Here is a 576,716-nt window from a genome sequence, read left to right as displayed (position 1 = left end):
TTAATATATACCCTTGTGCAAATTAACTGAAACAAAGCATGTTTTCTTTATTTCTCGTAATTCTATACTCAAAACAAACATGAAAAGTCAGTTGATCATTATGGTGTCGGAAGCCTGCAACCAATAGAAGGATGATGTGCTCATCACAATATATTGAGGTTTTATGAATGAGAGTTATTCCAGAGCTGGAAAAGAGGTATCCTGACAGTACTGGGATATTGCAGCAGGATCTAGCCCCCTGCCACACATCGAAATTGGTGAAGAAATTCATGACAGAGCAGCAAATACAGGTACTTGATTGGCCAGGGAATTCCCCGGATGTAAATCCCATTGAGAATTTGTGGGCTATATGCAAAAGTCGCCTCTGAGCTGTAGACTGTACGACTGGCGAGAAGCTCATTCAGGCACTGATTCAAGTATGGTACGGAGATCCGAAAATCAACAGTGACTGTTCGAAAGAAGAAGAAGAAGAAGAGTTTGGATTTGATATCCCGCCTTTCACTCCCCTTCAGGAGTCTCAAAGCAGCTAACATTCTCCTTTCCCTTCCTCCCCCACAACAAACACTCTGTAAGGTGAGTGAGGCTGAGAGACGTCAGAGAAGTGTGACTGGCCCAAGGTCACCCAGCAGCTGCATGTGGAGGAGCGGAGACGCGAACCCGGTTCCCCAGATTATGAGACTACCGCTCTTAACCACTACACCACACTGGCTCTCCTACTAGTAGACTCCATGCCAAACTGTGTTCAAATGCTGCTTAAAAATAGCGGAGGTCATATCCATTACTGATGTACGTATATGTGAGTTTTGTACACGTATGTGTGAGTTTTGTACAATATAGTACATTGTTTGTTTCAATTAATTTGCACAAGGGTGTAAGACGAATCTTCTGCTTCAGGTCAATGGTCCATCTAATGTGGCATTCTGTTCTCACAGTGGCCACCCAGAAGTCTGTGGGAAACCCACAAGTAGCACACATGTTTAATCCTCTTTTAAAGCCATCCAGTATATCTGAAGGAGCATCTCCACCCCCATCATGCTACCTGGACACTGAGGTCCAGCGCTGAGGGCCTTCTGGCAGTTCCCTCACTGCGAGAAGCCAACTTACAGGGAACCAGGCAGAGGGCCTTCTCGGTAGTGGCGCCTGCCCTGTGGAACGCCCTCCCACCAGATGTCAAAGAGAACAACTACCAGACTTTTAGAAGACATCTGGCGGCAGCCCAGTTTAGGGAAGCTTTTAATGTTTGAAGTATTACAGTATTTTAATATTTTTGGGGAAGCCGCCCAGAGTGGCTGGGGAAGCCCAGCTAGATGGAAGCCCAGCCAGATGGGTGGGGTATAAATAATAAATTATCATTATTATTATTATTATCCAAGCTGGTGGCCACCTCTGTCACTTGTGAGAGTGAGTTCAGTAGTGTAACAAGAACAATTTATTTCTTCCACCCCACCCATTTGACTGTGTTGCTCCTGCCACTCTGCGCAGCTTTCAACAAAATATAAAGGGACAAAACAAAACATTCCCCATGTGATATTTAAAGCTTCTCAAAACTGTGCACGGTGTGAAGAGATACTATGCTCTACGTGTGGCTAACTTTGAAGGTGACCCTGAAACTACAATTAATCCAGAATGCGGCCGCTAGACTGGTGACTGGGAGTGGCCACCGAGACCATGTAACACCTGTCCTGTAAGACCTACACTGGCTCCCAGTACGTTTCCGAGCACAACTGAAAGTGTTGGTGCTGACCTCCAAAGCCCTAAACGGCCTCGGCCCAGTATATCTGAAGGAGCGTCTCCTTCCCCATCATCCAGCCTGGAAACTGAGATCGAACACTGAGGGCGAGCAGTGAGATTACAGGGAACCAGGCAGAGGGCCTTCTTGGTAGTGGCACCCATCCTGAGGAACACCCTCCCATCAGATGTCAAGGAAATAGACAACTATCTGACTTTCAGAAGACATCTGAAGTCAGCCCTGTTTAGGGAAGTTTTTAATCTTTGATGTTTTATTGTACTTTTAATTCTGTTGGGAGCCACCCAGAGTGGCTGGGGAAACCCAGCCAGATGGGCGGGGTATAAATAATAAATTGTTGTGGTTGTTGTTGTTTTAATTCGTCCTTAACCTTCCAACATTCAGCTTCATTGGAAGTCCATAACGTCTAGTGTTCTCTGTGTGAGAGAGAAAACTTTCCTATATCCACTTCCTCCTTCTCATGCATGATTTTATAAACTTCTATCATATCACCTCTTTCTTTAAAGTGTGTTCTCAATTAAAGGAGAGCGCGTGTTGCGGATGGGGCCAGGCAAGACACCCCGTAGTTGCCAGGCAGGATAGGCTGAAGGGGCCCATTTCGGATTGGTGGATGGTGTTGCTGGGGTGAAATTGATGTTGCCAATTTGGAGGTGGGAACAGAGGTTATTTAAGCAATGCTCACAGCAATCTGCTTTCTCTTTTGCTGTGGGCACCGGATCACCCGCCTGCCCTCCCTTGTTTTGGGCTTGTGCTTTGACCTTGCTATGCCTGTCATGGGGTCATCTGCCTTGGTGCAGGGGCCTGGTAGGAATTTTCCCATTTGGCTGATTGGCTGGTGCCATTTGGTTTTTGCCTACTGCGTAGCAAATCGTCACAACTTGTAAGGTTGGCGGTTAGGCATTGGTTTAAATTGGTTGGAGGAGGGGTATGGATTGGCTGGGCCTGCCCCTCCAATGCTGCTGCTGCAAGGAATTCCATTAAAGGAATTCAGGGGCTTACCATCCTTTCATCCAAACCCCTGGAATCGGGTTTGGGCCGCGTAAGCCCCTGGGAGCATGCGGGGAGAAGCTGAGGGTCTGTGCCGCAGCTCCAGTTATCCCTGATCTTGTTCCTCCACACTGGCTTTTGCTGGATTCCAGGAGTCCGAGCTGTCCCCAAGGCGGGGGGGGGGGGGCGGGGGACAGATAGTCATAACCAATGCCTAAGCAACCACTCACAATTTGTATGTTCAATAAAGTTGTGGCCAAAATTATGCCAGAAACCTTAAACAAAAATTATGAATGATGTGTGAGTTATTGGGGTAGGGGTGTTTTGGGGGACCTCAGCACGCAAATTAAGAAGTCCCAGCTGATGAAACTTTCCTCAAAGGACAGTTACTCCATCCCCTCATTCATTCTGCTTGCTTTTTTCTGAACCTTTTCCAGCTCTCCAGTATGTTTTTTGAGGTGATGGTTTCCACCTCAAGGTTGAGTCTGTTGTGGTGTCCCATTACAGACTTTATAGAAGTCTGAAATAGGGAAGCTAAACCTTTAAAAAAAAATAATTGAACAATTCCCGTTCACCTGAGATCAAGGAATATATGCGAAGCAAGTAACATATCTGTTCAAAATTCAAATGCAGGAAAAATATTGACAATAAAAGGAGACTTTTATAGAAAGTGAAGACAGACACAATCAGAATAATTCTTTATTAAATGTACAATTATTATTATTTTAAAAGAGAGTCTCCACTGCTGAATATCTTCTTTCTCTCTGAATACATCCATAAGGAATTGAAAAAACCTGTCATTCTTCAAACTTAATTAAACATGTTCAAGGGCAAATAAATCTACATGAATGTAAACTTTAACAGTTTCTCTAATAACTCAGTAAAACCTGTACCTACAGGGATGTAATAAGAATTAATTAAAGCTATTCTTTACAAATAATCTACTAAGAGTATCTCACCAGGAGAGTTTGCAATAATTTATAGCGAGGAAGAAAATTAAATATTTTTTCTAAGAAAGTCCCCATTAATTTTAATAGCCTGCTAATATTTCCATTCATATCAGTTCTTTACTTTCCCTGTTGCAATTCTTTCTTAGCATAATAGCAGAGGACTCGTTTGAAATCTAGGCATTTAGAGGGTTTTTTCATGGACTTCTCTTGACAAGACTGTTTTCATCACTGCATATCATACTTTGGGGTCAGAATTTCAGTTTCTCTAAATCAATGGGCTTCAGCAGATGGGGAAAGAACTACAAGTAAAACGGATCAGGCCCCAACCTAAGACCCAGGTTTACATTTTCCTCTTATTCTCAGTGTACTTTCAATTCTCTGTTGAATTTCTTCACAATTTTTGCAAGTGTAGGGTTGAGCTTACTTTATAAGTGGCCATGAGTAGTTTGTGTGTGTGTGTGTGTGTGTGTGTTTTCTATTGAACATTTATCCAGCACACTGCAGCCTCCCCAGCTGCCTGTATTTTCTGATCTGAAAAAAGCTCCATGGGTGGAATGACTTCATGTCATCTTCCCTTGAGCTTTAAGCCCAGATATTGTTCATTGGTCTTAAGGGAATTGCTTCTCTTTACCATTAAAAGTATATTTCTGTGCTGATTCCTTTAAAATGTAAAAGACCTCAGTAAAAAACAAACAAACCTTAAATTCACTTGGGGGGAAAAGTACAGTTGTCAGATGTACAGTAGGGAGCCTCCCCACCGTCTTGTGCTTGCAGGAAAGCCCAGTAGAGGTTGTAACGGGGTATTCAGGTAAGGTGAGCACCTAGGAAGGCTGCAGAGTATATACTGTGGGATGTGATCCATGAGAGGCAGTCAAGTACAACATTCCTTGTAATGCTAGAGAAGATTTGCGAGGGAATGTTTGGTCCAGCCAGTCGAAACTTCCTGTACCTCCTGGCTGGAGCATCCTTCCTTTTGCATGTGATAGAAGGTGGGCATGACCTAACCTGTCCAGGTAACAAAAGGACGAGTCACACAGCACACCTCCCTCTTTTTGACTCCCTTCTTCGTTTGACCAGCTTCTAGCTAGGACGACTCTGCTAGCTCTCAGCTAGCAGAAGCACTGGGATTATTCGCCCATATGGGGTAGCTCCACATGTACGTATTTGTAACTCTGCCTTCAGGGAGCCAACTGTGAACTGATGTGAGTAAACTTCTTTTACGAACTTTGAATAAGATTGTTGCATCTTTATTCTTTTAAAAGGGATTAAAGGGAATTTACCAGGAACGTACAATTCAATCTGAGACAGATTGAATTGTATAATAGTGAGAGGCTCATACAAGTATGCAACCAGCTATCTTCTGTGAATATAAAAGGGAATGTAACTCTGCTACATAAAGGAATTTGCTAGCACAAGTTAGGAAGGATATTAATAAACAATATATCTCCTCTCCTGCCCCCTTAACATTCCCACATATACCACAGGAGGGATTATTTGTAGAACGAAAGACATCACACACAGATCTCTTGGAGCCTTCCTCTGTTGTTAAATGGTGGCATTATTTGAAGTAAATAAATAAAAGGAAATGTAATTCCTTAGATCCAAACAATAATACTCAAAATGCAATGCTCCAACCTGGTGAAATTTCACATCCCTTCCCCCTGCTTCTGATTTCAGAAACATATAGGATCTGAATCAAGAGAAAGGAGTCCACACTTTATTTCTCTTATAACTCTTGTAGCAAGGGGAGAGCAAATCCACCAAAGTCATTGGGTTAGCTCAGAGAGCACAGGAAGGAAAAGGATCGGGTCTTTTGCCCTTAAAGGTAAAGGTAAAGGGACCCCTGACCATTAGGTCCAGTCGTGACCAACTCTGGGGTTGCAGTGCTCATCTCGCTCTATAGGCGTACAGCTTCCGGGTCATGTGGCCAGCATGACTAAGCCGCTTCTGGCGAACCAGAGCAGTGCACAGAAATGCCGTTTACCTTCCCGCTGGAGTGGTACCTATTTATCTACTTGCACTTTGACGTGCTTTTGAAGTGCTAGGTTGGCAGGAGCTGGGACCGAGCAACGGAAGCTACCCCTTTGCAGGGATTCGAACCGCCGACCTTCTGATCAGCAAGTCCTAGGCTCTGTGGTTTAAACCACAGCGCCACTTTTGCCCTTGCAACACTGTAAAACATTGTAAGCATGGCAATGGACAAATGGACAAAACAGTCTGCTATAAGAACATTTTGTTCCATGATAAGAAAGTTATCCCCCTTCCCCTCTAAAGTCAGGCTTCCCGTTATCCCTTACAAAAGAGGAATCGATTAGTCTAAAAACCACTACAGCATTTTCTTTTCTTTTTGTTTAATAAAATCCTCCGACATTGACAATTATAGCAAAACATATTTCTCTCTTTTTTGTCTTTTTAAAAAAGGAATGAAAGGAAAGAATTTTCTGGACCATTTGAAATGGAATGTGTCACCTCCACGCTGTGTATTGATTGAACAAAACCTCACTAACTGGAAGTTGAAGTACTCCATCAGGGGAAAGACAGCACCCACCCAATAAGAGTTCAGCAGAATCACTTGCACTACTCATGATAATAAAGTGAAATCCAGACACAGACATTGTGAGGAGAATAATCAATGGAGAAGTGGAGCCATCCAGGTAAACCCAGGGGTATGTGAAACAACCCAAACTCCATTAGGGGGGGATTAATGAAATGTAAACAGCCACACCTTCTGCACTTACAACAATCACATGAAAGATGCTGGAAGTCACCAAAATGTCATCACTCCTCCTACCCACCCACACAACAAATTATGCTGGACTCACAGACCCTTTAGCTTTGAAACCTTTCTATTAAGAAGGCAGCTGGTTTCGGAAGATCATGTAGCATGATCCCAAACCCCAAATGATTTGGGCAGTTCTTGAAATCTGCCAAAGTTTTAAAGGAGAAGGAGACCCCAGACTTCACCAAGATGCACTTGCATTGGGAGAACATATCCATTTCCAGGCAACGTGCCCCAGATCATTATGCCTCTGTAGTTACTCATCATTGTTTAGACATGTCCTACTTAACCTTTTGACTTAAATGATTATTAACACCTTTAGACAAGCTAGGATATAGGTGATGTGACAGAACAACGCATGGTGTTAAGTATAAATGAGAGCCATGCCAAAATCCATCCTCCAGTTTCTCCAAAGAAACTGGCTCACATTTTTCTGCCTCATTATTCTGGTACTTTAACATTTATTTAGAATTTATGTGAGTGTGGGGTTTTGAGCTCATCTTATCTTCTTCTTTGGTGATCACTCGTAGTCGAGTAGGATTGTCTTTCATAAACACGGTTTTAAAAGTGAGTCTGTAAGTGACTGTGGAGGCCAATTCTGGATCCACACCTCCTTCCACGGTGGGGACATAGGTTTCCAGGAGGGAGCTGATCACAGTGAGGGTTTGCCATGCGTGCCTTCCTCTTAGCACGTTTCTCCCTTTCATCCTGAGTTCGAGCGTCTTCAAAGCCCTTTACCTTTGGTAAAGGCTGTTCTCCAATTGGAACGCTTGCAGGCCAGTGTTTCCCAGTAGTCAGTGTTTATACAACTTTTTTTTTTTAAGATTTGCCTTGAGAGAGTCTTTGAACCTCTTTTGTTGACCACCAGCATTACGCTTTCCATTTTTAAGTTCAAAATAGAGTAGTTGCTTTGGAAGATGATAACCAGGCATCTGCACAACATGACCTGTCCAACGACCAGTCCATCATTGCAAGGTGGTTGAGGGTGGTGCATTTTCATTTTTATTAAACATTTCTCCATTATTCTGCTGACTGCAGAGTATCCTGATCTGAAAAACCCACAGGAGAGGAGTTCCCTCATAATGTCTTACCCAGAGCCCAACTGCACTGGATGCCAATTTGCTTCCAGGCCCAATTGAAGGTACTGCTTTTGACCTGTTAAGCCATAAATGACTCAGGATGGCAATACCTCAAGGACTGCCTCTTTCCATATAAACCTACCCAGACCCTGAGATCATCATCTGAGGCCCTTCTACGTGTGTCTCCTCCATGAGAGGTACAGAGGGTGGCAACATGAGAGCGGGCCTTTCATGTAGTGGCTCCTTGTTTGCTGGATTCTCTCCTCAGGAAGGCTTGTCTGGTACATTCATTACTTATATTCGGGCATCAGGTGAAAACATTCCCCCTTCCCCTGGCCTTTACCTCTATGGCCATTTTAAACTGTGAGTTGGTATTATTTTGTTTGTAATTATGTTGCGGAGGGTGGTATATACATTTAATAGATAACACAAATTATTGAAGCACGGGCACCTGGGAAGACTGGTGAGTCCTGACCACTTACAAAGAACTGTAGAGTGAAGGAAATGGCACTAGCTATTCCTTGGCCACCATAAAAGGTAAGTACAAGAAAAATCCACAAGGCTTTCACTGAATTTTTGCTCTATTTTGACAATTTAATATGCAACTTATTGCCTGGTCAATTGGTGCAGAATGGCCAAAAAATGCAGGAGAAATCTTCAGTAGATTATTATTATTATTAAGGTAAAGGTAAAGGGACCCCTGACCATTAGGTCCAGTCATGACCGACTCTGGGGTTGCGGCGCTCATCTTGCTTTATTGGCCAAGGGAGCCGGCGTACAGCTTCCGGGTCATGTGGCCAGCATGACTAAGCCGCTTCTGGCGAACCAGAGCAACACATAGAAACGCCATTTACCTTCCCGCCAGAGCGGTACCTATTTATCTACTTGCACTTTGACATGCTTTCGAACTGCTAGGTTGGCAGGAGCAGGGACCGAGCAACGGGAGCTCACCCCGTCGTGGGGATTCGAACTGCCGACCTTCTGACTGGCAAGCCCTAGGCTCTGTGCTTTAACCCACAGCACCACCCGCGTCCCTATAATTATTATTATTATTATCCTCATCCTCATCATCCTCATTTCAATTTATATTCCTCTCTTATTCCCCCCAAAAGCCTACAAAACATAAGTTGTTCCAAATTGTTTTTAATATTGTGCTTCAATCATGGAACCTGTCCTGGAACCTTAGGTTGAAAGCTAGATTATGAGAAAGGCCACTCCTTCCCTATTGGACAGTGATAGGCAGGCAACACCTACAGGTTTCCAGGAGTACTACACCAATGCCTGCTCATCAGGTTGGTCAGCAGTGAATGATAGGCTGGCAGAAGGACCATCACCCGCAAGCTGACTTCGTTACTAACAGAAAACGGATGTTACTTCCCTCTCAGCACAAATGCCCACCCAAACTTCTGTGACAATAAAAGCTAAGGACACAACCCCCCAGAAGAAGAGCTGTATGGAGTAGGAGGAAAAACGTGCCCCAATTGGCAAACCAAATAATTCCTGCTCAGCCCCCTACTCATTACAGTGTCCACCAGAAGTGTTGATACTCACACTGCAATGATGGAATAAGATCATGTTCCCAATATGGATGTTAATGCCACAATCTGACCTTGAAATTCCCTGTTTCAATTCCTGAATTGGAGGCTGACATCGACACTCCCCTGTTTAAGTCAAATGAATGGAGTTGACATAACATTTACTAAATCCCGTGGAGAGTCATCTGTCCTCAGATACTGTCAAATCCTGATTGCAACTGGATGTCAGCTGTCACATCTTGTCAAAAATCCCTCGCTAGATGCCGGGTACTGTCAAAAGCTGGCTGCTGCTGCAAACTGGCTAAGCTGATACATTCAACTGTTGACTGCAATCTGTAAGATTCTGTCAGGTTACTGCCAGCTATTGGCTGCCAGCTGAAATATACCATTAAAAGTGGTGGCCCCTTCAAACGACAAATGTGAATCCAGAATAGCAAACATTCATGGGATGTACAGTGGTACCTCTGGTTACGTACTTAATTTGTTCCGGAGGTCCATTCTTAACCTGAAACTGTTCTTAACCTGAAGCACCACTTTAGCTAATGCGGCCTCCAGCTGCTGCCGCGCCGCTGCTGCACAATTTCTGCTCTCATCCTGAAGCAAAGTTCTTAACTCGAGGTAATATTTCTGGGTTAGCAGAGTCTGTAACATGAAGCGTATGTAACCTGAAGCGTATGTAACCCAAGGTACCACTGTATGTGCATACTTTGAAAACATTGGCAGAAAATATTCACTATTTAAATTTGCAGAGAATATTTTTTGAGGCAGATATGTTTGGTTCTGTAGGATGTTGGTACTTCCCAGTGAATCTATATATGCCTGACATGGCAAAAATGTGAGTATTTTTCTCTATAATATTTTAATACATAGGAAGCAAAAAATAATAATATTCTGGTGTTCACTAAATTATAGCCTTTTCCTCTTGCTGAGTCAAAATGAAACACGATGCCCTCTTGTGGAAGATTTACCTACATTTCAGGGATTATTTTGAAAGGGAAAGAAAATCTCTCTTTGTGCTTGTTCATATATATTTTTAATGAACGCCAAATCATTTGAAACTCACTGTAGCTCTTTTTGCTTTGTGTGCATTAAATGAGGTTCAAATGAGCAGCTGAAGAACTTAAGCATATGCTAACTTGTCATCACTCATTGACTGTTTGGTAAGCAGAAAGTATAAATAATCAGTGATCAAATCAAACAAAATTAGTATAGGTTCATGCCCTACATTTAATGTAAAGCCTGTTGGAATTATTTTCTCCTTCTAAGCAGGCAAGTAAAATCGTATGTGCTCTTTCACATGAATCCAGCAAGAGTTCTAAAGTGTAACTCCAGCAGCCAGAGAAAGTACTATAATTTCAGCTAGTCCTGTAAGATAAGTGCTCTGTCATAAAGTTATGGGTTAATAAAGAAGATTGCAGGTAAATATTAGGAAGAACTTAGTGGCGGTAAGAGCTGTTCAACAGTCAAATGGACTATCTCAGAAGGTGGTGGACACTGGAGGTGGGATTGCTATCTGTCAAGGATTCCTTAGTTATGATTCCTGCATTGCAGGGAGTCACACTTAAGAGTCCATTCCAGCTGTACAATTCTACAATTCTATAATCCCTATCAGTAATATCACTGGAAACTTCTGTCACTGGAATTCAAAACAAAAGACAAAATCTGCTCTTCTTTGGGTTTCATCAAATGTTTGAAACAGAACATTTTTGTTGTGAAAAATGGGGTTGAGAAGACTTAAAATGTTCCCCACAACCTCACATTTTCCCACACTTAGGGTTCCAGTTGGCACCTGCTTTGATTGCATTTTCCCACGCCAGCTCGCTCCCAATCACTACTCCTCTCGGCAGGGTTTTTTATGTTGAGAGTGTTACGGAAATTACCGGGGGTGGGGCACATCTTTAAAGTTAAATATTACAAATATTATGCCTGAATGTATCCTTTCAACTTGACAGCTCAGGGAAGTTACCTAGCTTTAAAAATAATATAAAATCATCTCCTTTCCCAGTTTCCGCCATTCCAAAGCTATTTCCCTCTTGAAAAAGGACTCCAGGAAGTTCCCAGAGGTGACAATTGCTGGGCTCATTGTTAGCCAAAGGAAGCCAAATCTCATCACCTGACTCGCCTCAGGCTCCAGACATGCAAAGGAACTTCTATTGTACTTTTGGGTGGTGGGTACTTAAGACATATTTGTCTTTGCTAATCTTATACGTAAGTTTTGCCCTGCCATGTCTGCTTATTCTAATCTTGTACCAAGGACTTGTCTGGACATGTTTGCCAAGGTTAACCCCTCCCCTTTTGTGACATATCAGTGATGTAGCAATGATGTAGCAATGATGCTGAACAAACTGTATTCTGGGATATGGTGAGAAAGTTTTAAAAGTCTTTGTCACCCCATCCTCGGGGTTCAAATTTGCTCTTTGAACCTATTGCGCAATAAACTTTGGTCTACAGCTATTTACTCTGCTTGGCTGGACTCCTTCCTTTATTCTGCAGGGACCCACGGGCTCTGCCTGATGAGCTGGGTGACTGAGCAGCCTCACACCTAGATTTTTCCGTAACAAGAGAGAGGGTTATTCTTGTTGACTATATGTCAGGGACCGTGTTGAGGAGGGTGCACCGAGGAAGAAGGGTGGGAGCCACCCTCTCTCCCTGATCCTGAATCTTCGCAGGAGCAGGAGGACAGTGTAGAGTTGGAACAGTGGTTTGCAGAGGGACATAGTTCAGAAGGCAGAAGCTGGGAAATACTGGATGGGAGACAGCTAGGAGAAGGAACACTGGGAAAGACAGGGTTAACAGATTCACAGTCTTTGGACAGCATTCCTCCACTGCCTTACCCAAGATCGAGAAGAGCTCAGAAAGTCTCAGAACAGAAAGTGCAGAGGGTACAAACTCAGATTACAAAATGTAGGAGTGATGTAGATTAATAGGGATGGAGGGGGTGTGAGCCTTAATTGGGAGCACTGCCATTTGAGGTAGATAGGTTCGTTTGCCTCTCACTGCGATTATTAAAGAATCTAACTCAGGGGTCAGCAAACTTTTTCAGCAGGGGGTCGGTCCACTGTCCCTCAGATCTTGTGGGGAGCTGGACTATTTTTTTGGGGGGGGGAGGATGAACGAATTCCTATGCCCCACAAATAACCCAGAGATGCATTTTAAATAAAAGCACACATTCTACTCATGTAAAAACACCAGGCAGGCCCCACAAATAACCCAGAGATGCATTTTAAATAAAAGGACACATTCTACTCATGTAAAAACACGCTGATTCCCGAACCATCTACAGGCCGGATTTAGAAGGCAATTGGGTCAGATTGGCTCCCAGGCCTTAGTTTGCCTACCCATGATCTAACTGGCAAGACATTCATCTTGTTTGATCTCTTCTTATTTACGGCCATGGGGGAAGAAGCCAATTACCCAAAGCCTGACACTATGGCAATCCAAAAACCAGAGGTCAAGTAGGCAGTGCGATTATGGCACAGTGCTATGTAGCCAGATCTTGCTATGTGGCAATGCCACAAAATCAAATCAAAGCGAGAGCAATACTCCCTTCACTTTCTCTGAATGCATGGACAGCATGGACGTCACTTTTTTATAATAATAATATTTATTGAATTTTCACAAATTATATAAACATACTCACTACAAACAAACAAACAAACACAAAAACAAACAAGTATAATTTCAAAACCTTATTTTCTTAAAACTTACTTCACCGACCTCCTCATACCTCCCCTTTCTGCATTCCAATTTCAAATTTAATTCAGCAAATCCTCACCCTTAATTTTATCTAATTGTATTCTTTTCTTTTCTTTTGACTTAATCTTTACAGCTGTAGTCCACTTACTTTCTATAATCATAACATTTTAACACTCATTAATTTTACAATATCTCTTAAGATAGATTTTAAATTTCTTCCAATCTTCTTCCGCCGTCTCTCTTCCCTGGTTTCGGATTCTGCCAGTCATTTCAGCCAGTCCCATGTAGTCTATCACCTTCATCTGCCATTCTTCCAGAGTGGGTACATCTTGTGTCTTCCAATACTTTGCTATGAGTATTCTTCCTGCTGTTGTGGCGTACATAAAAAATGTTCTATCTTTCTTTGACACCAATTGGCCGACAATGCCCAAGAGAAAGACCTCTGGTTTCTTAGGGAAGGTACATTTAAGTACCTTTTTTCATTTCATTATATATCATTTCCCAGAAGTCCGACAGCATGGACGTCACTGCTCACCTGAATACCCCCAACTGATAGACAATTTTGCAGGAAGTGTTTTTATCTTGTGAACCATCCTGAGATCTTATGATGAAGGGTGGTCTATATATATAATTCATAGTAACTCCAACGCCAACTACTACTTTAGATAAAGGACTGAGAATAACCTTAAGGTATCACCAAGTTGCTCCTCCTAGATTTGTGTCCAATTCTTACTTTACTGGAAGCAGACCACAGGGAGATAACATGCCACATAGTCATACAGCTTCTAGGATGGGTCAGTACAATGTGTTCTATTTGAATACTGAATTTGAATATTGTCAAGAAACCACAACTGTTGATTATAAACGGAAATAGATAGAAATGCATTTTTTAAAGAGTTCATGGGTCATCAGTTCGTTTCTCACTCAGGTCAGACGGTAGGTTTAAATCTCTAAATATCCTGCACCCTACATCATCAAAGCAACACAAGGATATACTCTTGTATATTCCCTCTGATTATAGGCTTTTAGGTGAGATCTTGCTTTGTCGTCTCCCCCCCATGGCAGCTGGTTACAAGATTCAAGGAACCCATTTTTCATTGAACCTTCCTTGACCTTTTCACTCATTTTGGCAGCCGGAGTGTGTGGCACTTTGCTGCATTGCAAATTAGATTTTATTAGAGGAATCTTTGAATATGTATATTACATCTTGTATCAAGAGGGCTGGGAATTGCTTAATGCATTATTCAATGTTATGTAGTAAAACTGTCCCTAATGTAGTGTCCTCAAAATGTTGCTTGGATTACAACTCCCAGCATCCCAGACCACTGGCTATGCTGACTGGGGCTGTTGGCAGTTGTGGTCCCAAAAATCTGGAAGGGACCAAGCTAAGCAAGGCTGGTATAACATGGTCCCCCATCTTGAAACTCACTATCTGCTATGTCAGGGACAGCCAATGTGTCACCCTCCAGATTTATTAATTTAATGAACTGAATTGAATTGGATTTACCATATTTTTCTGTGCATAAGACTAGTTTTTCCCCCTAAAAAATAATGTCAAAAATTAGGGGGCGCCTACAAAAAATATTTTTTAAAAAAAATGAAATAAATTAGGGGGCACCTTATACAAAGATACATCTCCCCCCATTTTCTTAAATCTGAGCCCCCCCAAATATACCCCTTATACATGGGGGGTCTTATAGACGAAAAAATATGGTATGTACTGCCTTTCATCAAAAGTTTCCAGGGCAGTTCACAGAATAAAATACAAGATAAAACACAAGTAAATGGTTAAACCAAAACAACAAAACAATAACACCTCTCCCCCCCCCCACAGATACATTGAAAAGACTGAAGGATATTTATCAGCCAAAGGCCTGGTTGAAGAAGAACATTTGTGCCTGGTGCCTAAAATATATACAGTGGTGCCTCACAAGACTAAAAGAATCCGTTCTGCGAGTCTCTTCGTCTTGCAGTTTTTTCGTCTTGCGAAGCAAGCCCATTAGCGGCTTAGTGGCTTAGCCCTATTAGCGGCTTAGCGGGCTTAGCAGATCAGCTGATCAGCTGATCAGCGGTTTAGCAGATCAGCTGATAAGTGGCTTAGCGGCTTAGCGAATCAGCTGTTAAGCAGCTTAGCGGATCAGCTGATAAGCGGCTTAGCGGCTTGGGGAAAAGGGGGGGAGGAAAAAACCCCGCAGGAACTCGCAAGACATTTTTGTCTTGCGAAGCAAGCCCATAGGAAATTCGTTTTCCGAAGCACCTCCAAAATGGAAAACCCTTTCGTCTAGCGGGTTTTCCGTCTTGCGATGCATTCGTCTTGTGGGGCACCACTGTATAATGAAGGCGCCAGGCAAACCTCCCTGTGGGGAGCATTCCACAAACAGGGAGCCACTACAGAAAAGGCCCGTTCTCACGTTGCCACCCTCTGGACCTGATGTGGAGAAGGCACACGAAAAAAGAACCTCAGGTGATGAACGCAGAGTCTGGGAAGGATTATATGGGAAGATGTGGTCCTTGTGATATTGCGGCCCTGAGCAGTTATATGTCAAAAACTGCACTTTGAATTGGGCCCAGAAGCTAATTGGCAGTCAGGAGCTAATCGGTGAGATATGCTCAAAATGTCTTGTCCTACTGAGCAACCTGGCTGCCAAAATCTGCACCAGCTGAAGCATCCAAAGCATCTTCAGAGGCAGCCCTGTGTATAACGCTTTGTAGTAATCCAACCTAGAGGTTACCAGAACATTGACAACAGAAGTTAGGCTATCCCTGCCCAGATAGGGGTGCAGCTGGGCCACCAGCCAAAGTCGATGGAAGTCACTCCATGTCACCAAAGCCACCTGAGCAGAGGATCCAGGAGTACCCCCAAGCTACGTGCCTGTGCTATATTTTTAAGAGAGCTCATGTGCTGCTTAGACTAACAATTCAAATTCGTGTTAAGTGCTTACAAGCACATTAGTTGGAGATTTCTTTTGAGTACATATTAACCATAGCAAACAAAGGGAACAATTTGCACACAGCTAATTTAAAGGCAGATCTGGCTATCCAAATAGAAAATATCATGGGCACCATGACATAGTAAGAGGAACAGAAAGGATGGAAGAGGAGTCTAAAGAACAAGGAGCTCATACAAAGGTATGAGTTGTTCTGAACAGCCAAACAGGTGGCCTGAGAAATCTTGCCAACATTTCACATTCAAACAAGTTCTTGAAGGGCCAGACATCAATTAAAGCATCATTTTTGCAGAACCTCTGATAGTTTTAGTAGAGATAGATGTGCTGTTTCCCCCCACTGGAGACAAGTACATTGGAACTAGAAGAAATGTTCTGAATGTTGGCATCAATAAAAAGAGTGTTCATAGAGAGGAAGAAAACATACCGATTGTATATTTTTGAAGGAGAATTACATGAAAATGATGTGCAGATGGTATATTACACCAGTAAAACTGGCAAAAATGTATAAAACAGAACAAAAGAACTGGTGGAGGTGTAAAGAAGGGGAAGGTACATTTTATCATATGTGGTGGGATTGCAAGATTATAAAAAAGGGAGAAATGATATACAACAAATTGAAAAGAATGTTCAAAATAACATTTCTTAAAAAAACAGAAGCCTTTTCGTTAGGTATTTTAGGACAAGAGATGCCGAAAGAAAAACGGACATTATTTATGTATTCTACAACAGCAGCAAAATTCTAATAGCACAAAATTGGAAGACTGGAGAAGTACCATCTAAAGAACAATGGCAAGAAAAATTGATGAACTATGCAGAATTAGCAAAGTTAATGGACAAACTGCAAGAAAAGGACAACAGGGGCTTTGAAAAAGAATGTGAACCTTTTACAATATATTTGCAGAAACACCAAAAAAAAAATGGACTCCTTGGCAGGATTTAAATAAACTTTTACAATTTTGTTTACATAAAACAAGGAATAAAACACTGTGATAACATAGTATTGTATATAAACAGCAGAACGTCTCATTTGATGTAATAAAGCAGAAATGGAAGCTGAGGGAAGTCAACGGGGGGGGGGAGATGAAAAACTAATATTTAGTATTGATATTGGATATTTGTTTTGAAAATGGAAAATCAATAAAATCTTTAACAAAAAAGAAAGAAAGAAAACGGGGAGGAAACTAACCATTTGGGTTGGACTTTAAAAATATTTGAGATATTTCCCCTCATCTTTTATAACTTTCCGACAACACACACACACACACACACACACACACACACACACACACATCTCCTTAAAATAATTAGTGCTGAAAAACTGGCCGAATTGGTAGGACATCTATTTTAGAAAAATATTGAGGAACAAAAGTTAGATAAATGTTGACCAGTGCTATTTGTCTGGATGTTCATTCTGCAAAACGAACCTTTCTGATGCTTTAAAGACATTGCTAAAAAGAATCCTGGAATTTTAACTGTAAATGCCGATGTTAAGATTTTATATTTCAGTTCGCTCCTAAGAGCCAACACACTTTCAACTATACATTTCAACAGAAATGTAGTTTACATTTGTTATCATAGTGTGCTCACAGGAGGGAGGAAGACCCACTTGCTTAACTCTGTTGAATTATATCAAATAACTGTTGAGAGAGAGACTTGCACTTATTAGCTGTATCCCCAAAATCAAGACCCCCCCATCCAAATATGACAGGTGCCTATGGTCCCTCAGCACATATGTATCAAAAGTCATTGTATTGTATTTTTTTCTTTTTAATGCTAGACCTTTTAGCACACATCACATATGATGTGTCTTTGAGAGGCAAAGAGTCCCTTTTATTTGATGTGCACGCATGTAGTGCCACTAATTTTTCCATACCTGCGTATCACACTGGTATTTAAGAGCTTTGCTCTGCGCCAGGGTCATTCCAGACATCCTTTTCATTTTGCATTTACGGCTATTGGTGCTCATGATGCTATTAGCATGGTTATATGCTGCTCTGCTTTCAATATTATTTTGCAGAAGTTCCAGGTAGGGCATACTACTTCATTTGCAATCACCGCACAGCTTCCTGCTGAAATCCAGTAGCTTTATATATGCTGTAAATGGCCTAGGTTTTCGGTTGTTTTTTGTTTTGTTTTTTGCTTCACTTTTATTGCGCTATTGTGCAAAAGCATCCCTCCAGGTGGCAATAATGCCATAATACTGGGAAAGCATGGCGGAGAAAGCAAGAGAGTAGAATGCCGTGTACAAAGTCCAGTTTCAATCCACCACAAATGCCCTAGTAATGTATCAACGACATGTTCCATAATGTGTACCCAGCAAAGAAAAAGAAAGCATGGGGGGGGGCAGTTTGTTCCTGGACAGAATTCAAAGTACTGGTTTTGAAATATGACACCATAAACATCCTAAGACCATAGTTATCTGAAAGACCACCTGCTTTCTCATAGCTGCACAACTAATATGAGCTTAAGAGCTTTATTGCATCCTCAGTTCCTCTGGCAGGGTATCCTTCTCAGCAGTTGCACCACAGTTATGAAACTTCCTCCTTATATGTGATAGTTTTTTGATTCCAGGTTAAAAAAATGCCCTGTTTCCCCAGGCTTGTGATAGCTTTTAATGTGTGTGCTTTCACTTTCAATCTGCTACCAGAGATGTTTCTATATTTGTTGTTTCTTTATTTTTATTGCCGTTGATTGTCAGGGTTTTAACATGTTGTGGTAAGCTGGAAATCAAATGTGAAGTAAAACGGAAAGGTGAAGTAAGTAAGCAAACACAAGCCCACTTCATTCTCTGCTCCTCCATAAATTTTAGATAGCAAAGATTGATTCAGTTGCTCAGTATTTATGAGAGCAGGTAAATGGTGCCGCAGGAAGAGCACAAAATCTACCAGGCCCCCTTTTTGCACAAGGCAAATAGCAGCGACAGGGAATTATAGATGAGCCGCATTGTCATATTTCACTGTCATGTCCTCCTTCCAAGATGTGACTTTGACCCACTTCAAAAACTCACTGGGCGAGAGAGAGTATCTTCGCACAGCCAAAGAGCAGAGATCCCCTTTCATCACTTGTGAAAGACATCACTTGTGGCTAGGTACACCACTGGCGGGACCTGGGTGGCTAGGACTTGCCGATCAGAAGGTCGGCGGTTTGAATCCCTGCAACGAGGTGAGCTTCTGTTGCTCGGTCCCTGCTCCTGCCCACCTAGCAGTTTGAAAGCAGGTCAAAGCGCAAGTAGATAAATAGGTACCGCTCCGGCGGGAAGGTAAACGGCGTTTCCGTGTGCTGCTCTGGTTCGCCAGAAGCGACTTAGTCATGCTGGCCACATGACCCGGAAGCTGTACAGCAGCTGCCTCCGCCAATAAAGCTAGATGAGTGCTGCAACCCCAGAGTCAGCCACGACTGGACCTAATGGTTAGGGGTCCCTTTAGCTTTACCTTTTACCCCACTGGCGTTGGCTTCCATATTACACTGAATGCAGGGACAAGCTGTTTCTATACAAGTACACTGTGGTCTAAACCACCGAGCCTTGGGCTTGCCGATCAAAAAGTCGGCGGTTCGAATCCCACAATGAGGTGAGCTCCCGTTGCTCAGTCCCAGCTCCTGCCAACCTAGCAGTTCAAAAGCACGTCAAAGTGCAAGTAGATAAATAGGTACCCCTCTGGTGGGAAGGTAAACGGCGTTTCCATGTGCTGCTCTGGTGTCAGTGTTCCATTGCACCAGAAACGGCTTAGTCATGTTGGCCACATGACCTGGAAAAACTGTCTGTGGAGTGGACAAACACCAGCTCCCTCGTCGTGTAAAGCGAGATGAGTGCTGCAACCCCAGAGTCGTTCACGACTGGACTTAACTGTCAGGGGTCCCTTTACCTTTTTGCACCTCAATTATCATACACACAGATGCACACAGTGCATACACTCATTGAGCGTTACATGTGAAAAACTGTACAAATATCCAGCGCAATTATTTGCATGCATGCCTCATGGCATGGCCAGTTGAACAGATGCCTCCTTCACAATTTCTCTCACTCCATCCGACAAGAGCTGTTGTTGGGTTAGGTAAGCTGCAGCAACGCCAGTGTCCGGACTCCACACAACCATGCTGGCTGCTCATTCTGCTGAGTGGGACTCTAAGACACCCTGTAAAGGTGAAGGTAAAGAGACCCCTGACCATTAGGTCCAGTCGTGAACGACTCTGGGGTTGTGGCACTCATCTCGCTTTACTGGCCGAGGGAGCCGACATACAGCTTCCGGGCCATGTGGCCAGCATGACTAAGCCGCTTCTGGCGAACCAGAGCAGTGCACGGAAATGCTGTTTACCTTCCCGCCAGAAGGTAATACCTTCTGTTTACCTATTTATCTACCTGCACTTTGTGCTTTCAAACTGATTGGTTGGCAGCAGCCAGCTCACCCCATCACGGGTATTTGAACCGCTGACCTTCTGATCTGCAAGCCCTACGCTCTGTGGTTTAACTCACAGCGCCACCTGCATCCCTGTACTACCCTCCAATTTCTGCCCTGATGGCAAGTCTACTTGATAAGCAACATTGTTCTACACAGATGTAGTCTCCCCGTAGGGACACGGGTGGCGCTGTGGGTTAAACCACAGAGTCTAGGGCTTGCTGATCAGAAGTGCAAGTAGATAAATAGGTACCGCTCCAGCAGGAAGGTAAATGGCGTTTCCGTGCGCTGCTCTGGTTCACCAGAAGTGGCTTAGTCATGCTGGCCACATGACCCAGAAGCTGTATGCCAGCTCCCTCGGCCAATGAAGCGAGATGAGCGCCGCAATCCCTGAGTCGGCCACGACTGGACCTAATGGTCAGGGGTCCCTTTACCTTTAGTCTCCCCGCAGGGAAAAAGCAGCATGCATTGTGACATGTTTGTTATATTTAATTACATGGCCTTAGAAAGCCAGCAGTTGCCGTGCAGAGTTATCTGGCACAGTAAAAGCCATTTGTTCGAAAGGAAATGGAGAAGATAAATAGGGACAGTCAATGAAACACTTAAAGCCTATTGGTTTCAGTGGGATTCGAAAGACATAACAGAATCTGTATGTACTTGCTGGGGGGAAGTGAGTGATGACTGTTATCTAGATATGAACACAACAGAGTGAAAGAAACCGCATATTAGCAGAGGTTGTTTGGGCTTTCTTCATTACTTGCCCAGCAGTAGCCCTAGGCAAGGCAATTAACATCTTTGCCTGTCAATTTATATAACTATAAAAGAAGGATAATGCTTTCCCACCTCATCACAAGGTTGTTATAAAAACTAATTAGTTAATGCTTGTAAAATGTTTTGAAACTGTAAAGAGGTATGTAAGTACTAAGTACTATCATTATTATATCTTAATAGAATTGTATGCCTGCGCAGGCATAAACTCACTTAGTGGAACCCATTAATTTCCAAAATGCAATGCATTTCTGTATTCATATCACTCTTGGCTGGCTGATTATTAGTACCAATAAGTTGTGTGTTTCCAGAGGCTTGGGGCGTCAAGTGCCAACTTGCTGAATTTGTACCAGAGAACATGGCTTCTAATGCAGAAACCCAGCATTTTAGAAGAAAGCTAGGCATACCGTGGATAATTCTTACAGTCACTGCTTTGGGAATTGTCTACATGTGGTGTGGAATTGGGGCTGCCAATGTCTGAGCAGCAAGGAAGGGATGCTCATACAGATGGTACATGTCATCCCATCAAGAGGGAGATGCGAAAGAGGGCTACTCCATCAGCTGAGAGCCCACCTCCAATTGGCTCTGTCTCTCCATGAACTGTTCCCATTCCAATGAATTATTATATCAACTACTGTATAATTGTAAGGTGCCCCTGTATGCTTGTTTTCCTCTTCCCTTCCCCTCTATTTTCCTTTTATGTCTTCTTTAGACTGCAAGCTTGTAGATTCAACTATCTTTTAGTTCTCTTTTTAAAGGCTTCTGTTGGGAGCCTTCCCAGCTGAGGAGCAGGGTAAAAATGCTTTCAATAAGTAATAAATAATAACAATACAGTTGTGTTGTTGTTGTTGTTTGGTCGTTTAGTCGTGTCCAACTCTTTGTGACCCCATGGACCAGAGCACGCCAGGCACTCCTGTCTTCCACTGCCTCCAGCAGTTTGGTCAAACTCATACTAGTAGCTTCGCGAACACTATCCAACCATCTCGTCCTCTGTCGTCCCCTTTTCCTTGTGCCCTTCATCTTTCCCAACATCAGGGTCTTTTCCAGGGAGCCTTCTCTTCTCATGAGGTGGCCAAAGTATTGGAGCCTTATCTTCAGGATCTGTCCTTTCAGTGAGCACTCAGGGCTGATTTCCTTCAGCATGGATAGGTTTGATCTTCTTGCAGTCCACGGGACTCTCAAGAGTCTCCTCCAGCACCAGAATTCAAAAGCATCAATTCTTCAGCGATCAGCCTTCTTTATGATCCAGCTCTCACTTCTATACATCACTACTGGGAAAACCATAGCTTTTACTATACGGACCTTTGTTGGCAAGGTGATGTCTCTACTTTTTAAGATGCTGTCTAGGTTTGAATATAGTGGTACCTCAGGTTAAGTACTTAATTTGTTCCGGAGGTCCGTACTTAACCTGAAACCATTCTTAACCTGAAGCACCACTTTAGCTAATGGGGCCTCCTGCTGCTGCCGCGTCGCCGGAGCCCAATTTCTATTCTCATCCTGAAGCAAAGTTCTTAACCTGAAGCACTATTTCTGGGTTAGCGGAGTCTGTAACCTGAAGCGTATGTCACCTGAAGTGTATGCATCCTGAGGTACCACTGTATACCCAATACTTCTGAGCACATTTTTCTCATTTATAAGAATATGCAAAGTATAGAGGAAGTGAATAAATAATAGTTTTCTCCTTCTCTCATGTTGACACTAGTACTCAGATCATTCAGTGACAGTGATTGGTGGGAGACACAATCCAGGGGTTGCCAACCTGGTGCCCTCCATTTATTGTTGGACTCTTACTCCCATCAGCCCCCACTGGCATAGCCAGTTGTCACAGATTTTGGAATTTGTGGTGTCTAACAACATCTGGAAAGTGTTAGATTCATCCACCCACAGCCATTGGGAAGAAAGCCAAACTAAACTGATATTTCCAAACATTCCGTGTTTCCAAGTAGGAGATAAAAGTGCTACCAACTTCTGTGGAAGTAATCCAGAAAGTTCTAGGGAGAATTATATTCCCCTGAAGGACTGAAAAAGCCATAGGCATGCTTTAGGCCTGTACTGTCACAATACCTCAAGCCACATTAGTGAGTCCCTTTGCATTTCTCCAGTAAAACTTGTCCATTTGAAATTACAATGGTATTTTTAAAAATGGAAAAATGGGGAAAAAATATGAAATTGTTGACTCTGGGTCTTTCTGTGCTCTTGGGTGAAAACAAAGAAGTTCAAAGCCCTAACAAGTGACAGTCCATCTGTACTGCATCCAGAGTAAGTTAACTTGGGTCTGAGGCAGGCTAGCATTTCCTGTTGAGTCACATCTGGATCCAGCACATTGTTTTTGTTTCTTCTAGACAAGTCTATCTTCATAGAAAATATAGTCAGGGTTTCCCAAATTTGGATCTCCAGCTGTTTTGTTTTTTACTACATCTCCCATCATCCCTAGCTAGCAAGACCAGTGGTCAGGGGGAGGGCCGGATTAAGGTTTGATGAGCCCCTAAGCTACTGAAGGTAATGGGGCCATTTATATGTCCAGCTGTCCTTTGTCAACAACAAATTGTCGCTTTTTGGTGTTGAATATATGCTATATGGTAATTTATGGACCTAATAGGTATCTAAAGCCATTTGCACATAACAAAATATGTATTTTATCAAAGTAATTGTTGAACTGAAATACAATTAAGAAGAAGTATATCAATAGTGAAATACAATTAAGAAGTATATACCAGTCCTTCTTCTTAATTGTATTTCAGTATATACCAGTCCTAGGGATGCGGGTGGTGCTGTGGGTAAAACCTCAGCGCCTAGGACTTGCCGATCACATGGTCGGCGGTTCGAATCCCCGCGGCGGGGTGAGCTCCCGCCGTTCGGTCCCAGCTCCTGCCCACCTAGCAGTTCGAAAACACCCTTAAGTGCAAGTAGATAAATAGGTACCGCTTTATAGCGGTAAGGTAAACGGCGTTTCCGTGTGCTGCTCTGGTGCCAGTTCGCCAGAGCAGCTTCGTCACGCTGGCCACGTGACCCGGAAGTGTCTGCGGACAGCGCTGGCTCCCGGCCTCTAGAGTGAGATGAGTGCACAACCCTAGAGTCTGTCAAGACTGGCCCATACGGGCAGGGGTACCTTTACCTTTTACCTTATATACCAGTCCATGCAGAATGTAGGCACCCTATATATAGAAATGAGCAAACCAGTGATATTTTAGGGAGCAGACTAGCAGGTAGGGCCCATTACTTACATCATAGGTGTCTACACAACACAAAACACTGTTGCTATATGTAGGTTTTATTTTACTTGTTTTTTATCTTATATTTTGGAAATGTACATCCAGATCCCCCCCCCTTTAAATTCTTTTGGGGCCCCAAGAGAGTGAGGCCCTAAGCCATAGCTTGTTTAGCTTATACGTAAATCCGGCACTGGTCAGGGGTGATGGGAATTGTAAAAACAACAGCAGCTGAATACCCAGGTTTGGGAAACCCTGAATAGATGCACTCTAAATAATATGCCTTTGGCCACCTCATGAGAAGAGAAGACTCCCTGGAAAAGACCCTGATGTTAGGAAAGATAGAGGGCACAAGGAGAAGGGGACGACAGAGGACGAGATGGTCGGACAGTGTTCTTGAAGCTACCAACATGAGTTTGACCAAACTGTGGGAGGCAGTGGAAGACAGGAGTGCCTGGCATGCTCACGAAGAGCTCATGAAGCCATGGGCTCACAAAGAGTCGGACACGACTAAACAACTAAACAACAACAACAAATAATATGGGGGGGGGAAGAATCCTCTCAGAGACAGTGTTCTTGAAAATATGAACAGTCCATGGGGGGAAAAATTGCTCAAGGGTGGTAACCTTATATCTAAGAGACAGTTTATTCTATGCAGATCTCTGCATATTCTTCCTGTACATTGCTTTGCATGGCTCCATAACCCAGACTGCTAGAAGCTTTGTTTTGCTGCTATTGTAATGAAAGCTGAGATTTTCCAGAATGCAAACGCTGCGTGTGGAACTGGATGGGCACACAGAACTGCAGAGGACAACAAGCTTTGGATGTGATTGTGTTGGAAATGTTCTAAGCAATAGGCAACAAGTTCTGATCACTGTCTTGTTTGGCTAGTTCTGACAGAAAACAACAGGTGGCTACAGCATTCTTCATACTGAAATCTCTTTGAAACTAAGCTGTGAACAAGAGCTGGCTTCAGAAAGTGACAGCAGATATGTTTTGGGCATGAATCCATGGCTTTATGTCCTAGCCGTGCCTTTGAGTTCGCTTTGGCATTTTCAATTTGATTTTTCTTAGTGTTTTTTTTTTTCTTCCTTCTGAAAGCATGTGTCATAAAAATTGGAAACCAATTTAGCGAAGCCAGATGCTTTCAGTATATAATAATGCACTTGGCAATCTCAGGTCAAGAAATTAGTAATATATTGTATAACTCTGGCAAGGAATAATGTTTTTTTTTAAAATAAAAAAGATAAAAAGATGCATTAAACTGATAGAAGGAACTGGTTAAATAGAGTTGATTTTTTTAAAAAAAAACAGTTAATTTAACAAGCATCTTCCTGAAATGCTAAAACAGTTGTAATCTGGGAAAGGGCATCAAACCATAAAATGGTATAAGGGATCAGATTTAACAGAGATCTTCATTTCATTGGCAGAGTCAGGCTTCAGGTTTCATAACTAGCACCATGTTGCATTAAATGGTAGAGCAGAGACTCTCTCGATGAGCCAAAAAACTAAAGGAGGCCCCAGCAGTGCAACATGATTAATATTTCATGGATGAAATGATCGATAAATATAAGACATTCCAAAAGTTTGGAAATCATTCACTTTTTTAAAAAATCTTCCACTCAGAAACCTATTTAGAAACAGCATAGAAAGTTCAGGAAGGTTTGTGAGTTGAATAACCTTGTTAAAATCAGGATAGGGTAACTACCGTAACTGCAGTTTTATTGAACACAGATATCCTTTGCCTTTTACTCTGTGTAGCTCCCTATAGCCCAAGGATGTACAAGTATTTGTTAGCAAACTGGCCTTAAATAGAATTTGATAGAAAATAGCATACCCTCCAAAATTTCTCTGATGAAAATAGGGACGTTCCATTCCATCATCATCATCATACTCCACCCATCTGGGTGGCTTCCAACACTTATAAAAACATAATAACATGTTAAACATTAAAAACGTCTCTATACAGGGCTGCCTTCATATGTCTTCTAAAGGTTGTATAGTTACGGTATTTATCTTCTTGGCTCAGGGGTCGCATAACTCCAACATTGGGTTTGCTGGACCATAAAGAAGGCTGATTGATGCTTTTGAATTATGGTGCTGGAGGAGACTCTTGAGAGTCCCATGGACTGCAAGAACATCAAACCTATCCATTCTTAAGAAAATCAGCCCTGAGTGCTCACTGGAAGGACAGATCCCAATACTTTGGCCACCTCATGAGAAGAGAAGACTCCCTGGAAAAGACCCTGATGTTGGGAAAGATTGAGGGCACAAGGAGAAGGGGACGACAGAGAACAAGATGGTTGGACAGTGTTCTTAAAGCTACTAACATGAGTTTGACCAAACTGCGGGAGGCAGTGGAAGACAGGAGTGCCTGGTGTGCTCTGGTCCATGGGGTCACAAAGAGTCGGACATGACTAAACAACAACAACATTCCATATTAAATGACAGGAAACATTGAAAGATGGAAAGCATTTGCTGAAATAATTAATAACTGGAACACAAAAAGGGAGGTGTGAGGAGGTCGATGAAACAAGTTAATGAAAGATAAAGATATGGAAATATTGGATGTGTTTTTAATTGTTTTTGCTTTTGTTTTTGTTTTGATGTATTGTGTTTTTTGCTTTTTTATATGTACTGTAATGTATTGATTTGTATTGTTTATTTTTCTCTTTTTTCTTTAATTCTTAAACTTTTAATAAATATTATTTTTTAAAAAAAACCACCAACAACAACATTCCAGGATCAAATCAGAAACTGGGGTGGCTTCTGTAAATATGGGACTATTACTGGAACATAGGGACACTTGGAGGAACTGAAATAGGCAGGCTACAGCTTTGTTGAGGCAGCCAAGGGAAACAAAAAGAGTTTTGCTTGGCAAAGTTGAAAAGGAAAGTTACATATACATCCTTTGCATAATGTGATGCAAAATACAGTGGTACCTTGGTTTTCAAACGTAATCCGTTCTGGAAGACCGTTTGAGTTCTGAAACGTTTGAAAACCGAGGCACAAAGGGTGGTCTGCAAATTTAATTGAGAAAATTGAGAAATACTCAGTAGAAGCCATTCAACTTCCAAGGTACGTTCGAAAACGGAAGCATTTACTTCCAGGTTTTCGGTGTTCGAGTTCCAAGATGTTCGTCAACGGAGATGTTCGAAAACCGAGGTACCACTTTACTTCCATTCCCACCCACCCCTCCAATGTCACTGGGTATGTTTTAGTGGGGTGGGGGTCACAAAACAAACTGCTTAGTATTTTATGACCATTGGCCTGCTCAACTGTGCCCACACAAGTAATGAGTTCAGTACCTTGTCCAACTGCCCACATGAGTTGGAAGAGGCAAAACACTCATCACTGGGTTAACTAGAGCAACAACTTTATTAACATTTAACATCAACCTCGGGCGATTATTAACATTTAACATCAACCTCACTCATTATTGGTTACCCTGCCCCTCATATAGAGATAAAATATATTATTTTTTGAAACCTTTGTGCACACAAGCAAGCAGGCACGCCCAGCAGAAATGTTATCGTTTCTTTTGAGTGATGATAACATATCTGTCACACACTGGGTGGCCCTCTGTGTCCCAGCTGCAAAAAAAATAAGAAAAATGAGTTAGATAAAATCATTATAATTTGTTGTGGTGATTCGGAGGTTTAATCTGAAATCATGCTGGGTTTCGGTTTGTTGGCATTTCTGGTAACTTCTCTCTCTTAGAAGAAGAAGAGTTTGGATTTGATATCCCGCTTTATCACTACCCGAAGAAGTCTCAAAGCGGCTAACAATCTCCTTTTCCTTCCTCCCCCACAACAAACACTCTGTGAGGTGAGTGGGGCTGAGAGACTTCAGAGAAGTGTGACTGGCCCAAGGTCACCCAGCAGCTGCATGTGGAGGAGCAGGGAAGCGAACCTGGTTCACCAGATTACGAGTCTACCACTCTTAGCCACTATACCACACCATGAATGTTGGCAAATTGGATTTTTAAAAGGCCAAATAATATTATAAATGGAGCTGTTAGAGATGCACAAGGGAAACTGTGCTTTAATGATCAGGAACCTGGCAAAGTCTTTTTTATATTATGGGTGTAAGTTGTGTAATATTTTATAAACACTATCTCCTAATACAAGTTTGTTATAGCCGTTGGCTAGAACAATAAACTTATGAACAGCATTTAACAAGAGGCTATTTGCAGCAGATACTAAAAATGTAGAGATGCATTGTTTAAGTCAGAAGGCAGCTTGAAACCTCCTCCTCTCTCTAGATGATGGTAAGCTTGACCCTGTCGTGTCTCTGGATTCACCTTGCGGGACTCAGCTTTCTACACCCCTCCATTAGTTCAGCTGTAGTCTCCCATCTGAATAAGTGCTCTGTAGAGTTCAAAAACTCATTTGTTTTCACAAGCATCAACTAGTCCATTAAGGCATACTTTTGTATTATATTAGTGTTGTTAAAAGGAGTGCCGTCTTCGTTGCAGAAGAGAGAGGCGGTAATCAATTTAATGTATAGTTATAGACTAGGAATTTCTTATTTCAAATCCCTGGTGATTTCTAAGATGACAGAAGAACAGATAGTTCCCCTTAGGGATGCTAGCAAAATAAAAGGAAGCTTCTTGACCTTGGCTGACTCCGTATGATGGCAATACTTTCAGCCAAATGGAATCCATCAACACAATCTAAGACAGGCAATGTGTGTAAAATCCATTATGGAAGGTTTTTGGTTTTTTTTACTGGGCAGGCCAGTGTTTAAAAACTAATTTCTACCCAAGAGAGCAGAATGTTTCAAAACTGCAAAAGAAAACATTTCGAAATGTCCCCAACTGAGTTTACAGAAATACCACCCCTTTGCTTGAAAACTTACAGCCAGCAGCAGAGAATGGTAACATTTACATCTGATTACATAAAGAGATTACATTGGTGCCATTTTCAGGCATAATACTGGTGGGGGAGAGGCTGAAATATCAAGTTCAAACTCTTTGTCTTCTTCTTGAAAGTGCACATTCCTCATGCTTAGTATGAGGGGATCTATAGGTTTCAGTTTCTCTCAGATTCTCATTTTTCCAGTCTTTATTCTCTGCATTTCCACACCAGTTTGCAGATTTGTCCCCTTTGAAAAATTATTGTGCCCAAATCCTTCAGTGGATTTATTGAACTGGCTATGATTCATAAGGTGATGTCCATTATTTGGCTCACAAAATTATCAGTGACGATAATCAACTTGGCCATTGGGATCAAAACAGATCTCGCATGGTTGCCACTGCACCAGCTTATTATTATTTTTTAGCTTGAGATGTTTCTGATATCATTCAACTACCAAGGCCTGGGCATTTTAAGTCAGTTTTGGGATGGGAGCTTGTACTCATGTGTGAAAAGTTAAAATGTGCTGCACCTTGTTTGGGTGTTTGGAGTAAAACAACAATACTCAATAAGTTGTCTGAACCAGTGTGTGGAATGGGGAGAACTAACAGAAAGGCAGTCTTTTTGTAGCCTTATTAGACTTTACCGATTGGTTGGGTAAGCGTTGTTCCCGGATGGGAGGAAGGAAGTCAAACGACACCAAGGTTTGGTTCAGAGAAAGAGTTTATTCTGCTCTCTGGATAGCAGAAGGCACTTGCGTGGTCAGTCCACAGCAAGTCCAAAGAAATGAGAGATTCCATGCAGTATATATATCCTCCAGGCACCCTCTCCCCCCTTCCCCAGGAATCCAGCCACGTAAGCTTATACACCTAAATTGACATTACATATGTTCCTGCTCCTGTACTCTTAACCATAAAACCATAAAAGGGTGTTCCTGTTCCTGTACTCTTGATCATAAAAGGGTGTTCCTGTTCCTGTATTCCTTATCTTGGGGTAAGAAGGTCACCAACTCTAAGAGTACTCTTGGCACCGTTCCCGGGGGGCTGACAAGGTCTGTGCATCATTGTGATCAGGATGTAAGATAAGACCCAGATGTGTCATCCCTGCTCCACTTTGGAACTGGCAAGGCCATTCATTAGGCGTCACGGACTGATAAAGGAGAGAGCTTTGTTTATACAGCTGTGTTCTTGTTATGCATTTGCTCAAGTGCTCAAGTTAATGGTTTTTAGCTAATGCACCCTTGGAGAGAAAAAATGGGATTTTGGGGCCCGTTTCAGACTGACTGCACAGTCAGATTTTAGAATGGGAAACCCATCCTCCTTCATTTTCTTTCCATGCTTATTAGTTTTCTTTTAATAACTACTTGTTGGTAAAGTTTATGACTTCCTTTCAAGCTTTTACTTTATTCCTGCTTCTTCTCCAAGTTAGTTCAATTCAGTTACAATATAAGCTAGTGTGCTTGCTAGTGTCTCCGTATCAGCCACATGTAAAACCTATACTTAAAACAGCTTTGTTTCCCATAAGTAACAAATCCTATTTTTTCTTTACCTTTCAACCAGCAATCTTTCCAGACTATTTCTCTCTGCACACTGCTGCAATATATTTACCAAATGCCAACCAAATATCTTGGACCAAACAGACTAATCAGCTAGAAGGACAAGAGGCAAGAATGTTCCCATTTTTATACAGACACTTATCTGAAACTATAATTAGACAAGTAGCTAAAACACCAGGTGCGAGGGCTAAAACTGTACAATAATAAAACAGATTTAAACTAACATGCCTTTGAATAGATGTAGATCAAAGTGAAACATTTGTCTCCTCTGATGAGCAAGTGAATTAGAATATACATTTTTGAAAAATCTGATTGGTTCACATTAGCTTTGATGTCAGTGGTTTAATTTGATGCAGCATTAATTAAAATAGAAACAGAAATGTGAGAGAGGAGGGAGGTTGCTACCATTAAGTGGGATACAGGTTGTGATATGCAATTCACAAGAACTTGTGTCCATGGTATTTAGCCTGGTTTAGTGCCAAGATTCCCAATCTGGTCTTTAGTTTGTTTGACCACAAAGCATGCACAGTGACCTCTGGTTTGACTCTCCACCTCAATGATTCTCCCGATTATATAGCCTTCCTTTTTCCACCCAACTCAATGGAGGGAGTCAAAGAGAAGTGGAGGTCTGCTCCTTGTGTTGCAAAGCGTGCTAGAAAACGGAGCCACTCTGGTCAAAAGAAATCAGTTGCGTGTTAAGATCCCAAGACCTTCCCCAATAAATAATGAAACAATTGACACGGAATTTAGTTGAATGTTTTTGGCATAATTTTGGCCTCAACTTTATTGATTACACATCATGAGTGGTTTGCTTAGGCATTGGTTCCCGACTAGCTGTACCTGACCTTGGCAGGGCAGCACTGACGACTGGACAGCGGCAGATGTCAGTACAGGTAAACATCCTGGGGGAGCATTGGACTAGGCTCAGACTCACGCTCACTCCAAATGCTCGCAGGGGCTCTGGCATGGCCCTAAGCCCTGGAAGGGGATTGGACAAAAGCAAGGCGAGCCCCTGAATTCCTTTTAATGGAATACCTTTGTGAGCATTGGAGGGGCAGGTGTGACAACCTCCCCTCCCCTCTACCTTGAGCCAATGCCTAACTGCCAAATCTTACAAAGTTGTGACAATTTGCTACACGGCAGGTGAAACCCAAGTGGCAACAGCCAATCAGCCAAATGGCCCCTGTCCCCAAAACAGACGACCCATGACGGCATAGCAAGGTCATAATGGGCCCTAAATATAGGGAGGGTGGGCGGGTGATCCGATGCACGAAGCGGAAAGAGGAAGCTCAATGCAATGTGCAGTGGTATATAGGTCCCTTGGTTAATGCATAAACAATCCCAGTGGCCAGATTTACCCCAGCAACTGAGGGACCACCAGCCGGGTTGTTGTGGCTATCCAATCGCTCCCACCCACACAAGCAGTGAGGTCAGTCCTTATGATCTCACAGGAACATGTGCTCTCTGTGAGGAGGACATGATCTAAAGAAGAAGAATAGCTGAACCAGAAATAAAAGTGCTCTGTGTTAAATCCAGGGCTTGTTTCTGGAAAACCAACACCCACTTGTAAGCTGCTAACAGCAGCATCTTTTCTACAAATCAGTTAAATTCAATGTGAGACAGTGTTGTATACATAGTGGTTGGCCATTGCAAGAACTACATGTTTTGACCCAATAGGGCTATTCTTAGGTTCATCTTATACATGCCAAGCATATTTCCCCCCAATCCCCAGGCCTTTATGGCTTCATGGTGAGCAGTGTATACTAAAATAATATTTATTCATTTATTTAGACAATTTATATACCACTTAATTACAATTGTTTCTAAGTAGAGTGCAAGAAACACAATACAATGATTTTTTAAAAAAAATAAAAATCAGCTAAAACTATATAAATAAATAAATTATGGGAGCAGTTTTGCCTGTTTACTGACAGCACATTTTCATTTATTGAAATATGCCATTAAAAAGGGGGGCGTTAAAAAAATGATCCACGAGGTGGTTCACAAATAAAGAGCTTAAAAAACAATATAACTATCATAAAAACCCACTAGCCTCAGCTCTATGGTTAATTATATTCTAAAATTTAAAGCCTTTCTCCCTTCCTTTTCCATAATCCTGAGCATATTTATAAAAGGCTCAATGATACCAATTGTCCAGGAGGCAGATTATTTCAATTGAAGACCCAGAGTGCATTTACAAGTGATCATTTGCAGGAGAGCACACTTCATGCAATTTCACATTTAAATCTCCTGTTATTTCTCCCTCCAGAACGCCAATAGCTTCAAACTGATGAAGGCGAAGAAGTCAGGAAATATATTCAGCTTAGATTATTACAGCCTCCATTCATGTAGAGCAGTAGCTAATTATTTCCCTTCTGCTTTCGCTACAGGTAACTACAGCAAAGGGATGCACCTCTCCAAGTAATACAGTGGTGCCCCGCAAGACGAATGCCTCGCAAGACGGAAAACTCGCTAGACGAAAGAGTTTTCCATTTTGGAGGTGCTTCGCAAAACAAATCTCCTATGGGCTTGCTTCGCAAGACGAAAATGTCTTGCGAGTTCCTGCGGGGGTTTTTTCCTCCCCCCCTTTTTCTAAGCCGCTAAGCCGCTTATCAGCTGATCCGATAAGCCGCTAAAAGCCGCTAATAGCGCTAATAGTGCTAATCCGCTAATCCGTCAATGGGCTTGCTTCGCAAGACGAAAAAACCGCTAGACGAAGAGAATCACAGAACGGATTCTTTTCGTCTTGCGAGGCACCACTGTACTTTGGAATATGCCGCAGCCAGAATCCTAAGATTGCTTCTAGGTGCCTGAAGTCATTTTGTTTAAGCACAAAACGGCAACTGGTGACCACATAGGTACTGGTAGGGCAGAAGAAAAGGAAAGTATTTGTTGCTCTGCATTTATATCTGTCAGAGCTGCCCGAGGTCCCCGCTCACAAAGGACCAACGCCAGTTCGTTGTTATATACAAAAGTCTTTATTGAAGTTCAGTTTCGCTTTCACAGCCGCGGCGTGCAGCTCTACGTCTGAAACTCTAGACCGCCAAAGCTCCGTCTGAATCTCCTCCCCCCAGACACCAGTTTAAGACTCTAGCCTTGCTCCACCTCTTCCTCTGCTCTTTCCTCCTCTGGTTCCGCCTGTCAGCTGGGGTCTCGCCCTTCCTAGACTCTTCTGACGCTGAGTCCCCTGAGTCTTCCCCCTGCCTCCGGCGGGCTTTAGGACCTGGTTCCCAATCCGGGTTTTCTGCTGTCCCATGCGCCTGTACATTCGAACTTGGTGCGCGCGCCCAGCCGGCAACCTTCCTGGTGACCGTTACACTGCTCCTGTCACTGCTTCCCCCTTTGGGGGGGCTAGCTGGACCTGACCTCCCCTCCGTTCCCCCACTCTCCGATAGAGGCGTGGTCAGCCCTGACTCATCTTCTTTCCCTGCTGGAGGAGATGCTGGCCCTGACACATGGGACTCTTCCCCCCCACTACGCTCTAGTGGGGAAGCTGGTCCTGATCTCCCGCTGCTGCTTTGGGAGTCCCCGCTGGCCCCTTGTTTCTGGTGCGTCCCCCCTGGGACCCCCCTTGCCCTGACCATCGGTGCCTCCTTCTGGGAATCTTCCGATCCGCTGGAGAAGCTCATGGAATCTCTCGGGCCACTGTCATACTCCCCTACGCTGCCCTCTGATTCTTCCCCTTCGCTCTCCATTTCCTCTCTCCCCTGTACCTCTGTTCCTGAGCCCCTGACAATATCCCATTTTCTTTCTCCAAGAAGTTCAAGGTAGTTTACACTGCTGTGTGGTAGGTTAGCTGAGAGGCACTGACTATTCCAAGGTCACCCAGTGAGCTTCATGACTGACTGGGGAAATAATAATAATATATTAATAGTTTTTTATTTATACCCTGCTCTCCCCAGCCAGAGCCGGGCTCAGGGCAGCTAACACCAGTGAAATCACAATTGCGTGTCAAGGTCCCCAGGTCCACCCCAATAACTCACACATCACACAGAATTTTTTGTTTAAGATTTTTGGCATAATTTTGGCCACAACTTTATTAAAATACAAATTTGTGAGTGGTTGCGTAGGCATTGGTTGTGACTATCTGCCCCCACCATGGGGGACAGACTGACATTCCGCACGATGCGAAAGTCAGAATAGGGGAATACATTTGGGGGTTGCGACGGAGCAAGGAACCTGTCCTCAGCCCTCCCCAAATGCAGCCAGGAGCTCATTGCTATGGCCCGAGCCCCCTTGACAGAGCGGACAAGCAATAGTTAGCCCCCAATTCCTTTAACGGAATCCCTTGCAGCAGCAGCATTAGAGGGGCAGGCACAGCCAATCCATGCCCCTCAACCACCAAACCATAAACTAATGCCTAACCGCGAACCTTACAAGTTGTGACGATTTGCTACGCAGTTGGCAAAAGCCAAATGGCCCCAGCCAATCAGCCAGATGGACAAAATTCCTACCAGGCCCCTGCCCCAAGAGCAGATGACCCCATGACAGGCATAGCAAGGTCAAAGCGAGCAACCCTATTCTAGTGAGGGAGGGACGGGCAATCCGATGCACAGGCGAAAAGAGGAAGCCCTAGCCTCGTGCAAGGAGTTTTAGTATTTCTGGCTGTCAATCAATAAATGGCACCATTAACTTCTTCCCAACAACAAAGGAAGCCCCAATTGCATCAGTGGCCAACGATCAATTAGCCCGCCCCAAACTTTGGAGTGTCCTGGCGGCCCCCACCGCAACACGTGCTCTCCATGAAGGAGAACACGCTTAAAAACATAATAGCGAGGGGAAAGAAAAGGAAAAAAAAACAATTTAAAATACAGTTAAAATACAATTTAAAATGCAGCATCATTTTAATAGTAGCCCATAGATCAAAACCATAAGGGGAGGGAAACATAAGGGTCAGACTGAGTCCAAACCAAAGGCCAGGCGGAACAGCTCTGTCTTGCAGGCCCTGCAGAAAGATGTCAAGTCCCGCAGTGCCCTAGTCTCTTGTGACAGAGCGTTCCACCAAGTTGGGGCCAGTACTGAAAAGGCCCTGGCCCTAGTTGAGACCAATCTTACCACCTTTTGACTTGGGACCTCAAAAGTGTTGTCATTTGTGGACCTTAAGATCCTCCATGGGGCATACCAGAAGAGGCGGTCCCGTAGGTACATGGGTCCTAGGCCGCATAGGGCTTTAAGGTCAAAACCAGCCCCTTAAACCTCTGGTTTCCCAGAATCTAGTCCAATACTCTAAGTACTAAGGTAAAGGACCTCTGACCGTTAGGTCCAGTCGTGACCGACTCTGGGGTTGCGGCGCTCATCTCACTTTATTGGCCGAGGGAGCCGGCGTACAGCTTCTGGGTCATGTGGCCAGCATGACTAAGCCGCTTCTGGCAAACCAGAGCAGCACACGGAAACACCGTTTACCTTCCCACTGGAGCGGTACCTATTTATCTACTTGCACTTTGATGTGCTTTCGAACTGCTGGGATGGCAAGAGCAGGGACCGAGCAACGGGAGCTCACCCCGTCATGGGGATTCAAACTCCCGACCTTCTGATCGGCAAGTCCTGGGCTCTGTGGTTTAACCCACAGCGCCACCCGCGTCCCTACTCTAAGAACTACACCATAGTAATTATTAAAGAAAAGAATGCAAACGGGGGAGGGGGGAATATTTTATTCAGTTAAAAAATTCCAGAGGGGCTGCAATGCAGATTAAGACTAAGCAGCCCCTCAACAGGGAGCCTAAAAAATAGTTTAAATTATATTTCCTACTTTATGGAACATCGCTGTCAAATATCACCATTCTGTTTCAAAAGGAAAAGGGGGGGGGGAGATCCCCTAAGGCTATGAACTACACTTTCATAATTATATTAATGTATCTGAATTTTTTACTGCCTCCCATCACCAAATCAGATCCCATGTACCATTTCCTTTTAAATGAGAAGCAATTTTTACAGAGCTAGGGGGCAAGTCAATCAATAATAATAAATATTGTAAATGCTGGCTAAAATCTTAATTAAATATGGAACTGCAGAAAGCTTTCATATTCTTTAAACTTTATATACAAATTCATATTTCATATTGCAGGGAATGCTACCACATCCTCCGGCATTTCTCCAATGAAAATAGGGACATTCTATTCAAAAATATGGACATGAGTGGTGCTGTGGGTTAAACCACTGTGCCACTTGGGCTTGCCAATCAAAAGGTCGGTGGTTCGAATCCCCACAATGGAGTGAGCTCCCCTTGTTCGGTCTCAGCTCCTGCCAACCTAGCAGTTCGAAAGCACAGCAGTGCAAGTAGATAAATAGGTACTGTTCCGGTGGGAAGGTAAACGGCGTTTCCGTGCGCTGCTTTGGTTCGCCAGAAGCGGCTTAGTCATGCTGGCCACATGATCCGGAAAAACTGTCTGCGGAAGCGGACAAATGCTGGCTCCCTCGGCCTGTAAAGCGAGATGAGCGCTGCAACCCCAGAGCCATTTGCAACTGGACTTAATTGTCAGGGGTCCCTTTACCTTTATTCAATAATAACATTAAAAAAACCTTCCCTAAACATGACAGCCTTCAGATGGTGCGGGAGTCAGAAAACTCCATACCCTCCAACATTTCTGTGATGAACATAGGGACGTCCTAAGGAAAAGTGGGACATTCCAGGATCAAATCAGAAACCAGGACAACTTCTGTATATCCGGGACTGTCCCTGGAAAATAGGGACTCTTGGAGAGTCTGTACTATGGCTCCCTGACTAACAGGAAGCATAACTCAGTAATTTGTAAAAAGTGTTTATTTAAAAGTTGGCAGACACGTGTCCAAGACCAGCACCTAGTTCTAGAGTTCAACAGGGAACGGTTAACCCAACAATTATCTAGAGGAGACTAAGAGATATTGTCTCTTCTTCTTGGTCATCTGGTGGGTCATTGTTTGCAGCTGTATCCTCTCCCTTTTCCAAGCAGATCTTATCCCGAGGAAATCCCTGGTGATAAGAGGGCTTTGCGCCAGCCAAATGAGTGATCCTATGAAGACTCTGGACTTTCCACCAGGTCAATTGCAACCTTCAGTCTTGAGGCCTGGGCAAAAAGGGAAAGAATGAGGAACAAGGCACAGTTTGTGATGTGGTTGGAGGGATTATCAGAGTGGATGGGCAGGTGAGGCACACATGAGAAAGGGAATCTTCAGGCTGTCTTGAGGCTCTTGTAGGTTTTCCCCAGTCCTCACTGGTACTATAGTTCTCTGTGGGGTCCAAAGCCTCTTCCTCAGAAGAGCCATCTACAGAATCTCGAGGATCCTGGTGCCATGTTGTGCCTATGTTCGGCACCTTGGAAATGGTTACCTGTTCCCTTGTGTGTTTATCACAGATCCTATGATCTGTTGGTGTGATGTAATGTGAAAAGCATAGGCTTTTCTGTTGTGTGGTGTATTCTGTGAATCAGCCTGCCAGAGGACACTTGCCTGGGCTAAAATATAGATGTGCTTTTACTCTCACAAGATTGAATGTATTGCCCTCGGCTGTACTTGAGGGACGATTCCAACAGATTCCACACAAAAAATGTTTATGTCCCTGTGGAGATGGCAGTACCGAACCGGTGGCGCATGCCCTTCTGGCTTGCACTCTTTATAAAGACTTGAGGAATGAGATTATCATGCCTCTTTTATTGTCCATTCCGGGTCGCCTAGCCACTGCCACAGTGTCCTTTCTCTTGGCAGATCAAGATGAGCAGGTGACAGCAAAGGTTGCAAGGTTTTTAGCAGGGGCAATCAGAATAAGATCCACTGTTTGACTATTGATTCAAAACCCTGAAACGTATTTTATATAATTGACTTTTTATTTCTGTTCTTTGCATATCATATTGTTGTTTTTGCTATGGCCGATGGCTGACACAAATAAATATCCATTCATTCATTCAGACTTGCCTGGGCACATAAAAGAGAGAATCGCTACCGTTTTACCTAAGGCAGATGGTCTTAAGGAAGCATTCTGGGATGTACTTCCAGGCAGCCAAGAAGAAACTATAGAATTGTTTCAGGAAGGAAGAGGTCTTTAGATGGCTGAGCATGGTGGACATGGATGAACAGAAATCACAATCAGGGATGTGTTGGGACATGTGATTTAAGTGATAAGCAGAGGAGAGAGATCATACCTTGTGCCAAATGCAACACTCAGGACCACAAGACCTCAAGGACTGCCTCTTTCCATATGAACGTACCTGGACCCTGTGATCATCCTCTGAGGCCCTTTTTCATGTAGCTCCTCCACAAGAGGTCTGGAGGGAGGCAACACGAGAACGGGCCTCTCTGTGATGGCTCCTTGTTATGGAATACTCTCCCCAGAGAGGTTGGGTTGGCACTTTCATTATACACCTTTAGGCACCAGGCAAACATGTTCCTATGTAACCAGGCCTTTGGCTGATTGGCATCCAATGCCATTTTAAAATGTGTTGGGGAGGGAAAGGTTTATTGGGTTGTTTTCATCATCAGCATCAGCATCATGTATTTAGTGTTTTTATGTTGTGATTTTATATTGTAACTGCCCTAAAACCTGTGGGTATAGGGCAGTATGAAAATTTAACAACAACAATGTGGGAATGTCCAGGGATGCAGGAGAGGATATATTGTCTGATTATATCCTTATCCAACTTGTGTTAACAAGTTCCACAATTTCAGCAGAGTAACATTCCCCTTATTTTAAATTTGCAGCGGCTGCGTTTGCTCAGGCTCGCTAAAGCCTCTATAATAACTGCTCTGGTATTTTCCCCTTATTCCCTCAGAAAATATAAGAGACGACACAGTCTTTTACAAAAGTATAAAAAGAATTTACTCACATTCTGTTCACAATCAGATCCCAGAAGGCAGACTTAGCTTAATGAAGTAACATACACTTGGAATCTATCTCATAAGAAGACAGTCTCTTTGTCCTCTCTTGGCTGGAAGCCAAGAGGGCATCTTTGGCTCAGTAGATGTTGTTTCTTCGATGCATGTGGTGAAAGAGAGAGAGATGGCTGCCCTGCCCTGTGCTTTTGTCATTACCTGCACAGGTGAGGGCACACCCACCTCTAGTTACATGCATAGGAAGTCTGTCCCGGCCCAGAAGGAAACAGGAAGTTTACCTGCTGGCTGGACAAACATTCCTCTCCATGTGTAAACATGTTCACTCTAGGAATGTTGTACTTGACTGCTCTTGTGTTTCATATCCTACAAACAACAACAACACACTTGCAGGGTATGTGGTTACTCAGCTTAACCCCGCTCCCTCCTCAATCAACAAAAGGATCCCAGCTGAACACTCATGGTGGGTGTGCTCCTTTGAAGGAATACCGATTCCTATTCATACACATTCTAAAAGCAAACCAAGAGTGATGTGTGCCTCTGATTTTAAGGTATAAGTATAGCTTGGAATTGTAAGAAAAACTGGTATAAATCATACAAGCTGATAATCTTGCATACATGCTTCTAATTGGAAGTTTTTGAAGCTAAGCTTCCACTACAAAGAAATTGTAATGAAATAACATCCTTGCATTTAATTATCTTAGTGCTCCTGCTTTTCTCATAACGCTTATAATATACCAACACATGCCACAGGCTATCTTTTGACAAACTATTTCTCTAATTTCAAGGAGAATGCAGGCTTTAAGAAGATTTGATTTAAATTTCATATATAGCTTAAAAGCTGTCTTGCTGTTTATTAGTAATTTAAAGCAAGCTCTTTTTGAAAAAGCTTCCGAAATGCTAACAACATTCTTTTATTAGACATATCGGGAGAAAATAATCCCTTTATTTGTGTGTGCATTTAAACCTTCCACTCATTGCCACATCAGTTTATGGACTGCCTAAGGAATTGTTTCTGCCACTGCCACTCATTGGCAAATGGGGAAGGTGCAGGGCCTTTTTTCAGCCAGAACTCACCGGAATTCAGTTCTGGCACCTCTCAGGTGGGCACCATTGACAATCTAAGAGAACAAGGGAGGTATTCATGGTGAGTTCTGGCACCTCTTTTTCTAGAAGAAGAGAAGAAGAAGAGTTTGGATTTGATATCCCGCTTTATCTAGCACTGATGAAACTATATTTCAGGTAAGTCCCCAGGCATTCCTGGTGGTCTTAACAATTTTAGTGGGTGTAGGTTTTCAAGCTTACCTTATTGTTTAGAGGTGGCCAAGGTTCTTGCATGTTTTTCTCCTTCCAGTATACGTTCTTCCAGCACTCAGCCTTCCTGGTTGCCTGTGCTTCCTGTTCTGAAGAAGCACAATGGGAGGAGTTACCTCATGCTGTCTTCCTCTGGGTTTCAGCTGAAGCATGGGCACCCAAGGAGGCTGCAGTTTTAGGACCACTAGAGAGATAGTTTGTAGAATGGATGGATACCAATAGACACCTCCTGAGACACTTCAAAAGCAATGTAATCACAAAAAACCCTTAACTCCATCCATGAGGATTTCACCCAAAATACCAATTTCTCCTCTTCCCCATGAGCCTGGATAGCTCAGTTGGTTAGACCATGGTGCTGATAACACCAAGGTTGCAGGTTCAATCCCTGTATGGACCAGCTGCATATGTCTGCCTTGCAGGGGGTTGGACTATCCTCAGGGTCCCTTCCAACTCTACAGTTCTATGATTCTATGATTAAGTGATGAATGGTTGGGAAAAGGCAGGATACATTTTTGAGACAGCACTAGAAGCATGCCATTCAATGCTGTGAAGCAAATTTTCATAGTAGCAGTTAAAACAAAAAACAACAACAACAACAAAATCATGGAAAAAGACTCCAGCTGGATTGGAAATGATCTGAAGTCAATATAATCATTGACATGAGATGAGCAAGGGGGTTATTTTCAGTCAATCTGCTCAGATAAGATTTCTTCCTTCATTGTATTGCAAAGTCCATAACACTGTTTTCAGTGTTTTTGCTGAAATAAGTTCTTGGGGTTTATTTTGACTCACCCTAGAGATAGCACAAAACATTGACCCTGAGTTTTTATTATTATTAAAGAATCCTATAAATATAACGGGAAAAGTCGCTCAGAGAGGCTTACTTATTATAACTTCTTCCTTTGTTCCTTAATTGTCTCAATCTATAACCCAGGGAGGGTTATGACATTTCTTCTTAAAGCAAAATACCGCAAAGGACTTTTGATTTTATAAGTCCTTCCCTGGAACTTTTATTTGAAAGGGATATGGGTTGGTTTGTACTATAAGCCGGTGTTGGCCTAGGTATTTTTGTTATGAGCAGGGAGAGTGCAAGACACACTAATACTGTAAATCACAATATCAGAACTGCAGGTTGATGTCTAAGAAAAACCCACCAGACTGAGCAAATGTTTTATACAGTATTAAAGTGCTTATGGTACCTGTGTGAACAGTTCCAAATAGAACATAATTGTAAGTTTACTAATATCATGGGAATGAGGTTGTTCATAACTTCAAAATGCCTATAACTCTAAAAGATGTGCTCAACCTAAAGCTCACTTGCCCAGTTCCTGACATCATAATAAAGCAGGCTGGATTTGTGGATCTAAACTTCCATGTTCTGAAATGGAAGACAGTGGTACCTGTCTGGAACGGATTAATCCATTTTGCATTACTTTCTATGGGAAAGCGAGCCTTGGTTTTGGAACGCTTTGGTTTTGGAACGGACTTCCGGAACAGATTAAGTTTGAGAATCAAAGTACCACTGTAAACAGAATCCAAGGATACAGCCAAAAGTAGTGGCCTCATCCATCCCCCTCCATAAAGTGTAGCTCAATATTCCACAGTTCAAAACATCATTATAGCTCAGTCAGTAGAGCATGAGACTCTTAATCTCAGGCTCATGGGTTTGAGCACCAACTGGGCAAAAGATTCCTGCGTTGCAGGGGGTTGGACTAGATGACTCTTGTAGTCTCTTGTAACTCTACAATTATATGATTACATTGTCTGCTTCCCTATCATGGTCATCAGCAGCCAGTAATATGGAGTCTGAATGGGAGGGGTACAATTATGGTGTGATGGCCTGGGAATCCGATTCAGAGGCTGAACCTGAGGAATCCCAGCCTGCACAGGAGTCCCCGCCTCCAGGGCCGGCTGAGCCGGGGCAGGGGCTTGAATCTGAAGGGCCCTCACCTGTGCCGGATCCTCAGGAGCAGACACCGGCTGAAGCCTCTCTGGCTCCTGAGGTGATGGAGGACCCATTGCCTTCAGGTGCTCCTCTCCCAGCCCTGTCAGGGGAAGGTGAGGTTGCCTCTGGGTCCAGTAACCCTCCAGCCTCTCCGGAGCTGCAGAGGCTCAGGGCAGAGAGGTGGAGGGAACTAAGTTCTCACAGGAGGAGTGCTCGCCTTAAGGCCAGGAGAGGCAAGTCACCTGTGTGCCGGGACCACCCTATGCCTCAGAGGAGATAAAGACCACACAGCCCAGCCCCAGGTTGTGGGAGCAACATTGTTGGTAACCTGTTCCAGCCGGCACCCTGACCTGCTCTCCTGAGTTTCTGACCATGCCCAACTCCTCGCTTTGGACCTCGGTTTGCCCCTGACAAACAGCCTCCTTACCCTCGACCTATGGCCCGGACTTAGACCACGCTGCATGGTAAACCCCACCCCCACCCCGGGACCAGCACATATTGTTATTAGATTCAGGTAGGTAGCCGTGTTGGTCGAAATAAATAAATAAAAATTGTCCAGTAGCACCTTAGAGACCAACTAAGTATGTTCTGGGTATAAGCTTTCGTGTGCATGCTCACTTTATTATTATTATTGTTATTGTGCAGGAAGAAGCAACACAGTCATCGGCTATGTATACACCATAGAACCATAGAATTGTAGAGTTGGAAGGATTCCCAAGGCTGTTCTAGTCCAGCCCCACTGCAATGCAGGAATCCTTTGAGAGTGTTCAACTCACAATCCTAAGATTGAGTCTCATGCCCCACCAACTAAGCTATCCCAACTCGCGCCATACATTGAAGCACATGGTATCTCCCATAGAAACCTGGGAACTGTAGTTGGAGTTGGTTAAGCATGGTAGGAATTGTAGCTCTGTGAGTTCTCGTGATTATTTGGGGAAGCCACGTGTGTTAGTTGTGCTTTGAATACTTAGTGTTTACAGCCACTGGCTTCCATAGGCTCTGCACAACCTAGTTCAGGGGTCAGCAAACCTTTTCAGCAGGGGGCTGGCCCACTGTCCCTCAGACCTTGTGGAGGGGCCAGACTATATTTTGATGGGGGGGGGGAATGAACAAATTCCTATGCCCCACAAATAACCCAGAGATGCATTTTAAATAAAAGCACACATTCTACTCATGTAAAAACACCAGGCAGGCCCCACAAATAACCCAGAGATGCATTTTAAATAAAAGGACACATTCTACTCATGTAAAAACACGCTGATTCCTGGACTGTCCGTGGGCTGGATTTAGAAGGCGATTGGGCTGGATCTGGCCCCCGGGCTTTAGTTTGCCTACCCATGGCCTAGCTGATACAAAATAATTGTGCATGATACATGAGACACCATCATACATGGGTTATGACACAGCTTCTAAAAATAAATAAATCAGTAATAGAGCACTGCATGCTGTACTCAGGACTACACAGTGGAACATTGACTGCATACATAACATAACTTTAAAACACATTTAAAAAGCACATTGACAGTTGAATCATGGGAGTTGCATTTTGCTAAGGTTGCTGGGCATGTTACCTCTGCGAGGGGTATACTATAGTTCCCAGGATCTTTTGGAAGAATCTATGGCACCTTCAGTACTATGCTGTACTGTGCCGACGGAACTTGAGGCGAAAATGGTAGCAGTTCCATTCGTACAAATTACACTGACGTTAGGAATATCAATTTTCCTAAATTGTTTTCTCTCCTATAAATGCTTTTGATAATCATCCTGTGTCTCTTCTTTCATTCCCTGTGTTTTTTGTTCTATCAGCACAGTGAGAAATGCCCCTGTTTTCATCACGCTTTATCTCCACTGTCACGCATGGAATAAAAGTTCACAGGCGTTGCTTAGATCTTTTCCTTTATTCTCTCTTTTTAGGATTTGACCTGTATAAATCTAGTTAGGCTTCGTTGGTTTGGTTTTTTTTTTTCATTGTTGTATAAAATGCAATCACTTTCCAATCTTTGAATAGGTTTTTCCCCCCTTTTTATTTTGTTCCCCACAGAATTTCATTGATCTTGTTGACAGTGTTTTACATTTTATCCTCCTCAAAATGTTCAGTAGATTCAGTCATTTGTCTCATATCTCCTTTTTCCTTTCAGTGTGACAGGAGCGTCTATTCTCATTTCATGAAGGGCTGTCTCCCCCACCATTTGATCATCTTGCTTCTGCACTTTTCTTCACTGGAAAACTGATAATAGCTGTTAAGGAATCATAAGATTTGAGGTTTTTATCTGTCTACATTCTGGCTACAGTTCAATACAAAGTTACACTGTAATTCTCTACCCACTTACCGGAGAGAAAACCCAACTGAACACACTGGGGTTTGCATCTTGAGTGCATGGGATTTCACCAACAAACTTGATCCCATTCACTTCTATGGTTGTAACTGTCAGGAAAAAGCAGCAATGCAAGAGCGAGCTGCAGCTGCCTGGAATGCAAAACAGGATGTTGATGTTTGGGACCGTACTATTGGAACAAAGGGGCAGTCTATTCACTGTACTGAGCACCGGACGTTAGCTCAGAGTGTCATCTGACCTGTACTGGAAGTACAGGGATGGAGTTTATCTCACTCCACTGTTGGAGACTGGAAAGTGCAGACACGTTTCTCTGTACTGCTGCAATGACAGAAATAAAGACATGTAAATAGATTTCTGTCTGTCTCTTTTCCCCTCCCTGAGGGAAGCAGGGAGGAGGGAGGAGTTGTTGTGTCCCTCTCACGCTGAGTGGGATCGCAGATAGTGACCTCGCCTGTATCCTGCCGGGAGACGCAGACGGGGAGGTCAACCACGATCTCAAGCCGAATGCCTGGAGAATGGCCAGTTACCTCTGACTGCGGCCTGAGAATCTGACAGTAACTGCCCCGACCTCTGTGTTACATTTTGACATCTGCATTCCATTCAGTATCATCACAATCATAATAACTGAGAATATCGATCTACTAGAATTCTAGTTCAGCAAGAGATTGATTACAAAGTGTGAAAATTAAATACGTTTGAATCAGACACTTTATTTTTATTTTTTATCTAATTTTTATTAAATTTTCTGTTTTACAATTTAGAATACTCATTTAAACATTCTTAAAACATCAATGATTTCCCTTCTTCTTTCCATGGTTCATTTTGCATATCATAAATCCCTGCATATTTTACATAAACTAAACCATTCCATATTCCATTAGTACACCCATCAAAACTTATTTACACTGTTGAATTTATCCTAATGCTGCCAACGTTTTCTAGTGTACACAATTCCCCCCATATATTTAATAAACCTTTTCCATTATTCTCTAAACATATGTTCTTCTTGTTCTCTTATTCTATATGTTAAGTCTGCAAACTGCACATATTTCCTCACCTGAAGTCGCCATTCTTCTTTAGCTGGGACCTCACTTGTTTTCCACTTTGGGGTTAACAAAACATGGGCACAGTAGTGGCATACATAAATAACCTTTTTTGACACCTGGGAATTTCCGTCTGAATTATCCCCAACAAAACAGACTCTGTTGTTGTTGTTGTTTGGAAAAAGTACTTTTAAACATTTTTTTCAATTCATTATAGATTATTTCCCAATACCCTTTTACCCTTTTACAGGTCCACCACATATGAAAGAATGTTCCCTCAACCTTATTGCATCTCCACTTTAAATAAACCAATGTAAGGGTTGACTTGCTGGATGAGATGAATCCAATGAATGTGAGGGGAGAGCATAGATGTGGCAGCTAGTTCCACGAGATGAGGGTTCAAAATTCCCTGAGAAGCCTCCTTGAGTACAACAGGCTCCCTGCCGCAGATGTTTGCTTTCCAACATACATTAGACAATGGCACCGGCAACAGGAATCCATAGGAGGGGGTGGGCAGAGCCAATGGCAGACTTTGGTGTCTCACATTTCAGTGGCGCCCTGTGTGATGCCAAAATCTGGTGCCCCCTCTCACCTTCCGTTGGACTTCATCGATGTGGTGCCTGCTGCAGCGCCCAGAAGCTCCACCTCTGGTGTGACCAAATGGGTCATACTCCCTTAGATCTGTTTTTGGTGGAGCTAGCTAGCTAGCTGATCCTTGCTCTTTTCCTTCCAACTGAATAGGGTAATAGGTAAAGGTAAAGGGACCCCTGAGCATTAGGTCCAGTCGTGGCAAACTCTGGGGTTGCGGCGCTCATCTCGCTTTATTGGCCGAGGGAGCCAGTGTACAGCTTCCGGGTCATGTGGCTAGCATGACTAAGCCGCTTCTGGCAAACCAGAGCAGCACATGGAAACGCCATTTACCTTCCCGCCAGAGCAGTACCTATTTATCTACTTGCACTTTGATGTGCTTTTGAACTGCTAGGTTGGCAGGAGCAGGGACCGAGAAACGGGAGCTCACCCTGTCGCAGGGATTCGAACTGCCGACCTTCTGATTGGCAAGCCCTAGGCTCTGTGGTTTAACCGACAGTGCCACCCGGGTCCCTATGAATAGGGCTTAGGCTGAAGACAAAAGTGGAAATCTCGTTTATTTCAGAATTATTGCTTAAACAGTCGTTCTGAAGCCCAACATGAGTCTTCTGTCGCTGGGGAATACCATTTCAGATTCCAGGTGGCTCATCAAACATTCTTGAATGCCCTTCTACATCAAATATATTTATGCAATGTATACTGTATATCAGGATGAACATTCTTTCCTGTGGCCTTTTGGTCTGAGATGTTAACTGTATATGTCAGAGGGGGTATTCAATGAGGGGATACATTCAAGCATATGCCCACCTCCTGAAGTCTGAAATGCCGCCAGTGCTGAGTCAACAATCAGTCTAGGCAGATTTTGTGCACCAAATGGGGAATGCACCATCTTATCCTTTGCCTCAGGCAGCAAAATGACTTGGACTGCTCCTGTTTATTGGAACCATGATATAATCTTCAATATCTAATCACACGGCTGTTGCATTTGCTACTAAATATGGAGAGAATGGATGATTCTTGTCTAACCTTCATTGCAATCCCTTATTAGCCTGCACAGCAATTTCATTTCTCAGAAACAAAGCAATTTCATTTGCTAAGAACAAATAGAAACAATCAAGAGCATTATGGATGATATTTCTACAGAACGACTTCGTTCAAACAAAAGCAAATGGGGAAAATGTGAGTATTGTACGTTCTGACAGGACCTTGACCTTGCTGATGTGGTCCAAAGAAAAGCATAGCACTACATATGATGCCAGCTGGACTGCAGGAGTTGCCAAAGGCCTTACAACAACTTTGTAAGACACACTACTATTTTTGTCCCCATATAGCACACGTAGGTTTGGGACCAATCCAAACACCTCATAGTGAGTTCAAGATAGAGGTGTGATTAAAACAACACATTTTCTGATTCACAGCTCATTTGCTATGCCATTATGCTATGCTCAGTCTTCCTCTGTTTGGATTGTTTAATGGAATGAATGAGCTTAATATAACATTTACTAAATTCTGTTGCAAGTCATCTATCAGATACTGTCACATATTGATTGCTACTGTATGCCAAATGTCAGATACTGTAAAATAGTTGAACTCTACTGCAAAAAGAAATCATTGAACAGGAAGAAGCTTCTGCTGAATACCAAGGATGTTATCAAACCAAACTTAAGTGCTTTCAAGTCCCATTGATTTTAACAGGTGAAAGTTAAGTTCTTTCTTCATTTCGCCTTTTGAAATCAATGTGACTTTGAAACGCTTACGTCTTCCCTAGGGATCGCACCCACAATAACTGGCAAATATTCCGTGAATGACCAAACCATCAGGGAATATTGGGGGAATATCCACCACTTCAAGTCTCAGAGGGGAATTTTGAGGGGCATTTTTGCAGGAAAGTCATAATAGCAGTAGGCTACCACCTCTGGAAATGCCTGCTCCAACTTAAAAGTGTCCTATCTTCTGAAGTAGGTCCTTCTCAGTAGCAGCATCCTTTCTGTGCAATTTGTTTCCTGAAAAGACCTATAAGGTTCACTTACTTGTAGGGTCCAGGGGGTCTTGTTCTGACATGCCTTGGTAACCTCAGCCGATTTGGGCAACATTGCTGTAATAATTGCATGTTAACTAGATGTTATTTGCATTGTTTGGTTTTATTCTTATAGTTCTTTTACATTTGTATGCTGTTAGCATGATCCACTCCTGCAGACACAGGGAAGGATGGGCATGAGGCTAAAGAAGCTTTTCCACTCCTTCCTGGCTAGCCTTCAATATATATCCAAAGGATAATTGTTGCCCACAGCATGCTGACCATTTTCCATACCAGGAGACTCATGCATATTTCCTTAACTTTCACCAACCTTTTGACATCATTTCCCACCATGTCCCACCAGAAATATATATAGAGAGAGAGGGGGGGAGAGAGGTTTTCCAAAAAAATGTTTAGGGGTACTCTCATTTTGACTCAAGAAAATCACAATTTTGTAGTTAAATTGGGGGAAATAAATACAGTAAATGGTCAAAAGTACAAAGTACAAAGATTCACAAAATGTTTAGGGGTATGTGTACCCCTGCATCCCCCCAGAAAAAAAAGCAGTGTGTGTGTGTGTGTGTGTGTGTGTGTGTGTGTAATATCAGCCAACTGAGGATAAGGCATCATTCATCTGATGAAGTCAACTCTAGTCCCCCCAAAAGTTTATATTATAATAAATAAGGGAGCAACCCTAACCCACAATCTGTGCTACTTGGATAATTGTGATGGGATTTGTCCCCCTGCTGGGCTCTAGCATTGGGTTTTGTCCCCACAGAAGCCCCCTGAAATATACTCGGATTTGAGGGTGTATTTCATGCTCTTTATTCAGCTCATGGTGTTGAGGAGGAATGGAAGTTCCCCCACAATATCTGCTTTATATACATTATTTATACAATGGGCTGCACGTGATTGGCTAATTCCAGGATTCTCCTGTAGGCCAATCAGGTTGTGGATTCACTTCCACCTGAAGCTGGATTGGGTGGCTCCTGCGGACCAATCATACTGCTGCATTGTTCTAGGACCAATCAAACGGCTGCATTTTGGATCCTATTGTTCTAGGACCAATCAGACTGCTGCATTTTGGATCCTATTCAACTCAGTACATAACCCACCCCCCACTGCACCTACTGAAATCACAGAGTGCTTTGAAGCTGCTGCTTTGGGCCGCTCTCTTGGGGGCTGATGGGTAGGGGTTTTTTCCAGCCAAAACTCACCAGAACTCTTACATGGGTTCTGGCACTTCTCAGCTGGGCACCATTGTCATTCTAAGAGAAGAAGCCAGGCATTCATGGTGAGTTTCAGCACCTCTTTTTCTAGAGAAATGGCACTGCTTATGGGAGTAAAGCAGTAGGACGCGGTGGGATGCGGGTGGCGCTGTGGTCTAAACCACTGAGCCTAGAGCTTGCCGATCGGAAGGTCGGCGGTTTGAATCCCCACGACGGGGTGAGCTCTCATTGCTCAGTATCAGCTCCTGCCAACCTAGCAGTGTAGCACCCTGCTTGTGGTTAACGCTTAGCTGGAATGAAATATTCAACGCAGCAATAGAGAAATTAAAATAATAATTTATTTGTCAGACAAATAAATGAGAGACACAGTGGTATATGGTTACCAATGCTCTGTCCTTCCAGCCCTGATGGCCAGCACTTATATTCCCTCAGCCCAGCCCCCTTGCTCCTCCTTTGGCTGCCTCTGTCCAATCAGCTTGGTTGAAATTCCTATTGGCTGTTTGCTAGAACCAATTATAAAAGATACACCCATTTCCTATTACCTTTTATGGGAGACAAAGAGCTATATTTCCTTCTATCCATAAATGGCAGACAAGTAGCCATATATCTTACATTTGCCTCGACCAGGCACCTTAATTATCAGATCATCTTTGCCCTATTGCCCTATTCACTGCAAAACAGATGGCTAAAACAGATGGTGCATGGTTTTTAATTTTTATCTTAAACAGAGATCTTGGGTTCACCTTCTCACACACCATCAATGAAATAAGAATCTAACATAAGAATCTAACATTTCTTACTTTCTAAATCCTTTGCATAATTACATTTAAGCCAATATATTTCATACATAACATAGATAGATTTTTAGAAGGAAAGGCCTTTTCAAAGAGAAGCCTCTTCAGTTTACAACTCCCTTTCCTAGCCAGCTGCTGTTTCTATTAGCTCTTGCCCCTTTTAACCTTATGAAAATATGGCTTGAGTCTTCTGTTAAACAATAAAACTTACTATTTACCAATTCTTAATTTGGGTTTTTGCAGCTTGATTGTATTCTGTAATTTGTATGGTCAGTGTGACCTTTTGCTCCCAGCCTGTAATTTCCTTTTACAACCCTGAGGCACTGCTTATAGATCAGTGGGGCCCTGTTTAGGAAGATAAACATCTGCCAAAGCACCCAGCTGGTTTCTGCCTGGCATGAGAGATACAAAACATTTACAAATATATATATTTTTAAGCTCATTTTAAAATGCAGGTCTTGATCAGATGCCTCAGCAGTTCGAAAGCACCCCAAAAAGTGCAGGTAGATTAATAGGCACCACTCTGGCCGGAAGGTAAACGGTGTTTCCATGCTTTGCTCTGGTTTTGCTAGAAGCGGCTTAGTCATGCTGGCCACATGACCCGGAAAAGCTGTCTGCGGACAAACGTCAGCTCCCTCGGCCAGTAAAGCGAGATGAGTGCCGCAACCCCAGAGTCATTCATGACTGGACTTAACTGTCAGGGTTCCTTCACCTTTACCTTTCTATGGGAGTAAAGAGAAAGGGCTCCATGTTGGAAGGCACCAATGCTGCCGCTGCTGCCCCAGGAGCTGATTCTGCAGCCCCTGTCCTCAGGCCATGTGAAATCAGAGCACCCCAGGACGAAGCCTTCAAAGAAAGCAGAGTCACCACACTGAAAACAAGGTGCTTGGCAGGTATGGTGGTGTTTCCACAGGCAGTAGCTGGGGAGTTTCAGAGGTGAGTCAGGAGTGGTACAGGGCCAGCCAAGGATCGGCTGGATCTTAAGCTGACCCATTTTCTGGAGAGGGTCTCAGTCTGGGGCCTTCTGCTGCAACAGCCTGGAAGAGGCACAGTAAAAAGAGGGGGGCCTCCATTTTCTGTCCTGACTTTCTGCCCCACCAATAGGGTTCAGATGCAGTGGTGGTTCCAATTCTCAAATCCGCCCCAGGGCAGAGTTAATATTTCCCTGTTAGTTCAGCAGTGGATAGACCTTACTTAGGCTTGTTCGATCTATTCTCTCTCTGTGTGTTTGTAGAACTCCACTTTCTGCCAGCCAGAGGCAGGTGCAAATGGCATATGGTTAGAATTAAAGAGCTGGCTGCCTGCATCTCCATTCTGACTCTAGATATTTGTTTTCAATACCAGTAGTGTGCTCATAGCCCTTCTACATCAAAGTCCATGTCTGGCTAGTTTTCATCATTTCAACAGCATAATAAAAGTGGGGAAAATTCATTTTGTTGTTGTTATTGTTAAACAGTTCTGAGTCAAAAATATTTTGCTTGTCTACTGGAAATCTCCCAGAGATCTACCAAAGGATCTAAGTCTCCTCACCCCATGCCACCTAGTCTTGAAGGTATATCTGAGTTGCCTGTTATTTTAGCCCAAACTATATTACACACTGAGATTCTGTGGCCTATTGATTTCCACTGATTCTGATAAACAACAGGCAAAACAAGAATGCAACAAAACCACAAATATAATAAAATAAGACAGCTGGGAGTATTTTCCCAGAAGACTTTTTTATGAATAATGAAGGTGATCAAGAACCAAACCACATCAGAATAATTGATCTTCAAAGACCATGTTATAACACAGAAAGATATTTTGTTAATGGAAATTGCTACCAGGAATGCTGCCACCACATAACTTCAGAAGCAAAGTTAAAAGCTTCTGGGGAATATCAAACAACACATTCTGTGTTCATTAAAACAGTTTTGCTTCATCTAAATCACTGTTACAGATGCCATTTAAGTTTCCTCTCCAAGCTGTTGCTACCAAACTCCCCCTGTCTTAAACCTTTCTTTCGAATGCTGTGTAATTATGTCTCTTTTATAATTCATTAGAGCGTCCCAGTGGTTGGATCTCGTCCAGGTCTCTATTTTCCTTCCACATTATTGGCAAAAGAAATTTTTAAGAAAGGGGATGAAATTGTACTGGAATGGTGCCAGCTGTAGCCCATTTAATCAAAATCATTTCTTGGTGCATGGGTTATTACCAAGTCGTAGTCTTATACCGGCTAAATAATTAACTGGTAATTAAGAAATCCAAAATTATATGAATGCCCTTGAATTCCTCACATAATTTGCTTGCTTGAATCTCAGTTTGTGTTTGTGGGAGAGAGAGTGTGTATCCATCCACACATGCATAATGAATGCAGATAACACTTTATAGTATATTGTCTGTGCTGATGGACCTAAGATGCTGTAAATATCATATTAATTCTGCAACTCTGACATATCCTGCAGTGGTTTGTGCAACATTCTTCTGTTTGACGACTCTCCTGGTAACCATGGGAAACAAAGCATTCCATGCAAACGTGTGGCCAGGCTGATGGAAGCGAGAGGGATATTGGATCATTCCATCCTCCTTCCACTAGTGCACATGATAGTAATAGTAGTTATTATTATTAGCCTGCTAGGAGGCTAGCACCATGTCTTCCCTCTCCCAAAGGAGAGAGGAAGCTCCCTTCTCTAAAGCAATCATGAAAATGCAGGCTACTGTAGTCTTAACAAGCAGGCAAGTGACTTTAGTAGATTTATTCAAAAGACTGGTTTACACAATCTTCTTATCACCACCACCACCATCATCAAATTTATATGCCAGCCTTCCTTCCAAACCCAGGGTGGCAAACACAACTGTGTTAAAAATAATACCATTATAAATTCAGTAGAAACATAATTGAAATATTTGAAGGCATCTAAAAACATTCAAAACCAATTTAAAACAGAGGCAATGAAATCATGTCTCCTGATATGCCCACTGGAAGAGATCTGTTTTTTAGAGAAAAGTGATGAAAAACCTAGGCAGCATCTTAAAAAGCAGAGACATCACCTTGCTGACAAAGGTCCGTATAGTTAAAACTATAGTTTTCCCAAGAGTGATGTATAGAAGTGAGAGCTGGACCATAAAGAAGGTTGATTGATGAAGAATTGATGCTTTTGAATTATGATGCTGGAGGAGACTCTTGAGAGTCCCATGGACTGCAAGAAGATCAAACCTATCCATTCTGAAGGAAGCCCTGGGTGTTCACTGGAAGGACAGATCCTGAAGCTGAGGCTCCAATACTTTGGCCACCTCATGAGAAGAGAAGACTCCCTGGAAAAGACCCTGACGTTGGGAAAGATTGAGAGCACAAGGAGAAGGGGACGACAGAGGATGAGATTCTCTGTCCTCTGTCCTTGAAGCTACCAACATGAGTTTGACCAAATTGTGGGAGGCAGTGGAAGACAGGAGTGCCTGGCGTGCTCTGGTCCATGGGGTCATGAAGAGTCGGACATGACTAAGCGACTAAACAACAACAACGAAAAGGAGTATAGTGAAGGAACCTGCCAAATGTCAATAAGCTGGTGGCTATGGAGCACAGGTGATTCCACATGGAAGGAGTCATTCCTTGCCAATGTGGAATGAAGATTTTGTGGCTCATGTATGGGGTAAGGTCCCATGCTTCAATGAACCGGTCCCAAGCTGTTGAAGGTTTCCTATACCAAGAGTAACACCTTGAACTTAGCCTGGTAGTGTACTTGTGTGTTGAATGGTAAACACAACCAGTGACCTGCTGGGAAAATAACTGTAAGAAATTAAAAGCCCTCTGTCATGTGAGTATCACTGAAAGAAGAGATGGAATCACCTGAAGCCAAAGGGGTCTATGTCTGTCACTTCACTCCCACTATTTCCATGCTTACCGTATTTTTTGCTCTATAAGACTCACTTTTTTCCTCCTAAAAAGTAAGGGGAAATGTGTGTGCGTCTTATGGAGCGAATGCAGGCTGCACAGCTATCACAGAAGCCAGAACAACAAGAAGGATTGCTGCTTTCACTGCACAATGATCCCTCTTGCTGTTCTGGCTTCTGAGAGTCAGAATATTTTTTTTCTTGTTTTCCTCCTCCAAAAACTAGGTGCGTCTTGTGGTCTGGTGCGTCTTATAGAGTGAAAAATACGGTAATTCCGTTCAAGACAAAATACCCTCCTCCATGTTTGCATCTCCTGTGATCTAGATCTGTGTTGCTGGGGTCTTGCTGGCTTCCCTGCTCCCAGCACTACACCATTACAAGGTGTTGGGTCCAAATTCTAGAAAAGAAAATATAGTATTTGTGTTCCCTAGAAAGAAGAGGATTTCTCCCTAACTGCAAGTTTAATGCAGCCAACATTTTCTTGACAGCTTCATTTCAAACATCTGTTTTCCACAGAGTTCTACAACCTGGTGTTTTGAACTCCCATCAGCCTCAGCTACCATGACCAATGGTCATGCCTGATGGGAGTTGTAGTCCAATAACATCTGTTTTATATTAATATTTTTTATTGCTTTTTTTTCCAAGGTCAGAATACATCTTCAATAACACAGCAAAAGCGGTTTTACAGAAAGAAGGAGAAAAGAAAAAAGAAAAAAGGATTAAGTAAAAGAAAATTCACATTTCAGAATCTTTTTTCATAAGCAACTGGACTTCCCCACATCTTCCATCCCCTGCTTTCTTTACAATAAATCTAAACAGCAAATTGATACCTTGTTTCGTGTGTTTTTGTGCTTTCCTCTAATTATATACTCTAAAATTTAAACTTTGTCATAACTTAATTTCCATCATTTTCATATTTCAATACTGAAGCATGTTTTTCCCAAAACTTAGCAAATTCTCAACATTCAAATAACTTATAATGTTTTTGTAGATAGTCCTTAAATTTTTTCCAGTCCTCTTCCACTGCCTCTTCTCCCAGGTCCCGGATTCTGCCCGTCATTTCAGCTAGTTCCATGTAGTCCATCAGTTGCATATGCCACTCTTCCAGCGTGGGTAGCTCCTGTGCTTTCCAATATTTGGCTATAAGGATTCTTGCTGCTGTAGTTGCATATAAAAAGAAAGTTCTATCTTTCTTTAACACTCTCTGGCCCACAATGCCCAGGAGGAAGGCCTCTGGTTTCTTATGAAAGGTATACTTAAATACCTTTTTCAACTCGTTATAAATCATTTCCCAAAAAGCCTTCACCCTCGGGCATGTCCACCAGAGGTGAAAGAATGTTCCTTCAGCCTCCTTACATTTCCAACATTTGTTATCAGACAAATGGTATATCTTTGCAAGTTTGACTGGGGTCATGTACCACCTGTACATCATTTTCATAATATTTTCTTTTAAGGCACTACATGCCGTAAATTTCATACCGGTGGTCCATAACCTTTCCCAGTCTTCAAACATAATGTTGTGCCCAATGTCTTGTGCCCATTTTATCATGGCTGGTTTAACTTGTAGTCCAATAACATCTGGAGGGCACCAGATCAGGGAATCATAACTCACCTTGCACATAGGTGAATCCATGTCTTTTTCCCTGCTCAGGGCTTAATCATCGTCATCATCATCATCATCATTTCTTATTTATAACCCGCCCATCTGGCTGGGTTTCCCCAGCCACTCTGGGTGGATCCCAACAGAATTAAAAGTACAATAAAACATCAAACATTAAAAACTAAACAGGGCTGACTTCAAATTATTTATTATTTATTTATTTATTGTACCCCACCTATCTGGCTGGCTGGGTTTCCTTACTGGGATGTCTTCTAAAAGTCAGATAGTTGTTTATTTCCTTGACATCTGATGGGAGGGTGTTCCGCAGGGTGGGCACCACTACCGAGAAGGCCCTGTGCCTAGTTCCCTGTAACCTCACTTCTTGCAGTGAGGGAACTGCTAGAAGGCCCTCGGAGGTAGACCTCAGGCTGAACAATGGGAGTGGAGATGTTCCTTCAGGTATACTGGGCCAAGGCCATTTAGGGCTTTAAAGGCCAACACCAACACTTTGAATTGTTATCGGAAACGTACTGGGAGCCAATGTAGGTCTTTCAGGACCGGTGTTATGTGGTCTCGGCGGCCGCTCCCAGTCACCAGTCTTGCTGCCGTATTCTGGATTAGTTGTAGTTTCCAGGTCAGCTTCAAAGGTAGCCCCACATAGAGCGAATTTCAGTAGTCCAAGCGGGAGATAATCAGAACATGCACCACTCTGGCAAGACAGTTTGCAGGCAGGTAGGGTCTCAGCCTACGTACCAGATGGAGATGGTAGACAGCTGCCCTGGACACAGATTTGACCGGTGCCTCCATGGACAGCTGTGAGTCCAAAATGACTCCCAGGCTGTGCACCTGGTCCTTATGGGCACAGTTACCCCATTCAGGACCAGGGAGTCCTCCACACCTGCCTGCCCCCTGTCCCCCCAGAATAGTACTTCTGTCTTGTCAGGATTCAACCTCAATCTGTTAGCTGACATCCATATTTACACTTACATTTCCAGGCACAGCTCCATGTCTTCCTTCCAGAAAGCTGCAGAGAAAAGAAAAGGAAAGGAAAGGAAAGGAAAGAGGGAAGGGAAGTGCACATACATGGAGTTTTAAAGTGTAGACTGTGCCTGAAATGTGTGGAGGACAGTTAAGTGTGAATAAGCCCTCAGTGGAACATCCAATTCTTTGTCCCCCATTAATTTGCCTATATAATGTGTGTATTTCAAGTCTTTAGATGACAGAAAAAATGGAAATGTGTAGGTGGAATATGACATAGTTTATCCTCCATTTTTTTCCTCATGATGCTGACAGAAATTAGGAGACTTCAGACACAGGGATCCAACTCTTCATGTAACAGTGTAAACAAACCCCCCCCACGTAACTGGTTCTGAGATTTGGGGTCAGTCTGCAACTGAAAATCAATACAAATGTTTCCCCTTCCCCACAGAAAACGTCTAGTAGCCACTCTCCTTTTCATACATATGATTTTGTAAAGTTCCCCTTCAGAAATATATCTTCTTTGATCAATTTTTCACTGAATATATCACTAAATTTGGGCTTGATGCTTTTTGAAATAACTTAATTGCTTTTAACGATTCGTTCTTAGTTGTGTTACATTAAGCACATTAAGATGTTGAGGGACATTTTTTTTAAAAAAAAAACTGTTATCTGTGAATCACCAGCCTACTGTGCCCTGTCAAGCCTTTCATAAATGCTTCAAACAATCTGGAATGTGAGAATATTTCTCCTTCTGAAATGCCAGCCTGAGTGATGGCAATACATTTTTATTATTATTACAGGGTTTTAGGATGCCCTTTCCTCATTAAATCTGAGAAGAAGAAAAATGGAAATTGTCACGTAGAGCATGTATTAATGGGAACAAAAAAAAAGCAACACCAGGCATGCATTAAATAGCTTTGGCTTCCCATCAGGATAGCTTGATGGTAGGGAAAGCCAGTATTATCGGAATAATCTCGCAGATAAGAGCAGGTCTTTCGCCCCCACGTAACTCACCTTGATACTACAGGAAAATGGTGGGTTTTGTAAGACATCTTTTGGAAGACATCTTTGTGAAATGAAACTAATAACAAGGGTTTTCTTCAGCTGGAACTCCCTGGAACTCAGTTCTGGCACCTCTCAGGTGGGCACCAATACCATTGCGTGGACAGGCGGAGTCCCCCAGATCCCAAGCGCCCCCCCGTCATGTGGAATAATGACTCAAGACAACATGCTATGGGATTAAATTGGCCACAACTTTATTAAATTTCAAATGTGGGTAGACCTTGGCTCAGGCATTGTGCATTATCCCTCCCCAGCCCCCAGCCGGGGACCTAGGGAGCATCAGGATTATCCAGTGGGGGGGATGGGCCGGCTCTGGAGAACATATGTTCAAGCAGAGATAGCTGCCCCCGTTATGCCACCACTACAGGGGGGAGCAATGACGACCTTTCGGCGTAGGGTCAAAGCCTCCCTTCAGAAACCCCTTTAATGGGGAACCCTGGTATCGCTGCTGCAAAGAGGAAGATAGACTAAAGGATTCCGCCCAAGGCCTGATACCACCAAAGTTGTGACATTTTGCTACGGGAAAGGCAAAACCTGCCAATGCAGGGGAATTCCTTTCCGGCCCTTTAACAGCGACCTTAACATAGCAGCACCCGCATACCTGTGAAGAAAAGTTACCCTGCAAAACCTGTGAAGAAAAGTTAACCTGCAAAGTAAGACATTAACTGAGGGTGGGTGGGGTGGGAGAAGCTCTGGAGCCAAGTGAGGATTCCCAGGTAAGATCCTCCCTCTATTGTGTGGGCAGGTAATCCCTCCCCTACCTGGCCTGGTCTCCTTGGCAACGCTTCCCCCAGGTGGGATTGGACAACTGACTGAGGTAGGCGGAGACCTCCAGGTATCCCACCTGAGGGAAGGCGAAACCAAGCCTATGTTGATAGAGCCACTCCAGATCCAGGGGCTGTGCGTGTCCATGCAAAGGGCGCCCCCCGTTTTATGTGGGGAGCGGTCATTATAAAAGAGCAAGGGAAGTGTTATTTGTGAGTTAAAGCCCCTCTTTTTCTAGAAAAATAGCACTGTGCCTTAGTCTTCCCCCACATCTCTTAGAGCCCCTTGAAGTTCTCCTCTATTTTTTACCATAATTAGATCCACACACTCAAACCCAGCTTAGCTATCTGATTATTATATGATTGCTGTACGATTGATGGGCTGCAACATCTCAGTGGCTTGCTGTCACAATTGTGTAGTGTTTTTAGTAAATAAAAACGCTCATACATTGGTGCCCTGCAAGACGAACGCCTCGCAAGATGGAAAATCCGCTAGACGAAAGGGTTTTCCGTTTTGGAGGCGCTTCGCAAAACGAATTTCCCTATGGGCTTCCTTCGCAAGATGAAAGCCCATAGGGAAATCTCCGGGACAGCGGGGAAGCGCAGCGCGTCTTCCCCACTGTCCTCTGACCTCCTCCGAAGGCTGGCGGTGGGGCGGAAAGCCCTTCTCCCCGCGCCAGCCTTCGGAAGGCTCCTCCAAAGGCTGGCGGTGGGGAGAAAAGCCCTTCTCCCCGCGCCAGCCTTCGGAAGGCTGCTCCGAAGGCTGGCGGTGGGGCGGAAAGCCCTTCTCCCTGTGCCAGCCTTCGGATGGCTGTCCTGAAGACTTGCGGTGGGAGGAGGGTTTTCCTTCCCACCGCCAACATTCAGAATACTGTTCTGAATGTTGGCGGTGGGGAGGAAAAACCCTCCTCCCACCGCAAGCCCCGGGAACAGAGGAGAAGTGCTGCGCCCCTGCCCCTCTGTTCCCGTATCTGTCCTGAAGGCTTGCGGTGGGGAGAAAAGCCCTTCTCCGCACCGCCAGCCTGGCAAGCGGTTTCCATAGGAACGCATTAATTGATTTTCAATGCATTCCTATGGGAAACCGTGCTTCGCAAGACGAAAAACTCGCAAGAAGAAAAAACTTGTGGAACGAATTAATTTCGTCTTGCAAGGCACCACTGTATCTCTTCCAGCTTGGACTACATGTTTGGATACAAAATATTATGGTGTGTGCTCTCTTCCAAAAGATGTGCTCCTATTCAGTACTCCACCCAGTCATTGTGACCAATCAGAGCTTTGCTTCCACCTTGAAGCTCTGATTTTGTGATATATATATATATTGCACTTTACGTCTGCAAACCCTGGGGTTGCAGCAGACAAGGCAGATACCTCAATCTTCTTTCCCAGTGACCCCACTTTGGTTACAGTCCTGTCAGCATGCAGCAAATGAGTTAGATATTAGGAGTGATAGTCAAGTCTCAGCATGTTTTATTGGATTTTCAGTTGCTGACGAATGAAGATGTGGAGAGGGTGCTTGACACAGACCATACAATAGCCTGCACTGTCCACTTTGTCTTGTGTTAGGGTGCAGAGGATTCGTGGCTTGGGTGCTAATAATAAATATTGCTTCTCTAAAGGAGAGTAACTCTCTGTAATGAGAGCTGGCTGTAGTGAAGCTTCCAATGAGAAAGTCTCCGCTGAATTCTTGTGATCAAAATTATTATGGACCATTATCTAGTAATATGGCATCAAGGAACTAGATGCAGATTTCTCAATGCTCCTATGCACCCTTACTCAAAAGTAAAGCCCCAATCAGCATGTATACAGGCAGGTTGCAGGGTGTCCTTACTGAGATGTACTGGTAAATCATTTGGTTGCACCTCTACAGTCCAGAGTTCACATGAATTGATACCTCAAGGACCACGTCTTTCCATATGAAGCTACCTGGACTCTACATTCATCATCTGAGGCCCTTTTTCGTGTGCCTCCTCAATGAGAGGTCCAGAGGGTGGCAACACCAGAACAGGCCTTTTCTGCAGTGGCCCCCTGTCTGTGGGGTGCTCTCCCCAGGGAGGTTTGGCTGGCACCTTCATTATACAGTGGCACCTCAGGTTACAAACACCTCAGGTTAAAAACACTTTGGGTTACAGACTCCACTAACCTGGAAGTAGTACCTCAGGTTAAGAACTTTACTTCAGGATGAGAACAGAAATTGTGCTCCGGTGGCACGGCAGCGGCAGGAGGCTCCATTAGCTAAAGTGGTACCTCAGGTTAAGAATGGTTTCAGGTTAAGAACGGACCTCCGGAACAAATTTAGTTCGTAACTAGAGGTACCACTGTACACCTTTAGGTGCCGGGCAAAAAACATTCCTCTTTAACCAAGCCTTTGGCTGATTGACATCTGATGCTCTTTTAAAATGTGTTGGAGGAGGGCAGGAATATTGAGTTGTTCTTTTAATTTTTATTATGGATTTTGTGTTTTTATGTGTTGTGAACTGCCTGAGACCTGCAGATACAGGGCAGTATAGAAAATTAATAAATAGCTGTAGTACAGTAACAATAGTCCTTTGTATATATGTTTTTTAAAAATGACACAAATTCCCTCCATAAAGAAAGACATGAGGTTTTGGTCATGCTTTATTTAAGGCATGTATTTTTTTATTCACAGCAAGTGTTTCCTCTCCTTTGGAAGCATTGTGCCAAAGCCCAGAGACAGGTTTACCACCTCAGGGAGAACTAAACCAATGTTATATCACATTCCTACTGAGGAAGTGTGCTTAAATAGCAAATCTGGAAGGGAAGAAGAAAAAACACCTGCAGGTTAAAATGTGATAGGGAATAATGAGAACTCAGAATCAATTTGAGAAAGTACTGTGTGAAGTAATGAGGAAGGAATACTATTAATTTTTTCTCTATCCATGAGGAATAACCCCCCAAAATACCCTAAGCTACAATCAAGGTAAGTGACTCTTGCATCAGACATGTGAGATATTTGCATGTGTGAGCTTTCATGTGATCCATTTGTCTACAGTTAGTTTTCCGGGTCATGTAGCCAGCATGACTAAACCTCTACTGGTCAGAGTGCCAGAGTGCACGGAAATGCTCTTTACCTTCCTGCCACAGCGGTACCTATTTATCTATTTGCACTGGCGTGCTTTCGAACTGCTAGGTTGGCAGGAGCTGGGACAGAACAACAGGAGCTCACCCCGTCGCAGGGGTTCGAACCACTGACCTTACAATCAGCAACCTGTTCCAGCTGTGGGCTGGTCCACCGTCCCTCAGACCATGTGGTGGGCCGGACTATATTTCAGGGATGGGGGGGGGGATGAACGAATTCCTATGCCCCACAAATAACCCAGAGATGCATTTTAAACAAAACGGCACATTCTACTCATGTCAAAACACACTGATTCCCAGACCGTCCACAAGCCGGATTGAGAAGATGATTGGGCTGCATCCGGCCCCAGGCCTTACGTTGCCTACCCCTACGCAAGAGGCTCAGTGGTTTAGACCACAGTGCCACTGGCGTCCCTCTAGATTTCATGTGATACCCATCTATCAATGGCATATGGGGGCTGTTTCATGAGGTAGCTACCGGATTACCTCAACCTTGCATAAAGCTACATGGAGAGATTAGCATGTTAAATAAGCCTAGTAGGTATCAGTTCTCATGCTAGGTTCAAGGGATGGGAGAGTGAATCATATGCTGTGATAAAAGTAAAGCTGATGGGTATAAACTATTCCTCTATGGACAAAACTATAATCACAAAGAGGAAATGGCATAAAACTCAGTGAAATCTTCTTCCATCCGTCCCCATTCAGCTCTTGGCTCACATATATGAGTACTATAACAGGGTGCTCTCACTCATTATCCCCTGCAGGTTACTAGAGCCTTGAATGCCCAACACTATTCAGAGACCAGATTGTAGTACAAGCTAGAAGTTCAACAAAAATCAATAAAGAACAATTACCTCAAAGTGGATCCAACTGGCTAGTGCATAAATATGAAACACCACATATGGGCCAACAGAGGGAGGAGGTGAGCAAAGAACAAAATAATTTGCACATACAACATTCCCAACTCATGGCAGCACTCTCATCATCCCCTCTAGTCTCCCAATCAGGTGTTTTTTTCATCCTGACTGGCAATCTCTGTTGCGGCACTCATCTCGCTTTATTGGCCGAGGGAGCCGGCTTACAGCTTCCGGGTCATGTGGCCAGCATGACTAAGCCGCTTCTGGCGAAACCAGAGCAGCGCATGGAAACGCCATTTACCTTCCTGCCAGAGCGGTACCTATTCATCTACTTGCACTTTGACGTGCTTTCAAACTGCTAGGTTGGCAGGAGCTGGGACTGAGCAACGGGAGCTCACCCAGTCACGGGGATTCGAACCGCTGACCTTCCGATCGGCAAGCCCTAGGCTCAGTGGTTTAGACCACAGCACCACCCATGTCCCCAAAACCTCTTAAACCAGTGCAATTTTTCTAGGAAAAGAGGTGCCGGGACTCACCATGAACACCTCCCTCATTCTCATAGAATGGTAATGGCGCCTGCCTGAGAGGTGCTGGAACTGAGTTCCAGTGAGTTCCAGTTGAGGGAAGCCCTGCTCTTACCCACCGTAGTGAGAGCCAGCGTGGTGTAGTGGTTAAGAGTGGTGGACTCATAATCTGGTGAACCAGGTTTGATTCCCCGCTCCTCCACATGAAGCTGCTGGGTGACCTTGGGCTAGTCACACTTCTTTGAAGTCTCTCAGCCTCATTCACTTCACAGAGTGTTTGTTGTGGGGGAGGAAGGGAAAGGAGATTGTTAGCCACTTTGAGACTCCTTAGGGTAGTGATAAAGCAGGATATCAAATCCAAACTCTTCTTCTTCTACGCTGCCTACCAGCTGTAATCAGAAATTTTCAGCCACTTTCCAAATGCACAAATACCCTCTATGGCTAACAGAGGGGGGGAGGGGGAGGGAAAACACAATAGCTAATCAGAGCCTCCAGAAAATTTCCTACCCCACCTCACAATGGGGAAGTGGGATAGATAGATAGATAGATAGATAGATAGATAGATAGATAGATAGATAGATAGATAACACTGTTTTATTGCTCTTAGGCTATATTTTTGTCTTAATGCAAAGTGTTTTTTCCATTGTAAACAGTGTATACCACATTGAGTTTTAAAAGATATTAAATGTTTTTAAAAAACTTTTAAATCATTGGTGGAGAATTTATGGCAAATTAACCTATCTTGGGCCTCCAGAGGGTCCATTTTAGCCCATCAGGCTGTTTTTCCCAAACAATGGGGAAGTGGTATAAACCCAATGCTGTTGCCTAGAGAGCAGGCAGGATTGTAGCTTTGCTGGTGGGCAAGAGAAACACAGCGAGATGCTGCGACCAGAGTTAATAGCCCCCATGCAACTTCCCCAGCTGTGTTTCCTCTTGTGGGGACACTGAAGCTATTCATGCCACGCTTCTCCCTGAATGGGCGAAAGATTAAAGTCCCACCCCTCCCGCCAGCCAAGTGTCAGAACAGCAGCAAACTCCATAAAGGGAAATAATTTCTTCCAGCTTATTCAGTCATCTTCCTGCTCTGCTATGTCTCCACTTTCATTTCCAAATTGTTCCCATAAATTTGCATAATAATAGTTTGCAGGCAGCCAGGTTTTACAGACAAGGAAGCTTGTGCATAAATTTGTGTCCATTTTAAGTGGACCCCACTTTAACTAGGAAGACTAGAAAGCTGGGGCTTTCATTGTGAAAAGTTCTGTGCCAGATACTTTGTAGGTGCTCAGCATATGCCTTCCTACTGACGCTGTTCAACATCTGGTGAAAAAGAAGAGCTTTTTGCAGTAGGACTTTAAACCTAAAATGCTCTGGTTAGGGAAGAGGGAGGAAAAGAGATGTTACTGGGTGGGGTGTCTAATCATTTTACATCTCGCCGCTCTTGTTTTATTGCAGGCAACTCAGTGGCATCTGGTGCTGGCAACAGACAGAGGATGGATGTTGGGCCATTCGGTCTGGAGATATTTAATTGATGGGCTGATTCAACTCCTATTAAACCTAGTGAGGGGAAAAAGGCTGCATTGGGCCCTGACAGCATCATAATAACAGCACATTAGTATTGCCTACAAATGAGATTTGGTCACCAGAGCATGAATGCTTTTAGAATGCTTTTATGGGGCTTTGTCTAGTGCACTTAGCATGTACATAGAGATGCCAGTGACATTCTAAGTATCTTGACATTGATAATAAAACACACTAAAACAAAATGGTTTGGCCAAACAGAATATCCAGACCAGCCTTTTACTGCCAATTTCTATCTTCATTTGTCAGCGCAAACATGGCTATCACTCATGTTACTTGACTCTCACAATCTGTGTCTGCATTTCCCATGAATGACTCAGGCATAGTGACATCATTTCTTTGATGGCTGTCATATTCCTTGACTTCTGCCCTTGAACTATGGGCAGACTCTGTGTCTATCTCTTACCAATACCCACTGAGATGCGCTGTGGCCAGGTGTTCAGGTTGACTATGGGGCATCAGCCTGTGTAAATATCAGCTGATCTCTTGCACATTTTCCAAATTTTCACAGATGAAAGCAGGAAAAGCCCTAACCTTATAGCAAGGGCTGCCTCCTTCCATCACAAACTGCAGAAGGCACTAGTCAAGCTGGTATTTGCTGCATTCATTTGTTCTTGAAAAAGCTTTCCCAGCACTGTTTTAAAAGAGCAGGAGTCCAATAGCCTCTGGCAACAAGCAATTCATAGAAACAGAGTTGGAAGGGACCCTGAGGGTCATCTAGTCCAATTGCCTGCAATGTGGGAATTTTTTGCCCAAGGTGGGGCTTGAACTCATGACCCTGGGTTTAAGAGTCTCATGCTCTACCAACTGAGCTGTCCTGAACAATTGCATGCAGTTGAGTGAGCAAGCTGGTGGAGGATGGATGTCAATCTACTATGTTTAGCATAGAAAGCAGTCATTGTCCACAAGCCTCCAGCAGGCTAATAACTTACGTGAGCTCATTTACAAGCCTGTTTCAAAAGCCAAGGAGTTATATTTCTTTAGTTTAAATATGGAGAGCACAAAATATGGTTTGAAGCTCAACATCAAAAAAACGAAGATCATGGTCACTGGTCCCATCATCTCCTGGCAAACAGAAGGGGAAGAAATGGAGGCAGTGAGAGATTTTACTTTCTTGGGCTCCATGATCACTGCAGATGGTGACAGCAGCCGCGAAATTAAAAGACGCCTGCTTCTTGGGAGAAAAGCTATGACAAACCTAGACAGCATCTTAAAAAGCAGAGACATCACCTTGCCGACAAAGGTCCGTATAGTTAAAGCTATGGTTTTCCCAGTAGTGATATATGGAAGTGAGAGCTAGACCATAAAGAAGGCTGATCACTGAAGAATTGATGCTTTTGAATTATGGTGCTGGAGGAGACTCTTGAGAGTCCCATGGACTGCAAGAAGATGAATTCGATCCATTCTTAAGGAAATCAGCCCTGAGTGCCCACTGGAAGGACAGATCCTGAAGCTGAGACTCCAATCCTTTGGCCACCTCATGAGAAGAGAAGACTCCCTGGAAAAGACCCTGATGTTGGGAAAGATGGAGGGCACAAGGAGAAGGGGACGACAGAGGATGAGATGGTTGGATAGTGTTCTCGAAGCTACCAGCATGAGTTTGACTAAACTGCGGGAGACAGTGGAAGACAGAAGTGCCTGGTGTGCTCTGGTCCATGGGGTCACGAAGAGTCGGACATGACTAAATGACTAAACAACAACAACAGTTTAAATATATGCTAGGGGAAAAAATTGTTCAGGAATCTGCTATCAGTAGTTGCAAATGAGCTCACCACTATTTATTTATTTAGCTTGTTACTATTTAGCTTGTTAGTATTCATTTTACAATCTCAGGGTGGGTTACAAAGCAATTAAATGCAAACAACTTAAGAAAGAGTACAGATAAAACATACATAGAATCAACAGCAACTCGGTCATAAAACATGTCTTATTGAGCCAACAGAGCTCCTCACCAAAACAGAAACTCATGTTTGTGTCTCAAAAAAGCACAAGAAAATGGGTGAATCGAAAGCTGGGATTGGAATATCAGCAGAGTCAGTACCATGATTGCCTCCCAGAAGGAGACATTCCATAACTGGGTTGCAACCATGGAGAAGGACTATTTGATAGCATGTCAACTTACAATCCACTCTCAGATGCATTCCTGTCAATTCTTTCTCCTTGGATGAAAACTCTGCTCTTCAGATCTGTCCTGTTCATTGCTCTCATGCTGGCATGTATTACTCATCAGGGCAATAAGCAGGTAGATGAAGGTGGATTGTAATGGCATCAAAAGCAGAGTCAAGGATTGGCAGCTGCTTCAGGGACACTACTAAAAAGTTTCATTGGATAGAATTCAGTGGGGAGGGGAGGGGTCTGGCCAACTGCCTCAGACCCTCCCTCTGTCCAGGCAAGGGCCAAGGAGGTGGCATAGCTGGTAGTCTGGATTAGATTTCTTTGTGGTTCCCCCCATTTCCCCCCAAGGGAACTGATTCCATCTACCTTCTTCAAACAATTCTATTTGCTTTGGTCCATCCCCCCCCCCCCGGTCTGTCTCAAGATTCTAGCACCTTCCAAAACAGTGCCATACTTTTGCTCTCTATCCAAATTGTCATTGCAGGGCAGATCTGATATGGCAAAGAGTCCTTTGATGTTGGTAATCTTACTGCTGAAGCCCAAATATTTGCCCCATGTTGTTCCCACAACTCGCTACCCAACTAAATACATTGTACAGTGGTACCTCAGGTTAAGTACTTGATTTGTTCCAGAGGTCCGTTCTTAACCTGAAACTGTTCTTAACCTGAAGCACCACTTTAGCTAATGGAGCCTCCTGCTGCCGCTGCACCTCCAGAGCACGATTTCTGTTCTCATCCTGAAGCAAAGTTCTTAACCTGAAGCACTATTTCTGGGTTAGCGGAGTCTGTAACCTGAAGTGTATGTAACCTGAAGCATATGTAACCCGAGGTACCACTGTACTTTAGGAATATGCACACTTCTGAAATACACAGAAAACCTATACACAGTATGGCTTTTCATGGCCCAGATCAGACCAGAAGTTTAGAATTGATATGTGTTGAGATATACATACATACACTGTAATACATCGAAAATGAGTGCCCAGAGGGGGCGGAGATAATAGGCAATATTATGTACTATGTATATACGTCACCCAGATTTGAGCATCTGCACATGGCTAGAGTATTAAAATGTTCCATGTTCACCGGAGTAGAGATCATTATAACTCTATGAAAAACCTAGATAATCAAAGAGATATGTAATGCTTTCCAAGCTATGGAAGCCAAGGTCTATTAAACTTCCATAATTAGCAGTCATTTATTAAGAATACATTTCATAATTTTTTGAAAATCACTTTTTACATAAATAGCAGGAAAGCACCCAACCAGATTAATAGCTCTGTGCATTCTTGCCAAGGTTCCTGCTTAATTAAAACTTCGTCTTTTTCGTACAACAAATGAAAAGGAAAAATTATACGCTAATGCAAGGATTTTTTTAAAAAAAGGGGGGAAATCAAACAAACTTTCTCTGAAAGTAATAAACCTTCTGTTTGCTGGGTTTATGAATAAGCATAACTTTTCTATTGGTAAACAGTTTCCATATTCCAATTAGGGTGGCTTAAAGCACAGTTTTGTTGCTATCATGTAGGTTCCTTCTGTGGAGAAACACCATGCAGATTTCAACAGTAGCAATCATATACAGTAGGGGCTGGTCTATTTGGATGAATGAAGTACTGTCATACCAACCCTCAGGCTGTGCTCAGCCAGTCCCTCCACAAGCAGTCAAAGGGGCAGCCCTGGCTGTTAGCTTCCTCCTCTTTAATTGAAGTGTTGACCCTTGCAGAACTCAGCAGGGAGGTGGATGGCAACAAAACCAGAATTAGTTGGCTCTATCTGTAATTGGCTGCTTTGGGTCTCCTTGCCTTCCATCCTACCAGTCCCAATGGGTACCAGACACCATCATTTATTTTATTTCAACATTCCTTGCAGTCCTTTATGGCAGATCAGGATAACTATTCCTGTTTTGTGGGAGGTGGGGGAATTTCAGGTGAAGAGAGAGAATTTTCAACAACAACAATTTATTTATACCCAGTCCATCTGACTGGGTTTCCCCAGGCACTCTGGGCTGCTTCCAGCACATATAAACACATAATAAGATATCAAAATTTTAAAAACTTCCTGATACAGGGCTGCCTTCAGGTGTCTTCTAAATGCTGTATACTGTAGTTCTTTATCTTTCTCTTGACATCTGATGGGAGGGAGTTCCACAGGGTGGGAGCCTCTACCGAGAAGGCCCTCTCTGTCTGGTTCCCTGCAACTTCACTTCTCACAGTGAGGGAACAGCCAGAAGACCCTCAGAGCTAGATCTCAGTGTCTAAAGCCACTTCAGTCAAGGAGTGAGATTCACCTAATCAATTCCTTCAGTGGAAGCCCTGTGCGAGAACTTCTGCTTGTGTGAAGAGACTTTTCACCCTCTTGACTGCACACATCCCCCAGCTCAATTGGCTCTGGAGAGGTGTTGGGAGAACCCTCAAAACAGCACAGTTGTGATGACTGGAAGAGCACAATGTTGAATTCTGCTGTAGGTCTTGTTGAGTAGCATTTTTTGTCACAGGTGGAACACTCCTCCCTAAGCACTGAAAAAAATGGAGTTGGAAAGTACCTTAGAGATCATGTATTCCAATCCCCTGATTGGTGTAGGATCTACTCAGGGAGAAAGTTAGGCTACAAAGAATCTCTCCTCCTGGCACCTAGTTTTCAGTGTGGAGAAACTTTTACGTAGTGGAATATTCTATTACCTGACACACACACCCTGGAGCGGTGTAGCTCAGACTCAAGTTTACCAACACTGTGAAAACTAGGCAAACAATTCTGACAACTATCCCCTGCTGCTAAGGTGAGAAAACTTTGGTCCTACAGTTGCTACTAGACTACAGCTCCTATAAGTCCTAGCTAACTTAGGCAATGGTCAGGAATGATGAGACTTGTAGTCGAACATCAGGAAACTCCTAGGTCATCCCTGACCTAACGAGTTTCCAAAAAATGGGACTGTTCATAAAACAAGCATGTTAGCGTAGCTCGCAAAGAACAATCCTAACCTTTTGATTCAGTGAGTCATAGAATGAAGCAGGAGACCAGTTCATAGAGTAAGACTGAAAGCTTTTTCTCTGACTAGGACAGGGATGGGCAGGCTCCAAGCTTGCAGATCTACCTTGTTTGTTAGCAGAATCACAAAACTTACCAATCAGAGCCAGATGCAAATGACATACAGGGAGAATGTCAAAAAATGTTAAAGTCTAGGATTCTGTTTTCAGTACCATAAGTACCATAATTCAGTACCATCAACTGCAAAAAGCCCACTCCTGGTTAGCTTTCTTCATTTGAGTAGCCTAATTTAAGTGGGGAAAGTCATTTTGTTGCTGTGATTGTTAAACAACTAGGAGTCAATAAATCTTTGGTGATCTACTATAAATCATGGGGAGTTCTACCAGTAGATTCTGATCTATATTCTGCCCATCCCTGATCTAGCACAACACAGCCTTCCCTTGGTGAACTATAAAATAGAACCTGTCCTGTCCTGTCACACACAAACACACCCCCACACCACCAGACAGTTTTATTTGGCTGTTATTTGCGCAGCCTAAAATAATACATTGCAGAAGGGCATTCCTTCATTTATAGTGATTTCATGTCTCCCTTGGTCTACTGGTTTTTATTCATAAACCCAAATATGCCCTTATCCAATATTGATTAAGATCAAGACAAGGTGACTAAAGAAGGCAGTAGTGGATGAATACATAAATGTGAAATGTGAAAGTATTTGCTGCTGTGGTTGCTAAACATTTCGCATATGCTTGCAATCACTTTTTGGTGTTGTTGCTTTTAAAGAAAAAAAAGTGCAATAGGCAATTATATTATTATTAGCTGTACAATGAGCAGGCAGGAGTCAGCCATTAAAAAAAACCAGTTTGTTTAAAAGGATACATTGATTAAAAGCACCAGCTGAATATAACATTGATTAAAAGCAGCAGCTTCAATAACAGCAAGTGTTTACATGGAAGCAAACAGGCAACATATGGCATGATCCATCTTTTCAGATGTGTGTGGAGAGAGACCTCCATAGGGCTCAGTAGAACCCTGTTTCCTCTCTTTTCCCTTTCAGTGTATTGGGGGAGAGGAACAGACGGGAAACAAAGGGACTGGAAAGAGTGCAGAAAGAGAAATGGTTCACAAAACTATTAAGTTTTACTGTAGTCCAAGTTGTTTGGTGATGATGATGATGATGATATATTATTTATACCCTGCCCATCGGGCTGGGTTTTCCCAGCCACTCTGGGTGGCTTCCAACAGAAGAGTAAAAATACATCAAAACATCAATCATTATAAACTTCCCTAAACAGGGCTGCCTTCAGATGTCTTCTAAATGTCAGATAGTTGTTAATTTCATTGACTTCTGATGGGAGGGCATTCCACAGGGCGGACACCACTACCAAGAAGGCCTTCTGCCTAATTCCCTGTAACTTTGCTTCTCGCAGTAAGGGAACCACCAGAAGCCCCTCAGTGGCCTCAGTGTCCAGGCTGAATGATAGCGGTGGAGACACTCCTTCAGGTATACTGGGCCTAGGCTGTTTAGGGCTTTAAAGCTCAGCACCAACACCTTGAATTGTGCTCGGAAACGTACTGGGAGCCAATGTAGGTCCTTCAAGGCTGGTGTTATGAAATGCTGTGGTCCTCTTTCAGGAGTAAACTCAAAATTTTTAATTTCTGAAAATCCTGATGGAAGACAGATACAGCAGGCTATGCTATGGAGGAAGGAAGACTCTCAACCTTTCAATGTGATTCCACAGCCAGCTGCAGGGAGAGGAAGAGAAGGGTAGCTGTGGTTGGTGGGTGGGTGGACTCCCTTTGGAGACATGTGTGTGCCAGCCTGACATGATTATTCATGAATTATGCTGACTCTGTGGTGAATGGGTCCAGAATGTGGTGTACAGGTTGACAAGACATATCAAGACCCTTGATCATTATTCTTCCTTGCTCATTTGTGGGGCAACAAACGTCACCATCAAGAATAACTATGAGCATATCATATCTGACTACAAAACTCTGGAGAAGGTGGTGAAGTAATGAGATGCCTGACAGACAGACTGTCAACAGGTATTTGTATTTCTATGCTAAACAAGGTTTTCTCTGTTTAATTTGGGCCAGCAGACTGTTCGTGAAATGCAGCAAGTATTGTTTCAGTGAAACATCTATTTATACCTTTGTTAGCGACAAGAAGACCTCCAAGCAGTTGTTTTGAGAAGTAAAACCAGCTCTTTGGTTACAGCCCATTGCCATTTTCATGTTTACATGACTAATGCCCTTCTAATAAATATTTTCTGTTACTTTCCATGTTTGTCCACTGCCTGCTATAAGCCTCTAGGTGACGTATTATGCATTCCTTTCAACATTTCTCTGATGAAAATAGGGATGTCAATAATAATAATAATAATAATAATAATAATAATAATAATAATAATAATATTTTTATACCCTGCCCATCTGACTGGGCTGCCCCAGCCACTCTGGGCAGCTTCCAACATATATAAAAACATAATAAAACATTACACAACTCCCCCCTATACAGAGCTGTCTTCTAAAGGTTGTATAGTTACTTATCTCCTCAGATCGGGGGTAGCAGAACTCGATACCCTCCAACATTTCTTCGATGAAAATAGGGACATCCTAAGGAAAAGTGGGATCAAATCAGAAACCAGGATAGCTTCTGTAAATCCAGGACTATCCCTGGGGAAAGGGGACACTTGGAGGGTCTGTGTTTACATGACTAATGCACTTCTAATGAATCTTTTCTGTTACTTTCCACATTTGTATGCTGCCTGTATAAGCCTCTAGGTAACATATTATGGGGGTTTCCTATGCATTATTAATGAAAAAGCTTCTTAATTATTGATGGCAGTTGATTCAGTGCCCCTCTGGCTTCTATATTTGGCCCTTTGTTCATTTAACTAATAATGAAAGAGCATAAGATCCCTCATGCCACAAATGGCAAGCAAATTATTGCTTTGAAAGCAAAGATAGGTAACTTACTCACCTCTACATTATCACGAGCTATTGGAGAGATCTGTTGTAAAACACAGACGTGCTCCCCACTCCTATCCCACAAATGTATAAGGTAGCTCCTTAGGAGTTCAACAAACCATATTGTTTTGCTACTTGCACGGCATTATAAATACAGTGTGTCAGGGAACTGCCATCAGAGGCAAGAGGAGAGGTAAGACGCTCCAATGATACAGGGGAGGGAACTAGCAAGGAGAGAGAGAGAGCTTCCGCTGGGGAAGGAAATCCAGGGGACACCAGGGAGAAAGGGGAGGCTGAGAGTACTGCGGAGGGGAGGCTCTGAGACTCTTCCAGTGAAATCAGCGGAGAGCGCACAGGACCTCCGCTTGGCACGCCCACGCTGCGTAGAAGGCTTCTGCGCAGAGAATCTAGGCGGAGACTTGGAGTCAAGGAACTTTTATGTTGGAGGAAGTTTAGGAGACGCCCACTGACGGATTCTGCCAGTGACTGAGACAGTCGCGTTGTAAGGGCTGTCAAACCTGGGAAAGGTTTAGCTATACAACCAGCTTGGAGCAGTTTGCAGTTTACACACAAGCAACCCCACTTCCCATTACACAGTGTAATAGAGGTGCATGTAATTTGAGGTCCCTGTACAGGGCCGTCTTACCCATAGGCGCTAGGGGTGCAGGGCACCCAGGCGTCAGGCTCTCAGGGGCACCAGGCCGAGAGTCCAGGGCCCGAGAGTTGAGTTCAGGGAACAGCCCACCCGTCGGTCAGAGCGCCACAGCGGGCTCTTCCGCTGCGGGTGGCTCTGCACTGCGAGTTTGGGGGTGACCGAGCCAGTGAGATGCTGAGGCGGCCAACCAGCCAGCTCTGCCCTCCTGCACGCCTGGGACTGGGCAGCCTGGGGGTGAGGGTGCTCGGCAGATCTTTGTACCCCGGCGCTGCATATGCTTAAGACAGCCCTGCCCCTGTACATTGCTAGTGGGCTGCATTTGTCTTGGGGAATCACAGGGTTTGCTGGTCTGATTCAGCACATTTCAGATGTGAGTCTACTTGTGTTAGAACAATGAAACAGAAGTTTGATCAAGTGGGAGTTGGGAGCTGCAAGGATCTTCTCCATTACATATGCTGATCTTATCCTGGAACATTTCTGCATAATGAAAATTTAAATCATCAGCCAGTGTCTCTCCATGTTCCTACATATCTTTTAAAGATTAAATTTTCTAAGGACATTAACAGAGAGAGTCACTGCAGTGTTGTGGCTGGCATGTCAGGTTAGGGCCTGAGAAGACCAGGGTTCAAATCCATGACGCTTACAGGGTTGCCTTGGGCAGTCACACTCTCTCAACCTGACATACCTCACAGGGATGTTGTGAGTATAAAATGGGACGGCAGAGAACCATGCACACCACCTTGTGCTCCTTGAAGGAAAGGGGTGTGTGCAAATGTAACGCCAAATTAGAGCAGGAAAAGAAATGTTGACACAAGCAGTTGCATTTCATACCATCAAACATTTCTCTGAGGAAAAGTTGTTGTTTAGTTGTGTCCGACTCTTCGTGACCCCATGGACCAGAGCACGCCAGGCACCCCTGTCTTCCACTGCCTCCCACAGTTTGGTCAAACTCATGTTGGTAGCTTCGAGAACACTGTCCAACCATCTCGTCCTCTGTCATCCCCTTCTCCTTGTGCCCCCAATCTTTCCCAACATCAGGGTCCTTTCCAGGGAGTCTTCTCTTCTCATGAGTTGGCCAAAATATTGGAGCCTCAGCTTCAGGATCTGTCCTTCCAGTGAGCACTCAGGGCTGATTTCCTTAAGAATGGATAGGTTTGATCTTCTTGCAGTCCATGGGACTCTCAAGAGTCTCCTCCAGCACCATAATTCAAAGGCATCAATTCTTCGGCGATCAGCCTTCTTTATGTCCAGCTTTCACTTCCATACATCACTACTGGGAAAACCATAGCTTTAACTTATACGGACCTTTGTCGGCAAGGTGATGTCTCTGCTTTTTAAGATGCTGTCTAGGTTTGTCATTGCTCTGGTGAAAAGAGGGACTTCCTATTCAATACTGTATTGACCCGAATATAAGCCACATCCCTCCCCCCCAAATTCCAACTGAAAAGTTAAAGTGTGGCTTATATTCGGAACCAAGTGCTGCACACCCACCTCCCAGCACTACTACCCTGAGGTGGGGGGCAGCCTGCGCTCGACACCCCCTTCTCGAAGCTGGTGCTGGAGCTCGGTTTTGAATGCACTGTGTGCCCGTCTCCCAGCACTACTGCCCTGAACGGGGGATGGGGGACAGCTGGCACCCGGTGCCCTGCTCCCCAAGCCAGTGCTGGCATTTGGTTTTGAGTGCGCTGCGTGCTCGCCTCCCAGCTCTACAGCCCTGAATGGGAGATGGGGCGGCCAGCTTGGGGAGGGAGTGCCAGGAGTCGGGAATGCTGGGAGACACACACACAGCACACTCAAAACCGAGCACCAGCCCCACCCCCCCACCCTGTTCAGAACAGTATTGCCAGGAGGCAGACTGCACCCACAAATAAGCCTTGAATTTTAAAGGTGTGGCTTATTTGCAGGTGCGTCTTATATTCGGGCCAATACGGTAATAATAATAATAATTTTATTATTTACATCTCAGCCATCTCACTGGGTTGCCCCAGCCACTCTGGGCAGCTTCCTACATATAGAAATGTAATAAAACATTAAATATTTTTTTATTTTAAAAAATCCATGTACAGGGCTGCCTTCAGGTTGCATAATTACTTATCTCCTTGACTCAGGGGTCACATAACTCCATACCCTCCAACATTGCTCCCATGAAAATAAGGACATCCTACCATATCCTTCAACATTTCTCCACTAAAAATAGGCATGTCCTAAGGAAAAGAGGGGTCCCATCAGCAGCTGGGCAGCTTCTGTAAGTCCATGACTGTCCCTGGAAAATAGGGATACTTGGAGGGTCTGACAACTGCCCACTGATTTTCCTTCAGTATAAGTCATTTTGCTAAGTCTCAATGTACCCTCAGAGCCCTCAAACCATTCTCCAAGGTGTTCTGGTGAGCACTTCATTCCTTCCAGAGAAAGTCCAGGACTCTTCTCATCACAGGGCATTCAAAGTTACAGTATCTAGAATTACATCTCTCTGCTCCACTCTAGTACAGAACCATTCACAATTCTGAGCCCTCTATTTATGGAGTTAACTTCATTCTTTTTCTCAGTAAATTTCCCACTCACCTTGTAATCACTTCCGTCTTCAAGGTTAGTTTGTGACTCTGGCTTGCTACAGAGTCCTCCTACTTGACAGTTGCACTCAGTCGTGCGTTGAGCCTCTGTCTGCACCCTGCTCTTATATATCAGCAGGGGAGGACAGTTCAGACACTTATATCACATACCTCCCCTGAGCCAGTTCCACTAGATGCCCTGAAGTGGTCAAACAAACAAAAAATGTCAAGTGAGAAATATATAGGAAGTAGCCTGAAAACGTTGGTCGCTTGGATTCCCCTTTTAATGTTTAGCTCCTTCTTATGATGAAAACCTGTATTTTCAGGAGTACCTTTATGTACAGGAGCAACAAAATTATAGCCTCTTGCAAATATGTTTTAGTGATGTCCTCCATCGCTGAATTTCCCTCAGGCACAGAGAAATCACCTCAATCATGTCTTTCGTTGGGTGGCAGAATTTTAATAATAAGTTCAATGGCAGCTTTCCCTTCAGCAATCAGTGGATGATTTATGGCATTTAATAGTCAAGTGAGAGTGATGCATCTTCCTAAGTAAAAGCATACAAGAAATACATTAGTGTTACATGATTAATACGAGGGCAGCTGGGGTTTTATATATATAGGAAAATAAGTGCTTGCTTTAAATTGAACACGGAATGAAATGTGTATTTTCTTTGCTAATAAATATACCTGCTGAATCACACCGAGTCAAGAAGGCAACAGTGCATACGAAGTGTGGCTTCAGAACTATCATCATGGCTCTATTAATGCATTTGCTTGCTAACCAAGTGGAAAGGATATTGGAGATTACCCAGAGAAGTGATTTTCAGTCTGTGTTCCTGAGAACTCTGGGGTTCCTCAAAGGGTCATCAAGGATTCAACAATGGTAAAAGTGAATATGTGTCTCCTGCCAGCTGCAGACAATTGACCTCTTTTTGGTTGGTTGGTTGGAGACCCCTTCATCTACAGATCTTCATTTAACCAATTATTTTGCTGCTAATTTTTGGAAGAATTTGGGATTGTGTTGAAATAACAGAGTGACAGAAAATTGACAGTTGATTGCCAGATGGGGGAAAGCTTCTGTGGAGACATGCTTTGAAGGTTTATGACAATAAGTCTAGCCATATGATCCTGATCAGTTTAGAATGACTCAGAATAGTCTGACCCGTTTCCCAATTTGAGTCCTTATCTCAGCAAAGGCGTGTGCTAGGCAATATCAGGTAAAACAAAACTTGATATTATTACCTCCCAAAAATTAAACCTTCATTAATACACATACATTTTCCATTTCTGTGTCAATTAAATCTATTATACTTAAAGCAAAGGAGATGTGGCTTCATTGGGATTTGGGGGAGTGAGAGGACAGCACTGTGGCCTCATCAGGCTAGAGAGTTGCGTGTCAAGGCCCCTAAGCCACCCCCAGGAGAAATAAAGACACAAGGGCACGGAATTTTAGGTTAATGTTAATGGACAAATTTAGGCCACAACTTTATTGGTTACAGAATGTGAGTGGTATTGGCTTAGGCATCGGCAACAACAGACTATATCTGACTCCTGCCCGCCTTGCAGGAAGTCTGGTAAGGGGAAACCACCAGTAGGGGGAGCCCCACTGATGCGGATTGACTCGAGCCCCCCAGGGTTCCCAGTGGGGTCGTGGTATGGCCCTAGCCCCTCCCCAGGCTTTGGATGAGATCCACACCCCAGATTCCTTTAACGGAATAACCTTAATCTTGGAGGGGCAGGTGATGGCGCACCTCCCCTCCCCCAAACATCACTATTCCAATGCCTAACCGCCAAACCTTACAAAGTTGTGACAATTGCTATGAGGTAGGCGAAAACCAACTGGCTGGTGCCAATTTGCCAAGTGGAAAAAATCCTACCAGGCCCCTCAATGGCGACCAACCGAAGTCCATAGCAAGGCCAATGACGCAACCTGAGAAAGGGTGGGAGGATGGGAGATCCCTGGCACAAGGCTGGAAAGAGGAAGCTACAGCATCATGCCACGGTTTGAATTGGTACTGGCCACGCCCCCAAGCGAGCTGATTTGCTGCAAGGCCCCATGGCGTGGCTAGGGTCCTGCGCCAATGCTGTGACGGGGAGGTTGAGGTGGAGCCGAGTTATGGGCCACTGGGCTTACCTTACACTGGGGTTTCTGGGGCAGTGGAGATGTCTATGACTACAGTGGTACCTCGGGTTAAGAACTTAATTCATTCTGGAGGTCCGTTCTTAACTTGAAACTGTTCTTAACCTGAAGGACCACTTTAGCTAATAGGGCCTCCTGCTGCCGCCACACCGCCGCTGAGCGATTTCTGTTCTCATCCTGAAATAAAGTTCTGAACCCGAGGTACTATTTCTGGGTTAGTGGAGTCTGTAACTCGAAGCGTCTGTAACCTGAAGCATCTGTAACCCTAGGTACCACTGTAGTTCTAAGAGCTAGTACTTCTCGAACCTAGGCTCATGATAATTTGAGGAGTAGGAATAGCTCTGCTTATTCCAACCCAGCCCAAATTCAGCTGAGGGCAGTTGACCCATTACAAGTGTAGAACTTCCATCTCCTGATTCCTGCAAGTCAAGCTGCAGTTGAAGTCTCAGGAACAGACAGGGTGGTGTGTGTGTTTTCCCTTGGCCTATCGGCAGCAATGGTTGCAATATCCTGGTATTTCATGCAGTAATAGGGAGATAGATTATATGTCTCTCCCCCCATTTATACCGTTTTGATGTAATTATAACTCCTCTGTCTCAAAAACATTCATCATTTACATGGCAGCAAGTAGAATCTGCATTAACACTGTGACCGGGGAGGAGGGATAGCTTATGCCCTTATGGTACTGCACTGCTAAGCACTTTAGGTTTTTTTTTTAAGGGGGGAGGGGAAGAATCCATCTTCTATTTTGGCCAAACTATAGGATAAGTTAATTTTGTTGAAACCTATTTTCAACAATATGTTAACATGTACGTTCTTCACAGACACACGCCAAAGAGAAATGAAAAGGAGAGGAACAAGAGTCTATTTAAAACTAAATGGCATTTTGGGCAGAGTTGTTTTTCAGCTGTGTTATACTTAGCACAAACAGATAATGGGTTTCTATTGAAATAAAAGAGGAATGCTGAGAGAATGTTTAAACCTAATGACATCGATGGTATGGTAATATCTTCAGGATTGTGTTTCAACACAGAGATGGATAATGTTATTTTTTCTCTCTCTAATGGAAAGAGCAGAGAGATAAAAAGAAAGCAAGGGGGAAAACCAACCCACCGACAACGCCTGTTTTGTTGCAGGATGTGATGCATTTAATTCTACTTAAAATACAGATAATTCTCTTCATATCTCCTGAAGAATGGATGGTCATGTTTTCTGGTGTATTGACAAGGCAAGGTAATCCTAGGAGATTATTTTTTAGTAAATCATTAATCACAAAGCACAATAGCTTAAACTCTGTGGTAAACACAGGAGATGAGCCAAACAACCCAAATCTGTCATTGCTTTCCTGCCTCTGGAAGCCAAAAAGGTTTTTGTTTATTTCTGGTCCCAGAAGAGATTAATGTTTGGGAAATATTTACTGTAAAGCCATGACGGCAGAGACTGATAACATGTATATACATTTAGGTAGCTCAATATATTTTGCTTTCCACCTGTGCCATCCCTGCACAGACTCATTTGCTCCCTGCTTCCCAGCATTATAAAGGTAAATAAATTCAAGTTCATTTCAAACCTACTACAGGGCCGTTCCCATCAGCAAGTGCTCAAAGAATCACATTGTAAAGTAAACTGCAGTGACAGTTATAGTCACTAGTTGGCGCTAGTGATATTAGAGCTGTATAAGATGTACAGTGGTCCCTTGGTTCTCATTAATGCCTTGGTTCCCAAACACCGAAAATCTGAAAGTAAGTATTCCAGTTTTCGAACGTTTTTTGGTAGCTGAATTTCTGATGTGGTTGTCGGCTATTGTTTCTGGGGCGCCTGCACCCATCAGAAGCTGTGCCTTGGTTTTCAAACATTTCGGACGTCAAACAGACTTCCGGAGCGGATTAAGTTTGGCGCTTTTGTTATATATATTTTTGTGTTTTGGTTTTTGAGGCTTTTTTAGTTAATTTGTTTTTGTGACTGTGTGGATCCCACTTCAGCTACTGATTGATTGATTGATTGATTGATTGACTGATTGATTGTGTGACTGCGGAAATGGATAAAAGCCCCACATCCAAACAATAACTATCATCAGTGCAGGTAAGAAAATAATAATAATTTTATCTTTAATCAACTACAATACTGTCTTATTTTATAGTACAGTACATTGATTATTGGATGCGGGTGGTGCTGTGGGTTAAACCACAAAGCCTAGGACTTGCCGATCAGAAGGTCGGCAGTTCGAATCCCTGCGACGGGGTGAGCTCCCGTTGCTCGGTCCCTGCTCCTGCCCACCTAGCAGTTCGAAAGCACGTCAAAGTGCAAGTAGATAAATAGGCGGGAAGGTAAACGGTGTTTCCATCCGCTGCTCTGGTTCGCCAGAAGTGGCTTAGTCATGCTGGCCACATGACCCGGAAGCTGTACGCTGGCTCCCTCGGCCAATGAAGTGGGATGAGCGCCGCAACCCCAGAGCCGGTCATGACTGGACCTAATGGTCAGGGGTCCCTTTACCTTTACTTTACATTGATTATTGCTTTCATTTGATGGATCAATGGTCTTGTTATATAGTAAAATTCATGTTAAATCGCTGTTTTAGGGGTTGCTTTTAAAAGTATGGAACGGATTAATCCGTTTTGGATTACTTTCTATGGGAAAGCATGCCTTGGTTTTGGAACGCTTTGGTTTTGGAACAGACTTCCGGACTGGATTAAGTCTGAGAGCCAAGGTACCACTGTATATGGATCTGGTAATTGTAAAGTAACTGCAGTGACCGTTATTGTCACTAGTTGGCGCTAATTATATTCGCTGTACAAGATGTGCTGTACAAAGTAAAGTGCTCTTTGTTACTCTTGAATCCAGGGCTTTTTTCCCCTGCAGGAACTCATGGGAACTCAGTTCCGGTACCTCTCAGGTGAACACCATTGCCATTCTAACAGAATGAGGGAGGAGTTCATGGTGAGTTCTGGCAGGTGTTAGAGATGTGTGTTTTCAGGATCCACCCTTTTCTTGTGACTTTAATCTGCTTCAACGGTTTTTAATTCTGAATTTTAAATTGTCGTAACCCACCTTAGGTCCTGCTGCTGTAGGGTGGGCAATAAATTATATAGACATAGATAATCATGGGCAGCAGCCATTGACAACCATATTCTCCATAAATTCATATAATTCCTTTTTAAAGACATCCAAGTTGATGGTCGCTACTCTATCATGTGATAGCGAACGCTACAGTTCAGCTATGTGCTCCGGGGGATGAGTAAACGTCATTTCTCCCAGTTTCTTCTTTGTTACCCTTCCCATTTTCTTTTGGGGTATACTTCCCTTTTCTATTTCAGCATTTGTCATGCCAAAAGTATCGCAAACCTTAACAAAATAATATGTACGGGAATTAGAGGTAAGCTCTATGCCAAACTCCCGACTATAATTCTTCAGCACTGCATTTGGAAGATAGGGCAGCCTTCTCACCAGCATTTTAATACAGCAATTGCGCTGTGGCTCCAGAAGTTTCTGAGGTAAAGCGTAAGACGTTTCTATAATGAAATAAGACATTGCTTCAAGTGAATTAACGTACAGGATGTTAAAGTATGCAATTCAGAAACCCGTCATCCTTCTAAGGCTGGAGTAATAGGGTCATCCCGTTTTATAAAGAAAGCTTAAGTCAAAGCCATGGTGTGAGCTTCATGACTGAGTAGAGCTTTGAACTGCATCCACTTCACCATAAACTCATGACCTATGGCCCATCTGGATGAATGCTGCCTGGCACCCACATGTGGCAACACCCCACAGTCTTGGCAAGCCTCCTAGTTGTTGTTGTTGTTGTTGTTAATAATAATAATAATAATAATAATAATAATAATAATAATAATAAATGTATATACTGCCCTGTACCCGCAGGTCTCAGGGTGGTTCACAGGATAAAATCAGAATATAAAAACACAAAATACACTGAGGTCCAGCACTGAGGGCCTTCTGGCGGTTCCCTCACTGCGAGAAGCGAAGTTACATGGAACCAGGCAGAGGGCCTTCTTGGTGGTGGCGCCCGCCCTGTGGAACGCCCTCCCATCAGATGTCAAGGAAATTAACAACTATCTGATGTTTAGAAGACATCTGAAGGCAGCCCTGTGCAGAGAGGTTTTTAATGACTGATGTTTTAATGTATTTTAAATCTTTTGTTGAAAGCTGCCCAGGGTGGCTGGGGAAACCCAGCCAGATGGGTGGGGTATAAATAAGTTTTTGTTGTTACAAAAAAAGTTCAATAACCCCCCAACACGTTTTAAAAGGGCATTGGGCATCCTAGTTTCCCTGTCTGAAAAAAAAACGGAAGCTTCGCCAAGGTTAAAATTTGGTCTGGTGAGCTCGTTGCTTAAGTGTCACAGGGCTGACAGGAAGGGCAAGTCATTCAAGGTCACAGTGAGAGACTCAAGGAAAGGGGGCGGGGATACAAGGAGGCTCATAAAACCAAAGAAAAAACTCTGTATAAAGGAGTTGCTCAAACTGACATGCAGCCCCCCCCCCAGCCCCCTGAGTCAGGGCTCCTCCCCTGTAATCTTCTGCTACTGCGAGAACCAGGAGCCTCTCTCTGTGCCTGCCTGTCACGTTGCTTGGCAACATGGAGCATCCTTCATCTTCTAGGAGTAATTGGGGCCAGAGAACCACCAGCAGAGAAGCTGTCAAGATGGATCTGTGGGAAAGCTGCAGGGCGCAGCTCCCCTCTGCCATCTTTGTCGGAGCCTGCATCCAAACTGGGAGCATCTCTCTGCCCTGTGCTGGACTACCTGCTTGCTTCTGCCTCTTCATGATCCCTCAAGGTTCCTTCTTCTAGAACATCCCTGCTTGTCTCCTCTCATAGCTGTCAACCGTCCCTTATTTGGCGGGAAAGTCCCTTATCCCAGTACTGTGTCCCACTGCTGTCCCTTATTGATGATGTCCCTTAAATTTCCCGGGTTTCAAAGGAAGGAGCTCCTCTCCCTCCCTTCCTGCCGGCCAGGGAGGTGGGAGACTCCAACTGTGTTGCTTGGCTGCGTTGCTCACCCAATAAGAACGACCGGAGGGTGGAGCTTGCATGCCTTGTGCCGATCAAATCAGCTGCATTGCCTGGGGACTCGCCTTTGCTCAGAGCTTCCCAGTGGAGAGGTGATGGTTTTCCTTGCTGCATCCCCTTTGCCAGGTTGCTGCGCTGTGGGAACCACGATGCTTGAGGCTTCATTTGGCTGCTGACTGGGCTTTCTGCCTTTGGCTTGGAGGGGCTCAGAAGTTGAACATACCTGTGCTCGGAAAATCCCTTATTTAGGCTGCTGATCCCTTATTTTCGAGGCTTCTGGTCCCTTATTTTCAAATCTATAAGTTGACAGCTATGTCTCCTCTTCTGAGGTGTGGCCAATGTCCCACTACCAAGCTCTGGGATCTAATTCATCTTCTTCTGTGCCTTCTCTTGAGGTGGTGGCTTCTACCACTCTTCCTCATCCAACCAGTCCCTGATAGCTAGTGTCCAAGCAGAAGAGACCATCTGTGGGTGTAGAGCTCTCGTTAGAAGTTACACTCTCTTTATGCATTCCTTCTTGAAGAAGGGGACTCACCATTTATTTTTTTAAAAAAATTAATTTTATTGGGTAAATTCAAAAAGTAATATATCATAGAATTTACAATGAATATTGAAAAGACCAGAGAAGGTCACAAATAACAAGACAAAAACAGTAATAATTTTCCATTTTGATAAAATATTGATCATCTTCTATTATTCTACATTTGTATCTTTATACATGACTTCCCGTCTGCACCCAATGTATATACCTTTTTAGAACACCGATTGTACTAAAATAAATTTCATGTTTCAATAACGTTCTTCATATACCTAAAGTCTTTTTTTAAAACTAAACCTTATGTCTTATTTTATTTCCTACATTATATTACATGGTTCACACAGAAATCATTCAAACGCTACCATAGTTGCCACACCGTGATTGTAATTCTGTAAATATTTTTTAAACATGTCCCATTTTTGAGTAAAGCCTTGATTGAAATTGCCTCTCAGTCTGTCCGTCAATTGTGCCATCCCAGCATATTCTAGGAGTTTATTTAACCACTCTGATTTAGGGATCAGGGACTTACCACATTCTTGCCCAAGTTTCTACCTTCTAGTACAATGATGACATCGTTGTTCTAGTTCTACAGGGAAGAGTAGAATAACTGAGTCAAATCACTGGCAAAGTTTTCTTTGGGAGCAGAGCCAACAAATGTACATTTCTGCCCATTACAAAACTCAGTATACTGTAAGTAAATTAATGGGAAGAAATGAATGCTGAAAATTTAAAAGAATGCAGTACAAACCCAGTAATTTGGTCCTAGCCATTTAAAAGTTACAGTGCATATCCTGAAAGTGAATGGCTCGTGAGAAAAGTGGTTGGCTGAATTCATACTTGGAATAAAAACTTCAGATTCTGGCGGTGCTTGGATTCAGAGTTGGGGTGGGAAGATTCAAAACACTTGCTATGACTGCAGAATGTGAACCCTGTCATTGTAAATGTCAGAGAATACTATTTTGCCACAAGGTTCAAAAGTGCATTTCTCTAGTACAAATGCTAACAGAATTGCCGGTGACACTGATCTTATAATTAGCAGACACAATGATCAGACAGCGGGTGGGGGGAGGAATTTAATTTGATTTGTTTTACAACCCAACAGTTTCTTTATTTTAATCATGTTAAGGGGTTGTTTCCCCCTCGATAGTCATATTTATGAATATATGTTGGCTATTAGTAGAGGATGATTCATCAAGCAATTTGTCATCGAAACAAGATTAACATCTTTGTCGTAATTCCGTTCATTAATCCAAGTTATAATATTTTGTAGTCACATGTTATTTCACATGTTATCTGCTTTGAAATTTCATTGCTTGAGGCAAAAAATGTGGGTGGGGGATTTATTTCTTGTTTCTATCAGACCCAAGTGCTTCTATGAATAGGTGACTGAAATCAGTCGGTCCCAACAAGATGGTGTTCATTATGGCAGACAAGTCAGTTAACCAGCCAGCTGGGAAAGGACCTGGCCTTGATGGGATCACATTCCCTCTTTAAGAGTAATTTCTTCACCTGGGGGCATTCCTGCACCTAGTGTTGCCCCTGGGTTCTCAGATGGCCTCTATGGCTCACAGTGAATTTTTAGGAAACTCCAGTTTGTCTCCCTCTCTCATAATACTCAAACCTAGGGACATCCAAAGAAGCTAAATACAGTGGTACCTTGGTTCTTAAACTTAATCCGTTCCAGAAGTCTGTTCCAAAACCAAAGCGTTCCAAAACCAAGGCATGCTTTTCCATAGAAAGTAATGCAAAATGGATTAATCTGTTCCAGACTTTTAAAAACAACCCCTGAAACAGCAAATTAATATGAATTTTACTATCTAACAAGACCATTGATCCATAAAATGAAAGCAGTAAACAATGTACTGCAGTCACACAATCAATCAATCATTCAGTAGCTGAACTGGGTTCCACACAGTCACAAAAACAAAAAGAGCCGCAGAAACAAAAACGCAAAATAAATAGCAAAAATAGACAGACCTCAGCATAACACTCAAAATGGAAGTGTGGCACTCAAATTGTCAATGTAACACTCAAAACGGAAGCGAAACACTCAAAATGGAGCATGTTCGACTTTCAAAAATTGTTTGCAGACCAGAACACTTACTTCAGGGTTTGCAGTGTTTGGGTTCCAAGTTGTTTGAGAACCAAGGTACCACTGTAATGGAAGATTCCAGAAAAAAAGATGAGAAAAACTACTTCGTCACATAGCACATAGTTAAACTATTTAAATTGCTCCCAAAAGAGCTTCCAGCTTGAATAGCTTCAGAAGAGAATTAGACAAATTCCTGGAAAAAAGGCTATCAATAGCCAAGAGCCACAATGTTTATGCTCCGCCTCTGGCTGATAACTTCATCAGTGTCAATCCTGCATTAAAGATTCCCATATGACACACATCAAATATGGATCCCTCCAGGAAGTCAACTGGAGAGTCCAAGACCCTGTTTGGGCATATGGACAGAATACTTCCCCTTGGACCTCTGATACTTTGATCTGGAAGAGAGGAGGGGGAAGGTTCCTTCCTACCCACCCCTGATTAGACGAAGGATGCAACTCAATGCCTTTTTCTGCCAACAAGTTGTGATAATTGCTGCAAGGTCACCAAAATCTCCCAACCAGCCTAGTTGGTCTGCAGGCAAATTCCTCCCTGGCCCAAAATATGACCACTGAGTCACATCACAGCAAGGTCATACATACACACAGCCTGCTTACATCCAAGTGCTGCCAAATTTATACAGGGTTGGATGCCCGATGCTGACTGTGCTGCCGAAAGGCTTACCCAGGTGCATTTCCAAATTCACACCCTGCAGTCTGGACTCTGATGGGCCAAATCAAATTCAAGAGAAGTAAAGGAGTCCTGTCTCTCCCTACAGCCATCTGGAGCTGATGGTGCCAGCCAGCCAGCTGCCCAGGAGGTTATTGTCCCCCCCCTCCAGCTTGCCCACAGTTACACCAGGCCACAACTGCCACTGCCATCCAGAATGGTTAACAGTTTTTGTGAATGCTTTTTGCTGAGAAGCGGCCCAGAAATTCAGTCAATTGAACCATCAAGTATTCCACATTGATGTGAAGGTAAAGAAATCATACAAGTGAGAACTCTACATGATGAGATATCGGGGTACAGTCCCCAGAGGGCTACAGCTACAGGACATTCAGCATTTAATTCTCATCTGCTTCAAAATAGATTTTCATTGGATACCCTGGGTGTATAGATTTGTCACTAGTGGCTCTGGAATGAGATGCCTAGAAATTCAAATAAATTAATGTAAATAAACAAGGGCAGCTTTTACACGGAAACTTCCAAGTTAAGCACTTCATTTAAGTTCCTTCCAAGAACACAAAACTCACCATGTAAACCTGAACCCCGCACAAAAAGTATTTAACAGTATTTCTCATATTAAACTGATAGATGTCAAGGAGACGGAAGGAATAGATTGGCTATCCATTGAGTCAGGTTTCATCTCTACCCATTATGCAATTTCAATTACCTTTTCTTATATTTCTGGCATATCAGTGACAAAGACACTGATAGTGCAGCCCTGTCAAGCTCTCCTTCCCTCAGTACATCACTTCTGACAAATCTGCAATCAATCTCTGTACTTTAAGAATTAATGTTCGCTCTAACAAGAGACCAAATCAAAACATGGACAGCTTCCAGCAAAGCTATTTCCTGTTTCCACAGACTGGAGATTATTTACAGCTATGACATGCCGTACACCGTTCAGGTAGTAAATCTGCTTATTCCTCACAGAGCGAATAATGGGTGCCATGCATTAGGAGGTATTCTGCAAACATTGCTTCTTATTGAGGGCATAGAGGCAAGATATTAACTTCAGAGCATGTATTTTGAGTAAACTAGCCTTGAAGAACCTCCCCACTCCCCAAAAAAGTTAATAGTAGCTTAGTAGCCTGCATTTCCATGGCAGCTACAGACAAAGGGTGAGTCACATATAAGCCTTACATTTACAGCATTATTATGACCACTGTAATGATCGTGGCTTTCACTGAGGACTCCTGAGAACTATAGTTTGTTACAGGTGCAGAGTGTTATTGGGAGACCTCTATTCCCCTCACAGAACTACAATTCCTAGAATTCCTTGGCAAGAGGGGTTGGTTGTTAAACCACACTGAGAGCTGTGGCTCTGTGAGGGGAAGAGGGATCTCCTAGGAACTTGCAGCACCCATAAAAATCTACAGTCCTCAGGATTCTTCATGGAAATCAGGACTGTGTGTGTGGACAACACTCCCCTTTCTCTATGACCCAAGTATGGATGCTCAGGTGGGCTGATGGAAGAGGAAAAGAGAGCCATCTCCTTTGCCATTCCACTCACTGGTTGTCATAGGATTCCTTGTTGCCTTGCTGTTAAAATAACAAGAGTCAACTAGGTTGTTTTAAAACATAATTGGGTTGGTGGAGAGAGAGAGAGAGAGAGAGAGAGAGAGAGAGAGAGAGAGAGAGAGGGAAAGGATGGTTGTGATTTGGTCCACATATTGTTTAGTAAAATGCTAATTTGGTAGGTTCCCCTTTAAATGTGATCTGAATGGTATTTCTCCCTCTTCTCTAAAATGGGCACACCACAGCATGAGGACCTCCCAGCCACAAGATAAAGGTAAAAAGGTAAAGGACCCCTGGACGGTTAAGTCCAGTCAAAGGCAACTATGGGGTTGCGGTGCTCATCTCGGTTTCAGGCCAAGGGAGCCGGCGTTTGTCCACAGACAGCTTTCCGGGTCATGTGGCCAGCAGGACTAAACCGCTTCTGGTGCAATGGGACACTGTGACCGAAAGCAGAGCGCATGGAAATGCTGTTTACCTTCCCACTGCAGAGGTACCTATTTATCTACTTGCACTGGCGTGCTTTCGAACTGCTAGGTTGGCAGGAGCTGGGACAAAGCAACGGGAGCTCACCCTGTCACAGGGATTCTAACCACTGATCTTCTGATCAGCAAGCCCAAGAGGTTCAGTGGTTTAGACCACAGCACCACCCACGTCACAAGCTCCCCTGTGACCCCATGGATCTTAACAAGTGAGGGTTGGTGTGTATTGAGCCTATGGGTTCCTGCTATTACAGAGAGATAGACTGCACAGTCATTCCATTTCCTTCTGATGGTTATATCAACAGAGGAAGGTAACGATTGTTGTGCTTTGAGGATATCCTTATTTCTCCACTCTTGGCAGATAAAACTTTTGTTAACAAGAGATAACCCTTGTTTCACTAAGGGAGCAGGCTGTCATAGGGGACTGTGGCTTCTTGAATTATGAAAGCAGTACATATTGTCTCTTTTTTAAAGTTTAAAGAGAGAAAGGGGGCATCTTGAAATAAACCACAGCTGCTTGGAGCTTCAGCTATTTATTTCCACAATTATCTAGTATTCAACTGAGCAATTCTTAGATAAGGGTTGCAATTATACAGTCTTCCATTCACATCTCAAAATAATTTCCAAGGTCACTTCAAGGATAGTTTTGGAGGTAACAGTTATTATATTTGCAGATACATGTCTTAAAAAGAAAAAAAAAATGGGTGGTTAATATTTTGCCCCCTTACAATGGCATATACTAAGCTGAGTGGTTTTTCTTGCAGTGTCCAAATGTCTAAAATCCAGTGTTTAATAAGAAGGAGGGGGAAGGAAATTAATTCTATGGGACTTTCATGCAAAATTGTGGCATTAACATTATAGAATCATAGAATCATAGAATCATAGAGTTGGAAGAGACCACAAGGGCCATCGAGTCCAACCCCCTGCCAAGCAGGAAACACCATCAGAGCACTCCTGACATATGGTTGTCAAGCCTCTGCTTAAAGACCTCCAAAGTAGGAGACTCCACCACACTCCTTGGCAGCAAATTCCACTGTCGAACAGCTCTTACTGTCAGGAAGTTCTTCCGAATGTTTAGGTGGAATCTTCTTTCTTGTAGTTTGGATCCATTGCTCCGTGTCCGCTTCTCCGGAGCAGCAGAAAACAACCTTTCTCCCTCCTCTATGTGACATCCTTTTATATATTTGAACATGGCTATCATATCACCCCTTAACCTCCTCTTCTCCAGGCTAAACATGCCCAGCTCCCTTAGCCGTTCCTCATAAGGCATCGTTTCCAGGCCTTTGACCATTTTGGTTGCCCTCCTCTGGACACGTTCCAGTTTGTCAGTGTCCTTCTTGAATTGTGGTGCCCAGAACTGGACACAGTACTCCAGGTGTGGTCTGACCAGAGCAGAATACAGTGGCACTATTACTTCCCTTGATCTAGATGCTATACTCCTATTGATGCAGCCCAGAATTGCATTGGCTTTTTTAGCTGCCGCGTCACACTGTTGGCTCATGTCAAGTTTGTGGTCAACCAAGACTCCTAGATCCTTTTCACATGTACTGCTCTCAAGCCAGGTGTCACCCATCTTGTATTTGTGCCTCTCATTTTTTTTGCCCAAGTGCAATACTTTACATTTCTCCCTGTTAAAATTCATCTTGTTTGTTTTTGCCCAGTTCTCTAATCTGTCAAGGTCGTTTTGAAGTGTGATCCTGTCCTCTGGGGTGTTAGCCACCCCTCCCAGTTTGGTGTCATCTGCAAATTTGATCAGGATGCCCTTGAGTCCATCATCCAAGTCGTTGATAAAGATGTTGAATAAGACCGGGCCCAAGACAGAACCCTGTGGCACCCCACTAGTCACTCTTCTCCAGGATGAAGAGGAACCATTGATGAGCACCCTTTGGGTTCGGGCAGTCAGCCAGTTACAAATCCACTGAGTGGTAGCATAGTCAAGACCGCATTTTACCAGCTTCTTTACAAGAATATCATGGGGCACCTTGTCAAATGCCTTGCTGAAATCAAGGTAGGCTACATCCACTGCGTTCCCTTCATCTACCAGGCTTGTAATTCTGTCAAAAAACGAGATCAGGTTAGTCTGACATGACTTATTTTTCAGAAATCCATGCTGACTATTGGTGATCACAGCATTCCTTTCTAGGTGCTCACAGACTGTTTGCTTAATGATCTGTTCCAGAATCTTCCCTGGTATTGATGTCAGACTGACTGGGCGGTAATTATTTGGGTCCTCTCTTTTCCCCTTTTTGAAAATAGGGACAACATTTGCCCTCCTCCAGTCTGCCGGGACTTCGCCTGTTCTCCAGGAATTCTCAAAGATGACTGCCAGTGGTTCTGAGATCACATCTGCCAGTTCTTTTAATACTCTTGGATGCAGTTCATCTGGCCCTGGAGACTTGAATACATCTAAACTAGCCAAATATTCTTGTACTATCTCCTTAGTTATTCTGGGCTGTGTTTCCTTTGCTGAATCATTTGCTCCAAATTCTTCAGGTCGGGCATTGTTTTCTTTATCGGAGAAGACTGAGGCAAAGAAGGCATTGAGGAGTTCAGCCCTTTCTGTGTCCCCTGTTTACATTTCACCATCTTCTCCTCTGAGTGACCCCACTGTTTCTTTGTTCTTCCTTTTGCTACGAACATACCCATAAAAGCCTTTTTTGTTGCTTTTAACCTCTCTAGCAAGCCTGAGTTCATTCTGTGCTTTAGCTTTTCTGACTTTGTGTCTACACGTACTGGCTATTTGTTTGAATTCCTCTTTGGTGGTTTCCCCCCTTTTCCATTTTTTGTACACATCCTTTTTTAATCTTAATTCAGTTAAAAGTTCTTTAGATAGCCACCCTGGCTTCTTTAGGCACCTTCCACGTTTCCGTCTCATTGGTATTGCCTGTCGTTGTGCTTTTACTATCTCCCTCTTAACAAACTCCCAGCCATCATGAACTCCCTTTCCTTTTAGTATTGCTGTCCATGGGATCTCACCCAGCACTTCCCTAAGTTTTATGAAGTCGGCTTTCTTAAAGTCAAGAAATTGAGTCCTAGTATGCTTGGCTGCTCCTTTCCGCTGTATAGTAAACTTCAGAAGAGCATGATCACTCGCGCCTAATGATCCTTCCACATCTACCCCACTAACCAGGTCATCAACATTGGTTAGGACCAGATCTAAAATGGCTGTTCCTCTTGTTGCTTCTCCCACTTTCTGGACAATGAAGTTGTCTGCAAGGCCAGTGAGGAATCTGTTTGACCTTATGCTCTTGGCTGAGTTTGACGTCCAACAAATATCCGGGTAATTGAAGTCCCCCATTACTACTATCTCCCTTCCTTTTGCATGCTTGGCCATCTGTTCCAGGAAGGCATCATCTATGTCCTCCGTTTGGCTTGGGGATCTATAGTAAACTCCCACAATGAGGTCTCTGTTATTCTTCTCTCCCTTAATTTTGACCCAAATGCTCTCACTTTGGCTTTGAGGTTCTAAATCTTGGATCTCTTCACAGGTATACACATCCCTGACATATAACGCCACTCCTCCTCCTTTCTTGTCTGGTCTGTTTCTCTGAAATAGATTGTATCCCCCCATTATTACATTCCAATCGTGGGACTTATCCCACCAGGTTTCAGTGATGCCTATTATGTCATATTTAGTTTGCTGTACCAAGAGCTCAAGCTCATCTTGTTTATTTCCCATGCTTTGCGCATTAGTGTAGAGACATTGAAGTCCATTAATCATTCCCCCGTGTCTCTTATTTAAGGATTTTTTCCTCCCACCACTAGGTCCGCGTGCTGTTTGCTCCATTTGGTCTATGACATTTGGATGATCATCTTCATTAATTGATAGACTCCTACCTTCAGGAGCACTGTCTCCCTCCCCCACATTAGTCAGTTTAAAGCCCTCCTGATGAGGTTTCTGAGATTTTTGGCAAAAACATTTCTCCCAACCGTTGTGAGGTGCAGCCCATCACTTGCCAGAAATCCATCTTCAAGAAACTGCAGTCCGTGATCTAAGAATCCAAACCGTTCCTGTTTACACCATTTGCGAAGCCAGCTGTTCACTTCCACTATTTTCCCCTCTCTCCCTGGGCCACGTCGTTCAACTGGGAGGACAGACGAGATGACAATTTGTGCATTTAGTTGCTTCAATTTCCTGCCGAGAGCCTCGTAGTCTCTTTTGATCTTCTGGAGGCTATTGCTTGCAGTGTCATTGGTTCCCACATGAACCAAGAGGAAGGGGTATTCGTCAGTGGGTTTTATGATTCCTTGCAGTCTTTCAGTTACATCTTGGATCTTAGCCCCGGGGAGACAGCACACTTCCCGAGACATCTTGTCAGGCCCACAGATCACTGCTTCTGTTCCCCTCAGTAGGGAATCCCCTATCACCACTACACGCCTCCTCTTGGGTTTGGTCGGGGTTCTTCCGTGAGCTGTCCGTTCCAAGGTCACCTGCACATTCCCTGAGGACTGACTTTGCTGCTCGTCTTCATATACCTGATCGACTGTAATGAGGGAGAGATCCTCAAATGGAGTCTGCTCTTCGTCTTCCATGCTAGGGGAGAGGACCTCAAAGCGATTGTGTATTTCTAAACAATCAGAGTGAACCCTGGGCCTCCTACTTCTTTGAGTCACGTTTCTCCATATATCTGGCTCCTGTGTTGGTGAACAAGCCTCCTTCTCAGGGGAGTCCCCTGTCTCCTCCTTGGTGGGGACGGTGTGCTCTGTTGCTTCCAAGAAGAGCTCCAGCTCTCTAATTCTTTGGAGCGTAGCTACACGTTCCTCCAGTTGCTGGACTTTGTCTTTTAAAAGGGCAATCAACATGCAATTGCTGCAGGTAAAGCTGCCTGCAACCTTTGTCAAGATGGCAAACATTGCGCAGGAATCGCAGGCGACTGCAGCTGTTCCCTCCCCTTCCATCATGAGATCGTGTTGTTGGAGGTGGCTACAGAGGTCCTCCATCATAAAAAGCTTGAAGACAGGACAAATAACTTCCCCCACAAAAAAAAAACCTAGGTCTCCCCCAACAAACGTTTGAGATTAGCTCCCCTAAATCTAAAAGATGGGTATAACTGCGCGCGCCGCTAGGCGCGCGCCGCTGCCCTACAAACTCTGATAAGCTCCTCCCACAGCTAATCCCCTGCCTCAACAGAAACCCTGCCCCCTCTGACCTTTACACAGGGAAAACAGCTAATCAGCCAGAAAGAAACACACACACACAAGAAAACCCTTTTTGCTCCTTCTTCAACTGCTGCCCTACAAACTCTGATAAGCTCCTCCCACAGCTAATCCCCTGCCTCAACAGAAACCCTGCCCCCTCTGACCTTTACACAGGGAAAACAGCTAATCAGCCAGAAAGAAACACACACACACAAGAAAACCCTTTTTGCTCCTTCTTCAACTGCTGCCCTACAAACTCTGATAAGCTCCTCCCACAGCTAATCCCCTGCCTCAACAGAAACCCTGCCCCCTCTGACCTTTACACAGGGAAAACAGCTAATCAGCCAGAAAGAAACACACACACACAAGAAAACCCTTTTTGCTCCTTCTTCAACTGCTGCCCTACAAACTCTTGATTGACTTGTCAGTGAAATGTGACGTCGTTTATTATGCTGTCATCTAAACAGCATAATTGCTTCATGAAACCAACTTCTTTCAAAGATAGATTGACTGCATTCATGATGCTCTCACTTGTCTTGTTTTCTCTGCTAGAAAGTTTGATCAATTTATTCAAACTTCATTTCCAGACCAGATGTACTCAACTGGAAACTTCATTTCCAGACCAGATGTACTCAACTCGTTTTAAATGCACTCATATTTGTTGTTGCTCCCCACTGACCTGTGGAATCCTGCAACACTTCTCCCCATGTGCTCAATACTTATTTGGATACATATTTTTTTCTTCCTGAGTCTAAACTGTCCTTGTCAGCTGCTCCTTTTTGTCCTTTTGCTAGTGAATGCACTATTATGGGGATTTCTTTGTCTCTAGGCAACTGCTCACTTCCAGAGGAGAGATGGGCAACCTGATGGGCTTAGGCATAGGGTCAAAATTCAGGTCAGTTCACATTGAAAGACACATCACACTCCTTAAAGCAATATGCAAACTGAAACACAGCTATCTTTCAAAATTTGCAGGTCTCTGCTGTGCAGTTCTCTGTTCAAATAATGCATATGGTCTATTGAGCAGAGATTATGAATTGTGACCCTCTGAAATGCTGTTGGACTCCCACTCGCATCAGCCTCAGCTAGCATTGCCAGTGGTCAGGCATGATGGGAGTTGTAGTCTGACTTGGGATAGGCAAATCTGTCAGTTTGGGTTTCTCTTCGTTTCCCATTTTTTCCTGTTCTTAAGTTCAGTTCTCTGCATTTCTACATCTGTCCTCATGAAAATTTATCAGAATTTTAGTGTGAATCTCTCCTGGGACAGGTGTGGGGGAACCTTTGGCCTTACAGATGCTCCTAAACTACAACTCTCAACATCTGTGGCCATTGGCCATGCTTTCAGGGGCTGATGGGAGTTGTAGTTCAACAACACCTGCCGGGCCAAAGGTTCTGCACACCTGTCTTAAGATAAAATGGGAATAAAATGCAAATATTGATGAAAGTGAGATATGAATATGAATTATATTTAGAAAAATTGCATTAAATGTGCATATTTGTAGAAATACCGATGGATTTTCATGAGGACAGTTGTGGAAATGTGAAGAACTGAACCTAAGAGTGGAAAAATTGGAAGCTGAGAGAAACCAAACTGGCTGGATTCTCCTAACTCAGGTTGGTCCATGACTCCCATCATCACTGACTACTGGCCTGGTACTATATTTCCCAACTGATTTTATTATTCTCTTTCCCCCCCCCCAAATGCTTTTTATTGAGATTTAAGAACACCAACACCAACCAACAAAAACATCAAATCTTCTTACATATATCCTATTTTATGCTCCATAGAGCCATTGACTTCCTTCCTTCCCTTCCACAAGTTTTCTTATTCCAATCTATAATTCACAGTTTCATTAGTTACAAATTACACCGTGACATAAGATTTAATTCAATCCTGCCAACATTTTCATATTTCTACAATTCTCACTTAAATAAACCATAAATTTACTCCATTCTTTTTGGTACTTTGTTTCCTCCTGATTGCGAATTCTGTGTCAATTTTGCCATTTCAGCGTATTCAACCAACTTTATCTGCCATTCCCTTACAGTCGGAATCTCCTGTGACTTCCACTTTTGGGCTATCAAAACTCTAGCTGCTGTAGTTGCATACAGATATAATCTTTGGTCTGTCTTCTTAATATCTTCTCCCACCAAACCTAGCAAGAATTCTTCCGGCTTTTTTGAAAAAAAGTATATTTAAACATCTTTTTAAACTCATTATAGATCAATTCCCAAAACTCCTTTATTTTATTGCATGACCACCACATGTGGTAAAAATCGCCGTCCTTTTCCTTGCATTTCCAGCAAGTTTTGCTACTTGTCCCATACATTTTTGCCAGTCTGGTGGGAGTGAGATACCAACGATAAACCATTTTCATTACATTCTCTTTTAAAGCAGAGCATGTGGTGAACTTTAGGTTCTCGTTCCAAAGTTTAGCCCATGCGTCATAGTCTATGTTATGTCCCAAGTCAATAGCCCATTTTGTCATGGCCTCTTTTATGAATTCATCTTTTGTGTTCCATTCTAATAAAAGATTATACATTTTTGAGAGTGGTTTGAGCTTACTTTCTGTAATATCTGTTTGGAATTTCGATTTCTTATCTTCAAATCCTAATTTTTTATCATCTTTAAGAATGTCGTTGACTTGATGGTATTGCAACCATCCAGTCATTTTTTCTGCAATACAGTTATAGGGCTTCAATTTTCAACCTTTCTCAGCTTTCATCAAAATCTCCTGGTATGTGGCCACATATGATTTAATTATTCTCTTGGTAGTTATCTCTTGGTCTGATGTTCCCTTTTCTCCTCCTCACTTTCCTTCTAAAACAGTAGCTTTTCATTGAAAATCCGTGGATGTTTTCTGTCATTTTTTGGTGGAGAAAACCGTTTTGCACAGCACCTACTGAGTTTGAGTATTCTTGTTGTTAAGGCTGGAAATCACAAAACTGCCACAGAACTCAAAATATACTACATGCCTAATTCGTACATAACCAATTAATATAGATGAAAGCTGGCAATTATATGCTATATATTGCATGGATTTATCATCAAATTCAATTAGATGCAGTACTTAACAAGTGGCTTATAGGATCCAGCATAAGTAAAGTTGTCCCTTTCTTCCTTGGCACATAATCATTTTCTGAGATGCAAGGGTGCCAACATCCTTTGCTGTTCTGTGAAGACCCACTTCTCAAGGAATCCCCTTTCTTGCAGCACTAGGGCTGGAGGGAGGTGGAAGAAAAAGGTTCTGCACAACTCTCATGTATGCAAATTGTGACGTGAGATTTGGTCAGGCTGCCCCTGCCAGCCACTCAAAGAAGGGAAGTGGGCTTTGGCCTGGGTGAACTGAGGAGAGAAAATTGTTCCTCTGATGGGATAACAAGCCTGCTTGCTATGCACCAGGCCATTGTTTTCATTTGGTTTTGACCTCCTCAACCCTGCTCACCCTTTCTGATGTCATTTGATAACCAGGTGTCTGAGAGATGCAATGTGGGTTGTTATGGATGCTGAGTCCATAGAGTTGGGAAGAGTTTTTACTCAAAGGCTGCAGCTGGCAAGCGGGGCATTGGGGCTTTCGATTTCTGCATAGAATCCATGTTCTAATCCCTAGTTTGTGTCCCTGTGTGTATTTGTATACGCAGCCCCCCCATTTATATGCTTTGAATATGTGCATGACCGTTGTCAGGAGTCCAGTCCCCGGCTTGATAACGCAGTTAATTAAAAAGGATGATTTATTGTCAAAACAAACAGATAGCTTTAACACAGCCCCTGTCATCATCAATCAAGATGACCCTTCTGAAGACTGCATCCGGGGTGACCAGAAGCAACTTAACTTTCACTTCCTATGTCTTTTGTTTTGCTTCCTATCTTACAGCCCTCCTATTCGTCGAGACCTCAGACCGAGTGGGTCAGCTCCCTGCTCTTCCCCATTCTCTGAGAGGCTGTCTCTTAACTCTTAGCCACCTGTTTGTGCTTCCAGCGAGCCTTGACTGCATTCTAGCTTGCTCCCGCCATTCATTCCCTTATCAGCCGGTATTCCAAGGGGCAGGGGAGTTGGTATGAGCCGATGCTCAACTTGCCTGGCAGTTAACCCTCTCTGTTCCTGGCTGCTTTCTTCAGTTGGCAGCCACCCTTCCCTGGGAACTGGCTGCAAACCTTCCCTGGGAGCTGGCTCATTCATGTCAACTGTGTATACACACGTCACATAGAACCCAGAAGTGACCTTGAAAGGTCATTAAGACATCACTGAAAAGGGTGGAAGGGGGCAGGGCAGGGCAGAGCAGAAGCGAAGAAGGGTATTTGCAGGCTTTTTCGATGGGTTTCAATTACATGCTATTTCACTGATGCACACAGTGCCTTGGAACATGCCCCCTGCATAAACGGGGGTCTCCCTGTATATGCAAATCTCTCTCCCACACACAACAAACTGGGGATATATCACACAAACTAGGGATGCATGTGTGAGTAGGGGTTCCTGCTTGTACAAGGAACATTTCGGATCCAGGCTTTGGTTTCTTGTAATTCAAGCAACCCAATATCCCTGAAATTACTTTTGGTTACAAGTAATGGTTTGCTTGGGAGAAAAGCAATGTCAAACCTAGACAGCGTCTTAAAAAGCAGAGACATCACCATGCCGACAAAGGTCCGTATAGTTAAAGCTATGGTTTTCCCAGTAGTGATGTATGGAAGTGAGAGCTGGACCATAAAGAAGGCTGATGGAAGAATTGATGCTTTTGAATTATGGTGCTGGAGGAGACTCCTGAGAGTCCCATGGACTGCAAGAAGATCAAACTGATCCATTCTGAAGGAAATCAGCCCTGAGTGCTCACTGGAAGGACAGATCGTGAAGCGGAGGCTGCAATACTTTGGCCACCTCATGAGAAGAGAAGACTCCCTGGAAAAGACCCTGATGTTGGGAAAGATGGAGGGCACAAGGAGAAGGGGATGACAGAGGATGAGATGGCTGGATAGTGTTCTTGAAGCTACCAACATGAGTTTGACCAAACTGCAGGAGGCAGTGGAAGACAGGAGTGCCTGGTGTGCTCTGGTCCATGGGGTCATGAAGAGTCGGACACGACTAAATGACTAAACAACAACAAAAATGGTTTGCACTTTCAAATATGCAACTATTTTTAATAGAATTTGGGGAGCTGAATAATAAGCAGTTACCAATCTTTAAACCTTAAAAAAAAAATCTATTTTCGTAATACAGTTCTCCCTACTGAATGCTATGTTTTAATAAAATAAACACCAGTAAGGCTTTGACAAATAGCAATGTCAGCAAACTACACGCAGCTCTTCTACCAGTGAGTGAATCTAATTAAAATATGCCTATAAGTAATTATTTATTGAGAAGGAACAGAAGCTTTCTATAGACTGAGATCATCCTTATGATTTTGGGTGATGTGGGAGGATGGGGACTTTATGCCAAAAAGTTAACAGGTACAATCTTCCTGGTTCTGGAAAGAAAGGGAAAGCTAGGACCCTCAGGTGTCTGACAGCAGAATCCTATGCATTACACATCAGAAAGTCCTGCTGAGTTGAATAAATTCTAGTAAATGTGTATACAACTGCAGTCTGAACCGTGTGTGTGTGTGTGTGTGTGTGGTTCAGATGTGGCTGGAGTTGATAACCTCTGCACCTTCTCCCTGGAATTTTTTCCTCTTGTCCTTGTGGGGCCTGTCCATGGAACACAACATTCAGTGCAAAAGTAGAACATGATCAGGTATACCTGAAGGGGCGCCTCCACCCCCATTGTTCTGCCCGGACACTGAGTTCCAGCGCCGAGGGTCTTCTGGCAGTTCCCTCACTGTGAGAAGTGAAGCTACAGGGAACCAGGCAGAGGGCCTTCTCGGTAGTGGCGCCCGCCCTGTGGAACACCCTCCCACCAGATATCAAAGAGATAAACAACTACCTGACATTTAGAAGACATCTGAAGGCAGAGCTGTTTAGGGAAGTTTTTAATGTGTCACTTTTTAATCTTTGTTGGAAGCCGCCCAGAGTAGCTGGGGAAACTCAGCCAGATGGGTGGGGTACAAATGATAAATTATTATTATTATTATTATTATTATTATGCTTAATAAACTGACATGTTGGATGCAATTTAATTGGAGATAATTCTTTTTAACTTTATGTTAAAGTTGACAGTATTCCATATGGCTTTGGGATGAGTGGGGCCTCTTAGTTCTGCTGTTGAAAATGTTGGCAGAGCAGTGAGCGAGTCATCCTACTCTGCCAAATTCTAGCATGAATTGCATACCCTCCAAGTGTCCTTATTTTCCAGGGACAGTCCTGGAATAGCAAAAGTCATTCCAGCTTCCGATTTCATCCCAGAATGTCCATATTTCCCCCACTGGTGCCGCTGCTAAGCTCTGTTGTGTGTTTTGCTCACATGAGAAAGGTGTGCCATTAAGTGAAACGTGAATACATTAAAAATCCTTCTGTATCGAAGCAGAAATCCATTATTCCTTATCCCTCTAGTTCAGGAGTTATGGACTATTAAGCAATGTCTCCAGTGGGATGGGGTTATTACTGAAAACAAAATGAATGGAAAACTTTCTCTCTCAACATGCTTATGAGCTCTTATTGCAAAAGGCTTAATGGTCAGTACTTCAAAAATGATGTAGCATTACTAATCAATACCGAGGTAGGAATGGTCATCCAGATTTTATCAGGCCACTGTGTAATGAAAACTAATGAAGTTTATGGGCGAATGACACATGTTCACACGCTTGCAGTTAGGAGGAAATGAATGAATTTGCTTCACAATGATATATAATTAACTGACAAATCCCAGGTACATTGGCTCTCCATCGTACAGCTTAGCACCAGCTGCACAATGCTTTTCTGATAGGCCATAAATGTCCTCATAGAACTGATATTGCTTTCAGAGATAATGGAGACTTCTGAGGTAGAGACAGACATTAAATCTCCTTTCAAGCAACATAGCTGCTTATAGGCAAGCTAAGTTGATCTCATTTTCCCCCCAGTTAAGATATGAAGAGAGATAATATGAAATGTAAAAATTCATAGCTATTCCATTCACCATCTCTCTCTCTCCTTTACGTTTTGCCTTTATTTCAGAAATGCAGCCACTTTGCTTTCCAAAGGGACAAAGCGGTTCTATCAAAACTTGTTCAAGGTTTTGTTAGGAGCAGAACAGTCCATTAAAAGCACAATACTACAAGATCGTTTGTTCTATAGCTATGTGTGAACTAGTATGCCACTCAGAATATAGGAGTTGTCATTAGTTTTTTAACAACAATTGAAAGACAATTATAAAAGATGCTTAATTTTTGCTGGCATTAGCAGAATGCTGTTGGTTTTTATTACTGATTGACTGGTTATATTTAAAGTTACTCACAGTGCAAACCTCTATATGTCTTCTCAGAAGCAGATCCCAGCAAGTTCAGTGGGACTCAGGTAAATGGAATACCCTCCAACATTTCTCCAATGAAAATAGGAATGTCCGGAGAGCCAGTGTGGTGTAGTGGTTAAGAGTGGTAGTCTCGTAATCTGGGGAACCGGGTTCGCGTCTCCGCTCCTCCACATGCAGCTGCTGGGTGACCTTGGGCCAGTCACACTTCTTTGAAGTCTCTCAGCCCCACTCACCTCACAGAGTGTTTGTTGTGGGGGAGGAAGGGAAAGGAGAATGTTAGCCGCTTTGAGACTCCTTAAAGGGAGTGAAAGGCGGGATATCAAATCCAAAACCTTCTTCTTCTGAGGAAAACCGGGACATTCCAGGATCAAATCAGAAACTGGGGTGGCTTCAGTAAACCCAGGACTGTCCCTGGAAAATAAGGAAATAAGGGTCAGAAATGGGCATAGGATTGCAGCCATATTCTCTAAGGCTGCATTCTCACCATATATTTAAAGCTTTATTGATATTTTAAGGGCTGTAGCTTTCCTCAGGAAAAAAAAAAAGCAGAGACATCACCTTGCCAACAAAGGTCCGTATAGTTAAAGCTATGGTTTTCCCAGTAGTGATGTATGGAAGTGAGAGCTGGACTATGCATAAAGAAGGCTGATCGCCGAAGAATTGATGCTTTTGAATTATGGCGCTGGAGGAGACTCTTGAAAGTCCCATGGACTGCAAGAAGATCAAACCTATCCAGGAAATCAGCCCTGAGTTTCACTGGAAGGACAGATCCTGAAGCTGAGGCTGCAATACTTTGGCCACCTCATGAGAAGAGAAGACTCCCTGGAAAAGACCCTGATGTTGGGAAAGATGGAGGACACAAGAAGGGGACGACAGAGGACGAGATGGTTGGATAGTGTTCTTGAAGCTACCAGCATGAGTTTGACCAAACTGCAGGAGGCAGTGGAAGACAGGAGTGCCTGGCGTGCTCTGGTCCATGGGGTCATGAAGAGTCGGACATGACTAAATGACTAAACAACAACAACAACAAAGAATTCCTCAAAGAATCTCAACATGGGAAGTACAGATGGTGCACTTATACTGGGCCCCAGGCCACCAGGGCTCCCAGACCCTTAGCTATCATTAAGAAAAAGTAAATTCAAATCAGACATTTCTAAAGAAAGTTAGAAAGGAAAACACAGAGACAGCTTTAAGACTTCACCATTTGCAGGCAAGGTCACTGCTAAGAATGCTTGATCACTGTTACTAAGCTATTAGAGGAATTACTGTTGACCATCCTTACCCACGACTCAGAAGCAGGCAGGGGCATAGCTCCCAGAGCAGCCGAAAAGGAAAAGAAAAGGAAACAGGACAATTTCCTTCTTGTTGCTGCAAGGGTGGATGGATGAGCTGGGTCTGCTTCAGCACTTTTCTCCACATGGCTTCATTCATTCCCCAAGTGTGCTTCTTTAATGGAGTAAAACACCACGGGTTGGCCTTCATATGTTTCACTCAGAAGTAGTTTCCTTAAGTAAATGAGACTTCCTTCCTACTGAGAAAAAAACACACAGTGATGTTGCGAAACCCTGTCCCCATTTGCCATGTCCCCCACCCAGTCGCATTTCGTCTGCTTGTGATCATTGGGTTGTTTAGCCATAAAACAAAAATACATAATGAATCAGCAAACACAACCATACACCTTACAGCTGTAACAAATTGGCATTCCTATAGACTGATTTGTTGTTGTTATCAAGGCTGGCAAAATGTTTGTGGGTTTGTGTATGTGTGTTTTGCTGAGTGTTGTGAAACAGCACATATTCGTTGGTCACTGTTACCGTATTTTTTGCTCTATAAGACGCACCAGACCATAAAACACACCTAGTTTTTGGAGGAGGAAAACAAGAAAAAAAATATTCTGAATCCCAGAAGCCAGAACAGCAAGAGGGATTTCTGCGCAGCGAAAGCAGTGATCCCTCTTGCTGTTCTGGCTTCTGGGATAGCTGTGCAGCCTGCATTCGCTCCATAAGACGCACACACATTTCCCCTTACTTTTTAGGAGGGAAAAAGTGAGTCGTATAGAGCAAAAACTACGGTATATATTTGTATGTTGATTTTCTTCCCATGAGCTAAGGTTGTATGCATTGTCTTCCCCTTCCTGCTTTGATCTTCACAACTGCCCAGTTAAGCTGAGAGGTGGTAGTTCAGAGGTCAAGGAGCCAGAGAAAGGAGGGGATCTATTGGAGGAATTGGCCCAAATTGCATCCCTCTCCATTCTGCTCGTGGATGTCCTCCATCAGCAGAGAGGCACCAACTGGATGCTCACCAAATTTTACACGAAGGCACTCACCGGTCTTATCAAGAGGTATGTGTGTTTCGTCCAAAGTGTGGACTGAGAATTCTTCCTGAATTTCAATGCATGTTGGTGACTTTGGAAATCTAATTACAGTTGTGTTTTTGTAAGCCATTCCAGTGTAAATGCTTGTGCAGCAACAACAACAACAACAATTTTTATTATTTGCATGCCACCCATCTGACTGGGTTGCCCTAGCCACTTTAAAGTTTGAAAAGGCCCTTGTTGTTTTTTACAATAGCCAAGGACCTCAGAGATATTTCTCTCTTACTCCTAATTCACAATGTTTTCCCACTTGATTGTCTTCATGATTTATTTGAACCCATTATTTGAACGCTAATGGACACATTTCCCATAGTTCCAAGGTCCTATTTATTTATTTACTGCTAATACCAGCTAATTTTACGATAGCCTTGGGTCTCTATTAAAAAACGCAAGTTGATCTATGCAGAAATGTCATGTGCTAATGGATTCCTTTTCAAAAATGGGACAGAATGTTCCTTATGAGAAGAGAGACACAGCTTTGCAGGAATGTCAGTGGTTTAAGGTGAACCTATTAGACTCAAAAGCTTAATGAGTTACATGCCTTTCTGGAAGATAGGAAACTTTGTCGACATTAAATGCATTTGGTGGATCAAAAGGAGAAAGCTACAGGGAATCCATTTCCCCCAACAATCACAAGACAAGCACATGGTCTAAGTATGTAGACAAGGAGGACGTGCTCAAGTTATGGGGAAAGCAATCCATAAGCCCCACTCCCTGACTCCCTTACTTACTTTAGCCAAATCATGTCCCTCATAGCTTTCTAAAAAACATTAGCTAAAGGGATACACACAAAAGGTGAGGCAGTGAGCTCTCTCCATCCCAGTGTAATTTGAGTGCTGAAGCAACTGAGAAATTTCATGAGGAACCCAATGAATGTTGCTAAGACCAGTAACATTTTGGGGGAGATAGAGAGGTAGAGGAGCTCCCTACCTGTAAGGCAGAATATGTTTTTTTTTTTTATTCTCATATGGTAAGTGGAGAGGTTGGGCTTACATAAATAAATGCATTCTAGCATATGCATATATTAAATATTGTGAATGATTGTTGTTGTTTAGTCGTGTCCAACTCTTCGTGACCCCATGGACCAGTGCACACCAGGCACTCCTGTCTTCCACTGCTTCCCACATTGGTCAGGCTCATGTTTGTAGCTTCAAGAACACTATCCAACCACCTCATCCTCTGTCATCCCCTTCTCCTTGTGCCCTCCATCTTTCCCAACATTAGGGTCTTTTCCAGGGAGTCTTCTCTTCTCATGAGGTGGCCAAAGTATTGGAGCCTCAGTTTCACGATCTGTCCTTCCAGTGAGCACTCAGGGCTGATTTCCTTCAGAATGGATACATTTGATCTTCTTGCAGTTCATGGGACTCTCAAGAGTCTCCTCCAACACTATAATTCAAAAGCATCAATTCTTTGGCGATCAGCCTTCTTGATGGTCCAGCTCTCACTTCCATACATCACTACTGGGAAAACCATGGCTTTAACTATACAGACCTTTGTTGGCAAGGTGATGTCTCTGCTTTTTAAGATTCTGTCTAGGTTTGTCATTGCTTTTCTCCCAAGGAGCAGGCGTCTTTTAATTTCGTGACTGCTGTCACCATCTGCAGGGATCATGGAGCCCAAAAAAGTAAAATCTCTCACTGCCTCCATTTCTTCCCCTTCTATTTGCCAGGAGGTGATGGGACCAGTGGCCATGATCTTCGTTTTTTTGATGTTGAGCTTGTGAATGATTACTGTTACATATAATTGTCAGACAGGGAGACAGGAGTTTCCTTTCCACTATTGACATTAAGAACTTTTTTCTATAACATCTTCTAAATTGAGATGTACATTCAGGCAAAGGCACCAAGACTCAGATGAATTTGATTGTGTTGCTAAAGCACCAGAACTTCAGAGCATCATTTTCTTTCCTTCCATGGAGAAAGGGAGGGAGAAGGTGGAGGGGGTGGGATGAGAATCTTCAGAGAGCTAAGAACTTTCCTTTATCCCAGGATCACAAGTTCTGATCTGTTTAAGCCACAGAGTCCTGAGGCTTAGCCAGGAGGCAGTGAAGATCAAAGTCTGCTGCCCTGCCAAGCTTCAGAAAGAGAATAGCTAATCATTTGTAAAATAAATGGGGATGGGAAGCTCTGAGAGCACATCTCAAGTTGGCAGGGAACTGTATGTAGGTTGCACATGGACCTCACCTTTAAAACAAAACATCCCTCTCCCCAGATAGACTCACTTTAATCTGAAGGAATCTCTAAACCAGCAAAGAATAGCTAGTACTCAGAAATAGAATATGTATGTTAAGAACAACGTAGGAGAAATCAACAGCCCCCACTTGTCATGCTGGTTCTACAATTCCAGTACTCTCAGTGAAGACACAGAAGGAAACCTATTGGGTGGTGGGTGGAAGGGGGTGCTCTAGTTGGCTAAGTGGATGCAACAACATGTGCAGATTAACAATAGTAAGAATGTTTGACAATTTTTATATTGTCCTTCATCAAATGATCTCAGGGTGGCTTGCAATCATTGAAATGATTACCCTGGAAAACAGGGACTTCATCCAGTACAGATTGTGGCAGCCATTGTCTTGACTTGACTAGTTCGGCCACTCAAAATCACCTAACAGTGAATCTGAAGATTCTGTGCTGCCTGCCTGGACATTTGTTGGCATCCGTCTGTCTTGGGAGACAATGGAAGAGTGTGCCTTCAGGGGTAAAGTCAAACGGTGCCTGCTGTGGCTGTAGAGAACTACAAGGACAAAGCTTCCCCCAAAGAACTCAGCAGGGAGATTCCATGGTAGTTGTTACAATCATCATGGTCACCTTTGTTCTTCTAGAGGGTTACAACGCTAGGGCCTGAACACCACCAAGCTCAATTCAAGGTGTTAGTGTTAACTTATAAAGCCTTAAGTGATGTAGGTTGCCAGTATTGAAGAAGCACCCTATACCAGCCTGCCTATACATTAAGACATGTACATTATTGTACTACCAACCTTACTGTATGCTTGTGAAACATGGACCATTTAGAAACGCCATCTCCAACTCCTCGAAAGATTCCATCAATGGTTTCTCCGAAAAAAGTTACACATCACTTGGGAAGACAGGCGAACTAATACCAGTGTACTGGAAGAAGCAAAGATCACCAGTGTTGATTCTTCAATATCAACTTCATTGGACTGGTGATGTTGTGTGGATGCCTGATGATCGCCTTTCAAAGCAGCTACTCTATTCTGAATTTAAGAATGGAAAGCGTAATGCTGGTGGTCAACAAAAGAGGTTTAAAGACTGTCTCAAGGCAAATTTTTTTTAAAAAGTATAAACACCAACAATTGGGAAACACTTGCCTGCAAGCGCTCCAATTGGAGAACAGCCTTTACCAAAGGTGTCATGGGTTTTGAAGACACTCAAACGCAGGACACAAGGGAGAAACGTGCTAAGACGAAGGCACGCTTGACAAATCCACACCGTTATCAACTCCTGGCCGGAAACCAATGTCCCCACTGTGGATCCAGGACGTGTGGATCCAGAATTGGCCTCCACAGTCACTTACGGATTCATTGTTAAAACTGTATTTATGGAAGACAATCTTACTTGGCTATGAGTGATCACCAAAGAAGATACATGAAGATTTGCAGGAGAGGCATTTCTTGTTCTGAAAGTCTGCTTACCATCCAAAGGTGTGGTGGCATTACGGACCAGCACTGCTTCCCCTCATTGCAATCTGATGTGGTTCTGTGTGCCGGGGCTGTCTGACTGGCTGGAGGCTTGACGCCTACCTTTCCCGCTGGGAACAAGATTCAAGCCTGCCTGCAAACTGGCCAATGGCAGGTAGGGTTGAAGTTTGGGCTGGCTTGGGGGTGGGACCAAAAGAGCATGAAGGCTTCCCTTGGGTCCACGCCTGGGGCATTTAAAGCAGCCCACCCAGTTCTCTGTCAGATCACCTACCGTCCCTCCCTGTAAAGGTTTGTCTTTTGCAACCTGACCTTGCTGCAGACTCTGTTGGTCGCCATATTAGGGGCAGAACAGGCAATTTATCCACTAGACCAATTGACTCCTGTCTGGTGGCTTTGCCTACCTCAAGCAGTCATCACTGCTATGAAAAAGAATGGGGGGGTGTATTTAACTAAATGCAACTTCCTCATTCAGAGCACTATAAGATGTTTGAGAAAAGAAGAAGGGAAGATCATTACTCTGATTGTCAACACCGAGGGCAATCTGGCTGGCTGCAACAGCTTACTGGAAAAGAGTGAACTACTCACTAATTCAGCAAAACAATTATTATTCTTACCAAAGTAAGCTCTTTCCACTGAGAAGCTCTTTCCTGTGGTCACCACCACTATTAACTGCATGCAGCACTCGCATATTGCCAACAATGCTGGTCTTGGATGCAGGTGCACACATTAGGAGATATGTGTGCACTGCAGAGCTTTTAAGTGTTAATACCACCATGTGGAGAGCCATCCACCACGGGGAAGTCTTTTTCAGTGGCTACTACAGATGAGTTGTAACATTTCAACTCAAGTCTGAGACAAGAGAGCTGTCGGTATTTCCATCAGTAATTTCAAAGTGCAAAAGTGTATGTATGGAAAAGCACACATTGTAAACTGGTTTAACAGTCAAACCCTCTCCCCAGGGAATCGTGGGCACTTTAGTTCAGTGAGAGAGCACCAAGAAATGTCACTCGGAACACATTTAGCACCTGACCAAAGTATAATTCCCAGGATTCCTTGAGACAAGCGTAGAGGCCATGGTGGCTGCAACTCATGAGAATTAGAGGCAAACAACATTTGGAGGGCCACAGGAGACTTCCGGGGTTGACGCGATCTGGGAATGGCGGATTCCCTCCGAGCTCCGGAGGGAATCGGCTCAGCAGGGGATGGGTCTTTGCCGTGCCGGCGACACGGGGACCCTTAAAACCGCAGGCACGGTGCCTGCGGACTGAAGACTCGGCGGGTGCCTTAAGCGCCCCCCCTGATTCGCGAAGAGCCTTTTTAAAGGCTGCGGAGGGGATACGGGGGGTGGCGCGGCACTGAGAGTCCATCGCTACCTCTGCTGAGCGAAGCCGCGAGCCATGACCGGAGAGCGCTGACTTCCTTCCTTGAAATTCGGCTGAAAAAACAACCCGTGAGTAATTTGGACTTGGCTTTTAAGAAATTTATCCACTGAATTTGAGACGATCGGGGGATGTGCTAAAAGGAAGTCCGCACCCCCCACCTTGCAGACGATCTAGAGCAACGAAAAAAGAACTAAGCTGGAGTGCCTACCCTGTAAAGGGTGAGTTTTAAAAAAAGACAGTAACTTCCAAGATTTGGAAATTTTGAGCAGGAGAGAGGAGTGTTGGATGTTTTGTGTTCTGTTGTAAACAACCCCCCCTCCCGGGCCCGGGAGCGTCCTGCTTTGGAGCTGGTTCAAGAAGTGCAGAGTTTGACAGCTGTCAAAGCTGTCAAACGGACTGTTAATAGTGGAAAATTGCTACTTAAGTTACCTCTGGATTAAAAAGAGTTACAATTGATCTAAAATTGTTGGAAATAAAGAAACAATAACAAGACAAAGGACTGTTGGGGAAAAGAATACTAAGTAACCAGATTCCCTCTACAGGGAATTCTGTGGAACTACAATGGCTGTGGATGGAAAGATACTGGGAGAAATCGAAAGGATGTTCTATTTGGTCGGAATCTTACAAGAGCAGACTACGGCTATGAGTGAACAATTGATGACCTTGACTTCTGAAACAAGTAGTCCTGCTGAATGTAACGAGGACCTCAATGAGAAAGAATCCACAGCTGAACCAGAAACGATAATAAAAGAAGAGGAGAAGACAAAACAAGAAAGAGAAGAAGGGATGTGGGAAAATACCGAGCAGAAGTTGATGCCTGTGGAATACAAACAAGGAGATTATTGGAGCAAATCTACTATAAATCCACGAAAGATGCAGAAGACGAAAGTGGAGGCCCTGGGAGTCTATGAAATTAAGGAATTTAAAATAAAGAAATATAATCGGGGCCTCCACATAGACTCTGATTTTGATTACCTTCAAGATTCATGCCTTGTGGAAACTCTTCAGCAGCTGTTTGCAAATATGGGAAGAAACTTTGGATTGATGGTGAAAGAACTCTTTCGAGATGTGACGACTGGCATAAAGGATTACCAACAAGACCGGCGGAGAGGGACTGAAAGAGACTGGAGGGCCTCGGACGTGAGGAACCCGGGCTAGGAACTGTTATTTTGGACATGCTTTGGGAAGGGACGCAAACCGGGGATGGGAGGGAGGGAAAAATTAAGTTCTAACAACACTCATGATTATGGGATTTGGTTAAAAAGATCATTATTCAAGACAAAATGGGAAATCGATGGAAGGGAATTGAGGTCCAACTTAGAAAAAATTAATTTTGTTTGTTTTTATAAAAGGACTAAGATTAAGACAGGGAAATGCCAATTTGCTGACATAAATTTGGAAATGGGGATGCAAGGGAGGGGGTAGGGGGAAGTCAATGACCAGGGTTAGGAAATAACATTTTCGGGAAAGTATATATGTTTGTTGTTGTTTTCTTTTTTTTTTCTTTGTTTATGTGTTTATTTGTTTTTTGTGTTTTTGTTTTTGTCTATATAAAATGTGAAAACCCAATAAAAATTTTATAAAAAAAAAAAAAAAAACATTTGGAGGGCCACAGGTTTCCAATTTCTACTTTGGGGGAAATGATGACAATTAAACAGACTTACCTTCCAATAGAACCTTATCTGTCTATATAATAGAAATGTAAGAATGTCATTTCACAGCCCCTATTGGAGGATTTGTAGTGCCGCATCTCAATTATGATGTTGCCAGGAGTTAAGATGAAGAAGCGGAGGAAATGTGGAGGCAAGGTGAACAACAGCAGTGGCCACGGCATGGGGTAAGACAGGAGGAACACTGAAAATGGGAAACTGGAGGTTTAAAACAATGGCAGAAGATCGAGTAAAGTACAACAGAATATTTGAGGGCTCCACATTCTCTCTCACTTAAGGCAACTGAGGACTGGAAGAGGGAGAAGTTACAGGGATAAAGGAGGGGAAAACTAGTAAAGAGGAGAGACATAGAGAGAAAAATGGTGGTTTAAAACAACAGCAGAAGATTGGGGGGAAATAGGAAAGGAAGCGCAATATAAGGAAACGAGAGAGAGCATGTATGTGCAAAGGGCAATGCAGAATAGCAGAGAAAAGTAGTTTCAGAAATGGGGTGAAAAGTGACCTTAGTAGTTGTGTAGTGTGGGAAGGGGGCTAACGTGGGGGGAATGGCAGGGGCAGACTTTGCTAATACGCTGCCCTGTGCGAGGCCATTTGATGTCCTCATGGCTTAAGCCTGGCTTTGGGAAGGAGGCACGAGCAGCAGCAGAGCATATCTTCATGGCGCCTGGGGCTGGTACCGCTGGACATTTGCAAGCCAGACTGCAGAGGGCGATGTGAGGATGCAACAGGGCACAAACCCATCCCATCAGTCTGCTTGGACTGATTGAAAGGGTGCGTGCCTGTTGCACCCTTCTGATGCACCCTGCCAGCATGGGCTGGAAGGGTGACATGAGGAGAATGCAGGAGGGCAGGCATGCACCCTTCCAGTCAGTCTGATTGGACTAACTGGAAAGGTGCATGCCAGTTGCATCCTCCTGAGTCCCTGCCAGCTCCATGTTGCTTTGCAAGGCTGGGATGTGGGACTGGACTCACAAAGCAGTGCAGTGTTAGCAGGAGCAAAATGTGCCCTTGAAAAGAAACTGTGCTGGGGCAACAGGCCCCCTCATTCCATCCTTGCTATGCCTCTGTGCATGAGGATTTGGCAGGGACCTAAAGCCTCCTTACCTTCTCAGGGGATCTTCTCAGCTGTGTACCTGGAGCAACTGCACTGCTTGTACAGTGGTACCTCTGGTTACGAACTTAATTCATTCCAGAGCTCTGTTCTTAACCTGAAACCGTTCTTAACCTGAGGTACCACTTTAGCTAATGGGGCCTCCCACCGCCACTGCACGATTTCTGTTCTCATCCTGAGGTAAAGTTCTTAACCTGAGGTACTACTTCCGGGTTAGCAGAGTCTTTAACCCAAAGTGTTTCTAACCCAATGTGTTTGTAACCCAAGGTACTCTAAATGTACAGCCCTAAATCTGCCTCTAGGAATGTCAAGTCAGAAGAGGCACATATTCCTAAAAGCTCATAGCCATGTCAAATCCTTTGTATCTTTAACTATATGAGATTTTTATTATTTTAACCCAAGTTGTCAAACCCGCTGTGCAACAACAAAGAGAGTCTGCAAAATCTGTGTATATATTAGCATACCACTGATTTCTGTGGGGGAGGGAGGAAATAACAACAACAATAAACTGCATTTTTTATGTTAAAAAAAGTCTTTGAAATAAATTGAGTCATCCACAAGGCCACCTGCAGTTAAATATGAAATATTTATTCAAAGTGGAGTAATAAACAAAATTTCAATCTCAATCATTCTAATTAGAAATAAACCTCAAAGAGCTTTCAGACTGGAATTTGAAATGGTACTTAATGCTTCAGCAAAGCCGTTCATTTGGAGAGCTGTGTATTTTCAATGAAACAATTGAAGCATTTAATTGGAGCAGCTATTTATTTATTTGAGAAGCCATGAATGCAAGAGAATGTAAATTCAAAGCTCAAAAAATATATATGCACCGTTTTCTGTGAATTTGTGTGAGTCTCCTACAGGCAGTGATGATGCACTCACACCTGAACTTCAGAAATAACAGGATGGGTGATATTAACATCCAGGTTATATGAGCAACATGCCCACAGTCACAGTATGACCTGGAAAAAAAATGCTATGAGTAAATACCTTACAGTTTGATGGTGTGGATTTTGGATCTCAGCTGTGTTGACTCATATAAAAATTGCTCCTTCAAGCCAGTCTCCCTCATGTTGAGCAGAAACCCCCATAAGCTGCCAGGCTTTTTCATTCACATTGAAAGAGCTGAAGAATGAAAGCTTCAGTCACCCATGGAGACAGGTTGGGCCCAGAGGCTGAGTGTCTGCATTAAGCACAGAGGCAGAGGTTGGGTTTATCAACCAGCTGCTAGTTCCTTTCAAATCACTCGAGATGTGAAGCCTCAGTGCCTGCCTATGCCAACACCTAGATAGGGGCAGATCTCACCCAAGACTGAGGACATCATCATCTCAACAAAAGCACATCTTGGAACCAACACATTGGCAGCCAACATTGAATTCAGCCGGACTTAAAGGAAAGCCATTCAGCTCTGGCAGGCGAGCGCAGAACATCTTCCAGATTTATTAACAATTGTGCTGCTGGTTGTTTTCCTTGTGCTGAGACAGCCTTCTTATGCTGTGCATTCTTGCCAAAAGAAGGGGAGAAAACAACAGGACTTGAAAACCAGAGGAACTGCAAGCGTGCCACATAAGGAACTCAATTTTATATGCACACAATGAGAGAGAGAGAGAGAGAGGGAGAGAGAGAGAGAGAACAGGGCCAATACACTGAAGAACTTGGTCTTCTCACAATGTAAAAATGTTAATGCTTAGGTTCCTGGGTGGTTGCTCCCCAAAACAGGACTTTGAAGCTGAAAGGTTATGTATATAATAGTCAACAACACAGGACTGCATTATCTGTATTGACTGCCTTTGACATAGGAGTATTGCAGTTGCTCCTTATGGATTTCTCACACTTTATTACTTAAAAGGGGTGTCGAATAAATTGAGGGGAGGGGCAGTGGACATATTTAGAAAGTGCTGTGAGCCAAAGAGAGTGAAGGAATCTGTTAGAACCAAAATGGTTTCAACTCATATTCTTATTTTTTTCTTCCAAATATCCATGACAGGATTGTTGAATGGTTGGTCACCAGTGCATTCACATCCAAATGCTCTTTTGGAAATGCCTTTTTGGCAGCATAATATTAAATATACACTAGAGTGGACATTCAAATCTATCTAAGACTCTTGATTCCCCACCCTTTCCTGCACATAATATCTGAAATGCCTCTCCTGGCCTCATCACAAATCAAACCTAGATGTGCCAAGCTGTTCCAATTTTTCCAGCACATGCTGTTTCTGAAGGCACATACATTATTATCTCTTTGTTATGATGTACCCCTAGAACTTAGATATCTAGATCGATAGATATAAAATTGCAATATAGGAAAGAGTGATCGGTTTTCCCAGCACCCATTCTTGTGGAGGTGGAGGTCGCTGTGAACAGCATGCTGGCAAACGTGACCACAGACTAGCTGTATCCAATTTCCAGTGGGCCTTGAAGTTGGGCAGCCACCCAGGGCTCTGGAAGGATCAAATTGTGCTGTGAGTGACTGGCTGCATGGTTTACTCTTTCCATTGGCAATCCAGAGTGCACACTTATCTTTTTCTTCATTGCCTCGCAATTTCCAGTTGGAGTCTCATCTCATCTAAAGCCCGTTGACATTATTAGTATACAGACATCACATATCCCCCCAACACTCTCTCTCCAATCCAGACCAAAAATACTGTACCCAAAATGATCCACAACTAGAATTGAAGCTCAAATTATTTATTTATTTCCCAGCACTGCACATATATGCAGTCAATTGCAAGTCGGTCACACACAAGTGGGGCAGTGCCTGTAGTCCTTTATAACCGGCAAGCTTTTAGATATTTTCTTCCTATGACAATCCCTTTGAGATCAGATCTAGTCTTTTCCCTCCTGGGATGGGTTCATACAATTGCATTCTTTTTACAGCAGGATCTTTTGATTCCATGGCCCAGATTCTTAGCAAGATTGGCCTCATGGGCCAAATTTGACAAGCCCCAATTTGGTGCTTTGAAATCCCAAAGTCAAGCTACAATCCCATGCACAGTTAATAAGAAATGCATCCCATTAAACTTTATGGGACTTACTATCAAATGAACATGCACAGGCAGTTAGTAAAGCAGGTGACTTGATTCATGTACTTTTGAATCACTCATTGGGTGCTTCTTTGAATATCTGCTTTCCTTCCAAAGAGGTTATGGTATCAAACACAAGACTACTCCACTTTTTGTTATTACTTTTACATTGATTCTTATTATTTATTAAATTTCTATACCACCTGTCAGGGGTTCAGGAGCAGAGGCGAGGGCAAGGGAGGAAACAGAGAGCGAGGGGGAGGAGGCAGAAGAAAGGATGAGTGATGACGACGACCCGAGATCTCCGAGTCTTTCCAGTGAATCAGAAGATTCACAAAAAGGAGCACCAGTGGCCAGGGCAAGGGGGGAGACTAGGGGGACACCCCAGGAAGAAAGAGCCAGAGGGGACTCAGAGGGGAGCAGTTGGAGATCGGGACCAACGTCACCGCCAGAGAGGAGGAAAGAGGAAGAGCGCCAGGGATCAAGCGCTGGCAGCTCGCAACAGGAGGGAGGGCACGAGTCAGGAGTGGCCACACCTTCATCGGGGAGTGAAGTGACGGTTAGACGGAAAGTGGAAGGTTGGGCGCGCGCGCCAAGTTCAAATGCACAGGAAGGTGGCGCAGTAGGCAGCCCGGAAAGGGAGCCAGGTCCTAAAGCCCGGCGCAAGGAGACAGGAGAGTCAGGGGGGTCAGCGTCAGAAGAATCCCGGAAGGAAGAGACCCAGGGGGGCAGAGGGACCCAGAGGAGAACTGTCAGGCGGAAAAGGTGGAGCAGGGCTAGGATATTAAGTTGGTGCGCAAGGGGCGGAGACTCAGACGGAGCTTCGCCGATCTAAGCATAAGACGTAGGGTTGCACGCAGCAGCTCGAGAATGGAGACTGTAACTCAATAAAGACTTTTATTTAACGATCGCTGGCTAGCGTGATCCTCTGTGAGCTAGGATCTGGAAGTAACCCTGACAGTAAGCTCCGTCTCATCAAATTGTGGGCATCCACGGCCTCGCGGAGAGGAGGGAAAGCGGGTGCCTACAAGAGAGCTCACGAACGGCAAACAATATGACGGCCGAACAGCAAATAACGGAACTCAGAGAAGCAGTTTCACGACTGAATGCCGAGGCGCTGGCATCCAGGAAGAGAGAGGAGGAAGCAGCTGCCGCCTACAGGGATCTCCAGGTCAGGTTGGACGTGCTTACGAAGCAAGGGCAACAGACACCCAAATCAGAGGGGATTGGGTTGGGGAGACGCACAGGCGGTCTGGTCTCTCACTTCGATGGGAATTTGCAACAGTACCCCAACTTTAGAGCAGACGTAATGTGTGCACTGCAACTACTGCACAAAGACTTTAGAGATGAACAAGAGAAAGTGGGGTTCATCATGTCCCATTTGCATGGAGACGCAAAAGCATGGCTGCGCAATTTGTGGAGAGATAAGGATCCTGCGCTCCAAAATGCGGACGCCTTTATTAAAGCGATGGATGGCTGTTTTTTATCAAGCATTGACGTGGATCTTGCCCGAAAGGAGGTGCATGGACTAAGGCAAGCGAGGGCCAGCGTAAGGCAGTATCATGCCCGCTTTTTCGCTTTGGTCAGTGCCCTGGAATGGGAGAGAGATTCGGCTCCTGTCAGAGACCTTTTTTGGGAGGGCTTGCACAACTCGGTTAAAGATGAGATTGCGAGGGGGGAGAGACCCCGGACCACGCAGGAGATCGTTCAGAGGGCGCTGGCGGTGGGGGTGCGGCTGGAAGAATGTCCGTGGAGCAGGGACGAAGGGCGCAGCGGGCGCGAACCAGCCAGGGGCTCCTCCTTCCTTCCCAGAGAAGCAGCGCGTGCGCAATCCACGCCTCCAACAGGGGGAGGGGTGGAACCGATGGAGGTTGGGAGTGCAAGGGCTCAGTCAGCAGCCAGAGCCCTAGCACCGGCAGCAGTGAAAGCGAAGCCTCCTAGAGGGAACAGGAAGTGTTATATCTGCGAGGATCCAGGGCATATGGCGAAAGAGTGTCCCCGGAGGCTCCACAAGCACAATGCAGCCTCAGCAATGGTGACTGCAGCAACGCAGCACGGAGAACCACAGCAGGGAAACGACGATGTCTGGCTGGAGGAAGAGGCACTGGGGCCCAGCCAGACGTGTCAGTGAAGCAGTCCCCAGAGATTTTACCGCCCATGGACCCCCTCCCGCCCAAGCCAGTAGTGAGGCTCACCGCATCGCTCCAGCTACCCAATGGAATCACCATGGACGTGCCAATCACCGTCGACTCGGGAAGCAATGCAGACTTCATAGGGCAGGACTTTGTCGACCGGCACGCTATACAGTTGCTGCCTGCCACGCTGCCCCTGCAGGTTGTCACGGTGGATGGCAGGGAGCTGTTAGGGGGGCAAGTGGTGAAGCAGACGCCACCTATGGTGCTGCGGCTTGGAAATCACAGGGAAATCATCAGCTTCAACGTCACTCAACTCTCGGACACGCCTATTGTATTGGGCATGAGTTGGCTGGACAAGCACAGCCCGACGCTGGCTTGGTACCAGAGGCAGCTGACCTTCGGCTCTTCCTTTTGTGCTGAACACTGCATCATGCCCCAGCAGGAAGGGGAGCAAGAGGAGTCACAGCTGCTGCTAGGCACGCTGCAAGCGATTCCCCACAAGTACGCAGAATTTTTGGAGGTTTTCTGCGAGAAGGAGGCAGACAAGCTACCCCCCCACAGACCATATGACTGCAAAATTGACCTGCTGCCGGGGGCGGCGCTGCCCAAAGGGAAGCTGTATTCCATGTCTGAAGACGAACTGCAGGAACTCAAAGAGTTCATAGATCATAATTTGAAGCGCGGTTTCATCCGAGAGTCCCAGGCAGCGGGGGGCAGTCCTGTATTCTTTGTGAAGAAGCGAGACACGCCCCAAAAAAGACTCGTAGTGGACTACCGCATTTTGAACAGTGTTACCAAGCCATCGGACTTCCCCATGCCCCGAATCGACGACCTTCTCGCAAAAGTACGCAAGGGCAGCGTGTTCACCAAGTTGGACCTGCGAGGGGCGTACAACCTCATTCGCATGCGGGAAGGAGATGAGTGGAAGACAGCCATGTTCACGCCCCTGGGCACCTACGAATATAGAGTTATGCCTTTTGGATTGCAAAATGGCTCCCACGTTTTTCAAGCTTTCATGCATCACGTGTTGGCGGGGCTCCTCTACAAGACGTGCGTCTGTTTCTTGGATGACATCCTGATCTTTTCGGAATCGCAGCAGGAGCATGACAGACACGTCAGGGAAGTGCTGAGCAGGCTCCAGCAACATAGGCTTTACGCCAAGCTGGAGAAGTGCCAATTCGACGTGACGGAGGTGGATTTCCTAGGCTACAAGTTGTCTGACAAGGGGCTCGCCATGGACAGCGCCAAGGTTCGAGCGGTGTTGGATTGGAAAAGCCCACGCAACCGGAAGGAGGTCCAACGGTTTGTCGGCTTCGCGAACTTCTATCGCAAGTTCATCAAAGGCTTCGCTATGCAGACAGCGGCCATCACGGACACGCTCAGTTCCAAGAAAAAGAAGTTCATCTGGACAGCGCAGGCGGAGCAGTCCTTTCATGCACTCAAGCGTCTTTTCGCGTCGGAGGAACAGCTGCTTCATGTCGACCCCAGCAGGCCGATGAGCGTTGAAACAGACGCCTCGGACAGGGCCGTCGGAGCAGTCCTGCTGCAGAAGGACCCGCAGGGGGTTTGGAGGCCCGGAGCGTTTTACTCCAGGAAGCTCAGCAAGTCCGAACAGAACTACACCATCTGGGACAGGGAGCTGCTGGCTATTCATGCAGCGTTCAAAGCATGGAGGCACTTCCTGATTGGAGCCAAGCACACGGTGCAGGTCTGCACGGACCACAAGAATCTGGAGCACTGGCGCACGGCACAGTTCCTGAACCAGAGGCAGATACGTTGGGCTGAGTTCTTTGCGAACTTCGACTTCCGAATAGAGTATGTCCCGGGGGACACCAACATCATGGCGGACGCGCTCTCCCGTAAGCCACAGTATCTGGAGGACGCCACGCCAGCGGCCGCCATGCACATCTTCGCACCAACAGTGTGGGCGTGCGCTGCGGCGACAGTGGACCTGGAGGCGGTGCGACGAGCGTTGCAGAATGACTCCTTCGCGCAAGCAAAGATGGCAGAGATGCAAAGGGGCACGGCAGCGACCGACGGGTTCCAGCTGAGAGATGGATTGCTCATCCGCAAAGGGGCCATCTACGTGCCGGGAGACGAACTTCGCGCCAAGGTACTGCATCAGCTGCACGACGCGCCCACTGCCGGGCACTTTGGCAAGGAGAAGACGGTGGAATTAGTCGCCAGGGATTTCTGGTGGCCCGGAATGAGAGGGGAGGTCGCGGACTACGTGGCAAGGTGCGACACCTGCCAGAGGGCCAAACCAGTGCACAGACCGCCGGCCGGACTGTTGGAACCGCTGCAAACTCCGGTCGAGCCATGGGAGAGAGTCGCCCTGGACTTCGTCACGGATCTGCCCAGCTCGAGGGGCAAGACAGCCGTGCTGGTGGTGGTGGACTTGTTCTCCAAGATGGCACATTTCATCCCGTGTGCGAAGGTGGCCACGGCGGAACAAACCGCCAAACTGTTCATAGACCACGTGTTCAAGGTTCACGGTCTGCCACGGTCTATTCTGTCCGACCGCGGGCGGCAGTTCATCTCGAATTTCTGGCAGAAGCTGATGGGCTTCCTAAACGTCAAGATCAACCTGGCGTCGGCGAGACACCCGCAGACCAACAGGCAAGCGGAGCGGGTCAATGCCATCATGCAGCAGTACCTGAGATGCTATGCGAATCAACAGCCTGCGACGTGGGTGGATTACCTGCCGCTCGCCGAGTTCGCCTACAACAACACGAAGCATGTGTCCACGGGGGTCACGCCGTTCTTCGCCAACAACGGGAGGCACCCCAGAACCTTCCCGGGACTGGAAAGACTGGTGGAGGGGGAGCCGCAGACAGCAGATGCGTTCGCGTCGGAGTTGCAGGAGGTCCACGATCAGCTGCGGCGGCACCTGGAGCTGGCCAAACACGCATACAAGGTGCAGGCAGACAAACACAGAAGGGTTGGCGAAGAGATCCATGTGGGAGACTGGGTCTGGTTAGCAGCCCACGCAGTGCCGGCCAGGTCGTTGGCCAAGAAGAAACTAGGGCATAAGCAACTGGGGCCCTACCAAGTCGAAGAGCAGGTCAACCCGGTGGCCTTCAGGCTGGCGCTTCCGGAGGGTTCCAGAATGCATCCGGTGTTCCACAGATCAGTGCTCACTCCCTACAAGGCGCCGCACAGGTTTCAGGAACCCGGAACGGCGCCGAGTCCGCTCCGAGAGGGAACCAGGCAACGGGGAGTGGCACAGGAGGTGCGCCTCAACGAAGTCACGGAGATTTTGGACTCCAGATGGGGGGAAGAGGGGGTAGAATACCTTCTCGCTAAGGAGGGCACCCCGGCCAGTGCCAACAGCTGGGTGCCGGGCTACGCTTTAGATGAACCTCTGCTCAAGGAAGAGTTTCATGCCCTCTTCCCCCATAGGCCAATGCCAGCGGACTTTTTCGACGACTGGCTTTTCACGCCCACGCTTTCAGCCAGCACGTTCCGGGGGTTCGACTCGGATGAGGAACCGACACGAGACGCCCGTTCCCCGGAGGGGTCGCCCTCGGGATCTGCTTCAGAACCCTCGTATTGGTGGGATGATCGACCAGAGGAGCAGTGGCGCAGGAAGTGGCTGGAGGGTCCAGGACGAGCAACGCCTCCAGAAGGAAGCGAGGGAGAGACGGACATGGACGTTTTCGGGGACGACCAGGGTCTCGAGCACGGCGGCACAGAGATGGAAGCAGAGGTGACCGTCGTCGACGAGAGCAGGGAGGAAGAACCGGAAGACTTCGGATGGAGGCCCGCCACGGGAAGCGAACTGTACCCGACATTCGTCCCCTTGACACTGCAGCACCCAGTTCCCGCACCGGAAGGAGGGGAGGGGGGAAGAGGGGGCTTCGAGGGGGGGATGGATGTCAGGGGTTCAGGAGCAGAGGCGAGGGCAAGGGAGGAAACAGAGAGCGAGGGGGAGGAGGCAGAAGAAAGGATGAGTGATGACGACGACCCGAGATCTCCGAGTCTTTCCAGTGAATCAGAAGATTCACAAAAAGGAGCACCAGTGGCCAGGGCAAGGGGGGAGACTAGGGGGACACCCCAGGAAGAAAGAGCCAGAGGGGACTCAGAGGGGAGCAGTTGGAGATCGGGACCAACGTCACCGCCAGAGAGGAGGAAAGAGGAAGAGCGCCAGGGATCAAGCGCTGGCAGCTCGCAACAGGAGGGAGGGCACGAGTCAGGAGTGGCCACACCTTCATCGGGGAGCGAAGTGACGGTTAGACGGAAAGTGGAAGGTTGGGCGCGCACGCCAAGTTCAAATGCACAGGAAGGTGGCGCAGTAGGCAGCCTGGAAAGGGAGCCAGGTCCTAAAGCCCGGCGCAAGGAGACAGGAGAGTCAGGGGGGTCAGCGTCAGAAGAATCCCGGAAGGAAGAGACCCAGGGGGGCAGAGGGACCCAGAGGAGAACTGTCAGGCGGAAAAGGTGGAGCAGGGCTAGGATATTAAGTTGGTGCGCAAGGGGCGGAGACTCAGACGGAGCTTCGCCGATCTAAGCATAAGACGTAGGGTTGCACGCAGCAGCTCGAGAATGGAGACTGTAACTCAATAAAGACTTTTATTTAACGATCGCTGGCTAGCGTGATCCTCTGTGAGCTAGGATCTGGAAGTAACCCTGACACCACCCTTCATCCTAGGACCACAGGGCAGTTTACAATGCAGTGGTACCTTGGTTCTTGAACTTAATCCATTCTGGGAGTCTGTTTGAAAACCAAGGCACAGCTTCCAGTTGGCTGCAGGAGGTTCCTGCACTCAATCAGAAATCCCAGAAGCTGCATCAGATGTTTGGCTTCTGAAAAACATTCGCAAACCGGAACATTTACTTCTGGGTTTGTGGCGTTTGGGAGCCAATTTGTTTGGGAGCCAAGCCATTCAAGTACCAAGGTACCACTGTATAAAAACACAAAGATACACCCCATAGTAACAAACAAAAACAATACCCACACACACAGGGAGACAGTTTAGAAGGCCACGTATTGTTTAATTAGACAAAGACTAACCAGGAATTTGAACTTAGGTCTTTGTGATATAAATCTTACCGTTGCTCCCACTTTTACCACTACATCGGCTCTCTAAATGCCAAACTTTTACAGGCTATTTTGTTTTAGCCTGGTAATTATACTGATCTGTTTGCTGAATGCAAATAAATCATGTAAGTTAGCTAGACCTCACTGTTGTACAAGTTCTTCTTAAACAATAGACCATCTCCGTAAACCTTATAAATACAATTCCACATTCCCTCTTTCACAAAGAGAACATTGTGCAAGTCTCTCCTTTATACAGATTTGATCTATGTATATGCACTGCAGAGGTATAAGCCTAAATGCAAGTGTATTAAATGAACAAATTCATTTCAAAAGGTAATGATTGCAAAATCAATCACATTTTGTGAAAAACTCAATACGTTTATGATGTGGACCCAACTAGGAAGACCTTACATGGTAAAGAACCATCAGAGCTGAACTACAAGTCAACAGCAAGAGGTGTGCTAGCCTCCTCATTGGTTTTAAATTATGCAGGGTCATTTCTTGCTGCATATTGTGGGGCTTATAGTTCAGCCCCAGTGATCTCCAAGAACAACAAAAAGCAGTGCCAGCATCATTTTTCATGAAGGATGAGAGACCTTCTGGATCTTTCCTGTCTTCATTGGAGCCTGATACCCCAACTCTCTTTCCCAAGGAGAGTTCCCCTCTTCAGGGAGAGGGAAGTGGTATCAGGCATCAAAGAGTTGTGAGGAGGAAGCAGAATTGAGGCTGGGCTATAGCTCAGTGGTAAAGCATCGTGCAGATAGTTCCATGTTCAAACCCCAACATCTTCAGGTAGGGCTGAGAGAAACCTCTGCCTTAAGAACCACTGCCAGACAGTGTAGATATTACTGAGTGAGAATAACCATTGATCTGATATAGAATCAGGCAACTTTCTGTGTTCTTTGCTTGAAGTGGGCTATGCCAGCTTTGACCCTGCTTTCTTGAAGAGCTCTTCCAGATGACCTGTTTTTTTCCAGCATTCACCCTGATTTGTTTGCACAGATCTTTACCAGGGGTTGGTCTATTAGAACATTCACACTTGAGGAAATTGTGTAGCTAGTCCATATTGTTAAAAAGTTGGATTCTCACACTGAAAGAAAGTGGAAGGTGAATGGGGTATGGAGAGCTGAAGGGAATGGTTTGTTCGAAGGGAGGCCATGTTATTGGTTTGTAGGGATTTTTTTTGTTCTTGTTTTTATCACGTATTTTGTGCTTTTAGATTGTATTTTTATGTTGTGAGCTGCCCTGAGATCTGTGGATGAACAGCGGTAAGCAAATTCAGTGCATAAATGCATACATACTGTACATACATAATAAAAGGTGAAGGTAAAGGTAAAGGACCCCTGGGTGGTTAAGTCCAGTCAAAGGCAACTATGGGATGTGGTGCTCATCTCAGTTTTCAGGCCGAGGTAGCTGGTGTTTGTCCACAGACAGCTTTCCGGGTCATGTGTGCCAGCATGACTAAACCGCTTCTGGCGCAATGGAACAATGTGATGGAAACCAGAGCACACGGAAACACCGTTTACCTTCCCGACGCAGTGGTACCTATTTATTTACTTGCAGAGGTGTGCTTTTGAACTGCTAGGTGGGCAGAAGCTGGGACAGAGCAATGGGAGCTCACCCCGTCATGCAGATTCAAACCACCAACCTTCCAATCGGCAAGCCCGAAAGGCTCAGTGGGTTTAGACCACAGCACCACCTGCATCCCTTACATGTATAATAAACATAATAAAGATGAGCATTCTTCCTCATGTGCTTGTGTGGTGTTTACATGTCTTCCCATCCATCATTCACTCATCCCACACTTTTCAATGCAGTTAAGTTCCCTGTCACTTCCAAAGAACAAAGAATTCTTTAAAATAAAAGAATAAAAAAGCCACATGAATTTGGTGTGCTAGGGTGACAGAGCCCTTTTGTTGTTGTTTAGTTGTTTAGTCGTGTCCGACTCTTCGTGACTCCATGGACCAGAGCACGCCAGGCACTTCTGTCCTCCACTGCCTCCCGCAGTTTGATCAAACTCATGCTAGTAGCTTCAAGAACACCATCCAACCATCTCATTCTCTGTCGTCCCCTTCTCCTTGTGCCCTCCATCTTTCCCAACATCAGGGTCTTTTCCAGGGAGTCCTCTCTTCTCATGAGGTGGCCAAAGTATTGGAGCCTCAGCTTCACGATCTGTCCTTCCAGTGAGCACTCAGGGCTGATTTCCTTCAGAATGGAGAGGTTTGATCTTCTTGCAGTCCATGGGACTCTCAAGAGTCTCCTCCAGCACCATAATTCAAAAGCATCAATTCTTCGGCGATCAGCCTTCTTTATGGTCCAGCTCTCACTTCCATACATCACTACTGGGAAAACCATGGCTTTTACTATACGGACCTTTGTTGGCAAGGTGATGTCTCTGCTTTTTAAGATGTTGTCTAGGTTTGCCATCGCCTTTCTCCCAAGGAGCAGGCGTCTTTTAATTTCGTGACTGCTGTCACCATCTGCACTGATCATGGAGCCCAAGAAAGTAAAATCTCTCACTGCCTCCATTTCTTCCCCATCTATTTGCCAGGAGGTGATGGGCCCAGTGGCCATGATCTTCATTTTTTTGATGTTGAGCTTCAGACCATATTTTGCGCTCTCCTCTTTCACCCTCATTAAAAGGTTCTTTAATTCCTCTTCACTTTCTGCCATCAAGGTTGTGTCATCTGCATATCTGAGGTTGTTGATATTTCTTCCGGCAATCTTAATTCCGGCTTGGGATTCATCCAGCCCAGCCTTTCGCATGATGAATTCTGCGTATAAGTTAAATAAGCAGGGAGACAATATACAGCCTTGCCGTACTCCTTTCCCAATTTGGAACCAATCAGTTGTTCCATATCCAGTTCTAACTGTAGCTTCTTGTCCCACATAGAGATTTCGCAGGAGACAGATGAGGTGATCAGGCACTCCCATTTCTTTAAGAACTTGCCATAGTTTGCTGTGGTCAACACAGAGCCCTTTAATCCACTTTAATTGTGCAAACCGGAAGCTTGAATCCTTCCCATGAAAGAATGACAGTCTGGAGGCACCCTAAGCTGAGGGAAGGATGCTTGAGACAAACTCTTACCCCATCACATTCACTTGATTGGGCAAAATGTAATTAATTAAGGAACAAGGAAGCAACAGTAGCCAAAAGAAATATTGGTGTTGAAGAAGCAGGCATGGGTATTGATGTCCCCAAGCAGTGGATAGGAAGAAGTGAACACACTTGCAATCTCTTTTCTAGGGGGGGGGGGAGGTGTCTAGTCTACCAAAATTGTGTTTTGGGGATTGAAAATTGAAACTAGTCAGCATTCAGTGCAGCTTTCATTATAACTCCAAGAACCTCCTCTTTGAATACAATATGGAAAAGGTAATATGCTTAGCAGATTAAAGTCTGAGTAGGAATCCACATACTGTATATTATCCAGACCTTTTCCAGCTATAGAAAGCAGAAGGAAAAAGGAGTAACTCTTGGAGTGCATTATTATTACAGAATACAATATGGGGACATTTTCTCCTGGCAATGACAAATTCTACAGTTGTGTTAGCAGGGACTTCCTAGAGGTCAGGGATGAAATGTTAGATAGCAGAGGAATTGACATGAATAAAACAAAGCCAGGGGTTGGTGGAGATGAAATCAGAGACTACATACTTGACATCATCTTCCCTCTTTGAGATTGTCACTTTCTCACCAGAAGATTAATTCAGCAAGCATTTCATTAACAGCATTGTTCATGGATGGCTTTCCCTATCGACTTGAGCTTGCAATTTATTTCCCATAATAGAAACATACATAGCAGTTATCATGGCAAGGCAAAGTGAAGATGTTGCAGATTGAAGATAGCAGCTCACTATGAGCCTTGCAAAACCAGCAAAGAGGAAAAACATAATCTTCTGTTTTTCTTTTTTTTCTGATAGATGCTTGCTCCGTAGAATAACCTCATCTATTCAAGGTTGCTTTGAATGAAATGCTAGAGTGGTATCAGCTGGCATGCTTTGCTTTCCATCGTACTGAGCAGGTATAAAATGTGGCAGGGATCTGTTGTGTTGCTGGTACTAGCCTGGCTAAGGATTAGTCCCAATAAGTGTTGTGAAGGTCATGATACAGAATAATATTCTTTCATACAAAAGCTTAGGAATTGCATTTGGTCTAGGACAGTGTTTCCCAACCTTGGGTCTCCAGCAGTTTTGGGACTACAACTCCCATCATCCCTAGCTAGCAAGACCAGCTGTCAGGGATGATGGGAACTGTAGTCCAAAAGCAGCTGGGGACCCAAGTTTGGGAAACACTGATCTAGGAGCACAGTGAAAAGGGGTGGGAAAATGGGGTGCATGTCCCAAAGAACTGGAAAACCAAGATGGTTGCTGCTTCCTGTCCCTTGTATGTATTTCATACCTTACTTCAGATTCTTGCTTCCACAAGCCCACTCACCCTTTGCATGTGGCGGCATTGCGGGACAAAGGAGGCTTCACTGGGGACCCAACAGGGGAATTCCAACTGCTGTGCCCTTCCTGATAGGGGAGGAGGCATGAGCCCCCTCTGCCTATCAGGAACCGGATCCTAGCCTGCACTCTACTTTGGCAAATGGGAATGCAGACTGGGACTTAGGCTGTGCCAGGGGGCGGAGTCAATGGAGCCAATGGTGGGCTTCACTTAGATCTGCCCCTTGCCCATTTAAGCAGCCAGCACCTGAGGCTCAGCCTGTTTGTTCTTGCACCGGGTTTCCCAGCCCATCCACCCTCGGTTTAAGCTGATAGCTACAGTGGTTGCTGTCCTTTAAGGGACCGGGTAGGAATTTGTCCACCAGGATAATTGGTTCCGACCTGGTGGTTTTGCCTACCTCATAGCAATTGTCAGAACTGGTTGGGTGATATGTACTGAGTTGAATAGGATCCAAAAAGCAGCAGTCTGATTGGTCCTAGAACAATAGGGTCCAGAATGCAGCAGTCTGATTGGTCCTAGAACAATGCAGCAGTATGACTGGTCCGCAGGAGCCACCCAATCCAGCTTCAGGTGGAATTGAATCCACAACCTGATTGGCCTACAGGAGAATCCCAGAATTAGTCAATCGCGTGTGACCCTTTGTGTAAATAATGTACATAAAGCAGATATTTTGGGTGAACTTGCATTCCTCACTACTATGAGCTGAATAAAGAGCATGAAATCCACATTCGACTCCGAGTACATTTCATTGGGGCATTGGGGCAGTCCTTTGTTTTGGACAGAGGGGGGGTTGTAGTCTCCGCCTGCCCCTCCAAATACTGGAGTATCCCGTTAAAGGGATCTGGGGGGAGTGGCCATGTTCACGGGGGTCACCTGATTGAATGTAAGTCTTAGGAACCCCCGCCTGGATTGACCACACGTCAATTCCAGCGGGCAGGCTGAAAGTATTTAGATTGCCCCATGCCCAAGCCAAACCGCTTTCATCTGTACAGTGGAACCTTGGGTTGCATATCGTCCTCCTTATGAATACTTCAGGTAACAAGCTCCGCTAACCCAGAAGTAGGTCTCCTGGTAGTGAACTTTGCCCCGGGATGCGAGCGGAAGTCATGCGAGCTGGCGGCACGGCGGCAGCGGGAGGCCCCATTAGCAAAAGTGCACCTCATGTTAAGAATGGTTTCTGATTAAGAACAGACCTCCGGAACAAATTAAGTTCATAACCAGAGGTACCACTGTATTGAATAAAGTTGTGGCCTGTTTTTACCCCAAACCTCTAATTATATGGGTTGGGGTACAGGAAGTCCGATGGCTGATCCTGCAAGAATATAGGCTCTCTAAACAATGACACTACGTGGCAGGCTTCCCTCAATGGACTCAGGACAACTGAAAAGTCAGAAACAGATAATTGCTTCAAAATCAGAACTATTTATTTATTTAAACTATTTATGGACCGCTTATCTACAATAGTCTAAGTGGCTTACTAAGATACAATACAAAAAATAAAAATTAGTTAAATCGATAAAATCAAACTTCAAATAATATGTCTGCTGGGATTATTTACTTACAAAAGTCTTCAGTAGATGCTGGCAATTCAGTGGGGGTGGGGGGTGGCATCTGAACTCAACTGGACGGGAGTGGGATAAAAATGGGCCCACAACACTGAACCCACAGCTCCTGGTCGATACCACCAGTCATGCATCCAGGCCATGGGGGACCACTAACAGTGACTCCCCTGAAGACCTCAGTGATTGGTGGTCTTCACCTAAGTGACTAGGTGGTCCTTCAGGTATCCGGGACCCAAATTGTTAATGGTCTTGCAAATTAATATATGTCCCCTGAACCTTTCCATGGTAGCATATGGGCAGCCAGGACAGACTTTTGACCTCTGGAGTTATGTGCTGGTGATAGTCCATCCCCATCATCTAAGGCAATGATGCTTACTGACAGTGACCTGCTTATTGACAGTTGTGTTGTTTTCGAAATTGTCCTCTAAGGTTAGCCTTCTATTATATTTTGGGCTAGTGTGGTAAAAGGATAAGGCAATGTTTGAGAATTGTCTCAAACAACCATTTGTGGCAGATATATATATATATATATATATATATATATATATATATATATATGCTTTCGTAGATTTTCACGGGTACAGGAATGCAGGTTTTGGTGTCTTCGGGTGTCTTCCCGTGTAAGAGTCGGGGTGTCTGTGCGACGTTTCGACGAGGTCTCACTCGTCATCTTCAGGCTGGTGCTTTCGGCTTCTTGTTACTGGAACAGAGCAGAATCTGGTGTTTGAGTTCCTATAAATACTGTTGAGGGGTGTGGTGTATAGCCTCCAACGTTCTGGGCAGAGAGGAAGTTCCTAGATTAGTGTGCCTCTTCTTCTTTTGTTCCTTAATTACTTGAGGGATATCTTGAGTGATTTCATGAGTGATATTCTGAATACCACTGGGTGGGTCATTAAGTGTAGATTAGTTGCTAAAGCTTTTGTGTCTTGACCTCTTGAGCTTGTGAAGAGTTTTTCTGAGAAGATGGCTGTGCTGCATTTAGTTGTGCTCTGGCTTGGCTTCGTGTATAGGGGCGAGCTGTGGTTTTGTGCCTTGTGCCAGCCAGATCTGTGTAGGGATTGCAGGGGGGTGCAGCATCCGGAGGTGCCACTATAGTTTGGCTACTGGATGGAGTCTGTAATATGTCTGTGGAGAGGGTCTGGGTCTGGGTCTGGTGTGGTTGATTGGTGACGGCGTTCTGTGTGCCTCTGGTTCTGGTGTCGGTTTTTGTGGGGAGGGCTAATTTCCAGATGTCTGGCAGGCGGGACGTGTCGTCACGCTTGTTCATGTTGTGAGGGTGTTTCTCTATCTCGATGGCTTCCATGATTATTCTCTTGTGGTGATGTTCCAAATTGCTCTTTAACATGGAACATCACCACAAGAGAATAATCATGGAAGCCATCGAGATAGAGAAACACCCTCACAACATGAACAAGCGTGACGACACGTCCCGCCTGCCAGACATCTGGAAATTAGCCCTCCCCACAAAAACCGACACCAGAACCAGAGGCACACAGAACGCCGTCACCAATCAACCACACCAGACCCAAACCCAGACCCTCTCCACAGACATATTACAGACTCCATCCAGTAGCCAAACTATAGTGGCACCTCCGGATGCTGCACCCCCCTGCAATCCCTACACAGATCTGGCTGGCACAAGGCACAAAACCACAGCTCGCCCCTATACACGAAGCCAAGCCAGAGCACAACTAAATGCAGCACAGCCATCTTCTCAGAAAAACTCTTCACAAGCTCAAGAGGTCAAGACACAAAAGCTTTAGCAACTAATCTACACTTAATGACCCACCCAGTGGTATTCAGAATATCACTCATGAAATCACTCAAGATATCCCTCAAGTAATTAAGGAACAAAAGAAGAAGAGGCACACTAATCTAGGAACTTCCTCTCTGCCCAGAACGTTGGAGGCTATACACCACACCCCTCAACAGTATTTATAGGAACTCAAACACCAGATTCTGCTCTGTTCCAGTAACAAGAAGCCGAAAGCACCAGCCTGAAGATGACGAGTGAGACCTCGTCGAAACGTCGCACAGACACCCCGACTCTTACACGGGAAGACACCCGAAGACACCAAAACCTGCATATATATATATATATATATATATATATGCTTTCGTAGATTTTCACGGGTACAGGAATGCAGGTTTTGGTGTCTTCGGGTGTCTTCCCGTGTAAGAGTCGGGGTGTCTGTGCGACGTTTCGACGAGGTCTCACTCGTCATCTTCAGGCTGGTGCTTTCGGCTTCTTGTTCTGTTCCAGTAACAAGAAGCCGAAAGCACCAGCCTGAAGATGACGAGTGAGACCTCGTCGAAACGTCGCACAGACACCCCGACTCTTACACGGGAAGACACCCGAAGACACCAAAACCTATATATATATATATATATATATATATATATATATATATATATGCTTTCGTAGATTTTCACGGGTACAGGAATGCAGGTTTTGGTGTCTTCGGGTGTGTAAGAGTCGGGGTGTCTGTGCGACGTTTCGACGAGGTCTCACTCGTCATCTTCAGGCTGGTGCTTTCGGCTTCTTGTTACTGGAACAGAGCAGAATCTGGTGTTTGAGTTCCTATAAATACTGTTGAGGGGTGTGGTGTATAGCCTCCAACGTTCTGGGCAGAGAGGAAGTTCCTAGATTAGTGTGCCTCTTCTTCTTTTGTTCCTTAATTACTTGAGGGATATCTTGAGTGATTTCATGAGTGATATTCTGAATATCACTGGGTGGGTCATTAAGTGTAGATTAGTTACACGAGAAGACACCCGAAGACACCAAAACCTGCATATATATATATATATATATATGCAGGTTTTGGTGTCTTCGGGTATATATATATATATATATTTTCAAGGTGAAAGTCTTGTCTATTTGTGAAAGACAGTATAAGGGCTCATCCAGAATTCTTTTTGCACAGTGCTTTCCAGAGAGCCAGTGTGGTGTAGTGGTTAAGAGCGGTAGACTCGTAATCTGGGGAACCGGGTTCGCATCTCCGCTCCTCCACATGCAGCTGCTGGGTGACCTTGGGCTAGTCACACTTCTCTGAAGTCTCTCACCTCACAGAGCGTTTGTGGTGGGGGAGGAAGGGAAAGGAGATTGTTAGCCGCTTTGAGACTCCTTAGGGTAGCGTTTCCGTGTGCGGCACTGGTGCTGGCTCGCCAGTTGCAGCTTCGTCACGCTGGCCACGTGACCCGGAAGTGTCTTCGGATGGCGCCGGCTCCCGGCCTCTTGAGCGAGATGACCGCGCAACCCTAGAGTCAGTCACAACTGGCCCGTACGGGCAGGGGTACCTTTACCTTTACCTTAGGATAGTGATAAAGTGGGATATGAAATACAAACTCCTCCTCCTTCCAGGCTCTCTCTCTCTCTCTCTCTCTCTCTCTCTCTCTGTGTGTGTGTGTTTTCCCCAGGAAAACCTGCACATTACCCCTGAATCAGAGCAAAAGCCAGGCCAAAACAACAACAACAAAAACAGCAACAATGCTCAGACACAAAACCTGAACCTGTGCCTAGAAACATGGCGCAAAAGGAAATTTTGCTGAGCACTAACACACTTTAGAGCATTTAAAAAAACCAAAATTGTGTTATCAGAACAGCATTTTCCAAGTAATATTAAATTATTTTATTAAAATAATTATTAGACATTGTTATAATTAATAGCATTTCCAGTTATAAATGTTCTTATGCACATAAGATTTTGGAAAAGGTTTATCAAACTTATTACACAACACTCAGGGCTGTGGAATTATGGCAATTCCACACAAAGAGGGGAGACAAATGCCAGTATATGTTCTTGGATGCAGAATGCATTCCTTCATATGAAACATTTTTATATTATTATTAAGAATTTAGCCCTTATGGTTTCAATACGTATCTGCTAAATTTTCAGAAGACTTGCTGAATAAGATCTCCAGTGGATAGGATAGGATGTGGCTGTTCTACCCATTGCTTTCTTCCTTCCCATGACCTGCAGGGACAGAATAAAATATTCAAAATACTAAAAGAAAGCCTGAGCACATTTTACAAGTATTGGATATTTTACAGCTGTGCTTAATTTGTATAACTTATATAGCAGCAGATAACTTCTAAAGGTAAAGGTAAAGGACCCCTGACAGTTAAGTCCAGTCGCAAACGACTCTGGGGTTGCGGCGCTCATCTCGCTTTACAGGCCGAGGGAGCTGATGTTTGTCCTCAGACAGTTTTTCCAGGTTATGCGGCCAGCATGACTAAGCCGCTTCTCTGGCAAAACCAGAGCAGCACACAGAAGCGCAGTTTGCCTTCCCTCCGGATAATAATAATAATTATTATTTATTAACATCTGCCCCTTCATGGATCACTGCCTTGCCGTGGCGAAGGGGCTTGAAAAACTCAGGGAAGCTATGAACTATGCCGAGCAGGGCACACAAGATGAACAGGTCATAGTGGAGAGTTTTGACCAAACGTGATCCACCTGGAGTAGGAATCGGCAAGCCACTCCAGTATCCCTGCCAAGAAAACTCCATGGACAAAGACAACAGGCATATAAAAGTTATGACACTGGAAGATGAGCCCCTCAGGTCGGAAGGTGTCCAACATGCTACTGGGGAAGAGCGGAGGACAAGTACAAGTAGATCCAGAGCTGATGAAGCGGCTGGGCCAAAGCCGAAAGGACGCTCAGTTGTAGATATGCATGGAAGCGAAAGGAAAGTCCAATGCTGTAAAGAAAAATATTGCATAGGAACCTGGAATGTAAGAACCATGAACCTGGGTAAGTTGGATGTGGTCAAAAATGAGATGGCAAGAATAAATATTGACATCCTGGGCATCAGTGAGCTAAAATGGACGGGAATGGGCGAATTCAGTTCGGATGACTACCATATCTACTACTGTGGGCAAGAAACCCGTAAGAGAAATGGAGTGGCCCTCATAGTCAACAAAAGAGTGGCGAAAGCTGTACTGGGATGCAGTCTCAAAAATGATAGAATGATCTCGATACGAATCCAAGGCAGACCTTTTAACATCACAGTAATCCAAGTTTATGCACCAACTACTGGTGCTGAAGAAACTGAAATTGACCAGTTCTATGAAGACTTACAAAACCTTATCGAAGTGACACCAAAGAAGGATGTTCTGCTCATTATAGGGGATTGGAATGCTAAAGTAGGGAATCAAGAGATAAAAGGAACAACTGGCAAGTTTGGCCTTGGAGATCAAAACGAAGCAGGGCAAAGGCTAATAGAGTTCTGTCAAGAGAACAAGCTGGTCATCACAAACACGCTTTTCCAACAACACAAGAGACGACTCTACACATGGACATCCCCAGATGGGCAACATCGAAATCAGATTGATTATATTCTCTGCAGCCAAAGATGGAGAAGCTCTATACAGTCAGCAAAAACAAGACCTGGAGCTGACTGTGGCTCAGATCATCAGCTCCTTATAGCAAAATTCAAGCTTAAACTGAAGAAAGTAGGAAAAACCACTGGACAGGTAAGATACAATCTAAACCAAATCCCTTATGAATACACAGTGGAAGTGAGGAACAGGTTTAAGGATTTAGATTTGCTGGACAGAGTGCCTGAAGAACTATGGATGGAGGCTCGCAACATTATACAGGAGGCAGCAACTAAAACCATCCCAATGAAAAAGAAATGCAAGAAAGCAAAGTGGCTGTCCAACGAGGCCTTACAAATAGCGGAGGAGAGAAGGCAAGCAAAATGCGAGGGAGATAGTGAAAGATACAGGAAATTGAATGCAGATTTCCAAAGAACAGCAAGGAGAGACAAGAAGGCCTTCTTAAACGAGCAATGCAAAGAAATAGAGGAAAGCAACAGAATGGGAAGAACCAGAGATCTGTTCAAGAAAATTGGAAATATGAAAGGAACATTTCGTACAAAGATTACCATAATAAAGGACAAAAGTGGTAAAGATCTAACTGAAGCAGAAGACATCAAGAAGAGGTGGCAAGAATACACAGAGGAATTATACCAGAAAGATATGGATGTCTCATACACCCCAGGTAGTGTGGTTGCTGACCTTGAGCCAGACATCCTGGAGAGTGAAGTCAAATGGGCCTTAGAAAGCACTGCAAATAACAAGGCCAGTGGAAGTGATGGTATTCCAGCTGAACTGTTTAAAATTTTAAAAGATGATGCTGTTAAGGTGCTACACTCAATATGCCAGCAAGTTTGGAAAACTCAGCAGTGGCCAGAGGATTGGAGAAGATCAGTCTACATTCCAATCCCAAAGAAAGGCAGTGCCAAAGAATGCTCCAACTACCGCACAATTTCACTCATTTCACATGCTAGCAAGGTTATGCTTAAAATTCTACAAGGAAGGCTCAAGCAGTATGTGGACCGAGAACTCCCAGAAGTGCAAGCTGGATTTAGAAGAGGCAGAGGAACCAGAGACCAAATTGCAAACATGCGCTGGATTATGGAGAAAGCCAGAGAGTTCCAGAAAGACATCTACTTCTGCTTCATTGACTATGCAAAAGCCTTTGACTGTGTTGACCACAGCAAACTATGGCAAGTTCTTAAAGTGCCAGTCATATGGCAAGTTCTGGGAGTGCCTGATCACCTCATCTGTCTCCTGCGAAATCTCTATGTGGGACAAGAAGCTACAGTTAGAACTGGATATGGAACAACTGATTGGTTCCAAATTGGGAAAGGAGTACGGCAAGGCTGTATATTGTCTCCCTGCTTATTTAACTTATATGCAGAATTCATCATGCGAAAGGCTGGGCTGGATGAATCCCAAGCCGGAATTAAGATTGCCGGAAGAAATATCAACAACCTCAGATATGCAGATGACACAACCTTGATGGCAGAAAGTGAAGAGGAATTAAAGAACCTTTTAATGAGGGTGAAAGAGGAGAGCGCAAAATATGGTCTGAAGCTCAACATCAAAAAAACGAAGATCATGGCCACTGGGCCCATCACCTCCTGGCAAATAGATGGGGAAGAAATGGAGGCAGTGAGAGATTTTACTTTCTTGGGCTCCATGATCAGTGCAGATGGTGACAGCAGTCACGAAATTAAAAGACGCCTGCTCCTTGGGAGAAAGGCGATGGCAAACCTAGACAACATCTTAAAAAGCAGAGACATCACCTTGCCAACAAAGGTCCGTATAGTAAAAGCCATGGTTTTCCCAGTAGTGATGTATGGAAGTGAGAGCTGGACCATAAAGAAGGCTGATCGCCGAAGAATTGATGCTTTTGAATTATGGTGCTGGAGGAGACTCTTGAGAGTCCCATGGACTGCAAGAAGATCAAACCTCTCCATTCTGAAGGAAATCAGCCCTGAGTGCTCACTGGAAGGACAGATCGTGAAGCTGAGGCTCCAATACTTTGGCCACCTCATGAGAAGAGAAGACTCCCTGGAAAAGATCCTGATGTTGGGAAAGATGGAGGGCACAAGGAGAAGGGCACAACAGAGGACGAGATGGTTGGACAGTGTTCTTGAAGCTACCAGCATGAGTTTGACCAAACTGCGGGAGGCAGTGGAAGACAGAAGTGCCTGGCGTGCTCTGGTCCATGGGGTCATGAAGAGTCGGACACGACTAAACGACTAAACAACAACATTAACATCTGACTGGTTTCCCCAGCCACGCTGGGCGGCTTCCACAAAGACCAAAAATACACTAAAATGTCACACATTAAAAACTTCCCTGAACAGGGCTCCTTAAGATGTCTTCTGAACCACGTTCAGATTTTTGGACATTGAATTACAAGAGGATCTGTCCTGGAGTGTCAACACAAGGGGGCTTGTGAAGAAGGCACAGCAGAGACTGTACTTTTTGAGAATACTAAGGAAAAACCATCTTCCGCAGAAACTGCTGCTTGCCTTCTATCACTGTGCCATTGAGAGCGTGCTCACTTATGGCTTATGTGTGTGGTACGGAAGCTGTACTACCCAGGACAGGATGGGGTTGTGCAGAGTTGTTAAGGCAGCAGAGAGCATTGTTGGCTGCCCACTCTCCACATTAGAGCAGATTTATGCCACAAGGTGCCATAGGAAGGCACTGGACATAGTAAAAGATCCATTGCATCCTGGTCACTGTCTCTTCGAGCTCTTGCCGTCGGGACGGAGATACAGGACGATGAAGACAAGAACGAGCCGTCTTAAGAACAGCTTCTTCTCCAGAGCAATCTCGGCCCTGAATGGGAAGCCCGGACTTTGAAAGTCATCTAATCTCCCTTGCTATACTATACTGTATTGTTTAATTAGTGTTTTTATGGAGCAGTCAAGTTGTCCCCAAAGCGGGCAATGACAATAAAGATATTATTATTATTATTATTATTATTATTATTATTATTATTATTATTATTATTATTATTAATGTCAGGTACAGGTTGTTTATTGCTTTGACATCTGATGGAAGGGCGTTCCACAGGGCGGGCGCCACTACCGAGAAGGCCCTCTGCCTGGTTCCCTGTAGCTTTGCTTCTCGCAATGAGGGAACCGCCAGAAGGCCCTCGGCGCTGGACCTCAGCGTCCGGGCAGAACTATGGGGGTAGAGACACTCCTTCTGGAGCGGTACCTATTTATCTACTTGCTTTTTGACGTGCTTTCAAACTGCTAGGCTGGCGGTAGCAGGGACCAAGCAATGGGAGCTCACCCCGTTGCGTGGATTCAAACTGCCGACCTTCTGATCAGCAAGCCCACGGCTCAGTGGTTTAGACCACAGTGCCACTCACGTGACATACAGTAACAAAATTCTGATTTTAAACAGCATAGCCTAGTACATGCATCAATTCGAACATCTCCCAAAGCATTATCTACCTGTGCAAAAATTCCAGTAAAACCTGTACTTTCTCTCTGCATGGTGTTGATAGTTATTAAGATGATGATGATTATTTAGTTTATATACTGCTTAAATGCCAAAGTGACTAAACAGTGCTTTTCAATGGGCACATAGTCTGCATGAAAGAGGTACTCCAGCACAGATCAAGTTGCCTGTTGCATGTAACATAATAATAATAACTCTTCAACTCTTGATAACATCTATCTATGGAGATAAGTTCCATATATATCAGGAATTCTGTTATAACGCCGTTTTTTCCCTGACAGGAGAATGTGCACTTTAACTCTGATCTAGCACCAGCCAATTTGTCTCCCTCATGTATAAATAATATATTGTGTTATTAAAAATGACAGTAATATTTTCTTTCTGTTGAAGAAATATCTCCTTTATAGTTTCCAGAGCCTTGTCTATTAGGATGTAAGGCACTTATTTAGACAGAGCTATCAATATTCAAGGTGGTTTATAGAGCTAAATAAACTGCAGATGGCAAAGACTCGGCTTGAGAGCTAAGTCAGTGGGGGTCATGCTCCCAGCAGGGACCCACAACTTGAAATGAAAATGGGTGCACAAGCTGTAAGTTCAATGGATTAACAATAAAAAGGGAGGAGAGGAGAGGAGAGGAGAGGAGAGGAGAGGAGAGGAGAGGAGAGGAGAGGAGAGGAGAGGAGAGGAACAGGAATGAAGTTTTTGAAAATCTTGAAGTCCAGTTAATTCTCAATCCCCCCCCCCACACACACACATTTCTGTCTCAATATTTGATCTCAATGAAAAACAAACAGATGCATACAACAATACATAAAAAGATATAAAAACACTTAAGTATAAATAGTTATAAAATATGCTGCAGAAGTATAGGGCTGGATACTTTTCTATGTATTATATGTATAATATGCATACTTTTGTGATGGAGAGAGACTCTAGTTTAAAGGGATTTATACCCAAAATTTCGTGGTTTCATCCTAATTGAGCTTTGCCTGCATCACACTACTGTTTGCACTGAGTTCCTGCCTATGTTTGAACAGTAAAAAAGCATCTAATCAGAGGGATGGGACCCCTTTGGCCCTCCAGATGTTGGACTCCGATTCCCATCAACCCCAGCATCTAAAACCCAACATCTGGAGGACCACTGATTTTTCTGTTCTGTCATCCAATTATCAAGCCCTGCAATCAATGAGACACCAAAGGAGTGCTCCACTGGGAACCTTGGGTGATAGCCAAAGCCAGTCATACTCCAATGAGACCCATTGAAATCAACAGGCATGTTATTTAGGTTGGTTGATTCCAATGGATCTCCTTGGAGTATGACATGCTGGATCTTACCCTGTTATAATGAGCAATAATAAAAAAGGCTTGTGTCTGGTATTAGTTCTGCTCAGAGTAAACCCACTGAAATTAGTGGAGATGACTGACTTAGGTACATTAATTCCAGTGGGTCTGCTCTGAGTAGGACAAAGTTGGTTGCAACCGTTAATGAAGCTGTGTAGAAATTCAGTCTAAAATTAAATTTGCCACAAATTTGGGAGTCCTGCAGACTGAGAATGTTGATAAAAATGGTGAAGGTTCAGAGGGTGGCTCCATACACCCTTTGGTTGTGGCCAAAAACAAAACTCAAGGTGTATTGGAAGGTTTCTATTGAGGCAAAACATCTGAGAAAGCCCTAAAATATTTTCAGTGCAACCAGAAAAATATTCTCTGGACATCCTTGGCCATCAGCTTGTAAGTTTTCCCATCCCTGTTTGACACTATTGGCTGCATCTGACAGGTAAACGAACATCAGGTTGGTATCATTAAGGTATCATTACAGGGAAGAGGATAGCAGTCCTGTGTTTGCTGGCAGATTGTTCCATCCTCCAAAACAACAATACAACCACAGAGCCTCAATGATGTATATAATGATAAACTAGATAGGCTGGTAGTCTTTGCAGCAACTCATCAACTGGTAATAAAGATTTTCATGTTCCTGCATAAAGAAATTCATAAAAGGAGCATGGAAATCAAGTGATGGGGGAAGAATCAATCAAAGTGACTGTTTAATTGTTGGAGGCTGACGTGAGAATCACACTTAGGTTGCGAGAAATATACATGGGGCTCGCTGTGATAGTGAACATCATGAAGTTATAGCTGACACACAAGCCAAGCTAAATTTGTCAAATGAAAAAAATGTAGGATAGAACGTTCCAAAATATAATGTCAGCAAACCAGAAGATGGAGAATTAAAAACAAATTGAAAGTAGCAATAGAAAGGAGACTCGAGGCATGAAACACCCATAAAATGGGGTAGCAAATAGGTCACTGGGGATATGGAATAAATGAAAGGAAGAGAACGACATAAGGAAAGTAATAAAGGATGCTACAAATAGACAGTATGGTTTCCATTTTCAAGGGGAAAATAATAGAAAATCTGTATTGCTTAATTAAGAGTGAGCAGAAGTTATACAGTAAAACAGTGTTAAAAGTTAAGGGTTTGGAAAAGAAAGAGAAATATAATACAATGGAACAGGAAGCTGAAGATCTAGACTCTGGTACGGGATTTTCAAACTTCTTCTGAGATTGGATAAGAGAATGAGCCCCCTGCCCCTGCAAAAAAAAATTGCAATCTTTCTCTCTTCTAAAGGAAGAAATTGATCCTTCAAACTTTTCCCATCAGAGAATTTTTTTTTAAGGGAATCCTAGGGCTCCTGATGAAGGTGATGACGGTGATTAAATTCCATTACTTACAAATCAACTTATAACACAGAAATCTATTAAAACCAGTCACAACCCATCATCCAGTCAAAGCCCTAGAAAGCACATTGATACAAAAAAGGGATAGGTCTTGCAGAAACTGCCCCACTAAAAGAGGCCACACGTGCTTAAAACCCTTCTAATTAAGGGCCAAAACCCCAGAAAAAAGGGGGGGAGTTCCTGGCTCCTAAGAATAGATAAAGATGGTGCCAGGTCTGCCTCCCAGAATGAGCATTCTACAAATGGGGAGCCATCACTGAAAAAGCCCATTCTTATGTTACCACCCTCAACTTCTCATGGAAGGGTCTTGTGGAGAAGGATCTCACATAACTATTGCAGTGTCCAGGTTAGTTCATATGGGGAAAGGCAGTCCTTGGGGTGGGACGCGGGTGGCGCTGTGGGTTAAACCACAGAGCCTAGGACTTGCCAATCAGAAGTTTAACAGATTGAATCCCCATGACGGGGTGAGCTCTCGTTACTCGGTCTCTGCTCCTGCCAACCTAGCAGTTTGAAAGCACATCAAAGTGCAAATAGATAAATAGGTACCACTCCGGCGGGAAGGTAAACAGCATTTCTGTGTGCTGCTCTGGTTCGCCAGAAGTGGCTTAGTCATGGTGGCCACATGACCCGGAAGCTGTACACCGGATCCCTCGGCGAATAAAGAGAGATGAGTGCCGCAACCCCAGAGTCGGTCACAACTGGACCTAATGATCCGGGGTCCCTTTTACCTTTTTAGTCCTTGGGGTATTATGGTGCTGAATTTCTATAGGTCAAAACCAGCCCTTTGAAGTGAGCCTGGAAGCAAAATGGAAATTAATTCCATCTTCACATTTCCAGGTTCTGCATTTGAGCATTCAAGTATGTCAATAGTTTGAGTTGGGTTCCCACTGCCAGTATCAAAAATGATAGGTTTTTTTCAGTTTATCATAGGCCACAGCCCCCCCCCAAAAAAATACCAAAAATCTTGGACTATGCCCACTGTTTGGATTTAAGAATGTAAGTGATTGGCACACTTAATACATTTTATTATGTGATAGTCCTAATGGCATCAGTAACACTGGCCTGAAGCCCCAATAGCCTTATTGTATCCCTAACACAGCCTTCAGGATTCTGTATTTAGTTATGAACATTGCATCATTTTCTTTTTTTATATATAATTTTAAAATTAATTTTCAGCATATCATTTTCAACAGTAATTAAACATATTTTAACATCTTACACAATTTTTTTTAACTTCCATCAATCTCATCTGAGAATTTTCCAATCTAATCTCTAAATACACATTTCCCACTTCTTCAGTTACATTTAATTCATAACTAATATCCCTATTCTTTCTCTAATTTGCAATGTTTCATACATTTTTCCTTACACAGATTCTTGTAATCCTACTAGCATAATTTGTTGGTTACATATTGGAAGACACAGTATCTACCCACTCTGGAAGAATGGCAGATGAAGGTGATAGACTATATGGGACTGGCTGAAATGACTGGCAGAATCCGAGACCAGGGGAAAGAGATGGCGGAAGAAGATTGGAAGAAATTCAAAATTTATCTTAAGAAATATTGTAAAATTAATGAGTGCTAAAATGTTGAGGTTATAGAAAAAAGGGGACTACAGCTGTAAAAGACTAAGTAAAAGAAAAGAATAAGGGAAAATTAGATAAAATCAAGGGGGAGGATTTGCTGGAACAAATTTGGAAATTGGGATGCAGAAAGGGGAGGTACGGGGAAGTCGGTGAAGTAAGGTTTAAGAAAAAAGGATTTGAAATTATACAGGTTTGTTTATGTGTTTGTTTGTTTGTATTGTGTATTGTTTGTGTTTATATAAATTGTGAAAAACCAATAAAAATTTTATAAATAATAATAATAATAATTTGTTGGTTACAGTTGCTCTTCAAATAATTTGTATATTTCTTCCAATCTTCTGTAAATCTCTGGTCCCGCAGGTTTCGAATCCTTCCTGTCATTTTGTCCAATTCTGCATAGCCCATTAATTTTGTTTGCCATTCTTCTTTTATCGGCATCTCTTCTGAACATTGCATCATTTTCAGAACCAAGAAGCCACAAATGACAAGCTGGCACAGTTGAGTGCAGAGTGAGGTTGGTGGATCAGCAGTCCATTTGCTCTCTTGAACTAGCTTTCACTGCTCACAAGGAGAGTCCACCGCCTTCCAGGTGAGTCTGTTCCACTGTCAAACAGCTCTTACCATCAGAAAGTTCTTCCTGATGTTTACTCATAATCTACTTTCTTGTGACTTGAAGCCACTGGTTCTGGCCCTACCCTCCGGAGCAGGAGAAAACAAGCTTGCTCCATCTCCCTTGTGATGGTTGATGTTTTCAATGTTCCAGAACAATAAATTATAAGATAGTATTATATACCTTTTTAAAAAGAAGCAGCATGAATGTTGTTATTCATTTAGGTGTAGTTGTCTGTATCTTTTTGTACTATTTTAATTGCTGTATTGTTTTTAACACTCAATTGGAAGCTGCCCAGAGTGGCTGGGGAAACTCAGTCAGATGGGGGGGGGGTATAAATTATTATTGTTATTATTATTATTATTATTACTACTACTACTACTACTATTGATTGCATTGTCTTTTGGTGTTTAATTTTATTGTGGTGTGTGTGTGTGTGAGAGAGAGAGAGAAAGTCTTTTTAAAAGAAACAAAACTAGAGACCTTTCGCATAACCTTGGCAAAATTGCTACAATTCTAGAAAGAAAGATACATCTGACAAAAGATTCTTCCCTTATGTGAAATGATCTGGAAACACAGCATTTTCCTTTGGGAGTTTGCCTTTTGGCAATCCTAGGCTGAAGAGAGTTTCCAAAGCATTTTATCATTGCTCCGTTATCAGGAATTTTCAGGGATGGGTGGGAGACAAGTTGTAAACAAACACAGAAAGAAACGCTCTGCCGTACCTCAGCCTAATGAAAATTTTAAAGATAGAAGGCTTAAAGGTTAAATTTGAAAGTCAAATAGCCAAAGCCAGATGATATATAACCAGGTAGTATGAAGAAGGCATAGCTGAGAAATGTATGGATCATGGTAGCAGTGAAATTGCTTATACCATAAACCGAGAAATATGCAACTACAGTCTGCCATCTACCAACTAGAACATGATAGGGGGTTGAATGAATATTATTATTTCAGTCACAGACCAGTTCCAGCCCACATACAATATCAAGGAAGTAATAAAACATGATAGGGATACATTTGATATGGGGTTTGATTCCTCTCTTATTACAGGGCCACTGGAAACCACATTTCTAAGTTGCCTTCCTGGAAGTGGGATCAAAGATGTTTCTAGAGACCCCTATAAACTGTGATATCAGCTGGAACCTTTGGAAATATTTCTAAATGGATCCAGGATCAACCCTATTTGAGCGGGCTCCAGGCCTGATTCAGAAATAAGAAACACCACTTGGGATATCGTAGAACCCTTCCTAGGATGCTCAAAAACTGTCAGTGTGGTAAAGTGAAGCATAGGAATAATAATAATAATAATAATAATAATAATAATAATAATAATAATAATAATATATTTATACCCCACCCTCCCTGGCCAGAGCAAGGCTCAGGGCGGCTAACACAAGTAACATTACAATACAAACATAATAGGGGAGGGGGAACCCAATTTAAAATACAGGTTAAAATGCAATTTAAAAATGCAGCCTCATTTAAAAAGTACCCCATAGATCAAAACCGTAAGGGGTGGGAACAAACCAAAGGCCAGGTGGAACAGCTCTGTCTTGCAGGCCCTGCGGAAAGATGCCAAGTCCCGCAGGGCCCTGGTCTCTTGCGAAAGAGCATTCCACCAAGTCGGGGCCAGTACTGAAAAGTCTCTGGCCCTAGTTGAGACCAATCTAACCACCTTGTGACTTGGGACCTCCAAGGTGTTGTCATTTGTGGACCTTAAGGTCCTCCATGGGGCGTACCAGGAGAGGCGGTCCTGTAGGTACATGGGTCCTAGGAACTTCATCTGTTTGCCACACATGACTGTGTTAGCCTCCTTTATGGCAAGGTTACAGTTCTCCCACTGCAGTGAATGGATTTATATATTTATTCATTTTGTATGTCAACCTCGCCAGTTCACCACAATGGATGCCTCAGAGCATCCAAGCAAAGGCCTTTCCCAACCCCATTTTTAATTTTGCACACCATTCTAGAGTTTGGGTGAAGCAAACTCATTGGATTCAAAGGAGCCCTCACTCTTGTGTTGATATTGTACTGCATTTCTCTGAATTCCTCAGAGTTCAGACAATATACCACTTCATAGCATCAGCTCATTTGTTTCTGTGTTTAATTTATACCCCACTTCCTCACCAAAGAGCTCCTCCTCCACCCTGGCTTAGATGTTAATGAGATTAGCCTTTAAATCATGGCTGGCTGGATGGGCATGGCCAGGGGGAAATAATACTTACTTTCTACATTTATATCCCACTTTCTCTAGAAGAAGTTCAAAGCAGTGTGCATACTTCCTTTCCCTCCATTTTACCCTCATGAGGTCTGCTAGGATGGGAGATCATGACCAGCCCAAGGTCACCCCATGAGCTTCAAGCCTGAGTGGGAATTCGGACCTGAGTCTCTATCTGGGTCGGATTTAGGTTTGATGAGGCCCTAAACTACTGAAGGTAATGGGGCCCTTTATATGTCCAGCTGTCCTTTGTCAACATCAAATTGTCACTGCTTTTTTGTGTGTGTGTGTGTGTTGAATATATGCTACAGTGGTACCTTGGGTTACAGACGCTTCAGGTTACAGACTCTGCTAACCCAGAAATAGTACCTTGGGTTAAGAACTTTACTTCAGGATGAGAACAGAAATCGCACAGCAGTGGTGTGGTGGCAGCGGGAGACCCCATTAGCTAAATTGGTGCTTCAGGTTAAGAACGGACCTCTGGAACAAATTAAGTTCTTAACCCGAAGTACCACTGTATATGGTAATTTATGGACCTAATAGGTATCTAAAGCCATTTGCACATAACAAAATATGTATTTATTTTTTTAATAAAATTTTTATTAGATTTTCCACAATGATAACACAAACCACAAAGCAAAATGATACACAAAAACAGAAAAGGAAAAATAAAAAAGAAGAAAGAAAAATATGTATTTTATCAAAGTAATTGTTGAACTGAAATACAATTAAGAAGAAGTATATTAATAGTGAAATACAGGCTTCCGGAGTGGATTAAGTTTGAGAACCAAGGTACCACTATATATTGAAATGAGCAAACCAGTGATATTTTAGGGAGCAGGCTAGCAGGCAGGGCCCATTACTTACATCATAGGAGCCTACACAACACAAAACACTGTTGCTGTATATAGGTTTTATTTTGTTTTTTATCTTATATTTTGGAAATGTACATCCAGTTTTTTTCCTTTAATTTTTGGGGGGGCCCCCAAAAGAGTGGGCCCCTAAGCTATAGCTTGCTTAGCTTATACCTAAATCCGGCACTGGTCTCTATGTTCCTGTTTCAAATCTCCAGTCACTGTACTGCACTGGTACTTCCCCCATAATTTAAACTGATAATCCCGCGACTGTCACAGACCACTCTGAGAACCTAATGTTCCTGAGCATGGATGCTTTGCAAATGCATTGAAAGTGGGACTTGATTTTCCTCCTGAAGCAGTTGTTCCTGGTTGCTTTGCAACCTAAGGGCATCAGCAACAATAATCGGAGGAAGTAAAAAAGAGAGGCACTAAAATTGTGCCTTATGATACCAGCATCTGTGGAACATAATATATGATGATTCCTTGTACTTTATGAGGCAAAGCCTGGCAAGAGCGTCCGACATTTCAATGACACCTTCAGACAAGATGCAGGAATTCTCTTGCCACTTGCATATTGTAGGAAGATGTCACATTGTTATCGATTGCTAACATTGGTAGTGAAATATAATTGCGATCAGCATCAATAACTGGAACAAACTTCATTTGTATGAGACACTGTTGGGATAGGCATGACAAGGTCACAGGGGAAATTAAAAGAAGCCATTGATATCAAAGCTATCAATAGGTGCAGTTTATTATGCTGATTGCTAAGATAGACTATACACCAGATAGAAGAACTATAGCAGGGTCCAAATGTGGTCCTCCAGGCCTCTCCATCTTTGGTAGTCTTTCTAGGCCACACCACTTTCCAGTCCACATGCTCTATACCCAGACTTCACTCCTCAATGACCCCACTCTGTGCCTTCCTTTGAGCATTTTTTCCGAGATGGAATGTGTACTTGAATTCTGAAGATGAATTCAATTCTGTGTCCAGGGCAGCTGTCTACCAGCTCCATCTGGTACACAGGCTGAGACCCTACCTGCCCACAGACTGTCTCACCAGAGTGGTGCATGCTCTGGTTATCTCCTGCTTGGACTACTTGGCCTTCTCGGTAGTGGTGCCTGCCCTGTGGAACACCCTCCCATCAGATGTCAAGGAAATAAGCAACTATCCTACTTTTAAAAGACATCTGAAGGCAACCCTGTTTAGGGAAGTTTTTAATGTTTAATGTTGTATTGTGTTTTTAATATTTGATTGGGAGCTGCCCAGAGTGGCTGGGGAAACCCAGCCAGATGGGTGGGGTATTAATAATAATAATAATAATAATAATAATAATAATAATAATAATAAGTCCAGATGGAGAACAGAGGAGTGTTTGATACAATGCATTGAAACCAGCCTTCTGTACAAAGATAAAATGCACACTTGTTGCTTCCCCCAGTTTTGCCTGTGGCCCTGCCCACCACTGGTATTCAGCCCTGAAAAGGCCCTGATCCATACAGTGGCCTGAACATGTGATTCTCTAGCCTATACATTTGGAGAGAGTGCAAGTCAATTGTCCAGTTTTTATGCACTAAATGGAAAGCATTTTATTCCTTAGGAAGCCATTGGTTCAACAAGTCACCCTCTTCATTCAGCACAGCCATCTTCATTGAGATGTGGATTAGCTATTACTACAATGATTTTTATTTAAGAACCACAGCAACGCTGTTCTCTTTTCATTTCAGCTCTGGGAACCAGGTTCAGCGAATATTTCCTCTTTTTATAATTCGCTTCATCCGAAGCCTGAATTGCTTGGGTTGACCTCAGCAATAACCTTTTGTAAATATGTTCTTGATGTGATCATGCTGCCCTGAATTCTATACTGAATCACAATAATATTTGTGAGAGCTTTATGTGATGGATTAACATTGTTTGACATTTATGGCACTCTTATCGATACACCATCTAAATTTCCTTTTCAGGGCTAACCTTGTTTACATAAATGCCTAATATTTTATCTTAAATCACACTCTACAACTCTGTTTTCTCAAATGTGGTGTTTAGCAACACTGTAGGCTTTACCCTAGCCTTACAATTGACACCTGGCCAGAATATGACCCTTGTGGGCAAGTTAACAAAATTGGAGGATGTTGGATGTTCAACAACAGGAGTCATCCAGGGTTAGTTTTATTTTTTTATTTGGATGACACTATACTCAGATTGGCTTGAGATTCTAGTCAGTTGGGAGTTAGCTGTCAGTGAGGAAAAATATCCAGCTAAGATGTTCTTTGCTCTCAGTTCACTGGCATTTACCATTGTGACTACCCTAAGCACTGAAATTGCAATGGAATAAAAAGCCCTGCTGATGGCAGATGAAGGTAATCGACTACATGGAATTGGCAGAAATGACTGGCAGAATCCGAGACCAGGGAGAAGAGTTGGTGAAAGAAGACTGGAAGAAATTTAAAGACTATTTACAGAAATATTGTAAAATTAATGAATGTTAGAAGGATGTTGGATAAAAATTAAGGGGTTTCCAGCTGTAATGCTTTAGGAGATACGAAAAAAAAGGTTTATAAATGGGTCAAAGCTTAATGGTAAGGATTTGCTGAACTAACAAATTGAAGTGGAATACAAAGAAGGGAGGTATGAGGAGGTCTGGGGAAATAAGTGTAAGGAAGATATGGAAAATTATTTGTTTTTTAACTGTTTTTATGTTGTATTTTGTTTTTTTCATTGTTATATTTTAAAAACTTTAATAAATATCTTTTGGGGGGGAAAATAGCCCTGCTGGATAATAATAATAATAATACTTTTTATTTATACCCCACCCTCCCCAGCCAAGGCCGGGCTCAGGGCGGCTAACAAACAATAATAAAAACAAGTTGAATGAATACAACTTAAAAACAAGATTAAAATACAACATTAAAATACTGAAACATTAAAATATTAAAATGCAGCCTCATCACAGGAGGAGAAAAGAAAAAGAAAAAAGAAAGAGGGGGAGGGAATCAAATTGGCTCCAAGCCAAAGGCCAGGTGGAACAACTCTGTCTTACAGGCCCTGCAGAAAGAAATCAGATCCTGCAGGGCCCTGGTCTCATGAGGCAGAGCGTTCCACCAGGCCAGAGCCAGTGTTGAGAAGGCCCTGGCTCTGGTTGAAGCTAATCTAACTTCCTTAGGGCCCGGGACCATTAGGGTGTTGCTATTTATGGACCTTAAGGCTCTACCTCCTGTTCTCAAAATGGCTACCAGAAGTCTCCAAGAAAGACATGTACATGGCTAGCTACAGACTAAAATCATAGAATGTGTTAGTCATTTTGGTAGCTCTTTCTGATGCATTTTCTATGAGCAGCAACACAATTCAGCCTAGGTGGTTCCAAAGGCTTCTCATTCAAATATGTGAACCATTGGCAGACGGACAAGAAACCACACAGTCCAACTATTCTGAATGCTACTTCTGTGGATTCAAGGTGAGGTGAGACTTATGCTCATGTTCTGTTTTGATCACGGGCCAGATCTTTATCTCTCTCACCTCTGGTAGGTGTGGTTGCCCACCTGTCAATCGCCTGATGCCATTGTGATGTCAGGCAATGCCTCCCTCTGAACTCTTGATTGCATCAGTGCAAATGGCACAGGAATGCTTGCAAAAGGCTTTCAACCCCTCCTCCATTTATCTTTGAAACCACAGATGTTTGAAGGAGAAAGGAAGGAAGGGGTTTGAAACTCTTGAGCAAAGCATGCTTCCACTTTGTCTTGCTCAAGGCTTTCAAACATCCCATATCAAAGAACTTTGTGGGGATTTGAAGGAGAATCAGGGATGGTGGACATATTTATTTATTTATTTATTTCCCATACTAAATAAATAAATAAATAAATACATACATTCATACTTTTAAAAAAATGTTTGTTTGTTTGTTTGTTTGTTTGTTTGTTTGTTTGTTTGTTTGTATGAACCAGGTTCAGAGACAAGACTTCATTGTTACCTTGGACAGCTGCATGGTGACTCTGGAGAAGCTGTTGGCAAAGGGAGTCCAGCAGAGGAAGATCCTTTCAAGGATGTCTTTCATGATGGCATCCCACACCTGTGGCAAGCACTAAACAGGGCATGTGGTAATCAGGTAGCAATCGTCAGCATAAGATGAGGAATGTAAGAAGAAAGAGGCTCCCTTTTGTCACCCACTGCCTTCTTTTCATTTGCTGCTTCATTTGTGTAATATTAAAGGTAAAGGGACCCCTGACCATTAGGTCCAGTCGTGGCCGACACTGGGGTTGCGGCGCTCATCTCGCTTTATTGGCCGAGGAAGCCAGCGTACAGCTTCCGGGTCATGTGGCCAGCATGAGTAAGCCACTTCTGGCGAACCAGAGCTGCGCACGGAAATGCCGTTTGTGTAATATTAGGTGGCCAATAAATGGGATAAGCAAATAAACAAATGACCTGGTGTCTTCCTATTGAATTTCTTTACATTGTTTATTTTTGTAAGCCACCTTGAGGTCTGGTTTGACCCTCAGGTGGCTTAGAAATTCTATAAATGCCTAAAATAAATTGTCTGGATTTTTTATGCTTGCCATGACACTCCTATGTGCTCATCATCAGGGCCTCTTCCTGAGGGGTTCAGGGTGGCATCTATGGGTCCCCCCCATTTTGTTCTCGCAACCACTCTAGGAGGTAGGCTAGAATTATGTGAAATGATAGGCAAAAGTTACTAACAGAACTCTTTGTCTGATTGGTGGTCTGGTTCCCTTACCCAAGTCCCACACACACTATCCCTGTGCCAGGTGAAAAGTAGGTCAAACTAGATGGGACAATGAAAGTCTCCTGAGTTTCTTTCTTTCTTTCTTTCTTTCTTTCTTTCTTTCTTTCTTTCTTTCTTTCAACAGGAACCACAAGAAGCCCCAACTCAAATTGTGACAATGACATGAAGGATTTTTTTAACCCCATCCCCTGCCTCATTTTCCTGAAGAAGATCATCCCTTTAATCCCTATATTTTCATTCCAGAGCTGCCTTTATTAATCAATTTGAATTAGAAATAAATGGATGGATTCCCCCCCCCCCCAGAATTTTGTGGAAACAGTACTAGGGATGGAACTTAAGCCACAACTAAAAATATTAATATTTATAATAATAATTTTTGTTTTTCAAGTTTTCGTTTTTGTGACATAGTTTATAGTGCTTCTGTCCCTTCAGCTGTCATTTCCCCACACTTTCCTAACTAGATTTTCTTGTCTGCCTTAGCCACTTACATTATAAAAGCAGAAATTCATTGCAGCAGTTTAGTCCTTAACCTGTCAATCAATGCAAATTACATCAAATGATATAGGAGGGGCCATTTATACATTTGGAAGGCTGCCCACTGGTAAATGGGGGGGGGGAATCCTGCTTTTGAATCCGATGAGAGCTGAAGCAGAGCACAATAGGGGGGAGGGAAGGAAACCAAGGGTTTATTAAATTTAACACATAATCTCTCCATCAGGTTCATAAAAAGAAGAAGAAAATTTCTAGCATAATAGGCCAAAATAACACAGTAGTACAGCCAGAAGCAGCAGTGTTTGGAGACACAGTTATCAGTGCCCACGTAGTAATAGCATTTTATAAGTCAGTTTTTAAGATGCCAAATGAGATGTGCTGAGCAGGGTCAGATTTGAGGGTCACAGAATGCTCAACAAATATCCAGCTTGGGGATCAACAGTTTCCTTATGTGTGTGCTTTAGAACAAAGAGATTAACAACCATCTAAGGCAGTGTTTTTCAAAATTTTGGAGCTCAGGCCTTCCTCCTCCCCCACCAAGCAGTGTCTGTCTCAGAAATGAGCATTCAGGAACCTTTATACCCAGTTGTACACATGCAGGCTTCTGTCACATATTAGGATCTTTGCATCAAGGAACTAATTTACCATTGGAGTCTGGATTTGATATCCCGCATCATCACTACCCGAAGGAGTCTCAAAGCAGCTAACAATCTCCTTTTCCCTTCCTCCCCCACCACAAACACTCTGTGAGTTGAATGAGGCAGAGAGACTTCAGAGAAGTGTGACTAGCCCAAGGTCACCCAGCAGCTGCATGTGGAAGAGCGGAGATGCGAACCCGGTTCCCCAGATTACGAGTCTACCGCTCTAAACCACTACACCACATTGGCACAATAAGAGGAACGAGAGGGTGCATCTCTGATTGCTCCTTCCCCCCTCCCCACAAAATCTCTGCTCAAAAGTAATGCACAGGAAACTATCATTAAACTGAAGGCATTATTTCCAAGTGGAGGACACGGGGGGACCGGGGGGGGCAGAGAAAGAGACTATAAAGACCTGTACTGTTACAATGGCAATTGGTAAGTGTAGATCTCTGCCTTTGGCCTTAAGAAAACTGTACACTGGCATAAAGACATATGCCTAAACGAATAAGCAACGGCCCTTATTATGATAGCTGATCATGGACAGAAACCTTTAATTAACTTAGTGAAGGGGTTGGTGGGATGAGGAGAGCTCCTGCTTGGGATTAGATTTGCATTAAAAAAGTGTCAATGTGCTTTAGTTAAATGAAAGGCAAATCCAAGAGACAACTTGTTAGTATAATTGTTTTAATTTTCTGGTGCAGCAAGATGTTGCAGGTGATGATACAGCAATTACCATCCGAAGCACACATTAAGAAATGGCATAATTCAGAAAGACTTCATTGTTCAAATGGATGTCTTGAGTGGGGGGGGGGGACGCTTCCCGCTCTACTGGAAACAGCAGAAATGTTGGCAAATGTCACTGGTGAAATTCAGCTTTGCTGCATGCCTGGCTGTCAGCATGGATTGTAATCATCCCTTCTGCCCTTGATTATAATCATTCTTGTACCCATTGGGCATAGTTATCTTCTATATATTGTTACACGCATCCCCCAATCTCTTCCGAGCAGGAGCAAGATTCCAGGGAAGGTTCAGGTGCTTGCCCGGGGGTTGTGTTTCCATAGGAAAATCAAGGCACAGTGGTTTCATGAACTGGCAGGACACCAAGGAGAGGGAAGCGGATCCCAGCGTGGGGTGTAGCTGCAATTGGTACACACCAGGAGAAGCTGAAGATGGGGAAGGGGAGGTTGGGGACTTAGGACGTACTCAGGGGCATCAGAGGATGCTGAAGGGGCAGGTATCAGTTTGCAGGGAACACATCACTAGCACCAGCAGTGCTTCATTCTCTGTGAACTCTGAAGCAACAGGAACAGTGGGAAGTAGTGGTTAAGAGCGGTAGACTCGTAATCTGGTGAACCAGGTTCGCATCCCCGCTCCTCCACATGCAGCTGCTGGGTGACCTTGGGCTAGTCACACTTCTCTGAAGCCCCTCAGCCCCACTCACCTCACAGAGCGTTTGTGGTGGGGGAGGAAGGGAAAGGAGATTGTTAGCTGCTTTGAGACTCCTTAGGGTAGTGATAAAGGGGGATATCAAATCCAAACTCTTCTTAAAGAGATTGAGGCAGGCGAGAGACCACAGGCCAGCTTACTGAGTGATCAGGTGAAGATCATGGGGATTGTTAGGGCTGGGAGGAGGTGTGTGGCCACTCAGCTTGATTAAGCTCAGAGAGGGTGAGTGAGGATCGTGTGCTTTGCTAAGTGGAGAGACACAGCTGGAGCATGCTCAAGTGTGTCAAGTTTGGGAGGAAGAAAAGAGAAGCAAGGAAGAGACTCTGTGTGCTTAATTTGATGGACCATGGCTTTGCTATTTGGGGAGCTCCATTGGGCTGTGGTTTCAGGACTGACCCTAGGATTCTGACCCTGGATCTTTGGAGGTGGGAACTTGGCTTTATGGTTTGACTTAGAACCTTTCTCATTGCATTGGACCTCAACCTGTATTTAACCATTAGACTGTTTGACTCCTCCCTAGCACTGCCATTAGGACTGTGTGCACTTTGGGGACTTACCTCAGAGGATGCCAGGGTTCAGGACAGGTAATGATGTGTGGATGGCAGAGGTGCTGGAGGGCTTGAAGGATTGGTTGCAGATGTGAGGATATTGGCGATGAGCGCTAGGCTCGTGTGGCGGTTAGGCATTGGCTAAGTGAGGTGTTTGGGAGGGGAGGTGCGGCCATCACCTGCCCCTCCATGAATAAGGGTATTCCAGTAAAGGAATCTGGGGGGTCCTGGATCTCATCTGAAGTCCGCTTGAGGGGCTAGGGCCATGCCAAGACCACAGGAACCCCGGGATGAACTTCGTTTGGTTTTCATTGATGTTGCTCCCTCGTTTGGTGTTTACCCTTCCAGACTTCCTGCAAGAGAGGCAGGAGTCAATTATAGTCAGTTGCCAATGCCTAAGCCAATACCACTCACTTTGCTGTAGTCAATAAAATTGTGGCCTAAATTTTGCCCAAAAACTTAAACCTAAATTATGTGTCAGTGTGAAGTTATTTACTTAGGGATGGGTTTGGAGGGCTTGGAGTGCAATGCAATTACAGAAAGAGTCATGGACTATATCAATGTAAATTTGAGCCTGGCAATGTACTTAGTCTGGCATTTTCCATGGTTGCAATTGTTTAGGATATTTTGTTGTTCTTGGAGTACGTAATGCACTCATGGAATCATAGAACTGTAGAGTTAGAAGGGACCCAGAGGGTCATCTAGTCCAACCCCCTACAATGTAGGAATCTCAACACATGGTCCCCAATCCAATTTTAAACCATACCACACCCTGCTTAGCTTTGCAGATGAGCTAGCAGTTTTATTGCTGCACCACAAGGAGGGGTGACTCCACTGTGCAGATAATGGATTGTAATAAACAAACTCATCCTGTCCACAGAAGAGCTTTCACTTGAGCAATGGAACAACCCCTCTCTTTTTCCTCCCCATGCACCCCACACATCTGTTCCAGAGGGTGGTGGTAAACCCAGAACAGCTTTTGGGTGGGGGCACACAGGGATGAGAGTTATGGGGTGTTCCTTTGCATAAGTTGAAGTCCTTGCTTGAAAGAGATGGTTTTTGTTGGATATACCTCAGCTATTGTGATTTTGAGTCTCTGCAGTATCAATGTTGTTGTTTTATTTAATCCTCTTTTAAATAAATGGGGGGAAGAAAGAGAAGGGAAGACAAAGAGAATAGTGATCACATGTGGACAGAGCCAGATGCAAGGGATAATAAAAGTTAACCAACAATTCATGAGCTGTTAGAGATGTCAGTGGAGCCACCTTGGGGCAGAATGGTTGCCAATGGTCTCTGGCCAGTTAGAGCTCCCCATGTGACTGAGGTGGATGTAGTTTCATGAGTACCTGTAGACTGTGCAGTGCAAAACAGCAAAGGCGAAAGGAGAACATACAGTGAGAGCATTTCTTTGATTCAGAAAAGGAGGTGAGTTTGTTCCAGCAGCTATAATGGCGTGTAAAGCTGGAAAAGTTGTGAGCCAAATTTTGTATGGAACCTCAATCTGAATTCCTGGCCTAAAATTTTCTTTAGAATGAATTCATTCCTTTCTTCTTCTTCTTCTTAGAGCTATACTGGGCACACTCAAATGTATTGCTAGCACTGCCCTTAGTCTAGAAGACAGGCATAGCTCGTTAAGGAGCTTGGCATAGATATATTCTATTCATTATCATTGGCTCTGAATCTGCTCCACTGCTCCTCCATGGTCTCTGGCATCTCAGATGTTGCTTGACTCTTTTGTGTCGACATGGAAAAGTGACTTAAGGGGGGGGGGTGATTCATTGTGCTGCTGGTTTGTCTCCTTGTCTGCGATCATTGGAGTTAGTGCAAGCCAAATCTGTGGTTGGATGGAGAATAAAAGATGTTGTAGAGCTGGAGAATGCTCAGAAAAGGGCAACCAAAATGATCAACTCCCCTAGGAGAAAGGGTTATAGCATTTGGGCTTTCTACTTTGGAGAAGAGGGAAGCAAAAGACATGAGAGAAGTATGTAAAATTATGCATGGTGTGAAGGAAGCTGATAGAGAAAAGTTTCTCCCTCATAACTTGTGAACATTCAATAAAGCTGAATGATATAAGTATGGCGATCACACAGGGTCCCCAGACATTTGACGGTCTATTGATCCCTGTGCCACCACTGTGATTGCTTTCTTTGCTGCCACAAACCCCTTTCTCCTCACGGGTAATCACGGAGTCCAGTCAGTTGTTAACGTTAACAAATAATCAGGTTTATTTATAGGCATGAACAAGCTTATGGTTTCAGTTAATTTTCCTTGGCAGTTTCTTAATCTTAGTTCCTTAACTGTCCTATGTGTTCCTAACAACTTCAAACTGATTATTCCAACTATCTATCTGACTCCACCTAACAATTCCTCTCACTCCCTCACCACACAACTCAACCAACCTACTGACTTATATCCGCCCTCTTCCTTCTTCAACTCCCCACTCTCAACTGACTTTCACACCACTCTCCCTCTCCCTCTAACTCCTCCCCTCAGTTTCCACTGGCCAATCACATCACACTCATTTTAACCCTTTCCTTATGACCCACCTAGGAGGCAAACACCACAATAAGATTCAGGACAGACAAAAGAAAATTTTCATACAGCACATGGAAATTTATTCCCACAAGAGCCAGTGATGGATACCAACCTGGAAGGATTAGACAAATTCATGAATTTCAAGACTACCAACAGCTGCTAGTGATGATGTTGATGGTCCACCTTGACCAGCGGTTCTCAACCTGTAGGTCCCCAGATGTTGTTGGACTACAACTTCCATCGTCCCTGAGCTCTGGCCTTGCTAGCTAGGGGTGATGGGAGTTGTAGTCTGGGGGCCCAAAGGTTGAGAAAGGCTGACCTTGAAAGTCAGAGGTAGCCTGCTTCTGAATGCCAGTTCCTGGAAACTGCAGGAGGAGTTTCCTTGTGGGTTTCCCATGAATATCTGGTTGGCCATTGCGTGCCAAGACCCTGTGAACCCACCATTCCCAGGGAGTAAATAACCAGACAAGACAACAGCATATAGTTTTGGGGTAAAATAGGCCACAGCTTGTATTGGTTACAAATTTGAATGGCTTGGCATAGGCTTTGAGGGAAGCCACATTATTCCACTCCAGTCCACCTGCTCAGAGTGTAAGGGTAAACCCAACTTGGGGGGGGGGTATGATCTATATCAAATAGGGGTATCCCCCCGAGGGGTCCCCATTGGATGAGTGCTATGGCCCTAGCCCCCATCCAGGCATCGGACAGAAGTCGCTCCTCCTAGATACCTTTTTATTTTTTCATTTTTTATTATTTTTTATTAAAGATTTTCTTGTTTTACAGAATTATGTGTAATGCCTCTTGTATTTTTTCCATGTAACATTTTTACAAATCAGTTTCATTTGTTGAGACATTAGGGGGGAAATAAGGGGTGGGGGGAAGATGGGTGGGGTTGGGGTTGGGTGGCGATGTTTCTATTTTGCTTAATGTATGTAGGGTTTGGTATCAGCGTTGCTCGTGCATGTTCTCTGCTGTTCATTTGTGTTTCTTTGGTGGTGAGAGAGGTTGGGGTTGACCAATGGTGTGGTTGTTTGTTTGTGATTGGCTATGGTGATCTTTGTTTTCGTGTGTGAGTGGGGTGGGTGGGTGTTTTGGATCAGGTTAGCTATACTGATTTGTATGCTGTTGGTGGATTATTGTCATTGTCTTGTTGGGCTGGATCAGGTTAGCTATACTGATTTGTATGCTGTTGGTGGATTATTGTCATTGTCTTGTTGGGCTGTGTATGTGATAAAGGGGAGCCATACTAGGGTAAAGGCATCTTCTTCTGTTTGTCCCCGTGTCAGTTTCAGTTTATTGGTTAATTTTTCTGGTAGGGCTGTTTCTGATACTACTTGGTACCATTGGTCCATGCTTACTCCTGACAGGTCTCTCCAGTGTCTGGCTATGGTGTTTCTGGCTGCTGAAAGTAGGTGGGTTATGAGTGCTTTGTGGTGTAAATGGGCATTGTTGTCTTGGAAGATGTTTAGTAGGGCCAATTCTGGGGTGATGTCTAATACATGCTTAGTTATTTTACATATTTCTCGTATGGCTGTTGTCCCTTTAATAGGATACCCTTAACCAAGGAGGGGATGACAGAGGCTACAACCTCCCCTCCAACCAAGACCAAGGCTTATCTAATGCCTAACCACCAATGAATGTCAGCCTTTGGAAACTGCAGGAGGGGCGAGTGCTGTTCTACTCAAAGCCTGCTTGGGGGCTTCCCGTGAGCATATGGTTAGCCCCTGTGAACATAGGGTGTTGGGCTAAATATGTCCCTGGCCTGATTTCCAGGCTGTTCTTGCATTCTTAATAAAATATACATATGTGGAAGAATTGTGTGTGCCAGCCAATAGATTAAGTTCACCACAGTCACTGGACCTGACTTGATCTGCCTCTAACAAATACCTTTGCCATGTCTACCTTTATTTAATATAAAAAGAATGGTTTGGTTGGCTGTCTTCAATGCTTTATCCTCTAAGATCCTTAATGGCAGATTAGCTAAAGTTCCCTTCAAGCATAGGTGCTGTTCAAGTAATCATACAGAGACAGAGTCACATTCTCATGTGTTCTTTTATAATAGATTTTATCAAGGAGTTAGAGAACATGTAATTTATCTTCTTATGAGGAGGTTTCCTGGTCAATCCTTAAATTCCTTTTTCCTTGAGGGGGACCAATAAATCTATTATCCAACAGCTGGCAAAATATCTGAATGTTGTCGTGTCTCCCTGGCCTGCTACAATTGCTAGCTCCCATTTGTCGGAGTTAATTAATAATTGGTTCTACTGAGGCTATGATTTTGGTATTTTATATTTTGTTCTTTGTTTATTGGTCTGCCGACCATAATAAACGATTGATTGATAACGGTAAGCCATGAAATGAAACATGTGGTATTGCTGTAGCATAATTTAATGAAATTCTTGGAGGTGTCCTTTAGCTATCATTAAAAAGGGTTTGTTTTTTTTTAAAAAAAGTATAGAATCCCATATACCCATATAATTAGCTTCAGAGTGGTTTCTGAGTTTTTGAAATCAGCTCCATAGACTACAAGATAATACTGAAATTGGCAATATGTGTGTTTCAGCACAGCCCACATGGGCAAAAGGTGAATGGTTTGGCATCTCTCAGAATTTCTAGTGGCCACTACCCTAGTCTGCTGGGGCTTAGAAAAGATGAACCAAGAAATGAAGCAGGCCAGACAATGTATCTCTGGAAAAATCTTGATAACTCTTCTAACACAGCTTTGTTGTTGTTGTTGTTGTTGTTGTTTAGTCGTTTAGTCGTTTAGTCGTGTCCAACTCTTTATGACCCCATGGACCAGAGCACGCCAGGCACTCCTGTCTTCCACTGCCTCCCGCAGTTTGGTCAGACTCATGTTTGTAGCTTCGAGAACACTGTCCAACCATCTCGTCCTCTGTCGTCCCCTTCTTCTTGTGCCCTCAATCTTTCCCAACATCAGGGTCTTTTCCAGGGAGTCTTCTCTTCTCATGAGGTGGCCAAAGTATTGGAGCCTCAGCTTCAGGATCTGTCCTTCCAGTGAGCACTCAGGGCTGATTTCCTTAAGAATGGATAGGTTTGATCTTCTTGCAGTCCATGGGACTCTCAAGAGTCTCCTCCAGCACCATAATTCAAAAGCATCAATTCTTCGGCAATCAGCCTTCTTTATGGTCAAGCTCTCACTTCCATACAGCACTACTGGGAAAACCATGGCTTTAACTAAACACAGCTTTAGATAGCTTTAAATCTCATCAGAGAGTTTTGGGCTTCTGAAACTTTATATAGGCTTGTTAAGGTCTGTACTGTGAAGAGTTAAAGGGTCACTGTCCAATTCTGTCTGCACTGACTTCTACACCATGGAAGGAATGGGGATTAGGCCTTGCCCAAGGAAGGTGGGAGGGTAGCCTTCAGGAAACTCTGAGGGTCCACCACTGAGTTGGAGAAGCCTATATCTGCTCAACATCTTTTTTCCCCCTCCCGGTAGTCTAAGGGGCTAGATTGGGGGGGGGGGAGACATGATAGGCACCACCTTTTCCCTCCCATAATGCCCTGGAGCAATGAGACTTATGAGACAATATGGAAGAGGAGTTATGTTGGTCTTCCCACTACCGCTTACAGTGCTATTAAAAATAAAAGATGAATCTGTGACTTCTCCTGATGCTGATAATAAGCACCCTCAAAAAATATCACAGAGGTTGACTAACCCTCCCCCCAAAAATACAAAAATACTTCTATCCTTATCCCTGCCCAACCCCCAAAGTGTTAACCTGTTTGTAATTGGTCCAGAACTATATGGTCTATTTTTTCCGTGACTGCTGAGTAACTTAACTAAGAGTCTTCTTAATAACTACTCATCCATTTAGGTCTGGGAAAGTTCGGCTAAGCAATGGTCCTGCTACTGGCAAGATTTCATGAGGCATAAGTGCTGCAGTTAACATCAGCAGTGCAAATTATTTTGAGATATAAGCTCTAAGCAACACACATTAACTGCCTAATTAGGTGCCCATTATGCCTCATATATTACTCCAACGTGTTCACAACTCTTGTTTTGCTGCGTCGTTGTCCTCAATGGGCCTGACAAATGATGAATGCTTGAATAACAACTTACTGTAATTGCGCACTTGACAATGGTATATGTCAAGCAGCTTGTTTGAGGGATTGTACTGTGTTAGTTGAGTGTCATTAGTGGCTTGTGTATATGTGTGTGTTTATCCCTATGTTAGAATGGCGCCTAACAACAAACATTGCCATGAACACCCACTTCAGGTCTTTTATGCCTATTATCTTCATTGACATAGTAAACAGAAGATGCTAGAGAGGTGATTGCTTTCCTCATCAGCAAGTAAGAAAATGGGATTTGGGGGTACTTTAAAACTAGGGGTGCATCCAATAGTATATTTCAAGTCACAGAAGACTCTACAATCCAGCAGAGCCTTCTGTAGACAGAAGGAGGAAGCAGGTGATTATAGCTGATAACTGCTTTCTCCTCTAGCTTCCCAAATCTGCTCCTGTCCATGATGGCTATCTTCTGCCTCCATGGTCAGAGGTAAGATGCTCCAGAATACTTTAAACTTCTGGGAATTAAAAGTGAGTTGAGTCCTGCTTGTGGGCTTCATGTAGTCATATGGTTGACCACTGTAAGGACAGGATACTTGACTAGAGGAGAAAGTGGGCTCTTAAGTTATTGTGCTCCATAGAATTGGGGAGCTCCATCAGAACATAAGTGCTGCAGGAGAATGGAGAATACGTAAAAATCACTTTCCTACCCCATACCCTCCAACATTTATCCGATGAAAATAGAGATACCGTATTTAATAATAATTTCTTCTTCTTCTTCTTCTTCTTCTTCTTCTTCTTCTTCTTCTTCTTCTTCTTGTTTATACCCCACCCATCTGACTGGGTTGCCCCAGTCAATCTAGTTGGCTTCCAACATATATAAAAACTTAATAAGAAATTGCAACTGAGTAGATTGGAAGTCTAACACAAGGGTAGGGTGAGGGGTGAGGGATGGTGGTAGGAAAAGGAAGTATCTGTGGGATTGACTATGGGTATGTATGAATATTTTTAAGGATTGTATGAAATGTGTGTTTGTATATTTGTAATATGTATGTATTAATGTTGAATTATTTTAATATTAAAAAAATATAAAAACTTAATAAAACATTTTTACAGGGCTGCCTTCAGATGTCTTCTGAAAGTTGCTTATCTCCTTGGCTTGGGGGTTGCATACCCTCCAATGAAAAAAGGGACGTCCAGCCATATCCTCTAACATTTCTCTAATGAAAATAGCAATGTGGGACATTCCAGGATCAAATCAGAAACTGGGATGGCTTCTGTAAATCTGGGGCTGTCCCTGAAAAATAGAGACACCTGGAGGGTCTGCTAGTGCAGCTATTCATGGAAGTCTCTACTGGAACAAAAGTTCTTTCATGAGGGGAATGATACTGTTGGATGAAACCCAAGGTGTTCGCTCTGTTGTGTGATCCTTCGTTCACTTACATTTTACAGGTCATTTTAACAAGGTTGTCGTTCAGTCTATCATCTCTCAGTCTTCTCTGTGGTTCTTTCATCCCTCCCTTCCCCAAAATGGGGTTTCTCTGGGAAGAGGGAGAGTCCACTCTGAGAGTCATAATTCTGTGAGGGGACCAGTGGTCTCCCAGAAGCTCTCACCACCCTTAACAAACTACAGTTCTCAGTATTTTTGGGGGGAAGCCATGACTGTTAAAGTACCACCATAGTGCTTTGACTGTATATTGCAGATGCAGTCCTAATTTGAAAAGGTACACATAAGAAGCAGCTAACCTGCATTGTAGAGAAGTGATGAAATCTGAGGTTCAGCTGGAACAGGAAATACCAAAAGTGTAATTACATCAGTGGTGTTTTGGTTGTGGAGTTTCATCTCTACGGAAGTGTGCCTGTTGCCTGCATTGCTATCTTTTAGGTTCCAGGTTAAGACATTTATGTTCTTTCAGAAATTTTAAAAGATATGATTTTTTTAAAAAAGATCTTAAGGAAAAGGTGTGGGAATGTTCAGGGATGCAGGAGAGGATATATTGTTTGATTATATCCTTTCCAATTTGTGTTAACAAGTTCTACAATTCAGCAGAGTAACATTCCCCTTTTTAAACTTGCACAGCGGATCCGTTTGCTCCGGCTCGCTAAAGCTTCTAAAATAAGTTACCTGGTAATTTCCCCTTTAGTCCCTCATAAAAGAAATAGACACAACACAGTCTTCTATAAAAGTATAAAAAGAGTTTACTCACTCACTCATTCTGTTCACAGGTGGATCCCAGAAGGAAGACTTAAGTTACAAAAGTAATATACCTGGAATCTATCCCATAAAGAGATAGTCCCTTTGTCCTCTCTTGGCTGGAAGCCAAGAGAGCATCTTTGGCTAAGCAGATATTGCTTCTTCGATGAATGTAGTCAGAGAGAGAGAGATGGCGGCCAGCCCTATGCCTTTTTTACCTGCACAGGTGAGGCCACGCCCACCTCTGGTCACATGTAGAGGAAGTCTGTCCCAGCCTAGGAGGAAAGAGGAAGTTCCGACTGGCTGGTCCAGACATCCCCTTTTAATGTCCACTCTAAGGATGTTGTACTTGACTGCTCTGTGTTTCACATCCCACAAAAGGGAGTTGTTAAACATTTTAAATGAGACCTAAACTGAACCTCAAGGCCAAATTTCAACTGCATCTTCAGTTTGTTGTTGAGATTACAGGTGCAGAGGTCTCAATCCATATTGGAAATCTACCATTTTGGGAGGAGAGGTTTATTCCTTCCAGCATTGCCCATCACACAACTGCAGTCTGGACAAAAATCAGCCCCCTGTGGAGCTATTAAGCTTAGGAAAAGTATTTTCTAGCCCTTGTGCCATGTTTGTGGGGGAGGGGGAGTCGTTTTTGGCTGGATTGCAGCTGGGGAAAGGAAGGGATAAACCTCCCTGTCCCATATGCTGTAATCCCAAAAAGAGTTGAAAGAGAAGTAAAAAATAAAAGCAAAATACAGCACAAAGCTGCACACTCTGAATTTAACATAATGTTAGTGTGGCCTTGAGTTATCCATGCTGCTGTCTGAAAGTGCTATTTGCATGTGTGATGAATTTGAAAGGTGCTCATGTTCTAATGTGTGGGGCTGCAGGTAGTATTTTAATTGTGCAATTGTGCTTTATTTTTACAAAAAAAAAAATGTGAATTTCTCTGGAATATATATGTATGGAGGGTGATATACAGTACTATATGATAAAATGCTCCCCAGGCTTGTGTTTCTCAATGGGGCGGATTCATGTCCAAGCATTTTCACTGAACTCCTGATGAATGAATTTCAACTTTATTGAGGTCAAAAGGCTGTTCCAAGATAAAATGCCTACATTATATAGTATTTTACCTCCTACGGTGAAAGCACTCCATTCAGCTACATATGCCAGTTTAATAAATGTGAGCAATAAATCCTAGAGAGTATAGAGATCTCTTAAAGCCACAAAGGTGTGGGACAAGTTTAATAATAATAATAATAATAATAATAATAATAATAATAATAATAATAATAATAATATAATATATCACTAGATGGGAGTAAGCTTTAATTAATATGCTGTGTTTTTATATATTGTACATCTAAGGATACCAATCCTGGAAATGCAATAATACATGCACACTAAAAATGCTGAGATCATAACAGATGCAAGGCTTAGGCCATGTTGCTTATTTTAATTTTAATGACTTGATCATAATTTTAGTTTAAGGGCAACACTTCCTCCCTCCTATCCTCCTTCTCCCAAGTGTCTCAAATAGCCAAGCACAATTTCTGCTGACTAAACACGCAGCGGATAGGGGTTTTTTAATGAAGAATTACAGTGCAGTAGCATGTTGAGAGAGAACTCATTAAAGCTGGTGTGCAGTCAGTCAGTTTGAAAAGGTGGCAGTATTTGCTCACACAAAATGCTAGCGGTACAAATGGATCTGCAGGAAAGCGAGCAGAAAGGGAACTGTACCAAATGTTTCCCAGTTTCAATGATTTGAAGTAAAAAAACCAACAACTGGCTATTTGAAGTAGAAATGCTGTTGCCTCAAAAGCAAAATACAATATGAACGTGCACCTTTGTTGTTGTTTAGTCGTGTCCGATTCTTTGTGACCCCATGGACCAGAGCATGCCTGGCACTCCTGTTTTCACCTTTATGTGCACCTTTAGTCAAGGCTATTCTGCGTGATAGTTTTTCCTGATAGTTGCTGCTGTTGCTTTATCCTTCTTGAATTACTCCTATGGGTGGTTGTCCCACCCAACCACGGACCGTTCAGGCAATAGGATGACTTTGCAGTGTGCACAGCCAATCATATTTGGCTCCATTGTGATATCATAAGGAGCATGCGAGCACAACTGAAAGCAGCTCCTTTCTCTCTGATGGATTTCCCCTTCAAATGCCCTTCACCTATAGTCATGTATGAAAGAAAAATATGGTTGTAAAGCCCATGCTTCTCATCTAGCTTGACTTTTACCCCCAGATTCAATATAGGAAGCTGAGCCTCAGATATATTGTGCCAAGCCCAAGGTCACGTAAGGAGTCTATGGTAGGATTTTAACTGGATGAAATTTTGTCTAGGGGATTTCCTGTGTCACAGCCAAGTATCTTAGCAATAATTTCTCAATAGCACTTGCGTGTTAAGTATGGTGATTTCTGCTATTATTATTATTTTCCTGCCACAAACCAATATGGCTAGTCTTCCAAAAGAAAGTAACATGATGGCAAATGTTTAAGGGAAAGGGGAACAGAATCCATAGCTGTGGTCACATGGGAAGCAGCGGGGCAAGCCTCAGCACTAATTTGAGTGACTCTTGAATAAACACATTTAAGAAGCTCCTTTGGTAAAGGGACCCCTGACCATTAGGTCCAGTCGTGACCGACTTTGGGGCTGCGGTGCTCATCTCACTTTATTGGCCGAGGGAGCCGGTGTACAGCTTCCGGGTCATGTTGCCAGCATGACTAAGCCGCTTCTGGCGAACCAGAGCAGCGCACAGAAACGTCGTTTACCTTCCCGCCAGAGCAGTACCTATTTATCTACTTGCACTGGCATGCTTTCGAACTGCTAGGTGGGCAGGAGCTGTGACCGAACAACAGGAGCTCACCCCATTGCGGGGATTCAAACCACTTCTGATCAGCAAGCCCTAGGCTCTGTGGTTTAACCCACAGCGCCACCCGCGTCCCTAAGAAGCTCCTTGGTCAATGTTAATTCCATCGTCTGCAGCAATGGTTTAGGGGTCGTTATTTTTGGCGTAGACCAACAGAAATGCATCAAATTGGCAATGCACAAATATAGCTCAGTTGGTTAGGGTGTAGTGCTGATGATGCCAAGGTTGCAGGTTCGATCCCTGCATCTTCCTGAATTGTAGTGGCAACTTGGACAAGTTGATCCTCAGAGTCCCTTCCAACTTTACAAGTCTATGATTCTATAGTTCTGAAAGTTGGCCCACCGAGACAGAAGCTGCATACTTTGTATGCAAATCAAATACTCAAACTCACAGTGCGGATTCCATCCCATTCTTAGAACTTTTTAGTTTCTCCTTTCTTTTATCCATTACTTCTATAGATATACATGGTGAAGTCACGGAATGCCTGGAATCCCAAATTTATATTTGTTGGCCCATGAGAATGTGATGTTGACCAAATGAGATGTTGTTTGTCTAAGTGCATGTCTGATGCTGCTAATATATCCATTTCAGCTGGCTCTGCTGTTAAACTCTTCGTTTTGTTTTCTCTTGATTATACTATGATGACAATCATGTCAATTTATTCATCGCATTGGTGTGATATACAATGAAAATGTTTTAATTAATGATGTCACTTATCTTGGGAGCCCCCACAGGAGCAGCCACTCAAATGTTGAGGTTGCTTCTTACATTCTGTTAAATTTGAAATTTTATATTCCAGATCTGAGTGGTGAAACTGGAATTCTGTACAATTGAATACAATCCTTTCAGTTGTACATGAAAACTTCTGAGAGGAGTAAAAGGCATTTGCACATTTAAAGCAAGCTACATTTAAAGGGACGCGGGTGGCGCTGTGGGTTAAACCACAGAACCTGGGACTTGCTGATCAGAAGGTCGGCGGTTCAAATCCCTACGACGGGATGAGCTCCCATTGCTCGATCCCTGCTCCTGCCAACCTAGCAGTTCGAAAGCACGTCAAAGTGCAAGTAGATAAATAGGTACCGCTCCGGCGGGAAGGTAAATGGTGTTTCCATGCGCTGCTCTGGTTCGCCAGAAGTGGCTTAGTCATGTTGGCCACATAACCTGTACACTGGCTCCCTCGGCCAATAAAGCGGGATGAGCGCCACAACCCCAAAGTCAGCCATGACTGGACCTAATGGTCAGGGGTCCCTTTACCTTTACCTTTTACTGTTGATGACTCTGTTCTTGGATATTAACCACATGTGTATGCCACTATGGGATGTAACGTTGAAAACTAGTTGAATATTTGGGGTAGGTGGAACATTTCCCAGCAGTGAATATCACTTGATATCTATTGCTATTTTATATTGTGGTAGAAAGGAGTCATGAAACTAATAGAGGAGAGGCCAAGCCCATTGCTTTCTCAGATATTAAAATAATACCAAATATGAATTCACAGTTGCACCAAAACTGGGGGGGGGGGCATTTCAGTCTTCATGGAGGACTGAAACTCTCCAGTAGTACATAAGAAGCTCAAAAAAGGAAGGGGAGGGAATGAATCAGCCCTACTGAAAACAAATTTCTTGTGGCAGAATGAAAATCACAGAGCAAGGTGTGGTGCGCTCGCAGATCTCCGAGTGCGATTTGAAAAGACAAACAGACTTGGATGAAATAATTGGGGTGGGGGGATGCATGGTCTCTCCTTTGCTGCAAATTATGCATTCTGGAAATGCAGGGAGCACAAGGCATGGCAGCGGGCACCACGTTAGAGCAGAAGGCAAATACCTGAAGAGAAAAGCACTCTGCGAGGCAGTGGTTTACACTGTTAAGTGCAAATTACCCTTCCACTGTGAGAAGTCTCGAGGAAGCCGGTGTCAGGCTGCAAAAGTATCAGACTGGAGGTTTCTAAAGCGGTGGCTTCCTTAGCAATGCAAAAGAGCAATCCGGTGTCACCGCTTGGCTCCGTTCAACACTAATATAAGAACAGGTGGAAAATTGGTAGGAGAGAGCTCTGCAATAAGTATTCTTTCCCACATCCCTTAATATTCAAGCTAAAATAGGTAAGGATGATGGGGGGTGTCTTTTGTTTGTTTGTGGGGTGTCCCAGTGACTCAAGCACAGTCTTGTTCTTATGGCGAAGGGCAAGTAGATTAATAGACGATCCGTTTTCTCTTAGCATTAGAAAATTAGATCATTTATCAGGATTACTTTTCTTTTCTCGTTACCTTGCTGGGGTAAGCTGATTGCACCTTCTCTCTTCCACCCAATGGCTCCCCCTCAAGTGTTTCTGAAACTATTCTGGAGTCAATCCCGCTGACATCTCTGGGATTTTCACTTCCGAGTCAACACGCGTGCAATGGGGATGCAAGAAATCAAAGGAGAGGTGCCCCCCTCCCTTCTTCGACATTAGAAAGCCAGGCGGAGTTGAGAGAGGGAGACTAGCGCCGAGACAAGCGTAGACTCTTCGCTGCGAAAGAGAAAGCGAGCGATCCCTCTGGTCAGTTTCATGCATGTTGCTCAAATTCGCGCGTAGCAAAAATGCACGCGCGCACGCATCCTGGATTTCTGAGCCGAGACATCACGTGCGTGTGGAGAGACTGGCTGGAGGGAGAGAAGCTGCTCTCCCCGCCCTCTGGTTTGCAAGATCGCCGAGCCAGAGGGAGGCGATACCAGCTTCTCCCGTCCCACAGAGACAAACCCAGGGTCATCCTCTGAACCCTCTTTTGGTTCCAGCCTGTGCCATTATAACATCCCCACGGCGAGTCTTGCAAATTGGGTTATACGCATTGGCTCAGAGAACCACTGCCTCCCTTCCCCAGCCGTCTCTTTAGCATCCCTCCTCCAGCTCCTTGCGAAATTAAAACAAACCCGGAAAGATCGGGCAGCTGGCTGGTTTCCTCAGTGCCTTTCCCGGTTGGTTTCACGGGAGTTTCCCTCCCGGCGTGTTGCGATTGTTAGGACAAAATTATTGAGAGAAGTAGCCTTGCGCGGTTACTATATATAACCGAAGGGAAGGGCAGAGATTTGCACTGAGTCTCTGGAAAGAGTTTCTTTAGCAACCTGGGAAGAAGGTGGCGGGGCTGATGTGCCAAGCCCTTCAAAAGCGAGGAAGAGACAGAGTCTTTTCTTCCTGCCCACCCAATCTCCCCCCTCCTCTTCCTCCTCCCGAATCGCATTAGATCCTCCCCTCCAGCTCCCTAAATCAGCTCCGCCGCTATATCTATCAGGATGAGACCAGCCTCCTCCTGTAGTTCTCTCTGCGCCTCGCTTCTTCTCCAGCACCACCTGGCTCACTCGGTCTTGGGTTGCTGTGGTTTTTACGCACAGAGCCAGCCTCTCTTCGTCTCCGTTTCTTTGGATGAATATAATCTCGTCCACCTACTTTTTGCCTTAAAGGATCAGCTTTAAAATCTCCGCTTCTCTGACTCTGAGCGCCCGCCCGCCTGCCTCCCCACAACTCTTCCTTTGCATTTATCCGGTCTCCCTTTATTTTTTTATTTTCACATCCCTTCATTGTTTCCTGGGCTCTGTTGCACGCACGCACGCGTCCGTCCGGCACACCGCTTGCCCGGTGCTTCGTTGTTGCTTGGCTCTCCCTCTCTCTCAGCGCCGCTAAGGAAGCTCTGGCGGATGCCACCGTCCCGCTGTGGACACCCCCACGCCACGCCGCCCATCGCTGTCCATCACCGCCGTTCTGAAGCGCATCCAAACCTTTGGAACTACCATGGGATGCGCGCTCGCCTCGTGGAACCGCTTGCTGCCCAGACACCTCGCCTCCTGAAATTCCACCCGGTGAGTGCCTCGCCTTTTACGCACGCCAGATTTAAGGAAGCCTCCATCAATTCCTCCCCACAATGTTTAGCGATCGCCAGTTTGATGAGCTATTGTCTGTGACTTTTTAAATTTATTTTATTATTGGTGGAGGGAGAGAGAGGGGAAGCTTAAACAAATCTGTCGCTCTGCTGCTTTTAACCCCTGTTGATGCTATGGATATTCCATTCCTCTCTTAACCCCTTCCCTCACGCAGACACAGCAGAGAGAAAATGACGAGTTAGGGGGTGCACTGTGTGTTGGGGAGTGCATTTCTGGGCGAGGCGAATTGCACCCCACATGTTACATTTCTGGAAGAAAATTATGTTGGGAGGCTGAAACGGGTGGGGAGCGGGTGCTCTCTTGCCTTTCTCTGGTGCCGCAGATGACAGGCACACACACCAGATCCTTGTTTGTAGGCTCCGGGTTCTGATCGCGCCTTGACTCGCTCACTTGAGACACACGGGACTCTCACGTCTCCCCCAAAGGCACCCCTAGCTCGACGTGTCATTCGCACTATTGGTTTCGCGGCATGCCAAACACCTGGGCTTCTAGGGGCTAACTTGTCGGGGGGCTTGTGGTGGAAGATCCAGAGAGGGGTGGCATCGTTGCCCTTGGTGGGCATCCTATTCGGAGGGTTGATGGGAGAGAAGAAGAAGATTTCACCCATATCTCACAGCTTTCGCGTTGGGGTGTCCCTCTGGCGCCACTTGGTCTTTGTGGGAGACTCTGCCCTCTTCCAGATTTTCTGGGAGGGGTCTTAAAGAAGTATTTGGGGGGAGAAGAAGGGCTGGGCTCAACCAGTCCCTCAGTCCAAGAAAGGGGGAAGATTCCCCACCAGATTCGACTAGGAGGTGGGCTTCCTTAAGGGACCTTTCAAGGTGGTGCTTTTGGAATTGTGAAAGCGAGAGTCGCATTTGGGTTCCGAATCCGCCCCCGCCCGCCCCCCCCGGCCCCCCAACAGCTTCCCGATAGGGAATCAGACCGTTGCTGCATTTCACCCTGGGCATGCAAGGCAGATGCTATTTCACTGAGCTAGGGTTCCAAAACGCTGAGGAAGTCTGATTGTCTGGTCGGGGATCTCTCTTCCGGAGCTCACATCTTCTTGCAAGTCTCTGTCTCTCCTGCGTTATTATTTGTGTAGAGTTTATTTGTAAAAAAATAAACTGCGCGAGGAATTGCAGGGGCCGGAGAAGACAGATGAGCGTAACTTTTCCTGTTGTCTGCCTGTCTGTCTGTCTCTCTCCCACACTTCATTGCATTAATATGCGCTGGGCTGTATACAATATATGCATACCAGTGTCGGGTAAATTTCGGGGCTAGGGCAGCCGACACAGGCCAAGGATGCTTTACACACATTACCTGGCAGCAGACTTGGGTTTGTCATTTGGGGTCCATCCAGCAGGGAGCAGCTGCAGACAACTCTCACTCCCCCAAAAGCGTGTTTGCCAGACGTCTGTCTGCAAACACGTGTTGGTTGCATTCCCATTTTGGAATTTTTTAAGTGCACACCTTAAGTCCAGTCTGCCAGGTGGGCCCTTAGGCAAGCTTTCGGCCCCTCATCTGTCTAATGCTGGCCCATCTTGCGGGGTTCTTGCTGTTGCTGTTTTTTGTGAATAATTGTCAGGGGTCCTTTACCTTTACCTTTTCTTTAGTACAGTATATAAAAAGCATGAAGACTCTCCAAAGCAGTTTATAAATACATTATCATTCCTGCCAGTTCTGTACTCGCAAGCGACCATTAGGGAGAGCAAAGGGGGCAAATGTCCCTCCCAGTGAGTGGCATATGAGGGTGTGCCCCCCCTCCCCGTTCTGCGGCAGGCTGTGGTGGTCGTTAAGATGCACTCTCACGACCACTACAGGTGGACGCGCTTGCTCATTAGTCTAACCCTCAGAACTACTACTTGTCATCGGAATACCTAACGCTTGGAGTAGCTGCTCTCCAGCAGAGACTTGTGTGAAACCTTCCGACCTTCCAGGTGGACTCCAGATTCCATCACCTCTGGCCATTAACAACACTGGCTTGAGGGGGTGGCCTGGCCTGGGGAGGTTGAGTTCAATACATCCTCAGGGCCTCAGGTTAGCCTCACCTGCGTCCTGGAATTTAGGGGTTCCTCGTCGGAATCCCAGAACCACCTTTGACGACCAGATCCTTGGGATAAACCAAAGCCATTGCCCTCATCATGCCCTCCTTCCTGTCAGTCTCCTACCACACTTCTCTGACCCACGACTGGGGACAGAATATTGGACCAGACAGACCAAAGCTAATCTTCTTTAGGACAGCGATCCGCGTGGATGAATTATTCCACTTTAATCCATCTGTGGAGTGAAGGGACCTAAGGACACTTTAAGGGGGTAGGTTATAAAGCGTGGACGTTTTCCCCTCTGATCTCGAAGAGAAGATCCGGTTGGTAGGAGTTGCTCCGGTTTAATTAAACCGGAGTAAAGCCCCCCTCCCTTCCGCCCACCCCCTTCAGCGTGTCCTTCCCAGCTGTTCTGCCACCAGCTGGAGCGAGGGAAGACGAGTCACCTTGCTCAGGCGGGCGGTGCGTGGTTTTTTGCAGCAGTCTCCAGCCTCACCAAGAGAAGAAGATCCCTCTCTCTCTCTTTCTCTGCCTCCTTGCCAACGCTGGCCTTCCCCTTCCACCCTCTTCCGACAGAACTTGTGCAATTAGCCCGATCCCCAAGCAGAGCTAGTCCATTGCACTTCCGCGGAGCTGCAGCCGAGCTCGCAGCAGCTGCAGCCGAGCTAGCTCAACTCATGGGGATCCGGAAACTTTGAGCATCATCAGATAGATGCGCTTCAGAGGACGCCAGACGCGGGCGAGCCAGCTATAGGTAAGGGATTCCGCGTCGTCTGACTCTCCTAACAGGCTACCCGAAGGTGAACTGTACCACTGGGTTTGGAGTCATCGTGGGGAAGGGGGGGTGCAATTTGGTGCAAGGAGGGTGAAGGAGAGAGAAGGTGGGTGCTGAGGTGCTCCCAGTGTCAGTGAAAAGAACTTGGTGACAGTGACGAGAGATGGCAACAGGGGGTCGATTTTGGGTGTAAAACGGCGGGGGTGGGCAGCGGAGGCTGCCAGGCTTTGCAGGGGAGGCGAGCAAACATCCTTCTGCTCATCGCTTGCAAATAAATCAATGCAATTAATGGTGTCTTAATGGGCATTTGCAGGCAGCGAGCGAGCAAGCGGCATGCTTCACGGGCGAAAATCTCCATCAGCTTTAATGTGTTGTTTCTTGTTCAATACTATTTACCGGGGGTGGGGAGGCACCGCTAGGAATGCCACACCAATCAGGAAAGATGTGGGGAAGGGGGGGGAGAGATAAAATCCTAAAGGCTCATTCAGCAGCCTGTGACATTTTTTGCTTGTGTGATTTGATTTTTAAAGAGGTGGCACAGCTCAATAATATTGTGGGGTTGGAGGAATAATTCTCCCTTAAGGGGCATGATCTCCAGACAGCAAAACGGATGTAGTCTCTTTTCTCTCTCCCCCCTCCCTCTTTTTTTTAATGGACCAAGATTATGATGATCACCTCTGTTCCAGTCCTAGCTTTGATGACTCTTCGGTGCAAGTTTTCGGTATGGGCTCGACAGGGAGACTAGGCAGGGTTGCACAGATCAGTATGCAAAGTACAAGAGGGTGCACGTTTCTTGTGTGGCTTTCCTCCTGCTTGCACTGCCAGCCTTCATTAAAATGCAGCTCAGAATATGGTGACTTTTCCCTTTCATCGTAAGGTATGGCAGCCGTGGTTCTGTTCATTTCCTAGTTTTGGGGAATTGCAGAGTGCACGAGGAACTGACTACGGCCAAAACGAAAGGCCAGGATGGATTGAGTAGGATGTGATAAGATTTGGATGTGGGTGGTTTTGCGCATGGTGTCCCATGCCCACCTACATGTATGTGAATCCTGACACCTCTTTAGAATGAAGTGAGATGCATCTACAGCACGTTGTCTATTGTTGTTCCTGTAATGCTTTGCCAGGCATCAAGGACATCTGCACCAAATCATCAGCCATATGGTAGGAGACTGGAGGCTGACCACTTCACCATGTGGTTTCATGCACACTGGTATGCAATGAGGACTGTAGCTTAGGGGTAGAACCTCTGCTTTCCATGCAAAAGGTCCCAGGTTCCATCCATATAAGAGCTGAGCAACCCTGAAGTTGTGAGTCAGTGAAGAAAATCCTGAGTTGGGTGGACCAATGGTTTAATTTGGTGAAATGTTGCTTTGGTGGTCCTTTCTCAATTGTCACATACAGCGGGTGGTGCTGTGGGTTAAACCACAGAGCCTAGGGCTTGCCGATCAAAAGGTCGGCGGTTCGAATCTCCACGATGGGGTGAGCTCTTGTTGCTCGGTCCCTGCTCCTGCCAACCTAGCAGTTCGAAAGCACAAAGTGCAAGTAGATAAATAGGTACCACTCCAGCAGGAAGGTAAACGACATTTCTGTGTGCTGCTCTGTTTCGCCAGAAGTGGCTTAGTCATGCTGGCCACATGACCTGGAAGCTGTACTCTGGCTCCCTCTGCCAATAAAGCGAGATGAGTGCCGCAACCCCCGAGTCGGTCACGACTGGACCTAATGGTCAGGGGTCCCTTTACCTTATCCTCTGCATTCATGCTCTAATAGAAGTTACGCAGGACAGGAATACACAGGCAGAGGAACAAGGAGTTCAGTAAATCCCTTCCCTGAAGTTCCAACACCATTAATTTGGTATCCATCACCCAAGTACCCTTGGGGGCTACTCGCATGGTGCCATCGGCATATGAATGCATGAACTGTAAGCACTGAATCTGAGGTGATATGAAATCTCTTACGTGTAATAGCTCTCTGCTGGCCTGTTCATGCCCAAGAAGACCCCAAATTGGAAAATATGCAGAGACTGAACCAGGTCCCCCAAATGCTCCCCTGTTCTACCCCATGAAAGGAGTTTCTGACTTAACATCAGGAAATACTTTTTGACAGTAGGAGCTGTTTGACGGTGGAACGGTCTTCCATGGGAGCTTGTGAATTCTCCTTCCTTGGATGGCCATCTGTTATGGATGCTTTAGCTGAGATTCCTGCATTGGAATTATGAGGCGTAAGCTTAAACCAAACTTACTTACCTTCCTTCCTTCCTTCCTTCCTTCCTTCCTTCCTTCCCCAACATCTCAACACAAATTGGAATAATAACACGGGACTGTTGAGAGAGTATAATTGAAAGACCACAGCTTTGAAAATGTCAAAGAATAGGGTCAAGAATAGGGAGCACACAGGGTTCCCAAATGTTCTTTAAATAGACACTGCAAGTCTCTCTTTCTGGTAGTGTGTGTGTGTGTGTGTGTGTGTGTGTGTGTGTGTGTGAAGTCTGGAGCATTGTTTCTTCCCACCACGACAGGTATTAGGGAATTCTCACTGAGGCGTGTCTCACTTTTGCAGCCAGATGGTAGCAGACTCCAGAAATCTCAGATGGTTTGAGCCCACTGCTGACTCCAGCACTAAGCTTCTGCACCCATCAGGGGAACACCGAATAGGCTGTGCTGGTGTTTTGTCACTTTTCCTACTTGAGAATCACACTGCCCAGTTAAGTTTTCTAATTTATGCAGAGAAACCCAAGAGCTTGCTTATCTTCATATACTTTCCTGCCAAGGTGCTTTCTGTAGCTAGGAGCCCTTTATGCAAGTTTGTTAAAGGAAGAGGTTTCCCGAAGGCTAATTTGATTGGAGACATTTCTCATCTTGTGTTTGCTTCAAGGGCAAGAGGGATGGGAAACGGGTGGAATGTGGACAAAAAGGAGAAGGTAGAGCAGAAGGTGCACCAGAAGAAGAGACACTGACCATGGTTTTTGTAGGCTTGTTTTGCAACAGTCACAGAGTGATGGGCTTTTAAATAGGTGAGAGGAGCAGCCTAGGCAATAGCCTTTTGCTGCCTTTCCTGTGCAAATGCCATTAAGTGTTAAATTGCATCCTTTGGTGAGTGACTCCATCACAGAGCTATCTCAAGACGTTTCTTTTTATTTTCAGTTGACTGCACCATAAAATGAAACTCCCTTCATTGGGTGACCATTTTGCAATATAATCAAATGGGCTCTTTCAATTATGAGGCTTAAGCATTAAGCAGAACTAACTTTCTTTCTTTCTTTCTTTCTTTCTTTCTTTCTTTCTTTCTTTCTCTCTCTCTCTCTCTCTCTCTCTCTCTCTCTCTCTGCATATGAGAGAGACAAGATGAGCCTGTAGGAAAGTGTGTGTGTGTGTGAAAGCAAAAAAAAAAAAAAGAGCTAAAGACCTCAGCAAGTCAATATAGACACTGATACCATTTAGAACAGGGTGGAAACCCAACTGAACCTACTAAGACTTATTTTTGAGTACATATGCATAGGAATGACTTCCAGTCTGGAGGAGGAAGCGATTGTGTTGGATTTCTATAAAATGCCATGCAGCCCAGTTCTGTGTATGTTTACCCAGACAAGAGCTCCACTGGAGGGTGTGTGGGATTTGCTCTGCTGTAGCTAGAATCACAAGCCAAGTCATGCTAGAGTTATGGAAGCAAAACCCATTGTGGCTTATTTGGGGGAGGGAGGGTTAAATATGGGGGACTTCAGAATGTTTAGTTGGCTGTGTAAAGTTCATAAGAGGCAGATTACGGGTGACATAATTTCAGATTTCATTGGGGGGGATTTAAATGGGAGGTGGAGTCAGGAAGGTCCACTGCCTTACTTTTTGATACATTAAATTCTTTTTACAACTAAAACTTGAAGGCCTTCTCATTTTTATTTTGTTTCTGTATGTCATAGTAACAACTGCAGTATTCTCAGTGAAAAATGAACATCTTAAATTTCTCTTCATGTCTATAAAATTATCTTTTAGCATGCGTACCTAATACTTAGCGCCACTTGATTCAGTCACTCGGTGTGTAAAAATGATGCTCTCTGAGGATAATCAGATGTGGCCAGAACCTTGCCCTTTGTATATGGTGGGCTTTGCAAACTACACCCCTAAGCATCTTTCAGAGGGTACAGTCCGTGTCTGAACCTCCCAGGCTTTCTGAGAGCTGAAAGACACAAATCGAGAATTCTCTTCATTGTTGATATGGACACTGTGGTCACTGCTTTGTGCTATGTTTCTGTCTTAATGACACAGGTTGGCAGGGCTTCAGTTGCACCTCAGCTCAATATAAGGAGAATTGGGTTTCCTCAAGTAGAATCCCTGTTAGGTTGCCAGCCGTGGGTAGGAAGGGACTTGTTTGTTTTTTAACCTCTCAATCATTGCAGATGTTCCCACCTGCATTCCTGCTTCTTTTCCTACTTGGTGTGTGTATGGAAGTGTGCGGGTGCAGAGTGTTCCTTGGTTGTGTAGCATTTCACATGATGCTTTCAGTTGAGGCCATGCTTTGGGGCTAGCAAGGTTTTTTTCCTCCATCACTGACATTATTGCCTTCAAACAGCAGCACATCAAGAAAAATTATTGCCTTCAGTTCTCAGGGCCCCAATGGGACATGACTTGGGTGAGGCAGGCTGGTATTTATTATCTCTTTGTTGCAGCTGGAGGGGTGGGGGCAGGGCTGGATTTAGGTTTGATGAGGTCCTAAGCTACTGAAGGTAATGGGGCCATTTATACGTCCAGCCGTCCTTTGTCAACATCAAATTGCCGCTGTTCTTTGTGTTGAATATATGCTATATGGTAATCTATGGACCTAATAGGTATCTAAAGCTATTTGCACATGCAGAATGTAGGCACCCTATATATAGAAATGAGCAAACCAGTGATATTTTAGGGTGCAAGCTAGCAGGCGGGGCCCATTATTTACATCATAGGAGCCTACACAACATACAACTCGGTAGCTGTATGTAGGTTTTATTTTATTTGTTTTTATCTTATATTTTGGAAATGTACATCCAGTCTTTTTCCCCTTTAAATAATTTTGGGGGCCCCAAGAGAGTGGGGCCCTAAACTATAGCTTGTTTAGATTATACATAAATCTGGCACTGGGTGGGGGATGGGGAGAAAGGCAAGCCTGTTGTTCTCTCAGACTTAGAATGGGATTCTTCCCAGGTGATAGCTTCCTCTCTTAGTCAGCATGTTTTCCTTGCATCCCAGTAACTTCCTATGTTGTGCTTTATTCTTTGCACCAAAGGCCTATTATGCTCTTTGAGTATTAAGGGCACTCATTTGCAAAAGATAGTTTCCCCCTGCTTATATTTGCAAGCAACCCAGATGGCTTGGCTGTTGATTTTTGTGGCTTGGTTTATGATGCACACCTAGTAAAGGTAAAGGGACCCCTGACCATTAGGTCCAGTCGTGGCCGGCTCTGGGGTTGCAGCGCTCATCTCGCTTTACTGGCCGAGGGAGCCGGCGGACAGCTTCTGGGCCATGTGGCCAGTATGACTAAGCCGCTTCTGGCGAACCAGAGCAGCGCATGGAATCGCCGTTTACCTTCCCTCCGGAGCAGTACCTATTTATCTACTTGCACTTTGATGTGCTTTCGAACTGCTAGGTTGGCAGGAGCAGGGACCGAGCAATGGGAGCTCACCCCATCAAAGGGATTCAAACCGCCAACCTTCTGATCGGCAAGCCCTAGGCTCTGTGGTTTAACCCACAGCACCACCCGTGTCCCTATGATGCACACCTAGTTTGGAATAATTCCCACTGAGCTCATTGAGACTTTCTTCTGAGTAAACATGAATGGGATATGTGTGCATATCACATGCAATGATCTGCTGTGTATACAACATTCTCAGCTGCTTGCTGCTTGGGGTGCATTGCACTCTAGATTATGTGGACGGATATATGGCAAGTGTGTTTGAGCAAGTCTGTTGAGTCCTGATGTAGGCTGTTTCTGATGACTTCTAGTAAGCCCCACCCCACCCCCCCAGCCATTTAGTTCTGTGATCCCTCTGCAATAAGTGAGCCTTTGGACATCCAGAGAAAGCAGAGCAGTTCACTAGTTTTGGGAGAAGATGTCCTGATATATTGTTTGGAAGAATCTCCTGTGATTTAATAGAATTTCATGCACCCATTCTTCACTGTGACAAATGGGTGCTCTTTTAAAATAAGCCATAATGGACTGAACAATAAAACTGAAATAGGAATCTTGTAGGCAAGAGCACACTCTGGTATGATTTCCAGAGAATAATCTGAGTTCAGGAAAGGTATCAGATGCATGCACCACGTCCAGCACATTCTTAATATGGGAGAAAAATGGTCCCTGGAGCATAATATGCCAGGAAAATGCCTTGCCTTGAGAATACAATATGTGTAAATTGCACCAATATACATTTACTGAAGGGACAGTCATCTTATGCTCAGTTGCTAGCTGAGTTGCGTAGCTATTATAATTCCATAGACCAAGTAGGGAACCTGAACAATTTTATCTGAGAATCTTAATGTAACTTGGGAAAAAAGAGATTCTAATTTCCTGTAGTCTTTTATTACCACTCCAGCATATGCTTAGTGAAACAGTGTTTCGTGCTCCGGGTGTTCACTGATGAAATGCCAGAGCTCCAAGTAAAAAAATCTAAAATTGGAGACACACAAACAAGCATATGAGGACAGTGAAGCTCTCTCGCTGCAGAAGGCAGAGTTGGTTCAACAAAAAAGCAAACCTAGACACACGTGAGTCAAAAAGTCGCCAATTTCTGCCCTGTTCTCTTTTGAGCCCTGATGTGAACAAGCATCCCTTCAAGTTAATTTTCATTAGACTGACTTTCCCCACCACTGAATTCAGGGTAGACTTAATTATTTAGGAAGCTGTTTCTATTTGGATCAGTCTTCAATCAGATGGTTATATTCAGTTGATCCGACTAGTCACTAGAAGCATCCAGTAACATCCTTTTGAAGGAAGTGTTTGTGTGTGTAAATGAAGCATTAGTTTTGCCAGCTCTAGTTGGAAAATTGTGGGAGGGGGCTAAGAATCCATCTCTTATATCTGTTCTGCATTTGTCTACCTCTTAATATTCTTATACCACCCTTTTCCAAAATAGCCAAATAACAGTAGTTTACAGCAAAATAAAATACAACAAAATATAATAACGCAATCAGCTAAAACCATTTCACATAAATAATATTATTATACCACCCTTTTCCACAATAGCCAAATAATAGTGGTTTATAGCAAAATAAAATACAACAAAATATAATAACGCAATCAGTTAAAACCATCTCACATAAAATACCTACATAACCAATAAAGGAGAATCATACTTAAAACTGACTTCACCAATTATTTCTGATATCTCAAAATTCTTTATCTTTTTTCCTTTCCTCTTTTTGAAGTAGGGTAATGAAACCTCTGGGAAACTGGGGAATTTTTTTGTGGCATGCAAAATTACAGCAGTTGTATGTTTCTAGTCTATCTGCAGGAGGAGCACATTATGGTTTATCTAGCTATATCAGTTCTGAGCAATGCCATGCTTTAGTATGACTAAGGAACAGAAACATGGATGCAGCTAGGGGCAGGAATGATTCTCAATCTCTGGTGCTAATAGCAGTATGGAACAGGTTTTGCTCTACCCCAGTTGTGCCCCTGGTTAACCCCTTGCCTTCACTTCAGTAAAGTGGTTGCCATTCATTCCTATAGATAAACACCCATCACTGCACTTGGGGAAACAGTAACAATGAATCACTGCTCTGTATTTGGCTCTTTCCAATTGTCTGATATCAAAGACTCATGCAGAAACATAGGGGGAAGCAGCTCTTGGCAGGGAAAGGAGAAAGAGGTTATCTCCCGCTTGGACTACTGCAATGCTCTCTACGTGGGGCTACCTTCGAAGGTGACTCGGAAACTGCAATTAATCCAGAATGTGGCAGCTACACTGGTGACTGGGAGTGGCCACCAAGACCATATAACACCGGTCCTGAAAGATCTGCATTGGCTCCCAGAACGTTTCCGACCACAATTCAAAGTGTTGGTGCTGACCTTTAAAGCCCTAAACGGCCTCGGTCCTGTATACCTGAAGGAGCGTCTCCACCCCCATCATCCAGCCTGGACACTGAGGTCCAGCGCCAAGGGCCTTCCGGCGGTTCCCTCACTGCAAGAAGTGAGGTTACAGGGAACCAAGCAGAGGGCCTTCTTGGTGGGGGCGCCCGCCCTGTGGATGTCAAGGCAATAAACAACTATTTTACTTTTAAAAGACAACTGAAGGCAGCCCTGTTTAGAGAAGTTTTTAATGTCTGACGCTGTATTGTTTTTAATATTTGGTTGGAAGCCGCCCAGAGTGGCTGGGGAAACCCAGCCATATGGGCAGGGTATAAATTTAAAAAATATTATATTATTATTATTATCCTTACTCATATGCACATTTAAAAGTAAACTTTTTCGTCTGTCAAAGGTGAAGTGTGCTCCCTATTTTAATTTAGAAAGAAGTGTCCTGGCATTGTTAGGTTTGAGGAACACTGCCTGATATAACAACCCACCCACTCTGTATGTCAAGCATTTAGGTCAGGCATCCCCAACCTTCAGCCCTCCAGATGTTTGGGCTACAATTCCCATCATCCCTGACCACTGGTCCTGTTAGCTAGGGATCATGGGAGTTGTAGGTCAAAACATCTGCAGGGCCGCAGGTTGGGGATGCCTGATTTAGGTCAATATCTAGGGCTTTGGCTAGTGTGTGTGCAGAATGCATGTGTGTACAACTGCACGCATCTTCAGAAACAATGGTATGTTGTTAAACTCCTAGAGGAAACCTTTATCAAAATGCCCCCCAATAGAAATAAGGTAAAGGTAAAGGGACCCCTGACCATTAGGTCCAGTCGTGACTGACTCTGGGGTTGCGGCACGGAAACGTCATTTACCTTCCCGCTGGATCTACTTGCACTTTGACGTGCTTTCGAACTGCTAGGTTGGCAGGAGCAGGGACCGAACAACAAGAGCTCACCCCGTCGTGGGGATTCAAACTGCCGACCTTCTGATCGGCAAGTCCTAGGCTCTGTGGTTTAACCCACAGTGCCACATGCGTCCCTTAAAAGTTTGCATTAAGATGATCCAAACTACCGTATTTTTCGCTCTATAAGACGCACCAGACCACAGGACTGGTTTTTTGGAGGAGGAAAACAAGAAAAAAAATATTCTGAATTTCAGAAGCCAGAACAGCAAGAGGGATCGCTGCACAGTGAAAGCAGCAATCCCTCTTGCTGTTCTGGCTTCTGGGATAGCTGTGCAGCCTGCATTCGCTCCATAAGACGCACACACATTTCCCCTTACTTTTTAGGAGGGAAAAAGTGAGTCTTATAGAGCAAAAAATACGGTAAGTAAGGAAAACAAACTCAAGTGCCTTTGTTGACTTAAAATTACTTGGCAGAGAATTCGATACTTTAAGGATTCCCCGCTTTTAAGCTCCAGCCTGAGCAAGCAAGCGTTTTCGGCGTGGCCCTCTGAGCACGTGCAGAGCGGTGCCCCCCTCCCATCGTGTCACCATTTCCTGAAAGGGCCCTGGGGGCTGCCCCATATGCTAGCCCTGCTCCCTCGCCCAGCCCCGACCGGTCCCTATGCAGGGTGTCTGGCATGGCCAGAGAGTGTGTAAAGCCTCAACCTCGCAGCAGGAGAAGGAAGGCAGCTACTCAGAACTCTCAGCGGCCCATCAATGTGGCAGAATGCCTCTGAGCATGTGCAGAGCACTGTGTTCTCCCCACCCATAGTGGAGGCTCCCCAAGGGAAAATGCACATCCTGGGGTTTGTGGCTCTGTTTTGCACACACACACCTATCCGAGGCACTTCTTCTCGGACACAAGTCCCAGGATCCAAACCCAGCTTCTGAAAACAACATGAGCGCTTGCTTGGGGATAATGTCATGTACCCAAATGGGACCAATGCCCTCCCTGGCCACGAGTGCGCCTTCTCGGTCTGGGCATCCCACACTGAGCGGCTGAGCAAAAGGAGCCCTAAAGGCACTGAAGCAGACGAGCCAGTTTGGGGATTTTGGCTCTTTCCTATACTGCTCGTGAGGCATCCGAAACTGAGAGCCCACCATAATAATTGCAACCCACTCATGCAAAATACTAATTGCCACAATATCCTCAGGGCAATTGGGTGCAATGAACTCGGGCCAAAGAATAGCTGTGACCCCCCATTTTGGAGAGAACCGGTGCCCTGATGGGCATCGCATCCCGCTCCTGCTGCACTGTTTACTGCCATGCCCATGTTGCTCCAGCTGCCCAAGTTGAGCTGAGGACTCAGTGCACTGCCCTCGCTTCTGCCGGCTGTGTGCTGGGATGACGGCGTGTGTGCCCACAAAGAGGGCTCTGGGTGCCCCCCCCCGGCATGCGAGCCATAGGTTCGCCACCACTGATATAGTACATAGAGTTGCCAGGTCAAGAATATCCCAGACCTTGAGATTTCAGGCCTGGGACCTGTGATATAGGGGCAGGTCCTGGTGATGTTCTTAAGTATAACCCTTTAAGCATTAACCACAGTATAACACCTGAAAAGATAGGGCAGACAACCTTGCAACCTATGTTTATTGTGAACTGCTCGAGTCGATGGTGCAATTACCAGGCAGTATTGCATTCATTTAATTTCCTTCTCACCTCACTGTCTAATATATACCACCAACACTTAGGCCATTGTATAATTTGTTTATCTTTAAGGTACCACGAGACATTCTTTTTTGTTCAGAAAAAAGGCAAGGCATTTAAGAGTTACTAGGAAAACATAACATTAACATCAACATAGATAAATGTTTGCACTGTAACTAGGAAACTCATGTAATAGCGACCACATCCAAATGCACCCTTAATTAGAATCAGTCCCATCTAGATCTTCCTCCACATCACTGTGTCTTCAGACCAAAAACTGAAAATATGGGGACTATTAGCCAAACAAGCACATCTCTATCTCTCAGGATCTTCTGCCCTGGCAGAGGCAGGAATGCTTATTCTCAGTAAGAGGCATTAATTAACCCAGCTGCTCATCCAATTCTCCAAGAATGTTAGCATTATTCAGCAAGACTCTCTCTCTCTCTCTCTGTATAAACCAAAAATGGTAATTACTGCAGTCAATGGCTGTACCACTGGTGCTTGATTTGACTGTTACAAACATTCACCTTAATATAAGTTAAATTACTGAAGTTTCTGGCTAAGAGGGTGTGTGTGCGTGTCTTTTTGGAATTGAACAATACACCCCATGGGAAGTCCTTTTTTCATGTTTTGACCATTGTAACCTTGGTTGTATCGACATTGCTTATGAATTCCCCCTCCCTCAATCGGTGAGTGATGCTGAATAACAAGTGATGATGCTGTATGACCCACTGTGTCAGAAGCACAACTGGGGGGGGGTATGTAATGTAGTAGCATGAAGACTCCCCACACCCCGCCCCACCTAAAATAAAGTAGGCTCCAAATTTGTGTGCATTTACTCATTTCACATGGATGGAAAATTGAAGGAACTGATTCCTTGCAATATGTGTGCGTATATTTCTATTGGAGGGATGCAGGTGGCACTGTGGGTTAAACCACAGAGCCTAGGACTTGCCGATCACAAGGTTGGCGGTTTGAATCCCTGCAGTGGGCTGAGCTCCTGTTGCACTGCTCTGCTTCGCCAGCAGCAGCTTAGTCATGCTGGCCACATGACCCGGAAGCTATACGCCAGCTCCCTCAGCCAATAAAGCGAGATGAGTGCCACAACCCTAGAGTTGGCCACGACTGGACCTAATGCAAACTTTTACAAGTTGTTTGTATCATCAAAAGCTCTGTTAGTGTGTTTTTCTTTTAGGACAAAATACGTTTATGTATGAGTTGTTGTTTTCTAAACTAAAACCTCTGTATTTAGGTTAGATTGCCGTGTTGGCACTTTGCAATAAATAAGTGGGTTTGGGGTTGCAGTTTGGGCACTCGGTCTATAAAAGATTCACCATCACTGTACTATATAAATATTACGTCCAAAATCCGAAAAAGATGAAAGTGACCTTAAAGGGTTACAGACGCTATCTATCAATCTTTCCATATGCCTATCTCTCTAACAGCTTGGGAAGATCAATACTGTGACCAAACATTTTATTGTACTTGGACTGAATTTTGGAAGGACGTCCAGGGGCCAGACAGCGCAGCTTGGGGTGGGGTAAGATCTGGCCCACTATCCCAGAATAGTGGCATACAGTTCATAAGATGTGTCCCTTTCATTTGTATGCCTGGATGGCTTTGCAAAATAGTTAAATGAGCATTGTTTCCATTTTATGAGGCAAGGGAAAGATTTGAGCAGCCTGTCAAAGGGTACTAGAAGCAAGCTGTACTGGTTGAATGCTAGGGCTATAATTTCTCATTATTTTTCATACTTTTATAAGAAAAAAAACTTGTTCCTTTTCCCTTATGGGGTTCCCAAGAGCCCATATAGAATCCTTATATAGGTTTCTCTATCAGCAGGAGAAAATAACAGAGGCCAACCAGAGAATATTGAGAAGCAAAGCAGCTAGTAAGCCTGATCTTTATTAAACTGTTGCAAGAGGGTCCCCCACTCACCCCACACAGGGAGGGAGGAGGAACCCAGAATATTGGTGTGCAAGCTCTTATATGTTGTGTCCAACTCTTCATGACCCCATGGACCAGAGCACGCCAGGCACTCCTGTCTTCCACTGCCTCCCTCAGTTTGGTCAGGCTCATGTTCGTAGCTTCGAGAACACTGTCCCACCATCTCATCCTCTGTCGTCCCTTCTTCTTGTGCCCTCAATCTTTCCCAACATCAGGGTCTTTTCCAGGGAGTCTTCTCTTCTCATGAGGTGGCCAAAGTATTGGAGCCTCAGCTTCACAATCTGTCCTTCCAGTGAGCACTCAGGGCTGATTTCCTTAAGAATGGACACGTTCAGTGAATGGATACATACATCACTGAAGGGGCGGTCTACAGCGGAAACCTGTCTGCCAGGATACCTAATAATGGTCACTGATTGCTTTTAGCTGGGCATCCTGGCCATTCTTTTGTGATGGTAAATACTCAGTTCCTGAATCTAGGTCACAGGCTCACCATATTCACACACAGATACACCCTTAAGACAGGATTTGTGAGCAAAGAAGACAATGGGGAGGTTTTCCCATTTCCTTTCTCCTTGCAGAGAAACATTTGAGGTCAATTTGGGAGAGTCAAAATGGTTTCGGGACTGTTTTCTTGTACTGTTTCAGACCTGTGGTTCATATATTTATGTATGTGTTTGCCTGGTACATTTATGAACATTTATTTTATATCTTAGACCTTATAATTCTCATAACAATGCCATGAAACTAGCCACAGATCTGACTAAAATGTAGGATCCTCAGATGAGTTTTTGACAGGCAAAAGTGTAAGTAACCAGCAAGTTTTAACTCCAGGGGACGTCATTCATTTGTATACCATTGATTTCACTTAAGGCAAATGTGTTTGAGATTGCAATTTGTGGGCTACAGGTTAACCTTTAAGAGATAAGGACAACTGGGATTTGTGCAAAATTGCTCATGAAGCAAGAGTCTAACCTCGGTCTTCTCAGTCACTCAAGTGACTGTAATATAACAAGCATTCGATGAATGTATATTCTTTATGAATGATTAAACCCAGAGAACCAAAAGTAGTACAGTTGCATGCCCTAGCTTTAATGGTACCATCCTTTGCAGCTTAAATTTGGAAGCTAATGCAAGGTTGATTTAACCTTCTAGAAACAATAATCCAGGATGCTTTGAAGCAGATTGGATTTTCCTAGTATTACCCCCTTAAAAACAACAATCATACACACGTTGTTTTGTGAAGTAATAAAAGTAGTATTTACTCACATAATCTTGGTCTTGAAGCGTCAGTTACAGGAGCAAAATGAAAGACAGGTTTATAACTACTGTGTAAGTTACAAAAGTACAAGATGTTAATTCAAGAACGGTGTCTGAACTCTGCACGTGTGGGCATCTTGGAAGCACTGTGGAGAAAGAGGAGGCTGTCTAGGCAGGAAGAAAAGAAGGATGTAGTGTTACAGCTTCCTGTCAAGGTAGACAAAGGTAGTGATCTCAGAGTCCTCTCTAGCCAATTTTACAAGAAAGTTCTGTGAGCCTTAGCCCCTTCATGTGCCAACCGGGCAAAGAATGAATTGTTGGTTTGACTGCAATAATGTCCCATAATGACAACATTCTTTCTCTGATTTTTGTCCATAACATGTGATATTCAGGAATGTGTTTCCTTTGAATATGGAAGTGCTCATGGCTAATGTGTCTTTGATTGACTGACTTCCCTATCATGGCTTACCACGTTCTTCTTCTATGAATTTGTTTCAAGTTTTTTAAAAAATGCAATTTACACTAGTAGCCATCCTCACATCCTGTGCAAGTGAAGATCACTTAAAGCCATATTTCTTATGTGAATTTTCAGATTTCTGCTCTGAGGACGATTACTAGGAAAAAAGCAAACAGAGTTTTGATATTACTAGTGATATTGTGTGTTAGTGCGACCCAGGGCCAGCTCACCCATGAGGCAAAGTGAGGGAACCACCTCAGGTGGCAAGATCCACAGGGGCAGCAGATCACCCATTATGCAATCACTGCATTCTGAAGGGGAGGGCCTTCTGATGATACTATCTTATCAGGAGGCCTATTCTACAAAACGGAGGTCTGAGCCTAGGGCTTGCCGATCAGAAGGTCGGTGGTTCAAATCCCTGTGATGGGGTGAGCTCCTGTTGTTCGGTCCCTGCTCCTGCCAACCTAGCAGTTCCAAAGCACATCAAAGTGCAAGTAGATAAATAGGTTACGCTCTGGCGGGAAGGTAAACAGCGTTTCTGTGCGCTGCTCTGGTTTGCCAGAAGCAGCTTAATCATGCTGGCCACATGATCTGGAAGCTGTCTGTGGACAAACGCCAGCTCCCTCGGCCAGTAAAGCGAGATGAGCACTGCAACCCCAGAGTTGTCCGTGACTGGACTTAATGGTCAAGGGTCCCTTTAGCTTTTTACCTACCCTTTGGAATTCGCTCCCCTTGACTATTAGATAGGTGCCATCACTGTTGTCTCTTTGGTACCTGCTGAAGCCCTCCCTATATCAGCAAGTCTTTTAAGTTGAGATCTCTCCCAGTCTGCACCTGTCCTGGAATTGTTTTTTTTAATGTCTCATTTTTAAGGTGTTTCAGTTGTTTTATTGCTTGTCATTTGCTGCCCTGGACTTCTTTGGGAGGAAGGGTAGGGTATGATTTAAAAAGATACAAAAGGCAAATGTGCTCAGGATTGCAGCCTAGTCGCCCCTACATTTTGTCTAAAGCCCATTTCAAGGCAAATTTTGGAGGTTCCTGCTTTTGACAGAACATCTAAGAAATTTCGAAGGATGCAAAAAAAGAACTCAACAACAACTTGATGCATAGGAAAACTTGTCAGGACAGTTCCATACAGTAGCAAAGTGTATTTGGCCTTTGGTGCTGAGTGAAAAGTTAACTGTAGGATGGGCTACCTTACTACCATAAGCAGGAAAAGAGAACCCCCTGTTGTTGTTACTGTCAAGGTGTATTTAGGCTCAATTATAATTTATACCACAGTGGTACCTTGGGTTAAGTACTTAATTCGTTCCGGAGGTCTGTTCTTAACCTGAAACTGCTCTTAACCAGAAGCACCACTTTAATATCTATATGAAGCCGCTGGGAGAGATCACCAGGGGGTTTGGACTGGGTGTTCATCAGTATGCAGATGACACCCAGCTCTACCTCTCCTTTAAATCAGAACCAGTGAAGGCGGTGAAGGTCCTGTGAGAGTGCCTGGAGGCGGTTGGAGGATGGATGGCGGCTAACAGATTGAGGTTGAATCCTGACAAGACAGAAGTACTGTTTTTGGGGAACAGGGAGCGGGTTGGTGTGGGGGATTCCCTGGTCTTGAATGGGGTAACTGTGCCCCTGAAGGACCAGGTGCGCAGCCTGGGAGTCATTTTGGACTCACAGCTGTCCATGGAGGCGCAGGTTAACTCTGTGTCCAGGGCAGCTGTCTACCAGCTCCACCTGGTACGCAGGCTAAGACCCTACCTGCCTGCGAACTGTCTCGCTAGAGTGGTGCATGCTCTAGTTAGCTCACACTTGAACTACTGCAACACGCTCTACATGGGGCTACCTTTGAAGGTGACCCAGAAACTGCAATTAATCCAGAATGCGGCAGCTAGACTGGTGACTGGGTGTGGCCGCCGGGACCACATAACACCAGTTCTGAGAGATCTGCATTGGCTCCCAGTATGTTTCCGACCACAATTCAAAGTGTTGGTGCTGACCTTTAAAGCCCTAAACGGCCTCGGTCCTGTATACCTGAAGGAGCGTCTCCACCCCCATCGTTCAGCCCGGACACTAAGATCCAGCGCCGAGGGCCTTATGGTGGTTCCCTCATTGCGAGAAGTGAGGCTACAGGGAACCAGACAGAGGGCCTTCTCGGTAGTGGCACCCGCCCTGTGGAATGCCCTCCCATCAGATGTCAATGAGATAAATAATTACCTGACATTCAGAAGACATCTTAAGGCAGCCCTGTTCAGGGAAGTTTTTAATATGTAACGCTGTACTGTTTTTAACACTGATTGGGAGCCGCCCAGAGTGGCTGGGGAAACTCAGCCAGATGGGCGGGGTATAAATAAATTATTATTATTATTATTATTATTATTATTATTATTATTATTATTAAGCTAATGGGGCCTCCTGCTGCCACCGTGCCGCCAGAGCATGATTTCGGTTCTCATCCTGAAGCACTATTTCTGGGTTAGCGGAGTCTGTAACCTGAAGCGGGTACCACTGTACAACAATTTATATTCATTCATAAAAATTGAGGTCTACTCTTTCTGGAAGCCCAAGGTGGGTGATTTTGTCAATTCTGGTTTCTCTCAGTTTCTCATATTTTTTCCAACCTTAAGTTAACTTCTCCACATTTCCACATCAGTTAGTATTAAAAAAGAAAAAGTCCTCATGGAAATTCATCAGAACTTCAGTGCAATTTTCTCCAAATCTATAGCTGTTTGCATGCTATTTCCCCTAATGTATGCATTTTTGCAAAGCTATTTTTCCTAATGTAATGCATTTTTTAATTCTAGTTTCCCAAATACATACATTTTTATGCACACCTCACCCCATCAGATGCATTTTAGACATATTATTTGGCTGGAAAATTGCATTGCAAAATTCGGAGAAGTATGAATTTCAATGAGGGACTCTGTTTTGGTTCTCATATTGTGTTGGACAGTGTGAATCAGGTAGATATACTTTCAAATGAGAGCTGAATCAAATTTTGCCTCTTCCCCAACCCAAGGCCAGCTCTGGCTGTCTATTGCAACACACACAGCCCTCCAAATAGTGTGACAAAACTTTGAAACAGACAATGGCTTATTAGCAAGGGGCGAGAGACAAGTTTTCACAAGAGCAGGTAAGCTGTAAATAAGGATTTGTTATGTTCATCCATGAGAAGAAATAGGAGGCACTGGTCTTGCTGAAGGATGCTAGTGCAGTATGGGCTTCTAGGGATTTTAACAACTGCTCTGCAAAAACTAATCTTGTTACACTTGATAAGAGTGTGTGGCTGACTTGGCTTCCTTCCTAAAGCAAGAGAAGGTCTGCAATGCCATTATTTTCACTCTTCATTACTTCGGGAACATTGCTCACACTTTAGCAAACCTCTCTTTTATCTAAAGCTGAGAAGATTTATCCCCCTGGGTTTGCCGCTCAATCACCAGAGGCAGATTTTTTTAAAAAAGAAGGAGGAGGAGGAAAGTCATCTTCTACCCCTGGAACCCGATAAAAACAACATTTTACAAGCTTCACTAAACCCACAAATGGAAAGCATGTTGCTGACATTAATAAATTAATTCCCAAGAAGCTGCTCAGCAATAAGAACCTTGTTTTTATTTAAGGGGGTGGGCATAGAAACATAGAACATACCCTCCAACATTTCTTAGGTGAAAATAGGGGCATCCTATTCTATAGTAACAATAATTTTATTACTTGTACCCCTCCCATCAAACTGGGTTGTCCCAACCACTCTGGGCAGCTTCCAACATATATAAAAACCATAATAAAACATTAAGTATTTTAAAACTTCCCTATACAGATGTCTTCTAAAAGTTGTATAGTTACTTAATCTCCTTGGCTTGTGAGACGCATAACCCCATAACCTCCAAATTGTCTCTTATGAAAATAGGGAAATCCTAAGGGGACATGGGTGATGCTGTGGTCTAAACCACTGAGCTTAGGGTTTTCCGATCAGAAGGTTGGCAGTTGGAATCCCCACAACAGGGTGAGCTCCTGTAGCTCGGTCCCAGCTCCTGCCAACCTAGCAGTTTGAAAGCACGTCAAAGTGCAAGTAGATAAATAGGTACCACTCCGGCGGGAAGTGCACTGCTCTGGTTTTTCCAGGAGCGGCTTAGTCATGCTGGCCACATGACCCGGAAATACTGTCTTCGGACAAAGTTGGCTCCCTCGGCCAGTAAAGCAAGATGAGTGTTGCAACCCAAGAGTCATTCGTGACTGGACTTAACTGTCAGGGGTCCTTTACCTTTTTAAGGACAAGCAGGATGTTCCAGGATCAAATCAGAAACTGGGATGGCTTCTGTAAATCTGGGACTTTCCCTGGGAAATAAGGGCAGTAGGGGGTCTGACAGAATGTTTAAGGATTGGAAGATGGCTGCGAAGGAGAAGATTCTGAGAAATTCTAAAGGAAGCAAAAAGTATCAATCTAGTTTGGGAACCTGGTTCTAGAAATGGCCACGCACGCAGGGGTCAGCAAACTTTTTCAGCAGGGGGCCGGTCCACTGTCCCTCAGACCTTGTGGGGGGCCGGACTATATTTTGAAGAAAAAAAATGAACAAATTCCTATGCCCCACAAATAACCCAGAGATGCATTTTAAATAAAAGCACACATTCTACACATGTAAAAACACGCTGTTCCCAGACTGTCCGTGGGCCAGATTTAGAAGGCGATTGGGCTGGATCCGGCCCCCGGGCCTTAGTTTGCCTACCAATGAGCTAGATGCTTGAAAGCAACCCACAAGCAGGGAATGAATGGAGCAAATCTGTCAACATTTTGATACTCACGGAGTCATATTTTGATGTGTGGATAGTTTAGTATACATGCATAGACAAGAACCTATATTCTTCTGGTAGGATTTTTGCAACTCTGAGTATGACTCAACTCAGTGTTTTTTTTAGGGGTACTCTCATTTAGACTCAAGAAAATCACCATTTTATAGTTCAAATTGGGGAAAATAAATACAGTAAATGGACAAAAGTACAAAGATTCACAAAATGTTTAGGTGTATGCGTCCTCCTGCGTCCCCCAAGAAAAAAAAAGCACTGACCCAACTCATATGTGCTTTTCATCACTTGATGAGTGCAACATTGCAGAGAAAAGATCACAAAGGAAATTTCTACACAAATTTATCCTACTCTGAGTACGGCTTGGTTGGCTATAACTCAGTAAATTTTATTTTTAGTAGACTTGCACAGCAAATAGGACTTGGAAAATTAAAGATTTGGGTAACATGGATTTAAACTCAAACATGTGTTGACGGAAATTATAATCAACTGGATATCCTGGTTGCTTCTCATATATATATATATATATATATATAGAGAGAGAGAGAGAGAGAGAGGATAGTGTTTTCAGTAGCATTTTGAATGACCATTAACACTAAGTCCAAAGAGTCCTGCACCACATTCTTTTATAATTAATATTTTTACGTATGATACCACCTTTTTAATTTATGCTATCTTTTTTCTACTCATTTTTCTACTTATTTGGACAAAAGCCATCCAGATATTTGATTTATTATGCACTGTATAGTATTAGATTCTACCAGGTTACAGCCAAGCCCGCACTATTTGACACCACTCATTTCAAGGTCCAGGAAAGAAAGATATGAGAAAATGCTGCATACCCACACTAATCAATTTTCTTGTGTTAACTCTATGGATTTGAACTAAAACAGGAGAGACCCATTAGTCATCATTATAATTTAATGGCCTGGAACATTTTGAGTCAATAAGCGCACAGAAGAGTAAACTCTGCCTATTATTGCACTCTTGTAATTTAGAAAGTGACATGATCTTTTCATGAAAAGTTAATTTAAAAAGTTCAGTGTTTCATGTCTGAGGCACATTTCCCGGTGAAAGCAACCATAAAATTTCAGGTTTCAGTGCTCTGCCAGTATGTAATGCATCTAGATTTTTCTATTAGCAAAAGCGTAGCTCCAATGGAAAATAATACCTCTTTGGGATGTATCCTAATTATGTGGCTTGTGGGAAAAGGGAAAGCTTTACCTTCCAAGTTATAAGGGCAACCTAATAATCAAAATGCACATGTAGAGAGTTTTTTGCAATTTTCCAGGCTTAATTTCAAAAGGCTGTAAACAACCACTTTCCTGAATCCAGCAGTTGCCAGAACCAGGTCTATAAGGTCCACACCAGTCAAATTTTGGCTACAGTGGAGTCCTTATACATTCAATGTGTTAGAAAAGCCAAAAAGTCCTGTGGCAGCTTAAAGACCAACACATCTATAGTTGTAGGTGTGGGGTAGGGTCTACTCAGGGTCTATACCTGAAGGAGCATCTCCACCCCCATCATTCTGCCCGGACGCTGAGGTCCAGCTCCGAGGGCCTTCTGGCGGTTCCCTCACTGCGAGAAGCAAAGCTACAGGGAACCAGGCAGAGGGCCTTCTCGGTAGTGACGCCTGCCCTGTGGAACACTCCCCCATCCGATGTCAAAGAGATAAACAACTACCTGACATTTATAAGACATCTGAAGGGAGCCCTGTTCAGGGAAGTTTTTAATGTGTGACATTTTAATGTATTTTTCATCTTTGTTGGAAACCGCCCAAAGTGGCTGGGGAAGCCCAGCCAGATGGGCGGGATACAAATAATAAACTACTACTACTACTACTACTACTACTATTATTATTATTATTATTATTATTATTATTATTATTATTATTATTACTGCTACTACTACTTCATCTGACATATGCAGGGGTTGTCTGACTGGTTTTATATAGATGATTTCCCAGTGGCGTAGTGTGGGGGGTGCCAAGGGTGCCGGCCGCACCGGGCGCAACATCTGGGGGGGCGCGAGTCCAGAGGGAAGGGACAAGTTCCTTCCTCCGCCGGGCTCCCCGCAGCCACCGCCAGCCTTGCGCCCTAGCGCGCGCGCCCCCCCCCGCCGCCGCTGCAGCTGCGCTCCACTCACTGCTTGCAGGAGGAGCAGCCGCTGCAGCAGCGCCGACGCCGCCACCGACGTCTGGCCGGCACGGGCAGCCTCCGCACCCCGACGCACCACCGGGCCTCGCCGCGCCCTGCGCTCCCCAAAAACCTCCGAGAGGAAGCCGGTGGGCGGGCGAGGCCCGGCTAAGCCTCTCGCCAGCGGGTTAAGAGGCTTTCGGTTTCGTCAGCAAGTTTGGCGGGCTTGCTCACGAGTAAATGAGTGGTGGATCATCCCCCTAAGGGTGTGTGTGTGTGCGCTAAAGAAAGGCTTCCGGTTTAAGTTCTTTGTTACGCTGAATGTTTATCTTTTAAAGATACATAGTAATAATAAAAATAAATGAGAAAAATGAAAGGCGTTGGATTTTGCTGTGCATGGTGCCCTTTGGGAACTGGCAAGGTGGGTTTTGAAGCTACTGCTGCAGAGTGGCGTAGCGTGGGGGGTGCAGGGGGGCCCGGTCGCACCGGCCGCACTGGCCGCAACATCTGGGGGTTAGGGTTAGGGGGCGCAAATCCACTGGTTAGGGGGCGCAAATTACTTGCCTTGCCCCGGGTGCTGACAACCCACGCTACGCCACTGTGATTTCCCCCCCTTTACAGTGGGAAATGTCCAATAAAACATACGTCGGGCATCATCAGTCTGGTGCCCTCTAGGTGTTTGCACTGCAACTTCCCTCAGCCCCAGCCGCCATGTCTGTGCTGGCTTGAACTGATGGGAGTTGCAGTCCAAACACGTGGAGGGCACCAGGTTAGGTGAAGGCAGGTGTTGGCAATGCTCATAACATCATAGCTGTCAACTTACAGATTTGAAAATAAGGGACCAGCAGCCTTGAAAATAAGGGATCAGCAGCCAAAATAAGGGATTTTAGTCAACCACCAGCCAAACGAAGCCTCAAGTGGTGGTTCCCACAGCGCAGCAACCCAGCAAAGGGGATGCAACAAGGAAAACCACCGTCACCTCTCTGCTGGGAAGTGCTGAGCAAAGGCGAGTCCCCAGGCAATGCGGCCGATTTGATCGGCACAAAGCATGCAAGCTCCACCCCCCATTCGTTCTTAGACTCCTTATTGGGTGAGCAACGCAGCCAAGCAACACTGTTGGAGCCTCCCTCCTCCCTGGTCGGCAGGGAGGGAGGGAGAGGAGCTGCTTCCTTTGAAACCCGGGAAATTTAAGGGACATCATCAATAAGGGACAGCAGCGGGAAACGGCGCTGGGAAAAGGGAGTTTCCCGCCAAATAAGGGGCGGTTGACAGCTATGCATAACATTCCTCATCAGAGCACAAATGAATGAAAGGCAAAGCAGGCCGAGAAGAGCAGCAAATGCTTTGCCACAATGCATTTTAAAAAAAAACATATTTAAGGTGTTTATTTTTGCCTCATCTGACTGCTGTGGTGCTGCATTTGCAATTCTTCCATAGTTATTTGCAACACTTCCTTAGAGATATCAGAGTCAAACTTTCCAGAATGTTTTGTTGTACGATAAAGAAAAATCAGTGCAATTCAAAGGAATTAAGCATATGTTAGGGCTGCCATACGTTCAGATTTTTTCCCCCATAAATTGAAAAATTACGGTTTTAGGGACGTGTGTGTGTGTAATATAATTTTGGAGGTGTCCTGTTTTTTACTTTTTGAAATATGGCAACCCTAACTGTGTTGCAGGGAATCCTATGTTTTCTTAGATTTAAAAGCTTATCAGGGGTTCCTCAGAGAGGAGATTAGTAATGGCTGACAAGGGTGAATGAAGGGCAGGTAATAAATACTAGGTAAAAAGGTAAAGGACCCCTGGACAGTTAAGTCCAGTCAAAGGTGACTATGGGGTTGCGGCGCTCTTCTCGCTTTCAGGCTGAGGGAGCCAGCATTTGTCCACAGACAGCTTTCCGGGTCATGTGGACAGCATGACTAAACTGCTTCTGGTGGAACGAACACCATGACGGAAACCAGAGCGCACAGAAATGCCGTTTACCTTCCTGCCGCAGTGGTACCTATTTATCTACTTGCACTGGTGTGCTTTCAAACTGTTGTTGTTGTTGTTGTTGTTGTTGTTATTAAAATCTTATTTTACAGTGTGCAGTCACAGGGAGCCATTAGTTGTGTTCTAGGCTATGTTCTTCCTTTACACAATGCAATGGTGAGATCCAACAGCTACAACCAGCACTGGCATGAAAATGTGCTGGAGGTGGCTCAGTGGAAGAAAATGTTCCCTGAAGATAGAAACTCTGAGAACCACTGAAGCTGGAAGGCCTGAGCAAAATTATTAATAGTTATTCTTTGTTCCTTAGGCAGCAAAAAAAGCTTAACTGTTCCTCCTGCTGCATTTCCAGAACACCACAAATGTATTCAGATTTTATGATGAGTCTTGTTCATTATGTATTATGGAGCCCTGCCTGGGTCAATCAGTTTCCTGCAGTCAATCCACTTATATTTTATCCCCATGATTTTTTAATATTATGAATATCCTGTCCAGAGGAAGTGCAATAATCCTATTTATTGAACTCTAGTGGGTTTTTGTTTTGTCTTGTCTAGAATGGAGCAATAGTCAGGAGACATAAAGCTACTATATCTTGAATATTTTTGTGTCGGAAATGTGCGTAGATAAAAGTGGCATTCATGGTCAAGTTCAGGTTCCCAGCAGGAGCCTGATACAAATGATTATAATTGGTAGTGCCCTATTTAGGTGTGAATTAGTGGGAAGTTTTTCTTCATCAATAGATTCACTAGAGAAAAGGCTATCACACGGCAAGACTTCATTAAATAAATGCCATGCTGCTCCATTTTCAAGTTAACCACTGCATTTTTTTTATTATACCAAGGAAAATTTGTGTTTCTCAATGCTACTACATTACAATGGCTTGTTGCATTCTTAACTTGAGTTTATTGCTTGAACAGGCGGAGTCCCCCAAACCCTGGGTGGCCCCCATGTGGAATAACGACTCAAGACAACATGCTATGGGATTAAAATTGGCCACAACTTTATTATGTTTCAGATGTGGGTAGACCTTAGCTCAGGCATTGGGCGTTTATCCCTCCCAGTCCCCCGCCGGTGATCTGGGGAACATCAGGGTTATCCACAGTGTGTGTTGGGGGGTGGGTGGGCTGGCTCTGGAGAACATATGTTCAAGTAGAGAGAGCCCGCCTCCGTTATGCCGCCGTCACAGGGGAGAGCAATGTCAACCTCTTGGTGTACGGACAAATCCTCCCATCAAACAACCCCTTTAACAGGGAACCCTGGTATCGCCAGCACAAAGAGAAGGGGGGCGTGAGTCACCGCTACACGCCCACCCCCAATTTAGGGAAGATAGACTGAAGGTTTCCGCCCAAGGCCTGATACCACCAAAGTTGTGACGTTTTGCTATGGGAAAGGCAAACCTGCCAATGCAGGAGAATTCCTTTTCGGCCCTTCAACAGCTACTTTGATGTAGCAGCTCCCCCACACCTGTGGAGAAAAGGTTAACCTGCAAAAGAAGTCTTAACTGAGGGGTGGGTAGGGTGGGAGAAGCTCTGGAGCCAACTGACGCTTTGCAGGTAAAATCCTCCCCCTATTGTGTGGGCAGGGTGGTCCCTCCCCCTACCTGGCCTGATCACCTTGGCAACGCCTCCCCGGGCAGGATTGGGCAACTGGCTGAGGTAGGCGGAGACCTCCAGGTATCCCACCTGGGGAAGACGAAGCCAAGCCTGTGCTAATGGTGCCGCATAAGGTCCAGGGGGCTGCGCATGACCACGCAAAGGGCACCCCCTATTTAATGTGGGGAGCGGCCATTCTTACAGCTGCCTTTCTATCATTGCTGACTTTGGGGAGCCAGGGTATCAGAAGGGCTCCATGGGCCGGATTGGGGGATTTTTGGCACTGCAGAAGCGAGTCCCCGTGCCGCGTTTCGCCAGTTTAGCACAGTGCACGGGGATTCACCGAGCGGGCAGCACAGTTTGGGTGTGGCTCGTGGGCCAATTAAATGACCCCCGGGGGCCGCTTGTGGCCCATGGGCTTTAGGTTGCCTACCCTTGATTTAGACCAAGCCAAGACACATCTGGGGCTTCTCTTTGGCTACATATATAACTTGTAGGAGGCAGACAGTCATACTGATCCTCATAGTATTGAATTGAGAATCAAACAGGAAGTAAAACTGCAGAAGGTGAGATTTGAAGAGATTACATGGGGGATCGAAGGAAAAAGAGATGAAGGGTTTGCAAAAAAAAAGAGGCCCAAATGGAAAGCTGTGTTTTAAAACGTGAATGCATGGACAGAAAAGGTGACTCAAGTAGAATCTAATTCGAGCAGTAAAGAAGGTTAAGGGGCAGGTAGGAAACACAGATGGTAATCTTGGATTTAATTAGGCAATTGATACTCACGGTGTGGCCTGTAGAGAGGAAAGTGTTGAGAAAGAAGGGGATATTAAGGAGTCAGATTATGAAGTGTAAGAAGCTGAAAGGGAAGATGAAGAGAAAGACGAAGGTAGTGAAGAAAAGACAGTGCCAGTCCAGAATGCTTTGCCGCCTGAGGTGGAGACCCCTGTTTTAAGGCCAATATTTTAAAGCATTGCTTCAGCTTTAAGACACCAGTTCTTGCCTTCATCTGGCTCCAACATACCACCACCTGGAAAAGGTCACTTCACCTTACAGAATCAACCATTAAAAATAGTATAAAATTATCTGAAATGATGGTGGAAAATATCAAACAGGCTTCTACCATGCCTCTATAGCAGAGTTGGTAGCCTATTGCCTTCCAAATGTAGCTGAACAACAGCTGCTATCAGACTTATATCCAGTGACCAAGAGTGATGGGAATTGTAGTCCCACAAAATCTAGAGAGCCAAAACTTAGCTGTCCTTGCTCTAGAAAATGGAATCAAGTGGTTTTGATGAAAAGTTTCAGATCTATAACCTGAATTTTCCTAAATCTCACAATTGGCTTTCCAGAAGGTATTATGTTAGCACCTTGACTACCATACATAGAGTCTTTATTCTTCACACACCAACGTACTTTGTTTAAATATGCAGCGTGCAACCCGAAGCATGTCTACTCAGCGGTACATCTCATTGAATTCAGTGCAATTTATTCCAGTGTAAGAATGCCCAACACTGCAGTCTTAAACTGAATTCCATGCAAATACTACATCACCTGTTCTACCACTATTTCCTATTTTTGTAAACCATATTTTAAATTTAATTTTCAGGTAAATTGCAACTATTTTCGTGAGCTGGTTAGATTCACTTACCAGAAGGTAAGCTCCATTGAACCTAAGAAGGACTTACACCTGAGTAAACATGCATAGGGAGCATGCACTTTGCTTATATCCCAAGCACACATTGGATATGGATTAGATATGGTGGTGATGTATGAAGCACAGTACCATTTTACATTTGGGCAAAAAGCTTGCTAGAAATGTCTACCTTTGTTAAATCAGTCGTTGGTGATTCTAGATAGCATTCCACTAGTGCAGAATGCCTATTCTTTCTTAACCTTTGCAAATCTCCCATGCATTATTTACATTGCAATGTATGGGTTATTTGTATCTCTTTTGGTTTTGCTATTTCAAATGCATGTCAGAGGCAAACACTGTATCTATTACCATTCCTTGTTTTGGGTCAGAATATCCTATCTGGCATGTTGCAATATATTGTCTTGACAGCCCTGACAGGTTTGCCCCAGTATACTGGTTACCTTTGGGACATGTATGAAACCGGCTGAATAGCAAGCATTCCATGTTTTACTAGGTAGCTGTGTACAGTTTTTTGACAAATGAGGAGGATTCGCCAAATCATTATATCAAGCAATCATGCCATCTGTTGTGTCAGTCCAAGCTCTTTTAGCATTTATTTCTATTGCACTTAAAAAAAAAGGGCTGCCACTTAAAAGCTTAAAAGGGAGCCAGTGTGGTGTAGTGGTTAAGAGCAGTAGTCTCGTAATCTGGGGAACCGGGTTCGCATCTCCGCTCCTCCACATGCAGCTGCTGGGTGACCTTGGGCTAGTCACACTTCTCTGAAGTCTCTCAGCCTCACTCACCTCACAGAGTGTTTGTTGTGGGGGAGGAAGGGAAAGGAGGTTGTTAGCCGCTTTGAGACTCCTTAGGGTTGTGATAAAACAGGATATCAAATCCAAACTCCTCCTCCTCCCCCTCCTCCTCCTCCTCCTTCTTCTTCTTCAAGGCTGGACATGGAAGGAATAGCATAACAAAATGTGTGTCAGAAAATATCTTCATATGTTTTGAATTCTCCGCCATCCCCACCCATACACGCCCTCCCATCAGATGTCAAGGAAATAAACAACTACCGGTATCTGACTTTTAGAAGACATCTGTTTAGGGAAGGTTTTAATGTTTGATGTTTTATTTTGTTTTTAATATTCTGTTGGGAGCCACCCAGAGTGGTTGAAGAAACATACATCATCATCATCATCATCATCATCAATATATTCCTCCTGAGTTTGGGTCTGGCTTATAATGGCCTGCAATGTTACCATGACTACTCCTTTTCTCCAGCCCACAGCTCCCTCAGCTCTCAGCAGTGGTCATAATAGGAAGGGTTCACAGGGAGACTCTGTTGAAGCTTTGATACTTTCCTGAAGCCTGTGCACCAGCCTCCAGAACATCAGGTACCATGGGAAATGTAGTTCCCAAAACCTAATCAGGAACCAATGGAACTACATTTTCCATGGTGGTTGCAGCAGCATCTAGGCCAGGTCCTAATGGAGTCCTAGTGTGAGCATCCGCTCACCAACAGCATGAAGGGGTGATGGATGAATCCTGTTTTTGTGTAAACCAGGCTTCCTCAACTCCCATGATCCCTAGCTAGCAGGACTAGTGGTCAATGATAATGGGAATTGTAGTCTCAAAACATCTGGAGGGCCGAGGCTGAGAAAGCCTGGTGTAAGTGTTTAGAGGCATATAGGTCCTTGTTCACATTGAATAGTTCATATACGTAACAATTAAGTGTACGTGAACATGAAGTTCACTCTCACCATGTGTATAAGCTACACGCTTCCAAAGGATGTAAAACATTTGGCCTTCAGTTACAGTTTAATGCCTCCTTAGAAGAGCTGATAAGAAATCTCAAGGAAGAATACATCCTCTGCTAATGTATTCATGTTAGCTTCATGGCGGTGGAGCCCATTCCTAATCTGAAAACGTAATCCTTCTAAAATTATATTCCCATTTTAATTATCCAAGCCTTTTTTTAAAAAAAGATCAGGTTTTATTTTTAATGGTATCACTTAAAAGGTCTTCCTACCCACATTATTGATGTTTTATAGCTCCTCAACACATTCCAAGACATTTCATATCAAAATGTGCTGCAAAAATTGGTGTTTTAATTCACATTACAAATATGTTGCCAACATAATGCTTCTCACCTGCTCCATTGCAAACATGGTACAAATAGTGAAGATTAGGTTGGACAGGATTCTGGGAATGGCAGCCTTCATCTTCCTGAATAGTTTAAACAAACACATCTTCTGCTTGCATCCTGATTTGTTGTTATTATGCCACACCATTTTTCTCCAAGGAGCCATCCATGGTTATCCCCTTCCTCATGTGATCCCCCCACAACATCCCTGTTGCAACTGGCCCAAGATTAGGGAGTTTCATATCTGATCAGGTAATTGAACCCTGCTCTGACACTTTAACCACTATGTTGTTGTTGTGTAGTCGTTGAGTCGTGTCTGACTCTTCGTGACCCCATGGACCAGAGCATGCCAGGCACTTCTGTCTTCCACTGCCTCCCGCAGTTTGGTCAAACTCATGCTGGTAGCTCCGAGAACACTATCCAACCATCTCGTCCTCTGTCGTCCCCTTCTCCTTGTGCCTTCCATCTTTCCCAACATCAGGGTCTTTTCCAGGGAGTCTTCTTTTCTCATGAGGTGGCCAAAGGATTGGAGCCTCAGCTTCAGGATCTGTCCTTCTAGTGAGCACTCAGGGCTGATTTCCTTAAGAATGGATAGGTTTGATCTTCTTGCAGTCGATGGGACTCTCAAGAGTCTCCCCCAGCACCATAATTCAAAAGCATCAATTCTTCGGCGATCAGCCTTCTTTATGGTCCAGCTCTCACTTCCATACCTAACTACTGGGAAAACCATAGCACTATACCACAGTGATAAATAATCTGCTTCAAATTGAACAGTCATAGACACTTAAGGTAATAGCATGCACACACTCTCTGCACATTCTTGCAGTCATTCCGCCACACATGTGGATGCAAGTATAAGCACATTCAATGCTCATGGTTGATGGATGGTTAAAGATAGGAAAAGGAAGAGATTCACCCTTTCCTCTTTTCCCCACTGCCCTTTGCCAGCTGTTTCTTTAACTTGGAGATAATAATAACACAGCAGTACCTTGGTTTTCAAATGCCCTGGTACTCAAACAACTTGGAACCCAAACACTGCAAACCCGGAAGTAAGTGTTCTGGTTTGCAAACTTTTCAAACATGCTGCATTTTGAGTGAGACGCTTCCATTTTGAGTGTTACACTGAAGTCTGTCTGTTTTTGTGGCTTTTTTGTTTTGTTTTTGTGACTGTGTAGAACCCAGTTCAGCTATTGATTGTGTGACAGCCGTACATTTTTTTTTATTGCTTTCATTTAATGGATCAATGGTCTCATAAGACAGTAAAATACATGTTAAATTGCTGTTTTAGGGGTTGTTTTTAAAAGTCTGGGGCGGATTAATCCATTTTGCATTACTTTCTATGGGTAAGCACACCTTGGTTTTGGAATGTTTTGGTTTTGGAATGGACGTTTGGAACAGATTGAGTTTGAGAACCAAGGTACCACTGTAATAATTTCTGCCGGCTGTGCTAGAATGACCAGTGTGTGCTAAACTAATTTCCTGTGTGTCTTTGTCTAGGTGTTAAGGGACAGCTAGGAGAATGAAGACTCTAAGTCCCCAGCGGAAGCATGATATGGCGATGCAGTGCTGGTGCTGAATTGTTCTCTCTGATGGCTCTATGGGAGTGGATAGCCCTGAGTCTTCATTGCTGGGTTTTAATGGTCGCTGCTGCTTCAGATCAGCATGCCACAAGCCCCTTCGACTGGCTCCTTTCAGATAAGGGACCCTTCCACCGCTCTCCGGAATACACAGATTTCGTGGACAGAAGCCGGCAGGGATTTAGCACAAGATACAAGATTTACAGGTATGAAACAAAAGGGATGGTAATTTCAGAGGGTGCTCTTCCGGGAACTGTTTAGAAATGACACAAGGGCACTTTAAGAAAGAAAGAAAAATCACAGATGGGGAGAACCAATGGGTAGGTCTGGTTTCATTCCAAAAATATACACCAAGGTTCCTTTTCATGTTGGGAATAGCTGTGCTGCCTATTGAAAGTGAAAGGAGGTGATTGATTAAAGCGAGATCTGAAGGTGACCACCTGTTGACGAAATCTTTCAGCTTGGTTGAAAAGCTAATTTTAACTCCTGGTTTTCACTCAGCTTGCATTTTCTTCCTGAATTGCAGGAGATTAATGAGGCACAGTTCAGAGGTAGAGTACACGTGTTTACATGTACGTACAGCATCCCCAGAATCATGGAAATGTAAAGTTGGAAGGGACCCCAGAGGTCTTCTATTGGAGCCCATGGCAATGTAGGTGCCAATGGAGGCTTCCCTTGAAATGTAAACAGAGGCAGTTTTTGTCAGGACTGTGGTAGAGAATGAGGTTAAATTTCCCCACACTCAGTCCCAAGGTTCTGTGGCTAATACTTGCATAACAAACGCAAACATGAATGGCTTTCAGATACGCATCACCTGATGAATATCTGTCTGCCATGCACTCACCTGATAAAAGTGCAGAAGCCCTGAAAGAAAAAATAAAAAAGCGCCCTTCAGCAAGAATTAATGTGCTTGCTGTAATTACATAGTCTCGTCAGAAAATGAGAATATTAATGATGCATCCTGTGTGTTGTTTTGATGAGAATAAATAATATAAATAATGAACCATGCTTTATACATTAAAAGTGTTATATACATTAGCAATAATAAATGCTTTGGCTTTAAAAAGAGAAAACTATGACAAGTAGGAGGGATGCCTATCTCTGTGTCTTTAATTATTGACCCTGGCAGACTCCTCTTTGCCAGTCAAAATAAGGAGCTGCAACTATAGAGCGTGGAAGAAAGATTGGCAATTTCTGTCACTTGACCAATTTATGGCCGTGAAATCATTTGAACAGGTGGTCCTTTATTTGCTTCAGATTGTTTTGCGGTCATTCCAGCTTTTTCAGCTATTGGGTCCATAATAAGGGGCAAACTCTTGCCTTTTCATCCTGTTTGTGGCTCCATGCAAATTGCTGCTGGTTCTTAAATACAGGTTTGGGGAGAAGGTCTGAAGTTTGTTTTGTGTTATGAATATTTATTTTCCTGTGCTGCTTCTCTGTGCACCAGAGGGCACTGTGTTGCAGGTCAATTTTGCATTAGTTTGTGTTGCCGTAGGCCAACACATTGTGAGGTCTGTTGCACATTAACTGTGATGATGAAATATGCATTGGGGGTGTTTGGTGAGCTCAACGGATCAGAGGAGGCGATTGCTATTAGCCGGCGTTTAAAAGCCTGCTGTCAATGCCAATCATCTATTTATTTATTTTGGCAGGGGAGGGGAAAATAAAAGTGATAATATATAAAGCCCGAGTCAGCATATTTTACTCCCCTTTGTTTTTATATTGCTCAACGAAACAGAAATATATCCATTGCAAAATGCAACAAGAATGATTCCCATTGCTTCTGGTTTCAGTACTGTTAACTATGCCTGAAAGGGCCACACATTGCATTCTGCATTCTAGGGTCTATATCACTGCTGTTTCTTATACCCCACAAAAAGCTGCCTCTGAAAATTGCAGGACCCTCCAGAATAATGGAGAGCTGCAGCCAATGGGAGAATCAGTTCATGGATGTGTTTACATGCACACCTGACCACATGCACAGAAGCTCTTTGGGGCAATTTGTACAGCAGGAAGCTTGTGTGCAGCTAGGGAAAACCTATACACATTGATTAAACACTATATGGAGAGGGGGGAGAAGATAGAGGTACAAGGTGGATGCGGGTTCTTTTTTTCCCTTTCAAGTTGGTCACATGGGGATTCTAAGAAAATGTTGCCAAGGTGCAAGACCTTGTGTGAAGAGCTTCACAGTGAAAGAGTGTAAGAATTTTAAAAAAAAGAGTTTTGAAGGGAAAATGTCCCATTGCCACCTTTTAATAAGGTAAGCACAACACAAACAACCAATATTTATTTCATTCTGTTCACATGCGGTTTCAATGCACTACGCCTACTTGAATTGCCAGAAAAGTCGTGTGTGAAAAGTTTGGCATAGCACAAGACTTCACCGTTTTTCCCTCCAGCAATGTTCTAACTCCCACTTCAACTCTTGGCTAGTTTTCCTTGTATATGTATTATTTACACTTGCACCATACCCTCCAACATTTCTCTGATGAAAAAAGGAACGTCCTAAGGAAAAGCGGGACATTCTGGGATCAAATCAGAAACTGGGACGGTTTCTGTAAATTAGGGACATCCCTGGAAAATAAGGACACTAGGGGTCTGTTGCACCTGCCCCGCCTTTTGGCCTGTTTTGTTCATTTCTGATTCCTATAATTTGCTCAGTTCTCCCCTTTCCCCATGGTGTTTGTGTATGTATGTGTTCAATTTTCTGCTTTAAGTTACCATTGTTGGGGGCCAGACTTTGGAGACTCCTATTAAAGCTGATGTTTTAATTCATCCATAACTAGAAGTTTCTGCAAGTAAAGTTTTTGAATGTTAAAGTTTGGACATTGGTTTAATTTCCAAAGACGGGTGTCAGTCATATATATGATTTGAGCTTCTTAGCTGTGATTTTGCTACCCTTCCTTCAACACATCCCATACTCCAGAACTGTTCTTTCAGAGAATGTGCAACCTCACCCAGACTGGATACTTCAGGGCCACCTCTGGACTATTTTGGGTTTCTTCAGGGTTTTCCTGTAGGGTTGCAGGCTTTTTTCTCAGACGTTGCCTTCCCTTGGTCTGAATTAGGTAGGATCCTGAGATCCAAACTGGGTGGGTTTTGTGATGTTGTAGGGTTAGCACAGAGAAGGAGGCATTCCAAAGTCATTGTAGGCTCATTGATCAAAACCGGAACCTTGCAAATTATCCAGTCTAACCATAATATAGCTGATTGTCCTAATGTTTGCTGAAAAGACATTTTTTCTTATTCCCTCCATTCCATTGGAATTTCATTGACTGAAATGGAAAGCTTTAGGAAAACAGCATAGGCACGAAGCTGAGGATGTCAGATAATGGTGAGTAACAGATAATAGTGATTAACAGTGCTTGGAAGGGAAATGCAGTTTGTCATGTGAACTCGACAAATGTAATTGAGAGAGGAAGGAATAATATAACTGCTACAGGCTTACTGAGAAAGCAAACTCTACTCGGTCTACGCATTTCAAAGAGGACTGTTAATGTACTTTGAGGCTGCCCTGGGAAACAGCTAACTTCTCCTGTGGCTGACTATGCATTGCATTCCATTTATGGGGCCACTGAGAGAATCAAGATTATAAATGTGCTTGAAGGGAAACCTGTTCAGCTTTCACCAGAGCTTCCTCAGTTAGGGAATAAATAGCAGAAACAGTCCCATCTGCTTTTCCCACCGATTTTTCAGCAATCCGTACATTGCTTTTGGCTAGCGTCAAAATGGGCTGCTTTCCTATAGAGATTTGTTTCTGTGGGCGAAAAGGTAATATAGTCAGGGGCCATCATCACTCTCCTGAAAGGAAGATCCGTCCCTTGAATGCAGAATGCCCTCATTTCAAATTGATTCTGTCACACATCAGAACGCATGGAAAACTCATTCTCCAGAAAGCTTGTGGAGAATGTTGAAGATGTGAGGGCCTCTTCTGACATTACTGTTGCAGCAGAGAAGCTGCTGTAGGATGGCGTCTTCCTGACTCATAAAGGTTATGTTGGGAACTCTAGCACAAACAATAGCAGCTCCTTCCCATGCCAGCTTCCCCCACCTCCTGAAACCAGACCAATACTGACTGTAAAACCATAAGAAGATGCCTACTGGATCCAACCCAAGGCCTATCTAACTCAACATCCCATTTTCCACAGTGGCCTATGGGAAATCCACAATCAGGACATTGGTACGATAGCACCTCGACCACTTGTGATTTCTCAGCAAGTGGTATTCAAAGGCCTGGTGCCTCTGATCCTGGAACTAATATATAGCCATCATGTCTAGTGACAACTGATAGCTTTACCGTCCACAAATTTGTCTAATCCCCTTTAAAAGCTAAGTTGGTGGCTATCGCCCATCTTGTAGTGATATAAGAAGTGATAGCTTGTGATGCTGGAAGCAAAAATGCTGTAGTAGATATGGATTGTCAAGGAGCTGTCAAGGAGCCAGATCATCTGCAGGGCGCGCACACACACACACACACGGAAGGCATGGAAGGCAAATAGCTTTTTCTTAGCAGAAAAAACAACATCAATGTCTCTGGTTCATCTTAACAATGAAGGCATTGCTGAAAGTAACCTCTAGGCAAGCCCCTGACCTCTCCTCTCTCACTCTGGATCCCTCCCAAGCAGATGAAGGCTGCACTGAAGGGGTGAGCTCTTCCTCTGGGCCTGTCTGGCATGTTGCTCAACAACATGCTGGACACTCCTTGAGCGGGAAGTCAGAGGGGGAAGAGAGTCTGTAGGACTGGGACTGTCTGCATGCACACTGTGACTGTGAGCTTCTATTCCTGTCCTGGAAGGTCCTCCATCTCCTGACCTCCCTTTATGTCTCAAGTCTCTGGCTTCCTAAGTATCCCACCACCAGGCTCCAGGCTCTAAGGGGTCATCTTCAGAGCCCTCCCAGGGGCTCTTGGGAGGCAGATGCCCACAAGTCTTCTTCATCCAAATTAAATGGCAAATTAAATTTTGTGAATGTATAAATTTGGCAAGACCCCCACAGCATTCATAAGGGGACAATCGGACCAGAAATTATTAAAAGAATGGGGATGTGCTAAAGAGTATACGAAAAAACATTGTTCTGGAGTAAGCATATTGGTATGTAATGAATGATGCTTTACAGGGTTAAAGAAAAAGAAAAACGGTGTAAAAAAAGTACAGAGATGGAAGTAATCTACACTAGACACAACAATTTAGTAACAGTAAAAATTTTGAGGTCTTAGAACAAAGGAAGGAAGTCAATATGTGTATATGTATGTAATGACGAGATTAGAATGGTGATATGGTTTTATTTGTAGATATGTGCTTTTTCTCCTTTTTTGTTTTCTTTTTTGTGTTCTGTTTTTCTTTCTTGTTTGTATAGTATTATTTTGGATTCAATGTTTGTAATTTTTGTTATTATTTTGCATTGAAAATAATATATATATATATATTTTAAAAAAGTCTTCTTCATCCAGCCAGTCCAAGCCCTCCCTGGGGGAGGGGGCTCTTGGGCTAGTGACTCCCACCACTCCACATCCAGCCAGTCCCTGACATGAACCTACCAAGGTCATGTCTGACACCCAAGGTCCACCACCAAGGTCATGTTCCTACAAGACTCAGTATGACTACTGACACATTTATAATAGGCCTCTCGGGTATTATTAAATGTAAGCATGTTGGACGAGTGGCACCAGTAGGAGTGAAGCCATTTGCCTCAGGTGGCAGATGCAACCGCCTGACCCTGCCGTTGTGCCATTGTCACACCCACCTGGGCTTCACCCGTGTTGCTACCACTGCTCTGTTGTCCTCACCACTGCTGCAGTGTCATGGCAGCAGCACGGGTGCAGCAGGTGAAGTTGGGAAGACAGGACATTGGATCCCCTCCAATTGCTTCCTGAGAAGACGGACTGCCAATCTTCTCTTCTTCACCTTTTTCCTTCCCCTGAGAGGCCTGGCGGAGATTCTGCTCACTCGAGATAGTTCCCTTGGCATTCCTAATGGCAGGGAAGTTGGCCCTCAGATAATCTCCCCTTTTCTTGTTGTTGTTGTTTAGTCGTTTAGTCATGTCCAACTCTTCGTGACCCCATGGACCAGAGCACGCCAGGCACTCCTGTCTTCCACTGCCTCCCGCAGTTTGGTCAAACTCATGTTCGTAGCTTCGAGAACACTGTCCAACCATCTTGTCTTCTGTTGTCCCCTTCTCCTTGTGCCCCCAATATTTCCCAACATCAGGGTCTTTTCCAGGGAGTCTTCTCTTCTCATGAGGTGGCCAAAGTATTGGAGCCTCAGCTTCACGATCTGTCCTTCTAGTGAGCACTCAGCGCTGATTTCCTTGAATGGATAGGCTTGATCTTCTTGTAGTCCATGGGACTCTCAAGAGTCTCCTCCAGCACCATAATTCAAAAGCATCAATACTTTGGCAATCAGCCTTCTTTATGGTCCAGCTCTCACTTCCATACAACACTACTGGGAAAACCATAGCTTTAACTATACGGACCTTTGTCGGCAAGGTGATGTCTCTGCTTTTTAAGATGCTGTCTAGGTTTGTCATTGTTTTTCTCCCAAGAAGCAGAGATCTTTTAATTTCATGACTGCTGTCACCATCTGCAGTGATCATGGAGCCCAATTGCCTACTTCCTTCACTGGAAGCTGGCTGAGCTGGCTCATTCATGACACCAGGGCAGGGCAATTGTTGTCCTGGCTCTGCAGGGGTGCAGTGTGGTGGCATGTTACCTACAGCAGCAAAACATCTTGAGCTGCCCCTGGGCACCAGACCAACCCCAGTGCAATGTCTGGTCTTGTAAGCATGTTCACTTCAACATGTTTGCAAACCTCCCTTCAGTGAAAAATTGGAGCCTTCAATCATTGAGAGGCTTGTAGGTGTGTTCAGCTGAACATAATTATAAGATCCTTTCAGATTTTGGTGCTGAATGTTGCGAGATTGGAGGTGGAGAGGGTCGTGCCGTCATGCAAATCCCCATGTCTCAAACATTTCAGTAATATTTGAAGAGAGCTACTGCCACATTAAGGAACACAGGTGGCGCTGTGGGTTAAATCACAGAGCCTAGGACTTGCCGATCAGAAGGTCGGCGGTACGAATCTCTGCTATGGGGTGAGTTCCCGTTGCTCGGTCCCTGCTCCTGCCAACCTAGCAGTTCGAAAGCACATCAAAGTGCAAGTAGATAAATAGGTACCACTCCGGCAGGAAGGTAAACGGCGTTTCCGTGTGCTGCTCTGGTTTGTCAGAAGCAGCTTGGTCATGCTGGCCATATGACCCGGAAGCTGTACGCCGGCTCCCTGGGCCAATAAAGCTAGATGTGCGCCACAACCCCAGAGTCAGTCACGACTGGACCTAATGGTCAGGGGTCCCTTTACCTTTACTGCCACATTAGGAACTGTAGTGTTTGTGTTCTAACATATTCCACATGAATAGGGAGCAGGAAAAAAGAAAACAGCTTGCCACCAGAGCTGGAGAGGAGTGTCTTAGATAGTGCTGTGTCATCTGTGTTGGTTTAGCCCCAAAGAATGGTCTGAACATTCATGAATAGCATGCTGGGAAATCCCCAGCATCTGGTATGCTAGCTCTGTCCTAAAGAGTATTTGTGTGCATTAACTTAATTTTTTCTATAAATTTCATGCCCACTGTTCATTTCAGTAACTTGCCACAGGAACTGGATCTTAACTCAAATATAGACCTTTTCTTTACCCCTGCACTTGTAACAGGTACCCATGCAATGAAAAAGAATTGGGCTGCCAATCAAGCACAGAGCTAATTGGTCTGAGTTCACTGATTTCAGCTGACTCAAACATGTTTAATGGAAGCATTCCTGGAAGTAAGCCCCGTTGAATTCAGTAGGACTTAATTCTGAATCTCCATGGTTTGGATTGCAACATGAATGAATGAGTGAATGAAATTCATGAGACAATGTGCATTCTTAATAAATATGCATCCTTACTTTTATTCTTTCGATTGCCATCTTTTTAATTTTAAATATATCCTGCACTCAGGGCAGGATAAAGAACCAATGATGGGTTTTTTGTGTGTGTTTTTTTGTATATCAAGTTATATTTTAAAGGTTCTTTTAATGTGTAACTTCATTTCCCATAGGTTGATAATTATTAATAAGGTCAGCTGCTGTAAGAATGTTTATTTAGAACTGATTATAGATGTTTGTCCACTCTTGGGATTGCAAAGATGCAAGATGTGAAACGAGGCCATTATTGCTCCTTCTTTGAGGATTTTAGATGTGTGACTTTGCTCTCTCCATTTGGCATTCCCTTTCATTTGCTTTTCAATGCCCTGTCTGTTCTATCATTTAAGATTCAGGAAGAGGTAATAAGGACAGTCACATTCAGCAGAGGAAACTATCACTCAGGGCATTTATCTTCATCTTTGCAGTGATTCCCCCCCCTTTTTTTTTTGGTGTGGGGAGCCTAATTTTCAGATTCATCTGATGCTGTTATGTTTTTCCTGCAATTATGTCAGCTGTCACTTTAAAATAACATTGCTATAATTTTGAAGAACTCTATTGTTTCATGCTTTTTGCTTCTCTGAGTGTTAGGGAGTTCTAGGGCAGGCTTTTACAATTAGTTGCCCTGTGAGATAAGAGTCCTGAAGGGGTGTGTGTGTGTGTTGTAATACTGGTTTGTTTATAAACTGAGCAGCAGGAAGGTTCAGACAAACACCTAGATGGTCAGCATTAGTCTGAAAAAGAAGCAGCAACACATTCTTGCAGCTCATCAAGGCTGCAAAATCTGGACTTCTAGATCTTGCCAGACCAAATTTTCTGTTCAGAACTGTCTCCTTCCTACAGGTCTGTGTGGTATAACCTGCATTCTTAGCACACAGAAGCCCAATTCACACAAAAGTCCCCCCAAAGAGGCTCGCTGACAGCAGAAGCCTCCAGCTGACTGTAGCAGCTATCAGTTCTGGCAGTTGCAACAGTTACCCATGGAAAGATCCCTTCCAGCCCTCTTTCAGTGCAATTACAATCACCCATCTGTTTCCCTGGCCATCCCCTAGCATTGCCTGCTTGCTTCTTTCAACAGAGAAGAACAAGGGTATCTTTGCAGCTGAACAAAGCCAGATTGGATTGCTTAAGTAAAGAGATTCAAGTGAATCTATCAACTATCTTCCTGCTATATATTGTGGAATGTCACTCTGCTGCTGACTCACAAGCGTGAGCGAGGAAGGATACTATTAAATCAATATATCCTCTCCTAGTATCTACAGCAGTCCTACAAGGAGAACCATTTTTTTGCTAGAAGAGTGAGGTTCCAAAGATAGAGACTTGCTTATAGGCTTCCTCCCTCCCTCAGGCTGTTGGGGTTTTTTGCTACTGGCTTTTGCCATGGTGTTTTTATGGCATGGCTGTTAGTTTTGTCCATTTATCACCATGGATAGCTCAATTGGTTAGAGGATGGTGCTGATAACACCAAGGATACATGTTTGATATGGGACAGCTGCATGTGCCTGAATTGCAGGGGGTTGAACTAGATAGATGATCCTCAGGGTCCCTTCCAACTCTACAATTCTATGATCTGCGCCCTTCTTGTGGTGAGTATTGGGTGGATAGTGCTGTCTTTTAGTTGGCTCCTTGTGGGTAAGGGAATGGCACAACCAGTTGTACGCTTCCTGTATATGAAAGGTTCGTCAGTCAAAATATCTATCATTTCCTTCCCCCCCCCTTTAGGTCTTTGTCAGTTCCTTCTGGCATAATTGGTTTTAAGGCAATGGTCAATGCCTCTGAATCCAAATCTTTGTTATCTTCCTTGGCTTTGATTGATTTGTTCTGGAGGCACTGATATTGTATGCTGGTCACGGGCTGTTAGTGTCTAGCTTCTAATGCATTAGTAACACTCTTAGCAGACAAGCCAAGTTCCTTCCAGTGAAGACCTTTGTGAAGCAAAACAACAGTCCCCTCCTCCATTAATTTCTGGGTTCTCAGATTCCCAACATGCTTGTTACTGAAGGTAATAGCACTCTGCCAAAAGCAGCAGGAGCTCAGCAGCCCTCCTTGCTTTTTAATACACCCGATTTTACACAGTACTCAAAGTTGTTTTGACCACCAGTCCTTCCTTAGATTTATATAAACTCTGGGCCCAGCATGAAAACAACAGAGCAGATAGGGCAATTGCAGCTGCCCTGAATTCTTTGGTGACTTTGGGCAAGCCTTGCTCTCTCAGTATCTTATCTGTAGTATCATTCCTTCATGCCTGCTGATTTGGAAAAGCAAAATGGGCACACCCCAAAATCAGGTAGTTATTTCTACAGTGAGTATGCAGAAAACCAATCTGTAAATGAAAAGGAAATGAATTAAACCTGTATACCTGAAGGAACATCTACACCCTATCGTTCAGCAGGGATGCTGAGATTCAGCTCCAAGGCCCATCTGGCAGTTCCCTCACTGTGAGAAGAGAAATTACAGGGAAGCAGGCAGAAAGCCTTTTTGGTAGTCTCACCTGCTTTATGGAACGCCCTCCCAGCAGATGTCAAAGAATTAACTATACAATTATTCACAGACATCTGAAGGAAGTCCTGTTTGGGAAAGCTTTTAATGTCTGATGCTGTTATTTTGTTGGAAGCTGAGGCAACCCAGTCAGGTTAGCTGGGTATAAGAATTATTATTATTATTATTATTATTATTATTATTATTATTATTATTATTTTACCTAAGCCTCCATAGCCCAATGAGGACTGGCCACACTTATTTAGATAGATAGATAGATAGATAGATAGATAGATAGATAGATAGATGGATAGATGGAAACCTGGGAGAAGGAAGAGTGGAATATCACATCTTTTTAGAAGTCATGGCTGGCAGGTTGGTTTACTACAACCTGCCATATTTTATTTCAGGCCTTGCTTGTTATTTTAACAGATGGAAACCTATATCACGTATGAAAAGAATGGAAGGTTCTCGTGAATAGGATTGCTAGTGTACTGCTTTCCTCTTGTGCAATTAGCCAGTCTCTTAATTCACAGATATTGGCAGGTGCAACATCTCATAGCATGGAGATCAACAGGTTCACCTGCTGATGGTGACAAATCATGCAGCTGTTAAAAGGCACAGCTCTAGTGGCATGTTAACACAGCTGGAAAATCTACTTGTGGGTTATTCATTGCTTAGGAGCATTCCTAATATAATATTCTTTATTAGCAAGTGGGAATAACATTGAGCTTGTTTTGTTGGCTTTGTCAGTTTTGCAGAAGTGAATACAGTGGTACCTTGGGTTACATACGCTTCAGGTTACATACACTTCAGGTTACACACTCCGCTAAGCCAGAAATAGTGCTTTAGGTTAAGAACTTTGCTTCAGGATAAAAACAGAAATCGTGCTCCGGTGGCGCGGCAGCAGCAGGAGGCCCCATTAGCTAAAGTGGTGCTTCAGGTTAACAACAGTTTCAGGTTAAGAACAGACCTCCGGAACGAATTAAGTACTTAAGCTGAGGTACCACTGTACGGGGAAAGGGTTGTTCCCCCAAAACAACAACTCAGACAGAAGCATATGATCATGCATGATGTAATAAACAGATCTCTTAAGGAAGATGTAGTATTTGTACCTAGTTCTGCTTTCCTGGCTCTCAAGTTATGATAAACCCACCCCCTGCATTTTGTGTATCTGAAACTGAGTGTCATTTCTAAATACCAGGGCTGTAGCTATATGAAATTCACATTTGTCTTTCGTAGGCAAGTGTAGGATAAAACCTGATAACAAACAATATGCTTCGAAGAGTCACTGTGTTCAGGCATAGAGAGGGGAGGGATGGGGAATAGAGAGTGTTTGTGAAGGGCTTTTTTGTCAGCACCACATGAGTACGGTAGGTCCTTAATATATTTATTTATTTTTGTTGGCGCTGCAAGGGATTAGAGAAGGTTGCTTGGTTGCAGTGTGGTTTGTTTTTATGGGTGTGTGTGCAAGGGGGTTGTTGGGTCAAATTAGCCATATCGATTTGTACGCTGTTGGGCAGGGGATAGGTCATTGTCTTGTTGTGCTGTATATGTGATAAAGGGAACATGTTTTCTTTTCAAGACGAACGATCCAGTTATGTCATAAGTGCTATTTTTACATTCTTATTAGCCTGTCCCTCTGCACATGCAGTGCAACAGTCATCTTGTTCGCAGAGTTCAGGGCAGAAAGGGAACGGCGGATGATGAGAAAAGAAGCAATTCCCAGGATACTGTTTGAAGTGCATGGCTGCCTATCTCATCCAGAGATGCTGTGAATATCTGTGGCTTTTGATAAGAAAACTGTATGCTTATGGTTGCAGATAAGTGTCTTGAACAACTCTGAGAATATTATTATTCAGTGCACCAAGTGACGGGATGTGACTCATTGAGCTCATTGCAATGAAGTGTGATTAAACTAATGTCAGATGCAATCAGCAACAAATATTCATATTAGCATCAGGGGTCACCAAACCTCTGGAAGATGAAGGCAGGAGTGAACATTTTTGAAGGGTTTGTGTGTGTTGGGTTAGGGGGCTGTTGCTTTTAGTGGTGATAGCCTTAGTCATAGAATCATAGAATCATAGAATCATAGAGTTGGAAGAGACCACAAAGGCCATCGAGTCCAACCCCCTGCCAAGCAGGAAACACCATCAGAGCACTCCTGACATATGGTTGTCAAGCCTCTGCTTAAAGACCTCCAAAGAAGGAGACTCCACCACACTCCTTGGCAGCAAATTCCACTGTTGAACAGCTCTTACTGTCAGGAAGTTCTTCCTAATGTTTAGGTGGAATCTTCTTTCTTGTAGTTTGGATCCATTGCTCCGTGTCCGCTTCTCTGGAGCAGCAGAAAACAACCTTTCCCCCTCCTCTATGTGACATCCTTTTATATAGTCAGGAGAGGGCAGCAATGGAACTCCTTTTGGTGGTGACTGGCTGCCATTTTTTTACCACGAACAATGCTACATTATAATAACCTAGCATTCTGGTGGTACCAGATGTCGGTTATCACGAGGAACTGTATTTTTGACACTCCTATCAAGGTGACAGTGAAGAAAAAGTGTGGCCACCACGTGACAAGGCCACTCCATGAAACTTTCAAGAAGGCGATACTCTCCTGTCAGCAAAATATTCCTCCCATCTAAATGTCCCATTTGCAGGCAACAAAAATGAAGGGGGAGGGGAGGAATTTGGCAACAATTCTCTCATTATACTGTCAACAGATTTGCACTTTTTTTAAAAAAATGCCAACCATAATTTACACTTAATCCAGTTGACACAATCTAGTATCTGTGTTTTCCTTCAATTGCTTCTATTTTCCAATGTGCTTTCTGCACTCTCGATATTTCAGACATTTTCTATTAAAGACTGCTAAATGCTTTGATGCTAGAAGCAGTTTTTTCAAAAATTGCTAAGGTCTGACTTAAAAGATAAAAGTTATTGAACTATGCAGATCCTGAACTAGCCCACAGAGCTCAGCTCAAGGAAGTTCTTGACTCTTTGTAACAAGGGAGCTCTATATAAAGTTTTGAGGGTATGGTGATTTATTTATTTTTTAGTTAAGCAGTGTATAAATTTTATGAAACGAAACGAAACGAAATGAAATAAATAAAAGGTTCCCTTCCTCTACTCTTTGAACATGCAAAATCTGATGCAAGATTTCAAACTCACAAACATTCTTCTTGGTTTTAATAATGTACTTGTAAGAAGCAACTTCCATTTGGTTTTTCCTTGCCGCAATCACATTTCTGCTCTTAGGGATAGCAATGGGTGGTGCCAGCATGTGGGGGAAACTCTCTGTGGAATTGAAATAACACATGTGCTGTGGTGGGAGAGAGACTTCATATTTCAGAGGGGCTGAAAAGACTCCTTAATTGCTTATCATTGCCACCCATTTCTCTAAGTAGGACCTTACATTGCATCAAAAGTGCTCTGCAACTTTATAAAGTGGGGTATATTTGGACTGGAAGTGTGGTCCTATTCATACGAACCTTAATAGCATAATTGTAATGCATTTCCCAGAAAGAAGATTCACAGAATAGCCTGCAGAGCAAGATCTTAGCTACTTAACAAAAGGCAATACCTTTTAAAAACTCAAATCCAATTTCTGTTCAACAAATATGACAGACAGGCTCTGCAATTTTTGAGTTCTTTCTTTGATGGTGCCAGATTCTTGGTTTCAAGAGATAGCAAGGGCTTGGAAGAAAGCCATCAAATCGTGGTACCTTTCCTATCTGTAAATATTTTGTATTTTTAAAATATAGTATTTCCAGATATGTAACCAACATATCACACATCAGTAGCTCCTTCAAATTAGGGCACACAATAATAAATAATAATATAATAAATTTTTATTTATACCCCGCCCTTCCCGGTTCAAAAACCGGGCTCAGGGTGGCTAACAACAAATTTAAAACACTTAATTGTAAAAGCAGCATTAAACGCAGTATAAAAACATTAATAACAATAAAATTCAAAATTCAGAAATCAATTTAGGGGAAATCCATCTAATAAGCTTTAGATACTCACCAAGGCTAGCTGGCTGAATTAGTCCTACTTGGGCCAGCGAGGAGGCCAGGGGAGGATTAGCTGTGGGGTCTCAGAGTGGGTAATCTTCATAAAAGGGAAAGGGGAGGGAAGAGAAGGGAAATAAAAGATCAGGCTGAATTCAAATTAAAGACCAGGCGGAATAGCTCTGTCTTACAGGCCCGAGGGAAGGAGGTTAAATCCTGAATGGCCCTTGTCTCCTGGGACAGAGCATTCCACCAGGTTGGAGCCATCACTGAAAAGGCCCTGGCCCTGGTGGAGGATAGTCTGGCTTCCTTTGGGCCCAGGACATCTAAACTATGGTTATTCATGGACCTTAAGGTCCTCTGCGGGTTCCCACAATGGAGTGGGGGAAATTTTATGGTTTGTTACATATATTGGGGGTGAAAGTTGAACACTTGTTTTCTCCATACATAAGCAGAGAAGGAGCAGGGGGAGTGTTGAGAACAATTTTTGTAGCTCCTAAATGTTTCAGGTGGGTTTATGTTCTCCCCTCCTCAATGGTTAGATGGGACCCTATTTTCAACTAATCATTTCATATCCATTTTAGGAAATCTGCACTATTGGTCGATTTCAGATTGAAAGATTCTTTCATGAGCTCCTGGGAAAGAATTGCTCTGCATTAAATACATATTTTAGGATTTTCAATGGATATTCTCATTACCTTTTGTTTTAAGAAAGTTAAAGCAGGTATCAAGCAAAGAATTAATCACATGGATTTTCTATGGTGGGAAGCTTCTTCTGTTGGAACTCATTTCCTAACATACTTGGTTCTGGTTAATTGGAAATGTTATCTGATGAACAAGTATTTAAACTTTGTTACCCTTTCTTAACTTCAAAGAGTGTTTGTGCTGGTGGACTGCAATTCTCTGCCAGAAATATTGCCAGGGTCTATTTAACTGGACTCCATTGAAAGAAAGTATTTGCCCTTCTGGCAGAGTTGGTTTTAGGGTAACATGACTGGTGTGCTTGCACTGGGCACCGTTCTGCAGGGGGAGCCACAATAATGCTGTAGAATGAAGCACAAGGGGGGGGCGTCAAATTTTAGCATCACACAGGGCACTGCTGAAATTTGAGAGCCCAATTCTGCCACTGTTTCTGGTGAGGCCTGCCAGAATTCATTGTCATCTTATGTGAGGAAGGATTTGCTAGACCAGTGGCTGTAAATGTTAGAATCCTGTATGAAGGGAGAGGATTAGTATGTAACTTGAAGGGTAGCCCTTATTTAAAGTTTGGTGATTAAGATAAAAGCTCAAATAATCTCAGAATGAGTTCTGGATTGATGTAAAAGTATTGCATATCTGGTTTGGTTTATATTGAATTTTATGCATAACATTTCATGTCTGCTGCAGTCTGCTACTCATGTCGTATTTTACAGTGGACCTCTCAAGACTCCCCTCCTTATCCTGTTCTTTGACACTTGAGATGTATAGTTTCAGAACCTACTCTAAATTATTGTGATCTGCACTGGGATAGATCCTTTTCACATGTACTACTAGCAAGCCACGTGCCCCCCATCTTATATTTGTGCAGCTGCTTCTTCCTGCCTCTGTGCAGAACCTTACGTTTATCCCTGTTGAAAATTCATTTTGTTTTGACCCAGTTCTCCAATCTGTTAAGGTCATACTGAATCCAAATTCTGTCTTCTGCGGCATTCGCTATGTGCCCCAGTTTGGTATCATCTGCAAATTTGATGAGCACCCCCTCAATTCCTTTATTCAAGTCATTTATAAAGATGAACAACAACAAACCTAGGACAGAAACTTGTGGCACCCTATTTGTCCCTTTTTTTCTCCAGGATGATGATGAAGCATTAGTGAACATTGTTTGGGTTCAGGTATCATGATTATGAAGGGACGCAGGTGGCGCTGTGGGTTAAACCACAGAGCGTAGGACTTGCCGATCAGAAGGTCTGCTGTTCAAATCCCCACGATGGGGCGAGCTCCCGTTGCTCGGTCCCTGCTCCTGCCAACCTAGCAGTTCGAAAGCACGTTAAAGTGCAAGTAGATAAATAGGTACCGCTCCAGCGGGAAGGTAAACAGCGTTTCCGTGCGCTGCTCTGGTTCACCAGAAGCGGCTTAGTCAAACAGGGGACACAGAAAGGGCTGAACTCCTCAATGCCTTCTTTGCCTCAGTCTTCTCCGATAAAGAAAACAATGCCCGACCTGAAGAATTTGGAGCAAATGATTCAGCAAAGGAAACACAGCCCAGAATAACTAAGGAGATAGTACAAGAATACTTGGCTAGTTTAGATGTATTCAAGTCTCCAGGGCCAGATGAACTGCATCCAAGAGTGTTAAAAGAACTGGCAGATGTGATCTCAGAACCACTGGCAGTCATCTTTGAGAATTCCTGGAGAACAGGCGAAGTCCCGGCAGACTGGAGGAGGGCAAATGTTGTCCCTATTTTCAAAAAGGGGAAAAGAGAGGACCCAAATAATTACCGCCCAGTCAGTCTGACATCAATAGCAGGGAAGATTCTGGAGCAGATCGTTAAGCAAACAGTCTGTGAGCACCTAGAAAGGAATGCTGTGATCACCAATAGTCAGCATGGATTTCTGAAAAATAAGTCATGTCAGACTAACCTGATCTCGTTTTTTGACAGAATTACAAGCCTGGTAGATGAAGGGAACGCAGTGGATGTAGCCTACCTTGATTTCAGCAAGGCATTTGACAAGGTGCCCCATGATATTCTTGTAAAGAAGCTGGTAAAATGCGGTCTTGACTATGCTACCACTCAGTGGATTTGTAACTGGCTGACTGACCGAACCCAAAGGGTGCTCATCAATGGTTCCTCTTCATCCTGGAGAAGAGTGATTAGTGGGGTGCCACAGGGTTCTGTCTTGGGCCCGGTCTTATTCAACATCTTTATCAACGACTTGGATGATGGACTCAAGGGCATCCTGATCAAATTTGCAGATGACACCAAACTGGGAGGGGTGGCTAACACCCCAGAGGACAGGCTCACACTTCAAAATGACCTTGACAGATTAGAGAACTGGGCCAAAACAAACAAGATGAATTTTAACAGGGAAAAATGTAAAGTATTGCACTTGGGCAAAAAAAATGAGAGGCACAAATACAAGATAGGTGACACCTGGTTTGAGAGCAGTACATGTGAAAAGGATCTAGGAGTCTTGGTTGACCACAAACTTGACATGAGCCAACAGTGTGACGCGGCAGCTAAAAAAGCCAATGCAATTCTGGGCTGCATCAATAGGAGTATAGCATCTAGATCAAGGGAAGTAATAGTGCCACTGTATTCTGCTCTGGTCAGACCACACCTGGAGTACTGTGTCCAGTTCTGGGCACCACAATTCAAGAAGGACACTGACAAACTGGAACGTGTCCAGAGGAGGGCAACCAAAATGGTCAAAGGCCTGGAAACGATGCCTTATGAGGAACGGCTAAGGGAGCTGGGCATGTTTAGCCTGGAGAAGAGGAGGTTAAGGGGTGATATGATAGCCATGTTCAAATATATAAAAGGATGTCACATAGAGGAGGGAGAAAGGTTGTTTTCTGCTGCTCTGGAGAAGCGGACACGGAGCAATGGATCCAAACTACAAGAAAGAAGATTCCACCTAAACATTAGGAAGAACTTCCTGACAGTAAGAGCTGTTCGACAGTGGAATTTGCTGCCAAGGAGTGTGGTGGAGTCTCCTACTTTGGAGGTCTTTAAGTAGAGGCTTGATAAAAATATGTCAGGAGTGCTCTGATGGTGTTTCCTGCTTGGCAGGGGGTTGGACTCGATGGCCCTTGTGGTCTCTTCCAACTCTATGATTCTATGATTCTATGCTGGCCACATGACCCAGAAGCTATATGCCAGCTCCCTCGGCCAATAAAGCAAGATGAGCTCCGCAACCCCAGAGTCGGTCACGACTGGACCTAATGGTCAGGGGTCCCTTTTCTTAACTTTATCATGATTATAGCAGGGGTGACTGACCTGAGGCTCTTCAGATATTGTTTGTACCCTCCTTCTGCTGAAGGTAAATGTCACCAGACCTCAAATGATTACCAGAGGAGAAATTTGTGCCCCAAAAAATCACTTCTAATTTCATTTTCTGAAATATATGAAGATACAAGAAATATATCTTCTCTCACTGAAGCTCCTTTGAAACTCTTCAGATGTTTTACATAAGCAAAAACATCCAACTTCAACTTGAAAGTTCACTGTAGGCAAAAATCCCATTGAAGCAAAATTCCCTTTGTGTGAAGAGCACAGAAGATTGCATGAGCACAGTTCGATCAACCTTGCACAATGAAAATGCTGGAGAAATCCAGAAGTATATTTATCACATGGGAAATGTCTTTGTTTATTGCTGGTGATGTTTGAGAAAGAATATACCCAGCGATATGGGGGGGGGGGAGTAAGATAACTGGCAAGATAAATGCAATTTTGCTGGCTGAAAATAATCAAAATATGAGGCTTTGATTTGCTGCAAGTGAGCAGGACTGCCGATTTGGCAGAAATAGACAACAAAACCTCAAGCTGAGTTCCAGTGGAGCTATTAGCATATCTGCAGTGTAAGCTACACAGTGTCTTTCCTTACTGCTTCAAAGTGTCTTTCACACCTAGTTCTATAAAAGAGTTTATCTGGCCACAGTTTGCTGCTTGCGAGCATCGGGCGCACGTACATTTAGACCTGACAATTTTGAACAAGTTGCTGTCTGCAGTACTAATGAAAGAAAGAGAGACAGTGGTGTTTATATAGTGTTCAAGTCACTCAGTATTCCTTGCAACCATATTGTGAAGAAGGCCACTGTTACTTTACAAGCCTTACTTCAAATGCTTGTCTGAGAGAAGGGTATTGTGATTCGAGGACCCGTTACCCGCTTGAGAATAATAAAGACACATGGACACAGCATATTAGGTTAATGGGCTAGAAAAGGCCACAACTTTATTGATTACAGCATGTGAGAGGTATTGGCTTAGGCATTGGACAACCCCAAATTTTGACTCCACCCACTCAGAGAGGGGTGAGTGTGATGAGGGTTAACCACCAGTAGGGGGAGCCTGTTGATGCAAATACAACTACAAGCTCTCCCCTGATGTCACCGGGGGTCATGCCATGGCCCCCAGCCGCACAGGGCATCAGACAGGATCCATGACCGCTGGATTCCTTTAACGGAATACCCAAAAGTGAAGGGGTAGGCGATGGCCACACCTTGCCCTTCCATACACCAACAACCTATTCCAGGTCCATAGCAAGGTCAAGCGAACAGCTAAGCCCTAAAGGGGTGGGTGGGTGAGTTGAAGAGATCGGCAGTGCAATGGCGAGGAGAGCTGGCCACATTTGAGTGGCTAAACCATGCCCCCAAGCTGCCACCCGATTGGGTGTTCTTCTGGGAGGCGTGGCGCGCCAGCGATGGAGCAGGGCAGGGTCCGGCACACCCCCTGCATAATGTGGGAAACTGTTCCCGCTCACAATCCCTCCCCTCCTGGAGGAGGAGAGGCTTTCCAAAGATGCTAGAGGTGGAGGCAACTTTACCCCCCTCCTCAAATAGGAAGTAATGGGTGAATGGGACCTTCATTTATCGGAAACCCAGGAAAGGATCTGCTATTAAAAATGGTGTCTAGCGCTCAGGTAATAAGAAAGCGATCTTACCAAGTGATAAGTGGTCTCACCAAGGGCACTGATTGCATCCCTTTGCCTTCTCCTAAAGAATACTAAAGAAAAGTGCATTCCTTTGAGGAAAACCACAGAATAATTTAGAGACAAAATTGCTTTGCATGCACAGTGTGCCTCCTACCCCTGGGTGTTATGTTGCTTCTGGCAGGGACTCCAAAGAAGTAGAGACATATGTTTTTCTATATGGAGGGCATATGCAGATTCATCTCTGTACCACTTTCCATGAAAAGGATCACGAGGCTGGATGGCCATTTGTCATGTATGACCTTGTTGAGATTCCTGCATTGCAGGGAATTGAAATGGAAGACCGTCAGGGTCCCTTCCAACTCTACAATTCTATGATCCTATGATCTAAGGGGGTTGCATGTACATTGACTGCAAATGTACCCAGGGCCAGCCTATCATAAGGCAGAATGAGGTGAATCCCTCAGGTGGCAGAGGCTGGGGTGGAAGTGGCAGTGTTTAAGGTACTGGTTTTAACCTTTAACGCCCTATAAGGCCTTGTACCTACGGGACCGCCTCTCCTGGTATGCCCCACGGAGGACCTTACGGTCCACAAATAATAACATTCTGGGGGTCCCGGGTCTCAAGGAGATTAGACTGACCTTGACCAGAGCCAAGACCTTTTCAGCTGTGGCCCTGACCTGGTGGAATGCTCTGCCACAAGAGACCAGGGCCCTGCAGGAACTAACATCTTTCCACAGGGCCTTCAAGATGGAGCTGTTCTGCCAGGCCTTTGGTCAGGGTCCAGTCTGACTCCCCCTCTCTCCTTATAAGAACTTGTATGAAAGTGGCCCCCCAACTTTTCTCACAGGCTCATATGAGATCAGTGCAAACAGTTAGGCCCATGAGCATTTAAGGTCCCCAACCCTAATCTGTGGGTTGCAATCTGATTGGATTTCACTTTGACTCCGAATAGGTTTTAGGATGTATTTTAATTGATTGCCTGATTTTATGTTAATATTTGATGTTAGCCGCTGTGAGCCCGGTTTTCGCTGGGGAGGGAGGGGAATAAATAAATTATTATTATTATTATTATTATTATTATTATTATTATTATTATTATTATTCCCTCAAATAAATAAATAAATTATTATTATTATTATTATTATTATTATTCCCTCACTAAACATTTCAGTTGGAGAAGAGAGCTCTCTGTGTACCATAGGATTGGTCCTTCACCTCCACCCCCCAATAACTAGCCTGTGCAGTGAAGAACACAATCACATTGCCAGTAATAATAATAATAATAATTTATTATTTGTACCCCGCTCATCTGGCTGGGTTTCCCCAGCCACTCTGGGCGGCTTCCATAGAAACAAAAAATACAGTAAAGTATGGAAATAGGAGTCAACTGTCAGTCTTAGAATCATAGAATTGTACAGTTGGAAGGGCCATCAAATTCAACCCCTTGTAATGCGAACATATGCAGCTCCCCATATGGGAGATCTAGCCAATGACCTTGGCATTATCAGCACCATGCTCTAACCAACGGATCTATCATGTGCTGTTTCCAATCAGCTTCTGTTTCTGTAATGTTGGGGCTGCCATCTTGCCCTTCGCCTCAGGCAGGAAAGTACCCTGGGTTATTCTACTACAGCCAATCAGGTGGGGCGGGGGTGTGTGTGTTGTTGCTGGTAGCATCCATTTGTCTCCTCGTGATGTAAATGCATGTTGACAGAAACAATGTCAAACATGGTGTTATTTACCACAAGGATCGAGAGAGGACTATTTCTGACCTAACATCCCTCCCTTTAATGCAAGATCGAGTGTAGCTGTTAGTATGGAAATAACAGCCTCAGCCTCTTGTTTGGGTCAGTTGCTTGCCAAAGGGAGCCTCGTTTGCATGAGCTTTGAAATTGAGGTCTTGACCACTTTGGTCCATTAGAGATACTCTGACATTGCTTGGAAGAGTTGAGGTGATAGCCTTCCCCCTCCCTCCGCACCCCCACTTCCTGGCGATGTTCCAGTGAAACCATTAGATTCTCCTCCCCGTCTTCTCCTTGAATTGCTAAGTGCAACACAGTACTCCTTCCTCTCCTCTCCAACTGAAAATGTGATATTCGGTTAAGCTACCACTGCAGTTGGTCTTAAGATTTAATTATTGATTCCACAACCATTCCGTCAGCATGTATAGAGAACTGGAGAACACCGGAGCTCTGCTCTTAGCAGAAATGTGGCATCTTTGATTGTGGCGCATGGACAAAATTCAATCACAGCCAGTTTTCCCAGTGCACCACCTAATGTTCCCCACGGTGAAATATGAATATAGAAATAAGTATGCAGTTGTGCTTCTGAAGTTATCTAACACTGAGTCACCCATTCGAGCAAAAGTAAACTCCAGGACTTTTAGTGGATGAGTAGCATAAAAGGACTCTCTTGAGAAAATTTATTCACGCTAGCCAAGAACTAGGAGCCATGAACAAAACTCAGAGTCTGGACCAGGCCTTTTCTGAGTTCCAGAAAGGCTTGGCCACTTTCAGGTTCTGAGCCTCCTAACCATAATAAAAATTAAAAGATAATATACTGAAACAAAGTAAGACATGCACACACACATACACACACTAAATGAGACAGTGAGACATAATTCGAATATATATTTTTTGTTTGTCAAATGTTTTTTTCTATGAAAATGCACCAGTTATTAAAACAGTAACTTCTAGCCAGTAGCCTGCATTGGACATGGTAGAAAGCAGTGACATTACCTCCACTCAACAGTACAAATTGAGCCTTGCCAGCTTGCAAACAAAACATGGGGTATATTTAATTTATTCATTCTTTCCCTGCCCAGAAAGCAAGATTTATTGGCTCCCCACTAAAATGGACACTGTTTGAGAGGGAAGTTTTATTGCCACCATTTCGATTTTGGCCATTTACCTTAGATAAAGTTGCAAATCAACACTGTTTATGTCTAGAGGTTATTGATTAGGAGATAATTCTTGACGTGCACAAATTCCTAAGGTCATGCAAAGGTTTATGTAACTTGGACGGTGAGCAATGTTGTCAACGGATAGTTCTTTCCACAGCTGATTATTATCCAAGATTCTTGGGGGATCATTCCATATGCTGCATATTGTCACCTGCCTGTGATCACAAAGGTACACTGGCAGAGCAATCCAAACCCTTGATCTGCCATGCTGGAGAGTGTTCGGTTGGAGCAAAGGGGTCCTTCTGCCCTGTCCTGCCCAGTTCTACCAGCCTCTGTCAGTGGGGAGGGGAGACACCACTGTTCAGGGGGAAATCCCACCAGTGTAGAGTATCCCAATGTCCAAAAACCTGGGTTTGCTCAGTTTTATCTGAGCTGCAAGAAGTGTCCAAGACTTGGTCAAAAAAAGAGATGGGGTGTGTGTGTGTGTGTGTGTGTGTGTGTATGAGAGAGAGAGAGAGAGAGAGAGAGAGAGAGAGAGAGAAGGCGCATCCAAAAATAGAGCAAATTTTGAAATAAAATATAACTAAACTGTTCTAGCTTAGCAAATCACACCTTTCCTACTTGTGTACCTACCATATCTGGAGATTATGTATTTATAATACACAGTTCTTTAAACTGCTGCTTTTCACCAATTCCATAAGGCATTCATCCCAGGACGCTTTCTGCACTTGCAGTGTAATTATCTGCATTTGTTATATCATTAGTTTTAACATCTCTCGACAACAATGCTAGAAACATATTGGTTGGAGGAGGGTGGCGTGGAGGAGAGAATTCTTGTGAAAAGGAAAGGATGTTGTGAAGTGATGAGTTCACACCTCCCTTGACAGCTGAAAACTTCTCCAAAGTTATATAACCTGAGAAAATAAAGTAAGAATGTTACAGAAGCATCAGCCATTTGAAATGCATATTTCCTTTGAAGGAACTCCTTGGTGGTGATTGTCTTCAACTAAATAGTTTGCAATTGTGTTACTCCTTTCTGCTAACCAGTCCTGTGCACAGTTTTCATACATCAGCCCCCTCCCCACCCCCTCCAACAAACACATTTGAAAGGGTATAGGATGCTAATCAGCCAAAAGGCATAGGAGAAGAGGGATGTTTTCACCTAGCCCCAAAGATATGTAACAAATGTGTCAGGTGAGCCTCCCTGGTGAGCCATGGCAGAAAAGGCCCATTCTCATGTTGCCATCCTCCAGACCTCTCATGGAGGAGCCACACCAAGAAGGGCATCTCTCTCTGTGTTGCTAAGTTGGCCACATAGACACAGCAACCACCTCTGGTCACCATATCACTGCAGAGGACAGTGGCATAGCATGGATTGCCAGTGTCCAGGGGCTAGGAGGAAAACGAATGGTGTATGGATGCACATTCAACTGCCTCACAGTGTCCGTGTCATCCAGGAGATCACAGCCACAGATATAAGAAAAGAGTCATTCTGTTGTCTGGCGAGACAACATGGAGAATCTGTTTCCACTGGAGCCCAGCAGCAGAAACATAACAGCTGTACTGAGACAACACCAGGTGTTGATATTTTGTGCTCCCTAATGGTGCTGTGGGTTAAACTACAGAGCCTAGCACTTGCCGATCAGAAGCTTGGCAGTTCGAATCCCTTCAACGGGGTGAGCTCCCATTGCTCGGTCCCTGCTCCTGCCAACCTAGCAGTTCGAAAGCACGTCAAAGTGCAAATAGATAAATAGGTACTGCTCCGGCGGGAAGGTAAATGGCATTTCTGTGTGCTGCTCTGGTTCGCCAGAAGCGGCTTAGTCATGCTGGCCACATGACCCGGAAGCTGTACGCCGGCTCCCTCGGCCAATAAAGCGAGATGAGCGCCGCAACCCCAGATTCGTTCACAACTGGACCTAATGGTCAGGGGTCCCTTTACCTTTAACAATTTTGTGCCTGGGGCAGCTGTCCCTGTGCCCCCCATGCTACGCCACTGCTGCAGAGCACTTCTGAGGGTGTGGTATGGCTGAGAGCTCTTCTATAAATGAAATTAGTATATTCTTCTGAATCCTGGTAGCCATGCCTTAGCCGCCTTCCCCTTCTGATGCTGGGCTGTGTTCATGTTGGTCAGCGTCACCACACATGGGTAAAGGCCAGTGATAACATCAAGCCACACTTGGGTGCTTTATACTGCCCTTAGATGCTTTTATACATGTGGGTTGCAAGATGCAGATATCTGTATTCTGACCCATTTCTCCCCTTCCAAAAAAGACAGAAAAGCAGCTTCCTGCTGCTTTCTTTGATTCCTGCATTCTTTCTTTGTTCTTAAAGTGCAGGAAGCTGTTCTTTGTACCCTGAAAAGAGTCATAGAATAGAATAGAACCATAGAATCATAGTTGGAAGAGACCACAAGGGCCATCGAGTCCAACCCCCTGCCAAGCAGGAAACACCATCAGAGCACTCCTGACATATGGTCGTCAAGCCTCTGCTTAAAGACCTCCAAAGAAGGAGACTCCACCACACCCCTTGGCAGCAAATTCCACTGTCGAACAGCTCTCACTGTCAGGAAGTTCTTCCTAATGTTTAGGTGGAATCTTCTTTCTTGTAGTTTGGATCCATTGCTCCATGTCCGCTTCTCTGGAGCAGCAGAAAACAACCTTTCTCCCTCCTCTATATGACACCCTTTTATATATTTGAACATGGCTATATCACCCCTTAACTCCATTTGAACATGGCTATCATATCATCCCTTAAGTCTCCATCGTGCCTGAGATTTTTGTTACCAACGAGAGCAAAACCTGTTCCTTTGCTCCATCTATTATTATTATTATTATTATTATTATTATTATTATTATTATTACTACTACTACTACTACTATTACTACTACTACTGCTTATGTGGCATAGGTGGCACAGCCGTGTGTAATACCACCAAGTCATTGCATCTCAGCAGCTCTCAGAAATGCAATTGCAGAGGTTCCCTTTCTGTATAGTAGAGGTTGTTTTACATTCTGCAGACAGAGCGCCATGAATAATCCCTTTGGAGGATGCGCCTGAATGTTTAAGGGGTGGCAGGAAATACTGCCACCGTAACTGCTCTGTTTCAATAGCCTGATTCAGAGACTGTTGACTGGTGGCCAGCAATTCATGGGCTTTGTGGAAGGCACTAATAGTATGGAGGCTCTAGAAGATGAAGAACAAAACTCGGCTAAGGGGACTTTCTTCACAAAGCTGCTGCTGGCCTCTATCCACCAGTTAATAGGTATGTAAATTTAAGCACCTTCTCCTTTAAGGACCCCTCTCACATTTAGACTTTGATATCTCGTTCAGGTCAGAATGCCCATCGACTTCCAAGAACACAATGGATAACAATTGCCAGTAGAAACAAGGCCTCTCAATATTGCTTTAAATTCCTTGTTTTGCCCTTTCTTTCCACTCATTTCCTGTGTGGGCAAAACAGCTTTTGTTGGTTGCCAAACCAAAAAAGAAGCCATTAGGTAACTGGCAGGGTTCTCTGCCAGATAAGTGGAATTAAATACTGTACACTCACGAACAAGGATATTTGTAGTAAAGGGAACTGCCTGTGTGTTCTCCTCCAACCCAAATGACCCATATGTAGTAAACAATCAGTACTTTTAGCATACTGTTGATTTTCCAGATAGCAGGACACATAGTTACTTATCCACAGCCACTTTCTTCTTCTATTTCTATTCCCTTTTTATTAAAAAAAAATGCTGATAAATTCAGAGTAAACCCAATAATTAAAAGGGAGAAGAGGGGAAACAGCCTGAGCCATAAATGCATTTACTAAGAAAAAAAGTTTTATTGGAATCGATTGGATTGCTGTGTAATTTGTTTAGGATCAGAGTAACAGGCTCCCGCTACAGAACTTTTTACATTAATCATAGAGAGGGCTGTGAACGCCATCTACTACAACCCCCTGCATGGAATTCAACATTGTGCTATTGCAAATGTTCTGTCTGCACAAGCGTTACAGCTTGCTCGACAGAATGATCACCCCTCTCTTTTCCTTGCATGATGTTGTGGGTCTTCTCCCAACACTCCTCCTAAGGGGTGCACAGTGTGGGGTGGGAAAAACCCCATTGTGCAATTGGACGTCCTTGTGCAGGGACTCCTTAGATCAGCAGTTCTCAAGCTGTGGGTCCCCAGATGTTGTTGGACTACAACTCCCATCATGCCTGAACTCTGGCCTTCCTAGCTAGGGATGATGAGAGTTGTAGTCCAACAACATCTGGGGACACACAGGTTGAGAACCACTGCCTTAGATGAACTCTGCCCTCTGCAAGGATAACCAGAAGTGCAAAATCTTCAAGTGATGATCACTCAGCCTGTGGCTGAAGACCACTGGTGAAAGATAGTCCACAGGTAATTGGTTCTGTTCCTAAGCTGCTCTCCTAATACTAGACATCTCCTAACATTCAGTTGGAATCCATTGCCTTGTGACTTAAGTCCATTGGTTCTGTCCCTGTGGACACTCCCTGTGGACACATTAAACCCTGTTTTAAAATTATGCATGCCATTTGTAGCAGCACTGGGATGTGAAGCTGTTGCAGATCCCCACCCTTGTTCTGCCATAACTATTTCTTGTGTTCCAGCTTGGAGCCCGTGGGGTCTTGCTGCTGGGTGTAGAGTGGTGCAAGTCAGGCAACTTATGGAAAATTCCCTGTGGAGCAAGCTCTTTTCTACACCATATAGCTGAAACATATTTTAAACCACTTTAACAGTCAAGACTTCCCCCAAAAAATCCTGGGAACTGCAATTTGCTCCCTTTTCTATCCATGTAGCTCCTTGTATAATTTAGAACCATGGAAAATCTGGTTATTACATTGTTCAGAGAACCTACACAGATGGAAATGCTCCCCACTTTAGAAATTATCCCTCAACACACAAGGTACTGGGAGGAGTTGTACAAACTTGGGGTGGGGCTAAAGGTGTGGTTCTGCAGATCCCCTTGAATCCATGTTTCCCCATTGTGTGACTAAAATGTGAAGAGGACTCCTGGGATATAAGGAAACTGGAGGGGTTGCTCCAGCATTTGGCTAGTTTTCTTTAAAAAATGCAGACCGAATGAAACTCTTCATCCCTTTTGATGGCACTGAGAGGATAGCAAAAGAAGGGTTAATGGAAGGTGCCAGTGTGGTGTAGTGGTTAAGAGCGGTGGACTTGGTCAGACCACACATGGAATACTGTGTCCATTTCTGGGTGATACAATTTAAGAAAGATATTGATACGGTGGAACGTGTGCAGAGGAGAACCACCAAGATGATCAAGGGTCTGAAACTGAGCCTTATGAGGAAAGGTTTAAGGAGCTGAGTATGTTTAGCCTGACAAAGAGGAAACTAGAGGAGGTATGATAGTCATCTTCAAATATCTTAACTGCTATCACATGGAAGATGGAGCAAGCTTGTTTCTCCTGCTCTGGGAGCCAGTGGGGTGTAGTGGTTAAGAGCAGTGGACTTGTAATCTGGTGAACCGGGTTCACTTTCCCGCTCCTCCACATGCAGCTGCTGTGGGCTAGTCACACTTCTCTGAAGTCTCTCAGCCTCACTCACCTCACAGAGTGTTTGATGTGGGGGAGGAAGGGAAATAAGATTGTTAGCCGCTTTGAGACTCCTTAGAGTAGTGATAAAGTGGGATAGCAAATCCAAACTCCTTTTCTCCTCCTCCTCCTCCTCCTCCTCCTCCTCCTCCTCCTTCTGTAGTTCTTTAATTTTAAGAGCATGGGATGTGGGTGGCGCTGTGGGTTAAACCACAGAGCCTAGGACTTGCCAATCAGAAGGTTGGCGGTTCGATTCCCCACAACGGGGTGAGCTCCCATTGCTCGGTCCCTGTTCCTGCCAACCTAGCAGTTCAAAAGCACATCAGTGTGAAAATAGATAAATAGGTACCACTCCGGTGGGAAGGTAAACAGCGTTTCTGTGCGCTGCTCTGGTTTGCCAGAAGCAGCTTAGTCATGCTGGCCACATGACCCGGAAGCTGTACGCCGGCTCCCTCAGCCAATAAAGCGAGATGAGCACTGCAACCCCAGAGTCGGTCACAACTGGACCTAATGGTCAGGGGTCCCTTTACCGTTACCTTTTAATTTTAAGAGCATGTATTCCACTAATTTTTATACCTTCAAACAACCAGAATTACAGGTATTCACAAGGAATGATCACATGTTGTCTAAACCATATGCTATGTGTCAACTGCCCCTCCCCTCCCTAAACAACACTCTTGCTTTTGTTACTAATGGTGATACATTCTTAAGGTGTCACCTGATGAGGTAAGAAATGCATTTGAAGACTCTCGTAGTTTCTGCTGCTTTCTGCAACCTTATTAATTTGTCTCCTGTGAATAAGAAAGACACATTTTCTCATAACTGTACCTGACAATTAGTGTCAGTAATGCGACTGAAGAGTCTTCTGGCTTCTCAGAGATCCCAGCTGTTCTGTCTTTTTCCTCCCTTTTTTCTTCTATTTTTGCGGGCCTAAAATTTGCAGTGAAGTGTCAGAACATATGATGTAGGTCTTAAGGCAATGCAGCTGCTCTTATTTCAGAATCTGAATGTACTTGTTCATGCGCTGTCGTAGACGGAGTGGTGCAGATTGAATAATCCTTTAATTGGGAGGGATGCAAACTAAATGTGACACTTAGGGATTGTTACAAGAAATGCTCAAGCACCCAGAATTCCACCCAAAGGGGGTGACATTTCTGCAAGCATTCAAGTCTGAAACTTGCACAAATCACGAGCCTTTTGCAATGTGCAATGTGCCCAGCTCAAGTGCACCTGAGAGATTCAAAGATACCCAGGGAGCATTTGATTCTGTTTCTGCTCCCATTGCACGCCACTCCCATCCCCTTCCTCCAAGGGCCTGCACGTTCATATGTGGTGATGGGGAAGGCAGGGAACCCAGCTCTTGTGTGGAGAATTTGTTCTGGGTAGTGGGGAAATGGGGGCTAAAAGCCCCTTGATCTTCAGTGGGAAAGTGATGGTTTTCATGTCTACTTCTGCTGGGGATTCTGCAATTTGTTGTCCCAGTCCCCAGGTGGGAATGAATGCTGGAGTTCCTCCCATTACCACCTTCCTTGTCAGTGCAGGAAAGTCTGGAGAAGTGGATGGTGGAGGTGACAAAGGATGAGATATTGGAGGTGGACTCACAAGTCCCCATGTCAAGCAAGCTGTGTGTGCAACCTGCGGATCTTTGAATCTTTCAGACAAAGCGTTAAATGGGTGCTCGCTTTAGAATGTTGTATTATTTTTTACTGTTGTTAGCCGCTCTGAGCCCGGGTTCAGCTTGGGAGGGCGGGATATAAATAAAAATTATTATTATTATTATTATTATTATTATTATTATTATTATTATTATTATTATTATTATTTTTCTCATAATGTCCCTGAGTGTTAGACAAAACCTAACACGCCATTGTTATGTGTTGTTTCCAAGAGTCAAGAGAAGCAAGCTCCTGTATCATTTGTAGCACTTTTGGATCTTTCCCCGTGTAGAAATAAAAGCAGAATTGACTGCAGCTGAATATTTGCTTGCCTAAATTTCCTCCAGCAAATTTCAAATTCAGATCTTTTTGGATAATTCACCTCCACTTGCCACATGGTGATGTTTAGTGTTTGACAGTGGTTGACCACTGACAGCTCATGGGATTTCATTTCATGTTTGATGTCTGCTGAGATTAAGCTAGTCAAGAGATTCAAAGAGGTCCACAGCACTCAAAACCCAAGGACACATTTTCATGGGAAACATTTAAACTCAAATTTTCAAATTTGAACTTTCGCCTTCAATACTAACATTTTGATCAATTTAGGAGACTTGTTTCAGCCCTAAAGACACAAGTCACATTTGCACTTGAACTTCTGTTAACAATTCCTGAGGATAGCAAGATTCATTTGTGCAGGTAGTGAGTTTATGTGGGATAAGGAGAACCTTTTTGCAACTTAGAGGTAGAAGAATATTGGCTAGGGTGGGGACAGGATATTCAGAAGAATGGGAATCATATAGAGACTTGAAGCCTGCATGAATTATCTGGGTGTGGCTGAGATTTTTCAAACTGCATTAAGAATCCAGTAGGTGTGTTCAGTCATGGAATTAAAAGATGCCTGCTTCTTGGGAGAAAAACAATGACAAACCTAGACAGCATCTTAAAAAGCAGAGACATCACCTTGCCGACAAAGGTCCGTATAGTTAAAGCTATGGTTTTCCCTGCTATGGTTTTCCCAGTAGTCATGTATGAAAGTGAGAGTTGGACAATAAAGAAGGCAGATCGCCAAAGAACCAATGCTTTTGAATTATGGTGCTGGAGGAGACTCTTGAAAGTCCCATGGACTGCAAGAAGATCAAACCTCTTCATTCTGAAGGAAATCAGCCCTGAGTGCTCACTGGAAGGACAGATCGTGAAGCTGAGGCTCCAATACTTTGGCCACCTCATGAGAAGAGAAGACTCCTTGGAAAAGACCCTGTTTTTGGGAAAGATTGAGGGCACAAGGAGAAGGGGACGACAGAGGACGAGATGGTTGGACAGTGTTCTCGAAGCTACCAACATGAGTTTGACCAAACTGTGGGAGGCAATGGAGGACAGGAGTACCTGGTGTGCTCTGGTCCATGGGGTCACAAAGAGTCGGACACAACTAAACAACTAAACAACAACAAAGGGGTGTTCACACAAACACCTCCATACATCAGAACAATGTGCCAAAGGGCAAGGTGGTATCATGAGGCCACACAGTCTTGCCATGTGAGTTGCCACCATACTCCCTTGACATCTGCATGTTCAGCAGACTTTGGAATTTCTACATGTGTACATGAATAGAGCTTCTCTATGCTAAGAGGGAACCATGGAGCAGCGCTGCCCACATACATCTGTACATGCCTCAAACTCCAGTGTTCGTTGAACATGTGGATGGCAGAAAAAAGTGGTGGTGTGTGACAGTGGGCAGGCCTATTTAATGCGCCCTTGCAGCCCCATATGCACATTTTCCCCCAATATCCCTTACTGAGCCCTGCAAATGGCAATCCTCTTTAGAAATCCTACCTTGCCTTCCTTTTTTAAGTGAAAGCTTTCTTAAGCACCAGAGCTTAAACACCATAGCAGCTAGAATACATTGCCCAAAAGATAATGCATTTCCCGCAGTCACTTCCTGTTCTTCTAAAATGCTGGTACCCAGCCACTAATAGTGGCCATATTTCACATGAGAGGTAGTTCCACTTCAGTGGAGGGTGAAGTGATTAATCTCTGCAGCTTGTACATAAATTTAAGTTTTATAAAAGAGCTTTGTGAAGCTGTAAAATAAAAGGGGACCAGAAAGCTGTATAAACGTACAGTATTATTTATTATTAATCAAAGCTAAGCTGTTTACTTACTCGGCGTGGACGCTTTATTCATGCAAAGTCAAGTGTCTGAGTCTATTAAACAAAGGCTTTGTTGAGCTAAAGCATCCGCTTGTGGTTCCAAGAAATTCTTCATACTTCTCATAGATCACCTTGGTGGATGTATTAATGAAACAACTTGGCTTTACAAAACACATCCTCAAGAATGTTTAATGTAAGATGGCAACAAGTAAGCTCCCCCCCCCAAAAACCCCCAAATTATAGTTTGCATATTTCAGCAATTAGATGTTTTCTTTAAAAAAAGAGAAATGTTAAATGCAATGTTTGTCTAAAATTGTGAAATGGTTGACATCTCTAAAATAAAGTCCTGGATTTCACGTGTAGGGGAAATATATGGGGGAGAGTGAGTTATTTATTGATTGTGTGTATAATATTTCAGCATTATATGAAACTACACAAAATATGCTAACCCACAAAAACTGAGACCATAGCTCTGTGATCAAAACAAAAGTTTGGGAACAGAGTTTGAGACTCAGTCCCTGTCATCTCCATTTAATAAAGAAGAAGAAGTTCCCAGATAATAAGTTTGTGTAAGACATTACCAGAAACCTTGGCAAGTTGTCTCTGGCCAAGTAAGATTATTTTCCATGAATGTGATCTTAACAGTGAGTCTGTAAGTGACTGTGGAGGCCAATTCTGGATCCACATGTCCTTCCACAATGGGGACAGAGGTTTCCGTGTAGGAGTTGATCACGGTGAGGGTTTGCCAAGTGTGCCTTCCTCTTAGCAGTTTCTCCCTTTTGTCCTGAGTTTGTGCTTCTTTGAAGTCCATGATGCCTTTGGTGAAGGCTTTTCTCCAACTGGAGTGCTCACAGGCCAGTGTTTCCCAGTTGTCAGTGTTTATACTACTTTTATATATACCAAGAGGGATCACTGTGCAGTGAAAGCAGCAATCCCTCTTGCTGTTCTGGCTTCTGGGATAGCTGCGCAGCCTGCCTTCACCCCATAAGACGCACACACATTTCCCCTTACTTTTTAGGAGGGAAAAAGCGAGTCTTATAGAGCAAAAAATACAGTATATAGATTTGCCTTGAGAGCATCTTTACTGGGCTATATGGACCAATGATTTAACTTGGTATAAGACAGACACTGCAGTTCTCTTTGAACTAATTTGCTTGCTACATGAATACATGAATGCTAAAATGTGAAAGCTTCTGTATCTGGTTACTTAGATGAGATGCTTGCTTGTCACAAGGCCAAACTGCATGTTATATTAAATGTGTTCTCTCATTTGCTTGTGTGTTTGTGTGCATGTGTTTAAATAGCAGTTATGGTCCTCTTGATTTGTATTGAGACTGTGGCAGTGAAACTGTTGTCAAAGGGGCTGGGAGTCCCAATAAAAATCCCCTCTCCTCCCAAAGCTATTATTTTTCCTGGGATGGAAATTGCTATTAATGCCAACAGCCTTGTAACACAAACAGCAGGTGGGAGTGGCAGAATCAGGATTGTGGTTCAGGGGTAAATTAACTCTGCTCCAACTGTGATGCAGTCCTGATCTCAATCCAGTCTTCCTGTAGCTGCCATTTAACACCTTACACACAAATGCCCATTTAATAGCACATGTAGCTTGACCTACATGTCCCTGGGCAAACTGTCATTTGCAAGGCTATGATATCTTGAAATCTGGAGTCCCGTCAACCATTTATTTTTCTTCTTTTTGTCCTAGATAGATAGACAGACACACTCCTGCCTTTGATTTAGATAATGGTATTAAAATAAGTGGAAAGCACATCATCCTTTTTACAAGGGCAATGAATTCGTAGGACATCATATCTGTTGTCTGAGGAGTTATAGCTGTGACGAAAACTTATAATTTTATGGCACAGATGGATCTGCAAGATGATAGATTTGTGCTGAAATAGTAATCTTTATAAGATGAGAAAATGTAGGATGGAGCAAATCTTCAGCCAATGCAAATAACTGGGACTGCTCGCAGTAGCTTGGGCAAGATATTTGATTCTGAGCTTGGCTGTTGGTTTAGTGGTAGGTAGCAAAGGATGACATTCAGAGGTCCTAGTGTAGCGCTATGGGTCTGGATTTACATCCCTTGACCATATATTCATATGATACAAATGTGCAGTCCCCTGCTTGATAGCCTGAATTCTAGTTTTGTCTGCAAGAGAATCTTACAGCATTCTTTAGCTTCCTGTCAAGCATACAAGGTCATATTGTCTAGGTATTCAAAGTTGATTGGGGTACTGGTAGCTGCAGAGAGATCATGTTAGCTGTTTTTCCAGAAGCTAGTACTATTGCAGCTGGGGGACTCACAAATCTCCCCTTTAAACACATACTGTTTAGTCGTTGTGTGGCTTAGCACAATTTGGGTGCATTTCAAGTTCACATGTGTCCATTCCATTCCTTTTCTGAAATTCTATCTCATTTTTATCTCCCAATTTTATGACACTTGATCTCAGTGCAAATGTTTCTAATCAAATTTCATCCTAAAATACACATTTTAAATGTATGCCAGTATGTATTTTGAGCAGAGTTTTGTATCACAAATTTTGCAGAAGTGTGATTTATTTATTTTTTGGCCTGAGTCACTCATTTGTGTAGTAGGTGTCGATCAGGTCAGTTCAGTTTGGAATTCACAGAAATTAAATTCTTCAAATCAAAAGAAAATATTGTGAAATGACAGTGTGGGGAGTGGACTGTTCCCCTAAAACGATATATACGATATCTTTCTTAATAAAAAAATTCCTTCCAGTAGCACCTTAAAGACCAACTAAGTTAGTTCTTGGTTGGTCTTTAAGGTGCTACTGGAAGGATTTTTTTTTTTTTTTGACTATGGCAGACCAACATGGCTACCTATCTGTAACTGATATCTTTCTTGTCATTGTTCCATACAGAACAATGAAATTGAAATCTTAAAACATTCAAAACCCCCTAAAAACTCTGAAACCTCATTTTAAAATACAATATACTATAGACTAATGTCCTGTTAAAGAGTCAGGGAGCTTGGATCAACATTAACAAAAAGTCTCAGAAGTGTGATAGTCAAGGGGTAGTTTGTGGCTATCAGTAGATGCACAGTGCTGTGTGGACCAAGCCATAGTCTCATAATCAGGGACACGGGTGGCACTGTGCTCTAAAGCAGTGAGCCTCTTGGGCTTGCCGATCAGAAGATTGACGGTTCAAATCCCTGTGATGGGGTGAGTTCCCATTCCTCTGTCTCAGCTCATGCCAACCTCACAGTTTAAAAGCACGCCGTTGCAAGTGGATAAATAGGTACTGCTGCGGCAGGAAGGTAAACGGCATTTCCGTGTGCTCTGGTTTCTATCACGATATAGTCCTGCTGGCCACATGACCCAGAAAGCTGTCTGTGCACAAACGCCGGCTCCGTTGCCCTGAAAGCGAGATGAGCACCGCACCCCATAGTTGCCTTTGACTGGACTTAACCACTCAGGAGTCCTTCACCTTACCTTACCTAGTCTCATAATTGACTGATCTCATGTGTTCACTTCACTTTTTACAGCACCAAAGAAATGATAGAGTACAAAAGTGTGGGGCAGCTGTTATGTTTGTTCTTGGGGATGTTAGGGTAAAACAAATTTGCTTGTTTCTTTACGGTAAGAATGAAAAGGTTTCTGCAGTTTGGCATGTGTCTGCAGATTCTCAGTGTGAAGAGAATTAACACTTTGAAAAACCATCCAAGGGACCCATTACCAGAGGAAAAGAGTGTTATTGAAATTAATGGCGTTTTAATTGTACTCTGCTTCATCAGCCCATTCCACCCCCCCCCTGTAACAAAAGAAATTATATTCTGCCTGAAGAGGGCTCATTAAGAACACAGCAGCAGCAGTTCAGAATTTGCACATTTTTTAAGAGTGAACTGCTCTGTTGTGAATTGCCCCCTAGCATGCTGTCCCTTCAGATGTTTTGGTTACTGCATCATAAAATTAACTATGCACTATGCAGAGTATGGTGGCAGGATAGTGGACTGTACCATCTCTGACTTCAGGAGAGGAGCATAGGATGTGGGTGGCACTGTGGTCTAAACCTCTGAGCCTCTTGGACTTGAGAATCAGAAGGTTGGTGGTTCTAATCCCCGTGACGGGGTGAGCTCCTGTTGCTCAGTCACAGCTCCTGTCAACCTAGCAGTTCAAAAGCATGCCCTCCCCCAAAAAAGTGCAAGTGGATAAACAGGTACCACTCCGGTGGGAAGGTAAACGGCATTTCTGTGCCCTGCTCTGGTTTGCCAGAAGCGGCTTAGTCCTGCTGGCCACATGACCTGGAAAAACTGTGGACAAAAGTTGGCTCCCTCGGCCTGTAAAGTGAGATGAGTGCCACAACCCCAGAGTCGTCTGCAACTGGACTTAGCCGTTAGGGGTCATTTACCTTTTCCTTTTGAGTAAACAAGTATTGTCTTTCCCATGCTCCTTTTATGGTAGTTCTAGTGCATATCCAAGTTCTGCAAAAGGGTACACAGGAAGCATGTTCACTGAGAAGGTTTGTATTTATATTTATATAATTTATATATTAGATATTAGATATATATTATATATTATTATATATTTATATAATCGAGATTTATTTATTTTTTAGTGCATTGGTAGAATCAGCCCTCTGCTAGGTCCATAATTTCCAAACTGTCCTAGTCCACATTAGTGTGTTTTACAAAATTAAGCTAGTGTGTTGGATCCAGTGTTCCAGGCCACCAAATTAGGGAGACGCTGTCTGAGCAAAGGAGGTGCCAATGAATCTCCCTCTGAGAAAGCATTTATATTCACAGGTGATGGGGTTGCTTCTTCTGATTGATCTGAAGATATAATATTCACTGGATTGTCCTGTTCTTGTTATTGCTCTGAGGGCTAGTTGAGAAAATAAATATGTGTATCCCAATAGCATAAGAATGAAACAATTCTCCAATTTTATTCTATGCAAAAATAACCGTACCCTGGCTACCATAAATTTTAGATGCTATAGTATTGTCCCCAAAAAGAGGTCCTACCCTCACAACATAACAAAAGATCCGAACAAGGAACTTGCTTAGACCCTTTGCTTGGAAGAGGATGGGATCCTGGCACTTATACATTTGCAAATCAGAGGTAATCTATTAATCCATGAAGGGAGACATTTTCTGCTGATGTTTTGTGGAGGTCTTTTCTCCTCACCCCAATAGTCAATACTTTACAGTCTTTCCCCCATTGATTTTCAAAAGTCAATAACTTAAAGGATGTGCAAGGAAAATCAATGCATAATGGTATATCCTCAATTAGCTATGGAGGAAAAGTGGCTCAAGACTTATGTGGGAGAAAAGGGAAGGTTTTCTAACTACAGTGGTACCTCGGGTTAAGAACTTAATTTGTTCTGGAGGTCCGTTCTTAACCTGAAACTGTTCATAACCTGAGGTACCACTTTAGCTAATGAGGCCTCCCGCTGCTGCTGCGCCTCCGCTGTGCGATTTCTGTTCTCATCCTGAAGCAAAGTTCTTAACCCGAGGTACTATTTCTGGGTTAGCGGAGTCTGTAACCTGAAGCGTTTGTAACCTGAAGCGTATGTAACCCGAGGTAACACTGTACACTGAAGAGCAACTGACTTCAAACAATCAGGAATGCTGCGTTATTTGAGTTCCCAATGGTGTAAGCACCCCTTCCCAACATTCAGCTCAATATGTAGAGGTTGGCTGCAATGCCTCTTGGTATACCCTCATCAAAGGCACTGATGGTTGATGAGATCCCCCTTCTCCATCACTTCCTAGGTATATACATGAGGGGAAATTTGTGGAACAGTATTTAGGACAATTATTTTTCTGGGACAGGTAAACAGAGACTGTTCCTAGTAAATAAAGGCTGTCGTGACAATGCACTCCAATGGATATTTTTAATAAGATGTGTGTTTGTTTGTTTTTTTGAGGAGTGGACTTTGATTTGATCCTACAAAGGTTTCGTTTCTCTATATGCTTTCCAAACAAACATTCCTCTCCTAGAAACTTTCCCAGCTCTTTCATTTGCAGTGTTACAGCAATATGTTGTTGTTGTTTAGTCGTTTAGTCATGTCCGACTTTTTGTGACCCCATGGACCAGAGCACGCCAGGCACTCCTGTCTTCCACTGCCTCCAGCAGTTTGGTCAAACTCATGCTGGTAGCTTTGAGAACACTATCCAACCATCTCATCCTCTGTCGTCCCCTTCTCCTTGTGCCCTCCATCTTTCCCAACATCAGGGTCTTTTCCAGGGAGTGTTCTCTTCTCATGAGGTGGCCAAAGTATTGGAGCCTCAGTTTCACAATCTGTCCTTCCAGTTATAGCAATATAGCTGCCTGCAATTTCAACAGCCAGACAGCATTTTTGTTCAGGGATCTTTGGTGAGAACAAATGCCTCTATTCTGAGTCTGTGCCATATCTAGCATGATTCACCTTTTCAGGGCCTGGGCTATGGTAATGATCTTTGCAATAGTACCTGCATACATCTGAGCCCTGTCCCTGCACCAGAGGGGAGGAGAGCGATGTCACCATGTTGTGGAGTTCCAATACTTCATCTTAATAGGGCAGAAGAGTTGAACTCAATGTGGGTTGCTCTTTTGGGTTGAATCTGTGTGAGTGCTTTTGCATCTAGCTCTGTTCCTTCAAGTCAACAAAGATACAGCTTTTAGCATCACTGTTCTTCATTTGAGAGAATGATGGTATTTGGTTTCACATGATAGAAAGTGTAGCTGGCTCCCTTTGCTGTTTGCATCTGTGTACGGCACATTGGCACTTTCAAGTGGTACATATGGAACATTTTCCATAGTTTTTAGCCAAGTGGAGGCTGCTGACACAGGTGTGTCATTAAATTTAAAAAAATTAATGGCTGCATTACTCTCTCATTCGCTGGCTTTGAGAACCATAAATACTCTTAAACTGTCATGCTTTGTGGAGATGGAAATCTTCAGGTTCTTTTCAATATGCTGAGCCCCTCATAAGCTTTTGTTTTTACGTTTACAGCTCTACACAATGGGCCTGGTTTTATGGCAGAAATGATGTTTTTCATTTTTATATCTTCAATAGCTAGGCAGATGGCTTATCCCATATTTGAGGCATTTTTCTTGGTCTTCAGCAGCTTGATGATATGCATTATTTCCACACAAGGATCTTGACAAGTCAAAAAGAAAGACAGCATTGCATTTCTGAATATTTACTTGCTAGTAAATGCCTTTGATTTCAATGGATCTTGCAGAGTTTTTACTGCAGTAGTTCCCCGGCTCTGGAATGAGTTTCCTGAGCAGGTACAGCTTTCTGATTTTTAAGGTATAGGATGCTTTATCATGCATGCGTGTTTAAGAAGCAATATCGGTTGCTACAACTGCTGATCTGAAAGAGGCTGGAAATCTCATCCTGCAATGAGCAATGCTCATGTGCATATGCACATGCCGTACAGTGCAGTTAACCCACTATGTGATAGATACTAGTTCCTTAATGTAAGGATCATTTAAGCATGTATGTTCATTTTGTAGCAACAGATACAGTAGATATTTGTTTAGGTTTCTAAGGGAGGTGTTAGATTCAAAATAGCATTGCCTATTCTCTCTGTCTCTCCTCTGCTGGAAAGTATAGCCTTCAGGGGAATCAGGTGGATGCAAGCTCATTGAGCAGTCTGGTGCAGAAATGGAGGATAGGTAGAAAATAGACAGGATTCAGTCACATCATGCCTACCCTCCACCTCTTCTCCCCTTTTCTTCCTAATGTAACACTAATGTCTCAACAAATGAAACTGATCTGTAGGAAATGTAACTTGAAAAAAGAGACATTGCACATACTTTTGTAAACCAAGAAATATTTAACAAAAATGTGTTGTTGTTTTTTAAATATACTGATGACTGAAAACAGGGGTCTTTCAGGACCCTGGACAGAGCCCAGGATTCATAGGACTTGTTGCAAGGAGAGCTTGGTGTCAACAGCTAAGTCTTTTTATGCTTCCAGAATCTCACTATACAGTGGTACCTCAGGTTAAGTACTTAATTCGTTCCAGACGTCCATACTTAACCTGAAACTGTTCTTAACGTGAAGCACCACTTTAGCTAATGGGGCCTCCTGCTGCCACCGCACCGCCAGAGCACGATTTCTGTTCTCATCCTGAAGCAAAGTTCTTAACCTGAAGCACTATTTCTGGGTTAGCGGAGTCTGTAACCTGAAGCGTATGTAACCTGAAGCGTATGTAACCCAAGGTACCACTGTACTTATGTTTCAGTCTCCACCACATGTTCAGGGCTGCAGAGAGTTAAGAAGACAGGCCTTTGGCCTGGAGCTTAGAACTCCATCTTCTTTCTATTGGGTTGGTAGAGTGCAATGCTTCCTTAATGTCACTGCTGAACCCCAAGGTTATCTCTCTCTCTCTCTCTCTCTCTCTCTCTCTCTCTCTCTCTCACACACACACACACACACACACACACACAGAGAGAGAGAGAGAGAGAGAGAGAGAGAGAGAGAGAGAGAGAGAATAATGTATGTATACATGTAATGTGTATGTGTGCAATGGAATGGAGTAGACTTTTATGAACACCATAACGTTTCCAGCCCTGTGATTCTATCAGCATTTTGTTCCTAATCAAGCTAGTGTTTCTGTTTCTTTCGTCTTTAGCAAGGAAAAAAAGTGGCCCTGCAGATTTATCCCAAAGCATGTAAGGTGTTTTTAATGAATGCTACCCATGGTGACCAGTTCCAAAGCAATATACCACTGGTGGGGAACAGCCCCAAATGTTTTAGTTAACACCTGGATTTTATATCTCTGCTGTGTGCTAGCTTTTAATGCACCATAAACTTCCATAAAGTTCTCTATTCTCTTGTGGTTTTATGTCATCATAATGGTTTCACAGTTCATCTTTTATTATAGCAGTTTATCAAATGGGTCGAAAAGCAACCGGCACCGTGATACCATAAAAACTAAATTCTTTATACTGTCCAGCATTTTCATTCAATCAGTGTGGTATCTATCAGGTTGTATTATCTGTGCAAGGAAAGCTACGCAGAAGTAATATGTTAATACTATTTTTTTATATATAGCAATGTCACTTTCACTCTTTGGGTGGAAATTTCCAGTACTGAAATATCTGTCTCTTAAACTCAATTTTTAAGAAAGCATATTTTTTTTAGTTTAAATCTCTCTGAATTTTTTCTGTGCATGCTTGACCAAAAAGTAAGCATTTCTTAATTGCAAACCAATTGAATTTAATACCTGGCTTTCAACCCTGCTTTGGTATTCGCCATCTTTTATTGCAAGCAACAAATATTGAATGCCATGTGACAGGAATTGCACTTGAAAATATTTAAAACAGTGCTGTGCTAAAAGCTGATTTCTCTCCCTTGAACCCTGTCACCCCATGAAAGAGGCTTAATTTTTTGGGTCTCGCTTAAATTCCCATTCCTGTTTTTTACTGACTACCAAACAGACCAAATAAGCATGTACATCAAGAGCATATCATATGAACCTCAAGTGTGGAGTATGTAAAAAAAGAGGAACCCTAGGGGCAAATCAGAGTCTCCGCCAGAAAATTTTTACTCAGCCCCTGGGAAGGGTGACTAGCAAAAAAGCACACTGTATATGGAGGGAGAGATGGAGGGCAAATGAGAAAGAGGTGGAGAGAGCCAAGGAGATTTAAATAGCAGCTCAATTGCTTCTTCCCTGCCCATGTGATCCCCAAGACCCCATAAGAGACACCAACATGCATCTTCTCCCAAGAAAGGGAGTATGGCAAATTCGCCCCTGGACAATTTTTTAATTTTTTTTATTTATACATCTTAGAAAGCCTACTCGGAGTTAGGTAGCATCTGTAAATCATTTTCAGGTAGTTCTCCTGAACTTTACAGGATGTTATTCCTTGAAGATCGCTCTTCCAAAGTTTCCCCCAGAGATTAAGGTCTATATTATGTTCTATAGTAGGGACGTGGGTGGCGCTGTGGGTTAAACCACAGAGCCTAGGACTTGTTGATCAGGAGGTCAGCGGTTTGAATCCCCGCGACAGGGTGAGCTCCCGTTGCTCAGTCCCTGCTCCTGCCCACCTAGCAGTTCGAAAGCACGTCAAAGTGCAAGTAGATAAATAGGTACCACTCTGACGGGAAGGTAAACGGCGTTTCCGTGTGCTGCTCTGGTTTGCCAGAAGCGGCTTTGTCATGCTGGCCACATGACCTGGAAGCTGTACGCCGGCTCCCTCGGACAATAAAGTGAGGTGAGCACCGCAACCCAAGAGTCTGCCATGACTGGACCTAATGGTCAGGGGTCCCTTTACCTTTATGTCCTATAGTAAATAGGATTTTATCCTTTGTATGGGGTACATTCAAACGTGATCCCACCCTACATTATGAAGTGGTACAGTTCCGGGAGAGCTGTGCCACATAGCGCTTCAATTTCCCCTCATGGAACGTCTAGCTTTGCTCTCCACAAGATGCCACTTTGAAGAGCAAACCATTCAAAGTGCCTCCATGAAAGCTGCAGTGTTGCAACAGTCCCACAAAGGAAAGGCAGCAGGGAAAATATATGTAAATTGCTCAATTGGTAGTAAAGCTGACTATGTCTCCACATAACGAAAAGGTGCCAAAGAGAGCTGATGTGTTTAACTTGTGAACGCTGAAGCAGCAACCATTAGAAAACTTGGCTGGTACTCTTTAGCTGAGCTCTGCTTCTTAATCTCCTTTTAGCTGTCATAACAGATGCTTCCACCATCGTCTGTGGCATTGCTGCAAGCAGGCAAGAAAACAAATAAATCACTCTTCTAACTCTTGACATTCAACAACCAGTGCTGCCGCATCCACAATGTCTTGTTGCACCGTGTTAAATATTTAGAATTGCTTGTTAATTTTCTCCACTAACATAGCCCATAACGTCTTGGGTTCAGAAATACATAGTCTTAGGTTCATCAATATGCAGGCACATGTAGACCTAGTTGGATTGATATATGGCTTTTGTAGAGAGAAGGAAGTGGTGAGAAATAAAATCCAGATCACTTATCCCTCCCTTGAACACGTGGTTGGTGCTGTCTCCCATTATATGGCAATGTTTACACATGTACAACCCTGACAGCCATACTAAACCAGGAATCCTACACCAAGCATTCCTTTATATATGGGGGGGGGTCTCCATTCTGCTAGGGAAATTTGAATGTCCTTCAGCTGGATTTGGTCAAGTGTGTTTGAAAAGTAGTAATCCCACTTACAGGCAACCCAGAAAGCAACAAATGAGTAAATCTGTAATATTTTTGAAGGGAGTAATAGCAGAAAACAGCAAGTTTCCAATTATCTGTTGTTTTTACATTGTTGTTGTTGTTGTTAAAATGGGGAAACACAAGATATTGCAAAGCTCAGATCTGGGTTTGGGAGATTCCACCTCAAAAAGAGAAGAAGGATGAGACCAAATGTTTAATGACTTCCCTGCAGAAAACATCACTGGAAACACAGCTGGAAGGCACAGTATGTCAAAGAGAAGGCCAGCCTAGAACCTAGAACCTCACATGCGACATTTCTATGTGCAGGGAGAGGTGTGTGTGTTCCGGGATTCAACTCAGCTCTGCTGTTTCAAAACTGGCAGAACACGGGGGAATTAGCGCAGGTGTTGATTAATTTAAAATGTGTTTCCATTGTCTTGAGGATATAGGGCTAGAAGCAAAATGTCGCTGCTTTTCACCACACAGATATCACACAGCAAAGGCAAAGGCTTAAGAGCAATAGCACAGATTGCCACACAGGTGCTTTTTTGCTTTTTTTTAATGAGCAAAAAACAACGTGAGCTTTTGACAAGAATGCAGGGGAATGTTCATGAATCTCCCCAATGCGAAACAGCATATTTGCTATTGCACATGAGACAGATGGATGCCAGTGACAGTAATTCAAAACACTGTCATGTAGAGTATTCTTGTTTTCCCACTGCTCCAGTCAGTGAAGAAGAAGAAGAAGAAGAGTTTGGATTTGATATCCCGCCTTTCACTCCCCTTCAGGAGTCTCAAAGCGGCTAACATTCTCCTTTCCCTTCCTCCCCCACAACAAACACTCTGTGAGGTGAGTGGGGCTGAGAGACTTCACAGAAGTGTGACTGGCCCAAGGTCACCCAGCAGCTGCATGTGGAGGAGCGGAGACACGAACCCGGTTACCCAGATTACGTGACTACCGCTCTTAACCACTACACCACACTGGCTCTCCATACCCCCCTCCTGTATACTCCATTCCATTCCTGACCCCACCTGGTTTTCTATCCACTCTCTTGTCCTGCCCCAAGTGTTTCCGTGGCCACTGAGTAGACACAGTTATCATTGAACCATTTGGAGCAGTTCCTCCACTTTAAGCCCCCTTTTTTTGCAAACCTCAAGGTTACCCCAAACCCACTGATACCGCCTTCTGCTGTGCAGTTGGTGCCTTTTCTGGCTATATATGGCCTCACATTATTAACAGAGTGACTCATTAAAAGTCCGGTTTAACGTGCTGCCAGTCTTTGACTCTCCCCCCCCCCCTCTGATTCGCTCCTTACACAGTCACATAGAGTTCCCAGTAGGAGCCTGAATACAATTCATGCCTTGACAAGAAAATGGAAATGAAGGAGAATGCTGATAAATATAGTGGCAATAAATTTCACAAAACTACCATCATAAGACTCGCCAAAAATTAGAAACAGGATCTATTGGCCCTAATGGGTTTATTTTATTGGACATTTTATGTAATTGTATCGATTCCAGCCTTTCCCGTAACTCCGGTGATTTTTGCAGAGAACTCGTATAAGATATCTTGTTCCTCGCAATGATTGTATTTTAGATTTTGGTGGGTTTTTCAAAAAAGCAAAATGAGTAATTACCTAACTTTCAGTCTTCCAACAGTGGGAGGAAAAGTCTCAGTGATTTTCAACCAACAATCCAGAAATTCGTTAGGTTCATAGTTTGCTATTAAGAAGAGAATATTTACACACAAACACATTTTTTAAAATAAATAAATAAACAAACAATAAACTCCTGATTCATATTTTTCTAGGGTATATTTTTGGGTTCACCAGAAAATAGGACAATGTGTAAGTGTGTGTGAAGAGAACAGGGGACATATATACATACATGTTGGTACCGATTATGAGAAAAAACCAACTTTGACTTTTAGAAAAGGAATGAAGTCGCAAGAACGAGATATGCTAACTTGGGATGTGGACAGATGATTCCACAAGGACTCCGACAAGAAGAAATAATCAAGCAGGAATTGAATGGCATATGTGAGGATCCTTCTCAGGTCATCCCAATATCCTTTTGGAAGTAGAAGCCTGCAGCTAAGAAAATTAGTGGACTCAGTGTCCACCTTCCAGCCCAGCAGCCTCCTGTCCCTCATTGCTTCTTGGTCTGCATTGCATCCATAAGATTAACTCTCATACTGCAATAACTCTAGAACCTCAATTCTGTTTCCGTACTATCATTCGGATGCTGGCATTAATTACCTTATGCTCCCTAGCCTCTGCAGTTCCACATTCCTTTACTGTGCCCCTCCCTCCCTCCTTTGTAGAGTTCAGTGCTGATTTAGTTCCTGGACATTTTTATTCCTGAGCTGCTTTCTTCTTGGCTCCAGCTCTGTTGCCTCCATTACTTTCAGATCTCTCTACTTTTCAAGGTGAATCCTGTAGTCGCCCTGCCTCTTGGTTTCAACACCCTAGCTAGGCACACTGGAGCAGTGCAGGGAGACTAAGATAACAAAATTCAAGTAGGCATTGCACCTGTGCTGGTAATGCTTCTTAGGAGGATGACTTCAAACTCTCCAATATTAAATCTAGTGATAGCACAAGAAGCCAAGCGTCTCAGATTAGCTGTCCAAGAGAGGACAAATAGCCAGTCTAGGACCTTCCTGAGATGTCAGATCCTTCCTAATCCACATATACTTGTTAGTTTAAATGTTCTTGGGTGCAGGTCAATTCTGTATCCAGGGCAGCTGTCTACCAGCTCCACCTGGTACACAGGCTGAGACCCTGCCTGCCTGCAGACTGTCTCACCAGAGTAGTGCATGCTCTGGTTATCTCCCGCTTGGACTACTGCAATGCGCTCTATGTGGGACTACCTTTGAAGGTGACCCGGAAGCTACAACTAATCCAGAATGCAGCAGCTAGACTGGTGACTGGGAGCGGTCACCGAGACAACATAACACTGGTCCAGAAAGACCTACATTGGCTCCCAGTATGTTTCCGAGCACAATTGAAAGTGTTGGTGCTGACCTTTAAAGCCCTAAACGGCCTTGGCCCAGTATACCTGAAGGAGCGTCTCCACCCCCATCATTCTACCCGGACACTGAGGTCCAGCACCGAGGGACTTCTGGCAGTTCCCTCACTGTGTGAAGTGAGGATACAGGGAACCAGGCCAAGGGCCTTCTCAGTCGTGTGGAATGCCCTCCCATAGATAAATGTTTGATCTTTTATTATGTTTTTAATATTCTGTTGGGAGCTGCCCAGAGTGGGCGGGGTATAAATAAATAATAATAATAATAATAATAATAATAATAATAATAATTATTATTATTGCTCCAGATCTTGTCTCAGAGGTTGGGTTTAGGATTTGGCCACGTGCACCATCTTTCCCCCAAGATCGAGGCGCCAGGGCTACACAACATCAGCATGCCCAACAGTGTGCTCACGCTGTGCAAACATGCCCCATGGTGTGCTGACGTCACGCACACATGCCACAGGGCATGCTGATGTGTTGTGTGGACACCCCGTGGCTTGTGCACATGATGCAAGCATGCTCTGCTGTGTGTGCATGGCTGTCGCAGAACTTTGAGGGTGCCTGGCCCCTTCATTGTATTTGGGGGGGCAGCCCCCCAGGCCCCCCCAGAAGGCACACCTGGTCTAGGTTCCTGGCTAGATGAAATGGGAAGCAACACATTCTCTATCTCCCTTTCATTAAGCTGAGGGACACCCAGGATTCTTAGAAAAGAGATGTACCTGGAATTAAAAGGGACTGGTAAGGTGATGAGCACCCCTGTTTGTCAGAAAGATAGAATAGTGGTGCAGATTGCAGCCTCTTCTGAAGGGGTGATGTGCTTCCATCCACACCACGGCAACAGAAAAGCTAAAAAAAGGCTGATACTTCAATATGTAATTAATTACCGTACTGTGCGATACACAGAGTTGAGCTGATCGATGCACTGTTTATTACCAAAGATTGAGCTTGGCTGTAACATGCTATGTAGTTCTATTTCTCATTATCTGTTGTTTTAAGTTCTCTTTCTGCCTTCAAAAACAACAACTATCAGGCAGTGTGAGGCTTAGATTGAGAGACCCATCCACCTGGCACTGGCTGCCTGCAGCCCTTTGACTGCTCATTGTAGGAAGGAATTACAGCCTGATCCAGTTGTGAGTTTGTCCTAGTAGCTTGTAATATCAACCAAGTGACGCTGAAGGGCCAATCTGATGCTGTTGAGGGATATAAAGATTACTTCTTCTCTGCAGCTGATCTGAATATCTCAGAACTATCCCTTCACATCATTCACTCCACTATCAGGTTGAATTTCATCAAAGGAAATGTGGTTTCATATCAATTTGACACGCTGCGATAATGCCTATAACTGTTTCAGAGAAACCTGTCATTTTTCAGCTGCATACCTGATAGACTCATGTGGTTTACTAACTCCGCTGGGAACATGTTCCACCAAAGAGCTCCGCCATCCTTCCACCAAGGAAGATCCACATACAAAAGCAGGTGTTGAAGTCTATGCATTTGCATCCATGTCTCGAGGTTCACCTTTGAGTTAGTAGGATGTGTCTTTTGATATGGATGGGAACAGCTGTTTGTGTGGGACAGGCTGAGAGAAACCACTTGGATCCCTCCAGTGTTCCACTCTCATACATCGGCCAGCTTAACTGCCCATTTTGCAGAGATGGCAAAATTCATGGCACTGATAAAAGATACAAATTTAGAACCTTTTAAAGAAAACTGGAAACTCTTTCAAGTCTCTGTATAAAAAGTTATTTCCCACATGCAAAGATCACAGTGGGGTTTGAAGTGTAAGAAAATAGCAGGATATATTAACAAACATGTCAGAGGGGATGAAATTAGATGAGATGGAACCTTAAAATGCAATTGTGCGTAATTTGAGTTATAAACGTCAGTGTGGGGTGAGCGGGAAGTCACTAGTTTGTTGAACTGGAATATAATTGTTGAGAAACAAAGGTAACTGTCTAGATGGGAAAAAGAATAAAATATTATTATGAAAAAGGAAACTCTGCCCTCATACATATCATACATTTAAAACACTATGATACCAACTTTAACAGACATGACCCCCCCCGCCCGAGAATTCTGGGACTGTAGTTTTGTAGTTTTTTTATGAGTACTGAGAGTTGTCAGGAGACTGCTTGTCAACTCACAGAACTACAATTCCCAGAGTTCTTGGTGAAGAGGGATTGGTTGTTGAAACCACTCTGATAAAATTTGAATAACTTCTCTTGTTTTGCATAAATTATTTTGCAAAGTTTGCTGTTTTGCACAATCGATTCTAGTTTGCTTGTCATGGAGAAGGCACTAAAGCTCTTGCATCCATCCACTGATCAACTTGCCCAGCTATCTCTCTGACTTCTGAGATTTCAGTCTATGCATGTTCAAGCACAGCCTTAAGGACTAGAAAATTGCTTTAAAAATTAAAGAAAAATGTGAGATTCTCAAGAAGTGGTGTTCAATCGCTGCCACTTTTTCTGTTTCTCCTGTAGTTTCACAGAAATCACAGCAAATATACAGCCCTACTTTTAGATCCAGGTAGGGTGTTTTTATTGGGAGAAAAGTATTTAGGACAAACCTAGACAGCATCTTAAAAAGCAGAGACATCACCTTGCCAACAAAGGTCCGTATAGTTAAAGCTATGGTTTCCCCAGTAGTGATGTATGGAAGAGAGATCTGGACAATAAAGAAGGCTGATTGCCGAATAGTTGATGCTTTTGAATTATGGTGCTGGAGGAGACTCTTGAGAGTCCCATGGACTGCAAGAAGATCAAAACTATCCATTCTGAAGGAAATCAGCCCTGAGTGCTCACTGGAAGGACAGATCGTGAAGCTGAGACTCCAAGACTTTGGCCACCTCATGAGAAGAGAAGACTCCCTGGAAAAGACATCCCAACATCCCTGATGTTGGGAAAGATGGAGGACACAAGGAGAAGGGGACAACAGAGGACGAGATGGTTGGATAGAGTTCTCGAAGCTACCAGCATGAGTTTGACTAAACTGCGGGAGGCAGTGGAGGACAGAGGTGCCTGGCGTGCTCTGGTCCATGGGGTCACAAAGAGTTGGACACGACTAAACAACTAAACAACAATAACAACAGGGTGGTTTTTTGTTTTGTTTTTTGAAACTTCTAAAAGACCCATCATTTGAAACTTTATATAGAAGCTTCCCTTAAGTATTACTTTCACATTCCTTTAGATTATTTGTAGCCATTTATAAGTAACCTGAAAAATAGCCTTTAGCGATGGAGTTTGTTCCTAGAGTTACCCGATTAAATGCAAATAAATAGGCATATCAAGGTCTGTGTTGTAATCATCCAACATCATTCACTTTCCAATTCAGCATGTAGATAACAGCAAGCATTTAATCTTAACATATGTCTTGGAAAGGGGGGGAAGGGAGGGAGAAAGAGATAAGTGGCTCTATATGTGAGATTCATAAACAGAATAAATAAATAGGCCCACTAGTTTGGCTCTAAGATCATCTCTATTAAGACTGCTCATCTGAAGAGAGGCAAGATAAGCAGCCCATGTATATTTATGAAATTATCAACAGTTCTGCAAGTGACATACGGATCCCCATTTGAAAGCCATCTTTGCATCATTATTTGCTAGGAATATTCCTCATCTAAATAGTTGGTCATTTGTATGTTTTGACAGTTGGATATTTGCAAAAGAAAAATTGGTAATTTGGAAGTAGAGATGACAGCAAATTCTTGTAAATTGCCATCTGCAGGAATGCTGACTAAGCTTGAGCAAAATGAGGTGCCAACTTGGAGGGGAGGGCGGAAAGCAAAGAAATAGTGGGACATTCATACACCATTGGCTAAAGAGAGAACGAAACAAAATAATCCATCACAATATGGTTGTGACTCTGAAAGTAAAAAAGAAAAAAGAAAATCTGTTTTCCAAGTCTACAGATACAAGAAGCTAGAGGGGTTTTTTGTGATTCTGAATAAACTGCTTCTGTTTCATACAAACCACTGATTAAAGTAACAAAAGAAAGAAAGAGTGCTCTACCTGATGTCACATTTGATTTGTCTGCTAGACCAATTTCCCAAGGATAATGAGGTATGGATGGGCTCTCCTAATAGATCTGGATGATAGATCTGAGTGGGGAGGGGGCTGCTGGGAAGGAAAGCCTGTGGGAAATGAGTCATGAAGATTTGTCAGTTGGGTTCAGTTTAATGTAGGAATCTGGGAGACCATCAAATAATTAGTGAAACAAAGAACTTAGAAAAGTCTTTGGAATCAGGTCTGGAGGAAAACAATGTCTTACTGAGGAGTGGGGAGATGTTAATGGAAACTTGTTAAAATATATGTACAATCTGTGCTAGTGTACATACAGTCTGCTGATCACCCAGACTTCCAGACTTCCCTGGGAAAACCTGATCTTTATAGCTGAATCAGAGCAAACATAAATCCATGGATTGACATTTTTTGCTCCAGTTCAGCACTAAAAAACGTGTTTTCCTGGGGGAAACAGTGGGGCAAATGGGAAACTGCTTAAACTCACGTCTAGAAAGCATGAGAGAATCACTTAGCCTGGTGCTTCCTAACAGGCACTGGACACGTGGGAGCAATCCTTAAATTTGTAGGGAAACTTGGCTTTTGATGGATTGAGAAGGATCCATGGATCCATTGAATTCATGCCCATTTTCCACATCACTTAATTCCTGATATAGGTCTGAAGAGTTCCAAAAGGGCCATTCTCTTCCAGATATGTGGAACCCTTGCCTTCCCAGAGTGATTTACCAAGACAAATTCCTCCCAACACAGTTCGAGCCCTTCCCATCTCCTGGAAGACTTTGGGGGAAAGTCTGGTCACACACATGGCAGAGCATTATTGAGGCTTCTGAGCCCAGACATGAGATCAATCATGAATCAGAAGGATCCAGGTTGATTTTCAGCCACCCATTTGGATACCCATGAATGAATCTGCTTTTCTATATCGATTATGGTTTTGATGCTGAGGAATTTGGCCATATTTTGGCTAAATAGTAGGAGACGCTTCCTAATAATGAGAGTTCTTTAGCAGTGGAACAGACTGCCTCATGAGAGCCAGTGTGGTGTGGTGGTTAAGAGCGGTACACTCATAATCTGGTGAACCGGGTTCGCTTCCCCGCTCCTCCACCTGCAGCTTCTGGGTGACCTTGGGCCAGTCACGCTTCTCTGAAGTCTCTCAACCTCACTCACCTCACAGAGTGTTTGTTGTGGGGGAGGAAGGGAAAGGAGAATGTTAGCCGCTTTGAGACTCCTTCGGGTAGTGATAAGGCGGGATATCAAATCCAAATTCTTCTTCTTCTTCTTCTTCTTCTTCTTCTTCTTCATCATCATCATCATCATGAGGTGACGGGTTCACCTTCTCCAGAGATATTCTCCTGCAGAGGCTGGATGATTATCTGTCAAGGATGTTGTGCTGGCATTCTACCTTGCAGATCTTGCACTGACTAGATGACCTCAATGGTGTATCCCAACCTAATGATTCTGATGCTAATGCAACAGAATGTTCTAATTTATCTTCTATAGAAGCAACTGTTTGTTTGTTTGTTTGTTTGTTTGTTTGTTTGTGGAGGCATGGGCAAAACAGTGTGCTAATCCCATGTGCTTCTCTCACATGTCAATAACATCATTTGCGACGGTGATGTACCTTCAGAAACTTGAAACAATATGAATATGAATCTCCTGTTGCAGGAGTTCCTTGGTTCCTTGCCCACTGCAAACGTCTAGTGTTTATATATATATATATATATATATATATATATATATATATATATATGATATTTATTAAAGTTTCAATTTTTTTATAAACAAAAAGAAAAAAACAAACATAAAAATATTAAAAAACACATAAATTTCACAACTTATTTTCTTGTAGCAACTGAAAAAAAAAACAGCAAATCCTTATCTCAACATCTTAAATTATTGTAGCATTAAATTCTTACTTACAAAAAGAAAGTCATTTTATCATAGTTACAGCTTGGAACCACTTAATTTCACTCCAGCATCATTCAGCATTCCTTAATTTTACAATATTTTTTTGTAAATAGTCCTTAGATTTTTTTCAGTCTTCTTCTGCTGACTCTTCTCCCTGGTCACGGATTCTGCCAGTCATTTCTGCTAGCCCCATACAGTCAATCATCTTCATCTGCCATTCTTCCAAAGTGGGTAGTTCTTGTGTCTTCCAGTACTTTGCAATTAGTTCAAACATCTAGTGCTTCAAGTACTTAAATTGCAAAAGAACCTTGACTCCCCTACCATGCCTACCCATAGTGAGGATAGGTTGGCATAAGATAATTTTTGCAGGATGGTAATCAATAAAATCTGGTATTTTGTGTGTGTGTGTGTAATATCAGTAGAGTGGTACCTCGGGTTAAGTACTTAATTCGTTCCGGAGGTCCGTTCTTAAGCTGAAACTGTTCTTAACCTGAAGCACCACTTTAGCTAATGGGGCCTCCTGCTGCCGCTGTGCCGCCGCTGCACAATTTCTGTTCTCATCCTGAAGCAAAGTTCTTAACCTGAGGTAATATTTCTGGGTTAGCAGAGTCTGTAACCTGAAGCGTATGTAACCTAAGGTACCACTGTATTATCAGATAGATAAAAAGCAGCCCCTCTAATAACATCACAGTATCAAAAAGTCTTGAAAATAAACTGGAAAAATCTTTGAGTGGGGATGAAAGAGTATGGCTCCAACAATAGTGACTGGGAAAGTTCTTGTTTTGTAATTCTTTATATATTTTATATTTTTATCCTTCAGAAGATAAAACAGATTTGTGAGGATCATACATACTTTCAGGGTGTTCTGGGTTTTCACAAATGCTGCAAGTCTTGAACAATATTGTGGGTGATTTTGGACTTGCTTTATTTGGAAGCTTTCATTGACAGTGTCAGGGAACTGACATCAGAGGGAAAGGAGGTGATAGGGCTCCCAGAGCCTGGGAGAGACTCAACAGCCAAGGCAGGGACCAGCAGGGGGAGCGCGGGGTCTCTGGAGGAGGATCTCAGGGATACTGAGAGAGATGCAGCAGCGCAGGCAGGAAGCAGGGGGGAGAAAGGGGTGAGAGACACGTCCAGTGAAAATAGTGGGGAGGTGTCAGAAGCAATTGCAGGGAGACCCATGCTTCGTCGGAAGCTGTCACGTCGTGAGTCCAGGAGACGTGTTTCCGTTAAGGAACTTCTTTGTTGGAGGCGTTTCCGCAAACAGCCACTGTCGGACTCTAACAGTGACTAGAGCAGACATGTCTGAGGAGCTCTGTCACACACAGAGGTTTGTGGGGCCGCACAAACTCTGAAGGGGCACCATTTTAAGCACAAGCAGCTAATCATCCCCTAATAGCAGTCCGACAGTCTCTGTACGCTGCCTGTGCAGGAGAAAGCATCATGAGCGACCCAGCCGGAGCAGGGGGAGGAGCTGATCCAAGCTTGGAAGAAAGATGCCGAGCATTGGAGGTCCAACTGGCGCTGCAGACGGCGAGGCTCGAGGAGAGGAGGGCTCAAGATGCAGACAAGAAGGGGAGAACCACTCAGTTCCCCAGAAAGGTACCAGGATTGGTGCAGAAGTTTGGGGGGGACCCCAAGGATTACCATGCCTTTAGGACTGAAATGCAATATGCCCTGAATGTCCAGTTTGATGAGTTCCCTGATGAGGAATCTCGAGTTGCTTTTGTAATTGGGCATCTTGAGAAGGGCGCGCGAGACTGGGTTCGACCCCTGATGGCAACGCACAACGATATCCTAAAGGACACTATGAAATTTTTTCGTGCAATGGATATCATGTTTTCCAGCGACGTTGAGGAAGGGGCGGTGCGCAGACAGTTAATGGCTTGCAAGCAGGGAAGCAGATCTGTCCGTGAGTACTGGACTGAATTTACCATGCTGATTCACAGATTGGGGTGGGATTTATCGGCAGCACCCATTCAGATGCTATTTGAAGAAGGCCTTTCTTCAGCTGTGAAAGACGAGCTGGCCAGGAGCCCCAGGGCGGTGTCTATGGATCAGCTGACCAAATCTGCGCTGACCATTGGAGCGCGCCAGGAGGCAAGAGCCTTGGAGAGGCGGGAAGGGAGAGGGGAACGTTGGAAGGAGTTACGCATTCCAGACATTCCTGAGCCAGCTTTCCCGCCGGCAGAGCCGATGGAAATCGGAACAGCCCGCGCGCGCGCAGCTTCAAAGCCCAGTGAGGGGGCGAAGAAGGAGGGAAAGGGAGCCCGGAAATGCTATCTCTGCCAACAGCCAGGCCACTTTGCCAGAGTCTGCCCCCAGAGGAAGGAATGGCAAGGGATGGTGGGAACTGTTGAGGGGGAAGAGCAGGGAGAAACGGAGCAGGTAAAAGCCAACGCCTGGTTGCCATCAGGGCACTGCAGCCAGGCCAAAGAGCAGTGAAAGTGCCCCTTCCCCAAGTGCCAGTACCAGAAGCTCCTCGACCGGCTCTAGTGATTGAAGTGTCGCTAGAGCTGCAAAATGGACACCCCCTAAAAATAAAGGCACTGTTGGACTCAGGCAGCTCCTGCAATTTTATGAGCAAGGAGTTTGCTGCTGAACACCAGATACAGACTATCCCTTTAAGCAACCCCCTGCAGGTGACCACGATCGATGGCAGGGAACTGTTGGGAGGAGGAGTCAGCTTGCAGACCATCCCAATGATAATGAGGGTGGCAAGGCACACAGAACTGATAGCGTTTAATGTGGCCACCTTGGGAGGTGCTCCCATTATTTTGGGAATGAGCTGGCTAGCCCTACATGATCCGCTGGTGGGCTGGCATCAAAGAGTGGTTTCCTTCGGTTCCGCACATTGCTTAGAACACTGCAGGGGGGAAAAGGGGTCAGCAGGGGCCCAAGCCACCCTGGCAGGGACTGAAGTAGTGGAGAAGGGGAAGGTGCCACCACAGTATGCTGATCTCAGCGACGTGTTCAGCGAGAAGGAAGCTGACCAACTACCTCCGCATAGACCCTTTGATTGCCAGATCAATTTACTCCCTGGAGCACAGCTTCCTGTAGGCAAGTTGTATGCCATGTCAGACAGGGAAATGCAGGAGTTGCGAGCGTTCATTGACAAGAACCTGAAGAGGGGCTTCATCAGAGAGTCCAAGGCAGCGGGGGGTAGCCCAGTGTTTTTTGTGGACAAAAAAAACACGGACAAGCCGAGGCTGGTATGTGACTTTCGGGCCTTAAATGCAGTGACAGAGCCGGCGGCTTTTCCCATGCCCAGGATTGATGATATTTTGACCAGGGTGCGGAAGGGAAAGATTTTTACAAAGCTGGACCTAAGGGGGGCGTACAACCTGATACGTATAAGGAAAGGGGATGAATGGAAGACCACCATGTTCACCCCTTTGGGGGCATTTGAATACTTAGTTATGCCTTTTGGATTACAAACAGGCTCCGCGTGTTTTCAAGCTTTCATGAACCACGTACTGGGGCCTTTGCTCTACAAGAATTGCGTGGCCTTCTTAGATGACGTGTTGGTGTATTCGGAGAATGAGGAGCAACATGTGAGAGACGTCAGAGAAGTGTTGAGCAGGCTGCAAGCCAACCGACTGTGGGTGAAACTGGAGAAGTGTCAGTTTCATACCAAGGAGGTGGAATTCCTGGGGTACCGCTTGTCAGACAAAGGGTTGGCCATGGACCCCGGCAAGGTTCAAGCGGTGCTGGAATGGAAAACACCCAAGACCAAGAAGGATGTGCAGAGGTTCCTAGGGTTTGGAAACTTTTATCGTAAGTTCATCCGCAACTTCGCCCACCTGACGGCGCCCATCACGGACTGTCTCAGCAGCAAAAAGAAGTTTGTTTGGACGGGGGAGGCGGAGCGAGCGTTTGAGGAACTGAAAAGGGCCTTCGCCTCTGGCGAACAACTTCTACATGTGGATTTACAAAAAAAGCTGAGGGTCGAAACAGACGCGTCGGACCGAGCCATAGGGGCGGTGCTTCTTCTGCAGCCGGGGAAGGAGGGGTCGGAGTGGCGACCGTGTGCCTTCTTTTCGCGGAAGCTGAACAAGTCTGAGAGGAACTACACGGTGTACGACCGGGAACTTCTTGCAATTTATGAGGCCTTCCGGAGATGGAGGCACCTACTAATTGGTGCACAACAGAAGGTGCAAGTGTGCACGGACCATAAGAATCTAGAGTATTGGAGAACTGCGCGAGTGCTCAACCAACGGCAGTTGAGATGGGCCCAGGAGTTCTCCAAATTTAACTTTGAGATTTGTTACGTACCAGGCCCGGAGAACGTTAGGGCGGACGCTCTCTCACGCAAACCTGAATATTTGGAGGGAGAGGGTGTACCCGAAGAGACCCATGTCATTCCCGAGGACCGCTGGGTGTGTGGGGCGGCATTGGTGGGGCAAAGGGAACTGGTAGAGGGAACGGGGCAGGATGTATACGCCCAGGACAAACTCAGGAGTCTTAGGAGGGAGGGAGACAAACCCGGGGGTTTTGAGGAGAGAAATGGGGCGTTGTACTACAAGGGAGCGTTATACATACCTGAAGGGGAATTGAGGGAAAAGGTACTCAAGCAACTGCACGATAACCCCACAGCAGGGCATTTTGGGCAACACAAAACCATGTGGCTGGTTACCAGGGAATTCTGGTGGCCCAAGGTCAGGGAAGATGTGCGTGAATATGTGAGAGGGTGTGACCGTTGCCAACGAGCCAAGGGGGAGAGGCGGGCACCGGCAGGTTTATTAGAACCACTACCCACGCCGGAAAGACCGTGGGAGGCAGTGGCAATAGATTTTATGACTGATTTGCCCAGGTCCAAAGGGAAAACAGCCATTATGGTGGTGGTAGATCTGTTAACCAAGATGGCACACTTTATAGCCTGCTCACATGCGGTCACAGCAGAAGAAACCGCCAAATTGTTTGTGGAAAATGTGTTTAGGTTGCATGGCGCCCCCTTGAGGGTGGTTTCGGACCGAGGGAAACAATTTACTTCCAGGTTCTGGAGGAAGCTCATGAGCTTACTGCATGTAGAGGTTAATTTCTCTACTGCCCGTCATCCAGAGACCAACGGGCAGGCGGAAAGAGCTAATGGTGTCCTCCAGCAATATTTGAGGTGTTATGTTAATGACAGAGAGAATGATTGGGTGGAGAAGCTGGCGTTGGCAGAATTTGCTTACAACAATGCAGAGAACGTGTCCACGGGAATGAGCCCTTTTTTGGCCAATCACGGGTGTCATCCCCGAGCCTTCCCAGGGGGGGAGGGGGAGAACTGGAGCGTTCCAGCAGCAGAACAGTTCGTTGAAGAAATGGAAGCGATCCATCGCCAACTCCAACTTAATTTAAACCGGGCGAAGGAGGAATATAAGAGGCAGGCAGACAAAACCAGAAGGGAAGGGGAAAGCCTTAGGGTGGGAGACCAGGTGTGGCTGTCCACCCAAGGGTTACCATTTAAAGGAGGTTGTAAGAAGTTAAGACCCAAAAGACTGGGCCCATTTGAAGTCACGCAACAGGTCAACCCAGTGGCTTTCAGACTCCGGTTACCGAACCACATGAAGTTGCACCCAGTGTTCCACAGATCGTTGCTGTCACCGTATATAGGGGACAGAGAGGGGAGGGTCAATAGGGGACCAGCGATGGAGGAAAAAGAACACAGCTACCATGCAGCGGAGATCCTAGATTCCAGGTGGAAAGGAGAGCAAGTAGAGTATTTGGTAATGTGGGAAGGGGAACCGGAGTCGGAAAACACCTGGGTCAGAGCAGAGGATGTAGATGACGAGGTTCTAATTGAAACTTTTCATCAGAGATTCCCTCGAAAACCCCAGCCAGTGGCGAGGTTCCGGAGGGAATACTTCGCCACCACAGACGAAGAAGAGGAGTTGGAGGGGTTCTCTGATTCCGAGGTGGAGGAGGATTCAGCGAGTCGGAACAAAGACCGATGGAGGGAGATGTTCGAGACGTCGGAAGATGAAGAGGATTCGTTTCGGGGTTTCAGCTCCTCACCGCCCAGAGGAGAGGGAGGGGGCGGGGGGAAAGGGGGCCCTGGAGGGGAGGTGGATGTCAGGGAACTGACATCAGAGGGAAAGGAGGTGATAGGGCTCCCAGAGACTGGGAGAGACTCAACAGCCAAGGCAGGGACCAGCAGGGGGAGCGCGGGGTCTCTGGAGGAGGATCTCAGGGATACTGAGAGAGATGCAGCAGCGCAGGCAGGAAGCAGGGGGGAGAAAGGGGTGAGAGACACGTCCAGTGAAAATAGTGGGGAGGTGTCAGAAGCAATTGCAGGGAGACCCATGCTTCGTCGGAAGCTGTCACGTCGTGAGTCCAGGAGACGTGTTTCCGTTAAGGAACTTCTTTGTTGGAGGCGTTTCCGCAAACAGCCACTGTCGGACTCTAACAGTGACTAGAGCAGACATGTCTGAGGAGCTCTGTCACACACAGAGGTTTGTGGGGCCGCACAAACTCTGAAGGGGCACCATTTTAAGCACAAGCAGCTAATCATCCCCTAATAGACAGGCTGGAAAAGAATCCATGGAGGATATTTTATGCTCAAGGCTACAGACCAGGGACAAAATCAACTGTTAATTTATCTTGCATGAGCACCACTGAAACCTCTCAAAGATGAAGAAGACACTCTTTGGTCCTCTCTGATATCTTAATGCTATGAGAGTTTAATATTTGGTGACCCTGATTTCTGACTGTTGCTGCTTCAAGAACTTTCAGCTTCTGGGACAGATGAAAATTTGAATGTCCGGTAATTTAATTACATCTGAACCTTAAAAAGAAAACTTCTCTGCTAAAGAAGAAGAAAAATATTCATCTCTTTCTGGCAGGCAAGGAGCTGACATTGTACTATATTAAAACAACCTTTCCAGTTTTGTAACAGTTCTAAAACTTCATAAGAAGATGCTTATTTTTCTGTAGCAAAATCTTTGATGTGGTATAGGCAAGTTATTTCTCAGCCCCGCTGCCCTAGATTTCAAAGACTCATGCATACATCAGACAGATGCTCTTATGGTTCCATTAGCAAGATTATTTTTGTAGTTGTCTGAAGAAAGCTCCATCTGTAATAATCTTCTCTCCGACATTCTGCTTTGTTGTAAAAGCAGAGGAAATGACTTTTTAAAAATTAGCAATCAAGGGTGTTGTTTGGAACATGAAATAATATGCAGAGGAAGTTCAGTGTGGCTTGTCATGAAAGTACAATATGGGGCAGAGGGAATCATCCCAAGAATGAACTGCAATTACCAAACAAAGAGCAGAGGGGAAAAGCTTCATTTTTTAGACTGCAAGTTGTTATTTAATTATATATTTTTTTCCATTTTATAATTGTGAAATGCATAGTAACTAAACTGATGAACTGAAAATAATAAAATATCGAGCAAAACAAACAAAGCTAAACAAATCAAGACCTCCTGCTGTTCATGTCTTAGCTGCAGATTCCAGTGCTGCTCTTACCAATTACAATGGGAGCTTGCATATCCACTGGTTTTCCAAAGGAATTAGATGCTTAAAACTGCAGAACTGTTTTATTTCTGCACAAAAGCAGCTGAAACTTGCAATGGCCCATATCCATTTTCATAATGTGTCATAGCTTAAATAAACCAACAGAGATGGGGATAGGGGATGGATATGCAATGTGCTTCTGCCTCTTCTGTATACAGTCTTAAGTAAGATGTTACCATCGCTTTAACTACAAGCAGTAGGCACCTTGCTGTGATCTGTCCATCAGTGTGTCATTCCAAGGTAGGTAGCATTAATGAGATGTGGGATGTGGGAGTATCATTGTTAATTTTACTGGTTCAGAGACAGAAGGTGTCAAAAGATTATCTGTTTGGCATGCGCTGTGATACAAATACACAATGCCTTAACTCTATGGAGGTGGAGAAGGAAAAATAGCAACTCACAAATAAGTATAAACTGCCATCATAATTGACAACACTTTCCATTTCCAAGCTAGAGTTTGTGCATCAGTAAATACCAGTACAGCCCCTCATTAGGGCAGACTAGTGCCTAGCTCAGGGATGGAAAAATCTATGTCTCTACAGATGCTGTTGGATACTACAGATGTTGTTGGATGAAATCAGTACTTTTTTAGTGGGGCTCCTCAAAGGTACGCAGTAGAGGCACCTTTTTTCTTTCCAAATGTTAAAAATGTGTCACTTCCTTGTGCACATACTAATTCCCAGATGCTTAGTTCAGGGAAAGCTAGCAAGGTTATGGTTTTCATGGTCTAGATGTTATGGGTTCCAACTCCCATCATCACTGTGCTGACATCTGTAGGGCCCCTGTTATTTTTAATAGGTTTTTTTTTCCCCTCTCTCTCCTCCATCTTTTAATAAGAAGCCCCTTTTGGAGTCTCACAGATCTCTGGCTGGATGTGAAACAGCTTGGAGCTGTCTTCAGTTCCGTTGGGTCCTTTCTCTGGTCGTTACTGAGCAACCTCAGAGAGATGCTAACAGTGTTGTTCTGTTTGGTTGCAAACAAATGTCCCCTTGCCAAAAATAAATAAATCTTCCCCCCCCCCCTTCAGTAGCCTTACCTTGGTGGGCAGGGGAATTCCTGTATGTAACAGTTTGTGAAGAACATGGCTTTCCAAAGTGCCAATTTTACACTTATATTTTCCCTCTGTGTGTGTTTGAAGAGTATAATAGCTCTTCAATTAACCCGAAGTTGGGATGGCAGCAGAATCTTTTGAGAGTGGCCAGAGGTGAATCAATTGCCTCTACTGTTAATCTTTCTATTTGATGCTGAATACTGGGTATTCTGTGCCAGCGTTGGACGTTGGGAACTTAAGAACAATCCAACTTGTATCCCCATAACTCCCCTTCCCCCTTTTGCTTACATTTTCCTTTCAGCTAGTGGTAGCAATTTCTACATAACTGCGCCACAGTGTGCTTTTTGCCCCCTCTTTTCTTCCCCCCCCCAAGGGGAAAATATAGGTCTATATGCTTTTGATAAAAAACAAACAAGTTGTTATGCATTCATTCATTCATTCCGTGGTGCTGTGTTGTGCTGCCAATGTACCACCCCTCAGTCCCTTCCACCCACACTTGAAAGTGTTTGGGTTACTCAAGACCAAAATCAATCTTTTCATTACCAAATAAAAGAAGCATTCATGCGGTAACATTTGAAACTCTTCTGCCAAAGCATGTACAGAGACTGATTCTCCTTTTGTTTTGTTAATCTCATTTATTTCCACACACAAAAATGAGCTGCATTCAGTTTGTATACCCTGACGTTAAACTGTGAGTGGAGATTTCCTTCATTTTTAAAAAATTAAAAGCTGGAGAGTTGGCAGTAAATGCAGCTCTGAAGATATTGAGATCATTGCTATGATGCAAGTAAAGCTCCCAAAATGTGGTTGTGGGTGATTAAATTATAGAGCAACTTTGCATGGGAAATGCCCACCCTAGATTTTAGTGCTATATGAAACTAAGCAGAAACTATTGGAGTTAAACTGGTTTCAAATGGGATATTTGCTTTGGATAACTGTGAGCATTTTTATTGGTCAGGGTTAGCTGTCCTGGAGAGTTTGAAAGGAAACCATTCGTGATCTGGAACATGCTCCCCGTCTTTTTTTCTCCATACATTTTTATGATTTTTGAAGCATTTTAACAAACTCACTTTCAATACAATATTCCCCTAAGATTTTGACTTCACATCCTTGCTTCCATGTTATTTCTATTCAAATCTTTCATCTATGTAATATTTTTCTAAAACATATATCTTACATTACATCCCTTTATCATTCTCATTCCTTTCCTTATATTTCAAGTCCTACCTGTGATTTAATTTGACTTGTACTTGGCTATAATATTTTCTCTAATTATCCAAAAAGGGTCTCCATTCTTCTACAAGTGTTTCTTCCTTTTGGTCTCTTATTTTTTCTGTCAATCTCCACATAGTCCAATAACTTCAAAGTCCACTCCTCTTTCTTTGGAACTACTTCTTCTTTCCATTTCTGTGTGTACAGAGTTCTGGCTGCAGTGGTGCCGATCAGAAGGTCGGCGGTTCAAATCCACGCAATGGGGTGAGCTCCCATTGTTCTCTCCCAGCTTCTGCCAACTTAGCAGTTTGAAAGCATGCCAGTTCAAGTAGATAAATGGGTACTGTTGCGGCGGGAAGGTAAACAATGTTTCTGTGTGCTCTGGTTTCCATCAAGGTGTCCCATTGCACCAGAAACGGTTTAGTCATGCTGTCCACATGACCCAGAAAGCTGTCTGTGGACAAACGCGTGCTCCCTAGCTCCTGAAAGCGAGTTGAGCACCACAACCCCATAGTCGCCTTTGACTGGACTTAACCATCCAGGGGACCTTTATCTTTACACAAACAGTTTAAGCAACATACTTCCCATCCTGAGGGAGGGCTACTTAAAACTTAAACTGATAAGAAAGTGGCCGCCAACAAGGGCCGTCTTACCCATAGGCGCTAGGGGTGCAGGGCACCTGGGCGCAGGCTCTCAGGGGCACCAGGCTGAGAGTCCGGGGCCCGAGAGTTGAGTCCAGGGAAGAGCCCGCCTGTCAGTCGGAGTGCTGCGGTGGGTTCGCTTGATGCGGGCATCTCTGCACCGCATGTTTGGGGGCGACCGAGCCAGCGAGATGCTGAGGCTGCTGGCAGGCTCCGCCCTCCTGTGCACCTGGGACTGGGCAACCGGGGGGGGGGGCACCAGGTGGATCTTTTCACCACGGCGCCACATATGCTTAAGACAGCCCCTCCGCCAACCCTGTATCTCTGCAACCAACTGTTATCTCTAGAATTGCCACCCTTTGTTCACTCACATTTTATGGTGAATCCTGATGACAATCTTGTCAAAAGAAGAAGAAGAAGAAGAAGAAGAGTTTGGATTTGATATCCCGCCTTTCACTCCCCTTCAGGAGTCTCAAAGCGGCTAACATTCTCCTTTCCCTTCCTCCCCCACAACAAACACTCTGTGAGGTGAGTGGGGCTGAGAGACTTCAAAGAAGTGTGACTGGCCCAAGGTCACCCAGCAGCTGCATGTGGAGGAGCGGAGACACGAACCCGGTTTCCCAGATTACGTGACTACCGCTCTTAACCACTACACCACACTGGTGATAATGCATGTGCTTTTGTAAATGAAGGAAATATCTATATCTATATCTATATCTATATCTATATCTATATCTATATCTATATCTATATCTATATCTATATCATCTATATCTATATATCATCTATATCTATATCTATATCTATATTGCAGTCCATTGTCTCCTGTATTGATCTGCTTGTGTGTGTGTTACAGTGGGGTGTTTGTGCAATAAAATACAGTGGCAGCACTAATGCAGCTATTGTGTGCAAGCAAACAACTGTCACTGCAACTTTATCTGCAACAGGAATGCTGGATAATATGTTTTGGAGGGAGATGAATGTTAGAATGATGCTGGTTTAGAAATTAAGTGGATTACAGTTGCAAGGATTAAGTTAAAAGAAAAGAAAGGTTAAAAATTAGTTAAATTTAAGGGTGAGGATTTGCTGAATTAAAATTTGAAATTGGAATGCAGAAAGGGGAGGTATGAGGAGGTCGGAGAAGTAAGTTATAAGAAAATAAGGGTTTGAAATTATACTTGTTCTTTTTTGTGTTTGTTTGTATTGTGTTTGTCTGTATAACTTGTGAAACTTTAATAAATATTTTATTTTTTTTAAAAAAGAATATGTTTTGGAGGGAGCTTGCACAAATGTTTGTGTATGGAGGAAAGAGTGTGTCTCAGTGTTTTATTTCTTTTTACCGTATTTCTGTGTTTTTATTGCAAACCGCCCTGAAAAAGTGTACTCCCAAAAGGCAGCACATTGTAGAATCACAGAATTGGACAGCTGGAAGGGAGCACAAGTGTCTTCTAGTCGAACCCTCTGCAAATTAGTCATACCTCATGTTATGTTTGCTTCATGTTATGTTTTTTCAGATTGTGTCCCGTGGCAACCTGGAAGTACCGGAAAGGGTTACTTCCATGTTTCACTGCTCACGCATGCGTAGTAGCTCTAAATCGCGCTTTGCCCATGCGCACAAGCACCAAATCACACCGTGCACCTGCACAGATATGGCGCTTCAGGTTGCGGGCTTTTCACATTGCGAACGTGCCTCTGGAACGGATCCCATTCGCAACCAGAGGTACCACTGTACAGGCATCTTTTCCCCAACATGAGGCTTAAACCCACAACCGTGAGATTACGAGTCTCATGCTCTACCAACTGAGCCACTTTGAACATAGGAATATTTTAAATGAAATAATAAATTAAAAGGTTTAGGGATAAAGATAAGGGGCAGCAGAGAGGTTGAGTGCTCTGTTGTGGGAGACTCTGTGGCTTGGGCAGCACATGCATGTGTCCACCCTTATGTGAGTGTGCAGATTCTGACCCATGAAATGTGAACCCTGGGGTCAAAAAGGTTGTCCATTCTTGCAGTGGATAAATGAGGAATATTTTATGTTCCTTTATTGTTGCATAAAGATGTGTGCAATCCACTTGAGAAATCCCTAGCCTTCTAGGGATTCCTTAAACTTCCATTGACATTTTTGCAGATGTTTTACCTGAGGGAGAACCTGTAAACTCACCCTGAATTTTTGCTTTAAGGTAGAAATTTGTTATCAAGAGAAATGTGTGGATGACTCCCTTCCCCAGGGGATTTTGCTATGCTTGCTGAAACTGTTTTCATCGTTCTCAACATTCCTGCAGATGCTCTGCCTGAGGAGCTTCCAAATTTGCTCTAAATCTTATTTTAACCAACATTTTCCCTCTTTGGCCTAGAAATCCTGACTGGTATCAGGAAAGGCCTCTAGGTTATTTTGAGTAGCAATTCCAAAAAGGAAATAAAATGCATGTATCCGATTCTCAGATCCTTTTCTTTACAGGAGGGGAAATAAAATGAAATGTAGAAAATTAGCTTCTCAGCATTTACAGGGGTAACTTTTTATCTCGTTCTATCATCTTGACATTGTAATGCTAGCACTTTAGGTTGTTAAAATGTCATCACAATGATAAATTGTTATGGCCAAATGATGTCATTCTGCAAGTCTAGGGAGACCAGGCTACATTGTCAAAGAAAAACAAAAGCAATGTCAGCACCCGCCTATAGGGATTTAGGGCCAATCTAAAAATAATAGTGCAGGTGTGTTGCAAGTTAATATAGGCTAAGCAGCAACAATAATATCAAAGTGTGTGGAGCTCATTGGGAGAGGGGGGAAAGTGAGGATTTGATGTGTATTTTAAAGAAAACATACTAAAATTAGAGATCACCTAACAAAGCTGAAAGCTGGCATGGTATTGGCATTAGCTAATGATAGTGTGGGACGCGGGTGGCGCTATGGTCTAAACCACTGAGCCTAGGGCTTGCTGATCGGAAGGTCGGCGGTGCGAATCCCCACAATGGGGTGAGCTCCTGTTGCTTGGTCCCAGCTCCTGCCAACCTAGCAGTTTGAAAGCACACCAAAGTCCAAGTAGATAGATAGATACCCCTCCGGTGGGAAGGTAAACGGCATTTCCGTGCTTCTCTGGTTTTGCCAGAAGTGGCTTAGTCATGCTGGCCACATGACTCAGAAAAACAGTCTGCGGACAAATGTTGGCTCCCTCAGCCAGTAAAGCGAGATGAGCGCCGCAGCCCCAGAGTCATTCACGACTGGACATAACTGTCAGGGGTCCTTTACCGTTAACTTTTAATGATAGTGCAGACCATACGTCCTCTTATCACACATCAACCTTATATCTGCTGCTAAGTGAATTCTGTTATTTAAATGTGAGTGGCATACAAACCTGGAAAGCATGAATATTTTTTAAAAAATGAGTGTAAGAAAAAGCAATATATTGTGTTGAGATGATTTTAGTAACAGAATAACAGAATCACCATTATTTTTTACCCAAACATGGATTGAATTGCTACTGTGAAGGCATGAACAATCTAAGTTCACAATCCCATACTGATAAACATACAGAGGCTTGATGCTTAAAGATTTTTTAAATGTTTACTTTTAAAAAGATCAACCCTCTACAAGTTATTGGAACTCATTTCACAATCCTGAAGTCTGTCAAGGAGGCAAGGCTAAAGTATTTGCAGCTCAGCACAGACCTGAATATGGTTTATGGAGAGATTTGTGCTGTCAAAATCATCATCTTCTTCATGTGAAATGTCTCTCGGATACAGAAATCTCATAAAATTAGTCCGGTAGTATTTCAATTTCAGGCAAACATTTATTAAATAATTCAGATATTTCATGTGCAAACATTGCATTAGCAGAGTCAGATTTCAGCCAAAGTCATGAAATGTAAAGTTTCATTGATTTTAACTGAGAACTTAAGAATGTGCTTATATCTCTTCCATTGGCATCAATGGGCCTTAAAAATGACTGTAGCGAGTCCATTAAATGAGCATATGCTGGGCATTTGCCTGCCATCAAGTCTCTAATAACTGCCACAAACAATTAGTCACCTAGCCACATCTTCCAACTTTATATTTTATTCATCTCTACAGCCTGAACAAATGTGCATTCAGGCAGACAACTGGCTCCATGACACTGAAACAATATCCTGTCATCAAGTATTTTGAAGACATCCTTTCCCCATGAAACCAAAACCATGCATATTCACAAATTCTGTATTATCTTGCCTCAAGGACTTCAGTACTCGAGAGCCAGGCATTACCGGATACTGTAGTACCCTACAGCAAGCTAATAGCAATGGCTGGTGTGATCAAGGATAGCTGGAAATTTGGGCCTCTTTTCTTACAGGCCAGGCTGAGAAGCTATAAGGTAGTACAAAGAGTCTGAGGGGACAGTCTGATCAACAAGCAAGAGGCAGCAACAAGGTGCATCTGTTGGATCTCTGAGAGCAGAGAGTCAGATTGCAGGTGACTGCTTAGAATCAGGTACCACAAGATGTGGAGGAGTTCCTGAGACTAGCATGCAGTGCAGACCCTCCAAGTGTCCCCATTTTGCAGCAGCAGTCCTGAATTTAAAGGACCCATCCCAGTTTCTGATTTGATCCCGCTTTTCCCTGTTGTTGTTGTTTAGTCGTTTAGTCGTGTCCGACTCTTCGTGACCCCATGGACCAGAGCACGCCAGGCACTTCTGTCCTCCACTGCCTCCCGCAGTTTGATCAAACTCATGCTAGTAGCTTCAAGAACACCATCCAACCATCTCATTCTCTGTCGTCCCCTTCTCCTTGTGCCCTCCATCTTTCCCAACATCAGGGTCTTTTCCAGGGAGTCCTCTCTTCTCATGAGGTGGCCAAAGTATTGGAGCCTCAGCTTCACGATCTGTCCTTCCAGTGAGCACTCAGGGCTGATTTCCTTCAGAATGGAGAGGTTTGATCTTCTTGCAGTCCATGGGACTCTCAAGAGTCTCCTCCAGCACCATAATTCAAAAGCATCAATTCTTCGGCGATCAGCCTTCTTTATGGTCCAGCTCTCACTTCCATACATCACTACTGGGAAAACCATGGCTTTTACTATACGGACCTTTGTTGGCAAGGTGATGTCTCTGCTTTTTAAGATGTTGTCTAGGTTTGCCATCGCCTTTCTCCCAAGGAGCAGGCGTCTTTTAATTTCGTGACTGCTGTCACCATCTGCACTGATCATGGAGCCCAAGAAAGTAAAATCTCCCACTGCCTCCATTTCTTCCCCATCTATTTGCCAGGAGGTGATGGGCCCAGTGGCCATGATCTTCGTTTTTTTGATGTTGAGCTTCAGACCATATTTTGCGCTCTCCTCTTTCACCCTCATTAAAAGGTTCTTTAATTCCTCTTCACTTTCTGCCATCAAGGTTGTGTCATCTGCATATCTGAGGTTGTTGATATTTCTTCCGGCAATCTTAATTCCGGCTTGGGATTCATCCAGCCCAGCCTTTCGCATGATGAATTCTGCATATAAGTTAAATAAGCAGGGAGACAATATACAGCCTTGCCGTACTCCTTTCCCAATTTGGAACCAATCAGTTGTTCCATATCCAGTTCTAACTGTAGCTTCTTGTCCCACATAGAGATTTCGCAGGAGACAGATGAGGTGATCAGGCACTCCCATTTCTTTAAGAACTTGCCATAGTTTGCTGTGGTCAACACAGTCAAAGGCTTTTGCATAGTCAATGAAGCAGAAGTAGATGTCTTTCTGGAACTCTCTGGCTTTCTCCATAATCCAGCGCATGTTTGCAATTTGGTCTCTGGTTCCTCTGCCTCTTCTAAATCCAGCTTGCACTTCTGGGAGTTCTCGGTCCACATACTGCTTGAGCCTTCCTTGTAGAATTTTAAGCATAACCTTGCTAGCATGTGAAATGAGTGAAATTGTGCGGTAGTTGGAGCATTCTTTGGCACTGCCTTTCTTTGGGATTGGAATGTAGACTGTTCTTCTCCAATCCTCTGGCCACTGCTGAGTTTTCCAAACTTGCTGGCATATTGAGTGTAGCACCTTAACAGCATCATCTTTTAAAATTTTAAACAGTTCAGCTGGAATACCATCACTTCCACTGGCCTTGTTATTTGCAGTGCTTTCTAAGGCCCATTTGACTTCACTCTCCAGGATGTCTGGCTCAAGGTCAGCAACCACACTACCTGGGGTGTACGAGACATCCATATCTTTCTGGTATAATTCCTCTGTGTATTCTTGCCACCTCTTCTTGATGTCTTCTGCTTCAGTTAGATCTTTACCACTTTTGTCCTTTATTATGGTAATCTTTGTACGAAATGTTCCTTTCATATTTCCGATTTTCTTGAACAGATCTCTGGTTCTTCCCATTCTGTTGCTTTCCTCTATTTCTTTGCATTGCTCGTTTAAGAAGGCCTTCTTGTCTCTCCTTGCTGTTCTTTGGAAATCTGCATTCAATTTCCTGTATCTTTCACTATCTCCCTCGCATTTTGCTTGCCTTCTCTCCTCCGCTATTTGTAAGGCCTCGTTGGACAGCCACTTTGCTTTCTTGCATTTCTTTTTCATTGGGATGGTTTTAGTTGCTGCCTCCTGTATAATGTTGCGAGCCTTCATCCATAGTTCTTCAGGCACTCTGTCCAGCAAATCTAAATCCTTAAACCTGTTCCTCACTTCCACTGTGTATTCATAAGGGATTTGGTTTAGATTGTATCTTACCTGTCCAGTGGTTTTTCCTACTTTCTTCAGTTTAAGCTTGAATTTTGCTATAAGGAGCTGATGATCTGAGCCACAGTCAGCTCCAGGTCTTGTTTTTGCTGACTGTATAGAGCTTCTCCATCTTTGGCTGCAGAGAATATAATCAATCTGATTTCGATGTTGCCCATCTGGGGATGTCCATGTGTAGAGTCGTCTCTTGTGTTGTTGGAAAAGCGTGTTTGTGATGACCAGCTTGTTCTCTTGACAGAACTCTATTAGCCTTTGCCCTGCTTCGTTTTGATCTCCGAGGCCAAACTTGCCAGTTGTTCCTTTTATCTCTTGATTCCCTACTTTAGCATTCCAATCCCCTATAATGAGCAGAACATCCTTCTTTGGTGTCACTTCGATAAGGTTTTGTAAGTCTTCATAGAACTGGTCAATTTCAGTTTCTTCAGCACCAGTAGTTGGTGCATAAACTTGGATTACTGTGATGTTAAAAGGTCTGCCTTGGATTCGTATCGAGATCATTCTATCATTTTTGAGACTGCATCCTAGTACAGCTTTCGCCACTCTTTTGTTGACTATGAGGGCCACTCCATTTCTCTTACGGGTTTCTTGCCCACAGTAGTAGATATGGTAGTCATCCGAACTGAATTCGCCCATTCCCGTCCATTTTAGCTCACTGATGCCCAGGATGTCAATATTTATTCTTGCCATCTCATTTTTGACCACATCCAACTTACCCAGGTTCATGGTTCTTACATTCCAGGTTCCTATGCAATATTTTTCTTTACAGCATTGGACTTTCCTTTCGCTTCCATGCATATCCACAACTGAGCGTCCTTTCGGCTTTGGCCCAGCCGCTTCATCAGCTCTGGATCTACTTGTACTTGTCCTCCGCTCTTCCCCAGTAGCATGTTGGACACCTTCCGACCTGAGGGGCTCATCTTCCAGTGTCATAACTTTTATATGCCTGTTGTCTTTGTCCATGGAGTTTTCTTGGCAGGGATACTGGAGTGGCTTGCCGATTCCTACTCCAGGTGGATCACGTTTGGTCAAAACTCTCCACTATGACCTGTTCATCTTGTGTGCCCTGCTCGGCGTAGTTCATAGCTTCTCTGAGTTCTTCAAGCCCCTTCGCCACGGCAAGGCAGTGATCCATGAAGGGGAACTTCCCTAGTACATCCCTATTTTCCCTAGTACATCCCTATTTTCATTGGATAAATGTTGGAGGGTATGGAGTTATGAGACCCCCAAGCCAAAGAGATAAGTTACTTTACAAACTTTAGAATACATCTGAATAGGGATTTTTTTTTCTTAATGTTTTATTATGTTTATATATACAGTATGTGGGGCAACTGAGTCAGGTGTATGGGGCATAAATAATAAAATTGTTGTTGTTGTGGAATAGGATGTTCCTACCTAGCAGTTCAAAAGCACGTCAAAGTGCAAGTAGATAAATAGGTACCACTCCGGCAGGAAGGTAAACTGTGTTTCCATGCATTGCTCTGGTTTGCCAGAAGCAGCTTAGTCATGCTGGCCACATGACCCGGAAGCTGTACGCCGGCTCCCTCGGCCAATAAAGAGAGATGAGCGCCGCAGCCCCAGAGTCGGTCACAACTGGACCTAATGGTCAGGGGTCCCTTTACCTTTACCTATTTTCATTGGAGGAATGTTGGAGGGTATGGCAGTTCACATTTCCCGGGCCCAAAATGTTTGCTATTGTGCAGAAGAAACAAGGATTGAGCTAAAAGTTCTCCATGCTATTTTTAGGTGTTGCAATTGTGGGACAGGGTCATTGAATTTACTGTGGGAGGAGAGGTAAATTACATTAGGATATGTGGGTCGGGTTCTAGCCAACGTTAATAAATTTTAAGTCCCATTGATTTCAACTGACAACAGTAGTATTTTTCTCTGAAAGTTTTCTTCTGAGGATTTTGGGTTTAGTTAATGTGGAATGAAACTACAGTGGTACCTTGGGTTAAGTACTTAATTCATTCTGGAGGTCTGTTCTTAACCTGAAACTGTTCTTAACCTGAAGCACCACTTTAGCTAATGGGGCCTCCCGCTGCTGCCACGCCGCCACAGCACGATTTCTGTTCTCATCCTGAAGCAAAGTTCTTAACCCGAGGTACTATTTCTGGGTTAGCGGAATCTGTAACCTGAAGCGTCTGTAACCTGAAGCGTCTGTAACCCAAGGTACCACTGTACTGTTCATATTGAAGCATGAAAGAACCAGTGAAATAAGAAGAAATGAAAGGAGCAGGGAACAGGTCCATTGCTTCCTTCAATAATGTAAAAAATAAGATTAAAACTGGATCTGCACTTGCACCAAAAGTTTGTGGAATTTTTTCCTCAAATCGGAATGACCATTTCACTGAGTATTCCCCAGGGAGGGCAGAAACTGTCCTACAGCTCAAGAGGAGCTTCCAAAAGAAAATTTTCCAAATTTGTCAGAGATTTTGTAAGTTGAGTGAAAATACAAGACTAATTATTATCCATGACTGATTTTCTAAACCAGTGGCTCCAATTATACTCTGAATATAGTTGAAGGTGCATTAATTTGTTCTCTGATGTTCTCTAAAGTATTCAGTACACTTACTCACAAAAACCGAAAACAGTCTATATTTGCTTGACCTTCAAATGGGTCTCTAGTTAAAAAATATATATATTAAGAAGGAAATGGCTGTCAGGATGTCATTTCACCTCAGAATATAAATGAAATGAAAGGCACTTGCATTCTTCCTTTTCCCACTCCAGGGATGAAAGATGTAAGCTGAGAGTCAATGTAGTATTTGAAAACTGCTTTTTGGAAAGCAATTAGGATATTTCAGCTGACTCTCTAATTTTTTTTTCCTCCCAGCAGCCGGCTTTTCTGACTCACTTGTTTATAAATACTGGCTGCTCTTTAGGCCTTTGGGTCTATTTTATCGATTACAGGCACATTTAAAAACGATTAACAGTCAGATGGGGAAAACTGGTAGTGTTCATTCAATCCGCAGATTAAATCTGAAAGTATGCTGCAATGCCACCAGCAAAAGCACTCCTTCTCTCTTTATCTCTCTATTAAAATGCAGAGAATGGGACCCTGGCACATGTCGTTGGGAAGGGTGCCAGTCTAAATAGATCCAGGAGAGTGCAATAGAACTGAAATACACTTTTAAAGAATCGCCTATTGTTTAGATGTCACTGTATAAATCATTTCTGGGAGGCTTGTTTATAAATCAGTTAGTAGAGGAATTAACGGTGGTAAGTGTGTACCGAGAACAGAACCATATTATCTGCTCTCTAGTCAAGCAGATGTTCAGCTGCCACCTCCACCATCCTCCCATGCCAGCGATACAACAAGGGTGTGAGGCACATCACCAGATTAGTAGAAAGGAGACAAGATTCAGCATAATTATGATCACTGTAAGAACATCCTAACAAAGTTTGCAACTCAAAATAAGCATCAAACTGCATTTAAAATGTGTAGTTTGGGAGAAAGTTCATTTAGAAATGTGAATTCCAGTGATAATTTCATATTCTCCAGCATTTATCTGAGGAAAATAGGGACGTTGTTGTTGTTGTTGTTGTTGTTGTTGTTGTTGTTGTTGTTGTTGTTATATGTATACCCCGCCGCCCATCTGACTGGGTTGCTTCAGCCACTCTGGGTGGCTTCCAACATAGATAAAAACATTTAACAAGTCCCCTATACAGGGCTGCCATCAGATGGTTCGGGGGTCAGATAACTCCATGTCCTCCAACATTTATCCGATGAAAATAAGGATGTCCTAAGGAAAAGTGGGACATTCCGGGATCAAACAAGAAACCAGGGCAGATTCTGTAAATCTGGGGCTATCCCTGGAAAATAGGGGCACTTGGAGGGTCTGTAATTTTTGTACTACGTGTGTGTGTGTGAAGACATGGCAAGAAATGGATGTAAGGGTGAACATATGTGAAAGTGTCATGGTTCAGGAATAAAATGAATTGTCTGTCCTTGTTGTGTAGGCGTTTCCCACCCAACTGAGACCTTTTCTCCTGCTGAGGTAGCAATCTGGAGGATTGGCGTTCATAGCTGGTGAACACACAAAGTGGCCTTTGGAAACAGGCGGAACTAGCTCCACCCCCTTAATGATGAAATGTGCACCAGCCCAATCATGATTGGCTGAGTCTGAATGGTTCATTGTGTGAGGACAAAGGGACAGAGCCCCAAGCCATATCTGCATCTCTTTCTTCATTCAAGGTCACCACCTTTAGACTCAGCCAATTCAACGTTGGCTCATGAGCGTTTCCTGTGTTCATCAAGGGGATGAAGCAGATGTAACAGACCTGACTCGGCAAAACTGTCGTATATGGAGGGTTTTGGTTTTATTCTTATTTTCAGTGGGCAGATGTGAAGCACAGCTGATATATTATGGTAATTCAATCCCCATGAGAGATGTAGAAATTATATGAGCAAAGCTGTGAATATTGACGCAGTTGCAGTATGTCATCACCATTACCATTATGATCTGTATCACCATCATAATTATCTGCAACGGCATCAACAAACCTCATGATTTTATCTAAACATCTGGTGTATCTCTTCCTATTTCTTGGGATTCAATCAAAGATGTATTCTTAGTTTCACTGGTGTTCCATTCTGCTTGTCAAGTGGAATGCACAATTGTGTCATGTACAATCCATGTAATAACAATATTTGTTATTTATCAAGTGCCTGGAGTCACCGAGTGAAATACAAAATACATTAAAGAGACAAAGAACCTCGTGAGGATTTGCCTGAGGACACATGCTGTACGTGTATTTCCGTGGTTTGGAAAACTTACCTAGGCTTTTAAAAATCTCACAACCTGGATTTATCTCCAGATTTGGGGGTTACAAACAGGAGTGGGGGAGAAATGTGATTCAGCTTGGACTTAAAGGTAAATCTCCCTAACCTGTGCTTTCTGAAACAATGTGTGAATGGAAACAAACAGAGCCATCCTTCAGAGTTTGCATTTTTTATCTATACAGTGGTACCTCGGGCTAAGAACTTAATTCGTTCTGGAGGTCCGTTCGTAATCTGAAAATGTTCTTAACCTGAGGTACCACTTTAGTTAATGGGGCCTTCCGCTGCCACTGTGCCGCCGCCACACAATTTTTGTTCTCATCCTGAAGCAAAGTTCTTAACCCGAGGTACTATTTATGGGTTAGCGGAGTCTGTAACCTGAAGCGTCTGTAACCTGAAGGGTCTGTAACCCGAGATACCACTGTATATGTATTTTGTCACTACGCTGTGGATCATAGCAAACAGACATTTAGTGTATGATTTAAAAAGAAAAGAAAACACTAAGCTGGCAGAGAAAAGGACCCTACATGGACACAAGGTTAATGGAGTTAGAATGCAGTTAGAAAATGTTTCAACAACCTGAAATCAACGCGCTCACAATTTCAGCATTAAAATAAAGAACAGCGGCTGACTACAGACTCTATTCATGGTTTATTTGCCTAGTGAATTTTACAGCATATTTCAAAGCTCTAATGGTTGAGGCTGCAATCAAAGCCCAACTTATCAGAGAGTAAGTCCCATTTAAATCAATAGGACTTACTTCTGAGTAGTTGGCATCAGTCTATCTTGGGAGACAATGGAGGAGTGCACATTTGGGGGTAAAGTCAGTTTTTGAAGGTTACAGTTCCTGCTGTGGCTGTAGAGACAGATACAGGAAAGACATGTTTTGTTGCAGTTGTGTAGACATGGTTACAATTGCACTGTTGCTCATTAAATACTGATATCTTTTTAGAAGCTAAAAAAAAACCCTGTCCCCTCCCTTATTTTGTACATATATCCATCCACAATATGATTGCCTACAATTTTTCCACTATGAAAGAAAACACTGCCACCCTTTCTCAATTCGTTTCCTATTCTAGTAGAGAGTCCCATTCCCCCCCAATGGCTATTGGTGACCATTAGCATTCATAACTAAATGAAACTTTGACTGTCCATATAATGAAACCATGGCTGTTCGAGACCTACTTATGGACTTTGTAGAGGCATCAGGTCAACTACTATTGAAAACAGACTAGATAGATCCTTGGATCAGTTCCTTAAGAGCTCCTCTATCTGGTCTAAGCAGTTCTTTGGATCTGACCTTAGCCTGCAATTCTAGGCACTTAAATATATTGTGACCAAGCCTAACGGAAGACAGAGTGACTTAGTTCCACACAGAAACAGCTTACTGAATGGAGCAGAGCCAGTACATTAATGCCTCAAAAAAGTGGGATGCCATTGCTTCCTGGGAAGGGGAGCAGTGGAGAAGCTGGGCAGTGTAAAAGCACCACCAGTGGGAGCACCACATTGATTCCACCAATGCATTTGCATCATGTTAACCTTCCTGCTGTCACCCCTTTCCTCCTCTTCCCTTTGGTAGGCAACAATGACCACTTTGCCAGTGACTTTCCCTCACCTAGTGAGCCACTTCTCCTTAAATGTGCATAGAACTAGACTGCAAGTATTGTTACTAACATAGCGTGAACCAGAAGAGTGCCATCATTTTGGATGGCTTCCAAGTTCATTCCATGCCTAAGTCAAGGAGATTCCAGACTTAATTCAAGGAGGTGGCTAATACCTTTAACGACCTAAATGGCCCAATATAACCTTAAATTATATCTTTTATCTCACATGCACAATCTGGCTGAGAAACTGCTTTGCAATTTCTTTTCGATGGCATAAAGATTTTTTCACAGTGACACCTAGTCAATGGAGTTCCCTGCCCAGAGTAGTACTGCTGACAAGTGCATTATTTACTTTTAGGCAACGTGTGAAAGTTTTCTTTTATTTGAAAAAAGTGTATTCTGGTGAGAGTGACTGACAATTGTATTGGTTTCAGCTCTTGCTATTTTGTTGTTGGATTGCACCCCCCCACCTCTCTCTCTCTCACACACACACTTTGAATTTGTGTGATCTTGAATATCTGTCAGATCAGAACAATAGTTTTAAGTGCATTTAACTCTGATGGTTTGTAGCCAAAGTAGGTAGGAGCAGAAAATGGCTTTGATCTCTTTGAAAATAACAACAAACAAATTCAGGTATGGTAAGAAATGCTGAAGGAAAATGTTCTTTGGGTTGAACAAAATGCAATGCCTGTGACAGGTTTAAATATCAGCAAGGCTGACTTCTGTCACACTTGGCAGAAAATTAGTTACAGATACAGGACTAAGTAAATATGCAGATTAAACAAAAGTGTTGTGAAAAACTGTCACCTTTTTTAAAAAAAATGAAAGCCACACTACACAAATCAAATCAAATCAAATCAAAACTTTATTAGCAAAGCCAACAGGCCACAGCTGTACAAAAGTTAAAAATGAGAATAGGGATAAAAGGAAGAAAAGAACAGACAAAAGGAGGTCCGTCGGGTGAACAGGTCTGTCACTCAGATGGTGGCCCTCAATTTCACAGCTCTCTCGATGTACCTCGCGACCTTCTCTGTTATCTGACTGTTCGTATCAGATAATAGAAAATGCAGTGTAATGTCTGTTGAACGGCCGGGGTTGGAGAGAATGAGTGGAGTAATAATCTCATTCCTTAGGTCTTTGTAAAGAGGGCAAGAAAAAAGGACGTGGGACACTGTTTCCGTGTTACCATCTCCACATGGGCAGAGTCGTTTTTCAAATGGGGTCTTTTGGTAACGACCTTCGAGTACAGCAGAGGGAAGAACATCCCATCTAGCTAATGTAAAGGCACGTCTGTATTTTGGGATGGTTAGTTTAGACAAATATGAGGCTGGAGAGTCAAAATGAGAAGGGGGAAAGTAGGTATACCATGGGCACAGTTTCTTTAAGATAGTCAGGTTGTTTTGTCGTTCGATGTCTTTCAGGCGCTGGCCTATTAGACTCTTTGCTTTGATGAGGCCCATTGATAGTAGGGACTGTGAGTGCAGACCGCATGTAAGGAGTTTTTTATGCACAGTTTTAAACCACTTGCTTTCGTGAGGGTCTTGCATTACTAACGGCAGTAGACCAGGAGGATTCAGATTAAGACGAAGCCAATAATTAAATGTTCTCTGCCAGGTCCGAGTTTCCACAGATGGAAGGCAGGCCTCGAGTCGCAATGCTGCGTTTGGAACACGGGGGGACACCGAGTATTTGCCTTAGAAATTTGGACTGGACAGTTTCAAGACTGGAGCAATGGGTCCCCGTCCAGATTTGCGCCCCGTACAATAGCTGCGCCAGAGGTTTTGCTTGATACACTTCAAGGGCTGCTGGGATGTATCTGCCCCCCTTCGTATAGAAGAAGCGGGACAGCATCTTGATGCTTTGAGCAGCTTTTTCTTTGGCACATTTTTGGTGGACATCCCAGGACCCGGTCGACTGGAAAACGATACCCAGATATTTGAAGGCTTTGACTTGTTCAATTGTCTGGTTATCCATCCTCCAGCTGTACTGTCTGTGTTTCCTTGCAAAAACCATGATTTTGGTTTTCTGATAGTTTATTGCAAGTTGCTCTCTTCTACAGTATGCTGAGAATTCATCTATGAGCCTATTTAAACCTATTCTTGTTCGGGATAGGAGTATCGCATCGTCAGCGTACAAAAGCACTGATATTGCTTTGTCAGCCAGTTTGGGGGCGTGGAAGTCCGGAGATGACAAACAGTTAACCATATCATTGATGTAGATGTTGAATAAAACTGGAGCCAGGATACAGCCTTGCTTGACCCCCTTACTGACAGGAACTGGTCCTATAAGATGGCCATTTAACGAAGTTCTTACATGCAGCACCGTGTCTTTGTATAAACAGCTGATCAGAAATAATACACTCTCTCCAAGCAGCCAGCCTCGAAAAGAACCAACGGGTGTGTTTTTTTAGACACCAAAGAATTGCTGGACATGGTGGTGACATAGATCCAGCCCCCCGAAGGGCCCGGGGCCTAAAAGTGCTGTCCTGGAATATCGCGGGCTGGCACGCCAAGAAAAATAATCAACAATTTTTGTGTTACCTTAAGCAATTTGACATCATCTTCTTTCAGGAGACATGGCAGAATGACCCTATATTTCTTAATGGGTATAACTGCCACTACCTGCCTGCCTCTCCATCTCAAAGGGGCGGCAGATCTAGTGGTGGCCTAGCTTGCTTCATTTCCACACTACACAATTGTGTGTGTAGGAGAGGTGGAACTGTAGCCAAGAGTGTCCTCGCTATTACACTAATTTTAATAAAGCTAGACATGGAAGAATATATGAGGACTTTTTAAAGTACAACTCTATAAAGATCCAAAACTGAGTTGTCAATTGGAAGACGCAGAGAGGAGAATCAATGGCCAATTTGAACAATAGTTAGAGGTATTGACTGTGCACAGATGGTACAAAAATTTTCAGGATACACTTGGCATGACACCAGCAATAACTGGCTGTGTTGCATGTTGAAATCCATTGCTACAGTGCCTTTATCTTTGGCATTTGATGTAGGAAGGAATCAAAGAGATTTTTGAAGCAAAATCATTACTGGATCAGCAGTTGAAACAGAGGTGGGGAGAAGCATCAAGGAGATATTTCAACAACCAGTTTGGACAATGGACAGAGGTATTGGTAGCGAAAAGGTAGTGCATGTTGGGCGCCCTTTGTCATCATAATGAAAAATCAACCATTCAATAGAAATCCCTCCCATCCTGATTAGATCCACATGCTCCATGACTCCAGTGACATTTGGGAAGAGCCACATGATGGGTTGCATTCAACTATTGCACCAGCAAAAGGATTCTCACTAGCACAATAGAATGTGCTGTGCTTTGAGTTAAAATGATTCCTGTTTGTCTGTGGGCCCCAGGAGTGGAGTAATTATCTAGATTCCCACGACTCCGTAGGCTCAGCTTTGAGGGCAGTACTCATCAGAGTCAGGTAGGATTATGATAGCTCAGTTGGTTAGAGCGTGGTGCTGATAACGCCAAGGTTGCAGGTTCGATCCTCATATGGGAGCACTGCACATTTCTGCATTGCAGGGGGTGGACTAGATGTTCCTCAGGGTACCTTCCAACTTGATTCTGTGTATGAGCGGCCACCTCTTGGTTAGAAACAACTAATAAAGTTACATGAAGTGGCTTGCTGGGTGGTGGGGAGTCCCCTACTCTAGCTTCCTGATAGGTGGGTTGCTGTTGCAAACCAGAAGAGAAGGTGAAGAGCTATGTTGAAGAGAAGTTAGTTCACACATGAAAGAGTGTTAGGTTGGTTTCATTGTAGAGTTTGCCCTACAATAGCCTCCCCACTGCCTCCTAGGAAGCAACAGAGACCGATAGGCCCCAAAGCTAGCTTTGAGTGGACAGGTGGAGTCCCCCCAACCCCAGGCAGAATAATGACTCAAGACAACGTGTTATGGGATTAAAATTGGCCACAACTTTATTAAGTTCCAGATGTAGGGAGACCTTGGCTCAGGCATTGGGCGTTTATCCTTCCCAGTCCTCAGCTGGGGATCTGGGAGAATTCAGGGTTATCCAGAATGTGTGGGAATTGGGCTGGCTCTGGAGTACATATGTTCAAGCAGAGAGCCCACCCCCCGTTTTGCCATCATTGGAGGGGAGAGCAATGACAACCTCTCTGCGTATGGCCAATGCCTCCCCTCAAGACCCCTTTAACGGGGAACCCTGGGATCGCTGCCGCAGGGGGGCATGGGTCACCGTTTCACCCCCCCCCCCATTTAGGAAGATAGACTAAAGGATTCCGCCCAAGGCTTGAAACCACCAAAGTTGTGACATTTTGCTACAGGAAAGGCAAAACCTGCCAATGCAGGAAAATTTCTTTCCAGCCCTTCAACAGCGACCCTGATGTAGCAGCACCTGCGTACCTGTGGTGGAGAGACTAACCTGCAAAAGAAAGCTTAACTGAGGGAGGGGAGGGTGGGAGAAGCTCTGGATCCGACTGCTGCTTTGCAGGTAAGATTCACCTTCTGTTGTGTGGGCAGGACGGTCCCTTACCTTACCTGGCCAATCCCCTGGCAACGCCTTCTCAGGCAGGATTGGGCGATTGACTGAGGTAGGCGGAGACCTCCAGGTATGCAGCCTGGGGAGGATGAAGCCAGCCCGAACTACCAGGAGTCGCACTGGGATCCGGGGAGGTGTGCGCGACCACACAAAAGGCACCCCCATTTGATGTGGGGAGTGGTCATTGTGGTTTTGTCCCACCCAGTGAGCTGTTTCTGGTTATAACTTTTGTGTAGATAAGTAGAGCAACCCATGAAGCTCACCCAGAGATGGAAGGTATAAGAAGCACACCCAGAGGAACTAAACCACAGAAGGTGAAACAGACTGTTCCTCCACGCTCCTTAAAGATACGTTAAATGCACAATACGAAGCTTGCCAGATTTCCCAGGGGATCAGAGGGTGGCTGTTTGGCTGGAGCTCATTCCTTAACAGTGAATCAGATTGTTATATTTCTAAGTGCTTGAAACTACCTAACAGCACAGAGGCCAACATCAACCCAAGTAAAGAATGGCCGGACCTAGATTTCATGGGAATAGAACAAAAAGAAAAGAGTGCCCCATATATGTGCTCTGACATCTCGGTCTTTTAACACAAGCAGTTTGGACTAAGCCCCACAATTTCCATTCAGCCTATTTCCAAGGAAGTGTCCTACAATTGGAGCCTTCACAGAGCCGTTTCAGCCAGCCAGCTCTTTTTGGATGGAGGCTGTACAATCTTCCCCGTAGCAACAGCGAGCTCTGAGCTGGTTAGGAATAAGCTTCTTATGGCCAGGGCATTCAGCTGGTCAAGAAATCTGACCCGCCTGCTTAAAATGCAGTAAGAAAAAATGCCTTCCTACTGCCCGGGTGTTTACTTGGTTTTACTTAACATGTGTAAAATGTGCAATTGGGTTATACAGTTCTTATTTATTGGTTTGTTTATTTTTGTACGCTCGGAGGGTAAATACTTCTCCCTCCGCGATGTTACTTGTTTGTCCTTCCAACACAAACCTGCTATAAGATTCTCCCTCTCAGCTTGCTTGGGAGGCGAGGATCAGCAATGTTGCTGGGGGCCGCTTCATATGCGTATAATTATGCAGCTGCTTCCAGCCATGCCCCCTCCACAATTCTTTCATCACATTTATTTCCTTTTCTCGTGTAATCTCAGTGACAGGGGGTTTGATAGAGAGAAACCTTGCCTGTGAAATCAGCAGGGCTGACGCAAGCCGTTTTGAGATCTCCAGCTTCTATCCCTGTCGCGTCATGGTGTTTTAGTGGTGTGAAGTGTCAATAATTTCCACTTAGCCATGCCCCCACCTCCTGCTTGGTAGTGCTCTGCATAGCACCCTAGTGTCCAGGTAAACATTACAGTTGCCACCAGCATTAACCTAAGTGATTTTTTTAGGTGAATGTGGGTATTCCTGCTTGGTGAACATTTGAAGGGAAGCAAATTGAATTCCAATGAGACCAACAGCATTTCTGAGGAATGGGGAACTGCACCTAGCATGGCATTTTATGGTGATCTTGTATTGTACCTGCAAAGTGACTTTGGGTGGGATGGCGGTGTTGGAAAAATGCCCTGGGGTTGCCTGCAAGCCCCCCAAAACTCTGAGCATCCTCTGGTATGCGCAGCTCTGGAAAAGGCATCTCCCTTCTCTTCCAGTGCGCTTCCTAGCGACATATACCAGCTGGTATATGTACACTAAAATTCTGGCATAACACAGCAAGAGGAGTGAGACTTCGTAGAGCTAATCTACTATTTATTTACACACTATGTACAGACAATGTACTGGTTTTCCCAGTAGTGATGTATGGAAGTGAGAGCTGGACCATAAAGAAGGCTGATTGCCGAAGAATTGATGCTTTTGAATTATGGTGCTGGAGGAGGCTCTTGAGAGTCCCATGGACTGCAAGAAGATCAAACCTCTCCATTCTGAAGGAAATCAGCCCTGAGTGCTCACTGGAAGGACAGATCCTGAAGCTGAGGCTCCAATACTTTGGCCACCCTCATGAGAAGAGAAGACTCCCTGGAAAAGAGCCTGATGTTGGGAAAGATGGAGGGCACAAAGAGAAGGGGATGGCGAGGACAAGATGGTTGGACAGGGTTCTCAAAGCTACTAACATGAGTTTGACCAAACTGTGGGAGGCAGAGGAAGACAGGAGTGCCTCACATGCTCTGGTCCATGGGGTCTAAACGACTAAACCTCGCATAATGGCGTCTGTTCTCTGCAGCTCTGACAGAACAAACAGGCACAAGTAAAAGTGAAAGTACATTACAGCGGAAGAAATAAGACTGTCTTCCATTTCCCACACTCTTCTCAGACAGGCATGTGATTTACAACAATCTCATCTGCAGCACCAGAGGAGTGAAATTGCTAACAGGCGGGGGTCGTATCCAGGTCCAAGGGAACACAGGGCATGACTTGCTTCTCAGCAAGAGCTGTTCTTCCAGATTCTCCTGTACCACAGAGGGAAATTCAAAGTCACTGTCTCCAAGTTCTTCAGCACAATGTTGTCATTGTCCTTGTGAACAAGTCAGGGCCTGTAGTTCCTGCGATTTTGCCATGCAAATGTATCCTGGAGTACATCAAAAGGATTTTGAGTGTCTGAGTGGCCTTCAGAGCAGAATTTATATATGAATTTGGGGCAGCTGGAGGAAGTTTTATTTGACAGAAATTAATTATTTGATGGAGTTGGATTCAGCTCTGCTTGTTAAATTTCCACCGCTTCCATGCTGAATCCTAGTGCATAAGACACTGGCATTCCTTTTGAGTAAACTTGAGCCTCTTTGCCATTCAAGGCCCACAATGGAAAGTATATGCCAAATGAGATTATGATGTGCACCATATTCTTTTTGGTTCACAATCTCAGTCATTCAGATGGTGGAAGTGAAGATTTGAGCTATTATTCCAAGATTAATTAATTACTGTTATGGACTCTTTGTCTGCAAATCCCACCCCTTTCCACTCACAAGTGAACAGCGGACAGTTAGTGATTAAAACTGATTAACAAAACTCTCTGTTACCATGGGGAGGTCAATCTGATAAGAACTAGTAAATGAAGAAGAAATGATTTTGTGGTTCTGGCAGGAAAAATCTGGCAAAATGCTGAGATATAAAGTACTCTTGTGGTTTTGGCAAAGCGGTAATTTATCTCATGCAATAATTTACCTGAAGTGTATCACATCCATCATTGCAAACAATCTCCCATTACCACAAGTAATCTCCACCTGACCTCTATCTTTCAGCATTCCACATCCCAGGAAAGCCATTATGCATAAACACAAAAGACTCCTCCCTACAGATGTCTGCGCTCTTATGTGAGGAAGCTAGAGGAGGATCATGAGGTGTCAAGGGTGGAGCTATTTGGGGGTAAGGAGCTATTTGTGGAGGAGCTGGGGCAGACACATGGTGATCAACTGGCCAATCAGGAAGGGGTGGAAGCCAAGCTTTAGGTGTCCTTGGTGGATCTCCTTTAGGCTTGGCATGAACACAGGGGTGAACACTGGCTAGGGAGGCAATCGGGTGCTTGTCAGGTTCACATACTCAAGGTACTCATAACAAGGAAGAGGAATTCTCTCCAGTTCTTTACTACTGGGCCACAGGTGGCATCTGTAAGCATGCCCAGGAATTGGGAGCTAATCTCTCCCACATTGTCAGGGACCGTGCTGAGGAGGGCTGCACTGAGGAGGAATGGTGGGAGTCTCCCTCTGCTCATGATCTGGATCCTGAATCTTCCCAGGAGCAGGAGGACAGTATAGATTTGGAACAGTGGTTTGCAGAGGGATATGGTTCAGAAGGCAGAAGCTGGGAAATACTGGATAGGGAACAGCTAGGAGAAGAAACACTGGAAGGGAGAGGGCTAACAGATTCACAATCTCTGGACAGCATTCGCTCCCCTTCTCCAAAGTCACAGAGAGTGACTCAGAAAGTCACTCAGAAAGTGGCAGAACAGAAAGCACAGAGCATACAAGCTCAAATTACAAGACTTAGGAGTGACGTAGCTTAATAAGGAACATAAGGGGGTGGAATCCTTAATTGGGAGCACCACCATTTCTAGGAGATGGGTTCTTTGTTTTCTTGCTGTGGTTATTAAAATTTCTAACTGGTAAGAAAACTCCTTTTCCTTTGTTCTGATTATCTATTGCCACGGGTGGGGGCGGGAGGGACAGCCGGTTCCCTGAAGCCTGACACACATTAGGGAACTTATTTGCCCATACTATTTTGATTTGGCTGCTTCTGTTTAATTGTTTGTTTGCAGATCCTCTATGCTGTTATATGTGAAAAAAATATAATGCTTTTCACCCCTATGCTGTTATATGTGGCTAAATATAACCCTTTTCATCAGGGGTCAGCAAACATTTCCAGGAGGGGGCCTGTCCACTGTCCATCAGAACATGGGGGGCCAGACCCACCCTCTCCCAAAAGGACCCCCCCACCAATGACGCCACTCAGGCCACAGCTGCTGGCGCTGCCTCTTCGCCATTGTCCTGGGCCAGGGGTCCGCAGGGCGCAGAGCCCATGCCGCTGGCCTGGGCGGCATAGGCACTTGGCCATACACAGCAGTCTCAGCGGGAAAGAAGGGGAATCACCCAGAGTCGTCTGCGGCTTTCGATTGGCTGCAGGAACTTCCTGCAGCCAATCCAAAGCTGTGCCAGTGTTGCGGAAGTCAGTCTCCGTGCTGTGAGGCCTCCGCGCCACACCAGTTTAGTGTGGGGACTGACTGAGCGGACGGTAGGGTCCGCAGGGTCCGCGGGCCAGATTTTTGAGCCCAGTGGCCTGCATTCAGTCCCCGAGCCGTAGTTTTCTGACCCCCGCTTTTCACCCTAATTATACTCTCACGAGTCTTCTTTATGCCTGCGCTGACAATGGCTTATGAAATGTAATAAATGAATGAATATCAGTTGGGTCAGCATGGAACAAAAGGTTTAGTCACCACCTTTGTACAGTGGTACCTCACATCTAGAAGCAAACATAACCCGTGTCCGCGCATCTGCGTGTGCGGGTCACATTTTGGTGCTTCTGCACATGCGCAAGAGGCGAAACCCGGAAGTAACGCGCTCCGTTACTTCTGGGGTGCCGCGGAGCGCAACTCGAACGTGCTCATCCCGAAGCACATTCAACCCGAGGTATGACTGTATGCCACTTTTCCTCCTGGAGAGATCTGAGCAGAATACACAGGGCATGTACCGTTTTATCCTCAAGTAATGTTTGGATGAATGAGAACCACTGTTTCAAGGTCACCCAATGTGTTTCATGACTCAGCCCAGATCTCCCATGTCCACCTGTCTGTCCAGTACCTACAGAGTCTCCAGTTTGCCTGACCATTCTCAGACTACTGCTGTGGTTGTTGGTGGGTTTTTTTTTTCATTTTCAGTGGAGCAAACGGTACATTTATTTTGAGCAACCAGCAGGATTCCCTTGACAAGTGCATACTATTTAAATCCTCTCTGATTTGTTTAACATAAACCAGGCACTCCCCATAGCTAGGATTTTTGGTTGCTGTCAAAAGCATTACAATCCTCTTTTAAAAAAAGAAAATAAAAGGGATTGTTTGCTTTTTCAGAAAGCACCGCGTGTAATTTCTGCCCCAGTACAACCATTTCCTTTTTATCTTTTTTTTGAGCTCATTTCTTCACACTTCCTCCATTACATTTGTAGCTGATTTGACAGCAAAGAGGCTTGGAAGTGTTAGATACTCATTCCAGATAAAGAGCATTCTTGAGAAGATAATGTAATTTTTTAATACAACGTGCCATTCAAGTGACAATATTCAAAGTCCTGTTCAAAAGTCAGACACCTCAAAGACAGACTTTTAGATACATTTGTTCCGCTGGATGTTCTAGCACTGGGAAAGGGTGGATGATTCTTTAATTTAAATTTGATTTCTATAATTGAAACTGGATATAGTTTTTAATGTTTTGATTCTTTGAAGTATAAATGCTATGTTTTTATTAAGTAATAAACTTGTTAATAATGAGTAATCTGAAAATAGCCCTACAGCTAATCTCTACCAGATCATACAGCACTTTCACCTTATGAATCCCTGTGAGATTTACCTGGCACCATCCTTGTTGTCTTTTCAGCGGAGACCTGTATATTTACCAGGCCTTTTAAATACTGTAACTGATGTTTTAGACTCTGCGGCTCTCAGTTTTAAGCTTAGTTGAAATTCCTACTTTAGGTTTATAATAGATTTTTCATTTTTACTGTGTTTTGTGTCTGCCTTTCTGTCTCTCTATGCATCGTATTTTAACGCTTTGGGTTTTTGTTGTTGAATGATGTAAGACATTTTGCCAAGAAAGGGCTTACTAGAATCTCCTTCCTGTCCCAATGAACTTTAGCTGCATACATGGATCTGGGAAGGCAGAGCCAGCCAGGGTAATGGAAACAGTGATTTCTACAAGTGGCTGTATTTCTTCCTTTGTGTATTCTTTGAATATGTGAAGTAAATACCTGTGTGGGGTTCCTGTACCCCGTGAAGACTTGTCCTGTCTTTAGGACTGGTGGAGAAATTTGGTGGAGAAACTACCTGATTTGCACTTCGCGGACAAATTATGTGAACATAGGTCTACTTTGACATTCGCACATTGAAATGCTCTGAATTTTGCAATGCAGTTCTCCAACTAAAGAATTATGTGGGAGAAATTGCATAAATTGGGGGAGAAGCGTGCACTGAATTTATAACATACACAGATGAATTACATTAGCAATATTTTATTGCCGATGTGTGAATATTACTCAAATCTGCATATAAAAAAGTACTTATTAGGAGAAATTTGCACTGAAATACTGGTGAATTTTCATGAGATTTAAAGAAAAACAAAATTCACATTGCTGCAGTAATGTGGAAAAGTGAATTTAAGAGTGGGGAAATGAGATACTTGGACAACTGAACAACCTAACAGATTTGTCCATCCCTGTCTGTAACCTTGACACCTGAATTTTAATCCTCTAGAATATGGATTCTGGTGGTCAGAATCCATATGGTGTACAGAGTTGTGTGATGCCTTGGTGGTTGGACCTGAGGAGATCAAACTACAAATCCTAAATCGGCAATGAAGCTGGCTGAGTGACCTTGTCCCAGTTATGAACTTTCAGCCCCACTTGTCATAGAAGATAGTTCTGAGAATAAAATTTTGGAGAGAGCGACAAACTTGTATGTTGGCTCGAGCGCTTTAGAGGTATAGTGGGATTACCCAAAAAGGTAATAAATAAGCCATGTTCCACTACGCTTCTCCCCATTTCCAGCATTTACTGAGAACCTATACCAGTGGTGGCTAACCTTTCAGAGACTGAGTGCCCAAACTGCAAACCAAAACCCACTTATATCCCTTCCTCTTCCCCCCTCCCATCGGGAGCACTCCCTGGCTGGCTAGCTAGCTGGCTTGCACTCAGGCTGCTGCGATGGGGAGGATGGAGTAGCCCTGAGGCCAGGTGAGTGGCAGCAGCCAGCAGGAGAGGGAGAGCCCCCTGTCTGGTGTTCAGCCTACACTTGAGTAGGACCCTGGCAGAGACACATGCCCAACTGGCATGTTCTGACAGTAGCCCTGAGGCCAGGTGAGTGGCGGCAGCCAGCAGGAGAGGGAGAGCCCCCTGTCAGGCGTTCAGCCTACATTTCAGTAGGACCCCGGGCAGAGACACATGCTCAACTGGCATGTTCTACCCCTCCTGGTCAATCGTTCAGGAGCTTCAAAAGCTTTCTTCAGCCCAAACATCACAGCAACTGATGCCAACCGGCCTGGCACACTTAGAGATCTGCAGAGTCTTTGCAGCTTGCATGACAGAACCCCAGCAACTCAGCATTTTGGCTAATCTACTTTATTAGCATCAGACAGCAAAGAGAAAAAGAACAAAGGACAATAGTCCCACTTCACGGAACACAGTAACACAAACATCCTGTCTCCGTCACATCCCACTCTGTGGAGTGAAAACATACACTGTCATGTGATAGACAAAAATCTCATGACTGCAATCATAGATCAGGAATTCCAACACCCCAGCCAGCCAGCCAGCCAGCCCAACAGCCATGGCTGCCTGCCTGCCTGCCTGCTCCCCACCTGCGAACCCAGCGTGGTCTTCCCCATCTTCCTCCCTCCCTCCAGCAATGTCACCGTGGCAAAGGGGTGAGGCTGGGTTGGGCTAGGCGCGCAGGGAGGCGGCGGGCGCAGGTGCCCTCCTAGCCCAGGCAGGTCAGGCCCACAATAGGCGAGTGGCTTGTGGAGGATTGGAGGTGGGGTGGGGGTGGAATGGAATGAGCGAGGCCTGGCTTGGAGGGGGGAGCTGGGAACTACCACGCAGCACCGGGGAAAAGTGCAGGGGAAAAATCACGAGGGTCAAATAATGAACGCCATTACACCCAATCAGAAACAGCCACTGCCGCAGCCAATTGAAAAACAAACCAACTGCCGAACACAATCGCCACCTACCAGCAAAAAGAAAAAGAAAATGGTTCTGAGTTTAAGCCATGGATGCACACAGTGGCGTGGGGAGGAGTGGGAGCACAAATGGGGAAAAAACCAAAATAACAGTGCAGATGGGCTGATGGTGTGTGTGCCAGCAGTGCCACCGCTGACCTATACTGCCACTGGGCAGCTGTGACAGAGCTGCCCGCTCCCTGCTTTTTGCATATGCTGTGAGCAGCTTCTTCCAAATGCCTGTTGATGTATTGAGGCAACGTGCTTGGTAGAGAATGTCTCTGTAGGTATGCAGCGTAACAGTTTTGATCAAAAAGAAGCAAAATCTATCAGCCCCTTGCTGCACGAGATGAGAGAATCACAGCAAGACAAGCATAATTTTCCTGAGAGAATATATCCCACCTGATTATCTTGGGTTTCATTTCACGCTTCCCTCTGGTTCTTATTAAGTCCCACATAATTTCACTTGGCATTGGTTTTACTGCTACGGTATGTCAGCATTTTCACTGTGAGCCACCTTTTAATGGGAATATAGCTCATCCCTACAATGTGTACTCTAAGCAGAATATTGGCATATACCAAATCATAACAGGGAGTAATGGGAGAATAATGCATGCATTCTCTCTCTCTCTCTCTCTTTCTCTCTCTCTCTCTCTCTTTGGTTAAAATCGGTCTACTTCTTTTAAAGTCATAGCTAGGAAGAACATTATTCGGAGTGTCCCCAAATGTTTGTGTTTTTCTTTCCCTGTTTCCCCAAACACCACAATCAATTACAGTATGTGATCTAGCTCTCATAGTCTGCAGTCACCTCTCCCCCAATTTCAGGCACTTGGTCAATAAAGCCTGAAGTTCTATAAATCAGGCTTTATTTATTTGTTTGCATTTATATATTTATTGCGTGATAAGGACAATCGTGACTTCAAGGAAGAATGGGAACTTTTTACAAATTACCTAAAAAGACAACAAAAGGATTTGGACTCCTCGGAAGGTTTTGAATAAACATTCACAAATGTATTAGTTGAGCACATGATAGATAAGGCAAGGATATGTACAATTTTTTAACATGCAGAGAACAATATGTGCAAAGAAATCAGAGAGGAGAGCTGAAGGAAGTCCTTGATGGGGGAAAGGGGGGAAGGGGGGAATAATGTAATTGATTATTTGGACTGATAATTTGTTATGTTGAAATCGTTTAATAAAAATATTTTATATTTCTATATTTATTGAATTTATATACCACCCTATACCCAAAGATCTCAGGGTTGTTCACAGAAAAGATCACAAGATATAAAATTGAAATAAGAACAATAACCCAATAGCACCCCCCAAAAAGAGCCATGTTTTCAAAGGGTATAGGATGTCAAGCAAGTCAAGCAAAGGCCTGGCACCTAAAAGTATATAATGAAGGCACCAGGCGGACTTCCCTAGGGAGACCATTCCACAGACGGGGAGCCACTGCAGAGAAGGCCCTGTTCTCTTGTTGCCACCCTCTGGACCTCTCTAGGAGGAGGCACATGAAGGAGGGCCTCAGAAGATGACCTCAGGGTCTGGGTAGATTTATGTGGCAAGAGGCAATCCTTGAGGTATTGCGTCTTGAACTTTGTTGGTCAGCCGTGACTCCCGCTAATTGATTTGCGACCCTCAATTAGCGATTTATGGCCGCCCGGCACACTTCCTCTTGCGCAGCTCTCAGTCACGTCTCAGCAGAGTTTCACACAGCGGTGTAAAACTGTCACGTAGCTTAGCTTAGCTTCAGACAAACACACACAGCACCGGTTTGTCTATTTACAGCTGTTTATTCCAACAAATCTCCGGAAAAACCAGGACTGCTTGCAGCCATTATAGGACTGCTCTTTACCCCTCACAGCAAAGAGTGAGAATGGCAAAACTCCTCCCAATCTCCTCCCAGCTTCGAAAACTGACGTCAGAATGGTGTGGCATCATGGGAACAACTTAACCTGTTAAGTTCCAACCCCAACACCCCCCTTTGCCGCACATTCTGACAAGACCCTTTTGAGTTCAACACCTTCCCCTTTGCCTTGTGCCCCTTCCCGGCATCTTTCCCAGGCACCTGTTGAACCCCTTCAACACTCCCAGAATCACACTGTGCGAATTTTGTCCACGCACTTGTTGCCTGGTATCTTTCAGGTGGAATGCCCTTTGTTGTGCGACTAGACCTTCTGGGCACAAACTCAGATGTTACCTCTGACTCACTGCCACCAGGAACTGTGTCCTCAGCATCACGGGATTCCCCCTCTGATTTAAAGCGTTTTCGAATCCTCTCCATTACACTCACAGGAGAACTGGGCTCGCTTTTGGGTGTTCTCTTAACATCTTGTGGAGAAACTACCGATACCTCCTCCTGTTCCTGACTTTGGTCAGTGACCTGATCGTCATCATCGGATTCTGAATCCTGATCTTGGACCTGGTCCTCATCACCGGGATCAGCCTCTGCCTCCCTTTCCTCAGAATCAGATAGACATTCTGAGAGCACATCACGCATGACAGCAGTTTGTGACTTTTTATCCTGCTCATGGAACTCAGCGTGTTTACTGATCAGCAACTTACTCTGATCACCTGATGGAAATGCGAACCTCCATGCACGTGCTTCTGGCTCATACCCGCAGAAGATCATTTTCCGGAACCTGGATCCATCTGGCCCCTGCAAAGCTGCAGGTGCTGACACAGATGCACGTGACCCAAACATACGCAAAAAATGAATCTGGGGTTTCCTGCCATGCAACAACCCAAACGGTGTGTCACCTACCATTGAATTGTAGGTCCGATTCCAGGTGAAGCTTACATACTTGATTGCCTCCAGCCAAAACCTTGGAGGTAACCCAGAATCTTTCAGCAACACCTGTGCAGTTTTAACCAGAGCCTGACACCTGAGCTCTGACACTCCCCTCTGATTGGGTGAAGTCACTGTGTGACGTATCCCTTTCTTGCGAAAGAATTTCTGCAAAGCAGAACCTGTAAATTGAGCTCCTCTGTCACTTGTGACAGCTTGCACTCTGGTGGAAAACCTTTGTTCCACCTCCTCAATCCAACGTTTGATCAGCTGTGCTGCATCATCCTTGGATTTGAGACCGTGAGTCCAGGAATTCTGCGTAAAATCTTCCTGCATCGTAAGCAGAAACCTTGACCCTCCCAGACTTGGTTCCTTTACAGGACCCCACAAATCTATGTGAATCAGTTCAAAAGGTTTTGTTGTTATCCTCTCTACTTTTGGATAACTGCATCCTTTTACCTTTGCCAGTTTGCAAGTTTCACAACTTACAGCATGTCCACATTCTGAGATCTTACACCCTTTAGAAACCTCCGGCAGCACCTGTAGTTCTTCTAGAGAACTATGAGCTGTTCGTGTATGCCAAGCATGGACACATGAATCATGATTGGGAATTGTAGCACGCAGTGCTTGTGCTTTCTCAACCTTCCCATCACCCTCCAGAGACGTTTTAAGAATGAAGAGATCATTCTGCCCCTTTTTAACCTTGGCAAGCATCCTCCCTCCTTTGGAGATTGTGCAAACATCACCCTGAAAACAAACCGTAAATCCCTTTTTCAGCAAATAAGGCACAGATAAAAGACAGTGGTTCATCCCAGGAACAGTACAACACGCCATCGTTTCCTGTAAAATAGAAAAATGCAAATTTACAGCATTAGTCACATTTCTTTTCTGTCCATTTGCAAAGAGAACAGTTTTCCCAGCCGAAATTGCCGTGCAATTCCACCTCTCGACAGCAGGTGTCTCTGGAATCAAATTGCAGTTAGCTGCAGAGTCAATAACAAAACTTAGCTCTGGGCTTGCCCCACAGCTGTCTTCAGCCAACGCCAGACTAGCCGTGATCTGATACGTCTCCTCACGTTGTTTTCCACGCCCTTCTCTCGCGTTCCCACGCTGGCCTCCTCTTCCAGACTGGTTCCCATGGAAACCCGACTGATTCCCATGAGAGGTGTCCTTGAAGCCTTCCTGTGCAGCTGCCCTCGCTCTCTGTGGGCAGTCTCTTTTGAAATGACTGTGGGATCCACACACGTAGCACCGATGAGTGGAAAAAGCCTGAACAAAGCTCTCATCTGGCCTGCCCCCCCTTTTTCCCAGTGGAGCTCCCTGCGCCAGACTTGCTCTCCCTGAGGCGCCTTTCCTGTTCGTCAGCCAAGCGTCCTGTGACGTACGCCAGAGTCAGATCCTGCGGACTCATAGACTCCAAAGTTAGACATAAATTGTCATAACTTTTGTCCAGAGAGCTTAGCAAAATATAAACCTTCAATTCATCTGTAAAGTTCACCTGCAACAGCCGCAGCTCATTAAACACAGAGAGCATCTCTGTAACATGCTGTCTTATGTCCCCACCTGGACGCAGCTTCATCTCAAACAAACGCCTGGTGGTGTGGATTTTTGCACCAGCCGTGGTCCTGTGGTGCACTCTTTCAAGAGCAGCATAAGCTTCATGCGCAGTTTCCAACCCCTCCACATGGGGCAACTGTGAACCCTCCAAACTGAGCACTATAGCTCCCAGGGCTTTCTGATTTTTCCTCTGCGAAGCATGTGCATCTGCAATTACTGCAGCTGCAGCTCCGGCGGCTGGTTGAGGCAGTGGAGGCCTTAAGACCGCCTCCCAAAGACCCTTAGCTACCAGCCAGGCCTTCAGCTTTCTGCTCCATTCCGCCCAATTCTGGCCGTTTAACTTTTCAAAAGGCACGGAGAATGAATCATGGCCGTCCGCCATCTCCTTCCGTTCTCCCAAGGGGGCCCCAAGCTGTACTTACAAAAACACCAGCTCCTCTGGCTTCTGTCCCTGGAGAAACGATGCCTTGCTGCTCTCAGCTTACAGCAACACAGGCACTCTCTGCGTCTTTCAGCTTGCTTGCTTGCTTCCGCCTTTGCCTCCTACCGTGCTTCTCTGCTCGACACCGCAGATTTCAAAGCTCCCGGCAGCCTCCCGTGACAGGCTTACGATCGGTGATTAAGGTTACCCATAACCTCTTGAACTCTGCTGAGACGTGACTGAGAGCTGCGCAAGAGGAAGTGTGCCGGGCGGCCATAAATCGCTAATTGAGGGTCGCAAATCAATTAGCGGGAGTCACGGCTGACCAACAAAGTTCAAGATTGCGGTCCTGAGTCCCTTTCATCTCAACCCTATGATAAAAGAATCCGAGACTCAGGGTGTATATTTTTGATTTTTACAATGTCCCAACATGAATTGCATTTAACCTTAAGAAAGATAGAATGAATAGTTTTTATGTATGATTTTATGTGTGTCTGCATTTTGTGACTCTCATGCTGCATTCCATCTCTCCTATCTAAGCCTGAAAATGGTACAAATGGCCATTAAGGATGTTGTTCTAGTTAGCGCTATAATTCCAAACATCACTGAAGCTTCCTGGGAGATAGGAGAGAGACAAGGGAACAGATAGAGAAAGGGATGTCAACAGCCTGGCAGAAGGCCTGGTTGCCCTAGTTGATGGATGTTCACCCATTTTTAAAAAAATATATATATATTTTTATTAAAGTTTTAAACAAACACAAAAACACACACAAACACAACACAAATAACAAGTATAATTTCAAATCCCTATTTTCTTAACCTCTTTCCCTGACTTCCCCACACCTCCCCTTCTTGTATTCCAATTCCAGTAGTTAGCTCAGCAAGTTCTTGTCCCCAGCTTTTACCTTATTATTACTATACTTAATTCATCTTAACCAATTTTAGCTTATAAACCTCAATTTAAACAACAATACTCATTCTATACCCCCTTTTCTAAGGTCGACCCAAATTCCCTTCCACGAATTTCCCAATTTTTATATTAATTGCAAAACAAAATAACAAAGAAACAACATATAATTATACACCCTTTGGATTCCAAATCTCCCACCCCCTCCTTTCCCGGTTTTGATCCCCAAAAAATGTCCATCAGTCCGTCAACTATCAGCCTGGAGATCTCACATCCGAGGCCCTCAAATCTCTCTCAGTCCCTCTCTGCCGGTTTTTTTGGTAGTCCTTTATATTAGACATCAGGTCTTGGAAAAGCTCTGTCCCAATAGGGTCTATGTTTCTTCCAACCAGACCCCCATGTTCATAAGTGGAGCCCAAATCTTGTTTCTTATTGCTTTTAAGTCCTAATGTCCCAAATGTCCCAAAAGCTCCAACTTTCACCTTGATCAAATTCGTAATCCATAGGTCTTCAGATCTCCCCATAGGGAGATCCCTCCATTCTTCATTCTCTAATTCAAACCAAACTCTCATAATCCAGATCTTGTTTTTCTTAGCATCTATCTTAGCAGGCCTCTGGCTCTCCTTTGTCATCTGCGGCATTTCAGCTCCTCCTTCCCATTCCTCAATGTTCACCCATGTTGATGTTCACCCATGTTGATGGATGTTCTTGTTTTAAGAATATTTAGATGTTTGACGGCTCTTTGTGTGTTGCTTATAACAACCTTGTTCTGATGCGCCTCATGGTCAACCTTCTTCTTGAAAGGTGGTTCAGCTAGAACATGGGTAGGCAAACTAAGGCCCAGGGGCTGGATCCGACCCAATCGCCTTCGAAATCCAGCCTCCGGACGGTCTGGGAATGCGCATGTTTTTACATGAGTAGAATGTGTGCTTTTATTTAAAATGCATCTCTGGGTTATTTGTGGGGCATAGGAATTCGTTCATTTCCCCCCTTCAAAATATAGTCCGGCCCCCCACAAGGTCTGAGCGACAGTGGACCGGCCCCCTGCTGAAAAAGTTTGCTGAACCCTGAGCTAGAACAACCACACTGAGTGGAGTTCTGCCCTCTTGTAATAGTTATCATAAATGCTGGGTCCCTCCTGGACAGTGGCGTAGCGTGGGGGGTGCCAGGGGTGCCGGCCGCACCGGCCGCAACATTGGGGGGGCGCGTTTGGCCGGCCCTTCGCAAGACAAAAGTCCATAGGGAAATCTCCGGGACAGCGGGGAAGCGCAGCGCGTCTTCCCCACTGTCCTCGGACCTCCTCCGAAGCCTGGCGGTGGGGCAGAGAGACCTCCTCCCGCCCCAGGCTTCGGAAGGCTGCTCCGAAGCCTGGCGGCGGGAGGAGGGCTCTCCGCCCCACCGCCAGCCTTCGGAAGGCTGCTCCGAAGCCTGGCGGCGGGAGGAGGGCTCTCCGCCCCACCGCCAGCCTTCAGAAGGCTGCTCCGAAGCCTGGCAGCGGGAGGAGGTCTCTCCACCCCACCGCCAGCCTTCGGAAGGCTGCTCCGAAGCCTGGCGGCGGTAGGAGGTCTCTCCGCCCCACCGCCAGCCTTCGGAAGGCTGCTCCGAAGCCTGGCGGTGGGGCGGAGAGACCTTCTCCCCGCGCCAGCCTTCGGATGGCTGTCCTGAAGACTTGTGGAGGGAGCAGTGGCGTAGCGTGGGGGTGCAGGGGGGCCTGCCGCACCTGGCGCAACATCTGGGGGGTGCGCGGAAGAGACTCGAGTGCTAAAATCCACGGGTTAGGGGGCGCAAATTACTTGCCTTGCCCCGGGTGCTGAGAACCCACGCTACGCCACTGCTCCTGGATACTGAACTTGAATTAATTTCCTTGGTTCTGTGCTTTATTTAAAAGGTTCTACCTTTATTTAAAAGGTAACAAACAAAGTGGTGTAGATAGAAGTAAATTCTTAGCAAACACTTAGAAGAGGTACTGAGAACCGACTGAGCCTTTCCTACCTGGCCAGAGCTCCACCCCCAGCCAGGCACTGATTGGTCGGCCAGGAAGGGGGTGGAGCGATGTCCAGGCAGCGAGGGAGAGGTGTCTCCAAGGCAGGGATGCCTGCACTGGGTCGCAAACCTCGCCCACCACTCTGATAGGGCAGCGGTAACTGTGAATTCTCCTTCCTTCATGGGTGTTCTGTACAAAAGAAGAATGTAACAGCCCTTTAGAGGTCTTGGGGCCCCAGCAAATGCTTATCCCTGCCACCCTCTGGAACAGGCATAGGCAAAATCTGGCCCTCCAGACGTTTGGGACTACAATTCCCATCATCCCTAGCTAACAGGACCAGTGGTCAGGGATGATGGGAATTGTAGTCCCAAACATCTGGAGGGCCAGAGTTTGCCTATGCCTGCTCTGGAGCCTGCTTTTGGGTGTATCTCTTTGGTAGTATCTGTCTAGGCACAGCCATCACATTTGCTGCAAAACCTTCCTCTCACTTTTTGTACAATCTTTTGTTTCTAATTTCTAACTTGTCCAACTTTTTCTTAAAAAACCAAAACTTTTCTGCACATATCTAGAGGCCCAAAGTTTTGAGTGGCCCAAGAGTAAGTGCTCTGGTGATAGATTTAGCTGCTTCTTTGGCACAGCCTCTCCTTCCAAGTGTCATTGATAAACAGCTTTCTCGTGATTTGTAACTACTTTGGGTCATCGCAGCAACCGATTGTCGAAAATATTGGACTCAAAGCCATTTCTTAAAAGTACAAAATTGTATGGAATAACGAAAAAAATCGCTGTAATGGAAAGGAGATACTTCTCCGCTGTATCAAAATTCTTCCCTCAATCTGGAAAGGAGAAAATTAAGATTTATGTTGTTTTATTCCAAAAGAAAATTGGAATGTCATCCTTACCAGCACACAGACAGTTGAATTTATCAGAAAAGTAGGTCACACTCCCCACCCTACAATCACTCCTGGTTGTCTGGGGAAGAAATGTTTTATTTTGGATTGTTTTATTCTTATTGTTAGTCAGGAGGACATGGGGGGGGATGATTAAGTAGGAAGATTGCTTCATATTTGTCTGCAGATAGAGCTCTTTGCTACATTCCAGCTAAGGGTCCTCTGAGCACAGTGCTTTGAGGGAAATCAGCTAGAATGCAGTAAGCAGAAGGTACCGCCCTGCCAATCCAAATGCTTGATCCTGCCTGCCAATCTCATTGGCCAAACCATTATTCCATTCTAGTCCTGAGGCAGCTTTGGTGGGGGTGAACCCACACATTTCCAGGGCTCTCACTATGGTATGTTCTAGTCTAAAATGTCTGGTTCAAGCCCCAGAGGCTGTGATACCTGCAATACAGCTGCTGAATACACAAAGATGCACAAAGATGGAAAAATCCGTTATTACCAACAATGAAAGAATGAAACAATGAACTAACAGACTTAGCTGAGATGGTGAAATTGACATGTTTGATCAGAGAAAAGTCATTGTTAACATTTGTTAAATATTGGAAACCTCTCATAGACTTTTTGAGTGAAGAAGAAAATGCAGTAATTATATCTGGATTTGAGAATTGAGGATAATGTTTGTTTATAGAAAGTGGCTTTGTTGGGTGTTATATAGGATTGGACAAAGTGAGTATTGCTTTTATATTGCAGATATATGAAGAATCGTAATTTCTTTATTTTTTTAATCTTATTTTTCTATCTTTCACGTGTAACCTATTTTCTATCTTCTTTCTTTTTCCTTCTCTATTTCTCTCCCCTTGCTACACACACACACACACACACACACACACACACACACACACACTTACTTTTGTGTTTTTATTGTATCTATAAAAAAGTCTTAGTTTGGTTAAAAAAATATTATGTTTTGTATTTTTCTCTATAAACCTTAATAAAAGTTATTTAACAGAAAGAAAGAAAGAAAGAAAGAAAGAAAGAAAGAAAGAAAGAAAGAAAGAAAGCACCTGACTACTGCTCTATGTTTAGCCCTGTGAGGAAAATCAGTAGTAGTGCTGATCAACTGCTTAGGAAGGGACGCATGGGGCAAGATTTGTTCCCTCATCATGTTCTCTGTTAACAGTTGATTGATACTGTTGTGGATTACCTGAGGAGGCCAGTGGGTGCTGTGCTCATGTACAATTATATTGAGGCATATAGGTAAAGGCAAAAAAGGTAAAGGACCCATGGACGGTTAAGTCCAGTCAAAGGCGACTATGGGGTTTTGGTCTCATCTCGCTTTCGGGCCAAGGGAGCTGGTATTTGTTCACAGAGAGCTTTCCGGGTAATGTGGCCAGCATGAATAAACCGCTTCTGGCACAATGGAATACCATGACGGAAACCAGAGCACATGGAAAGACCATTTACCTTCCTGCTGCAGCGGTACCTATTTATCTACTTGCACTGGTGTGCTTTTAAACTACTAGGTTGGCAGGAGCTGGGACAGAGCAATGGTAGCTCACCCCATCGCAGGGATTTGAACCACAAGCCTTCTGATTGGCAAGCCCAAGAGGCTCAGTAGTTCAGACCACAGCGCCACCTGCTTCAATTATATTGAAGTGGCACTGTGGATTAAACCACAGAGCCTAGGACTTGCCGATCAGAAGGTTGGCGGTTCGAATCCCCGCGGTGGGGTGAGCTCCTGTTGCTCAGTCCCTGCTCCTGCCAACCTAGCAGTTCGAATGCATGTCAAAGTGCAAGTAGATAAATAGGTACTGCTCTGGCGGGAAGGTAAACGGTGTTTCCGTGAGCTGCTCTGGTTCATCAGAAGCGGCTTAGTCATGCTGGCCACATGACCCAGAAGCTGTACGCCGGCTCCCTCGGCCAATAAAGCGAGACGTGCGCCGCAACCCCAGAGTCGGTCACGACTGGACCTAATGGTCAGGGGTCCCTTTACCTTTTTATATAAAGTTAGATCTCCACCATGATGTTAAAGTTAGCATTCAGGCAAGCAGTATATACACTGCAAAACCCAAAGATTTGCTAGACCTGGGGAGAACACTTAATATATTGATCCTAAATGTTTTAGATGATAGATGATAGATAGATAGATAGATAGATAGATAGATGATAGATAGATAGATAGATAGATAGATAGATAGATGATAGATGATAGATAGATAGATAGATAGATGATAGATAGATAGATAGATAGATAGATGATAGATGATAGATAGATGATAGATAGATGATAGATAGATGATAGATAGATATAGATATAGATATAGATATAGATATAGATATAGATATAGATATAGATATAGATATAGATATAGATATAGATATAGATAGATGATAGATAGATGATAGATAGATGATAGATGAATGAAGTATGTCAGGATGTATGATCAAAACAGCCCAGTTCAGTGCATGCTCACTTCCCAATTACAGTGGTGCCCCGCAAGACGAATGCCTCGCAAGACAGAAAACTCGCTAGGCAAAAGAGTTTTCCGTTTTGGAGGTGCTTTGCAAAATGAATCTCCTATGGGTTGCTTCGCAAGACGAAAATGTATTGCGAGTTCCTGCAGGGTTTTTTCCCTCCCCCCCTTTTTCTAAGCCATTAAGCCGCTTATCAGCTGATCCGATAAGCCGATAAAAGCCGCTAAAAGCCACTAATAGCACTAATGGCGCTAATCCGATAATCCGTCAATGGGTTTGCTTCGCAAGACGAAAAAACCGCTAGACGAAGAGAATCACAGAACGGATTCTTTTCATCTTGCGAGGCACCACTGTATACAGTATGGCTTATAAATAATACTTAGTATTTATATAGCACTTAATGTTCAAAGAGCTCATATGCATTATTCTGTTACAGTCCATACAACAACACTGTAAAATAGGCCACTATTGTTATCTCTACTTGGCAGATGATGGCTGAGATTGACAGATAATGGCTGTGCACCAAGTGAGTTCACAGCCAAGATGAGATTATAAACAGGGAGTTCCTAATTTCACAGCTCACCGCACCAGCTTTCAACCTTGCCTGGCCAGGATTACCACTTTGGGGAGCAGTTCACATCCAAGAGCCGTTGGGATGAATGAGTTGGGGTCCAGCGGATCTCCGGCTTAGCCTGCCAATTCCTGGCACAAGCTACTCATCCCAACTCAGCTGAAGACACACCAGCTTAACTCCTAAATCCCAATTTAGCTGGCTGAGCCAACACTAGTAGTTCTTATGCTGGTGTAAACCATGAAAAATAGGAATGGCAGGGGAGTGGATGGGACAAGGGAGGGGAGACTTATGCTGGGTCCTAAGACTGTTCAGCTCAGTCATGTGACCTAGCAACCCAGCAGAACTAAAAGGGTGGCGAGTCAAACTATTTTAAAGGCTTCTTTTCCCTCTGTTAGGCTTAAGATGGCTCAACTGGCAGTAGCCCTGCTGACGAATGGGGCTTGGAATTGGTGTAATTTATACCAGTTTAATTTAAATTGCTTTAAATGCTACTGGTGTAGGATTGTCCTGCCTGGTAGCTAATCTTAAAACATTATCTGCACTCAAGCCAAATACCCAGACCCAGAACAGTGAAGCCGGTGCCCTAGATTTCAGCAAAAGTGCAGTGTATTATGTTTATTAATGGAACATTGGGGTTCAGGGAGAGATTTGTGAATGTACAGGGACACTCAGTAGCCTTGAGCCTTTTTTTTTTTTTTTACAGTGCAACACTGCAGAATGTGAGTTTGAATTATTGTAATCATTCGTTATCCAACCATTCATTAACTGTGCTGTGCTGAAGATTACGTCTGTATTTTTTTTTCAACCATTCTTCATCAATAATGAGAAAAGAATCTGCATTCGAAAATTATTATGTGGGAAGGAAATATTCTGGTGAAATTCACCTACATTTAAAGGTGAAATTACCCAATTCACACTTTCTGAAACAATACACGAACCTAAACAATTATCTTCTGAAATTCACACTCAGCCGAATTTTGCAATGTGGTTTTGCAGCCAAGTAATGTGTACAGAATGTATATACTAGAGTAAAGTATGCCTTTAAATGCATATATTAGTGAAAATACAAAATGCTTAATATTAGGGGAAATTGTGTAAATTAGGCAGAATTACATATAATGATATGTATATTGGGAGAAATTCACACTAAAAGGCTCTAACTGAACTGTAGAGAACTGAATTTAAGATGCGAAAATGAGAAACTAAGAGAAAGTGAAACAAGCGTATTCACCTATCCCTACAAGAGACATGCCTCAAACCAAAGGGCCATAATGTCCACCATCTTGTTTGCCATAGCAGTGTGACTGATGTCTCCAAGAAGGTCACAAGCAGGACATTAAGGATTTGTCTCCTAGCAACTGCTATGCACAACTATGCTCCTTCTGAGCATGGAACTTCCAGTTAACAGTCTGTGATAAATCTGTCCTCAGTACATTTATGTTAATTCCTTCATGCTCTTGTGGGATTCTAAGAAAGATAGGTAGGGACAAAAATAGGATGGTGGACGATGTCTGTGTGGTATGGTTGAAGTGGACTCTTCCAATGTGCGCTCTCTCTCTCTAGCAAAATAGGAAAACAAGCCCCCAAAAGCACCCTCCATTCCCTCACTGGCAACCCACACTCGAGCTAAGTGGGGTGGGGGAAATGAGGTTTGAAATGTTGTGTTTATTTAAAATCTTTTAGTCGTGTAAATCAATGAAGATGGAAAGCTTCATTTAAAATGCTGACCTGGGGCAGGAGCATTTAGAGTACAAGCTCATCTCCTGTGATTTGAGATTAGCTTGAAAGCTTAACCCGAAGGCGGAGGGGAGGAGGGAACCCTATGTAAATAATCCAGCCAGACAAATATAGTTCCGCTTTCAGTGGACAAGCATATGGTTTGCTGACTCAGGAACCTGGCAAATTCAATGTATATTTGGGTTTCCTTTTCATATAATGGATCATACAGAACAAAATTCTAACAGGAGGCTTAAACTTGCCCTGTGCCAAAAGGTTATCGAGCATATTTTTTTCCTGGCCATGGATACCTATAAGAAAAACAACTATATTTGAAAAATTATGAAAGGGGAGAGCAATTTGGCGAAGTTCTCATGTGTGGGGTGCAGAGGGGGTTTTCTGTGTGCATACCTTACTTCCAAGGCAGGTTTGTGTGTTTGTGAAGGGAATGGATCACAACTTGTATTTCAGTTTAGCAGGATTTGCATGTGTTCAACATTTGCTGCTGCAGGTTAGTGTTGTTTTAATGTTGTTGGTGTTTTTTGTTTGGTTTTTTAAAAAGAAACTTGGACATCCCAACTGAAATATACCTCCCAAAAAAAGTGCTTCGGAGAGGATTCTTCCTCCCTCAATAAAACGTTCCAGATAAATTTGGTCATCCTACCTCTTTCTCTTTTTGCTTCCTTCTTTCTCCTGTCTCATTCTCTTACAGGGTTTAATGCTGTTGACAGAACTGGTGTGGCCCACCTTAGGTCAAGTCCTGACCCAGTTCTGAGACCCCACAAGCCCAGGCAACAATGAAGTGAGACTGGAAAATATTTGAGAGTGGAATTTCCACCTGCAAACCCAAGGGATGCCTTAAAAGATGTACAGGGCTTCCTTAACAAACAAATTGATGTAGAAAGGATTCATTGCAATCCAGTGCAACATCAGTCAGGATGGCCTAAGGTGGGGTATATGATCAGTTGAAGGGGTTAAGTACTTTGCACCTGTTCTTTTCAGCATCTATAGTTCTTGATGCTTTGTACTGCAAAATTGCTAACAGAAAATGAAAGTGGTTTTCTGTTTTCTTCTAAAATCGGTGGCCTTGGTCCCTGATGTGCCGATTGATTTATATTAAACTATATATATATATAGATTAACACAATCACAAACAAAGGGGCTTTGATTGTATGATTTTCCTCTGTAATAGCGTCCCAGATGTCTGCATGCGCCTGAGTCTCTTTCTAAGCAACTGTTTTGTTGGCCCATTTGGGAGAGGTGCCATTGTACAACCTGTGGCTTTTCACCTGTGAGAATCTTCAAATGCCTTATCCTCCAAAGAGCTACGTCAATAAGGATAGAATTCTCTCAGCAGGGACAATGCGATATTTGTGGTCCTATCCTTTCTCATTTTCCTACCTATCATGTTTGAAAATTCACAATGTTAGACTATGCTGCCAAGTTTAACATGTTAGCCCTCATAGATATTTGCCTAAATAGACAACTGAGCAACTCTGGAACTTTGTATAAGGAAACAGGAGAGTTAGGGGTACATCCCCCCTCTCTTTCACACACGCACACACAAACACAAGCTACAGCTTTGCGCAAATCATCTCTAAAAGTTCTCCATTCTACATGTGGGCAGATAAATTTGTGGAGGGACTATTATACTGAAATTCTCAATGGGAAGGAAAAACTCTCCAACTTTCAAGAGTAGCACTCAACATTAACACTAGAAGTAAGACAGTGTCTTCATAGATCAATAGATAGATAGATGATAGATAGATAGATAGATTAGACAGATAAACACACATAAGCAGTTATTGCAATCACTGGTAGCCACAAGTATGCTGACAAACTGGACATCATTTTGTAATGTCCCTGATGTTCCGAACTCAGCAGTATTATATGTGTTGTGTGGGGCAAATGGCAACAACATACATACACCTGCAATGGTTGGGAATGATATTCAGAGAAAATGATGCGGGGGGGGGGGAGAGAGAAAGAAAAATCATTGTATTCTTCTGAGGAACAAACTGTCCTCTATGGAATTTTGGTTCAGCTCCTCACCCAGCTCCCACCACAACCACTGGTGCATAGACTCATTCATACATAGCCTATCTCAGGAGCTTGTCCTACACTCAGGCAGGACCCTGGCAGAGACACATGCCCGACTGGCATGTTCCCCCTGGTCGATTGTTCAGGAGCTTCAAAAGCTTTCTTCCACCCGAACATCACAGCGACCAATGCCAACTGACACCGGCACACTTAGGGATCTGCAGAGTCTTCGCAGCTTGTGTAACAGACCTCAGCGACTCAGCATTTTGGCTAATCTACTTTATTTACATATGAACACATACGGAGCACTGCAACATGGCTCTCTCTCTCTCTCTAGCATCAGACAGCAAAGAGAAAAAGAACAAAGGACAATCATCCTACTTCACGGAACACAGTAACACAAACTTCCTGTCTCCGTCACTTCCCACTCTGTGGAGTCAAAACTTATACCGTCATGTGAAAGACAACAATCCCATGACTGCAATCACGGAGCAGGAATTCTAACAGGATACACATTCCTTCAGTTCTGTGGGACTCAGGCTATAATACTGATACGTCCTGTATAAACTGTATGGCACACATAGTCCTATGTCAGCAATCAGAGCTATACAGCAAATATGCATCGCAGGCATTGGGTAGCAGCCAAAAAGGAATAGGTCAGTGATTGGACCAAATGTGTACACCCCAGTGTGAAGCCCCACCATGAGGATAAGATCAGTAGTCGTAGACAAGCTGCTTTGAAGACACCGATTAATGATGATATCTTACAGAGCACAACTATAGAGGGGGGAGCTGTCCAGCATATTCTGGGTGCTTATGCCATTCATTTGGGATAGTGGTGTCGACGTAAGGTCTACCCTACAGTCTACTCTGAAATTCCTTCAGATATGTAGGTGTTCTGTGGCAGGCTTGCAGGTGTTCTTTGACAGACAAATCAATGCAGAAAGTTTTCCCCAAGGGTTTGAAGCTTGAAAGCTACAAGACTAAGCAAAAACAGCAGATTCCATTCTGGGGAGAGTGGGGGTGGAGAGACCAAGCAAAGGTGTTCTCATCCCTGAAATCGAGCTGCACAGAAAATAATCAATAGCGTAACTACTTTGGACTAGATATGAACAGTTACTGTAATGCCTCTTAATTAGCCAAATTAGGTCATGTTCCTTGTAAAGGGGTATGATTCTGGCAATTTTCCCATTTGCCAGAAACCCACAAAGATCAATGGAATAATTAAGGAGTGATGCATCATAGCAAGCCAAAAATGATGTAGCTAATTTTTAAGAGGCTACAGACCATCAATACCATCTGGACAGTTGGCATTGGAAATTTTATAATGTCCCAGGGTCCCTTCCCCCCGAGTATTTTGATATAAAATGTGTACAAACAAAGCCCATAATGGCTACTCTCTTTCCACTCTTTATTGAGGTCGACTACAATTAGCACACAAATTTAATCAGTATAAGTGTTTTCAAATGACTGGTTTCATTTTCTATTTTGAATTTTTAAAGTTGTTTTTAATTTTTGATTTTAATTAGTATTTTTAATAGATATATTAATTAGTATTTCTAATTCATATTTTAACCTGTCTTCTGTAAACTGCTTCAAGGTCTGCCGTTCTCATAAGTGGTGTATTTAGTGGAGGAATAAAGACTACAGTCTTGCGTGAGTTCCGAAGTTAACAAAAAATCCAGTTGTCCACCCATATATTTTAACTAATTAATTAAGAGTGCATAATTCAGGCTGTGTTGGTTGATCCTAGCATGCATATTTGGTTGAAAAAGAAACGAATGCCTTGTTGGATCAGACCATGGTCAACTGGTCCTGGTGGGATGTAGTGAACAGAATGTATGGTAGGACTTGGGACAGAATTGTTTCCTTCTCCTGCATTTCGACACTTCTTCAGATATTATAAGCGAATTTTGCAAGAAGGTTCCTGAGATGGAGAAGGAGTATCTGTGTTTGGATACAACTGGAAACTAAATTTCAAATGGCAGGAAAGAACATTACGTTAGGTAAACCACCCCAAACATGGCATGTGAAATGACACCGCAAAACTCTTGTGATTTTCTGAGTTAATGGGTTTGCATTTCCCCCCCTTTACTGAAAACAATTAGCATGGGACTTAGTTCTAAACATCCACTAGATTCCCAGAGGTGGCTTTTATATCAGGTGAAAGCTAGCATATTTACAAAGCTAAGCAGGGTCTAGGATAGTTTCAAATGGGATGGGGGACCACACGTTGAGATTTATAAATTGCAGGGGGTTGGCCTAGATCATTGCTTCCCAAACTTTGGTCTCCAGCTGTTTTTGGACTGCAACTCCCATCCCCCCTAGCAGCAAGACCAGTGGTCATGGGATGATGGGAATTGTAGTCTGAAAACTGCTGGAGACCCAAGTTTGGGAAACACTGGCCTACATGATTCTATAAATCACAGAAATTAACAGATAAGGGAACATTGGGAAGATGGCATGAAATGCCATCTGAATGCAGCTTCAAGCTGCACAGCCTCAGTTCTATGCATATTTTTCTAGGAGTAAACCTCATTAAACACAGCAGAATTTACTCCTGAGTAAGAATACATAGGATCAGTTTTCACGTAAACCTTTTTCAGTCCCCACCCCATGGCAGCTTCATGCTTTAGCCATAATTTGAGTTCAGATCAGTCTAAGACTGGTTCACATTAGTATGCACATTTCCTGTTACTCGATGATTTGAAGGTGAACTGCATGATTTCTTTGAAATGTATTTCATTAAAGCGCTCTATATGGCATTTGATCTGGGGCGGCTCATTTAAACATGCAAGACACCAGCTGGTTTTGTAATCATCCTTTCATGAAGAGCAAGTCAGCTGTACCTCTCAAAACCGCAGTGCCACAGCCTGCTCAGGGTCTTCTCATGTGCTCACCCCATGACCCCTAGTTTATTTCCCCCTACTTTCTGGTATTTTAAAGTCTGAAACCTTCTGGTTCCTCCAAGCCTGCGTCACCCCTTTACTGTACATAGGTGGTGCTTGTTTGTCTGGTAAACAATGGCACTCCCAACCTCAATATTGGAAATAGTTGGAGTGCTGCTTGGGTTGCATACTCACCCACATAGTCCTAGCTGTGAAGCATTTTGGGTAGAAATAACCTGCTTCACAGGTTTAACATGGGGATAATATAAATTAATCCATATGCATTGCTCTGCACTCCTTGGAAAAATGTGTCTGATAAGTCTAAGTGCAACGGAAGTGGTTTGAATAAGCATTCTCTGCCCTTCAAAAACAGATGGCTCAGCGTGAATGAATTCAGATATCTTCAACCATATTTTCAGATGAGTCTCTCCTTACCCAAATTTGTCCTTTTGCCAAAAGGGAACTTTTTCAGTGTGTTTGTGTGTTTAAGATGGGCGTGTGGGTGTCTGAGCAGAACGGCTAATATTGGCTTGCTTATCTTTCCTCCTCCATAACAAGCTTTGCGGACACAATTTTCTGGACCTTTGAGACCTTCGTTGTCACAGCCATGGCTGTGCAACTGAAATGTGGTGTGGCAGTATAAGCCATGATGGCAGGCTTGTTCCATGTAGCAAAATATATTCGTGCTCCTTTTTCTATTCCCTTTTGACAGTGTGCATCATTTGTTTCAGTTTCTCACACACTAGAGGTAGTTGTCACTGCTCGGTTGCTGTCAGAACCGCATATCATCCTTGAGTTAGGGGGAACATTTAAATTACAGAAAAGGCTGGAAGCAGTGGTGATTGTATCAGGAATGTCTTACAAAAGCACAGACATGCATTGAGGGGTGAAGTCCCTTCTGCCATTTGCAAAAGAAGGTGACTTTCTGCCCTCCCCTTTCCTTCCTAGGAAATGAGAATTCTACAAGTTTTGAGTGGTCTAGTTAAGCACAGTCAGTACCACAATTAGCAAGTGTGACAATTAATCAGGAGGGTGGGACTGAGACTCGCGATATATTTGGTAATTCAGAGAATGTCAGGGTGGCTGAGTCTATGCTGTATACTGAAAAAGCTGGAGAAACAATGTGAATTCACTATTAATCCAGCAGGTGACATATTTTATCACAAATTCAACAGTTAAATCTCAAGCAATTAGACCACTGACACCATTTGAAAAACTGATTCTGAATTTCACTGAACACCCACCCAAATATGATCAATCCTGTACAAAATACTCACTGACTTGGCTATTGGCAAAATTGGGGGGGGGGGAGAAGCACCTAAGTATAGAAATTGCAGAAGCAGATTGGAACAGTCTATAGACAAAAATACTCCCTAAAATCAACATCAACCCTCAATTAGAGAAAATTATTTTAAATTAATACATAGATTGCATCTAATACATAGATTGCACCCTTGCCTGTGTTGATTAACAAATTTTAATAGAACTCAGCTTAAATTATTACACAAAGAACTTATAACTTTTCTTCTAGTAGCAGCCTGATTACTGATTACAGCAAAAAAAAAAAAAAACACTGGAGGGGGTGGAAGAGGAAAACTGATTGTTTTGATTCTGTTTATGTTTATATTATTTTTTCTTGAAAATTAATAAAATGTTTAAAAATCAACATTGAATCGGGAATGCTTACCAAATCAGAGGCATAGAGTGTGTGTGTGTGGGGGGGAACCCTTCTGCAATTTGCATGAGCAGATGGCTTTCTGCCCTCTCGTTTCCTTCCTAGGAAATGAGAATTGTACAAGTTTCAAGTAGTCTAGTTAAGCACAATCAGTGTTTCAAGTAGCATGTGCTAAAATTAATCTGGAGGGTAGGACTGGGACTCGGGATATATCTGGTAATTCAGAGAATGTCAATGAGATTGAGTCTTATGCTGTATACTAAAAACGCTTAAGGAAAATAAGTATATTTGGGTATTACATATAAGTGTGAATTGAAAACATGGGTTGGCAGTCGGTATGTCTGTGTTGGCCATGCCCCCTCACCGTTCTTGTCAACAACTCAATCGGTTGGTGTTTTACCTTTACCTTTACCTTTACTATTGACATGCCAGGATACTCTACCTTCCTATTCCTAACCTTGCCACTGCCCCATCACAACCCAGTAAGCTGCAGTCATGCCAGTGTGGGGATGACAGCTTTATGTCACTGCCCCCAACACCCCGCCTACTTCTGGATATTAGCTTTGGTAACTACCAGGTTGAAATGCAAGGCAATATCCAAGGCATCTGAAAATGATTCAGATCAAATGCAGCTGCCCATTGAATGGGAGTGAGCCCAGTGGCGGAGCTTCATGCTCCGGCACTGGGGGGTGGAGAGCAGGCGGGGCAGGGCTGGCGCGCACCCTGGGGGCATGGTGTGCTGCCCGTAGGGGTGTGGTGTGCGTCCTGGGGGTGGGTAGCCATGATGGCACCCCACCGGGATTTCGCTCCCAGAGGCAGTGCGCTCCCCCACACACACCTCTTCCTCCACCAGTGAGTGAGCAATGAGAGTATATAACCATTTGAAAGGGCTGCAATGGCTCTCAGTTTGTTTCTGAGGGAAAATTAGATGCATGCATGTTTAGCAAGCATACACTCACCCATTTAGGGTGTGTGTGTGTGTGTGTGTGTGTGTGTGTGTGTATTTTCAACACCAAATGTAGGAGGGGGGCACCCTACCCTGCCTTAACTGGGGTGCTTTCAGCTGTCCATACACACACTGAGATACTTTCCACTTTACTGAAAGCATCCCAGCTTAGCAAAGTAAGATGAGAGCAAGGTGTTGGCTGTGCTTCCCTCCTGTAGGTCTTGAGAACCTCTCTCACAATTACAGATAGGTAGCTGTGTTGGTCTGCCATAGTCAAAATAAAAAAATTCCTTCCAGTAGCACCTTAAAGACCAACTAAGTTAGTTCTTGGTATGAGCTTTCGTGTGCATGCACACTTCTGTGCATGCACACGAAAGCTCATACCAAGAACTAACTTAGTTGGTCTTTAAGGTGCTACTGGAAGGAATTTTTTATTCTCTCTCACAATAACAGTCTCACTATAAAACTCCCTCCACACAAAGCTCAGCAGAACCAGTTCTGATTTTCTTTTCAGGGGGTGAGGGGAAGTGAAAACTTTTGATTACAGTAGGTGTTGATGGGTAATACCTTGTTTTTAATTGTAAATTGTGGCCTGATTTCAGACATGGTATGTCGATGAGTAATCCAAGATTGCTTCTTATTCACTGTTTGCTGTTCACTTTGAGGTTTTTGACCGTAGCTGCTTTTTATGTGAATGGGTTTTATTGTTGCTTTAAAAAGATAAGGACACAAACAAAATAAATGTTCATCTATATATATGTTATAGGGTATGGCTAATGCGATTTGAGTGGTTAGCATCCAGCGCCAGCAGGGGATTTTTGTACATTGACAGATGATATGGATAACTGACAAATGATTTGGGGCAACGTAAACTGATCAGACAATCTGTTCACTTGTCTGCTCATTATGCATAGTCTCTAAGTAGATTATGTATGTTGCTCAGCAAAAAAAATAATGCATAGTCCCCAAAATAGACATATGCTTTTAGACTGATGTTGTTTGTGTGCACTTAGAGAAGTGCAAAGTAAAGTTGTTTCTCCTCAGGTGCTTCTCTTTCCCCCACCTCCAGCTCTTCGTATCAGCACTGCTTCATTAGTTTCAGATTAATTTCTGTTTGTATACACACCAGCAGTGCTGTTTTCTGGGAGGACGCACAGGGACGCATACCCCTAAATATTTTGCAGTGCCCCAACCGACTGACTGTCATGCCAGCTTTTCTCTACACAGTAGCAGCGCGGAAGTACTGCATGCACAGCTTCACTAAGAGCCAGGGCATCTCTCCTCAACAGCCACAGTTGTGTGTTCAGACCCAGAGACCTCCCCCTTAAATAAAGACACATTTGACTCAAATTGTAGTTTTGGTTTTTGGCAGAACTTAGGCCACAACTTTATTGATTACAGAAAAGTGAGTGGTTGCATAGGCTCTGGTTTGACTAGCTCCCTACCCCCTTGCAGGGAGCGCTGACCCAGAGCTCTATCATAGGTCAGCCAAGGGTGAACACCTGAGGCAGGTGAAAAGCCTGGGAACAGACTGTTCACTCCCCAGATGCTCCCCTGGACTCAGTCACAGACACAACCCCCTCTTGGGGGTTGACCAAACCAAGTTGAGTACCTGGATTCCTTTAACCGAATACCCTTCACATAGGGATGGCAAGATCATTCTCCCATCCCTATCACATGAACCAGTGCCTATCCACAACCTTACAAGTTGTGACGAATTGCTACATGGCAGGCAAAACCCACAGCCAATCAGCCAAGTGGGGAAAATTCCTGTCGTGCTCCTGTCCCAACGACAGACAACACATGACGGCATTGCAAAGGTCAATCGCAAAATGCCCTAAAATTAGGGAGAGGTGGGTGGGTGTTCTGAATGCATGAGCCGAAAGAGGAAGCTCTGGGTCACGTGCATGGGTTTATATAGGTCCCTCAGTCTGCTTACACTGCACCCATTGACCAAATTACACCCAGCAACGAGGGACCTACCACTTGGGTGTTGTGGCAATCCAATAGACCCACCCACAACCAGGAGATCAGTCTCTAGGTCTCACCACAACACGTGCCCTCTTTTAGGGAGGACACAATTTGCAGCAGGAGGAGAAGCTGGCCTCAGAAGCAGCTCCACTCTCAGCCGCCTCCGCCCCATTCAAGTAGGCCCGACCAAGCCCACTGCAGCTGTGGGAAGGTCCACTGCAGGTTGTGGAATATTGAGGAGGCCCAGCCTCCTCCTCTAAATTTTTTGGGGAGGCTCAACCCCTTAAACCTCCCAGAGGACATTGACAGTGTGGGGATATCTTGCCTCTGTGCATAGGAGTTCACACCTTAGCTAGAGATAACCTAGGAATGGCTTAAGGACTCCATACGGCATGAAGCTGGTTTGAGAAACAGCACCACATCAAACAGTTGCACTATATATATATATATATATATATATATATATATATATATATAATACATATGCACTTTGGAAAACATCATGTGAACATGGATGGAAAACTCAGCCTTAGAAATGTAGCGAGAGCACAGCAAAGGGAAGTGTGAACACAGCTTGAGTCTTTGTCAAAGAAAAGACTTCATACGAAATTATTTGCACTCAGTCCTCTGCCCAGAAGCTAGCTGAAAGCCCCTGTGCCCAGATGTGATGTGACCATTCATTACGACAAGCCCTGGACAATAGTCATGGCTTTAAGACAGTGCATGCTATAATAATGATGATGATAATGATGATGATGATGATGATGATTTATTTATATCCCGCCCTCCCCAGCCGAAGCCGGGCTCAGGGCGGCTAACATACATAAAGAGTTATTTTAGTGAAGGGTTAACTAGTCAAATGGGCACTTCCAGTTGATGTTAATGGAGTAGCTCTTATGGTCCCCTGTTCCCATAGCAAAAGAATGGACTGGAGTGGTAATTCAGCTTTATATGTTATACCGTACGTAGTTAGAAATTGCTCAGTGTCGGAATATATGCTCAAAGCATTGACATGTTTTCAAGAATTATAATGGCCTCCTTCATTTAATAGGAGCCATTATTAGAATGCTCTGCTTCACTTAATAGGGATCATTATTTTTTCCCTTTTTATCTAGAGTGTCTTCCACCATACAAAACACTTGTCATGAACTGTATATTGCTCCATGCTACGGCTGTTGATTGTCTCCAAAACTCATTTTATTCTGAAACCATTATCAAGTGCAATTAATTCTCCTGAAGCCCTGCACTCCCTCCCCCCCCCCCCGTCAGCAGGAGGCTTCATGGCATTGCATTAAATTCGCCAATAGCTTCTCCGGAGCTGTAACATATATCTCTTTGAACATCTGGTGGTAGCTGCAGCAAGGAACCGTTTCATAGGAAACATTTCTTGGGCTTAGTAAATGAAATTTCTGCTGATGAGCTTCACTTTGTATAGGACTTCAGAATGTTCCATATTCACAGTATGCATGTGAATATGCCTGACTAAGGCTGTCAGCCAATTAAAAACTGTTTAATTCATTAATCATCTGGCTGTTCATTGATTAGTGTGTTGATTACATTGAAATTAATGTGCATATAATCCAACTTGTGCGTACATGTTTGTGCAAGCATGCACACACACACACACACACACACACGTGTGTGTTTTTGCACGCGTATACCCCCCTTTTAGGAAAAGGCTCCCCAATATGTTTTCATTTAAATATTCACCACAGCATGCAAAAAGCCAGTACAGTGGTACCTCAGGTTAAGTACTTAATTCGTTCCGGAGGTCCGTACTTAACCTGAAACTGTTCTTAACCTGAAGCACCACTTTAGCTAATGGGGCCTCCTGCTGCTGCCATGCCGCCAAAACACGATTTCTGTTCTCATCCTGAAGCAAAGTTCTTAACCTGAACCACTATTTCTGGGTTAGTGGAGTCTGTAACCTGAAGCGTATGTAACCTGAAGCGTATGTAACCCGAGGTACCACTGTAGTTAGAATCTTCTGGCCTTCACAGGCTTGTCACCAACAAGTTTCCTGGTCAGTATTGCCCGAATCTGCCTTTGATTAATATTGATGTTTGCTAGTAATAATATCACTTTACAGACATAATGAGGCTATTGTTAATGAGGCTTAGCACTGCTAATTGCATAGCCATCTTAATCTTCTCACAATAGACTTTTGATGCAACTCTTACAAACCCATCACTTTTGGACACAGAGTACGTTTCTTTATATAAGAACTATGAATGGCACAGAGGTGGCATACTGGCATTGTGCGAAAGGATCTCATTCTTACGAAGTCTGTCATGGAATTCTACTCAATATTGATCCAGAGCAGAATCCAATGTACAGTGAGTTTTCCGTTTTGGAGGTGCTTCGCAAAACGAATTTCCTATGGGCTTGCTTCGCAAGACGACAATGTCTTGCGAGTTCCTGCTGGTTTTTTTCCCTTTCCCCCCCTTTTTCTAAGCCGCTAAGCCGCTTATCAGCTGATCCGATCAGCAGATAAGCCACTAAAAGCCGCTAATAGCGCTAATCCGCTAATCCGTCAATGGGCTTGCTTCGCAAGACCAAAAAACCGCTAGACGAAGAGAATCACAGAACGGATTCTTTTCGTCTTGCGAGGCACCACTGTATAGTTAGCAGAGTAACAACTTAAACATGTTGCAGGATTCCCAAAAAATAGACGAGAGGCAATTATATTCCATCCAGTAGAGCTTTACTGCTACTGAAGGCAAATGAGCACAATGGTCACAAATCCAATACATTCAGGATTGGCACTGTCCTTAAGAAATCCAGTTGCAGCAGACTTAACTTAAACTTACAATAACTTATAACAAGTCTAAACCTTCACACTATCTATGTTCAGAACACAACACCAGAGGGAAGAGAGATAGAAACAGAAAGTGTTTCCCAGGCTCCTTCTGCCCCTACTTTTATAGTCAGCATGACCTTTGCGGAAAAGATAAGAGAACTAGTTTAAACCAGCTGTACTCACCTTCTCTGAAGGAATAACCCAAACACCATGAAGTTTCTTTCACACAGAGAAGCTTCCAGAACCCTCTTGAATTAAGCAGAACAGAGAAGATCTCTACACATCAGATCAATACTTTCTGCACTAAGAAATGCAAACTGACAGTCTCATCAATATGCCGTTCTCATACTGTATATAAGCTCATGGTGCATTCTCAGTCTGTGATTTTTATCAGCTGAGTCTGGATGAAATGTGCTCCTTGGCCTTTGACTGGCACCGTAACGCTCTTCTGCATGCTGGGAATCCACACACCCAATATGCTCAGAGTAAACTCATGTTGGACTTTGTCAACAAAGGTCCATATAGTAAAAGCTATGGTTTTCCCAGTAGTGGTGTATGGAAGTGAGAGCTGGACCATAAAGAAGGCTGATCGCTGAAGAATTGATGCTTTTGAATTATGGCTCTGGAGGAGACTCTTGAGACTCCCATGGATTGCAAGAAGATCAAACCTATCCATTCTTTAAAAAATCAGCCCTGAGTGCTCACTGGAAGGACAGATCCTGAAGCTGAGGCTCCAATACTTTGGCCACCTCATGAGAAGAGAAGACTCCCTGGAAAAGACCCTGATGTTGGGAAAGATGGAGGGCACAAGGAGAAGGGGATGACAGAGGACGAGATGGTTGGACAGTGTTCTCAAAGCTACTAACATGAGTTTGACCAAGCTGTGGGAGGCAGTGGAAGACAGGAGTGCCTGGCGTGTTCTGGACCAGGGGGGCACGAAGAGTCGGACACGACTAAACGACTAAACAACAACAAACTCATGTTCCAAGTGTGGATCCTTATTCAGCCAAAGTTGCCCTCATCACACATTGACCAAACACAGGGATTGCCAGTGTGGTGCCTTCCAGGCGTAATTGGACTCCAACTCCTATCAGTCCCAGTCAGCAAAGCCAATGGCCAGGAATGGTTGGGAGGTGCAGCCCAGTGACGCTGGGAGGGCCACAAAGATGGCTCTATACGGCCTACGACCCACTTACCTATGGGACCGCCTCTCCTGGTATGCCCTGCGGAGGACCTTAAGGTCCACAAATGACAACATTTTGGAGGTCCTAAGTCACAAGGTATTTAGGTTGGTCTCAACTAGGGCCAGGGCCTTTTCAGTACTGGCCCCAACTTGGTGGAATGCTCTGTCACGAGAGACTAGGCCCCTGCGGGACTTGACATATTTCCGCAGGGCCTGCAAGACAGAGGTGTTCTGCCTGGCCCTTGGTTTGGACTCAGTCTGACCCTTATGTTTCCCTCCCCTTATGGTTTTGACTTTTAAAACGAGGCTGCATTTTAAATTGCATTTTAACCTGTACAGTGGTACCTCGGGTTACATACGCTTCAGGTTACATACGCTTCAGGTTACATACGCTTCAGGTTACAGACTCCTCTAACCCAGAAATATTGCTTCAGGTTAAGAACTTTGCTTCAGGATGAGAACAGAAATTGTGCTCCAGCAGCACAGCAGCAGCAGGAGGCCCCATTAGCTAAAGTGGTGCTTCAGGTTAAGATCAGTTTCAGGTTAAGAATGGACCTCCGGAACGAATTAATTACTTAACCCGAGGTACCACTATATTCCAATTTTTCTTTTTCTTTTTTTCTTACTATGTTTTTACTGAAATGTTATTGATGTTAGCCGTCCTGAGCCTGGCTCTGGCTGGGGAGGGCGGGGTATAAATAAATTTTATTATTATTATTATTATTATTATTGGGAAGCTCACTCCTGCCCTCTGCACTCCTGCCCTCCCCATGCTCAGCTGAAGGCTGAATTATAGCCTACTTAAATGCAGTTATTCACATATGGCATCTATTTCCACCTTCACCTAATGGACAGAAGTCTGTAGCAGGAACTCGGTGTGTGTGATCCTACCCCTGTCTATCTGTGTCTTTCATCTGGACAGGGCTTGTGTGAAACAGCCCTCAGTAACAGTAGCAGGCTCAAAGGAAGGGAATAAAATCCAGAAGATTTAAAATATCCATATTTAAATGACATGCTTCAAGTGTTATTTCTCTGTCAAAACAGTTTTATCTCAGTGACACCTTCAGATTCCAGAAAAGTGAAGCAGAAATTTTGCTGTGTTCTTGAGGGGTGGCAGAACTATCAGCGAAGTTCTTAATAACGTTCAGTTGTTAACTTAATCAGTGAATAGACAAATTAGAATACAGTGGTACCTCGGGTTAATAATTTAATTCGTTCTGGAGGTCCATTCTTAACCTGAAACTGTTCTTAACCTGAGGTTCTATTTCTGAGTTGGCGGAGTCTGTAACCAGAAGCATCTGTCACCTGAAGCGTCTGTAACCCGAGGTACCACTGTACAGTGGTGCCTCGCAAGACGAAATTAATTCGTTCCGCAAATTTTTTCTTCTTGCGAGTTTTTCGTCTTGCGAAGCACGGTTTCCCATAGGAATGCATTGAAAATCAATCAATGCGTTCCTATGGAAACCGCCTTCAGACCAGGTCCGGGGACAGTCTGTCCCCTGACCTCTTCTGAAGGCTGGGGGGGGGACAAGGCCTTTTCTTCCCACCCCCAGCATTTTAAAAAACCCCGGGACAGTGAAGGACTTCTCTGCTGTCCGGGGCGATCTTAAAATGCTGGCGGGCGGCATTTTAAAATCGCCCCGGGACAGCGGAGGACAGCGGGCGATTTAAAAGCCTCTGGTGAGGCAGGCAGGGGGGACAAAGACTTTCGCCCCCCTGCCTTCAAAAGCCGTCCGGGATAGCGGGAAGCGCTTCCCTGCTATCCCGGACTGCTTTTAAAATGCTGGCGGTGGGGAGCAAAGCCTTTCGGCCCCCGCCGGCCTTCCTGGACCTCTTCTGAAGGCCGGAGGGGAGGGGAGGCTTTGCTCCCCACTGCCAGCATTTAAAAGAGGTCCCCGGAGATTTCCCTATGGGCTTTCTTCTTGCGAAGCAAGCCCATAGGGAAATTCGTCTTGCGAAGCAACTCGCAAACGGAAAACCCTTTCGTCTTGCGGGTTTTCCGTCTTGCGAGGCATTCGTCTTACGGGGCACCACTGTATCTGCCTACACACACACACACACACAGAGAGAGAGAGAGAGAGAGAGAGAGAGAGAGAGAGAGAGAGTGTAAGGTAAAGTTAAAGGGACCCCTGACCATTAGGTTCAGTCGTGACCGACTCTGGGGTTGCGGCACTCATCTTACTTTATTGGCCAAAGGAGCCGGCGTACAGCTTCCTGGTCATGTGGCCAGCACGACTAAGCTGCTTCTGGCGAACCAGAGCAGTGCACGGAAACGCCGTTTACCTTCCCGCTGCAGCGGTACCTATTTATCTACTTGCACTTTGACGTGATTTTGAACTGCTAGGTAGGCAGGAGCAGGGACCGAGCAACGGGAGTTCACCCCATTCGAACCGCCTACCTTCTGATCAGCAAGTCCTAGGCTCTGTGGTTTAACCCACAGCGCCACCCACGTCCCCAGAGAGAGAGTACTGCATTGTAATTCTGCAGGGTTTTATCCCAGGCCAAAGTTCCCCAGCTCTAGGTAGCATATATTGTCTGAAATAACATATGGGATATCAGTGTGTTGTGTAAATAAATAAGTGCCATTGCACAAGTTAGATCCAGTCCCCCTCCAGGTTGATGTTCACTTATGTGGTGTTGATTTAGTTAGTTATTGCCCAATTATATCTGTGCGGAAGGAGCACAGGGTCACAATGCTTCATAAACACCAACTTCATAAACTCATGTTTTTTTAAGCCTGGGGCGAATGTCCAATCCTGGCCTATATGCCTGGTTTTTACTTTTGAAATAGCAGCTCTGTGTGTGATGGGGACTGCTGGATGCAGGGGGGGGGGCAGTAAAACTACAAAGTGAAAGCTGCTCCCCCAAAGCTTCTCTTTACCCATGGGAAATGGCACCTTTTTAATTATTATTACTATTTATTGAATGGGACAGCTGCATATTCCTGCTTTGCAGGGGGTTGGATTAGATGATCCTCAGGGTCCCTTCCTACTCTACCATTCTATGATTTCTATGATTTCATCCAAGGCTGTGGTGATGGGGGAAGCAAGGTCCTCTTGTAGTGTTAACGCTGTGAGCCCCTCCCACATAGGCTCAGGTAATAATAATAATAATAATAATAATAATAATAATAATAATAATTTATTATTTATACCCCGCCCATCTGGCTGAGTTTCCCCAGCCACTCTGGGCGGCTCCCAATCAGTGTTAAAAACAGTACAGCGTTACATATTAAAAACTTCCCTGAACAGGGCTGCATTAAGATGTCTTCTGAATGTCAGGTAATTATTTATCTCTTTGACATCTGATGGGAGGGCGTTCCACAGGGCGGGCGCCACTACCGAGAAGGCCCTCTGCCTGGTTCCCTGTAGCCTCACTTCTCACAATGAGGGAACCGCTAGAAGGCCCTTGGCGCTGGACCTCAGTGTCCGGGCTGAACGATGGGGGTGGAGATGCTCATTCAGGTATACTGGGCCGAGGGCTTTAAAGGTCAGCACCAACACTTTGAATTGTGCTCGGAAACGTACTGGGAGCCAATGCAGATCTCTCAGAACCGGTGTTATGTGGTCCCGGCGGCCACTCCCAGTCACCAGTCTAGCTGCCGCATTCTGGATTAATTGCAGTTTCCGGGTCACCTTCAAAGGTAGCCCCACGTAGAGCGCGTTGTAGTAGTCCAAGCGTGAGATAACTAGAGCATGCACCACTCTGGCGAGACAGTTCGCGGGCAGGTAGGGTCTTAGCCTGCATACCAGGTGGAGCTGGTAGACAGCTGCCCTGGACACAGAGTTAACCTGTAAAACTACAAAGTGAAAGCTGCTCCCCCAAAGCTTCTCTTTACCCATGGGAAATGGCACCTTTTTAATTATTATTACTATTTATTGAATGGGACAGCTGCATATTCCTGTGTCACAAGGGGTTGGACTAGATGATTCTCAGGGTCCTTTCCTACTCTACCATTCTATGATTTCTATGATTTCATCCAAGGCTGTGGTGATGGGGGAAGCAAGGTCCTCTTGTGGTGTTAACGCTGTGAGCCCCTCCCACATAGGCTCAGGTAGTAAACGGGTGCAAATACAGGGGTTCCCTGGTTTAAGAACAGTCCTGTTTATGAACGATTCAGTTTAAGAACTCCACAAAACTGGAAATAGTGTCCCATTTTGTGAACTTTACCTACATCTAAGAATGGAATCCAAATGGTGGAAGGGCACCAGCGGTGGGGGGCCTCATTAGGGAAAGCTCGTCTCGGTTTAAGAACAGTTTCGGTTTAAGAACGGACTTCTGGAATGGATTAAGTTTGTAAACCAAGGTACCGCTGTAAACCAAAATCATAAAGATACCACGGTTTCTGCTGGGTCTGAAATGAGTTTTATGGTTAGTGTAGACACACACACATACACACAAATGTGCATTCTGAAGTTATTCAGCCCAATAAAACTGGGGAATGGAAAAGCTTTCACCATCTCTCTAAATTCCATGAAGAACAGATGCTAGTAAATTTACCAACGCTGATGTCACCACTAGAAAGGCCCTACTCCCCCATACTTGGTGGCCTAACCTTCAAAGGGCAGGACACTAGGGTATCCCATGCTGTGTGCACAGAGCTCCACCCACAGAACTTTCCTTTCCAGGGACGAGAGGAAAATTACTGCACTAGTTCAGTGCTAGTAATGATACCCAAGAGCAGAGCCGCATTTGATAAGCTTCGTGCATATGGAAGATGCCAACACAGAAGGTATTCTGCATAGGACCGTGAGTCCAACAAACTCTGTGATATTGTACAATGAAGCAAGCAAATTTACAGGAGAAGTGCCTTCTCCTCGTGGCTCTCCCCTTCGCTGTAGCCCAGGTTAAGCATGAATCACCCCCTTTATGTAGCTTTAAAGAAAAATGGATCAATGTGATCAGTTTCTGTGCTTAATTCCTTGTTCCCTGACACTGAAGAAATGGACAAAAGCCCCTATGTTATCTCAGTGTAGTACGCACAAACTGGACTCTGAATTTCCCTCAAAGCAAACGGCGTTAACTGTTGGCATGTCCCATCTAAATGAGGATTCCACAGATGTTTTGCAACAAGAATGGTCCCTTGATTAGATTTTGAGGACAATGTGTCCTTTTCTTAATAACTCTTAGCGGCATCTTAATTGGTAAGTAAATGAATAAAAGATTTGCTTATTACTACTTAATTGACTTGTTTGCTTTCATTGCAACCACTGATATATTTTGGAGCCGTAAATAGGAGGTGCCATTCTTTGTGTTTAATGCAGCCTCTGGAATAATTTATCTTCAGCGGTAATCAAAAACTGCCTCCATTTAAGGATCAGCTTTGCAGACATTATTGTAATTTAAAGTGAGGAAGCGATACCAAAGGAAGAGCTTCACACCTGTGCTTTGGGGACATATATTTTCAGAAAGCAGGAACGGACAGATCACTCTATTTCTTTGTCAAATTCTAGTCTGTGTCAAATGTGCATGTGCTTATCAATGAATTTATTCCATTTGGCATTAATCTGCAGTTGCGTGTTCAGACCCAGAGACCTCCCCCTTAAATAAAGACACATTTGACTCAAATTTTAGTTTTGGTTTTTGGAAGAATTTAGGCCACGACTTTATTGATTACAGAAAAGTGAGTGGTTGCATAGGCTCTAGTTCGACTAGCTCCCTGCACCCTTGCAGGTAGCGCTGACCCAGAGCTCTATCATAGGTCAGCCAAGGGTGAACACCTGGGTAGGCAAACAGCTGGGAACAGACTATGTTGACCACCCACATGCCCCCCTGGACTCAGGCACGGGCACAACCCCCTCTCGGGGGTTGACCAAACCAGTTGAGTCCCTGGATTCCTTTAACGGAATACCCTCCACATAGGGATGGCGAGACCATTCTCCCATCCCTATCACATGAACCAGTGCCTATCCGCAACCTTAGAAGTTTTAACAAATTGCTACATGGCAGGTGAAATCCAAATGGACACAGCCAATCAGCCAAGTGGGGAAAATTCCTGCCGTGCCCCTGTCCCAATGACACAAGGGCTATGCACAAGGGCATAGCAAGGTCAATTTCAAAATGCCCTAAAATTAGGGGGAGGTGGGCAGGTGTTCTGATGCATGAGCCGAAAGAGGAAGCTCTGGGACACATGCGTGGATTTACAGTGGTACCCCGGGTTACATACGCTTCAGGTTACATACGCTTCAGGTTACAGACTCCGCTAACCCAGAAATAATACCTCAGGTTAAGAACTTTGCTTCAGGATGAGAACAGAAATCGTGCTCTGGCGGCGCGGCAGCAGCAGGAGGCCCCATTAGCTAAAGTGGTGCTTCAGGTTAAGAACAGTTTCAGGCTAAGAACAGACCTCCGGAACGAATTAAGTACTTAACCTGAGGTACCACTGTATATAGGTCCCTCGATCCATTTAGACTGCGCCCCATTGGCCAGATTACACCCAGCAATGAGGGACCTACCAATCAGGTGTTGTGGCTATGCAATAGACCCACCCACAACCAGGAGGTCAGTCTCCAGGTCTCACCGCAACACATGCCCTCTTTTAGGGAGGACACGATTTGTTGAGGTGTTCGTTTTTTTAAAAAAAAAGAATTACAAAATGAATGGGCAAAGAGAGGAAGGGCAGGTTTGCTTTTCTGCCAACTGCACTGAAGGTGTTCAGCGCAGCCAGCTTTTACACATCGTTGGCAGAATGGTCCGCCAGTGAGGCTCAACCCATGAATGAGCCCCTGATTGGCCCGTTCAAATGCTAATGTTTTGGCGGCAATTCCGCCCGCAGGGCGGCTCATGATTCGGGGCTTCTAGGGATGGAGGCAGACAGGTGTGGATCAGGGCTGGATTTAGGTTTGATGAGACCTTAAGCTACTGAAGGTAATGGGGCCCTTTATATGTCCAGCTGTCCTTTGCCAACAACAAATTGTCGCTGTTTTTGTGTGTGTTGGATATATGCTATATGGCAATTCATGGACCTAATAGGTATTGAAGGCCATTTGCACAAAACAAAAGATGTATTTTATCAAAGTAATTGTTGAACTGAAATACAATTAAGAAGAAGTATATTAATAGTGAGCAGTGTGAGCAAGCAAGGGGTCAACTGATCAAATCCATGCTAGCAAATTTGGCGGGAAAATCTGAAGCCTTCTGGAGGATAAGTCAAATGATATTACACTGACCATGGCAAAGTTTCTTTCAGAGGTCGCAAGAAACAAAGACCATCATCCTCTAGACATAACAAAATGACTACCTCAGTCTCTTTCGCCTGTTGTTTGTTTGTCTTAACTGTATCTTGTTTTGAAACCATTTTGTGGGTCTATGGACCGCAATAAAGATATATATATATATATTAAATTAATATTGAATTGGGGGGGGGCAAGAAAGTGGGGCCCTAAGCTATAGCTTGTTTAGTTTATATGTAAATCCAGCACTGGGTGAGGGGCAACAAATGCTGCCCACCTGGAAAGGGGTAAGTGGCCATTCAAAGCACAAGAGGGAGAAATAGAAAGGCAATTTATGAAAACCCCTCTTATGATTTTGTAGAGCTGTGTCAAACATGCTCTAGTTTTGGCTTTTTAGGTAGCTGTCAATTTTTATAAGGCAGAATTATTTTAGTTGCAGCAACTTCCAAAAGGATAACGTGGTTGTCTGTTGCAGCAAAAGCAATTGGTAAAAATCTTAGGAGTGTTGCATTCAGTTGGCAGGTGTAGATGCCTTCAAATATATGAAAATGATCAGTGGTCATTCACAAGTAGTAGAATTAGTGTGAACACTGTCATCCTAGTGTTGCTAAGTTAATTAACACCTGTGGTGCGGGTGTAATTTTTCATCTTTCTTTAATCCAGTTCAGTGTCTTTGTTCCCCCTTCCTACTGCCACTTCAGTGCCATCGCCTGCCTAGATATTGCTGTTCATCCTTCCTGGTCAGGTGATTGTGCAGTGAAAAGGGATGATGTCACCACGATACATAACCCACCAGATATAGCTACCGTATTTTTCGCTCTATAAGATGCACCAGACCACAAGACGCACCTAGTTTTTGGAGGAGGAAAACAAGAAAAAAATATTCTGAATCTCAGAAGCCAGAACAGCAAGAGGGATCGCTGTGCAGTGAAAGCAGCAATCCCTCTTGCTGTTCTGGCTTCTGGGATAGCTGCGCAGCCTGCATTCGCTCCATAAGACGCACACACATTTCCCCTTACATTTTAGGAGGGGAAAAGTGAGCCTTATAGAGCAAAAAATACGGTACTTGATAACGTTGATGAGGGCCACTGAGAGTGAGGACAATTAAACAGAGAAGAAAATGCTTTGAAAAGGACTGAGAGTAGTGGACTTCCAGAAGAAACTGTGTTCCAATTCAGCTATGAAAACATGCCAAACCTGAGTTGATGTGATGCTTTTCTCTCAGAGAAACATGTGTGTGAAGGAAAGGCTTTCGTCCCCCCCCCCTGCAGCATACGAAAAATTCCAAATATTCATGTTGATATCGCTCTACTAGAATCCCTTGCAAAATAAAACCAGCCTGTTGTGGACAACCATCACACTCTGCAGAAGGAAGTAGGCAATTTTTAAAACAGACATTTTTAAAACAAGTTTTTGTTTTCTTCACACAATGGCTTTGTTATGAAACGATCCCTTTGTTTTATGTTCTGCTTTGTTTTAGGCATCAAATGCATGACAGACTATCAGAAATAAGTGATACATACATATATACTAGACAGCTGGTTGGTGTAGTTTTCTAGTGAAAATGTCTAAACAATGTGTTTTTGAATGAGACATATATATTTTTTTCCTTTTGCTTTCCAGGGAATTTGGCCGTTGGAAAGTAAATAATTTAGCCGTCGAGAGAAAGAATTTTCTTGGCTCCCCGCTGCCTCTAGCCCCTGAATTTTTCCGGAACATAAGACTATTAGGACGTAGGCCGACTCTTCAGCAGATCACAGACAATCTTATCAAGAAATATGGGACACACTTCTTGCTGTCAGCTACCCTGGGAGGTAAGGTCACTCTCAAGAAGTATTCTACCTGTCTATTTAACCTTCTCAGCAATGATGCATTAATTGTGAAAACAACAACTGTCTATGATGGAAAGAACATCATATACCTCATGGTGCATTTGTTCAGAAATCTCTATTATTTCTTTTAATTTAGGTTTTATAAATTCTAAAATATACTGGGAAAAAGAGGAAGGGGAAGACTCTGCACACACACCCACACCCACACACACCACTTAATCCATCACATTCATGTACAGTCTGAAATATAGAACCTAGTTTCAAAAAATCCACACACAACGAACATGGAAAAGTCACCATTGAATGGCCAAAAGATTTTAAAGACTGAGTTATGAGTTATGAGTTATGGTCTGACCAGTTTAGCGGAATCTTTCCTTCAATATTCACACAACCAATAAACCTTGTGAAGGAACAGAGTGCATTGATAAACATATATCATTCAGTTGGGGTTAACTGCTGCTTGGATGGGTTAAAATCAAAAGGTCAAAAGTTTAGCTAATGATTGGAAGCCTTTTTTTAAAAAATCTACAGTATATTAGAGTTTTCACAATAAGACAATTGTAATAAAACAGTTCACCTTCTTATCCCCTCCCCTTTCCTGCCTCTCATACCCCTGTCCCTTTGCTCTGTTATCTTCTTCACCACCATTTTCGTTTCTGATGTTTGCTTGTTTAGCGTGTTACACAGTGTTGAGGCTCATGTTCTCAGATAAAGGAGTGCCAGTACTTTGCTCAAGTCGCAGATTAAAAAAACAAACAAACCCACTTTAAACTGAATAAGTTTCAATCCCTGTGTTGTGCCACCCCCTTTTTCTAGATGCAATTATTTATTTATTTAATTTGGTTATCTTCTTCTTCTTCTTTGGTGATCCCTCGTAGCCAGGTAAGATTGCCTTCCATAAACACAGTCTTAACGGTGAGTCCATAAGTGACTGTGGAGGCCAATTCTGGATCCACACGTCCTTCCACAGTTGAGACATTGGTTTCCAGGTGGGAGTTGATCACGGTGAGGGTTTGCCAAGCGTGCCTTTCTCTTAGCACATTTCTCCATTGCGTCCTGAGTTTGAGTGCCTTCAAAGCCCATGACACGTTGGGTAAAGGCTGTTCTCCAATTGGAGTGCTCGCAGGCCAGGGTATCCCAATTATTGGTGTTTATATTACATTTTTTTTAGATTTGCCTCGAGACAGTCTTTAAACCTCTTTTGTTGACCACCAGCTTTACGCTTTCCATTTTTAAGTTCGGAATAGAGTACAGTGGTACCTCTGGTTGTGGACACGATCCATTCCAGGGTGCCGTTTGCACCCTGAAAAGTCCATAACCGGTGCTTCTGCACATCTGCAAAGCATGATAGAGCACTTCTACACATGTGCGAACCACGCAGAATGCTTGTGCATGCACCGAAACCCGGAAGTAAACACTTACGGGTTTGCTGTGTTCTTAACCTGAAAAAATGCAACATGAAGCGTTTGAAAGAAGAGGTATGACTGTAGTTGCTTTGGAAGATGATAATCAGGCATCCATACAACATGACCACCCCGCCCTACACCTGTAGATCTCAGGGTGGTTCACCACTTAAAATTACAATTTAAAAGACAGAATACATAAGACAAAGACAACCCAATAATCCCTCCTTCCGTTACACATTTAAAAGGGCATCAGATCTCATTCAACCAAAGGCCTGGTTGAAAAGGAACGCTTTTGCCTGGCACCCAAAGGTGTATAATGAAAGAGGCAGTTGAACCTCCCAGAGGAGAGCATTCTACAGATGGGGAGGCACTGCAGAAAAGGCCCATTCTGGTGCTGCCACCCCCCAGACATCTTGTGGACGAAGCACACAAAGAAGGGCCTCAGAAGGGCCTTGATTTCAGCAAGGCATTTGACAAGGTGCCCCATGATATTCTTGTAAAGAAGCTGGTAAAATGCGGTCTGGACTATGCTACCACTCAGTGGATTTGTAACTGGCTGACTGACCGAACCCAAAGGGTGCTCATCAATGGTTCCTCTTCATCCTGGAGAAGAGTGACTAGTGGGGTGCCACAGGGTTCTGTCTTGGGCCCGGTCTTATTCAACATCTTTATCAACGACTTGGATGATGGACTCAAGGGCATCCTGATCAAATTTGCAGATGACACCAAACTGGGAGGGGTGGCTAACACCCCAGAGGACAGGATCACACTTCAAAATGACCTTGATAGATTAGAGAACTGGGCCAAAACAAACAAGATGAATTTTAACAGGGAGAAATGTAAAGTATTGCACTTGGGCAAAAAAAAATGAGAGGCACAAATACAAGATGGGTGACACCTGGCTTGAGAGCAGTACATCTGAAAAGGATCTAGGAGTCTTGGTTGACCACAAACTTGACATGAGCCAACAGTGTGACGCGGCAGCTAAAAAAGCCAATGCAATTCTGGGCTGCATCAATAGGAGTATAGCATCTAGATCAAGGGAAGTAATAGTGCCACTGTATTCTGCTCTGGTCAGACCTCACCTGGAGTACTGTGTCCAGTTCTGGGCACCACAATTCAAGAAGGACACTGACAAACTGGAACGTGTCCAGAGGAGGGCAACCAAAATGGTCAAAGGCCTGGAAACAATTCCTTATGAGGAACGGCTAAGGGAGCTGGGCATGTTTAGCCTGGAGAAGAGGAGGTTAAGGGGTGATATGATAGCCATGTTCAAATATATAAAAGGATGTCACATAGAGGAGGGAGAAAGGTTGTTTTCTGCTGCTCCAGAGAAGCGGACACGGAGCAATGGATCCCAACTACAAGAAAGAAGATTCCACCTAAACATTAGGAAGAACTTCCTGACAGTAAGAGCTGTTCGACATTGGAATTTGCTGCCAAGGAGTGTGGTGGAGTCTCCTACTTTGGAGGTCTTTAAGCAGAGGCTTGACAACCATATGTCAGGAGTGCTCTGATGGTGTTTCCTGCTTGGCAGGGGGTTGGACTCGATGGCCCTTGTGGTCTCTTCCAACTCTATGATTCTATGATTCTATGATTCTAGAAGATGATCTCAGGGTCCGGGTAGGTTCATATGAAGAGAGGTGGTTCTTGAAGTATTGTGGTCCTGAGGTATTGCGTGCGGGCAATTATTCAGCGAAGAGCTCCAAAAATGCACCCCGGATCTCTTTGAAGTTTGTCTTTTCATGCAGTTCGTGGAACAGGGTTTTCTCATGGGCTGCTCGCTGTAGGAGGTCTTGCATTCAGATTTCTCTGCTTGGTGTGGCCTGTGCTTTCCATTATTGGAGGTTTATTCCTTTTCCTGTCAGTCTTCAGCACCTTAGAGAGGCACCACAGAGTTTGGTCTAGAGGGAGGATTTGCTTCGCTTTCATTTCAGGAGAAGAAGGGCTTAGTAGAAGGAAGAAGGGAAGAGTGTGCTTTCTTGTTTGGTTATAAAAAAACACGCACAGAGATTTTAAGATTTTTTCTGGAAGAGAGTTGCTGAATGAGCTGCTGAACCCTGGAGATGCTGAAAACTCTGTCTGGAAGACATTGCTTTAAGGAACTTAAAGAAAATAATGGGCTGCCTGGAATAGCTGGATGTGTTGGTCCTGGTTATTTTCGTTGCCTTTTGCTGTTATGCTTTGGGGTTTTGTGTGTGCAGTAACTATTCAGATTTTAAAACCTTTTTTCTGTAAGCATAATCTTTTCTTCAGTTAACTTATTTTGGTTAAGAAGCTAGGGAAAATATAATGATGATGATGATGATGATGATGATGATGATGATGATGATGGTAAAGGACCCCTGACAGTTAATTCCAGTCACAAACGACTCTGGGGTGGTGGCGCTCATCTCACTTTACAGGCCGAGGGAGCTGGCATTTGTCTGCTCTGGAGACAGTATTTCTGGGTCACGTGGCCAGCCTGACTAAGCCACTTCTGGCGAAACCAGAGCAGCACACGGAAACGCTATTTACCTTTCCGCCGGAGTGGTACCTATTTATCTACTTGCACTTTTGGTGTGCTTTCGAACTGCTAGGTTGGCAGGAGCTGGGACCGAACAACAGGAGCTTAATAATAATAATAATAATAATAATAATAATAATAATAATAATAATAAATTTATACCCCGCCCATCTGACTGGGTTTCCCCAGCCACTCTGGGCGGCTTCCAACAAAAGATTAAAAATACATTAAAACATCAGTCATTAAAAACTTCCCTAAACAGGGCTGCCTTCAGATGTCTTCTAAACATCAGATAGTTGTTTATTTCTTTGACATCTGATGGGAGGGTGTTCCACAGGACGGGTGCCACCACCGAGAAGGCCCTCTACCTGGTTCTCTGTAACTTTGCTTCTTGCAGTGAGGGAACCGCCAGAAGGCCCTCGGTGCTGGACCTCAGTGTCTGGGCTGAACGATGGCAGTGGAGATGCTCCTTCAGGTATACTGGGCCGAGGCCATTTAGGGCTTTAAAGGTCAGCACCAACACATTGAATTGTGCTTGGAAACGTACTTGGAGCCAATGTAGGTCTTTCAAGACTGCTGTTATATGGTCTCGGCGGCTGCTCCCAGTCACCAGTCTAGCTGCCACATTCTGAATTAGTTGTAGTTTCCGGGTCACCTTCAAAGGTAGCCCCACGTAGAGCGCACTTGTGATTCCCATCGCAAGTGAGAAGCTTGCAAACATGCACCCCTATTGGGGGTGGACTGCACATCTGTTTATATCTGTCCTGACAGCAGTGAATCCTTGGTGATGGGACTGAAGCCCAACCCTATGAATCCCTCTGCCTCCAACCAATTTGGCTCCTCAGCTACTATGGGAACCTTACTCTCAGACTGGATTGGCCAAGCTTCCTGTTATGTACTGAAGTACTGAAGTTCTCACCCTGGGCCAGCAGGGGGATACTGTAGATAGTTTTCACTCAAGTCCACATATGCAAATAAGGGATTGAAAGTGACATTCAGTGATTGGATAGTTACAGAAATCTGTTACAGTTGCGTTGTTGTGGAGCTCTATATAAGCAGGCTGGCTGAACCTTTCAGTTCAGTTCTGTTCTGGCCTGTGAATAAACAAGAGCTGTTTGAAGAATCGCTGTGTCGTCTGATATGTTCATCCACAACTTAACACTTCCCCTTTTCTTTTTGGAGGTCTGGTAGTCCTGAGGTAAAACCCTCATCCCAGTTGCTGCTTGAGCTGTGTGTATCCCCACCCGAATCTTCAGAATCCTTATCCTCGCCCCCCTCTGACAGATCCTGCCACTCCTGTCCTGCCAAGTGTTACAGGGGCCCATGACATTCTCCTTTCCAGGCAATTTTCCTGGATGTTAAGCAATTCCACATCATTGCAGGGGAGAAGATTGCTGCTGCCCCCAAATATGTCAACATATTTCTTCCAGAATTATCCAGAACATGTTTTATTCCAGAATTATTTAGAGTGGTATCCAGTGCCCTCATTTTGTTGGTGCAAGGATTTATGTCTGCACAATGGAAATTTCTTTCCTCCTCTCCCTCCCTCCCCACCCCCCGATTCTCCCACTCTCCCCAGATCTACGGTGGAGCATTGTGGTGAAAACCCTGAACTCATTTAGAGATTGTTCTGGGTGAGGAGAACATGGGGAGGGGATTTCCATTGCGCAACCAGAAATCATTGCTGTAGTACAGTGGTGCCCCGCAAGACGAATGCCTCGCAAGACGGAAAACTCGCTAGACGAAAGAGTTTTCCGTTTTGGAGGTGCTTCGCAAAACGAATTTCCTATGGGCTTGCTTTGCAAGACGACAATGTCTTGCGAGTTCCTGCTGGGTTTTTTCCTCCCCCCCCTTTTTCTAAGCCGCTAAGCCACTTATCAGCTGATCCGATCAGCAGATAAGCCGCTAAAAGCCGCTAAAAGCCGCTAAAAGCCGCTAATAGCGCTAATAGCGCTAATCCGCTAATCCGCCAATGGGCTTGCTTTGCAAGACGGAAAAACCGCTAGACGAAGAGAATCACAGAACGGATTCTTTTCGTCTTGCAAGGCACCACTGTAGAATGAGTGGATTAACACTACTTTGGATTCAAGCCTTAACTTCGGAGGTGGGGGGTTGGGTGGATGTGAGGAATCCAAGATGGCGGCTGGTAGTAGTAGTTAAGGCTTGTAGTAGCAGCATTAGTACTATGATTGTTATTTCTTCGTTTTTAAAAGGATTTAAATAGCGGGAGGCAGCCTATCAATGGAAGGTGGAAACAAAGGGTGACAATTTATTGTGGGCCTCTTGAACCCGTGCAGGATTGGCACAAAAGTTAACAATGAGGGGGGGAAGTAACCCATGCTGATTGCTGAACTATGCAGCCTCGAACAGGATATATATTCCTGTTAAATGTCTACTCCTCTGATGGTTTCTTCCCCAACACGAACAAACATACTTCCATTAAAGCTCCTGAGAGTTGTAATCTTCTCTTCACTTAAATGCTATTCAGTAGATGGGAGCAGTGCAAGCAGAGCAGAACAGAGGTATCATTTTAATCAGAGAGGTTGCACACACCAATTCGAAATGGACAGTTCCTGACACAGCATATTCCTGCTCTGCAGCTGCCAACCGAATAGTGTTTTTATCAGCATTTGACGAATTTTTTTTTTTTTAATCCTGTAAGTTTTATACAATTGAACTGTCAGTCATGGTATGCTGGGAACACAGATAGATTTTTGTGTGTGTGCGTGAGCACCCTCACTTCAGTGAGATTTTGATCTATCTGCTTCTTTCTTTCTTTCTTTAAAAAAGGAGGAGGAAGAGGAGGAGTTATGATGGGGCTTAACATATTGTTATCTTAAGTGACAAAAGGAAACTATATCTGGAAAGGACCTTTACAAAACCGATGCTGCAGCATCAGTTATAGAACTCAAGCACCTGCCAGAGGAGAAAAAGACTGACTGTCATTTTCATAATATACAGTTGAGGCTTCACTTTCAGAAAATGAATTAAAGAAAGACATTCTTTGCACGAATCAAAGGTGTTTGACAAGATTGTCCGGCGGGAAGGCTACACAATCACAGGCATTATCTTTAATATAATCACCCACCAAGGGATAAAACAGTTTTCCTCAATTGTCACTCTTTGGCGGTTGCCTGGGTGGGCAATTCTGAGCACTAATTATCTTCCCCGCTGCATAATTCCTATTCCTTCTTCTCCAGATTTCTCTGTTGGATTATTTCCCCCTCCCGTTCAACCTATTATCAAATAGATGGTATACACCCCCCTACCCTTGTAAATTTCTTAATGTTGCACACAATGACATCGCTTTTGAAAACAGCATGTATGAATTTAGGTATGCCGTTTTCCTTGATGCTAATGGGAGCCGTGTGGATAGAGCTTTATCTGCGCTCTCTTGAATATTTTTATCTCCCTGAGGCCATGGTCACAAAAGGAAATGTTGTGTTCCACAGTAGCCTAAAAAACTTGTGAGTGGGATGGTCTTCCCAGAACCATCTGCTGCTGCCATTTAATTGATGTTTGAGAACTTCAGCTATAGCAACTGTCCAGAGATGGGCAGCGTAAAGTCTTATTGCTCAGAGCCAATATAAACTTGCCATATTCATATTCACTGCAGGTTTGTGTTTCGGTGTTCCATTTGTATGGTTTACCTAACAGGGGTCAGCAAATCTTTTCAACAGGGAGCCGGTCCACTGTCCCTCAGACCTTGTGGGGGGCCGCCTATATTTTGGGGAAAAAATAATGAATGAATTTCTATGCCCCATAAATAACCCAGAGATGCATTTTAAATAAAAGCACACATTCTACTCATGTGAAAACACCAGGCAGGCCCCACAAATAACCCAGAGATGCATTTTAAATAAAAGGACACATTCTATGCATGTAAAAACACGCTGATTCCCGGACCATTCACAGGTCGGATTTAGAAGGCAACTGGGCCTTAGTTTGCCTACCCATTTGCGGGAAGGTAAACGGCGTTTCCGTGCGCTGCTCTGGTTCTCCAGAAGCGACTTAGTCATGCTGGTCACATGACCCGGAAGCTGTCTGCGGACAAACGCCGGCTCCCATGGCCTATAGAGCGAGATGAGCGCCGCAACCCCAGTCGGTCACAACTGGACCTTAGTTTGCCTTAGTTTGCCTACCCATGGTTTACTACGTTAAATTATAAGCAGTGGTGTGGCATGTGGGGGCCCCCAAGAGGCAGTTGCCCCAGGCACAGAATTATTAGGAGCACAAAATTTCAACACCCAGTGCTGCCTCAATACAGCTGCATGCTTACATTGCTGGGCTCTGTTGAAAACAGCTTCTCCATGTGAACCAGGAAGTGACCTCTCCAGAAAACAGAATGACTCTTCTTTTCCTGTCTCTGCAGCTGTGGTTTCCTGGGTGATGGGGATGCTGTTAAGCAGTTGAGTGTTTATGTGTACTCTACCTGTTTCCCTCCTTCGCATCCCTCGCTCCATGCAACCCCGGGCGTTGGTAACCCACATTACGCCACTGATTGCAAGTACCATTGTTGGTTTACAACAGAAATGCTTCCCTTTCCCCTTAATTGCATCTACATTTCCTGCAAAATTATTTTTGGCCAACATTATTATTATTACTTATTGAATTTATACAGCGCCCTATGCCTAGAGGTCTTGGGGCGGTTCACAGGAGAAAATCAGAATATACAAACCACGAAGTACATAATCAAAATAAAAACAACAACCCAATAACCCCCCCCACACACACACACACAAATTTTAAAAGGGCATAGGATGTCAATCAAATCAACCAAAGGCCTGGTTAAAGAGGACCAGTTTTTGCCTGGTGCCTAAAGGTGTATAATGAAGGCACCAGGCGAACTTCCCTGGGGAGAGCAGTCCACAGACAGGATGGTAGTAAGAAAAGAGGAAGCCAATTTTGCATTTTCCTTTCTTCACAAGAGCTGACAAACATTTGTATTCATGTGCAAGGAAGCAAACTTGGCAAATGCATGACTTGTGGAGAGATTTTTTTGTATGCCCCTGCAACCTACTGACTGGCAAGGCTATTCCCTTCTGACCATACAAGGGATGGCTCTGTCTGAAATATTTCCAAATCTCTATTCACAAACCCTGAAACAAGCTGCCCTTGGGTTTTGTAAATGGGAGCTCTGAGAAACTGCTTTTAAAAATAAAAATATTACTGTTAGAAAGTGTGGTGAGCGATGATTCTTGCTGCTTTATTGTTCTGGTTCTTGGTGGCAAGGGGTAGTATTCAACTAAGTTTTACTCAGTGTAGACCCATTGAGATTAATTACTATGACTAAGTTAGGTCCATTAGTTTCAAATGTCAATGCCACTAAAGTTTAAACATGTTAATATTGTTAAATGCAGTAAGTTGCTTGTACTGAATAAGAAAACATGTATTTACACCATATATTGTATTTGAAGAATATTTTATCTGGCCTAAGATTCTAGAGCACTTTTTTGTTTGGTTTTGACCTGTCCTACAGGCATTCATATATGGTATGTTCTTTTGTTCATTGGCCCAAAATACTACTTCTTCTTTGTCCAGTCCAGCTGCCAGAATTTTATTGGCTAAACACTGGAAAATTAATTTACCCACCAGCACAGTGTATTTCTTCATGACATTAAAATGCCAGATAATCCAGAAGAAGGTGGTATTTAATAACCAATATACAAATTTTTATATTGAATTTTACAAATATTTTTGGCAAAATAATAATCTTGCATATAATATATAAAAACCCTTTCATATAATATATAAAAACCACCTGAGACTTCCCTCCTCCTCAACTAATGGTTTTCCTAATTATACTCTGATATTGCATTTTGTTTTTGTTTTTGTTGTTGTTGTTGTTGTTGTTGTTGTTGTTACCCTTAATCCAAATCTTGAACACATCCTTTGAACATCTCACCCCCTGTTTCCCTTGCCATCATTTTGTAAAGAGTTATTCATTCTAGAACTAGAATTCCATGACTGCACAAAGGCCCTGTTACAACAATCTCATTGTTTTCGGTGTCTGTTTTATCCTCAGCTGAAGCTTCGTATGGTCTGAAAGTCCGGCATTTCTACTGCTATTTTGACTAAATTATTAACAAAGACATACAATATGTTGGCCCAACAATTCCTTCTACATATTTATTGATTAATTGATTGATTTACTTTTTGGAAGTACTGTTTACCATGGGGGTGGGAACCTCAGCTTGAGGGACAATTGTGATCCTCTAAGCCTCACCCCAGATCACACCTCTCACCAGCCCTCTTTGCTCTGCACACTCATCAGATAGTTTTTCCAGGCTTTAGCATGCCCTTCAGGACATGGGTGGCGCTGTGGGTTAAACCACAGAGCCTAGGACTTGCTGATCAGAAGGTAAACGGCGTTTCCGTGCGCTGCTCTGGTTCTCCAGAAGCGACTTAGTCATGCTGGCCACATGACCCGGAAGCTGTCTGCGGACAAACGCCGGCTCCCATGGCCTATAGAGTGAGATGAGCGCCGCAACCCCAGTCGTTCACAACTGGACCTAATGGTCAGGGGTCCCTTTACCTTTACTAGCATGCCCTTCAACTGTGATAATGTCTCTTGCTTGCCCCAGTGGAGGATGGAAAGCTGTGGGCAAGCAGTGGGATAGAAACCTCTGACTTTTATGCAGATGGAACACACCACTGTACAGAGGTAGAGTCACATCTATTATGTCACCCACTTTTGCCTCTGGGCTCACTCACTGCTGTTATGTAGCCCCTGTAAGGTTACCCTCAGTCTTAAAAAAGGTTTACGATGATGAAGAGTCAGCTTGTCATTGGCATAAATGCTATCCATTTTAATGGAATGAGATTGCAGTACCATCCACCAGCTCCCTCCAGCTGGAATGGGGCATGGAAGGAGAAATATTCCTGCACAGAGCACTCATGGAAGCCTACTTCGGCCATTCTATTTATGGAGAACACATGAGTGAGAAGTGTGGTTGCAGCCCTGGAGTCTGCATATGCAACTCAAACATCTGAAGAGAGGGAACCTTCCCATATGTAGGCTGTATGCAATCTTGAGCTCTGAGAGTGGGGGTCAAGGCTGCAGGGAAGTCTGTCTGCAGCAAGGCTCCCTTCCTCCTTCCCTTCAAAGGTTTGTGTTGTATGTAAGCACAACAGGGGAGCGGCTACTTTATGCACCAAGTTCTCCTTCACAGTCTTAACATCTCAGTAGGCTTTGGGTCACATGGTTTCATTGCCATAGTAGGCAATGGGAACAAACTCAGTGTGCATATACCACCCTGGGAATTGCTACACACTTATTATCCTGATAGTGGCTAATATATATTGCTAGCTGCTTTCCCAAAATAGTCCATCATCCATCACATGCCATCTGACTGGAGCGCTGCGTGGTTTTAAAATGGAAGGTTTATGTTCCTTTCATAACTAATAAGAAGAGAAAATTGGAAGGTATGCTTTTCGAATACGTCTACAGTGCAAAATATGTCTAGAGGCAGAAAACAGCTCCAAGTGTTTTAATCATAGGGACATCTATTATTACACATTATAAAAATACATGTTCCCAAGTCATATTTATGTATATTTAACTAAAGCTGTTACAGTATTATTCTAATGCCTCTTATACAGCATTTTGTGATTTGCATTTCTATTTAAATCGTTCCTGAAGTTGCTCCTAAGACCCATGCTGATTTAATTCATTATTGCAGCCTGCCATTTCCTAACTATTGTGCAGCTTCTTCCTTGTTGAGGTAGCCACAACGGGATTCTTTACCGATGCTAATTAAAAACAGCAAATCCCTCTTTGGCGGCACTTTTGTTGTAGGAGTCAATTGGGTGATGTGACATCACATCTCAGTTCCTTGTGCATTTCCCTGCCTCAGCCTTCATCCTTCCACACAAATCGGGTTCTCCCAGAAAGCACGTGTTGCAGTGAGGTGACCACAACTGACTCTCTGTTGCTGGGGTGGGTATGTTTGGATTGCCACAGCTACCCGATTGGTCCCTCGGAAGCATGGGACCTGTTCCAACCAATAGGGTTGCAGAAATTGCAACCCCATTGGCTGGATTACCCGCCCACCCTCCCTATATTTAGGGTCTGTGTTGACCTTGCTATACCGTCGTGGGTCGTCTGCTTTTGGGGCAGGGGCCCGGTAGGAATCTTTCCTACTTGACTTATTGTCTGGTGCCTTTTGGGCTTTGCCTACCGTGTAGCAAATCTTCACAACTTTGTAAGGTTTGTGGTTAGGCATTGATTAATGTGTATGGAGGGGACGAGGCATGACTGTGACCTGTCCCTCTGATGGTTGCTGTGTAGGTATTCCGTTAAAGGAATCCATCGGCTCATCATGCATTTGTCCGACCCCTGAAAGGGGCATAGGGCCACGCAAGAGCCCCTGGAAGCATTCTGGGTGTGATCTTAGGGATCGGCACCCATCTCAATCGATCTCCCAGGATACTTACCTTGACAAACCTCTGAAACTGGCAGTTGTCAGTTCTGTTCCTGTCCTGGATAGTCTGGGACAGGTTCAGATAGTCTTAACCAATGCCTAAGCAAACCAATCACAGCCTGTAATCAATAAAGTTGTGGCCAAAATTGAGCCAAACCTCAAACTAAAATCTGAGTCATGTCTGAATTTATTTCTAGGCAGTTTTGGTGATCTTAACACGCAACAGACATCAGGGTGGGCTGACACAATTAAGATGATGCCATAGCCCATGCCTCACTACTGCATATTATGGCCTAGAAAAAAATATTGTATGCCTGTGAAGAATTAAATCTAGACTCAGGAATAGGACTCAGGAATAGCTTGCACATTTCAGGTTTCGCAAAGACATTGTAAAATACTATGCAAAGGTCAGTCTAGAGCAGTGTTTCCCAACCACTGTTCCGTGGCACACTAGTGTGCCGCGAGATGTTGCCTGGTGTGCCGCGGGAAAAATTAAAAAATTCGAAAGATTTTTTTTTAAAAAAAGTCAAATTTTCGATTGGGGCGCTGTCACTAGATGACCCCTGGGGTTCCCTCCCTCCCTCCCTCTCTGCGCCTCCCTCCTCCTCCTCCTCCGGGGAGGCCCTTCCTGGCTCTCGGCCAAGGCTTGGCGGCTGCCACTCACTCACTCGCTCGCCCACCCGTCCCTCCATCCCTGCACCCGGCCTCTCCCCCTCCGTCCCCGGCGCGGGGGCTGCCGGGATCCATAGTCCCCTCGCCCTTGGGCTCCGCGCCCGCGCGGGGTGCGCAAACTACGTTTCCCAGCGTGGCCTGGCGGGCCGGGCGTTTTGTTTGAAGCGCTCTTCTCCCGGCCATGGAATGAGCGCGGCGGCGGCGGCCGGGCGGGCAGGGGCTCTTCCGCGCAGACCCCGCGCAGCCTGTCTGCGCCCCCGCGGAGATCGGGCGGCAGGATGGAGCCCGGGGATCCCTGCGGAGGCGGAGCGGCGGAGGCGGAGGCTGCCCCCCAGGTAGGGCTGCATCGGGGGGGGGGTTATTTTTGCAATGCTGCATCCGCGCCGGAGGGGACGCATCGGACCGCGGGGAGACCCCTTGGCGGGCGTGCAAGGCAATGCATGCGTGCAGGCGTTGCATGGAGTGCAGTGCAATGCAATGGCAATGCGGCGCCCTGCATGCATGCATGCAACTTCCACCGGCGCTCCGGACTTGGCAGGTGAGGGGGGTCCCCAGTGGGCGGCAGAGAGAGCCGGGAGGGTGAAGGGGAGCCGGGGGGAGCAGCGCTGCTCCCCGAGCCGAGCCCGGGGGGAAACTTCGGCGTCGTTGCGCCGGGTGTTGGAAGCGGAGGCTGGCAGGGGCCCCTCACCTGCAAAACCTGGTCGCCTCTCATATATTTCGTGCAATGCATTCATCGCCCGCTTTCTCCTCCAAGGAGCTCCCGGGGGCGCGCGTGGTTCTCCCCGTGTTATCCTCGCAACAACAGCCCTGCGAGGTGGGTCAGGCGAGTGGCCCAAGGGAGCACACAGGGATTGTCCTGGCCAGGTGGGGTGATTTGAACCCTGCTCTCTGCCCGGTCTTCATCCTCATTTAGCCCCCACATGTGCATGACTGTGCATGACTGAGGTTTCCCCCCCTCGTCTTGGCTATGGTGTGAGTCTGTGCTGTTAATTAATGGGGTTCTGCCTTCGGAGAAGATGAGCCAGCCCTCAAGGAGGTGATTATGTAATTTGCTAGCAATTCATGTCCCTCCCGGCGTGACGCTGCGTGCTGACGTCACGGGGCTGTAATGGTGGTGTGCCTCGAGATTTTTTTCATGAAACAAGTGTGCCTTTGCCCAAAAAAGGTTGGGAAACACTGGTCTAGAGTATGAATGTCAATCTCTGCCCAGTGATGAATATCTGCCCAAGACAAGGGCATTACTCGAGTAAAGGCCCCATAATCCCATGAACCAATTATGGGATTACATGGGACTTTGGGGTTTTGTTTTGTCCTGGTGAGCTGGAAAGAAAAATTAACTTGTACACACTTTCATTTTGCTTGTGGCAGCTGAGGCAGAACTGCCTCTAGAACGTTTGCAGATGTTTCTTGCAGCTTGTAGGACTCACAGCTGTGTGGTTATGGTGCTGCATAATCTTTTTTTAACCCTCCCTCCTTTTGCTACAAACTGTGATTAATCCTTTTTGAGTCCTTAAGACTCACAACCTTGAATAGTATTCCAAATCACGTCCATTTGTTAGCTAATGTTTAGATCGTCTTCTAAGCCTATTTCACGCCTGTGGACTACGGCTGGCAAGAAAAGATTCATCCATGTGTCAAGTGTGGCAGAAGCATCTATTTGCAATTGTAAATTAAGTATTTGTTTGCAAGAATTAATCTCCAGTTTTCTCCCACATTAATCCTCATGTTAACTATATCATCGTTTTATCTTTTGTGCTTGAGGATCGGTCACTGCCTTGTTTCCCCTCTCACACAACGTAATTGGGAAGCAATAGGAGTAACAAAAAAAGGGACGCGGGTGGCGCTGTGGGCTAAAGCCTCAACGCCTAGGGCTTGCCGATCGAAAGGTCGGCGGTTCGAATCCCCGCGGCGGGGTGCGCTCCCGCTGTTTGGTCCCAGCGCCTGCCCACCTAGCAGTTCGAAAGCACCCCCGGGGGCAAGTAGATAAATAGGTACCGCTTACCAGCGGGAAGGTAAACGGCGTTCCGTGTGCGGCTCTGGCTCGCCAGAGCAGCGATGTCACGCTGGCCACGTGACCCGGAAGTGTCCCCGGACAGCGCTGGCCCCCGGCCAATAAATGTGAGATGGGCGCACAAACCCCACAGTCTGGCAAGACTGGCCCGTTCGGGCAGGGGTACCTTTACCTTTACCTAGGAGTAACAAAAGAGAGATAGGACCTCTTCTCTGAATTTTGCAATGCACTACTCCAACCAAAGAATGTTCACAAAACTGTCTTATAGGAACAGAAATTCCAAAAATGATGGTTAAGTTGTTTATGTACAGCAGTTAGGGGACGTGGGTTGTGCTGTGGACTAAACTACTGAGTCTCTTGGGCTTGCCGATTGGAAGGTCAGCGGCTCGATTCCCCATGATGGGCTGAGCACCCGTTGCTCTGTCCCAGCTCCTGCCAACCTAGCAGTTCAAAAGCATGCTAGTACAAATAGATAAATAGGTACCGCACTGGTGGGAAGGTAAACAGCGTTTCCATGCACTCTGCTTTCCATCACAGTGTTCCGTTGTGCCAGAAGCGGTTTAGTCATGCTGGCCACATGATTCGGAAAGCTGTCTGTGGACAAATGCCGGCTCCCTTGGCCTGAAAACGAGATGAGCGCCGCAACCCCATAGTCCCGTTTGACTGGACTTAACCGTCCAGGGTCCCTTTAGCTTTTTACCATTTTACAGCAGCTAGGATTCTTTATGCACAAGAATGGAAAGATTAAGACATTCCCACCCAAGAAGAATGGATAAGTAGAGTTATGGACAATGCTGAATCAGCAAAGCTAACCACTAGAATAAGAGAATGATGATTGCTTTATGGAAGATGGAAGCCTTTTTCAGACTTTTTCCAGAAATATTATACTACGGTGAATTCGCAATCAGGATTTGAACTATGAGCAACAGAAGGCATTAGAGATTACTGTATTCTTGTTAGGATTTAAGAGAGGGGAGATAAAGTGCAGCAAGGGGGAGAAATAAGAAAACACCATGGAAAATGGGATGGGAAGTAGATAAAATGTTAGAAAAATCTGTTGTGTATTGGAAGGTTTACATGATTTTTTTTTGGAAATGTAATAAAATATACCTTAAAAAAAAGAATGTTTACAAAACTGCGCATTAGGGAAATGTGTCGGGAGCTTGTCCTACACTATACCGTCATGTGATAGACAAAAATCCCATGACTGCAATCATGGAGCAGGAATTCTAACAAAATGTGTACATAAAATGAATATATTAATGAAAAGAACATACAAAAATACAAAAACATTTTATTGGGTGAAAATGCTTGCAAAACTGTGTGCATTAGTCAAAATTGTATGCAAACACATATATTAGGGGGGGGGGAAATCATAGGAAAATCCTGATGAAGATTCACGATTTAAAAAAGAAATGCAAATTCCTGTAGAATTGTGAAGAAGTGAATTTAACAGTGGGGAAAATGAGAAACTTAGAGAAGAAAAATGAACAACCCATCCATCTCTCGTTATGGAAAAATAACAATAATAATAATCACTGCAACTTTAACTGATAATGTTGTTATATTGCTTCTGCAGGAGAGGAGTCACTCACCATTTTTGTGGACAAGCGGAAGCTGAGTAAGAGATCAGAAGCAAGTGATCCCAGCATTAACAGTACCACAGTGACACTGGAAACACTACACCAACTGGCAGCCTCGTACTTCATTGACCGGGACAGCACCCTGAGAAGACTCCACCATATTCAGATTGCCTCCACTGCCATAAAGGTATAAAAAAAGTTCTCTGGAACCACATGAGAAAAACTGAGTTATTTACTTGTAATATAGGTCTTTTACCTTGTTGGTTCTCCAAACGGCTCTGCAATATAAGTATGGCAATTCCAGATTACAGGTGAGGATTTACGGACCAGAATCCCAAGAGCTTTGTGCACAGACCCAGGCTTGCTCCAGATCTGTTAATATTTCTTCTGCTATCTCCGACTCCTCGTGGAGCCCGCTCCAGAGAGTCCTCTGCTATCTCTTGTGGTGTTCACAGAGCATATGGGAGAAAAGAGGCCTCAGAAGTCCCAGAGCTCCCACAGTATTTTGGCTCCACCACCCAGGGATATGCAAAGGCCACCTGATGGATCCTTAAGCAGGTTTCAAGTTCTACTGAGGTGATAAACTCGTGTCTGGACTATACCACTTCTGAGTACATGCAGTACACCCTGCAAATGCATTCAGTTATATGAATCCCCACCTACACCCTGAATGTGGTACAATCCAGAGACTTAAATTTACCAGTTCATTGAGAATTTGAGATAGGATTTGGACCAAAATCTCCAATACGATATCCGTAGAACACTCTGGCTCTCTGTAAAACACATTCTTCATTTTTATTATTATAGCTGAATCATATACTGAGGGCCAAACTAGACAAGGCACCAATCACTTTGTATTTGTGTTAGTGGCTTTTTAAGAATTTAAGTATATTGCAGGTACAGAGACCCTGATTGTGGGGTGGTATGTTTCTTTTGACATGTTGCGCCCCACCCAGCAAAGTCCCAGTTTGTGACAGGCCACCTGCACCTGCTATTTGAATTGGGGAGGGGGGTGAAAGCTCCCAAACTGTAGGCATGGGGCTCTCAATCTGGATTGGGATCACAGCAGGGAGCAAAATTGTTCGAAGCCCCCAGGTCAGCAACCCAATCTGGATTGGGGCCTCCTTGCCATTTACTTTTAGAAAGCTAATCATACAATTGCTAATTATGCGGTTGGTATCTCATCTCATTTGGTCCCATGGTTCCATTATCAGGGCTTAGCTAAAACCTTTGCCATGGAAGAGGATTTTAAGAGAGAGATGGTGGTGAGTCCATTATTTCTTCCATTATCAAGGAACCTCTTGGCACCTCCATTCTGTAGCAAGAAGGGTGTTTGTTTGCATGTATGAGGTGCAGAACAGGGTTGTGTATGCTGTGTCCAAGTTTTTCTATCACTGCAGAACCGAATTCCTCGCGGGATCAGGCTGGTAGGTGTCCTTTCCATGAGAAAACATCAAGTTAAGAGACAGGAATGTCTTACTACCAAAAAACTAGCAGTCTGCTTGTTGTATTGATTAGGGCTGCTGAGCTGGGACTTTGAGATCAGGTTGCATGCACAGGTTAGATGTTTACTGATAAATTTGGATGAAGCAAGATTGTCAAGTTGCAATCTCAGTGCCATTTTAAATATTCCACAGAGGCACACCCTGACTTGCCATTAAGTGTACACACTGCAGCCCGTCATGGCTTGCAGATGAGTGTCCCAGTATGATACATTTTGTTTATTTTTTAGGAGTAAATCTAAAACAGGGGTGGCACTCACCAAATGTTGTTTGACACACATCATCCCCAGGGAGTATGTCAGGAATAATGGGATTTATAGTCCCAGCAATTTTAGGAATGAAACAAGAATAATGAAATGTGTGAAACAGCCCTCAACTGCAAGTGTTTATGGCTCCTGCTTCTGTCCTATTTAGATTTCCTAACCAGCTATGTGTAGGTCAATAAACCCAGATTCTGTGGTGGATAGTCTAAGGTTTTCTGCTATTGTTGTTATTTACTTTACAATATATATAAAGCTATCAGCGTTGCTGGCTAAAAACAATGCATTTCAAAACTGAGGCTTTATGCACAAGTAATAGCTGCTTTGAGTTTCTTGATTATAATAGTGGAAGATGCTTTGAAAGGAGAGTTGGGTTGTTGTTTTTGCATTTTCCGATTATGAATATTTCAGAACTTTGCATTCTATTTTTACCTTCTTACAACTAGCATCTAATTTATGCCATCATTATCATCACCTAAAACTGAGCCACTGAAAACTTGTCACACAGCTGTAGCTTAATTCTGTCAACATCCTCACTTTTGCTATGTATACAAATAAAAAAGGGCCAGTACACACACACACACACACACACACACACACACACACTGCTTGATTACTCAACACTTGATGACTTGCAGCCAAATCGTTGAGCTGCCATTGTTGTAAAATGTTGTGTCTGAGGTGAGGTGAGGTGATGCAGTTTCCCTTTGGTAGTTCGCCTGTGGGTATGAAAAATTCAGTAAGACCAATTTGCAATCAAGTGATGGGCAGGCATGTTTGAAGCTGCCCCAAGTTTAAATTGTAAACAGTTTAGCTTTTCAGATAGAGGGAGTAGAAATTTATACACAGCTGCTGGTAGAGGAAGCCTTTGTATAGAATGGTAGTTGATGGGGTGCCAACATAATGGATTGGAGCTGCTTTGACACAGCATGATGCAGCTATGATATGGCTCCTGTGGTTGCCTGCATAGCCAGGCATGTTTTGCAGAGAGGTCAACAATCACACCAGAGTCCAGATTCTAGCTACAGTTCACAGGTTCAACTGCAGGCAAGTTGGACAGATGGGTCCTTTTTTCAATGCTTGTACACAAATTGCTACAGTCCTGGGAACTATTCCAGGAGCCATCTCTTAAAGGATGGCATTGCCAAAGCTTGTAAGTTCATTGTGGTCACTTAATTTTGTTATCTTGTAATGCTCAGTTGATGTACAAGGCAAGAACTGTACCCTCCCACAATTCCTCTCTGGGTTGTAGCAGTAAATGAGCCTGGTTTAGGTAGGCATGTCTTCTGAGCCCAATACATTCAATCAGGAAGCACTGTGAACTGTACCCCTCTCTAGGCTTTCATGAAATTGGGTAAACTAATACAGGATGTGGGTGCAGGAAAAACATACAAGCTCCATCGCCCCTGGTTCATGGGAAATCAGGATGTTGCATCATGTTGGGAGCCTACAAAAGTAGTAGGTGGACATTCAAGTGAGCATCTCTTGCTGCAAGGGTGCCCAGGATCCATCATTCTAAATGCTTATCATTTAGACAAAGTTTGGTGCTGATGCGCAGAATGAATCACTGGCTGAGATTCCTTAGATAGCCAGTTTAAGGCTTACTACTCATCGAGTTCTGATACCAAACGGCGCTGTAGTCTAAACCACTGAGCCTCTTGGGCTTGCCAATCAGAAGGTCAGCGGTTCAAATCCCCACGACAGGGTTGCTGAATGGTCTCTTTAAATGTGAAGGCTCATTATTGTTCCACAAGATGTGTATGTCTTTAAGGGCCAGACCAAATAATGAGACCCAGTTTTACAGCTGTGAAACAGTATAGCAGGTGCTGCTAAGTTGTGTTAATTAAGCTGTGTCAGCAATTGGGTATAGTATATAAAGAGCAGCACCTAGCTCTCTCAGTACCCTGGGGGATGGGTTGGTGGTTGGGTCATGCTTGTTGATATATTTAGTGTAAAAGGAGTTTTTGTTTTTAAAACCTTGATAAAGTTATTTTTGAGTTCCTTGTAATGCATGGTCTTCCCAGCAAGCTATCTGCAGCGCGACTAAACTGCAAATAACCAACAAGGGTCAGCTCCCATTGTTTTGTCCCAACTCCTGCCAACCTAGCAGTATGAAAAGATGCCAGTGCAGGTAGATAAATAGGTACCCCTGCAGCAGGAAGGTAAACGGCGTTTCCATGCGCTTTGGTTTCCGTAATGGTGTTCTGTTGTGCCAGAAGCAGTTTAGTCATGCTGGCCACATGACCAAAAACTAACTGTGGACAAGTACCAACTCCTTTGGCCTGAAAGTGAGATGAGCACCACAACCCCATAGTCGCCTTTGACTGGACTTAACCATCCAGGGGTCCTTTACCTTTGCCTTTTACCTTACCGTCGACAAATGTGTTGTGGGCTATGGCATGTTGCACTCAGTATGACGTCTCCTCCCCAATGTGTGCATGTGACAGGAAGTCTGTAGCCATAACCACCTTGCCTGAAATATCTTATTAGGCCTTCCAATGTATGCATCGCTCTGTTTTGAAGTGGTTGCATTTGTTTTGTGAATCAATGGATATTGTGCCTGAGGAGCTTCACTAGCAACTTGCCAGAAGCCTGAGGCCTATATTCAGATTATGCATTCATTTACAAGAACAGACAACCTGCCATGTTGGAAACATGAAAGAGCTAACATTGTTAGGCTTCTGTGCCCAATGCGAAAGCTTTCAGGCAGAGGAAAATGTTTCAGTTACAGGGAAGATTTTTCTTTTGCAAACGGCTTTCCCCCCCCCCCTTCCTTTTCGCACCTCTACACCTCATTGTTTTGTCTTTTTGATTAAGCTATAGTATTTTGTGCCGGACATGGCCTTCTGTTTATTTGTTTTAAGGGAGTATTGAGAAAAAAATCAACTTTGCATGCTTCATGTCTGTCCATTTAGCACAATTATCCTTGCTGTTTTCTGCAGCAAGTGAACCTTGTGTATCAATGGACTCTTAAAGGCATGCGCTCCCAACATTTCTCCAATGAAAACAGGGGCATCCAATAATGCTAATAATAATTTATACTCTGCCCATCTGACTGGGTTGCCCCAGCCACTCTAGGTGGCTTCCAACATATAAAAAACATAATAAAACATTTTAAAAACTTCCCTATACAGGACTGCCTTCAGATGTCTTCTAAAGGTTGTATAGTTAGTTACCTATCTCCTTGGCTTGGGGGTCATATGGCTCTGTACCCTCCAACAATTATCTGATGAAAAGAGGGACATTCTAAGGGAAAACGGGACATTCTGGGATAAAATCAGAAACTGAGATGGCTTCTCTAAAATTACACACTGTAGTGCCTTGCATGCAGAAGAGGTTCCCTACTAAATCAGACCAGAGGATGCTGGATGAGATACAATCAAGTATCTTCCTACAAGGACCAACCCAATGTCTATATAAAGTCAAACACCCTGTATTTTGAGGTCTACTGATTCTGATCCTATCATAATTCATAGCCATTTATATCCTTATGGCATGGGATGGAGAAGAAGACTTGGTTGCATGCAGAACCATGTTTTGCAAAGAAAGTATTGTGCCCCCAAACATTTCATATATCCCAGTCATTTCTGTGTAACTCCTTTCATATCTTTCTTTCTTTCTTTCTTTCTTTCTTTCTTTCTTTCTTTCTTTCTTTCTTCATTTTCTGTTGGCGATACCAGATATTTAGATTGTTATACATGTTTCAGATGCTGTGATGACAATATAATGCCATGGAACATGCTGTTCTGCCATGAAAAAGGAAGATATATTTTTATTCTGTTATTTCATGGGCTTTCAGTTGCCCATTCCTGGCCCAAAAGCATGGACACTGTGGCATGAGCAGGCTAACAGTTAGGTACCGTGTGTGTGTGTGTGTGTGTGTGTGTGTGTGTAGGTGTAGGGAGTACACGAGTTCATAAATCAGTAGCCACTAACCTTTTTTTGGCCCGTGGGTGCATTTGCAAAATACACAAACTGTTGTGGGTATCTTGCACACATCTGCATGTACTCTGCAACCACTCACACTCTCTCCCTCAGTTGGGCCTGATAAAGGCTTTCTGTTGACTATAATAAAAGGCTTCTTTCAAGAGGGAAAGGAGACATGGCCCTGTGGGCACCAGAAGAGGACTCTGTGGGCACATGTGTTTCAGTGGATGCCATGTTGATGCCCTATTACTCAAGTAATGGATTCCTTAAAGCCCAGAATTTTCACGAAGACCTATACATAGTTCCACAACTACAGTGGTACCCCGCAAGACGAATGCCTCGCGAGACGAAAAACTCACAAAACGAAAGGTTTTTTCGTTTTTGAGTTGCCTCGCAAGACGAATTTCCCTATGGGCTTGCTTCGCAAAACGAAGCTTGCCCCGGGGACAGCGGGTCTTCTCTTTTGAAGCAAGGGGCTGCGGGGAGATCGCTTCTCCCGGTGCTCCGAAGCGGGGCGGGGGGGCGGGAACACCTTCCTCCACCGCCCCGCTTCAGAACGGTGCTCCGAAGCCGGGCGGGGGGGCGGGAACACCTTCCCCCACCGCCCCGCTTCGGAACGGTGCTCCAAAGCGGGGCGGGGGGCGGGAACACCTTCTGAAGGCTGGCGGGGGGCAAAAGTCTTTGTCCCCCCTGCCTGCCTTCCCAGGGGCTTTTAAATCGCCCCGGACAGCGGAGAAGTCCTCCGCTGTCCCGGGGTGATTTTAAAATGCCGCCCGCCAGCATTTTAAGATTGCCCGGACAGCGGAGAAGTCCTCCGCTGTCCCAGGGTTTTTTAAAATGCTGGGGGTGGGAAGAAAAGCCCTTGTCCCCCCCCCCAGCCTTCAGAAGAGGTCCGGGGACAGACTGTCCCCGGACCTGGTCTGAAGGCAGTTTCCCTAGGATCGCATTAATTGATTTTCAATGCATTCCTATGGGAAACCGTGCATCGCAAGACGAAAAAACCGCAAGACGAAGAGACTTGCGGAACGAATTAATTTCGTCTTGCGAGGCACCACTGTATCTACTTTGTATGCAGACATCAGAGGAAGTATAATTGCATTTCCCCCCTCGTAAGCTTTGAGGATACCAAAAAAAGCATCACTCATTTTCTCAACTTAACTTTTCGACGCTGGTCTTAATTTGTGACAATAAGCAGTGACTCAGATATTGCAGATAACAGTGAAATTAATCTGTTTAGAGCTGTGTTTGCTTCTCCCCTCCCTTCTCTAGCCTTTATATGTTAGCCTATTTATGAGGAATTTATGCTGAGTAAAATTCTCCAGCTGAAATCTGACATTTGAAGCTATATTGATCTCTCGGTGCTGGGTGAAAGGAATAAATAAAGCACATTAATTCAAACATCATAATTTACATCCTCAGTCACCGTGTAATTGTAAGCCCTATGGATCTGAAAAGGAAACTAAATGCCCTTCTAATAATTTGGAGGCTTTGCAGCTTTTAAAAGATTTCAAATCCTATATTGATATACTGGTTAAAATTAATCTGGGGTTTTGCAGTTGGAGAATGCTTTCCTGGCAGAGCATTGGCAGAAGGAAAAGACTGGGGTGGCTGCTTTGGGATTATTGAAAAATGACTTAATTGCTATTTTATTTTATTTTTTAGACAAATGATTAACTATTTAGCCAGGGTTTTCTTCCTTTTCCCTCCCTAGCCCACAAGCTACTGAGAAACCTCCTTTTCTACCCTTCCTATCGTTTCCACGCAACATAACTGATTTATATTAATACCATGCAAATCTGCAAGGTAGGGGATCAGGAGAAGGGCAGTAGCTTGGAAATGGGGATATTTCTGCCTTGCTGAAAATTGGCATTCCATGTTTGAGGTGCTTATCTGTAAAAATGAATGTGTAACATTCACAAGAGCAGTGCTTTCTGATTAGTTAGTTTGCAGCCTGGCTATAAGCGTGAATGGCTTCCTGCCCAAAGTGTTGACAGTCTTGCTATTACTTAATGTTTTCCATTATTCCCATCCAAGTGCTGAGCAGATTGCTGCTGCTTATCCTAGATCTCCATCTCAAAGCTGATTGGTTTTATATTTCTCAACGTTTCACCCTGTCAAAAGGTCGACTGGCTTGCTCTTGCTCTTCGGCGCTGGGTCAGAGGACCAAAAAATTGTGTCTCCTTTCCCATCCTGTGCAACTGACTTGCAGCCCAATCTTATGATACAGTCGGCCTATGGATTGCAATGGACTTAGTTGTGCCAGAGGATCACAGCAGCATGCTCTACAGTAACTCACCGCTTTTCTTTCTGAGGTTTTGAAATAATGCTTGAAAATGTTTGCTTTATTTGCAACATCTCTCTGTAGAAGCAGAGCATGGCTGCTCTTGAATACAAAAAAGCAAAACAAAAAACCAACGTTTGCATCCCTACTTTGGAGATATGAGCCTTGTGTGGAACCTGTAGTTAGCTTACTCGTCCATGGCTATACTTTCATATGCATCCAGCTAGCACTCACAATTTACCACACACCTTACCTGAGAAATGTTTGTAACATTCCTATAAGGTAAGTCAATATTATTACCACTGTACAGTCATACCTCAGGTTACAGATGCTTTAGGTTGCGCGTTTTTGGGTTGCGCACCACGCCGAACCCGGAAGTACCGGAACAGGTTATTTCCAGGTTTCGGTGCTCGTGCATGCACAGAAGTGTTAAATTGCGCTTTGCGCATATGCAGATGCGGCACTGCTGGTTGCGAACTCTACAGATTGCGAACGTGCCGCCTACATGAATCATGTTTGCAACCTGAGCGTTCACTGTACTGAAGCATTGTGGGGGGTGGTGAGATAGTGACTTGCCTAAAGAACCTACTGAATGCATAGTGGGGATGAATCTCTTCCGTTCATTTTTATTGTTTCTTTCCTTCATTTCCTCCAATGAAAACATGATGAAAGAATATATTGGCATTAAGGACTGGTGTGTGTGTGTGTGTGTGTGTGTGCAGAGACTAGCTAGTTATGTAGAATACAGGTAAGGTAAAGTATAGGGTGTATAAAGTATAAAGTATAGTATGGGGGTGGTGTTGTGGTCTAAACCACTGAGCCTCTTGGGCTTGCCAATCAGAAGTTTGGTGGTTTGAATCCTCGCGCTCTGTCCCAGCTCCTGCCAACCTAGCAGTTTGAAAGCACGCCAGTGCAAGTAGATAAATAGGTACCGCTGTCACAGGAAGGTAAACAGCGTTTCCGTGCACTCTGGTTTCCGTCACGGTGTTCCAGAAGTGGTTTAGTCATGCTGGCCACATGACCCGGAAAGCTGTTTGTGGACAAACGCCAGCTCCCTTGGCCTGAAAGCGAGATGAGCGCTGTAACCCCATAGCCGCCTTTGACTGGACTTAACCATCCTCGGGTCCTTTACCTTTTACCTGTACCTATGTAGAATATAATAGGGACGCGGGTGGCGCTGTGGGTTAAAGCCTCAGCGCCTAGGACTTGCCGATCGAAAGGTCGGCGGTTCGAATCCCCGCGGCGGGGTGCGCTCCCGCTGCTCGGTCCCAGCGCCTGCCAACCTAGCAGTTCGAAAGCACCCCCGGGTGCAAGTAGATAAATAGGTACCGCTTACCAGCGGGAAGGTAAACGGCGTTCCGTGTGCTGCGCTGGCTCGCCAGATGCAGCTTGTCACGCTGGCCACGTGACCCGGAAGTGTCTTCGGACAGCGCTGGCCCCCGGCCAATAGATGTGAGATGGGCGCACAAACCCCAGAGTCTGGCAAGACTGGCCCGTACGGGCAGGGGTACCTTTACCTTTACCTTTTATGTAGAATATAAAAGGGCACTGCTGGCAGATGTTGGAATATGCCACACTGGAAGATAAGCAGGTGAATGAACCCCTGATCTTGTGAGTATGCTAACATCTCCATGTCTGACTTGGAACAATGCTTTCTTAGCTCCTGCTCTCCAAAGCCTCTTGTCCACCTGAAATATGTTGATGGCATCTTTATTAACTGGACTAATGGACAGCAGGTACTTGAGAAGTTTTGTAGGACTCCAGTAACTTTCATCAAACACACATAGTGTGTTCTGTACCCAACTTGGAAACAAAAATGGGACAATGCAAGATTTGCATAAGTTTTGCTTCAGAGATAAGATTGGGTAATTCAGAAATAGAGAACCTGGAAATATATTTGAAAGCATCTCTAGATCATAGCAGAGGCAGAATTTGAACTTGAGGCTTCTTGATTTGCAGCTCAGACTCAGGGCCACTACATCTCAATAGTTTTGCTAGGCTTGAATGCTGAGGATCAAACCATTGTCAGATCATAGATATTGTTTTCTCTCAATAAATAAATACACAGCTAAGGAATGAGGGATAAACCCAATGCCTATTGTCATTGTTATTCCTTATAATTGGTGCTATTTGACCATGTTTTTTAGCCAAATATCCTATCCCTTGGCCATCAGGTGAATAGTAACAGTGTCATAGACAACATTTCATACCATTTTTTTCATGAGACATTTCAATTAATTCCATAATAAAATGGATTTTCTTGCTACATCATCCTTAAAAGTGCCTGCGCTGTAAATCATTGTTTCTCTGGGCAAAGTCAATTGAACTGTGAATGCGATTCAATTGCCATTGATCTATTCAGTAACCTTTGTTCTCAGAGCAGAATTCCACCAGCCTGGATATGTAGGAATTTGCATTACCATTTCACCTCTGGATACTGAAGCTAAAGAATCACTTTTCTTCTGATATCTTTCTTTCCTTCTTTTTTTAACCTTCAAACAATTAGAATTGTGTGTAGGCAAAACATCTTGCCTCCATAAGTGTAAATGTCTGTAGCAAGTGAGGTTGGGCATTATTGTGGCCAGATAAGTGGTCCATAGTGGTGGTGATCATTATCTGTGTCATTTGGGGTGGAGTGGAACAAAACAAAACGCAACTCTTTCCTCCTGCATCCAGATAAATGATTTGGGATGATTATCACACATGAACTAAGCAAGCACAGGGGTGAGCTTATTGGTTAGGCCATGATTTGTACACATAACATGCCATTATATGTGTAGTTCTTCATCTAAGCTAGGCACATGTATATTGAAGAGTACATTTGTGTGCGTATGTTTTTATCTGATTGTGGAAGAAGAAGAAGAAGAAGAAGAAGAAGAAGAAGAAACAAGCAGAGTTGCAACCTCTGGTCAGAAACCAGTTTTACCAGTGGACTATTTTGAATGAAGATTGGTTAATAGGTCAAACGCATCCTCTTACAAAATTGCTTGTTGACTGGTCTAATCATGACCCCCACCTTTACTTACCTTCTCTCTGTGCTAAGCCTAACAGCATAGTCTTATCCTTTGTTAATCCTTTTGCATCTCTCCCCCTTTGTTCTCCTTCAAACAGTACTACCTCATGCATTTTCTAGAGCAAAGGCAGGGAGCTTGCAAACCACTGGTTGTTTTTCAATTCCCACCAATACTCGACAATATGGTCACCAGTTAGGGATGATGGGAGTCATAGGTCAGCAACCTTTGGTGGGTCACAGGTTCCCCAGCCCTCCTATACAGCTAAATATGGGGAAACACCCCTGTATACATCTGTGTACTACGTAGATGTGCTACATAACTCACTTCCTCCAAATAGCTGAGGGTTATCCCATTTTATCCTCTTGCAAGGCAAACTAAGGGATAGTGCTTTGATAATTTCCTTTGAAATTACTTGAAGCCATTGGTTTGAGTCCTACCCTCCAGAAGAAAAAGAAGAAGAGTTTGGATTTGATATCCCGCTTTATCACTACCCGAAGGAGTCTCAAAGCGGCTAACAACCTCCTTTCCCTTCCTCCCCCACAACAAACACTATGTGAGGTGAGTGAGGCTGAGAGACTTCAGAGAAGTGTGACTAGCCCATGGTCACCCAGCAGCTGCATGTGGAGGAGCGGAGATGTGAACCCGGTTCACCAGATTACGAGTCCACTGCTCTTAACCACTACACCCCACTGGCTCTCAGAGCAGGAGAAACAAGCTTGCTCCATCTTCCATGTGATAGCACAAGATATTTGAAGATGACTATCATACCTCCTCTAGTTTCCTCTTTGTCAGGCTAAACATACTCAGCTCCTTCAACCTTTCCTCATAAGGCTCAGTTTCAGAGCCTTGATCATCTTGGTTTTTCTCCTCTGCACACGTTCCACCTTATCAATATCTTTCTTAAATTGTGTCACCCAGAAATGGGCACAGTATTCCATATGTGGTCTGACCAAGACAGAATAGAGTGGTACTATTACTTCCCTTGAGCTGGCAGATGAGTCCGCTATTGACCTGCCACAGAATCTCTGCATATGGCAAAGAGTTCTAGGGCTTATGCTCTGGTTATGCCCCTTAGCCCAGTCTCCTGGGCCTTGCTGTCACCCCACATGAACTGACAGCCTGCCTTAGACCCAACACTCCCTTGCAACTGCTCATTGCATGGGAAGATAGGTACTGGTTGACAACTTGTGTCTCGGTCAAAACTCTTCTTGCTTGCCTTAGATTAATATACTAGATAGCACTGTAATTCTTATTGCATAATATACATAATTTAGTGCAACAAAAACAAAATGTGTGCACTTGTAAATTCTCTAATATATTTGAAATCAATTGAACACACATCTGTCAATCTTTGAAAGTCCCTAGAAGTATAAGTCTATGGTTGAAACAAAGTAATAGATGCCATCTTGTGGGCTAAGCAGTAAAACTTTTTTTAGGCGTTTATGGTGCTGAAGTAGTAGGTGAATAACAACGGACAGTGATCCCGGATAATCTGACTGTTTCACTGGAATCTTCTTCAGCACAACTACAAAAGAATTCAAATATGAAACAGTGACCTGTATACATGAAAACTATATAGACTTCACACATTACAATCCATATGCTACAACTACAGTAAGAAGAACAAAGGTACATACCCCATAGATTGTCCAGGCTTCAACATGATTGTTTAAAAACCTTATCACATGATTCAACTATTATCATAAAGCCAGTGGACAAAGGGGGTGGTATTGTTATCCAAAATATTCAGCAATACATCATGGAGGCTAGGAGATTGTTATCTGATGTATGGTTTTATCAGAAAATATCAAAAGATCCAATGGATTCCATAGCTGTCATCTTAAAGACAGTCTTACAACAAGCATAAAGCGTCAGAATCATTGATTAGCCCACAGGATAGCATCTATTACTTTGTTTCAACCATAGACTTATTATACTTCTTCGGACTTTCAAAGATTGACAGACGTGTGTTCAATTGATTTCAAATATATTAGAGAATTTACAAGTGCACACATTTTATTTTTGTTGTACCAAATCATGTATATTGTGCTGTTTCTCCTGATTGTAGCTCGTTCTGCCCACCAAAGAAACCAAATTCTCTCTACCAGGGCAGAATGAGCTGAACATAGTAGATATGGGGAGGGAATTGGTTTAATTAATTTGAAGTCCCTCCTACCTTTTCTGTCCTGCCTGTGCTCCCCCCACCCCACAAAAGGTTGACTCCTCCTGTCAGTACCTTAGAATGATTAGTTTTTTTCAAGTCATCCCCCCTTAAACAGCATCAACAAATGTGTTTTATTATCCAGTGTGTAATACCCTTTTGAATTACATCATCTGATGACTAATTGATGTTTGACTGAAATTACAGAATCCCAGTTAGTACATTCAAGCCTTCTCTTGGGCCTGTGGTTCAAACCAAGCACATCTGCAATGCTATGGGGGGCTTGGCTTGAAAATATCTGATATACTTTGAATGTTCCAAACAGCTCCAGTTCGCTGAGTTGCTTGCAGGTGTGGGGAAACTCAAGGCGAGATAGCATCAACTCATATTCTTTTTACTTGCGATGTGTTATGAGTTAAGGTGGGGTGAGAAAGATGTGTGGCTGCTGCTTTTCGGAATCAGACATGCTTCTGGAAATTGGTCACTTCTCCTCGTGGTCTGGCAACAGAACCAAAATAAACGGAAAGCTGATTTGCATCTCCATTTTTGAGATGTTTTTTTTTTAAAAAAAGTGCTTCGCTGAAGGTTTCTCCTGTGCCTTTTGTAACCATTTCCCATCAATTTACGAGACAAGCAATTGCACCAGAAAATTATTAACAGAGAGAAGAAATGTCAGTAGGCTTGCCAAAGGGGGGCTGTAGGGATTTTTGAATTCATTTTCAAGGTTTTTATGTGTATATGTCCTTTCTTCCATTCTACAAACCCTTTCCCCAGTGGTCTGACCTCGGCAGCCTTCCTGGGTGCCCACATGGCTTGCAAATGCCATATTATCCTTAGCTGTGCTTTTTTGTAACCATGGGAAGTTTGGGAGGCTGCCTACTGTGCACCTGACATATTTCCATTGTTTTTCTTTTAAGTGCAGTCCTTTTAATTTTAAAGAAATCAGTGTGCATTTTTTTTTTAAGATAAAAGGAAGGACTTCCCTTAAAAATGAAATCTACAGTAGTACTGATATAATATTCTCTGTAGCTAATCTCCCATGTTTCCATTGTTTTAATTAAAACTCGTGGGAAGACATCAGTTTCCCCTATGGGCCTTTTCCAGATCAGGAAGTGCAGGCACCTGGGGAGGCTGCAAAGAGCTGGAGAAAGGTTTAATGGAAAGGAAAATATGCACCCCACCCATGGCTTCCTGACACTGATAAGGTAAACTCAGCCCTGCACCCACTGAAAATTCTAAAGAAAATGTTATATATATATATATATATATATATATGCAGGTTTTGGTGTCTTCGGGTGTCTTCCCGTGTAAGAGTCGGGGTGTCTGGGCGACGTTTCGACGAGGTCTCACTCGTCATCTTCAGGCTGGTGCTTTCGGCTTCAGAGCTCTGTTCCAGTAACAAGAAGCCGAAAGCACCAGCCTGAAGATGACGAGTGAGACCTCGTCGAAACGTCGCCCAGACACCCCGACTCTTACACGGGAAGACACCCGAAGACACCAAAACCTGCATTCCTGTACCCGTGAAAATCTACGAAAGCAAATATATATATATATATATATATATATATATATATATATATATATATATATATATATATATCAAAAATCTAAAGTGCCCTGAAAAAGAGGCCAGGTCAAATTATAGAAGCCTCTTCCACAGGAGAAATAAACTTTTGATAAATTGGGTGATAGACTTCAGCAGAGCATTACAAGAAATCACAACAAAGTGACTTTTCATTACTTACCTACGTGGCAAGGCCAGTTTGTTTTATCTGTGTTTTACTGCCGGAAGGATTGCACTCTTAATCTTACAATATTTGCCTGTACACCGCAATAATATTTAGCATTCTTAAAAGGAAAAGGAGTTTCAGTGAGTGGCAGTGGTTTTGCACAGGTCTTCAAAGAGAAGCAAAGCTCTAGGCAAGAATGTTGATTAAGTTGTCATGAAGAAGGCAGGGATGCAGGAGAACTGTCCCAAAATTATTTATACCATATTGAAAGTGCTATACATACATAATACAGAATTAGCATTGTCCTTCATTTTGAGTCACATTTATTGAAGCATGTTTAAAAGCAAACATTTCTATTCCTATCCAAAAAAAGGCAGTATCTTTTTTTTAATAGATATTTATTGAAGTTTCAGAAATTATATAAAGAAGACAAACAAAACACAGACAAAAAAACAAGTATAATTTCGATCCCTTATTTTCTTATACCTTACTTCGCTGACCTCCTCCTACCTCCCCTTTCTGTATTCCAATTTCAAATTATTTATTCAGCAAGTCCTCTTCCTTAATTTCATTTAGTTTTTAACCTTTCTTTTCTTTTAACTTAAACATTACTGCTGTAGACCACTTAGCTTCTAAACCATCATCATTCTAACATTCATTAATTTTGCAGTGTTTCTCAGCCCTTCAATTTGTTTTTGATAACCTTATTTTCATTTAGTTTGGTTCATTTAAGAAAATAGAAAGAAAAAGAAGAAAATCCAATTTTACCTTATCCAAACTTAAGCATCGAACTTATACATCAGTTCTTATTCTTAAAACATTTTTTTCTAAGGTCGACCAAGATTCCCTTCCACGAATTTCCCAATTTACATAACAATAACAAACAAAAAAATAAAAATAAAAACGAAATACAGGGGAGATACCATGATCACAAAAAAGGCAGTATCAAGGATATTTGAATAAGCAACATTTGGCATAACACAAAATGATCAGTCCACTTTGCTGGCTTTTCCAGTTAGTATATGAGGGATCTCAAGAGAAATTGATATATGATATATGATATATGATGAAAGGTCACAGATAGAAGGACAACTTTAAGGCTAAAGGTTGAGTGGTTTCTGAAATGAAAGCAGTCAGACATGTCCTTCTTGGCTGAACAGACAAGAAGAAGCAAAAGGATAACTTATTAAATTATGGCTCAGCTGTAATGTAGCCATCACAAAGTGAGTTCACTTTCACACAGGTTAATGAGACAGTGTTCAAAGAAAGGCAGCTCTGCCAAAATGGGCAATGACACTACTGGAAGAGCAGTGAGTACCAGGGCAGACATGAAAAGAGACTGTCAGGGACTGGCTTGCTGAAGAGGACCAGTGGGAGGCACCAGCCGGGGAACCCCCTAGGGATGCCTCAAAGGAGGAAGGCTCAGAGCACAGGGAGTGGTGATGGGACACTGAGGACAGGTCAGAGGGTGATGGGAGGGGAGGGGTAGAATGCTTGGATGTTGAAGAAGGAACAGGCTTGAGCGAGGGAGAAGAACCAGATGCAGAAAGCAGTGCAGACTCAGGACATGAAGCAGAGGAGGGGACAGAGGCTGTAGAAGCATCCATGGAGCTTGCCTTTTGTGTTGTAGTAAGCTCCCCTCCCCGCTTGTCTCCAGGGTCATGAAGAGCTTTGTGTGGCAGAACAAAGAGCACAGGTGCCATAGTTTAAGGCTGCTTGGGAGACGTCCGGATGGGGAGGAAACTTAGGGGGAAGAAGGAGGCAAAGACCTTTAGTCCTGGCAACTGTTTCACAGGGGCCAGTCCTGATTGTAGGCATTACTGCCTGGTATGCTCTTTTCTTGAATGAGTGAAGAGCTAACTTTTTCTGTTTGTCTCTGCATCTTGAGTGCTGACCTGCCTCTGAACCAGCCCTGACAGAGACTGAATACTGGAGGCTGCCTGTAAAGCAAGGATCAATTATTTACTTTTGACACACCTTTGAGAATGAAACAGGGGTATCATTGCAAAATGAAAATGCTGCTTAGGTATTGACAACCTGGTTTTAAGCATATTTAAGAGCTGGACCATAAAGAAGGCTGATTGCTGAAGAATTGATGCTTTTGCATTATGGTGCTGGAGGAGACTCTTGAGAGTCCCATGGACTGCAAGAAGATCAAACCTATCCATTCTTAAGGAAATCGGCCCTGAGTGCTCACTGGAAGGGCAGATTGTGAAGCTGAGGCTCCTATACTTTGGCCACGTCATGAGAAGAGAAGACTCCCTGGAAAAGACCCTGATTTTGGGAAAGATGGAGGGCACAAGGAGAAGGGAACGAGAGAGGACGAGATGGTTGGACAGTGTTATAGAAGCTACCAGCATGAGTTTGACCAAACTGCGGGAGGCAGTGGAAGACAGAAGTGCCTGGCATGCTCTGGTCCATGGTGTCACGAAGAGTCGGACACGACTAAATGACTAAACAACAACAAGTTGGAAGCAAGTCCCACCACATTCCACAGGGCTTACTTCCAAGTAAATGGGGGTAGGGTTGGAAGCGCCATTATGCCAGATTTCATCTCATCTATTTTTCTGAATTTGTGAAATGCCCGACATTATGACAATAGGTCTCTGTGTGGAGGGGAGGGCCTCTCGGTGGCACTGCACATCTGTGGTGCACTGTCAAAGATGGCAGGGAACTTTTTGCCCCCCACCAGTGTTTCCCCAGATGCAAGCACTTGCATGGGAGAAATGGAGGTTAGAGATTGAGGTCTATGGCTCAAAGGAGAGCAAGTTTCCTTTGCCCCATAGAATATAGAGGGAACCTCTAACAGACGGATTATTAAAAACGTGTGAGGCAAATGGTGGAAGTCTTTTTTTAAACAGCAACAACACTTTATTTAAGGTAGATAAGGACAAGATGAAATTATACAATTAAATATAAATATGAATGGGAAACGGCTATGTATAGTGAGTACTTATCTACTTTTAAAAATTTTCACCTATGATCTTTTTCTTTTACTTCTTTATTTTTTCTTTGTTCCTTTTTTCCTTTTTTCTGATACTTTATCTTTCATTTCACTCCTTTATTGTGAATAGCATTTTATAGAGGAGAGGTATAAATACCTGTAAATATGAAAAAAGACAAAATAGTCTCTAATATTTTTCCTTGGTTATATGTATTTTCTTTTTCTTTTGTATTTTCTTTTGTTGTAAATATGTATGCTTTCTAATTTGTAATATATATATGAATATAGAGGGAACCACCGCTCCATTTGCATTGTCCTTTCCTAGGTAGTTGCAGTTGTTTTATTTTACTAGCACTGTTACCATTTTAGTTATGTTTTACTATTTTTATCCCTTATTTTCTCTAATGGTTTATTTTATTGTCTCCCTCCGTTGAATCTGTCTAGTTTTGTTCTCTCATTCTATATAGAATTCTGTCCATTTTTTCCTTCTTCCCGTTCTCTTTCTCCTTCCCTCCCTCCCTCCAAGAGGTGAATTCTGGTGCCACTAGTGTGACCCAGCCAAGGTAAGGTTACTACCCAGTTTTGTGTCAATGTGCCAGAATATGATGGAAGCAAACAACTGCAGATCAAGCATGAAATATTACATCTTATGACAGAAATAGGGCAGAGGAACACTGAGGGCATTAAAGAAAGTCTCCTAAGGCACAGCTGTCATTGAGCTTGCGAAAGGAGAAGAATAAGAAAGCTGATGGACTTCAAGATGTTTGCGAAGCTACTAGTAACAGGAGGGTCTGCAGAAATATGCAGGCATACCATCTTTGCTGCACATTTAATGACTACTGTGGGGTGAGAAAGCGGCGAAACTAGAAAAATAAAAACCAATATCTCCAAGGGCAATATTGCCCGCTGATATCACAAAAATTCAGTCTTGCCACATGGCTGAGAGGCAATTACTTACTGCACATATAATCGGGTCATTATCACTGTGGTTCTGAGCTTTAACTTAGTGGAAACTGTCGGCATTTCCTCATTAATGCCAAACGTTAAGAGCTTTATTTCTGGGAATTGAAAACCCTGCTGCCCAAGACAACCTGTGCTGTGATAATCTTTGGAAACAGCTCACTTGGGACTCACTCGCCTGTCTCACATCAGCCTGCTTTATGCTTCTTTTGTTATTGGCACTGAGGGGGTGCTGTACAGGAGATAGCATATTAAGCAAGTTTGCTTTTGATTGTTTGGCAGGGAAATTGAGGCTTTGCATTATTATTATTTTTGCTGTGTTCTCGGTGCCTTTTCCAATTCTACTGTTTGGAATATCAGGACTGGGAGTGTAGGGGACTATGTTCCCTAGCTCCTTCCCAGTCTCAGGCCTACCCTGGCCAGCTTTGCGCTTTATTAAGCCCATGCCTCAATGCTGCATTAAACCTCGAAGCACCTTCTCCTCCCAGACTATAGAGGGGCCAGCTCATCCTCCCTGTTTGCTCCTTTCGCAGGGATTCTTTTAACCTCGGTGTGCACTATTTTCAGTCATCACCAGCCATTGACGGAGAATGAAGGGGAAGAGGAGAGACAGGCAGAGGAAGGGGGGCAGGAAATGGCGGTGGAGGAAATCCAGGAGGAGGGACAGCTCACAGATGTTGGAACAGAGCTTCAACACCGCACAGGAAGTTCTGGCACAGACAGTGAAGCAATCCTGTTCCGTCTGCCCAGGAAAGGAGGGTGTTAAAGAGGAGGGGGCAGAGACATCACATGAAAACTCCACGCCTTTTCTGTTGGAAAAGGGGCAGGCGGAAGGCACTCCAAGAATCTGAGCCGGAGGATTCGGATGTATGATTGTAAAGTGCTGCTTGTACATATGTGAAATAAAGACTGTAAATATGTATCTCTGAGTGAGCAGAGGCATTTCTTGCGGAGAGCGTTCACAAGCCATCACAATGACTAAGCTGCTTCTGGCGAACCAGAGCAGCTCACGGAAACACTGTTGACCTTCCTGCCAGAGTGGTGCCTATTTATCTACTCGCATAGCTTACAGCAAAAAGTAGGCAACAAGCCAAATAAGTAGTATTTGGCAGAAGTCACACTCTGCAGCACAATGGAAACAGTGCTGATTGTGACAAATAAGTCAGAATGCAAATAGGTCACTTCCTTCTGACACCCCTTGCTCCTTCTCATGCTCACTGAATGAATGCCCCGCTGAGTGTGTAGTTGATCACATGACTCTGTTCCACCCTTCCGTGCATGAGGGAGTGTTCATTTAGACCAGGACTGTCCCAAGATATTTTGCTGCCTGAGGCAAAGGACAACACACACAAATTCCCATATACAAAAGAAGTTAAGATTGGCTGTTGAATCTGTCTTCAGCATCATGCACTAAACCTGAAAGCAACAGGGTAGCTTAGAAGATAGAATATGGGGGCACAGCTCTTCACTGTCCCTCAACATCTGCTGCCTAAGACAGCTATTAGATCCTCCCTAACAGTAGGGCCAGCCTGGATTTGGACACTTCTGTTGTCCAATATGTGTGGTCGTGTTTATACATTTTCCCCATTCGCTCTCATTACAGCATATTAAGCCTGAAATAACAAAAAGTGGAGCAGATTGGTCATTAGTGTCTTGACATGCTTTTGCAAATTCTCACTTATGGGTAGATTGTGCCGCAAAGTTGGTATGTAAGTGAGAGTCCTTTTGGCCCTCATCACACACATATCACACACATGCAACTTTTTTTAACCCAAATACAGTGTCATCTTCCCTAATCTGGGACCTAATGAGTTAATGGCAACCGGTACTTATATTCAGTTGCCTTGAATGGCCTATCTGAATGAAGGATGAATCTGAATATGCAAAAGCAGAACATGTAATGATTAGGCTAATTACCACCCTTCCCTTATTTGGTTACCTGAGAAGTTTCAAGCTGTAATGAGAATGAATGGGAAGAATAAACATGAGCACATAAATCCTCATTATGAAACAACATTATGTGTTCATAGTGCATTAAAGGTAGATGACTCTTGAAAAAGGGAGAAATCCTAAGGACTGGGTCAGAGCAAAGATCCAGTTACTGAAGCAGTCTTTTTCTAGTAGTGGTCAGGCAAAGGCCTCTGGGAAGTTGCAAATCTGGGGAACTAAAATGTTGAGCACCTCTGTTTTTAGAGACATCTATTTGACTGTCCACTCTCTGTTGGAAACTGAGCACTGTTTTAGACTCATCTTTGGTCTGATCCAACTAAGCTGTTCATATGGGGGGGGGGGTTGCTGCAAAAAAGGTAAAGGTAAAGGGACCCCTGACCATTAAGTCCAGTCATGAACGACTCAGGGGTTGCGGCGCTCATCTCGCTTTACTGGCCAAGGGAGCTGGCTTTTGTCCGCAGACAGTTTTTCCGGGTCATGTGGCCAGCATGACCAAGCTGCTTCTGGTGAAACCAGAGCAGCGTATGGAAATGCTGTTTATGTTGTCAAAGTAGACCATTGCAAATCCAGATGCAGTGAAGCCATGGGCCAGGGGTAAGGGCTTGGGAAGTTGCAATAAACACAGGACAACCATTTCTGGGGCTAAACAGGCTACTAGTGCATTGATAACAGATGTTAACTGGTTTTGGTGCAGGTGTTGGGTGTGTATCCTGTACCAACGAGCCTGTCTGCTGGCTGATTATTGGCAGGGTTAACCAAGGTTAAAGATCACCCTATGACATAAATCAAATCAAGGCTACCCTTCCGAGGTCACCATTTTGGGAATGTTTTGACCAATCAGGCACCCATCTTGGCATCCAGATCAAAGATCTCCCTCTTGATCCCTTTAATGGAATCCCCTGATTCCTTGGAGTGGAGGTGGGGCTCCCAACACGCATCCCTGACTAGGGATCCAACCCAATGCCTTATCCACCACCTGAGTCAGCCCCTCCCCGCAAACTCACTGCCAAACTGCTCACATCTGCAACCAAACCCTAAGGCCATTGCAAATATCCAATAACCAGACCACATTACCCATTGGCGATAAATACACCTCATAAAGTCTGACCACAACTGCTGCTTTTCTCCAGCTGACAGTAGGAGGTCCTTATCGGCCAAATTCTGCTGCACTCCAGTTTTGCTTTTAAATTCTATTTTCAGTTTTGATTTGTAATGCATATTTGCAACAGGCAGCAGGGGATAACTCAACAGATACTTTTGTAGCACCTTAAAGTCTAGTAGATTGATTGAGGCGTAAGATGTACAAGTAAAATCAGACATCATGTTTGGACATAATAAACTATGTTTTAATGCTACATGAATAAGTTTTCGATTTGTAGAATCCTGCCCCCCCATCAGCCATGGACATTTTTTCTCATTGTCAACTACGGTTTGTTGTTATGTCTGAACTAGGATAGATTGTGGTTAGTTTTAATCATGGTTTGCCCAAGCAAGACAACTGTGATTTCTAATCCTCGCTCATTCAAATATAAACCATAATTAAAACTCACCACACTTACTGGTTTGGATATTATGACAAGCTGTGGTTAGTTAAAAACTAAAGTACCGTATTTTTCGCTCTATAAGATGCACCAGACCACAAGACGCACCTAGTTTTTGGAGGAGGAAAACAAGAAAAAAAAATATTCTGAATCTCAGAAGCCAGAACAGCAAGAGGGATCGCTGCGCAGTGAAAGCAGCAATCCCTCTTGCTGTTCTGGCTTCTGGGATAGCTGTGCAGCCTGCATTCGCTCCATAAGATGCACACACATTTCCCCTTACTTTTTAAGAGGGAAAAGGTGAGTCTTATAGAGCAAAAAATATGGTAAATACTACCAATCTCACAGCCATGCTATAGGACAGGGGTTGGCAAGGTTTACCAGCTGGATCACTCCCACGGAAATCATCTGTGGGCCAGACTGGTGCAGCGCAACACCAGAAATCGCTTCTGCGCATGCCCAGACGCCAAAAATCTAGCCTTATATTTGCAGAAGATGATTATTTCTGCTTAACTGGGCAGTACAGTATAACTATTGTCTAACACATATTGTCACAGGGTTGGTTTATCTAGTGCAGTGATTTTCAAAGTGTGTTACGGAAACCCTGGCATTCTTCCAAAGCTTACTTGGGGTTCTGCAATGACAAATTAGAAGAAACACATGAAAGAAGTAAAGTACTCTTGCCCCTCTCTGCTGTGCTCAGAATTCTTTGCAACATGTAGTGGTTCCAGGGCAAATTTCTGGGCACTCCTCAGTATGCAAATTGAGATAGTGCCCTGAAGGTAGAATGCTTGAAAAACCATCTATCCAAAGCACCTGTTTGTAGTGCCAATTTTGCCTTTCTTCTTCTAAGTAGTTTTTTGTTTTTTGCATTGCTTTGTTTTGCATTTTGGAACTTCCAGGACAATCAAAAAGAAAAACATGCAGGGAGGTGAGGCTGGACACTAGACGTTAGTTTTCCTTCCCATATTCGACTCTATCTGGGGAAAATGAAATTCCTTTCTTTTTAGATGGACATTGCATCTCAGGAAAACTCCCTCTCACTCATTGCATATATTACAGGGTCTCCTGCTTAGGTTGTCAATGAACAAGATAAATTCAAACTGGAATTCTTAAGACCAGTTTTCACAGCATGAAAGTTTGCAGAAACAAATGTGTGGATCAGAATTTGTTTGTGTTTGGCAGTGATTTCATCAGACATTTAATTGTACAAAGTGCTTTATAATGCTTAACTTGCACAATCTGAAATATTGATTTGATGTTGAACGTTGTGTGAGGGTGTTCTTTGGTTTCTGCAGAGACTCTCAAAAGCAATAAATGAACACATTTTGTACCCGAAACTTGAATTTCATGCCTGAAACCTAGATATTGCAAGAATCATTCTGTATTGCTTAAGCTACTGTCCATACACACAAACACACACAACTGATGCTCTGTTATTGGTTTCAATATAATAAATGTTATAATAAAGACAGTTCTCAAAATTCAAACTGTAGGTCTTACAGTAATAGATTCACCAGGGGATGCAAATTCTGTTTTGAAATACACAAACATTCATTTTGTAGTTTTGTCAAGGGGAAAAGTCATACTGGAAACAGATTTTCACATTGACCAAACTCTTAGACTTTGTGGTATACGCAACCATTTCAGTAATTAGCAATTCTAAAGCTGTTATTGGTATCAAATGAAATTGCATTGCATCTCGTGGGACACCCTATTGACCATAATGGATAAGGGAGGGTAAAAAAATTGAACTGGAGTCATTTGTCTATGGTCAACTTCCCAGCTTTCATGCCACTGTAGCAGTCACTGATTGATATCATTGCCAAGAACTGAGGTTGGTATGTATTTGTATAGCTTTCATGATTACATCAAAATATGGATTTAATACATTCTTAAGACTTAGCAGATAGTAAAATGAAGCGATCCAGGGGATCGTCTTTAAAGATGCATCCATTTCCCCTTGTGTCTTTTGACACTGTGCCTCTGAATTTAGTGGGAGTTACTTCTGAGCTGACATGTGTAGGATTATACTGCAAACCATCTGAATTTATGTATACTAGAAATCAGCAGGACAAATTAGTTGTGGCTTAATTTAACTCCCATTGGTTTTTGTGGGAACTAAGACCAATTAAGCAAATCTGAATCCAGCCCGTTTAAATTTGTATATTTAACATTTGTAGATTATGTTAAATCTTGCAGATTTAAAATTCAGTGGTATAATCCAGCCGAAACTGAACAATTGGAAGTCCCATTGATTTCAGTGCAAAGTTTTTATACATGCTTAAAACATTCCTCACTGAAATTAAATGGTTTTAAAAATAAATAAATAAATGCTGAGCTTTGGTTGCTTTACTTTGTTCATGTTGTTTAAAATATTTATAACTTTCAAAGTAAAACCTCAAATGTTGAAAAAGTACGAAACACAATAATTTAGAAGTAAGTAAAAATGTCTCATGAAAAAAATCAGGTAAATCCCCCCCCCCCAAAAAAAAATTCAAACTCCTCCTGAACTGGATAATTTCACCCAACCCAAATATTCAGCAAACTGACTTTGCCTGTTTTGTTGCCTGTGAGTAGTATGAAAAAATTGGAATACAACTGTGGAATTAGTTTTATTATTGTTCAATATACTGAGCCAGTGTGGTGTAGTAATTCGACTGGGAGACCAGGGTTCAAATCCCCACTGAGCCCTGAAACCTTCTAAGTGACCTAGGCCAAATATTGATTGCATCCACATCATTCATTTAAAGCACATTTTTACTACCGTACTTTAACCATTATGGCTCCCCCTAAAGATTCCTGGAAACTGTAGCTGTTCCTTACAGGGATTGAACCTGCAACCTTGGTGTTATCAGCACCACACTCTAACCGACTGAGCTATCCAAGAAATATTGGCTTAGATATAGTCTGCCCCAAATTCATCTAGTCCTCCTCTCTTAGCCCATTGCTTCCTTTACCCACCAATTGGAACCAATAATATGTTTTCATATTGTATTAACCAAGTTGAAAAATCTCAGAAGGGTAGTTGAGTAGTTTTCTGAGGCCATTCTTTCAACCAGACTGTTGAATTTTATGCCCCAACCCCCAGCAAATATGTAATGAAATTATCCCCTGTTACACCACCACTGAATATCATGTGGAGGGTTTGGGGAGGGGGTAGGTTTTCACACAGCCCTTACAAAAATGCAATTCCCAAGATTTTGCTAAAATTACCATTGAATTTCATCTCTGTAAAAAACGGTGATCTGATATGGCAAATAAGGCTGCTGTCTGTGAAAGGGGCTGCTTAAAAGAAGCATCTATCCAGGTAAAAATGTCACACCGCTTGTATATATGAAAATGAATTCTATTGCTGCACTGTGCCAGGTGTTTTTAAAAGGAAACTTAGCTTGTTCTGTATAATACAGCAAATGGTTTTCCATTCCCTTACTCACTAGGTAACAGAAACCCGGACTGGTCCTCTTGGCTGCAGTAACTATGACAACCTAGATTCTGTCAGTTCTGTTCTGGTACAGAGTCCGGAAAATAAGATTCAGTTGCAAGGTACGTGGGTGGAATTTTGTTAATTTCTTGTAGGAAGATGTTTATAGGGATATTTGTCATTTTATTTTATTTTTTGAAAACTTCTTCCTGAGCAATATATTCCATGGATCTTAAACTAGTGAGTGGAGAGTATGTGTTTATGTGTGTTTTTTGCCACATTGGAAAAGCCAGGCCTGTGAAACTTGTGGAACTCCCTGGGATAGAGCTGGTGTCAATCAGGTTTGGGGATCCCAAGGGCCACATTTCTTTACCAGCAAGCTTCTGAGGGCCACATGTTGGTGTGGGCAGGGCCAAGAGCAAAAGTGGAAGGGCAACTGATCTATCTATCTATCTATCTATATCTATCTATCTATCTATCTATCTATCTATCTATCTATCTATCATCTATCTCTATCTATCTATCTATCTATCTATCTATCTATCTATTTATCTATCTATATCTATCTATCTATATCTATCTATCTATCTATCTATCTATCTATCATCTTCTATCTATCATCTATCTATCTATCTATCTATTTATCTATCTAATCTCCTTTGAACAGTGGGGTAGCTTCCTTGCTATATAATCCTAGAGCTAGGATAGCTCAGTTGGCTAGAGCATGGTACTGATAACGCCAAGGTTGCAGGTTTGATCCCCATATGGGACAACTGCATATGTCTGCATTGTAGGGGGTTAGACCAGATGATCCTTAGGGTCCCTTCCAACTCTACAGTTCTATAATTCTGTTATCAGTGGCAATTGCTGGCAAGTCAACCACTTAATAGTGAGCTAAATGATTTTGTGTTCGCCTGTCGGTGATACAGATACTCATCCTTGTGCTACCAGTTGTAGGACTTCATCAAGCTAAAATACCCATATAATCTCAAGGAAGGGGAAACAGACACAGATCAAGCTAAAACACATATAGGATCACGGGAAGAAAATGGCAATGGGAAATGTGAAACAAAAGCTCTGGTTGTTTGCCTTCTCTTTTGCAGTTTCTTCCGTGGTTGCTGGTTACAGCTACAGAGATGATTTTTAAAACTCAGATAATTTGTGCTAAGCTTCTTGAAATTCTTTTAGCTTCCCACAAAATTTCACATCTGCTTGGGCTCCTTCTGTGAAAGCTTTTGACGGTGTAAGACTTTCTCCTGAAAGCAGCCTTTGCCACCATCATCCAAATGGAGCTGTTCCTGGTGCTGAAACCTTTGCTGGTTTGGAATGTGGGCTGACTGAAAATAACACTTTTTGGCTCTTGGGGCAGGCAGTGAGAATTATCTTCCCACTGAATTGACGTATAAGCTCAGCATCCACCCTCCCCTTCCACTTCTCACATAATAGGACAGCCTATCTTGAATATCACATTGTGATAGGCCTGATATTTTGGGGCATATAACAGTTTGATAGATGATCCTGTCATTTTCATTGGGGCTCATATCTCCACTGTGTTTATGGAAATTATTTGCCGTTCGGAAGCTGCTCTCCCTGCGCTCGACATAATATTTGTCAGTAAAATGCTTAGGAAATTGGTTGTTACATCAATCACAGACCTGTTTTGATACATGCCGTTGGATTCCTACAGAAAAATTGCGGCACACAGAACTGCCTTTTAAAACCATTTCATAGTCCGTGTTGCCTTGGTGAGTAAAGGGTAACACACAGTCCCAAGTTTACAATGCTCCCCCACAAACAAACAAAAAATACCTTTACATATATAGATAGATGGCAAGTGAAGTTGAGAGAGGAGCCCAGCCCCAGCTGTGGTTTTGTTATGAACAGGAGTCATGTGGTTTTTGGACTTTTAAAATATTTTCATTACATGTCTTGTGAAGACTTTCCTGATCCATAAGATCAGACTTTGTTTTCCCCCGAATTCCTGATTTTACCTCTTCCAGATTATATAATGTTGTTTTCTTCTTTTTGGTATACTCATGTATTGTTAGTTTTTATGTTATTTTTGTTACATTATTTTGTTGTTATGTTATGTTTTTATGTTATTTTGTGCATATCTCTTAGGGATTTAATATTAAGTTTTGAAGTGCTAAGTAAATAAACAAACGAAATAATAATAGCTTGCTGGCCTTCCACATCTAAGGGGTTTTTTTGTGATCCTCCCTCTTGAAGTGGTACCATCCCAGGAGGACAACACCATATACTTCAAATATCATAAGGAGACCCAGAGAAAAGGGGTTGCATTCACAACGGAAAATACATATAGGGCGTAGGGGTGCCATTACCTTCCTCCCCACCCTAAGCCCCATTAACCCTACAACCTAGATGAAGAGGGAGACAACAGATATAACTGAATGGAACTAAAGCAGCTTAAAGGCCAAGTAATTGGATGGAACTGGCTCAAAGAATTTGGCTCCCATTCAATTGTAAACACCTGCATTATATTAGAAAGGACCAGATGTGATGAGCTGGAAGGATGATACCTGCTAATATTTCTACTCAACACAAGGCGCGCCAAATTCAATCCTTGATTGAATTGATTTCCTCCCTATTTAGTTTGCATTGCTTCCTGTGCATTGCTGCCTGCAAATGTTTCTTGACTGCTGTGATCAAGAGAGTAATCCTGGTGCAAAGGCCCGTGCATCAAAACACAGCAAAGCAGAGAGACCTAGGCTCAGCAATTTGAGATAGCACAAAGCCAGTTCTAAACTCTCCTTCATTTTTTGATTGTTTTCACAAAAGGAAAGCACTCCAGCTAATCTTCTGTCTGATAAAAAAACAACAACAACCAGTTACCTGGATTGATTTGTGAAACACATGTAGACATATAAATATTTCACACTGGTGTAGATGCCACCAGTTGTGTGGGTCTTTCCTATACTATCAACATCCCACAGGAAGCAGAATGTCCTATCCACATATTTGGGTTGCTGTAGTCACTGCCATTATCAACAACATTCCCTCATTGTCATATTTATTGCTATTCCTACATATTCCTCAATCTTGTGACATTGTAGCAGGGGGAAGCAGCTGCCATGCTGTGATAGATAGATAGATAGATGATAGATAGATGATAGATAGATAGATAGATAGATAGATAGATAGATAGATAGATATATGAGAGAGAGAGAGAGAGAGAGAGAGAGAGAGAGAGAGAGAGAGAGAGAGAGAGAGAGATGACAGATATATGAAGGTGATCTTCATCTGACATAACTAAGGAGTTAATCTAAAGTGAAACCAAGCTATAAACAAGGGCCGTAGGATAACAAAGGGCTCTTTGCACACCTTCATTTCATCCTGAGCAAGTGTTTTTGCACATGCTGAAACATAATCCTGCGTTACTTTTGTGTAGGGCAATGCCATGTTTCCTGGGGAGTATGGCCTTGCTTTCAGCCCTGCCCCCAATATTGCACCCCCTTCCTTTGATAATTTTGCACTGTGTTCAGCAATGTCTGCGAAGTGATTCTGAGCTGTGAATTCCTGCTCAAATGCAAGGGCTCTTGAGTGATTGGGATTCCCATTTGTGCAGGTTTTCTGTTGGCACAAAGCCCTTAGATGCAAGCATGAGCGTATGCTTTGGAGTTCTGTTACATACAACTGTGTGGAACACATGGTTTTGAAGAAAGGGGGTGTAATGGCCAATGAATGGCTGGAAGTGTGAACATAGCATTCACTGGCTCCCCAGTGAACATGGGATTGCCCCATACCTGAGTAATGTGGGCAGAGGGCTATAGTTGCTGGATCAATAATACCAAAGTGGGTACAGTTCAGGTTACTGCGACCTGAAACATGACTCTTTCATTGATTTAAGAAATACATAAAGTTAAGTCAACCTGGCATTCCCCGTCTTGGCAGACAAGCTTTGTTGATTTCAAAAGCATCTCTTTGAAAAGGAGAATAAAAGCATATTGAATGTTAGATACATGGGCAATAGCGCACTGCTCTTAAACATTTCTTGCATATTAATAGAGCTGCTTTTCTTAAGATTTCATTGGCTCACCTGCCTGGTTACCTGTGGCAGTTCAGAATCACCACCATACAGCCAGTTTCCCCCTCCCCATCAGGTTATTAGTATGCAGTGCCAGATTTACATATAAGCTAAACAAGCTATAGCTTAGGGCCCCGCTCCCTTGGGGGCCCCAATTTTTTTTAAAGGAAAACAAAACTGGATGTACATTTCCAAAATATAAGATAAAAAACAAATAAAATAAAACCTGCATACAGCAATGGTGTTTTGTGTTGTGTAGGCTCCTATGGTGTAAGCAATGGGCCCCGCCTGCTAGCCTGCTCCCTAAAATATCACTGGTTTGCTCATTTCTATATATGGTGGTACCTTGGTTCTCAAACTTAATCCGTTCTGGAAGCCTGTTCCAAATCCAAAGCATTCCAAAACCAAGGCACGCTTTCCCATAGAAAGTAATGCAAAACGGATTAATCCATTCCAGACTTTGAAAAACAACCCCTAAAACAGCCATTTCTTCTTAATTGCATTTCAGTTCAACAATTACTTTGATAAAAGACATATTTTGTTATGTTCAAATGGCTTTAGATACCTATTAGGTCCATAAATTACCACATAGCATATATTCAACTCAAAAAACAGCGGCAATTTGTTGTTGACAAAGGATAGCTGGACATATAAAGGGCCCCATTACCTTCAGTAGCTTAGGGCATCATCAAACCTAAATCTGGCCCTGTCTGTATGTCACAAATGATTATTCAGCATGCATGGACTAATAATTTTTGTAGATACTTTTGAAAGACTGCTTTATATCCATATTGATTAGAGAAAGGATGTTGTCAATAGCTTTGAGGAAGCCATCCCATTTAGTAAGATGGATTCTGTCTTCTTCCTCCTCCTCCCCCCTCAAGGTCTTCAGCTGATCCTTCCTGACTACTTGCAGGAGCGGTTTGTGCAGGCAGCACTGAGCTATATTGCTTGCAACTCAGAAGGGGAATTTATCTGCAAGGACAACGACTGTTGGTGTCAGTGCGGGCCCAAATTCCCAGAATGCAACTGTCCATATATGGATATTCAAGCTATGGAAGAGAACCTGCTTCGCATCAGCGAGACCTGGAATACTTACAATAGCGAGTTCGAAGACTCAGGTGTGGAACATTTAAAGTATTTCAACTGTGTCAATGAATATCCTGTGATTTCATGAGAATAGTTCTGTTGACCATAGTAGCTATCACACACCTGCAAATTCCCAGTCATAGCAATGAATTTTGGGCAACAGTGGTGCACAGAGCGGATTATACTTACTGGCAGTCAGATGTGGTGACACTGCAAACTCTGGGCAGGGCTGGACGTCTTATGTCTTAGCTTATCCTGGATCCATTTTCGGTGGATCCCAAACTCTCCACAATCTGATCTGATTTGGCATGGCTTTAGGATTAAATTAGACATCAGTAGGGACTGTCCCACTCCCCAGGCTCCTAGCCATGGTAGTGGGTACGTAATTCCGGTTGCAGTGGGAGAGGAAAGCCTTCCCGTGCTTTACCTTCCCAATAAGAATCAGCCCCCTCAAGCTTGTACTTAATTATGGAAAAACAAGATATGTAACCTGGACCGGGGCAAGACAAAAGCGCTACCTGAGGCAGATAGCTCTGCCGCTCCCACACCTCTTCTCCCATTTCCATAGCTGTCAACTTTTCCCTTTTCTTGCTATTCGGAATAAGGGAATTTCCCTTAAAAAATGGGAAACGTTGGCAGCTATGCCCATATCCCTCCACTTACATGTAAATAATGTTTAGCCCGTTTTAACACAGTAGTGGCTCTGACATTATTTCCTCCATCACCCTACTCTCCACCTCGTTTTGTTGCATCCTTCTCACACTGCCCTCCCCAGATCCCAGCCTCGCAAAGCAGCTCAGGGCTGGTGTCGTGTTGGTGGCAAGGGCTGGGCTGGCACACAGCAAGCTCCATTTGCCCTCCGCACCCTGCGCCCTGTTTCCCCAGCTCATGCACACACTCGCACATGTCCCGGGCACCATAAAAGCACACTCTGCCACTGTGAGGAAGTGAGCCCTTCCTCTGGTGAGAGGCATTCTGGGCAAGGTGTCCTGGGAGAGTGCCTACTTTAAACTTCTTTGAAGTGCAAGGTTTTATATTCAACCTTTAAGCTTCACAATTATATTTTGAAATAGTTTCTAGCGGTGGCAGTAGGTGGCTGCAAACAAGAGGGACTCTGTTGTCTGAGGCAACTGCTTCAGCTTGTCTAATGAAAGGGCCAGCCCAATTATGTCGCTGCATGCTAATTAAGCAAGCATCTTATTTGGCCTTTAGTCTCTTGTTGCTGCATACTCTGGAACCTTCACGAACCCCTGGAAACTGTTGTACATGTTATTGTTGTTATTTTTGGTGACATCACATGATTAAGGGGTTTATGGGAAACATAATTCTTGAAATATGGTAAATAATGGGCAAATTTCAAGAGATACTTTCCAAATTATTTTGTTCAGTATTTTCATTACCGGAGGCCTGATCATAAGAACTGAGTAGATTAGATGAGAAACAGAGAGATGGGAAGTTATGCAGAACATTTGGAGTAAAGAGAAAGAGGGGGGAGATTCTTGGTCAGAAATGCGAAAGTAGCTGAGGATTCAGATGGGTGGCAGTAAGGAGGTATGGATGAAGAAATGTGAAACCTCAAAGTGAATATGGAAGGGACAGTAGCACAACATTTAGTGTATTGGTGAGTGACTTTGGTGTATGTGATTATACTGAAGACATAGCTCTCAGCACTTAGTGTGCCTTCCACATAAACATGGAGATTCTCTGTTTGGTGGTAGATAGGAACAAACTTTGTGATTGCAGACCTCCTCTGCATGTACAACTTCAAGTGGAATGATGAGAGTATGATATAAGATGTGAGTCTCTAAAAGGAAGGTTGAATGCATTGCAAAATATGGCTTAGGAGACATTAAAATACCCATGACCAATATTTCTAGTTGACAGGATGCTGTCAGCAGCTCCCAACTGGTTGCCTAGGAAAGTATAAAGACAAGGAAAAGTTTCTTACAGGCCTTTTTTATTTCAATTTTTACAGATAGATCTCAACCCCTTCCTTCCCTCCCACTTTCTCATTCGTCATCCTCATCATCTCCTCTATGGGTGCTACTAAGTGCCCTCTGTCTTTCAGCTCTTTGCTCTTCTACTTTTAAGGCTCTTGCCGGGTTCTGGGAGATGGTGGGTCTGGAATGCTTTCTAGTAACAACATATCAGCCAGCTGCCTGTTCCTCCTCTCATTATTTCCCAATTTTTTCCTTCATCTGCCTCTGAGCTATGACCTCCCGCAAACCATTGTTGTAAATCTACACTGTCTTCCTCTTCCCCCTCCCTGGAAGGGTCAGGATGGGGAGGAGGTCTCCACCACTACTTCTCCTCTGGCCAGCCCCTGACATCACCACCCCCTCTCCAGTGTCCTCCTCCTCTGCCCAGTCCCTGACACTAGTGTAGACTCGCTCACATACTAGACATTGGTAATAGTGGTGGTATTAGAATTTATTGCCTTCCCTTCACCTCAAGGTCCCAGAATGAAAGTAAATATAAGTCTGGACGTGGTTCATGAGACCAAGTTGATGGTGCCCGCCCCATCATGTGCTAAGTGAAATCTTATTCCAGAGCCCCCTGTGTAGTTATGGTGGCCTGGACATTTTCACAGTGTGATCTTTAAGGATGTGGCTGATACTCCCATGCTAGCATACCCAGGGCATGAATCTGAAGGTTGTTCCTCTCTTGAATACTCTGCTGCCCCTAGTGTTCATGCCCTTTCACATGCATTCTATAGAATCATAGAACCGTAGAGTCATCTAGTCCAACCCCTTCAATGCAGGAATTTCAGCTAAAACATCTATAACAGAAGGCCATCCAGCCTCTCCTTAAAAACATTCAAGGAAAGGCAATCCACAACATCCCAAGGGAGACCATTCCATTGTCAAACATCTCTTACTGCCAGAAAGTTTTTCCTGATGTTTAGTCAAAATCTCCTTTGTTGTAACTTGAAGCCATTGTTTGAGTCCTACCCTCCAGAGCAGAAAACAAACAAACAGGCTTGCTCCATTTTCCTTGTGACAGCCCTTTAGATATTGGAAGATGGCTATCGTATCTCCTGTCTCCTCTTTTCCAGGCTAGACATACCCAACTCCATCAACTGTTCCTAATAAGGGCTTGGTTTCCAGGCCCTTGATCATCTTGGTTGCCCTCCCCTGCACACACTCCAGCTTGTCAACATCCTTCTTAAATTGTGGCACCCAGAATTGGATATGTTATGTAACTTGGCGTGACATTCTAGTAAACAACACTCCTTTAGCTTGCATTGAAAGTATGTCTGTTGAGATCTCTTTCCTTTGAGATTGTAGTACAGTGGTACCTAAGGTTACATACACTTCAGGTTACAGACTCCACTAACCCAGAAATGGTGCTTCAGGTTAAGAACTTTGCTTCAGGATAAGAACAGAAATTATGCTCTGGCGGCGCGGCGACAGCAGGAGGCCCCATTAGCTAAAGTGGTGCTTCAGGTTAAGAACAGTTTCAGGTTAAGAACTGACCTCCGGAATGAGTTAAGTACTTAACCCGAGGTACCACTGTACTCAGGTATGTGAAGACTATGCAAGATGATTGTATTAAGCAAAGAAAGATCCAAATGAGTGGGATCTGAGTGTCATGAGTCATCATCTCTAGTCCACAGCAACCGCCTGCTAAATGAAGGTCTCCACCTGCTCCATTTTGCCCTTTCCAGACTCACATCTTGAGGGGAGCAACCTTTAAATACCATGCTAGCTAACTGCACTAGGCTGTTATGACCTTTATGGCTATGTGATATACCTCTAAGGGAACTTGTTGTGCTCTCACTCCCCAAGCCTGTTCTCATCACGGATACATAAAGGATTTGACAGAGGTTGAAAGAGAGACAGATTTTGCCCTCAGATATACAGCCATACGTTTTAGTGAGTACTGGTCTCCCCCACACACACACACACACACACATTATACCGAGTTCTTCTTCTTCTTCTTCACTAAAATATAAAAAAGATTTTAAAGTGTTTTTGTTTAGCTAGAAGACAAAGGTGTTCCCTGATTATCATAACTTCACTGAATTCCAGTAATTCAATTTGAAACCATCACTGTTTGACCCAGATTTGAAACCATAACAGTTTCTGATTTGATCCTGGAATGTCCCACTTTTCCTTAGATGACTCTATTTTCATCTGAGAAATATTGTTCTTGGTATAAGCCAGGGGTAGGCAACCTAAGGCGCGTGGGCCGGATGCGGCCCAATCGCCTTCTCAATCCGGCCAGCAGACGGTCCAGGAATCAGTGCGTTTTTACATGAGTAGAATGTGTCCTTTTATTTAAAATGCATCCCTGGGTTATTTGTGGGGCAAAGGAATTCGTTCTCCCCCCCAAAAAAAAAAAAAATAGTCCGGCCACCGGCCACATGGTCTGAGGGACAGTGGACTGGCCTATGGCTGAAAAAGGATGCTGAGCCCTGATTTAAGCTTTTATGTGCATGCAGACTTCTTCAGATACGGATCTGAAGAAGTGTTCATGCACCCGAAAGCTTATACCAAGAGCAAACTTAGTTGGTCTCTAAGGTGCTACTGGACAATTTTTTAAAAAATAATATTTATTTATTTATTTATTTGCTTATTTATTTATTTATAAAATTATTCATATAATGTTGTATTATAAATATATACCACAGTGGTTTACAACACTATAAAAACATAAAACCAGACAGTAAAATCATAAAAACCTTTTTAAAAAACCCATGTTAGAAGCAAAAAACACAGAAATTAAAAAGACACATCAGTTGAACCTTGTGGGAGGCTGTACTCTTAATTGCCTTCATGGGCCTGGTGGAATAGAAAAATTTTCAGCAAGCATTTAAAAAGTTGGCACAGAAGGCACCCACTAAATCTCTATTTGCAGGGTGTGCCACAGGATTGGAAGAAATACATTGAAGGCTCAGTTTCTTGTTGATGTCAAGTGAGCCTCACCAACTGAGGAAAAAACCAAAGACAGATTGATATGGATGGGCCATTTGTGAAAACTCCTGTTTTTCATGGTATGATCTGAGCTTTAATATTAGCTCCAGCTAGAATCAAATTCCAAATGCTTCCAGACTTTTACAGAAATTGACTCTGGAGGTAGATGTAGGTGCTGGAAACTCAAACCACGCCCTCAAACATTGGTCACTCACACACAGATGCATAGGCACCTCTGAAACTGACAACCGCACCCAAAAAAGTCAGATACTTTCCAAAACCAGTTTAGTCTTCTTTTCTTCCTTTTTCCATTGAGCACATATTCCAGCACAATTAAATCTTTGCTTTCCCCTTTTCTGCAGAAAATGCAAATTATTCTGTTCCCACCTCACTGAACTGAAATTGGAGTGCTTTCAGACTGTTTGCTAAGATCCATCTGCTAGCTTATCATATCTTCTACAAACAGCCGTATCTTGTAGCCTTCGGATTTAGTTACTTCCTCTGCAAAATTAACAGCTGTTTTTTATCAAAAATCCATACTGGTGCTGTTCATCCTAAATTAGCATGCTTCGTTAGTGCTTCAAGGATCCTGGTTGAATTAAAACACTTAATTTTCTCCATCGGGGAGGGAGAAAATGAGGAACAGCCGTGCCGGAGTTTTTTGCTGATTCATCCAAACACTAGCTGAAAAAATAGCATTCTCTGCTGTATGAAAAATGTTATATCCTTAGCTCCCTTTCTCCGGATGCACAGATATTTTATAAGTTTTTTCACTTCTAAGGGAAAATTGGATAGTACCAGGTTTGAAACTGGATTAATCATAGACTACAAAACCAGGCACGCTGCTAGACACTATCTAGGGAAAAAATCTGGACCTTCCATAGGTTTGCAGAGATGCAGAGACATGGATTGCCCTAACACTTCCCAAACAACACTGAACCATATGAGTAGTGCCCCAGGTGGTGCTGTGGTCTAAACCACTGAGCCTCTTAGGTTTGTGGATCGGAAGGTAGGCGGTTTGATTCCCTGCGACAGGGTGAGCTCCTGTTGCTCTGTCCCAGCTCCTGCCAACCTAGCAGTTCAAAAGCACACCAGTGCAAGGAAATAAATAGGTACCGCTGCAGTGGGAAGGTAAACGGCATTTCCGTGCACTGCTCTGGTTTCCATCACAGTGTTCTGTTGTGCCAGAAGAGGCTTAGTCATGCTGGCCACATGAGCCAGAAACCTGTCTGTGGACAAATGCCGGCTTCCTCAGCCTGAAAGCGAGATGAGCGGCGCAACCCCATAGTTGCCTTTGACTGGACTTAACCATCCAGGAGTCCTTTACCTTTACCTAGTGCTTTGTCCTAACATGGCAGCAGCTGAGTGCTCTGTTGAGCATTCCTGGATACATTGCACTGGATCAAAGCCTATTTATACAGTGGTGGAAAGTATAATTAGAACAATGCACTTGTTAACTTGCTCTAAGATAGCAGGAATTCTGTGATGTCAGAAAATGTACTGTGTTGTTTGTATTAACTGGGCTTGCTGACAGCACTATCGCTCTCAGCCCTTCTGTGTCCAGCAAAGATAGGTAAACAAACCTAAAAAATTTCATATGTTCAGAGCAGAGCTAGACATCATCATCATAATTTATTTATACCCCGCCCATCTGACTGGGTTTCCCCAGCCACTCTGGGTGGCTTCCAGCAGAATATTAAAATACAATGATTCATCCAGTATTAAAAGCTTCCCTAAACAATGGCAAATGCTGGTTGAAACCAATCAAAATAGAATGAATAAACATCAATTGAGGCAGTGGAGTAGGGGGGGAGTTGCCACAAATTTTTAGTGCCCCGGATTTCTAGTGGCACAAAATTTCAACTTACAGCTGTGTGCTTCAAGTCACTTGGCTCCATTGAAAATGGTTTCTCCATGTGAACCAGGAAATGACCTCTCCAGACAATGAAACAACTCTTATTTTCCTATCTCTGCAGCTGCAATCTCTTGGGTGACGCAGACACCATTAGGTAGTTGAATGTGTATGCATACTCCATCTGTTTCCATCCCTCCCCCCCACCCCCTCTGCATGGCCCCGGGCGCTGGCAACCCGCACTATGCCACTGAATTAAGAACAAGGGCCAACAAACGAAAACAATGGTTTCCCCATTTGCCTAAACCAGCAAAGAGGGGGCCAATCAGCTTTGCCTCAGGAAGAAGTTCCGCAATCTTCCCACCACTGTACTCAGTGGCGTAGCGTGGGTTGTCAGCACCCGGGGCAAGGCAAGGCAAGTAATTTGCGCCCCCTAACCCGTGGATTTGCGCCCCCTAACCCTAACCCCCAGATATTGCACCCGGTGCAGCCGGCCCCCCTTGCACCCCCCACGCTACGCCACTGACTGTACTGCAAAGGAGGGGGAATACCATGTGGCGGTTGCCATTTTCAGCGCCAAGCCCTCTTTTATCACCAAGTCTAGTTCACCCTTTATAGTCAAGTCATGTATTTGCTGAAAGCATTTTTTGTTCCATTCTGAACTTTTATCTCACAACTGCGATTAGAATACTTCCTTTGAACTGAAATTGGCTTTCCGTGTGAATTATCTTCAAGTCCCTGTATTCACTGGATACAATGTTTAATTCCTTAATAACTGGCGAGTCTCCTGCTGTTGAGCACCAACGCATTTTGCTTTCATTGATGGGCCGTCGTCAGATTCACTCAGGCACCAGGAGGCTCACCTGAAACAGAGCACCAGCATCCTAACACTGGTTTAAATCTGCTTAATTCTCTATTGATGTCTGCGAATCTGCATCCATGTACCCAGCTGGGGATCTATATTTCTATAACCTTACCTTCCCCCCCTCCCATTGCATTCTTTTTCTTTTCCCCCCACTCCTTCACAGTGATTGAATTATTAACATTCTCTTGCCGAAAACCGCTTGACTAAGCTGATGGGATTTAAAGCAATAAAGAAAATTCATAAGGAAGTTCTACTAGGAAAGACAATTTGCTACAGCCATTGACTGAATATTATATCAAAGGATTTAGAGGTAGAAGACTTCTTGCATTCCTCTCCCTTTTCATGGCCCGTTTGGGTGTTATTAAACTTTTTCATTAAAACCTCCTTGTTGTGAACTGGAGGTGAATGCTTCTGATGTTTGCAGTCATTCGTTTCAGAATAGGATTCCAAGATTGGTCATTTAACCAGGGAGATATGCAAGAAAATCTGATGGAGCATCCATCACCCACAAGGTATTTTATTATTTTATTTTTTAGCTGAGATGTTGAATTTGCTGGTCATTAATTACATTCCAAGCCAGAAAATTCCTCCCTCCCTTATTGATGAAAACCATACTTGAGGGAGAAGTTATGACTGAAGAAAGTGGGGCCACAAATCTAACTGTGCCAGGAAACAATTCAAATGGAAGCAGGAAACAATTATTCCTTCCAAGCCCATTCAATAAGTCTTGAACTGAAATGGTACTTCTGCAGCAGAACAAAATTACATTTTCCAGAAGAAACTGCATAAACCCCCTTCCTACAAGAATGTCTCTTCTCCAAGGCTAAATCCAGTGGCTGCATTTTTAACCAATGAGGTGACTGCTGGCTCTTCTCGGGGCAGGCTTTACCATGAGGTAAAGTGAGGCAGCTGCCTCAGCAAATTCTGAGGGGTGGAATGTGGCTAGAAATTTCTGCCACGTGGTCTGCCCTGAAGCCCCTAAGCTAGCTTGCTTTCCCTAGGGCGCAAGTGAAGGACTCTGGTCCATCACAAGTGCTGAAGTAAGATTCAACTACAATTTCAAACTGTCTAGGCAGGTTTTGTGCACAGAACGGGGGCCAGTGTGGGAGAGAGCCAGTGTGGTGTAGTGGTTAAGAGCAGTAGACTCGTAATCTGGTGAACCGGGTTCGCGTCTCCGCTCCTCCACCTGCAGCTGCTGGTTGACCTTGGGCTAGTCACACTTCTCTGAAGTCTCCTAGCCTCACTCGCCTCACAGAGTGCTTGTTGTGGGGGAGGAAGGGAAAGGAGAATGTTAGCCGCTTTGAGACTCCTTTGGGTAGTAATAAAGCGGGATATCAAATCCAAACTCCTCTTGTCCTTTGCTTCAAGCAGCTTGGGATGCTCCTATGTCATCGACAAATTTAACAACATTTCTCCACGCAGTCATCATGTACCCAACATACATGAAATTCAGTAAAACATTTTTAGAGGCTGTATCCTATGGAGGACACGAACCTAAAAAGGCAAACAACTAAGGGACAATTGTCAATTCCAAAAAAATCCTAGCAATCAAAAATGGTATTGGGGAGTATTTAAATCAGGGGTAGGCAAACTAATGCCCGGGGGCTGGATCCGGCCCAATCGCCTTCTAAATCCAGTCCGCGGACGGTCCAGGAATCAGCATGTTTTTACATGAGTAGAATGTGTGCTTTTACTTAAAATGCATCTCTGGGTTATTTGTGGGGCATAGGAATTCGTTCATTCCCCCCCCAACAAAAAAATATAGTCTGGCCCCCCACAAGGTCTGAAGAACAGTGGACCGGCCCCCTGCTGAAAATGTTTGCTGACCCCTGATTTAAATATATAGAATTCTTCATTACAATAAAATAATGTCCATAGAAACAAACATTTCAATAATAAATTCTTAACAGGCCGGATCCTGTGCGGAATATTTCAAATGTGTTTCGATGCAAATGACCTCATATGATATCAAAGAAACTAATAGGCTTTGATGAAGAGCCATGCTTCGTGTCCCCTTCCTTTCAATAGCATCCTCCTCACTCTTCTCATAGATTATTAGGATAGCTCTCTTATAAGCATTCTTCACATAGGAGCTAGCTCCTAGGGGGCAAGGGGTCTTGTCCCCCCAAAAAAATATTTGAGGGGGCCAGACCCCCTCCCCCCAAGTTGATGAGCACTGCCATTCAAATGGTGTGGGTGCACCAAGTCATGTTATTGATTATGTGGGGTAGGCTTTCCTGGGGCCCCCAATATTTTTTTTCAAGTTGGCACCCCTGGTTCCCCACACAATTTAGAACCATGCTGCAGAAGTTACTCTCACAACATGTGAAACATGTGCAGACCAGTCAACGAGGACACGTCAGAGCAGGTGGGGCCAGTACAGGAGACCCCACTGCCCCCCCATGTGATTTTAACAATGTGAGTGGGTGTTTCTGCCGTCCTATGTTGTGCTCTCCGTATGAGGGTACTCTCGTCAGGTCAGTCTTTAGGGTTGTGTTGACCTTTGCCAAATCTTCCCACCTATCATTTCTTTTCTTTCCATCTGGCCGGTGAAAAGGAGATTTGGTAATAATGCAGTCTTGCTGCATTTTGAAGCTGGAAGCATATAACTGAAGTTCACATCAGGTTAATTGGAAGGAGGTTTTTTGTCGTCCCCCCTCTTCGGAGGGAGGGGCAGCTGTCTTGGTTGCTCAGCACAGTACGTTTTGTGACTGTTCTGACTAGAACAGACCAGTGCCTCAATCAGGAGCGGCATCTCATTCATATGCAAAGCAACCTTCACTCCTAGTCTTAATTGAAAGGCTCTTTGTGGAGTGGGGGGGGAGAGAGAGACTAGAAAAGAAGATTCACTGGCAGCTCAAGGTACTTTTTAATCATTGAGACAAAATATATTAATCAATACAGTCCACTCCATTGGCCCCCAGAGCTAGACAGAGATGGCCTGCCTCTCTCTCTCTCTCTCTCTCTCTCTCTCACACACACACACACACACACACACACACACAAACACTGGGTTTCGAGCACAGCAAAAATAAATAAATAAACCCTCAGAGCTCATAACTTCATTATTGTTTTCTCTATTATCTTACAGGGGTGTTAATTTGCCTTTGAGTAATTAACTCCCCCGTGTGATTGTTAAGAAATTTAATCAATAACAGGGCGCAGGGGGTGGGGGGATCAAATCTACCAAGCTGTCACTGCTTCAATTATGATAGTCCCCCCCACCCCGAGCATCTCCCCCGCCCCCCGTGGAGGTATCTCTGTTTTACTGACGTGAACAGGTGCACCATACATAATTTCTTTGTGGAGCCAATATTTAAATTCCTCCCTTCCCCTAACCAAATAGGAAGGCACAACCAATCCATGATCTGTAATCTAATCACCTCATTTTCAGCTCTAAAAGCATTAGCGGGCACCTGCTAGCCCCGCACCTGGCAATCCTACTTATTAAAAGTCACACGGGTTGTTGCGCGCTTAAGATACACGGTGCTGTTTTGATGACACTTTAATAAAGCAGAAAGATGAGAAGGTCGGACCTGAGAGACTCCTGCTTATGTCCACCAGGTACTTCACAGCATATAATTTCTTGCAAACGTGGTAAAAATAAAAAAGGAAGGATTGTTCTTGAGGGGATTACAATCTGCTTTTGCCTGCTATTTTTTTTTTAAAAGAATCTATGCTGTTGCATCTCTCTTCCTAGTTGCGTGTTGAGTCCCACAATACCACCCCCAAAAATCCACACTTCACACATCAATTTTTGTTTAAGGTTTTTGGCATAATTTTGGCCACAACTTTATTCAAAATACAAAAAATATGAGTGGTTGCTTAGGCATTGGTTATGACTATCTGTCCTTGCCCTCAAGGACAGAGCTGGCCCTTCCGGACACCAACGGAAGCCAGCGTGGGAAACAAGTATTGGGTGGGAAAATGAAGCTGGGCAACAGTCCCTCACTTCTCACCCTCATGTTCCTGTGGGGCTTGCACGGCCCAAGTCCGATGCCAGGGACAAGGACGAAAAGAATGGCAAGCCCCAGGATTCCTTTAATGGAATTCCCTTTCCGCATCATTTGGAGGGGTAGACACTTACCCCTCCAAGCACCAATTTAACAAATGCCTAACTGCCAACCTTACAAGTTGTGACGATTTGCTACGCAGTAGGCAAAAACCAAATGGCACCAGCCAATCAGCCAGATGGCAAAATTCCTACCAGGCCCCCGCTCCAAGGCGGACGACCCCATGACAGGCATAGCAAGGTCAAGCGAACAAGAAAACCACCCTATTAAAGGGAGGGAGGGCAGGTGATCCGATGCAAAACGGCCAAGAGTACACCCAACGTCTGGCCCCTGTATTTAAAAACTCTGACCCCTCCTCCAAATTGGAAACAATCAAAACTCCCCAGCAACCCAATTTAACCACTTAAAGGCTTGGGTTCCTCACCAGATCTCCCTAGTCACGGGAGGGTGGTTTGTTCCCCCAACCGCAACACGTGCTCTCTGTTAGGGAGAACACACTTTGGCTATTATGAATTAAAATCTGCTGAGCTGTAGTCCCAGGCAACCAGTGGTGAGAGATGGGGGCTCATGCAGCAGCAATGACCCCCCCCCCCCGGCTACAGCTGCATCAAAAGAGGCTGTGAATGAGGTAGGGCTCATTAGCCACAGATAAGGAGGTTGGTTACGTTTAAACCTTCTCCTTTCCGAGGGAGATGTGTTATAAGTGAAACTGCATGGTATATTAACTGCAAGAACATAATCAATGTGCTTATTTTTACACCTAAATAGCTGCTGCAGGGACTCCCAGAGGCGTGCAATTGTAGCGTGTGTGAAGGTTTGTTGGTGGGGCGCCCTTAACCAATTGTATTCCTGATGGAAACTCAAGCACCCGAAGCTATTTTAGTAGAAAACCCTATTTCCACCCCAAGGCTAATAGCATCTATAGCAGGCTTCCTTAACCTTGGCCCTCAAGATGTTTTTGGCCTACAACTCCCATGATCCCTAGCTAGCAGGACCAGTGGTCAGGGACGATGGGAATTGCAGTCTCAAAACATCTGGAGGGCTGAGGTTGAGGAAGTCTGATCTATAGGGCAGCTTAGTAGGGAGTATGCTAGTGTGGGGGGGGACTACCACCCTTCCTCCCCATTTGCAATGGTCTCAATCCTTCTTCCCCCACACCTGAGATGGCTATTTGAGCTATTGTACAACACATGAATTGATTTGACACCATTATTCTAATATTTGGGATGAATAGATTATTAGATTCCAGTCTATTTCAGTTTCGCATGTGTTCAGCTATGAGAATATTGCTTTATCAAAGTGCCACACTTTATATATATATATATATAAACACCATATTAAAAACCAGATCTTTAAATGCATTTTCTCCACATTTTTCCTAATTTGTGTATTTTGTATGCATATTGACCTATAATATCCATTTTCCATTTGGGTATGTTTTTCAATCCGAAAACTGTATCACAAAATTCAGAGGAGTGGAAAAACTGAAAGATAAATGTGTAGCAAACCACATATCTATCTGGGAAGTGTGAATCAGTTTGGTTTACTGAAAACTGTAGTTTGGGCAAAATCCTGTGTAACACTTCCATCTATCTTCTCAGAACAGAACAAAGTTTAAAAGTAAGCTGAAATGAATTCCAACCACTCTAGCATTATGTCTTTATATTATATACAGAACAACTATGCAGGATCCAAATGTAATATAATTCCGCCCCCCCCCCCCAACCAAATCTCAGAACAAATCTGTGACTTCATTTTCTATACACAGATAGCAAAGGGTTTCAGTGAAAGGATTAAATGATTTATAGAAAGAAGTTTAAAGTTCAGCTCCACTGCATTTTCCCACAAAAAGAATAAGCCCATTTCAAGCTGACAGATTTTTGTTGTTTTCAGTATATGTATATTTCTCATAGGAAGTCCTTTTGTCTTCAGAGGAATTAAATAATGCATCACGGACAACTGAAATTCACTGGAATGTAGCAATAAATATATGGCCTTTTATAGCATTGCTTTTCGGAAATGTGAGGTTCTGCATTTTTAAAAGTCGTACGTCTCTCCTAAATTTCTACAGTGACACCTTAAAAAATATTAAGGCAGAACCTTATTGAACACCTATTGTCTGGGATCATTGGAGAAACTGCTACCATTGCAGATAAAATTTCAGCAACTTTTTGTTTGAGTATTTCAGTTTGTTGCTGCTACTGATATTTGACCCTCCTGTTATTTGCACTGATCACAGTTAAAGGGAGATGGGAGGCATAAGGTTTGCTTTATTCAGAGTATAGAACAAATCAGAATGCAGAATAAATCAGAATGCAGCATAACAAGCATGTATTGAACATACCAGATAAGTGACAATTTCCCCTGCTTTTGCCATCCATGACACGCACCCCCAAAACAGAAATTTACCAGATAGGTAGTTAGCATCTCTGGTTGGTGGGTTACACTGAATTTGGTGGATCACTTTTACAGGCCAGGAGTGTTGCAGATTTGGGGAGGGTGTACAATTCGATCTTTCCTGAAGAAAGAGATTCCTTGGGATACTAAATGGGTGCTTTGTATCTCACGGCTCTTTCTCTTCCCCTGTGATCCAATAAGATCTCTGCTGAGAAATGGAGCTTTGTAGATCATTCTATTCTTCTCTACATTCATTCACTCTGTCCAATAGCAACAGTTCTCTGGAAAGTTTACACTGTCCTCACCCTTGGAGTGTCCTCGTTTTCCAGGGACAGCCCCAGAATTACAAAAGGCATCCTGGTTTCTGATTTGATCCCTGAATGCCCCCGTTTGCCCTGCCAGAACCGTTGCAGCTGAACTCAGGGAGGAGGATGAGCTCTCGTTTATCCACCGTGGTGGCAGCTGCAGTGTTGGCTGTAAGGCAGAATCGTGTTGTCTCTCCATGGCCGCTGCTAGCTGCCTCCTCCCTTGGGCAGCTCGTAGCAACTGCTCAAGAGCAGGGAAGGAGGAGGAGAGGCTGTGGCGTGTGATATACTGGCTCCGAGGGGCAGGCAGAGGGCTCTGCCACCCTGGATGGGAAGAAAGAGGGAGCAAAGCACAAAGAGTCTTGACTTTTTTCAATTAAAAAATGCTTTGTGCATTCACGTCTGATCTTGCCCCCTTCTAAAATTTATTTACTGGTGTGTTGTTTGCTTTTTGTAAATCGATCAAAGAATGAAATAGAATAAAACCAGGATTAACAGGTTTTCTGAGGACGGTGGAGGGTGTGTGTGTGCTGTGTTTCGTTGGTTTTCCCAGTGGTGGCATGCACCCTTCTTCTGCTAGGAAAGGCTCTGCGGTGAGCAGGAACACAACAAAAAATGGGGTTGAGACGGGTCAACTTGTGGGGGAGTGAGAAATGTCCCTATTTTCATCTGGGGAATGTTGGAGGGTATGACACTGAACATGGAAAACCGTAATAGAAATCAAAATGCAAACCTAAAGTCTGAATCAGAAGAAAATCAGCAACAGCATAAAGTAAAACTAAAATTACTGGCAGCAGTTAATATTAACTCCAACTAATCCAGAAAGCGGCAGCTAGACTGGGATGGGGAGTGGCCGCCGAGACCACATAACACCGGTCTTGAAAGACCTACATCGGCTCCCAGTACACTTCCGAGCACAATTCAAAGGGTTGGTGCTGACATTTAAAGTCCTAAATGGCCTGAAGGAGCATCTCCACCCCCATTGTTCTGCCCGGACACTGAGGTCCAGCGCCGAGGGCCTTCTGGCAGTTCCCTCACTGTGGGAAGCAAAGCTACAGGGAACCAGGCAGAGGGCCTTCTCAGTAGTGGCACCTGCCCTGTGGAACGCCCTCCCATCAGATGTCAAGGAAATAAACAACTATCTGACTTTTAGAGGACATCTGAAGGCAGCTCTGTTTAAGGAAGTTTTTAATGTTTGATGCTTTATTGTATTTTTAATATTTTGTTGGAAGCCGCCCAGAGTGGCTGGGGAAACCCAGCCAGATGGGTGGGGTATAAATAACATGTTGTTGTTAATATAAAGGATCTAAAAATATCCAAGATTTTAAGATGGAAGCACCTGGGAAAGAAAAACATCTTCAAATGGCACCCAAAAGACTGCAATGTACGTAGCAGGCAAATCTCTTTGGGAAGGGCTTTCGATAAGCCACCACTGAGAAACTTATTCCACTATTTTATTCTCCTGCTTCTCAGATCCATGACAAGGCCTACAGCAGATGATCTTGAGGTGTGGACAGAGATATACAGGAAGAGTTTATCCTTCAGATGACTTGGACCTGAGCCATTTAGAGTTTTAAAGATTAATACTAGCACTTTAAACTGGACAGGAAGGCAGTGCAGATGTCAGCGCAGGTATAGAACATTTTGAGGAGAGTTTTTAGTTGTTGTTTCCTGGAGCTTTGCCACAACCTGAGTCTGCATGACTTCCAGAAACGGTTCCATTCCTCAGTGGGAATTTAATGGAAGACATTGAGTCACAAGCCTTTTAAGTTGGAGGATGCCCCATTAAATTTGGCGGCACTTACTTCCTATTTGAGTAAACTTGCCTAGGACTTGGCTGTGCGTACAATAATAACAATAATAATGGATTAAAACCTATTGAGAAAGAGAGGGAGAAATGTTTACATGCTGTACCCAGCATATAAATTGCAATCTGAGCCTACAGTGAATTGAAATTACAATTAATTCATTGTTTATTTGTTTTTAAGGAATTGGGAATTTATTATTTCTGTTCCATGCAATAATATGGAATATTAAACCTTTATACAAGGGTGGCGCTGTGGTCTAAACCACTGAGCCCATTGGACTTGCCAATCAGAAGGCCTGTGGTTCAAATCCCTGCGATGGGGTGAGCTACCATTGCTCTGTCCCAGCTCCTGCCAACCTAGCAGTTTAAAAGCACACCAGTGCAAGTAGATAAATAGGTACCACTGCGGCAGGAAGGTAAACGGCATTTCCATGCGCTCTGGTTTCTATCACAGTGTTCCGTTGCGCCAGAAGCGGTTTAGTCATGTTGGCCACATGACCCAGAAAGCTGTATATGGACAAATGCCGGCTTTCTTGGCCTGAAGCGAGATGAGCGTCACAACCCCAAAGTCGCCTTTGACTGGACTTAACCACCCAGGGGTCCTTTACTTTTTACTTTTAAACCTTTATGTTAAAAAATATGTGTTGATTATTTAAATTTGGCGGCTGTTGATGTTTGGAAAAGAAAATGAAAGAAATACCTGCAATTGCCATATTACATATGCTTAAGAATATGGTAGTGGGGTTGGTGGGGGTGTTTTAAAACATAAATATCACTCAGGGACTTTTGTAATATTGTGCAGCTACTTTTGTCGAAATAATCTCCACGCCTTACATATATGTGAAGAGTAACATAATTTCCCTTTGCATCCCCACACAGAAGATGGAATTGGATTGTTGACCTTGTGTTGTAAGACCATTGCCAGATCATTAATTTCAAGACACAGATCTTGTATTCTCTAGACCCTGCAAAGATAGTGGTGCCATTTATGATTTAGCCCCTGATCTCTGGAACTATTTAGTGAATGATTTGAGCAGCCAGCATTTGAAGGGATAAGCTTGTTTTTTATATCACTTTAGTAACACACTACTGATAGTACAGTGGTATCTCGGTTGTTGAATTTAATCCATTCTGGGAGTCCGTTTGACTTCTGAAAATGTGGCTTCCGATTGGCTGCAGAAGCTCCCTGCACTGGAAGCCGTGGAAGCCGCATTGGACACTCGGCTTCCAAAAAACGTTTGCAAACTGGAAGACTCACTTCCAGGTGTGTGGTGTTCAGGATCCAATTTGCTCGGGAGCCAAGCTGTTTGACAACCAAGGTATCACTGTATGTGTGAGAACTGAAACCTGTGGAAGAAGATGGCTGGATATGATATGGCAGAGGATTTGCACCAAATCTGACCAACCACATCACATAAGAACATAAGAAGAGATTGCTGGACCTCTGCAGTTTCCAGTAACTGGGATTCAGAAGCATGGATGCAGAGCATTGCATCTATGGTCCATGAAGACAGAGCTTAGCCTTCACCATTACGAGTTGTCACTGATAGATGTTAGAAAGACCATACCATGATGAATAAAGCCTTGCTCAGCACGGGGACCCTGTGTCCCAGCTGGTTAATACTTTATCTTCATGCACTGCTCAGAGAAAGAAAGAGGAGTGTGTAGCATGAAGCCTCTGGGTTGGTGAGTCTTGGTAAGTGCCTGAACTTCTGGTCTTGCCTGGTCAAGAGGTCAGTACCTTGTGCCTGCTGTACATCATGCTCTCTTGCTTCCAGCAATTAATCTCATGAATCCTAGAACGGAGAGCACACGCTCCAAGTTTGCTTGTGGCTTCGGCCATTGCCATTCATCATCAGGATTTGCTCTTGTAGGAATAGTGGCTAATATCCAAAGATTAGCAACGCCACTGTCTGTGCTGCAAAGCCAGCTTTGCATCGGCGTGGCTGTCTTCCGTGCTCTGTGGCACAGCCCACTTGACATTAAGAGGTGTTTCAAAAGCAGTTTATAATATTGACGATGACGATATGTATGTTTATGTCAATCCAACTTAATGGGAGGAGAGCTACCCATATCCCCCCATAAATACTCCAATTGGACACACTCAAAGCATATCTCTGGATCCTAGCCAATGTCTGTTTCTGGGAGATCTTGAAAAATGCTGAATTTGTGCAAATCTTTATGGCAGAATTAACCTTTGTTCTAGTTCTGCCTGTACAAATTTTGCTAGCCCGTAGAATATGCTATCTCTCTATATATCACTCCCTTTTAATAGCAAACTGAACTAGCGAGTGGTGACAGAAATGGATTTGAAACAGGACCGCTGAGAAAGAAGGGAGGCGTATCAGGAAAATTTCAAAGCTTGTAGAAGTAAAACAAACAAACAAAACCCCAACCCAACATATTTTTTAAAGGCTGAATAATAATGATAATAATAATAATAATAATAATTATTATTATTATTATTATTATTATTATTATTATTAATTTATAAACCGCCCATCTGGCTGGGCTTCCCCAGCCACTCTGGGCGGCTTCCAAAAAAATATTAAAATACTGTAATACATCAAACATTAAAAGCTTCCCTAAACAGGACTGCCTTCAGATGTCTGGTAGTTGTTGTTCTCTTTGACATCTGGTGGGAGGGCGTTCCACGGGGAGGGCGCCACTACCGAGAAGGCCCTCTGCCTGGTTCCCTGTAACTTGGCTTCTCGCAGTGAGGGAACCACCAGAAGGCCCTCGGTGCTGGACCTCAGTGGGTAGAACGATGGGGGTGGAGACGCTCCTTCAGATATACTGGACCAAGGCCGTTTAGGGCTTTAAAAGTCAGCACCAATACTTTGAATTGTGCTCTGAAACGTACTGGGAGCCAATGTAGGTCTTTCAATGTAGGTCTTACATTATATGGTCTCGGCGGCCGCTCCCAGTCACCAGTCTAGCTGCCGCGTTCTGGATTAGTTGTAGTTTCCAGGTCACCTTCAAAGGTAGCCCCACGTAGAGTGCATTGCAGTAGTCCAAGCGGGAGATAACCAGAGCATGCACCACTCTGGCGAGGCAGTCGGCAGCCAGGTAGGGTCTCAGCCTGCGTATCAGATGGAGCTGGTAAACAGCTGCCCTGGACACAGATTTGACCTGCGCCTCCATGGACAGCTGTGAGTCCAAAATGACTCCCAGGCTGCGCACCTGGTCCTTCAGGGGCACAGTTGCCCCATTCAGGACCACAGAGTCCTCCACACCCACCCGCCTCCTGTCCTCCCAAAACAGTACTTCTGTCTTGTCAGGATTCAACCTCAATCTGTAAGCCGCCATCCATCCTCCAACTGCCTCCAGACACTCACACAGGACCTTCACTGCCTTCACTGGTGACTCCCCCCTCCCCAACAGCCCAGTGTGGACAGGACATACTTGGCCAAACAAATGTAAAATGTCATTTGCAAAAGGGAAATGGAACCAGGGAGGAAGAAATAGTTTCCTTGGGGAGGGCATGGCTGGCTGGAACCTTGAACGAGCCACAGTGGGGGTCTATTCCTGCATTCTTTTGGAGGCCCCACATGCTACACAGTATTTATGATGTTTTTATGTCCAGGGAAGCATATGCTATTTTGACTGACAGCACTGAAAGAAATTGAAATTCATAATGGAATATTCTCTCCTTTTGCACTCTATTCTCTGTCAGTGTTTATTCATCTGTTATTCAAACAGAGTGTGGGTAAGCAGCCTTTGGCTACATCCTTTGGCTACAATAATAAGGCAGGGAAATATCGCTGGAGTTTTCTGAGTATTGTGCAAAGTGACAGACAAGGCCATTTAGGATTGCTGCCTAGGCAGCCACTTTAAAATGCTGATTTTGACAGGGCTAATGCAAAGTACATTTTACACAGAGCTATATTTACCATCAATTGTTAAATCCAAGAACAGCCATCTTCCACTTTGTCTTCACGAGATGAATCGGTAAAACACAGGCACTCCCAGGCGTTCCTAGCTGAAATGATGTTATTCAATGTAGGACTGGAGTTCAAGTCAATTATCAAATGTTAATTCTTTGTAGCAATAAGCAGACCTTCCCTATGCACTGCGGGGGGGGGGGGATCCAGAGCAAACAGATGAATTGTCCAGACACCTGGTAGAAGTTCACAAATTAATCCATGCTATGGATTAAGTCTGGTAAAAATAAAATTCTTAAATGCTTTTTCAGTGTGTGCTGGAGTCCTCTTTGCCACTTCTCAGGCTTACTGGGGGAAAGACTCCAGGACGTTCTGTAATAGGGCTTGATGCCTGTTAAGTTGTGGGTGAACATATCAGACGACACAGCGATTCTCCAAGCAGCTCTTGTTTATTCACAGGTCAGAACAGAACTGAACTGAAGGGTTCAGCCAGCCTGCATATATAGAGCTCCAGTACAACATAACTGTAACAACTTTCTGTAACTATCCAATCGCTGAATGTCACTTTTGATCTTTTATTTGCATATGTGGACCTGAGCTATTTACAGTATCCCCCTGCTGGCCCAGGGTGAGAACTTCAGTACATAACAATGCCCTAGATGCATAGATCAAATTGTTAGCATATTAGCAGTGCATCATGGAATCAGTTGCAAACTGTTGACTCCATTCACATAATTATGGGCACTGTAGTTTATATTTTCCAGCAACCCTTAACAGACTGCAGTGCCCAGAACACATTGAGGAGGATAGTGTGTTTTAAAGGTATAGCCCATGCACTTTCCCTCTCCACTGAACATAGGGGGAGGGAAATTTGGAATTTCCATTTATGTTGTGTAGCAAACTGCACTTTCCCATTCTATCCAAACATTTGGAAAGTATAGTGTCAAGAAAATCAGATTTTTCTGTTCTGGCCTTCTTCCAAAGCATTTTCTGGGTGGAGAAGTGACCTCATGAGAAAGCGGTTTCTTTCTCACTAATTGTACAGGATCTCATGGCTTGCATGAGTGACGCGGGGTATCCAAGGTCAAGATGGAGCTTCACTAATTGGGTCTGGAGGCCTCTGTGGTGAAGTAGCATGTGCACTCAGTTCCGTAGAGTTACATCTTGGGAGATGTCTGATTGGCCAAGGTCATTGCCAGTTGCTATGATCTATGTAAGCTACCCACATTCCTTTTGTGTGTTGCCTCACGTCCTAGTTTCTGGGGTCTGTGCCTGACTTTTTGCCTTCCTTTTCCATTTACAATTTTCTTCCTGGAATCCATGCTGCTTGCTGTGTTTCTGCTGTATTTTTGCCTGTTGGTAGATAGAGATAGAGCTATTTCTTGTTGGAATTATCTGCATTTGCGCCTTCAATATTTCACCTTTAAGAAACTCCCATCCATGTTGGACTCCCTTCCCTTCAAGTATTTTTGATCATGGGATCTCCCCCATTAGTTCCTTAGATTTTTGAAATCAGCTTTCTTAAAGCCCAGATTTTGCGTCTGACTACACTCAGCTTTTCCTTGCCTCTGTGTTATGAAACCCAAGAGGACACGATACTTCCTCCCAAGGTTCCTAGTACTTCCACTTTGTCAATCAGTTCTTCCCTGTTGGTGATAGGGCCAAGATAAATGATCCCCTTCTTGCTTCTTCTACCTACTGGGGAATGAAATTGTCCAGGAGGCAATTGAGGAATTTGTTGGACCTTGCATTCTTGGCAGAGTTTGGGTTCCAACAGATATCAGGGTAGTTCTAGTTAACTTCGTCTCTTGCCCTCATTCCTGCCTAGGCCCTTAATCACATTCCAAAGGATACCTGTGCATTTTGCTGATTAGAGTACAATAAATTTAATAATCCTTGAACAGTAAGAACTCGTGTTGCAGTTTCACAGCTCATGAAATGTGTCAGTTTAAGATATGAGACAAATACCGCTCCCCCCCCCACCGCCACCGCCGCCTTTTCTCTCTGGCTCTCTCTCTCTCTCTCTTGCAAAGCACTGTGACTTCACAGTAGCCTTATCTCTCATTACTCTGGATACAATGTGATATTCATTAGAAAAGAATACAGGACATGATTTCATTAAGAGTTAGCAAGTTCTCTTCTTAGCAACCTTCCCTCCTGCTCCCACCCCCTTGGTTTTGTACTGCGAGTGAATATAATGCAAACCTTTCTTATCACATATAAACAGCACATCAACTTTGTACATTGCATGTTGTTCTTGAACAAGTAAGTGGAGATAGTGAAGGTTCCTTTGGCACGTCACTGCAAGATTATGGAATTATGGGATGGCTGAAAGTAGGACACGAGCACAGCAGCGCTTGGAACTTGTACATCGTGGCTAGGCTTAGCCTCCATGAATTTGTCTAACTCCCTTTTCAAGTCATAGAATCATAGAATCATAGCGTTGGAAGAGACCACAAGGGCCAAACCCCTGCCAAGCAGGAAACACCATCAGAGCACTCCTGACATATGGTTGTCAAGCCTCTGCTTAAAGACCTCCAAAGTAGGAGACTCCACCACACTCCTTGGCAGCAAATTCCAGTGTCGAACAGCTCTTACTGTCAGGAAGTTCTTCCTAATGTTTAGGAGGAATCTTCTTTCTTGTAGTTTGGATCCATTGCTCCGTGTCCGCTTCTCTGGAGCAGCAGAAAACAACCTTTCTCCCTCCTCTATGTGACATCCTTTTATATATTTGAACATGGCTATCATATCACCCCTTAACCTCCTCTTCTCCAGGCTAAACATGCTAAACAGGCTAAACAAGTCATCCAAATTGGTGGCTGTTACTAGATCTTGTGGTAGTTAATTCCATAGTTGAGCTACCTTGCATTTTTTTTCTAAACTCAAAAACTACATTATTATTATTATTATTATTAGGTTGTGGCCAATATTTGCCCTTCACAGGGAAGACTCATTAAAAAGAATGACCAACTTAGGCCTATTAATCCCAATGTGTCTACTAGATACAACTCTTCATATATATAAATAGTCCACTCAGATATTCAATTTGTTTCACATACACTTCTCGGTAATCTGGTCCAGCACTAGGATATGGCATCATCAGGCATGCTCCAGAAGATGACCCACAATGAATCCTTGGAGCCTCCTGGTTGTTGCTGTTGCCAGTCTTCTCCAAGCAAGCAGTGAGAGGAATGGGGAAAAGGAGAATTAATTCCCATAAGCCTGTCCCTATCCCAGAAGGAGAGGAGAGCAAAAGTGGCAGTGGCAACCAGGAGGCAGAGGTGGGTGGACTCCGTGTGAATCCTCAGACAGGCTCCTTGCAACAGCCTTGTGAAGGAAGCGAGTCTAATTACCTGTACGTCGCTGAGCATTTTAGTTGCTAAAACATTGATAAATCAGGGGGAAACTGTCAGGGTGTCTAGCAATTATAAAAATGGAATAATTCTGCAGTGCAAAATTGACAGCAGTTAAGAGGTTGTGGGTGGAGTGAATAAGGTTTTCTCGAGACAGTGGTGAACGGCGCCACATACAGGAAAGAGTGGTAGAAAGAGAGAGAGAAAAGGGGTGCCCCCCACCCACTCTTGGTTCTGACCCTACTCATTTTTTTTTGTTCTGGTCCTGCCCACTTTTGGCTCTAGCTACATCCTCCATTTGTTTGAAGCCCCAACCCCGATTACACCCAAGGTAATGCAGCCCTTGACAGAGAAATATTTGGATATTCAAGCCAGTAGCACATTCAGGGCCAAATTTGGGGAATTATTCTTTATTTATTTATTTATATATACCTCACACATTTGGCTGGGTTTCCCCACCCACTCTGGGTAGCTCCCAACAGAATATTAACAACACAATAAAACATCAAACATTAAAAACTTCCTTAAACAGAGCTGCCTTCAGATGTCTTCTGAAAGTCAGATAGTTGTTTATTTCCTTGACATCGGATGGGAGGGTGTTCCACAGGGCGGGTGCCACGACCGAAAAGGCCCTCTGCCTGGTCCCCTGTAACCTCACTTCTCGCAGTGAAAGAACCACCGGAAGGCCCTCAGAACTGGACCTCAGTGTCTGGGCTGAACGATGGGGTTGGAGACGTTCCTTCAGGTATACAAGGCAGAGGCTGTTTAGGGCGTTAAAGGTCAGCACCAACCCTTTGAATTGTGCTCGGAAATGTACTGGGAGCCAATGTAGCTCTTTCAAGACCAGTGTTATGTGGTCTCGGCGGCCGCTCCCAGTCACCAATCTAGCTGCTGCATTCTGGATTAGTTGAAGTTAATATTAACCTCTGCACCGACACTTTGAAATGTGCTCGGAAATGTACTGGGAGGTGACCAGGGCCCCCAAATTCAGTAGGGTTACTCTACCACATTATGAAGTAGAATCATAGAATTGTAGAGTTCGAAGTGTCATCTAGTCCAACCCCCTGCAATGCAGGAATTTTTTGCCCAACGTGGAGTTCAGACCCATAACACTGAGATTAAGAGTGTCACGCTCTACCAATTGATCTACAAAGTAATACTCATTACAACTTGAGAGACATAAGATCTTTTGAAGTGAAGGAAGTAAGACTTATGACCATCTCAAGAGGCATTTGTTCTCAAAATGCCCAAGTGTATCCCTTTCCCTAGTACACAGTTATCGCCGCTGAGTTGCATCAGCGCTTATATTTGAATGAGGGGTTTCTAAAACACGTAACAGGCTGTACATTTGAAAAAATAATGTATACTATTCATTGGATACCCAGTGGATCAGTTCATTCTCTAATCAGTTTATGCATAAGGTCCATACTAGGTCTTCTACCTTTTTCGTTGAACTTTATGAGCTACTTCTGTTGAAATCTACAATTCAATACAATGAATAGTATATACAGTAGTACCTCAGGTTACATACGCTTCAGGTTACAGACTCAGCTAACCCAGAAATAGTGCTTCAGGTTAAGAACTTTGCTTCAGGATGAGAACAGAAATCGTGTTTTGGCGGCGCGGCGGCAGCGGGAGGCACCCTTAGCTAACGTGGTGCTTCAGGTTAAGAACTGTTTCAGGTTAAGTATGGACCTCCAGAACGAATTAAGTACTTAACCTGAGGTACCACTGTATTATTTTTTTCAAATGTACAGCCGGTTACTTCTTGTGTGTTTACTGAATATGTTTCACGTAACCAGAGATTTGTTGTTGTTTTGAGGAGGGAGTCATACAGCACAATCCCAGGTATATTTACTCTGACGTAAGCCTGACTGATTATCCTGGGTACTTCCTCCCAAGGAAGTGCGGGTAGGGTTGCAAGCCTAATGAAACCATGCTCAATTTGTCAAATGTGAAGCAACGGAAAGCAGGCTTTTGCACTTCTGAAAAGCTCATGTCACATTAATAGTTATGCTGTGTACAACGTTTAAGAATATTGCATTTACCTGCTGTTCTACTGTCCATTAAGGGTGATAAATTAAAGTGATAAAAATGGACACAAGCTAGAGGTAACTGTTGTTTTGCTGCACAAAGGCTCACAGAAGCATATCTTAAAAGAGTGTTGAATTTTGCCATTTTGCAGATGAATTCAAGTTCTTTATGAAAAGGCTGCCCATGAACTATTTCCTCAACACGTCAGCCATTATGCACTTGTGGACAATGGACTCAAATTTCCAGCATCGCTATGAGCAACTGGAAACCAGCACGAAACAGCTGTTCCTCAAGGCGCAGAAAATTGTCCACAAGCTCTTTAGCCTTAGTAAGAGGTGCCATAAACAGCCACTCATCAGCTTGCCGAGGCAAAGGTAAGAGAAATAAAAGAGAAAATGCAACCAACCTAGGACGGTGTTTCCCAAATGGGGCTAAGCTTGTAGAGATGGCGGAAAGTGGTAGAAACGCAAGCTACTACAAACTTGCAAAGATAAGGCTACATTCCTTCAAAATGCCCTACATGTTTAGGAATCACTGACCTAGCACGCTGTTTTGACACTGAAGGGTTATTCACATGGATAGACATGGCAACAGTTTCCAGTTTGATGGCATATTGAGGGAGTGGCTGATACCTTACCTGGTCATGTGATGCATGGAGGGGAGCATTCATTGTGGGGACGCCATTTTTAGTGGCATATCCATGACCGGGATAAGATGCAAAACATGTTCCCCAGCTCTCTCACAGATATCAGGGGAGAGAGTTGGAAGAGAAGACATCCCACTCTTCCAATCTCACCAATTCACCATTTGGGGGCTCTGTAGATTTTAAGCTGTGCATCCTCAGTTTTAGGCTGCTTTCCCAATCATCCATTTGGGAGACGGTAAGTCGTGGGAATGTAATTCTCTCCTGTTTCTTTGGTGAATTTGAACAGCTAGGAGCTGCCCAGTGGTTTCCAACCAGCTTCTGAAAAGTTGGGGTTGTGTAAATCATCCATCTGAAGTGTAATACGAATGACTGGGACAAATCTTCCTAATGCTTTTACTTGTGTATATTCCTCAAGTCAACAGGCACTATGGGTGCATAACATGGGCATGCAGGAAAATGTCAGAGTCTCTTTGATAGTGATTTTGCACCATTCTTGAACAAAGGGATTGCCAATATCATGATATTTCTATCAGAGTATAGCCAGAGGGTGTGACTCTATTCTACTGCTAAGCTGCGTAAATTGTCAAGATGAGAGATTACAATTTGCCTACCGTTCTAAAGCCGCAATCCTAAACAAATCCTGAGCAAGCAGTGAAGGAAGGGAGAGATATTATGTCACAGCTGGCCCTACTCTCCTCCCTACACAGTTATGCCCTATGCATGAGTAATGTGTGGATGGCACTATTGCTGAAAGCTTTCTGTCTCAGGATGATAATCTGCACACTGCGGGCACTGGCTGTGGGTGCCCAGTGTGCTCTGCCCAGTGCTGCAACATCATGACATCACATTGCAATGTCATGACGGTGTAGTGTGGGGCAGGTTACGGCAGGTCACACGCTCTGGTACCATGACAGCAACTGGACCGGGGCCTGTGCCTCCACCTTGAGCCTCACTGGCAGTGACTGTGATCCCCTCTCTCCCAATTCTCCATCCTTGATCTCCTTTCCGGCATAGCTATTCTCCAACTTCTCCAACTCCGCCACAGTGATACCCTCTCCCAATCCTCCATCCTTTCCCTCCCTTTCTCCCCCTTTTCTTTCTTTCTTTCTCTCTTTCTTTCTTTCCTTCCTTCCTTCCTTCAAACCTTCCTTCCTTCCTCCCTCCCTTCCCTTCGAACCCAAGTGATGTTAACACAAAAACCTCATACATACACTAAGTAAAATAATCTAGGTTTGCCATCCCTTCTCTCCCACCCCCAATCTTATACTCCAGTGTCTCACATCAAACATAACCAATTTGCAGAAAAAGACTCTGCGACCCGAAAACAGAGGCAATGTGCGTATTTTTGTAACCCAATTAAATATTTAATACAAGATTATATAAAAGCACACACACTTCAAAGGGCTCGTTTCACACATTCAGTCATCCCAATGGCTTTTCCCAGCCAAAGCAGGCTGACATGAGGAACGCTAACTAGTGTACAGTGGTACCTCAGGTTAAGTACTTAATTTGTTCTGGAGGTCCGTTCTTAACCTGAAACTGTTCTTAACCTGAAGCACCACTTTAGCTAATGGGGCCTCCTGCTGTCGCCACGCTGCTGGAGCACAATTTCTGTTCTCATCCTGAAGCGAAGTTCTTAACCTGAAGCACTATTTTTGGGTTAGCGGAGTCTGTAACCGTATGTAACCCGAGGTACCACTGTAGTCTGAAAGGACAGTGATGAGTCAAGGGATACTGAAGCATTCAGTACAGCTGTCAGCTGGAAAAAGACACTGGCTGTTTCTGTCCCTCTTCTCTCTCTCTCCCTAACGTCTGTCCCTGGCTGAGACAGCCTAGGATGCAGAATTGCCTCTCTATTTCTCTCTTCTCTATCATTCTCTGTCACAGAGAGGCAGTTCTGCATCCTAGAATCATAGAATCATAGAATCATAGAATCACAGAATTGGAAGAGACCACAAGGGCCATCGAGTCCAACCCCCTGCCAAGCAGGAAACACCATCAGAGCACTCCTGACATATGGTTGTCAAGCCTCTGCTTAAAGACCTCCAAAGCAGGAGACTCCACCACACTCCTTGGCAGCAAATTCCACTGTCAAACAGCTCTTACTGTCAGGAAGTTCTTCCTAATGTTTAGGTGGAATCTTCTTCCTTGTAGTTTGGATCCATTGCTCCGTGTCCGCTTCTCTGGAGCAGCAGAAAACAACCTTTCTCCCTCCTCTATGTGACATCCTTTTATATATTTGAACGTGGCTATCATATCACCCCTTAACCTCCTCTTCTCCAGGCTAAACATGCCCAGCTCCCTTAGCCGTTCCTCATAAGGCATCGTTTCCAGGCCTTTGACCATTTTGGTTGCCCTCCTCTGGACACGTTCCAGTTTGTCAGTGTCCTTCTTGAATTGTGGTGCCCAGAACTGGACACAGTACTCCAGGTGAGGTCTGACCAGAGCAGAATACAGTGGCGCTAGCCACCTGCCAAAAGGTAGGGCCAGAGAAAAACGCTTAAACTTTTCTCATTGACTTTGTGGGGCCTTAACCCCCATAAATATATTATTGTGGGGGCTGCAGCACCCACAGCCCCCTGAAGATAGCACCAGTGGTACACGCTTCCTTAGAATCAAAGTCCATTGTCCAAGGGTGTAGCCACTAGGCCAAGGCAAGTTAAGGCTTCTTTAAAAAGGTAAAGGGACCCCTGACCATTAGGTCCAGTCGTGACCGACTCTGGGGTTGCGGTGCTCATCTCACTTTATTGGCCAAGGGAGCCAGCGTACAGCTTCCAGGTCATGTGGCCAGCATGACTAAGCCCCTTCTGGTGAACCAGAGCAGAGCACGGAAATGCCATTTACCTTCCCGCTGGAGTGGTACCTATTTATCTACTTGCACTTTGATGTGCTTTTGAACTGCTTGGTTGGCAGGAGCAGGGACCGAGCAACGGGAGCTCACCCCGTCGCGGGGATTCAAACCGTTGACCTTCTGATCGGCAAGTCCTTGGCTCTGTGGTTTAACCCACAGCGCCACCTGCGTCCCTAAATGCTTCCTTGCTTCCTGGTAAAAACCACTTTCTCCCTCCAGTGTAGAAATTAATGTTGAGTGGGGATCTCCCTTTGTTGCCAATAGAAGTTTTTAATGCCCCACCCCCACCCCATACTAATTGGTCTGTGGTGCAAGGGATATTTGCCAAGATCACTCTCAGGAGGGAAGGTTGAAACCTCTCCCCATGTTCTGCAGTGCTGATCATAAACACAAACACACAGCCTAGAACTGCTTTAAAACACACTCACACAAACAAGCGCCCCACATGATTGCTAAGCGCTACATTAGTGTAATTTGTACTCAGGCCCCCGAGTTTGATGTAAATGCAATCACAATTAGGATAAAACTCCAATCCAAACACCCTTTAGTTGGAAGTCAGCCTCCTTGATTTTAGCAGAACATTCTTCCAGGTACATATCTTTCCTCCCACAACCTAAAATACTGTTTATTTTACACATACGTTTTCTATATAGGTGCCCTTGCTATACTGTTTTAGATGTCTGCTGATAACTTCTTTGTTTTAGCAAGCCTACCCAGACATATAATTTAGTCATGTATATTTGTTTTCGATATGTTTTCTGATTTTATCCATATTTTGTTGACAACTATTTTATGTATACTTGTTTTTTTAAAAAACAAAAACCAGTTTTGCTGGTTTTATGGAGTGATAATTTTATTATATACACTGCCTAAAGAGTTTTCTGATTTAAGCAGTCTATAAATATAGAAGAAATAATACGAACTTGGGAGTTACAGTGGCATGCATCATGTAGGAATTATGTTTGGAAACCTTTGATTTCTGCCTCTCAGTTGCTCCCAGATGATGTGACCCTCTCCCTTTTAACCATTTAAAGTTCCCACACTCCATGCAGAAAGTATGGCCAGCACATCTCAGGTTAACTCAAGTCTAACAATGAAGGATTACCACATTCAGAAAATGTTATCCCTTGGCCTTGATGAGGAGGGAATGGACCATGGCAAATCACTGGTGCAGGATGTTAGAATGCACTAAAGCCTGCCTGCAAACACAGACAAATATATTGAACATAGAACAGGCAAGTCAGACATAAGTGACTGTGATAAATTATGCCAAGGCTGGCTCACCGATGAGGCAAGGTGAGATGATCGCTTCAGGCAGCAAGATAATGATGTTGATCTGTATCCCCGCCCCTGTTCCTGATGTAGATCCTCACTCAGCCCTTCTTCCCTGGCATTGGGGGTCCACCATTTGAGGGTCCAAGTCTTGGACCAGCCCTGCGTTATGTATTCATAAACCTGCAGTCACTGGCTCTTCCAGTTGTAGAACAGGCATGATGTCTTTTCCTGGGGTGAGGAAAGGCTAACAAGGGCTGAGATTGTCCTTGTTTGTTGGGAGATCTGACTATGCTGCCAAATACAATTCCTACCTTGTAGAAGACAAATCCTGGGAATCCCAGTCCTTGTGGCAACCATAGTTTGTGGTCTAACTATTGGCTGTGATGGTACTTTTTGGGATGCGAGTGGCGCTGTGGTCTAAACCACTGAGCCTCTTGAGCTTGCCAATCAGAAGGTCAGCGGTTCGAATCCCCGCCATGGGGTGAGCTCCTGTTGCTCTGTCCCAGCTCCTGCCAACCTAGCAGTTTGAAAGCACACCAGTGCAAGTAGATAAATAGGTACCACTGTGGCAGGAAGGTAAATGGCATTTCTGTGCACTCTGGTTTCTGTCATGGTGTTTCCCTTGCGCCAGAAGTGATTTAGACATGCTGGCCACATGACACAGAAAGCTGTCTGTGGACAAATGCCAGCTCCCTCAGTCTGAAAGCGAGATGAGTGGCACAACCCCATAGTCCCCTTTGACTGGACTTAACCATCCAGGGGTCCTTTTTTTACTTTGCTTTTTGATCCACTGCAGCTCCTTTGCACATACAGGTCACCACTTGCCATTGCCATTAGAATGAATGAATATGCATGGATAAACCAACCCTTAAAGGGAGCAAAAAGAATTCAAAGAAGAACTCATGCCTATTCAAGCTTATATAAAATGGGATGGTTGGTTATCAATATTGATTTATCTATTTCCATTTATAAACAGCTTCCTATGAAACAACTTGAAGCCATTAGCAATGATAACATCAACAATAAAAAAACCTAAAACAATTTCAAATATAAAAAACGATTAAGCAATCCCACATGTAGAACCATTTCATATAAAACAATTCAGTTCCAGTGAAGTTACAGAACAGGATAAAACTCCCAATTTAGCAAGCCTTGTTGAAGACAGAAGGTATTAAATAGGTGCTGGAAAGACAACAGTGACAGTTTCTGTCTGATATTTAACAGGGAGATCTAAAGGTTGGGTGCTGCCACACTAGGCGTCCAACTCCTTCATCATACAGAATGGACTTCCTAATTAGATGGTATCTGCAAGGCGCCATCACCTGCAGAGTGCAAGATATATAAGGGGAAATATATTTCAAACATCCTCGTCCCAAGCTCTCTAGGGCTATGTGTTAAGTTGTGGGTGAACATATCAAACGACACAGCGATTCTTCAAACAGTTCTTGTTTATTCTCAGGCCAGGACTGAACTGAACTGAAGGGCTCAGTCAGCCTGCTTATATAGAGCTCCAGTACCACGTTACTGTAACAACTTTCTAAAACTATCCAATCACTGAACGTCACTTTCAATCCTTCATTTGCATAACTATCTACAGTATCCCCCTGCTGGCCCAGGGTGAGAACTTCAGTACATAACAGTATGGACACCAGGACATGCACCCTGAACTTAGTCTGGTATTCCCAGCCATATTTTCATCTTGCTTCTGTTCCACCCAGAAATATATAAATATGTAAATAATAAATAAATGAAGCTCTCTGCTCCATGGGCTTATCACTAAATTGCTTCCTTCCAGGCCCACATTCAACGTTGCTCCAAAATCTGATTTGAATTTAACGAGTTGGGGTTGGGGCATATGCTACAATTCATTTTGGTTTCTCGTCTGCCATCTCCCTAGATTAGCTTGTCAGCGTTTCCTTTGGTCCAAGATGTGAAAAGGAAGTCTGCTTGGGAACCAAGGCTTCCTTGCTATATAATTTCAGGCTGTAATACCTTCCAGATGGATTTCTCTAATTATAGTATATCCCCGAAGAGAAGAACAATGATGGCTTTTAAGTTATGAAGGGTGACTTTAAAAATGCATTATGATGAAGTGACAGATCCTCCGCCCTCCAGAAGCGTTTTACTCATTGATAGAAGGTCCATAAATCATTGACACGACACTTCTCCTAAATTATCTGTAGTGCAGATTTCCCAGATTCAGTTGGTCATTTTCCAAAGGTATTAAAAGAAGAAGAATCCAACAGCCTCGACTGTTCTCTTCTTTTACAACCGTGCTGTCATTAGGATTCCATCCAGCATCCATTGAAGCTGAGGGGAGCCATAGTAAATAGAATATTCGCTGAAACTATGCCAAGGCAAAATATGATTCACTATACCAACAGTTATTCACTAGAGGGACAGATTGCTGTCTTATGGCAACCATAAATTCAAATCAAGAGCATAATTTTTCTTATAGAAAATGGAGAATGCCTCAAATGCCTTAGAATAAATCATATCGGTTTTATGAGAATCTTGCAGTATGTTATGGGTGCCTTAGCCACCTCTTCTGCCTCCCTGCCAAGTCATTATCAGGCTGATCCTATGCAGAGCAGAATTACACAGCCTGAGTCTCCCTATTTCAACTGTGCCTCTGACTGCATGAGATTGGGCCGTACAGGGTCAGATTACTCCAGTAATAATAATAATAATAATAATAATAATAATAATAATAATAATAATAATAATTTATTATTATTATTTATGCCCCACCCATCTGGCTGAGTTTCCCCAGCCACTCTGGGCGGCTCCCAGTCAAATGTTAAAAACAGTACAGCGTTACATATTAAAAACTTCCCTGAAGAGGGCTGCCTTAAGATGTCTGCTGAATGTCAGGTAGTTGTTTATCTGTTTGACATCTGATGGGAGGGCGTTCCACAAGGCGGGCGCCACTACCGAGAAGGCCCTCTGTCTGGTTCCCTGTAACCTCACTTCTCGCAATGAGGGAACCGCCAGAAGGCCCTCGGCGCTGGACCTCAGTGTCTGGGCTGAATGATGGGGGTGGAGACGCTCCTTCAGGTATACTGGGCTGAGGCCATTTAGGGCTTTAAAGGTCAGCACCAACACTTTGAATCGTGCTCGGAAACGAACTGGGAGCCAATGCAGATCTCTCAGAACCGGTGTTATGTGGTCCCGGCGGCCACTCCCGGTCACCAGTCTAGTTGCCGCATTCTGGATTAATTGCAGTTTCCAGGTCACAAAGAAAACCTTATGGTTAAGTCACTGGTCCTCCTGCCCTACCTCTTTCTAACCTTGTGGAATGTGGATCTCCAGTATCTCATAAAGGAGTCCTGACCAGCCCTGCTACCTGAGATCGTTTAATGTGAGACGTCATCCCAGGGGTTGAACCTGGAACCTTCCGCATGCAAGGCATTGTGCACATTCCATTGAGCAGGGGTCCTTTTGCAAACCCCTCTGCTGCTTTTCTCTTCCCCATCCCCTTCCCATAAATAATGTGGCCAGCTTTCATGACTCATGTAATAATTGTAGTTTCCATGTGTTTGGCACAGTCATACCTTGGTTGTTGAATGCCTTGGTACTCCTACGTTTCGGCTCCCGAACAATCAAAACCGGGAAATGAGTGTTCTGGTTTTTGAATGTTTTTTTGCTTCCGCCATTGTTTCTGGCTTGCCTGCACAATCGGAAGCCAGTCAGAAGCTGTGCCTTAGTTTTTGAACATTTTGGAAGTCAAACGGACTTCCAGAACGCATTCTGTTTAAAAACCAAAGTACGACTGTGATCCCAGGAAGAGTTTGGTTTTGATATCCCGCTTTATCACTACCCTAAGGAGTCTCAAAGTGGCTAACATTCTCCTTTCCCTTCCTCCCCCACAACAAACACTCTGTGAGGTGAGTGGGGCTGAGAGACTTCAGAGAAATGTGACTAGCCCAAGGTCACCCAGCAGCTGCATGTGGAGAAGCGGAGACATGAACCCGGTTCCCCAGATTATGAGACTACCGCTCTTAACCACTACACCACACTGGCTCCACACTACACCACACTGACGTTGTTGTTGTTGTTGTTGTTGTTGTTGTTGTTGTTGTTGTTGTCTCCTCCTCCTCCTCCTTCATAATATGCACTTCCATAACAATATATCAAGGAGGATGTATAAGAATTAAATGAGCAGGAAGCATCCTTAAAAAGCATCATTAAAAATATCTGAAGGAAGTGAGGGGTGGTTCCACTAAAACAGGATACACATTTTCCCAAACTTGGGTCTCCACTTACTTTTGGACTATGATTTCCCTCATCCCTGACCACTGGTCCTGCTAGCTGCTAGGGATTATAAGAGTTGTAGTCCAAAAACGGCTAGTGACCCAAGTTTGGGAAACCCTGTACTCAAAGAAGCGAAACAAGGAAGTGATTATTCTATTGTGTATTGCAGGCATCCCAAAACTTGCCCTCCAGATGTTTGGGGACTACAATTCCCATCATCCCTGACCACTGGTCCTGTTAGCTAGGGATGATGGGAGTTGTAGTGCCAAAACATAGTTTGAGGATGCCTCGTGTAGGGTATTCTGGCTCCCATCCAGGCACAGTTGTGCATAATCATCTAGAAAGCCACAACAAGAGTCAGCTGTGGTACAAATGCTCCCAGTTAGAAATACATGTGCACCATGTGCTTGTGAATTAAATGGGTCAACAGCACTCGCCCTAATCCATTTCTGCTACCATTTGTTTGAAATCCTGAAGAATGCTTGGAATCCAGCTCTTGAAAGGGCACCAAGGACTCTTTGTGTGAAGTTTCTTCTCACTTCAGAGAGCTCCAATTCCCAGGGCTCTTTGGTTTGTGGCTATTAACATTAAACAGGCTTTAAACTGCTTTAAATTTGCAATGTAAACACGTCTAAGTCTTCTATTTGTTAAGGGATTTTCTGCGTTCGGATTCATTTAGAGAATTGACCTTTTTTTGTAATGATGTAACCTTTGAGCTGAGAGAACAGGGGAAAAAGGAGACTGCTTTTTGCATACCAGAAATACAATGGAAATCATGGTGGAGTAGACTGTGGCCAAGTGACCTTGTATGTCTACTCAATCTGATCTTCACATGCCTAACTGATGATGGGCAACTTCAAGGCCTTGGTTCTCTCTCCTTGATGTTCTTTATTTTAAAATCAGGTATAGGCCAGACAGTGCTTTAATTAGAGCTCACCCCAAGAAGAGTGCATGAGTATGGAACCAATGGCCCTCCTAATGTGCCAACCAGGGGTTGGCAATGTGCGATCCATGGACCAGATCTGGCCCACGAAGACCATTTTACTGGCCCCCAAGCCGTCCCCGAACCGATCTGCCCGTCTGGTGAGTCCCCCGAGCGCTGCACTAAACCAGCGCAGCACAGTGCGGGGACTCACTGAATAGCACCGGAAATCGAGTCTGTGCATGCGCAGATACCAGAAATCGCCTCTGCGCATGCGCATATACCCAAAATCGCTTCTGCGCAGGCATGATTTTCAGCATCTGAGCATATGCAGAAGCGATTTCCAGCATTGCGCTGCACCGGCCCGGCCCATCAGATGATCTCCGTGGGAGTGATCTGGCCCATGGCTGGTAAGCCTTGCCAACCCCTGGGCTAGACTCAAAAAATTCCATCATCTTCTTGCCTGCATCATCATAAGGATCAATTTGGCACAGAGGTGATTTCTATATATGAAGGGTATATCCAGAACACCAGACATAATACCTATGGAAATAATGCCATCAGTCATAAGATTTGTCTAGCCTATAAAGTGATGGTGTGTGTGTGTTTTAGTTGGAAAGCTATGTGTCAGGGAACTGACATCGGAGCTATTGGCGGAGGGAAGGCTCTCAAATGATGCTGGAGAAGGGCCCAGCAGGGAGAGAGGCAGCTCCGCAGATGGGGAAGCAAATCAGCGCAACACCAGGGATATAGATGGGCTGATGGGGGAATCGGCGAGAGGGCTCCAGGACTCTTCACCGGACACCAGCGGGGAGAGCACGGGTCCTCCACTACCCACGCCCACCCTGCGCAGAAGACTTCCGCACAGAGAGAGTAGGAGGAGACTGGGTGTCAAACAACTTTTATGTTGGAAAAGATTTAAGAAACGCCCACTGACGGATTCTGCTAGTGACTGAGGCAGCCACGAAGTGAAGGGCTGCCCAGACTGAAAGGTTTAGCAAGGCAACAAAGCCTGGAGAGGCGGCAACTTACGCACGAGCAACCCATACACATTACAATATGTTTTAGGCATTTCCCAAGTTTTCACTGTAAAGGTATTTAATTATACAAATGAACTCGTAAGAAGTCCCATTGAATCCAGCCAATCCTACCTGTGTCATCTGAGCAGTGTGAGAGAGCATCTCCCAGCTGATTTACAAACTTGGATCCACATACAGTTTACACCTGAAATATGTGACTGGTAAATGGAAATGCAACTATTTGTTCAGTAAGCTCCTGCACTAAATTATCTCCCTTCAATAGAAATGATTTTATTTTTTTTCAATTTTCAGTGGCTTAGAATTAATCCCAGTATGCAGACAGGTGCATTCTGTTCCATGTAAATAAACTTCTTAGCCTCCTTTTGTCTTTCTATCGTACATAGAATTTATATGGTCACTTTATACTTCAAAAATCAGCCTGCATTGAAAGAAATAATCATCGTCTTGAATTAACTGGAAAGTTTTGCAGTCTTTTATAGCATCTGAGCAGCACACAATTTATATTCATTCAATCATCTGGCTTTTCATTTTCATTTTACAATGTAGAAGCCAAAGTAACATTTGTGGGCTGTCAGATCTGGAGGAAGATTTGCAATCAAATGCCGTTTTCTGTATCTGACAGTGATCGTGCAAGTCTAAAATTCCATATGGAGCTTTAATGGGAGGGAAGAAGAAGCAAAATAAAGCATCTTCTGTATGTACTAGTTTTGTTATTTTAATATTCATATGCAGAGGAATAAGCTTCCATTGCATCTTTATTGAGCACGCCCCATCCCTTCAATATCCCTCCGTATTGAATATTATAAGAATGTTGCAGTGGTAGTTCTGCTGAAATCTCAAGCAGTGATTAGTCGACCTGCTGTGATGTCACAGAGGTGCAAAGAGTGCAGAAGGGCTTCGATTGAGTAAGTTGTGTTTATTCTCCCAGAGAAGGGGCAAACTGGTATGGTAGTAGAAAAAGACTCCTGAGTCAAAAGGGTGGCAAGAGAAGAGGGCATTGAGGTAGAAAAAGACAAAACTAAGAAGAGGCTATATGGACAGGAATGTAAAAATAAGGAAGAGTGAAATTTATTTGATATATTGGTTTGAAATAACCAGACAAATCTTGACCTGTAGGTCTCCGCTGTCTTTGTTAGTACACTCCAAGCTATCTGTCGGTTTGATTCTGGCTTGTTTTTAACACGGGTCATGGGTAGGCAAACTATTTTTTTTTTAAAGATATTTATTACAATTTCAACATATTACAAAAATAAAAGAGAAAAAAATAAAAGAAAGGAGGAAAAAACAAAAATGAAAATACAAAGTAAAAAACAGTTAAAAACAAATCAGTCTTTCCATATCTTATATTTCATTTGCTTGTTTCCCTGACCTCACACCTCCCTTTTTTGTATTCCAATTCAAATTAGTTAATTCACCAAATCCTTTCCCTCTTTAATTTTATCTTAATCTTTTATCTTAATATATTATAACTTTAAATTATCACCTGTTAACAATCCATTTTTACATATTCCTCATGGGTAGGCAAACTAAGGCCTGGGGGCCAGATCCGGCCCAATCACCTTCTAAATCCGCCCTGCGGACGGTCCAGGAATCAGTGTGTTTTTACATGAGTAGAATGTGCCCTTTTATTTAAAATGCATCTCTGGGTTATTTGTGGGGCATAGGAATTCGTTCATATTTTTTCCCCAAAATATAGTCTGGCCTCCCACAAGGTTTGAGGGACAGTGGACCGGCCCCCTGATGAAAAAGTTTGCTGGCCCCTGCTATAGGTTTTCCCCATAGGAAATGCATTTTTTTTATTTTCCCCATAGAACCTTATTTTAATGCATACTTAGAATATACATTGTACAGATTACCTGAAAGACCAGCATCACAAAATTCAGAGAAATGCAAATTTCAAAAGGATAGCCACATTTCAGCTGACATATTGTTTAGAGCTGCGAATGAGCATTAGACTTCCTCATTAAAATACGAACCAAAGCAAATTTCTCCCCCATCCTTGCTTGGTGACACTAAGGGCAAAGGCATGGTCTGCCCTTCTCAGATATGGAAGCAAAGGGTCTTTCCTAAATGGCCACACAGAGGTAAACAGCCACCCACACGGTTTCTCCATCCATATTCCAAGCATTTGGTGGGTTATTTTGCTAGATCTGAATAATGTCTGATGGACTTATTAAATATACATATTGAACTATTAGAATGCTGAGCAAATGTCTACATTACTAAATAAAAGACATTTGCTGAATGCATTCGTTATAATCTTTTGCTTTCGTATATCTGCAAGTGCCTTGGCTAATTCCCTTTGGAAAGAACTGCAAATATTTCCCCATGAAGAAAATACATTTGTAAAGGCATTTGGGTCTCTTCTATCACCCTCATCTCGTGAATGCGTATTTACAGAAAGGCTTTTTAATCTATTTAAAACACAATGACATAGTAAGTCAAGAATGGAAATGGTTTAAGTTGGCTTGTGATTTGTCAGTTTGCATGGAGTTTTAATCAACGGAGGCTCTGTGTCTGCTAGCTAACTGCCCCTTATTGAAATAAAGACATGGACAAGCAAACGCTAGAGGTGATCAAGTGTCACTGAAGTGAAGTCTAATAAAAACATTCACCATTAGCATTGATGTTGCGCTTTCAGTTTTTCAAAACATTTCAATCCATCTCCGTAATACATACAGCAGTGCCATAAGTTTCATTAGCACATTTTTTTTTGGGGGGGATGCGACTTAGCAGGTGAGGAGAGTTGGAGAGAGGGAAAAACAATGGCTTTGTCTAAGGCCATGCAGTGAGTAGCAGTTGAGGTGAGATTTGTATCAGAGACAACCTGGCTCACCTTTGCCATCGCATTACACCAGGTCTCAAAATGCAGAACTTCAAGTTGCATTGAGCTGACCAGGACATGGGCACACCTAACTGTTTCTAGACTGCTGTCCAAATCTCAGACACCAACAAGTACATTCATAAGGAGTATGCTTCATAGGAGGCATGAGTCATCTGCATGTTGTGTGTTCATTGCTTTAAGGGTGTTCACTGATAACCAACACAAAAAGACATACACCTCTTACTTAAAACTGCAGGGAAGTCAAAACTAATCGGCAGAAGCATTGTAAAAAGCAGCATAAACAAGGGGGAAAGAGCTACACAGGGCAACCCAATAGCTTTTTAGAAGATGACCACCTTAGTGTGACCTCTGTTGCTTCTTGTTTAGTCGTGTCCTACTCTTCCCGCAGTTTGGTCAAACTCATGTTAGTAGCTTCGAGAACACTGTCCAACCATCTTATCCTTTGTCGTCCCCTTCTCCTTGTGCCCTCATTCTTTCCCAACATCAGGGTCTTTTCCAGGGAGTCTTCTCTTCTCATGAGGTGGCCAAAGTATTGGAGCCTCAGCTTCAAGATCTGTCCTTCCAATGAGCACTTAGGGCTTATTTCCTTAAGAATGGATAGTGTGACCTCTACCATGCAGTAAAGGAGACGTCCAGTAAAGGACGTCCCTTGGGAGAGAATTCTGGAGCACATCTACACCCATGTTTTATTATGGAGTTGATGGTACATGAAGCAGCCTTTGAGAAAGATCTCAGTGAGCAAGCCTGTATACGAACTAGTTACCCTGGACCCAGACTATTTGGGCTTTGAAGGGCAACATGAGCATCTTAAAATGAAATGAACTGGAAATCCATTATGTTCTTTGGGGGAAATGGTGTTACAGGCTCCATGCAGTCTGTACCAACTCAGCTCCCAAATGATCATGTGGTTTAGCGCAACGTGTTGCACATGGAGTTTGGAATCTGCAGCTATTATAAAATATAGTAGCTAGGTTTCTCACTGGGAGTGGACATCAAAGAGAACTGCTTGCTGTGGTGGTCCTTGTGTGTGTCCGTCCATTCTCTTAAAATACATGCCTGGTATGTAATAGAAACTCCCCTCCCTTGTCTGGATGTTGTTCCCTCCACATTAGCTGGAAACTATTAGGAACCTTTCAGGGATGCAGGTGGTGCTGTGGGTTAAACCACAGAGCCTAAGACTTGCTGATCAGAAGGTCAGCGGTTTGAATCCCCTGTGACAGGGTGCGCTCCCATTGCTCGGTCCCTGCTCCTGCCCACCTAGCAGTTCGAAAGGACATCGAAGTGCAAGTAGATAAATAGGTACTGCTCCGGCGGGAAGGTAAACGGCATTTACGTGTGCTGCTCTGGTTCACAAGAAGCGGCTTAGTCATGCTGGACACATGACCCAGAAGCTGTATGCCGGCTCCCTCGGCCAATAAAGCAAGATGAGTGCTGCAACACCAGAGTCGGTCATGACTGGACCTAATGGTCAGGGGTCCCTTTACCTTTACCTAGTAGGAACCTTAAGTCTTGCCTATGTAGTAAGTCCTATCTCAGACATAGGCAAACTCGGCCCTCCAGATATTTTGGGACTACAACTCCCATCATCCATGACCACTGGTCCTGTTAGCTAGGGATGATTGAAGTTGTAGTCCCAAAACATCTGGAGGGCCGAGTTTGCCTATGCCTGTCCTAGCTGCTATGCTGACTGTTGTTCACTGATAAATAAACCTGTTGGAGTTTCCCTGACTCTTTCTGCTTCCAGGGATTAGGGCAGCTCCATTGTGTGGTTTCCTCAAGTACCTTGCCCAAACCCACGAGATACTGCAGACTTAGAAAGTGCATGTTTCATTTGGCATTTAACTTGTATCCATTCATCCTAGAGAACTATATGTTTTAGGGGACAACTTACAAATGCCACACAAAAAGGGAGCTGGGTTTTGGCCCACTGCCAAGTTCACTTAAAGAGCCAATTTTAACCTTTAACTCCTAAAGACCTTGGGGTCCAGGGCACATCAGGGACTGCTTTTTGCCACACAGACCTGAAGAAGGCCTTTCTCAGATGCCCTTCTTCAAGACCAACACGGCTACCTATCTGTAATCAGTAGCTTCACTTAGTGTCTATCATTATAAACAACTCTTGGTGCAGATAAGTTAGGTCACAACCTAACTTTGAAATAACCGAATGCAGCCTTTGGAGGAGAGAGAAGTGGTGAACTGTGATAGGACCTTCTCAGTTGTGCCCCTGGGTTGCTTTCCTCAGGGCACCGTGGGTGTCTGTTGTCTTTTCCATGGCAAAGCTCCGACCTTTTTATTCATTCACACATTTTAGAACTTGAGCTTTAATGCATATTTTCAACCTGATTTTTATTGCTATTCTGCTGCTTCTGTTTTATGCTGTATTTTTTTTGATGCAATTGTTTATTGTGTTGTTGCTTTGGTACTTCAAATGCTATGGCAGCTGCTGTGAGTTGCTACTGTCTGAAGAGCAGCGTATAAATCTAAATAAGTAAGATTTTGCATCCATTGCAGTTTCTGTACCATTCGTGAAAGGCAGCCATATGTGGAGACCAGGGCAGAATCGCCATTGCTGGGTCATTTTACTCCAGGAAAGGTTGCAGTTTGCAAACTCTTGGGTGCTGATGCCATGTGCAATTTCAGGTCCAGTGGCAGGTCCAGTAGCATCCTTAAGCTCTTGCTCTGCAAGCTATATAGCACTTTTCGACTGTCCAAAATACTTCACATAGATAATAGTTGGTGGCTATCCTTATAACCCTAATTAGTATGCTGTGGAAATCCATTGGTAATAAGAGACATCAGCTGGTGCCAAGTCTAAGCAATACAATTTGTGGGTGAATAAAGTAAAAGCAAACAAAATATATTTTGAAAGGAAACAATGCTCAACATTATAATAAAATACTGGAGCAAATGGTATTTTCCCTGGCACATTTGCGAAATGGAAGCATCTTGGCAAACAATGGCAAATCTACAAATAATTCAAAACAAGTGAATAAAATCCAAAACAACTGAATAAAAAGGGATAATGCCTGGTAAACAAAGTTCACAGACAAACCATGTTTGATTCAGCAACTGCCAGTGTTTGAATTTCTGAGAGCACTTCATTTGTCTCTCCATAAAAGGAAGCTCATTTGAAGTGCCCAGGCTCCGTGCTAGGAGAGCAGCTTGCAAAGTGCTCCCCGGTTTTAGGGGATAATGTGGGGGAGCTCCCTAGAGGGCATAAGAAAAGTGAGGTCAACCAGATGGCTTTCTCCAGGTGATCCTCCTTTGAAAGTTTGCTCAGGATGAGGCTGAAAGTTCAAGTAAACTAGCCAGAGTCTTCATAGCTGGGAGCAGGTCTAACATAGCAACTTGCATACCTGCAAGTCAAACCATGGGTGAGCTCTTAAGTCTTCCCTCCATGCATCCGGTGAGCAGTCTATCTCTAGAAATCAAAGTGTGCACATATTTTCCCCATTTGTATTCAGCTTTCACATTATAATTAAAATACAGCTGCATATCTGTTCTGGGGTTTGGAGTGAATGTCACCATTCCAAAAATCTGCAGGATCAGTTTTTCCTTGACACCTCAACTCTTAAGAAGTCATATCTCTCTTCATCTGCTTCTAGGATTCCACCGTTAGGATTCTGTCATCACTTAGACCCTTGAGTCCAGATTTTGCAGGCAGGTTAGCTTTGGGTCATGGTCTGATTCTATTGGCCTCTGTCCACAGGGGCATAGTCTCTCTGCGAGTGATGCTTTGTGGAATCTCCTTGTCTTGCCAAATGCCAGGTGGTTCTTTTAAAATGAGATTCAGAAGCAATACAAAATACACAAGTGAGTGAGAAGATTAAAGATATTATTATAAAACAGCAAGCAATGTATACATACCAAGCAAGCACTTCAGTCTGCCACTTGGAAGCCCTCAAGAAGCGGCAAAGTGACTTCCCCACGTAGCCTCAGTTTGCATGGCCCTGCGGTCATTCAGTTCATGCACGAACTTCAAAGAAACTCTGCCCAAACCGTCCAATTTTATAGATAGCCTGTGTTGCTTGCCAGACTGGCTACGTGCAAATCATCCAGAGTCTCACTTTCTCAAAACAATGTCCAACATCAAAGAAGGTACGCAGCATTATCCTCCACAACTGATTAAGGCAGCTGTGTGGGGGGCTTCACCTCCTCCCAATGTTCCCAAGATGTTAAAGTCTGTTCTCACACCATCAAAAAAACTTAACAAGAGCGAGGGAGGGGGAAGGAACAGAGGCAGGAAGGGTAACCGTGCCAGATCACTAACTCCTCAATACTTTTTGTCTTCCGGATGCATTTCCCTTATACCTCCCTGTAGCACATTCAGTCTCGCCAGCATATCAGCCCTGTGTTGATTCGGGTTGGTCAAATGGGAGAGATGCAAAGCCATTGGCTGTCCACCTTGCAGAATCCTTGCAAACTTGCACATACACTATTCCTGATTTGACCGCTAGGTTCTTGGAATTCATTGTCTTATAATCTGCATTCGGTTATTTCAAAGTTAGGTTGTGACCTAACTTATCTGCACCAAGAGTTGCTTATAATGATAGACACTAAGTGAAGCTACTGATTACAGATAGGTAGCCGTGTTGGTCTGCCATAGTCAAAATAAAAAAAATCCTTCCAGTAGCACCTTAAAGACCAACTAAGTTAGTTCTTGGTATGAGCTTTCGTGTGCATGCACACTTCTTCAGATACACTGAAACAGAAGTTGCCAGATCCTTCTATATAGTGAGAAGGTGCCTTTTCCTGTAAGACCTATTGCAGTCGTTAAGAGTCGTCAACAGGCTCATCTCAGCTATCTGCCAATCTCCTATTCCCACCACCCTTCTGAGTAATACCCCTCCCCACCTTCTCACTATATAGAAGGATCTGGCAACTTCTGTTTCAGTGTATCTGAAGAAGTGTGCATGCACACGAAAGCTCATACCAAGAACTAACTTAGTTGGTCTTTAAGGTGCTACTGGAAGGATTTTTTATTTTATTTTAAAGCTACTGAGTTGACCACCAGCTGTACTAGCGAAGAATCACATGGACAGGGTGACTGTCTTTGTGTCCTCCCTAAAGCAGACAATTTGCAGCTTGGGATCACGATGCAGTTAGATTGAACTCCATTTAGCACCACTGCATGAAAGATATTAAACTAGAAATGGTCATAACAAAACTTAGCGGTGTTTCATTTGGGATGTCTCCCTCTTTGACAGAACACAAACTAGGTGCAAAATACAGATTGCCTCGAGACCGAACAAAGCCAAGTGCTCCTCAGATGTGTGGTGCTTTGAATCGCATGCGATAACACTTTTTGATCTGTTTCATTACATTGTTGCATGTGGGAGTTAAACATGGATTTACAGGTTTGAATGCAAAGGAGCTCCCCCAGGGTAAATCAAAGGCTTCTACCTCACAGACCAGGTGCACATCAGAAAGCCAATTCCAACCCAAATGAATGTTGATAAGATGAAAGAATGAAAGGTAAAGGTCAGTTCCACTGTGATTGCTCTTTTAAGACCAAAAGGAGTCTCCATGTAGATTTTGTACATCAAATCAAAGAAGATGTTGGTGATGAGGAGGAGGAGGATGGTAGTGAACTTTGATGCTATACCTCTAATTAAACTAGAGAGAGGTTTTTAACAGGGTGCATTTTTAGTAAAAGGCAACAGAAAACAGAAAATACATGCATTATTGCCTAGATCTCAACATTTTAAAGGAGGGGTGCAGAACCCCCAGGTGTTGTCAGACACCAACACCCATCATCTCTAGTCAGCATGCCCAATGGTCAAGGGGGGTGGGAGTTGTAGTCTGTCAATATCTGGAGAAGTACAGGTCTTTTGCCCTGCTTAAAGACTGAAATATCTATAACCTTTTTTTTAGTATTGATTTGTTTTGACACTAATATATATTCACCAGAATTAAGTCTTTTCATGAGATGATGTGCAGTAAAAGAAGGTTGAGCATCTTATTAATACAGCTGTCAATGGGATGCAACTTTTTGGGTTTATAGCGGAGTGGGTTGGTTGTAGTCGAATCCTGCACAGTTAAACTATTTAAATCCTGATAGCCACAACCCCAACAGGTAGTGCAAGTGAATCCCATTGCATTCAGTCCAGTTTGCTGAGTAAGTCCCAGTCCAGTACTTTCAATGAGCCATGCAACCCACTGTATTAACCCATAAGTATGTGCCATTAAGGGACACGGGTGGTGCTGTGGGTTAAACCACAGAGCCTAGGACTTGCCGATCAGAAGGTCAGCGGTTCGAATTCCCGCGACGGGGTGAGCTCCCGTTGCTCGGTCCCTGCTCTTGCCAACCTAGCAGTTCGAAAGCACGTCAAAGTGCAAGTAGATAAATAGGTATCGTTGTGGCGGGAAGGTAAACGGTGTTTCCGTGCGCTGCTCTGGTTCGCCAGAAGTGGCTTAGTCATGCTGGCCACATGACCCGGAAGCTGTACGACGGCTCCCTTGGCCTGTAAAGCGAGATGACTGCCGCAACCCCAGAGTCAGTCACGACTGGACCTAACGGTCAGGGGTCTCTTTACCTTTATGTGCCATTAAGTTCAGTGGGGTCTAATTCCAAGTAAGTGTGAAATGGACTGCAGCCCCACATCCTTTCTTGGTAAGTTCACAGAGTCAGTGAAGATTTTACATCTAGATTAATGCACATGATTTATTAAAGTGGTACATATAGTAATGTGAATAAATGCAGCTCATTTTCACTCCTGCCATCTATGATGTGTGCAAGCTACACCGATGCTGTAACTATTACCGCAACGATTTTGGGGGACTCCTTTGTTGTTGCACATTCCCTGAATACATACTTTTCGTTCCGTCTCCTCATCACCTTTCACATAATGATGAAACAGTTCAGCAGACAGGCAGGTTTACCAAAGCATGGGACGTTACGCTACAAGCTTCAACTCTTGGGTGTGGGAAATATATTTAAATTATGATCCAAATATAAATTAACCAAGCCCTCTACAAAGAATCAGAGTGTTTAGAAATGAATGAATGGCAGTGCTGGCATCACACCCATGAACCTTAGATCATTGCCTTGCTTGTGTCTATGTATGCAGCGAACTCCAACATGCACAGCTTCTGCATGGAATATCTATGTCCTCGATTTTTGCAGGGTATGTTGCATGTTCAGAACCTACATGTATTGGAGTGAGGCTTCATGCAGGTTCCATGAAGACACAACTTCAAACATATGAGGTTGGTAGGAGGCAGGGTTGATGGGCATGATCCTAACCACCCATACGCATGTATCTTTTTGCACACTTTGAGAATTTTCACAGGACTTGTATTGTGTTTTTGTGTTGTCCCAATTAGGGGTGTTTTGGTGCTTTCTGAATAAACTTACACGTTTTGCATAGGATAGTGGTGTTTTTGCTTCTACTCAACACACACACCATTATTTCCTATGATTCCCAGAATTCCTATGAGTGGAGTTGTCCCCCCCCCCATAGGAAACTCACTGGCCACAAGAAGTTACCTGCAGATCGTCTGAGAGCAAAAAAACAACCACTCCACAATAATTGCCCATCTCTCAGGGGTTCCATAGGCATCTTTCCCAGGCTGACACACTTCCTGGAATGTCCGTGGGTGTGTCACATCTTCCAATAGGGAAATTCCAGGAAATGCATGAAGTCAGAATAACTCCAAACAAAAATGGGAAATTTTAAAAGTCCAAGAAAGAAAACCAAACTCCTCTCAGACCCCTCATAACTTCATTAAGGTCAGCACCAACACATATGCACCAGCTCCAACCAAAATGTCATTGAAATCCATTCCTTTCTTTTGGGGGAAAAGGAATATTTTCCTCTCTCCACCATTGCAAATGTCCCCAAAGTGAATTTGGCCACCCTTTTTATCCTCCCTCCACTTTAAATTACTGTATTTTTCACTCTATAAGATGCACCAGACCATAAGATGCACCTAGTTTTTTGAGGAGGATAACAAGAAAAAAAATATTCTGAATCTCAGAAGCCAGAACAACAAGAGGGATCGCTGCGCAGTGAAAGCAGCGACCCCTCTTCCTGTTCTGGCTTCTGGGATAGCTGCGCAGCCTGCATTTGCTCCATAAGATGCACACATTTCCCCTTATTTTTTTAGGAGGGAAAAAGTGAGTCTTATAGAGCAAAAAATACGGTATATTTCAGAGAAGTGTGATCTCCAAAAAAATATCTCTCTTACTGCACCTTTGCAGCTGCTAACACTATATTACAGCAGGCAATATATTATCCTAGAGAGTTTTGCCGTCCCGTGAAGATGCCGACGATACCCCTGAGAAATTTTACGATGCATTTAGGCATTTTAATGCATACATTTTTATAAAGTATGTCGAGAAATGAAAGTGTGGATCATAATGTTCACTTAATGTCAGACCAAATAAATCTTTTTCCATTATTACTATTATATCCCATTGATTTCCACTAACTGTCTGCAGCATTGATTTTTACAAAGAAACCGCCTTTATTGGCCCCAGTAGTTGTCTGAGCAAGTACAACTACACGGACATGATTTTCCACTCTTGCATGGTAAAAGTGGCACCCAATTTTTACACTCTGAGTTTTCAAATCTCTTCCCCCCCTTTTGTTCTGCCAATCAAAGCACCATCCAGCTGTCAACATCCTCCCAAGTTCCTAATCCTTTCAGCAGCCGCATAAAATCTGAGCGAATTGCAGCCTTCCAGCTATCTTATCATGCAGCAATTCACAAAAGCGTATCAAGCTGGAACTAGGTGCTATTGGAGCTGCATAAACGCTTCCAAAAACAGCAGCCCAGCATTTCCTCTTTCCCATCTGACAAAATAAAACATTTGGCATGACATCACCATTTGCATTAAGAGTTTCCCCACCCCTGTAAGTGGCAGCCAATGACCTGGAACTGTAATTTGGAAATGCTCAATATGTTGATGACATGGCACATATTATTTTGTATTACTTGACACTCAGAGGGATGAAGGGGAAGCTTCTCCAATGTCTAGTTCTGGCCCCATTGTCTTGATTTCCCTACACACATTTCGTGCAACAAACATAAAACACAGTTGCATGGCCTTCGAATTACCACTCACTCTAAATAGCGAACTCAGGTGGTTGTGTACTGACAGGATTAGAAGCAGAAAGGGGTGCTCAGAAGCAAGTGCATAGTATTAGCATGCTCAACTGAGCATCAATATATGTTGCTGTTCTTTAGTCGTTTAGCTATTTCTGACTCTTTGTGACCCCATGGACCAGAGCACGCCAGGCACTCCTGTCTTCCACTGCCTCCCGCAGTTTGGTCAAACTCATGTTAGTAGCTTTGAGAACACTGTCCAACCATCTCGTCCTCTGTCGATCCTTTCTCCTTGTGCCCTCAATCTTTCCCAACATCAGGGTCTTTTCCAGGGAGTCTTCCCTTCTCACGAGGTGGCCAAAGTATTGGAGCCTCAGCTTCAGGATCTGTCCTTCCAGTGAGCACTCAGGGCTGATTTCCTTCAGAATGGGTAGGTTTGATCTTCTTGCAGTCCATGGGACTCACAAGAGTCTTCCCCAGCACTATAATTCAAAAGCACTGATTATTTGGCCATCAGCATTCTTTATGGTCCAGCTCTCACTTCCATACATCACTACTGGGAAAACCATAGCTTTTACTATACGGACCTTTGTTGGCAAGGTGATGTCTCTGCTTTTTAAGCTGCTGTCTAGGTTTGCCATTGCTTTTCTCCCAAGAAGCAGGCGTCTTTTAATTTCGTGGCTGCTTTCACCATGGGCAGTGATCATGGAACCCAAGAAAGTAAAATCTCTCACTGCCTCCATTTCTCCCCCTTCTGTTTGCCAGGAGGAGATGGAACCAGTGGCCATGATCTTAGTTTTTTTGATGTTGAGCTTCAGACCATATTTTGCACTCTCCTCTTTCACCCACAATCAAAGGTTATTTAATTCCTCCTCACTTTCTGTCATCAAGGTTGCATCAACATATAAGGAGGCATTAAAAAAAACCTAGCTCAATGATAACAGAAGATACTCAGTGGCCTCCAGGAAGCATATAATGTTGAGTGCCAACTGGAAAATATATGGAAAAGAGGAAACTGAAAGTTCATAGAATTGTAGAGTCTTGGGATCCCAAGAGTCATCTAGCCCCACCCCTCCAATGCAAGAATATTTTGCCTAATGTGGGGTTCAAACCCATGACCCTGATATTAAGAGCCTTGGGCTCTTACCAACTGGTGTGGGGTAAAGGGTAGTGTTTTCTCCTTCAGCTTCTAATACAGTGGAATGTCAACTTACGCATGCCTCGTCTCACAGACGTTCCAAGTTGTGTCTGCTGTAAACACCGGGTTCTCCTCGATTCGCGCATGCGCGGAAGCAGCTTCTGCCATCTGTGCGTGCGCAGAAGCACGCTACCACTGAATGCGCATGCGCCAGTGGCGTAGCGTGGGGGTGCAGGGGGTGCCAGCCACACCGGGCGCAACATCTGGGGGGGCGCGCTCACACTTGCAGCTCTCTGCCCCTACCTGGCTCACTCACTGTCTCTCACTGCAGTGCTGGCTGTGCAAATCCGATCCGAGCCGCTGGGTCGCCGCCCACTGTGGAGGGGGTGGGTGCCAGGCGTGCGGTGTGGAGAGAGAGCGAGGGACTATCTGGGGGAGGGACAGTGCAGCAGCCGCCCAGCGCAGCGCTGAGCGCGGGAGAGAACCACACCAGACCAGACCAGGCAGCAGCAAGAAGAAGCCGGCAGCAGCGGCAGGTGAGGGGTTAGGGGGCGCAAATTACTTGCCTTGCCCCGGGTTAGGGGGCGCAAATTATTTGCCTTGCCCCGGGTGCTGACAACCCACGCTACGCTGCTGGCATGCGCACAAGATGCCTCTGCTAGTGTCCTGTTTTGACCAGTGGATGGACCTCCGGAATGGATTACGTCAGTAAGTAGAGTTTCCACTGTATTCTGGAAGAGAAGATGGCTGCCCAAAATCCTAAAGGGATTAAGAGTCCTGTTAGTTAGGAGGTGTGAACACACTGTAACATTTTGCTGCAGGGATCACTTGTAATGTGTTAAGTATCAAAACTTTACTTTTATCCACCCTCAGATTTAGAAGGACTATTCAGTGTATCATACAGAATTAAATACCTGTGCATTTCACAACCACAGAAAGTAACACAAATAACATCAGCTTGAAGAATGGGGGGACATAATTCTGGCATCCGTGACTTTGTAGTTAAAAAATACAATGAGGAAAGAACTGATGATTTTCTAAATTTAAGATGAAAGATTGCCATCTGTTTGAGCTTGGATTGCTCTCATTGGCATATTGTCTTCAAAAAGCAGCTACACTTTTTTTTTTAGATAATTCCTAGAGTGATTGTTAAAGTGGAATATATGATGGAACCAAATAGCTGGCAAAGCTACATAGACTGCAGTTACCTGGGGAGGGTACCTGATTGTGTTCAATGGGGCCTTTCTTCTGAATAAATATGTATAGGATTGTTCTGTTGATGTAGTGGCTTAACACAGAAGGAGATAGACAGTTCTGGATGTGCTGTATCTAGGAATAACTAGAAACTGGGTTTGAATCCGTCCCATATATACTTCATGCTTTTGAAAGCAGGGCCTGCAACAAAATATTGTCTTGTGGATTGCACCTCTTGACACTTTCAGTCACTCAACTCCATTCCTCTTCCTGTTCCGCTGCCCCGAGTGTTGTCAACAATCAGCCACTTTCCCACAACCATTCAGTATGTTAGTTTACCCTCTTGCAAATGGGTGGTTCCATTTTGACTGCCTACCAAATGGCACTCTCAGCCTCAACAGAGGCAACTATTATTGTTATTTTTGTTATTGTTATTATTAGGGAAGCTTTTAATGTCTGATGCATTACTGTATATTAATATTTTGTTGGAAGCTGCCCAGAGTGGCTGGGGAAGCCCAGTATAAATAATAGATGATGATGATGATGATTTCATTTTGCAGTAATAGATTTTGTCAATGGCCTTGACGGTTTCAGATATCAGCTGGCACAGAAATGTGTTAAAGGAATTTTCAAGGAAAGGAAGAAAGAAAATACAGTGGCAACCTTGGTTCCCAAACAGCTTAGTTGTATAACAAATCAGTTCCCAAAAGCTGCAAACCCGGAAGTAAGTGTTCCTGTTTGCAAACATTATTGGGAAACCAAACGCCTGACGCAGCTTCCACTTGAGTGCAAGAAGCTCCTGCAGCCAATCGGAAGCCGCGCCTTGGTTTTTGAATGCTTTCGAGAGTTGAATGGCCTCCTGGAATTGATTAGGTTCGAGAACCAAGGTTCCACTGTATAACAAATGCACAGTTTTGTTCTGGTTGACACAGTAAGCCAGTTTGGGGGGAGGAAGGTGGAGGAAACGCCTTTCCTAACTTTGTATGTTAGGAAGAAGAAAACATTATCCAGGCATAGTGAAAAAGAAATCTGCAAAAACCCTCTACATCCTAGGTTTGAAATATGCCTAATTGCTTCTTGTACTTAATGATATGATTAACCTCAGACATAAAAACAGATTCTCTGCCTGCAGAAGGCAAAGGGTTTCTTTTTCCCCTTCTTGTTTTAAATCTCTGGTGAATAGAGATTAGTCTATGGAGGGGAGGAGTGAAGTAAAATAAAGAATCTCTCTACAAGAAACTCCTGTGAATCTTGGCTAGGCGGTGGGGGGGGGGGAGGATGATTTCATATCCAGCCTCTTTTTATTTTTTGTTTTGCTGAATAGCTCAGTTGTTTGAATAGAGAGGCCTACACTGCAGTTCACATAAATCTCCAGAAATGTGTTAAGCACCTCAAGCAAGATGATGCACAAAGTCGAGTATTTTCTCTTGCATGGAATGATACCCTGTTCTGGCTAAAAATATATGGATTGTTGCAGGAGACCAAAAGAGCACTGCAGGTGCCTCCAGGAAAATGTCCCTCCCATGATCAGAAGAGCAGATCTCAATGTCTCATTTCACACTTGGTGAAGTGTTGTGTCTCAGTGCTAAATGGGTGGGGATGAACTAATCTGTCAGTTTTGCATTTCTCCAGTTTAGTTCCCCATGTTTCCACACCAATTTGTGTATTCTTATTTCAAAATGGGAATTTCATCTAATATAAACATATTTGCACAAAATTTTGCATAAAGTACATATATCTACAAGGTCTTTTCCCCTGACGCAATTGACTTTTTGTACGTTATTTTCACTGAAACGTGCAATTTTATGCATTCTTTACCCTGGTATACACGTCGCTTGACTGGAGAACTGCCTTGCCAAATTCGGAGAAGTGCGAACTTTGAACAAAGGTTGTGTTCTGGTTCCCACACTGCTTTGGAAAATGAGAATTAGAAGAAGAAGAAGAGGAGTTTGGATTTGATATCCCGCCTTTCACTCCCCTTCAGGAGTCTCAAAGCAGCTAACATTCTCCTTTCCCTTCCTCCCCCACAACAAACACTCTGTGAGGTGAGTGGGGCTGAGAGACTTCGAAGAAGTGTGACTGGCCCAAGGTCACCCTTCTCGGTAGTGGCACCCGCCCTGTGGAATGCCCTCCCACCAGATGTCAAAGAGAAAAATAACTACCAAACTTTTAGAAGACATCTAAAGTCAGCCCTGTTTAGGGAAGCTTTTAATGTTTAATAGGTTATTGTATTTTAGTGTTTTGTTGGAAGCCGCCCAGAGTGGCTGGGGAAACCCAGCCAGAAGGGTGGGGTATAAATAATTTATTATTATTATTATTATTATTATTATTATTATTATTATTATTATTATTCCTCAGCAAACCAAACACCCAACTGCATCTTCCACCAGCTGTGGATTTTCCACTCCTACCAAGCCAAAATACATTATTTGTCATTGCACATTCTTATCCGCAATTCTCCCAACTTCCTTGTGGTATTGATTTGCCATGTAGTTATTTGGATAGCGAGACTTCTGGCAAGGACTTAGTCTTTCTGCATTGATTAGGATGTGATAAGCACTGCAGCCATTCCTGGACAGGGAGAGCCTGGCAATAGTGAAAATATGCACTGGTAACTTCATAATTGGATCTGAGTATGCAACACACTCTATGCAAGGCAGTCTTCGAAGTTGGTTCAGAATCTACAACCAGTGCAGAATGCTGAGACTAGACTACTATCAGGGTTTGGCCTATCCCAAGCACATGACATCACTTCTGAGGGAACTGTGCCAACAACCCGGATGTTACCAGTCCCATTTCAATGTTTTGGTACTTGTATACAATGACCTGAACAACTTGGGACCTGGTTACCTGCTAGAATGCCAGCTTCCCCATTGACCAGCTTGTATATAACGATCGGCTAGGGAGGCTTTCATAGCAGCCTTGTCATTTACAGAGATTCATTTGATGGTGACACAGGGGAAAGTCTTTTCTGTGATATCAACCACACATTGTTTTTTCAGATCTGTACGTAGGGGATTTTTCCAGCGGTTCACTGCTGGAGCTTTTGATCTACTTTGCAAAAGTCCTGCAGCGTTCCTATGGCAAGGGATCATTAATCATGCACAGTTATGTGTAGCAAGTTATTCTATTGATCGATGAAGCCAAATATACATCAGCTAGACATGAGTCATCACGATTCAGCGTGCATCCCAAGGGCGATTTTCTAGAGTTCAGTCGGAACGCTCAGAAAGTGCTCCTTAGTCACCACTTTCCCCTTCTTTATCAATCTCCCTTTCATAAAGTAATAATAATAAATAATAAATCATATTTAGGGAAGGGCGGGAAGTAACAAGCAGTGGAGGTTTCCCTCAGTAACAAATGATGTAACAGAATGTCGTTTTTGGCCAGGGATCTTAGGACCTGACAGCAAAGGAAGTTTTGTGGGGTTTTTTTACTTGGGAAAGGGAGGTTCCTTGCAGTGAAAGAGGCAGAGTGCTTGAAGAGTGTTGTACACCCAACATGGACTGAGGCTGCCATATTGAAGGGGAGAACTTCTGTTTTGAGCTTCCCACCTCAGTTTGAATACATTCCCCTCCCTGGTTTTGTAGTGTCTTTTGTGGATTTCAAACTTTTTTGTTCCAGGTAACTTTGTACACGGGATGCGCTGTGGGTTAAATCACAGAGCCTAGGGCTTGCCGATCAGAAGGTCGGCGGTTCAAACCCCTGAGACGGGGTGAGCTCCCGTCGCTCAGTCCCTGCTCCTGCCAACCTAGCAGTTCAAAAGCACATCAAAGTGCAAGTAGATAAATAGGTAGCACTCTGGTGGGAAGGTAAACAGCATTTCCATGTGCTGCTCTGGTTTGCCAGAAGCAGCTTAGTCATGCTGGCCACATGACCCAGAAGTTGTACGCCGGCTCCCTCAGCCAATAAAGCGAGATGAGCGTCGCAAACCCAGAGTCAGTCACGACTGGGCCTAATGGTCAGGGGTCCCTTTACCTTTACCTTAACTTTGTACACACCAAAGTTTCTCCTAAAGAACATCTCCATCATCCGCCATAAAACCCTGGTGTGATTTGAATGTTTTTGGAAGATGTGGCAGTTTGCCTGCTGGGTTCATGAGGTCCATAGGTTGTGTGCGTCACTGCACATTGAGTGCATTCGACATCATGCTCCAAATGCCTTTACATTGCAGGTTTACATTACAATGCCTTTACATTACAAGGTTGGTAGCAGTGGGCAAGATACCTTCCATGGAATCTTCTATGGATCTCATACAGGAACTTCTGGTGACATTGTTTGAGAAACGACTCTCCCATAATAACTGCGGGTGACAACGTCATGGAGAAAATATCCTATTTTCAACCATCCCCGCCTCTAATTATTTTTCTGATGTGTGAATTTTCAGAAGTGTCCTAGATAGGGTTGTGCTAAACCTTTCAACACATCTCTTATTTAGCATTGAGGATGGGGGTAGGAAGAAATGTCCCAAAGATTGGGCTAGCAAAATTCTTCAATTATTATTTTTTAAATGCGGTTAGCATACTTTTGTGCTATATGGGTTGACCAAGGATTCCCCCACCCTTTTCAACAGTTGAAACACACACAGAGAGAGCTGCTAATGACAGGCAACACTCTCTACAGGATGTGTAGCAAATATGGTGCTCTTCAGATGGTATGGACTGCAGCATCCATCACCTCTGTCCATGGACCTTGCTGGGTGGGGCTGATAGGAATTGTAGTCCACAGCGTATGGAGAGAGCACCATGTTGGCTACAAGTCACCCTTTATGGCTGTGTTGCCAGAAGACTGTCCCTAGAAGTGCACTTAGATGCCCATAAGGAGATTGTTCACACAGGTCTTCTCCACTTATTTTGATAAAAGGAATGGCTCTGCTATCTCACCCTCATGCTTTCTAGAACATATAAATACATATCAGTTGGAATGCCTGCAGGTCTCTGAATTTGTTGCTCTAGTTTTTAACTAATTTGCACTCGAGTAGAGCAGAAATCCTGGCCATTGTAAATGCAAAGGCAACATTGATCAGATATTTGTGTTGGACGGAAAGATAGATCACAGCAGGCTTGTGGGAGGGCTCATTGTGTGCAAACTACCATTTCCTTTGACTAGTCATCTTTTATTTCCATCCCCCCCCGCCCCCGTATTTGATCAGAATAGTGAAAAGAAGAAAATGTATACTTCCCTGTGTCTTTGAATGCCCCCCTCTCTGTCTTTCCTATTATATGCAAGGCTTTATGGTGCTTTTTTATCTTAATGATATACTATCCCTTTCTTTTCATTCAGTGTAGATGTCCACTGCAGAGGGAAAAAAATCCATTTCATTCCTGTGCAGATATTATATTTAGAGGCAACATTACATACACATTGTTACATTGTCATCTGAATCTGAAAAGAAAATGAAAGAGTACAAGGGAAGATGAAATTCTCAGCAAGTCAACTCTTCAGTTATAATTTGCAATGTGCCCATGGTTTAAGTCAACACCGTATATAAATTGTCTTTAAAAGGTCGTGGAATTAACCATGCAGCAATTTCTGATTGTTGCAGACTGAAGCCAGAGGTTGTGGCAAGCTGATTGCCACTGCTGAAAACTTTGATGCTTTGTCTACCTGCCATCTTTTCTCTGTAACAGCTACAAAATTATGTATTGTGCCTTTCCCTGCCCCTGCTTCCCTATGTGGGGGAAGGAAAACACATAAGATGATGATTTTCACACCACAGGCCTCAGTCAGCTGACCAGGTGTGATGGCATTGAGTATTCATGAACATTTCAACAGTTCGTCAGAATGTTTGTAGTCCAACTTTTCTGAGGAGGAGAAAATTGTCAGTATGACTGAAATTAAAATCTTACATAAACTCTCTTGACAGGGGTAGCTTTGTGTGGGGCATTCTGTGGAGTGGAAAGAAGCCTTGAGGAAGTAGAAAAGCTAAGTGGTCTGTGACAGAGATGAAGGATAGCTGAAGGGAGGGTGAAGATTGAAACCCGCAATGGGAATCAAGGCAATTTCTTGGTTGCAGACTTTTATTAGAGTTTTGTAGTTGCAACTCTAGCAGCTGCTCTAGAAGCCTTGCAAGGCATGAACAGATTTCTTCAGCTCATCCAAACATGCAGCGTTTCAGAAGCATCGGCATTTCTTTAAATTTGTCATAAAAATCAATTCTAGCTCTCCAACGTTAAGGTTGACTTGTGGAAAATGTTAGGCTAGAGATAGAACTGGTCTTGCCAATGTAGCCAATGTAGCCAATGTAGCCAATGGAGAAAGATTTGGCAGCAGAGAAAATGTGATGACTCCTCAAAGCAAGAGAGTATGTGCAGCCATCAACACTTGCCTGATTTATTATCTACCAGCAAAGCTTCTCAGCTTCTCAGCAATCCTAGCAGCCCAACATGCTAACTGCTGGGCATTGGAGAGGAGAGATTACAGCCTTGCAGGGAAATATCATAGACAGGAATTGGCAGGAAAGATCCCAAATGAAATCTTTTGTGCAACTTTAAATGTTCATTAAACAGAAATGCTCTTCACCAAAGAGAGGGTAAGCAGGACATCAAAAGCAGCTGGATAAATTGGATTTCTGATTGGCAAGCTAATGGGCACGAGATTTGTGCCTGAGAACATAACCTTTATGCAGGGATTCATTGCTATTCAATGAAATTCACTCTGCCCAGCAGGAAATCCTCAACAGGGCAAGAGGAGTATTGAAGCTCGGGGATTGTAGTTTTAGCTAGTGGCTCTTCAATAATAGACTGCAATTATCCACCTCCAGTCCACATCATTGCCTTCCTAACCTTTCTTCCAGTTGGGCGTCCTTATCACAGCCACCCTGCCAATGAGTGAATTGCAGAAAATCCCCAGTAAATTGGAGCTGAGTTTTTATATATATAAAAAAACAACAGCTAAGTCCTCTGGCACCTTAAAGGCTAGCCTATTTATTGGGGCCTCAGTGGACTGTAGCCTACCATTCTCAGATGGTAATGTAGTCTGCATGTTGCATTCAACTGATTCGCCTTGCATTTACCAGGCCACTTCTGCAAACTTAAAAAAAAAAATCTCCCTAATTCAAGTGCCAACACAGGAGAGTTCTATATACATGGTTTGAGCCAGTGCTCTTTTTCTAGAAAAAGAGGTTTCTGGAACTCAGCATTAACACCTCCTTTTTTCTCTTATAATGGCAATGGCGCCCACCTGAGAGGTGCCAGAACTGAGTTCCAGCAAGTTCTGGCTGGAAAAAAAGCCCTGGTTTTAGAATACAGTGGTACCTCAGGTTAAGAACTAAATTTGTTCTGCAGATCCGTTCTTAACCTGAAACTGTTCTTAACCTGAGGTACCACTTTAGCTAATGGGGCCTCCCACTGCCGCCATGCCACCGCCGCACAATTTCTGTTCTCATCCTGAAGCAAAGTTCTTATTTCTGGATTGGCGGAGTCTGTAACCTGAAGCGTATGTAACCTGCAGCGTATGTAACCCGAGGTACCACTGTACAAGCATAATAAAACATTAAACATTACAAAAACTTCCCTATACAGGCTGCCTTCAGATGGGCGTTGGAGTTCAAGAATATCTGGAGAGACACAGTTTAACAGTCCCTGATTTAAAATACAGTAGTACCTTGGTTTAAGAACAGCTTAGTTTATGAACAACTTGGATTAAGAATGCTGCAAACCCTGAAGTAGGTACTATTTCTGGGTTAGCGGAGTCTGTAACCTGAAGCGTCTGTAACCCGAGGTATCACTGTACCATAACCAGCTTATGTATTTTTTTAACCATTTTGGGGAAGGGCCAAAGCTCATTGGTACAGTATTTGCTCTGTAAGCAGAAAATCCCAGGTTCAGTCCCCATCATCTCCAAGCTGGGCTGGGAGAGACCCTTGTCTGAAATTCTGGAGAGCCACCACTAGTCACTGTACACATTACTGAGTCAGGTGCACCAATGGCCTGACTTAGCACAATGCAGCACCCTCTCTTCCTAAAGTGCCACAAGACACAAATGCAATGTCCAGTACATAGATTCAGCTCTGAGCTGTTGTGAGGTGGTTCACCCAGGCATACTTATCACTCCTTGACCGCAGGAGCAAGTGGATGAGACCATCAATAGAACTGTCATCTCCCCCGATGTCAACATGAACATAATGCATTTCATCCAGCAGAGCTTTACTGCTACTGAAGGCAAATGAGCATAATGTCCCCAAACCCAATACGTTCAGGACTGGCCCTGTCCATAAGAAATCCAGTTGCAGTAGACTTATCTTAAACTTACAGCAACTTACAATAAGACTAAACCTTAACACTATATACAGAATACCACACCAGAAGGAAAAGAGATAGAAAGAGAAAGTGAGAAACTCAGGCTCCTTCTGGCCCTACTATTATAGTCAGGATGACCTTGACAGAAAGAGATGAGAACCAGATTAACCCAGCTGTACTCAGCTTCTCTGATGGAATAACCCAAACATCATAAACCTTTTCCTTGTTTCTTTCCCACAGAGAAGCTTCCAGAACCCTCTTGAATTAATTAGAATATGAAAGATCTCTACACATCAGATCAATACTTTCTGTACTAAGAAATGCAAACTGACACATCCCTCACCATTGGCTATGCAGGTTGGAACTCATGGAAGTTGTTGTTGTTGTTTAGTCATTTAGTCGTATCCGACTCTTCGTGACCCCATGGACCAGAGCACGCCAGGCACTCCTGTCTTCCACTGCCTCCCGCAGTTTGGCCAGACTCATGTTTGTAGCTTCGAGAACACTGTCCAACCATCTCATCCTCTGTCGTCCCCTTCTTCTTGTGCCCTCCATCTTTCCCAACATCAGGGTCTTTTCCAGGGAGTCTTCTCATGAGGTGGCCAAAGTCTTGGAGCCTTAGCTTCAGGATCTGTCCTTCCAGTGAGCACTCAGGGCTGATTTCCTTAAGAATGGATACGTTTGATATTCTTGCAGTCCATGGGACTCTCAAGAGTCTCCTCCAGCTGGATGTACCAGTGGGCCAATTTTGTATAAAACCGCTTCAACTACCCTAATGTACAGTGGTGCCTCGCAAGACGAAATTAATTCGTTCTGCGAGTTTTTTCGTCTAGCGAATTTTTCGTCTTGCGAAGCACGGTGTCGGAAAAGTTTTGGAAAAGCTTCAAAGATCACCAAAAACCTCAAAAAAGGCTACCACACCGCGTTCTATGAGTTGCTCCTCGAAGTCAAGTCACAACTTATTAACGGTGTTAAGAAAAAGGAAACAAACTTGCAAGACGTTTTCATCTTGCAAAGCAAGCCCATAGGGAAATTCGTCTTGCGAAGCAGCTCAAAAACCGCAAAACCCTTTCGTCTAGCGAGTTTTTCGTCTTGCGAGGCATTCGTCTTGCGGGGCACCACTGTATCATGAACCAAGAGGAGCCTCGTGGACTTCTTTTTTTTAAAAAAAAAGAATATTTGTAGGTGTGATCCTGAATTAACTTGCATGGATGAGAGCTGGACGTGTTGGCGGGCTGGATTCCACAGCCTGTTATCTCTGTAGCCGAGGGTGCCTTATTTCAGAGATGCTGCAAACACAAATAATAAATCATAAGCGTAGTTTTCCTCTAAAAGTCAAAGATGCAAAAAGATCATCTTCCGTGCTGATTTTTTCCCAAGGTACCGCAGTTTGTCATCTAAAGTACTCAAGAACCATTAAAAACAACTTTGTTGAGGCTCATACAAATGTTAGGAAGGATTTCAGCCCGCAACATAACACATAAGTATATGCCACAGCAGGCTCGAGAATGCAGTCACCATATTTTCACTTGTCACAGCAACATATCCTTTAATGGAATCCTTTTTTTCAAAGCAGCAAATGTTGACTTCTCCAATCCATTACCCCATTATTAATGGTAGCTTTTAAGAAAGCGCTATGAAAAGCAGATACATTCAATTAATCCTTTCAAGGGTTGCTTCCCACTAAGGAGAAATTTAAAGGGTGCCTGAGTGCGCTGCCTTTTTGAAGATTACACATCCCTGTCAATAAATTGCACTAAGTAAAAGTAAAATCTTATTAACACTGCTTTGCGGGACGAGTTAAGACTTAGTCCCTGTAGTATTCGTCAACATAAACAACTGATAATAAACAGAAAACATCTTTCTGAGGGGTTGGGGCCATGGAATCTAGGAATTGTTATTTTGAAAAAATGCTGTCAAATGTCATCTATTCCTTTTCCAACAACAAAAGCTGCCCTTGTTAACACTGGAGTCATCAATACATTAAAAGGTTAAGTGCCCTTTCTAAGACAACATCATTCCTATTTCACCTTTCTCCCTATTGACAATGCATGGGGAACCTCTATGCATTTAACTCACATGCAGTTCCAGTTTGGCCCCCGAGGCCATTTTCCCCAAGCCTCACCCACACCTGACATCATAGGATATTAGGTGTGGGAGAGGTATAGTTGCAGCTGTAAATGAACCATTAGCAACATTACAGAACGCTCCCATTTTTCCCTCTGGAAACAGGCCTTCCTTCCTTCCTTCCTTTCTTTCTTTCATAATATTTTTTATTAATTCTTCATTACAATAACCCAATAAAAGCCACATTATCACAATACCAAACTACAATACAATTAAAAAAAGCCAATTATTCAAATACCAAATTAAACAATTTTGGGTGACTTCCCGTGTGCTGGATTTCAGGGTACAAAGTTCTTGTTTCTTTCTGCTTCCATAACCTTGATGAGTTCAATTACAACAGTTCTGGTCTTGATCCTTTATTTAACAGCCACTGATTTCATGACTTTCATTCGTAATAGCATATTTTATCAATTTTAATTCTGCAAGAGGAGTTTATGTCCTGTAAATTTCTGTGTGAGATGTATATTTTCCATTTGTTTCTTCATTCTTCCTGTTGTAATCCAACAGTACAGCATCTCTTCTTCCACTTTTTCACGCTCTCTTTTCTCTGCTCTCAAAGTCTGTATGTTTCACTGCGTCACACGCCATCTTGTTTGTCAAAGTCTAACAAGAGGTCTGGCGTCGCCTTGCTTTCAGCCCTTGTTATAATTCACATATAATACAAGTCCTACCTAGACTATTTCCACTCAGGAACTCTCGAGGACAGCCAATCCGTGCTGCAAATGGGCTTCCTTTTAGCACTGAGTTCAAATTCTGCATGGAATGCAAGTTTGCCTATGGAATCACCTGCAGTAAAACTCCAGTCCGAGTTCTCAAGTAAAAGTTTATCCTTACCACAATCAGGGCTTGCTTTTCACACCGAATTCACTGGAAGTGGTTTAGAATTCTTCTTTTGCAACCACAGCTGAGAATTGCAAATGGAGTATTTCCCTTTAACTGTCTGTGCCACTGCAAAAATTATATTCCATCATTCGGAATCCAAACATCCTGGGGTAGATTTGGGTAGGTCTCATTTTGTAAGCCTCTTTGCTAATAGTAGAACATCTTGCATCCTGCTGAAAATACGCTGTGGGAGCCTTATGGCCCCAGAGTATATAAGTAAGCACACATACAATTCTGGAAGGTGCATTTCCCCCCTTGCTGTGTATTGATGTATGTCATTTCACGGTGCATTTTAACGAAAGAGCATTTGCATCTAAAACATACAAGTGGAGAAATTTGATATTAAATGCCACGTTCCCCCCAGAGTAAGAAGTTATGAACTTTCTAGGAGGTTTGCAAATTGTATGTGACTTTGTTCAATCAATAAGCAACCAGGAGGGCAAATCTGTTGTTAAGAAGATAAGAGTACACCATGATAGCTTCACAAACAGCTGCTCCTTATCTGTCTGATATAGTACTTAAGTTTGATGAGCTTAATTAAAAATAATGAAAACTACCTTTTTAAAGGTTAAATTGTCTCCTCTCTCTTTTTTCCTTTTTGCTCTGACATCTTGGAGAAGTATAAGGCATTATCACTCTGCCAGACCTTAGATAACCGGCAGAAGATCAGTGCAAGATAATAATGTGAAGGTCACAGGCTAATTAAGGCAGGTGTTTTGCTATGGTCTGGGAGAGTCCAAGGTCTTCAAGTGTGCAGATCAGGGGCATTTTCCACTGAGTATAGGTAGAATTCATTAGCAAGAAAGGTTATTCCATTAGCCAGTAAGACTGCCTTCCATCTAAAGAATTTAACTTGCATTTTCATAAACGAATCAACAAAATTACAATTACATTTCTATATTGCCGATTTAATCAAGAAAAGACATTTTTACTGTTTTCTTTCTCATTCCCTGCTACAGTAATAATCAGAGAATTGTCGAGTTGGAAGGGACCCCGAGGGTCATCTAATTCAGCCCCCAGCGATGCAAGAATCTTTTGCCCAACTTGAACAGGGCTTTGAACTCACAACCCTGAGATTAACACATTAATGTATCCTAGACTCTCAAACCCACATTCTTTAGTTCATCATTCCACAAACCCCACAAATGGATCTGCCGGGTTTGGACCGACCCAACAGAGGTAGCACAACTCTATAGAAACCATGCTTTGTAAACAAAGACTTCTACCCACCCACCCATTCCATTCCATTTTTTATTTGATTGATTGACCTTTCCCTTCTCTTTATTAACCATGGATTTGTGTTACATTTTGCCGCAAACAGGTTGTCTTGTTTCTGCCTCCCCTGGGCGGTAGGACTACTCAGTTATGCCATTTGTATAAATGTACTTACTAGCAGTGCCACCACCTCTATGATTTAAGAGCTTATCTGAACACGTGAAAAGTGTTTTATTTGTTATTTAAATTTATATAACACACTTCATCAAAAGACCACAGAGTGGTTTATAAAACAGAACATAAAAGTCAATGAATAACATAATATCTTAAAATAGTTATATAAATTCAATTGTAATAATAAATGCGTAAGAAAATATGGTTCACACAACAGCAAAAGCATTAAAAAGGGAGGGGGAATCAGCAGCAGTAGGGTATCTGAAATACAGTGCATAAATACAGAATCTTCATTTTTTTCAAAGGTAGCTCTTGATCCCAACCCCATAGAAAATGAAAGTATTTTAAAGGGGGGAAAGATGGTGTCTGCTCTTCTCCTAGCAGTTAAGTAGTGGGTGTGATCCTTCAGGGAAAGGTCTGTTACTCAACTCCAGATTTCTAATTTGAGATATTTAGTAAATGATTCAAGAGCAGTACAAAGGAGAGAAATATTAGGTAGTGTTGAAATAAAAGTCCCTATTGTCTAAATAATCCTTACATTTAATAGAGACCGCCGCATTATTTTCAGTAACAGGCGAGTGTAGCATTCCATGGTTTCTGATCTGCTAGGAACCAGGCAAAGTTTCCCCAGGCCAATGAAGATGGCGCCAAAAGACACATACAAAGCTATTTCTATTAGATTTGTAGGAAGAGACATGCATTGGAGAGAAGCAAGCAACCAATTGGATAGGGGCCTGGACCTTTCAGATTCTAAACATACCCACATCAATGGTGATGGTTAACACATTGACTTGATACACACATAACATTAAGCCATGGTTTAACAAACTAGGAGATAACGACAGATAACCACAGAAGCAATCAAACAAACCATGGCTTGTTTCTGCAAATTTGTGGTTTGTTTATCAGCTTGTCACGCCTCGTGTCTTTGTAGCAATCTTTGTGATCATGTAGGGTAGGATAAGGGATGCATGGGTTAAACCACAGAGCCTAGGGCTTGCCGATCAGAAGGTCGGCGGTTTGAATCCCCACAACGGGGTGAGCTCCCGTTGCTCGGTCCCTGCTCCTGCCAACCTAGCAGTTCGAAAGCATGTCAAAGTGCAAGTAGATAAATATGTACTGCTCCGGCGGGAAGGTAAACGCCGTTTCCGCGCACTGCTCTGGTTCGCCAGAAGCGGCTTAGTCATGCTGGCCACATGACCCGGAAGCTGTACACCGGCTCCCTCAGCCAATAAAGCGAGATGAGCGCCACAACCCCAGAGTCGGCCACGACTGGACCTAATGGTCAGGGGTCCCTTTACCTTTACCTTTACTAGGGTAGGATAGCCAACCAAACCATGGTTAAGGAAGCGCGATGGGTTCACACATAATGCCACACCATAGTTAAAACAAACCAAGGTTTTTAAACTGAGAACAAACCATAAAGCGATCAAATAATCATGGTTTAATAATGTTATGTGTTAACACATTAGTTATTAGCTATTTAGTTCACAGAGTAGCTTTAAAGGGTTTGCTTGAATAGAATCTCCCTTCTTTTAGTTAAAACTCTTTCATTATACGAGTGTACTGACACAAACCATGGCTGATACAAATTGTGCTTCCTTTATGAACCATGAACTGAAATCAGTGTAGGAGTGGATTTGCAAGCATTGGCTACAAGTTAACCATAATTGGCATAGAAGCACATGTAACATGAAACCATGAATAGGAATGGCAATAGAAGAGAGCAGAAAAACACATTGGAGGAGGTTCTGGGATGGAGTACATAAACCTGCAGGCCCCTCTCAATATTTTGATTCGTCTTAAGAGATTTTCAGGAGTAGAATGGGCTTGAAGAATATTGGCACACTTCTCTTGTCACAGAGGATGAAAATGGAGAGCATATGACAAATGGGATTGCTCAAGGTATCCACATAAACTCACACAGACTGCACAACGAACAAGAGACATGTAAATAAAACATGTGCCGGGACGTTTTTGGTTTTTTTGGTATTTCAGACAGCGCTTTACGTTTTTCTGATGTTTCCTTACCTGATAACTTCCATCTTTTATATGATTTGTCACATGACATAAAAGCCAATTCTGAGAATCTAGTAGAAGTTTAGGAGAGCTCATTACCATGTTCATTGCTTCCAGGGGATGAAGAAAATCTTTTGCAACCCCATTAACTTGGAAAATTGCAGTTTTGTATCTGTAATTTCGCAAGACGAAAAAAAGGACAGTGTATAGTTCTTTCCTGCTATTTGAAATTGAGTGCGACTTGGCAGCATATCGGTCAAAAAGCAATAATGCAACATGTAATGTGGTGTAAAAGGAATATTAGATAATCAGGATAGAAGTGCTAACATTATAACTAAGAAAACGAATGCAATGAACCTCATGCCTCATGTCACATATTTTTATTTACAGTCATACCTCATGTTACATTTGCTTCATGTTACGTTTTTTCAGGTTGCGTCCCGCAGCGACCCAGAAGTACTAGAAAGGGTTACTTCTGGGTTTCGCTGCCCGCGTATGCGCAGAAGCACCAAATCGCACTGTGCACCTGCGCAGATACAGCGCTTCAGGTTGCGGGCTTTTCATGTTGCGAACGGGCCTCTGAAACGGATCCCGTTCACAACCAGAGGTACCACTGTACTAGAAATTACAGAAGAGAAAGAGACATGAGGTTACGGCTCACAGTGACAGCTAACCTGTAACCTCCAATTCTGCCCTAAGTGGCATCTCTGACCTTGGAAGACAACTTTGAGATGTCTCTTTTTGTACCTGTTTTCCCAGGGATACCTTGTACCCGCTGAGTATTCACTGTGCCAATGACACAACGAGTGTTTTTGAAGCTATTGCACAAAGAAACCAATTCTTTCTAATTTATATAAGATACCTGACCTGATTATGACCTAGTTCAGTTAGCCAGGCTGTGGCAGTCTTCAAATAGTGGAGGCCAAGCATAGTGTGACTCCTGCTACCATGTACATAATCACATATGTGATGTGAAACCTCATAAAAATAGCACCCTGATTCTTCCCCCTCCCTCATAAAGGAAAAGGGATATTATGTGCATGGAACTTTATGTGGCCTGGTGGAATGCTTTCAGTGCATAGTAATTTAGATTTATGTAGAATGGAAGTGACAATCATCAATTCATCATACAAAACAAACTGCTATTATTCAAGTAAATACCTGAGCTGGTCTATTTCATCTCAGATGTCGTTTTTAGCTTTCCTATGTTATGTTCTTGTTAACATCTCATTTATGGTACAGAAGAAAAACTACAATTCCCTAATGTCAATTACTGGAGCAGTTCCATGCTGACTTACTCACCTCTTAAATCAACAGTGCATTTGGCCTCTTGAATTTTCTGCACCACAGCATGTTTTGAACAGCAAAAGAGTATGCAGAAACCTTCATCAATATTAAACAGAATCGACACAGCCACTGCCAAAATATGCTCTTCAATCCATGCAGTTCTTCGACTGGGACAAGCATCCTGGAAAACTACAATGAAGATCACTGTTTCTCTCAACCATTGTCATTCCACATGGTCTGTTTTCCTGGAAACTCTCCCTTTCCAATCTAGTCTCCAGATTCCATTGTTAGTTCCCATTGTTATTTAATTTTGGACTTGGAAGGGAGGAAATGAGATGGCAGAAACATAAAGGAGTATCTTCATCTGTTTTGCACATGGAGGGGAAAATGCAAAGACAATGCTCATCTACCCATCAATAGGATCGTTGTGCTACGATTCATTCAGGAAATTATTCCTGGGACTACTACAATAAACAATATGGAAATCTTTCAGTGAACACTATGAAATTCACTACCACAAGATGTCATGATGGCTGCCAATTTGGACAGCTTTCAAGGGGGATTAGACAATTCATGGAGAATAAAGCTATCAAAGGCTGCTAGTAAAGATGGCTATATATTTACCAACAGTGTAAATATGCCCCTGAATACCAATAGTTGGGGAACCCCACCAGGAGAGGGCTCATGTTCTGCTTGTTGGCTTCCTGAAGAATCTGGCTGACCACTGAGCAGAGCTCAGGATGACCCGGACTTCGACTTCTTGAGGGTGCCTGGGGAGGGAAGCACACATATTCCAAGCAACAATTTGTTCCTTAACATGTTACAGGAGTTACAGTTAAGTTTATGTTGCAGCTCCACCCAACGTGTAGATTTGGCTCTTTCAGAGTAATAACACCACCAATGCCCACCATATGGTGGTTTATGTCTTTTTCTTTGTAGAACAAAAGTGTTTAGAATCTTGGTACTGCTTTGGGGGGACAGGGGGCGGGTAGGTGTGGAGGACTCCCTAGTCCTGAATGGGGTAACTGTGCCCCTGAAGGACCAGGTGTGCAGCCTGGGAGTCATTTTGGACTCACAGCTGTCAATGGAGGCACAGGTTAATTCTGTGTGCAGGGCAGCTGTCTACCAGCTCCATCTGGTACGCAGGCTGAGACCCTACCAGCCCGCAGACTGTCTCGCCGGAGTGGTGCATGCTCTGGTTATCTCCTGCTTGGACTACTGCAATGCATTCCACATGGGGCTACCTTTGAGCACAATTCAAAGTGTTGGTGCTGACGTTTAAAGCCCTAAACGGCCTCGGCCCAGTATACCTGAAGGAGCATCTCCACCCCCATTGTTCTGCCTGGACATGGAGGTCCCGCTCCAAGGGCCTTCTGGCAGTTCCCTCACTGCAAGAAGCGAAGTTACAGGGAACCAGGCAGAGGGCCTTCTCGGTAGTGGCGCCCGCCCTGAGGAATCCCCTCCCATCATTCAAGGAAATAAACAACTATCTGACTTTTAGAAGACATCTGAAGGCAGCCCTGTTTAGGGAAGTTTTTAATGTTTGATGTTTTATTGCTTTATTCTTATTATTACTAATATTCTGTTGGGAGCTGTCCAGAGTGGCTGGGGAAACCCAGCGAGATGGGTGGGATATTAATAAATATGTTGTTGTTGTTGTTGTTGTTGTTGTTGTTCCATCTCACTGTGCATTTTGCTTTTTCTGCTTCACAGGTCTTCTACCTACTGGCTGAACCGCATCCAGTCCTTTCTTTACTGCAATGAGAATGGCCTCCTGGGCAGCTTTTCTGAAGAGACTCACTCATGCACATGCCCAAATGACCAGGTCGTCTGCCTTGGCTCCTTGCCCTGCGCTGTGGGAGATGGTTCTGCCTGCTTATCCTGCGCTCCTGACAACCGTACCCGCTGTGGGACCTGTAACACCGGGTATATGCTGAGCCAAGGCCTTTGCAAGCCTGAGGTGGCAGACTCAACGGAGCACTACATTGGGTTTGAGACAGACCTCCAAGATCTGGAGATGAAGTATTTATTGCAGAAAACGGACCGCCGGATTGAGGTCCATGCAATCTTCATCAGCAACGACATGCGTCTCAATAGCTGGTTTGACCCTTCCTGGCGCAAAAGGATGCTCCTTACTCTGAAGAGCAACAAGTACAAATCCAGCCTGGTCCATATGATCTTGGGTCTCTCTCTCCAAATTTGCCTAACAAAGAACAGCACCTTGGAGCCTGTCCTAGCCGTTTACGTCAACCCTTTTGGAGGCAGCCACTCCGAGAGTTGGTTTATGCCTGTCAATGAAAACAGTTTCCCAGACTGGGAGCGGACTAAACTGGACTTACCGCTTCAGTGTTATAACTGGACGCTGACTCTAGGCAACAAGTGGAAGACCTTTTTTGAAACGGTCCACATCTACTTGAGGAGTCGTATTAAGTCGAATGGTCCCAATGGCAATGAGAGCATCTATTATGAACCGCTGGAGTTTATCGATCCCTCCCGGAACCTGGGCTACATGAAAATCAACAACATCCAAGTGTTCGGCTACAGCATGCACTTTGACCCGGAAGCAATCCGGGACCTGATTTTGCAGTTGGACTACCCTTATACTCAGGGATCCCAGGATTCTGCTCTCTTGCAACTTCTAGAGATAAGGGACCGTGTAAATAAACTCTCTCCACCCGGCCAACGTCGTCTAGACCTTTTCTCATGCCTGCTGCGTCATAGACTCAAGCTGTCTACCAGTGAGGTGGTGAGAATTCAATCTGCTTTGCAGGCCTTCAATGCCAAATTGCCAAACACAGTGGATTATGACACAACCAAATTATGTAGTTAACCATAAGTGTGAAGCACAACAGAAAAAATAAAAACCATGACGGAGTTTTTACAGTGCTTTTGTGGAACAGTTTATGTTTGGAAGAGTACATTTAAATTGTCTTTTCAATATCTGTCTTATATCAGTCAATAACGTTGGATGGCAATTTACACCCATGAACTCGCTGACAAATGAATATATTATACCTGCAAATTTTTTTTGGCTTTGTTTTATGAATGAAAATAAATACTGATACCAGTCTAGGAGACATTCTACTTTTTACAATAAATTTCATTTGTAATTTTATATGTTCCGTGGCAATGCTTTTGTGCATTACATCCTCTAGAGGGAACATAAAAGGATACCAATAAAATTTTGTAGCTGAACAGTTATTAAAAAGAAACGCTGTGGGATTCATTATTTTCCCCTCTCAGAAAAAAAAAAATGAATAGCATCCTTGATATTGCATTTCTGACCAGAAAGGGGTGGTGGACAAAATAGAGGTATTTGGTTTTGATACAGAAGCCAGCCAAGACAAAGCTAAAAAGTTATAACATAAAATTATTCTGTAGCACTTGAGTCACCTGACTGTTCCCATTTTATTTAACAGGATTTAGGCACCATTTAATCTAAGTAACCTCTAAGTAGTTTACAAAATATATATACATTAAAACGATAGATAAATTCAGATGTTAAAAACAAGTCAGCCTCAAAAATGGCAAAATAAAATCAGGTACTAATATCAATGGGCAGAGAGTTTCAAAGTGTAGAGGCTGCCACACTAAAGGTCACATTCCTTGCATGTGTAAAAGCAAAATTATGTAGCACTTGTGAAAGTGCCGTTTCTGCAGACAGGAGTGGTCAGGTGGGCATTTATGGGGCAAGGCAATATACGTAATGATGGATTGCTTGCCTAAGAAACTTGAAAAGGGCCTTGTCTTTTTCAGTATGCTCTGCTGAGTTGTACGCATGGCTCAAGTGGCTATATTTTCCATCGTGGGGAAGACTGGAAACTTGTGCTAATCTCACATGGGATACAAGAAGAATGGCAGTAGGGCAATTTTCTCCCAGAATGAAACAGGGTAATCCAGGGCTCTGGTGAACACAAAGAGGCTCTGATATACACCCATAGGCTACCTTTTCCTGGTTTAGCCAGTCAGTTGGAGCCTTTTCCCAAGGTGTAGCCACTGTCACATGGTAACAGCTTCTAGGAGCCACAGGTGAGAGCAGAGTGGGGACCAAGGTGGACAAATTATGCCAGAAGGAGTACAGCATTTCCCCACCAGAGGTGCTACCCTTCCCTTAGTACACCATACACACTGTAGTATGGTTGAGAATACCATGGCTATACCAGAGAAATACATGACTTTTGAGTATTCTCATGGGTCAAAAAAAACCTGTTCGAATTGTACCAGAACATGAGCTCCCATCGGCACTATACATTTAAAGCAGTCTCATACCACTTTAAACAATTGTGAATTCATACCCTCCAACATGTTGAGTCTGTGTTCCCATGTGAGAACACAGAGCCCAAAAGAGGTGCTTTTTTGAGGCTGTGCATTTTCGGGTGCTGCATGAATTCACAGCCCTGAACAAATGTGGGGTTTTTTGGGGGGAGGGGGTGAGCTCTCAGTGCAAAATTGCACAATGTCACAGTGCCCAAAATGGTCACAGTGCTCTTGCAGGGGGAAACAGGATACTTGTGGGATATTGTATATTCTCCCAAATTCTATTGTCCCAAACTCAGAGCTGTTCCACCAGGCCTTTGGCCAAGGCACAGTCTGACCCCCGCCTTTGGTACTCCTCACAGAACTCTAGCCCAATGGTTGCCATTAATTTGATTTTGAATTGATTTTAAAATGAATTAATTTTATAATGCTGTGTTACTTTTATTGTTGTTAGCCGCTCTGAGCCCGGCTTCAGCTGGGGAGGGCAGGATATAAATAATTTATTATTATTATTATTATTATTATTATTATTATTATTATTATTAGACTAACAGTGCTGAGAATAGTTAGGTGCTCCCCTCGCAGAAATACAATTTCCAGAGGGAAGCGGTATTGATCGTTACAATGAATTCTCTCTGAGAAGTGTAACTCTGTGAGTGGATTGGGGATCTCTCAATAACTCTCAGCACCCTTAAAAAACTGCAATCCCCAGATTTTAAACATTCATTCATGCAGTTCCCAGAATTCTTTGGGAGAAGCCATGTCTGCTTAAAGTGGTATTATACTGCTTGAAAAGTACAGTGCATATGGGACCGTTTGGATGTGCAGTCAACAGAGGCACCAAGTTGCCCCCAAGATTGAGGGAGCCAATCATGTGTCGAGCGCATGTGATGTCACACTCGCAATGTCACATCATCTGAAGGAAGCCCAGCACTCTGCCGCCTTCATCCATCCAGAGCAAGTTAGGCAATTGATCGTCATTGTTGGAGATGAAGTCAGTCAAAAACATTACCAGAAAAGTAAGGGAGCAGCCTGGAAATCTTGTTATGCAATGTGCAAAGGCAGCTGGTTGCAAAAGTGAATGCCAGCTTGCAACCCGAAGCTTGTGCTCAGTTTATTCATACAGTTAAATCATTTATGTGCATCTAATATGACTTGAAAGGACACGGATGGCGCTGTGGGTTAAACCACAGAGCCTAGGGCTTGCTGATCAGAAGGTCGGTGGTTCGAATCCCCGTGACGGGGTGAGCTCCTGTTGCTCGGTCCCTGCTCCTGCCAACCTAGCAGTTCGAAAGCACATCAAAGTGCAACTAGATAAATAGGTACTACTCTGGCAGGAAGATAAACGGCATTTCCGTGCTCTGCTCTGGTTTGCCAGAAATGGCTTAGTCATGCTGGCTACATGACCCGGAAGCTGTACGCCAGCTCCCTTGGCCAATAAAGCAAGATGAGTGCCACAACCCAAGTCGGCCACGACTGGACCTAATGGTCAGGTGTCCCTTTACCTTTAATATGACTTGAAGAAGCACTAGACAGAATGCCCATCACATTTTTCCTCGATCACGGATGAACTTTTCCCAGTGGTTTCAATCATGAATCTGTCACTATGCAACTTGGTGTTCATGCTAGTGTTCATGTGGAGAAAATGAGTGGGAAAATATCTAGGGTTCAATAGAATTCTTTCACTTTTCCTCCAAATACCCTCAGAAGATTTGGCTGAGGGGACATCTTTAAAAATGCTTCAGATTTTACAGTCACAACCTCAACAATGTGTGTCCCTCCCTCTCCCCCCACCACTCAGAAGAAATACCGTATTTTTTGCTCTATTAGACTCACTTTTTCCCTCCTAAAAAGTAAGGGGAAATGTGTGTGCGTCTTATGGAGCGAATGCAGGCTGCGCAGCTATCCCAGAAGCCAAAACAGCAAGAGGGATTGCTGCTTTCACTGCGCAGCAATCCCTCTTGCTGTTCTGGCTTCTGAGATTCAGATTTATTTTTTCTTGTTTGCCTCCTCCAAAAACTAGGTGCGTCTTGTGGTCTGGTGCGTCTTATAGAGCGAAAAATACGGGTACAAACCATTGTAACATTTCTGCCACTCTCAAAATTCTTCAGTAGCTGTGCCTGAGGAAGTAGTGCCAAATCCACTTTAACTATCATTTAACAACAGTTCGTTGATAGCAGATCTTTACTCCCTTGTCTGCCCCTTGGCGTTTTTCCTGAAGACCACTATTTTGAAATTACAATTTGACAACCCTACTTGCTGTTGCTCTTCACTGCCTCCAGAGAGCTCGTTATACCTCAAGCAAACCCATATTTTTGAAAACTCAAGGCGGCACCGACGGCAGGTTGCTTGGGCACATAATTCTGCCTTCCCAGAAAGTATGATAAATTATGTCAATGATAAATCTTCCACATGGGTGACAATAGGACCCGTCTGATGAAATGATGAACTAATAGGGATGCAACCCTATTAGATTCATAATGCATGATTTGATTTATTCATTTAACATTTCTCTGATGAAAACAGGGACGTCCTATTCAATTATTATTATTATTATTATTATTATTATTATTATTATTATTATTATTATACCCCACCTATTTGACTGGGTTGCCCTAGCCACGCTAGGTGGCTTCCAACATATATACAGTGGTATCTCTGGTTACGTACTTAATTCGTTCCGGAGATCCATTCTTAACCTGAAACTGTTCTTAACCTGAAGCACCACTTTAGCTAATGGGCTGCGGCGGCGCCACCGCGTGATTTCTGTTCTCATCCTGAAGCAAAGTTCTTAACCCAAGGTATTATTTCTGGGTTAGCAGAGTCTGTAACCTGAAGCATATGTAACCCGAGGTACCACTGTACAAGCATAATAAAACATTAAACATTACTAAAACTTTCCTATACAGGCTGCCTTCAGATGGGCGTTGGAGTTCAAGAATATCTGGAGAAACACAGCACATGGTTTAAAATACAGTGGTACCTTGGTTTAAGAACAGCTTAGTTTATGAACAACTTGGATTAAGAATGCTTCAAACCCTGAAGTAGGTTTGCGAACTTTGCCTTGGAATAAGAACATGTTTCACTTCCTGTTGAGTGTGTTCCATTTGTAAATTGAGTCCCCCGCTGCTATGGGAAAGCACGCCTTGGTTTAAGAACGCTTTGGTTTAGGAACGGACTTCTGGAACGGATTAAGTTCATAAACCAAGGTACCACTGTACTAATATCTTGTCTGTTGATTGCAAAGATTCTTAAGAGAACTCGCAATGGCAGCTTTTGTCATGATCCAATCTCACCCACGAACTTTTTTTCCCCAAAAAACAAGCCTTGGTTGTACAATATATTTTTATTGGAAGTCAAAGGTGAATATGTGTGTGTACATTTCAAAAGTGAGTTAAAAGCTCTGCCTGGGGCTCCATGTAAGACAATGGGACTTTGGGAGATCTTGCCTTTGACTGGAGTCACTTAACAGACCTGCTCTTACAAGGAAGTCTCCGACATGCCTCTCTTTCTCTCCGCACACACACAATTCTGCAGCTATGTTGTCAACTGCAGTCACGAAGGCAAGCTCGTTTCTTTAGAGCAGTTACAGTTCTTTGTTCCGCAGAAGTTCAGCAAGTTCATTCATTTCTCTTTGGGATTGAAGATTTTGAAACAAAGCCAGCGTTGCTGAAAGATGTGAGTTTGACAGTCCCAGAAATCAAACGGCGATGTTATAGCGGGGGGTGGGGGTGGGGTGAAGACCAGAACAGACAGGTGAGTGGTGAACATTTATACTCGGGTGTAAGAAAAGAGATGGAGCTCAATTGTCATTCAGTATTTATGTTTCTCAAATAATTGAAGGCCAGCCCTAAAGCCTTGAAGGCTAGCAAAATATAAGATATTATGACAAGTGTGTAGAGGGAGGTATTGTGTATTGCAAACAATCCTGGGAGATGCCAGTATCGAACTAGGAATCACTCCACTGCCACTAAGATTCTTCAATAACACCCTCTGAATATTCTGAGGGCATTATTTGGAAATCTGAGGGCCAAAAAAAGGCTCATACATGATCAGAAATTAGTAATTGAGGGGCTGGGGAGTTCATTAAAGCATGAGCTATGTTGAAAGACACGGGTGCGCTGTGGTCTAAACCACTGAGCCTAGGACTTGCCGATCAGAAGGTCGGTGGTTCGAATCCCCGCGATGGGGTGAGCTCCTGTTGCTCGGTCCCTGCTCCTGCCAACCTAGCAGTGCGAAAGCACGTCAAAGTGCAAGTAGATAAATAGGTACCGCTCCGGCAGGAAGGTAAATGGTGTTTCCATGCGCTGCTCTGGTTTGCCAGAAGCGGCTTAGTCATGCTGGCCGCATGACCCAGAGGCTGTACGCCGGCTCCCTCAGGCAATAAAGCAAGATGAGCGCCACAACCCCAGAGTTGGCCACGACTGGACCTAATGGTCAGGGGTCCCTTTACCTTTATGTTGAAAGAGCACAGAAAGGGAGTAAGTGAATAACGCTTGATTCTTCTCCCTGTGTAGTCGGGTGTTGAGTGATGTTGTTTTTCAAGTTCAAATCCTAAGAATGTTAGAAGAGTGTGGCTGAATTAAACCAAAGGCCAGCAACCTATTCCCAGAAAGCTTGCTGGCTTGCAGAGAGATTTAGAGCCTTCCTGCAACCACGTAACCTATTGGAGACGAACGGCTTAAAAGGAGAGGGAGAAGAGAACAAACCTGGTCACCTGGAAGCCATTCCTGCTCACCATAGGTGACCAGGATTGCAGACATTTTCTGCCTACAGCAGTCATTCATGCTACATGGAGAATTTGTAAGCTGAGGGTCTGTGGTTACCTAGAGGTGGTGGTTCACAACTGTTCTCTGTCAGCGTCTTATTTGATTACTCTAAAAAACAGTGAGCTGTAGCTAACCTTTGAGTTGGTCCTTTGAAATTAATGGACCTGACTAACTTAGTTGGGTTCCTTGCAGTAGCACCTTTATTGTGCTAAAATGCAACAGACCTCTGTACATACCTGCTTAGTAATTTCCTCGTATTTGAGGCTGGCAGCGATAACAGAGATATTCGGGTGTAACCAGAAACACAGGCAAGCTGCAGCACCAGTTACTATTAGAAGGAAGTTAAACAGAAGCATCACCACAATGGAAGCATGGGAGAAAGCCAGTGTGGAATAGTAACCGGACCTGAGTTCAAATCCAAGGGACTTGCTGGGTGATGTTGGGTAGTCACTGTCTTACCAACCTTTGTGGGGTTATTGTGAAGACAAAAAAGAGGGGCGAAACAAGGGGGGCATTTTCATTGGTTTGCTTGTTTTTACAAGTCGCTATGGGTTGCCTAGGGACGCAGGTGGCATTGTGGGTTAAACCACAGAGCCTAGGACTTGCCGATCAGAAGGTCACGGTTCGAATCCCCGCGATGGGGTGAGCTCCCGTTGCTCGGTCCCTGCTCCTGCCCACCTAGCAGTTCGAAAGCACATCAAAGTGCAAGCAGATAAATAGGTACCGCTCCAGCGGGAAGGTAAACAGCGTTTCTGTGTGCTGCTCTGGTTTGCCAGAAGTGGCTTAGTCATGCTGGCCACACGACCCGGAAGCTGTACACCGGTTCCCTTGGACAATAAAGCGAGATGAGCGCCGCAACCCCAGAGTCGGTCATGACTGGACCTAATGGTCAGGGGTCCCTTTACCTTTTTATGGGTTGCCTTAGGCAAGATAAAGTGACTAACAAATTTAATGAATGAATAAATAATAAATACCTATGGGAAACCTGCAAATGGCTGCCATTATACTTGGTCCATGCCACACCTAAGCATCATGCCTTCTTTGCTAGTATGCAGAAGGGAGCATTTGTTCCTTAATTCTTCTTTTCTGTGAGCCAGTGGCCATAAGAACAAATTAGCCCTACATTTCTTGAGCTTCCCTGTGATGTCACCCTCTTTTATATTAGTACGATAGTGCTGTAAATAATTAACAAATCATTTTAAAAGGCCCTTGAGCACCCAGTGAAGCCAACATAATGAAAGGAGAATGTTTTTATTTTTCTGAATTATTCTAACAAGATTTTTCTAGGGTACACTTATCTGCGCAAGACATTGAAAACACGCAAATTAACCTCGGAGGAACATTAAAAGCTTAACAGGACCTGCGTTGCTTCCAGTGAGATGGCCTCTTTCCTCTTTTAAGTGGAGCAGACATCCTTTCCCCATACATTTCCCAAGTACTTCATTAAGTTTAAAAATGTTTCATTAAGTTTTATTAAACTCATTAAACTGAGAGAGTGAGAAGTTCCACTTTACAGTTGGCAAGAGCCACTTCACGACAAATGCTTATTACCATTGCTAATCCGCAGTGAGTGCTTTGAGATGCTTGGCTGGGGTTTGATTTTGTTGTTCTTGGTAAAACAAACAGAGATGAGAGAAAGGTGAACTCAGTGTGACAAAATACCGCCCTCCACCCCCCAAAAAAACATCCTGAATTCGTTCAAGAGAGGCCAAAACCAAGACTAAACAGAATAATTAAACCACAACGTTATATGCATTTCAAAAATTAATAAACAATACTAGTGGCATTCAGTGCGATAAACAGGGCATTGTGATAACCTAGTCACAATATTACACAGACGCTTAAGAATTATGCAGCACAGTTCAGAATTCTTAAGCCTCCCAAATCACACACAGATTTAACTGAAGATGAGCTGAATCTAAGAAAACTGCTTTGTTCAGTTGACTAAAGGAATGTTTTGGTTCTAAATCCACTGGGTGTGAAAGTACTAGGAAAAGAAAATTTCCCAACGCATCATTGCACATTGAAAACTAACCTGTCCAGGTGACGTCTAAACTAGAACCATCCTCTTTGCCATCTAGTTTTCTATGTGGAGGGATTTAACATGTACAGTGGAACCTTGGTTTTCGAGCGTCTTGGAAGCCGAACGATTCGGAACCCGAACACCAAAAACCTGGATGTTATTGCTTCCGTTTTCAAACACAGCTCTATTTTCTCAATGGGTTTTGCCGACTGCCCATTGATTTTTGGGTTTCGAACGTTTTGGAAGTCGAACGGTCTTCCAGAATGGATTACGTTTGAAAATTGAGGTTTCACTGTATATATATGCATACGTGGGCACACAATGTAAGAATATTTCATCACGTGGACCCTGACCTGTACTCTAAACCGCTATAACCTAACACCCCAAAAAGAATGGAAGCTAAGGGTGAACCCTTGGCAAAAGATTCCTGCATTTCAGGGGGCTGGACTAGATGGAACTCATGTTCCCTTCCAACAAGTCTGTGATTCTATGTGCTAGCTTTCTATGTGCAGTAACCCCCCCCCTTCCCTGTAGAAGGGCATACAGACAAATAACCACTTGCATTCTGATATGGTTCAGTCCAGGGAAAACTTCTGTACTTGCTTCTGCTTACGGTACCAGCTGGCCCCTAGTGAAACCTCAAAGGAGTCTTTTTGCATTTCTCACACCTGTAAATTATACAAACAAGCTGGATTGGCCGGAGTATATACTGGATTTAAAAGTTGCTCTCCGTTCAGCACTTACAACATCCACAGATGACACATTCCAAACGAAATAAGTGCTCATAGTATCACTCATTAAAAGCACCCATAGGGTTGTTAGGCGGACCGACATGACACCGCGCTTGGCTTATGGCTTTGTAATTGGATTTTCCAGTTAAATCAGCAGTTAAATGCCTAATATGTGGAGTCTCGTGTAGGTAGAGCATTCTGTATTGATTTTTCATCCGAGGTGCCCTCTGCATTTATTATTTATTCCATAAAGTAGTGGCAAATATATTGCACTTTCCCCAATAGCACTGCATTAGCTCAAAAGAGGTTGTAAATCTCGTTTTTAAAATCCCCGTTCAGAACTTCATACAGACGTATTAGCCACATATGGTAACTCACACATCTTCCCAAACCACAAATCAGTATTTGCTTTTTACATACACCAGTGGCTTTTATCTTATGGGAGCTCTGATTTGTTTCACCAAATAACCAGGCTTGTGCACACATTTTGCATACACATTAGGATTTTTGTCCTTGGCAGTTGTAACAAGAAGCAACACTTGTGCTCTTCCCTGCGTCCTGGAAGAGATATGTACGGCAACGGAATTGAGATTAAACAAAGACACAATGTCACTGAATACGAAAGTGCCTAGCAGTTCCTATGTATTCCTCTTCTGTCCATCCATCTTACCGGACAGCTATGGCCACTTAGGGTGAGAGAGGAGACATTGTCTGCTTTGAAGTCTATAGCACTCTATAGTAGGGGTACCACAAATTAAGAAGGATAATAATGAGCTGTATTGTGTACAGAGGAGGGTGACCAAGGTGATAAAGAGTCTGGAGACCAAGCCTTATGGGGAATGACTCAGGGAGTTGGATATGTTTAGCCTGGGTAAGAAGAGACTGGGGACGCGGGTGGCGCTGTGGTCTAAACCACTGAGCCTGGGGCTTGCCAGTCAGAAGGTCGGCAGTTCGAATCCCTGCGACGGGGTGAGCTCCCGTTGCTTGGTCCCAGCTCCTGCCAACCTAGCAATTGGAAAGCACATCAAAGTGCAAGTAGATAAATACGGGCAGAAAAGTAAACAGTGTTTCCATGTGCTGCTCTGGTTCACCAGAAGCAGCTTAGTCATGCTGGCCACATGACCTGGAAGCTGAACGCTTGCTCCCTCGGCCAGTAAAGCGAGATGAGCGCCGCAACCCCAGAATCTTCCGTGACTGGCCCTAACGGTCTGGGGTCCCTTTACCTTTACCTTTAAGAGGAGACTGAGAGGAGATATGATAGCCATTTTCAAATATCTAAAGGGCTGCCACTTGGAGGATGGAGCAAACTTGCTTTCTGCTGCTTGGAGACCAGGGCACGAACCAATGGATTCAAGTTAGAAGAAAGGTGATTTCGACTAAACATCATAAGGAAATTTCTGGTGGTAAGAGCTGTTCTACAGTGGAATGGACCCCCTTGGAAGGTGGTGGACTCTCCTCCCTTGGATGCTTTTAAGCAGATGGCCGTCTGTCATGGATGCTTTAGATGAGATTCCTACATTGCAGGGAGCTGGACTAGATGACTGTCAAGGTCCCTTCCAACTCTATAATTTTATGATTCTATGAACATGGTTTGACTACAGTTCCTACCAGCTTCAGCCAGCATGGAAAATGACCTGGGGTGATGAGCTACCTGAAGAAGAAGAAGAGAAGAAGAAGAGTTTGGATTTGATATCCTGCCTTTCACTCCCCTTCAGGAGTCTCAAAGCGGCTAACATTCTCCTTTCCCTTCCTCCCCCACAACAAACACTCTGTGAGGTGAGTGGGGCTGAGAGACTTCAAAGAAGTGTGACTGGCCCAAGGTCACCCAGCAGCTGCAGGTGGAGGAGCGGGGAATCGAACCCGGTTCACCAGATTACGAGTCCACCGCTCTTAACCACTACACCACACTCCTCAACAGGAGCTCCTACCTGAAGAAAACTCCTCAACAGTAAAATGAGGCATTTTGTGCACTCACAGATGGGATTGTTTCTGAAATGGTACTAGATTTTCCAACTGAGTCAGCTAGCAACACTTAGCACCCTTCCCCACTCTACCCTTGTCGACTCATTAGCCTATGCAGGCCATGTTGCAAACCAAGCTGAACATGATGCAAGCCTTCTTGGCTGATTTCACTCAACCAAGGACGTGGGCAGCTCTCCCTCGTCTGCCATAAAAAGGTAACGGTAAAGGACCCCTGGCAGTTAAGTCCAGTCGCGAGCGACTCTGGGGTTGCGGTGCTCAACTCATTTTACTGGCCAAGGGAGCCAGCGTACAGCTTCTGGGTCATGTGGCCAGCATGACTAAGCCACTTCTGGCAAACCAGAGCAGTGCACAGAAATGCCGTTTACCTTCCCGCTGGAGTGGTACCTATTTATCTACTTGCACTTAGATGTGCTTTCAAACTGCTAGGTTGGCAGGAGCAGGGACCGAGCAAAGGGAGCTCACCCCATCGCAGGGATTCGAACCACCGACCTTCTGATCGGCAAGCCCTAGACTCAGTGGTTTAGACCACAGTGCCACCTGCGTCCCATCTCATCTGCCATAGTCTAAACCCAAAGATTACAAGGTGTCCCTGAAAGAGTGTGCACTTTAGGCTCACCCATGCCTGCAATGCAATAAGTTCAATAAGTGTCAAGGAGCTGTCAACAAGCCAGGTCATCCACAGGGCAGGCACACGTACGGAAGGCACAGAAGGCCATTGCTGAAACTGACCACTAGCTCCACCCTCCTCTTCTCGCTTTCACTCTAGATCCCTCCCAAGTAGACAAAGGCTGCATTGAGTGGGTGAGCCTCTGGGCCTTTTTCTGGCCCTTGCTCCCTGAGTGGGGTGTCAGAGGGTGAGAAATGTAAGCAAGACTAGGGCTGCCTGCACTCACACTGCGACTCTCAACCTCTAACCCTGTCCTGGAAGACCCTCCTTCTCCTGACCTCCCTTGATCGCTCAAGTCTCCTGCTTCTATAAGTTCCCAGCTCGTTCCTTCTGTTGACTGCTCCTCAGTGTCCCACCACCAGGGTCCAGGCCCTAAGGGGTCATCTTCAGAGCCCTCCTTGTGGGGCTCTTGGGCTGGCGGCTCCCAGCTCTCCTCCTCATCGAACCAGGCCCTTGGGGAGTACTTATCCATCCTCTGTAACACACAGGGAGCAGGAATTGTACCAGAAACTCCAAAGCATGTGAAGTAAACTCTAAAATGACGGGCAGAATGACGATGCTTTTTAGGAAGTTCATGAAGAATAAATTTTGTATTGTCATCAACGTTAACAAACCACTAACTGGTGTAGATCTCCCCTAACTAGAGAAATTTGGTTCTGGGCACACTTCCTGATAAAATCCTGGCAGCTGAATTTTGAATTTACTGCAGAAGGAATTTTAGCAAGATGTCTGGGATTAAACCCAAACCTTTAACAGCAAGGCATGGCCATTTTCCAAAAAATAAACAAATCTGTTTTTCATAAAAGCCCATGGTGGGGTGTTTGGGTGGTGGTTTTGACTGCTGGATCCCTGCTCTCCCCTCCCCCCAAAAAGAGCTTTTATGACCTTCAATGCACACTATTTCTAATAAGATAATCTCCCATTCTTTCTCTTTCCCCCCGCTATGAATGTTTGGTCACTGAATATGAAGCCAGGAGCCTTGCTTGAAAGCATCCACATTCATTACTGCTCATCAGCATTAATCACGGTGACAGCTGCTGTTAACAGCCCTGCTTATTTTGCACCCACCTTTTCAGCGCCGCTGTCAACGGGACCATTTTTACGATCCCCCAGAGGGCGATCCTTTCTCTCTGAGTAGCTGTTGGGAGAGCAGCTCCCCCGCCCTCCTCCCCCTTTCCCTTCTGTGGTCCTGAGCCAGCTACCATACCTCTTTGCAGGTGACTGGCAGCAAAGGCCATAATTTACATCCGCTTTGGAATTTGCAGCTCTGTTGGTAACGAGATAGATTTGGGTTGTAAACGCCGCTAAACACAAATGAGACCAAAGTCTCTGTAGCACCACAAATCTTGTCGTTCTTCCAAAGCTCAGGGTTTTCCATAAAGACTTTAGCACTTGTTCGTTGTGGTATTTATTTCCTGCAGGAGCTCCAGCCTCATTCTGTACACAGGGGGGAGGGGCAGAACTTGGCCTGCGGCTAACAGATTGAGGTTGAATCCTGACAAGACCGAAGTACTGTTTTGGGGGAACAGGAGGCAGACAGGTGTGGAGGACTCCCTGGTCCTGAATGGGGTAACTGTGCCCCTGAAGGACCAGGTGCGCAGCCTGGGAGTCATTTTGGACTCACAGCTTTCCATGGAGGCGCAGGGCAATTCTGTGTCCAGGTTAGCTGTCTACCAGCTCCATCTGGTACACAGGCTGAGACTCTACCTGCCTGCAGACTGTTTTGCCAGAGTGGTGCATGCTCTAGTTATCTCTCGCTTGGACTACTGCAATGCACTCTATGTGGGACTACCTTTGAAGGTGACCCGGAAACTACAACTAATCCAGAATGCGGCAGCTAGACTGGTGACCAGGAGCGGCCGTTGAGACCACATAACACCGGTCCTGAGAGATCTGCATTGGCTCCCGTTCGTTTCCAAGCACAATTCAAAGTGTTGGTGCTGACCTTTAAAGCCCTAAATGGTCTCAACCCAGTATACCTGAAGGAGCATCTCCATCCCCATCATTCTACCCGGACACTGAGGTCCAGCGCCGAGGGACTTCTGGCGGTTCCCTCCCTGCAAGAAGTGAGGTTACAAGGAACCCGGCGGAGGGCCTTTTCGATAGTGGCACCGGCCCTGTGGAAATCCCTCCCACCAGATGTCAAAAAGAAAAACAACTACCAGACTTTTAGAAGACATCTGAAGGCAGCCCTGATTAGGGAAGCTTTTAATGTTTAATAGACTATTGTATTTTAATATTTTGTTGGAAGCTGCCCAGAGTGGCTGGGGAAGCCCAGCCAGATGGACTGGGTATTAATAATAAATTAGTAGTAGTAGTAGTAGTAGTGGTAGTAGTAATTAAAGGGACGTGTGCATTTGGCGACGTTCAATTGGAGCGTATCAATGCAATTTTCTATTTTGTTGGTTGGTTAGCATTTCATAGAATCATAGAATCATAGAATCATAGAGTTGGAAGAGACCACAAGGGCCATTGAGTCCAACCCCCTGCCAAGCAGGAAACACCATCAGAGCACTCCTGACATATGGTTGTCAAGCCTCTGCTTAAAGACCTCCAAAGTAGGAGACTCCACCACACTCCTTGGCAGCAAATTCCACTGTCAAACAGCCCTTACTGTCAGGAAGTTCTTCCTAATGTTTAGGTGGAATCTTCTTTCTTGTAGTTTGGATCCATTGCTCCGTGTCCGCTTCTCTGGAGCAGCAGAAAACAACCTTTCTCCCTCCTCTATGTGACATCCTTTTATATATTTGAACATGGCTATCATATCACCCCTTAACCTCCTCTTCTCCAGGCTAAACATGCCCAGCTCCCTTAGCCGTTCCTCATAAGGCATTGTTTCCAGGCCTTTGACCATTTTGGTTGCCCTCCTTTGGACACGTTCCAGTTTGTCAGTGTCCTTCTTGAATTGTGGTGCCCAGAACTGGACACAGTACTCCAGGTGTGGTCTGACCAGAGCAGAATACAGTGGCACTATTACTTCCCTTGATCTAGATGCTATACTCCTATTGATGCAGCCCAGAATTGCATTGGCTTTTTTAGCTGCCGCGTCACACTGTTGGCTCATGTCAAGTTTGTGGTCAACCAAGACTCCTAGATCCTTTTCACATGTACTGCTCTCAAGCCAGGTGTCCCCCATCTTGTATTTGTGCCTCTCATTTTTTTTGCCCAAGTGCAATACTTTACATTTCTCCCTGTTAAAATTCATCTTGTTTTTTTTGCCCAGTTCTCTAATCTGTCAAGGTCGTTTTGAAGTGTGATCCTGTCCTCTGGGGTGTTAGCCACCCCTCCTAGTTTGGTGTCATCTGCAAATTTGATCAGGATGCCCTTGAGTCCATCATCCAAGTCGTTGATAAAGATGTTGAATAAGACCGGGCCCAAGACAGAACCCTGTGGCACCCCACTAGTCACTCTTCTCCAGGATGAAGAGGAACCATTGATGAGCACCCTTTGGGTTCGGTCAGTCAGCCAGTTACAAATCCACTGAGTGGTAGCATAGTCAAGACCGCATTTTACCAGCTTCTTTACAAGAATATCATGAGGCACCTTGTCAAATGCCTTGCTGAAATCAAGGTAGGCTACATCCACTGCGTTCCCTTCATCTACCAGGCTTGTAATTCTGTCAAAAAACGAGATCAGGTTAGTCTGACATGTCTTATTTTTCAGAAATCCATGCTGACTATTGGTGATCACAGCATTCCTTTCTAGGTGCTCACAGACTGTTTGCTTAATGATCTGCTCCAGAATCTTCCCTGCTATTGATGTCAGACTGACTGGGCGGTAATTATTTGGGTCCTCTCTTTTCCCCTTTTTGAAAATAGGGACAACATTTGCCCTCCTCCAGTCTGCCGGGACTTCGCCTGTTCTCCAGGAATTCTCAAAGATGACTGCCAGTGGTTCTGAGATCACATCTGCCAGTTCTTTTAATACTCTTGGATGCAGTTCATCTGGCCCTGGAGACTTGAATACATCTAAACTAGCCAAATATTCTTGTACTATCTCCTTAGTTATTCTGGGCTGTGTTTCCTTTGCTGAATCATTTGCTCCAAATTCTTCAGGTCGGGCATTGTTTTCTTTATTGGAGAAGACTGAGGCAAAGAAGGCATTGAGGAGTTCAGCCCTTTCTGTGTCCCCTGTTTGCATTTCACCATCTTCTCCTCTGAGTGACCCCACTGTTTCTTTGTTCTTCCTTTTGCTACGAACATACCCATAAAAGCCTTTTTTGTTGCTTTTAACCTCTCTAGCAAGCCTGAGTTCATTCTGTGCTTTAGCTTTTCTGACTTTGTGTCTACACGTGCTGGCTATTTGTTTGAATTCCTCTTTGGTGGTTTCCCCCCTTTTCCATTTTTTGTACACATCCTTTTTTAATCTTAATTCAGTTAAAAGTTCTTTAGATAGCCACCCTGGCGTCTTTAGGCACCTTCCATGTTTCTGTCTCATTGGTATTGCCTGACGTTGTGCTTTTACTATCTCCCTCTTAACAAACTCCCAGCCATCGTGAACTCCCTTTCCTTTTAGTATTGCTGTCCATGGGATCTCACCCAGCACTTCCCTAAGTTTTATGAAGTCGGCTTTCTTAAAGTCAAGAAATTGAGCCCTAGTATGCTTGGCTGCTTCTTTCCGCTGTATAGTAAACTTCAGAAGAGCATGATCACTCGCGCCTAATGATCCTTCCACATCTACCCCACTAACCAGGTCATCAACATTGGTTAGGACCAGATCTAAAATGGCTGTTCCTCTTGTTGCTTCTCCCACTTTCTGGACAATGAAGTTGTCTGCAAGGCCAGTGAGGAATCTGTTTGACCTTATGCTCTTGGCTGAGTTTGACGTCCAACAAATATCCGGGTAATTGAAGTCCCCCATTACTACTATCTCCCTTCCTTTTGCATGCTTGGCCATCTGTTCCAGGAAGGCATCATCTATGTCCTCCGTTTGGCTTGGGGATCTATAGTAAACTCCCACAATGAGGTCTCTGTTATTCTTCTCTCCCTTAATTTTGACCCAAATGCTCTCACTTTGGCTTTGAGGTTCTAAATCTTGGATCTCTTCACAGGTATACACATCCCTGACATATAACGCCACTCCTCCTCCTTTCTTGTCTGGTCTGTTTCTCTGAAATAGTCTGTTTCTCTGAAATTGTATCCCCCCATTATTACATTCCAATCGTGGGACTTATCCCACCAGGTTTCAGTGATGCCTATTATGTCATATTTAGTTTGCTGTACCAAGAGCTCAAGCTCATCTTGTTTATTTCCCATGCTTTGCGCATTAGTGTACAGACATTGAAGTCCATTAATCATTCCCCCGTGTCTCTTATTTAAGGATTTTTTCCTCCCACCACTAGGTCCACATGCTGTTTGCTCCATTTGGTCTATGACATTTGGATGATCATCTTCAATAATTGATAGACTCCTACCTTCTCCCTCCCCCACATTAGTCAGTTTAAAGCCCTCCTGATGAGGTTTCTGAGATTTTTGGCAAAAACATTTCTCCCAACCGTTGTGAGGTGCAGCCCATCACTTGCCAGAAGTCCATCTTCAAGAAACTGCAGTCCGTGATCTAAGAATCCAAACCGTTCCTGTTTACACCATTTGCGAAGCCAGCTGTTCACTTCCACTATTTTCCCCTCTCTCCCTGGGCCACGTCGTTCAACTGGGAGGACAGACGAGATGACAATTTGTGCATTTAGTTGCTTCAATTTCCTGCCGAGAGCCTCGTAGTCTCTTTTGATCTTCTGGAGGCTATTGCTTGCAGTGTCATTGGTTCCCACATGAACCAAGAGGAAGGGGTATTTGTCAGTGGGTTTTATGATTCCTTGCAGTCGTTCAGTTACATCTTGGATCTTAGCCCCAGGGAGACAGCACACTTCCCGAGACATCTTGTCAGGCCCACAGATCACTGCTTCTGTTCCCCTCAGTAGGGAATCCCCTATCACCACTACACGCCTCCTCTTGGGTTTGGTCGGGGTTCTTCCGTGAGCTGTCCGTTCCAAGGTCGCCTGCACATTCCCTGAGGACTGACTTTGCTGCTCGTCTTCATATACCTGATCGACTGTAATGAGGGAGAGATCCTCAAATGGAGTCTGCTCTTCGTCTTCCATGCTAGGGGAAAGGACCTCAAAGCGATTGTGTATTTCTAAACAATCAGAGTGAACCCTGGGCCTCCTACTTCTTTGAGTCACGTTTCTCCATATATCTGGCTCCTGAGTTGGTGAACTAGCCTCCTTCTCAGGGGAGTCCCCTGTCTCCTCCTTGGTGGGGACGGTGTGCTCTGTTGCTTCCAAGAAGAGCTCCAGCTCTCTAATTCTTTGGAGCGTAGCTACACGTTCCTCCAGTTGCTGGACTTTGTCTTTTAAAAGGGCAATCAACATGCAATTGCTGCAGGTAAAGCTGCCTGCAACCTTTGGCAAGATGGCAAACATTGCGCAGGAATCGCAGGCGACTGCAGCTGTTCCCTCCCCTTCCATCTTGAGATTGTGTCTCCTTTTTGCTCCTTCTTCAACTGCTGCCCTACAAACTCTGATCCCCTTTTCCTCCGAGGAGCTAAATCCCCTTTTCCTCCCGAGGAGCTAACTCTAACTCCCCTTTTCCTCCGAGGAGCTCAAGGCAGTTTATATGGTTCTCCCCTTCCTCATTTAATCCCCACAACAACCCTGTGTGGTAGGGTTAGGCATAGTAAGTCTAGAAGCACGCCCTGGTGAACCTGCTGGATCGCTGCCCCGCCACCCCGCCTAAGGATATGATATTACCATTCTGCAACTTGGAGGATTCCGCTGCAGAAGATCCAGGAAGACCTGAGGATCCCCTGCCAGTGGCAGAATGTGTCTTCATGGGACCCAGGGCAGGCACGCCCAGGTGTGCCAGGATGGGGTGGGGCACAGAGGGTGACATGAGGAGGATGGAGCAGGGCAGGCTATTCCAATCAGTCTGGATCAGACTACGGTAATTGGAAGGGTGTATGTCTGTTTCATCCTCCTGACACCATTCTTCCAGTGACATGAGAAGGATGCGGCAGGACAGGTACTTGCCCTTCCAATCAGTCCGAATTCAACTCATTAGAAAGGCAAGTGCCTTTTGCAACCTCCTGATGCCCTGACAACCCCCTGATGCTTTGCCCGATTATCGTCTTCCAACGCAACTACTCTATTCCAAACGTAAAAATGAAAAGCATAATGCTGGTGGTCAGCAAAAGAGGTTTAAAGACTCTCTCAAGGCAAATCTAAAATAAATGTAGTATAAACACCAACAACAGGGAAACACTGGCCTGTGAGTGCTCCAATTGGAGAACAGCCTTTACCAAAGGTGTCATGGACTTTGAAGATGCTTGAACTCAGGACGAAAGGGAAAAATGAGTTAAGAGGAAGGCACGCTTGGCAAAACATCACTGTGATCATCTCCTGCCTGGAAACCTATATCCCCGCTGTGGAAAGACGCGTAGATCCAGAATTGTCCTCCACAGTCACTTACGGACTCACTGTTAAGATTGTGTTCATGGAAGACAATCTTACTTGGCTACAAGTAATCACCAAAGAGGAAGAAGAAAGAAGAGCTGTGCGAGCCTGGGGTGTGTGATTGGGCTTGCAAAGCAACACGGTGCTGGCAGGGACCGCATGAGAAACAAAATACCCTCAAAGAAAATATGTCCTCATCACTCTGCCTCGCTACACCTCTGTTTCCTGCTCCATCACAGTAGGAGATCGCTGGAGAAGGCTGATGTCAGAGCTGCTTCAAGATCCTAGCTCACAGAGGATCACGCCAGCCAGCGGTTACTTAGTAAAAGTCTTTATTGAATTACAGTTTCCATTCTCAAGCTGCTGCGTGCAGCTCTACGTCTTATGGGTTAGACCGGCGAAGCTCCGTCTGAGTCTCCGCCCCCTGTACACCAGCTAAGTACCCTAGCCTTACTCCACCTTTTCCGCCTGACCGTTCTTCTCTGGGTCCCTCTGCCCCCCGTGGTCTCTTCCTTTCTGGACGCTTCTGACGCTGACCCCCCGGACCCTTCTGTCTCCTTTCGTCGGGCTTTAGGACCTGGCTCCCTTTCCGGGCTGCTTACTGCGCCACCTTCCTGTGTATTTGAACTTGGCGCGCGCGCCCAACCTTCCACTTGCCGCCTGACCGTTTCCTCGCTCCCCGATGGAGGTGTGGCCACTCCAGACTCATGCCCTCCCTCCTGCTGCGATCTGCCAGAGCTCGGTACCTGGCGCCCTTCCTCTCCACTGCGTTCTGTTGGTGATGCTGGCCCCGATTTCCAACTGCTGCTCTCTGAGCCCCCTCTGGACCCTTCTTCCTGGGGTGTCCCCCTAAGCTCCCCCCTTGCTCTGGCCACTGGCGCTCCTTCCTGTGAATCTTCTGATTCACTGGAAAGACTCGGAGATCTCGGGTCGTCGTCATCACTCATCTTTTCTTCTGCCTCCTCCCCCTCGCTCTCTGTTTCCTCCCTTGCCCTCGCCTCTGCTCCTGAACCCCTGACAGCTGAGCTCTTCATTTCAGCACACCCTTCAAGTCCTGCCGTATTAGCAAGCTTCAACAGCATGAGCAAGTTCATGAGTGTATTTTTCTCATGTACAAGCTCAGAAGAAGAAGAAAAAGAAGAGGAGGAGGAGGAGGAGGAGTTTGGATTTGATATCCCGCTTTATCGCTACCCGAAGGAGTCTCAAAGAGGCTAACAATCTCCTTTCCCTTCCTCCCCCACAACAAACACTCTGTGGGGCGAGTGGGACTGAGAGACTTCAAAGAAGTGTGACCAGCCCAAGGAGGAGCGGAGATGCAAACACAGTTCACCAGATTACGAGTCTACTGCTCTTAACCACTACACCACACTGTGAAGCACACGCCTGTGTATGACCCTTGGCCTAGACCTGAGGCAGGCTCAATGCTTCGTTCTCATTCTTCATCCTTATCAGTATGTGAATACAACTGCCCCCCAAAAGCACTTTCCTAGCATTGACCTACAGTAGTGGGAGCCACTGAAGTATTCCTTCCTTCGTCATTTGAGTGGGATTACTTCCCCCGCAGTCAGACAATGCCTTGTCATGTAACTTCCCTTGTGTTTCACAACAGGAGTCCTTGCAATGATAAAGCTCCTCTCTGCAGGAAGCGTCATCCATCCATCTTCTCTGCAGCATCCCAGACAGGAAGGCCTCCTCCTGTATATCTCACTGCCAAGCTATCAATATTGATTGCCACGATCCTACCCAAGAGACATCAATGCCTTCTCTTCATTCTTTCTGTAGCACCTGCTCTAAAATATATCTCCATTTGGAGGCACCCCACAGTCCCTTCCCCAATTTGGCGGGAACTCGCTTCTGACAAGAACCAAAGTCGGCACGGCAATGATACAATGTGCTGTGCATATTCTTTCAATTTTCATTACTAGACTCTCTTTCTTTCCACTCATACATGGGGATGGGTGAAACATTTACAGGTATTTCTGTGGATATTTCCGGGTCACTCCAGAGTAGTGCTGTGCCAAAAATTTCTCCCACATTTTTGGACCATAGCCCATCAGTCAATGAAAAAAGAAATTGCATTCAAAAATTATCAAAGGGAAGGGAATTTGTGTGTGTGGAGTTTTTATGGGTAGGGCACAGATGTTTTCATGAACATTCTTTCCTTCTGAGGTGGTAACTGATGGGTGTTTGCAAGTATCCTTTTTTTGTTGCACAAATCTGCATTGCGCAGCCTTCCTGGGTGCTCACCTTTCCTGAAAATCTCATGACATCTTCAGCTGGACTTTCCTCTTAAACATAGGAAGGTAATCATCACATACAGCTCCCAAGTTAAAACAGTACAATGCATCATCAGAGATCTACAACCTCTCCTGGACAATGACAGTTCTCTTTCTCAAGCTCTGGGAGGAAGACCTTTCATTGCCTACAGACAGCCACCCAATCTTAAACAACTCCTAACCCATAATAATACTACAACCAGACTTAACACGGACACTGGCACCAGAGCCTGCAATAAACCCAGATGCCAACTTTGCTGCCACATACACCTGGACAACACCATTACTGGCCCCAACAACATCACACATACCATCTCGGGACTATTTAATTGCTCATCATCTAACATTGTGTATGCCATCAAATGCCAACAGTGTCCTTCAGCTCTCTACATTGGACAAACAGGCCAAACCTTAAGCCAAAGAATAAACGGACATAAATCTGACATCAAGAATCACAAAACAGAGAAACCAGAAGGAGAACACTTCAATCTCCCAGGAAATTCTATACAAGATCTCAAAGTAGCTGTTTTACTACAAAGAAATTTCAGAAATAGACTGGAAAGAGAAGCTGCTGAATTGCAACTCATTACCAAACTTAAAACCATGGAGAGACCTGGTCTGAACAAAGACATTGGATTCTTATCTCATTATACATGACTAAGCCATTTTTCACCTTCTCACCCCTTGCCTTTTCCTGTAAGACCTATTGCAGTCGTTAAGAGTCGTCAACAGGCTCATCTCAGCTACCTGCCAATCTCCCATTCCCACCACCCTTCTGAGTAATACCCCTCCCCACCTTCTCACTATATAGAAGGATCTGGCAACTTCTGTTTCAGTGTATCTGAAGAAGTGTGCATGCACACGAAAGCTCATACCAAGAACTAACTTAGTTGGTCTTTAAGGTGCTACTGGAAGGAATTTTTTTATTTTGACAGGAAGGTAAGAAAGCTGTGTGATCTGCACCTGACAACTGTTCATTGTTATTTTTCAAGTGAGATTTTATTTTTAATAGAACTGTGCTGGGCCCGGGGGTAACCTGAGTAACGCGGTCCAGGTCCAGTCCTGAATCCAAGGGTTCCATGAGGAATTGATCCAGCACTGCCAAGGCAGGACACGAGGCAGGAAACCAAGCAAGGTCAGGCACAGGATCTCAGGCAGGTTCTGGCAAACAACAATGTTGCTCCCACAACCTGGGGCAGGGTCCGACAGCCTTTTATCTTTGTCCGGGTAATGGCCGGTCCTGATCCCCAGTGACTCACCTCCCTGTCTCGCCCGAAGGTGAGCACTCCTCCTGCGAGTACTCAGGTCTCTCCTCCTCTCAGACCTTCGTCTCTGCAGCTCGGGAGATGTCGGTGGGTTACTAGACTCAGAGGCCGCCTCAGCCTCTCCTGACCCAACCGGTAGTGGAGCAGCTGTAAGTGATTGCCCAGCTGAAGGCAACGAGGTAATCCCCGCATCTGGAGCCAGGGCAGGCTCAGGTCCCTGACTTGGCCCAGCTGGTGCTTGTTGCAGGGGAACCTGTGCAGACTGGAGCGCTTCAGAATCAGACCCCAGACCTGGTTCAGATGCCACCTGAGGCAAAGGATCCAGTGCAGACTGAGACTCCTCTGGTTCTGAGTCCAAGCCCGAGTCCCAGGCCATCACAAGAACTCAGTGTGGGGGTTTTGGGGGGGGGGTTTAGTAAAAGGAAGCACTTCCCTTAAAAACAAAATCAGCAAGCAAAATGGGGCATTCTTTTGCCAGCCTCCTGGTTTCCTGGACTCAAGGGAAGATGACATCAAATAATTTGTCTTATGGGGTTGCAGTGGTAGAGAAATGTTCAGTAAAAGGGGGGGGGGACACACAGACTACCTGCAACCACCTTGCGATGATACAGTAAGCTCAACCCTGCACTCAGCAAAGTTCTGAAGAAGCTCAAAATAAATTTTAAAGTACTGTGAGAGTGATTGACATTACAGGAGCCAGAATTTAGTACTAAAAGAGTTTTGGAACTGATTCAAGAATTTGGTCAAGTTGCAGGATTTAAACTGAATAAGTTAAAAACAAAGGTTTTAGAGAAAAATTTAGCGGCGATTGAAAGAGAAAGGTTTCAGAATGAGACAGGTTTAACAGTAGTTAAGAAAGTGAAATACCTTGGGATTAATATGACAGCTAAAAATGGGAACTTATTTAAAGACAATTATGAAAAATGTTGGACGGAAGTGAAGAAAGACTTAGAAATTTGGTCAAATTTGAAGCTTTCACTGCTAGGCCGTATTGCTGCGATAAAAATGAATGTATTGCCTAGAATGTTATTTTTGTTTCAAACATTGCAAATTTTGGACAAAATGGACTGTTTCAAGAAGTGGCATAGAGATATCTCTAGATTTGTCTGGCAGGGCAAGAAGCCTAGAATAAAATTTAAAATATTAATGGATGCAAAGGAAAGAGGCGGATTTGCCCTGCCAGACCTTAAACTTTTTTATGAATCAGCAGCCTTTTGCTGGTTGAAAGAATGGCTGCTTCTTGAAAACACAGACATCTTGGACTTAGAAGGTTTTAACAATGTATTTGGATGGCATGCATGTTTATTGTATGACAAGGTCAAAGCACATAAAGCATTCAAAAATCACATTGTCAGGAAAGCATTGTTTAATGTCTGGATAAGATATAAGGATTTATTTGAAAATAAAACCCCAAGGTGGTTGTCACTGATGGAAGCGAAGGCTCAGAAAAAGCTCAATATGGAGGCCAAATGGCCGAAATATTGGGAAATTTTGGAACAAGAGGGAGACAAATTTAAATTGCAGAGTTTTGAAAAATTAAAAAATAAAGTGCGAGACTGGCTTCATTATTATCAAATAATGGAGGCATACAATTTGGACAAAAAAAATGGATTCCAGGTGGAAAAATCAAAATTAGAAACAGAACTGTTGGATCCCAAAACTAAGATTTTGTCAAGGATGTATAACTTGCTGTTGAAATGGAATACTCAGGATGAAACTGTGAAATCTGCTATGATTGAATGGGCACAAGATGTTGGACATAACACTATGATGGCTGACTGGGAACAGTTATGGACCACAGGTATGAAGTTCACAGCATGTAATGCCTTAAGAGAGGATATTATGAAAATGATATACAGGTGGTACATGACCCCAGTCAAGCTTGCAAAAATTTATCACTTGCCCGACAATAAATGTTGGAAATGTAAAGAAACTGAAGGTACATTCTTTCACCTTTGGTGGACGTGCCCAAGGATTAAGGCTTTCTGGGAGATGATTTATAATGAAATGAAAAAGGTATTCAAATATACCTTCCTGAAGAAACCAGAGGCCTTTCTCCTGGGCATAGTCGGCCAATTGGTGTTAAAGAAGGATAGAACTTTTTTATGTACGCCACAACAGCAGCAAGAATACTTATTGCAAAGTACTGGAAGACACAAGATTTACCCACTCTGGAAGAATGGCAGATGAAGGTGATAGACTATATGGAATTGGCGGAAATGACTGGCAGAATCCGAGACCAGGGAGATCGGTGGAAGAAGATTGGAAAAAGTTTAAAGACTATTTACAGAAATATTGTAAAATTAATGAATGTTAGAATGATGTTGGATAGAAATTAAGTGGTTTTTAGCTGTAATACTATAAGGGAATATGAAAAATGGATTACTAATAGGTAAAAATTTAATGTCACAATATTTTAAGATTAAAGATTAGGATAAATAAAGAGGGGAAGGATTTGCTGAACTAACAAACTGAACTGGAATACAAAAAAGGGAGACACGAGGAGGTCCGGGAAACAAGCTAATGAAAAATAAGTAATGGAAAGATTGAGTGGTTTTTAACTGTTTTTTTTCATTTTGTGTTTTTTTTCCCCTTTTTTCATTTTGTAATATCTTGAAAATTTTAATAAATATCTTTTAAAAAAGAGAGAGAGAGAGTGACGGAGAAAAATAGAAGACTTTCACAGTGAAATAAAGTCTTTTGAGAAATTGGAGAACAGGTTTTGGAACAGCATCTTCACAAAGCAACATAGGAGATTTGAGCTATTGAGCCACAAAAGTGTATGAGCAACATATATTTTTATATTTAGTCTCACAGGTTTGTTCCCTGTTCAAAGTTGTGACTGTTGCTTATGATTGTTCACCATCTAAGTGTTAACTGGCTTGGGGCTGTTTATCTTTGCTTTCTACAAAAGTGCAAACTGGCTTGTTACTGTGTTGACCTGTTTACTCAAGAGATAGGACTACAGCAAGCCGTCCCCCAGCAATTTTTTTTTAATATTTTTTTTTTGCAAGTGTCACAACATCTTTTACCAGTTTCTTGCCTTCTTTGTCTTGCTTTTGCAAGATTAATAATCACCATTCAGAAACCTGTTGCTTTAGTCAGGACACTTATATATACCTGTGAATATGTAATTTTCACTTCATGGAGCGAAGACTCATTTTACCACCACTACGTGTAACTTAAGAAGCAGCCATCGGTGAATTTGGGTAGAAAGGCATTGTGGATAACAAGGAAAGAGATAATGAGAGTTTTTATATTTGCAACTCCTGGGTACGGCCCTTACTGTTACCAAGCAGGAATCAGAGCAATCTGCTTCTTTTTCTCTGTGACTTCCAAAGTTATTTAAGTTTCAGGAGTTCATAAAATACAATGCTTAATATATCAGAAGGAACCCTCCTAAAACTTTTTAGCAAATGATATGTAATAAAACCTCTAAAATTGCTATACTTATGCATGATATTTTACTGTCTAGTATAGCAGAAAATATTTTCCATCACAAGTTCTATCTTATATTTTGAATATTTATTTGCTTCTCTTGCAATATCCCCCCATGAGGTAGTAGGATTATTTTGTTTTTCCTGATTCCCCAGACCCACTCGCCTGAGATGGCTCTATTGTCTTGAGATAAAATATTGCTGGAGGATTTGTGATGGAATGCATGAACCGTAGATAATATTTTTGGATAATGGGAGATCCCCTTACTGTAAACAGATGGATATTATGCAAGTCTGCTGGGATAGCTCAGTCGGTCGAGCATGAGACTCAACCTCAGGGTCAAAGGTTTGAGCTGCATATTGGGCAAAAGATTCTCGCGTTGAACTGGGTTGGACTAGATGACCCTTGTGGTCCTTCCGTCTGTGGATATTTTATCCTCTGTAAATCATTTTAGAAAATACTAACCCCCTCCCCTGAATATTTACTGTGCAACATGGATACAGGGGTTCTTGGGGGGGGGATTCAATGGAAATTATTGACACAGAAATATTAAATCCTATGCAATGTACATATTTCTAGATGTGTCCAGTCCCAGCATAACTTTCAATGCATGCTGGAAAGGAAGTAGGGACGTAAACTGATGGGTACTTAATGTGGGGTAACCTGACTTATGTCTAATTAATTCATGAAGGGGTTAAACCCATAGAGTAAGCTGTCCTGCTAGTTTTAGCTCCCCTTGGGAGGGATTAGGTAGGATTCCAGGAATGTTAAATAAGACACCAGGAACCTGCTCCTGTTTCAGCTGGACTGTCTCCTCTGCCCACATGATCATCTATTACAGGGGTTGGCAAGCTTTACCGGCCATGGGCTGGATCACTCCCACAGAGATCGTGCATGGGCCGGACTGGCGCAGCGCAATGCGGGAAATTGTGTCTGCGCATGTCCAGACGCCAAAAATCGCTTCTGTGCATGCCCAGAAGCCGAAAATTGCACCTGCACAGAAGCGATTTTTGTCATCTGGACATGCGCAGACGCAATTTCTGGTATCTACGCGTGCGCAGACGCCATTTCCGCTGCCACTTGCCGAGTCCCTGCGCCGCACCACGCTACTTTAGCACAGTGTGCGAGGGACTTGCCAAGCAGGCGGCTCGGTTTGTGGGTGGCTCATGGGCCGGTAAAACGGTCTTCGTGGGCCACATCCGGCCCATGGGCCACACGTTGCCGACCCGTGATCTACCACCAGCTGCCCTGTGGGAAACACCTTTCAATCTGAGGAGAGCTCAGTTGGTAGAGCATGAGACTCTTAACCTCAAGGTTGTGGGTTCAACTCCATTTTGGGCAAAAGATTCCTGCATTGAAGGGGTTGGACTAGATTTTACTTGTGGTCCCTCTCAACCCGACAACTCTATGGTCCTGTGACTCCTCAGTGGCACAGCCTGCCCAGTGCCTCTTCACTTGCTTGCCTCATGCCCTAGCCATGTGAGAGCCTTTTGGTGGAACCAATGACAACACCAGCAACTCCTTGAACCGCAGTGCTCTGTGGAGGAGTGAAAAAGCGTGGCAGTTCAGGCAGGGTATGGAGAAGGAATAAGTAGCAGGTCGAATGTGAAAAGAGAGCAGGGGCAGGGCCAGATTTAGGTTTGATGAGGCCCTAAGCTACTGAAGGTAATGGGGCCCTTTATATGTCCAGCTGTCCTTTGTCAACAACAAACTGCTGCTGTTGAATATATGCTATATGGTAATTTATGGACCTAATAGGTATCTAAAGCCATTTGCACGTGACCATGCAACCAGTCCATGCAGAATGTAGGCACCCTATATATAGAAATGAGCAAAACAGTGATATTTTAGGGAGCAAGCTAGCAGGCGGGGCCCATTACTTACATCATAGGAGCCCACACAACGCAAAACACTGTTGCTGTATTTAGGTTTTATTTTATTTTGTTTTTTATCTTATATTTTGGAAATGTACATCCAGGTTTTTTTCCTTTTAATTTTTTTGGGGCCCCCAAGAGAATGGGGCCCTAAGCTATAGCTTGTTTAGCTTATATGTGGGAAGGGGAAAATATAAATGATGAAAGCTCCACCTGAGCCTCCGGATCAGCAAATTCTGCTTAAAGTGGGGAGGCGGTGCCACATTAGCTCCAGAGAAAATGTATGTTCGAAGCTTGAGGGGAAATGCACTATGGTACTCTTTAGGTAAAGGTAAAGGGACCCCTGACTATTAGGTCCAGTCGTGGCCGACTCTGGGGTTGTGGCGCTCATCTCGCTTTATTGGCCGAGGGAGCCGGAGTACAGCTTCCGGGTCATGTGGGCAGCATGACTAAGCCGCTTCTGGCAAACCAGAGCAGTGCACGGAAACGCCGTTTACCTTCCTGCCAGAGTGGTACCTATTTATCTACTTGCACTTTGATGTGCTTTCAAACTGCTAGGTTGGCAGGAGGCGGCACCGAGCAACGGGAGCTCATCCTGTCACGGGGATTCGAACCGCCGACCTTCTGATTGGCAAGTCCTAGGCTCTGTGGTTTAACCCACAGTGCCACCCGCGTCCCTCTATGGAACTCTTTGCCACAAGGCAAAACACTGTTGTAAAGAATTTTGCAATTTCCATCCGTAGAAAAATATGGCAGCAATTCCCAACTGCTTATGTCACCCTCTTCCACCATTTTGTGACTGGTTTTACCCCTGGCCAATATTTTGAGACGGGTGGGCCTCAGTTATTTTCACCCATCTCAACCGAGCCCTGCAGAGAGAAAGTTTGTGCTATGTGTTGATATTGCTTATTTTTTTTATGTACATTGATGTTACTGCCTTGGAAGGAGCTGTATCCTGAAAGATGAGATATAAATAATTTGTAATAAATAAAGGGGGTGGGAAACACCCTCACGGTGGCACAATTTAGAGGGCCAAGAAAATTAATGAAGTACTGGAAGTATCTTTCTTTCTGTAGACTCGTTTACTTTCATTTATTTTATTATTCGGGTGGCAGGCCTGATTAAAAAGAATTGAGATTTTTGTTTTAAGTTTATCTGGTTTGCTTACTTTGAAAAGCTCATTTCGTTTTCAGGGGAGGATCGGAGCGGAAGGAATGCTCAGATTAAGCAACAGTTTGTAGGAGCATAATATAGGCGTGCATGTGGAATATTCATGAATATGTCGAGTTCCTGCTATAGCAATTCTTTTAAAAATGAATCCGTTCTCTTTGCACAGATTTCTCTCTCTGCACTTTTCACACAATAATGTGCAAGTTCTAAACACTGAACAGCACGCAGTCTGCCAAGGAAACTACCACAGGTATTCATACAAAGAATAAAGATTTTAGACAGAAGAAATAGAATGTGGGCTCTTTTTAAGTGCTTTTATTACTCATGTGTTGGTACATACTTATAATACATACACACAATTCGGCTAATTAACATGCACCTACAAAATGGCTTCACGTTGCTTTAGCACATTGTTTTAAGCAAAAGTGGAGAATAGAATTTTCACCTTGCAGTCGAGATCTTGGATAACGTTGTTGCCAGCTGAAACCTGCTTGGCTGCTGATCTTCTCCTGTATCAACGAGCTGTTTCCTCCAAAGATCTGGGAATAATATTTGGCAGGAATGTTACAGCACTACATCTGTTCGTACGGTCAAGATGTGCAGAATCTGAGAAATCTCCCAGGAGACCCGGTAAACACCTCTTCGTCCTTGTGGGTTTATCTCTAAGTTAGCCCCTCTCAATTTGTATCAGAAAATTGTTTTTTAGGAAAGAGGCTCAGAGCTGGAAAGAAGATAAAGTTCCTACCAGAGAAGAATGGCAGATGAAGTTGATGAAACGGCTAAAACGACCGGAATGAGAAATCAGGAAGTCCAAAATTTTAATAAAGAATGGGGAAAATTTGTAACTTATCTTAAAGACCCATTGTAAACAGTTAAAATCTTTAGTAGGATTGGAATATCACTTGTAGTTTAAGGGTGAATTCTGGGCACAGTGGAGATGTAAAAGATTTGGGTCATCATAAAGGATGCGGGAGGAAATGATTAATAATAGGACCCACAAAGGGGAGGATGGAAGTCCAAGAAATTCCCTGGAATCCTGTTTTTATTATTTATGTTTTATATATCTCTGTAAAACTTGAATTTGAAAAATCAAATAAATAAATAAACAAACATGCATTTATTTTAAAATTTGGTTTAGGAAAGAATTCAATGGCAATTTTCATCCGCCTTGACATTGTCAACTTTGCCCACTATGGTGAGCTTCTTCACAAGCTGGGATTTTCCAGGAGGATATGCAGCTGACGGTAAAGGTAAAGGGACCCCTGACCATTAAGTCCAGTTGTGGCCGACTCTGGGGTTGCGGCGCTCATCTTGCTTTATTGGCCGAGGGAGCTGGCATACAGCTTCCGGGTCATGTGGCCAGCATGACTAAGCCACTTCTGGCAAACCAGAGCAGTGCGCGGAAACACCGTTTACCTTCCCGCCAGAGCGGTACCTATTTATCTACTTGAACTTTGACGTGCTTTCGAACTGCTAGGTTGGCAGGAGCTGGGACCGAGCAATGGGAGCTCACCCCTTCACGAGGATTTGAACCGCCAACCTTCTGATCCGCAAGCCCTAGGCTCTGTGATTTAACCCACGGTGCCACCCGTGCCCGCAGCTGATGGTAGGGGATAAAAAACCCCCACACAAATCAATCTAACAGATTGAGGTTGAATCCTGACAAGACAGAAGTACTGTTTTTGGGGGACAGGAGGCGGGCAGGTGTGGAGGATTCCCTGGTCCTGAATGGGGTAACCGTGCCCCTGAAGGACCAGGTGCGCAGCCTGGGAGTCATTTTGGACTCACAGCTGTCCATGGAGGCACAGGTCAAATCTGTATCCAGGGCAGCTGTTTACCAGCTCCATCTGGTATGCAGGCTGAGACCCTATCTGCCTGCGGACTGCCTCGCCAGAGTGGTGCATGCTCTGGTTATCTCCCGCTTGGATTACTGCAATGCGCTCTACGTGGGGCTACCTTTGAAGGTGACCCAGAAACTACAACTAATCCAGAATGTAGCAGCTAGACTGGTGACTGGGAGAGGCCGCAGAGAACACATAACACCGGTCTTGAAAGACCTACATTGGCTCCCAGTACGTTTCCGAGCACAATTCAAAGTGTTGGTGCTGACCTTTAAAGCCCTAAACGGCCTCGGTCCAGTATATCTGAAGGAGCGTCTCCACCCCCATCATTCTGCCCGGACACTGAGGTCCAGTGCCGAGGGCCTTCTGGCAGTTCCCTCACTGCGAGAAGCCAAGTTACAGGGAACCAGGCAGAGGGCCTTCTCGGTAGTGGCGCCTTCCCTGTGGAACACCCTCTCACCAGATGTCAAAGAGAACAACAACTACCAGGCTTTTAGAAGACATCTGAAGGCAGCCCTGTTTTGGGAAGCTTTTAATGTTTGATGTATTTTTATATTTTTATATTCTTTTGGAAGCCGCCCAGAGTGGCTGGGGAAGCCCAGCCAGATGGGCGGGGTATAAATAATAAATTATTATTATTATTATTATTATTATTATTATTATTATTATTATTATTATTATTATTATTATTATTATTATTATTTTGTTATATCCACCATACATTTAAAGATTTCCCCAACCTTAAGAATCCTTGGAAGTGTAGCTTATCCCTAAACAAAGACACAATTCCTAGCCTCCTCAAAAAGAAAAACTAGTTTCCATTATTCTTTGGGGAAAACCACGGAAGCACGTGAACGTAAGCGGGTACTCGCTTGGTGTTAAATAAGGATCAGGCAGACTCAGCAATGGAGAATAAGAAGGTAAGGTTTATTGCCAGGCCCAGTTTGGAATCTCTTCCAAAAGGAACTGGGACCCCGATTGACAGAAATCCAGAGGTCTTTATACCTGAGCAAATCACAGCAAATCATAGATCATGAGACAACCATGAGGGATTCACGATATTGTCAGCGAGAATCAGCCAATTAGCAAGCTCTTGTCACGCTACCAGCTCCTGGTCAAGCACTGGTCAAGCACAGAGTTCTAGTTCTGCTTTCCGATGCTTGCAGTGACGCTCTGTCTAACCTCTCCCCTAGGTATGACAGGACAGGGAGTTTGGAGATTTTGTGGTTTTGCTCTTCCTGTTCTGTGGATCAATTTAGCCTGTATCTGAGGGGATTTTGTACCAGTATCTCTGATTCACGTCTTCCGCTTGTCCAGGGTACACGGATGTTTCTAGGGGAAAGGTCGGCTCCTAACTTTGCTGTTCCAAGCAGTTTGCAGTTAGCTAAGGCACAGCTTCCCTTTGATTCAAAATGGATTATAAAATACTGTAAGCCTTGATTATGTGTAAGCATATATGAATATATTGATTACTGATAACTGATTATATGGATAGCATAGGGGTAGCCCTTCTTCCTTGCCTCACCACGTGTTTTTAAAAGTACGGTGTGGCTTTGACATCTCTCCCTCAAATGACAAGTCCTATTTTGAATGCAGGTGCACACTCTGTTCTAGAGAAGGTCTTGGGCCAGCAACTGATCGCAGAACCAGTCTCAGCTACTCATTATTAGTTTGCAAATCCACTGAAAGTTCAGACCAGGGCCAGCCCACCCATGTGGCAGGGTGAAGCTGCCATTCTGGGTGTGGAAGTCTCCGAGGTGGTACCCCTGGTGGCACCCTGCTTACCTCGCCACCTTTGCCACTGGGGAGAGATGTGGCACTAGCATCCATGGCAATTTCCAGCGAGATCTCACCAGAACCTGCCACCACTGCCACTTCACACTAATGCCACACAACCTAGGCAAGAGTTGCCCAGGTGTTCTGGCAAAACGAAACACGCCACCCATGGTTCAGACATTGCCAGTGCTACTTTTCTAGAAAAAGGGGTGCCAGAACTCACCAGGAATGCCTTCCCTCTTATAATGACAATGGCGCCCACCTGAGAGGCGCCAGAACTGTCAATGCCAAAACAGCCATCGGGGCAGAAGTGAACAGAAAATGATGACACCTTCTTGACGTTTTCACTCTCGGAAGCACCCCTCTCCTCCCAAGTGAAACAAACTTTCCCAAAACACAGCCTTAGAAGCCAGGACAGAACTGATTGCTGCAGAGCCAATAATAAGCGATTGATCATAGATCATAGAATCATAGAGTTGGAAGAGACCACAAGGGCCATCGAGTCCAACCCCCTGCCAAGCAGGAAACACCATCAGAGCACTCCTGACATATGGTTGTCAAGCCTCTGCTTAAAGACCTCCAAAGGAGGAGACTCCACCACACTCCTTGGCAGCAAATTCCACTGTCGAACAGCTCTTACTGTCAGGAAGTTCTTCCTAATGTTTAGGTGGAATCTTCTTTCTTGTAGTTTGGATCCATTGCTCCGTGTCCGCTTCTCTGGAGCAGCAGAAAGCAACCTTTCTCCCTCCTCTATGTGACATCCTTTTATATATTTGAACATGGCTATCATATCACCTCTTAACCTCCTCTTCTCCAGGTTAAACATGCCCAGCTCCCTTAGCCGTTCCTCATAAGGCATCGTTTCCAGGCCTTGGACCATTTTGGTTGCCCTCCTCTGGACACGTTCCAGTTTGTCAGTGTCCTTCTTGAACTGTGGTGCCCAGAACTGGACACAGTACTCCAGGTGAGGTCTAACCAGAGCAGAATACAGTGGCACTATTACTTCCCTTAAGGGGGTACATTGTCCTTCACCGGGGAGGGGGGAAGCCTTGGACTGGGCCTGGCTCAGTGATCTTCGGTGTAACACAGCGATATCACAAGTGCACAAGATGCTGCTTTGAGACACTGGAGTGCCCGGGAATAGTCTGCAGAATTTTTTTTTTGCAGAGGTCTCTCTAGGCATACTGAGAGTACAGACATGATTCTCTTGCACTGCATAAATCATTCCTCTGGTTTATTGCCCATAACTTGAAGAGGAAAAAAATCTCCAAACTGTGCACATCGGAAATCCTACCTTTATATATGATAATTGATTTAATCTCCCCCGGGGAAAGGTTATAGCTTGTAAGCCCGAATGTAAAGTCTACTGTTGTTAGGCAGGTACAGCAGCCTCATGATTCCACATCACTGCAGAATACATCACTATTTAGATACATTAAACACAACATGTAGAAAATGAAAACAAAACCTTTTCCAAGCATCTATACGTTTTTACAAGCTTCCCCAGCAGGGAGCTAAATTTGTCTACGAGCCCCATCAAGCTTACATGGCTTTTCCCCAAATGAGAACCATAATTTTCTTTTCAAATATACTGATTAGATCTCAATTGCTAGCAAAGAAATTGCTTATACAGCCATGTATATTTTACTGTATGGGATATGCTTCTACTTTAAGTGGAATTGATGGCAAACTCTGCATATATACCCAGACTTATTCTTGGATTGTGTGGGTTTTATTAAAAGGAATTCATTTCAAATACCTGGCTGGAATTGCTGAGCATTCCTAAATAGATCTAAATTGTACAACTACAAACAGTCTGGGATTAGCACCCCGAGAGCAAGGCTGAAAATGCTTCCTTGAGTTTACAAACAAGGTATGAAAACCTCAATGACAAGTTTTGAACATAGCCCTATTTAAGATAATCCAGCAGTGATAAGAGATTGAGGTTTTAAAGTTTCGAACAAACTCAAAAACAGGGCAACAGATTTCAGATGGTTTATCATTTATAAACATCAAACTCCTGAGATAAATACTGATATTTTAAGAAAGAAATTACTAAAGAGGGAAATGTATTGGATTTTTAGATTTGGTCCCTTAATTCCGTCAGGTCTCAACTCTTATATTGACTAGAGTTCCTTTTTGTAATCTCTTATAACTCTATTTAAACAATATTCTTGTTATTCTTTACAAACTTTGGCAACCACGCCCTATGTTTGAACTAGATGGTCTGTCCCTTTAAAAATTCTTTCACCTTACAGTATGAAAACCTGTGGTTGGGAACACCCTATATCATTCTTTAACATCAGCAGCCAGGAATGCCAAGCCCTGTTTTTGAGTTTGTTTGAAACTTCAAACCTTAATTTTGTTATTACTATCGCTTGGTCCTCTTAAATAGGCCTGTATTTTAAACTTGTCATTGAGGTTTTCATACCTTTCTTTAACATCAGAAGCCAGGAGCGCCTCAGCCCTGTTTTTGAGTTTGGTTGAAACTTCAAATCTCAATTTCTTATTACTACTGGCTGGCTCTCTTAAATAGGGGTTTGTTTAAAACTTTTTTGAGTTTCTGCCCTGTTTTTTTGAGTTTGCTTGAAACTTTAAAACCTCAGTTTCTTATCACTACTGCTGGATTATCTTAAATAGGGCTGTTTAAAACTTGTCATTGAGGTTTCATACCTTCTTTGTAAACTTGAGGAAGCATTTTCAGCCCTGCTCTTGAGCTTGTTTGATATCACTTAACCGGCATCTCGTTAAGTCTTTAATTCTAGTTTATTTTTTTATTTTTGTTATTCTATAGTCGATTACTTCTCGTTTCAGGGATTTTCACAGTAATTTCTTTTGTTCTGTCAATTTCTTGGGTCCGTGACTGTCTTTTTTTCACTGGGATTAGCACCCCAGCATGCTCAAGAGTCTTTAAGACCAAACACAGTATTTAATAAATTTTAAAGGTAAAGGTAAAGGTACCCCTGCCCGTACGGGCCAGTCGTGTCCGACTCTAGGGTTGTGCGCCCATCTCACTTAATAGGCCGGGGGGCAGCGCTGTCCAGAGACACTTCAGGGTCACGTGGCCAGCGTGACGAAGCTGCTCTGGCGAGCCAGCACCAGTGCAGCACACGGAAACGCCGTTTACCTTCCCGCTATAAAGCGCTACCTATTTATCTACTTGCACTTAAGGTTGCTTTCGAACTGCTAGGTGGGCAGGAGCTGGGACCGAAAGACGGGAGCTCACCCCGCCGCGGGGATTCGAACCGCCAACCATGCGATCGGCAAGCCCTAGGCACTGAGGTTTTACCCACAGCGCCACCCGCGTCCCTTAATAAATTTTACTATTTATTAAACTTGCATACCACCCTTCATCCGAAGACAGCAGGGTGTTGCACAACATAAAAAAGCAAAATGAGAACACAAAATACATAACTAAAAAAAAACCCAATAACAAATCAATAACCCCCTCCCTCCAACAAAGATATTTAAAAGGCCATAGATTGTATGGCCAACCAACCAAAGGGCTGGTTATAGAGAAACATTTTAACTTGGCACTAATGATATATAATGAAGGCGCCAGGGGAGGGAGCCACCACAGAAAAGGCTCTTTCTCATGTTGCCACTCACTTGACCTATCATGGAAGTGGCACATAAAGACCTCAGATGATGATTGCAGGGCCCTGATCGGTTCATACGAAGCTGTTTAGGGCTTTATAGGACAAAACCAGCTCTTTGAACTGAGCCAATGTAGTTGGGCCAGGATTGATGAAACGTGCTCAAACCGCCTTACCCCAGTGAATAACCTGGCCAAATTTTGCACCAGCTCAGGTTTCCAAACCATCTTCAGAGGCAGCCCTACATATACTGTGTCACAGTAATCTAACCTAGAGGCTACCAGAGCGCAGATAACAGAAGTTAGGCTGTCCTTGCCCAGATAGGGGTGCAAGCTGGGCTACCAGACAAAGCTGATGGAAGGCACTTGGCTCCACCAAGGCCACCTGAGCCTTGAGTGACAGCAAAGGATTGAGAATCAACCCCAAGGTTCCTTGCTCCTTCAGAGGAAGCGTAGCCCCATCAAGAGCAGGCAACCTGCCATCCAACAGGTCTAGGAGCTGCCCACTCATCTGGGGGTCTGTCTTCATCTGGACTGAGCCCGTTGGTTGGTTCTCATCCAGTCCATTACCTTTGCAAATAAATTTTTATTGTTCTCAACATGTAATTCTTTTTCCAACAATCCTTATTGTCAAATTATAATCCCTTTGACTCTGCCAAGTCCTGATTTCCCTCCCTCACGACTACTGGTATAAACATCACATAGTTTTTGCGTATATTATTGTCATAACTCTGTTTTACATTGGAGGTGTTACTCCAGTCCTGCTAGTCTCTTAATATTTCTGTTGTTCTCCTTTATACATTCAATAAATTTATTCCAGTTGTTATTGTATCTCTGGTCCTCTTGGTCCCGGATCCTTCCTGTCAATTTGGCAAGTTCCGCAAAATCTATCATCTTCACCTGCCACTCCTGGATGGTTGGTAAATCTTGCGTTTTCCATCTTTGGGCCAGTAAAGTTCTTGCGGCGGTTGTGGCGTACATGAACAAGTTCTGGTCTTTTATTTTAATTTCTTTTCCCACCAGACCTAGCAAAAATGCCTCTGGTCTTTTAGGAAAAGTATACTTAAATATCTTTTTAAGTTCATTATAGATTAACTCCCAGAATCTTTTTACCTTGCCACAAGTCCACCTCACCCAGTCCATTACCAAGGCAAAGCAATGGTCCATGTGCTACAGATTTAAAGGATAATATTATGAAACTGTCTTACCCGTGAGTACCCTGGCCACTCATTCTGCACCAGTTGACGCTTCCAAACTGTCTTCAGATGTAGCCCCAAGTATAATCATTAATGTGCTGATTAGGGTGCCATGACTTCTTATATGGTTTAGTCCATGGGTAGGCAAACCAAGACCCGGGGGCCAGATCCGGCCCAATCGCCTTCTAAATCCGGCCCACAAATGGTCTGGGAATCAGTGTGCTTTTACATGAGTAGAATGTGTCCTTTTATTTAAAATGCATCTCTGGGGTATTTGTGGGGCCTGGTTTAATTGTATTTGGTTGGAGTCCAGAATTTCCTGTTAACAGTTCTGTTCTTGTTTAAGGTAGGGAGCCCGAACTCTAGAGCCTTCATTAAAAATAAAAAGGCACTTGCCACCTGAAAGGAAAGCCAAGACACAAAATGCATACCCTTCTAAGTGTTTTCCAAGTTATTTCGGTGGTTTTGTTGTTGGGACAGACCAGTGGTCCATGGAAGCAGCGGTATGCTTGTTTAAGTGAGCAACTGGGGCAAAAATACTCAATTGAATACAAGTGGAATTATTTAATTCCTGCAGAACTCGGGCCAAATTAAGGCTGGCTGAAGTCTTGGAGCTGTACTAATTTGCAGGGTGAAGGGGCCACAGAAAGAAAAATAGCATTTATTTTTAAATATGCATTTCTCTGGGTTAAAGGGACCAAAATTTGATGCCTACCATACAAACAATAAGCTCCCCTTTTGCAGTCTTTTTATACCTCGTTTCCATAGCCATGTGAGGCAGGTTAGGCTGAGTTGGGAATGACTTGCCCAAATCAGGAAATGAGCAGAAATAATGGTGGCTTAAGGGAGTTTAAAATGTGAAGCTGCATTCGTTTAGGCTATCTACTGCTGTTGATTGAGGTGTGGCTTTTGTTTACATTTTACTATAAAATACCAGGAGGGGATTGTATCAAGTCAATGCCTGGAGGATGAGGGATGCCTGCTTTCCTAGCGCTATCAGCAGCAGCAATCCTGGAGTGGCAAGCTATTAATTGCAAAGTACTACATTAATTAAATGGGGAGAGCATTTTACACTGCTGAGGTTATTCTCTTTGAGATGCACAGGTCAAGGCAGGTAAAGATCAGAGGAGGTATCAAAGTACCTCACACCCTCATTTTCCCATCCTTTCCCAATTTAAAATAGTAACTAAAACTCGAGTCTTAAGGGATTTTGTCGGTGCCTGAAGTGTGACTGAGAAATGATAGCACAAGATGTAAAAGAACTTTCTTCCTCTTTGCGGCTGTTCCTTAAACGCACAGCTATCATCCTGCACATATTTGCCTTGAGATCAGCAGCACTGATTGCAATAGGACATACCCTTTGAATGGACATGCATAGGTAGAATGAGTTCAATAATTGTAGTTACTTTGATCCATTAGAGGGGGAAAAAACCCCAAAAGCCAGAGTAAGTTTATAAATACCTTTATTAGGATCAACAAAAATGTCACAAACTAGTGGTTAAAATAGTTTTCTTTTTATAGATGTGGGTACTACATCACAAAGCAAGGATGTCCACACAGCACAACCTATTCTATTTGCTACCCAGAAACACTTGTTTCAAGCCTAATTTCAGTGGAAAGTCTCTGCAAATACATGTACACTAAACTGGTGGGCCCTGCTCTAACTACAGCACCAAACTGACTCGGCACTACATTTTCACTTCAGTAGCATCAAGGAAGGCAGTAATGACACCTTTCATCATCCTTCGAGATACACGATGCCTTTGCTGGTTAGGCTTCTTGACTGAGAAATTAATGGCAGAATCAAGCGGCTAAATGAATCAGAGAGAAGAGACAAGATGATTTTTCTTCTTCAAAAGGGATGTTACTCAAGTCTTCTTGAATCAGCGACCTGCCTGCTTCTTTCCCAAAGACCCCGATTCTCTGTCACTGCAACAATTTTTCATCGGTCATGTCATTTGTCACGTGATGAAACAGAGCAGATACCATCCGTCCCTTTGTTCTGGAGGCACCCGGATCTGTGCCTCTTCCTCCTGGTAGATGAGGGGATGGACTTTAGGGTTGCGACAACAGGTCAAAAAAGAGATTTTAAACCTAGGACAGAATGAGAAGATAAATTGGACTGGGTTGTCTTCACACACTATATTGCCTCACTGAATTTGGGGCAGATGACAACTGAAATTGCTGACATGAGCATCTTGTGGAGAAGGCAGCAAGGAGCTGGACCGACTGAAGGCGTCCTGTCAAAAGAGCCTTCAAGGGAAGCTGTTTCGCTTCATGTATTTAAACCGGCCTTGAGAGCAATCTTTTGAAAAATAGATTATTTCAAAATAACAGATTAGTTCCATCCCTGATTGGGGAGGAATGGTCCCCTAGGGTTCTAAATCGTTACAAACACATGGGGGTGTGAAGTTAGCAATTTCTGGGGCCACCATGCATTCGCGGAAGCAGAATTGGCTCCCCTCTGCTGAAGTCTAGATACAAATACAACAGGTTGTTAAGTATTGTGTTGACTGTGTGATTTCATTCTGAAGTGCTCCCTGCTGCTTCACATGGTGTTTGTTTTCTTTCTTTCTTTTTTTAAAAAAGTTTTTTATTAAAGATTTTCTTGTTACAAAACAAATAAACAAGGAAAAGTACATACAGCGACTCCTCTTTCAGTTCATAGTCTTTTCCACAGTTCGTTTAGTTATTCACTTTCATTAGCTCTGCGAAAGATTGGAGAGTCCAGAACATAGCTGACTGTGTTCGGTTGGTTGTATTGTGATTTGTATGCGTGTGTGAGGGGCAGCAGGGTGGCAGGGGCAGGTTGTTGAGTTAGATTAGCCATATTGATTTGTATGCTGTTTGGAGGATAGGTCCTTGTCTTGTTGTGCTGTGTTTATGTGATACAAGGGAAGTCTTTTCAAAGTACCGTATTTTTCGCCCTATAGGATGCACTTTTCCCCCTCCAAAAATGAAGGGGAAATGTGTTTGTGTCCTATGGGGCGAATACAGGCTTTCGCTGAAGACTGGAGAGCGAGAGGCTCTCGCTCTCCAGGCTTCAGGAAGCTCTGCGCAACCCTCCGGAGCCCGGCGCGAAGGCACAGAGCTGCCTGACCTCCCGGGGTCCGCTTGGCGCCGGGCTCCGGAGGATTGCACAGAGCTGCCTGCATTCCGAAGCCTCGGGCGCACTGAAGAGCGCGTGGGCTTCGCACAGCTGTCCACAAGCCTGGAGAGACCAGCGCGGCTCCCTAGGCTTGCGGATAGCAGGCTGTTCTGGGGGGGCTGGGGTCGGAGGAAGCTCGGGCTTCCCCCGCGCCAGCCCTGTGCTGGGGGGGGGATTTGTTTCCTTTATTCCCCCCCCCAAAAAAAACTAGGTGCGTCCTATAGGGCGAAAAATACGGTAAGGAAAGTATTTAGTGGCCCATCAAGAGGCCCAGTTCAGTTGCACCGAAGAGTCTTACTAACGCAGGATTCAATTCCAAACGTGTCTACTCAGAAGTAAGTCTACTCATAATTCAAGGCCAATTGAATTAAGCACACACCTCATTCCTGGCATGAGTGTCAAACTTTCCTGTCTCAAGATTTCCTCTAATTGGCTAGCTTACAAACATTGGCTACCTCATTTCCATTGAAGATTGGACAGGGACAGAACACAGAGCTACAGGTATTAAAAACTGTAATTATTTACTGTAAAATCTGTAATCTAAAATAAAAAATGTTGGAGCACTCAAAACTGCAACTCTTTCCTGATGTATAAGTCAAATATAATGATGTACATGCACATTTTAAATAATCCAACAATTTCCTGTTGCACAATAACCTGTCCCCTCTCCTTTTGCTCACCTGAAAGAGTTGCTCTTACCACATTTTCCTGGCAGCAAAACCAGCAGTAGGAGTTGTCACAATGGAGGACGTATCATCATGTTTCAGCCAGTGGATTCCAGCAGTGTCTAATACAATAAAATACATAATAGCTTTCAGAGGTAGATGTGGTTCTTCCTCCAGTTTTTATTGGGACTAAAAATTCCCATTAGCTCCAGCCAGAATTGGGCAAGACGATGGAAACTGTAGCATCTGGCAGACGCCACGTAAGCTATCCCTGATAAGGATGCTTTGCCCAACCACAGCCATTCAATACTGCCAACTTTTATACAAACCTACCTGGAAGTAAGCCCAATGAGGTTTACATTAGATTACACTGTTAAAAACTCAAAACATCAATAGGGCCAATAGGGTGTGACACTGATCACTTGGTGATCAATTAAGTTTAAACATTTTAAAACTTAATTAAATTTGCATTTTAAAAAATCTAGCACATAGAAGCTATCTAATTGGCTAGGTTCCTTTTGGTCAGTGAAAAGGAAAGTTCTTCCAGAACACCAGTAAGGTGACACATACACATACACATACACACACACACACACACGAGAGAAAAACTTTCGAGTAGTCAAAGCAGGAAGGCTAATTCCGTTGGAAATTGGACAGGAGACAGATGATTTCCAGTTAAGTGGGCTATAATTTATTAATTCATTTTCCTGCCAACAGGAGAGATCAAATCCTTTCAGTCCTTCTCGGAATAATCCAATATATAAATAAATCATAGAAATGATAAAAGATACATCAAACGGGGATTTGCTTCAGCCCTGAAACATATTTAAGGAAGGGAGTTGAAGTCTAGCTTTTGATTGCCACTTTTGAGAGACAAGTCTAATTTGCAGAACTTCAGTTTCCACCCTTTGGGTGCTCTATAGATGGCTTAACCTTTCATTGACTAAAATCTCCCACCTGACACTGCTGCTTGGTTGACAGCCCTTTGAATGTACACTTGATTGACTAACCTCTGGCCAGCTGCTAATTTCCTCCTATATCAGATGCACATTAGGACAATTGCTTCTGTCCTGCACCTTTTCTATATTAAGCAAGTTTCCTTCTCTTTCCCTTGCTTAGTGCTATAAGGTCAGTAAGCCACAAAGAAGTATTTCCCACCTGAATGTTTCACAGATGGCTCGTCTCCCGAAAATCAGCACCTTTCATTTTAAAACGATCGCTTGCCCATCCGTTTATTTAACCTTAAGACATAGCTCGTAATTTAAATGCCACTGGTGGATTCTGCTAAGTAATATTACAAGGGGGTGGCAATGGGAGCCAAGCACATTTCTTGTCTTAAGAGCCTTTCGAAGACTTGCCAATAATTGTCACATCAGATTATTGTCTTGCGTTACGCAGAAAGTCAAGGTCGCGGCCAAATTTCCCGAAAATCAATGGGTGCGACAGCCGATGAAGCGCATCAGGATAAAACGGATTGCTTTGCATCCATGGGACGGAGATGGATAGATTAAAATATTGGGGAAAGTAGAGACCAGGAAGCGGAAGTCAACGAGAGACTCTTTAATAATAATAATAATATTTATTTATACCCCGCCCTCCCCAGCCAAGGCCAGGCTCAGGGCGGCTAACAAGCAATAATAAAAACAAGTTGGATGATTACAACTTAAAAACAAAATTAAAATACAACATTAAAATATTGAAACATTAAAATGTAGCCTTATCGCAAATATTCCAATATTCTTTGGGAAGCTCAGAATATTTTCTAAAGTATTTGCTAGATATGCCCTAAGAGAATTCAATCAATGCGCTTCACTGCCCATGACCAACAAATGCCTGGCAGTGGCAAAATCTGTGGCAATGGTGCAATCAAAATACTACAGAAAGGGTTAATGCTGTAGCATAAAATGTTGGGGGGACATAAACTGAGTCAGGTTTTTTTCGTTGGCTGTTATCAACTGTTGTGTGAGGGTTTTTATAAATAATTATTTTTTTATTAAAGATTTTCTTGGTTTACAAAAGTACAGGCGTTGTCTCTTTTTTCAGGCTGCACTCTTCTTTTACATTCAACTGTTGTGTGAGGGTTTTTATAAATAATTTTTTTTTTTATTAAAGATTTTCATGGTTTACAAAAGCACATGCATTGTCTCTTTTTTTGTTAGGCTGCAGTCTTTTACATTCAACTGTTGTGAGGTTTCTTTCAAAAAATTAAGTAGTAATAATAACAGTATTTTTTTTTAATTAAAGATTATCTTAGTTTACAAGAGTACATGTGTTGTCTCTTTTTTCCAGGCTGCACTCTTGTACATTCAACTGTTGTGAGGGTGTTTTTTTTTAAATAGTAGTAATAATAACAGTATTTTTTATTAAATATTATCTTGGTTTACAAAAGCACAAGCGTTGTCTCTTTTTTTCAGGCTTTTACATTCAACTGTTGTGTGAGGTTTTTTTTAAAAAAGTAATAATCATCATTTTTATTAAAAGTTTTCTTGGTTTACAAAAATGTCTCCTTTTTTCAGGCTAAAGTCTTTTACATTCGAAGTGAGTTTTAACTGTGAGAGCAGCAAGTGTTGCTACCTCAGAGCCAGCCTGTAAATATTAGTCGGTCTCGGATACAACTTCATGTAAATATGTTTCAGTAATGTAAATATTACATGCCTCTCTTGTGCATTCAGTCAGACCAGAGCCAAGTACAGCAACTAAAAATCCTGTTATTTTTAAACTTTAAAACAAAGTGTGTCTGGTTTGTTTGTTTTTTTTCTAGGAGGGAAAAAGAGAACTATTTAAACAACCTTTTGCACAACTCTGCAAAGTATTTTGCAGCAAATCTGTGTCTGGGCAGTGCCAGGTTTGGGTTGACATGACTTATTTCCCTTTCCCCATTAATTATTATCAATAATATCCCTGTACACAGAAAACTAGGTATCAGGGAGAAGAAAGTGTTCTCCGCAATGTAAAGTTTACCATCAGGGTGGATAAAAACCAATGATTTAGCGATAATGACACAAAGGATTAGGCATCAAAAAAATGTAAAGCTAAAGAATGATTGGAATAAATTCTTAAGTTATATTGAAGGCAATTTGGAAATTACTAAAATCACAGTGGACGGAATTTAAAACCTGCGATGTATAGAGGTAATATAATACAACTGCAGAAAGGTTATAAGTTTATCTAACCTAAACAGAGATGGATGGAAGTCAAATGAGTAATGTCTGTAAGTTTTTTTTTTATGTTAATATGTGTTATTCTGATTTTTCTTTTCTATTTTTTTCTTTTTTCTCTTTTTCTTTTCTTTTATTTCTACCTTTTAAATGTCTGTATGTAGTTTTCAAGAATTCAATAAAAAGATTAAAAAAAATAAAAAACAAACATTTTTTTAAAATTTAAATCAGATTTTTAAAATAAAACGCTTTTTGAGGAAAAGTCTTTCTAAAGATAGTTTTCTATTTAAGTTACATTATAGTCCAAAGGCTATTCATCAGGAAATAAGGATTTGTTTTAAGTTTTTCATGTGTGCTAAAACTCACGTCTACGTTTTTTTAAAAAACAAAACATTTAACCACATCAGTTAACAAACATGGCTACATATGCTATAATGTTATTGCTTTAGTTAAATAAATTGTTTAAATTGCTCTCAAGGAAATGATTATTGTTCTCCTTCCAATAATTTTTTTTTAAATACTGATTTGCTTATACTATTAGAAATACATAGACATAATTATGAAATTATCGTGAGGTTTAATAAGTTAACTGTTTATATTTGGACAACTTTTCTGCGGCACTTTATCAGAAGGGGAAAATTAATCCTTTCCTTGAGAACAATTTATTTTAATTAAAACAATAACATCACAGCATATGTATCCACGTTTGTTAACTGATGTGGTTAATTTTTTTTAAAAAAACAAAAACCCTCAGACTGAGTTTTAGCACCCATGAAAAACTTAAACCCTTCTTTTCATTATAGCCTTTGGACTATAATGTGACTTAAATAGAAAACTATCTTTGGAAAGATTTTTCCTCCAAAAGAATTTTATTTTAAAAATCCAATTTAAATATAAAAAAAATCCAATTCAAATATAAAAAAATCTGATTCCCCCCCCCCTTAAAAATAATAATCATCATTGATTTTTATCCCCCCTGCATGGTGACCAATGTCACCACTGGGGATTTTGGGCTGGCAGGAACAATGGCTTCATTGCATTCATTTTGTGTTGTTCTGTCCCAAAATGGTTGCCGGGGAGGGAGATGCAACTGCCATTTTATTTTTTAAATTTAAAAAGGCAACCGAATGGGAGGAGAGGGCATGGGGTGAGATTATTGGTTTGTTGCCCTTCTTCAATGCATTTCCTGTTTCTGTTTTTTGTTTATGTTGAGATCCGCCTTGTGATCTCAGGTTTGAAAGGCGGTGTACGAATTAAATAAATAACAATTTAACTTGGAAGGCAAACTGCGGTTTGGCAAGAGCAACACTGCAAAAACAGCTTTTGCCCCCTACCTTGGCTGGTTTATGGGACAAAACAATTGTTTGACATCATTTTTTGTTTCTTGGATTTATATATACCACCCTTCATCCTAAAATCACAGGGCGGCTCACAAGAAATTACCGTTTAGAGTTAATTGCACAGAACCAAGCAGAAAACCACACATTTCCCACCCCCATAGGGGGTCGCGGGATTGCAGTCATGGGAAGGGGACCCCCGGGGGTCATCTAGACCAACCCCATGCAAGGCAGGTTTTTTGCACCCGGTTTTGCGAGTCACTCTGGATTGCAAGATAAAAAGCGACTTAACAAGTTTAACAAATGGTATGAAGAATAAAGTTACATGGGAAATCCAGCAAGAGGGGCAGGGCATAAATACAATTATTATTATTATTATTATTATGGGTGGGGTATAAATAAATAAAAGTTTATATTATTATTATTATCATCCCATTCTCTTCTAAACCCTCTCCCTCTTTTCTGGCTCAACATGCAGCCATATCCTCTTTTCCTCTCCAAAATGCCCTGGCTCCAGATTTTGCACTCCAGGTTTTGCGAGTCACTCTGGATTGCAAGATAAAAGGGACTTAACAATTTTAACTTATGATAAGAATAAAGTTGCATGGGAAACCCAGCCAGAGGAGTGGGGAATGAATGAATGTATATAAATAATAATAATAATAATAATAATAATAATAATAATAATAATAAAAACCCATTTCAGGGAAGGCAAACTACTCGCCTGGCCCTCTCTTCTAAACCCTTTCCCTCTCTTTTCTGGCCCCCCATGCAGCCATTCCCACCTTTTCCTCTCCATTATCTTCCCCTTCCCCCACTTAAGCCCCCCCTACCGCTTACCTGCTTTCCTTTCCCTCCTTTGTCTAACTGCCCCGCATGCAAAGCCCATCCCTTGCTCTGCCCGTCCCAGCTTGACCAATGGGGACTTTTCTCTCTCCCAGCAGCCGAATTAGAACAAGTCATCTCTCTTCTCATTGGATAACACCGGCATAGAAAGAGTGAAAGAGGGAGGGACTATTCTAATTGAGAACCGCCCCTCTCTCCGCAGTCAGAACGTCAAGGCAATGTGGCAAGCTTTATAATATTTCACAATATTATAAAAAACAAACAAACACACACACAAGACAAACAAACAAAACAAACATAAATCATAGCCTTATTGAAAATTACAGTTATTAACTTTGTTAAGTGACTTCCTCGCTTCCCCTTAGTTGAATTACATTGCATGTCCTTTTAACGGTTTTCCAAATCCCATTTTTTATGAAATTTAACTTAAACATTAACATCCTTAAATTTTCACCTTAAAGAGTTAAACATATTATTTCATCACTTAACATAAATAAAATCCTAATCCCATTAAGTATCTGCAAGCTATTTCCAGTTAATTTAACTTAACAAATTTAACTAAATGATAATTAAATTTATTCCATTCTTCTTGATACTCCTACTCCTTCTGGTCGCGGACTCTTCCGGTTAGGTTGGCTAGCTCCGAAAAATCCATCCTCTTCATCTGTCATTCTTCTATTGTTGGTAATTCTTGGGTTTTCCACTTTTTAGCTAACAAAATAGTTATAGTTTAATGGTGGTTCAGCTGGGGCTGTCCCACCCATGAGGCAAGGTGCAGCAATTGGCAGCAGGATCCACAGAGCCATCAAATCCCAGTGTCGATCTTTATTCTCTGCTTGTTCCTGATGTAGAGCTTCACTCACTCCTTCCCTGGTGGGGGGAGAGGCGCCATTTCGTGGTTTGCCTCGGGCGTCGAAATGCCTTGGGCTGGCCCTGGGTTCAGCAGAGTACCTTGAAACTTGTCCCACCCTTGTTTCTTGTGTTGTAAGGCCCAGTTTTTTTCCTGATTACTGCACAGCAGGGAGAGTGCAACGTATAGAGTAGACAGAGATATGAAATGCCTTTGCAGAGGTCCCTGCCATGTTCAGACCCTTCATCCACATACACAACTGTCACCAGAATCAGTGCTGCATTTACGTATAAGCTAAACAAGCTATAGCTTAGGGACCCACTCTCTTGGGGGCCCCAAAAAAAATAAAGGAAAAAAAACTGGATGTACATTTCCAAAATATAAGATAAAAAACAAATAAAATAAAACCTACATACAACAGTGTTTTGTGTTGTGTAGGCTCCTATGATGTAAGTAATGGACCCCAACAATTTGTTGTTGACAAAGGACAGCAGGACATACTAAGGGCCCCATTATCTTCAGTAGCTGAGGGCCTCATCAAACCTAAATCCGGCCCTGATCATAATGGCTATCCATCTACTGCAACTTCTACATTCACACAGTTCAGCTATATGCTCTTCATAAATATTTTTGATAAAAACTTCTGACCAGTTCTACAGCTGATGGCCACTGATAGCCAAGAAATAGAAGCTCGAGTGTCTAGTAATGTATTGGCACAAGTGAAAATCTCAACAACAAAAAGGCCTCATTAGTTTCATAATGAGGCAGAGAAAGATAATCAAACCTAAGTCCAGCCCTGATCACAGCATATCAATGCCTCCGGCTAGGGTGGGAAAAGGCTCCTGGGTGGAATCTACACGCATATAAAAACCGTTCTGAAAATACTTTAAAAAGCATTTTTAAAAAATACATTGAATTTTCCGTAAGGCTCATCATTGCCAACTCAGTGTCACATTGTATATTGCACTTTAAACACACTTAAAACGTATTATTTGCAGCTGTATAGCCAAGTCCATAGTAGAAATTATGTGATTATTGCGCCTTGTGTTACTTGACTGTTTACACTGTGCATCGCCCAGAGGACTAGGCTAGCTGGTGACTGATAAATGCAAAGAACAAGCAAACAGAAGCGTATCATGGCAAAGGTGCAAGGGGTGCCCAGGGGGTCATCTAGTCCAACCCCCTGTGGTGCAGAAATCTTTGCCCAACCAACTGGAAACCATACCACATCCTGCTTAGCTTTACATATGTGCTAGCAGTTTTCGTGCTGCGCCACTAGATTTTTCTATGGCTACAGAGGTACCTCGGGCTACAGAGATCTACAACCTCTCCTGGACAATGACGGTTCTCTTTCTCAAGCTCTGGGAGGAAGACCTTTCATTGCCTACAGACAGCCACCCAATCTTAAACAACTCCTAACCCACAATAATACTACAACCAGACTTAACACGGACACTGGCACCAGAGCCTGCAACAAACCCAGATGCCAACTTTGCTGCCACATACACCCAGACAACACCATTACTGGCCCCAACAACATCACACATACCATCTCGGGACTATTTAATTGCTCATCGTCTAACATTGTGTATGCCATCAAAAGCCAACAGTGTCCTTCAGCTCTCTATATTGGACAAACAGGCCAAACCTTACGCCAAAGAATAAACGGACAGAAATCTGACATCAAGAATCACAAAACAGAGAAACCAGTAGGAGAACACTTCAATCTCCCAGGACATTCTATACAAGATCTCAAAGTAGCTGTTTTACTACAAAGGAATTTCAGAAATAGACTGGAAAGAGAAACTGCTGAATTGCAACTCATTACCAAACTTAAAACCATGGAGAGACCTGGTCTGAACAAAGACATTGGATTCTTATCTCATTATACATGACTAAGCCATTTTTCACCTTCTCACCCCTTGCTTTTTCCTGTAAGACCTATTGCAGTCGTTAAGAGTCCTCAACAGGCTCATCTCAGCTATCTGCCAATCTCCCATTCCCACCACCCTTCTGAGTAATACCCCTCCCCACCTTCTCACTATATAGAAGGATCTGGCAACTTCTGTTTCAGTGTATCTAAAGAAGTGTGCATGCACACGAAAGCTCATACCAAGAACTAACTTAGTTGGTCTTTAAGGTACTACTGGAAGGAATTTTTTTATTTTGACAAAAACACACACATATCATAATCTTTGTGCATTAGTTTCTGGACAGATGCTCCTGTGTACGCATGAATATCTGACATGCTGAGGAAGCAGTGGCTGTAGGTATAATCATGATCTCTCCATTTCTGGCATAATCTTTTATCTGTGCATAGCTGGTGGAGCCCAAAGGGTCTTTTTCAGGGTGGCCCCCAACCCATACCCACAGTAATTTTCAAGATGGCAGCCTCTTTATTGCCCTTCACGCCATACATTAAAATCAATCCCCACACAAATGTACCCCAAAGAATCCTGGGAACTGTTGCATATTTATTCATTGATTTGATTTGCGTTCTGCCCTTCATCTGAAGATAACAGGGTAGTTTACAAAATGGGAACCCAAAATGCGTACTAAAACAAAAATAGCAACCCCCTTCATGTTTAAAAGGCTTCAGATTGTTGACCAGCCAAAGGCCTGGTTATAAAGATATGAAATGAAAGCGCCAGGTGAACCTCCCCAGAACTAGAACTCCCAGCACCCTTGAACTACAGTTCCCAGAATATATATGTGGCACCTCCGGATGCTGCACCCCCCTGCAATCCCTACACAGATATGGCTGGCACAAGACACAAAACCATAGCTCGCCCCTATACACGAAGCCAAGCCAGAGCACAACTAAATGCAGCACAGCCATCTTCTCAGAAAAACTCTTCACAAGCTCAAGAGGTCAAGACACGAAAGCTTTAGCAACTAATCTACACTTAATGACCCACCCAGTGATATTCAGAATATCACTCATGAAATCACCCAAGATATCCCTCAAGTAATTAAGGAACAAAAGAAGAAAAGGCACACTAATCTAAGAACTTCCTCTCTGCCCGGAACGTTGGAGGCTATACACCACACCCCTCAACAGTATTTATAGGAACTCAAACACCAGACTCTGCTCTGTTCCAGTAACAAGAAGCCGAAAGCACCAGCCTGAAGATGACGAGTGAGACCTCGTCGAAACGTCGCACAGACACCCCGACTCTTACACGGGAAGACACCCGAAGACACCAAAACCTGCATATATATATATATATATATATATATATATATATATATATATATGCTTTCGTAGATTTTCACGGGTACAGGAATGCAGGTTTTGGTGTCTTCGGGTGTCTTCCCGTGTAAGAGTCGGGGTGTCTGTGCGACGTTTCGACGAGGTCTCACTCGTCATCTTCAGGCTGGTGCTTTCGGCTTCTTGTTACTGGAACAGAGCAGAGTCTGGTGTTTGAGTTCCTATAAATACTATAAATACCACACCCCTCAACAGTATTTATAGGAACTCAAACACCAGACTCTGCTCTGTTCCAGTAACAAGAAGCCGAAAGCACCAGCCTGAAGATGACGAGTGAGACCTCGTCGAAACGTCGCACAGACACCCCGACTCTTACACGGGAAGACACCCGAAGACACCAAAACCTGCATATATATATATATATATATATATATATATATATATATATATGCTTTCGTAGATATATATATATATATATATATATATATATATATATATATATGCTTTCGTAGATATATATATATATATTTGCTTTCGTAGATTTTCACGGGTACAGGAATGCAGGTTTTGGTGTCTTCGGGTGTCTTCCCGTGTAAGAGTCGGGGTGTCTGGGCGACGTTTCGACGAGGTCTCACTCGTCATCTTCAGGCTGGTGCTTTCGGCTTCTTGTTACTGGAACAGAGCAGAATCTGGTGTTTGAGTTCCTATAAATACTGTTGAGGGGTGTGGTGTATGGCCTCCAACGTTCTGGGCAGAGAGGAAGTTCCTAGATTAGTGTGCCTTTTCTTCTTTTGTTCCTTAATTACTTGAGGGATATCTTGAGTGATTTCATGAGTGATATTCTGAATACCATTGGGTGGGTCATTAAGTGTAGATTAGTTGCTAAAGCTTTCGTGTCTTGACCTCTTGAGCTTCCTCTCTGCCCAGAACGTTGGAGGCTATACACCACACCCCTCAACAGTATTTATAGGAACTCAAACACCAGATTCTGCTCTGTTCCAGTAACAAGAAGCCGAAAGCACCAGCCTGAAGATGACGAGTGAGACCTCGTCGAAACGTCGCCCAGACACCCCGACTCTTACACGGGAAGACACCCGAAGACACCAAAACCTGCATATATATATATATATATATATATATATATATATATATATATCAGGTGCAGGAAAATTCTTTAAATGTTTAGTGTGTATGCAGCAGTCTAATAAGTGGTGTATGCAGCAGTCTAATAAGTGGTAAGATAAAAGGAGCCTGAGTCAGTTGGTTAGTGGAAGGGAGACATTTACAGGATTAACTAATTTGAATTGGTTGGTTAAGCCATTTTCTGTGGTTTTTTGTTCCAGTTACAGGAAATGGCTTGACTCATTTCTGGGGTGGGTGGGTGTGAGAGAGAGAGAGCAGACATTGCCCTTCTCTAACACCAATCAACAAGCATTTCAACAAGAGTAAAGAACTTTTGTGTGTCCATCTACAAAACAGCCACCTTGGGGTTATAGTGAGTGGGCAGAATCTCATAAGATCGTTTCTTTCTGAGCTAGAGAAGCCAAGTGGAAGAAATGGTGCTCAATTTTGTACCGTAGCTGAGAACGTTGCGATCTGACCAAACTCGTATCTGAAAGAAAGGTTATTCCAAACTCTGAAGTAAGCGTATTTGTTCAGGGTGAGTCACGTGTCTCTGTTTCTGAGAAAAAGATGCAATTAGGAAAGGAGCAATTCAAGGCATGGTCCCGTCCTCAAACTGTGATTCTGCCTTTACCCAAATACATTTTCCATAGATTGTAGAACAGCAGAGCACATACCTGTGTCTTCTGAAAAACACAGGCAGCAGGTAGCATGGGATGGAGGTAAGGCACTTAAGAAATACTCTGCAGGTACCATATACTGCAATTATCTAGACCACTGTTCTCAGATGCACATAAGCTTTCACAATTACTCTCCTAATGAGTTAATGTGCTTCATTACGAATTTATTCATCAGCCAGAAACCTGGAGGTTGGTTGGGTTTTTTTTGCTGTTTTTCAGCAAATAATCATTATCTGCAGGGGGGAAATATCTAATTTGAAATAAGATGATACATATGTGGTGCTAGCTCAAACAATCTGCCAATTAGCCTGTTTCTAATAACACGAACTATTTCTGCAGACTAAATTAAAGAGGAGGCTGGAGCCAAATATAATCAATTAATCTTGTGAAAAAACTAAACAAAACTACCAACGTCTTACTAAAAGGAGGAAGTTTTGAGCCTTTTCCTTTCCCTTAACATAAAATTGCAGTATGCCGTGGCATTGATTCAACAGACATTACTGAAGAGACGTAAGAGAAAGTCATGAGAGTCTCTTGATGAAGCCAGTGTGAAGAAGCTTTTCGTACATATCATGTCAAATATGTGGTTTGTGTGTGTAGAATCATAGAATTGCAGAGCTGGAAGGGATATCCAGGGTCATCTATTCTATCCCTCTACAATGCAGGATTCTCGTACAATACAATACCTCTGCTTAAAAACCTCCAAGGAAGGAAAGTCTACCATCTCCTTGACACCTGATGGGAGGGCCCTTACTGTCAGAAAATTTTTCCTGATGTTTAGTGTTAGAATCTCCTTTCGTGTAACTTGAAGACATTGGTTCAAGTCCTACCCTCCAGAGCAGGGAGGGTGGGTGTTCCCTTACTCCATGGGTAGGCAAACTAAGGCCCTAGGGCCGGATCCGGCCCAATCACCTTCTAAATCTGGCCCGCAGACAGTCCGGGAATCAGCGTGTTTTTACATGAGCAGAATGTGTCCTTTTATATAAAATGCATCTCTGGGTTATTTGTGGGGCATGGGAATTCGTTCTTTTTTCTTTCCTTTTCAAAATATTGTCCGGCCCCCCACAAGGTCTGAGGGACAGTAGACCGGCCTCCTACTGAAAAAGTTTGCTGGCCCCTGCCTTAATCCTAAACTGTTTGCTGTTACGTACAAGTTTTGCTTTCCTTTGTTTAACTTTCTATCTGCATTATTCCCTGAGGTCTAATTGTAGAAGCTCTTTTTGTGTGGGTTTTGTTTTATTTCCAGGATGCTGGAGAATACCAATATGCTGGGCGCCACTTTACTGGGGGGAAACAAAACTCTGGTAACTATTTCTTGAAGATAGCAGAGCTAAGCATGAATATGAGCTACATATTGGTCCTGCCATATGTTCACATTTCATAACACTGCCAGGGCTGGATTCTTTGCCCCTTGCTTGCTACTTTGGTAACGATGCCAGATGGAAGAACTAGCAACTACCAGTGCCATCTCTATCACTTCCTTGCTCTTTTTGCAGAGAGAGCAATGAGTTTGGGGTTCCAGTTTTTTTAACAATTTCTTTCCCTACAATTCATGTACTAACTGATTGGCTCCTTTTTATATGCCGAGCTGTTACCCCCAAACCTTGCTTTCCATGCAAATACTAATCCGATAGGAACTACAAAACTCTCAGAAACCCACATACACATCAGCTATGCTTATTTATTAATTGTTTCCAACAATCATTCCCGTATTCTCATTTATTTATTAAAATTTATTACCCATCCTTTGCCTTAAGAGTCAATGGTAGGTTACAACAATATGTAAAGCAAAGAGTTTTGTACAGTTGTACCTCCTTTTGCCTCTGGGACGCTCGACAAAGCACCACTCTGCGCATGCGCAAAGCACGATTTAGCGCTCCTGCATGTGCGGCAAACCCGGAAGTAACCAGTTCTGGTACTTCTGGATTGGCCACGGACGTTCAACAAAATGGACCCTAAACAGGGCAGACTCAAAACGAGTTACAACTGTATTGTTTTCATATAGAGAATTGCATTTTTGGTCTTGTTATATATGGAATTGTTTTTCTTTTTTTACAGTTTTATTATTATTTTGGAGGTCTTTAACTGCTTTATCATCTTTTGTTGGCATCCGTCTGTCTCGGGAGATAATAGGGGGTGGGCCTTTGGAAGTAAAGTCAAACCATGTGAGAGTTACAGTGCCTGCTTTGGTTGTAGAGACAAAAAGGGACTTTTCTGAAGCAGGGTGCAGAGTGTAGGATGGTTTTTTTGCAGTGATGTTTCAGGCTGTAAAAAGGCAGCAAGCAGTGAGTCAGAGCCATGGCTGGGGAGAAGCAAGAACTTCTTGGGGTGTCAGTGATGTAAGCCCCTCCAATGTAGGCTCAGGTTATATATATATGTGTCAGACATATATCACAAAGACCCCACAGTCTCCGCTGTGCCTTATTTCCAAAGGGAACGGAAACCCCAGGTAATTGGCTGGACCTCTGGAATCTCGCACTGCTCGGAGATTGGGGTGGCATGCAACAAAATAGTTAGGAGATTGACTTGGCACTAGGTCCTTCATAAATCAAAATTCAGAGAAAATGTGGAAGCTCCTACTCTGGTTATAAACAGCTGAAGAATTTCAAGGTAAACCTAAAGACTAGGGACATTCCCAGAGGAATTTTGCACATTCCTAAAACCAGTAGATTTGGGGACAGATTCCGGGGTTAGGGGGCTTTGCAGTCTCTTAAAATATGCAATCCAAAAAATTCAGCCAGAGTTCTGTAGGCTGATGATATTAGAAGCATGCTTTTCAACATCAGTCTTTGCCTGGGTCCAATAAGTGAGACCTAGTTCAAAAATAACCTAGTCCTGGCCAGTGTAAGGTCATAAATTGGTCTACTATATTCCCATCTTGTATTTTCAGAAGGTATTCCATTCTGCTGTCTTTATCCTATTTTAGCTGCTCTTATCCACCCTGAACACTGAGGGTAACTTAAAAAACTTCAGTTAAGAACATAGAGAGACACACAATGCAGCTGACAAGAGATCTCTGAGAGCTGTTTTCATGGTATCCAATTAAGCATATGCAATTTAGCTCAGTAAAATTATTTCTATTCAGTTATGCTTTAAACAAATTAGATTCTAATTACTACCAATTGTTACGTCTCCCCCACATACAATGAAGTACTATTCATTTAACAGAAATATTTCAGTGTTCATTTTTAATCTGGATAGGTGAAGTGTTTTGCAGTTATTATGTTAGAGAGCTTTTCAGCTCAGCTACTGGGGAACTTTTGGAAGAAATTGGATGTAATTGAACACAGACAAGAGTGCTAAATTGGTCCTCTATCGGAATTACTCAGTGGTTTATAGTCAACAGGCAAACACGAGTATTGGAAATAGCAAATAATATAGGAACTTACAGGCAGAAGACATCAAGAAAAATCAAAGTAGGCCAGTGCTCAAAGTTTGTGCACAATGTAATTTCACTAAAAGAAGAGCCATTGTTCCCAGAAGTCTGCCGTCGCCTCTCCCCAATTGTTGTTTAGTTCATATACTTCCAGAAATGGTTCGTGAATGGTTTTATTAGTATTATTTCCTGCTGAAAATAGATGTGGATGCTATCCTGAATCTATTGGTTGGTATTTGTTGTTGTTGTCGTCGTTTAGTTGTGTCCGACTCTTCATGACCCCATGGACCAGAAAACGCCAGGCACTCCTGTCTTCCACTGCCTCCCGCAGTTTGGTCAGGCTCATGCTGGTAGCTTCGAGAACACTGTCCAACCATCTCGTCCTCTGTCGTCCCCTTCTCCTTGTGCCCTCCATCTTTCCCAGCATCAGGGTCTTTTCCAGGGAGTCTTCTCTTCTCATGAGGTGGCCAAAGCATTGGAGCCTCAGCTTCAGGAGCTGTCCTTCAGTGAGCACTCAGGGCTGATTTCCTGAAGAATGGATAGGTTTGATCTTCTTGCCGTCCATGGACTCTCAAGAGCAGCATAATTCAAAAGCATCAGTTCTTCGGCGATCAGCCTTCTTTATGGTCCAGCTCTCACTTCCATACATCACTACTGGGAAAACAATAGCTTTAACTATACGGACCTTATACAGTTGGTATTTAAATCCCACTAAAATCCTTACGTTACTTCCGGGTTTCGCCGCTTGTGCATGCGCAGACGCTCAAAATGATGTCACGCGCATGCGCAGAAGCGTCAAAACGCGACCTGCGCACGCTCAGACGCATGTTACGTTTACTTCAGGATGCGAATGGGGCTCCGGAACGGATCCAGTTCGTATCCAGAGGTACCACTGTAAGTGTATCATTCACACCAAAATCTCTTTGAAATTAGCCTTGCATCATGCTGGCAAACAGCAGGGCTCCAGAGTTCAAGGGATCTTTACCTCAGGAAGAAACAGAACAATCAAGTCCTATCTGTTTTGTTATTTTAGGACTTATGCACTAATATACCTTCATTTTGAGTTTAATACTGCCATGTGTCTTAGGAAAAAGAAATCACAATGGAAGATGTAAAGATTTCTATGACTGACTTAAGCTGAAATGCATATTTTATGAGTTCCATTATCCTTATATTATTAAGCAATAAACCAAAAAAATTCATAATATTTGCCGTAGGAAAACAGGTTTTAAGTGTGGCAATTTAGTGCCATTTACAGATCTATTAATTAGTTTCTCATACTGTTCCCTCACAGCCCCTTATGTGTAGTGTCGGTGTATAGCCCAGTCACTAGATGGCACTGGACTTAATCTATTTTATTATGTTTATGTATTTTGTGGTTTTATATCTTGATTTTGTTCTGTGAACTGCCCTGAGACCCCCGGGTGTAGGGCGGTATATTAATAATAATAATAATAATAATAATAATAATAATAATAATAATAATAATAATGGTGAAACCAGGAGTAGAAATGTAAGAGGGCAACATTTTCCTTTCCACTCTGTATTTGTTAGAGGTACCGCTGTTTCCATTCTGCTGCGGTTCACCTTCCGCCGAGAACTACAATATTTGTCCTGTTCACAGCAGCAAAATTATGTGACTTACAAAATAGACACAACTACCTATCATGATGTTATTCCACCCCATTCATTTCAGTGCAAAGGAAACACAATACAAATGGGGGGGGGTAATCAATGATACATGATTTCACAGCCTGACAGCAACAAATACTGATCGTATCCATTGGAATGATTTCCATTCCAGACATGGGACAAACAAGGGAAATTCAGTGCTTTTTGCTGCTGTTTCCAATTCTCCAGTACCACTAGTCAGGAGTTACTGGCGTAAGGCTTGGCTATAAAGAAGTGTGAAACATATGTTGGAAATGTGAAGAGAAAGAAGGCACTTTTTATCATATGTGTTGGGAATGTAGAGAAGTTAAAAAAAAGGGGGGGAATGATATACAATGAATTGAAAAATTGTTTAAAATGATATTTGTAAAAAAACCAGAAGCATTTTTGTTAGGGATTGTAGGACAAGACCTGCCAAGAAAAACAAAGAATTTATTTATGAATGCTACAACAGCGGCAAGAGTCTTGATACCACAAGGATAGAAGAAAGAGGAAATCCCAAGGAAAGAACAGTGGCAAGAAAAATTGATGAGCTATGCAGAGTTGGCTAAATTGACATACAAACTGCAGGACAAGGACAACTGTGACTTCAAGGAAGAATGGGAACTTTTAACAAATTATCTAAAAAGACAACAAAATGAACTGGGCTTCTTGGCAGGTTTTGAATAAACATACACAAATTTATTGGTTGATAACATGATAGACAGACAAAGCAAGGATATGTATGATTTTATAACATGCAGAGAATAATATGTGCAGAGAAATCAGAGAGAGGAAGGAAGTCTGTGGTGGGGGGGTGGAAAAAAGGGGGGGATTATGTGATTATATGGTTTGATAATTTGTTATGTTGAAATTACTTAATAAAAATATTTTTTAAAAATAAAAATAAAGTGTGAACATTTCCCAGGGTTTAGATATTACAGTAAAAGCAAACTGGCTGTAGAATTCCTGAGAGAAAAACTTTTCTAGGATTGCCTTGCAATTAGCTTGGATTTGCAGAGCTTCCTCTGGTAGTGCTTAGGAATTGCTCAGAGGGTTTTTGAGAATTCTACAAGAAATCTAAAAAATAAAAGAAGGCTAAGTCTGGCCAATCTCTTCACAAAATCTTCTTCCCAGTCTTTCATTTTCCCCAGCTTAACCTGGCTAGAGAGATAGTGGGCTGGGTGGAGGGTTTGCTGCTTCTATTGGGAAGGCTATTTTCTGAACTGGGGAAATTCATCATCACTCTCTCTTCCAATACTGATTTTTGATGCCATCAGTAATCATAATCCTAGTTAGCAGCTCTGAAAATCACATAAATTATTCCTGGCTTCTTCAGACTGCACCTGTCTCATGAGCTTTTCTGACATCTAAGCATGATAAAATAATGCCATTTCTGAATGTGACCTTTCATTTCAGCAGTTTATGCACTGCGTGTTCATTGCAGCAGTGTCAAGAATGTGTGTCAACCCTTTATAGCGACTGTACTTCATTCGGAGAATAATGAGCGTTCATTTTCAAGTGTGTGAGATCATTTTCAAGTGCTTGCTGGCAAGACGGACATTTTTGCTTCAGATTTTTTTAACTAATTGCAGCAGATCGCTCAGTTTGTACAATTATCTTTCTCTGCCTCATTATGAAACTAATCAGGCCTTTTTGTTGTTGAGATTTTCACTTGTGCGAATACATTACTAGACACTCGAGCTTCTAATTCTTGGCTATCAGTGGCCATCAGCTGCAGAACTGGTCAGAAGTTTTGGTTTTTATCAAAAATATTTATGAAGAGCATATAGCTGAACTGTGTGGATGTAGAAGTTGCAGTAGATGGATAGCCATTATGATCAGGGCCGGATTTAGGTTTGATGAGGCCCTCAGCTACTGAAGGTAATGGGGCCCTTAATATGTCCTGCTGTCCTTTGTCAACAACAAATTGTGACTCTTGGAAATGAGCAAACCAGTGATATTTTAGGGAGCAAGCTAGCAGGCGGGGCCCATTACTTACATCATAGGAGCCTACACAACACAAAACAACTGTTATTGTATGTAGGTTTTATTTTATTTGTTTTTTATCTTATATTTTGGAAATGTACATCCAGGTTTTTCCCCTTTAAATTTTTTGGGGCCCCCAAGAGAGTGGGGCCCTAAGCTATAGCTTGTTTAGCTTATACGTAAATCCGGCACTGATTCTGGTGACAGTTGTGTATGTGGATGAAGGGTCTGAACATGGCAGGGACCTCTGCAAAGGCATTTCATATCTCTGTCTACTCTATACGTTGCACTCTCCCTGCTGTGCAGTAATCAGGAAAAAAACTGGGCCTTACAACACAAGAAACAAGGGTGGGACAAGTTTCAAGGTACTCTGCTGAACCCAGGGCCAGCCCAAGGCATTTCGACGCCCGAGGCAAACCACGAAATGGCGCCTCTCCCCCCACCAGGGAAGGAGTGAGTGAAGCTCTACATCAGGAACAAGCAGAGAATAAAGATCTACACTGGGATTTGATGGCTCTGTGGATCCTGCTGCCGATTGCTGCACCTTGCCTCATGGGTGGGACAGCCCTAGCTGAACCACCTTTAAGCTATAAGCTATAGACCCTATTACAACTAATTAAAGGTAAAGGCACCCCTGACCATTAGGTCCAGTCGTGACCGACTCTGGGGTTGCGACGCTCATCTCGCTTTATTGGCCAAGGGAGCCAGCCTACAGCTCCCTTGTGGCCAGCATGACTAAGCCACTTCTGGTGAACCAGAGCAGCACACGGAAACACCATTTACCTTCCTGCCGGAGCGGTACCTATTTATCTACTTGCACTTTGATGTGCTTTTGAACTGCTAGGTTGGCAGGAGCAGGGACCAGGCAACGGGAGCTCACCCCGTTGCGGGGAGTCGAACCGCCAACCTTCTGATCAGCAAGCCCTAAGCTCTGTGGTTTAACCCACAGTGCCACCCGATTGCAACTAATTACTACAACTAATCCAGAATGCAGCAGCTAGACTGGTGCCTGGGACCAGCCGCCGGGACCATGCAACACTGGCCCTAAAGGATCCACATTGGCTCCCAGTACGTTTCCTAGCACAATTCAAAGCGTTTGGCCCTGTATACCTGAAGGAGCTTCTCCACCCCCATCGTTCAGCCCGGACACTGAGATCCAGCTCCAATGGCATTCTGGCAGTTCCCTCACTGTGAGAAGTGAGGTTATAGGGAACCAGGCAGAAGGCCTTTTTGGTGGTGGCGCCCGCCCTGTGGGAATGCCCTCCCACCAGATGTCAAGGAGATAAGTAGCTATACAACCTTCAGAAGACATCTGAAGGCAGGGATGTTTTAATGTTTGATGTTTTATTGTGTATATGCTGGAAGCTGGCCAGAGTAGCTGGGGCAACTGAGCCAGATGGGCAGGTTGCAAATATTATTATTATTATTATTACTACTACTTTGCCTCCAATTTCTTATTATAAAGCGTGTTCTCACTAATAGAGAGCACGGGTTGCGGTGGGATCTAGCAGGCCACTGCACTGTTGCTGGGCTGATCTTTTGGATGGCCACAGGTTGTGATTGGGTACTTGTGTTTCTGGGGAGATTTTGATTTTGCCAATTTGTGGTTTGGGCTCAAAGGTTTTAAATACTGGGCACGCAGCTTTGGGCGTCCTCTTTTGCTGCGCACATCGGATCACCCGCCCACCCTCCCTGAAATTGGGATTTTGCGCTTGACCTTGCTATGCCTGTCACGGGGTCGCCTGCTTTTGGGGCAGGGGCCTGGTAGGAATTTTGTCCATTTGGCTGATTGGCTGGAGCCATTTGGTTTTTGCCTACTGTGTAGCAAATCATCACAACTTGTAAGGTTTGCGGTTAGGCATTGGTTAAAAAATTGGTCTACCCCTCCAGTGCTGGTTCTGCAAGGGAATTCTGTTAGAGGAATACAGGGGCTTGCCATGCTTTCATCCGAGTACCTGGCATCGGGCTTGGGCCATGCAAGGCCTCTGGGAGCATGTGGGGAGAGAGGAGGGTCTGGTGCCCAGCTTCATTTCTCCCCAATATTGTTTTCCCTGACTGGCTTCCGCTGGAATCCGGAAGTCAGTTCTGTCCCTGGGCAGGGGGACAGATAGTCGGAACCAATGCCTAAGCAACCACTCACAGTTATGTATTTAAATAAAGTTGTGGCCAAAATTATGCCAAAAACCTTTGTGTGATGTGTGAGTTATTGGGGTGGCTTGGGGACCTCAACACGCAATAGTGGAATGTGATTCAGCCAACTTGCTCTTAACACAGGGCTATTAAGTGACCTGTAAACCCCACACTATAAGAACTGCTTACTAGCTCCTCCATCCCATCATATCCCCCATTGTCCTCCACACACAGAAGGGCAAATGTCAGCAGCTGGGAGCTTGTTGTAGTTATGGAGGATCCCCCTAAATCGTGCAGGGAACCACCACATAAACAGCTCGCTCCCTGCTGCAAAATGTGGGGGACGATGGGGCAACAAGGGAGGGTCAGGGTCAAGTCAAATATAGGGTCAACTTCAAAATGGAAGCCCTAGTTTGGCGCAGAAATCATTCATAGGCATCCAACAACAGGGCTAGAAACAGGGATAGAGGAGAAGGTTTTATTCACAAGATCCTGGGTGTAAAAGAATGTGGCTCTAATCCCACAAGTGAGATGTTTTGTGACAGCGATAAATCAATACCACCAACACACACACACACTTGCATGATTAAAATAAATAAATGTTGTTGCAGTCTGGCTCTGTGTAAATGATTTTATGGCACAAATACCGTAGCTGGGGTGTCTTTAAAGGCGTTGGGATATAGTTATTGTACCCTTTCTAGAATGCATCACAGCCCCAGTTTCAGATGTTCAAACGCATCGCAAACATCATTTTGCTAAAAGGATCCTAATTACATAATGTACTAGCGAAGATGGATGCAGAGTAGATTTAACGTCTCCTGTTTGAATCAGGGAAATGGGCTATGAATGTAGCTGTATTACACTCATTTGGACCAGTATTGTTTTTTTGGCTATGGCATTCCTAGGGCCAGAGAGAGCGGGGGGGGGGAGGGGGAGGATAAAGAGAGAGACCTTAATTCCTTCTCTTGCTACGAATTCAGCCACAGCCAAAAAAGCAAGGAGGTGAGTTGTAAAGACCAGGGGGTGCAGATGCTCCCCACTAGACTGGTGACTGGGAGTGGCCGCTGAGACCACATAACACCAGTCCTGAAAGACCTACATTAGCTCACTGTATGTTTCCAAGCACAATTCAAAGTGTTGGTGCCGACCTTTGAAGCCCTAAACAGCCTCAGCCCAGCATACCTGAAGGAGCGTCTCCACCCCCATCTTTCAGCCTGGACACTGAGGTCCAGTGCCGAGGGCCTTCTGGTGGTTCCCATCCTCTCAGCAATTGTCACAAATAAGATAGGTCAGTATTATTGCACCCATTATTTTTGACGGGTGGCAAACCTCTGTTCCTCCAGTTGTTGCTGAACTATACTACAACTTGCACCATCCTTGAACATTGGCTAAGCTAACTATGGCTGATTGGAGCCCACCAATATCTAGACGGCTGCAGGTTAGCTACTCCTATTTTAGTTGATGGCCTGAGATCAAGAGATGCAGACCATCTCTAAGGCCGTGACAGAAATTCCCATTGAATTCAATGGGGCTTAATGTACTTGTATATGCCGTTAGCCAGCTAGTTGCTTTTAGAAACTATTCTAGAAGATTTTTAGACTCCTGGAAAATATTCTAGCAGATTTCTACCCATGCAAATCTAACACTATTGCATTGTAAACTTTATTGCATTAAACGACATAGCGAGAAGAGCTTATTCTCTTCCTTAGTGCATATACTAGGTTGCCTCCCAGCACATTATTCTCAACTACAAGGCTAGGAACTGTAATGAAATAAGATTAAAAGTGGGGGAAAGTTTTAGATGCAATCTATTGCTTTCATTATAACAGAAGGGGGAAAACTGCTGCAAGGATATTTTTGTAATAGAACAGATAATAAGCGGTTATTATGAAAATGAGACTTTAGGGAGAGATGGGTATTTTGCTTAATCATTCCCATGCCCTCACCTTTATCTTTAACATTTCAAAGAATTTCTAGATTTAGCTTCTTTTTTTCACTGAACTGAAAAAAATAAGTAACATTTTTAGAAACGCTTCCATTTATTGATAAGCAGCATAGGATTAAGCTGTATGCCAATGTACCTTTGAATAATGAAGGGGAAACATTTCTATGCAACTATTTTTGTGGCTGTTCCTTAAAAGCACGGCTATCACCCTGCACATATTTGCTTTGAGATCAGCAGTACTGACTGCAAGAGGACCTAATCTTTGAATGTATAGGTTTAGGCTGTTAAATTAGCATGACTTCATATAATGAAGGGCATGCAACTATTTTTAACGGTGGAATGAACTCAATAATTATAGTTAAGTTTGGTTGGTCCATTAGAAAAATCCTGAAAGCCAGAGTAAGTTTATAGATACCTTTAATAGGATCAACCAAAATGTCACAAATTTGTGATTAAGCTGGAAGGGGGAACTCTTTCTGGAGTACTCAATCAGGCCCCCCAGCCACCTTAATCTGGCCTTGCTGCTGCCCCCAAGCCTTCAATGATAAGATCATCTACCTGGAAGAGAAAAGACAATTGTTTTTATTATTACACTTTTCCTTCAAGGAGCTCAAGGTCTTTATTTAATCGTCACGAAAATTCTGAGCTAGGGTAGGCTAAGAGACAGCGAGCAACCAAGGTCACCTTTAAGCTTTCATGCATTAGTGGGGTCTTGAACCCTGTCCTCCCTGGTCTGACACTCCAACACAGGAGTCACCACCTTTCTTGGGTCCATGGTCACACTGTGTCAGGTGTGTGTGCAGGAGCCAGGCGCTGTGACCAATAGGACTCTGCAGGACTGGGGCCTTCCTAAGTTTGTTCTGAAGAGGCAAGGCGTGGCTACACAAGTGAGGTCGATTGGTAACTCACAGCACCTGGTGGCAAGAGCCATGAAGGGATATAAGGTCAGCATTTTCCCTTAGGCTCTTTGCCACAGCAACACATAGAATCATAGAGTTGGAAGAGACCACAAGGGCCATCGAGTCCAACCCCCTGCCAAGCAGGAAACACCATCAGAGCACTCCTGACATATGGTTGTCAAGCCTCTGCTTAAAGACCTCCAAAGAAGGAGACTCCACCACACTCCTGGGCAGCAAATTCCACTGTCGAACAGCTCTTACTGTCAGGAAGTTCTTCCTAATGTTTAGGTGGAATCTTCTTTCTTGTAGTTTGGATCCATTGCTCCGTGTCCGCTTCTCTGGAGCAGCAGAAAACAACCTTTCTCCCTCCTCTATGTGACATCCTTCTCGAATTGTGGTGCCCAGAACTGGACACAGTACTCCAGGTGAGGTCTGACCAGAGCAGAATACAGTGGCACTATATTCCCTTGATCTAGATGCTATACTCCTATTGATGCAGCCCAGAATTGCATTGGCTTTTTTAGCTGCCGTGTCACACTGTTGGCTCATGTCAAGTTTGTGGTCAACCAAGACTCCTAGATCCTTTTCACATGTACTGCTCTCAAGCCAGGTGTCCCCCATCTTGTATTTGTGCCTCTCATTTTTTCTGCCCAAGTGCAATACTTTACATTTCTCCCTGTTAAAATTCATCTTGTTTGTTTTTGCCCAGTTCTCTAATCTGTCAAGGTTGTTTTGAAGTGTGATCCTGTCCTCTGGGGTGTTAGCCACCCCTCCCGTTTGGTGTCATCTGCAAATTTGATCAGGATGCCCTTGAGTCCATCATCCAAGTCGTTGATAAAGATGTTGAATAAGACAGAACCCTGTGGCACCCCACTAGTCACTCTTCTCCAGGATGAAGAGGAACCTTGCTTCTTGACTCCTTGCTTCTTGACCCTCGGACCCTTGACTTTGTGACTCCTGGCTTCTGGACTCCTGTTCCTACCTCCACCCCGCCATCTTGCCCCCTGGTCCTGACGTCCCCAGCCAGGACTTTGATCGCCCATGAACTGGACTGTGACACATTGCAAATTGGAGAAAGCTGATGTGGAGACTACTCAATTTCATTTCATTAATTTTATTTATTTTATTTATTCTATTTCTATGCCACTTTTCACTCACGAGTCACAAAGCTGCTTATATACAATAAGTAACATGGCGGAACATCACTACTGCAATATAAATGATATAAAACGATTAACAAATCAGTAAAACAACCACCTTCTATAAAAGAAACTAACTAAACAAAAACTACTAACAAAACAAAAAACACATTAAACAGCACAGCCACAAGAAAAGACATGCTATAAAATTCACAAAGCATGTGATCCAAGAAAACCGTGGCAGAATTGAGTGACCCTGTTGATGAAACAATGGAACATAAACTAGACTTTCACTTCAACATCAGTGAAGTAAGTGGTGCATGTACCTTTTTGCCATATTTCAAAATGCTTTTTGCTTTTGGGAGCGCGTTTGACTTCCTTCCCGAGAAATCCATGCCGGAATTAAATGACCCTGTGGATGAAACAATGGAACATAAGCAAAGGGACAAAAGGGGTGCCACAAATTATTCTTGCATTAAGACCTGCCCCGTCCTTGCCCAAAGCGCCAAATTCATTCTGTTCCCACAAGAATTCTCCACCAGCATTTGATGCCTGTCACCTGTTGAAACAGACATGGTGCCATCCATCCGTTGGCTCCTGAGCTACACGAAAATCGCATGAATCTATGCCTTCTCCCAGCTCAGGGGCTGGAATTTAGAGTTTTGACAGCAGTTCACGTAAGATTTTCAAGCTGGGACAGAATGGGGAGAAGGAGAGAAATTGGGCTGTATTGTCATGCTCTATATTCTGTCACTGAATTTATTTTCTGCAAGAAGATCAAACCTATCCATTCTTAAGTAAATCAGCCCTGAGTGCTCACTGGAAGAACAGATCCTGAAGTTGAGGCTCCAATACTTTAGCCACCTCATGAGAAGACTCCCTGGAAAAGACCCTGATGTTGGGAAAGATGGAGGGCACAAGGAGAAGGGGACGACAGAGGACGAGATGGTTGGAGAGTGTTCTCGAAGCTACTAACATGAGCTTGACCAAACTGCGGGAGGCAGTGGAAGACAGGAGTGCCTGGCGTGCTCTGGTCCATGGGGTCACGAAGAGTCGGACACGACTAAACAACAATAGCATGGTTGTCTAATGGTCCCCACCCAATTCTCATCAAGACTTTGGCATATAAGAGGAGATGCAATTTAAACCTTCCCATCGCATCTGTGATCCTGATGGGACTCTCCCCCCCCCCCATTCACACATTTAGCATTTACCGGGACAGGGGGAAAGGAATAACCCATTTTCACTAGGCATCAAACATCAATTGAACCATCACAACTTCAAGTGACATAGGTTTTTGTTCCCACAGATTTCATTAAAAAAACCAACCCAACCACCTTTAGTACTAAAAAATAATATATGTAACCACTGGCAGTGCCATCCACACCTCATTGCTGATCTCACATTGTAGGGAGGGGACAATTTGCCTCTTCTTTGCCCTTCGTCATTTCAGGAGAAATGCGCCGGCCGATATCTCCTCCAAGACAGAATTCAAAGCACTTTGGTTACCTTAGTGTTTAAGGAAATATGTAAGCAATGGCTTTAAGCTTTTAACCTCATTCATAAAATATATGAAGTGTAATATATCTTTGCAATTTAAATGCAAATAATCTTCAAACAAAGCTAATCCCCGGGGGCTTTTGTGCAGAGAATGATCTAGCAATAGGAACTTTTTTAAAAAATCATCTCACCTTAGTTTGATTTCTTTTTCACTATTAACCATTGGTCTACATGGATCTAATCCTTCAGACCAGCACTAAGCGGTTCATTTAAATGTGTTACAATATAAACTTTTCGGGCGAAATGACGAGCGACAAAAGGGTGTGAGTTACTTATTAACCTGTACTGGAAATGGAAGCATCTTTATGCTGCAGCCTGGACTCCCAGAGTTTACGAGTTCATAAAAATGTAATAGTTCTGCCTATATCCCAGCCATGCAACGCACACTGAAAACGACTGCACAATTAAGCTATTCGTTTCAACTATTAAATGCTGCTGAATGGGATCAATGCTGTTTGCATCGTCTCCGTACTGCGAAGGGTCCTTCAGGAAACAGGGAAAGGCAATCGGTTCTCTGTGGAAGGCGGAAAAGACTGGAATGTTTCTCCTGCTTATTACGATTTTGTGACTTGGTAGACCTACTGCTAAGGAGGGTTTGGATCTTCAGAGCTTCTGACGGTTATCCTGAGTTAATCCCACATAGGTAGCCATGAGTCACATGACATCATCACCAATTTTTCTCTCCACTGTCAGTTAACTGCTCTTCAATAGAACCTCCAGGCAATCAAAGAGTCTGTTGCCTTGATCTTTTAACAGTTATGCTATGACATCAACCGGTTTTAAATGTTTGATGTTGGAACGTCTTTTCATTTGTTGGAAGCTGCCCAGAGTGACTGGGATAGCCCAGTCAGATGGGCCGCATATTGTTGCTGCTGCTGCTGTTGTCATTATTATTTATACCCCGCCCATATGACTCGGTTGCCCGAGTGGCTTCCAACATACTGTATTTTTCCGTGTATAAAGCTATGTTTTTCCCCACATAACCCTCTTTTAGGGAGGACATAATTTATGTATGCAACTACGGCTGAACGGACACTATTAGCCCAACATTGGAAAGAATAAGGTGTCTCAGCTAAAGAAGATTGGCAACTTAAATTAATGGAATATGCTGAAATGGCAAAATTGACAATGAAACGAAAAGGAAGAGATGACAACGAGTTTAAGGAAGAATGGAAGATGTTTCTTGCATATATACAGAAGCATTGTACACAGGTTAATACATTAGCAGGGTTTTAGAAATACTTGTAATTTGACTATGAATGGACAATAGGATATTCAAATGGTTTTCAGATTTAACAATGGACATGCAGTATGTTGATTAATAGTGGCACCAAGAAAGGGGGAAGTCAGTTTGTTTTGGTTTGTTTTGGTATTGCGTGCTGAGGTCCCCCAAAACCCCTACCCCAATAACTCACACATCACACATAATTTTTGTTTAAGGTTTTTGGCATACTTTTGGCCACAACTTTATTTTCATACAAATTGAGAGTGGTTGCTTAGGCATTGGTTATGACTATCTGTCCCCCCCGCCTTGGGGACAGCGCTGACTCCCGTGAGTCAGCGTGTGGAGGAACAAGACCAGGGACAGCTGGGACTGCGACACAGACCCTCAGCTATTCCCTGCTTGTTCCTTGGGAACTTACACGGCCCGCACCCTGCTCCAAGGGTTTGGACGAAGGGATGGTAAGCCCCAGAATTCCTTTAACGGAATTCCCAGCAGCAGCAGCATTGGAGGGGCAGGCACAGCCAATCCATACCCCTCCACCAACCAATTTAACCAATGCCTAACCGCCACAGAGCCTTAGCTCACCGCGAAACCACTCACAAATGCAACCCTTCCTTCAATCCCAAAGCAACCATAGCCAACCAGGTGTCGTTCCCTATAGGGGAAATATTCACCCTAAAGCTGGCAGCAGCCTTGAAGGTAATCACAGGGTGCAAAATCATGGAACCACCTGAAGCAAAGCCTATTTTACTTTATTATTTTAATTATTATTTTATTTTATTTTATTTTATTTTATTTTACACTTCCTTATTAACATGCTTCCCGGCCTCTTTGGTGGTAGTTTGTCTAGGCACTGGTTCCTGACTAGCTGCACCTGACCTCAGCAGGGCAGCACTGACGACTGGGCCCCACCATATCGTCAGTACCAGCAACATTGTGGGGGAGCAATGAATCCCAAGGCAATCGCATCCCGCCAGGTGTCGTTCCCCATAGGGGAAAGATGCACCCCCCATCTGCCCCAAAGAGGGGAACAGTCTTGAAGAAAATAGCAGGGTGCAATATCACAGAACCACCTAAAGCAAGGACCTATTTTATTTTATTTGTTATTTTATTTTATATGTTATTTTATTTTATTTGATTTACTTTATTTATTTTATTTTCCACCGCCATATTAACATGCTTTCTGGCCTGCTCGGTGGTAGTTTGTCTAGGCATTGGTTCCCGACTAGCTGCACCTGACCTCAGCAGGGCAGCACTGACGACTGGGCCCCACCATATCGTCAGTACAAGTAAACAGCGTGGGGGAGCAATGAACCAGGATCAGACTCAAGCTCACCCCAAATGCTCCCAGGGACTCTTGTGTGGCCCTACCCCTCAAAAGGGGTTGACAAAGCATGGCAAATCCTTGGTTTCCTTTAATGGAATATCTTTGCGCATTGGAGGGGACAGGTGCTCCAACCCCCCCTCCAGACCACCTTGAACCAAATGCCTTAAATTATTTTGAGTCCAGGGAGAGCTGCCATCAACTCAAACCAAGCCCTCTTGCATGCAGGAATGCAAACTTATGCTGGAGGAAGACGGCAAATCATTCCCGCCTAGCTGTACCACCAGCACTGCGGGAGGACCTGCACAGGTCACACTCGACCGCACCAAAGGAAGGACCTCCTCCCAAAGCATTCCCCATCTGGACATCCAGTATATGTCCACATGGGCAGGAAGACTGAGATGGCGCCCCAGTCCAAACCCGTCAACATGCTTGCCAGCCCAGTCTACAATGCTGTGGCTCAAATGTGCACAGCTGCTCCTATGAGAAAAGGAAATAACAGACAAGCATCAGCACAGACATCATTGTGACACTTCCTGATATAACCCTTGTCAGTGTCAGACTTCCAATGACCCGTATTCACAATCCTGTCTACTGACAGGCCCCCAGTGTGCAGCCGTTGCAGCAGCCCTATTCGGAAGGAATGAGGCGTGTCCAGCGGTAGGCAAGCCGCAGGCCGTGATAACTGGTGCACGATGTAAGCACATTAATGCCTGGCTAATGGGAACCCATTTTCATGCACTAGGAGTGGGCCAGCCCCCAGGGGAATGAAAAGCCAAATTTTTCTGGTATCCATAACCGTGCAAGGGCCCTCCTCATCTGTAATGGGAAGCCTGATTGTGGCACTCCTGCCCACTAAGTCTGTTTTAGAGTTCCCAACTCTAATGACAAGCTCCAAAGCAGATAAGGAAAAGTCCTGAAGCAATAAGCCTCCAGACTCTCAGCCCTGTGCTGGCTCCAACAACCATTTCCCCAACCCTCAGTGCCCAAAATGCAATGGAATACTGAAAGGAGTCTCGCCTTGATCTTTTACCAGCAGACAAGTTTTAACTTGTTGCAGATCCTGCCTAGGTAAAATTGACCGACTTCCTGCCCACTGTCCTATGAGGTTGGAGCCTATTCCAACCTTCCAAGGCCCTGCACATTACAAACTTTATGCAAGGGTCTCTGAAAAATAAAGCTTCAGTATAACAGACATTGCAGCGGACTGAATTCTTATAGTTATAACAGGACGCCCAATCTGCGGCAGGTGGACCAAATACTGCAGGATCTGCTCAGAGGATGGGGGCCAGTTCATCTGAATGGCCGAGGACTGCCAGCTTAAGGCTAAGAAATCCATCCAGGCCTTCCCATAAGAGCTAAAAGCAGAAGGGGAAATGGAAGCTGCTGCTCTCTGTAATTACTAATTGTTGTCAAAATGCCACAGGTGGTCTGGAAAAGTCTGGCAATAGCTGAGTCTGGAGCCCAGGATCTGAAGCGCTCCATCTGAAAATGGGATAGAGTGTCAGAGACATCATTAGAGGATCCCGTAATCAGGAGAGCAGAAAGCACAATAGTAAACCTTAAGCGGTGCAGCTCAAAAGCATGAGCGGAGGGGCGGAGACTCTGCTGGAGCGTGAGAACTGTTTAGCCAAGACGCTCACCACTACCTGGTTATCAGACCAAAAGCAGATCCGATGGTCACTGAACTCCTCGGGCCACATGTGAACTGCTACTACAATGGGGAAAACTCAAAAGTTAGGTCACATGATTGCCTCACCATACCGGGCTTGAGGCCATGGCTTTGCACACCAGCAGCCCCTGAAATAAAAAACCAAAGGGCAAAGATCCAGCAGCATCAGCATGAACCTGAAAAATCCCTGTGCAAGTATCCTGCCATGGCCAACTACTATTGCATACATATAGGAATTGCAACCATTGCATGAGATCCCATTGCATGAGAAAGGTAAGGGGACCTCAGGCCGCAGGCAGCCTGGCCTAGTGGGAAGGGAAGGGGCGGCCTGGGGCAACCACTCTGCATGCAAGATTAATTAAGTGACCCAGCAAGATCGGATCTGATGAAGCATCACTTGCTACAGAGGAAGTATTACAAAATAACTTCCTTCAAGGCAGACAGCTTCTCCATAGGCAAGTGGTATGTTTTAGCAACGATATCCAACTGGATCCCTAAATAAAATGGGAATATGGGCAAAAAGTATTGAGGTATTGCTTGCCAGCTTCCAGCCCTGCTTGGGCAGGGGGCATCTTGTGCTGCCATCATAATACGTAAATTTACAGGGCCGACGCTGGCCAGAACCGCTAAAAAAGTCCCGACAAAACTGCCGCCGTGCCAGCTTCCTTTTCAGACACACACTGTGCAATGCAAAAACACACTCCGTGCGGTGCTCACACAATCCATGCAATGCAACTATACTCCGTGCGATGCAGCTACACACTCCGTTCAATGCAACTACACACTCAGTGCAAAAAAAACACTCCGTGCAATGCAAAAACGCACTCCATGCAATGCAACTACCCTCCATGCAATGCAACTACCCACTCTGTGCAATGCAACTACACACTCCATGCAATGCAACTACACACTTCATGCAATGCAACTACACACTCCGTTCAATGCAACTACACACTCCGTGCAATGCAAAAACGCACTCCGTGCAATGCAAAAACGCACTCCATGCAATGCAACTACCCTCCATGCAATGCAACTACCCACTCTGTGCAATGCAACTACCCTCCATGCAATGCAACTACACACTCCGTGCACTGCACACACCCTCTGTTCAATGCAACTACACACTCCGTGCAATGCACTCTCTGTGCAATGCAAAAAAAAAACCAAAAACCAAACCACACACACTCTGTGCAAATGCCACTACACCCTCCGTGCAATGCACACACTGTGCAATGCACACACACCCTCTGTGCAATGCACTCACACCCTCTGTGCAATGCGCACAACCTCTGTGCAATGCAAATGCAAATCTCTCACGCAATGCAATGCAAATGCAGCCCGTGCAGCGCTGTGCCCTGTAACGCACAGAGCAAACTGCAGTGCGGGCACACAAAGGTGCTTTCTCCCGCTTGCATATTGCAAACGTGGCGCCTGTTACATCCCTCGCAGTGAGGGAACCACCAAAAGGCCCTCGACACTGGACCTAAGTGTCCAGGTAGAGCAATGGGGGAGCATGCAGCTGTCCCATATAGGGACCAATCCTGCAACCTAGGCATTACCGGCACTATGCGCTGACCAGCTGAGTTATCCAGGATGATCCCTAAAGACCCGGGACAGCCTCACCCTGACCCCTGTAGAGGTCCAAGGTGATGTCTGAATCATGATCCCTGCTCCTCTTTGCCCTCCTCCTGGATTGCAGCCTTCGAAGATGCTTTCTTATGGAAGAAGACACCTGGGGCGTCCACAAGTCATCCCCTGCAGGAGAGGCAAGCTCTTGAGGCATTTGCAAAAGCCCAGTCATAGTCCGCAAAAACTAAACAATGTAAGGAACTGGTGAAACCAATGCTTCATGGACCACATGGGGACACTATTCAGGCCGGAAACGCTTCCAGGCCATCGAATTCTAGGGCAAAGCCCTAGGATCACCTGCCAGGCCAGACATAAATGTTTCCAGTGAAATAGCAGAGTTGAAGCAGCCCACAGCTTGTCCAGGTACCCCTGAAAGGGACATCGGTTTTCAGACCAAGAATGTAAAGATCAGGCAGCAAAGTTTCTTAAAGAAAAAGTTTTTATTTGGTTTTGCCAGACAAAAGCAAAAGGGTGCATTTCAGTAAATGAGAAAATGCCCACCCCTCCTAGGGGGTAGTCTACTTATATACCTTTCTTGCTAAGCCTAGTTCAGCCCCTTACCCCTCCCCATCTATCGCATATTCATCATAGCTCTACCAATCAGATTGGTGGCTGCCGTGTTCGGTTTCAAGCTTGCATTAATCACTAGATGGCGCTGCTGGCTTATAAGCTGCTTGACCTCTTCACTAGTTCCAGTAAATGAGCCCCTAGACCACCCATTTCTGGGAAGTGAGCTGTGGTTTTTAAATAGAGCCCATCTCCGGGGTCTTGTGGTCTTCGTGGTGGGCAACATCCTGTTATTGTGTTAGTCAGGGGCTCATTTCTCAGAAATAGCTTAGTACTTGCAAATTCCCCTAACCACAAGCATGCAACTGCTGTTCTTGCAGAATATAGCAGAGACCTAGTTTTGCTCTTAGCTGGCTCTTCTAGAGAATAGAAAATGGCCTTTTGCCTGGTAAGGGTACAACAGAAAATGGCTCCCGTCTGGCTCTCCCAGTCTTCATCCCTTCATTCCCCCCTTTCCATCCCGAAGATGCAGAACCCAGGTCAAGGTTCCTCATCTTCGGTTGATGGATCTATAGATGCAAAATCGTAGAGAGCCAGAACCTGTGTGCGTGTTGCTGCATTAACTGAGCGGCTCACCATTTGGCGTACAATCTGAATAAGACAAGGCACAAAGCATGATAAGGCGATTACAATAAGAAAGAAAACCAGAACCACAAGTAAAATCTCTTTTAACCATGACCATCCTGGGAGCCAAGAGGTAAGCCAATTCCAAATACTGGGAAGACCTGTACCATCTTGACTAATCTTGTGGAACAAGTCAGCTTGCTTCTTAATGCGCTCAACATCATTCTCCACACGTTTACTTTGGTTGTATATGGATGCTAACTCCCTAATGCGCCCAATATCTGTCAACACTCGTTGGTCTCGGTTAATGTATACGCAGCAGGAGGAGTTCAGAAAGGCACAAACCCCTCCTTGGCTGGCCAGTAGGTAGTCCAAAGCAATCCTGTTCTGTAGAGTGGTAGCGGCCATCTGCCTGATTTCCAGCTGAAGGGCCATAAGGGCATCAGCCGTGGAGTTAGCCACTAGAGCCATTTGTGCTACCTCTTCCTGCAGGGAGGTTAAAGCATCTGCGGTGGAGGCCGCAAAGATCTCCAGTGAGGCTGAAATATTGACCAGGGCTCGTTCCACCTCATAGACTCCAAGGCCAGGGAAAAGCGCTCTCATAAAGGAGTGAAAGCCGGTGTTTCTGATCACCAGGGGGTTGTCTGCCCTGCGGTAGCGGGGGGCGGGCCACTCCCGGGAAGGTGTCATGGATCGTGAGCCCTGGGGCCAATGTTCCTAAGGTGCAGGTCCCATACCAATTACGAGGCAATGTCTTGTAAGCTGTGTGATCGCAAATCCAGAACCATCCCTTCTTCCACCCCGGTGTTGCAAGGGGTAAGGTGGGGGCATAGGTGTGCGTTAGTTGAGGGAGAGTTCTATTATCGATGTACGTACACCCTGGGTGATTGCCCACAAAAATTTCGTCTGGAATGTCCGCCTTCCAATAATTGCCCTCCCAAAGGGGAGTATGGTACTTGGCCTTCCAGAAGGCACCGTCCACGGGTGGTGCGCTCCTGTGGATGCACGGGCCCCCCTCTATGACCCTGTCAAGGCTCCAAATGTGGTGTCGGGGAACTCTGTAGGACTCGTTAAGCCATGGGGGCCCAACTATCAGCAGCCTTTGAAAAGAAGTTGCATTCATAGAGAAAGGTACTCCCGTTATGGGGATCCCCTGCCCCAGGTGCATGGGGACATGCACGCATACCCAACATTCTGACCTATTCAGGCTCTTGGCTACCGCCGTTGTCATGTTTAGGAAGGTATTGTCCTTCCACCCCGTGGCCATTTGCGAGGTGAGGACCCATAGGAGCCAGAGGATGACCTGATTCCTCATCTTGTTCAGTACCCCAGAACAGGGGACTGTACCACCAACACAGGAATCCTACAAAAATGGCAATGCCGCAAGCAAAAAGGAGGGTGGCCCACCAAGGCCAGGGCATGGGGCTTCTAACTCCTGGCCCTGCTACGGCGTGAACAGCGTGCACACACGTAGCGTTCCCACTCTTCCCAGGGAAAGGTGTCTGTCCGGAAGTGGAACACTGCTAGGCCTTGGGAACTGCGGGGGTGGCGGTAGACCCTGTAAGTTTCGAAAACGGGGCCCACTCCCCGGATGAGGCCGAAGGGCCTAAGAGCCCACTCCTGAGCCTCCGAAGCTCTGTAGACCAGCCACAAGGGAAGAACGGTGTGTTGACGCAGGGTAAATGTATAGTGGCCACACCTGAACGCTCCTTCCTGCAAAAAGAAGCTGCTCCGGGTTACTGGCCGGGCAAACCACTTGTAACACTGCTGTGCTGACCAGTCCTCGTGATAGGGTTCTAACGGGGAAGGGCGTCTCTGCATGCGGTGAGATTTCTATACCTAGTTGCCAAGATACCAGCGGTAGCGTCCTTCCTGGGCCTGGCGATATGCAACGTCCAGGAGCTCCGCTAGTTCAGGACCCCTAACATTCCAGGGCCTATACCAGGGTCTGGATTCTTCTGAAGCTAGGAGTACTGTCTGCCGGCCTGCTGGTCCTATTGGGTGGTTGTCGCCCACGTGGCCTCTAACCAGGGCGAAGGGAGGCTGAAACCCTGGGGTGGCAACCCTTATGCAGCCACAAGAATATCCTGCCACATCCACAGGTATTGGGTGTGGGGTCACCAAGCCTATTAGTTCAGGTCTTACTCTGGGATTTTGGGAGGTTCGAGCCGCCACAACAACTACAGGTGGGGCTGCGGGATTTACGGGCACTTGTTCAGTAATCTCAATACGCCCCGGGGTCAAGCTCCCTCCCATTCAACCCCTGAGCCAATATTCCTTCAACACCCGGGTCAGGGTCTGGGCGCGATGTGCCAAATGGGGTTGGTACTGGGCTCCGCCTCCCCGGTCCAGTGCTCTTCCCCCCCTTAGGCAGTGGGATATCTCCCCTCCAAAGCAGGAGCGGGCGAAAACTCGATAGAGTTCGACCGTTTCCTCGACTTCCCGTAGGAGCAATACCCACGTGCGTTGGGACGTGTCGTGGACAAGGAGCCACAGAGGGTAAGTGGGATGCCTTACAGCAGCTGCTCTGTGCGGCCCCCGCTCCCAATAGCCGACAAGGACGCCGTCCCTTACCACCGGTAGGACGAACCACTCGTAGCAGAGGTCAGCAGGCCAGAAGGGTTGATATGGCTCCGTTGGGTCAGGACTGGAGGACATAGAACAAAGCAATAGACACAGAATAGAGAAAGGGGAAAGTCTCTGTGAAAGTCTTTGTGATGATCAGTCGCAGGAACTAGTTGCCCGTGGCCTAACGCACTCCCGGTGGCGTCAGACGCAAGGTGATGATCCGTCGCAGGAACAAGTTGCCCGTGGCCTGACGCACTCCCGGTGGCGTCAGACACAAGGGTTCTTGGAGAGAGTCAGTTTCAGAGGGTCAGCAGGGTTGCTTTTGCAGGTCCAGACACCTTCAGACTTCTTCAGACGTGTGTGATGGATCCAGGGAGTAACCTCGGCTACTTTCACCGCAGTTGGAGTGGAGAGGAGGACGGTGTATGGGCCTCGCCACTTTGGGATGAGAGGGTCGCGCTTCCACTCTTTTAACCACACGGAGTCGCCTGGCTGGAACTGGTGGACCGGCTCAGCGAGACTGCATGGTGTGCGCTCGAGGGTGTACCTGGAAAGGGAATCAAACACACGGGACAAGGATTGCACTTGTTCCTGGGTAATATGGTCTCCCACCCGGCCCAAACTGGCGGGGATGTCTCTGACGAAAGGGGGTGGCCTGCCATACAAAAGTTCAAAGGGTGATAGTCTCAGTCTCTTGGTAGGAGCACTCCGGACCCGAAACAAGGCGAGGGGCAGGACATCTATCCAACATAGTCCTGTCTCCTGTGTCAGTTTGGCCAAATGGGTCTTCAGGGTGCGATTCATACGCTCGGTTTTCCCCGAACTCTGGGGTCGGTAGGCTGTGTGGAGCCTCCATCTAATCTGCAGCGCTTTGCTTACTTCCTGCACAACCTTATCAATGAAGGCTGGCCCATTGTCACTGCCAATGCTTCTGGGGAGGCCAAAGCGGGGTATGAGTTCATGCAACAGTTTCTTAGTCACCTCACGAGCCTTTTCTGTTCTAGTGGGGTACGCCTCTGTCCAGCCCGTCAGGGTGCAGATAAACACAAGCAGGTATTTGATGCCCTTTGCGGGTGGTAGTTCAGTGAAGTCCACAATCAGGCTTTCCATAGGGGTAAAGCCAACGTGTTGTACTCCCGGTGGAGGGAGGTGGCCTTGTCTGGGGGTGTTCTTGGCGCACAGGACACACCTCTGGGATATAGCAGCAACTAATTGAGCAAGGTTAGTGATATAGAAAAGTCTCCCAAGGTGCGCCCTGGCAGCTGGACCCCCCAGATGAGTGGATTCGTGGTAGTTCTTCACAATCACGGAGGCCAGATGTTGGGGCACAAACACACGTTTGTCAGGTAGACGGAGCCATCCCTCCTGGAGTGTCGCTCCCTCCTGGCGTGCCCACTGCTTTTCCTCAGGTGTGTAACGTGGTTGCACGTCGTCTGGAGTGAATTCTGGGATGAGGGCTGCATTGAGTGCTGGTGGAGGTTTCAAAGCTGCTTCCCGAGCCGCACTGTCTGCTTTCCGGTTGCCCCTAGTGACCATGTCCCTGCCTCTCCCGTGGCCTTTGCAATGCATCACGGCAATCTTCTCGGGACCCCATACCGCTTCCAGTAGCGTCTCAACTTCTGGACCATATTTCAGGGCTTTCCCGTGGGCTCCGATCAAGCCGCGCTCCTTCCAGAGGGCTCCATGCGCATGCAGGGTTAAAAAGGCATACTTGGAATCCGTGTAGATGTTAGCCTTACATCCAGCTGCCAATTGCAGGGCCCTAGTCAGTCCAATCAATTCGGCCTTTTGGGCAGAGGTGCCGGGGGACAGGGGTTCTGCTTCCACTACTTCCTCATTGGTCACTACAGCATACCCGGCTTTCCGGACTCCGTCCAGGATGAAACTACTACCATCTGTGTAGTATACAACGTCTGGATTTTTCAGCGGTTCGTCCTTCAGGTCTGGTCTACTGGAATAAACCTCATCCATTACTTGAAGACAATCGTGGTGTTCTATAGTATCTGTGTCAGGCAAGGGTAGTAGAGTAGCTGGATTGAGGGTATTGACAACTCGTAGATGTATTCTGGGGTTCTCACACAACAGTCCTTGGTACTTGGCCATGCGAGGGTTGGTCATCCAATAGTTCCCCTTAAATTCCATAAGGGTAAGAACGGAGTGGGGCACATTCACATGCATCTCTTGGCCGAACGTGAACTTGCCTGCTTCTTCTACAATGGTGGCGGTGGCGGCCACGGCCCGCATACAGGGTGGCCATCCTTTCGCTGTGGGGTCTAATTGTTTGGAGAGATAGGCGACGGGCCGATTCCAACTGCCTAGCTTCTGAGTCAGGACCCCAGCGGCTACGCCGTTTTGTTCATGCACATACAATTGGAATGCTTTCCCGGGATTTGGCAAACCCAGGGCTGGTGCGGCCATGAGGCATTGTTTAATAGTCTCAAAGGCTTCTTGTTGGGCCGGTCCCCATTCAAAGGGATCTCTTTCTCCTCCTCTAGTACTTTCATTGAGGGGTTTGGCTAAAATACTGAAGCCTGGGATCCAGATTCTGCAAAAGCCTGCTGCTCCTAGGAAACCCCTCAACTGTTTTCTGGTAGTGGGTTCCTTCATGCAACAGATGGCTTCCTTTCTCTCAGGGCGCAGTGCCCTCTGCTGGTGTGACACATTAAAACCTAAGTACTTCACTTCTTCTTGACATAATTGAGCTTTCTTTCGGGAAACTTTGTATCCTGCCTCCCACAGCAGGTGGAGCAATTCTTCGGTGCCCTCCCTACAAGTCTCATAGTCCACTGCCGCAAGAATGATGTCATCAACGTACTGGAGCACCACCTTGTGGCCAGGCACGGAATTGTACCGCGCCAGGTCTTTTGCCAATGCTGTGCCAAAAAGAGTGGGGGAGTTCTTAAACCCTTGGGGAAGTCTCGTCCAAGTGAGTTGCCCTTTTGTACCGGTCACTGGATCCTCCCACTGGAAGGCGAAAAGGGGTTGGCTTTGAGGGGCCAGGCGGCAACAGAAAAAGGCATCTTTAAGGTCTAGAACGGTGAAGAAGGTGGCTTCCGGTGGGATGAGGCTTAGTAAGGTATATGGGTTTGGCACGTTGGGGTGTAGGGTCTCTGTGGCTTGGTTGACGACCCTTAAGTCCTGTGCTGGACGGTAGTCATTGGTGTGAGGCTTTTTGACTGGCAGTAGAGGGGTGTTCCATTCAGATTGGCAAGGTTTGAGTAACCCATACTGAAGTAAACGGTCTAAATGTTTCTTTATTCCTTCCACTGCCTGGCGTGGCAAGGGATACTGTCTTACAGATACTGGCGTTGCAAAAGGCTTTAATTTGACTAGGATAGGTGGTATATTGATGGCTAATCCCGGAGGATTGTCTTCAGCCCAGACGCCAGGTGGCGCTTTAAGGTTTTTCGGGATATGATCACTGGAAGAGATTGGCTGGTGCTCGGCGGCCAAGGCTGCTAGGAATCGCCATGAGTGTTCTCTGGGCACTGTAACTGACATTATGCCACTTGCCTGTGGGGGCAATTTCAACTCAGGTCCCTTGGGGGTGAAGGTAATTTGAGCCTGTAGTTTGGAGAGGACGTCTCTTCCTAACAAGGGCACTGGGCACTCAGGTATGTACAAGAATTGATGGGTCAGGTGATGCCCCCCGATCTGACAGTCCAAGGGTTGTAGGAACGGTTTTCTTGAATAGTTGCCAGTGGCCCCCACTATGTTCACTGTTCTCTGGCTTTCACGTTGAAGGGGAGTAGTCAAGACTGAGTATTGGGCACCGGTATCGATCATAAAATTGATAAGTCGGTTCCCTAATTTGATTTTGACCATGGGTTCCGATTGGGAACCTGAGAAGGCTGGCTGAATGCCTACAAGGGAGGAACCCGGTCCATCCTAGTCTTCATAGTCGCCCATGGCTGCCAGACCCACAAGGTCTGTCCGGTCTGGTCCTCTGGCGTATCTTCCTTCCACTATCCTGCCCCGGCGTTCCCGTCCTCGGCCTCCTCCTATGCTTCCTGGCTGGTTCTGGGGGCACTCGGCTTTCCAGTGGCCCTCTTGTTTGCATATCGCACACTGGTTTCTTCCTAAGTCTCGATTTCTTCCTCCCCCTCGACTGCGGGGCTCTGACTGACTGCGGCGGACCTCCCGGTTCCCTGGGCGGTGCGCGATTGCCGCGGCTATTACGGCTGCCTTTTCCTTCATCCACTGCTTTTTCTCCCTCTTCTCAGCATCCCCTCTTTGCTCAAAGACTTTCTGGGCGATGGCCATGAGTTGGGACCTGGTCATGCCCTGGAACCCCGGTTGTTTTTGAATTTTTACTCTGATGTCTTTTGCACACTGTCCTATGAAGGAGGCATTGACCATTAACTCATGTGCGGGGATCTCGGGGTCAAAGGGGGTCCAAGTTCTGTAAGCGTCCATCAGGCGTTCCAAGAAGTCACCCGGACTCTCGTCTGGGCGTTGCAGGACACCTGAAACCTTGGACAGGTCAGTGGGTTTTTTAGCTGCCCTACGTACTCCATGTAATAGAATTTCTCGGTAGGTGGTTAGGGTGGTACGGCTGTCCGCATTATTTGGATCCCAATGTGGGTCCGCAAGGGGATATCGATTTGGCCATTCCTGTTCAGCCACCTGTTGATCCCTCAAATATTCCAAAGCCTGGGTATTGATTCTCCTCCTTTCCTCCGAGGTGAAAAGGGTACTCAGTAATTGCTGGCAATCTGGCCAGGTGGGTTCATGGGCTGCAAATATAGAGGACAGTAGGTCCAACATTGCCTGGGGTTTTTCAGCGAATGGCGGGGTGTGGGTCTTCCAGTTAAACAAATCAGTAGTGGTAAAAGGAACATATTGAAGGGTAAATGTTCTTTGGGGCGGCGGAGGTGCCGGCGGGGCATTGGCGTCGCCTGCTCCTGCCGCAGGCGCCGGGAGTGCTGGAGGCGGGTTGTCGAAAACTACGCGGAGGGGGGTCATGACTGCTGTTCCTGCCTCTGCAGCGGCCTTACATTGTTTTATATATAAGTCCAATGCTTTGTTTCGGGCATGGCGATAAGCTTTTATACCGTCTTGATACATGATGGTGTTGGTCCTCTTTTTGGCCACCTCTTCCCTCAAGGTTTTAAGGTGGGGATATATTTCTTCTAGGATCTGCTCACTGGGCTCTGTCTTGTCTTCTCCTGGGGCAGGTTTTCCCCCTTCAGCGCCTATTGGAACATATTGGGGCGGCGGCAGTGGTGGAGCGTTGGGGACCTGAGGGACTTGTCCCTGTTCTCCTAAGGGGGTCACTACGGTTGGTGGAACGTAAGGCGGTGGGGCTAGGACTTCAGCCTCGGGTCCCTGGTAAATGGGTTTCTTGGGACATTTTCCTGCCTTTGCGCCCCTAACTTCAGCCCTGAGGGCCATGACTTTGCAATATTCAGTCCTGCACTTCTTCAACCAGGGGGGGTTGTGATCTATCACACTCAGCCAACTGTCTATATAGGGGATTTGGTCAGGATGTCCCCCCTGGTCCTTGATGATATTTGCCCATAAACTGGCGACCAGGGACCAGTCAAAACTGCCGATGGACGGCCATTGCGTTCCTTGGGTTGGCCAGTCTAGTTCACACAGAGTTCTTAGGCGTTCTGGCGTCATTGTGACACCGTAGTCTCCGCTGAATCCTTTTTTAAAGTTGTTCAACATACATTGAAGGGGAGTAACATTCCCGGTCGATGCACCCCCACCCATATTCAGTATGGCCCTTTACAACGTCACCACACCAAAAATTCACAGACTCACAGAATCAATTCAAACTTTCTCCGGACGGTGTCACTCTTTCCAAACATACACCTTTCGCTACAGATTGTGACTCGTCGCGGTCGCCCGGACGGAGAACTGCACAATCCTACTTTTGCGCGGCCAAGGGACAGCTAAATCCCGGCCCCATTCATTCATACAGTCACCCTGTAACATACATGCACAAGGAGTGCCTCTTTCGCCAGACGTTGTACAATCCAACTAACCACCCAGCAATTCCAACCCCCCTTTACCTCTTCTTATTACCTAAGTGTGATTGGATACCAGGGGGACACTCCTTCCCCCTTTGTCCAGACACACTGGGGGTGTGATCAGGACCCCCCTTCTCCTTAATTATTAAATAAGGAGGTTACCCTATCGGGACCCGTTGTCATCTACTCATCCACTGCCGGCTGATTCTGAGACCTAGGAACCTCGGTTCTTTAATCCGTTGCTCTCCTCCAGGATGCAGACAACAGAGGGTCAAGTCGCCTTCTGTCCTCCTCCGAAGAAAAAGTTCGGTGGGCGCCTTGGAGGCAGGAGGTCGGTTGGCCCCCTGCCGTCCTTGCCCAGAGGGCAAGGGAGCTGCCTCCTGGTCCGGACTTAAGGTCCTTGCGATCCGAGTCACTTTAGGCACCAAATGAAAGGGACATCGGTTTTCAGACCAAGAATGTAAAGATCAGGCAGCAAAGTTTCTTAAAGAAAAAGTTTTTATTTGGTTTTGCCAGACAAAAGCAAAAGGGTGCATTTCAGTAAATGAGAAAATGCCCACCCCTCCTAGGGGGTAGTCTACTTATATACCTTTCTTGCTAAGCCTAGTTCAGCCCCTTACCCCTCCCCATCTATCGCATATTCATCATAGCTCTACCAATCAGATTGGTGGCTGCCGTGTTCGGTTTCAAGCTTGCATTAATCACTAGATGGCGCTGCTGGCTTATAAGCTGCTTGACCTCTTCACTAGTTCCAGTAAATGAGCCCCTAGACCACCCATTTCTGGGAAGTGAGCTGTGGTTTTTAAATAGAGCCCATCTCCGGGGTCTTGTGGTCTTCGTGGTGGGCAACATCCTGTTATTGTGTTAGTCAGGGGCTCATTTCTCAGAAATAGCTTAGTACTTGCAAATTCCCCTAACCACAAGCATGCAACTGCTGTTCTTGCAGAATATAGCAGAGACCTAGTTTTGCTCTTAGCTGGCTCTTCTAGAGAATAGAAAATGGCCTTTTGCCTGGTAAGGGTACAACAGAAAATGGCTCCCGTCTGGCTCTCCCAGTCTTCATCCCTTCACCCCTGCTTGCCCTTTTAGAGGGAAGCACCCCTTCAAGAAACCCAAAGTTCTTTTATGGACCGAACTACCCAGCAACAGAATAGCCCAAAAGGAGCAGTTTGTTTTGTTTTGTTATAACAATGGCTAAGAGGGGGATATGAACCCTGTCTCCCAGGTCCTAGTCCTACACTTTAGCCACTAAACCACAATGGCTCGCCTCTAAAATGGCAGTCGCCACTATCAGGGCAAAACAAACTTAAAGAAAATAAACTTGTTCAGAAACAGCATAGTTCAAGAGCATATACAGAGTGCTCATAGTCATTGGAGGCACAGAGAGCCTCTGCCGCCCTCTGATATACATTAGCAGCAACTGAGCCTGCAAGCAGGTACATTCTTATAGAGAGGTCAGAGACTTAACAATTAACTGCTACCTGTAGCATACTTAGGCTCGGAAGTTATGCCCAGGCCAAATAGGGCTCCATGCCTCTGCTCTTGAGAATCTTAGTCTCATAGCAATATTAAAGGAACTCAAAATAGTGCTCCCGCCCAAGGCTAGATTAAAATTTGGCCAACAGCGCTGCACACACCCAAATAAAGCCAACCTTCGGGGGTGCTGTAAACGAAAGTGATTCCAGCTAAGCTGGGAACAGCCCTGACTAGCCCCACAATTTACAACAGGAGAAATGGGGGAAACCTTTTTGCGAAAGAAAGGCAAGCCACAGATACAGGGAGAATCTTCCCACAGGGCAGGGTAAGGGGTGGGGTGGGAAATTGAACAGGAAAAAGGGGAATTAAATTATTTAAGGGACTAAAGAGGATTAAAAGAAGGGGGAAATAAAGAAATGTAACCAGACAATGAGAAGTTTGCATCACTGTCCTCCAGACAGTCCAAGTGCTCCATGTGATCCGATGTCCACAGCGAAAGAGAAAGAGAAAGCTGTGGACCTTGCTTAAATAACCACTGATCCCACCCCTAAATTGGCAACATCAAATTTACCCCAGTAACACCATCCTCCAATCTGCTCCAGGCCCCTTGAATCTAATACTGCCTGGCAACCAAGTGGAGTTTTGTTCGGCCCCATCCGCAACACGTGCTCTCTTTTAGTGAGAACACGCTTTGTTGTTCTTGTTGTTTTTGGAAAATTAATAAAATGTTATATAAAAAAGGTAAGTGACTTTTTATAAGACACAGTCATACCTCAGGTTAAAGTCGCTTCAGGTTGAGTGTTTTCAGGTTACGCTCCACAGCGACCCGGAAGTAACGGAACGCGTTACTTCCGGGTTTCGCTGCTCGCGCATGCGCAGACGCTCAAAATGACGTCACGCGCATGCACAGAAACGGTGAATCGCGACCCACACACGTGCAGATATGCAGACACAGGTTGTGTTCTGCTCTGGATACAAATGGGGCTCCGATGGGCAAGAGATGTAGGACATGACATAATGTTTGAGGACTGGGAAAGATTGTGGAAGAAAGGGTTAGGGAATATAAAGTCAGGGAAGATAATGAAGCCTGTGCTGCAAATAAGTAATGATGTTCTCTGCGGTATATGACAAAATCCGAGTCTCAGCTTCTTTCTGGCATGCTCTCTTGATTAGGTTGAAACTGATGACAGAAATTTTAATATCCTTTATGTTTTCAACATTCCCACTGCATTGTATTTATAGGAAAGTACAATACAACACGGTGGGAATGTTGAAAACAAAGAGTTTTGATATTTATATTAAACTCTTACTTTTGGTTTTTCATGGTTTCTACTTTACCATATGAGCCCAGTTTGGATAGGCAACGAATACTGATAAACAGCGAAAGACACTTTTGACAAATGCTTTTTCTGCGCAGCAGGTATCCCTTTCAGAAGATTTTCTTTCTCCTTGTCAGTTACAAATCTGCCTACCCTTGTACAAAGTCACCGAATTTATCCACGCGGTTAATCTTTATTGTGTGTGCAGCTCAAAATCCTGTTATTTTTACGGGATCGGCAGGTCTAATCTTTCATGCACCCGCTCTTTTTACAGAATGCACTTCAGGAACGCTTTCCTGGTATAAGGTAACTGCATCCTCATTTATAGAGGGAATGTAAAAAAAAGAATAAAAGGGAAAGTGGTCTCCTGGTGTTCAGCATAGCATGTAGGCTTTCGCAATGCTTTCAACTCCTAATGTGCGGCTCTTTGCACAAGAGTGTTGTTAAAATTAGTTTCTGTTGCAAGAAAACTTGGACAGAAAATTGAATTACTTTAGATTTGTAGAATACTGAGCTGTCTGGATTTTATTTAATAAACCTGCACATTTTGGTGACCGGGAAACCTGAAAAAAATAAATCAGCATTCATTATTAATGTTTTATGTGTTTTAAACACCCTCTTTTTCTATGAGAAAACAGTTTCTTGTTAAAAATTTAATAACGGGCAAAGCAATCCTATTTGGTGGTTTGGAGGGGGGACCGATGGCAGAGGATCTGCTTACGGATCCAGTTTGGTGGTGGAAATGGACAGATTGTGGTTTTTCCCCCTGTTCTTAGCTGTTTCTGTTTTATCTGATTCCCTGTCGGGGAAGAAGCTGCAGTATAAATAAATATAAAAATAAACTTTCAGCAGCAGCCTTCCCTGTTTATGCCATGTTGATCGAGTCTGTCAGACAACTCAGAAATATTTTCTTTGCAAAAGGAGGCTGCAAGGATACCTGTGTAAAAGAACCCAACCAAAAATGAAAAGTCAAAGCTTTATTTTTGGGTGTGAACGGCATGGAATGGATCATGTCCGCAACTAGAGGTACCACTGTATATCACAATGTCCAAAATAAGGATGGACCTGGTTTTCAGCTTTGTGGTATATTACCAGTTAAACATTGTGATATACTGATATAACACAATGTCTGAAATAAAGATGGAGCTGTGTAGAAGCATTGGCTGTCTTTACGGTTTTCCCCACATTGTGATTTTTGCATAAAACACACACACACACAAACACAACCCCAACAACATCAAGATTTGCAATATATTGCCAGGTCAAAAACCATGAAACCGATATTAAGATATGGACTTCAAACCAGTTTTGGATGCTATATCGCCCAGCCCTACCTAATACACTAACTCTAGCCCACACACAAACATAAAGGATAGGGCATATTCACATACACAAAGGAGCCAGGCTACAGGTCCTTATAACATGTAAAAATAGGAAAAGGGGGAGGCCTGAGAGAAGGAAGCGCCTCTCTGGATTTCTGCTGTTTTACGTCTTCTACAAATTCTTGGTCTTCTCAGTCCCAGTAGTTCTGCTCTGTAATTGTATTTTCCACCCCAAATTGCCTTCTCTTGCTTAGTTCCTCCGTAATTGGTACTGAGACAGAACTGTCTTCATATGCCCATAGAATGTCATGGGGTTGCAAAAGCAGCCAGACAAAATCTGAGTTTGTCTCAATATTGTCTCTTCGTGTGCATGGGGACATTTTAGGCCTAAAGTTTCTACAAATCAAAGCAGCAAAATCTAGATTGCTTTTTTCACAGTACACATCCCACAGCCCATCCTGCTTGCTTCTTAGCTCTTTGTAAGCAAAACTCATTCACACACAAACACACACATGCACAAATGTAACTTGTTAAGTTGTGGGTGAACATGTCAGATGACACAGCGATTCTTCAAACAGCTCTTGTTTATTCACAGGCCAGAACAGAACTGAACTGAAGGGTTCAGTCAGCCTGCTTATATAGAGCTCCAGTACACCGTAACTGTAACAACTTTCTAAAACTATCCAATCACTGAACATCACTTTCGATCCCTTATTTGCATAACTATCTACAGTATCCCCCTGCTGGCCCAGGGTGAGAACTTCAGTACATAACATAACTTGCTCTGTCCTGGTTGCCATGCAGTTGCTAAACCCTAAGCGTTCCTTCTCAAAGTTCTTACATTCTGCTCTGCAAAGCTCACAGCTTTAAGTTTTCAATTTCAACTGGGTTAAAACAAATTTTACTTATTTTTTTAAAAAACAAAAGTATAGAACATAATTTGAGAAATATGGTACACGTTTAAAAGTAATAGAGATGAATATATCATAAGGCGTAAATGTCTCTAGTAAACATTAACTCACCAGGTTGCCAAATGCATAAAGTTGGGCATTGCGCTCCTGGTTATTAGCTTACAAAAACCATATTTAAAGTTACAAAATTCATTTTTATCATGATAATCTAAGATATCCAAAGCCTTGCTCAGCATGTGAGAGTGAAGTGGCTTTCTGCATTTGATTTGTGTTTGTATTTTTGTGTTTGTGTTGGCTTTTGTGGTGCATTAAAGAAAATACACATGTTCTCAGGTGCCCAAACCGAGATGTTTCGTAGGGTTTTGTAGAAATGTTTTTCCACTTTAGCCCCTTACTTTCAATTACATTCCTCAGTGGTTCCTGTGAACTATGGGGCCAGAAAACCCAATCAATCAGTGTTTCATTGGGTGAGTATCTTATTTATTTATGCAAATGTTGGTCTTGCAAGCAGTTGATTTTGTGTCCTTCCCTTGCTAATAACATCTCTTTTTGTGTCTAGGGGAGGTTTTCAAGGAGTCAACTGCCCTGGCTGGTGCGGTGAGATGGATGTTCACCAAGGCAACTCTGAAACACCAAGTCAATTCAAAGTCAAACTGAGCTTGCATATCCCCCCCCCCCCCGTATACTATGTTGTATAACTGGTGAAACAGGTGGGACTATACTATGTTGTAATAATGTGTCCTGTCTCATTAAGGCCAGTAGTGGAAATACTACCCCTTGCTTACAGGAGGAGAGCTCCTTTGGTGTGGGAGCTTAGAGAAAAGGCCATTTTGCTTGGCTTTCAAATGCAGGATTAGAACACAGGGCTCCTTCAGAGCTTAGGAAATCGCTGTTTGAAGTAATGCATATATTGGACTGGTTGTGGCTGTCCTTGTTGTTCCACCAATCTAGTCTTAGAAATGGAGGTCAGTGAAGGAAAATGAAACGGAGGAAACACCTAATTTCATCAGGTTTGAAACCAAGCAAGAAGCAATCTTCCAAGCCCCTCTTTAGGAATAGAAATTTTTCACCCATTCCAACGTAATACACTATGAACTGATGTTCTTTGCTGTCTGAAGGTGAGGATTGATGGGGGGTGTCAGTTAAGAATGAATGATTCCCCCAGTAAAACAGTTAGAGAAAAGGTTATATCCTTGAATGGCACCATCCATGTGTAAATAAAAGATAGATGTGAAAAGCTGCCAGCTCATTTAGCTTTCTAGAGGGGAAGGAAACCAACAACCTGCTGTAACAGATCAGGTGGCATAATTCAAGATATCTCTCTCAAAATATAATACACGTGGCTCTGAAAAATATATATGCCATAAAAATACGAAAAAAATCCATGCATTCCAGTGGTGAACTATAAGACTGCCTGCAGAGCTTGACAATGGAATTACTAACAGAAAAACTAGTGTGGGCACAGAATTTCAACAACAACAAAAAGGGTTGAATTTGGGGGATCCTGCTCTGATGTGAATATCTACGGTGGTACCTCGGGTTAAGTACTTAATTTGTTCCGGAGGTCTGTACTTAACCTGAAACTGTTCTTAACCTGAAGCACCACTTTAGCCAATGGGGCCTCCTGCTGCCACCGTGCCGCCGGAGCCCAATTTCTGTTCTTATCCTGAAGCAAAGTTTTTAACCTGAAGCACTATTTCTGGGTTAGCGGAGTATGTAACCTGAAGCGTATGTAACCCAAGGTACCACTGTATAGGAAGCAGTGTTAGAAGCTCAGATATATAAGCTAGGCACAAAATGGCTCCTTAAACCACAGTTGCAGTCGGCAAAACAGAATGTCAAGTTTCCATTTTGGGGCTGGATGACTCTAAGGTCTTATTTTACAAATGATGGGCTGACCGTGATTGATTCTCAGTTAAACATCTGGCTAGTTCAGATGACAGCCTTGTGCTAGGTTAAGAACCTAAAGAAGAGAACTTAAAGAAGAATAATTGCTGGTTGGACATCAACTGATAGGAAGTGCCTACAGAGGATGGTGAATACAGCACAAGATATTATGGGCTCTCCCATGAATCCGCTGGATGACATCGCGGAAGAACGTTGCCTTAGGAGCATGAGGAAAATTCTCAGGGATGATTCACACCCTGTCCGGCACTTTTTTGATCTCCTGCCCTCAGGCAGAAGATATAGAAGAATGATTAGTCGCACCAACAGGGTAAAAAACAGCTTCTATCCGTGGGCTGTTAGGCTGCTGAATGAAAAGATAACAACAGGGCAACTGACTTTCGGGTTTGGTGTGTGTGTGTCAGTAAATGAGGGGAATTAAGACTAAGAGAGCTGCATGGGGGGGGTGCGCTCGTGTAATCTCACTGTATACAAGTTGTACAAGTGACAATAAAGTATTTCAATTCAATTTCAATTTCAATTTATCCAGGGGCAGTCCACAAATATATCGGCCTTTTCCTACCTCTCTCTCTTAATGGTGACACAGACCATTCATAACACAAGGATATTCTTCACAACTGTGAGCAGGGCAATGGGGTAAGTGAAGACAAGCGACAACTATTGCTCTTGCTGCTGTTCAGGCTGCACAGAAGAAGTATGTTGGTTCCTGAAATTCATTCCAAATGTGCAGATAAAATATAATGAATAGAATTCTACAGGATATGGTCTTAGTGTGTGAAAGCAGTCAGGACCCAATGATCCCCAGGCATGCGCCTCTAGGTGGTGGATGTTATGTACTGAAGTTCTCACCCTGGGCCAGCAGGGGGAGACTGTAGATAGTTAGGGCCCGGGACCACTAGGGTGTTGCTATTTATGGACCTTGAGGCTCTCCGTGGGGCATACCGGGAGAGGCGGTCTCGTAAGTACGAGGGTCCTAGGCCGTGAAGGGCTTTAAAGGTCAAAAGCAGCACCTTCAATCTGACCCTGTACTCTACCGGGAGCCAGTGCTGCTGGAAAAGCACTGGGTAAATATGCTCCCATGGCAGAGACCCAGTGAGGAGCCTCGCTGCAGCATTCTGCATCCGCTGGAGTTTCTGGGTCAGCTTCAAAGGCAGCCCCGCGTAGAGCGAATTACAGTAGTCAAGCCTGGAGATGACCGTCGCATGGATCACTGTGGCCAGGTCGGGGCAGGAAAGGTGAAGAGAGGAACACACTGCCCTGACAGCCTGGCACCTAGTTAATTTCAAATACTGATAGGAAGGACACGGGACTTGGTTTTTCAGAGGTTTTGTACTACCACTCAAATCAACTGTGGCCATGGATTATGTTATTTGGGGTTTGTGGAAGTATTGAAAGCCCCCCATTCCAGATTTATAGGAATTCTTAAGAAAGGTAACAGAATTCCAAAAAAGACTAGGGATATTTATTTATGTAAAGGGTAGGCTATAACAGAATTCTGAAAAAATTGTGTCCCACCAAGAAGCAGCTTAGTCATGCTGGCCACATGACCTGGAAGCTGTACGCTGGCTCCCTCGGCCAATAAAGCGAGATGAGCGCCGCAACCCCAGAGTCGTTCACGACTGGACCTAATAGTCAGGGGTCCCTTTACTTTTAACCTGCCCTTATCCATGATTGTGACTTTTTAGGTGCTAGAGAACACTCTTGCTTTTATAGCCCTGACCAAGCAGCAAAAAATGGAAGTCCCCCCCCCAAAAAAAACAACAACAACACATTGGTACCATGCATGGCTGATGGGCTCTGTTTGGGTTGGCAAGTTATCAAGGCCTGGCATAACCTATCTATAAGCCGACACCACATTCTATTGAAAGCAAAATTCAAGGCATGTTTGAATGGTTCCACTTAAGCAAAACAAAAACAAAACAAAGAAACCTACAGGAATTTTGAGGGGAGTGAAACATATTTAATAATATTTGTGAAATTTCTCTAGTGTTTTAATTCAGAAAAGATGCACTTGCATCTGTATAAGGCCAGAGGGTGCTGGATGAGGAATAATTTTAGTTGGGTAACTTTGATGATTATTATAAAATGTCATTTGCATCTTCACATTAGGCGTATAATAAAGTGGGGGGAAATGAGGGTGGGGAAATGCTAACATACGAAACATATTGATGGCTACATCAATTATTTACAACCTGGCTGAAGAAATTCCTTTTAAAGTGAGAGAGATCCATTGCAGGAATGTAAAATCAATACGTCATGCTGGCGAGAATCCCTCCTTGAAATGTTATGAATATTTATTCGGTCATTGGAATGAGTAGCCATGACTCACTCATCATGACTGATGATCTTGCAACTTGTCCTTTTAAAGCCCTGTGTTTTCCACCAGGAACTGAAGTGCCTTAAAACCCGCTGTGATTGCTTGCTGTCACTTCAAGCTGTCAAATATGAAGTAGCTTCCCGATGATCTTTTCACCCACGTCGTTTGATTCAACAGGTTTATGGAGTGCTGTGGCTGCTTTGATCTTGGAAGGAAGTACTCAAAAGCTGCCCTCTTCGAGCATTTTCTGTAGAAAGTGTCATATCGTTAGGCTAGTAAAGGTAAAGGGACCCCTGACCGTTAGGTACAGTCGTGGCCGACTCTGGGGTTGTGGCGCTCATCTCACTTTACAGGCTGAGGGAGCCGGTGTACAGCTTCCCGGTCATGTGGCCAGCATGACTAAGCCACTTCTGGCGAACCAGAGCAGCACACGGAAACGCCGTTTACCTTCCCACCAGAGCGGTATCTATTTATCTACCTGCACTTTGACATGCTTTCGAACATGCTAGGTTGGCAGCAGCAGGGACCGAGCATCGGGAGCTCACCCCGTCATGAGGATTCGAACCGGCGACCTTCTGATCGGCAAGCCCAAGGCTCAGTGGTTTAGACCACAGCGCCACCTGTTAGGTTAGTGGCAGCCAAATTTCCGGCAGTGTTTGTAATAATGGGAGGCATGAGAGGAGTGCTTGTGTTATATGTCCCTCAGTTGCACAAGTGACTTTGCTTTGGGGGTCATCAAATTTTGAGCAGGCACACATTCTGGAAGTGCTCAAGAGCCTTTAGTGGGGACGTAGTGGTTTTGAGCAGTTGGCACAAGCATAAAAGGGTAGTTTTTATTTCCATGTTTTATATACACATTTAGTTGCATGGATTGGGTTTGATCCGGAGTCACTCGTGCTCTCTGAAATTGCTGTTTTCTTAAATTGTTAATTTCTTCTGCCATTGGTGGAGGCAGGAGAGGAATTTAAAACCAATAAAACAACATTTCCCTGCCTTAAGTCTGTTTATGCACATTCTGTGCTAAAACAGCTGGCTGTGGGTGGTTGTTGATTGGCAGCAACAGTCTTTCAGCACATATATTTATATCGGCTTATCAAGATCCAGCTCACCCCTTACTTTTTGCGGCATGTGTTAAAGCTTTTCAATAGAAAAAACGATGATAACCTAATTGACAACAGTAATAAATGTTATGGAAAAATATTTCCTCTTGCTCTCTTTCCATTATATTCTGTGCTTTGTTCAAGAGCGGGAGGGTCATATTTCCATTTCCATTTGTGTTTTAATTAAAACTTTATTGAGTTTGGTTTCTTATAAGAGGCTTGCAGTCATTATGTATGGGTATACTGTATGCATGCATGAATGATAGATCTATAAAATGCGTCAAGAGATGAGAACCCCCTCTTAATAATAGGTTTGCGCTGTCTAAACGCTAAAGCGTATATAAAGCTTGCCATAGCTGAATCTGATTCAGTCACAAAAGGGACACTAATCATTTGGAAAATATTACCACACTGGTGAAAAACCAATGTTGTGTGGAATTATAGGATATGCATGCCTTGTACGTGATCTCCAGGTATCCATCCCTCGAGCGCGTAATTGTTTAGTTGTACAAGTTTTCAAATGTTGGCACAGCAAGGCAATCCATGGCCTGGGGGCTGTCAGTTTATCTTTGAAGTCTGGAGAGAGGGAAAGAGGGAGGACAGATGTTGGATAAATGAAGGGGACAGGGGATTGGTGCTTTTGTGTGCGTATGCAGGAGAATGACTGCTCCCCACATTAAACGGGGGGTGCCCTTTGCGTGGACGCCGCAGCCCCTGGACCCGGTGCGGCTCCATCAGCACAGGCTTGGCTTCGCCTTCTCCCAGGTGGGATACCTGGAGGTCTCTGCCTACCTCAGTCAGTTGTCCAATCCGGCCGGGGGGAAGCGTTGCCAAGGAGACCAGGCCAGGTAGGGGAGGGACTACCTGCCCACACAATAGAGGGAGGATCTTACCTGGGAATCCTCAGTTGGCTCCAGAGCTTCTCCTACCCTACCCACCCTCAGTTAAGTCTTATTTTGCAGGTTAACAGTTTCTTCACAGGTATGCGGGTGCTGCTACATCAAGGTCGCTGTTAAAGGGCCGGAAAGGAATTCTCCTGCATTGGCAGGTTTTGCCTTTCCCGTAGAAAAACGTCACAACTTTGGCGGTATCAGGCCTTGGGCGGAATCCTTTAGTCTATCTTCCTGAATGGGGGGGGGGGGCGTGCAGCAGTGACCCATGCCCCCTTCCTCTTTGCGGTGGCGATACCAGGGTTCCCCGTTAAAGGGGTTTCTGAGGGGAGGCTTTGACCGTATGCCGAGAGGTCGTCATTGCTCTCCCCTGCGACGGCGGCGTAACGGGGGCGGCTATCTCTGCTTGAACATATGTCCTCCAGAGCCGGCCCATCCCCCCCCCACTGGATAACCCTGATGTTCCCTAGATCCTCGGCTGGGGACTGGGGGAGGGCTAAAAGCCCAATGTTATGTTAATGTGTTATACATTTGATGTTAGCCACTCTGAGCCCGGCTTCGGCTGGGGAGGGCGGGATATAAATAAAATTTATTATTATTATTATTATTATTATTATTATTATTATTATTAATGCCTGAGCCAAGGTCTACCCACATCTGAAATATAATAAACTTGTGGCCAATTTAATCCCATAGCACATTGTCTTGAGTCATTATTCCACATGGGGGGGGCGCCCAGGGTTTGGGGGACTCCGCCTGTCCACGCAAAGAGAGACTGAAAGAATGGGATGATGAGTGAATGAAGTCAAGAAAGGAGGGGAGGGAGATAAAGTACCCCACTCATTTTTTGCTTTGGCCCAGTTCACTACCACTGGTATATGACACCCCCCCTCCAACCACTTTTCTTCCCAAAACTGCTGCCAGCAAGCCCAATTTATGGTTTGTTTGAATAGGAATTGGCCAAGGGTGATGGGAGCTGCCTCCCAGCAACACCTAGAGGGGGGGGGGGCAAAATGGAAAAGGAAGTTTCATGCCATGGCAAATGCTAGAATTCCTTTTCCTATTTTCCTTCCCACATAGTGCAAGTAGCTAGAATTTGACGCATTGCTTTCTAATGGCTAAAGATCCGGCACGAGAACCTCGCATTTTCTGGTTTGCATCCTCTTTTTCACCTTAAGAGTAATGCCTTTGGAACGACTCTCATCTACTTTTATAACAACATTAATGGCAATTCCATTAAGTGAATTAACATTATCAAATAGAGTCAAAGTCAAAGCAAAGTATCTTAGTTAAAGGAGTCACTTACAGCATTAATGCAGTCTGAGACGCTTCAAACTCACACAGCTTGGAAAAAAAATGAGTTTGAGGGTTGGGAAGAAAGACATAAACGGGTTGACTGCTCCTGTAGACAGTTTCCAGGTGCGGATATAGAACAGTAGACGTTCTACTTGGTGCATTTGAGTTCCACCATTATTCCATATTTGGTAAAGCTGGGAGAGAAATAGCTTGGAATCCTCTACTTCAGTCCCATTGCTCAACTATTTAGGGTTGAATTCAATGTGCTCTAGTTTCAATATTTACTTTTTAAGGAACACATTTCACACAGCAAAGCAAGTGGTTAAATAAACAAATAACCACCAGTCCCACTGATAATAACAATCTTGCTTTGCTACCCTTCATAGCTCTTTTGTTCCCCTGGGCGCTAGCTCATATTGTATCACTTCCTCTTTCTATTTTCACCTCGTTTTCTTTGGCCTCAACTGGCCACACTACCATTTATTCCAGTGGGTGCCAACCTGTCAGGCAACGTGGTGCTTCTGAAGGCTTTCGTTTGCACCCTAAGGCAGGAGTCCTAGACTCTGAGCTTTCATTTGAGAGAGAGAGAGAGAGAGAAAGAGAGAAAGAGAGAAAGAGAGAAAGAAAGAAAGAAAGAAAGAAAGAAAGAAGAAGAAGGAAGGAAGGAAGGAAGGAAGGAAGGAAGGAAGGAAGGAAGGAAGGAAGGAAGGAAGGAAGGAAAGAAAGAAAGAAAGAAAGAAAGAAAGAAAGAAAGAAAGAAAGAGTTGATTTAATACAGGCAGGTTGGGAAAGAGTGAGGGCTTACACTCTTCCCGGGCAACTCAACGATTCCTCTTGCTAGTGCATATATTTATAATCCCAAGCTGACTGAGGTCCTGCCATATGTGAAGAGCTCACTGTGGCAACTCTTAATGGTGTGTCCGTCTTCAATCATAGGTGCCACTCCTGAGCAATCTTAATTGTAAGCAGGGCCCTTACTTCTAAGTAAATCTACAGAACAGCGTGCTACCTGATTACTTTTCATTCCCAGTGTTTAATTACTCGTTTTATTTTTAAAAAAATCAAAGATAAATTAAGATAGTGGAGAGGGGGACATACTTCTAGCCTTTCGTGGAACTTGGCCTCTTTGAGACTAGTATGCAATGATACACACACACACACACACACACACACACTTGCACACCACCCCAATCTTCAAGTGGTGTGAGATTCCAGGCGTTCCAGGCACCCTTATTAAGGGTTCGTGTTTCCTTTTGGGAATGAGGCACAGTGGAGACTATGGTGTCTTTATGATATATGGTTTATCTACACATATATATAACCTGAGCCTATGATGAAGGTGTTCACAGCATGAACATTTAAGAAGGTATTATTTCTCCTATATCCGCAGTTTAGGAATAGAGCCAAAGCCAAAGCAAAGTATCTTAGTTAAAGGAGTCACTTGCAGCACGAATGCAGTGTGAGATGACACCAGTCATCATGCTCTTACCCTCTCTCTGGCTTGCCGCAACCTTTTTGCTCCAGGCCACGTTCCAGCCAAATCTAAACCCTGGCTTTTGTTCTTCTAACTTAGAGCAGATAGAGGCGTTCCACAGGGGCCCCAACCACCTGCCATCTGGCACAGAGTCTTTACCTTCTTCATGGTTTCCTTAGTGGGTCATCACCTTTCTTTTGTTTTCCTAATGGCTCATCTCCCAGGCAATTACCTTATATTTTAACCCTTGCTGGGACCTGGGGTTCAGGACGCTTGATTACTAGATCCAGGAATTTAGGGAAGTCTGGTACCCACAAACTCATAACAATGTGTATCTGGACTGTGAATGTGATTCTACTGCAGGAAGGAGAAAGATAAGGCAATTCTAAATAAAATGGATGGCTTCCGTTCTATGGTTTGCAAATCTACTTTCCGTGTCATTTTTATCTGATCTTTTCATATTATACAAAAGAAACATTGATCTAAAGCTTCTGAAATTAATGGCAGCATAGTGTATTTTAATATCACAGGTGAGAGCACCGTGAGTCTCTGCCATTTGTCTAGAGTGAGAGCATTATCTGCAAGAAACAGAAAATGTGAGCAATTTATACTTTTTCTAAATTCTGAAAGGAACTCACAAGTAGTGTGTGTGCACTACCAATCTGTCAACATTTTGTACATTTCACCTTAGGAGACAGAAGATGCATAGGTTCCGCTCACTTTTTTATTTTAATTTTTTACCACCAGCTATTATATCCCTAGGATGTGGGTGACGCTGTGGTCTAAACCACAGAGCCTAGGGCTTGCTCATCGGAAGATTGGCTGTTCGAATCCCCATGACAGGGTGAGCTCCCGTTGTTCGGTTCCGGCTCCTGCCAACCTAGCAGTTCGAAAGCACGCCCAAAAGTGCAAGTAGATAAATAGGTACCACTCTGGTGGGAAGGTAAAGGGCATTTCCGTGCGCTGCTCTGGTTCACCAGAAGCGGCTTAGTCATGCTGGCCACATGACCCGGAAGCTGTCTGCGGACAAACGCCAGCTCCCTTGGCCTATAGCGGAAGATGAGCGCAGCAACCCCAGAGTCGTCCGTGACTGGACCTAACGGTCAGGGGTCCCTTTACCTTTATTATATCCTTACTGTTTAAATGCCTAAAATATTAAAATCAAACAAAATCAAACAAGGGGGGGGAACCATGATTAGTAGTGGAGTTGAGGGCTCATCAATAATTTTATTATGTACACCACTTAGCAAGTTTTGTGATCAAGCAGTCTGTAAATCTTTCTAAATAAAGTAAATGAATAAAATATCATGTTCCTGGTGAGAAAATAATGGTGTTTGAGAGTGAGTGGGAAACTTTCTCACAGAAGCAGTACTTTGAGGAAACATGCCATGTTCCCTCACAACAAATGAGGAGCCATGGCACATTTGTTTTAAAGGAATGAATCATTTGACAAGAGCGAGACACAACTTCTCCAAAAAAAGAAGAAACTATCCTCAGATTTTTTCTGAGAATTTCCTCTTTCACCCCAACCCAAACTTGTTGCAGAATTCCACATCCCCGCAGCCACTGAATTTAACCTAATTTAACCACCCTACCCATAATATGGAGAATTAAGAGTTCACATTTTTTACCAGACCTATCTAGAAGATGCCATAAAACCAAGTGTTATATTCTCCAGGTAAAGTTACATAAAGTGTTATTGTATGTATTTCCATCTCTACATTTAATATGCTGGTTGGCAAAGCCCATTTAAATTTGGACCCTCTGGGAAACAGTAATTTTGACTAAAGGAGCCTAAGGTAGTTTCTGCATGGTAGAAAGGGTTGCTTTTTGTGGAAATGGATAATTAGAAATACCTGATAAGCCTGGTATCTTTTTTAAAAGGTAATATTCCCCAAACAATAATTGCAAATTAATCAATGTCTCAAATATTAAAGTATAAAGTTGTATGCGATGGTGATTTACTGTACAGAAAACATTAAAGTCCCAGAGACATATTTTTATGACAAAATATTGGGGTATTTTATTGCTACTGCAAAATCTGTAATGAGAACAGAAAGGAGCGCAATATATTTTGGTTATTGTGACAAACCTTGTTCGGTAGCAGAAATAAGAGGCGACACTAACAACTGATTCTCATTACATTATTCAAAATGCAGCGCTCTCTCAGCATCAGGTTCCATCCACTGGGTTTGCTGTTCCTCCACATAAATTGTTAATTTATCTTTATTGAATATAACTACTTGAGAATCTAAATTGCGCATGTAGAATACATACACTGCATTACTCGAAAGGCAGATTTATTGCTGGCGTTACAGAACCAAAATGAAGTTCATGGGCTATGGGTATTAGGACAGGTAATAGTGTGCTTCACAGTCACTAATATCATTGCCTATAGCAAGAGTTTGTGTTTGAATCTCCTAAGTCCAGCCAATCATCTTTTACTTAAATCCATGGCTTCGCCATAGAGGTCCTCAGACCCTCCAAGTGTCCCTATTTTCCAGAGATGTTCCTGATTTAAAGAAGCCGTCCCAGTTTCTGATTTGATCCCAGAATGTCCCACTTTTCCTTAGGATGTCCCTATTTTCATTGGAGAAATGGTGGAGGGTATAGAGTTGTCCGACCCCCCCAAGCCGTCTGAAGGCAATCCTGTATAATAATAATAATAATAATAATAATAATAATAATAATAATAATAATTTATTTATACCCCGCCCATCTGGCTAGACCTCCCCAGCCACTCTGGGCGGCTTCCATAAAAACCAAAAATACAGTAAAATATCACACGTTAAAAACTTCCCTGAACAGGGCTGCCTTAAGATGTCTTCTGAATGTCAGGTAGTTGTTTATCGCTTTGACATCTGCTGGAAGGGCGTTCCACGGGGCGGGCGCCACTACCGAGAAGGCCCTCTGCCTGGTTCCCTGTAGCTTTGCTTCTCGCAATGAGGGAACCGCCAGAAGGCCCTCGGCGCTGGACCTCAGCGTCTGGGCAGAATGATGGGGGTGGAGACGCTCCTTCAGGTATACTGGGCCGAGGCCGTTTAGGGCTTTAAAGGTCAGCACCAACACTTTGAATTGTGCTCGGAAACGTACTGGGAGCCAATGTAGGTCTTTCAAGACCAGTGTTATGTGGTTTCGGCGCCGGCCCCAATCACCAGTCTAGCTGCTGCATTCTGGATTAGTTGTAGTTTCCGAGTCACCTTCAAACGTAGCCCCACGTAGAGTGCATTGCAGTAGTCCAAGCGGGAGATAACCAGAGCATGCACCACTCCGGCGAGACAGTCGGCAGGCAGATAGGGTCTCAGCCTACGTACCAGATGGAGCTGGTAAACAGCTGCTCTGGACACAGAATTGACCTGTGCCTCCATGGACAGCTGTGAGTCCAGAATGACTCCCAGGCTGCGCACCTGGTCCTTCAGGGGCACAGTTACCCCATTCAGGACCAGGGAGTCCTCCACACCTGCCCGCCTCCTGTCCCCCAAAACAGTACCTCTGTCTTGTCAGGATTCAACCTCAATCTGTTAGCCGCCATCCATCCTCCAACTGCCTCCAGACACTTCCAGGGAAGTTATTTTTAATGCTTAATGTTTTATTATGTTTCAATATATATTGGAAGCTGTCCAGAGTGGCTGGGGCAACCCAGGCAGATGTGTGGGGTATAAATTGTAAAATTATCATTATGGAATGGGACGTCCCTATTTTTTTCAGAGAAATTTTGGAGGATATCAATCCTGCACAGCTGAAGCGAATTAGCAGAAGGGAATCATGCTTCTGTTTTTCCAGCCTCTCTTGCAACTTGAAATGTGTAACTCTGGTTCTGTATTAGCTGCCTATTTGTGTCCAAACTGGACCTTTAAAACCCCAAATGGTCCTGGTTGTCATATAGACCATCTCCTATCATACCTCTTCCGAATCTTTAATATCAGCTTCAGAGTGCTTACTTTCTTTTACCAGCACTGAGTGCGGGAGGAGCTGAGGGGCTAGAGTCACCCCAAATTTTCATTGAACTGGCATGCTAACATCATGTGCGCAAGCTGCACACCATGGGGTGTGCTGATGTCATGTGTGCACACCACAGGGCACGCAAGCATGGTGTTATGACATCACGCAGTCGCGGGCCCCATCAATCATGGAGGGAAGGCGGCGCTTGTGCTCTCTTTCATTTCATTTCATATACAGTGGTACCTCGGGTTAAGAACTTAATTCATTCTGGAGGTCCATTCTTAACCTGAAATTGTTCTTAACCTGAACCACCACTTTAGCTAATGGGGCCTCCCACTACTGCTGCACAGCTGCTGCGCGATTTCTGTTCTCATCCTGAAGCAAACTTCTTAACCCGAGGTACTATTTCTGGGTTAGCAGAGTCTGTAACCTGAAGCATCTGTAACCCGAGGTACCACTGTATCACTTTTAATTGGTATATGGCCTTTCTATATTACTATGCACAAGGCATTTTACAGCAACAAAATATACAACAAAGTACACACACCTTATAATAATCTGATCCAATCCAAAAAGTCATAATAAAACATAACTTTAAAATGACTTAAAGTAATATTCAATTAGTAGAACACAATTAGTAGTACACAATAAAATTAACTCTCAAAACATCAGAAGTAATAATTAAACAGAAATTCACTCTTATCTATTACAATGGATAATTACTATGCTATGTTCAAGTAGAAATAACTGCAAGTCACAATGCATAAAATACCACAATGCATACAAAATACCATGCAAAAGGATCAAATTGAGAAACAATTGAGAAACAGCTGCCATCAACTTGGGCCTTTTAGGTGTATTTGCTTAAGATACAGGGTCTCCTCAGTGGTGGTATATACATTGTTGTGGAAAAGGAAACAGGCTGTCTGTGAAACCTTATTTTGGACATTTTACCATAATGCAGACCCAGAGACCTCCCCCCTAAATAAACACACATTTGACTCAAATTTTAGTTTTGGTTTTTGGCAGAATTTAGGCCACAACTTTATTGATTACAGAAAGTGAGTGGTTGCATAGGCTCTGGTTTGACTAGCTCCCTACGCCCTTGCAGGTAGCCCTGACCCAGAGCTCTATCATAGGTCAGCCAAGGGTGAACACCTGAGGCAGGTGAAAAGCCCGGGAACAGACTCTATTCACTCCCCAGATGTTCCCCTGGACTCAGGCACGGGCACAACCCCCTCAGGGGAGTTGAGCAAACCAAGCTGAGTCCTTGGATTCCTTTAATGGAATACCCTTCACATAGGGATGGTGAGACCGTTCTCCCATCCCTATCACCTGAACCAGTGCCTATCCGCAACCTTACAAGTTGTGACGAATTGCTACGCAGCAGGTGAAACCCAAATGGCAACAGCCAATCAGCCAAGTGGGGGAAATTCCTTCCATGTCCCAACGACAGAAGGCACACAAAAGCATAGCAAGGTGTAGTGGAAGTGCGGAAGACAATTGTATATTGAGGAGTTAGGTTGCATGTCCCTTTCCCTTTAACATCCCCAGTTTGTTTGTTTTTTTAAAAAATAATATTTATTAAGCATTTTAAAATTACAGAAAAAACCAAGAGACAAAAAAGAAAAAAATAAGGGAAAAACAAACAGCAATCAAACAATACAAATCGATAAAAAACAAAATCAAAAAACAAAAACAAACCACAAAAATTTAAAAACAAATCCAATATTCCCAAATCCTTAACTGTCATTGCCTTATTTCATCGACCTCCTCACACCTCCCTTTTTTGTATTCTAGTTATTAATTATCACAGCAAATCCTTCCCATTTTTCATAATATTGTCATTAAATTACCTTAATCTATTTTAACCTTATCTTACTATAAAAAACCCTAAAACTTAAAATTTAAATCTTATTTATACCAATTTCTCATAACCATAACATATTCTTGCATAGTTCTTTTTAACATTTCTGCTAAAGCCAAATAATTTTGTTCCAACATTTTTCTAATACTCATTAATTTTACAAAACAATCCTAAATAGAAAAAAAAATTAAAACTTTCTTCCAATCTTCATCCAACGTCTCTTCCTCCTGGTCCCGGGTTTTGTCAGTCCTTTCTATCCCATCCATCTAGTTCATTAACCTGGTAATCTTTAACATCCCCAGTTTGAGGTTTGCTGGATTCTTGTGTTTCACACACCTGTCGGGAGTTTATTGGGTTCTTCTGTGTTGCAAGTGCTGGCTGGATGCTGGCTGCAGGTAGTGGGAGACTCTCAGCCGATCTGTATTAATCATGGGTAATGCAAGGTGCACTGGATTACATCAAAGCAGGCTATAAAAGCCATAGGTAGGAGGGTCCCAGTGAGCTTCTGCCCAGATCAAAGGACCTGATGCTGGGAGACTGGCGGTCGGGGTCTTTCTCTTACTGCTCTACCTGGGGCTCCAGGGAGCTAAAGAGGAGATTGGGCAGCCCCTGTCAGGTATGTTTTATGTTATGCTTTGCATGCCTGCTGTTTATTTGTTAATAAAACTGTTTTGGCTCCCCTTCCACCTCCTCATTCCTTTTGTCCTGATATCCTTGGAAAGCACTGCTGTATTTTGCAGCACACAATGAAAATCGCAAAATGCCCTAAATATTGGGAGAGGTGGGTGGGTGTTCCAATGCACGAGCCAAAAGAGGAAGCTCTGGGTCACATGAATAGGTCCCTTGATCTGTGTAAACAACTCCCCATTGGCCATATTAAACCCAGGAATGAGGGACTTACCAATCGGGTGTTGTGACTGTCCAATATACCCACCCACAACCAGGAGGCTGGTCTCCAGGTCTCACTCCCTCTTTTAGGGAGGACACACTTTTTAACAGGTAAGAGTTTGCTCAGATTGAGCATCAGTGCAATCAGGTGGTATAGCTGTGCCATGCATGTGGTACACATGAGACCAGCATGAAGAAAGGGGTTACCCTGTTGTTGTTGTTGTTTAGTCGTTTAGTCTTGTCTGTCTCTTCGTGACCCCCTGGACAAGAACACGCCAGGCACTCCTGTCTTCCACTGCCTCCCGCAGTTTGGTCAAACTCATGCTGGTAGCTTCGAGAACACTGTCCAACCATCTCGTCCTCTGTGGTCCTTCTCCTTGTGCCCTCAATCTTTTCCAGCATCAGGGTCTTTTGCAGAGAGTCTTCTCTTCTCATGAGGTGGCCAAAGTATTGGAGCCTCAGCTTCACGATCTGTCCTTCCAGTGAGCACTCAGGGCTGATTTCCTTAAGAATGGATAGGTTGGATCTTCTTGCAGTCCATGGGACTCTCAAGAGTCTCCTCCAGCACCATAATTCAGAAGCATCAATTCTTCGGTGATCAGCCTCCTTTGTGGTCCAGCTCTCACTTTCCATATTTCACTACTGGGAAAACCATAGCTTTAACTATACGGACCTTTGTCTGCCATACACAATTCAGAGAGTGGACTCATCAGTATGTGAACCAGGGCAAAGTCGACGGCAACATACAGAATTGCTTTCAAGTGGTGCTGTTTCTGGGGAGGAGATCCCATAGGAGTAGCTGCTCCCCAACTCTCAGAGGCTTTACCTGCAAATTCCCTACAGGATTGCATCTGGTCTACTATCTAGTTCAATACATATATGAGGCTTTGGGCTGAGACCACCTACAAAGGTGATATTAAGTATAATCAGTATGTTGGCGGCACATAGTTATACTTTACATTTTCATCTGATCCAGGATATAAAGTCTCAAGTTTCATTTGGGTGAAGAGAATGGCAGGAGATCAGGGCTGCAAACATCCTCCATGTGGCAACCCCACACACTATCCCTTTCTCAATGCTGTTTGCACATTTGGGAGCATGTCTGCAGCAGATCATCCTACCAAGTGGGAACGGAATAGCCCAGTGAGCTTGAGCTGGACTGTACAAAGCCTGTATCTTAAAAGACTGTATCTTAATAGAGTGGTGTCAGCGCTGCCTCAGGTCCTAGCTCACAGAGGACCAACGCCAGTTGCTCTTTACAAACAAAAGTCTTTATTGTGGTTCATTGTCGGTTTGACATCCGTGGCGCGCAGCGCTACGTCTGAGTCCTTAGACCGGCGAAGCTCCGTCTGACTCCTCCCCGCCCCTACACCAGTTCAAGACCCGAGCTTTGCTCCACCTTTTCCTCTCATCCTTCTGCTCCTTTCTCCTACGGGTCCTCCTGCCCTCTGGGGTTACCTCCTTCCTACTTTCTTCGGAGGCGGATTCTTCTGACTCCTCCCCACCCTTCCGGCGGGCTTTAGGACCTGGCTCCCAGTCCGGGTTTTCTGCTGGCCCGCGCGCCTCCACATTTGAACTTGGCGTGCGCGCCCAGCCGCCTACTTTCCTCCTAACGGCTACACTGCTCCCCTCACTGCTTTCTCCTTCAGGGAGGCTGGCCGGACCTGCTCTTCCCTCCGCCCCTCCACTCTCTGACGGAGGCGTGGTCAGTCCAGCCTCACTCTCTTCTTCTGCAGGAGGCTCTTGTTTTAACCCTTGGGATTCTTCCCCCCCCCCCGCTACGCTCTGGTGGGGAAGCTACCCCTGATTTCCAGCTGCCGCTTGGAGACTCCCCACTGGCCCCCCTTGCCCTGCCTTTGGGGGCCCCCTTCTGGGAATCCTCTGATTCGCTGGAGAGACTCATGGAATCTCTCTGATCACTGGCATACCCTCCTGAACTCCCCTCAGATTGTTCCCCTTCGCTCTCCATCTCCTCCTTCCCCTGTGGCTCAGCCCCTGAGCCCGTGACAAGTGGCATTAGGCTTTTGCTCAGTGCTTGAGAAAATGTTGGATCTGTTAGGTGCCCGACTTGTCAAAATGCCTTATTCTGGTCTTTGTTCAGGGGTGATTCAACAGGCTACAGCCCAGCCTGGTAGGGTATGGTTGCTCTCTCTCTCTCTCTGTGTGTGTGTGTGTGTGCGTGTGTTTTCTGTATATGTATTTTGTTTTCGCTGGGATTTGTACTAGTGAAGGGTGAGTTATAAAGCTTTTAAATAATAAATAAAGTGAAGTAACTGCGCTGTACTTCTAGATGCAAAAAAAGGGGTAAATATTGTAAAAGAGGTTTTTTAAGACATGCATTTCAGAATTCGGCAAGGAATTCGTATTTTGTGTTCCCTGGAATCTCTACTAATGAAGGCGGGTTATAAAGATGGTAAATAATAAATAAGCTGAAGTATCTGTGCTTCTAAATACAAAAAAGTAAATAGTGTAAAAGAGCTTCAGATGACATGCATTTCAGAATTCTGCAAGGAATCTCAGACATTCAGGCCCACTATGTTAATTTCCTTTTAGAATATCTATATTTTAAGACATTTTGGCATGGTATTTCAAAGTCACACTAATGTCTTAAACTGTTTATATTCTTGTCTTCCATATTCTTGGCTTTCACATGGAATCAATAGCAAGTGAATGTTGATGTGTAATTATTATTATTATTATTATAATACCACCCATCTGGCTATGTTTTCCCAGCCACTCTGGGCGGCTCCCAATCAAGTGTTAAAAAAAATACAGCATTAAATATTAAAAACTTCCCCAAACAGGGCTCCCTTCAGATGGCTTTTAAAGAAAGGATAGCTGCTTATTTCCTTGACATCTGATGGGAGGGTGTTCCACAGGGCGGGTGCCACTACTGAGAAGGCCCTCAGTCTGGTTCCCTGTAACTTCACTTCTCGCAATGAGGGTACTGCCAGAAGGCTCTCGGCGCTGGATTTCAGTGTCTGGGCTGAACTATGGGGGTGGAGACGCTCCTTCAGGTATACAGGACCGAGGCCATTTAGGGCTTTAAATGTCAGCACCAACACTTTGAATTGTGCTTGGAAACATACTGGGAGCCAATGCAGATCTCTCAGGACCAGTGTTATAAGGTCACTCCCAGTCACCAGTCTAGCTGCCACATTGTGGATTAATTGCAGTTTCCAGGTCACCTTCAAAAAAGCAGAATTCAATTTGAATTTCATTCCCTGAAGTCTATTGATCAAATAATTGGGCAGAATATGTTTCTAAGATGAGGCACCAATAGGATAATTTCAGGAGATATTATCTTCAGTTCCTTGTCAGTTCTGGGCCAGCTAGTGATGAAGCCACTCCAGTCCAGCAATGTTTTTCATTTGAAGATTAGGTTATTTCATTGATAGGCTTTCAACAAAGATCCCTCTAACTGTGAATTAAAGTGGCAACTCAGATGACATTCTTGCAAAACACAACTACACTTGGCTATGTTAAATGTGAAGGGCTGTAAATGTCCTGCTAAATCCCCAAAGGGGAACGGATTGAAATTCAAAAGAATTTAATGTATGTTCATTATTTGGTGATTGATAGGGCAATTAATGACATTAAAAGATCATTAATTTCAAAAGCTCACCTCTAGCCCTGGAAGCCTGGGACTATTATTATTGTCACTATTATGACATATTTTAAAATGTAAACCTAGGCTATCAATTTAGGGCACAATTGTGTCATCTTATGAGGCTATCTTCTTTCAGAACTCGCTTCTCTCTGCCCCCCGCTGCCCCTCCCAACCATGGGGCCTTTTGTGAGAGCTACCTCTCACTGTAATAAAGTTTAGACATACCGTGGTACCTCGGGTTACATACGCTTCAAGTTACAGACTCCGCTAACCCAGAAATATTACCTCGGGTTAAGAACTTTGCTTCAGGATGAGAACAGAAATCGTGCTCCGGCGGTGTAGCAGCAGTAGGAGGCCCCATTAGCTAAAGTGGTGCTTCAGGTTAAGAACAGTTTCAGGTTAAGTACGGCCCTCCAGAACGAATTAAGTACTTAACCTGAGGTACCACTATAAGGGGCTATCTAGCAAATATGAGTCACCACTCAGTCCCAGTCTTTATTTATTCCAACCCACACCACAGCAGTTTTCATCATGAAATAACATTCAAAACCATTCTAGTGATTGGACGAAGGGAGAATTTAAAAAGTTGCAAAAATAAACATTGCAAAAATTAACACATTACTCTTAAGCAAAGTAGCAATGTGGTCCAGTCTTCCTTATGTCCTGAATTCAGTCCAAGAACATTAAAAGTAAAGGTAAAGACCCCTGTACAGTTAAGTCCAGTCAAAGGCGACTGGGGTTGCGGAGCTCATCTCGCTTTCAGGCTGAGAAAGCCGGTGTTTGTCCACAGACAGCTTTCCGAGTCATGTTGCCAGGATGACTAAACCACTTCTGGCACAACGGGACACCGTGATGGAAACCAGAGCGCATGGAAACACTTTAACCTTCCCGCTGCAGCAGCACCTATTTATCTACTTGCACTGACGTGCTTTCAAACTGCTGCTTAGCAGGAGCTGGGACAGAGCAACGGGGCTCACTCCATTGCAGGGATTCAAACCGCCAACCTTCTGATCGGCAAGCCCAAGAGGCTCAGTGGTTTAGACCACAGCGCCACCCACTCCCTCCAAGAACATTATGCTCTCTGGTCCCATTTCTCCTGCCGCTTCGCTGAAGGAGCGCTGCGCAGAGAGGGGGGGGGGAATTTTTTTTTCTTGTTCTCCCCCTTTAAAACAAGGTGCATCCTATGGTCGGGTGCGTCCTATAGAGCCAAGAGAGTCTTTCTTTTGGAATTATTGACACTCACTTTGCATGTAAGTGTAAGGGAGAAAGAGAACATATCTCTATCTGTGACCAAAAAAAATCCCACCCTTTATCAAAGTAGTGACATAGCATTTGCATCCTCCTTGTTTTTTGGCTGTGGGGGAGGGGGAGTGTAGGGGAGACTAAGAAACTATTATCTTTATATTTCTGTAAAGTTATTTCTTCTTAGAGATCCAATATCCCTTTCTATTGACTGGGAATTTCAATTTAGTCATAATAGTCAGCTGAAATAAACAAAGCTTCGGGTTATTATTATAGCCAGTGTGAGAAATGCAGCTGCTGAAATGATGAACAATAGGATTTAGATTTATACTCAGAACAAATCAAAATTACATTCTGGGTAAAGTTATCCAAGTGGAGAACAAATAAAGCTGAATCAGTTTAAGTTAGCACTTAAAGAAAGAAGCACTGTGGAGAAAGCTGGTCCTAATCTAGCTATTGTTAAATCAAATCAATACAGGACACAGCTCTTTACTGTGAAAAAATGGGACAGCTCTGTATTTAAAGAGACAGGTGGCAACCCCACTCCCATAATTCTCTGGAACATATTTTGGGGTGGTATGTAGGGGACAAGTAAGGGAATTTCTGTTATCCTTGCAGAAGTTGTTTTGTTCACTAATCTGGATTCAACCACAAGGTGAGTCCTTTGGAAGATTTTGAGTGGCCCTAACTCTAGATGAAGTGACGCGGGTGGCGCTGTGGGTTAAACCACAGAGCCTAGAAGTTGCCCATCAGAAGGTCGGTGGTTCGAATCCCCGTGACGGGGTGAGCTCCCATTGCTCGGTCCCTGCTCCTGCCCACCTAGCAGTTCGAAAGCCCACTCGTGCAAGTAGATAAATAGGTACCGCTGCGGCGGGAAGGTTAACGGTGTTTCCATGCGCTCTGGTTTCCGTCACGGTGTCCCGTTGTGCCAGAAGTGGTTTAGTGGTTTTAGCGTTTCCGTGCGCTGCTCTGGTTCGCCAGAAGCGGCTTAGTCATGCTGGCCACATGACCTGGAAGCTGTACGCCGGCTCCCTCGGCCAATAAAGCGAGATGAGCACCGCAACCCCAGAGTCGCTCACGACTGGGCCTAATGGTCAGGGGTCCCTTTACCTTTACCTTTAACTCTGGATGGCCAAACTTTATTTACAAGAGAGTGGCATAGGTCTCTCTGTGCAAACGACAAAAAATTATCGTGTGAACCTCTTCCTGGTGATTCGTGCCATCCCCAAATGCACACATATGCCATAATGACAGGTATCTTGCCAGTTTCAGTCTATGCACAATGACCTCAATCCAGCTCTGACCAAATGCCATTTGTGTGCAGCAACTAAAGGTACCCCTGACCATTAGGTCCAGTCGCGGACGACTCTGGGGTTGTGGCACTCATCTCGCTCTATAGGCTGCAGACAGCTTCCGGATCATGTGGCCAGCATGACTAAACCGCTTCTAGCGAACCAGAGCAATGCATGGACACACCGTTTACCTTCCTGCCAGAGTGGTACCTATTTATCTACTTGCACTTTGACGTGCTTTCGAACTGCTAGGTTGGCAGGAGCAGGGACCGAGCAACGGGAGCTCACCCCGTCGCAGGGATTCGAACCCCCGACCTTCTGATCGGTTTAGACTACAGCACCACCCACATCCCATGTGTGCAGCAACCAGTGGCTCAAAATGAAATACATTTGCTCCCATTCGCATCAAAAGGTATATCAGATCTGCCGAAGGGGTCCTAGATGAGCTTTTGAATGCAGATTCATATCCATATATGATCTGTTTTCACTTGGCAGAACTCCCTTGCTGCACTGGGGCAGACAGATATTTAAAACTGTGACATGACCCCGATCGAACTCTCTTGCCACAAAACCCAAAATTGGCTTTAGGGCTGGTTTCTTCTGTTCTTTTAAAGCACAACAGTTTGGGAAGAATGCTTTTTAAAATGACCTATATTCCTTCCCAATAATTTCCTTTTGTTTGGACTGAAAGGAACATTGAATCAGAATGAATGCCTCTCTGGAATCAAGGTTTTGTAGCCCAAATGGCTCTTTCGTGTAATATTTTTTTTTTACTAAACGAGGCGCATTCATGTTTTGGCTGAGAGCACACTGAGTTTTGATTAGCCCATTCAAACTTAAACAGTCCCAGTGGGCATTTCGGAACGACTGTTACCGCATAAATATTTATCTGAGCCACAGGAGAATGCAACTGTCACCTTAGAGCTGTATTTATGATTGTCTTACTGTCAGTGTTTCACTACTTTATTTTTTAGTCAGGCACTCTGGTATGAGTGTGGGAGGTCAGATAAGGTTACAATCTGGATGAGGCCTGGAGCTATCCTGGCGTTTTATCAAGTTGACAGTAATATGTTTTCTTCTGTAATTATAACTTGGACCCTGAGTTGCTCTGGGAGAAGAGGATCATTTTAATATTTTGAGACAGTAGAGAACTGTCAGAAGTATAAGCTGTACCAGCCACATCTAACCAATTAATAGCAGAAACAGTGGCACCTCGGGTTATAGACGCTTCAGGTTACAGACTCCGCTAATCCAGAAATAGTGCTTTAGGGTAAAACCTCAGCGCCTAGGACTTGCCGATCGCATGGTCGGCGGTTCGAATCCCCGCGGCGGGGTGCGCTCCTGTCGTTCGGTCCCAGGGCCTGTCAACCTAGCAGTTCAAAAGCACCTCCGGGTGCAAGTAGATAAGTAGGGACCGCTTACCAGCGGGAAGATAAACGGCGTTCCGTGTGCTGCGCTGGCTCGCCAGATGCAGCTTGTCACGCTGGCCACGTGACCCGGAAGTGTCTGCGGACAGCGCTGGCTCCCGGCCTCTAGAGTGAGATGAGCGCACAACCCTAGAGTCTGGCAAGACTGGCCCGTACGGGCAGGGGTACCATTACCTTTACCTTTTTACCACTGTAACACCAATTTTTTTTTCTGAATTCTTTTTCCTCTGCAGAATTGCCACTATACTCCCAAAATTTCCAAGCGACTTTAGAAGTCCCAAATTGATCAGCACTGTTCTATCTCACTTTCCTTTCATTTGTTTTGGAGGCTTCTTCCTTTGCTCATATATACAGGGACAGTAAGAAAAGGCTTTACTTGAGGTGGATGAAGAGAAAAGAAAGAAAGGGCAAATAGAGACAGTATTGAAATGCAACAACAACAAAAAAGAAAATGTTAATGACTAAGTAGTTAAGAATTTTCAAAGGAAAAACACTTGCTTTTTTTTGGTTGGGTAATGTTACAGTGGTACCTTTGTTCCCAAACACTGAAAACCCAGAAGTAAGTGTTCTGGTTTTCGAACAATTTTTGGAATCCGAACATCCAATGCGGTTGTCAGCTATTGTTTCCGGGGTGCCTGCACCAATCAGAAGCTGTGCCTTTGTTTTCGAATATTTCGGAAGTCATCACTTTATGTGGAAGTATAAGGCAAATGTGGAGGTTCCTTGTTGGGGGTGGAGGGTTGGTGGAAATGTGTCAGCAATTTCAGGGGGAATTTCTACTAGAGACACTTGATAAGAAGGAAAAAAGAGAGTCTCCGTTTCAATGAGATATGATAGCTAAATACATAATGAATAAGAAGAGAAAAAGAACATGGTCTGCATGCAAACATTTCTGGGTGTGTCATCAGTATCTCAGGAAGCAGTGCTGCGTCAGACCCAAGTGCGGAGAGCTTCCACCAGTCAGAGTAAACTTTACTTAACTAGATAGATCAATTTTCTGAGTCAGCCAAAGTAACTTCATGTGCGAGTTACAATTGATACTGGAGTTGAGCCATTTTTTCTTCCAAGCTTGGCTTCTAACATGATTCTACTCCAGAATTCCTAGAGTTCTTGACACTGACATCCCCTCCAACATTCCTCTGATGAAAATAGGGACGTCCTAAGGAAAAGCAGGACATTCCAGAATCACATCAGCTTATGTAAATCCAGGACTGTCCCTGGAAAATAGGGACACTTGGAGAGTCTGCACTGATTACTTTTATTGAGGATATTTGCAACTTCCATAAATGTGACAAGAGAATATACCATACTTTTCTGTGTATAAGACTAGGGTTTTTTACTTTAAAATTATGTGGAAAACTGTGGGTCATCTTATACACGGATAGTGAATGGTGAGGATTTCTTAAATCGGACTACCTAAAAATAGGGGGCGTCTTATACATGGGGGGTGTTATACACGGAAAAATATGGTATCTATTTAACAGTATTACTCCATGGTTTCTTCTGATTTAATATATCCGCAGCCAACACATACTTACTTAAGATTAAGCCCTTTTTTTGGGGGGGGGAGGTGGACCAGTACGTACGGTTGTGCTGTAATTTTTAAACAGGGCCTCAGAGCTTAGTACAACCCTATTTATGTTTACTCAGAATTAAGTCCCACTGTTCAGCATGGCTTACTCAAGATAAGTCTGTACAGGATTGCTATCTTAAGAGCTGCTTCTGTTTTGATAAAATACAGATTTTGCAAGTGATCATAAACAGACAGAAGTATCTCAGATTTTATAAGGTATGATGCATGTAGCCATCCAGAGGAGATTTGTTAATTTTGACAAAGCCCCTTTTGGCATTCCTCAAGCTACCTCAGGAGATCTACCTAAAGGAGACTGCCAAAATGTGCCAGAGGTTTCACTGCAGGCAAAGTTCAGTGGCCGCTTAATATGAGTAATACCGCTGAGAGCTTTCATAACCATATCCAAACTCTTTTGCCTCCCCTTGAATTTCTTCACATGTTTGTGAATGCCTGAGGAAGAATCCCAAAATTTGCTTTGAGATTCACCTTAGATAAAATATTTACAGCAGCTCAAGTGTTGAAAATACGCTAACATTTGTTCCTTTTTTTCATGTAGTATTGAACATAGTTTGCTTTACTGACTGGCTGACAAACAGTGATTTCTCATCTTTGTTGCTTTTTCTTGGGGATACAGATTAGAATATGGTTGCAGACGTCCCCGTTTCCTGGGGACAGTCCCCGGATTTACAAATTTGTCCCCGGACAAAATCCGTCCCCGGAATGTCCCCGGATAACATTCAATGTCCCCAGATTTATATTTTAAATTTTGTAGATTTATCAGTAGGGAATGAATGTTGCGTGATTGGTTCAACGACACAAGACACATCATATGGGGACTTCTGACAAGGCAAAATGGTGGACGCCATGGCAGTGAGCAGTTCCTGAAGCCAGCCAGAGCCAACTGTGCTACCAGGCTGGCTCTGGGCTGCTGAGACTGCCGCCGCTGCTGAGGGGGAACCTGGGATGTCCAGTGCGTCAACTGGGAGAACCGCTGACACACACACCCTGCGACCCGAATCGAACTGGGACCGAGAGCGCCTGGCTGACTGCCCAGCAGCACTCTGGGGCCAAGAAAACCCTGGAGCCAATGCGGGGAGAAGGAGGAGAGGAGAAGAAGGAAGAGAAAAAGGAAGGAGGAAAAAAAGGGGAGCCCCGACTTTGCTGCGCCGCTGCTACCACCGCCACTGAGGAGGAGAGGTAGGAGAGCACTGGGAGGGCAAGGATATGTGGCTGAGCCCAGGCCCGACCCGAGCCTACTCCACAGTGGCTAGTGCTCCAAGAGAGCAGGCTGGGGCCCGGAGGAAGACCATGCGACAGAGGAGACCACAGAAGAGAAGGTATTACTTCTTTTCTCTTTTTTAAATAACTTTTTTTTTAAAAAAAATAACTTCTCTCTCTCTCTCTCTCTCTCTCTCTCTCTCTCTTTTTAAAAAAGTGTCCCCGAATTCTTTGGAAAAAAATCTGGTAACCTTAAAGGTAAAGGTAAAGGGACCCCTGACCTTTAGATCCAGTCGTGATCGACTCTGGGGTTGCGACGCTCATCTCGCTTTATTGGCCGAGGGAGCCAGAGTACAGCTTCCAGGTCATGTGGCCAGCATGACTAAGCTGCTTCTGGAGCAGCGCACCGAAACGCCGTTTACCTTCCCGCCGGAGCAGTACCTATTTATCTACTTGCACTTTGACGTGCTTTCGAACTGCTAGGTTGGCAGGAGCAGGGACCGAGCAATGGGAGCTCACCCCGTCACGGGGATTCGAACTGCCGACCTTCTGATAGGCAAGTCCTAGGCTCTGTGGTTTAACCCACAGTGCCACCCACGTCCCCCTTCTGATAACCTTAGATTAGAATAAAACGTTGCATGAGAAGCTAACCTTTTGGAGTAGGTTTTGAAGGGGACACTGAGAACCTCAGGACAGAGAAGAGGAAGGGGAAGCCCCATTGCATGCTCAGGAGTCCCTCCTGTTCACACTCAGATATCACTGAATACACAATTCCCAGAACCCTGGGGATCGAATTGTGAAGACCACTCCATTGAGACATCCTGTTTCAGTGGTGGCGATTGAACAAGGTTGTGGAAGGCGCTGTCTCAGCAGAACTTCAAGCACCTTGATTTATGTCTTCTTGTATCAAGGTTGGAATACTGTAATTTCTCTCTAGCACGCACTCTCCCTCTCAAAGTTGTTTGCTTTATAAGATTCAGTTGGTGTCAAATTTACCATACAGACTGCTTGGTAGAACTCAGCTATATCAGCAGATTGCTGAAAACATTGCCTTGGCCCCCTGTCAAACAGCAAATTGGATCTAATACTTGCCCTTGCTCAGGTACTTAGCCAGTTAAATAGCCTGGTACCCATGAAACTGTGAATTACTATAGCCTTTACCCTCACATATCTAAAAGTAACTGATTACAATGCTATGGATGCACTTCAGTCAGGTTATCCTTTGCCAGATAAAGTAATACGTGCTAGCATTTCTTCAGTATGGTATATATGAAAATGGTCCATTTGTTTTCATAGATTTTTCTACCTTTCTGGATACCAGAATTGTGGGTTCAGGACTCAAATGTTATAAAAATGAATATGCCTGATCCATTCCTCCCCCCCAAAAAACATACTGCTACATAGCAAATGCAGTTAAATGGTTTAGTTGGGCCTCATTTCCCATTCCAAAAGACAATCTCTAAAAACAGTAACAACTACAACAATTTATATCCTGCCCTTCATCAAAAGATCTCATGGCGTTTTAAATAATGATGCTTCATTTAAAATGTCAACAAAGAAAGGAATATGGCCAACATATAGAAACTTGCTAACAGAACAAGAAGGAATGTTAAAATTGAAAGACTATGTTGAGATAAATGAATATTTTCAGAGTTGGTTGCACCATAGACAATTAAACGAAATCTTTAAAGAAGATAATAAGAGAGGATTTACTTTCACAGTTTCCAAATTTCAAAAAGATATAATAGACGACAATTCTAAACTATTAAAGAAGGCATATGGTATATTGTTAGAATGGGAAACTAAGGATGAAGAAGTTAAATCAGTAAATGATCAAAGGATTTAGGTCATAATATACAATTTGAAGATTCAATAAGACTCTGAGAACTGAATTTGAAATTTACGGATTGCATATTGTTGAAAGAGAATTATGTGAAAATGATGTAAGGGTGGTACATTACACCAGTAAAATTGGCAAAAATGTATAGAACAGAACAAAAGAATTGTTGGAGGTGTAAAGGAGGGGAAAGCACATTTTATCATATGTGGATTGTAAGATTATTATTTTTTAAAAAAGGGAAATGATATACAATGAATTTTTAAAAATGTTTTTGTTAGGCATTTTAGGACAAGAGTTGTCAAAAGAAAAAAAAAGACATTATTCATGTATGCTACAACAGCGGCAAGAATCTTAATAGCTCAAAACTGAAAGACCAGAGAAGTACCACCAAAAGCACAATGGCAAGAAAAGTTGATGAACTATGCAGAGTTAGCAAAGTTAACGGACAAACTGCATGAAAAGGACAATGGTGACTTTGAAAAAGAATGGGAACTCTTTACAATATATTTGCAGAAACAACAGAAAGAAATGGTCTCTGGGGTCTCCATTCCTATTGCAGCAGCAACTGCAACCACCGGAGGGGTGTTCCAAGCCACCTGTCCATCTGCTGCCTGGGGTCATTACTCCACCCAGCCCTGCAGACCATGGATTACACCCCACTACATTCTAGTGACTGTGCTAATACTCCGTTGTGACCTACAAGTCGAGCATCCATGCATCCTGCTGCTCTAGAAGGTGATGTTGTATTGCTACAAAGCAGTACTTTGTGAATGGGGTGGTGAATGAGGGACCTCTTTATCTCAGCCTTATTTTGTCCGGCATCGGCAGTCTACGATGCATTCCTGGCAGTAGCACCCCATTTTGTAGGGATGATGATGATGATGATGATAATGATAATGATGATGATAATAATAATAATAATAATAATTAATTAATTAATTAATTATACCCTGCCCATCTGGCTGAGTTTCCCCAGCCACTCTGGGCAGCTCCCAGTCGAGTGTTAAAAACAATACAGCATTAAATATTAAAAACTTCCCTAAACAGGGCTACCTTCAGATGTCTTTTAAATATAGGATAGCTGCTTATTTCCTTGACATCTGATGGAAGGGTGTTCCACAGGGCGGGCACCAGTACCGAGAAGGCCCTCTGCCTGGTTCCCTGTAACCTTACTTCTTGCAATGAGGGAACCAGTAGAAGGCCCTCAGCACTGGATCTCAGTGTCTGGGCAAAATAATGGGGGTGGAGACGCTCTTTCAGGTATATTGGGCCAAGGCCGTTTAGGGCTTTGAAGTTCAGCACCAACACTTTGAATTGTGCTCGGAAATGTACTGGGAGCCAGTGTAGCTCTTTCAAGACAGGTGTTATGTGGTCCCGGCAGCCACTCCCAGTCACCAGTCTAGCTGCTGCATTCTGGATTAATTGCAGTTTCCAGGTCACCTTCAAAGGTAGACCCACGTAGAGCGCATTGCAGTAGTCCAAGCAGGAGATAACTAGAGCATGCACCACTCTGGCGAGACAGTCCCATATTCAATATACTCCACTGAAAGGGAGAGGTGGTGAGCAATCAACACCCCATCAGTTTGTGGTAGAGCAGGCTTCCTCAACCTTGGCCCTCCAGATGTTTTGAGACTACAATTCCCATCATCCCTGACCACTGGTCCTGCTAGCTAGGGATCATGGGAGTTGTAGGCCAAAAACAACTGGAGGGCCGAGGTTGAGGAAGCCTGCTGTAGAGAAAGTTCACTGTATGGCTAACATGGGGGATGATGATGATTTCAGATGATGTTAGGATTTCCAAGTCACATCAGCCCATGGCCAGTGGTCAGGAGTGAAGAGAGTTGTAATCCATCAACAGCTAGAGGCTACAGTTAGTTCCCCCTGTCTGCTGTTCAGAGATCTTATGGGGCATGTTCCTTGCTGTTCTTGTCTCCAATGTGCTTAAGGCTCAGGGAAGCTGTAGGCAGGAGAGTGCAAATACCACGGCTATGGATTCAGTCCCTAGATATTAAGTGGAGGGAGTTGGGAAGTTTCAAGAAGAGTGAAGTGGTTGTGCACTCATTTCTTCAATCTCCTCTGACATTTTCCTAGTATATTTCCCTTGTATAAAGGTAACTGTTGGCTGCACTCCCAAGAAGCTGTTCTTGACTTGAAAAGTCCATGCATATGATGAAAGGGTTTTGCAAAATGGTCATTGCAGGGTCAAATAAACCCTCAATTACCTCACATTCCAGATTATTCTTTAATTGTGCACATTCATTTTCTTCCCATTTCAAGCACTGCACATGTGGAATCTCGTTTTGCATTCAACATCAGACGTAAGTGATAGTCACAAACAGATGTGGCACTCTCTTTTCCTTCTGGCATTTTCTATTTTTGATTTGCAAGAAGGATGAAAAATGGGATACAAATGCAAGTTTATTTGCACTTTAGCTATTTTCTTGCAGCCAATATAGATCTTGCAGTGCTGTTAAGGGAGGAGATGATGGAATCTGATGTGAAATTCTGTGTATATTCATTCTTCTTTTGTTCTTTCTCTGTAGACTCCCTACTGCCACCCTTTTCATCAGCTTCCTCCACCTGGAGACTAGTGTGGTGTAGTGGTTAAGAGAGGTAGACTCGTAATCTGGTGAACCGGGTTCGCGTCTCCGCTCCTCTACATGCAGCTGCTGGGTGACCTTGGGCTAGTCACACTTCTCTGAAGTCTCTCAGCCTCACTCACCTCAGAGTGTTTGTGGTGGGGGAGGAAGGGAAAGGAGAATGTTAGCCGCTTTGAGACTCCTTCGGGTAGTGATAAAGTGGGATATCAAATCCAAACTCCTCCTCCTCCTCCTCCTCCTCCTCCTCCTCCTCCTCCTCCTCCTCCTCCTCTTCTTCTTCTTCTTCTTCTTCTTCTTCTTCTTCTTCTCATCTGCTCCCTTTAGTGATGAGAATGCACTGCAATTCTGAAAGGGGGAGTATTTCAACATATGATTTAATAGCTCTATTACCCCAGTTCCATTCAGAGCCAGTCATGGACCCCTCCAGAATCTGGGCCTAAATGAATCATTTTTGGTTACTGGCCACCCCGCTGCCCCTTTGCTTTCCCATACTTACAAGGATTATTAATTAATTAATATATCATTAAAGCCAATATGGCTTCCAAACAGTTTACAAAACAGAAAAAACCTGATTGCACAGCATGGTTAAAATGCAGTATAATAAAAATACGGGCTTACAGTAGCATTTCGGGAAAGAAGAAATGTAGCAGCCATGCATAATCCAGTGGTATCTAGGGCTTTAATCCTCAGGTTCGAATACTACTAATGTTACTTTGGTTTTACCAACAAGATAATGTATGTGAAACACTTTGAATACTTCAAAGTGCTTTATAAATGCTTGCTAGAGTCGTTCCAGAATAACTTGAGGAAACCTGTGGGGCACTTTTTCCTAAACTGTGACTGTGCAATTCTTTCTCCCAGAAATGAAAATCAGATATTATTATTATTATTTGTACCCATTAAACCTGCTCTGGAGACATGTGCCGGAAACTGTAAAAGATTGTTCTTTCTAAAGATGCATCTGTTCTCCCCCTACCCCACCCCCCTCATCATCATTTTAATATTTGTATCCTGCCCATCTGGTTGGGTTCCCCCAGCCAATCTGTGTGGCTTACAGCATATAAAAAGGTAAAGGACCCCTGACGGTTAAGTCCAGTCGCGAACGACTCTGGGGTTGCAGCGCTCATCTTGCTTCCTCGCCGAGGGAGCTGGCGTTTGTCTGCAGACAATTTCTTCGGGTCATATGGCCAACATGACTAAGTCGCTTCTAGCGAAACCAGAGCAGCGCATGGAAACAGCATTTACCTTCCTGCCGGAGTGGTACCTATTAATCTACTTGCACTTTGATGTGCTTTCGAACTGCTAGGTTGGCAGGAGCAGGGACCAAGCAAAGGGAGCTCACCCCATCGCGGGGATTCGAACCGTCAACCTTCTGATCGGCAAGCCCTAGGCTCAGTGATTTAGACCACAGCGCCATCCGCATCCCACATATATACAGCATATATAAACATAATAAAACATCAAACATTATAAAACAGAATATCTTATACAGACTAAAACCAATAAATCAGTAGAAACGAAGAAGGAGGAGGAGGAGGAGGAGGAGGAGGTTACACCTAAATTAAAATAACTGCCAACCCCAACTAAACATTTAACCAACCCAACTCAAACAAAACAAAGGAACCCAAATACCTAGAACCACCTATCTCTGCATGAGTCTAGTGTTTGCCTTAACTGGAAAGAGGGAAGCTCAGAGGAGCAGCTCATACAGCCTTATAGGATAATGGATTAATTCTGTTGCATATGGCGCCTTATTCAGAATTACACCCCTTCCCAGAAGAAGCTGCCTGGAAGGGAGCATGGTCAAAACAGGGACACAGTGGGCAATCTTTTCCATAGGTTGTCCCTTGGGGCTCAAGTAAGTTATTTCTCCTTTCTGTGTAAGCAGTTCTTCTGTGGCGTAATAGTAGTTCCCCAACACAGCATTTGGAAATTGCTGCACACACCTCCCTGCATTCCCTGCACACACCTCCATTTCCCCTGAAGGAGAATTGGCCAAGTGTGAAGTGTGAATTGTGAAGACCCCCAAAATCACCCCCAAAATAAAGACACAATAGACACAGAATTTAATTTCAGGTTTTTGACATTAATTTTGGCCACAACTTTATTGATTACAGCATGTGAGTGGTTGCTTAGGCATTGGTTCCAGACTACCTGAATCTGCTCGTGGCAGGAACAGGACTGACACTGGGCACCACCATATGTCAGCAAGAGAAAGCATCCTGGGGGAGTGAGAAGCTGGCTTTGATCTCACAGCTCACCCCAGATGCTCCCAGGGGCTCTGGCGTGGCCCTAGCCCCTTGACAGGATTCGACAAAAGCAAGGTGAGCCCCTGGATTCCTTTAATGGAATTTCCTAGCAGCAGCAATGGAGGGGCAGGCACAGCCAACCACTTCCCCTTCGAAAAACATTGAACCAATGCCAAACCGCCAACCCTACAAAGTTGTGGTGATCTGCTACATGGTAGGCAAAAACCAAATGGCACCAGCTGATCAGCCAAATGGCAAAATTCCTACCAGGCCCTTGCTCAAAAACAGACGACCCCTAGACATGCATAGCAAGGCCAAAGAACAGGTGAGGGCAGGTGATCATCTGCATGTCACAAGAAAGTGAATATCTCCAGCGAAGTGCAGCAGCTTAAGTAGCCCCTCAGCAGCCAATAGCCAACCCAACTGACCAAACTTCTGCCCCAGCAACAGAGGGGCAACCAATGGGGAGTTGTGGCCATCCAAACGGTCCTGCCCCACAACAGGGAGGCTGTTTACGGTGATGTCATGATGAAAGACATGATTTCCCTCAACAGCCATGCATATAGATGTGATCACAATGTAAATATGAACTCTGCATTTTAAGAATAGAGTCGGTGTCTAATGATTTAATGGATTGTTGGAGGAACCATTTCTGAAGTTACAGCACCAGTGCAAATTGTGGTCACAGAGCCATTTCAGTTTTGTTGAGAATTTTCCATTCAACACTTTTTCTTTTGTCCCCATTTGTTTTAATGCTAGGTGTTGTTGTTCTTTAATATATATATAAAAACAGGTATTTTAAAGTTCATGCTGATATATTTAAACAACACTCTGCTAATGTCACTCGATCAGTTATGCATTCCCATGGTTATTCTCCTCCTCTCATCCACTTTTTCCTTAAGAGTGTGATTCTCTTTTATTATACGGGGCTGCCTCATTTTAAAATATGTATTGAAAGAAGAAATACCAAAAGCAATTTCACACACTGTTTCCTTAGTGTACTCATTTTCATTACTGGTTTTTTAAAAAAAGTTTTTAAAAAGGGAGCACAATTTCCAATTAGAATTCTTCTTTTGGAAATTTACTGGGTCAGTAAACATTGGTAAAATAACAGAATAGGCAATTGAATCGGCGTGTTAGTCTTCATTTCTTTTACCAGGTCTGCCTTCCAAAACGGCGAATAATATGTAATTAATTGAAGAAAACCGGCAGCATGCATTGTCATATTGCGAGTTACAGATATGAGGGACAATGAGGATATGCTGCAGAATTTATTACAGTCATACCCTGCAAAATAAGCTTATTTGTGTATCAAATTAAACATGGCACCAATTTGAAAGCTGTTGGGAGGAATATCTTTACAGAAGTACAAAAGCTGAATGCTCTTCTATGTAGATTGCTCATGAAACATCCATTTGGTGTATATATGATGAATAGCACTCCATCTTATTTAGAAATAACTGCATCTTAAAATGCACCATAATTACAGATACTACTCTTTTTAACAGGTAAAGGAATGCCCGCAAGTGACTGTTTATAGACATAATGATGATGGGTTTCAACCCATATTTAGTTATTCAGTTGGCAATTGACAAATGGTTCTCTGTACTTTGAATATGCCATATCCCTTTCATCAAATTTATTTTATTTTATTTTATTTTTTAAAAAATTAAATCACCCTGCACCCAAAAATAAATTCCAGAGTGGTATGCAAAGAAAAATAAAACAATAGAAACGTTATAGCAAGAAACCAACAATGGAATAAGGTTAAAATGAATAAAACCATTCAGCCAGTTCAAAATAACATAATGTAAAATGCATGGGCAAATAAAGAAGGATTAAAATAATGCAGTGTTAGCTCCTGATGTGTATCCCATGGAAAGGCATTCCACAATGGGGGCACTGCATCAGGAAATACTCTCTCTTCTCTACATCTATATCTTCTCCTACCTAGGCAGTTATCTTTCCACAAGGGCCAACATTGATGCTGAAATCCAGCATCGCCTGAGCTCTGCAAGTGCAACTTTCTCCCGATTGAAGCGCAGAGTGTTTGAGGACCAGGACATTCGCAGGGAAACCAAAATGCTTGTTGACAAAGCTATTGTACTATCAACCTTACTATATGCTTGTGAAACTTGGGTCACTTATAAACACCCTTCCCAATTCCTTGAAAGATTCCATCAATGGTATCTCCGAAAAATTTTACACATCACTTGGGAAGACAGGCGAACTAATATCAGTGTACTGGAAGAAGCAAAGATCACCAGTGCTGAAGCAATGATTCTTCAACATCAACTTCATTGGACTGGTCATGTTGTGCGGATGCTTGATTATCGTCTTCCAAAGCAACTACTCTATTCCGAACTTAAAAATAGAAAGCATAATGCTGGTGGTCAACAAAAGAGTTTTTTCAAGGCAAAAAAAAATGTAGTATAAACACCGACAACTGGGAAACACTGGCCTGCAAGTGCTGCAGTTGGAAAACAGTCTTTACCAAAGGTGTCATGGGCTTTGAAGACACTCAAACTCAAGCCGCAAGGGAGAAATGTGCTAAGAGCAAGGCACACTTGGCAAATCCACACCATGATCAACTCCCGCCTGGAAACCAATGTCCCCACTGTGGAAGGACATGTGGATCCAGAATTGGCCTCCACAGTCATTTACGGACTCATCATTAAAACCGTGTTTATGGAAGACAATCTTACTCGGTTACAAGTGATCGCCAAAGAAGAAGAAGAATACCGGTATGTACTTCTCAAAGTGAAACACAGAGAAGTGCTTCTTCCGATGAACATATGGGCAGGCTGGTCTGGAAGGAGATGCTGTTTCAGATATTTGGGCCACTGCTAGTTCAGACCCCATTCATGTATATGGGAGTTTCTTAGCAAACTGGTGTGATCAGTAAGAAGCAAAATAGCACCACTGATTTCCAAATTTACAATACACCTTAGAAATTGAATTGAATTGACTGTGTTTGACATGACCATCTACTAGCAAAAAATAGGTATCAATCAAACTGCAAGAAGTATGTTAAGGGGCAGGGGGAATTTCAATTTTGGTGATGTGTGGTTTATCAAACACATTATGGCAGGTTATACAACCATTTCAAATTGCATAGCCTGTGCTCAAACAATAGAATAGAAAGGAATAAAAGTGTGCACTCAATGGGACAAGATTATAAAAAATGGATGCCATAAGTTCCAGAGGGTTTAGAAACCAAGAGCATCCATAAACTCTAAGCTGACCCTCTGGCTTCTGAGTTTGGGTGGACTTTATTCATTTTTGTTTGTTTTTCTAGCGCAGTGTTTCCCAAACTTTTTTGGGCAACGGCACACCTGTTTACTGAAAAAAAATCTCGCGGCACACCACCATTAAAGCCCCGCCCCGTGACGTCAGCGCGCAGCGTCACGCCGGGAGGGACGCACGAAAGTGAAAGTTTTTCCCCTCCCCCTTGCCGGGGAACCTCCAAGCTTTGGGGGTGGGAGGAGGCAGCAGAGCGAGGGACTGAGGGACGGCGGCAACTGAGGCGGCGGCGGCTGTTGTGGTGGTGGCGGCGACAGCGGGCGGAGGAGGGGGCGGCGGCGGGGCTTGAGGAGCCGTCGCCGGGAGTTGCTGCTGCTGTTGTTGTTGCTGCTGCCCGGACATGCCGGCCTCCTCCTCCTCCGCTGTCTCGCGCTCCTCCCTTTTGCACGCGCTGCCCTGCCGCTCGGCACCACCACCGCGGAGCCGCCCCCGGCTCGACGCGGATCCTCGCCGCCGCCGCCTCTCACCGCCCGACTCGCCCGCCTCCCTCCCACGGCACACCAGCCAATGTCTCACGACACAGTAGTGTGCCGCGGAACACCGGTTGGGAAACACTGTTCTAGCGGTAACAAGCCTCTGAGCCAATGTGTTTTTCAGTCTTGAACAATTTTTGGTCTTTGTCAGAAAACAAAATTCAAATCTGCTATACTTTTCTGTCATTATTTCTTCTTCTTCTTCTTCTTCTTCTTCTTCTTCTTCTTCTTCTTCTTCTTCTCATAGAATCATAGAGTTGGAAGAGACCACAAGGGCCATCGAGTCCAACCCCCTGCCAAGCAGGAAACACCATCAGAGCACTCCTGACATATGGTTGTTGAGCCTCTGCTTAAAGACCTCCAAAGAAGGAGACTCCACCACACTCCTTGGCAGCAAATTCCACTGTCGAACAGCTCTTACTGTCAGGAAGTTCTTCCTAATGTTTAGGTGGAATCTTCTTTCTTGTAGTTTGGATCCATTGCTCTGTGTCCGCTTCTCTGGAGCAGCAGAAAACAACCTTTCTCCCTCCTCTATGTGACATCCTTTTATATATTTGAACATGGCTATCTTCTTTTTCTTCTTCTTCTTCTTCTTCGCCATGGACCTGATCTTGGGGATAGGAGTAGCACAAGATAAAACCCAGCGTCAGGGTTGTATTGAAGGCAGCTGCTGGTTTTGAGCCAAAACCCAAAAGAACCCAATCTGCAAATCCAGACTGAGGACATTTTCCAGTGTACTGTGAATCGGGTCAAATTCCACCCATGAATTTCCTAGCTAGTTCAGTTTATTTCCTATTGCGGGCCAGGAAAACACCTGTGCCATCACTAGCCTGAAGGATCAGGTAGGTAGTGTGACCTTCCAGACCAAAACCAACAGCACCAATACGATGAGTTGATGCACATAGAGAGCTATAAGCTCAGCTAACTAGCAAGGCTAGAGGCCTTGTGCCTTATCTTGTGCTAGGAGCAACTTTAGTCCCAAGGTTGTAAGCAACATTCCTAAGTGTCAACATCTGACAATGAGACACGCTGGGCTCAAATGTGCTAACCCCCTCAGGTAGAAAGGAATGCAAAGAGACCACGTGCAGTGGGAGCTGCTTAGAGAGAGAGTCCTTTGTTTCCTTGCCTAATGAATATGTAATGAAGGAAAGACCATACATGGTATAATTAGTATTGTGTTGTAACTAGATTGGAGGAAGTTTATGCATATGTATTGCTTTAACAGATAACAGCTATGTATATTAAGCAGGACGTGGGTGGCACTGTGGGTTGAACCACAGAGCCTAGAACTTGCCAATCAGAAGGTCGGCGGTTCGAATCCTCGCGACGGGGTGAGCTCCCGTTACTCGGTCCCTGTTCCTGCCAACCTACCAGTTCGAAAGCACGTCAAAGTGCAAGTAGATAAATAGGTACCGCTCCAGCGGGAAGGTAAACGGCGTTTCCATGCGCTGCTCTGGTTCACCAGAAGTGGCTTAGTCATGCTGGCCACATGACCCAGAAGCTGTACGCCAGCTCCCTCGGCCAATAAAGCGAGATGAGTGCCGCAACCCCAGAGTCGGTCACGACTGGACCTAATGGTCAGGGGTCCCTTTACCTTTACCTATATTAAGCAGTCCCCACACTTTTGGGCTTGCTCAGCTTTTGGAGAGTGATCCCACTGAGCCATTATTGCTAGCAATAAACACCCTTTGTTTTCTCACTGCCGCGTGGAGATCTCCTTCAGCCTCAAACATTAATTTTGCTACAGAGCTATGTCATTGAGCTTGTCGACACCTTATTCTCATTTTGTCCCCATACTTTATTTTGTGTCTCAGGGCTCATCCACTCTTCTGCTTGTGCCATGCCTAGAAAGCATTGCCCCAAGTTGTTTTCTGTTTGACCCGCACTTTCTAGGCAAGGGTCCAAATAATTTCCCCCTTAACCCGCTCCTTTTATGCTGTTACAGAGAGCCCCCCAAATGCCACCCACTTTTGCTGGGAGCAGCATCGTGTGAGTGAAACTTTGCTTATTGAACATGCCCCCTAGCAGAACCTTTGTTAAGATCTTAGTCCCTAGTTTCTGATTTCTAAGACTATAACTCATCTAGGAACCCTGAACTGTGCTCTTCTGGTATCCACACTGCCCCTTGGGCCATCTTTCAAACCCGTGGCCTGGTGCCCAGGGCCAGATTTAGGTTTGATGAGGCCCTAAGCTACTGACGGTAATGGGACCCTTTATATGTCCAGCTGTCCTTTGTCAACAACAAATTGTCACTGTTTTTTTTGTCTTGAATATATGCTATATGGTAAATTATGGACCTAATAGGTATCTAAAGCCATTTGCACATAACAAAATATGTAATTTATCAAAGTAATTGTTGAACTGAAATACAGTTAAGAAGAAGACCCCTGACAGTTAAGTCCAGTTGCAGATGACTCTGGGATTGTGGTGCTTATTTCGCTTTACAGACCGAGGGAGCTGGCGTTTGTCCACAGACAGTTTTTCCAGGTCATGTGGCCATCATGACTAAGCCGTTTCTGGTGCAAAGGAACACCAAAACCAGAGCAGCGCTTGGAAACACCGTTTACCTTCCCGCCGGAGCGGTACCTATTTACTTGCACTTTTTGGCATGCTTTTGAAGGTTGGCAGGAGCTGGAACTGAGCAACGGGAGCTCACCCCGTCGCGGGGATTTGAACCGCCGACCTTCTGATCGGCAAGCCCGAGAGGCTCGGTGGTTTAGACCATACCGCCACCCGCGTCCCTTCAGTATATTAATAGTGAAATACATTTAAGAAGAAGTATATTAATAACATTACTTACATCATAGGAGCCTACACAACACAAAACACTGTTGATGTATGTAGGTTTTAATTTATTTGTTTTCTATCTTCTATTTTGGAAATGTACACCCAGGTTTTTGTTTTTTCCAGTTCTTGCACCTCTGCATTCTGCATCCTGACAGGTGGCAGCTATGTTGTGGAACACCTGCTCTCCTTGGTTAGGGATTTCCCCTGCTGCTGATGCTTCCACTGCCTTCATCTCCTTGTTTCCCCCTTCTCAGTCTCTCCCACCTGAGCCCACTCACTCACTGTCTTCCTTTCCTTTGCTCTGCTTCTCCCTCTCTCTGCTGGATATCTCCACGCAGCCTCCATCAGCCGCATCTTTTCTCTTTCTCTGCCACAAATTTCTCTGCAACAGCCTTAATTAATTGGATCGTAGTTTGTGCTCAAACCTTTTTAAAAAGGTTATATTTATCTGTCTATCTACACATGCACACACATGAAGGCTGCAGTAACTGCACTTCATATTAGCTCAAACTTTTAAGTAATTAATTGGCTGATTAATTACAAACGCATTAAGCTACTCCAAGAACATCTTAAATATCAGATGTTATCAAATTTTATCATGAAATCTTAAAGCAGTTTTGTGTAATTTCTATAAAAATTACAAAATATGTACTGTTAAATATTTATTCTAAAGTTCTAAGTAGAGTAAAAAATGGAAGAAAGGGGATTCTATGATTAATTCAAATACTTTCCCATTGATCCTAGTAAATTCCTCTTAACATTAATTACTTCCTATAGTAGCATACAATTAATCCCTAGATCAGTTGTGCCCAGTTCTCCCCTCCCCCCTTCATATATTGAATCATTGGGTTGCGTGTCAAGGTCCCCAATCCACCCCCCAAAATAACTCACAACGGACACATAATTTTTTGTTTAAGATTTTTGGCATGATTTTGGCCACAACTTTATTAAAATACAAAACCGTGAGTGGTTGTTTAGGCATTGGTTAAGATTATCTGTCCCCCCGCCTGGGGACAGAACTGACTTCCGGGCACCACCGAAAGACAGTGGGGGGGGGGGAAGCAAGTCGGGGAGAAATGGAGCTGAGTCACAGACCCTCAGTTCTCACCCGCCTGCTCCCTGAAGGCTTGCCGGCCCTAGTCCCATTCCAGGGACTGGACGAAAAGATGGCAAGCCCCAGGATTCCTTTAACGGAATTCCCTTTCCGCAGCAACCATGGAGGGGCAGGCCCAGCCTATCCTAACCCCTCCTCCACCAGATTTATAACCAATGCCTAACCACAACCTTACAAGTTGTGACGATTTGCTACGCAGTAGGCAAAAACCACCCAGCCAGCCAATTTGTCAGGTGGAAAAATTCCTACCAGGCCCCTGCTCAAAGGCAGACGCCCCCATGACAGGCATAGCAAGGTCAACGCAACAACCCCTTACTCTAGGGCGGGTGGGCAGGTGATCCATTGCACGCAGCAAAAGAGAAAGTACAAGGCTGCGTGCAGAGTATTTAAACCTTTTACCCCTCCCACCAAAATTACAACATAACTTTTCCCCCAGCAACTCAGCAACCCAATCACTGCCCCCTGGCCATCTTGGAGAACTTACCCAGCAACAAAGGGGGTGGCTCAGTAGACCCCACCGCAATACGTGCTCTCCCTGAAGGAGAGCACACTTTCCATTTGTTCAGTCCAGCTCTCATTGTTTTAGAAACTCAATATACCGGCCAGCTTACTGTTCCCAACATTTTCCTTATTAATTCCTTTTTCATACTGCAACTCTGCTTCCATGTCATTTCATTTTCTTGGTCAGAGTGGGTAATAACCCTTTGATTTTTTGGTCTGTTTTGCTGCCTGGCGACCCTACAAGGACCTAATGTCATCATGCATACCCATGCTGTGTTTCTATCAATTGATGAAATATTCTCGTTTCTGGGCCAGCTCTGTCGAACAGTCCCCCAGCAGGAATATTGCCAGGGTCACATTGAGAAGAGGTTCTCCTGGCACCTGAGGTAAATTCCCCAGTCATCTGTTGTTGCTGAAGGGCATGCTCCCTGAATGCATACATAGTGTGCAGATACTTACATCGCAAATAAGTGTGCCATTCTTGTCCATGGTGTTGTGATGCCTTATAGGAAAGTTGCAAGGGAAAGTCATTTATCCCACTTTTCCAGTATAGAAGTTGCTGTTTGGGGGACATTTGAGAAAGTGGTAGGCAGCTGGACTGGAGATGGATGAGATCGCTTGGTGGAACTGACAACCAGATTTGGCTTCCTATATCAGCAGGATTCCTGGCAGCCCTTCCATCTTCTGTTAATCTAAGCTTGGCGGCATCTGCTGCGACCCGTTCCCATCAGGTGAGCTGGAAAGCCAACGATAACAGCTATGGTGGAACCGGAATTTAGAAGAAATAGAATCAAATCTCATTTGACTGAATTATGTGTCTTGTTTCTTGGTTGCTCCTAGCACTGGCTAAAGTAGGAAAGAAAATTAATCACTTATCCTTTTAATTCATTCATTCATCACTTTCTAATTCATCAAGCACCTTGGTCACAATGTAACGCAAATGTAACTTCCCAGGGAGCTCTGTTGAACACAGTGGCACTTTACTTCAAAGTAAACATGTTTTGGGTTGTGCGACACTGTGCTCATTGGATCCTAGTATCATTAGCTCTGCAATTAAGTTAAAATCTTCCATCATACACGTTCATTGTCATGTTCTCTGTGCATCCCTGAATGGTGAAAATTCCAGGCAAAGCAATAAGGCTTGGCTTCCTTTTGGAGCAGATATCTCTGAAAACTTAGAATGTTTGATTCAATTCAATCAAACTGAATACTTGTTTCAATTACAAATATGCCAATAGAGTATAGGTGGAAAGAATCAGGGAATGGTATCTGTGCTCATAGGTGCTTCCAGAGTTCACAGTTAGCCCTCATCACTTTCTCCTTCTGCTGTGTCCGCTCTTGTTGTTGTTGTTTTGTGTGTGTGTGTGTGTGTGTGTGTGTGTGTGTGTGTGTGTGTTCCTCTTTGGGAAACTGAAACTTCTTTCAAGACACACACACACACACACACACACACACACACACCTTTTCTTACATTTCATAGAAATATTCAACTGTTTGCTAGCCTTTGGCTCTATTCAGAGACATTCCCTTAGCCACCCAAGATTATTAAGATGCTATTTCCCAAACAAAAGATGTGGCTGGCAGGTAAATTTAAGGTAAAGGTAAAGGACCCCTGGACAGTTAAGTTCAGTCAAAGGCAACTGTGGGGCTGTGGCGCTCATCTCGCTTTTGAGGCCGAGGAAGTTGGTGTTTATCCACAGACAGCTTTCCGGGTCATGTGGTCAGCAGGACTAAAATGCTTCTGGCGCAACGGGACACCATGACGTAAGCAAGAGTGCATGGAAACACCGTTTACCTTCCTGCCACAGCCATACCTATTTTTCTAATTGCACTGGTATGCTTTCAAACTGCTAGGTTGGCAAGAGCTGAGACAGACAACGGGATGCTCAGTGGTTTAGGCAGAAAGACAGAATGTGCCTGGTATACAAACAACTAGTACCTGGATAGATTTTTTGTCATACTAACTTGCTATGTTATACATAAGTTGCTCCTACAAGTTTATTATTTAATTAAACAACAAAAGGACATTGCTTAGGAATAATAATAAAAAGTATGTCTTCCCTCTCCCTTCATTTACTCACATACAACTGGTAAATTTGGCATAAATGTAATTCCCATACTTCCTCGGAGGGGTTTTAAGAAAGGTGTTCCAATTACAATTTCACATTTTTCACATTTCACGTTCAGGTCTTGACAATTCTGGGTGCCATATGCTTCTTGTCACTGCCTATAATTACGCTGTCAGTGTCTGCCAGTTATCCTAAGTGTTACTTAAGTCTTAAGTATTACCCCCGCCCTTGCTTTTTTTTTTTAAAAAGCAAATAATACATTACTGCTCTTTTAAAGGCAAATGCAATTATTTTAAGCTATGGAACAGTGTTCGCTTTTAAGGTAAGGGGAGGGGCCATAGCTCGCTAGGAAAGCATGTGTTTTGCATACATGCAAATCCCACTTTCAAACCACAGCATCTCCGGGTAGGATGGGGAAACACTTGGGATTTGGTACCTATCAGTGGAGACAACAGTGAGACAGATGAATGAGGATGGTTTTGTTGTTGTTGTTTGTATAAGTCAACTTCCTAACATCTACTTTCCCTTTCGCCAGGATCTCTGCATGCATTCTCCATTATGCCATTTGATTCTTACAAATGTTGCTTTTGCTGCAGGGATACCGTCTCTTTGAATTGTAAAGACAGTGCATATCAACACAACAAATGCATACTGGTTTTATTTACAGATAGGTAGCCGTGTTGGTCTGCCATAGTCAAAATAAAAAAATTCCTTCCAGTAGCACCTTAAAGACCAACTAAGTTAGTTCTTGGTATGAGCTTTCGTGTATCTGAAGAAGTGTGCATGCACACGAAAGCTCATACCAAGAACTAACTTAGTTGGTCTTTAAGGTGCTACTGGAAGGAATTTTTTTATTTTGATACTGGTTTTATATCAGTGTAAGTGTTAGGACAGGGACGCCGGTGGTGCTGTGGTCTAAACCACTGACCCTGCAACGGGGTGAGCTCCCATTGTTTGGTCTCAGCTCCTGCCCACCTAGCAGTTCAAAAGCACGTCAAAGTGCAAGTAGATAAGTAGGTACCACTTTGGCGGAAAGGCAAACAACATTTCCATGCGCTGCTCTGGTTCGCCAGAAGCGGCTTAGTCATGCTGACCACATAACCCGGAAGCTGTACGCTGGCTCCCTCGGCCAGTAAAGCGAGATGAGCACCACAACCCCAGAGTCATTTGTGACTGGACCTAACGGTCAGGGGTCCCTTTACCTTTACCTAAGTGTTAAGACTTAAATAGTTCTAATAAATAAGAGCCAGTTTGAGTGCTGTGAATTATTTGTTAGTGATCCTAATTCCCTCTCACAGAGTTTTTTGGAGAGGTCGAACGAGTGTTCAACCTGTGGAAATTGGTGGGGTCTATTTCCCTGTAGAGTGGTATATAATTGCTTGTGCTGCAAACCCAAACTGATAACCAGCAAATATTTCACTTGATGTGGAAATGCCCCACAGCCCAGTTGAGAAACCTTTCACCCCTTACCCTGAATCATAAATAGCCTCAAACTTTTTCTTTATTTATTGCACAAATAGTTGACACTGATAAAAACAACACTGAAATCATCTTCCAAAGGGGATCTTCAAGATTCCAAACAAGTGGGCAGGGGGTGATCATGATTTCCCACCCAATCTTGTTTGTCCAAATGCTGAGAAACTGCCCCAGTCCATCAGACTGTAACCTGTAGAAAGGCATTTCATACAGGTGGGTTCACTTGTCTTTGTGGCCTATAATTTCCTCGGCCTTTCAGCTTATGGTGAGGCTAAAAAAAGCTTTCCTTCCAGAAGACTTAGTTTGTTAAGCAGTGCAAATTAGAACAGAAACTGGGCTAGACTTGAATTTAAAAAGCACTTTCTGTACATGTGATGAACCCTTGTTTTACATTTCAAACTGCAGAAAAGCTTCTGGGGAGAATTATCTTTTGTTTGTTTTGTGTTACATTTGGAAAGGGATGGGAATGTATGAGGACCCTTGAGATGTTGTTGGGACTCCAGCTTCCATCAGCTCCAACCAGCATGGCCAGTGGTCATTTTATCATGTATATTTTGTGGTGTGGCTCACCCTGAGATTTATGGATGTAGGGCAATATACAAATTTAATAATAAGCTGTCCACCAGCAGCTAAAGGGTATCGGGTTCGTCATCTCTGCATTACCAGCCAGTCAAATCTGTAGCCCAAGCCAGCTGTTAGTAAATTTTGAAGACATCACTACACCATTGCCATAAGTGCTTAATGTATGCAAATGTCTGCCACATTGGGGTAAAAGCCAAGTGAGTAGGAAAGAAAGAAAGACTTGGCAATATTTAGCATATTATTGCATATTCTTTTGCTACTCACTGCGGTAAAATTAACATCAAATGAGTTTTCACGGTTAATAGAGAAGTAAAAGTTTACTACATTGAAAAAAACTTTTTTTTTTTGCAAGCATGGCACTTAAAAGAAACTGCTTGCAATAAACTGATAATAATCTCCAATTATTTAAATAGTACAACTGCAGAGCAGCTATATAATACCGAACTCATATGGCATGATAAGGTAACAGTATCAAATATATCTGAAAATGGCCATTATGCCATGTCTCCTCTGGAATGCAGGGTTTTTTTTTTCTACAACCCTGTAAAAATGAACATTATCCTTATCATATAAATGCAGTACTTTATTTCTACACTTGGATTTTTTTTTTTTTTTTGCAGTGGTTTTAACCCACCAGATAAGTGGTCAGCATCTAACTTTTATGGGTAGCTCTTTGGAAAATGAGGGCAGATGGCCAATTACTTTCCACCTCAACACCTGTATGTGTACACACACACACACACACACACACACACACACACACACTTTCCATAGTGATGTACTGGGAAGGTTAGTCCTCCCCCACTTCGTTTTGGTCATGTGTTGCCAAATAACATTTGTCTATACTGGCTCCTACTGACAGTGGTACCTTGGTTTACAACCATAATCCATTCTGGAGGTCCAGCTGTAAACCAAAACAGGTTGTAACCCAAGACACGCTTTTGCCAATGGGGCCTCCAAAAAAAGAAAGGGTTGTAATCCAAAAAAAGGGACACACACTTCCGGGCTTGACGTGGTTGTAATCCAGAACGGTTGCAAACCGAGGTACCACTCAAACCCCATTACACATAAACCTTTCCATCCAGTCATAAAATCAGTAAAAGTATACTTCAGCATATACATACGTCAGCATATATATCACGAATGAGGAGGACATGGGATCATGCCACTGAGCCTTGCCTCATTTTTTTATCTATGTGCTAACTATGTCCTCTGCCAGCTGCATTGCTGGTGACCATGCGATGTGGTTCTATGCATGAACCAGTGAACCCATTTAGAGCTGCTTTTCATGACTGAAAAACAGGACCAGTTGGGCATAAGCCATGGTGGTGGTGGCTGAGGCTAGCTTTGTCCCATAACTCTCTCTTTAAAATGTGAGGTGGTCTGGCTCCCATCTTTGGCCAGCTGGCAACTTCTACTCTCCTATTGTGTGGACAGGCGGAGTCCTCCCAACCCCAGGCGACCCCCCAGAGGAATAATGACTCAAGACAATGTGCTATGGGATTAAAATTGGCCACAACTTTATTAAGTTTCAGCTGAAGGGAGACCTTGGCTCAGGCATTGGGCGTTTATCCTTCCCAGTCCCTGGCTGGGGATCTGGGAGACATCAGGGTTATCCAGAATGTGTGGGGGTTGGGCTGGCTCTGGAGAACATATGTTCAAGCAGAGAGCCCTCCCCCCATTTTGCCACCATTGGAGGGGAGAGCAATGGCA

General features: G+C 43.9%; 1 protein-coding gene and 5 long non-coding RNA genes across 7 annotated transcripts; 3 read left to right on the top strand and 3 right to left on the bottom strand.

Annotated features, from left to right (window-relative positions):
* The first annotated feature begins 166,596 nt into the window (after positions 1–166,596).
* BRINP3 (BMP/retinoic acid inducible neural specific 3) lies at positions 166,597–442,515 on the top strand. Of its 2 annotated transcripts, none has more exons than XM_082225464.1 (8): positions 166,597–167,729; positions 200,672–200,957; positions 325,180–325,370; positions 341,986–342,176; positions 367,697–367,802; positions 372,610–372,846; positions 398,392–398,614; positions 441,114–442,515. In XM_082225464.1, exons 2-8 carry the CDS (start codon positions 200,722–200,724, stop codon positions 442,228–442,230), a joined length of 2,301 nt encoding a protein of 766 aa, XP_082081590.1. In that variant the 5' UTR covers positions 166,597–167,729; positions 200,672–200,721; the 3' UTR covers positions 442,231–442,515. The 2 variants fall into 2 exon arrangements, with proteins under 2 accessions (XP_082081590.1, XP_082081591.1); XM_082225465.1 differs by lacking the exon at positions 166,597–167,729 and adding an exon at positions 169,869–170,585.
* Positions 442,516–471,600: 29,085 nt separating this feature from the next.
* LOC309533927 lies at positions 471,601–480,419 on the bottom strand. Its single transcript, XR_014220539.1, has 2 exons — positions 479,721–480,419; positions 471,601–471,839 (listed from the first exon to the last, which is right to left on the bottom strand). It is a non-coding gene; the product is annotated as an uncharacterized lncRNA (long non-coding RNA).
* Positions 480,420–481,154: 735 nt separating this feature from the next.
* Positions 481,155–488,996, bottom strand: LOC309533907. The gene is made up of 3 exons (XR_014220501.1): positions 488,857–488,996; positions 483,537–483,643; positions 481,155–481,802 (listed from the first exon to the last, which is right to left on the bottom strand). It is a non-coding gene; the product is annotated as an uncharacterized lncRNA (long non-coding RNA).
* Positions 481,802–483,426, top strand: LOC309533924. The gene is made up of 2 exons (XR_014220535.1): positions 481,802–482,623; positions 483,099–483,426. It is a non-coding gene; the product is annotated as an uncharacterized lncRNA (long non-coding RNA).
* On the top strand, positions 485,969–486,511 carry LOC309535234. Its single transcript, XR_014221145.1, has 2 exons — positions 485,969–486,261; positions 486,367–486,511. It is a non-coding gene; the product is annotated as an uncharacterized lncRNA (long non-coding RNA).
* A 17,219-nt stretch (positions 488,997–506,215) lies between the features above and the next one.
* LOC309533903 lies at positions 506,216–510,134 on the bottom strand. The gene is made up of 4 exons (XR_014220497.1): positions 509,996–510,134; positions 509,241–509,362; positions 508,180–508,265; positions 506,216–506,373 (listed from the first exon to the last, which is right to left on the bottom strand). It is a non-coding gene; the product is annotated as an uncharacterized lncRNA (long non-coding RNA).
* Between the last annotated feature and the right edge of the window lie 66,582 nt (positions 510,135–576,716).

This window comes from Podarcis vaucheri, assembly GCF_965113315.1.
Source record: "Podarcis vaucheri genome assembly, chromosome: 6".
NCBI lineage: Eukaryota > Metazoa > Chordata > Lepidosauria > Squamata > Lacertidae > Podarcis > Podarcis vaucheri.
Note: the sequence above shows the minus strand (reverse complement) of the source record. Positions and strands in the feature narration are given on the sequence as shown.

Bases quoted from the DNA above. Each gene is read 5' to 3' on its own strand.
- BRINP3 (XM_082225464.1), top strand. From the start codon at position 200,722: ATGATATGGCGATGCAGTGCTGGTGCTGAATTGTTCTCTCTGATGGCT. The intron at 200,958-325,179 runs GTATGAAACAAA...TTTGCTTTCCAG, and splicing joins ACAAGATACAAGATTTACAG to GGAATTTGGCCGTTGGAAAG. The intron at 342,177-367,696 runs GTATAAAAAAAG...CTTACTCACTAG, and splicing joins TTGCCTCCACTGCCATAAAG to GTAACAGAAACCCGGACTGG.